The 407,218-nt window shown below is 38.8% G+C and overlaps 3 protein-coding genes and 3 long non-coding RNA genes across 11 annotated transcripts; 2 read left to right on the top strand and 4 right to left on the bottom strand.

Moving 5' to 3' along the window:
- The first annotated feature begins 38,197 nt into the window (after positions 1-38,197).
- Positions 38,198-184,263, top strand: MYH15 (myosin heavy chain 15). Its single transcript, XM_011285970.4, has 41 exons — positions 38,198-38,357; positions 42,647-42,753; positions 46,480-46,623; positions 48,303-48,459; positions 49,099-49,126; positions 50,423-50,516; positions 52,284-52,376; positions 55,326-55,389; positions 55,480-55,575; positions 64,843-64,946; positions 66,204-66,342; positions 76,469-76,587; positions 81,331-81,480; positions 82,082-82,252; positions 89,447-89,623; positions 90,695-90,827; positions 93,878-93,945; positions 94,779-94,866; positions 97,698-97,815; positions 98,720-98,843; positions 102,927-103,063; positions 106,508-106,763; positions 109,913-110,155; positions 111,194-111,370; positions 113,073-113,218; positions 116,749-116,839; positions 119,102-119,491; positions 127,913-128,039; positions 132,537-132,655; positions 135,487-135,683; positions 139,140-139,489; positions 142,532-142,656; positions 145,544-145,659; positions 155,745-155,937; positions 156,140-156,343; positions 160,158-160,283; positions 162,375-162,545; positions 165,862-165,966; positions 180,955-181,050; positions 181,957-182,091; positions 184,140-184,263. Exons 1-41 carry the CDS (start codon positions 38,270-38,272, stop codon positions 184,152-184,154), a joined length of 5,781 nt encoding a protein of 1,926 aa, XP_011284272.2. The 5' UTR covers positions 38,198-38,269; the 3' UTR covers positions 184,155-184,263.
- LOC123379945 lies at positions 168,087-180,727 on the bottom strand. The gene is made up of 2 exons (XR_006585035.1): positions 178,592-180,727; positions 168,087-168,875 (listed from the first exon to the last, which is right to left on the bottom strand). It is a non-coding gene; the product is annotated as an uncharacterized LOC123379945 (long non-coding RNA).
- A 120-nt stretch (positions 184,264-184,383) lies between the features above and the next one.
- Positions 184,384-191,937, bottom strand: LOC109503429. Its single transcript, XR_002162399.3, has 3 exons — positions 187,420-191,937; positions 187,257-187,318; positions 184,384-186,495 (listed from the first exon to the last, which is right to left on the bottom strand). It is a non-coding gene; the product is annotated as an uncharacterized LOC109503429 (long non-coding RNA).
- A 1,855-nt stretch (positions 191,938-193,792) lies between these two features.
- HHLA2 (HERV-H LTR-associating 2) lies at positions 193,793-246,376 on the bottom strand. Its single transcript, XM_045036896.1, is given in 10 exon segments — positions 193,793-195,238; positions 196,152-196,274; positions 196,277-196,322; positions 196,325-196,494; positions 197,918-198,007; positions 202,055-202,187; positions 211,544-211,650; positions 234,170-234,318; positions 239,477-239,564; positions 244,348-246,376. Coding segments are annotated over 5 exon segments (657 nt in total). The 5' UTR covers positions 197,982-198,007; positions 202,055-202,187; positions 211,544-211,650; positions 234,170-234,318; positions 239,477-239,564; positions 244,348-246,376; the 3' UTR covers positions 193,793-194,984.
- A 107-nt stretch (positions 246,377-246,483) lies between these two features.
- LOC109503428 lies at positions 246,484-320,871 on the bottom strand. Of its 5 annotated transcripts, XR_006585032.1 has the most exons (10): positions 320,674-320,871; positions 276,879-276,933; positions 271,476-271,692; positions 267,632-267,759; positions 266,072-266,287; positions 258,606-258,778; positions 249,895-249,989; positions 248,846-249,003; positions 248,543-248,738; positions 246,484-248,146 (listed from the first exon to the last, which is right to left on the bottom strand). It is a non-coding gene; the product is annotated as an uncharacterized LOC109503428 (long non-coding RNA). The 5 variants fall into 5 exon arrangements; XR_006585033.1 differs by lacking the exons at positions 248,543-248,738; positions 276,879-276,933; XR_002745254.2 differs by lacking the exons at positions 258,606-258,778; positions 276,879-276,933.
- Positions 320,872-321,042: 171 nt separating this feature from the next.
- IFT57 (intraflagellar transport 57) lies at positions 321,043-374,686 on the top strand. 2 transcript variants are annotated; one of them, XM_003991608.5, is made up of 11 exons: positions 321,043-321,390; positions 323,866-324,028; positions 324,857-324,975; positions 327,368-327,458; positions 331,760-331,828; positions 348,181-348,303; positions 368,220-368,291; positions 369,222-369,353; positions 370,713-370,775; positions 372,444-372,510; positions 373,502-374,686. In XM_003991608.5, exons 1-11 carry the CDS (start codon positions 321,179-321,181, stop codon positions 373,678-373,680), a joined length of 1,290 nt encoding a protein of 429 aa, XP_003991657.1. In that variant the 5' UTR covers positions 321,043-321,178; the 3' UTR covers positions 373,681-374,686. The 2 variants fall into 2 exon arrangements, 1 of the variants encoding a protein (XP_003991657.1); XR_006585031.1 differs by having other exon boundaries at positions 372,444-372,632; positions 373,502-373,700.
- Positions 374,687-407,218: the final 32,532 nt, after the last annotated feature.

The raw sequence follows: 407,218 nt of genomic DNA, 5'->3' as shown, positions 1-407,218 counted from the left end.
TTGTAAAGGTCATTAGATGTGAGGCAAAGTAACTTTACTCTCAAGTAAACGCACATTTTTAGTTAATTCCCCAAGGACCCAGTGTTTATATGCTCTTGGTATCTTTAAAGACGATGGATAATTCTTAGAATATACAGCAAAGGGCTTTTTACGTAAGGTCTAGCCAGTGCTGCACAGAAAGTGACATTTTCAAAGTCAATAGAGTAGGTTGGGTTACAGTTTCATTATGTTATTAAAAACTAATTTTCCACTAAGTAGCTGAGCATTTGGCAGGGATTTAGTAGTGAACATGATTCTGCCTCTCCATTACATTATCTGCACTATTCCAAGAATTATATTTCATCTCACTAATCTCAAAGAGCCAAAAGATACAATGTATTAGAGTGGCCTTATGCTTTTCTCAAACTTCAAATAAAAAGGCTTATGATTAGCCCTAGGAAAAGACAACACTGTTCACGTTCAATTAGGCAGGATTTCATTTACCCACAAATAAAAACTAGTATTAACTACAACAAACTAATTTGTATAAAACCCACAGTTAATCAGAGCATGTTAGAGCTGAAAGGATTCTTAACAGTAAACCCAGACCCCTTGTGTTTCAAAAAGATTTAAACTTTATATTACATTTTCAGAAAAGAAGCCCGGAGAGTCAAACACAAACAGATACGTGATTAAAAAATAAACATGTACTGGGGGGGCACCTGGGTGGCTCAGTCGGTTAAATGTCCAGCGTTGTCCCAGGTCATGATCTCACAGTTTGTGAGTTCAAGCCCTATGTCAGGCTCTCTGCTGTCAGCACAGAGCACACTTCGGATCCTCTCTTCCCAACCCACCTCTGCCCCTTTTCCACTCTCAAAAATAATAAATATTTTTTTAAATAAATAAACATGTATTATGGACAATTGCACTTCTAGGAATTTAAGGATATTCAACAAGATTTAGAATGTGCATTTTGACACTATTGAAAAACAAAATTGGAAGCAACCCATGTATACAGTGTAAAATGCATTCAATAAAATAACAGCCTTTTGAAAAAAATAATGTGTAGGCACATGGAAAGAGATCCTGGGAAAAGGATGGAAAAAGCATAAAACCAGACTGTAAGCAATGATTCATATATCTGCATATCTTTAAGATATATTGGTATGTATAAATATAAATGATAAACTGGTTGCCTTTCAGTAGTGAAATTATTTGAATTTGTTGTTTATTTACATTCTAAAATTTTTTAATGTTACTTTAAAATTTTCAAAACCATGTTTTAAAACCTGAGTTTTGTAACCACATCAAAATTTAATTTCTGACTTTACCTAAGGAAAATTTCATCTACAAAATGAAGATAATACATACTTTGTAGTGTTGTTTTTATTTATTTAAAAATACAAAATAAAGCTGGTGGCTTTTAGTAGTTTCTTTGTAAGTACTTACCTCCCTTTTGCGAGAGAAATAGGGTAGAAACCTTTATTTCCTTTGTCCTCGGTTTCTTATTTATCATCAGACCTATGGCCAATTGTAGAAAGTAAAATTAACAGGAAAGATTCTGCATTTTCAAGAATGTGCAGGGTGGCAAGGTTAGTACTAGGAGTTAAATAAATCTTCAAAGTATTGTCTACACCTAGGGTAACTTCTTGACCAGAGCTAGTGTAGGTTGCTCTCTTACCTAATTTATTTTTACAAAGTAGCTATTCTAAGCAGCGTTAAGTAAACCATTTTTCTCTTTGAAAGAGACATGTTCCATGCTTTAAATCTGCCTTCTTTTGGGTGTCACAGGCTTCTCCAACTAATGCATATATCTACAAAATTCATTATGAAGTTGTACATTGTTATTTTTTAATTTCCTGGAAGAGATTGAGGAAAGGGCATGGTTGAAAAAAGTTTCTCAAATGTTAATAACAACACAGTATGTCTAAGACTTGGATCCTGTTATCTTCCTAGCTCTTTTGACAGATTTATGGACACTAATAGCATACAGGCTTTAAAAAGATACTTAGCTACTTAAGCCACCATATACTTGTAATAACTTCAGTCAGTTTCCACTTAATATAAATCAGAGTTTTCCTATTTCATCTTAATATTTCTATTTAGAAATGTCATTTTTATATTAGCCTCTTAAAAAGTCCAAAAATATTAGGGCCATGTATCTCAAAGTAAAGATGTATGCATTGTGTTTACAGAAATAAAATAGAAGCCATTAGTTGTAAGATCAGGAATAATAATGGAAAGTTGTATGGAATCAAGAGGAGAATTAACAGTAATAGACATTTGAGGCTGGCTGTGTAAAAACCCTTTAATAAGCAAGGTCACCTTGAATTACTTAGACCTGTATTTCATGCAAACACCCTTGAGCTTAGACTAATTGGAGCTATGACTTGAATTGCTGCTCTCTTTGAACTACTAATCTAAATAAGAGACTTGAGTTATTAATGATGTGGATTGATCCAAGTAGTAAAACATCTCATTCAGTGATGATTATAATATTAAGCAAATGTATTTATGCCCATTTTGCATCTGTCCTGTCTGTAGGCAATAGTATCACCTTAATTTTAACAACTGTAAATGGAATTCTCTACTTGGGAATGGGGCAGCGGTAAGGAATAGATTATATAAGCACATGCTTAGAAGTTCAAAATTTAAGAAGAGATACGTGGACTTCCAGTTTCTACTCTGAGAAGCAAAGTGCTTGAAAATTTTTTCTCCCACACTCATAATGAGAAAAAAGCTGAACAAACTGAAATGACTTTATTTAGATTCATCAGCAAATTGAGGTCACAGGACTAATCACCACCTCAAAAACTGGAGTTAGGTGAATACAGAGAATATAGATCAACTTACCTGAAGCACAAGCATGGTAGGAACACCTGAGTGGTAACTTTGATGAATTGCTACAGACTTGGGTGAACTAGCTTGACAGTTTATCAATCCTTAAGAGCATCCACACTTTCAGTGTCCTGAGTTTTACCTCTGGGAGCCTCACCAGGTTCTAGTGAAGGTCAGAGAAAACTCCTCTCATGTTTGGTCAGAGGGAGAGAGAACGTAATCCTTTTGAAATTAGCAGAGAGCATTCTTAGCAACATAGTAAAGGTTTACCCAACAAAGAAAAGCTCTGGAGCCTTATTGGACTTGGAGGAAGGAGAACTACCCAACTCCAGTCCATTGGAATCTTCAAGTCTCAACTAAGGGAGAAAATTTTCTGACAAGTATTTGTAGAGGTTATAGCTGTAAGGCACAGGCCTACTAATTGTAAGTGATCATCACTACTGAGCCTACGAATATGGGAAGGATAATAAAGGAATACTACAAACATCTCTGTGACCACAAATTTGATAACTCAGATGAAATGAACCAATTTCTTGAAAGACACAAGCTACTAATTAATATAACAGGAGAAATGGATACTCTGAATAGGACTATATTAAAGAAATTAATTACTAGCCTTCCAAAATAGTATCAGGCCAAGAGGGTTTTACTGATGAATTCCACCAAACATTTAAGAAAAATGATACAAATGCCCTATAATCTCTTCTAGAAAATAGAAGCAGAGTGATCACTCCTTGTCATTCTATGAAACCATCGTTACCCTAACACCAAACTCAGACGTTACAAGAAAGGAAAGCTGCAGACTGATATCTCATGGACATAGATACAAAAATCATCAAGTTGAATCCAACAGTGTATAAAAAGAAATGAGCTATCAAGCCATGAAAAGACATAGAGGACATTTAAATGCATATTGCTAAGCAAAAGAAGCCAGTCTGAAAAGTCTGCACTGTATGATTCCAATTATATGACATTCTGGAAAAGTAAAAACTATTACAGCAGTAAAAATAGTGCTTGCTGGGGGCAAGTGGGGAGTAGGTAGCAAGGAAGATGGATAAATAGTTAGAGGATAGACATTTTTTAGGGCTGTGAAACTATTGTGTATGCTACTGTAATTGTGGGTACATGACATTAATTTGTCAAAATCCACGGAACTCTGTAACATAAAGAGTGAACCCTAATGTAAACTATGCACTATGGTTAATATATCACATTGATGCATTAATTGCCAGGGAATGGAGTGAGTATATGGAACTCTATCTGCTTAATTATTCTCTAAATCTGAAACTATACTTTAAAAACATCTTTTTTTAATGTTAAAAAGAAAAAAAAAGATACATGGTGATATTATTCTTTTACCTGTCACTTGGCCATCCTAGTTCCTTTCCACAGAATCCTTGACCTGTTGTGAGTTTCTTTATGTAGCCTTAAACAGAGGTGTAATACATACAAACATGTATATGCATGTATATTTGTTTGGTGGGTTACACAAATGAAAGCATTCCACACATAACTGTTTTATACCTTCCCTTTCTCACCACACGATACCTAGGAAAATGTTCTAGGGTTCTCATTATGGTGTTAAATTTTTCATGGCTGCCACACATGTAGAAAGGACTTTTTCTGTTTCCTTTTTTCTTAACTATTTAATTAATCCCTTTCCATTTTTTCTATTGAGTTATCCACCTTTTTTTCTTATTGATTTGCAGGTAGTCTTTAGTAAGTAAAGTTTCCAGTTACGATAAAAGTTGCAAGTTTTTTTCCCAGTTATTTGACTGACTTTTGACTTCATTGTGTACAGATCTTCCTCAACTTATGATAAGGTTATGTCCCAATAAATTCGTTGTAAACTGAAAACATCCAAGTTAAAAATGCATTTAATACACCTAACGCCCATATTTGATAGCTTAGCCTAGCCTACCTTAAATGTGCTCAAAACACTTGTTAGCCTACAATTGGGCAAAATCATCAAACACAAAGCCTGTTTTATAATTGAATGTTGAACACCTCACTATACTGAAAGTGAAAAACAGAACGGTTGTATGTGGATGGGTTGTTACCTTTGTGATGCCGTGGCTGACTAGGGGCTTTGGCTCACTGCTGCTGCCGGCATCACGACAGTGTCGTACCTCACATCGCTCTCCTGGGTGAAGGCCAAAATTCAAAATTTGAACGAGTTTTACTGAGTGTATATCTCTTTTGCACCATCATAAAGTCAAAAAATAGCTCTAAGTTGAACCTTTGTAAGTTGAGGACCAACCACCTGTACTTTTTTTGTATGAAGAATTTTTTTCCAGTTTTTTATCTTCCATAATTTTTGTTATTGTATCTTGATAATGTTTTAAATTTCACAGAACTGGTCTCTCCTTGTTTTTTATTTGAGAAACTTCCTGAATGTGCTTGTTCATTAATTTTTTTCCATATTAATTTAGGATCATCTTGTCTAGTTAAAAAAATGGTTGACATTTTCATTCGATTAATATTAGATTTATAGATTACTTTAGGGAGAATTGACATTTCTATATTGTTAAATCATCTTTTCTAAAGCATAATATACCTCTCTATGGGTTTAAGTTTGTTATGACCTTCAATAATATTTTATTTGTATATAGTTTTTGTATACTTTTAAGTTTTGACTTTTGTCATCTTTTTATCCACTATATTTTCTGATATATTTAATCTTTCACTTTTTATTCTGCTTTAGATCAACCAAAAGTTTATTAATCCATTTCAAAGAGCCAGCTCTTGGATGTGTTTATTATTTCTATAACTTTTCTTTTTGTTAATAAAAAATTTTTTTAATGCTTATTCATTTTTTGAGAGACACAGAGAGAGACAGCGTGAGTGGGGGAGGGGCAGAGAGAGAGGGAGACACAGAATCCCAAGCAAGCTCCAGGCTCTGAACTGACAGCACAGAGCCCGATGCGGGGCTCAAACTCACAAACTGTGAGGTCATAATCTGAGCTGAAGTAAGACGCTTAACCTACTGAGCCACCCAGGCACTCCTCATTTTCTTTTTATTAATATACAATTTCTCATTTTACTAAAAAATTTTAATTGTGAAAAATATATACATGTAGAAGAGTACACAAAACATTACATGCTATTCATGATACATAACAAAGCAAAACACCAGTAAATGACTACCAAAGTTGAAAGTCCCTCATGCGCCTTCTCAATCTCTGTCTTCCCTCCTCCTCAAAGGTAACTACTGTAAGGCTAACAACACAGTTGTTTTACCTGTTTTTAAACTTCATATAAAAAGAGTCATCAAATATGTATTCATTTGTACTTTCTTCTTTCATTCAACATTGTGAGATTTTAAAAAATTTTTTCATCCCTAAATCTGTCCCTATGATATTTAAATATAGTTGACTTTTGTGTGTTAACCTGTATCCAGCCAACTTGCTAAGATTACTTACAAGTTATTCATCTACTCTTTTGAATTTTTGTATATACTTCCAATCGTCTTGAAAAGAATGACAATTTTCTTTCTTTCCAATCTTCATACTTTTCATTTCTCTTTATCATTTTATTGTACTTTGTCAACCTATTAATTTGTATTTATTTATTTTTTTAAGTACACTGTAGCCTCAATGTGGGGTTTGAATTCAGGACTCCAAGATCAAGAGTCACATTTTTACCAACAGAGCCAGCCAGGTGCTCTCAACATATTTATTTTTAAGACCTCTAATAAAATGTCACTTTGAATGGACATTTTAATGTCTTTCCCAATCTTGAAGGGTATGAGGTTAACATTTCACCATTAAGTATAATTGATGTAACTGTTGTTATTAGAAATGCTTTATGAGATTAGTTTCTCTTTTTAGTTCAAAAGAATTTAAAATTTTTATTAAATGTTTTCTCTGCAAGGGATATAAGTAGGATGGGCTCTCTGTTCCCATTGAGCTGACAGAATTTGAGCTTCGTATTCCTGCAATCTCAGGCTCTGCTGGATTGAAGTGTTTGGTTCCCAGAGTAAAATTCTTTTATCAAGGGATACAGTAAATGTTCTGTTAGACTGGAAGTTGAGACTGGCACCTGGTCACTCTGAGCTTCTAAATGCCAGTGAACCAAGAGGAAAAGAGGGGGCTAACTATACTACCTCAGGTGATGATTCTGTACCATACACAATGAAAGCATGGACAAGAATGTCTGGAACACAGGAGAACTACTGAGGTGCCTCTTAGTACTCCTATATCTGTGATGAAAATTAATGGAAGACTACAGTAACTGCTCATGATTCAGGAATGACCGTTTGCATCATCTCAGCAAGCAACAAACTGACAGTTGAAGTTTTTAGTAAGGTCAAAGGGATATGGAATGGATAGTGTAAGAAGGAAGTTAGAAATACCAGTAATCACTCTATATCCAGTTTCAAAAACAGGAACTGTAGTTCTGGGTATTTCATCCCAACTGTGAAAAAGATGTATTCTTTTCTTTCAATCTCAGTTCTTTTTCTTTGCTTTTCTTGCATCTTCCATTCCTCTGTTAACATAAGATGTGTTAATAGTGGTTAACCTGATAGCCTAGTATTCAGGTTACAAGACATCCACAGGGGAGTGTGATTCAGCCCAAAGAAGAATGAACATCACCTGTGACTAAGGTAACACGTGGAACTGTGTCCTCTGGCAGAGGAAGAGTATGTTTTGGTTGTACAAGGATGGAGTAGAGGCATGGTTTTCCTATTGTCTTTATTTGGAAGTTAGGTACGGCTGGAACTATATTTCCCAGAACCTTTTTTTAAGGCTTAAGATTAGAGTCAGTCAAAAGAGAGGGTGCCTAAGATTTAGAAAGCAGAGACAAAGCAGCTGTCGTTAGTTTTTGAAGGCTTCATTGGTTAGGTGTGGTGAAAGAAAAATGCAGAGAAACTAGGGGATTCCAAATTAGCTTCACTCTCTCCTGCTCTGGAGGCTCTTCTTCCCACCTGTTAGTCCTACCCCCACAGTAGCCCAGGCTCACCTCCAAACATGGAGGCAGCAGCTTTCTTTGGACATCACTACCTTTCCTTCACAGTATCCGTCTGGCAGCTGCCTGTATTCTCTTTCAAGCTCCCAACTTGCTTCAGTGCTTCAGGAAGTTGGCTGGTAGTTTGTCTCTGATCCTTCAGTTTCCCCTTTGGGAGGATAATCTTCCACAATTGTTCCATGAATTCCTACAATAAATCCCTTATTCCATGATACTCAGTGGTTCTGCCTTCCTGAGGGAATCCTGACTCTTACACTCATATTCCTTTCTACCTCCAAAAGTTATTGTTTCTGATCCCGCCAACATTTTCATTTTATTAGAATTTATTCATATATTCCTCATTGGCTGTGGGTTGCAGAGAAAGGTCTCCTTGTAATCTTATTCTCTTTTGTTAGAGGTTCGGAGGAGTTGTCATGCATCCTCACTTCTGAGTTATATTTAATTAAAAACAAACAAAAACATCAAGCAGGAGTCAAAATTAAACAGATTTAGTTTAATAATGGAAAAGCTGAATTTCAGAAATTCACAAGCCAGCCTCCCTCCTATCCCAATTAAAAATTATCCATTGAGCCGTCAGAGAGAAAGCATTAAATCTCTCTCCACTCAGAGGGGCCTGTCCAGTGTGTTTACCACAAGGGAGAATAACTGAGGAGGAAAATATACTTCACTTATGGACACACAGTTCCAAGAGAAAGAGAGACAGACCTGCACTGTCTATGTTTTTAAACAGTAAACTGCCTCCAGAATGGTGTCATGAATGTCAGGCTCTCTCAAATTTCAACAAGCAGTTTAAAGTCACTCACGCCAAAAGACCCCACAAGTGTACATTCTAATATGGTCTCTTCTTTGGGGGTAGGGAAAGACCCCACATTGGAAACTTGGGGACATGGGGCTCAGGGTTCTGATATACTGTACTTGCCCTTGGATCACAACAGCTTAAGAGATCCTTTTTGTAAATACTTTAGTTGTGACTACCTGGACTGACATCTCCTATTTATATTCTTTTTTTAATAATTTATTATCAAATTGGTTTCCATACAACACCCAGTGCTCATCCCAACAGGTGCCCTCCTCAATGCCCATCACCCACTTTCCCCTCTCCCCCACCCCCCATCAACCCTCAGTTTGTTCTCAGTATTTAAGAGTCTCTTATTGTTTGCCTCCTTCCCTCTCTGTAACTTTATTTCCCCTTTCCCCTCCCCCATGGTCTTCTGTTAAGTTTCTCAGGATCCACATAGGAGTGAAAACATATGGTATCTGTCTTTCTCTGTATGACTTATTTCACTTAGCATAATACTCTCCAGTTCCATCCACGTTGCTACACATGGCCAGATTTCATTCTTTCTCATTGCCAAGTAGTATTCCATTGTGTATATAAAACATATCCTCTTTATCCATTTGTCAGTTGATGGACATTTAGGCTCTTTCCATAATTTGGCTATTGTGGAAAGTACTGTTATAAACATTGGGGTACAAGTGCCCCTATGCATCAGCATTCCTGTATCCCTTGGGTAAATTCCTAGCAGTGCTATTTCTGGGTCATAGGGTAGATCTATTTTTAATTTTTGAGGAACTTCCACACTGTTTTCCAGAGCGGCTGCACCAGTTTGCATTCCCACCAACAATGCAAGAGGGTTCCCATTTCTCCACATCCTCTCCAGCACCTATATAGTCTCCTTATTTGTTCATTTTAGCCATGCTGACTGGAGTGAGGTGGTATCTCAGTGTGGTTTTGATTTGTATTTCCCTGATGAGGAGCGACGTTGAGCATCTTTTCATGTGCCTATTGGCCATCCGGATGTCTTCTTTAGAAAAGTGTCTTCTGCCCAGTGTATTCATGTCTTCTGCCCATTTCTTCACTGGATTATTTATTTTTCGGGTGTGGAGTTTGGTGAGCTCTTTATAGATTTTGGATACTAGCCCTTTATCCGATATGTCATTTGCAGATATTTTTTTCCCATTCCATTGGTTGCCTTTTAGTTTTGTTGATTGTTTCCTTTGCAGTGCAGAAGCATTTTATCTTGATGAAGTCCCAATAGTTCATTTTTGCTTTTAATTCCCTTGCCTTTGTAGAGATGTCCTGTAAGAAATTGCTGCAGCTGAGGTCAGAGAGGTTTTTTTCTGCTTTCTCCTCTAGGGTTTTAATGGTTTCCTGTCTTGCATTCAGGTCCTTCAACCATTTTGAGTTTATTTTTGTGAATGGTGTAAGAAGGTGGTCTAGTTTCATTCTTCTGCATGTCACTGTTCAGTTCTCCCAGCACCATTTGTTAAAGAGACTGTCTTTTTTCCACTGGATATTCTTTCCTGCTTTGTCAAAGATTAGTTGGCCATACATTTGTAGGTCCAATTCTGGAGTCTCTATTCCATTGGTCTATGTGTCTGTTTTTGTGCCAATACCATGCTGTCTTGATTACAGCTTTGTAGTAGAGGCTAAAGTCTGGGATTGTGATGCCTCCCACTTTGGTTTTCTTCATCAATATTACTTTAGCTATTTGGGGTTTTTTGTGGTTCCATACAAATTTTAGGATTGCTTGTTCTAGCTTTGAGAAGAATGCTGGTGCAATTTTGATTTGTATTGCATTGAATGTGTATATTGCTTTGGGTAGTATTGACATTTTAACAATATTTATTCTTCCAATCCATGAGCATGGAATGTTTTTCCATTTCTTTGTATCTTCTTTAATTTCCTTCATAAGCTTTCTATAGTTTTTAGCATACAGATCTTTTACATCTTTGGTTAGGTTTATTCCTAGGTATTTTATGATTCTTGGTGCAATTGTGAATGGGATCAGTTTCTTATTTCTCTTTCTGTTGTTTCATTATTGGTGTATAAAAATGCAACTGATTTCTGTACATTAATTTTGTATCCTGCTACTTTGCTGAATTCATGTATCAGTTCTAGCAGACTTTGGTTCAATCTATTAGGTTTTTCCATATAGAGTATCATGTCATCTGCAAAAAGTGAAAGCTTGACTTTATCTTTGCCAATTTTGATGCCTTTGATTTCATTTTGTTGTCATAGTGGAGGTGGGTCCAGACCACACCAAACCACGCACCTTCGCACTGGTTAACTGCGTATCCACCAGAGCGGCACAGACCCTGCGGACAGCTATTCCCGACAAGCGCTGCAGCATTGCCTGGATTAACTCTAGGTCAACTCTGGATATATAGATATATTCTCCCTCCCCACCACCACCATTTCTCCTCCTTATCTCTTCCCTCCCCTAGGCTGGTTACTCTGGTTATTGGTTTGTCTAAACAGACATATTTAATCAATTGTCTTAATACATGTTCTACACCTCCTTCTTTATACTCCTTTCTCTCTCTCTGGAATAATCAAGCCATATAGTTTCTCTGTCCAGGTAACTTGATCTTCGTTTCATTTCCCCCTCCTCCTTCTTATTTTCCTTTCTCTCTCTCTCTGGATTAAGCCTTTTAGTCTCTCTGCCTAGTCAATGTTTATTTTTTCTCCTCCCCCTCCCCACCACTCCTGTCATTTCTCTCTTTGTATGTGCTCTTCTATTTATATTCTTGTAGATTGACCCATCATCCATGTCAAGACCTCCTTGCCTATATGAGTTCTTTCTTAAAGAACAGTACACTCTACAGTGTGAGAAAACAAAATTCTATACTTGCCTTCCCATCATTTCTTGATGGTGGGAGATTGTCCTGAGCCATTGTTGTGGCTAGTGAGCCATAGAAATCTGCTAAGTGGAGTGTTGTACTTGAAAAGCTTCTGTTTTTCTAATAAAAGTGGATAGACACAGGTGTCATCAACCCTTTCATTTCTTCTTCCTGTCTTGCACATGTGTCTTTTAGTACTATTTGTTGAAGCAACTAAAATGTCAAAGGGAATGTAATTATGGATATAAATAATCCTTACCAATTATTCTGAATTAGGAGGGGAACTTGGTTACCAGATACTTATGTTGGATTTGGATGCATTTTGCCTATCTTATTCATTAAGGCTATCTAATAATTTAAATTGTTAATATTTTTCTCAATATACTTACCTTATTTACAAAAAAACAGAAAAAAAACCTAATATCTTTTTACTAGGTTCTTACATTGTTAGTACCTTAGACGGTGGTTCTCAAATTTGAGTGTCCATCAAAATCATCAAGAGAGCCATTAAAATACAGATTGCTAGGACCCACAAGACTCATACCAAGTTTCTGATTCAGAAGGTCTGAGATGGGTCTAATAATTTGTGTTTCTGACATGTTCTCAGATGTTGCTAATGGTACTGATCTGGGAACCACACTTTGAAATTTACTGTTTTACAATATCATTGCTGTGGTCTTCCATACCTATTTTGAGATAATAGATCCCAGTTGATGTTAGATGCTATGAGGAGCCATACTATGTTGAATTTTGATAAAGTAGGAATGGTGAAGTGACTCAAATGCCAGAAGCACATCATCAAAAGTTGTCTTGTCAAAAAGAAAATAGTGACATGCCTGGATGGCTCAGTCAGTAAAGCATGGGACTCTTGATCTCGGGGTTGTGAATTTGAATCCTATGTTGGGTGTAGAGATTACTTAAAAATAAAATATTAAAAAAAATAGTAACCTTTCCCTCTCACCTTGGTTAATGATTTATTGTACCAATGTCTATAAATTTTAGAAGCAATTTGTAAGAAGATAGTAATCAGTTTTTCTTACCACATGACTTTTTAATAAAAAATAAGGGAAAATTAAACCAGTGTCCAGTTTAATCATAATTGAATACCTCACTTTTTTTAGCTGATGGAAGACCAAATGATTTTAATTTAGCTTTGGATGTCATTAGTTTGGTAGAGTTTTTATCAGGCATCTTTCTAAGGATAAACATACTGAAAGATAATGTATTATCAAATAGACTGGTGTAATTTTCTATTTGCAAGTTAAATGAATTAATATGGTTGACATTGTGTTTTATCATCATATGCAATTGGAGTTTTCTGATGTGTGCTTTGCTGATTACTATCATTCAGCCTTCTTAAAGAACCTAGGCCTCTCATTAGTATTCTGTTACTGAGCTGGGTAATCCTGTGTGCAGCAGCTGGAGAGGGATCATATATTTCACAGAATTCTTTGAATTAAAGATAAGAAATGCTCTGGTAGTGACCCATGATTAGCAAGCAGGAATATTGCTAAAATATCTTCAAATTTACAAGCCTATCTTTTTAGAGTTAGTTGGTTTTTGTTTTGTTTTATTTTGTTTCTTTTAATCCTTATAGTAAAGATCTACTTGGCTCTCTACTTAGTATCTCTCTTTACCACCAAATCTAAGAATGCATGATCTTTCTCCTCCTGTAGATTCATCCCCACACAACGATCTAAGGTCAGTCCTACCTTTGATCAGGAGTCGTTTAAAAAGGCCTACAGAGGGAGGCAAGGTGGTGACTTCACCTGGTGGATCTATCATGATCCAGCTTTAATAGGGTTTCCAGATTCCACTAGTTAGGCTTTTGTCTTTGAACTAAGTCCTACCTTAACACACAAGTCCAAATAAATGGACTTCTGACCTGCCACATGTGTGTTCTAGTTTCCTGTATAAAATCCTAATTCTTCCATAACTGGGGCCTTGTCTAGTCCCCAGGTTTTCAAAAAATACAACCTGACTCTCTCCTAATATGTGACTCCCTGTCCTGTGCTGTGAAGGTTCAAGTGCATCTGCCATCTGGATTATGGTCATAAACAATACTTGTGTAGGACTTTACCTTTGACAAACCACCCTCTTATCTTTTTATATATTCTCTTCTTTGATCACCAAAAACAATCAGGTAAGCATGGTGGTATTACCTCAGTTTAATTTTAATTTAATTACAGGAAATGTGAGGCTCAGAAGGGTTAAATAAACTGCCCAGGGTCCCTGAGCTAGTAAATAGTCACCAATTATATGAGATCAGATTGCCGAACATAAATTCAGTACTATTTTTCCTAACCCTCCCTGTGTGCCAGACCTCTTTGAAATCCTGGCACTTGCCTGAACTTCTTTCTACTGCTTGCCATTGGGAACTTCTCTAGGGCAGTATGATCTCCAGATCAAATGTAGTCTTGCCCATTTCACCTATCCTGCTCAAAACTCATGAGAAGGGTCAATAAGTCAGTCTCTCTAAAAGATTTTATTGATTTGCTCTATCTGAATGGAATTATAGTCACAAAAGATACATAACTTGTCAGTAGGAATAATATATCATCCAAAACATCAGTTTATCTCATAAGCAAAGTTCCCTTCTTGTTGGCCACTCACACTCCTGAAATTGCTTATTCTAAGTTGAGGGAAGAGCTCCCTATCAAATCAGAGTTATTTTTCAATTTCCACTCTTCACCTCCGTTACTTCCCAAATTCCTGCTCTGTGATGCAGTCCCTTTTGTTTCTTTGGCAATATCTCAAGTCCACATCCTTGGGGAAGGAGTGAGGAAGAGTGGAAAGAACTGAGGTGGGTACTGGGAAGCAGATATCTAAATACAAAAACTGTCACCAGCTTGTTCATTTAAGGAAGTTGCCTAATCTCTCTGCAGGATGGGGATGGCCAGGGGTACTGGCATCTGGAGAGCAGACTGGCTCTTATACTGAAGCAGTTCAGGCCCAGGAACAAGTCCCATCTCACCCTCTTCTGAATAAAATGGAGATAATACTTTCCTTACATTCCTTCCAGCTGAGACTCACTTAAAAGTTTTTGTAGATAAAATGCCCTACAATTGAGACTCTTAATAGGTTATTAATATATTACTTTGTTTTTACATACTTTACATTTTCCAAGTGTTTTTGCATTTTTTTTTCCCTTAGAAACTTGATATTTAGAGAGGTTTAGTACTTACCCCAAGGGTGCAAAATTAGAGACTGGAGCCAAATTGTTTGTATTCTTATTTTGGCTCTTTCCATACACACATGTTTGCTAGTACCTTGACCCTGGATTGCTCTGTTCATTGCCTCCTTTGTTTCTACAAGCAATACCTAGAGACTACTTCAAAAATACTTGTTATGGGTCTGTATTCTCCTACTCAATGTGTCTAATTATACATAGTACATGGTACATTAAGATACCAAAATCTACCTGGGTAGGGCAAGCATCTTGCGCTTCATAGACGCTCGAAAGAATTAGAGGTGGAAAAAAAAAAATAGAATTGGAGAATAAAGAAAGACTGGCTGCCTGATGCTCACTGGTTCCACTGCTTATTACAAGAGCTACCAGCGGCTACTGAACTCTTGAAATGTAGCTAGTTCAAATTCAGATGTGTTATAAGGATAAAATACATACCAGATTAATATATGTGTATCTTAGTATTAAAACAAGTAGAATTCCTAATAATTTTTCGATTGATTCCCTGTTTTGAATATATTGGTTTAAATAAGATATATTACCTGTTTATTTTATTAATAAATTAATTTTATCTGTTTCTCTTTACCTTTTTTAAAGTGACTTCTAAAAATTAAAAATTACACATGTGACTTACATTCGATTTCTATTGGACAGCACTGCTCTCGGGCATTGATTCACCACCTTCCATTTCCTAAATTGCTTGTTTCCTTCTTGGTATCTTTTCTCATATAACTTCTTCTACTTAAATCTATGTTTCTTCCTTCATAACTTGGTTTGTCACACAGTTAGACCCCAACCAGTTATCAGCTTATACTTCACACCAAGCACCATTACAATACTTTCACCCACAATTATTACGAATTATTCTATTTTTTATCTCTAAAATGAAGGCCCAGTGTCCATGAAATTTCAAATATAATACCTCTTTTTACATTGTTCTAAGACACCTAGTGTAGCTCTAATAGTTTGTTGAAATGGGCTTGACTGTTTATCTTGCAGACTTATAGTTATCCTAAGTGACAGTCGAACTAATCCTTCCCATCAAGTAGACAGACTACCAGGTACACTAGGTATTCTTAGTAACCAAATGTAAATTAAAAAAGAAAAAAAATTCTTGCCTCTATTTCCACTACCTTCTTTCAGGCCAAAATCTCACTTCCCTGTTGTATTGTTATAGTTACCTGGAATCTTTGACTCCTGGTGTCCCTATCAATTCCATCCTGAATCCCATTATCCATTCAATCTTCCAAAAATATCACAATTTTCATGTCAAATTTTGCTGAAAAATCTTCAGTGGCTTCCAATAGCCTAGAGCAATAATTCTCAAACCAAGCTTCACTGGACCACATGATTTTGCTCATCTTGGGATTAACATTTCTTGAACCAGAATAGCTATTCTATATTCTATTTTTCTGTCTCTCTTCTGGTTTCTTGAACATATGGAATATAGTTATAATAACTGTTATAATGTTCTTACCTACTAATTCTATCATCCATGTCCTTTCTAGGTCAGTTTTGATTGATTGATGTTTCTCATTTTAAGCTGTATTTTCCTGTTTCTTTGAATGCTTGGTAATTTTTAATTGGATGCCAGACATTGTGAAGTTTAGCTTGTTGGGTGCTGGACATATTTGTATTCCTATAAATATTTTTTAATGTTTATTTATTTATTGAGAGAGAGAGAGAGAGAGAGAGAGAGAGAGAGAACATGTGTGTCAGCAGGGGAGGAGCAGAGAGAGAGGGAGAGATAGAATCCCAAGCAGGCTCTGTGTAGTCAACATAGAGTCCAATGCAGGACTCGATCTCTCAAACTGTGAAATCTTGACCTGAGTTGAAATCAAGATTCAGTTGCTTCATCCACTGAGCCACCCAGGCACCCCATCCTATACATTTTTTTGGGCTTTGTTCTGGGTTGCAATTAAGTTACTTGGAAATCTTTCAACTCAGATTTTTAAGTTTCAATAGGAAGAACCAGCGCTGTGCTAAGTCTAGGGTGACTTTTCCCCACCATAGAGGTAACACTCCTATGAATACTTTTCCTGATTTCCCATGAGGGATGAAGTTTTCCAATCTGGCTTGGGGGAATAGGAACTATTTCTGGTGAGCTCTCAGAAATTTTCCTCCAATCCTTTGTGTGGTCCTTTCTTCATACGTATGCACTGATCACTACTCAGTTGGATTCGTGGAGATCCTCTGTAGATCTCCAGAGCCTCCTCTCTGAGTAGCCCTCTCCTTTCCAGTACTCTGTTCTACAAACTCTAGCCACCTTGGCCCACCTCAGACTCCCATCTTCATCTTGTAAATTCAAAGAGATTCCTAGGCATGATCTGAAAACCTCCTGTGCTCTGGCCTGGAAATTCCCTAAGCAGTAATCTGAGTCAGTCATGGGACATACCTTGTCTGTTTCAGTCTCTAAAGGATCATTGCCCTTCATTGTTTATTGACCGATGACTAGAAAACCATTGTGTCATGGATTCTGTGAATTTATTTGGTTGTTGTATGTGAGAGGGTAAGTCTACTCCCTGTTTCTCAATCTTGGTGGAAGCGGAAGTTTCAGTCAAGAGACATATATTATAGTTTGTTTTAAAAATGTATTTAAAAATTTTTAAATGTTTAAAAATTGGTGCCTGGGTGACTCAGTTAAGTGTCCAACCCTTGATTTCAGCTCAGGTCATGATCTCCCGGTTCGTGAGCTTGAGCCCTACACTGGGCTCTACGCTGACAGCATGGAGCCTGCTTGCGATTCTGTCTCCCTCTCTCTCTGTCCCTCCCCCTGTTGCTCTCTATCTCTCTCAAAAAATAAATAAGTAAATAAACTTAAAAAATGTATTTGGCCCTAAATGAATATTTTTAAAAATCTATAATAAAACCTAGCCAGCTAACCAAAGCCTTCCACAATCTTCCCTCAGTCTTAATTTCAAATTTATTGTCCTGTTGCAAGCAGCATGACTGAACTCAGCTTACATGTTGCCACCTCTTTATGAACAGGTTTCCCATGCTGTCAATGTGACATTGTCTTCCTGGCTGGTGTCTTCTTATCTGATTATCTCTTCCAGTCTTTTCTACTTTGTCTGATTAGTGTAATTATGTTTACCTCACCTTATCAACAATATCATACGCTCTCTTAAGGTAGGAACTATGTCTGATATTTTTATATTTTTCCCAAAAGCATAGCACAAAGATTGGGCAGTGAGGGAACATTCAACCTGGATTTATAATTTGTCTATGCAGAATGCAGAATAGCCTGACTGTAGTAACCTGGAATTTTATTCTTGCGAGTCTTAAGCAGCATTACACAAATTACTGTATGACAGAATAAAAATAGACTATGAGGTAATTTCTGAGTAATCATGATATGACATTATAAATGCAGACAGCCTAGTTTTAAAAACTCCAGACAGATGGTAAAACATTCCACATGATTTTATTCTGCGTGTTCTGTGTCCAATTCAATGGCTCACATCTTCTCACTTCCCTTTTCTCAGACACCAAGGGTCATGGTGCTGAAATTTTCCACTATACCAGTCTTTTCTCTGGACCTGGTAGGACAGAGTATGTAATGTCACCTTCTCTATTTTCACTGACACCAAAGCTACATGAATCCTAATTATTTCCTGAGAGTAACTGTATCGGGGACCAACCCAGAGGCAAGAAGTCAGAATGGTTAAGAGCATGACCTCTGGTGTGAGACTGCCTGACTTTGAGTAGTGGTTTTGCTGGATATAAGCACTGTGACCTTGCTCTGTCGTTTCTCCTCCCAAGCCCCAATTCCTTCCTTATAAACAGGAGATGATAACAGTACCCACCATGCAGAGTCCTGTAGGAACTTAGATCTGCCTACAACACTCTGTGGGAGTTTAGTGCTCTTGAATTGAATTGAGATATATGTTCATACTCCTAAATTGGGTCATTGCTTTTTAAGGACAAAATTCCTTACCAAATTGTTTGAAACCCACAGCAATGACCGAGAACAGAAAGACACAGCCATTATTTCCTATTTTAGTGTGTCCATGAGCTCAAGCTGTTTCACTAAGAAGACTATTGTAAGAAGTTTAGGATCCAAGGAAATTAATTATATTTTATGCCTATCTATTAGTCTTGCCAGGATATGGCCATTCTCAATTAGTGAGAAATTGAATAAATTCTACTCATATATGCCCCAATATAATTACAGTTCTTTTGTGATGATAATAATTGCTGCCATTTTTTAAACACCTTCTCTTTTCCAAGTTTGTTCTGAACTTTATAGATATTATTTTATTATTGTTCTGATGATTTTATAGGTATTATTTTATCTAAAATGAAAACTTTATGATGTAAGCATAATATGGATGAAAAGGCTAAGGCACAGAGATAATAAAGATTGTTCTCAACATTACTTGGTTAGATAAGAGCAGAGTCAGAATTTACACTCAGGCAGCCCAACTTCAAAGCCTACCACTTACCCTCTCTGTTTTTCTGATAAGCCAAGATGAGATTTTTATCTATGGTGACATTTGTCAAATCCGAAATTAGCCTAACTAGTGCAGTTCTAAGATGTGGTCAACATGAAATTGGAGTCATGGAAATGCATCCCAGGCATTACCAGGGGGTGAGAGGGGTAATGATGTTTTAAAAACATTAGAGGTTATCTAGAATAACATACATTTTCTCCTGAAACATAGACTCTAGAGCTGAAAGTCCTTTGCAGTGAGAGGTGGTAAAGCATGTTTCCAGGTAGACCTGTGTGTGGGGCAAGGTGCCCTTGAGGAGAAGGCTTGGCCTCTCTTAGAGTATGGAGAAGTACTAAGTGTGCCAGTGTATAAGGCACCAGAGAAAGGGGAATTGAGGCTGGTCTTTAGGGCTGGCTAGGAGGTAGAATAAAGTAGACCCTAATGGCTTCATAGAATCTCCCCACTCTTGGTATTGTTTAGTACACTAGTTCTTAAAGTGAGATCCCCAGACCAGCAGCATCAATGTCAATCAGGAGTTTGCTAAAACTGCAAATTCTCAAGTCTTGTCCCAAACATACTGAATGAGAAACTGGTGACACACAACAATCTGTGTCTTAACAAACCCTCTAGATCATCCTCAGTAGACACTAAATTATTTTTTTAATGTGTATTTATTTTTGAGAGGGAGAGAGTGTGGGGGAGGGGCAGAGAGCATGGGAGATGGAGTATCCAAAGCCCATTCGGAGCCAACAGCACCTAGCCTGACCCAGGGCTCAAACTCATGAACTGTGAGATCATGACCTGAGCCAAAGTCGGATGCTTAACTGATTGAGCCACTCAGGCGTCCCTAGACACTAAATTTTAAGAACCACTGCTAGCAGGATACTTTTTGAACTACACAATTAGAAATAAGAATATTAAGAGTATTAAAATGTGGGAAGATCATTGTGAGCTCTTCAAGATGAATTAGTTACAGATAAATGTAAAATAATTTTGACCCACTGCATTGATCTATTTTCAAAGTCTTTTTGACCAAGGCAAGTGCACAGATAAGTCTAGTCCTCGCTTCTTTTCCTCCTATATGACAAAGGTTCATAAAATCAAGGCTTAGGGCTGTGGCATAGATCAAATGGAATGCAGTTTATGACTTGGTATCAGCTAAATTCTTCCACTTGGGAAAGTGTATGTGAGTGCAAGTAATATGTATTAATATGTGGATATTTTAAAAACTGTTGTAACATATTTTTTAAATAAAAATCACTGGGAAAAAATAAGCATTACAACTGTTGTTATTCTGTTTCAAATAATTTTTTTTTAATTTTTAACATTTATTTTATTTTTGAGAGAGAGAGTGGATGAGGGGCAGAGAGAGAGGGAAACACAGAATCTGAAGCAGACTCCAGGCTCCATGCTGACAGCAAAGAGCCCAATGTGGGACTCGAACTCAGGAACTGCAAAATCATGCCTGAGCTGAAGTCGGAGTTTAACTGACTGAGCCACCCAGGCTCTCCTCAAATAACTTGTCATGAGTCTCAACACAGCACTTAGAAGTTCTGCTCTAGAGTGTGAGCTCCTGGAGGGCAGAGACTTGCCTTATTCACTGGTGTTCATGTCGAGACTGGCATAGAGTCTGGTTCCCAGCTACCCAACAAACAGATCATGAACTGGAATTACTGGAAATGAGTGTAAAGATCAGAGAGCATTCACCTCCTAAGTAAGAGAACAGAGGTAGGAAAAGGAAGCAGAACAGGGGGAATAAATTTGACTTGACAACTCTACCATCTCCTGTTTAGTGAGGCCTAATAGAAGCTCTATGTAGATATATATGCCTCACAGCTGCAAAATTAGGTAGCTCTGGTTTCCATGATTCATAATTTTAACATGCTTGTTGGTGGCATGAATTGATTATAAAAGTGCTGCATGGAGAGTTTATTTATCGAAGCATCAGAACTGCCTAAGAGTCTAACTTTATTGGCCCATTTCATGCACTTGAGTTCAGTTTCAATCACGAGGGAAAAAGTTATGCTGCTGAATGACATCCCCAGAAGATTTTAGAGAGCGTGAAATTGTAAATGACAGCTCAAGACTTCTTCTTTTTTAAGAAATGAATATTCAATTTGATCAAAGAATAAAATCAAAAGACACATGTGTACCTATTGCATGCCCCTAATTCTAATTCCTGACCATTTCTCTAATAATGCAAATATTTTATTCCAAAATTAGAAACCTGGTTTGCTCAAAAAGTCTGCATTATTTCCAATATACAGCAAGCATTGGTGAAATATATTTTGAAATTTATCTCTTAGATTCAAAAGGCAGCCCACTAACAGACCCACATTATAAACCACAGCATCTGCTTTGACATCATCTTTACATTTTAAGATAAAATTTATTACATTCTTTTGCAATGTGTAATCTCATTAAAAATAGGCTAGACATGACAGCATCTAAACAGGAGTTACTCCTTTGAATGTAGCCACTCATTAAAAAACACCCAGCAGCATTAACCCTTCTAGCTGAAAAACGTGTTGTTATTTTTTTCCCCAATGCATTCTTTCTTTGCTCCTTTTACTAGGTTCACAAAGGATGTTTTAAAATTGTTGAAAACATTGGGCAATTGATGAACCTGAGCAATGGATAGGGGGAAAAATTCTCTTTATGTAGTGGTGCAGGGTCACTTCTGGTTGATAGCAATTTTCCAAGTAAGTAGGCATCATTTGCTAAAAACATCTGTGACACCTGGCTAGAGAAGAAAATGATGATTTTGTGTAAATATATTACAAGTTCATCCATTAATTTATTCATTCATCATTTATTTATTTAAAGTAGTATAAAGACTTCATAAAAGGTATACTTTCCCCGAAATCATTAATTTCAAAGTATCTCAGCAGATTATTGTTTTGAAGCTCTCTTGTGGTTAGTTTTTCCCCATCTTCCAAAGTATTGGAACCACTAATTTTTTAGCTGAGCACAAAGCCACTTGGGATGAAGACTGTTTCATAGTCTTCACTAGTAGTCAAGGAAATGTAAGCATCCTTTGGAACTATGTGTAATTACATTCTTGTTAACGTGATATAAATGGAAGTGGTGGACAATTTCTGGGAAATTATTTAAAAGACATGGCCCATCTATTTTCCTTCTTTCCTTTGGACTGGAAATAGACAAAATGGCTGGATTTCTAACAGAATTTTGAATCATTAGTTGACCTGGGGAATGGATGCCTTGCACAGTAAACAGATCATCCAGAAAGAAGAAACCTGGTCCTTTATACTGGGGTATACATACAAGCCCTGGATTAACTCTTTCCAGACTCAATGACAGAAATAAATGTCTATCTTATTTAAGTCATCATTATTTTGGAGTTTTCTGTTCCTATTTGTCTATTTGCAAAGGGCAATTTTGTTATTGTTGTTGTTCCCCTTGGCAACTAATACTAGGGCTGCCAAGAAATACTGACTAAATATAACCATTCATAATCCTCCGAAGCTAGACCAAAAAAAAAAAAAAGTTAGTTATAAAAAGAAAATATATTTATATCTAACTATGTCAAAATACAAGACAAATGTTACCATATACAAATTCAGGAGACAAATGATATGGTAAATCAAATTAATAAGATAGATGACAAAGGATCAGGATACAAAAATGTGCAAGAAGCAATTGCAAATCAAAAAGAAAAGTAAATACCCCCACAGGAAAACAGGCAAAATAAACAAGGACAATAAACAATTTAGACAAGGATCAATACAAATGACTAATAAGCATTTGAAAAGATGCTCAAATTCTGTAATACAGAAATGAAATTAACATCAAATGATATATTACTTTATGCCTATTGGATTGTCAAAAATTAAAGAGAATGACTGCCAATTACTGTCAGTAGTCAAAAAAAGAGTACTTTCATACCTGGCTAGTGTAATTAAGTGTTACTGCCTTTTTGGAAAGCAGTTGGCAATATCTATTACAATTTTGAATGCATTTTCTCTGATTTGACATGCCCACCCTTGGGAACTTTCCCAAAGAAACAAAATTATAAGTAATGACACATGTACAACAATATTGATTACAACATTTTTCATAATAGTAAAAAAAAAAAACACAAAAAAACTAGAAACTTCAATAGGTGAATTGCTGAATACACTGTGGTATATCTACACCATGGAATATCATACAGCCATTAAAGTGATGAATTAGGGTTCTGGAAGCTGGTTTGACGAGTCTTGAATAAATATTACTGAATGAGAAAAGGAAGACATATAGACCTATATGTAATTCGCCTTATTTTGTTAAACAACCAATAGCAATGTGTGATGAGTTTGCATATCTACATGAGCATATAAACATAGAGGAAAATACCAAAGGATGAATTCTAAATTGTTAACCTGTGCACTGAGCAGAAGCAAAAGAAATGATGTGAGTGGAAGGGTTAAAAAATGCACGATCTGATATGGGTTATGACAAGAAGACAAAGGCAAGCCAAAAAAACCCCAAAAAAGTGTCTGGTATGCTTGACTTACTTATATGCTTAATTATATATGTGTATATGTATGTATAGGTATGTATTATATATGTATATGTGTGTGTATGTATATAGACATATATATACATATATATACTGAATTATGACTCTAATTTATACTCAGAAATACTGACCACCATCTTAAGATAATTTTTATTACAAAAAGGCATTATAGGAAAATTATAAAATACAGCAATGAAAAATAATTTTTTGCAGAATCCAGAATTCCTGTACTCAGATATAGCCACTTTAGGACTACTTTTAAAGGCATATAACTTTTAAATACTGTTTTATAAATCATTCTTCTTCAAATACCACAAATTTCTTTAATAATTAATTCTTCTCATACGTTTACGATCTTGTTTTCTAACAAACATGAAGCCATCATTTTACATCCATACATCAAGTCCTTTGACAAACGTGGTCATCCTCAAACCACACACGGACTTGGGAAGGGAAGAAGCTGGGCAGCCTGGAAGAAAGAGGATTGGAGAATTTTGTTTTTTTCCTTCTTTAAAAAATTTAAAAAAAATTTTAAAGAATGTTTATCATTAAGAGAAAGGGACAGAGTATGAGTGGGGGAGGGGCAGAGAGAGAGGGAGACAAAGAATCCAAAGCAGGCTTCAGGCTCTGAACTGTCAGCACAGAGCCCAACACAGGGCTTGAACCTACAAACTGTGATATCATGACCTGATCCAAAGTCGGACACTTAACTGACTGAGCCACCCAGGCATCCCTGTTTTTTCCTTCCTTTAAATCTGTGGCAAGCCCATATGGAAAACTTCCTCTTTCCCTTCCTCCACAAGCCAACATACTCTAACATATTTCATGATATTGAAACTTCTGTCTAGGTTAAGAATGGGACAGAATAATTCATTAGTAACATCACATGACTTATTTAGCCCTCAAATGGTTCAGTAACATCTGTGTAATCAATACTGCAAAATATTTTGTCTTTAGCAATTATTATAGTAAGACTTGAGATTTGACTTTTAGTTCTGCATATTAGAGTCCTCGGCCAACTACTTTCAGTAGACCACTTTATGATCATCATATACAACAAATTTTCAAGGGGTCTCTACGTTGGGAACTGTTACTTTAGTTTTATTGTTCAGGCAATTATCTATACGATTTGATCATTTGAATGTAAAAGTTGTTGACATAATTTAGCTCTCCTGTGCTTCATTTTTTTAAGACATGACTTACTTTACATTAAGGCCCTTGTTTTCATCCCATTCTCTATTCAACCCAGAGAATAAATAACTCTGCCTCATACTCCTGGGGTTATAAGAATGATATCACAGGCCAAGTTTGAATCTTCAGGGCTGCCATGCCTATTCACCTTGTAGATTTGAGAACTACAAAATGCCAACCAAGCCACATAAGCAACTCCCTGATCCTGTCCTTTCTTGGAATTTTTTTTTTTAATAGAGCCAAAACATGCCCTACTTCCTTATACAACTCTTGCTTTCAACCACTTGCCCTCAGAATCTACCGGAACATGCCTCAATCCTGACCGTTCAAAGTGGTAACAGGTTTATTGCTTTTAACAGCTGCCTCTATTTAATACAAATTAGACCCCTCTGAAAACCCAATCTGGTTAGTTTCCTCTACATCTGAATATTTGGAATCCTCGGAGCTCCTTGAAATGCAAGTTAAACTGTTTTGTCTGCTTTATCTAGATTGATTCTTTTTTAAAAGCCCAAACACAACAACACACCCTTTTTCTCAAGCCCTAAGCACACATGAAAAATGGCTTTCAGCCTCCCAAAGGCCAAATGGACAGCTCTAATGTCCATTTCCTACAAACTGAAAGCCAGCCAGGGTGTTATTTTTCTTGCTTCATCTCATATTGCCTAGGATTCTGCGAGGTTACTGCTGACTGTCAGTTTACCCATTCTAATTAAATTGCATTCCTGTAAGAAGAAACAAGGATCATCTCAATTACACTGCCATATTGGCTCATTTTAGCATAACTGATTAGTTATAATCATGTCGTACTTACTTCAGTATTTACTACTAGCCCACTTCTATCCATAACACTGCTGTAATAAGCTTCAGTATAGGTGTCTTTCTATTCTCTTCTCTTTTTCTCCAATGGGAAATGATGAATTAATTGGTTTGGGGAAGAGTTATGCAGAGCTGGCCCATCAGTACTGAGAACTGATTGCATGAGCTGTTTCCTATAACCCAAAAGAGTTCCACTTTTTTTATATCGCTTCCCAAGCTATTTTAAATGTAGTTCAGAAAGTCTCTTGCTCCAGGGAGACATTTGCAGGTTTTGAAAAAGACTTTCAAGTCCTGGAAAAGTGATTCAAAGCCAAAGGCATTGTCTGGCTGTTTCCCCTTTTATAGCAGTCAGTTAGCTATTTGCTTCACCTAGAGACTGCAGCAAAAGAAAATTTCCTGGCTGTTAGAAGAAACAAATAGTAACGTATTTCCTTACAGAGAAAGGAAATTTTTTTAAATTACACTTTTTGAAGGAAGATATTAAAGAACATTATCAGAATTATGGGCTAATAATTGTACATTACAATGGTTACAAGAATAGATTTTGAAGCCCAAACTTCTAGGCTCAAATCTTGTCTCCAAAAATTGCTATCTTATCATCTCTGTCTCTATTTATTTCCTCATTTGTAAAATAGGAATAATAAAAGTCCTACCTTATAGGGTTATTATGAAGCTTAAATGAATTCATATATGCAAAGTGCTTAGAACAGTGCTTGGAACATAGTAAATCATTAATATGTGCTCTTTTAAGGAGTCTTAGAATGGCCTAAATAGTAGACAACTGTTATTAACTGTTTCCTTGGCACTGTGGAAAATGTTGAGACCCTTAACTTAATTGTTCAAAATCACTAGGGGAGATAGCCCTAGAGCCCAAGACTCCAAAACTGATGCCGCCAGAGGGGGTGTTGGCTGCTTCTCTTATTAATCTTGTCTAATCCTATTATACAGCAAGCATTTAGAGAATGAGTCAAATTAGTCTGTGGATTTTGGTTGTAGAAACGGAATAGTTTTCTGGCATCTTACACCCTTGCCTCAGAGACATTTTGGGTGCCAAATCCAGGTCCATGGGTTCAACTTCTTAAAAACCAGCAGACAAATTTAGAAACAATGGCAAAATTAACTGAGGTTGTCACCATTGACCTTGACAAACGTGTATAAAGTCTTGCCCAGCACTGGTCTACTCATTTCTTTTGCTCTTTCCAAGGTAGGTTTGTCTCTTTCCCTCTTCCGCTAGTACATTGAATGACAGGTAAAAAGATGCTTTGCTATTTTTACTGATATTTTTCCTTCGGGTGTTATCCATTATATGAAGTTAAATAGTTTAAGAAAAAAAAAAGCCCAATGTGTTTGTACAACGGAATCATTCTGAGGTAAGAATTTTAACCACAATTCATTTTATTTTCATTACAGCCTCTTGGAGAATGTATGTCCATTATTACATTTATCATCCTAAAAATGATTTGTTGATGAGTCTTGTCACCTACTAGAGTTAAATCTTGAGAGCAGAAGCTATGTATTAATTATTCTGGCATCCCAAGGATTTTGCCAATTTTTGGTACTTACTAGGTATTCAAAAGCATTTGTTGAATTTAATTAAAGTAGGATATATAATACTTTAATTTTATTTTAGGTAAGTATATCTTTGAATATCACATGAAGGTGTTGATTATACCTTAAAACTCAGAATTATCCTGAGTTAAGGTCATATCAACCAGAAAAATACAAAAACAATGAGAACGATACCTTGGATTTATATTAAACATCACCTTTCAGAATCACTGAATGTATTTAATGCATATCATTTGTGCTGAATAATAGCATCAGCAATTCTAAATTAGATGTTAAACTGTGATGCAGATCATGGGTCACTGATCCTAAGGAATATTTTACTAGATCATAATGATGTTCCATTTTATCTAATATTCACTCTCTGGCTGTGGTGTTTGTCAGTATTTTATGGGAGAGTATCTTTGCCTTCGACTCTGAAGCACAAAGATACAACCCTGAATCATAATTTTCTTTAGTTTTCTTCATAGATCTGAGTATTTTTTTCTAAATTCTGTTCAAAATTGTTCATACTTTCAGCCTGGCTCTACTAGTGAACTTGGGCCCGTCACTTATTTTGCTGGTCTTTTTTACACTCACCTATAAATTATGGAGCACTGAGGTAGTTGATATTAACGAACTTTTAGTTCTAAGATTCCAAGGGTTAAAAAATCTTGGGCTAATACAATTCAAATTTCTTAACCAATACAGTGGACACTTGAATAACATGAGGATTAAACGCATCAATCTCCCCCCACAACACACACACACACAAATCCATGTATAACTTTCAACTCCTCCAAAATTTAATTACTGATAGCCTACTTTGCCTAGAACCATTACTCATAATATGAACCATAAATCATAATATGATTTATGATAACATAAATAGTAAATTGAGACATATTTTTGTATGTCATATGCATTATATGCTGTATTCTTACAAAAAAAGTAATCTAGAGAAAATAAAGTGTTATTAAGAAAACCATAAGGAAGAGAAAATACATTTACAGTACTGTATTGTATTTATCGAAAAACATACAAGGATAATTGGATCCACACAGTTCAAACACATATTGTTCAAGAGTCAACTCTACTTTTATTTCACATTCAACATAAAGAATGAGGTGATGATGCTTTCTTAACCAAAGATATGTTATCTGTAAGGACATGTTGCATTTTGATTATATTCCTTTCTAACCAAGGACATGATCCCTCCACAGCTGGAGCTCAGCCAGGAGACAGTAAAGCATCATGCTTAGAAACATGAATCCAGGAGTCAGACTGATGTGTCTGATTTGTTAGTTCACTCCCTGGGTGTTTAAGTTCCTACTCTGCAAAGGACTCGAGTTCACTCTGAATGTAGTAGACTTAATCCCTGCCCTATGACTGCTTACATTTAGTTAGGAAGATAGGCAGTTAGACAAATAATAATTATATAGAAAGATTACCATGATACAAATAGTGAAGGCATCTAAGACCACATCTAAGAAAGACACAGCCTAGAGAATACCTTCCTGTAAAATGTTGCTTAGCGGAGACCCAAAGGATGACTAGGAGCTAGCCAGAGGGAAAAGGACAGGGCTGAATGTTCCAAGCAGAGGAGGTCGCATCATGTGTGAACATCCAGAGGTCAAAGAGAGCTATTGGCACTCACTAGTAATGCACTGGCCAGGTCATGCCTGGGATGAGAGAGCAAGGGAGATGGGTAGGGACATAGGGCAGGCCACAGGGTGAAAAGCTTTGCAGGCCCTGTTAATGTGTTGGACTTTATCTTAAGTAAAAACATGAAAAGGTTTTAAATAAGACAGTAATATGATTATGCTCTTGTATATACAGCCTCACTCTGGATTGACTGCAGTCAAGAGACCAATTAAAAGAGTAAAACAATAAACCAGGAGAGAAATGGTGGTGGCCTTGATCAGGGTGCTGGTAGGGGAATGGAAAGATGTGGATAGAACTGGGTGATCTTTAGACAAGGAGTCAGCAGAACTTGGCAAATGATTGAATGTGAAGGTGAAGGATGTACTTAATGCATTGGGATTCCAAAGCAGAGATATCACTAGCTACTTCTCCAAGCCTCAACGTCTTTATATAATGTGAGTTATTATATATGTCCCTCAAAGGCTGCTGTGAGGTTAATGAGAGTTATTACATGTAAAGCATTAACCCAGTGCCTGATGTACAATAAGCCCTCAGAAATGGTTAACTATCATTTGCTCTTATAAGATAGTGTTGGTAGTGAATGTACAGGTAGCATTTCAGGGACATTTAAGATTCCTTCCTTTGAGTTACAAACTGTTATTTAAAAAAAATTTTTTTTAATGTTTATTTATTTTTGAGAGACAGAGAGACAGAGTGCAAGTGGGGGAGGGGCAGATGGAGATACAGAAGTGAAGCAGGCTCCAGGCTCTGAGCCGTCATCACAGAGCCCAACGCAGGGCTTGAACTCCCGAACCGTGAGATCCGGACCTGAGCCCAAGTCGGACGCTTAACCGACTGAGCCACCCACGTGCCCCCAAACATTATTTTAAAAAGATAATTACAGGGGCGCCTGGGTGACTCAGTGGTTTAAGCGTCTGACTTCAGCTCAGGTCATCTCACGGTTTGTGAGTTCGAGCCCTGCTTTGGGCTCTGTGCTGATGGCTCAGAGCCTGGAGCCTGCTTCAGATTCTGTGTCTCCCTCTCTCTCTGCCCCTCCCCTGCTCACACTCTGTCTGTCTGTCTCTCTTTCTCTCGTAAATAAATAAACATTTTTAAAAAATAAAAAATTAAACCATTTAAAAATAAACAAAAATATAATTACAGATGAGAGGGTCATACCTCCATGACCTGTCCTGTACATAGCTCTATCCCAACATTTCTCATCTCTAACTCTAAGAGCTAAGACATATCTATGTGGCCCAGCACTCACTAGAGTGAGAACCTCTTGAGGTCTTATTTCTCTTTTAACCCACAGCATATTTAAGAGGGCATACTTAAAAATGAATGCATGACAAAATTTAATCAGAACTTTTTCCTGTGAGTAAATAGCAATTAGGTGAGTGCAGAGAACTGGAGTTTTGATCCAACATTGGGAGAAAGGAAGGACTAAGATGAGATAGTCCTGGGCAGGATGAAAGGGAAGCTGAGAAAGGAGAACCCGTGGAAGGAGGGAGCTGAAGAGACATGTCTCTGATACTCACTATGTTGATTGGGGATGGATCTTTGATTAGTTAATGAACACGGCGAGGGGGTGGGGGGAGAACAAAAAGAGGGAAGTGTCTCAGAACAAGGGAAAGCATTAGAGACTGAAAACTACCATTTGGATTTGTCTAAGAGATCAATGGAAAGAAGAGTTTCTGTGGAGTGATGGGAGGAAAATTCAAGCGACAGTGGGCTGTGGTTAGACCGCGAGGAGGGGAGCAGAGCCTGGGAATGCAAGCTCAATTGCCCAGATACCTGTAGTCATGATCATAATCGCCCTTTGAAATGAGAGCTTCAAATAATCAATAATTTGTGCAACACTCTTGATTTGTAATTCAACTCAATGTTTTAACATTTCTCTTTCAAGGAGATAAACCTGCTTAAAGCCCCTGCTTTTGTAGAAAGCTAAATTGCATATAAATAAATAAAATTCAAGTATTATAGCTGGTTAAGGGATGGTAGATTTATGCATGAAGACTAAGCAATTAGCAATTTTCTACTGAATAAACCTGGCCAAGTTGAAGCACATAACACTATCCCAGAAGCATGAATATTAGGGAGACATCAGCATCATTTGTCTACCCAGTAGTGCCCCTAATTAAGAGCATCTTGCAGCATTTCCCCAGATTTGTGGTGTTCACTGGGCCTTGTAGCTAAATGTATTTCACTTACTGCCTTGAGACACATGTTCCGGCTTGTTGGGAATCATTTAAGGGCTTGATAATTCTTCCTTCCTCTGTTGACATCTGGATAAATCCATTCTCATTTTCAGGCACTTTGTCTCAAATTTTAATAATGGAAGAGGCTTTGTCAAGAGAGCCTTAGTGTTTGTTTACTTAGAAGCATATTAATATTTCTTCTTATTACTCGCATTATGGTTTCCCAGCAGTGGAAGCCTTTGAAAGTAAACATGCATAATAATCTAACCCGATGAAGAACTCAAGTGAATCTAATCAATTATGATGAAACCAACTCGAAAACTGTTGGGTTGCTAATCTGAGAAAAATTTAACTCTTTCAACAATGTACTTAAGAGGCATCGATTGAGTTTCTGCTTACACTTAAGGCACTAAAATGCCAAGGCGGTATGGACTTCAAAGGAGAGTCTCTGTGTTTCCTCCCCTCAGAAATGCCTAGCCCTGATTAAAAGGGAGAAGACTGCCAATGATAGAGTCACTGTGGTCAGCAGTGGAGGATGGGGGTCAGTGTGATCTTCCAGGACAGAGTAGCACCCAAGGAAACAATACTTGTCTCACCTCCAACTACCCAGCCAAAGCTTCCACTTTTCAATTTTCCCACTCTACTTCCTGTGGTACTATTTTCTAGCATGGTTTTTCACATCTCGAATCCACTAAGCGATTTAGAAAGCAAAGCTACCCTCCTGCATCTTTAGCACAGCATTCAAAGACTGCACAAATGCTTGTTGAATAGTAATAAAAGTAGTTAATGTGGGTTGAAATGTTAGCATGCACAGTGCTGTGCTGACTTTCATTTACATACAATAGTCACATGATCTTAGGAGACGAAATAAGAACCTGTATTAGGATGAAGAATCAGACGTAATGTCTTAGTTAAAGATATTCTGATGGGAAAAACAGAAATTCAGGATAATTTAAAGTTGGGGGAGGAGAGAAATGGGAATTTATTAGAAGGTTATTGAAAGATCCTATGAAAACCAAAGGCAGGAATTGAATCTAGGTCTCAAGAGGTACTGTTAACAGGAACGCTATTTGAAACACAAGCAATCTCTCTCCCTGCCCTTGTTCCCTTATTGCTGCCTCTCTTCATTCCTGTGATTCCCTCTCTATGGATAGTTCCACTGATTAGCATGCATGTGGCACCACATGACCACACCACAGTGCCAACCTCACCTCCCAAGTTCACATCACTCCATTCAAGCAAAAAGCACAGACTGAGAGTGTCACCTTGGGCCCAAATCTAATCTGTATTCCAGATAGGAAAGATACCGTGATTGTCCCTGATTGAATCAGATGCTCACACTTGGTCTAATCAGCTAGGCCAGGACACCGGTGTCACCTTACAGACATGGCAGCTTGTGGTTCATGCTTGTGGATGAAAGCAGGCACTTCACAGAGTAGGGTGTGGGCTCATTAGACACTCCAAACTGTCTGCTAAAAATGGATAAGACTTGGGGCGCCTGGGTGGCTCAGTCAGTTAAGCCTATGACTCTTGATTTCGGCTCAGGTCATGATCTCACGTTGGTGAGATCCAGCCCTATGTGGGGTTCTGCACTGGGCGTAGCGCCTGCTTAAGATTCTCTTTCTTCCTCTCCCTCTGCCCCTCCCCTGCTTGCACTCTCTCTCTCTCTCTCTCTCTCTCTCTCTCTCTCGAAAAATACATACACACACATACATACATAAAAGTTGATAAGATTTTATAATTATAGAATCAATAGAAATTGGTGGTCAATTGTGTGCATGAGAGAGGAGGAGAAATTGGAGAAATTGTATATGACTCCCAGGATTTTACATTGGGGGATGACAAGGATCAGAGATGGGAAACCCTCATCCCTCCCATTGGGAACCCCCCAAGCAGAGGATGATGAGAGAGAGCCTGTGAAAGAACAGTGTGAGAACAAGGCCTCTCATGTTGAGAATAACATAACCCATTGAAGGTTCTAGCTCAGTGGGGAGCTGAGAGTCATGGCGGCCCAAGCTCCCCTCTTCTCCTGGCTTCCACAATCCCCCTGGGCTCCCTCATTCTGACTTCTGCTGTCTGACCAGTATCATCCACACCAGGGAGTGTGAAGATTTTTCTCTACAAATTTGCCTGAAGTATTGCCATAATACAAGATAGAAGAAACCAGGTCCCAATCAATTATTCTAAGAGGACAAAGAGTGTTTATTCTGTCCATCATTGTACCCCCAAGCCTAGCATGGACAATTATAGATGGGTAATAAATGTAGATTGAATGAGAATATATAAACATTTTCAAAAAGCTATTTATAAAATACCTGGGGGAGAGAGAGGACTACAGAAATTACAACTAGCATAAAATAGCTAATTCCCAAACAAGAGTTTTATTCTTAAAATAATTAAATGCTCTAGACTTAAAAGTGGGTGGCCAACTTGTCCAAGGTTGCCTGGGACTCTTCTGGTTTGAGCACTAAAAGACCCAAGTCCTGGGAAATGCTTCAATTTCTGGCCAAAGAGGATGGTTGGTCACCCAGGCAGGTATTATTTCTCACATGGCAGGCAGGCATTAAATTATTTCCTATCAAGTAGAAGCTAAGTTTTGACCACGATTTGACCATGATTTGAGCATGATTCTTTCCAGTGTTATGCCCAGAATTCGTGATCCCCAAAGACCGCCAGGGAGCCGAGTCTGATGTAAAAGCAAAAGAGCCTTTGTTCGAGCTAGCTCAAGCTCAATCCCCTACCTGCACCAACGCAGTGGTGAGATACCGGAGAGAGAGTGAGTTTCAAAAGGACAAAGGTTTTATTGGGGCCTAGGGGCAGTTGGTGAGGTAATGGCTGTGGCCTCAGCTGATTGGCTGGGGAAGGGTCCCAGTCCTGTTAGGCAGGTGAGCGGTGGGGTTACTCAAGGGGAGGAGGTGTGGTCAAGGTGAAGGGCACAGAACAAGATGGAGTTGGCCGGTGTAGGCCCGCCCTTTCACTAGGCCAAGGTGAAAAATCATATCTCAACTCTCCCTTTCACTTAAGGCCTTCCCACTCCTTGTCTTTACCTTGTTAAGTAAGTAGCTGAGATACATTTAATTCTGGAAATTGTACAATTTAATGCAAATGTGAGTGTGGTGGTTTACATAGCGCTCAGTTCCTGAAAAAGTAAACACCAGGAGAGAATAGGAGGAATTATTTAGCTATAAGGCAAACTGAATGAAAACAAACATGAGTATTTAAAGCCTCTCTCTGGGTGAAGCTTTCTGATGGTAATATTCTCTGAGAATCCTGGGAATAATGGACACAGGCAATCAGGACTTGGTAGTTATTGAAAAGGTGTACCATTATTGCTGATCTATAAATGGTCACTCCAAATCTTTGTTTTTCTTATAAATGGGGTGTCCATATGTCCTTATTTGCTTGGGACAGTCTTAGATTATATCTGCTGCCCAAGTTCAATTATTAAATTAATAATTTTATTATTACTTTCTAATACTTATTATTACTATTTACTACTATGTCCTGGTATAAAAAATATATGTGGGTTTGGATGATCAGTAATATGGTCACCGTATGTATGAGCATAGCCAGGTGGCTCCCAGAGTCCAATCTCTCCACAAGCGAGTTGACAAACCAAACTCTGGAACGTTCAAAGGAAGCCCACGTGTGAAGAATTCACAGCAATGTGCAGACGACCCTTGTGCCTTATCCTTTCTCTTCTCTCCGGCATCCCTTTTCTCTCTCTGCCTCTTACATACTAGCAAATAAATGTTATAGTAGGTCTCAGCATCTTTTGACAAAAATGAACCAAAATGCCAGTCTCAAATTTAATTTCCTCTCAATAGATGTAGATTAAATTTTCCTTCTGAAAAAAGCACCTTTAGTTCTACACTCATCTATGTTTCTCTATCATGATTAAAATACACCTTTTGTTTATTTTGCTGGCAAGGTTAATTTGTTTACTTCTTTTGGGAGTTTGGGCTCTTTCATTTTCTATTTTAAGACGTTGGTTGACCGGGCTGTGATAAGTCTGTTATTCTGTCAAGTTCTAAAGCCATGCGTGCAACTTGATAGTAAATGGGCCCAGGGGACAGTTGGAGATTGGGTTAACGGATGTATACAGGAGGCCAAGAGGGAAGGAAGAGTCTATCCTTCCTTTGCTCAGGTGGGTCATGTCTTGATCTCAGTTTCCTGCCTCCAAAGAGTTGCCAGGGCCTCTCTGCTCTCGGCACATGCAGTTTTCTCCTATCCGGTACTGCTTTTGACACTTTCTGTTCTTTGTATACCTTTAAATATGCAAAGTGGTCCAGACTAGGAAAGAGATTTACACAGCTGTGTGCTCTGTCTTGATGTGATCTTTTATCCTTGGATGTTATAATAAGAGCTACTTTTAAAAATCTGTTATGAAAATGCATGAACATGCCACAAACTAAAATAGACCAGAAAAGTAGGAAGTGAAAGGTAACTGCCTCCTTCCCCCACCCATATCCTGTTCCCATTCCTGCCTGTTCCTTAAGTATCTTTTCCAGAAGTGTGCGCGCACACACACACACATACACACACACACACATTTATGGAGATCTTCTATAGCCACAATATACTTCCTGAGCTCTTCTATCTGTGGGGTGCAAGCCATCAGGAAGCCACACAGAGTGAGTGGGGAGGATTCAGTCCAATCCTCTCACAAATATGGAGCCGCAATTTGTCTCCCTGACTACGGCTTCTCCCTGTTCCAACCCTCCCTGAATATGCTGCCAGAGCCATTTTCCTAAAATACTGCTTCCTTCATATTCTCACCCTGTCTGCAATGTTTCCTGTAGTGTTTATTCCTAAATTCCTCTGCCTAGCTTTCTAAGCTTTCCTTTTTCTTGCTCCCTTCTACCTATTCAAATGTTTATTATTATTATCATTACATATCCTTAGTCTGAGTGCTCACCTGTGGAAAGGTCAGTTTCAGCTTTTTCTCCTGGGAGATTTCACCCTCAGTCCCATTTCTGGGCTTTTGCTCATTGTTTCCCTTGCATAGTTCTCTTCTCTCTACCTCGAGAAATGTATCCACAGATTATCACTAGTCCTTGCCTTGTGCAGGGGAGGAAACTGAACCTAGAGGGAGTTAAGTGATTTCCCACAAGTCACATGACTGTTTTCTGGCAGACATAAAATGGACTCTAGCCTGGACCACTAGTCTTAGCTTTAAATCACATTCCTTAGATCCCAGAGGTGTTATTGCTGGTCACACCCAAACCACCACACAAAAAAGAGTAGATCAAGTTCAGCAATGCATTATTTTATTGGGTTTGTTCATTGTCACCCATGTGTGAAATAGAAAGTGATTAGTTTCTTCTGGAGGGTGTAAACCATGGTGCTGATCAGTCCTCAAGAGCAGCACCAGAGCTAAGTAACTGTGGCAAGTCCTGCTCTACCTACTTGTCTGTAAAATGGGGCAAATAACAGTTGCTGTGCAACCTTGAGTGGAGAGGAAAAGCCTAAGACTCTTTTGTCCAATTAGAAGGAATGACCTCTTATTTTGGATCATGATAGCCCAGATTTCATTTCTTCTCCTTGTTATCAAATGTAAAGTGTGAAGATTAAAGATAAAATAAGTAAAGTGTTTGGTACAGAGTGAACACACACTGAAATTAACCCTGATAATTTGCCCAGCCACCAGCCCTTCCAAGACTAGCACTTGCCTCACCTGAGCTGTTGAACTGGTCCACCCACACCCACTCATTGCCTTCAGCACGCAACCTGCTTCCCACCTCCAACCTGTGCTTCCCTGCTGCTTCCCAAATGTCTGTTGGCCAGTAGTGTTGCAGGATTCTTTGCCTCAAAACCCAGGGTTTGTTGTCTGACTGCTTTGAAGAATAAACAGATAGACACAAAATGAGCAACAGGCAAAAGTTCATTAGAGTATAAGACCAGAGAAGAATAGTAGGAAAGCTTTCTTTACCGAGAGGGGGAATTTGAAAGAGAATACCCAAGACTATAGGCAAGGGTCCTTGTTTTATAAGGTTTTGGATAGCCCTCCTTTCCTCCCTGTTCCCTCTCAGGTCCCACCTTTATTGGCCTGATAGCTCTGGGTGGTCCATTCCTTATTGGCTCATTTACATTGTATGAGGGGTGGCCCATGGCCATATTTAGGCCTTTTGTCAACTCCCTGAGGGGGAGTGGGTGGTGTCTGTTACATTCTTAAGGGGAACCTTACACCTGAGGGGATTTGCCGTGGTCAGACACTCCTAACATTGTTCCCAAATATGTGTGTTTCCCTACCCAGGGACCTCAGGTCCTATTCTTTCCCTCTCTGCCTACTCAATCCTATTTTTTCCTATCATATACAGTTTTGTGTCCCCTCTGCTCCCAGACACTCATCTCTGTGGGATACTCACATTGTTACTCCTGTACTCTCTAATGCTGAACACTAGTCTGGATGACTTCTCCCCTTTGTCACCGTAATCTGGCTACAGTGCTCCCTCTTCCTGGATGCCCCTAGAAGACTGGAAACCCTTCCTCCGCTCCTGTCAAGGCATCTAGTGTTCACAACTGGATGTTTCTCAGTCTGACCCATTCTACCACCTGCCACAATCAGGACTTTGTGGTTCAGGGGTGCATTATGGACTTTCATGGGCCTCAGGCACTTTTGTCTTTGTGGGTGTCTTCCTTCACAAAAAGTATTAAAAATAGGGTTTTGCGCAACTGCATTGGCAAAAAGACTAATTAATATAACCCAGGATGGATTCATTATTGTATATCATTAATATTATATTTATGTTTTCATTCTGATTTTTAAAAATTTGTTAATGTTTATTTATTTTTGAGAGAGAGAGCATGACTAGGGGAGGGGCAGAGAAAGAGGGAGACATCTGAAGCAGGCTCCAGGCTCTGAGCTGTCAGCACAGAGCCCAACGTGGGGCCTGAACTCAGGAACCGTGAGATCATGACCTGAGCTGAAGTCGGACACTTAACTGACTGAGCCACCCAGGTGCTCCTTCATTCTGATTTTAAACAAAATTATTATTCAGCTACCTTTGTGGGTCCCTGAAAGCATCATGGACGATAGGCACTGTGCTTCCTGTGCCTGGCAGGTAAGTTGGCCTCGCTACAGTGAGATGTTCTTGAGTCCAGCTTTGTCATACACTTGAGACATGCAGAGAGAGAGGAGGTATGGACATAGTTAAAAAGATTTAACCCTTCTTAGTCTGTCTATAGTGAATAGTGTCTTGGATTAGTGCCTGGTGCCCCATGTCTACCAATTTCTTCCTGCACCTATCTTCTCTACAGAGTGAATCCTTGTAGCTCTCTTTCAGGCCCAAGCCTGTTTTGGTGGATCACTTGAAGAAGGATGGATCTGTCGGAGCTTGGAGAGGCTGCAGCCTTCCTTAGAAGAAGCCAGGCTGAGCTGCTTTTGCTACAGGCCATGGCCTTTGATGGTAAGACTTGTGGTGGCCTCTGTCTTCACTTTATTTTACTGCTTCTGGGTGGCAGCTGAGATACTTGATTGGTTGAGAAGAGTCATCCATCCTGGAACCTAACTTATTTGCTTGGGATGCATTCACCTCTATGGACCTTCGAATGAGTAAGCAAGGAGCCAAGTGGCCTGGGTAGGGATGAGTCTGCAAGGAAGAGGAGGACAGCTGGGAGACAGATCAAGCCCAAGCCCTGCTTACTCCCTTTCTCTTTGTGATAGCACAAACACTCCTGGGGGTGGGCCAGATAAAGCCTTTCTCAGAAACCCCTTAGTATGGGTGAAAACAGACAGGGGCCTGGGACTTTGACCATGGGTAGGGTTGATACATTCCAAGGAAAAAGGAAGGAAAAGCTTTGGGGAAGGCAGGGGAAATGGAAGTTTTCCCTGGCCCTCCTCAGACTTTTCTAATCTTGGAACTTTGCCCTCTGCTTGTCTTCCAGGTCAGCAAGGTCACTCAACCAACACTCAATAAGAGATAATTGGGAGACTTGCTCACCCTGATGAATAATCTCTTGGTAGTTACAGGCAAGGACAAAGGTTAATGAGGATTTGCCCTCAAGATAAAGGCTGAGTTCTACATTAAAATCTCTAAATAAATGTCACATTTCGCCCTCCTTTTTTACGTGGCTGGGCTGCATAGTCATCTTCTGAATTTCAGCTAATTAGAGATTTCAAGTCAGATTCACAGTGTGATCTAGCATCAAGCCACCTACATATCTTAATTCCAAAATTATTCAACAATGTAATATAAATACTGACTGAGTGTTGTTCTAGTACCCACAATTAGTCAACATTAGACTTTAAGATGACCAATTACAATTCAAACCAGTTATGTAGGACATTATATTTCCATCATAGACCAGTCCTGGATCAGCTCCCAGTTTCCAGTCATTGGATTTCATTACGATGATTGGATTTTAGAGTAGCTAATTATAATCCATCAAATCAAATACAGTAACAGAACTATCCCTGAGGTCAGAACTGGTCATGCAGAAGCTTATCACAGGTAGTCAGATAATGAAGGACAAGATCGCAGAGGTGCCAAGTGAGAAAATAAAAATTAGGCCAAAACATTAGAGATAATTGGATGATGCATTTAATAGAATTAGCACTGTAAATAATTACTTAAAAATAGCAGTAATTTTTCATTAATTTTTCATTGGCCAAATGGTTTTCCTCATAGAAATGCAGTAGCAGCAAAAAAGATGACAGTAAGCAAAAGATTTTCATCCTTCTGGGGGAGTAGACAATGGAGTTTGCTTTTTTGAACTCGGGCCAAATGGAAGCAGTGTGATCAGAGTATTTGGCAAGTAGTCTTGGGTTCACATTCCCTGGCCTCGACCCTCTCCAGCTATGTGATTAGAGCAAATCACTTCACTTTACTAAGCCTTTGTTTCCTCATCTGTCAAATAGGATGATGATACTTGGATACTTGCCCTGCCTACCTTCCTCCATGGGGACCTACTGTGACAATAAACATGAAAAACAAACACAATACATTGTTATCTGACCTGGGAAGGAAAACTAGAATTTCTGGGTGTCAGGGAGAAAGTGTGCTTTTAGAGATAAACACAAACACCATTCCAAAGCTAAATGTAGATGATTTTTATGTTAGAACCCATAAACAATCTATTTTTTTTTTTATTTTTTTTTTTAACGTTTATTTATTTTTGAGACAGAGAGAGACAGAGCATGAATGGGGGAGGGGCAGAGAGAGAGGGAGACACAGAATAGGAAGCAGGCTCCAGGCTCTGAGCCATCAGCCCAGAGCCCGACGCGGGGCTCGAACCCACGGACCGCGAGATCGTGACCTGGCTGAAGTCGGACGCTTAACCGACTGCGCCACCCAGGCGCCCCCATAAACAATCTATTTTGAATGGCTACCAAACTGAAATAGTATTACTACAATCTTAATCAATAGTATAGAAAAAAGACTGGAAAGAAATGCTTCAGATAGATGATAGTGACTATCTCTGAGTTGTTCCATTATAGGTGATATTTTTTCAGTTTTATTTATTTATTTATTTATTTATTTATTTTGGTAATCTCTACACCCAATGTGGGACTTGAACTCATGATCCAAGATCAAGACTCAAATGTTCTTCTAACCGAACCCATGGTGCCCCATGGGTGATTAAAAAAATTCTTTATGTTTCTCTACTTTTTCAGTTTTCTCCATTAAACGCACATTGCCTTTATATTAGAAAAGATATTTAGTCATCTAAAAATATGAAACCATATAGACAAACCTCCTGAGTTTACAGATGGGAAAACTAAGGCCCAAAGAGTTGTTACTAGCAAAGCCAAGACTAAAATCCAGGTGGCCTGACTCAAAACCATTGCTGTTTGCATTTCCATCTCTGAAATTATTCATGAATGCAAAAAACTTAAAACTTAAAAATTGAGTTCTTTTACTTTATCTTCAAAAACATCCCTGTTAGGGACTGGCCCTCAGATAGGTAAGGGTTTCCAGAAATTCTCCCTCACCATTTCCAGGAATGATAAAAGAAAGGGTTAATCATGAGGCAGGTGATGAACCTAATCCTGAGAGAAAAATTGAAGGAAAAAAGCTAAGCATATAAGAGACAGGAAGCATGCTGTAATGGAAGAGCTCTGATTTAGGAGGTGGGTGATCGATTTAATTTCTAGAGTCATTATTCTAATGACTGCCACTAATTAGCTATGTGACTATGGACAACTCTCTTGATCTCTTTTCTCAGGTTTTTTTCTAAAATTAAAAAAAAAAAAGTGGAAATCCTGCCAGGTATATCCATGTTTTTTTCAAGTGATAACATTTGTTGTAAAATGCAGTGCATTTATTTACCTTAAACACACAAAATTTATGCAAAATAGGTACTTTTTGAAAACATGCCTCTTTTCATAGACATAACACAAAGCAAAATCCGTTTTTGTAAAAAAGAGACCAAAATAATAAATATAATGCAAAACCAGCATTTAAAATGCAAACAAGTAGAAGCAAATGCAAAATCAGTTTGATAGGGATATAAAAATCTTCTCGCCCAGCAATTCTAGTGGTGAATTGGTTGTAATTAAGGAAACAGGGAAGGGAGAACAGTGAAGACTGGGACAGCAAGAAAGTGTGCAAGAAAATTCTTTGCAGAGACAAACACGGTGGAAGGAAGGGCGAATGCTCCCTCACCTCACCTCACACTGTCCCCAATTCCTACTGTCCACCTCTGGGGAGAGCCTCTGGAGAGGGCTGCCTGTCCAGCACCAATGAGGCCTCCTAACTTTTGTTTCATGTGTTGGGGTGGTGGTAGTGTTGGAGTTGGCAAGACCCACCCATGCCATGGTTGTAATGGGGCTCCCCCTATTCATGAGTTCGGATTTTCCCTCTTTCAGCCAAATGCTCTCCTCTCCCTTCCCCCCTATCTACTTGAGGATCTGTGACTTGGGACTTCCATGAGCTTCTGGTAAGACTCGCTTTCCCTTAAAAGTAGTTTTCTTATTCATCTTCCCTGGCTATCTGTCTCAGGTGGGAGAGAACCTGAGAAGCATCTAAGTGAGGCCCAAAGAAGCTGTCTCAGGTGTTATAAGAGTTTCATTTTACCCAAAGCTTCTTATTGGTTAATCGCATTGTGGAGGGCTGCTTTACTTAGGAGTGGGGCATGGAAGTGAGGAGGCCAAGGAGAGAAAAACAATATATAGTGGGAAATAATATGAAGCTGCTATGCTGTATGGCAAAAATAACCCATATTCTCTTCTCTTAATCCCACATCTCTAATTCTACCATGTAATTTTCACAGCAGGCTTTTATTCCAATATTAAAAATAAGGCCTAAAGAAAGCCAGAAAGACAGAAATGGCCACTAACCTAATTTTCACTTAGTTGTAACCAGACCTTTCTGAGTGAAGTGTTTTGGAGGGGAGCTGGGAAGGGTAAGGCACCAAGACAACCACTCAGGACCTGAGACTATGAGTGAGAGGTAAGCGTTAGCGTTGGGAAGAATGGCTTATAAGGTGTTGGCCAGTAATTGTCTTGTAGCAAAATGGTCTGTGATGTTCCCAGCCTCAGCTTGCTCAAGTGTTTCTTGTTCCTACAGAGTCAGTGTGCGGGGCTATCTTCAGGATGCGCTTTGATGATTTTATCTAACTCTGCAATTTCCTGTATTGGTGATTCCAAGTCACCAAGCAGAACTAGCAGAAATGAGATCATATCTATCAGTACAAAAGTGCCCAATGTATATTTTGTACAAATACTATGGTTATAATCTTTTTTCTTCCTCTGTAGGAAAAAAGAAATGCTGGATTCGTGATGGCAGAAATGCATATGTTGAGGCTGAGGTTAAAGGGAGTGAAAATGATGGCAAAATAATCGTTGAGACGACAGATGGAAAGGTAAAGGGATCTTTCTTTCATCTCAGGGATAACTAAGTTCTCCATTTAATCAAGTAATTAAATATGTCCTTTCTCTAATAGTTTAGTTAGAAACCTAGTGTAGGGGGGTGCCTTGGTAGCTCAGTTGGTTGAGCATCTTTTGATTTCGACTCAGGTCATGATCCCAGGGTCTTGGGATTGAGCCCCGAGTTGGGCTCTGCACTGAACGTGGAGCTTTCTTGGGATTCTCTCTCTCTTTCTGTCCCTCCCCCACTTGTGCACGTGTGCTCTCTCAAACAAAACAAAACAAAGCAAAACAAACAAAACAAAACAAAAAACCTGGGGTAGGAGATGCCCCAGATACACGTTTGGAAATTTCATACATCTTTGAGAAGCTGCTCCACTTCCTATCAAAGATTCAATGACAAACACTGAGTAAATCAGAGTAAAACAATTGCCAGGTGGTAAAGATCATGGACCCTAGAATTCACAATTCCACTTCTTTCATCAATATTTCAAGTTTTGTTGTTTTCAAAAGGTGCCCCTTGCAGTGAATAATGACCTAAAGAACTCTGAAGCAAGTTTGTTCATAGGATTGAGAAAGAGAGGGATAATTTGACTAAGAATAGCACAGTGCCAGAGAAGCCAAGAGATGAGGCATGGTCAATAATGCCAAATATTAGAGAAGGCAATTAAAGCCTTGGGAAAAGAGTTTCAGAATTAGGAGGTCACTTATGACCTTTGAAAGAGGTTAGTAGGGCAAGTGTTGGGCATAAGCTAGTCTGTAAGGTGTCATGGAGGGCATGTGAAGTAAATGTGTAATGGCCTTCAAACCCTTCTCCCTGTCACCAGGGCAGCAGACAGTCCATTCTCAGGACCTTCACCCACATTACTGAACTCAGGTTACCTGCCATTCCCATGGTGGTGAACTGGGCCCTATTATTGGTCTGACTCGAATGAACAATTCCTGGTAGATTTTATAGATGATTCCTTGCCCATATTGTCTCCAATCTCCTTCCGATTCTGGCTCAACTCCATAACAAACAGATGTTTGTTTTGCGCCCTTATCTTTGCATCTGGGCAATTTATAATCTAAAGCATTGCCATTTGAGTTGTAAAATTCTGGAGGCTACTTATAAATTACTATGTATGGTGTCTTAATAGGTCTTTTTGGCAGTATCTGGACCTTAAAAATCCCAGAATAGCTAGATTTTGTATGATTAATGTAATTAAGGGAAAAACTTGGGCATTATCAGCAGGAACATACATTGGTGGCCAGGAAAAAATTGAGAATGTCCTAAATAAGGAAACAGAGGGGTCCTTCAGCCTTGGGACTATCTCTTGTTAAAAGAGAGAAAGTAGATTTGAATGTCTCTTTTCCATCATTGTTTATGACAATTTTTTAAAAACAACTTAATTGAGATATAATTTACATATCATATAGTTCACCTCTTTAAAGTGTGCAATTCAGTTTTTAGTATATTTAAAGAATTATGCAACAATCACTGTAATCTCATTTTAGAATATTTTCATTATCCCCAAAAGAAATCTTGTACCCATTAGCAGTCACTCCCTTTTGTCCCCTCTGATCTATGTTATTTCTCTACAGATATGCCTATTCTGGAATTTCAGATAAATGGGATCATACAACATATGATCTTTTGTGTCTGGCTTCTTTCACTTAGTATAATAGTTTTGGAGTTCATTCATGTTTTAAGATATATCAATACTTTATTCCTTCTTATAGTTGAATAATATTCCATAGTATGGACACACCACATTTGTTCATTCACCAGTTGATAGACATTTAGGTTCTTTACATGTTTTGGCTATTAAGAATAATGCCACCATGAACACACACATGCAAGTTTTTATGTGGATGTATTAATTTCTCTTGTGTATGTACTTACGAGAATTGCTGGGTCATATGGTACCTCCTATATTTGACATTTTGAAGAACTTCCAAAATGTCTTCCAAAGTGGCTGCATCATTTTATATTCCTGCAGCAATACGCAAGGGTTGTAACTTCTCTACATTCTCACTGACACATATTATTATCTTTTAGATTATAGCCATTCTAATGGGTGTGAAGTGGTATTTGAGTGTGATTTTATTTGTATTTCCCTAATCACTAAATGATATTGAGCATCTTTTCACGTGCTTATTGGCCATTTGTGTATCCTTGGAGAAATGTCTAATCAAACCTTTTGCCCATTTTTAATTGGCTTGTTGCTTTTTTTGTTGCATTTTAAGAGTTCTTTATATATTCTGGATACAAGTCCCTTATCAGATATATGATTTGCAAAGATTTTCTCCCAGTTTTGTCTTTTCACTTTCTTGATGGAGACCAACCCTATTTTATTAGGCTTCCAAATGAGAGGCTTTCTTGTCTGAGCATATGTTCCAAAACTGTGGCCTTTCCACAGTATTTAAGGTGATTTGTAAATATAATATGGCTATAATTATGATTTTCAAAAGAAATCGTAGGAAGAAGAGCATGAAAGCAATAAGTTAATGATGTAGAGAGAAGAGTCTAAAGGGGTTTGCTTTGTCCTGTTTGTCCTTCCACCATGTGATGATGTTACCATTCGCCCATTCCTACTCTATCTCCCTAGCTCCAGCCTTCTTCCTCCTGATGTTAGAAGTAACCACACTTTTCATAACCATATGAACAGTCTTTGTAATATTAACAGAGGCAACAAAGCCAGTGAGTGTAGAATAATACTTATGGAAGAAAGTTGGCAATGAAAGAAGAGAGAATAATAGAATCGGAGCTAAGGGGAGATATTTAAAGATGCAAGAGAACCTGGTTATGTTCTACAGAAAAGGAGTCCTTGAAATATGGAAATTAAAAGGATTCAGAACAAAAGGGATTACTATTGGAACAATGCTGAAGCAGACTTTGGGTAGGAATTTGATCAAGATTATGAAGAATGTGAGAAGAAGCCATCACCAACTGGGATTAAATGGAGTCATCAGTTGATACCAATGTTTTTTAAGCAAAGAAAAGGGCTATAACAGATGGTGTTAGGAAACTTTGAGAGCAACTCTAGACAACTATTTGGTTGCAATACATCCATTTTCATCAGGAGATAAATATGTATTGAGTACCTACCATGTCACATCACATTATACATCACATTATAATAGATGCTTTAGTAATTATAAAAGAAAACAACATCAAAACTCCTTCTTCAAGTGTTTATAATCTAGATGAGAAATAGTCTAACATAGTTAATTATTAAAACATAAACAAGAGTTAGTGTCAGTATAGTACAGGTTGTTTATATGGTAAAAGATTTTTTTAAAAATGAGCTAAGGGAGTGGGGAAAGGTTTGAGGAAGAGGATAGGTCTTGAACAAAGTCTGGAAAGATTCATCTGCCTCCTCAATCCTTCTATCCAAATTCCTTCTTCTAAACCTAAACATTAAGAGAGGTGCCAAATCATTTGCAATATGATGTGTGTGCTCTCAGAGGCCACCAGTCAGTAAGGAGCCATAGGATTAGAGCTCTGCAAGATAGAATATTTTGATTCAACAAAAACTTTGTTAAACTTCATCTTCAGGCAAGGAGTGATCGTGGGCAGGAGAAATTCCTGTTTCTTTCATTAGGGTGGGTTAAACTTATGTCCCCATCCTCTCATGAGGCATCTTTTTCTCGACTCTTTGAAGATTCTTTGCAATGCATGGCAAAATGAAGGAACATAAAATAGGAAAATACATATTATATTTTTCTATTCTCTGCAGAATCTGAGTGTCAAGGAGGACGAAGTTCAGCAGATGAATCCCCCAAAGTTTGAAATGATTGAAGATGTGGCAATGCTGATGCATCTCAATGAAGCATCTGTGCTGCATACCCTGAAGAGGCGCTATGACCATTGGATGATCTATGTATGTATATATGCTTTACTGTCAAATATGTTGGCACTCATATTGGCAATGTCTCAGCCCTCTTTTGGATAAGCGCTTACCTTGAAATTAAGCATACTCACATGGGGATAATTTTTTAAATGTTTTTATTTTTGAGAGACAGAACATGTAGGCAGGGGAGGGGCAGAGAGAGAGGGAGACAGAGGATCTGAAACAGGCTCTGCACTGACAGCAGATAGTAGGTAGAACTGAAGAACTAAGAGATCATGACCTGAGCCGAAGTCAGACGCTTAACTGACTGGGCCACCCAGGTGACTCACATGGGAATAATTCTTGAGGAATGCCCACTGGAAAGGGATCTTATCTTAACATTTCCCCAATTTTAATTTGTCAACATTCATATCCCTTTCCCTAGGTTGTCAAGCTAGAGTAAAGGCATAAGGCTTAGAGCCAAATGCTAGTTTTGTCCAAATGCTAGTTTTGTCACTTACTAGTCTTTAAGTTTCTTAACTTCTTGAGGTCACCTTATCTGTCAAATGGGATAAGAATGCTTGACTCTCCAAGGTAACCTGGAGGATTAAATAAGAGAATGTAAAACAGACAGTGCAGTGCCTGTCACCTAGTTTGGGCTCAGTAAGTGGAATGATTTTTTCATCATCATTAAATTGGTGATGGTTGCTCAAATTCTTTGATTTACTCAGAACCCTTTCAACAGAAGCAGCACTGAGTAGATTGGGCCAAAATGGTGGCATTTGGGATCCATTGCTATAGAAGCCATGAAATATAGTCAACTTGCTCCTTGGCACTTTGATTTACTACATGACTATATTAGCTCCCCTTGGAAGCTGCAACTACATGACTATATTAGTTTCCTTGGATGCTGTAACCAAATTATTACAAACCAGTTGGCTTAAAACAACAGAAGTTTATTATGTCACAGTTCTAGAGACAAGAAGTCCAAAATCAAATCAAACCAGCAGGGTCATACTCCCTTTGGAGTCTCTAGGGGAGAATCATTCCTTACCCCTTCCAGCTTCTAGTGGCTGCTGGCATTCCTTGTGGCCATACCACTCCAGTCTCTGCCTCTGTCTTCACATCACTGTCTCTTCTGTGTGTCCGTATCTACTCTCTGTGTGTCTTATAAAGACACCAGCCATTGGATTTAAGGCCGACCCACATACCATCTTGAGATCCCTAACTTAATTATACCTGCAAAGATCCTTTTTCCAAATAAGATCGCATTCACAGGTTGTGGGGATTAGGATCTGAATGTATCTTTTTAGGGGTCACAATTCAACCATTATAGTGACTCAGTGACCCAAATGAACTACTCCCCCTCAGTGCCTTAAAAACCAGGTTCCAGATCTTATTGAAACACAAGCCACCTTCTGGCCTCAAATGCCTGATGGCTGCTCAGCCTGCTGATGGCGTGCTCTCTGTCTTCAAAAGGTGTGTGTGTCAGACATGTTAGTAGTTAGCGCATCTCCCTGGGAAGAGGTAACCCCAGGTCCTGCTGCCACTCTAACCTGATTCTATCTCCTCCTGTTATAGTCCCCTCTCTGTAAGAATCTAAAAGCTCTCCTCCTTTTAGTTCCTTTATGAGTAAATATTTCAGCAAATGTTATCTGGCAGTGAGAGAGCTGACAAACCTGGAAGTATTTCTAACCTGTTTTCTGAAATCTTCTCTGATTTTTCCTCAGACATATTCAGGTCTCTTCTGTGTGAGCATAAACCCTTACAAGTGGCTTCCAGTGTATCAGAAAGAAGTCATGGCTGCCTACAAAGGGAAGAGGCGATCAGAAGCTCCCCCTCACATCTTTGCTGTTGCCGATAATGCCTTTCAGGACATGCTTCACAGTAAGTGGCTGCCCTACAAAATGAAAGGTAAAAATATCTGATCTACTTTTTCTCCGTGTCACTAAGAGTCACGTAGGCATTGTGAACAGAGCGTGGCCTTTACAGTTACCTAATCACTTGAAGCCTCTGTTTCTTTTGGATAAAACATGGGCAAAATAGAGCCTGCCTCCTAGGGTTCTGGAGACGATTAGCTCACACGTCAAATTAAGTGAGATAATGCATTGAAAGTGCTCATCCCAGTGGCTGGCCCAGAGTAAGCCCCCTGTAGATGGCAGCTTTTATTACATAAAGCTCCTGCTAGACTTTCTGGCACAAAGAAGTTTCTCTGTAGCTATTGTAGCACCATGCTTCTTAAAAGGCTTAAAATGGCAAAAATGTCAACCATTAGTCAGTTATCATTTGTATTTGGAGCAAGAGAATAGGCCTGAGATTTGTATGTTCTTATGACTGGCATATATAGGGGCAAGGGAAAAATCTATTTTACTCTGTACTATTTAAATGGTATTTTTTTTCCAACTGAGAGCAAATCCTTTCCCTTGTGTCTGACTTCAAACTGCAACCAAGGAAATTTTGAATAAGTTTGCCAATACGTAGAAGCTCTGGCAAAAGAACGTTCTGACATTTTCTTTTCTTTTGTAGCTCGAGAGAATCAGTCTGTACTTTTGACGTAAGTGTTTGTCTTGCCTCTTCTTTTTGGCCAGCCGTGAGAGTTTCAATGGAAACAGACACCTACCTTTCACTGGGAATAAAACATAAATTCACTGTATTTGAATTGTTTGCTCTTTAGATACAGAATACATTCTAGGCGAGAATAAGATACTCAGGAAATTGTCATAACACTTTAGTCAGTGATTACTCTAAATTTGGTACTAGCTAGACTGCTTCCACCATTTTAGTAGATCTTTTAGAACTCCTAGGGCACAAGCTGATTTTAGTCATCTTCTTGTTGGAGAACTCCCTGTCCATATAATCATTTTCAAAGGTCTTTGGACTGGCTAATTGGACAGAGAGAATGAAAGTCCAATGGGTGTGACCACATAACATATAATCTGCTATTATCTGGGCAGTCAGATTGAGCAGACCAAGGTATATTAAGTAGTAGGAACTAAGAGATGGTGAAACTTGGAGGAAAAATGGAAGGAAAAACACTTCAGTGATACCACATTGTATGTTAATTTTGATGAGAAGAGCATTAATTGGCCAGGTAAACTGTCAGCATGGTGGCTAAAGGGAGAGGCTAAGACCTAAGAGGCAGTGAAATGCTAAAGTTGTTAGTCTTCCTATGCAATAATGTTGCCACCTTGTGTGTTGGGCTCTCCATTGGCTCTAGTCATCCAGAGAAGAATAACAGTCTCAGAATCTTGCAGCTAGATGGGTAGTTAGTGTTCAGCCTTTTGCAGAGAAGGTAGACTATTTCCTGGAGTTTCATACAGATAAAGGCAGACCTTGATCTTATGATGCTTTGAGTGATGAAGCTATCACCACTGTGTTTTCTTCCCACATTACAAAGTTAACTGGTTATCAAAGGTAAAAGGGAAGTCTAAAACCCAACTGCCAGGTGGAATGATTGGTAAGCCCTCTTCTTAGGGAGGGGTTGGACCTAGCCATCTGATAGCCTCAATATGTAAAAATCCCTTGAACAGTTGGTAATGAGGAGACCAGTCTTTAATTAATAGAGGTGCTCTTCAGCTCTTTGTTAACAGGACTATGAGGAACAGGCTTCTGGTTTTTATAAAATCTTTAATCTTTCTGTACTGAGTTTTGATTTTTGTTCGTGCTGTTTTTAGAGCCTGAGATAGTCCTTCCCCTTCTCCCAACCAATTAAATATCTACATCTCTTTAAAGTTTTCTCTTAAGTTCCATTTTTTCCATAGAAATTTCCCTTCTTGGGAAAAATTTATTTAACTTTCACTGCATTTGTATTCTGAACCAGTTAACTGTGTCATTGAATTTTCAATCACAGAGGAGAATCTGGTGCTGGAAAGACTGTGAACACCAAACATATTATCCAGTATTTTGCCACCATAGGAACCATGGGTGAATCTAGGGAAAAGCTGGTAAGTGTTCATATATCTTGGCAGGAAAGATGAAGTGGTCCTATCTGCTGATCATGGAAGCTCTGCCTTGATTACTTTTGGGGAGAAAAGAGGAGACAAGAACCACAGAACAATTAGAAAATTTTAGAAAAGTCTTTTTCCCCCATCTTTGCCTCTTGAGAGGATTATTAAGTGCTTCAAACCAATAACTCCCAAATATAAAATTACATAATTTGTTTTAGACTTGCTTCAAGGGTTTAGTCTTTGTTGATTGAACCCTCTGAGAATTACTTTTAAGATCTAAACCATCTTCCCTAAAGGCTAGGGTCATCAGTGCCTTGAATGGCTACTTTTGATACTTCTGAATTCCTTTAGATATCATGAAATGTCAAACTCCCACAGATATGCACCAGTAAAAGTCTGCTTCCTTCACCACTATCCCCTGGATCAGATCTCAAATGCCTGGTGGACATACCCTCAACTTTAATCATATTCCAGGTCCTATTTACCTTCCCTCTCTATTTAATTAATTTTATCTTTGGTGATTTTTAATTTAGCTTATTTTGTTAAGCTCCATTAACATGTTGATGAGTTTCATAATAATTTGAGAGTAACTAGACCATGAGAATCGGTATGCAAAATAAAATTAGATAATTCTGAGTGGGACTCAAAATCAATGAGTTATTGAGCTGTTAGAGCCTCTTATCTTTCTATGTCTGGCATTGTTATTTTGCCTTTTCAATTCAATCCTGGATCCATCCTGCTGTTTTGCAAATAAGAAGTATATCAAAATAACAAACTGGTCCAATTTTCAAACCATAAAAAGTTTCTTTACCAACCCCCACATTTCTGAATTTGATTGATTTCTTTAGGTGTCATTGAACTCTGTTATTCACTAGATATTACTTCATTTTTGTGTGCATTTTTGTGTGCATTTTGGTGTGAGTTTGTTTGGTGGAGCCATTGAGCCTTATGATAATATATAACACATTACATAATACATAACACTTCTATGAAAATATTTGCTTAAATAGCCCCTTGCTTATTTAAAGGATAGTAGACCCATAATACTTAGAAGCGACATAGTATTTATAAATTTATAAATGCCTAAATACTATAAACTACATGGTTGGTTACATAGTTAACATACATTGTTAACAGGACCATAAGAAATAGGTTTCTGGTTTTTATAAAATCTTTAATCTTTCTGTACTGAGTTTTGATTTTTGTTCGTGCTGTTATTTCTAGCCTAAGATAGTCCTTCCCCTTCTCCTAACCAATTAAATATCTATATCTCTTTATGTCACAAGTCACTGCTTGACATGGACTGCTAGATTACTTAGGAATAGTAGCAAGGTAAAAATTAATTTAATAATTCCAAGATTCTGTTCTGTTATCTTAGGATAAATTCCCAGGTGTGAGAATTAGATGGGAAGAGATGGAGATTAACAATGGGGAAAATATAAGGAATGAAACTTGCTTGGAAATAGGATATAGATCTCTATGTTCTTTTCCCACTTAGGCCAATGCCAACCAAAAGAGAAGCATTTCAAATAAATGAGCTCCCACATATATTCACAGAGGCATTGTATATTAAGACATTTTCTCATACATCTATTTTTCTGAGTTCCCATCCCAAAGTAACATTGTATTACCAAATCTGGAAATGGTTTTTAGCTACTGGTTATCAAAACAAGAATTGGGTCTGGCCTAGGAATGGAGGGTTTATCACATTACAGAATTTTGCTGAAAATTTTATCTGTTTTATTTCTCATACCTGCATCTCAGGGGACTTTAGAAGATCAAATCCGTGAAGTGAATCCTATCTTGGAAGCATTTGGAAACGCCAAAACCCTTAGAAATGACAACTCCTCTCGTTTTGTAAGTAGCATGATTAAGCATCATATCAGAGTCTTTAATTTTGAAACAAATGATAAAATTCATGTCTTAGCACATAGGTGTAAAAAAATTTCTGGAACACCAAAGAGGTCTTTGATTAAAGTTTATAATATTGTTAAAGTCTTCGAAAAAGAAAGAGATCAGTTTCATCATTAAGAAATTAAAACTACATATAAATGTGCAACCTGAGGAGCTTCTATTTGGTCAGTTTCAGGAAGAAAATATTTAATAATTTCAAATTCCTTTCCACTCCCAGTAAGGAAGCTTACCCAGCAAATTCCAATGACGCTTTATATTTTATTACATTTTACAGATTTGAAAGTACTTTCTCTTTCATAATTTCCTATACTCCTTATAACAAATCGATTTAGTAAGCACTTCCTAATTCACTTAGTATAATTATTGTTTCTACTCTTGCCTATGGCTCCCCTACCTCTGTATATTTTCCGTGGGGAATTTTTTTGTTGGGAGACAACATTTTTTAAAATAGCTTTTGAGGGTGCCTGGGTGGCGCAGTCGGTTAAGCGTCCGACTTCAGCCAGGTCACGATCTCGCGGTCCGTGAGTTCGAGCCCCACGTCAGGCTCTGGGCTGATGGCTCAGAGCCTGGAGCCTGTTTCCGATTCTGTGTCTCCCTCTCTCTCTGCCCCTCCCCTGTTCATGCTCTGTCTCTCTCTGTCCCAAAAAAATAAATAAATGTTGAAAAAAAAATTAAAAAAAAATAGCTTTTGATAGCTTGCAGCCCCAGGATAGAGAAAGAATTTGGATTTCCAACCCTAGTTTCACAAATCCATTTTATGCCAAAAATGAGTGGCAGGGAGCCACTCTATAATTTACAAGGAAATTTGCAGAAGGCTTCCTGTTTGAATCTTTGGGCACAATTACATAACACCTCATGCTGATTTGGCTAGTTTCCATCCAGGGCCTTAGCACTGCCCTGCCTGTGCTTACATCTGCTTGTAATGTCTGGCTGCATAGCAGGTGCTAATATCGGTCCATAAAACAACTGCTAGATTTGGGATTGATTAGAATGTGAAAGCGTTTTCTGCTGAAATGTGAAAAAAAGCTGGAAAAGAAGGGGAAAAGGAAGGAACAGAGGGAAACAGAGGGAAAGGAAAAGAAGATAAAAGAACATAAGACAGGAAAAAGTAAAAGAAAAGGAAGAAAGGAAAAAACAAGTAGAAATAAGGATAAATGAGAAGGAAAGAAAGCAATTGAAAAAGAACAAGAGGGGTGCCTGGGTGGTTCACTTGGTTAAGCATCTGACTCTTGATTTTGGCTCAGGTCATGATCTCACTGTTGTGAGATCAAGCCCTGAGTCAGGCTCTGCACTGATAGTGTGGAGCTGGCTTGGGATTCTCTCCCTCTCTTCTCTGTCTCTCTCTCCCTCTCTCCCCATGCTGGTGCTTGCTCTATCTCTCAAAATAAACATTTTAGGAAAAAAAAGAAAGAAAGGGAACAAGAGTGAGAAAAAAGTTGGAAGGATAGAAGAAAAAATAGAGAAGCAAAATCTACAAAGATGGATGAATGGAAGGTAGAAGGAAAGGAAGGGAGAAGGAAAAAGGAAAGAGAAAAAGGGGTCCAAAAATCAAGAAACTCAGGTTAAATGATTTCAATTAATACTGTGTATATATGTATGTATACATAAATGTATGTGTATAAATCCACATATATGTGTGTACTTTTGTGTGTGTGTGTGTGTGTGTGTGTGTGTGTGGTTCCCATTGCCCGACATTTGTTAACTTAGTGGCTCAATCCCAGTGCTTGTAGCCACTCTCCTTCCCTTGCCCAGCTGCTATCCTGCTCTGACTCCCTCTTTAAATGGATGACCTCCACCAGCTGGCCTTCTGCCTGGCACTATCATCCCCATCCTGCAAGATCTAGCTGCCACTGATGCTTCATCTTATTTTTTTTATTATTATTTTTAATGTTTATTTATTTTGGGGAGATAGAGACAGCGAATGAGGGGGAGAGGGGCAAAGAGAGAGGGAGACACAGAATCTGAAGCAGGCTCCAGGCTCTGGGCTCCACAGAGCCCGACGCAGACTCCAACCCATGAGCAGTGAGATCGTGACCTGAGCCGAAGTAGGATACTTAACTGACTGAGCCACCCAGGCATCCCCCACTGAGTGTCTCCTTAGCTGCTTGTGGCTTCTGACATCGGATCTGTCACCTCTGGGCAGACTTTCTGTCCCATTGGATCCTGTCCTATGGCTTTTCACGAGAAGAAAGGAAGGAGCCCCAACTGTTATTTATGCCAAAGTAGTATTTTTAAAACATAAATGTGATCACATCATTTTTCTGCTTAAAATCTCCCAGTGTCTTCTGAGCACACATAAAATTAAATCTTACTCCTTCCTCTGGCCCACATGGCTTACTGATATGGTGCCTGATGACTGTCTACCTCTCAGACTCCTTTTACTCACTGAACTCCTGCACAACTGACTTTTCTTCTTGATTCAAGACTCACCAAATGTCCCTGTGTTAATGCCATTGCATTAGCTGCTTACACTTAGAATCTAGAAGAGTAAGGACCACACCTATTTTTCTAACATGGTATGTCCATGGCCTAGCAGGTCTCCTGGGTCATAGTAGGTGCTCAACAAATGTTTGCTGAATAAATGAAAGAGTTCGCTGCATGGAGAATAGTTTTCTCATTTTCAGATAAGAACACTGAGGCCCAGAGATGATTCAAGAACACCAACAAAAATACACAGCTAGAAGTCGGCAGCTCTGAGACTAGAATCCAGGACCACTGCCAATCCTGGTGTCATTCTGGCTTGCTCCTAGCATTAACTGGTGTCATCTCAGAGCCATGTTGCATTTTTCTTTTAACTTGGGGAAGTAGTCAGTTTGAGAGGAATGTGTGTAATAAAGCCATTGCAACTGTTTGGAATGTTTCAGTAGGAGACCGTGTTTTGTGTCCACCTAGGGCAAATTCATCAGGATGCACTTTTGTGCCAGAGGCAAGCTGTCATCTGAAGACATCGATATTTGTGAGTAGCCACTATACTATTTGATTACTTTTCTTCTAAGTTTTGCAAGAACACCTAAGTATGAATCTTTATCCTTTTCTCATCCTGCAGATTTGTTCGAAAAATCCCGAGTGATTTTCCAGCAGCCTGGAGAGAGAAACTACCACATATTCTATCAAATTCTGTCTGGAAAAAAAGAACTTCATGGTGAGTGCATTATTCTGGAGCTTAGGGACATACTAAAACAAAAGACAGAAGTCAGATTACAGACCTGGGAAAGGATTGCTTAATAAGTCTCTTAGCCTCTTTAGAACTCAGTTTATTCATCCTATAAGGTAAATAATTATTAAGCCAATCATAAAACCAATGTTCTATACTTTTATATGGCTAGAGAGTAAATGTTAGCCCTTTCCCCCCCTATTTAGTAGTGTTTGGAAGTGGGTAGGATGCCCAGCAGGCATAAATGAATGTGTGTGTGTGTGTGTGTGTGTGTGTGTACACACATGTGCATGAGAGAGAGAGAGAGAGAGAGAGAGAGAGAGAGGTGTGTGTAAAATATTAAATAATTTAAGGCCTTCAATGATTAGAAGATTAGAACCACATGAGTGGTATAGACAGGAGGCCAGAAGTGGGAGTCACCACTATGGTGCATAGTGAACAATGGGAGTTTTATAAAGAAAGGAGGCTTTGAGTTGGGATATAAAGGATGGGAAGGGGATTTAACCAGAGTGAGTGGAGGATATTTCCTATGGGAGGAACAGTGGGTACAGTGACAGGAAAGGGTAGGGCAAGATCATGCAGCAGAGAGACCCGGTTGACTGAAGGAAAGGATCTGATATAGGAATAGTGGAGATTTTATTCTGATGGTTTCTGAACTCAAGGAGTTGGGAGGGCATGTGTATGTGCATGTATCTACATGTGTGTTATAGGGGGAGGGTAATAGGAGGTCATGATTTGTTGAAGGCAAGGACAATGAAGCTGGTGTGGTGGGCAAGAGGGATGGAAGGTGGAAATCCTAGACGGAAGTGACGATAGCAGCACTGCTGTGAGATGACAAGGTATTGTTGAAGGCAGTGTCAGTGGGAATGGGAGAAAAGGAAGTGGATTCATAGAGGAATAGACAGGTCTTAGCAATGACTATAGGAATGAGGGAAAGTGAGGAGTCAAAAATCCTCCCAAGTTTTATAATTTGACAAGGATAAAGGTAGTGCCATGACAGAAATGAAGAAGTAACTTGTGTGGTAAGAGAATGAACTTCATGTATTCATTCAACAAATACTTATTGTAGGATTGCTGTGTGTGCACCAGGCACTGTTGCTTAAGCATGGGTGTTGGAGAAGATATAAGACAGGTCTCTGCCCTTGTGAGCTTACATTCTAGTATGGAAGACAAGTAATAAGAAAGTAAACAAAGAAATATATAATTTTAGAGAATGGTAGGTCTACAAAAAACATAGGATGAAGGGACAGAGTGAATTTGGGCTTGGTGGGGGTATGTGGTTATATTTTAGATAGAATGGTCAGGCAAGATCTCTCTGAGAAGGTAATATTTTCACAGACCATAGTATGAATAAGCAAGCAAGTAGGCTAGATGTCCAGGAATAAAGTTCCAGGAAGAGGGAACAGTAAATGCAAAGACGCTGAGGCAGGAATGCATTTGGTTTACTCTTGAAATAGCAAAATGTCCTTTGCAGGTGGTGGAGAGAAGGTAACGAAGGGGGAGATGGGCAGAGCCAGATCAAGCGGCGTCTTACAGGCTCTGGCAGAGTTTATAGTGAATTTTAGGTGCTATGGGAAGTCATTGGATGGGGAGAATGAAAAATTGATTGGATTGCAAAGGTCTTGCATATGAGGTAAACCACTGAGGACAATGATGCTCCCACAGGAATGGATGTGGGATGAGATAGAAGATCCAGGCGAGCAAATTAATGGAGAACAATCCCCCTAGCCTGTTATCCTAGATTAAGTATACTAATCATACACTTGGCTGTGTTTTGACCACATGGCCTTCAACTTCAAAGAGCTCTTACTGAATGGGGAAATATCTGCAAACTGGAAATTTTGCCACAGGCGCAATTGGTGATATGAAAGCAGCAACTATTCTTCTCACTTTCCCTCCACCTAACCTTGAACAGATTTTTTTTTTTAATCTCCCTTTGATTAGCCCTGCCAAATCTAACATTCTTGGCACAAATTTCTATGCTCTACAGGGTATGTGACACAGAGGGTCCAATGTAGGTACCAGCAGTGACTGCAAGGCTTGGGGGAGCTGTTTACTAATAGAACCATCTGAGGGCTCTGGGCTGCTACGGAAAAAGCATGCTTATCTTGAATTCATTGATCTTGTGGAGTCTTTGGGGGCTGCAGAGATTGATTACTGTACAAAGGCTGACATCTGGTGGTCCAAATTGGGTATTGTCAGTCCACTTGTTCTCACCACTGGTCATTCTTTGGGACATTTTAAAATTTGAACTCTTTTTATTCATGTTTGCCAAAGGAGATCTTCAGAAAGATCTCCCGAGAATTGATACAGGAGAACACATCTTAGCAACTTAAGGATAATGTCCAAATTTCCTAAAATAGAAGTTATTTGTCAGTACTACAAAAGATCTGGGTATGGAAAATCAGTCAAGAGGCTGGCCACCCACTGAAGAAGCCTAGGAAATGGGGTGATGTGTTACCCCAAAGTCAGGCCCCAATTAGTCTCTACATGGTCTGGAACATGCCTTTACTCCCTTTCAGTTTAGGCTGACCCTTGTTCAAGCCATGGCTAAAACTCACTTTCTTAGTCCCTTTAGACACGGCTCCTTGAAATTCCTTAATTCTTAATACCAACTGTATAGATTGGTGCTGCATATACCTTCCTATTTTTTCTTCTCTCCTTTACTATTTTTTTCTATTCATTTATCGTACCCATTCTTGCTATTCAACTAGTGTAGAAACTCTAGGGTGAAAGGTCAGAAACATGACCTTGTCTCTTGGAATCCCTAACATTTTGCTTACTGCTCTAAGTGCTCACTTTAGTATGTGGCAGTAAGGCAGTGTGGAAGTTGCCAAGAGGTGTGCCTGATCCGTCTACTAGTGGCCTGAATGCATCTGGGGGAAGAAAGTGTCAGCATCTGGACCTCCTAGTCCGGAGCATATTAAGTTGTACTCCTTTTACCCATTATGTCTCTCTTGAACTAGTCTCATATCTTTACTCCCTTTTCTCCCCACTGGTTGTTAGGAGGAACAAGATGTGTGTGTGGTGGTGGTGCCTGGCCTAACTCTAGAGAATGCTATTCAAGCTGTAGACTATGTGAATGATTCTTTCTGGAGCTGGGCAATGTACAACCTCTTCAGAGGTACATGGCAGTGTGAGAAATTGGTAATGATGACTTATGTGGCATAGAGGGACTAGCTACAGAATTTTGCGATTTTAAGGTGTTTTTGTTTTTTGTTTTTGTTTTTTTGTCCAATGGCTAGTTTTGCTCCTTTTCATAGTGAACTCAGCTAAATCTTGGAGACCATTCAGCCATGCGAAAAGTAAAATTTGATGTCAAGATGACACGGAAAACAGCCTTGAATGATAAAATACTCACTCTTAAAGGGCTCTCTGAATCTGCTATTGAAAAGAGAGATCTAGAAATGACACCTGCACATTTTGTGGTTGTGAAGCAGTTGACTTTTAGCATCCTCTCGTGCCCCCTGTCTGTGCTCTCTCCAGCCCTCCTGAAAATCTCCCCCATTCTCCACATGCCCACAGCCTGGTCAACAATCTTGTGTGGGGGCCTTTAGTGGCCTAGATAGTCTTCCTGGCCCTAATAAGTGCCTCACAAAAATGTATTCACTGTTTGCTTTTTTTCCATTCTCTCTTGGCCATTTCTCTTGGTAGAAATGAAATTAATTAAATAAAGGAATCTCTGTTAACATGATATTCCAAGGTAACTTCAAGCCTCACCCCAATTAAAATTAATTGCTCCTTGAAAACAAATTTTGATAAGGCCCAGGGGGGGAGATGTTTTGAGCTAAAGGCCTTTTGGAGTTCCTCAAACACTCACGCATTTAGTTTGTACATTTTTTAGAGCCACCACTTCATTGTGACTATATCTGCTCCAGATGATTAGGCCAATGCATCAGCCATATTTCTGGTTAGTGAGATAAAGCAAAAGCCCATTAAGTATCCTTTATAACTTCCAGAAGTGTATCTGGAAGCAAGACCCTCCTTCTGTCTATGCAAAGGAGGAAAGGAATTATGATTATAGTTACAAACACAGGTTCGAGTAGGTAGGTGGCTTAGTCTAACAGAAATACTAGAGACTAGGGGCACTTGGGTGGCTCAGTTTGTTGAGCATCCGACTCTTGATTTCAGCTCAGGTCATAATCCCAGGGTCGTGGGATAGAGACCCACATCAGGCTCTGTGCTGAGCAGGGAGCATGCTTAGGATTCTCTGTCTTCCTCCCTCTCTGCCCCTCCCTCAGCTCTCTCTCTTTCTCTCAAATAAAATTTAAAAAAATACTAAAGACTGTGTTTTAAATTCAATATGCTATTAATTGTGTCCTGGGCAAGTCATGGGGCTTTCCAGGTTTCTATTTTCCTATATTCAACATAGAGAAAATAACGTCAAATATAGCACCTTTGGTCATCACAACCAAAATGAAAATGATCAAAAATGACCTAATAAGTATTAGTGTAGGGGCGCCTGGGTGGCTCAGTCGGTTGAACATCTGACTTCAGCTCAGGTCATGATCTCACAGTTCCTGAGTTTGAGCCCCACGTCGGGCTCTGTGCTGATAGCTCAGAGCCTGGAGCATGCTTCGGATTCTGTGTCTCCCTCTCTCTTCTGCCCCTAACCTACTCACATTCTGTCTTTGTCTCTCTCAAAAGTAAATAAACATTAAAAAAATTTAATCAGTATGAGTGTAAAATGAAAAGTATATGAATTGTTACAATTCAGAATGGTCTAAAAGGTAATTCTTGGCAAAACAATTTTAGAAGATAGGTTCTTTTTGTTTTTTCTTTTGTTTTTTTTTGGTGTAAATTGAAACATCAAACTGAAACATCCCCCACCCTAAAAAGTGGGTGTGTGATAGCACTGGTTAGGTGTGTGATTCCTGTAGCCTCCTACAGGGAGAGGACCATGTTATTTTTGTATCCTTACCTCCTCCCATATCATACACCTATTCTAGAGAAAGAAGATTAAGTAGATACTTTGATTGGAAAGATATGGAAATGATGTCTGTATTTGGCTGTAAAGGAGGTGAAAGGACAAGATTTTAAGGCCCCTTGGTGTCTGGCCTGGCTACGGCCTTGCATTCACCAGCATAAGGAACCACAGAAGAGGCATAGCTTCAGGGCAGACATGGTAAATACCCTGGATTCGGTTTTCATAGTGTTGGGTTTGAGCTACTTATGGCCATCTGCACTGAAATGTCTAGTAGGAAGTTGGAATTCTAGGTCTGGAACTCAGAAAACATAGGTTCGAGTCATCACTAAAACCACAAATGAGCCTTGCAAGAAGAATATATAGAGATTTTTTGACCTTTAGAGTTATGACAATATTTGACACCACTGATTACCCATTCCTCCTTGAAAATCTCTCCTCTTGGCTTCTAGTACACCACCCTCCCTTGTTCCTCTCCTAAATCTCTGGGTATTTCTTTGTGGGTCTCTCTTTTTCATCTGGCCTGTGACTTTACAGTGCCCTGGGGCTCAGTTCTTGCATCTATCTTGTGGTGACCTCCTGTAGATTGTTTTTTTTTTTTCTTTCAAGATTTTATTTAAATTCAAGTTAGTTAACATACAGTATAGTATTGAGTTCAGGGGTAGGACCCAGTGATCCATCACTTATATATGAAACCTAGTTCTAATCCCAACAAGTGCCCTTCTTAATGCCCCTCATTCATTTAATCCATTCCCCCACCCTTCTCCCCTCCAGCAACGCTCAGTTTGTTCTCTATAGTTAAGAGTCTCTTATGGTTTGCCTCCCTCTCTGTTTTTATTTTAATTTTTATTTCCCTTCCCCTATATTCATCTGTTTTGCTTCTTAAATTCCACAAATGAGTGAAATCATATGGTATTTGTCTTTCTGATTGATTTATTTCATTTAGCATAATACACTAGTTCCACCCACACCATTGCAAATGGCAAGATTTCGTTCTTTTCGATGGCTGAGTAATAGTTCATTGCGTGTGTGTGTGTGTGTGTGTGTGTGTGTGTGTTAGTGTATCAACAGTTGATGGACATTTGGGCTCTTTCTATAATTTGGCTATTGCTGATAGTGTTTCTATAAACATTGGGGTGCATGTGACCCTTCAAATCAGTATTTTTGTATCCTTTGGATGAATACCTACTAGTGTAAGGTTTGAGGAACCTCCATTCTGTTTTCCATAATGGCTGCACAATAAGCTGACAGTTATAAAGATCGTTTCTATTGGATGATTTCCACAGTTTGGAGTTCAGACTTATCTCCAGTATTTTAGACTCCTCGTTAACTGACCCTTATTTCTCTACTTGGTTTGGAGAAGGACCACATTATATGACTGACATATAATGAAATTTACTTGTGATCTTTTTTTCTATTGTACCACTAGTTTTTGAGGATTTTTCACAGTGTAAAATGACAGAATCATAGATTGCTGTGGTTTAGGCTGTGTATATAGTAAAAACTCTGGGTTTTAGATGTTTGAGGGAAATTCCTATGGAAAAAAGAAAGATATGTAGAAGAACCCATAACAAGGTTAATGGGCATGCCTCAGGGTTTTTGAGATTTCAGTGTGTACATTTCTGTTTAGCTTACACAAGTATAAAGCACTTTAAGTGAAAAAATATTTTCTGGAAATTTATAAGATGAAATTACATGGTATCTACTCTTTTATTGTCTGGCTTCTTTCACTCTGTGTAATTATTTTGAGAATCTTCCATGCTATAGCATGTATTCATAGTTCATGCATAGGCATGTCAAATTTAATGTGCCTGAGACCTGTTCCTGAACTACCCTCCCACACCTGCTGCTACCACAGTGTTTCCCAGGGCTATTGAAGGCAGCTCCACCCTTCCGCTTGACTCACCACAAACCCTTGGAATTACCTTTGATTATCTATTTCTCCCACCTTATTCTCACTTGTTCCATCTACTTTCAAAAGCCTTCTTACCATCTTTGTTGGTACTGCCCTGATCAAATACCATCACCTCTCTCCTGGATTAGTTAACCATCTCCTGCCTGGTGCTCCTGCTTCCATCCTTGCTTCCTCTGTCTTCAACCCAACAGCCATGGTAAATATAATAATAATAATAATAATAATAATAATAATAATAATAATAAATAAGATGATGTTACTCCTCTGCTCAAAAAGCTTCAAAGGTTTCCTGTCTCATACCAAGCATAAATGCCCAAATCCTCACTCTGGCCTGTAAGGAGCTATCATCTGTCCTCTTGATGCCTCTCGGACCTCAAACCTACTATTTCCCACTTCCTTCATTTGCCCGTTCCTGACCCACCTTAGCCACTCAAAATGCCAGGCAAACTTCCCCCTCAGGGCCTTTGCATTTGCTCTTCTCTATCTAGAACATTCTCCCTCATTTATCTCCACGGTTCTCTCCCTCAACTCTTGCAAGTCTTTACTGAAATGTCACCTTATAGAGGCCTTCCCTCATCACTTTCTTGGAAATTGTAACTCTGAATCACCAATACTTTTTTTGTTTTTAAGATTTTATTTTTAAGTACTCTCTACACCCAACGTGGGGCTTAAATTTACAACCCGGAGAGCAAAAGTTGCATGCTCCACCTAACTGAGTCAGCCAGGTGCCCCCATATTGCCAATACTTTTTATTCCCTTTCCCTGCTATTTTTCTCCATGGCACTTATCACCATCTCACATCCCATATGTTTTCATGCATTTTACTTATTCTTAACATTTCTGTCTCTTGTCTCCTCCTATTAGGATATAAACTTCATGAGGGCAGGATTTTTTTTTTTTTTCTTCTCACTGATGTATCTCTAAAACTTACAATGCCTGGCACATAGTTTGAACTCAGCAAATATTTGTTGATATAAAGTGAGGCATGAGAAAGAATATAAAGAGATTCTTGGGAAGTATTAACATTTAAAGGATCTTTGAATCATTCAAGTAAGAATTTAAGGATTATATTTCTATTAAATATACATTAAATACTATAAATACAGTACTTGCCTTCAGCATGATTTCCTTTGGGCTGGTTCAATTTCGTTTTACTTTTTAACTTTTATAAAATAGCTTCTTTGAAGCATTATCGACATAAATGTAAGTGTTGACATATGTATATATGCGTGCGACCATCACCGTAATCCAGATAATTCATGTATCCATTCAAAAGTTTTCTCATGATCTTTTATAATCCTCCCCAACCTGTTCTCACTCCTCTGACTTTCTCCCTTCCCACCCAGTCCCTTGGCAAGTACTAATATGCTTTCTGTCACTATAGATTAGATTACATTTTCTTGAATTTTATAATTTGGAATCACACAGTATATACTCTTTCGCTGTCTGGCTTTCACTCAGCATAATTATTTGGAGATTCTTCCATGCCATAGCATACATAGTTCATAGTTCATTCCTTTGTTTGCTGAGTAATAATCTGTTGTATGGATATCCAACAGTTTGTTAACTCTTGGTGGACAGTTGGGTTGTTTCCAAATAAAGCTGCCATGAACATTCGCAAAGTGCAATTTGTTTCTGAGATTTGGGGTTCAGGATAGCAGCTTCACTTTGCTGAGTGACAAATATGAAAATCAGATCAGCTCAAAGAAACTTCGTTGGAAACAAATGTTAGGCATTAAGCAGTGAATGTGATTTGGCCAAGTCAGTCGCTGATGTGCTGCTGACAGCCTGCCTTGGTTTCTGCCTGCATTATGTTTCCTAAGTGAATCATGTCAGGAGTCTTAGACATATCAGAGGTGCAGTGCTGAACACAGAGGCTGATTTATGGATCCCTTGAAAGACAGACTCAGTCTCCCAATAGGAAGGACATGATATGACAGGATTACATTGCTTATGTTTCCTGGGTGCTAACCCCAGGGTCTGCCTGTTTCCCAGCCTTTGAAATTCAGGCCTCTTACACTTATAATTTTACAAAACATTTCTTTGGCCTCCGCCCTCAACCATGTATCTAGGCCAAATTTCTGTTTTCAAAGTTTTGCCAACCCACATTATCTGGGTTTTTTGTTTGTTTGTTTTGTTTTTGTTTTTGTTTTCACACCAATTCAAGCTGCTGCAATTGAATCTGCTTTTGGATTTGGTCTGCCTGGTCTTCTCTTGGGAGGCATTAACACATGACTGACAAGTTAATAGAGGGCAAAATTTGATTGCAGAGGTTTGGCTGAAGAATATGGATTTTATTTTGGCTTGTTTACAAGTGTGCTATCAGCTGTAAGAATAAACTGTGAATATAGGTCAATTATTTTCTAAAGCCTTGTGTATTTCTCTGACTGTTTAACTGATGGTTTTCCCACTGCAGACATGCTCCTGGTGTCTGGAAATCCCTCTGACTTTCCCTTTTGCTCTCATGGAGTAGTTGCTATGGACAGCTGGGATGATGCTGAAGAATTGCTGGCCACAGATGTAAGGCTTGTTAGTTACCAAAGTCTGGTAATAACAATGAGAAATGAAAGCATTTCAGATCTTCCTTCTGAAGGGTCCAGGAGAAGTGACTTTCCTTCCTCTGGGGGTGGAGGGTGAAAGAAGCCCCTTTAGATCTGTGGCTGTTCAAAGTCTACTAACTGTAAAAGTGCACATTGGTCAGTATGGTAACTTTGGAACATGTGGCAACATGGGTAGATGTTTCAACTCAGTGACACCCACTGTTTTTATTTGGTATATCTTTATAGTCTTTGTTCTTTTTTTTTTTTTTTTTTTTTTTTTCTATTTGGGGTTGCTACTATGTAGCTGGTTTGGGAAGTTTGTTTTTTTTTTTTTAAATAAAAGATGATAATCACACTGTATATACTACTTGGTATACAGAGTTTGCTTTTTTGATTAATCTTATAAACATTTTCAGTGTTACTACGAACTCTTCATAAACATTTAAATGAATATTTAATATTTTATCATACATTTGTCCTGTACTGTGTTTAGCTATTCTTCTATCATGAGACTCAAAGTTTTTTTGATTTGTTTTCTACTGTGGTAAATGTTTATAGGCAAATGCTTTTTCTGTATATTAGATTCACCTTATGCTAGATTCCCAAAAGTGAACTTACTAGGTAAGGATTATGAATTCTTTATAGTCTCTTGATACATATTCTAAATTAACTACTAGAAAGATTGTACTGATTTCTACCCTGTTGGAGTGTGTGAGAACACACATCTTACCACGTGCAGTAGCTTCTTAAGATTTAGGTCTTCAGTGACATGGCTTTTTCTTTTCTGAAACACTTCCTTTTGCCAGTCTTTGAATAAAGTATGTGCGGGGGAAATGTATAGGAGCCCCCAAAATAAGCAACCCACCAGATATAGTGTTACTTTCTGCCATTACAATAGAAGACAAAACCATTTACCTTATATACCCAGTTAATGATCAATGGCTAGAAGGGAGAAGAGAGGAGCAGGGCATCCAAGGAAAGTTCTAAAACTACTGGAAATTAAACAAGCCTTCCTAATTCTCTTTTAAAGGGACAAGCAGACTGCGGGTGACCAAGTGCCAACAGGCCCGATTTGCATTGCTTTGAACAGAGCTGTCACACCTCGGGCTGTGGCGATCTGTTTCATTCCCTTTGACAGCCTATGGAGTGTAGGGATGTGTGACACACAGCAGGGGTGAGGTGCTTACTGCAGCCATTAGGCAAATGAAGATATGGCCATCTGTTTCTCTTTTTACAGCGGGCCATGGACATCTTGGGCTTCCTTCCTGACGAGAAGTATGGATCTTATAAACTCATTGGAGCCATCCTGCACTTTGGAAACATGAAATTTAAGCAGAAACCCAGAGAAGAGCAAGTGGAAGCAGATGGCACAGAAAGTAAGAATTGCTTTGAGGCCGTGGCATATATTCTGTTCAAATCCCTGAGCCCAGCCCTGCTCCCTTTTCCTTGCAGTTACCTTGCCTCTTAGATTTTGAAAACGTTGAAACTGATCAGCAATCTCCCTCAATTGTTTCTCCTCAAAATTCTTCTCTTAACCATCATTCTGATGTATAATTCCAATATTTCAGAATGAGAAGCTTTCCTTAATTATTGACAATGCTAGTAAATTTGCTAAACTTGGGTACTATAGGATTAACTAGGAGAAAGCCCTTCTGTCAGCACATAGTCTGCTGAGAAAAACAGAGAAAGGAGGAAATTACCAGAAGATGTATTAAATGACATAATGGAGCTGTGAACAAAGATCTTTAGAATTCCCGAAGTAGAGTTTCCATTGGGTTGAGAGTACAATGGCTTCATTTCCCTTTGTTTTATATTCACATTAAAATATCTATATTCTTGGGGCACCTGGGTGGCTCAGTTGGTTAAGCGTCCCGTCTGACTTCAGCTCAGGTCATGATCTTGCGGTTCATGAGTTCAAGACCCACATCAGGTTCTGTGCTGATAGCTTGGAGCCTGGAGCCAGCTTCAGATTCGGATTTTCTCTCTCTGCCCCTCTCCCCCCACTCTCAAAAATAAATATTAAAAAAAAACCTTTATAGTCTTGCCTGCTTACCAAAAAAAATTTGAGGCATCCTCCTTATGAAAAGAAGGAAGCAGGGCACCTGGGTGGCTCAGTTACACGTCCAACTCTTGATTTCAGTTCAGGTCGTGATCTCACAATCAGTGAGACTGAGCCCTGTATGGGGCTCTGACCTGACTGCATGGAGCCTGCTTGGAATTCTCTCTCTCCCTCTCTTTCTCTCTCTCTGTCTCTCTGCCCTTCCCCCACTCATTCACATTCTCTCTCTCTCAAAATAAATGAATAAGCTTTAAAAAAAAAAGGGAAGGAAGCATAGTTATTATAATTATTTCATTTAATACTAAAATTCCTGGCTGCTAAAGCAAAAAAGAGAAAACCCATTCATTCAAATCTTTCAACAAGTAATTTCTTAAAATTTTTTGTTTTCAATTGTGCTAAAATATCCATAACATAAAATTTACCATTTTAACTGTTTTTAAGTATATAGTTCAGTGACGTTAGGTGCATTCACATTGTTGTACAACCATCACCACGCTTCATCTCCAGAACTTTTTTCATCATCTGAAACTGAAATTCTGTACCTATTAATAATTCCCTATTACCCCATTTTCTGAATCCCTGTCAACCATTAATCTATTTTCTGTCTCTATGAATTTGCCTACTCTAGGTATTTAGGTAAGTGAAATCATACGGTATTTGTCTTTCTATGTCTGGCTTATTTCACTTAGTATAATGTCTTCAAGATTCGTGTTATAGTATATGTCAGAATTTCATTCCTTTTTAAGAAATGAATAATATTCCGTTGTATATATATTTCACATTTTGTTTATCCATTTATCCATTTACAGACACTTGAGTTGCTTCTACCTTTCACTACTATGATTAATGCTACTGCGAACATTGGTGTTTAAATATCCATTCAAGTCCCTGATTTCAATTCTTAAAAAAAAAAAAAATTATAATAGCTATCCTAATGGGTATAAAGTAATATCTCCTTGTGGTTTTGATTTGCATTTCCTGATGATTAGGCATGTTGAGTATTTTGTCATGTGTTTATTGGCCATTTGGATATCTTCTCTGGAAAAATATTAATTCAAGTACTTTGCCCATTTTTGAATTGGGTTGTTTGTTTTTTAATTGTTTAATGAATAATTTTTGAGGCCAGTCTGTGCCAGGGGCTGTTTTGGTGCTCAGGATATACCTGTGCACATGAGATCATCCCTGTCCTGACTACCTAGTGTGGGAGATAGACCATTATACATAAGCAGACAAACACACATGAAGTCGTAATGAAAAAAATAAAGCAGAGTAGAAGAATAAAGCATAATTGGGATTTGAAGGTTCTGGTAGATAGTCAGAAAATCCCCTCAGGAAAGAGAACACTTGAGCACAGATGAGAATGAAGTGAAGGAATGTGACCTGATGCTTGTGTTAACATCTTATGTTAACATATTAAAATGTGCTTTTGTGACATCTTATTTTGTTGCTTTTTTTGTTGTTGTGTTTTTGTTTTTTGGTTTTGTTTTGTTTTTGCTTTTTACACTCTTTGAAACAGGTTTTTTGAAGAATTGTTCTCATTATGAAAGCTAGGCATACTTATTTATCATAAAATACATACAAGAAAATGATGTACATAATATCCTCCAATCTCCCCAGTGGTTCCTTCTCAAAGTCTTTGCTGGACTGTCCTCATCTTTCCCACTTGTAAATGCTATAGAGATGCTGGGCTTGATCCTTGAATCTTTTCGGATTTCTTAGGCGGTCATCTCAAATTCAACCTGTGTAGAATTAAATTCTTCATCTCACCCCGCCCCTGCTCTTCATTTCTCTTCATTTCTCAGTTTTTAGTAAATGTCAACTGGATTCTCTCAGTTGCCCTAACACTTAGCATCATCGCGAACTCCTTTGTCTCTGCCTTGCTGTATCTACCTTTAAATATGTATAAAACTCGTAACTACTTACACACCATGACCATGTCTACTGTTAGCATCTAGCCCGAGGCATCATTTCTTACAAGATTATTGAAATAGCTTCTTTATTGGTCTCCCTGTCTTCACTCTTGTCTCATGACTGATAGGTCTGCACAGAACAACCAATGGCGACTCTTTCATAGTGTAAGTCCATTCATGCCCTCTCCTTGCTCTAGACTTACTAATAGCTCCCATGTTACTTAAAATAAGCCCCAAGTTCCCTTCATAGCCTCATCCTCTGTGATACCTCTAAATCTCTCTAATCCCACCTCCTACTGTGATACTGTGACTTTTTTTTGATATTGTGATTTTTAATAAAAAATTACATTTTTTATTAACTTTTTATTAAACTCAAGTTTCTGGCACAGAGTTCTTAAAACTTTTGGAATTTTCTAAGTGATGAGAGCAGTAAAGGTGCTTTTGTTATGTTAATGAGTCGACTTTTGGACTGTAACTAAGGATGGGAGCTGGTCACCATTGGAACTAACCCGGTGGTTAGAGAGATGGAACTTTCAGTCGCACCTCCAACAGGGGAGAGGAGAGAGGCTAAAGATTTAGTTCCATCACAATGACCAATGATTTAATTAGTCATGTCCATGTAGTGAAGCCTCCATAAAAACCCAAAAGGACAGGTTTAGAGAGCTTCTGGGTTGGTGAACATATGGAGATTTGGGAAGACAGTGTGTGTTTAGGGCATGGAAGCTTTGCACTCTTTTTCTATACCTTGCCCTATGCCATCTATTCCATCTGGCTATTCCTGAGTGATTTGTTTTTATAATGAATTATTGATATAGTAAGTAATATATTTCCTTGAATTCTGTGAACCCCTAGCAAATTAATTGAACCTGAGGAGAGGGTCATTGGAACCACGGATCTACAGCCTGAGTCGGTAGCCCAAGAGACAACCTGGATTTGTCATTGTCATCTGAAGTGGAGGAAGGGGAGAATAGTCTCATGGAACTGAACCCATGCAATCTGATGCTATCTTCAGGTAGAATTGAGTTGAATTGTAGGACACCCAGCTGGTGTCACAGAATTGCTTGGTGTGGAATCATCACCACCCCCACTACCAACCTATGTCCCCGAAATAGGGTACAGAAACTTCATCTACCATTTCCCCTTCTGTCATTCCCTTCATTCAGCCCTCCTGGTCTGTTGGCTCTTCTCAGAGCATAGGAGCTCCTTGTTTCAGGACTTTTTCATGACTTCTCCTTCCATCGGGAGCTCTTTTTTCCTAGGCATCCTCATGGCTTACTCCCTCATTTTATTAAGGTGTCTTCTTCAGTGGTGACTTCCCTGACCACTCCCGCTGCCTCCTGATCACTCTCTTTCTCCTTAACCTGAATATTTTTCTTCATGTCATTCATACAGCTATTTTTTATTGACCGACAGGGACTTAATTTGGTGTGTTCAGTGCTGTGTTTCTGGGTTTTAAAAAAGTGCCTGGCACATGATTATTTGTTTAAAAAATCCTACTTACTCAGGGACAATCACTGCTAATGCCAGAGGACACATCTTTCCTGTGTTTTTATAGTTGAATATGCACAGAGAACTTTTTTAAACAAAATATATACGTTCATGCTTTTCATGTTGTTTCATTCTAGAGTTTTTCACTAAATTATATGTGAACATCTTCCGTATTTTCTGCAATAACTTTTTAGATGGTTATAAAGTGTCCATGTATGGATAATTAGTTTAAATATTTCTTATTGAATAATTTATTTCCAGATTTTTACCATCATGAACAAAATTTTGGTGAACACCCTTACAAATTCAAAGATACATATAATTTTCTTAGAATAAACTTCTAAAAGTAAATTTTTCTCTCAAGCTGCCCTATGTTTTGCCATTTATATTCCTATTAGCAGCTTTGAGAGTAACTTTCTCACTGTGTTCACTAACATTAACAGTTCTTTCTCTTGCCAAATAGCCAAGTTTTGTTTTTTATTTAAATATTAATAAAATTAATTTTTGTGTGTTCTGACGCATTTGCATCATTTCTTTTTCAGATTTTTATTTCCATCCTTAGCCCACTTTTAAATTGAGCCCATTTTGGGGGTGTGTGGGTGGTTCCGTCAGTTGGGCATCCAACTCTTTTTTTTTTTTTTTTTTAATGTTTATTTTTCTTTTTGACAGAGACGGAGATGGAGACAGAGCATGAGTGGGGGAGGGGCAAAGAGAGAGGGAGATGCAGAATCGGAAGCAGGCTCCAGGCTCTGAGCTGTCAGCACAGAGCCCGACACGGGGCTCGAACTCACAGACTGTGAGATCATGACCTGAGCCGAAGTCGGACGTTCAACCGACTGAGCCACCCAGGCGCCCCTACAACTCTTGATTTCAGCTCAGGTTGTGATCTCCCAATTTGTCACATGGAGCCCCATGTCAGGCTTTGCCCTGACAGCATGGAACCTGCTTGGGATGCTCTCTCTCTCTGTCTTTCTCTCCGTCTCTCTTTCTCTCTTCCCCTCCCCAGCTCATGCTCGCTCTCTCAACATAAAAAATAAACATTAAAAAAAACCGAACATTTTTATTGGAAACAATCGACTTTCTCACTGATTTCTTAGGGCTCTTAATCTATTAAGCGTTGGTGATTTTTTTTTCCCCAATTAACCATAGAGGGAGGATTGAAGGAGCTGGACAGATGGACAAGAGGGTGGAAAGAGAGAAGGCACCTAAACTGAAGGGGCATTCTTGCCTTTGCGTCTTTCTTGAGTGCCAACCCCACATTCCTAACTTCCTATGGCATAATAACCTGGTATCCTAAACTGTGTGGCTAAAACTCATTGCATTCTCGTCTCCTCCCACGAGACCTCTTCCTATTGACTTCTCTATTTGTATTCATGCTCTGCTCTTCTCTCTACTTCTCAGGTCAGAACCTCTTAGTCAAGTTTCTCAGTCTTTTTTTTCCCTTTCTTATTACCAGTTTAGACCATCAGCACTTTGCATGTTGGCATCTTGCGGTGGGTTCACTTTCTTTCTACTCTTCCTGCTCTGGTCTGTCTTGCACACCTGCACAAAATTAATCATTGTGAAGCCTGACTCTATGCCATTGCTTTGCTAAAAGTCCCTTTACTGTTTCTCCATTATTTAATGAATACCTTATAGTGAGTGGCATCAGATGTCTTCTGTGACCAGAAATCACCCGCTTTTCTGTTTATTGCTCACTCCCTGACTTTGTGGTCCAGTTTGACCAGGCATGCTCTGGCCTGCTGCAGTGCCTGTAAGTCATGCTGATCTGTCTCAGGTATTCTTGTTCACCTGTATTTGCTTATTATTATTAAAAAAATTTTTTTTAATGTTTATTTATTTTTGAGAGAGAAACAGAGCACAAGTGAGTGAGGGGCAGACAGAGAGGGAAACACAAAATCCAAAGCAGGCTTCAGGCTGTCAGCACAGAGCCCAATGCAGGCCTTGAACTCATGAACGGTGAGATCATGACCTGAACCAAAGTTGGACACTTAACCAACTGAGCCACCCAGGTGCTCCTCCTGTATTTGCCTATTAAACCATTCTCATCTTTCAAGGCTCAGATCAAATACTATTTCTTTTTGAAATCTTCCTTGGTCAGATAGTCCTAAGGGATTCCTTCCTCTTTCAAACTTTCCTAATAATCGGTTTCTTTGTCTTTGATAAGAAGTTGTTTTACTGACTTGTTATTTTTTTCTGGTTTATTTACTTTCATGGATTATAAACTCCTTGATGCCCAAAATTTTTTGTCTTGTTTATCTCTCTTGCTACAGCATCTAGCACTTAGGCCTTGCACATAGTAAGTGCTTAGTAAACTTTATTCAATAATAATAGCAAAATGCGAACAGCTCAGAAATCATATTAGAATCCTACTTGAAAGGCTAACAATTAAATGTCATTCTTCTAACCCCTCTTTACATTAGCCAGGATTGACAAAACTGGATTTTGTTCCTTTCTTTATATCTGGTTGTTTACATATGGGACTGAACTGGGATGAAATTGTAAAGTTGGAAAAGATTGCCTTTGGTTTTTCTCTACCCTCTTACTTGTTTTCAGGTAAAGCCAGACTTTGTTCTACCTTCTTGACTTCAAAACGTACTTACTAAACCTGGTTACCATTCTTCAGAGAATAGTTTTCCAATTTGGCTGCACATTGGACTCACCGGCGAGCTTTGAAATTTCTGAAGCTTAGCCCTTACCCAGACCAAAGAAAACTAATCATGGGTATAAGTATAGGCATCATTGTCTTTTTTACAACTTACCAGGTGACCCCACTGTGCAGCCAAGTTTGAGGACCACTATAATATGGACTGTGTTCTCAAATCTTCATGTATGTCAGAAGCACCTGGGGAACATGATAAAAACAGGTCTAGACCCAACCACCTTCAGCAAGCTCAGTCCTTTGTACCTTTATGAGCTCTCCGGGGTATTTTGATTCATGCCAATGTGTGAGAACACCTGCTCTAGCTAAACATTGCCTCTCCCAGGTAAGACCAGACAGCCTAATTAAAAATCCCTGGGTTTATTCACAAGGTCCTGGGGCATGATGGTGGGAATTTCATAAAGCCTCTTTTCAGAACATATCAGTTTACATGATGAAAATGTGTTTACAGACCTTGCTTTGTTCATAATATCATTTCCTGACTGTCTGATGGATATTTATTCATAGATTTAAACTATTTTCATCTTGGTTGTGAAACTTTTAGTGCAAATGAAGTCACTTATTTTTTAGAGCAAGATGACAAGTACTGTTTTCTGTCTAAACAAAACAAAACACAACGAAAAACTGAAGAATGTGTAATATCCACCTGTAGGATAAATGCAAGGTATACCACTTCTCTGTCTGTAGACACTTGACTGTCTCTGGAGTGGGTGGCAAATAATTCTGTAATGTTGGATGCTATTTCTGTTAGAGCTTAAGGTGGGATACTGTACAGAGAATTTGAGTTTCCTTTGTTCATGGATAAAAATAGACTCAAAAGACTGTCCTTAACACTGGAAAAAGGAGGTATGAGTTTGAGACTATTATTACCTGTATTGTCCATCTGAATGCTTCCAAAGCTCAGAAAACTGAACTCCTATCTTTTTTTTTTTTTGAACAGATATTGTAGGAACTGTTCATTTTTCACATTGTCAGTTAGAATTCATTTCCACTCAGATTCATCAGGCACATTACATTTCTCTTTTTTAAAATATTTTTTAATTCTAGGTCATGTGCTCTTTAAAGTTTCTTCCAGTGCAAAAAGGCTAGGATTCTGATCCATCGGATTCTCAACTTGAAATAATCATGCTTTTGTCTCCAAATATGGCACTCTTAGCAGGGATATCTCAGCATAGAATGAGCACGTCTGCTCTACTTTTGATTTCCCATTTATTTCCCCAAATAGGCTTTGCATTTTGAAAGGTTTCATAGCAACTGAGTACCTGGGCCATTATCTCTGACATAGAGTAGGTGTGTAGCCTGTAGAAATGTATGTATAATATATATTGATCTTAGTTAACAAGAAAATAAATATTTCAAGCTTTTTAATCCTTTGTGAAAGTTTCAAAGACCCACAAAAGGAAATGGATATAGTTAATACAAGTGACATACAGTTCTCTAATTGTTTTTTGTTTTTACTTTACTCCCCATTTGTGGTTATTGCTCAGGAAATTTTTTTACTCCTTAGTGAAGTAATGAAAGACTGCATTTTCACCTCTTGTAAGACATTATTTCATAAAGTGACTACATCAGATATACTAGCATATCTCAGAATTCATATAAAAATGTAGGGTATAGCAGAGGGGTTAGATGAGCAAAATATTCCTTTGGCTTGACAACTAAAGAAATCTATAATTGGAGTGTGCTTATAACTTTTTGCCTGTGGCATTCTTTTGTATTGTCATTTTTTAACACATGATGTGATATATGTTTATTCTTTCTTCCCCACTTTCCTTAGAAAATGGAAGCACTGATTTAGAATAATGCCAATTGTGTGGGTTGTAAGTATATTTGTTGGGCAGCAGAGGGCACTATGGAGCAAACAGAGACGGTAGGAAAAGAAAGGTTTTGTTTTGTTTTTAATTTTTTTTAATGTTTATTTATTTTCGAGAGAGAGAGACAGAGCGCGAGTGGGGGGAAGGACAGAGAGAGATGGAGACACAGAATCTGAAGCAGCCTCCAGGCTCTGATCTGTCAGCACAGCACACGGGGCTCAAACACATAAACAATAAGATCATGACCTGAGCCAAAGTCGGATGCTTAACCCACGGAGCCACCCAGGCGGCCCAAAAAGAAATGTTTTTGATAAATTCAAGTATCCTGGCTTATGTTGATTATTGGTGGTTGTCTTGAATTATCAAATTACATGCCCAAGTCCTTGTTTCATTGAAAGAACCTACACATGCAGATGTAGATGGGGAAAATAGGCAAATAATAAAGATGAGATTTTTCCTGTGTGTCAAGTATTTTGTTTTAGAAGAGGGCCAGGATGAAGAAATAGATTTCTTTTTACAACTGAGGTGTAATTCACATACCATAAAATTCACTCATTTAAAGTATACAGCTCAGTGAGTTTTATCATACTCACAAGATTGTGTAATTATTACCACTATCTAATTCCAGAGCATTCAATTACTTCAAAGAGCCCTATTCTACACCTGAAACTAATATTAGACTGTGTGTTAACTAACTGGAATTTAAATAAAAATGTGAGGAAAAAAAACAGATAAAGAATCCTGTACCCATTGGTACTTACTCCCTATTCCCTTCTCCCCCTAGCAACCACAGGGGCTACTTTCTGTTCTTTGGATTTGCCTGTTCTGGACGGTTCATATGATTGGAATCACACAATGCGTGGCCTTTTGTTTCTGGCTTCTTTCACTTAGCATAACGTTTTCAAGTTTGCCATATTGAAGCATGCTTCAATACTTCATTCCTTTTTTATAGCAGGAAAAGTTTCCATTGTATTTATATATAGAATTTTGTTTATTCATTGGTTGATGGACATTTAGGTTTTTTCCACTTTTGACCGTTATGAATAATATTGCTAGAAAGATTTGTGTGCAATTTTTGGTGTGAACATATGTCTTCACTTCTATTAGGTATATGCCCACCAGTAGAATTTCTGGTTCCTAGATTAACTCTATTGAATTTTTCAGTAGCTCTCAAACTGTTTTCCATAGTGGCTCTACCATGTTACATTCCAACCAACAATGTATGAGGGTTCCAATCTCTCTACACCTTCACCAACTCTTGTTATTATCTGTCTTTTTGATTATAGCAAGGCTAGTGGGTGTGAGGTGGCATTTCATTGTGGTTTGATTTGCACTTCCAAGAAGTAAAGTCTTCTAAACATTTCAGATTCAAGCATTTTATTTCAAAACTATAGTCTACCTTGCTATACAGGTCTGAACATACCTTCCTTTTGTCCTCTGGGGAGTTTGTTTGGCTATAATTGAATGAATTTAAATAGTGTTTTCTCTTCCCTCTCCCCCCACCTTCCTTCCTCCCACCTTCTTCTCTCCCCCTTTCCATCCAACCCTTCCTTCCTTTCTTCTGACCAGATGCTGACAAAGCTGCTTTCCTCATGGGCATTAACTCTTCTGAGTTGGTGAAGGGCTTGATCCATCCTAGAATCAAAGTTGGTAATGAATATGTTACTAGAGGTCAAACTGTAGAACAGGTAAGGTGACATTTCCAGAGCATTATGACTCTATGATCTTGTAATAATTGTATACATATTGTACTTGTTATTTTTCAGCTTCTGATATTGTCTGCAACAAGAGCTTCTATAAAAAAGCAAGTAAGAGCTACTGTGATGAGTATTCGGGATGTTTTCACTTGTGATGCATACCACAGTAAATGGTCTTGTGTTAAGAATCTTTCCAGATTCTTAATATACTGTTTGACAGTTTTCCTGTAGGTAACAAGTCTCTTGGTAGAAGTAGGCAAGCCCTTTACTTGTGATCAACGTCTTTCTTGTCCAGCTCAAGAAGCTTTCAAAGCCATTAATTTCCAGTATGAACAAAACTGGTAAATTGGCACCCCTCACCTATTTGGAATATTGACTCTTTAGAGTAACAGACACATTAGTTGAGAAAGGGTTTTAAAATATAGGCTGAAGTTAGTACTTGAAGGAGGGGTGTTGAGAGCAGAAATGAGAGATGGAAGGTCATGTAGGTTTTGTTGTGCATCCAGGAGAATCTTTTAATGATAGAATAACAAGTACTCTCAGGACTGCTGATCCGGAGGCTTTGTCAGAATGCAGTAAGTGTTCCCAGGGCTGCCGGGTAATGAGACCATCTAAGTATGCCAGTGCATTTTAAAATAAAAATTTACATCTATAACGCCTGTTAGTCAATATGCGATACCATGCTGCAGTAACACATATGCACTGAAATCTCAGTGACAGCAAAATAAACATTTATTTCTGACACCAAGTCCAGTACAGATTGGAAGGCCTTCTTCCGCATTGTAGTTAGGCCACCTGGAACACCTGGCCTCCTGAGTTGCCACGCAGGGGGGAAAGATGGTTTGTGGAGAGAGTGCACCCACCTTAACTGCTTGGGCAGTGATCACATTTTCACTAATCGTCCCTTGGTGAAAATGAGTCAGATTATCCCCTTAGCTACAGGTATGGTAGCTTCCTGGAAAGAAAGAATGGTATGATCACAAACAGTATGGATAAAGCACTCGCAGGCATTGATTCCTTCTCTTCTTGCAACAATACTCGGAGGTAAATAGAGGAATACTTAGGTTTTCCCGGTTGGAGAATCTGAGGCTTAGGGAACATAAGTAACACTGCAAAGGACACACAGATCATATCCAGGTGACATTTAGACTGTCTTACTTTACATACATTTTGAATCTGAAAATGAGATAGACAAATGTACAAATTTGTGATAGAAGACAGTTAATCTGATGACAATAAACTCTATTTTTGGTATATTAAAGCATCTGGTGTGACTATGTTATCTAAAACCCTTCCACAATTTCCTTGCTTAGCTTACTCTATAAATCAATAATTCTACCTCTATCATAATACTATACGGAAACAATTAGTCTCCATTTTTGTTCTCCCTCATCACTGGAGCTCCTTGAGGCCATGGACTGCGATGAATTCATTTTAGTACCCTTGGCATCTAGCACAGTGCTCTCTAAGCAGTAGGTCCTCTGTACACATTAAGATAAACTAAATATTGAGCTGAACTTGAACCATGATCAGCAGGACAAGTAGTTGAACTCTTTGTCATAGTGAAGTTAAGGGCGTTTGGCAGTTTCTTGCTTTTTAACACATTTACCACAACATGCATGCATGATGTGCTATGATTATAGAACAGGGACTCGCTCTGTATAAAACTAATGAGCCCAGAGGAGCACTGAAATCAAACCTTCTGCTCTTTAATACCGTGTTCTCAGGAACTGAGTTACCACCAGCCTTCACTATAATAGAACCAGTGAAGCAAGCTAATGTATTATTATCCAACATTAAAAAAAAAAAAAAAAAAAACACTCCTCATCTTCCGTCCTCTCTCTGTTTCTCTTTCTCTTGCTCCTGGAGAGAGAGTAGGGAAAGCACCCTGTAAGGCTTTTCTTTTCTTAGGGATTTTACTGACTTTATAGAGACAATTGCCACTGCTAAGAATAGAGATGTATACGTTCTGTTGATGACAATTGCAAAAGATGGCAAAAATTCTTGCAGTGTTAACACTTACAAAATTTGCTTCCAGCTCTGATGCTGACTAACTCTGGGACCTTGGTCAAATATCTTCACCTCTCTGAGCACCCAGAAAAGAGGCTGAATCCCTCTGTGTCTCAGGGGAGGGGTGACTGGCATCTGAATGGGATGGTCCTTCAGATGTGAGCATGTCTGACACATGGTAGGGGTTTTGCATTCCGGCTTCCAGGTGCTGAATGCCAGTAGCACAGTCATGACGGCAGCTGAAAAATGCCCTCTCAAGTTTCAAATGCGTTCTTTCTTCAGGGGCAGGTACCATCCCAAATCGAGAGCCACCACACATGATTATTCAGAACTAAGGTCCTTCAGATCTAGTATTTTATGATTCCATGAGAGTTCTAACTATACCTCTTAGAAATAAGTTGTTTTAATTTTATATTTTAGTTTATTAAACAATTTTTTTAACATTTATTTTTGAGAGAGAGAGAGAGACAGAGAGACAGAGCACGAGTGGGGGAGGGGCAGAGAGGAAAAGACACAGAATTGCAAGCAGGCTCCAGGCTCTGAGCTGTCAGCACAGAGCCCCACACAGGGCTCGAACTCACAGACTGCAAGATCATGACCTGAGCTGAAGTCGGACACTTAACCAAGTGAGCCACGCAGGCACCGCAATTGTTTTAATTTTTAAGAGTTTAATAATGATTTAAAAATCACAATAATCAGTAACTACTGACTATGTGCTGAGTGCTTTGTATGGATATCCCATTCAATTGAACAGCAAGCCTGCAAAATTGATCTTATTTATATTTCCCTTTTTATAGTCAAAGATGGTGAACCTTACCAAAATTAACTCTTCGAGGTAATATAGCTAGTAAATCCTGGAGTGAAGATGAGGAAGTAGTAAGAGTGGAAAGGAAACAGGAGAGTGGGAACCAACATTTATTGGATAGCAAATGCCAAATGTTGTGTTCCATACATTTACATCCTCCGTCTCATTGAGTCTCTCCCAACAACTCTGGCAGATGCATATTTTAATATTAATAAGTTAATGTTAAATTAATAAATTAATAAAAGTCATATTTTAATACTTAAAAAGGCAGGGATCAAAGTGGCCACAAATGTGGCTATTTGACTCCATTTCTTTTTGGTAGTTTTTGTTCTATCCTGTGATACTGCTCCTCAGTGATCAAAGTCTTCTGCGAGGTTATTTGAAAAAGAGCTAAGGAATGAGTTCATGTAGTCCCTGAAAAGTGGAAGTGTAGGTCCTGCTGTGTAATTCCTCTTTATTGGATAGAAAAGGATGAAAATGATTAATTATTGAGCAGTATCTTGGCTTATTGGTTTCATTGAGCAGACGCCATGTCGTCTAATTCCTCCCTTGACTACATCTTCAGGTTTTCTTCCTGTTTCTTCACTACTCTCCACCCCTGGCCAGTTTCTCTCCCACTCCCATTTCCGAACATTTAGGGAATTAAAAAGGGGTGAGCAAGTTCGTCATGTTCTTTTTAAAGTATCAGTGCGACTGCTGTAGACAGAGAGTGATTTCCTCAGTGCTCCAGAGGATAAAACCCTTCTTGGTGCTTTATCTGTGCGGGTGTGCTCTTGACGCCAATAATAAAAAACAGTGATGCCATCCGGCTTATGGATCACTGTGGAAATGACTCAAGATAACTGATCAGAGAGTGGGTGGCTCATAACTAAATCACCACCAGACACCAAAAAGCTCCTGCTGCGTGCTCTCTCCTGGGCAGCTGAAGGATGGATGGGCTAGGCCTATTTTAAATGTTAAGTGCTCGAGCCCATTCTGCTTCCAGGCTTGGAGACCATCCGGCTGAAATTCACTCCTACCTGGGGTCTATCAGAAACCTGTTACTATCGCAGCACTTTTGCATCGTGGAAGTAGGATCTGCATTCACACACCATCAGTCGGCACTGAGGTTGGAGCTCTCCCCAGTAGGTTACGTACGTTAGAGCCTTTGCCACACACCTCCAGGGAGGGGAAATGCAGCCTGAGTTTTCCAGTAGGAGAACCTGAGTCAGACTGATGCGCTAAATCGCCATTCTCCCTACAGGGAGTTGAGAGCAACCCTGGGAACTGATAGAATAAAGAATGTGGAAGCTGAGCCTAGAAAGAACCTTCAAGAACATTATTCAGGGGAAGATACTGTAGTCCAGAGAGAGTAGGTCACTTGCCAAAGGCTACAAAATTTCTTAACAGCAGCAGCAGGTAAGGGCTAAGCATTCCAGACTCCTAACCTACTCTACCAGTGTTTTCCAAACTTTATGGTGCACAGGGGTCAGTGGAGGATTGCGTTAGAGTGCCGGTTCAGATTCATAGGTCTGAGACCAGATGCAGAGTTGCTGAGAGCTGGCATCTTTAACATGCTTCCGGGTGGTGCTGATGCTGCAGGTCTTAGGGCCACACTTCAAATAGCAAGGCTTTCAAATGCATTACCACTCTACCCCCTGGGGAGTTGGTCCTTTGCTAATAGAAACATTTCTCTCACAGGAATGCCTGGTAAGGACGCACTAGGCTGGCTTGCCTCTGTTTCCTCCCCCTTGCTTCCTTCTCCCTTTCTTCTCATTGTATTAAATTTCTCCTCCTGTATCATCTCAGCGGCACGCTAGAACCACAGAAAGTCAATAAATAGATCCCAATTTTGCTAGAAGGTGGCTGCTGATAGAAAATGCCCAGGATTAAAATGGACACTGCTGGCAGATGTGGAGTGCTTTCAATGTGCTTTCCAGGTGATCTATGCTGTTGGTGCCCTGTCCAAGTCAATATATGAAAGGATGTTTAAGTGGCTGGTGGCACGGATCAACAGGGTGCTGGATGCCAGGCTGTCAAGGCAATTCTTCATTGGCATTCTTGACATCACTGGTTTTGAAATCCTTGATGTAAGTATATCTGGTTAAAATGAAGCCAATGCGTATTTATGAGGCGGTTAGAAAATGTGAATTGAACATCAGAAAATGGAGTCAAAGCATGATGAGTTTCATTCACTGAAAACTTGAGAGCCACTCTGGTTGGAGAAGAGCTATTTTTAATATTAATAAATAACAATAGTTATAATTAGTAGTATTAAAAATTCAGCCTTAAATAAAGGTAACTAGAAATAGAAGAGCCTTTTACGATTTTAAATTTTGATATCATTGTGTGTCATCTTATTGTCATAGTGTTTAGTTTGCAGGTGTATTTTAAGGAGGTAAGGATTTAATTGAGGATTTGTTACTTACTGGGTCTATTTGCCATCATCTGATTGCGGTTATGATATTCTCTGTACGTTTTTCCAAGTGGACCTCAATTTTATTTTATTTTTTTATTGAGGTATATTAGACAATTAAAAAACATATGTTTAAGGCATACGACGTGGTGACGTGGCACACATGTGCGTTGTGAAATAAAGTCAAGTTAATTAATATAGCCATCACCTGGGATAGTTACCATTTGTTCAATTTTTCTTTTATCTCTTCTTCTCACCTAATCACATCTTCGAAGTATAACAGCCTGGAGCAACTTTGCATTAATTTTACCAATGAAAAATTACAACAGCTCTTTAATCAGCACATGTTTGTTCTGGAGCAAGAGGAATACAGGAAAGAAGGCATTGGCTGGGTGTCCTTCGACTTCGGTCTGGATTTACAAGCCTGCATAGATCTCGTTGAGAAGGTAATGCATGTTTTTCTCCTCATTCATTTTCATTTAAGGAGAATGGTCCCTGTTTGCCGTATCGATCCATATCAGGACTCGGGCTCTGTCAGAGGATGGGAAGAAGGGCAGGAGAGCTCTGCGCAGTTTCTCTTAATGGGCTTTGTGTGCAGCACCCGTGGCAACCTAACTCAACCCTCGTGTCAGTTGCCCTCCTCCATCATCTCCCGCGCAGATTGTTGGGACGCATTTGCTGCTTATGCATGGCCTCCACTGTTAATGCGTGAGCAAACTTGTCGAGATTAAAAATGGTCATGCTCTTGACTGGAAAAACACAGAGCTGAAAATATGAGCACTGTAGGGCCTGGCTGATTAATATAAGGTGAATGAGTAAACCCAAAGCAGCTTAACGAAATTTGGCAAATTAGCATGCAAACAAACAACTGTCATAAATCCTCAAGGCCACTACCTTGCAGGATGTAGTTTGTTCATTTAATTGGACAAGTACCAGTTAGTTTAAGTAATTTATGACAATACTTCATGGCTTATTAGTAAATTAGCTGCAGTGTATGGTTTCTGAATTCAGTGATGTTCCCATACTCTGAAATCTTTCCATGTGCTCTGGGAAAGATTAACTGAGTTTGCCTGGGGAATTAAGTATAAAGTTTTCGGTGGCTTTGTCCGTGGCAGCATGCGTGGCGGCATGTCTTGCTATGACCGTGGATTGCAGTGAGTTCTGGACCCAGGTCTGGGAAGGCCAAGGCCTACTGCTTTCAGTGTTCTGCACACTTTCTTTAGCTAAGCTGTTGGCATCTGATTCTCAACGACCCTGTCAGGAAGGAGATAGGGTGACTGACCTCTCACTGTCTTTGTGGGCCTCAGGTTTTATCGACCAGTGTCCCATCAACCTTATTTATTAGGCTTTAGATGAAACTACATCTTCCTTGAAAATAGCCATTATTCCTAACAGGAATGGATGTCACATTGATTTTGTTTATTTTATAACCAGTGAACTTCGTCAGGGGAGGACAGGTTGATTAAAAAAATAATAACAATGATAATGACCTGAACTCTGAGCTGATCGAAATAATAATAATAATAATAATAATAATAATAATAATGGCCCACCCATGATGTAGTAAATGTTTGCTGGCACTATTAAAGCTGTTTTCTGATTTCACTTCTGATGAGAAATGAAACTAAAGAACTGGACCTCCTCAGAGGGACAGATTCAGCTTTTGGCAATTGTCACCTGTAATATCTACTTACTCTGATTATGGCGAGATAACCACTTTCAGGCAGGAATGCGGGACATAGACCTTATTCAGGTCTGGTTAGGTCTGTGAACATTACTGATTTTTTAGTTGATATGAAGCTCATTGTCTCATTTATTCCGGTCTCAGTTATTCTAAATAACACACTAGCAACATGGATGTAATTTCCTGTTGCATTTTCTACTGATACAATAAGATGAGAAAAAAAAAAAAAAAAACCCTGACCAGATGATAGAAGGAAAAAATAAGTCTTTGGCTTCCTATGAATGATTTCAAAGGTGTTCAGGTCAGGCAAGTGAGGAATACGAAAATCTTTCTTGAAATTATTCTGTTTTGAAAAGACCCATTGAGCTGGTTCAGGCTACGTGAAGAAATTTTGTTGTAAATGTTAATGTTGTACCAAACTTCTTGAAATAGAATAAATCGTGAGAAGTTTTCAAAATTCAAGAGAACTGAGATAAATCAACATGTACAAAATATCTTATAGCATGCATCTGTGTGTGCATAAAAGGAAGGGGGATTTTCAGACTTAAAAGTTTCAAATTTTTGTGTTTACCAAAAAGTTTGTCAAACTAAAAAGAATGTATTTCAACCCCATCTTTAATTGTTAACTTGGTCACCAAGCATACAGTGACCTCCTTCTGTGTGTGTGTGTGTGTGTGCGTGTGTGTGTGTGTGTGTGTGTGTGCGCAGTGAATAAATATATGCAGTGAACAAATCTGTTATAGGATTAGCTCACATTTCTTTCATTACCTGAAATATTCTAGTGTGTTTAGAACTAAAACATCAATAATTTACATATTAAAGTATTAACATATATGACTACATATTATTTATGGTTTTGCATAGGTATTGGTAAACAGATTCTTTATATTATTCTTAAGACAAATACATCCAAAATTATACATTTAAAATCTTCTTGCCCCTAGATTGTAGTCACCTTGAGAGACTACATCCATTTTCCAGTAATTCAGCCCTTTTGCAAAAAGTTCCTCATAGGATTGGGATTTGAATAAGGTTTTAGAATATTACCAGCTGTGAGAGAAAATTAGCTGCAGTACTGATCATTGTACCTGTTTGTAAGTCCAAGCTGTATTACCTAGCTTGGTCATGTTTGTTTTTGTTTTTCTTGTTTTTTTCTTTTTTTAATCTTATTTGTTTCACTGGGCCTGAATAAATTTTTGTTGTTTCTCTACAGTGATTACAGTGATACAGTTTCTAAAATATTTTAAATCCTGGTTGCATCTTGGCAATATGTGTTGTTGCCTCCCAAGTGGGATTCTTTGGGTATGCTAAGTCTGATTTTATTATTATAGAACGAATCACATTAATATCTAGCTATCTCTTGTACACCCATGAGTATTTCCTTGAAACACGTAACTCTAAGCTCTCTGTTACAACTCTTTCTGCCTGGCTACTGCCCACAGCAAAGCAGTCCACATCCCAGAGCTCAAATCTGAATGTTTTAGTGTTCACCTGTCAGTCAATTATGTAACAGAAATTTGCTGGGGACCTACATTTAGTCACCTTGGAACCTACTATACTAAGGGTTGTGAGAAATGCAAACCAGAGGCATCATCCTGTCACTGAAGGAACTTAGGGTATCATCATTGGAAAGCATCTTCCTAAGACTAAAACTTTTACTTTTTTGTTTTAATTAAACAAGTAAATTTATTTAACAACGACTTGCTTTGATCACTTCCTTGTTACCTTGCTGGTGAGGGAGGGATTGCTGCCCTGGGTTATAGAGATGGCTGAACATAGGACACCTGACCCTGGACAGGTGAGTTTGACAATAGCTTACTGGTCACATACACTCAGCCTGAAGAGGAAGGACACTGCATGCCAGGCAGGGTTACACAGTGGTTGCACTATTGACAGAGTGAATAAGAGGGGCTGTGGGAGGCAGGCTTTATAGTAATAATAGGGTGCGGTGACTATCACTTCTCAAGGGAGGATGCGATTGGCTTGTTTGAATAATTCCAACGGCTGGCAGGGATCTGAAACCCATCACTCAAGGATAAGCAGGCACTGTGTCTAGTCCCATGATTAGGACAGTAGTTTGGCTAGCGGACCTCACTCACGGAGCAAAATGGAGAGGGGAACTTGCGATTAGGTCATCTGAAGCCCTCCCAGGCACACATATCAGGGCACACATAATGTTGGTCCTTAATTTCAGGCCCAATACCACACTACTGTAGAGAAGACTTTGAAGTAAGTGCTGTGGAAAACTTAAGCACTTGTTATAAGTAGCACTTGCCCTTAGGAAGTGTGCAGTCAAGCAGGAGATTTGAAGTCTAATCAGTGTGAAAATATGTCTCAGTATAAATGCAGGAAAGGCACAAAGGCCCACAGAACTCCGAAGCACAGGAGTCCCCTCTGCCTGTGGGAATCTTGGAAGGCCAGGTAGGAAAGGGTATAAAATCTCAGCTGAATCTTAAGAAATGATTGTGATTTGGGGCACCTGGGTGGCTCAGTCTGTTGAGCATCTGACTTCGGCTCAGGTCATGATCTCACGGTTCTTGGGTTCGAGCCCCGCATTGGGCTTCGTGCTGACAGCTCAGAGCCTGAAGCCTGCTTCAGATTCTGTGTCTCCCTTTCTCTCTGCTCCTCCCCTGCTCACACTCTGTCTCTCTCCCTCTCTCAAAAATAAATAAACATTAAAAAATTTTTTTTAATAAAAAAAAGAAATGATTATGATTTTAGCAGGTGAAGAGAGGAGGACAGTGAGCAGGTAAGGGACTAGCAAGACCAAAGGTAGAGAGGTAACTAAACAAAGGCCACATTCTGAAATTTTCAGTAGTCTAGTAGAGCACAGAACACACAGAAGGAAGTAGCTGAAAGAAAAAAAAGGAGGGTCAGCTTGTGAAGAGACTTGAAGTAATTTATACCTTATTTTTTGGCAGCGGGGAGCCAGAGAGGGCTTCTGCGCTGGGAACAGAGCGGTCAGAGCTGCTCACGTTTGTTCTGTGGGTTTGTGTTTGATGTCTGGAATCGGAGGAAAGGCTAAGGTTAAGGCAGTTGGGGACAGCAGCACAGGTGAGAAGTAAAGAGGTCCTGAATCAGGACAACAGAAATGCAAATAGCAAGTAAGTGACAGACATAAAAGGAAGGAAGACCGGATTGATAATATTTGAAGAGGGAGAGGTGAGAACACTAATGTTCAGAGTCAGGGCAACTGACTCAAACAATTTCGTGTGCAATATAGGACATGTGATGCCACAGGGCAGCACATAATTACTTTTTTCCCTGACCTATTTGGAAATTAATTTACCGGAGGGCCTCATATTTATTAGAAGTTTTACACCTCCTGAGCACTGGAAAAATGGAGAAGACCCTGACGAAACAGTGTTTTTCCCCCTCAGTGGTTAGCTGTTATGTTTTGAACTATGACATGTACTTGCTTAACATAAAGCTTCCATTCATCCAAAAATGGAAGTTGGCTTTATTAGATTCCCGGCAGAATGGCAGTCCTCATGGACAGAAGGTGACTGTTTGAGATGGGGACTGTCCCCCCTTGTGAGGCATTGCCACACCCCTGCTGTTAACAGACACCATTGCAGGAGATGCTTAAATTTTTAAATGATTCAGTCCAGTTTTCACTGAGGGTTGACCGCATGCGTGGTAGGAAAATCTGTGTGCAAGATAGAATCCATGCCTCCAAAAGCTCACACCCGTGAATCGACTATTTAGTTTATCAGATTCTCCCTCCCCCTCCTCCTCCTCCTCCTCCTCCATGTTACGTACTTTGCCAAGAACCCACAAGGCCAGTGGTACCAGGAGCAAAAGGGGTGTCAGTTTCTATTAGACTAGTTTGCTGTCACTTAGAACACTTCCCATAATTACTCACTGCATCATTCCCCACCTAGATGTTTGGGAGGAACCAAGATGTCCCAGAACTCTTCAGTACAAGAATTAGTAGTGAAATTGTTAATTACGTTTCCTGTAAAGTGCAGGTTTCAAGTCTATGAAAACATACACAAGATGTAGAAAACCACAGTCTGTATATTACAACGGTAGACTCAGGTGGATCAAAAATACGATCTTTAAATATCTGATGACCCACTACCTAGAAGCATTTGTATGGCTCAGGGAGAGCAATTTAGAACAAATTCTAAACTACAAACAAATTTCCTTTTAATATGTCACCCATCCAGAGCCTTGTCTCGGAGTTGGTGTGTTCTCTCTCCATGAAAACATTTAAGCATAAGCTAACCAGCTGTTTAGAAAGAAATTACGAAGGGAATTCAAGGAACTTTTAGGTGGGTTAGACCAGACTTTTAATGTCTTTCCCAAACCTGAGAGTCTATGCTTCTTAGGTACAAAGTATTGGTAGGAAATCATGCAATCTATGCCTGTTGGGCCCAGGGGTCATGTTCTGTTTCAGCATTCTTATGACATCTTCTGCATACCTTTGTTTTGTCTGCTTTCTTGTACTCACATGCATATATTTTGTCTTCTTGGTGAGATGCTCTGGAGCCACAACCCACGTATAACCCAAAACGTCTGGTACAGTGATTTATTCATAGAAGGCACTGCAAAAATATTTGTGGAGTAGACTAACGAATATACAAATACACTAATAGATATGCAAATATGAGAATCCTTGATTTTCCTTCCAAAACCTGCTTTTCTGTATATGTATGTACCTTATTTTGGTTCATGGCAGCATCCATTGCCCATTTTCTCAAGCCAAAAACCTGGTCATCGTTCTCTTTCTATCAAACCCCACGTTCTATCCACCAGCAGCAGACCTTGCTCTGCTTTTGAGCTATGTCATATTTCAATGACTTCTGACCACCTCTAACACTATCACTAATCTGGACAGGGGTCAGTAAACTGTGGCCTTGTGGGCCAAATCTAGCCTGTGGCCTGTTTTTGTAAATAAAGTTTTAATAAAACATCGTCACACCCATTTTATTTACATGTTGCCACTTGCCGCTTTCAGGGCTAAAATTGCTGAGTGGACGGCAGAAGTGTAATGGGGACCACGTGGCCCACAAAGTCTAACATACTTAATACCTGGCCTTTTAAAGAAAAAGTTTGCTGACAGGGGTCATCGGGTTTTCTACCACATATTCTTTTTTTTGTTGTTTTTGTTTTTGCAACCCTTTAAAAATGTAGAAACTCTTATTAGCTCATTGGGTCTCCAGTACAAGCCATGAGCAGGATTTGGGCAACAGGCTCTACTTTGCCAATGCTGTTCTAAACAAATGATCTTTTTAAAGCAAACATCAAATCACATGACTTTCTGTTAAAAATCTACAAAGACCTCCCATTACACTTAAAATCCAAATGTCTTAGTATGGCCTGGACAGCCCTTGGGATCCAATACTGCTTACCTCTCTGGCTTTATCTCATACCATATGCTCCATCTCAGAACTACCTTAGTTCTGTCCACTCTTGCCTCTGGCAGGACCTCAAACTTGCCAAGTGTGCTCCTGCCTCAGGGCCTTTGCACTCATCATTTTGTCTGCCAAGAATACTTATACACAGATCTTAGGATTTGCTTTTCTCATTTAGGTCAGAGGGTTTTACTTGACTATCCCACTAAAATAGCTCCCAGTCAGTCCCCTAGTCATTGTTGATTTCTTTACTTTGCATGATTTCTTCAGAACACTAATGGGAAACTAAATTATTTATTCTTTGTTTACTTGACTAGTATCTTTCTACTCCATTAGAATGTAATCAGTCTGAGGACAGGCACTTTGTGTATGTGGCTAATGGCTACATTGCCAGCTCCTACTGGTATCCAGCACTTGGTAGGTATTTAATAAATATTTGTTGAATGGATGATTGACTAGTTATGTATAGTGAATATTCTTTCCCTTTGTCAAGTGATTAGGTTCCTGGAATAAGAATTTGCATGAGTTCCCACCCCCTTTGAAGATACTGTTTCCTGGTGTTTTCTACATCTGCTGTTCATATGTATCTTCAACAGCCAATGGGCATCTTTTCCATCCTTGAAGAGGAATGTATGTTTCCTCAGGCTACAGATGTGACTTTCAAGACCAAACTTTTTGACAACCATTTTGGGAAGTCGGTTCATTTTCAGAAGCCCAAGCCTGATAATAAGAGATATGAAGCTCACTTTGAACTTGTCCATTATGCAGGAGTGGTAAGTTACTTCTAGACCCTCAGCCCTGAATTTTCCTGACTCAGGCTCAAATGCATTCAGTCAAAATCCCTAAATAATATATAAGTAAAATTTAGATTAAATGAAGAGATGAACAACAACAACAAAAAAATCTCCGTTCCAGAAAAAAAGTTGGTGTAGCCTTTTAGCATTTAGGAAATGAAATACCCATACTATAATAGTATTCCATGTGCACAAAGGTTAGAAATTTCAAAATAGACCCTGTCATCCCAGCTCAAAGTAAGACAGCTTCAGAAAGTCATGGAGATCATCAAAGTCATGGGTTTTTTCATATTTGTCCTTCCTTTTAACTTAACATTGTGTGAATGAATGATTTCAACTGATCTTTTTATTGAAGTTTTTTAATTTTTTTATTCTCTCATAGAGACATATTCACTGTAAAGTAATGGCCTCCAAACTATGGCCAACAAAGGTTTCCAATGACTCTCGCTGCCTCTCCTCATTTCCCTACTGGTGTGTGTTGCCCCTTTTTTTCTGCTTTTCTGCTTATGGTCAGTGATTCCGGATGGAACAGAAAGATAATTGATGAAGGATAAAATAATACTTCAGCCTGAAAGTGACCTGCCAAGTGTACATAAATGTGCTTGTAATTGTCTTCTTTCAAATCCTTGAATATTAATTATAATGATATTTACAGTAAAATATCATTATAATTGCTAATTTTTTTGAATGTTCAGTGTGTGTCAGAGACAATTGGATTTTTCTCATCTATTCTTGCCTAGGAAGGAGAGCTGATGTGAATTGTTTCTACTGGAAATACAATTTAATTCTTTCTCCCTCTCCTTCCTTAGCTGTCTCTCTCCCTTCCCTCCCCTTCTCTTCCTTTCTTTCTACAATGTAAATGGTAAAGCCTAAGAATCTCTTCGGGTTGCGCAATGGAACTCCTGGAGTATTATTCAGTACTGTTAACTCAAACTAATTTAAAGTTAAAGGACCCATACAATTTATGATTTTTTTAAAGGAATGCACAGGTTGCTATGTTAATTTATGCACTCTCTTCTTTTGTTACCTGCACTGCATGCCTTTCCAAAGGTGCCTTATAACATTAGTGGCTGGCTTGAAAAGAACAAAGACCTTCTTAATGAAACAGTGGTGGCTGTATTTCAGAAGTCATCAAATAGACTGCTGGCAAACCTTTTTGAAAATCACATGAGTACTGACAGTGGTGAGTTGAACAATCTTCCCTAATTTTTTAGCTTTAGAATGGAACCCATGGCTGCCTCAGCACTTATAAAAATCCTTGCTTCTTTCCTGTGATATCTGTGTCTGCTCCCTGTGGTCTGAGTCATCCCCTCTTATTAGCCTTTCTGTCCTCAGGCTGGTGGTTCTTCAGGGAAATGGTGCTTTGAGATGGATGTATTTCAAGGAAGCTGCTCTACTCTGCTTTTATCTTCTACTCAACCCAGCTGCAAAGAGGGAGCAGCAAACCATATTTTGATAAATGATTTTGGGGAAATAACAAGCCTCTTTAATCTATATTCCCCAAATATCTTGGATTTCTCCTTCACAGTGCTTTTATATTACAGTAATTTGGGATTATTATAAGCTTCATGAGGGCAGGGATTAGGTCTGATTTATTTAATTGTAGCCTCAAGCGTGTAGCAAATGCCTGTTTAGCAGACACTCCATAAATATTTATTGGCCAACAACTAATCTTGTTTAGTACTTTGTAATTTACAAAGCACTTTTATATATATTATCTTACTCAGTCCATGCCATGACACTTTCAGATACAGAGAGAGGAAAATGTCTTCTTACCTTACAGAAACAAGTACAGAAGAGTCAAGGAGAATCCCCAATTTCACAAATCTACTGTTAAAAGATAAACTAAAGCATGTTAAAATTTTTGAGCATTTATTTGAACACAAATTAATTCAAATGGGGTTGTGTCAAACCCTCAGTGTTTAAGACTTTTCCACCAGCAGGAGCTCAGGGAGATACTTTATCGAGAAAACATAGAAGCAAAGTAAGGAAGTTATTGACTGGTTGTAGTTTAAAGCCTAGTTGACTGTGATTGGTTGTCCTTAGCAGTTTGATTTTAGGGCATGTACAAGCTTAGATTATGGCTTGCTAATATAGGCCACTACGGAGTCTGAGCCACATCAGTCTAATGGCCCCTTGTTTAGTTGACTTAACACTAGTAAATTCAAAGCCAAGGTAGGAAGCAGAACTTCTGCTTCCTGGCCTGGTGCCTATACCACTCTCACTGTCTTCCAGAAACAAAACAGAGAGATGTACAAGCTACATGTATTTAGGACCTAATTCAGACTTTTGCACAATGATACAAAGGATTTGAAGATACTGAGCCCACATTGCTAACATCAGCCACACAACTGGATTAATGCTAGCTACAGAGGGAAGCTCTCCATGATTCATAGCAAAAGTCACAGATTGGAAGGCCCCGAGCAGAGCCTTGCCTTCACATGGTTTGTTTGGTCCACATGGGTTAAAAAAAAAATCAGAAGTTGCCATGTACACAGTTGGGTTTCCTTTTGTCTTCAAAAAGCGGAAAACATGGGAAAAGAGAAAAACTGGCCAGCCTAGATTCAGATACCCTTGTGGCAATGGGTGAGGTGTATCAGCTCTTCTTTAAGGGATGTGTGCTCTCATTCCCTAACCTTCTCACTGCCCTGCTGTCTCACACCCAGCTTCAAGTTAATTCCTGGCCCCATCAGGCTGATTTGGGACTCCTGATTGACACGGTCAAGAAATGGAGAGAGAATTTGGCACTTCCTGGCTTCATCAGCACATGATGACATAATTCAGGAGCGAGCCTGAAATCCTGTTGGCCTGCCTTGAGAAGAGGTTGAGAAATGAAAGCTATTGTATTTGGACCCTGATAATCTTCAGGCAGCACATTTGCCTGATTCTAATGGTTTCTAAAGTGCCCCTGAGCAGTCAGTTAGTGACTCCTAAGCTTACAGCTCCCAAATGGGTCATTCTCTGAACATAAGAGATCAGGCAGCGGTTCAGGCAGAGAATCAGAGAGGAAATCATCTTCTAACTCTTCAGAGCATGTGCTGTGTCCCTTGGAAGTAGAAAAGAAGAACTATCTAGAATGTCTTTTTTGGGGTGATTTTTCAAGAACCTCCTGAAAATACTTGCCTGCATGTTTCTTATTCATCCAAACATTAAATTACCCATAATAACCATACTTTCTTCTGGGGACTCCAAGTACTTTAAACCAAAGTTGTAATTTAAAAAAAAATATTAATAATGGAAGGTAATAGTATTCTCTTTTCATAGATGGAGAAACTAATGTACAAAGAAGTCAAGTGATTCATTTGGAGGGCCTGGGACATGTCAGTAGGACATTAGTGATTAGGTTTTAGGACATCTGCTCCAGCACAGGTACTACTCAGGCACAGGGAAGATTTTGTTTTTCATGTTGGCAGCTGGCCCATTTTTTCCAGATTGCCTAGGGATTTTGCGCTTGTTGTTGCTGTACATCTTTGTGAGTTAGCACTACACAAATGTTTGTAAAACAATTTGGCTTAGCATAGATTCTTTTGCTACAAGAAAATGGAAATAGATGGTTTTTTATAAATTATAAAAGTGATGCATGGTGTTGCCAAAAACACAGACTATATGGAAAAATAAAAAGAGAAATGTAAAAGTTACCTATAATTTCATCTAGAGTGGTAGCAATTGCTAACATTTTGGCCTACACTCCTCCCAATATTTTTTATGTATATAGTCACTAATAATACAACTACACTGAAAACCATGTATAGATACCGAGGATCATAACACACAAACTGTAACCTACTTTTTCTCTTAAAATAACTCGTAGAAATCCTTCCATGCCAGTAATATGGATCCACATCATCATTTTAAAAGGTCACAGTGTTTCATTGTATACACACACACACACACACACACACACTCTCTCTCTCTCTCTCTCTCTCTCTCTCTCTCTCTCTCTCATAATTTAATCAGCCAATCCATTGATAGACATTTGTTGATAATTTAATTTTCTGCTTTGTTTTTTTGCAGTAACTAAACAATGCTGCAGCAAGTTTCTTCACACAGTTGCCTATTTCCTTAAGGAAGAGCACTAGAAATAGACATTTGTGTTGAGACAAATATTTCTAAAGCTTTTGATAGATGTTGCCATATTGCTTCTAGAACTTGACGAATTTATACTTTCATCAACAGGGTATGGTAATGTGACAAGAAAAGAGCTTTTTAAATGCTTTCTTCTTCTTTTTTTAGCTCTACAGTTTGGGGAGAAGAAACGCAAGAAAGGAGTTTCATTCCAAATGGTTGCATCTCTGCATAAAGTAATTTTTAATTGCATCTATTCATATATTAACTACTTCACAATCCGCATATATTATTATTTATTTGAAATTTCACATCTTCAAATGAGGGCAAAGCATTTGAAGTTAGCCGAGTTGGAAAAGTTGAAGTCTATCTTGATATAAATGGTTTTTCCATGGACACTGTTGGTGCCCCACCTAGGTCCCCTTTATCAGCCCTGCACCCATCTTCCAGCTGATAAGAATGTCAGCTCATAACAACTCACAGGTGCCAGGATTGCCACTGTCAAATGAGAAGCTAAGCTATGTCCTTACTCACCCTTGTAGACTCTGGCCCCTTTCTTGCTTCAAGGTAGGGACTGAGTGTGGTACAATTGGTGCATTTATGCTCAGAGCTCATTCAGGGATCACTTTCGACTTTGAATCCATATCATTGCTTTTTTCTTCCCCTATCCTACCCTAGTTCTCAAATAAACCCCTCAAACCAGAATCCCCTTCTCAGATTCTACTTCCAGAGAATCTGACCTAAGAAGAATTTGCATACCGAAAACTTGAAAAACAGTTTATGTGTTCAAGTCATTTTATTGCCCAGTCATAAATTATTGCTATCAAATTCAAAACAGGTAGATCTGATTCACAACAGAACTGTATCTGTCAGATAAATATTGGCTTGTCATAGGAAAGAAATAATGTATGGTTTGGTAAGCAGGGAAAATGTTGAATTCATTATTTTATTGTTGATATGCATCTTGGCTTTACGATTAAGTTGATGGACTTGGAGACAATTGTGAGGTAGATTGGTGTTTTTAGTGATTTGCAAAGTGATTTTGTGTTTGTTATGGTCTCTATTTAAGGAAAACCTAAATAAATTGATGACTAAGCTGAAATCAACAGCACCTCATTTTGTGAGATGCATAAATCCCAATGTGAACAAAATGCCAGGTAAGAACTAGACTTCTTTGTAATCCGTACTGGGGAATACATTTGATTCAAGCTATGTTGAATGTCTTTTTTAAAAAAATTACTGGTCCCTTTTATATAAGAGTAGATTTCTGATAGAAAAATGAAAGTAAGTTAAAAGCGAGGTCTTCAGAACTTCCTTAAGATTGCTTTTGAATTGAGATTCAAGTGGACATACAGAAGGATTTCACGAATCCGACCCAACTGGGTAACATTAGAATGCTTGATATTAGCGTTGAAATTCCTCCTTGAATTTCACACTAAAACCTGGATGAGCTTCTATGCCATTGTCTATGAGGGCAAAGTATAATAAAAGGAATTAGATAATCACTGGAGGAATTAAGGTAGATATTTAGGCATAAAGGAGATTATTTGATCTGAATTATCTAAATTGACCATAAAGACAGTTCCTAAATCCATTTCTAATTGTTAAGAACTCCCTCCAGTCTTCCTCGCCAATACTAATATCTTCCTTCTCCCTATAGCACCCATCTCTTTAGCTATGTCTTCTGAGGCATGGGCAGTTTTTTTTTTTAATGTTTGTTCCCCCACCCCAGTTTTATTGAGATATAATTGACATATAGCACTACAGTATAAATTTAAGGTGTACAGCACAATGATTTGGCTTACATATATTGTGAAATGATTACCAAGTTTAGTTAACATTCGTCACCTCATATAGATATTTTTTTCCTTGTGATAAAAATTCTTAGAATTGATTCTGTTAACTTTACTCTTTTGACGCTTAACTTTTCAAATATACCATATAGCAGTGCTAATTGTATTCGTCATGTTGTATGTTACATCCCTAGTACTTATTTATCTTATGACTGGAAGTTAGTGCCTTATGACCACCTTCGTCCAATTTCCCCTTCCTCACCCACCCCCTGTTTCTGGCAAACACACATCTAATCTCTTTTCCTATGAGTTTGGGTTTGTTTGCTTTTAGATTTCACATATAAGTGAGATCACACAGTATTTATATTTCTTTGCCTGACTTATTTCACTTAGTGTAATGCCTTCAGTGTCCTTCCATGTTGTTGCATATGGCAGGACTTTCTCCTTTTTTATGGCTGAATAATACTCCATTGTGTATACATGTATATATGTATGTATGCACACGCACGCGCACACACACACACACACACACACACACACACACCCCTCACCTTCTTTATCCATTCTTCCATCTCTGAACACTTAGGTTGTTTCCGTATCTTGGTTATTGTAGTGGATGCTTTTTGATGAAAGGACAGCAGTAGGTGGGTGGTGGTAAATTATTTGTTTGTGTATTTAATTGCCCAAACAAAGTTTTTACCATTATTAACTACACGGATTGCTTTTCTTACATAATGGGTTTGAAGATTCTCAGACTTCTTTTTGGAATTACAGGCTCCTATATAACTTGGTCAGAGGCTGTCAGCTCAAAGTTATATGTGTGATACACACTTAAGTCTTCAGAGCACTAATCACCTTTGGAATATGTAGCCAGCCAGATGCTGCTGATTCTAATTTCTGAGGTTCTGTAGTATCTTGCATTTTTATTAACCTCCTGTAATTAAGACCCTAATCTTGACAGCCTGTGACCTATTTTGGGAAAGTGTGATACTAAACAATGATACTGCAGTTTGGGTTTTTGCAACACAAACACTTCATGTTCATTGACTCTGTATGTTTTTGTCTCATTGTTTCTTATCAGCTGGGTTTCTGAATGCATCTAGGGACACTGCTTCCATTTGGCAAGAAATCTAATTAGCTGCCTCTATTTTGGAGCAATTCTGTTACCTATTAGAGTTGTCTCCCATAGAGTCAGCTCTGATTTTAGCAGTTATTTTCTTTTTTTTTTTAAGTTATAAGACAAAGTCATAAGAAAAGCTTTGTGATCTAATCAAGACAGTTTTTCATATGTGCTTAAAGAGAATAGCATGATTGACCTTTCGGGGTCATAGAGGTCCACTTGTTCCCCTTCTTACAGATCATCTGTTTCTATCTATGAAAGGAATTAGAGTACAGGAAGATGAATATATGGCTTAGAGTTTATTTCTGTGACTTTGGACATAAACAGAGAATCATCTGATTTCCATTTACTTTCATAGCCCTTTGTGTTAAGAGGAACACTACTTGGCTTCTTCCTGAAGACTCCTTGGAAGGCTCCCTGGAAGGTTTATCTAAGGCTTCTCTCAGAGATTGCTGCTGCAGCTCTAGTAGGGTTTCATCTGATAAACGTGGAAGTGATAGGAAGATGCTTATGCTATAGAATAAAACTTAGGTGCTCTCAAGATAGTGAGGAGAGAATGTAGGCTGGCATGTGCTCAAGTCTTTCGTAAATAGTAAACAATTTTGTGGCTGTGCTCATCTTCTCCTCTCTTTGTATTCCCCCTTCTTGTCATCCCTTTTCCTTCCTACTTGGAGGTGGCAGTTGCCTTTTGTGTTCTTATGCTCCTTTCTGGCTGGTTCTGGCCAGAGAATGGATATAATGCCAGCTATTTACAATTCTAGCAAAAATGTATTCTTTTTTGCCTTCTAGGTGTATTTGCTTATAAAACTTGACAAACTGTGAGTTAAAAGGTTCATTCTGTGTTAAAGGAATTTTGAGTAAATCCTATTTGGAGTAAATCCTATTTGGAGACTCTTGCATGAAAGGATGGGTACTGTGAGTGTCCTCAGGCTGGGGAGTGAGTGAATGCCTACTACCTATTATGTAAAGAGCACAAAATTCAAACATTTTTAAATCTCAAGATGCAGCAATTAGGACAAAATCTTGAGTAATAATCTTTTTTGGACACAGACTAAGCGCGGCCCTTCTTCTTCAGGTGTATTGGACCCTTACTTGGTTCTGCAGCAGCTGCGTTGTAATGGTGTCTTAGAAGGGATCAGGATATGCTGTGAAGGTTTTCCGAACCAACTGTTGTATGCTGATTTTAAACAAAGGTAAACATATACATCCTAGGACCCAAGGAACCTAAGGCATTCTGCTTTCCTCTCTTTCTGAGTGTTTAGGCATGCATTGTTTGTTTGGTTGATGTCCTCCAGACTACAGATCGATGTGTTTTGGTGGTGGTGAGATATATGATGACAGAGTTCCATTATTACTTCCCCTTAAATCCAACATCCATGTAGCTGTAATATCCTTAAATCTCTATTAACGGATAATAGACCTACATATAGAAGAAATATATACAGAAGAAAGACATGGAGGCTGAATTGAATTTCTGAAATGTTGTATGTACTTAATCGTAGCTGCCTTCCAAGTAGGCTGTTGCTTTACTAGCAAGCCTGTGAAAGAAAGGAAGCCAGCAGGGTGTGTGGCAGGCCGCAGGAGAGGCATTTTTGCTTTCTATTTCCTGAATTCCGAAAGTGTAAATTATAGGTCATCAAGTAAATTTGAGCCAAGTATGGTAGAGTAGAAAGAGTACCTGTCTCAGAATTAAGAGGCATATTTCTAGTTCTCTGCCAGCTCACCATTAGGGTGAAGAAATCTTGGAAGAGACATTTAATGTCTCTGCTTTTCAGTTTTCTTACCTGTACAATAGAGATACTTAAGCCTGGCTCTTTCTCTCCCTTTGACTCTCAATCTCTCCTTCCGTCTGTAACTGAGCAGAGAATCAAATGATGTTGTCTCTAAAGTACTATAAAAATACACACTATTATGCCAAAGTAAGGTTTTATTGCTTGTATCCTCATTATTTTTTCCAGGAGTTTTGCAAAAATTGAACATATTGATAGGAGAGGTACAAGTATGTACCTTCTTTGCCTCACTTGTCCAAATTATTCTTCGTTTGAATCATATGACCTCTCTGATCCCAGGACTTATTCTTTACCTATTTTAAATTAGGTACTGCATCCTGAACCCCAGGGCCTTTCCAAAGAGTAGGTTTGTGAGCAGCAGAAAAGCCGCTGAAGAATTACTTGGCTCATTGGAGATAGACCATATCCAGTATCGCTTTGGAATCACTAAGGTAACAGAAAACTAGGAAGAATGCATTTGGAGAAGAGTGGGAGGAAAGAGTGTGTATCTTAAAATAAAATACCCATGAAAGTGCAATGATAAGGCATTCTACAGTTCTTGTGACCGCAAATAACACAAATAGAGCTTGGTTGAAAGTGGAAACTTCAACGCTATTTGGGAGAAAACTCAATGTTTCTTAAACCTCAGTCTTGAGTACATTTGCATTTTTATAATTATTCATTTAAGTAAGTTTGGGCCAAGATATAAAATATTGAATTAACCTTGCTGTGCTAGAAAATGTGCATCGACATCAGAGCTAGAAGAAGGTAAATCAGCTTATTGGAATGAACTGCTTGTATGTGTGTGAATTGGTTTATACACAAGTACTCTTTTAGGGAATTAATTCTAGGAGAGTATATGAGTAATTAAAAATGTTTAAGTCCCTGGGTGGTTCAGTCAGCTAAGCGTTTGATTCTTGATTTCGGCTCAGGTCTTGGTCTCAGGATTGTGAGATGGAGCCCCACGCTGGGCTCTGTGCTGAGTGTGGAGCCTGGTTAAGAATCTCCCTCTCCCTCTCTCTCTCTCTCTACCCCTCCACAACTCACTTTCTCTCCCTCTCTCTCTAAAAAAATAAAATAAAATAATGTTAAGATCAACCCCACTATCTAAAAAAAATTAATCCAAAATTAAGTCCCTTAAGTGTAGTTTGCTAAATTCTGTCTCATGTTAGATGATTTTGGAATAATCCACATATTATGGGAAACTTCTAATAGATTTGGTTTTAGTTGATGGTCAACATCAAGTTGTTCCTAATGACATCCATAGAAGGACCAAATTGTTAGAAGGAGAATTGGAAGGTCTAGGGTAAAGAGCTCACAGAAAAAGAACTCCATTAGGACATGATTATAAAATGTTAGTCGACTCCCATCTTTGGGTTCTTGAGAGTCTGTTTCTGGTGTTCGTTGTTTCTGCTGATTTCCACTACTGGCCTCTTGCTTCCTTGTGTGCTTAGTTATTTTTGCTGTATACTACTTATCTGGACTAGGACTAGCATGAGTAAAAAGAGCCTCCTAAAGCACAAAATTTTAGAAGAACTCACTATTAAGGTTATGTAAGTACTGACTTATACAACCTTAAAAGTGAGAGCTTCCTTAAAATTGTGCCTGACACCTCACTCACCTCATCTTGGCCATTACTAATAATTCTTGAAAAAGTGTATGTGGACTCATTAATATCAAAGACAAAGTGAATTCTCTGGAGCAGAGATCAAAAACTTTGGTGTAAGGTCCATCTACATGGACTATTTTTTATATGTTAAAATGGTTTGAGCAATCCCTATCAAAATAACACCAGCATTCTTCACAGAGCTAGAACAAACAATCCTAAAATTTGTATGGAACCAGAAAAGACCCTGAATAGCCAAAGTAATCTTGAAAAAGAAAACCAAAGCTGGAGGCATCACAATTCCAGACTTCAAGCTATATTACAAAGCTGTAATCATCAAGACAGTATGGTACTGACACAAAAACAGACACTCAGATCAATGGAACAGAACAGAGAACCCAGAAATGGACCCACAAATGTACGGCCAGCTAATCTTTGACAAAGCAGGAAAGAATATCCGATGGAATAAAGACAGTCTCTTCAGCAAATGGTGCTGGGAAAACTGGACAACAACGTGCAGAAAAATGAACCTGGATCATTTTCTTACACCATACACAAAAATAAACTCAAAAAGGATGAAAGACCTAAATGTAAAACAGGAATCCATCAAAATCCTCGAGGAGAAAGCAGGCAAAAACCTCCTTGATCTCGGCCGCAGCAACTTCTTACTCGACACATCTCTGGAGGCAAAGGAAACAAAAGAAAAAATGAACTGTTGGGATCTCATCAAAATAAAAAGCTTCTGCACAGCGAATAAAACAATCAGCAAAACTAAAAGGCAACCAACAGAATGGGAGAACATATTTGCAAATGACATATCAGATAAAGGGTGAGCAAACAAAATCTATAAAGAACTTATCAAACTCAACACCCAAAAAAACAAATAATCCAATGAAGAAATAGGCAAAAGACCTGAATAGACACTTCTCCAAAGAAGACATCCAGATGGCCAACTGACCCATGAAAAAATGCTCAACATCACTCATCATCAGGGAAATACAAACCAAAACCACAATGAGATACCACCTGACACCTGTCAGAATGGCTAACATTAACAACTCAGGCAACAACTGATGTTGGCAAGCATGTGGAGAAAGAGGATCTCTTTTGTACTGCTGATGGGAATGCAAACTGGTGCAGCCACTCTGGAAAACAGTATGGAGGTTCCTCCAAAAATTAAAAATAGAACTACCCTATGACCCAGCAATTGCACTACTAGGTATTTATCCAAGGGATACAGGTGTGCTGTTTTGAAGGGGCACATGCACCCCAATGTTTATAGCAGTGCTATTGGCAATAGCCAAAGTATGGAAAGAGCCCAAATGGGATACAATGGAATATTACCTGGCAATCAAAAAGAATGAAATCTTGCTGTTTGCGACTATGTAGATGGAACTGGAGGGTATTATGCTAAGTGAAATTAGTCAGAGAAAGACAAATATCATATGAATTCACTCATATGAAGAATTTAAGATACAAACAGATGAACAGAAAGGAAGGGAAGCAAAAACAATATAAAAACAAGGAGGGTGATAAAACATAAAAGACTCTTAAAAGAGAGCAAACAGAAGGTTGCTGAAGGGGTTGTGGGGGGAGGGGATGGGCTAAATGGGTAAGGGGCATTAAGGAATCTATCCTGAAGTCATTGTTGCACTGCATTGTATGCTAACTAACTTGGATGTAAATTAAAAAATAAAAATAATAAATTAATTAAAAATGGTTTGACATTAAAAAAAAATTTTTTTTAATGTGTATTTATTTTTGAGATAGAGAGAGACAGAGCATGAATGGGGGAGGGTCAGAGAGAGGGAGACACAGAATCCAAAACAGGCTCTAGGCTCTGAGCTGTCAGTACAGAGCCCGACGCGGGGCTCGAACTCAGGGACCGCGAGATCATGACCTGAGCCGAAGTCGGCCGCCCAACTGACTGAGCCACCCAGGTGCCCCTGGTTTGACATTTTTAAATGGTTGTTTTTTAAAAAGAAGGGGGCAGAGTAAGAGGTGAGGAAGGAAGGAAGAAGAGGAGGAGGAGGAGATGAAGAAGATTCTTTAGATCTATGAAAATTCTATGTGATCTATAAAGTCCAAAATATTTTCTATCTGGCCTTTTACTGAAAAGTTTGCAGACCCCTGCCTGGCACTTCTGAACACTGCATGGCTGAATCTAACTTAAAATTTAAACCAGGTTCCCTTGACAACCTACACATTATTAACAGATAAGGAGAATAGTCTATGTTCTTTTTACTTTAAGTTTATTTATTTTTGAGAAGCAGTGAATTGGAGAGGGGCAGAGAGAGAGAGAGAGAGAGAGAGAGAGAGAGAGAGAGAATCCCAAGCAGGCTCTGCACTGCAGAGCCTGATGGGGCTTAAACCCATGAAGTTGTGAGATCATGACCTGAGCCGAAGCTGAGAGTCAGATGTTTAACTGATTGAGCCACCCAGGCACCCCAAGAATAGTCCATATTCTTTTTTTCAACGTGTTTTTTTTTATTTTTTATTTTTTTTATTTTTGGGACAGAGAGAGACAGAGCATGAACGGGGGAGGGGCAGAGAGAGAGGGAGACACAGAATCGGAAACAGGCTCCAGGCTCCGAGCCATCAGCCCAGAGCATGACGCGGGGCTCGAACTCACGGACCGCGAGATCGTGACCTGGCTGAAGTCGGATGCTTAACCGACTGCGCCACCCAGGCGCCCCAAGAATAGCCCATATTCTTAAGGAACCAAAATAACCACAAGATTAAATAAAATATTTTTTGCAAACTTTGAATTTATAAAATCAAACTTTCTAGAATGTGCATTTTACCCACTGAGTAAAACTTGACAAGAAATACAACTAATCAATGAGTATATTAGTTTATACAGTCATTCATTAGACATTTAATAAATACCCATTGTGAGTGGAAGTAATATCTGACTTATTTCTTTTAGGTGTTTTTAAAAGCTGGTTTTCTGGAACAACTGGAAGCAATGAGAGATGAGAGACTTTCTAAAGTCTTCACAATGTTCCAAGCCAAAGTACGGGGCAAACTGATGCGTATTAAGTACCAGAGGATTCTGGAAGAGAGGTATGATATCACTACCCTTCACCCCCACTGCTAGAGTAGTGGTGTACCTAAATCAATGTGACCTTATCTCATTGTCTTATAATAGGTCAAGGTAAAGAACTGCAACCTCTGCTTATGTGGGGACATCACTTAAAAATTTTAAATCATAGAACACCAAACAGAGCACAAAGGGCTTTTATTGCCTTATCCAACCAAGTATAAACATAATTCAGGTATTTCTTGTATTGTTTCCAGCCTTCCCTTTGGAGAGATTCTTTATAGTCAAGGAAGTCTGGATCTCTGAGGATGGTGTGACTCACATTTCGTAATAGAAGCAGACCTGGAAAAGTTTGCATGCCTCCCACAGTCAACTCTCAGGAAGTTTGCTGCAGAGTGGGGAGGTGTCCTGACCCCTTTCCAACCTCCCCTGGGTCAGAAACTATGGCTGTTGGTGATATGTAATCCTAACTCTGTTACTTCATTTCAAGCAGCCTCACTAGGGACATTTATCACATTTGGACACTAAGGTATAGGTTTTGTCTAATAGAACCATGGAAAGCAAGCTTGTAAAATCTCCAAACAAAGGGATTCTGAAAAACAGATTCTGCAATTGTTGCATTTATTTTTTTCCATGGTGTAGTTTACCTTCTGAAGACAGGTCCACAGGTCTTGGTATAACTTGTTTAATTGTCAGTGTATTAATTCCTTCTGTTTTTCCTAAGAAGAAAAATATCATTACATGGTGATACCAAAGATATTAGAGAGACCTCTCCTCAGAGTCTTTTGTGACTCAGTGCTTGGTATGGTATGGGAGTTTGGGGATTAGAAGACATGGCTTCTAGGAGTAGTTTTGTGAACATGGGTAAAACTCTTAATTTCTATATAGTTTACTTCCTTCATCTATAAAATGAGGTCTTTACTATTCATTCCTTCTAAATCATTGGATGGCTTTTAAAAAATTATTATAAAATGTTTCAAATACACAAAAAATACAGAAAATATTCTAATGCATACTCATGGAGCTTATCATCAAAGTATTTCAATTCCTAACATTTCATCTATAATTGCTCACAATTAAAATATATACAAAATTAAAACCCCTTGTGTATTTCTCCCTTGATCGAGGTCCTATACCTACTTTCCCAGATCCTGAATTTGTTTTATCATTCCATGTTTCATTAATGTTTAATATATAAAATATATAAAGGTATGTTTTCATATCTTTAACCTATTTTTCTATAGTTGCTCAAAACATTAAAAAAAATAAATTAACAGATATAGTTGAAACCCCTTGTGGATTTCTGCCTTGATCCAAATCCTACGGGGATATATAGATACCCTTAAAAAATTATGATTTTACATGTTTTCAGTATTCACATAAATAATATTCCATATATTATCCACATAAATAGTTCCTTTATATTCGGAACTATTTTTGAAACCTTATTTATTTATTTATGAGAGTGTGCACAAGCATGAGCAGGGGTGGGCCAAGAAAGAGGGAGAGAGAGAGAATCAAGCAGGCTCCATGCCCACCAGAGCCTAACTCAGGGCTCAGTCTCAGGACCATGAGATCTGACCTGAGTAGAAACCAAGATTCAGACACTTAACCAACTGAGCGAGTCACCCAGGCACCCCTGAAATTTATTAATGTTTATAAATCTAGTGCTAGACTATGGAGTTTAAATGCTCTATAGTATTCCATTGTACAAATATATCATGATTTATTTATCCACTTTCTAGCCCAAGTAAATTTAACTCATTTATAATTTTTGCTATTAGGAACTGCTCTGTAGTGTCGTTTTTATAAATATCTGCTCCTGCATGTATGCAAGAGTTTCTTGAGTGCAGTATTACTCAAAATGCTGGTTCATGCAGTGAGAGTTTGTTGATAGCAGCTGGTGAAGTTCACACTTTGAATAGCTTTCTCTAGGGTATGAATTATTAGACTTTAGCTTACACACAACTCCATCTTCATGAGATATTGTCAAAATGCTTTCCAATTTACTCTTCACCAGAAGTGTATGAAAGTCTCATTGCTCTGTATTGCTACTAACTTGCAGTATTTTGGACTTCAAAACTTTTACCAATCTTTGTCATATTTCTTGCTTTGGGGAAAGCTATCATTTCCCTTTTAAGATGATGTTTACTGTAGATTTTTTCTTTTTTTAGGTATGATATATTGTGTGGAGGACATTCATTCCATACTATTTCATTAAGTGATTTCAACAGTAAAATGGTTAAATTTTTTCTGTATCTAATGAAATAATCCCATGGTTTTTTTGTCCATTAACCTATAAGTGTATTAAATTATATTAATAGATTTTTTAAATGTTAAAAGGACTTTATTTTTGAAATACCCTTATTGATGGGTTTGGTTGTAGTATAATCATAAAGATTTTTGCAACAATGTTCATGAATAAGTTTGGTCTGTAATTTTATTTTCTCCTTCTGTGTTATCTGACTTTGGATCAAGATTACCTTAACCGTGTAAAACAAGTAGAGAATGTTTCCTCTTTGTAAAACATGAAACAATTTATTTTGATTGTCTATTCCCTGAATGGTTGGTAAAATTGCCTATAAAGCCATGTAGATCTGGTGATGGGTTTTTTTTTTTGATATATTTTTATAATTTTGATTCCATTTATTTAACAACATAGGTCATTGAGATTTTCTATATTCTTGAGTCAGTTTAGATGAGTTTCTTTAAAAAAAAAGTACATTTCAGAGTGCCTGGGTGGTTTGTTGGTTAAGTGTTCAACTCTTGGTTTTGACTCATGTCATGATCTCACTGTTCCATAAGTTCGAGCCCTCCATTGGGCTCCACGCTGACAGCATGGAGACTGCTTGGTATTGTCTCCCTCTTTCTCTTCCCCTTCCCCTGCTCTCTCTCTCTCTCTTTCAAAATAAATGAAAATAAACCTAAAAAAAATTCCCAGAGTAGAATTTTTTCTTCATCCTGAGCCCGTAGCAAATCAGATGTATTTCTCTTTGACATCACTTTGTGCCAGTGGTGAATTTTTAAATTTTTCTTTTCATTAAGGGTGACATTCGTTGAAAGTCTCAGCCTGTCTCTTTATCCATATGGGTATAAAAACATAAATCCCTACAATATCAAAACTGGATCCCTCATTCCATGAAGATGGCCAAGGTATACACACATTCACTTTTTGTTAAGGTTTTTTTGATCCCTCTTTCTTTCTTTCCTCCTTTAGGCTCAGTGCTCATTGAAGGGATGTAATGGGAGTATTTGGGGGACACCTAGCCCACAATATTGCTAGCCCCAGAAGTCCTCATAAGGCTTTTGCCAGAATCAAATGAGAACCCAGATGTAGAAGTGCTTTGAAGACTAATGAGAATTTTTAATGACTCCTAAAAAGATATGCTTCTTAAGGATCTTAATTGGGAAAATAACTCTCATATAGCCTGGGTTGACTTGCTTTTATTCTTTCTCTTTTGATTTAGGGATGCACTTCTTTTGATCCAGTGGAACATAAGAGTGTTCATGGCTGTGAAGAACTGGCCCTGGATGAGGCTCTTCTTCAAGATCAAGCCTCTTGTTAAATCTGCTGGAATGGGAAAGGAGATAGCTGCTCTGAAGGAAGAGCATGTGCAACTGCAAAAAGCCTTGGAGAAATCAGAATCTGAGAGGGAAGAATTGAAAGCAGAACAAGTCTGCTTCATCAGGGAAAAGAATGACCTGCTTCTTCAGCTGCAAGCTGTGAGTGGCCCCACCATTTGTTCTTCAAATCAAGTTTTTAATTAGAGTCTCTTGTTTTGCAGGCAGTGTTCACTTGAGAAAAATGAAGCATGTGCTTTTCAGATACTATAGCATTTCACCAAACACAATGGAAATACTTAAAGAGACACCCTGTTTCATAGTGAAATGATTTCATTGGCAGGATGTCTTTGAAAAGGGGACAAACTATTAGATGGGTTTTAACTACATTAAAGCACCATAATCTATCACGGGAGCCAGGAAGCTCTGGGTCTTAATTTAAGTTTTGTATGTAGCTCCATACAAATCAAATTTGCTCCATTAGCAAATCAAAAGACAGGATTTAGTAGATCCCAAGAAAAGCTTTACTGAGATCTTCAGGATTATTGCAGTATGTTTCTAATCAGTTTTCCTGATTTTGGTCTCTCTACTTCCCCTTCCCCAGTCTAAATCAACTTTACTCATCAGTCCAATTCTTAAAAACATCAGTCTCGACATTGGCTTTGCATCAAACTTATTGGTGGAGCATTAAAAAAATAAAAAGAAAGATGTCTAGACCCCACTGTCAGATATTTTGATTAAGCAGGCCCTGCATGAGTCCAAATAATCTATATGGGTGATTCTGATATCCAGTTAGGATTGAGAACCGTAGCTCTGTCTTAAACAAACAATATGTTGCTTTTCTGATCAATAAGCTTCAGATCCTGCAGGATGTGTGTTGTAGACTCCAGACTCCTTTGAGCCTACATCTCCAGTCTGATGCCAGTGTGCCCTTACTCGCTGCCTTTCACATTCCTCTTCTCTGGCCACTGGGACTGCTGTTATCCTCAAATATACCAAAGGCAGGGATGAGATTTTATCCACCTTTATTATATTTTCCACCCCACTTAGCACAGTGCTAAGTTAAAAGATACCAGGTTCCACTACAATTATATACAATTTATAATACAATTCGTACAATACAATTACAAAACTTTTTTTCCTGCTTTTTTTAACTTAAGTGGAAAGTAGGGAAAATTTAGTAATTTTAGACAGACCCAAGTTATTCTTTTATTTTGGGGCTATGCTATTCATCAGTGTTCCAATAGGCCATATTTTACATAAGAATTTCACCCAGACCTATAGTTTTGATAAATATTTAACATAGCAGTAGTTCCAGAACCTTAGTGCATTTCAGCCTCACCTGGGATGCTTGTTTGAAATACAAATTCCTGGGCCCCACTCCAAACCTACTTTAAATTCATACTGTGAAAATTACAGTTTGTAAGATCATGTTTTGTGTGGCTCAGGGGAGAAGCAGCTTTGGATGAGATCTGGCCTTCCAGTCTTCATCATTCTGCCTATGAACAGAGAGTATGGCCAGTGTTACCTAGGCTGGTACGGAAGATAGAAATGGACCCCACTCATGCAGGGGGTGGTAGGTAAAAGCCTCAGATACATGATAAAGGATCAGCGTGGGGAGCATGGGAAACACATTCAAGCCAGTTCCTGGGAAAACCCAGGAAGGCTAAGATGAGTTCAAATTGTAACTGAGATTTTAAGAGTTGACAGAGCTATGAAATATGTTATTATTCACTTTTAAGGGACACAGCTGAACACAGTAGGGATCAAAAAAAAGAAAGATTCTTATAAAATCATTTACTTACTCAAAATACCAGCAGAAGTGAGTGAACCCATTCCAATCAACATCCTGAATATGTGAGAGAAGAACTGCCATCAGGGAGAGGATGTTCCTACTGTTAGCCTGACATACCATTGCTCAGTCGGCCCCCAAATCCTGCTGTCATGTTTAATGAAGGGATCAATGATGGTCGATTGGACTGTCTTCTTCATTCAGTGATGATGACAGATCCAGTACACATACCGAATGGAATAGAGTGAATAGCTTTCTGCTTGTCGACCTGGTATGAACTAAGATCAAATGTTCCCATTATTTCCCAAACATTGGAAGCTTCTCTGATCTGCATGGACTCTTCCTGCTTTGACATTTTTGTTTTGTTTTTAATTTGTCCCTTCTCTTCGCTCCTCAGTGATGTTGGAGATTTACTATTCTATGCCTTCCCCATCTGTGCCTCTTTGGGCACCATTTGTTGGGCAGATGGCCATTCTCTCACCAAAAATTAGCCAGAAACCAATGGTCTAGAATTTTGTCTTTTTTTCTTGATCTGAGTTAATGAAACAACTTATGCAAGGCAAATGGATGGTTAATAAGTTGTCCAAAGTGGTGTATTGTATAGGATGAATGAGGTCTAGAGATGGAAGACAGAGATGTATGTGAAGTTATGTTGCAATGACACCATGGTAATTAAGAACTTGCTCCCAAAGAAAAGGTTTTATTTTGCCTCAAACAGAGACAAATTAGAGAGGTTAAAGGTTATAAAACAAGTTTTGTAGCAAAAAGACAATTGACCCCTTCATTTTTTTTTTTTTTTTTGCTTGACCCATAACACAGGAAGAATGGGTCACTCCATGAGAATTGGAGACAACACATTTGAAAGAACAAAAGGAAAGGCTATTTTACACTTGCTGTGTATGACTTTTAGAATTTACTCTGGTAGAACATTGAGGAAAAGATTTTCACTGGAAGCAATTGTGAAATCTAGTTAGTGACTTGGAAATAAAATTTATGAATTCTAAATTCAGCCTATAAATAAAAAATACACAACTACTTGTTAGAGGATACCTATATGTATTAAACAAGTGCATCAGGGCACTTATAATAACATAAATCTTCTAGTGTCTGAGGGAACACTGCTTTCTTAAAAGACTGTATTCTGAGCAGGTATCAACCTCAAACTCTATGCCCATGTGGATGCTTCCAGAAGCTGTGATTTAAGCAGTACACCACTGATTTTTGGAGGCATGTTATCTCCTTTAGGCCACCAGGATTCTATTAAGTGCTTTAGAAGAGGTAATCTAATCTACTGAATGGCCCGAAAGATCAAAAGCACCTCCAAGCACCAGCAACTCCTCCACTTCTCAACAATAGGATCAGGGAACTGGGAATATTATTTCACCTGCTGAGGAAAGGCGGGTGAAAGTGCTGGTCACAGGGCAGGCAATTATCTCTTTGCTATGCGTTAAGCAGCATTTTCGCCTAGCTGATAAATTATTTCCAGCTGTTGGCAACAATTTTCTCCTCATCATGGCAGGAGCAAGAGACCCTGGCAAATGTTGAAGAGCAGTGCGAGTCGCTGATTAAATCCAAGATCCAGCTGGAGGCCAGAGTCAAGGTGCTGTCGGTGCGGGTGGAGGAAGAAGAGGAGATAAATTCCGAGCTGACTGCCAGGGGGCGGAAGCTCGAAGATGAATGTTCCGAGTTGAAGAAAGAAATCGATGACCTGGAAACACTATTGGCGAAGTCACAGAAGGAGAAGCGTGCTACAGAGCACAAGGTACTTTTTCTATAATGTTAGGGAGGCCTGGATGCCCCAATCCTACTCCCTGTCGGGTTCCGGCACCAGACTTGCTTGGCTCAAATTAATTAACACGATGGCCTCCAACTTTGCAGCAGTGGGAGTCAGACTGGCGTAAAATGAAGTATCTGATGAACTGTACTGTCCCCATTCAAATTTCCAATTCACACTTATGGAGCCCCACTTAATTTTCCAAATGATACATTTTCACTTGTTTCAATCTTATTACATCTGAAATCTAATAGAAAGAGCAGAAGGGTTTCATTGGGCCTCTAAGTATCCTTTTTAGGGAAGAGAGCTAACATGATACCGTTTACTGAAAGGTGACTCGGGGGTATGTCTGAACCCCTAGCTCTGCCATTAATTTAAACTTTGACCTTGAAGATGTCACTTTAATTCCAGTTAAAGACTTTGACGTGCTGTCCGCTTCAGTTGAGGGTTTTAACTTGTGCATCTGTGTATGGATTGAAACTAGCTGAGGACTCTGTACCAAACCTCTGATAAACAACTGGTCTCTAAAATGACACTGTAATTTTGGCAGATGATTAAATAGCAACTCTTGTGCCATTGGTTCCCTTTCATAAAAAGCACGTGGGCCTGATACAGCCAGCTTCCATTTTTATGTATTTCAACAGCTGGAATGCTTCTTTCATTGCCACTGTCGGGATGTGAGACACCACAAGATTCCTATGTGCCCCATGAATACTCACAAAACTACCTTTAGTGGTGTTCTTGTTATATAATAATATGACACTCTAAAAATGGCATCAAATGAGCTATCCTGATAATATCTGATTAACCTGAATACCTCATTCCCTAACTGTGTGTGTGTGTGTGTGTGTGTGTGTGTAAGAAAAAGTGAATTTAGAGTTTTTAACAGTATATTGAGAATTTGGTTCTTTATGACATTGGATACCTCCTGAGACTATACTAGAAAAGAGAGAAGATGGCCGTTAGCATTATGTCCACCTTCCCAGTGGAAACTCTAATGCTGCTATCATTGTTGTCTTCCCATAGGTCAAGAACCTGACTGAGGAAGTCGAGTCTCTAAGTGAGGATATCGGCAAACTGAACAGAGCGGCCAAGGTCATGCAGGAGACCCATCAGCAGACCCTGGATGACCTACGCACAGAGGAGGAAAAACTCAGCAGCCTGAGCAAAGCCAAGGTGAAGGTGGAACAGCAAGTAGATGAGGTAGGTAGTGTACTATCTAGCTAGTTTGCTCCCCACATGCATACAAACCTCTGAGTTTTACTCAATTTACTTGACAGTTTTGGAAAAACTTTGTGGCATGGCTTGTTTCCTCAATATTTGGAAACAGAGGTTTAGTTTTTCTTAATGTACACTGAACCACTACAGTAGAAGAGAAGCCCCAGCATGTGATCTGTCAGTTTTTAAATGCAACCTTCATACAACCCTGGGCAGTGGGAGAGCACTGAGATGAATTATAAAAGGTTATCCCTGTAAGTGACTGAGTTTTCCTCATAGCTCCCACGGAAACTGGTGTTTTGCCCGACGATATGCTGGTTCTCTGTTTGACGTGAGGTTGAAAGATTAGTTTCAAGGCCCTGTTGTGTCTCCAGTGGTGTGCTGAGGTTTATTTATAATTGAAAGATATGTAAATCACAAGCTGTGTGCTACCTACACTTTGGTAAAATACTTGTGAGATTCTAAAGATGGTGTCCGTGTTCTGCCTCCAAACACCCTGTGAGATGAAGATGTTTCAAACCACTCTTAATGGTTGCCTCACCATTCCTCCTACCCCCTGCCCCCTGCCCCACTGACATAGCATATGCATTCACTCTCTTATTTGTCCCAAAAGCTTAGCCTTTATAAAATTGCTGACAAGGGTGGTCTGGTTTTATTTGCATTATTTGCTTCTTTTTCCTCATGCTTTTCTATCAATTTCCTCTATTACCTGTTCGTTGTTTCAATTCTCTTCCCATTTCCACTGCTGGTGTGTCTCACAAAGCCTCCGTATAAGGATTTATTGTGTGTGCGTGCGCTCTCTCGCTCGTACACATGCACACAATTACTTGTTTTCTCCTGGAGTTTATCTACTTTCAGGTTTTTACATACTCCTTCCAGAAATTCTCCCACCTCCTCCCATTTGAACTTCGTATATTTTGCTGGTTACAGGAAATAGCTTCTACTGCTGAAAAGTAATCATACCAATGATCAAATAGACACAGTGTAATTGTTATCTATCCTCCTGCTAAACCAACCTTGGTATTGACAACACTAATCCAGACAAAACCGGAATGTTCTGACCACCTCGGTGGGAAACGAGAATATGACATAATGTTATGGACTAGAAGAGGGTCCCGAGGTGGTAAAGAAGGTATAGAAATCATGTCACGTGAGATGGGTTCGAAAGGGTCTGTGATCCTGAGTTGGGAGACTCAGGAGAGCTGCCTAACATTCATGGATGATCGTGTGGAGACATATTTGCTTGGTGCTGCTCCAGGGAGCAGAGTTTAGACTCACGAGAAGAATTTACTGAGAACATTTTTGGCTTCTTATGAAGAAGCACCCCTGAGTGAATGGACTTACCCACCCATGAAATGAGCTGCTGTGTGAAGAAGTGGGCCTCCCATCAGTGGGAAACAATCAAACAAGGCCTCACTGGTTATTTATCATTGGTTCCTTCCTTAAGACCCAGCCTCATATTCTTTAATCTCAAAAGTTTTCTTTCATCACTGTAATTTCTAGATTTTTTTTGTTGTCCTAGCGATGCATGCAATATATATTTTTAAATATCTACATAACTGGGCATCATTTACATAATCTGTGCTGTATTTTTCTTTTCTTCCAGAAGGTAAGCGTTAGTGAACACATCTAGTGAAGTATAAATTTTACGTTATTTATTTGGCTGAATAATTACTCCTTTTGTCAGCTTGAGGGTGCCCTTGAGCAGGAGAGGAAAGCGAGAATGAACTGTGAAAGGGAAAAGAGCAAACTGGAGGGCGATCTGAAGCTGAACCTCATGAGTGTGGAGCACCTGGAGAGCGGCCAGCTGCAGCTGACAGAAAAGCTGAGGAAGTAAGTCACCTCGCTGTGGACGCGAGATTCGGGGAGACCTTATATTGGAAGGAATAGCTTTCTCATGGCACTTAGCCTCATGACTCCAGGGCCAGATGTCTCAACACCTGACTGGGAAGATAACAAGCCTAGGAAATGAATTTTCTTTTTGTTGCTGGACTATTATATGGTTGTAAAAAGAGAGTAAATGCATAATCTAGAAGAATATGACTGAGGAAGCATCTGACTAGCAGACTGGAAAGAAAGGTGTAAAGCCTATGACTTGTGAATTATTGAAATTTGAGGCTACAAGTCCAAAAATAAAAATGGCTCCCTTCTTTTACTCATGATGAGACCAATGGCATAAAAAGTAAAACAAAACAAAACAAAAAAAACTAAACTAAACAAAAAACCCCAAACCCTTTAATATGAAGTTCAATATAGCCTTTGATCTCTTTGAAAAAAGTTTGCCAGATATAACTTCATTAAAATGTATATAGCTTTTCTATCAAGTAATTTACGATCTAAATATTAAACGTTAAAATCGAAAGCAAAACGTCACAATCAAAATTAGCAAAACTTTCAGCTCACATGAACTCAAGGCAAGGTGGCTTCTCAGTTTAGTTTTACTGCTTAGTGAAATGGACTTTCTCATCTTGTCTCTTGTCATCCCCTGCTCAGCTAGACTTTCTTCTCACCATGAGGGATTTTCAAGTAATTGCGAAAAGGTAAAATAGGAGAGAGAAACAGTGAGGCCCAAGAGTGAGGTAAGGCCAGGGTAAAGCTGGGAACAGGTCCATCACTGGAGCCACAGGAAAGAACACAGTCAAGTGAGCCTCACCGAGCTTCTGGTTTTTCTGTTTGTCTACATGAGTTGCCATGATACATGCTCATGTTCAGGTTTTGTTCATATTCTGATGAGTTACTGAACTTGATGGGTGTTTGGAAAAGAAGTAATCCTATAAATGTATGGAACATTGAAGTGATGATAGAGGTCTCTTAGCATTCCATTTTAAGATCATGTTTCAGCTCAGCAAAGTGAAAATGATGTTCCATGTCCTTGTAGGCCACAGGTCAAAGAGCTCTGGCATTTTAGAAATCCATGTTTTTGGAAAGATATAACATTAACTGTGAAACTTTTTCTCTAAATGGACCTATGTATATATAGAAACATAATATGTGATAAAGGTGGCATTTCAAATTAGTGATGACTAGAGTACTTAATAAACGGTGCTGAGAGTATTAGCTATTCATTTTCTGAGATAAAAGTTAACACACTACTCATACACACAAAATCCAGTTGCATTAAAGAATTAAAGGTAAAGACAAGGCTATAAAACGGTTAGAAGATTCAGCATTATTAACAGTAGCTAAGATATGGAAACAACCCAAACGCCCATTGATGGATAAATGGATAAAGAAAATATGGTGTTTACACACAATGAAATTTTATTCAGCCTTTTATTTTATTTTATTTTATTTATCTTATTTTATTTTTGAGAGAGAGAGAGTACATGAAGGAGGGGCAGAGAGAGAGGGGGAGAAAGAATCCCAAGCAGACTTAGCACTGTCAGCATGGAGCCCAGTGTGGGCTCAATCTCAGAACTATGATACCATGGCCTGAGACAAAATAAAGACCTGGAAGCTCACCTGATAGAGCCACCCAGGCACCCTTCTTATTCAGCCTTTAAAAACAAGGTAATCCTGCCATATGTGACACCATAGATGAATCTGGGGGATACGATACTGAGTGAAATAAAGCGGTCATAGAAGAACAAGTACTTCATGAATCCATTTATGTGAGGCATCTAAAATAGTCAAACTTACAGAAGCAGAGTAGAATGGTAGTTGTTTAGGGCTGGAGGGAGTGGAAAATAGGGAGTTGTTATTAAATGGGTATAAAGTTTCAGTTATGAAAGATGACTGAGTTCTAAAAATCTGCTATACAACATTGTCCCTATAGTTAACATTACTGTATTATGCACTTACATATTTGTTAAGAGGGTACATCTCATGTTAAATGTTCTTACCACGATAAAAACAATACAAATCTTTGCAAGAAAATTTAGGTAATAAATCTTAGAAAATTGGCAGGTTAGGGACACCTGGGTGGCTCAGTCGGTTAAGTGTCCGACTTCAGCTCAGGTCATGATCTCACGGTTTGTGAGTTCGAGCCCTGCATCAGGCTCTGTGCTGACAGCTCAGAGCCTGGAGCCTGCTTCAGATTCTGTGTCTCCCTCTCCCTCTGCGCCTCCCCTGCTCACTCTCTGACTCTCTCTGTCTTTCAATAGTAAATAAACATTAAAAAAAATTAAAAAAAAAAAAGAAAATTGGCAGGTTAAATTTTCTTGAATAAGTGACAAAAGCCAAAGACAGAAAAAGAATATCTTGATACTTAACGATATCACATTTCTAAATATTTATGTGGCAAAAGCCAACATAAGTAAAATTGGAACAAGTTATACAAGGTGTGAGAAATATTTTCAGGAGATACCAGAAAATAAGAATACTAAAAGAAAATCTATAATTCATTAATTATATGAACAATCTAGTAGACAAATGATCAAAGGATACCACCAGGTAGTTCGTTTGGTTTATTGGCCATTTTTAAATGACAAGATGCTGCCTCACTGTTAAACAGGGACATTAAAAACTAAGGTATTCTAATTTTCCAATTTCTGTCAGATTAGGAATAATTTAGAAGTATGCTAATATTAGGCGTAAATATAGAGAAATAATCTCACACTGCTATTGAAGGGCAAAGGGCAGGGTTATGTATTTTTAAGCACACACTTATACCTGACCCAGGGAATTCCCTACTCTGTATCCACTCTAAGGAAACACTCACATGTGCACAAGGGGGCATGGTTATGAACAGTGGTATTTACAGAAGGACAATATTGGGGAAAACCTAAGGGCTTATTAATGGGGAAGTGGGCAAATCAACTATAGGATGTCTAAATTATGGAATAGTATGTCACAGTTAATTTTTAAAATGAAGTAATTTATGTATGGGCCAACATGAAAAAAAACTCAAATGTGTTATTGGGTTAAAAATAAGTTATGGAGCTATAAATACAAATTATTTATATTTACATTTATATTTAATTATATATTTATTTATATTATTAATTATATATTATAATGTTATATTATATTATAATATATTAATTATATATAATAATATACTATATTATTATTTGTATTATTTTATTTAATTATTTATATATTTAATTATATTTATACTTAATATTACATATTATACCTTTCACAGTAGAGAAAATGAAACTATTTCTACCTACATGTAAACATAAATGCATGCCAATACTTAGAAAAAATGTCTGGAAGGATTCATACCAAATTGATAATGGTGGTTACCTCTTGGGAAGGAACAAAGATTAGGTGTGAGAGCCAAGGAGACTTCAGATATAGATGTAGTAGCTGAATTTTTATAAGAGAATAATTTCATGTGTTATTACTATAATTTTTTAAATATTTAAGTCAAATGTTATCACCTAAGAAATTCTATTTGATGCATTTTTCCCTTACAGGAAAGAACTAGAAATGAATCAGATGAGTTCAAAGGTGGAGAAGGAGAAAGGCCTGGTGGCTCAGCTTCAGAACATGGTTAAAGAGCTTCAGGTAATCATTTCTCATGTAGCTATATGTAGGTTCATGGGTAATAATTGGTACTTTAATGACAAATGCTTTGCCAAGGTATCCATACCCTGAGGCAACCATGGACAGAAGCAGAAAAGAGCAGTGGTTAAGAAGGAAAACTGCCACATTCCACAGATAAGTGACTTGGAAAAATGACCTCTTATGCTTAGATTTTCTTACCGTAATAAAAACAGGTAATTTGTCGAATATTTGTGGTGAAGCAAACATTGTGCTAAAATCCTAGATACGTATTTTTTTCAGTTATTAATCTTCCTGACAGCCTTTGAGCTAATATTATTAAATGCAATAGTACATTTAAGTGGTAAGCATAGTGCTTGATCTGTGGTGAGCATTCAGTGTTAGCAATTTAATTTTTTATGATGATTAGTCTTTGTGATTAGAAAACAATTCTATTTCTGTGCTGAAAATCTGTTTTGTACCTACTTGTAGTCTCAAAACATTATTTGGTAATGGGATGCTATTTATAAGTTTTAGACCATGTGGCTGTTTTACACTATTTGACCATGTTATAAAATAAGTATGAATGGATATATACACATACACACGTATATGTAACTCCTCACATATGCTGTATGCATATACATCTGTATGAGAGATGTTTTTCCTTTGGAGCTAAATATTTATCTCAGTAATGTAACCATTACTCAAAATAATTTTGAGCCTCTTTCTGATAATTATTTTCTGAGACATTTTAAATCAAATAAGAAAAACAGTCTCACTGATTTATAGGCATGATTTCAAACACAATATTAATCTCCAAGCGATTATCTATCATATTCACCAGGCTTGTCTTCAAGTGATACTTGACTTTATCCAAAATAAAAAGACTCAAAAATTTCAATTTATCCAAAAGACAAATTCTCTTACCTTCATGATTAAAAAAAAAAATGCTCTAGGGTGGCTCTAGGGTGCTCTAGGGTGCCTGGGTGGCTCAGTCGGTTAAGTGTCCAACTTTGGCTCAGGTCATGATCTCCTGGTTTGTGGGTTCAAGCCCCGCATCAGGCTCTGTGCTGTCAGTTCAGAGCCTGGAGTTTGTTTGGATTCTGTCTCCCTCTCTCCTTGCCCCTCCCCCACTCATGCTCTGTCTCTCAAAAAATGAATAAACATTAAAACAATTTTTTTTAATGCTCTAAAGATTATTTCTGAAGAAATGGTCTAGAAATGTTTGTTTTAATGATAGTATTGTTTGGGACAAAGGTATTGGATCCCAGAATAACTAGTTGGAAGGGGATCACATTTACTTGGATGTGGAAATCACAAATTTTTTAGCGCCTTCTCTGTCCCAACTCATCTACAGATCTGGTAGCCTACATATTGGCATGATCTAGAAATCGGCATCCTCGAAGCCATGGTACTCTAATTTAAAGGAAAGGAAACATGTTCTAAAATAGATACTATCCTTTTTCACTCCCGTCCTAACCTATGCGTAATTATTTAAGGTAATGTTATTGAACATCAGTGGCTTTCCTGTGCTGTACTATAATGATGCTATCAAGATTTGTAGAGCTATTTGCCCTTACACTACAAGAGTTTGGGGCTCTGAGAGTTCTTGTCACTAATTTCCTTTATCTAATAATTCTGCCTCTAATGGTATCAGATTACTACTCACCATAGCACTCCCCATTCCTCCACCCATTTTAATTCATTACTTCGGATCTCCTGGTACTTGAAATCACCTGCAGACCAAGAAACCAAGTAACCAAGTTTGGCAGAACTGTGTGTGAAATTAAATTGATGCTGTTTCTTATGAGTAAGTTGCTTGAACTCAGATATTTATTTGATTCATCAGATATTTGCCCAAGATCCCAATAATTGAGATTGGTACATGAATCCCAGATGCATGAGGTATTGTATATAAAATTCATCATGTTAGTTTTTATTAAGCTCTTGAAATTTTTTTTTCTTGTTCTATGAAAGGTGTTTCCTCTTCTTTTGGAAAGTCCTCTTTACTGTAGTTTCTCCTCCACGTATAGAATTTAATGAAGTTGCTCATCAACAAGATCTGGGAGATCTGGAGGAAGAGCACATTTGAACTCTGGTCTTTGTAGTGATTTGGGGAAAATCATTTAATTTCTATGTATTCTATCTTCTTTATAGAATGAAACCAAAGGTATTACATGACTTTTCTTAGTTTTGATACAGTTTTAAAAAATACAGTAAAGCTCTTGAATATAAAATATGCTACAAGCGCTTAGTAAAAGTCAAAATTATTTATTGCTGCAGAATCAGATACAGGATTTGAAAAGGGAACTGGAAACTGAAAGGACCACTCGAGCCAAGATGGAGAGGGAGAGAGCTGACCTCACACAAGAACTGGAAGACTTGAATGAAAGGCTGGAGGAGGCAGGAGGCACCCGTTTGGCTCAGCTAGACATAATGAAGAAACAGGAAACAAAATTCCAGAAGCTTCGCCAAGACATGGAAGAGGCCACACTGCACTTTGAGGCAACTTCTGCCTCTTTGAAGAAGAGACATGCAGACAGCTTGTCTGAGCTCCAGGGCCGGCTAGAAAATCTACAACAGGTCAAGCAGAAATTGGAAAAAGACAAGAGTGACTTACAGCTAGAAGTGGGTGACCTCCTGACCAATGTTGAGCAGATGACCAGAGCTAAGGTAAGCATCCTCAAGTCTACCTTATGGACTTCAGAACATGGAAGTAGGTAGGGGAGGCAAAGGAAAAGAAAAATAAACTGGATTGGTGACTTGAGGTGTTTGCTAACGGAGGCTGTATTTCTTTAGATTGACTAGATCAGGCTTAAGCTCAGTGCGCGTTGTTAAGGTCACATGGCTATTACCTGACTGTAGCCTGACAGTAGCTCTGGTTTAATTGGAGTTCCAGGCCATGTTTCTTGTGGGTCTTTCTGATGATGACATAAGTAAGTAGGCTAGAAAGCGAAGCCACTAGCTATGTGAGTAGTGTGTCTCTCTTGAAGAATGGCTTTGCGTTGGGAGCACACGTCGGGGGTGGCTCAGATACTCTAGGGTCTGTCTCCATGAATGGTGGACGCAAAGAACTTTGCTAAGGGGAGAGACTTTTTTCTCCTTCATGTTCTCTGGCATCTCTTTAACCAGCCAGCATGAGAAGGAAGTTTCACCATGTATTCTTTCTTCACCTAGACCACTAATCCATATAGTATAAGCTCTCATATCAAATGACTAGTATCAGATCACAGGTAATGGCCATCCTATCTTCTGGTAGTTGAGAGGGGGCGTAGTTTAGGTTAAGCAGAACAAATAGAGGCCTCCCTCATTTTACTGAGCTTTGCTTTATTGTGCTTCACAGATATTGTGGTTTTTACAATTGAAGGTTTGTGGCAACCCTGAGGAAGTCTATTGGTGCCATTGATGCAACAGCATATGTTCACGCCATGCCTCTGTGTCACGGTTTAGTAATTCTCACAACATTTAAAACTTTTTCATTATTATCATATTTATTATGGTGATCTGTGATCAGTCATCTGTGATGTGACTATTATAATTATTTGGGAGTGCCAAGAACCATGCCCATATAAGACAGCAGACTTACTTGATAAGTGTGTGTGTTCTGACTTCCACCAACTGGCTATTCTCCTATCTCTCTCCCCCTCTCCTTAGGCCTCTCTATTCCCTGAAACACAACAATATTGAAATTAGGCCAATTAATAACCCTACAATGTCTTCTAAGTGTTCAAGTGACGGGAAGAGTTGTACATCTCCCACTTTAAATCAAAAGCTAGAAATGATTAAGCTTAGTGAGGAAGGCATGTTGGAAGCCAAGACTGCCTGAGAGCTAGCTAGGCCTCTTGTGCTAAATGGCTAGCCAAGTTGTGAATGCACAGGAAAAATTCTTGAAGGAAATTAAAAGTGCTACTTCAGTGAGCACATGAATTATAAGCAAGTGAAACAGCCTTATTGCTGATAATGGAGAAAGTTTGAGTGGTCTGGATAGGAGATCAAGCCAACTACAGCATTCCCTTAAGCCAAAGCCTAATCCAGAGCAAAAGCCCAACTCTCTTTAATTCTGTGAAGGCTGAGAGAGGTGAAGAAGCTGCAGGACATGTCTGAAACTAGCAGAGATTGGTTCATGATGTTTAAGGAAAGAAGCAGTCCCTATAAAATAAAAGTGTAAGGTGAAACAGCAAGTGCTGGTGTAGAAACTGCAGCAAATTTACTAGCAGATCTAGCTAAGATACTTCATGAAGGTGGCTACACTAAATACAGATTTTCAATGTAGACAATCTTCTGTTGGAAGAAGATTCCATCTAGGACTTTCATAACTAGGGAGGAGAAGGCAATGCCTGGTTTCAAAGGACAGGTTAACTCCTGTTAGGAGCTAAAATTGAAGCCAGTGCCCACTTACCATTGTGAAAACCCTAGGGCCCTTAAGAATCATGCTAAATGTACTTTGCCTGTGCTTTAGAAATGGAACAACAAAGTCTGGATGACGACACATATTTAAAGTCCACTGTTGAGATCTGCTCAGAAAAGAAGATTCCTTTCAAAGTAGTACTACTTGTTGACAATGCACCTGGTCACTGAAAAACTCTGGTGAAGATATACAAGAAGATTCATGTTGTCTTCATGCCTGCTAACACAATATCCATCCTACAGCCCATGGATCAAAGAGTCATTTTGACTTTCAAATCTCATGATTTAAGAAATACATTTTGTAGGTCTATGGCTGCCACAGATAGTGATTCTTCTGATGGATCTGGGCAAAGTGTATTGAAAACCTCCTGGAAAGCATTCGCCATTCTAGATTAAAAACATTCATGATTCACAGGAAGAGGCCAAACATTAGCAGGAGTTTCGAAGAAGTTGGTTCCAATCCTTCCGGATAACTTTGAAAGGTTCAAGGTTCCACTGGAGGAAGTAACTGAAGATGTGGTAGAAAAAGCAAGAGGACTGGAATTAGAAGTGGAGCCTGAAGATGCACCTGAATTGCTGCAATCTCATGATACAACTTTAACAGATGAGGAGTTGCTTCCTATGGATGAGCAAAGAAAGTGGTTTCTTGAGATGGAACCTACTCCTGGTGAAGATGCTGTGAAGGTTATTGAAATGACAACAAAGGATTTAGAACATGATGTAAACTTAGTTGATCAAGCAGCAGCAGGGTTTGAGAGGATTGACTCCAATTCTGAAGGAGGTTCTTTGGGTAAAATGCTATCAAGCAGCATCACATGCTACACAGAAATCATTTATGAAAGGAAGAGTCAAATGATGTGTCAAAACTCCTTGTTGTCTTATTCTCAGAAATTGCCACAGCCACCCTAGCCTTCAGCAACTAGCAGCCTGGTCAGTCAGCAGCCATCAACGTTGAGGCCAAGACCCTCCACCAACAAAAAGATTATGACTCATTGAAAGCTCGGATGATGGTTAGCATTTTTTAACAATAAAGTATTTTAAATTATGACATACACATTGCTTTTTTAAAGATATAATGCTAATGTGCAGTTAATAGACTACAGTATAGGGTAAATATAACTTTTGTGTGCCCTGGGAAACCAAAAACTTCACTGACTCACTTTATTGTGATACTACCTTTATTGCACTTGTCTGGAACTGACCCCACAACATCTCCAAGGTATGACTATAGCCAGTGTCACATTCTCCTTGTGAGCAGAATTTGGGAAGTTATCTGGGAAAGAGACAAACCAACAATAAAGCTCAACTTTCATGGACCATGGCCAGAAAAATGCAGCATTTCTTCAGAGATACTGAGTGACTCCTAAAATATTTAGCCTTAATTCCCTTTAAAAAACCACATTGGGTAGAAAGAAACACAAAACATCCTGCTTTTCCTTCTCTTTCTCTCCACTCTTCCTGCCAATTATCTTAGAATATAAATCTAGTAAGGATTTAAGTCCTCTCTCCTCTATCTCATCTGTATTCTGCCTTTTATATGGACTCATCTTTCTCTCAGCAATGAAAGCATGCTTTCTCCATGCCCTGTAGGCTTCATTTGCTTTCCTCAGCCCAAATGAGACTCTAGAAGTCCTTACTCTTTATAATTTTCTCTGCCTCTTGTTTATCCTCAGGAATTCTTCTGTTTCTGCATATCTTAGTAGGAAGTCATAGTCATAAAACTGTTGATAGGTTCACCATAAATCCATACTAATTAGGTATGAATTTCATACTTTCCAATTTCCTCTAGAATTTCATTGCTGCTCAGAAGTTCTTTATTCTTCTAATTCACCTTCTGTTTTATTTTAAACAAAATCCTCCCTCAGATTCTAACCCTGACTTTCTAAATCCTTTTCAATAAATGGTAAGACCTAACTGATAAAATCAAGACCATTCAGTATAACTTCTCTCTTCACCCTTATATTTTTCTTACACTCATCCATTTCTTTCCTTCTTGTCCCAAAGAATAAAATATTTTTCCACATAACCATTACTCACCCATTGCAAAACAAACCAAAATAAAAAAGACTTTTCCTCAGACACTTAGGAGAAGGAAAGCAAGGTCTATCTATATCTGCCTTAATCTGTCTCCTTGACCAAAGAGTATTGTTCTATTTATCTATTGCTGTATAACAAATCATCCCTAAACCTTGTAGCTTGAAATAGCAATTTATTATCATCTCCCTTGGTTCTGGGGTTGACTGGCTTAGCTCAGATGACAGTTGAGACTGGAGTCATCTGAAGGTTTATTCATTCCTATGTCTGGCTCCTGAGCTGGGACAACCAGAACAGCTGGAGGCTAGATGGAAATCTCTCTCACCATGTGCCTAGTTTGGGTTTCCTCACAGCATGGCAGCCACAGAAGACTTGGACTTCTTACAAGGCAATTTAGGGAACAAAAGCAAGTATTACAAGAGACCAAGGCAGAAGCTGCAACAATTCTTGTGAGGCAGACTTACAATGCAGTGGAGTGATTCAGTTAGAAGTCACAGGTAGGGGTCTACACAAAGGTATGAGTACCAGAGGGTATGGCTCACTAGGGAGTCATCTTTGGAGACTAGTACCCACCACCCACTAGCACTCACTACCTCCTCACTCCTATAACTCCCTCAGTGTCTTTTCTTTCCCCTACATTACTTAAAAGTATTCTCCTAAATTGTTTTTTCAAAGATCAGTAATGTCTTCCTTTACTCAGATTAGCATGTCTAAAACCAAACTTATCACCTTCTTCTGAATCTAGTGTTTCTTCTGGACATTTCTGTCACTGACACCCTGTTTCTTCCCATCACCCAGGCTTAAAGCCTGTAATTGATTATGTGTTTCCTCCCTTGTTCTTTGCTTTCCAATCAATTCTTGCAGCAGGTCAAATTCTTCACTGTCTTACAGTTTTCCATTCCATACCCACACACAGGTAGGACTTTCATTACCTTTTAACTATTAATGTGGTTTCCTAAATTATTATTATTTTTTTGCTTCTAGCTTTTCTTTTCTCAATCTATCCCATATAGTATCCATATGAATATTTCTAGACATGGCTTTATAGAGTCATGTCCCTGCTTAACAGTGAACTCCAAATTGCTGCTTTTCAAGGTACCCTATGGCCTGTGATCTGACCCAATCTGCCCTGCCAATTTTAGATTCCATTACTGCTTCATGGACCTTCCATTTCAGCCAAGCTAACATGCTTGCCTTTCACCAAATATCTTTTCCCAGCAATGTGCCTTTTCCAAACTAAGCCCTCTCCCTGGAATGCTCAAGTTCAACTTCCCATATTAAAACTTTATCTATTTCAGAATTACTATAGCACTTTTGGGATCCTTCTTGTATTGCTGCATTATATAGTCTTTTAACTTTGCTTAAATAGAAAGCATCTCTAGGGCAGAAACTAGGTCTTATTTTACTCATGTTTACTACATGATATGCATAACCTGTATACTCAAGTACTAGCATTAACTTTTATATATGCCTTTTGGGAATTCTGTGGCACATAGATTCAGTGACTATCCAAGGTCATACAATTATGGCAGAGATGGGCCTTGACTCCAAATTCTGTTTATGTTGGTGTGTGGCCACATTGTGCTGCTACCTTAAATATTTCCTGGTGGGATAAATTGATTATGTTCATTCTCATAGGCATATATATTATACTGAAATTTTTCTTGAATTGTTTATTTCATCTTTTTCTGAATTATAATGCCAGGAATGCCAATACTCAGTGGTACAGTGGAAACTGAAGCATTTTCAAAAAGCATATTATGCTGACAGAGAAGCCCAGGGAAATTTAGAAGTTATAGTCAATCTCACAATTATCTTGATTATTTTGAATTCCCATTGGTTCCTGCATTTCTGGGAGACAGCATTTTTAGGCAGCATTTTAAGAATCAGCTGTAAGATGAATGTACATTATTCCATTAACCTTTTCTTTCCTAGTATCAAAATTAATGCCTATATTTATGCATTCTTTTGAAGGTACAACCATTTGAATGATATACCCTGTAAAGACTACCTTTAGATAAATAATTTCATTGTCTTTTGCAGATCCTGCTTGTAAAAATACATTGTAAGTAGAAAACGCTATGCCAATGGTTAACATGGCCCATCAATACCTACCACTTGAAGCTATGCCTCAGAGCGCATGCCTTTTCTGTCTGCCCAGGTGGCTGCATGTTCTGCAGATATGCACAGCCCAGCTGGGCTTTACTACACAGGAGTCTCTTAAAAACTAGGGATTCTCTGGCTCCTTTGCTAGCCATTTCCACACACCATTGACTAAGTTGTCTTATAGAGCTCTGTGTTCTTTCACCCTCAGCAAACAGATGCATAGCATAGAATATTCAGGGCCATAAACAGAAGTGCTATTTCTCACACCTGGATGTCTTCTTCCTGGCCCAGTTAATGGGTCATTTATTATTGGAGACAACATAAAATAAAGATGGTTTACATAGTTACCATATTTTTATCCTGTTTCCTCTGGCACTCAGGACTCATGACAATATGAGCCAACTGGATGTCAATGTAACATTCCCTTTGTTATTACTACTTCATATAACAGATACTTAGGAGTCTAGTTTTGGCTTTTTTTTTTTTTTTTGCCTCTGTACAGGAAGTTATCAGTTCAAATCTTAATTCTAATACTCACTAGCTCTGTGAATTTGGACAAGATGTTTAGCCTTTCTGATTCTGTCTTCTCGTTTATAGAAAAGAGTCAATCTGAACTTTTAAGGGATATTTTGTTGAAAAAAATCAATGTGCCAACTTTGTAAAATTGCTTTTAGGAGTGAGAGCAAACCTATTCAACAGATGAAATATAAGTAGACATTTCCGACCATCTAAAGACTGTTACATTTATCAATACTACAACCTTTTTAAAGTAGTAAGTGGAGAGTATGGATAACTGAATGTGCCTGACATTTAACATCAGTGCTCTATCCTACATGATGCTGATGGCATTGTATGAGAAGCTGGTCATTGAATCTCTGCCAAGTTTGGCTGCATACTCACCAGCAAGCCTGGGTGTGCTATGGAACATCTTTGAGCTTGAACTACATGACATTCCTTATAAGCCTCCAAATGGGCATGCACCTGATTTGGCTCTTCACTGGTTTCCTAATCAGTGGATAATATCTTCACCAAGCTAAAAAATAAATTTGGGGGTTGGGGATTATAAGGAAAGCTTGAATGTGACCTCTAAGTAAACTTTAGTGGGAATGTTGGCCAATCTCTCACTAAGGCAGTAATTTGATTGTCTTAGACATATGTTAAGTACCTATTTTGTGTCCAGCACCACACACTGCCTTGGGAATATAAGAAGATGTAATCTAGTAGTTTTTCACTGGGGATTTAGAATAGTCACTAGTGTAAGCTAGAAGAGAACAATCTTCAACACAGAGTTGGCTCTAGCTGGAGGTCTCCAAGGTTTTTGTAGACTCAGGAGTTTCCCAGAGGACTAAACCTGACATCTTAAAAATGTTCCTCATCTTTGGCCATTGCTACATCATACAAATTATGTTAATATTCAGAATATTAGGCTTACCACCAGATTTCACATGTGTCACCATTTTCTTGGAATGCCATTGGTGTGATCCCTTCTTTGTTGTCTTAATTCTTCCTTTTCCGTAGAACTCATTGTAAAAACAAAGATCTCACGGGACTGTTGTATTGAACGAGATTTAATACATGTAAAGAGCAAAACACAAAAACAGCTACCTATAGAACTATGGATCTCTAGAACCACCAATGTCCTTTCTGACCATATTAATAGCAAGGATGCAAATTAAAGCTAGGTAAAGGGACACAACCATTATACATCTGACAGTTCTTGGTCCTATTTTAGAATCTTGAGTCTCAAAGTCCTATCATTCCCTTTCAGAGTGTGGCAAAAATCTGATGGTTAGGTTGGTTATTTAAATAGGTGGAGGTACAACGGCCAAATGGCATATCCCTTTCTCCAAGCACAAAATACCCATTCTGAGAAGCTGGAGTTTAGAATTCAGTGTTAACCCAACAGGGTTACCTTGAGCCTTCAGCCTTAGTGATCCAGAGGGTGCGGTTGCTTTGACAGTTCAAACTTCCATTAAGCCATTGCAGCTCAGATCTACCTACTTTCTCCTCTACTGCTTAGTCAGCGCTTTGGATTTCTTTCCTGCTTCCCCTGTTCCCTCCCTCTCCTTTGCATGTTCCCAGTTGTTTATTGAACTTCTTGTATGTACTACATATTATTCTAGGCACTTGAGGGGGGGGCGGCTATCTGTGATCCAACAGAATCTCTATTCTCATGAAGCCTATTCTAGTGGGAGAGAAAGATAGTTAAATATATAACATAATGTCAGAAAGTGGCTGTGTACTTCATCAGTGTTTGGTATGTTTCCTTCTCCAAAAGAGGAAAGAATTCTAGAGAGGGTCCCAATACCCAGGGAATTTGGTTTCTCCATGACACCTACATCCTAAGAAGTTTGGGCTCCTTAAAGTACCAGACCTTAAGTTTACTGTGTGTGATGAAATTAGAAGATACAGTTTTCCAAATGTTAGCTGTGGTCTTCAGAGCAGAAGAGAGCACAAGGGTCCCAGGAACCACCCTTTCCCTTTCTTATGCAGCTAATTCAGCAGGAACTCCATGAGCCATGTTCAACTCTTCATTCTCAACCCTAGGCTAACTCTGAGAAGCTCTGTAGTCTGTATGAAGAGCGCTTGAATGAAGCAAATGTGAAACTAGATGAAGTGAGTCAGTTGGCAAATGACCTAAAAGCACAGAAGACAAAGCTACGGAGTGAGAATGGTAAGTAAATGTGCTGCTTCATTTGTGAGCCAGCCTCGGTCCCAGCAGCCTGGTGGAGGGACTCCTGAGATGATGAATCAGTTACTGAAACTGAGTGAGTATTTAAAGATTCTAGGGGAGGAATGCAGTCTCTGGGTTAACCTTGTCCACGGACATGCTCTTGTCTGGTAAAGGTCCCCTCCTCCCCCGTGCTGCTTTGGGAGGCTCCACCCAGCTCTCCTTCGGGAAGGAGAAAAGCACTACGCAGTTGGAAGAAGCAACTCTCAAGATCAAAAGATGACAGGGGCTGTCCACACAGCCTGTAAGGCATGACTTTTTATAGTGTCAACCTCATTGAAACAGACATTTTTTCTAATTTTCAATAATAAACCCATACTTTTTTTTATATTTAGTAAAAGCTATAGTCTATGCAATAGCCTACAAAGGCCACATAATTGGACCCCTCATTATCTCTCTGACCTCCTCTACTACTTTCCCTTTCTCCCATTCTGCCTTGGCTGAGTTTTTAACACACCAGGCACACTCGCGTCCTAGGGTCTTGCTCTAGCCTCTTCCTCTGCCCAGAATACTCTGTTAATTCTCCAGAGACTTGAAGATGAAGGTTAATCAAACAGATATCTGGGGACGTCAGGATAGGCCTTGTTGAGAAGGCAACATTTGAGTGCTCTCAACCACTCTCTGCTTCTTTTTTTAGAGTATTTAATACCTTCAAACAAACGACATACTTGACATGATAAATGTGCTTATTTGTCTGTCTCCATCTGTGAGAATGTAAGCTTCATGTAAGCTTTGTTTTATTCACTGATATATGTCAGTCATCTAGAATAATGCCTGCCACTTATTGGTGCTGCACAAACACTTGATAAATAAAAAGTAGAAAAATGTACCAAGGTTTACTCTGTACTTTCAGCTACTATTGATAGTTTTTTGTGTTTCATGGTTTTTTCCCCCCAATCTTTTACATTGTGGCAATTTTTTTGTGTTTTTTTTTCTTTTTTTCAATTTTCACAAGGTTTTTTTTTTTTTTGTATCTTTCATACTTAGTCATTTATAATGGCTACTTCTAACCCGTCAAGTAGAGGGACTATAGTTTACTTAACCTTGCCTCGGAACTTGACTTGTTTCTCTGCTGTGAACAGCATGTGACTAGCTGTTTCTCTGTAATTAGAATTATTTTTAGGAATATATTTCCAGAGTTCAAATTCCTAGGTCAATGAAAACAAACAATATTCTTGCCCAGAGGCACATACTTAACAAAAAGAATAAAGACCATTTGGACTGTATCACATCCTTCTGCTAGTGGACACCTGTTTCTAGATAGTAATTCTAGAATTAAAGCTAAATTATAATGGGCTGGCAAAACTGTAAACCTAGAAGCCCAGAAGATAGTGTTTTTGGTTCTAGCAGGGACACTGACTAGGATTCTTATAGTGGGAGCAGGGTATATGATACTTAGCCTTGTTAGAAAATCCCCAAGTTGCTCTCTGCTATTTAGGACATAGTCTGTGGACTCTACAGTCCAGTGACAAGACTGGAGAATACTTATATGTCTGGCCCTAAATGATGTGCTGTATAAAATTGTTGTGATAGGCACTGCCTACCTCCCCCTAGGTTATTGGCATTAATTTTCTACTCACTTTTTTGATGAGGAAATTACTAGGTAAGTGAGTGGAGTGAAAGTGGGTGTGAAGCGATAATTCGGCTCAGGATGAAGGACCTTTTTTTTCCTTCCTTTAATTCTTATTTTCACCTTTTGGCTTTGTGTGAATTAAATTTTAAGTACATACCTATCCAAACCTCCTTTCCCCTCACTGGGTCTATGCTCTAGATTTTTTGTTGCTTTTTTGCCATTACCCACTAGTCTCATGCCCTGCCCTGTCAACATATCAAACTCCGCTTTTAAAGCCAGTCAGTGGTAAATGTGATCAATTAAGCCATGTGAAGTGGGTACGTGCTCTATAAGATATGTGATATATTAGTCTCAACCCCCTAGTGGATTGGCATTTCTTCAGGCTCCTTTTCAATATGATGTTGTCACCCAGAGATTTTCGGTTTGGTCCACAGAACACCAGCAATCATCAAGACCCTTGAAGGGGGCTTATGAGGTTAAAATGATTGCTTTCTTTTTAGTCCTTTTGACATTTATATTGATGCTGCAAAAGCAGTGACAATTAAAACTACTTGAGCCTCATCAAGACACTCATCAAGACAGTGGTACCGCACTGTACTATTAATCATTATATTCAGTGATACATACAGTTGTTTTGGGGGGGAGTCAGTTTTAGGTAAGAATGTCCTTAATAAAGCAATAAAAATCAATCTTATTACATCCTGACCCCAAGTATATATCTTTTTAATATTCTGATAACAAAAGACGTATGCTTAAAGCACTTCCATTTTGTTTTTTTTTTAAAGAAGTTTTAAAAATTTTAATTCCAGTACAGTTAACATAGTGTTATGTTAGTTTCAGCTGTATAATACAGTGATTGAACAATTCTATACATTTCTCAGTGCTCCTCACAATGTGTGCTCTGAATTCCCTTTACCTTGTTCACCCATCACTGCCTTACCCCTCTGAAGTATGATGTGTGATTAAGTTCTGTGTTGAGCTAGCAGGTGTTTTCAGGGAGTATCTTATTTATTTGAAAGGACAAACTATGTTCTGACTTAAATATTTGGCAGATATTTTCTCAAAAATGAACAAAGCGAGCCTGTCGCTTCAAAGAAAACAACTGATATTATTTGTTGCCAATAATAAAATTGGAGTTTTAGGCAAAAATCAGATTCTGAAAGCCTGTATATGCCATCATGAGCTTGATGTTCTCAATTCTCAAAGACTTTTCTGATGAGATCACTAGTGATGTTAACAAACATGCTTTTTTAAATATTGTATAAGGGAATGTGTCAACATTTTGAAGATCTGCATAATTCAGTGAACACGTATTTTTCAAATCACCACTGCATGATGTTATACAATCATGTGTGGGTGAAAGATCCATTCAAAGTTTAAAATGGACTCCTAAAGTTTAATGTAACAGAGTAACACATTGCACCTAATCCTTGAGAAATTTCTATTTGTTGAGTTTTGGTGTTGTATCAAATAATAGTCACAATTATCTGAAAAGACAATGAAAATTTTTTTTAAAAATGAAAAGACTGAAGACTGTAAAATACATCTCCCTTCTCCATCTCCCTTTTCCAGGCTGGATTTTCTTCATATACTTCAATAAAACCCATGTATTACAATAGATTGACTTCAGAGGCGAATATGAAAATCTAGTTTTTATTAAGGCAGATATTTTTAAAAATGTAAAATAATGTCATTTTTATCACTGACTTTTCTGTGGTTTTGGAAAACCACAGAAAAAAAAATTTTTTTCTTTAAAAAAATTGTTGTTTATGTTAACATATTAACACATCACTAAGATTTTTATTATTATTTGAAAATGAATTAATACATATTTAAGTTTTTTCTTTTAATTTCAAAGACACCAACTATTAAAAATAAAATCCATGTAAACAAAATCTCTTTGGGGTACCTAATAAATTCTAAGCATATAGAGTGTTCCTGAGACCAAAAAGTTTGAGAACTGCTACTTTAGCCCAAATAGATGCTTCCTTAGGATGCTGAGAGGTTTAGAACTTGTTTATAGCAAGAGATATGGGGGTCATAAATATTTGGGGCTTTTAGTGTTACTATGGGAGCAACTGCCTCTGCCCATGATTGGCTCAGCATCTGGTACTGTTGTTAATCACCAAGGCATTTCTGTCTTATCAGTCTATCTATCAGAGAGGGTAGACTACAGTATAATGGAATCCCCCCCCCCCCCCACCGTGGTCATAGCCTCTACTATTTAATGACTATTTCTAATATTTATTTAGCAATTAGTCTACAAAACACATTCATACTCATTTAATTTCCATTAACAATTTTTTATTGTCCTCATTTTAGAAGTGAGGCAAAGAAGTTGTAATTATCTAGAAATTATATAGCCAGAAATTGGTAGTGCCACATGAAATGAACAAGGGAGCATAGCCTAAAAGAATGTGTTCTTCAGGGTTAAAAGCTTAATTTGAATCTACCTTCACCAACTACTGTCTGTGCATGTTTGTGTCTCCATCATATTCAAGTAAGTCTCCCTGGTTTCCCTTCTGTAATGTGGGTAATAAAGTACCGAAATAATCAAGGAGTTACGAGAATTTAACTAGATAGTAGTACCTAATGCATAGAAGATTCTCAATATATGGTAGCTAATATTACCTGTTATTGACTCAGACTCACTGCTAAAAGCCAGTTCTTTATCAGGGCTCTTTTGTGAGTCCTGGAATGGAACATTGCTATGGTGCTGCTGATAACCGAACTCTCAGACCTTTTTAAGTATTATAAATATGTTGTAGGAGTCATTGTGGTTGCCCTTCAAGTGAACGAGTTAAGTGAGGAGATAGTGGATGAGGAGGAAGGCCATGATTAACTTACTTTGTGAAATCTTTCTATAGGAGAGCTCCTAAGGAGGCTGGAAGAAAAGGAGGCTCTGATAAACCAACTTTCCAGGGAGAAGAGTAGCCTCACTCGACAGATAGAAGAACTAAAAGGGCAACTGGAAGAGGAGTCCAAAGTAATGCATCTATTATTTCTCATCAGTAGCTTGACTGTATGTGTAAAAAAATACTAGTGCTTGATGGGGCAGTTTCAGCATCTTCCCATACAAAAGAAGAGAGGAAAGTGCCTCAGAAGTTGTGGGAAAAAGAACATGGTGGACCTTGTATGTGCTGGGAAGGGCCTTGATCACTGAAGGATCTTCCTCAGTGATTCAAATTACTTGTCTAGTTTGTCAGATTTAGAGCAAGCAAACTGTATTTCCATTTTGCATTATTACTTGAACAGTAAGTCAGCAAGGCTCTTTATGGATCTTTGATTCTGAATTGCACCAAGAGGTTAAATTAAATAAAGGACTAGAATGAAATAAATGAGGCTGACTTAGTTCAATATTACTTTTAAGTTGTCAATAAGTTATACATAGTGGTCATTTCTTCCTAAGAGGAGATATACTGTTGCTAGCAGGTGACCCCAGTGAAAGTGGCTCTTTAAGGTGAAAGCCTATGAGAGAGAAATTCTTTGAGCTCTGGTTATTTCAAGTTAATTCTTCATTCATATTCAAGGCACCTTGTTGCTAACACCCCAAAGTGCCTCACTTATTAGTAATCTCACTACAAAGGCATCTACTCTGAGGTGAAGGTCATTGAGACTATAGACTTCTGTTCTTAAATATTTTATTTTATTCCCTCCACTCTCCTTGTTTTCTATATTATATATACATTTTTATTTTTTATATGTTTGTTTATTTTGAGAGAGAGAGAGAGAGGAAGCACACACACTCAGGTGAGTGAGTAGGGGAGGGGCAGAGAGGGAGAGAGAGAATCCCAAGCAGGCTCCATGTCATCAGTGCAGAGCCCAACGCAGGGTTCGAACTCACGAACCATAAGATCATAACCTGACCCCAAATCAAGAGTTGGTTGCTTAACCTACTGAGCCACCCAGATGCCCTAATATTATATGTACATTTTTAAATGACCACCATGGTTTGTACATCAGGCAGTCTGCTAGATACTTCACTCGTGTTATTTCAATCTTCATGTAAGTCCTATGAAACCAGTAGACTTATATCTTTTTATATGAAGAAACCAAAGTTCTGAGAAGAAAAATAACATGCCCAAGGTCATACAGCTAGTAGTAGACAGTAAAGGAATTGACGCAGGTAGTGAGATGATTTAATTTATATTTTGGAAGATCTCTGGCTGACTTCCCAGTGGCTTCCAGCTGGCCTATGAGGCCCCTTTGCATTGGTTCCAGCTTCCTCCTGTGACCTCGCGTCATACATCTGCTTCTCTCATTTTCTCCCCTCCAGCCGCCCAGGCTGCCTCTCTGCCTCTTAAACAAACCACCATTATTCCTGCCGTAGGACTTTCTTAGCTGCTGTTTCCACTGTGTACAGGTCCATCCTCAAGGGCTTTGGGCAATGATGAGAAGAAGCCAAACATTCTACATTGTGTCACTCTGTTTTAGTTTCTTTCTGCTGTCAGCATTTTTTTTAAAAATTAATTTGTTTATATGTTTGTTTTGTGTATCCACTCACTCATTTATGGTTCCATAGGGGAAAGACTTTGTCTGCATCTCACTCATCCGTAAACACTAATATCTTGAACAGGTGCTCAATAAATATATAAGAGGTAGGCAATTTAAAGCCAATTTTATTGGATTTCAAAACCTCTGTCCTTCTCAGGGTCGATGTGTATTGTTCCTCCTCCTTCCCTTCCCTCTGGCTGAGGCTGCCTTTAACTAAGCCTTTGCTCTCAGAGCTGCTTCCACCTGAGAAGATGCTTTTTTTCTAATGTGCAGAAAGGACCCATGTGGACTGGCAGAGACTCCGTTAGACTAGGTTCTTTCCACTCGACTAGATTATCTCTCGGGAATGATGCCTCTAGGTTAACTAGACCACTATATAAATGGCAGAAATTTTCACTAAACTGAGTTCTGCTGTCCAAAAAGTATGGTAGCCACTATGGCACTACTGGTGGCTATCTAAATTAAAATTTACATTAATTAAAATTAAAATTCAGTTTTGACCACACATTGTACTAAGCACATTTTGAGTGCTTAATAGCCACATGTGGCTATGGTTACCATATTGGATGGTACACATATAAAGTGTTTTCATCACTACCGAAAGTTCTATTGGAGGGGCACCTGGGTGACTCCGTCAGTTGAATGTCTGACCCTTGATGTTGGCTCAGGTCATGATCTCAGGGTTGTGGGATTGAGCCCCACATGGAGCTCCATGGAGCCTGCATGAGATTCTCTCCCTCTCTCCGTCTGCCCCTCTCCTCCACTCACTCTCTCTCTTTCTATTTAAGATTTAAAAAAAAAAGTTCCATTGGATAGTGCTGTTTTAAAATGAGATAGTTTTCAGAGATTTACATGTGAAAGAAAAGATTTTGTTTTTTCATTAGTGAATATAAAGCTGGACCAAATCTCAGTGATCCTTTTTAGTCCAAATAACATCTGAACCTTATATAGGGCTAAATATAAATCTTATTGCCTAAATGGTAGGGAATATTCTTACTACCTTTGCCTCCCCCACTATTTCCTGAACTCCAGGGCTGCCTATTGCTGAAGCCCACATAGTCAGGCAGGCATTTCCCTAAATAGAACTCTCTTCCCTGTTATACCGGCAGCAATTAGATACTCTATCCTTTCTTGTCCCCAATTCTTTCCCTGGTATTATCTTACTAGGTTCAGGTTCAGCTTGCATTTGTGACAGGTTGTTATTAACCTTATCTAAAAAAAAAAAAAAAATGATGTCACCTCCAAGCGTTTCGTTGTTAATGGTAGTGATGCCTTTTCTTTTCTTTCTTTTTTTTTTTTTTAACATGTGTTGTGTCCTTTAAGTCACAGAGTGCCCTGGCCCAGGCCCTGAAGTCAGCCAAGCATGACCGTGACCTTCTCCAAGAGCAATACGAGGAAGAACAAGAGGCCAAGGCTGAGCTGCTCCGGGCTCTATCCAAAGGCAATGCCGAAATGGTGCAGTGGAGGATGAAGTATGCAGATGACACCACTCAGAGAACTGAAGACTTGGAGGAAGCCAAGTGAGTAGAGCCAGGTGCACCTGAACCTGGAGGCAGTTACACAGCAGGGGATGGGGGTAGTGACTGTGTCTTAAAGACCTCATGTATACACTTAACAACTCCTTACCAAGTGTGTGAATAAGCCCGAGACCGGAGCTGAAACAGCCACTGCTGGCAAGGAACACGTGCTCCAGTGAGGGCTACAAACTAAAAATTATAATACAAAGTAGGAAAGACTATAAAGAGATCCTGGTGAAAGAAAGGAGGCTCTTTCTAGGGCCCAAGGCAAGTCTTCATAGAAGATGTGACTTTGAGCTATGGTTTGAAAATGGGCTAGCACTTGAAATCCTAGACTTCATTTGGAACATCAAAATAATCGAGTCCGTGTGTGTACACGTCTCCATACATTCAAGTCATTATGTCTCTGGTCTACAACCTGTAGACTACAAAGTGGTCTGTGAAGATGGACAGGGATGGCTGGAAACATATCAGGATCTGTCGTCATGCCTTAAGGGACAAACGTTTCTTTGAAAAGAAATCACCCTCAGACCACCTCTAAGGTTAGAATGTCGGTTTTATAGCCAACACTACATAAAGGTGTTAGAAGTCCTTCTCAGAAACTACGGGAGCTTGGGGCCTAGATGAATCAAGACTTGGTACCGGGGTGTAGAACTGAAACATTTTGCTCAGAGGTCAAAGGACCGTGTAAATTTGAGAGAAAGTGTCAAACCAACCCCAGCTTTATAGTCATTAAAGGTTTACTCAAAAGAATGTGTCTCTGGCTTGGTAGCTTAGCAAAAATTCGGAGCAGATCATTACAGTTCTCTTTAGTTTCAACCAACAATATTGTTTTTCAGTTCTTTTCCTAAATATTTGAGAGACGTGGCTGGGCACTTGCTTAACAGTCGCCGTGGCCTGTCCCTAAAGGGGTATCAAGTAATCTGTCTCTGAAGCCACAGTAACTTAAAAAGGGCTTTGGGATGACAGGTACTAAAAATATCTGCTGTACATCTTTGAAAAACTCTGCACCACAGAAAAGTGGGGCTTTGAACTGAAATGGCTCCTCATACCTGAAATATGGCATTTGCTTCTAAAGTAAGATTTTTTTTCCTTCGGTGATGGAAAATTTCTGGTGCAAGTGCCTAGCAGTCACAGTGTTTGAAGGTTTTCTTGGGAGGGGCAGAAAAGAGGGAAAGTATATAGACCACATATAACCGTGTGATTTTGTTGAGCTAACAAATTGTTGTCCTGCAGCACGTGACAACTAAAGAGAAATAACGGACAATGTGGTAATATCCGAATCCCTCTTCTGCTTTAAACTTAGTTGAATATCAAATAAATAAAACGTTGTCTATATTATGTTTTCTTTCTAAATCACCCCAGGGAGGCAGAGGTACAAAAAAAATCCTCTAGGATCCCCCCCCCCTTTTTTTTAATTGGCAAGTTCAGGGTCCACCTGCTTTGATTTCCAGTCTTGTCTTCACAGCATGACTGTGTCTAGCTGAATCAAGCTCATCTGAGACCCAGTTGACTACTTCCAAATCCCACATTCCCTAAGGACAGGGATTTGGTTTCTTAATCTTCTACCTCTGCTTGCAGATTCTAGCGCTAAGTACTAAGTAAGAACTTATGGTTGCAAGTTGAAGAACAAAGGGTAGTTGGTATGAAATGTGGACAATGTTATTAGTGAAATGAGGGTGACCAACTTGTCTATTTTGCCCCATGGGCTTGTGGGCTTGCCTGATTTTAGCACTGATAGCCCCACATCGCGGTGAAACCCCTTAGTATAGTTGGTCACCCTTAGTAAAATCCCTATTTTCTGGTACCAGTTGGGTATTTCTAAAGTAGTTATTACAAGATCCTTGTTTTAGATGGGCTAAAGCATCGGAATCTCCTTTTTTCTCCAGCTTTATTGAGATGTAATTGACATTCATGTATCCATATTGATATTGACATGCTGGTACCAACTCTAGTTTCATCTGGGCCCCAAACTCTTGTATACTATTGAATATGTTTAAGGAATACAATGTGATGATTTCATATATGTACATATTGCGAAGTCTTTATCACAATGTGGTTAGTTAACACATCCCCTGCCCTATGTAATTACCATTTGTTGTCGTTATGGTGAGACCATTAAAGCTCTACTCTCACAGCAGCTTTCAAGTATATAAGACAGAATTGTTAACTATGGTCACCATGCGATCCATCAGAATCTCCTCTTAATATTTAGGAAAAATGAAGCAAGGATGCTGAACACAGATTGGATTTTGAAGGCTCCTGCCCAAAAGGGGCTGTATGATCACATTGCTCTGATGGGCTAGTTGTGTGGCACATGTTCATTCCGGAGGGTCTTTTTCTGTTTAATAATAGTAGATCAGAAAGAGCTTTGGTATGCACCGTACCTTTCATCTAAGAAGTGTAATGAATGGGTAAGAATGGGGCTGCCAGTGTCCCTGCGGGAGATGTGAGCAAGAAAACACATTTCATCCATTAGAAAGTCTCAGAGCACTGCATTGTGGGGGTGGTGGAGGAAGCACTTTAATAAGCCACTCCATCTCAGGGGATGCTGGCGGGACAATAGTGGGGGCTAGAGTCCCTCCTGAGAGCAGTGGGACCTGTTAAGTGAGCATAACAATGGCATGGATTTGAGTATATAAATTTGAGCAGATAATCTGGGGTAGAGAAAAAATTCAGAGAAAAGACAGAACTTTGGCCTGTTTAAGAGCCATGTGATAAGAGGGAGAGAGAATGAGCAGGAGAGAACCAAAGAATGTTCCTTGGGAGCAATGTAGCAAGGAGATCTTTAAAGATTAGATGCGCCTAAGAACTTTTTTTTTTAATGTTTATTTATTTATCTGAAAAAGAGAGAGAGCAGGGGAGGGGCAGAGAGAGAGAGAGAGAGAGAGAGAGAGAGAGAGAGAGAGAGAAAATCCCAAGCAAACTCCGTATCAACAGCGCAGAGCCCGACTCCGGGCTCAAACTCACAAACTGTGAGCTCATGACCTGAGCTGAAATCAAGAGTCGGATGCTTAACCGACTGAGTCACCCAGGTGTCCCAATGTGCCTACAACTTTCAACAACTGCTTACTGTTGGTGGGGTGTTCAGTACGATCTTCTTCTTTCTCCCATTTCTTAAGTCATCAATAAAGTCTGTATTGCTTATAGGAGGTTTAGGGTAAGCAAATACTTCCAGGATTCAGAGATCCTGACTTCCAAGACCAGGGTGACAAAGGGTAGGGGAAAATAAAGCACACATGTACACAGGAGCCAGAGGATGATGGCCAGCCGACATCTGGGCTCTATAGGCACAAGGAAGTCATTTTCCAGCGTGAGCTGCTTTTGCTTGGTATCATTAAGCCAACCTCAAGGGCCACCCTATTTTGTACCGAAGCACTGTTTTAATCCAGGACAAACCGGGTGAGCTCTCTGAGGGCTGAAGCTCACCTGCCATTTGTTTGGGTCTCCCCTTTGCAGGAAGAAGTTGGCAATTAGATTGCAGGAGGCGGCTGAAGCCGTGGGGGTAGCAAATGCCAGAAATGCCTCCCTGGAGAGGGCCAGGCACAGACTGCAACTCGAGCTCGGGGACACCCTGTGGGACCTTGGGAAGGCCCGTTCCTCAGCAGCGGTACTGGACCGGAAGCAGCAGCACTTTGACAAGTGCTTTGATGACTGGAGGCAGAAGCAGGAGGAGTCACAGGCCGTGCTGGAGGCCTCTCAGGAGGAGGCCCGTGCCCTTAGCATGGAGCTCCTTAAGCTCAGGCACGCCTGCGAGGAGAGCACTGTGAGCCAGGAGACGCTTCAGAGGGTGAACAAGAATCTCCAAGGTACTCTGAGCTGGGCTTGGAGCCAGAGCAGGACAACGTCGTGTGGGGGTGCCCTGGCTACCAGGGCAGGGCTGTCCTTCATGGTCAGAAGCCTTGGCATTGTCATGGTCCCGCTCAGGTTTTCACTTTACTATTTTTTAAAAAAATTTTTTTATGTTTATTTATTTCTGAGACAGAGAGAGACACAGCATGAGTGGGAGAGGGGCAGAAAGAGAGGGAGACACAGAATCCGAAACAGGCTCCAGGCTCTGAGCTGTCAGCACAGAGTCCGACACGGGGCTCAAACTCACAAACTGTAAGATCATGACCTGAGCCAAAGTCGGTTGCTCAACCAACTGAGCTACCCAGGCACCCCTTCACTTTTCTACTTTTAATACTCTTTTTGGAAACCTTTTTAAAATTAGTTATTAGTTTTATTAAGTTCTAAAAATAAGACTGCTTTCTTTTATTTTTTAAAACTGTTTATTTATTTTTGGGAGACAGGGACAGAGTGTGAGTGGGGAGGGGCAGAGAGTGAAGAAGACACAGAATCCGAAGCAGGCTCCAGGCTCTGAGCTGTCAGCACAGGGCCCGATGTGGGGCTCGAACCCACAAACTGCGGGATCATGACCTGAGCCTAAGTCAGAGACTTAACTGACTGAGCCACTCAAGTGCCCTGAAAAAGGACTACTTTCTGACCTTAGCCCTAGGTTCCCTCTGTCAAGAAAGCCACTTTTAAGAATTTCTTTATCACCCATAGTCTTACCAAGATTTTCCATGCATATATTCATGTGTGTATTATTCAAATTATACAGTATTTGACACTGTTTCTTTTCTTTTCTTTTCTTTTCTTTTCTTTTCTTTTCTTTTCTTTTCTTTTCTTTTCTTTTCTTTTCTTCTTTTCTTTCCTTTTCTTTCCTTTCCTTTTCTTTTCTTTTCTTTTCTTTTCTTTTCTTTTTTACATTTGTCAGTATATTTTCTAATTTAACAAATATTTCCATAGGCTACGCTATGTGCCGGGCTCTGTGGTGCATGTAACCATTCGTTATTTAATTCTCAAAACAGTCCTATGTGTTAGTTTCTTTGTCTGTAAAATGCAGATTATGTTAAATCGTGTAAGATTAAAAAATTGTCCAAATTCACAGTTGATCAAAAGCAGATCTGAGATTGGAGCCCAGCCAGCTTGACTCCGGCGTATACACCCTTAACGACCAGCTGTGCCACCTTCCACATGCCTTGTTATTCTCTTTGCATGTCTGTACAAGGAGACCTGCCGCGTGATTGTTGATAGCTAGGTAGTGTTTTATAATAAGGATGGTTAACGTTTTTTTAATGAGACCTTATTCAGCTTAGATATGATGTTTCACAATTATAAGTTATACTATACTGTACATGCTGCACATATATTTGTGGACATGTAATAATAATTCAGTCGGGGTGGATTCCTAGAAACAGAACTGCTGGGTTAAAGGAATGAACTTCTCAATTTTGAGATACTGCCAAGCAGCCCTTCAAAGAGGCGGCCAACTTACACCAGCACCATCAGTGATGTGCATTAAAACCCTGAGATGCCCTGGGAGCAAGTTCATTACTATTGGAGACATAAATGAATCCTGCCTTCCTGTTGGCCCACATAGTCCATGATGAGGTCACTGACTGGACATGTGGGAGGTGCTGGAACAGTGGTTAGGAATCTTTAGCAGCATCCAAAACACCTGGAGGGCTTGTTAGAATGGTTGGCTGGGCCCTCCCCACAGAGTTTCTGATTCACTGGGTCTAGGGTGGGGTCTGAGAATTTGCATTTCTAACAAATTGCCAGTGAGGCAAGTGCTGCTGGTCTGGGGACCACACTTGGTCTGGGGTGGGGCTTGGGCAGAAGTCTTTTTCAAAAGCTCTCCAAGTGATTCTGAGGTATGATCAGAGTGGAGAGCCACTGCCCTTGAGTTTTCTTTTGGGAACCTCTCTTCTGGAGAGGGCTTATAAGAGAAGGATTTATTATGTAAGAATTGCCATCTAAAGGGTTTGGTTTTGTAACTTAAAAAAATTTTTTTGTAATGTTTATTTATTTTTTGAGAGAGAGAGAGAGAGAGAGAGAGAGAGAGAGAGCAAGAGCAGGGAAGGGGCAGAGAGAGAGAGGGAGACACAGAATCTGAAGCAGGCTCCAGGCTCGGAGCTGTCAGCACAGAGCCTGAAATGGGGCTCAAACCCACGAACTGTGAGATCATGACCTAAGCTGAGGTCCAGGTGCCCCTTGGTTTTGTGACTTTTCAAGACTCTTGTCACATCACATCACATCACATCACATCACAGCCAGGGATCTCAAAACCAGAGCAGCAGGCATGCTCTTGAGCCCCTCTCACCATCTCTGGACTGTGGGTAATTCCCAGAGCTACTTGGCCCTACTCCACACCTCTTAGTTACTAAAGGCTTCCTTTCTGAAGACGCAGAAATGACAATAACAATATTGAGTGGGAGAGGTTTTGTCACTCCTGGATGCCTCCTTATTCTGTCAAAAGACTTGTGTTCATGAGAGACTAGACACAAACCTTCAAGTGCTTGACCTCCTTTGGATTCTTGGGTCTATCCGGGCTCCTGTGTTGGCTTCTGGCAGGCAATGACCCAGCTTATGCTTTAGGTTCCCATCCTGGGATTGAGTGGCAGCGGACAAAATGGCAGCCACTGGTGTCAAGCGCTGAGCACCTACACTGGGTGTGTAAAGATTCAGGTCTGTGTCTTAGAGCACCACCAGGCAGAATCTGATGTGGCTTTGACAAGAAGGACCACCATGTGAAGTTGTACAGGTTGTTCATGGTGCAATACTCTGAGAAGCACCATCCTCTCTAGTTGTAGTGGGCAACTTTCTGGCAGGTGGCAAAAGAATGTACTGAATAAAGCGTGACTTTTTCTAATTCGAACAAGGGTCCCATCTGTGCCAGTAGTGGCCTTGCCGTCAAGCTTCCAAGGATGGCATGACTACGGTCCCAGGGAAACGGTCTGCTGTACCTGATATTATGGGTCTGAGACAGGTTCCATTCACTAACTTTGCCTTTCTTTCCTCTCCAGAAGAGATTTCTAATCTGACAAATCAGGTGAGGGAAGGAAAGAAAAACTTAAGTGAAATGGAGAAGGTCAAGAAACGGATTGAACAAGAGAAGACTGAAGTCCAGGTGGCACTGGAAGAAGCAGAGGTATTACGTCCAGGGAGCAAAGGCGGTTTGTGTCAATGTGACAAAACAGGAGACCTGCTTTCTAGTAATAATAGCAGCAGCAACAACAAAATGACACTTCTTCTTCGAGTGTTAACTACTACCTGCTAGGGACTATGCCCAGTGCTCGATAGGCCTCATTTTGTGCAATCACCCTAGCAAACTAGTGTCCCCATTCACAAATGAAGGCATAGAGGCTCAGAGGGCAGGATAAGCAGTAGTGGATGCAAATCTACCAATTGCAACGGAAAGAGCAACCATGTCTCTCTCATTCATCAATTTACCCTCAGTGCCTGGACCTTTACTGTTCAAAATGTGGCCCAAGGATCAGCTGCTTGGAGCTGTATTGCCCTGGAGCTTGTTAGAAATTCAGACTCCCAGCCTTCTCCCCATATCTGTTGAATCAGAATCTGCATTTTAACAAGATCCTGTAGTGTTCATATTTCCACTAATATTTGAGAAGCACTGGCCTGGAACATTGGCTTGGTGTGTACTAGAGGTTCAACAGATATCTGTTGAATCTATTTATTCATTCAACAATGAATAGATATCCTCACACCTCCTCCTCTCTTTAAAAAGAGTGAACTAAAACCCTTTCCCCCCCCCCCCTAAAAAACTTTAGTTTTAAAAATGGGATTCAAAGTGATGTTCTCAAACATTTGCCCAGAAAGCTCGTCTTTGTACAGATTGTGTGACAGGAGTGTTTTGAGTGTTCTGGATTATAAGTTCAAGAGCAGCCTCTGCCTTTATCCCTCGGGGTGTGCTAGTGAGTGAAAGGACCACTGAGAAGACTTTATGCCAAAGAGAGTGACCTATAAAAAGAGTCATCTGTCGTGGTCACTGAACAGTTAACACGCCCTGAAAAGCCTTTTTTCTCATAGCTGAATTTCATCTTCTTGACCCTCCCTTACACTAAGCACCCAGTACTTAAAACATAGCCCCCACCACTCACCCTCCAACTGAGAAAATGACTTTAAAAGGCAAAGCAGTCAGTTTTAAACAGAGCCTTTTGGAAGGTATGATAATGGGAAATTAGACCCCAAAGGACTGCTCCATGCCAAGCAATCTCTGTTAAATTTATCTTATCACTACATTTCTGTAAGCAACCAGGCAGACAGAAGACATGTCCATATATATACCCCACATACAGAGTTGTCAAGTGGATGGCTTTTGACGCAGCTGTTGCCATTTTGTGAAGAACTGTTTCCCTCAGGACTTCTACATTTCATACAGAATCCTTTTATTTGCTAGTGTGGTGTCATGTCACCTAACAAGGCTGGTTGGTGAAAAAGTTGGTGAAATGTTTCATTTACTTGCTCCCTTTGGTCTACTGGCCATCCTAGGCAGGGATTTCCTAAAGCCACCACCTTAACCTAAAGAAGTAATTTTTATAGCCAAACTTTCAAGCACTATGACAGGTCTGTGAGAGGTATGATTGGGCAGGGACAGTTTTAGTCTCGTATAACATACAGACTTTCCCGTGTGTTGAATTGACTAGCACGTCCTAGGTGAGAAGGCCGTGGCGCTCATACCACTGACTGCCACTAGATGGCATTATATTCTATTTGCATTTTCTCAAGTTTGCATCTTCGGCAGCATCCATAAATACTTCATCAACTTGGACGTGTATTTGTAAAATTGGGTTATTTGTTTTCCTGGGTGAGCCTTTATGAGAATCTTTATCAGATTATTTCTGAAGCCACAAAACTCAAATTATCCCAGGTCACCGTCTCCAAAGATTCACTTTCTCTGTGGATTCTAGAGGTTGAGAGGTGACAGTTTCCCCTGAAGGAAGGGCAGCATTTCCTTGCAGGAAATTGCTATCCAAGCATTGGTTTTTGATTTATTGTCTCTGATATTGAAGGTAGTGTTGAGGGAACAGCAGCAAGGCCTTAAGGCATATTAAAATTCCTAACATCTTTCTTCTTTTTATCTTGAAATTGCTACTCAGTTTTATTTTCTCCTTTTGGTTGCATGTGGTAAGCATGCCTCAGAAGAGGCCATAAAAATTACTCTGGCCCTCAGGACTACCTGCCAATTGTTAACTGACCAATGGATTGTTGTCACACCTGTGTCCCTAATAAACATCTTGCTCAGTATCCTCCAAATATTTTGTTTGTTTCTACTGCAATGTAAATTGTATCTTTGGAATAGACTTTAACGATTTGATCAAAGCTCCACTTTTAAACTTGAATCACCTTTGTAACATCCCTGGCGGTAATTGCCTTGCCTATATTTAAATACTCAAAGGGGCAGGAGATTTCCCCAGCTGTCAAAGCAATCCATTTGAAGTAGTATTAATAATCATGGTGGTGACGGCTCACACTGAGTGTTTTGTGTCAGGCACATCCTAAATTCCTTTATTGTTCTTCCTTTGACACTATTTGGACACTATCCTGTTTCCTGTTCTCTGGCTGCTTTCACCTTTTTCTCTGTTCCTCCGTGATGTCCAGAATTGAATAAAAGATTGCAGGTAGGAGTTATCACTTTCCTTGTTCTAGCTTTGATCCTTTTATTGATTCATCCTGAGGATCAACTATATTAAGAAAAGTCCAGAGTAATGAATTAAAAAGTTTAAATATAGTCACAGACAAGATTGAATCTTTCTATTTAAAAAAAAAAATGCTTTAGAATTCTAGTTCTTGAACTACAGCCAAGAGCCCTAAGAATGTCAAAGCTGTAAGTGATGTGACAAACAAAAGCAGTCACTTGTCTCTCATCCTGTTCCAATCTTCAGGGAACTGATTTGAACTTAGAGGCCTCCCAGCAACTCCAAAGAGAGCTGCAATAGTGACACACATTTTGAGGAAAAAAAAATTTGTATCCATAAAGTAGACTTAACTTAGTACTTTTAATTTATGTGTTTCAGGGAGCTCTGGAACGTAACGAAAGCAAGATTCTTCGCTTCCAGCTTGAACTCTTGGAAGCTAAAGCAGAACTTGAAAGAAAGCTTTCAGAGAAAGATGAAGAAATAGAAAATTTTAGGTATCTGAGATTATTTTGATGAGCCACATTTGCATATTCCAGAATTCTTGACTGAACAGAATGTGCTGTGTTTGGCTGCCTTTATGGCCTCTGCTGGAACATTACCAAAGAAACTTAGCCAGTCTAACCCTATGCCAGATCTTTCTAGTAAGCTCACCACTATTAATCTAAAGGAACACCTCTACGCAATTACTGTCTGTTTTTAGGATTTTCTTATGATTGAGCAGCTTCTGTTCTCATAGAGACTCAAGAGAACACACCAAAAAAGCATAATTATATGTACAAGGGCTGTGGGCACTACCCGGTCTCCCCATAACAAGTCTCTTGGGCATCCAAGAAGCTGACTGATAATGCTGAAGAGCGGAAGAAAGGAACTAAATGTGATGCCGTACATTGAAATTAATGCCAGATCAGAGTGAAATTTTCACACACCCCCTGCCTGCACCTGTAGCCATTTGTTTGGAGAGGGGCGGGAGCCAGGAGCTAAGCTGCTTATTGAATCCCTGTTGAAGAGGCTGAGTCTTAATGGTCAGGAAACTGAATTAGACAGGACTCATGGGTTGCAGGATCTTTTCTTAGCCTCATCATAACAAGCTGATGACTTTAGACATTCCACTTCTTAGCGTCTCAGTGAAGTGAGGGGATAAAAGCAGCCCCATACATGTCGCAGAAGGTGGTGAGGAAGATCAGTGAGCTGATGTTGGCAAAGCACTTCACACTGTATAGATCAAAGGCACAATTATAAACACATGGAATTCACTGTGATTATATCATTTATCTGATCTGTTCCATTAAGTCAGTGCCATATGTCAGCAAGGAAACTCACTGGAGTCTGAGTTTCCATGGGCAACTTGCTTTCAACATGTTTGTTAAAACAATTTTTAAAAAATGTTAATATAGTCAGTTGAACTGGCTTCTTTCCCATAGCCCCAATTCAGACAAAACTCCCATGGGGGTCATTTTTTTTTTAATGAGGACATCAAGCCAAATTTGGCCCTCTGTGTGCTTTGAGTTATCCTTGCTCGCTCTCACTCATGGACACTTGCCTCTCTAGGACTGACTGTGAGGATGAATTTCGGTCTACTTAAGAGGCCCTGACTCAGTGTCTAAAAGAATTTTTTTTGATGAAGGGCAAAACATCAGGCCTTGATATTTGCCCTACTTCCTTCCATGAGGAACAAAAATGAACGTTTCTTTGTGCAGTTAAAAGAAAAAAGCTCATTTTAGGTAATGTCAACCCTGCATCTATTAATAGACCTGGCTTAGGGAAAAATGAATCCTCAGAGAGTCTGCCTCTCGTCAGGTACATCTGAATGTCTTAGAGCAGTTCACCAATTATAATAATCTTAGTGCAAAGGAAGCTGGAGATCCAAACAGCCAGGGCTGGGAGAAGAAAGAGCTGAACTCTAGGCTGGGGCTGTGGAGGGGCTGAAAAAAGAAGAGGCGGGCTAGAGGGTGGGGCGAGCTAGTCAGGAGTTTTAGTTAATGATCCATAATAGCTATAATAGGTACATCCGGAAAGGAGAGATGAGCATATCTTACAAAATATCACAAGTGCCCTTGCAGAACGTTTCTGTGCCAGTGCAGAATGTATCAGAAGCCTCTGTTTAATCTGATTATTTGGTCTGGCCTCAGGGGCTGGGAGAGGAAGGGGCCCTGAGGAGTCTGCACAGAATGGCAGGGAGAAGCACTAGGAGAGCAGAGGATTCTGAGCAATCAAGATAAGCCAGGTAAATTCTAGAACTCGAGGAAAATATGGCCTGAAGGCAAGATGAGGTTCTAGGTCCTGCGTCCACATAAACCTTGGGAAAGGCCACAGAGACTGAAGGAAGCGTGTGAGGAAGGGACCAGAGAAGCCAAAGAGACTCAGAGGCAAAGATAAGAGCCCTGAGGGTTCTGCAGAGGGGTGATTCATTCAACTCCTCCTCCGCCGAGCTCCAGCCATCATCCTGGGAGGACATATCTATCCTCAGTGAGCCCCAGGCCTGTTGGTGGTGAAAGTATGAGCAGCTGGGATATGTGTCATGTGTTTTGCTTGTTAAATACATATTTGAGCACTTCATGTTGGCCAGACACTGGGCCTGCTATTCTTGTCGGGGCTTCCTAAACTTTTATGGATTGATGGGGCTTTCTTTCTTTCAAAAACATTTTTTTTTCCTACAGTGTTCTAATTGACATAGGTAGAGGTAGGGAGGTGATAATGCAGTCACTAATGGAAGGAGAGGAGGAGGTGTGGTGGCTGGCTTTGGCCCTCTCCATCCTGGATACAGAAAAGGAGGCATAATGGCAGTCAGCATGAAGGCCAACTGGTGGCCCTACCTGTCACCTGCATCCAGTTTGACCACAAGACTCAGAACTGGGTTGAAAACAAGTCGGTCAGGTGGGTCCTGAATTTTCAGAGGCCACAGATGTCCACAGGTGTTCACAGAGGCCACCTCCTCCAACTCAGGGTGTTCAGGGAAATGCTGAAGTATGGGAGTGTCTTGTCACTGGCCGAGGGCCAGGATGGACCCAGCCTGTGTTCTCTCAGGCACAGCCAGAGAGGTGCTGCTGACGGTCTTGGGAAGGAGGGACTGAAAGTCCAGCAGTCCAAAGCTTGCTTTGGTTTGATCGCCTCTGGAAGGGTTAAACAAATTTTCTGTAGAGGATGAGATAGTGTAGGGAAGAAAAAAATTCTCCTTACCCTCTTTGGGTCTGTGAATGATCCTAAGAATTAAACTGACTTAAGACAGTTTAAAAGGAGAAAAGTCTACATGTTTTATTGAATTTTTAATCTCCATGGGAGCTTTCACAAAAGAATGAAGACTGGGGGGACACAACCAGAGCAGGAAGTTTTATACCTTTTAGACAAACAATAAATTTGTGAAGAATTGATAAGGCACAGGGATTTGGGCTTGTGGTAGTTTAAATGCTGAAGAATCAACAAGGTTTGTTTAGACAGCCTTCTTGGCCCTAAATTCACTCTTTGGTAAACAAGGATGTCTCCCTTCCTTCTGTACGGGGGAGGGTATCTTTCACGAGGGAGGCTTATCTCCTGCATTCAGGGAAGAAGGGCAGAATTTAGATTGATCTTCCTGCTCGCATTGTTTTCTCAAACTCCTTGAGCTTAAGATATTTAATATGCCGAGGTGGGATATCCAATGGGATAGCATTGGATAGCATTGGAGCAGCATCAGTGGCAAATATTTTTGGCTTTGCAGGCAGGCCCTAGGGTCTCTATCTCTACTCAACTTTGCAGTGTAGCTTGACAGCAGTTGTACACAACAGGAAATCAAGTGGTCACGGCTGGATTTGGCCTATAACCTCTAGTTTTCCCAACCCTGGCCTCTATAGCCTTAGGGGTCTACACATTATTTTTAACGTTCCATCATGTTTTCCTTCCATTTGGCCTGTTCCTCAAAACTCAGTGATGTCAAATTTCACACATGGTCTTAATTTATAAGCACCATCAAACTTAATTTCAGTTATTGTCTGAGTCTCTGCCAGAAGAATGTGTTTAAGTCTCTTCTCATTTCTAAGTAAAATATTTTAGCCTGTCTTCAAGAAATAGGATTTCACACTCAGGCATGGTATTTGGTTAGGAAAATACCTTGCTAATCATTTTAAATCGAAATTATATGTATTCGAATTAAGGAAAATCTCACATTTCTCTGATACGGATAAACAATATTGCAGGAAAAAAAAAAGTGACCTAATGAATTGACTGTCCATTTAAAGTCATTATAACTTTTGCAAGTTTTAATGTTATTTTTTTTTTAATTCTAAATTTGAAAAAAAGTCTAACATACAGTGTTATCTTCATCTCAGGTGTACAATATAGTGATTCAATAATTCTATACACAACTCAGGGCTCACTATGATAAGTGTACTCTTAATTCCCTTCACCTAGTTCACCCGTTCCCCTACCCACCTCCTGTCTGGTAACTATCAGTTTGTCTTCTATGGTTAAGTGTCTGGTTTTTGGTTTGTCTCTTTTTTTCTTTGCTGGTGTGTTTTGTTTCTTAAATTCCACATCTGAATGAAATCATGTGGTATTTCTCTCTCTCTGACTTATTTCATTTAGCAGTATATCTGCTAGATCCATCCAAAATTCCACTCTTTTTTATGGCTGAGTAATATTCACATATAAATACATAAAATGCGTCACACATATACATATATATATACTACATCTTCTTTATCCATTTCTCTATTGATGAACACTTGGGCTGCTTCCATAATTGGGCTATTGTAAATAATGCCTCAATAAACATAGGGATGTTATCTTTCAGTCTTTCAGTCTGAAATGAGTCTCCAGCAGGCAGCAAATAGGTGGGTCTTGCTTTTTCATCCATTTGGTCACCCTATGTCTTTTGTTTGGAGCATTTAGACCATTTATATTCAAAGTAATTATTGATAGGTATATACTTATTGCCATTTTGTTACTTGTTTTCTGGTGTTTTTGTAGTTCTTCTGTTCATTTCTTCTCTTGCTCTTTTCTCTCACGTTTTGCGGGCTTTCTTTAGTGATATACCTGGATTCCTCTCTCTCTCTCTCTCTCTCTCTCTCTCTCTCTCTCTCTCTCTGCATATCTATTACTTGTTTTTGATTTGTGATTACCATCAGGTTTATATATAGCATGCATTTAGCAGTCCCATAAGTTTGAACCCATTCTTTACTCTTCTCCCCTCCATATTTTAGGCATATGGTGTCATAATTTACATCCTTTTATTTTGTGAGTCCTTTAACTGATTTTTATAAATATACTTAATTTTACTGCTTTTCTGCTTCCTACTTTTCTTACTCTTCCTACTTAAAGTCTTTCTAGTCGTAAAGTCTCTGATATTTCTGGGGCAACTGGATGGCTCAGTTGGTTGAGGTTCTGACTCTTGATCTTGGCTCAGATCATGATCTCACTGTTCGTGAGTTTGAACCCTGTGTCAGGCTCCCCCTGCTTGGGATTCTGTTTCTCTCTCTCTCTCTCTCTCTCTCTCTCTCTCTCTGCCCCTTCCCTGCTTGGGCTCTCTTTCTCAAATAAATAAACTTTTAAAAAAAGTCTCTAACATTTCTTGTAGGGCTGGTTTAGTTGTCCTGAATTCCTGTAACTTTTGTTTGGGAACTTTTTAAGTTTCCTTCTCTTATGAATGATATCCTTGCTGGATCGAATATTCTTGGTTACAGGTTTTTTCTTTCAGCACACTGAATGTATTATGCCACTCCCTTCTGGCCTACAAAGTTTCTGCTAAAAAAGTAGCTTATAGCCTTATGGGGTTTCCCTTGTATATAACTGTTTTCTTTTCTCTTTCTGATTTTAAAATGGTTTATAATTTCTTCTTACCATTTAAAAAAAATTTTTTTTTCAACGTTTATTTATTTTTGGGACAGAGAGAGACAGAGCATGAACGGGGGAGGGGCAGAGAGAGAGGGAGACACAGAATCGGAAACAGGCTCCAGGCTCTGAGCCATCAGCCCAGAGCCCGACGCGGGGCTCGAACTCCCGGACCGCGAGATCGTGACCTGGCTGAAGTCAGACGCTTAACCGACTGCGCCACCCAGGCGCCCCTCTTCTTACCATTTTAATTACAATGAGTTTTGGTGTGGACCTCCTTGGGTTGATTCTTCTGGGGACTCCCATTGCCTCCTGGATCTGGATTTCTGTTTCCTTCCCCAGATTTAGGAAATTTTCTGCTATTATTTCTTCAAATAATCTTTATGCCCCATTTTATCTCTCTTCTCCTTCTGGAGTCCCTACAATGCAAATCTTATTATGTTTGATGGTATCATTGGGTTCCCTAAGTCTAATTTCAGTTTTTATTATTTTTTCTCTCCTATTCAGCTTGATTGCTTTGCATTACTCTGTCTTCCAGGTTGATGATATGTTCTTCTGCTTCCTCTATGCTTTCATCTAGTGTATTTTAAATTTCAGTTTTGAGTTCTTCATCTCTGGTTCTTTTGTATATTTTCTATATTTTTGTTGAGGGCCTCACTGAGCTCCTACATTCTTTTCTCAAGTCCAGTGAGTATCTTTATGACCATTGCTTTAAATTCTCTTTCAGGCATTTGTTATCTTGGTTTCATTTAGCTCTTTTGCTGTGATTTTTATCCTGCTCTTCCATTTGGGACACACTTTTCTTTTTCCTCATTTTGTCTAACTCTCTGTATTTGTTTCTATGTGTTAGGAAAGTCAGTTACATCTCCTACTCTTGAAAGTAGTGGCCTTATGAAGATTAGTAAATAAATCTTCCCATATATCCTAGGAATTTTTCAAAATGCTACCTCTATGCTGTATCTCTGAGGGACTGTTTGTCATGCTATCTCTTTAAGGATGGGGTTCAGTTTCCTATTGCTCTCTCAGAGGCCATCCCGTTGACTTTTAAAGTTCCAGGTATTAAGCCTGATTGTAGGAACTTGTGAGGCCAGGCCCTTCTTATTTTCATAGCCAGAGGTTATAGGGTTTGCCTTCCCTGTATGGGTTCCTAGTGCCTGGGGTGCTTGGTGTGAAGAGCTGTTTCCCTCAACTCTATGTGTCTCACTCCTATGGACGATCCCATTGGTCCATTTAGCTCTTGACCATGTCTCCGTCTCCACCCTTCTTACTACCTTCATTGTTGTCTCTTCTCTAATTTTAGCTGTGGAGAGTTGGCTCTGCCAGTCTTTGTGATATTTTCTGGTTTATTTACACTGATATAGGTATTATCTAATTGTATCCAGGGGATGAGATGGGCTTAGGGTCCTCCTATTCTGCCATCTCCTCTGGAAGTCTATATCACATCTTCTTTATTCATCTATCGATGGACACTGAGGTTGCTTCCATGTAGTGGCTATTGTAAATAATGCTACAGTAAATATAGGGGTGCACGTATCTTTTTGAATTCGTGTTTTTGTTTTTGCTGAGTAAATATCCAGTAGTATAATTACTAGATCATATGGTAATTATATTTTAGATTTTTTAAGGAACATCCATACTGTTTCTCATAGGGACTGCACAAATTTGCATTCCCACCAACAGTGCCTGAGGGTTCCTTTTTCTCCACATTCTCACCAATGCTCATTATTTTTTTGTTTTTGATTTTAGCCATTCGGACAGGTGTGAGGTGACATCTCATTGTGGTTTTGATTTGCATCTCCCTGATGATGAGTGATATTGAGCATCTTTTCATGTGTTTGTTGTCCATCTGGGCCCCAAATGGGCAGAGGACCTGAATAGACTTCTGTCTTTTTTGGCAAGAAGTCTATTCAGGTCCTCTGCCCATTTTTAATCATATTATTAGCATTACTATTGTTTTTTGTGTTGAGTTGTATATGTTCTTTATATATTTTGGATATTAATCACTTACTGGATATATTATTTGCAAATATCTTTTCCCATTCAGTAGGTTGCCTTTTTGTTTTGTCAATGGTTTCCCTTAAGTTGTAAGTTTTTTTACTGACTTCTCTCTTTCTTTTTTTTTTTTTTTTTTGTATCTGGTTTTCTTTTTCAAACTGCATTTCATGTCAGGATGGGGGCGGGAGGAATGAAAGAACTTCTTACTATATGGTTCTGGTCCTGAGTGCTTCATTTTTTTTTTTAATGTACTTGGAAGAGTTTTCATTGTAAAGATTTATTGACTATGCATGAAATGTGTTGATTGTCTAGAGGCCATTCTTTAGGCCTGTATCATATCCAAGCCTCTCAAACCATAGCGCTTTCTACTGTCTGCAGGCACTCATGAAGATTCATAAACAACTGTGTAAAAGTACAGTTTGAAACATTGTCTGCTTAAGTAGAATGTATGTCTGTATAAAGGATTTTGATACCAAGCTAGGGATGCTTTAGTGTTCCTGTATAAGGAGAGTCAGCTGTGGCAAAAGTGAGTTTCCCCAATATAAAACAAAAAAGCGTCTTAAAGCTTTTAGTGATGTTGATAGTATGAGTCACTGTATAAGTCTGCTTGGGCTGCCATGATGAAATGCAGACTGGGTGGCTTAAACAACATAAATTTATTTTTTCACTATTATGGAAGTTGGAAGTCCAAAATAAGGTGTTGGCAAGTTTGGTGTCTCCTGAGGCTTCTCCTTGGCTTGCAGATGGCCGCTCTCCTGTCATGTCCTCACATGATCTTTCTTTTGTGCATGTGAATCTCTGATGTGTTTGTGTGTGTCCAAATTTTCTCTTAATCAGATTAAATTAGGCCTCACCCAATAGCCTCATTTTACCTTAATCACCTCTTGTAGAGGCCGTGTCTCTAAAGATAGTCACATTCTGAGGTACTTGGGTTTAGGGCTTCAATATATAAATGGGGAAGTACATATTCAGCTATAACAGTCTGGGTTAACTTTATGTACTGGTATTCCTGTAGGATTATGACCTGGAAGCTGAACAAAAGCCCACAACCAAGGTTAGTCATGAGAGGCTGATCTCAATTTGTGGGGGCCAGGGACATAAGGTTAGCACAGAAGAGGTGCTAACTCTGGGCTTTACATTCTCCCATACATTTCCATAAGTACTTGTGAGATTTTCACCTACCAATGGGGAGACAACTGGTCATGAAAAGCAGTCCCTCCACCTGTTACCCAGTTAGAAACCTGAGCCACACAACTATCCCATGTGGGCTATATGCCTTCATGATTGGCCTCAGAGTTCAGGACACATATTCAATGCTATTTCAATGCAGAACATAATTATGATCCAAGATGAGTACATTTTTGCTATTTCTGATAATGGGCTCTATGATGAAGAATAGGAAGGCTCTTCCCATGTCTGTTTTGCCTGTTTAGCACTAAGTCCTATTTCACAGGGTGAGCTTAATCCGGGGGTGGGGGGTGTTAGTTATAGCAGTTAAACCATCCTGGCTCACAAACACCAAATCTTGACTCAAAACTATCAAAGTTCGGGGCACCTGGGTGGCTCAGTCGGTTGAGCATCTGACTTCGGCTCAGGTCATCATCTCATGGTTTGTGAGTTCAAGCCCCGCATCAGGCTCTGTGCTGACAGCATAGAGCCTGGAGTCTGCTTCGAATTCTGTCTCCCTCTCTCTCTGCTCTTCCCCCTGCTCATGCTCTGTCTCTCTCTCTCTCCGTCAAAAATAAACTAAAAAACATTAAAAAAAAATTTTTTTAAAACTATCAAAGTTCATCTTTGTTTTGTGTCTGAGTCCAGTGTAGGTTAGGCTATAGAGTGAGCCACTATTCTTCAAAGTCATTCAAGAGCCCAGTTTCCTTCCATCTTGTGGTGCCATAATCTTCCAAAAGTGGCCACCAAGTTTGCCATAGTTGAGGAAGAGGGGAGTACTGGATTATACAAGTAAAAATGTTGTATGGGCAAGGCCTACAAACGTTTCTGCCCATGATCCAGTGGTCAGCATTCAGTCACATAATTCCAAACTGACTGCAGGAAGGCTGGGAAATGATTGCCATGGGTTCCCTAGATTTTTTCATTGTTTCCCTCAACACACATCTATTATCTAAGCTTCTATCACTTGGCAAATATAGTTTCAGTGTAGGGTTTTTGTTGTCATGAGGAATATTGAAGCAACTCAATCCTCACACAGCAGTTGGTCTTCTCAGCCTACCCTTGACTGTACTCCAACTCCTACAGAAAGATAACCATACTATTCTAGAAGGGCTAAGCAACAATAGGCCATTAGAGCAATATTGCTTGTCCTTGGGATTTAAGCCTGGGTGGCTCTTTCTTGCCTTGTTCAGATATGTTTTACCATTGAAAGTAGTTTAAATATTATAGCTGTCTGGAAGAGCATCCTTCCTTCATCCTTAGCCACTGCAGGAAATCTAGATGTTTGTTCTATGCCTTCCCTTAAGGGGTCTTAGGTAAGGCTAAGGCTGTCCCACTGGACATAAGGACCTCACAAAGATTCTCTGATACTTTTCTTGATTCTTGAGAAAAGCTGGCCTGGGAATCTTAATCTATTATGATGCTCACTAACCTAACCCTTCAACCTCTATGTTTTTTAAAATGACAACCCCTTAGACTCATTTTGTTAATTACCCAGAATTTTTCTTGAATTTTAATTTTTTATGTTTCCTAAACTATTATGTGCACAGCAGGTAACCTTTCTTAATTTGGGTACATGATTTTTTTTTTCTCTTAAATGTTATTCTAAAATTAGGAGGAATCAGCAATGCGCTATTGACTCCCTGCAGTCTAGTCTGGATTCTGAAACTAGGAGCAGAATTGAAGCGACACGGCTGAAGAAGAATGTGGAAGGGAACCTCAGTGAGATGGAACTCCAGCTTAGCTGTGCCAACCGACAGGTGTCAGAGACAACCAAATCCCTGGGCCAGCTTCAGATTCAAATCCAGGTACAAATTGCAATATAAGGGCAGGGAATAAGCAAACCAAGAGACAGATTGTGCTGAGAAATAAAAGTAAGGACAACAAATCTAATCCTTCAGGAAAGCAGGAACACACTTAAATTGGTGAGCTTTGCTTAGAGCATGCATGCAGGTGCATATCCCATTGAACTCAGCAATCTGTGCCCCAGGCCTGTGTTTTCTCTCACAGGACCTTCGGGTGCAGCTAGATGACAGCATACGCCTGAACAGTGAGCTGAAGGAGCAGGTGGCTGTGGCTGAGAGGCACAACTCTCTTGTCCAGTCTGAGCTAGAGGAGCTGAGGTCCTTGTATGAACAGACGGAATGTGGGCGCAAGTTGGCGGAGGAAGAGCTCCTGCAGGCCACAGAGAAAATCAATCTTTTCCACATCCAGGTGAGGCCCATAAACTCTCCCTATGAGCTGTATTAGCTGGATGAAGGCAATGGTTTCCACACATTGTTCAGCCTTGGACCATAATAGTTGCCATGTCAGGCAATGGATGTGGCATATGAGGCATAAAGAGAGCCTTCGGCAGCAGTGGGCACACTCTTCACTCATTCCCAAATGTATTAAGTTCCTAGGGTTGCTATCACTCGGGACCACAAACTGGGTGGCTTAAAACATCAGAAATTTATTCTCTTACAGTATTCAACACTAGATGGAAACCAAGTTGTTGGCTGGGCCATGCTCCCCCTGAATCTCATAGGTCAATCCTTCCTTGAGTTTTTCTAGCTTTTGGTGATTTTTGGCAATCTTTGGTGTTCGTTTGCTTATAGATGATCACTTCAATCCTCTGCCTTCACGTGGAAATCTCTCTGTCTTAGCATCATCTTTTCTCTGTTAGTATTTGTGTCTAAATTTCCCTTTTTTATAAGGACATCAGTCATATTGGATTTGGACACTTCCGAATGACCTTGTTTCAACTTGATTACCTCTGTAAAGACCCTATTTCCAAATAAGATCACATTTAGAGACTTCAGCCTATCTCCTTTGGAGGGGACACAATATTATCCATAACACTAAGTCCAAAAGAATGGACTCTCAGGACATTGACAGCCAGTAAGCTGGGGAGAGCTGAACATTCCCTAGTGTACCAGAACCATTTGCCTGTTTCTTCTGTTCCCTCCAAGTCACATGTTCTCCAAGGATTAAAAAAAAAAATTCTCCTGCCTCAGAGCCAGGAGATTTCTAACAATTCTAAGTGACTGCTGACAGATATGAGCTGTCAGGACTCTGGCTCCCCATGGAAGGTTATATAAGTGACATGAAGCAAGGATTCTTAGATCGTTTGCCATTCTCATAGAATCAGGGGAAACCACAGCGTCTAGGATAAACGTGTATACTAAATGGATCGTTCAACATTTATAGGGCACCCACCATAACCTGAGCAGTTGTATGAGGTGTACGTGCAGAATGTCTCCATTGTCCTAAAAAAGTGAAGAGCCAAGTAAGGAACTCAATGCGCTGCTGGAGTATAGTGTCAGAGCAAGCACATCCCTACAGAAAGCCTTCCCTGACAGTCCTAGGCGTAGCTAGATACACAATGTGCTCAATCAGAGTCATAAAGGACACATAAGCAACCTGTCAGGTAGAGAGAAAAGCCGAGGACAGAAGCGTGGGGGAGGAGGAGATGTGGGCTGCTGAGGGAAATTGCTGTACTCACAGAGCATAGTGGGGTAGGGGTAGGAGAGATCAGAGAAATGATGCTAAGAGGCAGGGAGAGCCAGGTCCCCAGGAACCTTGAGTCTGAAGCTAATGCAGTTTGAATTCCTTCTTGCAGCGAATGGGGATCCACTGAAGAATTTTGAGTAGCTGAGAGTGAAATGATCAGATTTTCATTTTAGGAAGTTTACTCTGGTGATTGCTGTGAATGGTGGATTAAAACAACTATAGACAGAACTGCCATACCGTGGAGTATTTAGAAACGTCATTTTGGTTGCCACAGTGACTGCAAAGTGCCTCTGACATTTAGTGGGCAGGGTTCAGAGATACTAATATCTGTGTTAGGTACGGGATAATCCCACTTCACAAAGAATTGCCCTTCCCAGAATGCCAATTGTGCCCCCACCGAGAAATGCTAGAAAAAGGAAGGATCAGCCAGTGATGTACCAGCTGGGAAGCATTGCAATTAGTTTTTGCTTACAGTTTGACTTTTGTGTCCGTCAAAACATTGTGCATGACACAACCCTATTTAGATATCATGTGATATGGAACAAATAGGCTGTATGTTTTGCATAATTCCCGGCAAGCTAACTCGCTTCAACATTTTCTTTCTCTCTCAAGAAAGCTTATGTAAATACAATGAGCAGGATTCTTATAAAGTAGGATATTGAATTTTTAAAAAGTAATCATCTATCTGTAGTACTTAATAGCTATTGGTAATAAATCATTTGCCATGCATATTATAACTGATAATGCACCAGTGGGTCCCAATTTGATGAAAAACCACTAGCCTAGAGAGAGAGATGAGGACATCAACCAGAGCAAAAAGAGACATAGAGAGGAGGAGATGAATTTGAAAAAAAATAAAAATAAAAATAAAATTAGGCTATGGAGACCTGATCTCTAGAGTGTAATTTCTGAAAAATTTAGGTGTATAACAGAAATTAACACAAAAGTGCAAATTCTCAGCTCTCATTTCAGACCTACTGAATCAGAATCTCTGCAGTGGGACCCAAGAATCAAACAAATACTCAGATGATGCTGGTGGTCCAGAAGCTACCCTGTGACCAGCATATCTAGGTGATACTACATTGCTCACAAGGACCTCTCCCCAACCTTAATCATGTGGGGACACCTTGCAATTAATAGACTGCTGTCAATCTTTTGATAGAATAATGAATCTTTTATGGAACCTTCTTAGTTCCTTCTGCATTCCCAGACCTCTAAGCCTAGAATAAACATACAAGGCCAAACTTATCCTTGGCTGATTACATGTGTTCTTTTTCAAACCTGAACTGTGACAATCTGGATTGCTCTTTTGCACAATACCACCTAACCCCCTTCCTCCCAAAAAGAACCAAATAAAGAGCCATTCAGCTTAAAAAGATTTTGGCCATTATCTCCTTAGCAGATTTTAAATGACTCTATGTACAAACAAGTCGGCATTTATATTTGTACTTTCCTTTACAAAGAAAGAGTTTCTATGGAGTTACGTGCAGTGAGGATCCAGAAAACATTCCAGTAAGGTACACTTATCCCCACCACCCCGACCACTACCAGGGAGAATCCTAGGGCAGGGGCGGGAGCACAGAACCTAGCTGTCTGTTGAGGACAGAGCATGGAAGCCTTGATGAAGATGCTTCATGCCATTGAAGAAGCAGGACAGAACCTGTGAGGCTGGAATATCTTTCTTTCTATTTCTAAGGTACAATCCTGCCACTGCGAAAGGCACTAGCAAGAGAAAAGTGAAAGGACAATGAAGAGAAATCAAAAATAGGAAGCCTGTGCTTTTTATATACATTCTCTGTGCTAAGGTTTCACACCCTCAGAAAAGCTGTGCTTCAAACGTGGACCAAATAGCAGCAAAAGGAGCCTCAGCCTCTAGTGTCACAACCCAGGAAAGAAAGAATTAGGACAGTACCAGCCACAGAACAGCAATAATCCTCCCATGGGGTGGGGGGGCTTCCTAAGGCCTGGGGGTTGAGGCTTATTTGAGCTACACTTCCCTCCTCCTCATTGCAAAGTCAGATAGAAAGGGAGGTAGATAAAGAGGAAATTGGATTTTTGTTTTTGTTTTTATTTTTCCTGGAGCAACATGCTGGAAACCGATTTTTATTCCCCAACTTCCTGCTCCCCGCATATCTGCAACTGACCCCGACTTGTGCTCTGGAACACTTGCTTCTACAACATCAAAGAACAAACGGCAGAAAATCATATTCCTCAGCAAGCTGAAAACCAAACACATGTTTGGGGCTTGTAGATTACCTGGATCCATTTCTATTTTCTTATTCAGACAAACTGCTAGGTCTTTAATATTGAACGTCTAACGGATGAAATCCCTTCCATTCAAATATGCCTTTGATGGCAAAGGAGAGTTTTCTAGTGTGGCTTCCTGGGGTTGGAAATATTGCTTCACTGACTATGGCTGCTTAGAACAGAATTCACCCCCGGCCAGAGCCCATTCCTGTTGCATGTCCTCGACCTGCCAGCTTGCTTTTGCATCGCTGGTCTCAACTTGCCTAATGAGAGTGCTGCTTTGCTTTAGAACACGAGCCTCCTCAACCAGAAGAAGAAGCTGGAAGTTGATGTTACCAGGATGCAGAAAGAAGCTGAAGAGGCAGTGCAGAGGTGTCAAAATGCAGAAGAGAAGGCCAAGAAGGCAGCCACTGAGGTGGGTTCATTGACTGACTGCTGTTCCTATCTTGCAGAATTGACCGGGGCAGCAGCCAAGGGGCAGAGGCAGATCTGCAGCCAAAAAGAATTCTATTGATTCTCCATATAGCCAGGAGGAGAGTAACTGACCCCTCTGCCTCTCTCTGTTTCCATTTTGAAAAATTAGGCCAATTAGCTCCTCCTTTCCAAACGGCTCAGACAATAAAAAGGAGCAGTTGAACTGCTATGAGCAAAACCTCATGAAAGAAAGAGATTTTTTTTTTAAGTTAAGTCACTTTCCACTTGTGAATCAATATATCTAGAGTCTAAAACAATTCTTCTGTGAGTCCTTACAAATCGCTATTTTCTTAGAGCCTGTGATGGCTTTATCATGATGATCTGGAAAGAAAGCTTATGTCACTTATTTTCCCCAACCCATACTATTGCTTGAGTAGCGCCATCAGGTTGGTAAAGAAGGGTTTCAGGGCTGGTTTCAGGATTTCCTTATTTGCAAGTTTAACATTGTTGATGAGAGTGCTTTTCCTAAACGGCACTAAGCCCGGCATTGGCAGCCAGCCTTGACTGCAAGTTTATGGGAACGGGAGAAGACCCACTGCCAGGCACCCCCTGCGGACAGCTGTAGCACTTCTCTCAAAGGGCACAGTGACCAGAAGGCAACACTCAACACAAATATTAGCAGAGGGAGATGGAAGGCCTGGCAGGTCCCAGTCTTGCTGAGCAGAGCAGGGACTTAATTGCAGCCTCCACTCACCCCATCCCCGTCTTGTGACTCTGTGCGTGTGGTCCAGCAAATGCCCAACTGTGTGCAGCAGCCTGCCTTTGCTATGTGAATGGAAGCTGATCCTCATGATGAAGGGGATATCAGAACTGGGACGACAAGATACTCGATTAGATTTTATATTAGTCATTTTAAAATTCAGAGGAGGGGAAGAGCTTGTGTCTCTATTTGCCTGAGTTATTTGGCAGTTGAGGAACGAAACAAAACCTTTGCACTAAGTCCTGGGTACCAGGTCACTGTAGAATCCAGCCCTCTCTAAGAATAGAGAAGCATGCCTGTCACTCAGCTGTTTCGTATCGAGGCAGACACTTCTGCTCTCTGATGGAAAAGAGGTGTGTGAAAGCTTGAACATGTTTGATGGCCAAGAGAAAAATAATGTTTCACATTTATGAAAATCCACATAGAGAAAAAGGAATCAAAAGAGTGTCTACTCCAGCTTGGGAAATGTATGCAGTCACACATTATGGAGACTATCTGCTTTACTGTGCCTTTATAAGATTTTTGACAACGTTGAAAAATGAACTCACTACTTCTTCCCCCACCTTCTAATTCTCACATAGTTCATCTCTGAGTCCCAGCCCCACATAACAGAACCCAGAGTTGCCTCCATAATTCATTCTTTGCCCTCACCATCTGCACAGACGTCTCACACTTAAATTATACAGATGGTTGGTAACCTGATAGACAGAGAATCTTTGGCTGGGAGGACAGTGTTCCTACATTAAATGCGCTGAGAGATTCATGAACCGGTTCTTAATAATTTCATCGAGACATCAAGCCCTTGTACACATAGCCAAAGCCAAGAGCAGCCTTCACAAACAAGAATTAACCTTCCTTGTGCCAGATTATTGGCACCGAGAGCATCTGTAGCTGCCAAATTCCTGGAGCCTAAACTTGTTTGCTGTTGTGAGTCACAGAATTATAAAAGAGAGATGTGAAAGATCTTCATGGGCCTCCTTCCATACTTTTCCCGGTGTGTGATGTTATCGGATGTGTCCTGGGCTTTATTCACTTCAAAGCTGTTGCTTTAGTTGGTCACCTTTCTTTCAATACAGTTGTTGTGCAGCGTTCATCTCTGGTCTGTTTCTGTTACCCCTCACTCCAGTCTCCCTGGTAGCTGATGTCATCTGGATTGCCATATCATTAACAAACTTGAGGGTGGCCCAGGTTAGGGACAGAGCAGTGGGAGGAGATTGAGACACAGAGGAAGGCATGATAACTAGTCAGATAAGGACCCGAAGATTGTGGGCAGAAATGTGAAGGTCAACTGGCTGCCAGCTTATCACAGTCCCTTTCTTCTTTCTGTTTTAGGCAGCAAACGTAACAGAAGAACTGAAGAAAGAGCAAGACACCAATGCCCACTTGCAGAAGATGAGAAAGAATATGGAGCAGACAATTAAAGACTTACAAAAAAGACTGAATGAAGCTGACCAGACTGCCCTGATGGGGAGTAGAAAGCAAATCCAGAAGCTAGAATCTAGGGTAGGCATTTGTCTGGATAATCATGGGGTCATGACAACTTCTGATTCAAGGCCTTACAGTCCTGGGATATCATTCCAAATGTTTTGTAGCTCTCTCATCACTTCTCTTGTTAGTACTTCTAGATCACTGATAGTGTCAGATCTCAATATATTCATTCATTCTCGCTTGACCTTGGGCCATCAACTAAGACTTTCCTTCGGCTGGATAAACTCTGCCTCCCTCTTCCTGTTAAGTGAGAATGCATCTCTTCCCATTCAGCCACACCAGCTCTAGGCTCCCCACAGCCAGGGTTTCCCGCTATTTCCAGATACACCCTCGCAGTCTTGCTTCTGTGCCTCTGTTCCTGTTATTTCCTCTGCAGAGAATGCCCATTTTTTAACATCCAGAGAAAGGGGGAAGGGGGACAACTAAATCAAGGATCAAGAAATGCTTAGTGAAGATATAGGAGGGGCTGACAGAAATGATGTAGCACCTGCCTTCAGGGAGCTTGACAATAAATAGGAAGATCTATCTTGAAAATAGGATTTTTTAAATTATTGGATCAATTTCAATGACTATGTACAGGTTGGATGACAAATGCTAGAAGGATAGGAAGACTATTTGACTGGGACTTGATGGTTCAGAAGGGCCTCTTAAAATTGCTTTTGTACATGTATGGTATACCCATACAATAGAATTCTAATGCACATCTATGGTGCCTCCTTATAATCATGCTGATTAAAAAGAAATGAGGGAGTGCTCTGTAATATGTTCTGGAGATCTCTTCTAGCAGTATGATGATGATAAAAGGCACAGAGAAAAGGTAGAGTCTACACCCTTTTGTGCAAGAGGGGGTTAATATAGAAGACAGGGGCACATACACATTTGCTTGCATTTTCAAAAAGAAGTGGTGACAGAATAAAACAAAAACTAATAAAAATAGCTGCCATAGGAGGAGAACACAGAGATGAAACTTAGACCTTCCCAATGAACCTTGCTTAGTTGTTTTGATTGCAAAATCATATAAAGCATTTACATGCTTCATAACTTAAAAGAAAACACGTTTAAATCAAAGAGCAGAATAAAACAAATCGATCTGGAAAATGTTAAGACAAATGGAAACAACTGAAGCTAACTGTATATCAAGTTGAGGGGCATGAAACATACACAGAAGAATTATTCCTAGTGACTTTTAAACATAGTGCTTTGTACATCCCTCATGGAATATATCTAAGGACAAAAGAAAAAAAAATCAAAGCAAACTGCACTTGTAGTTCCAAATAACTGTATCTTTAACGAAATGTTTTTAATGTTTATTTATTTTGGGGAAAGAGGGAGGAGCCGAAAGAGAGGGAGACAGAGAATCCAAAGCAGGCTCCACACTGTCAGCACAAAGCCCATTGTGGGGCTTGAACACATTGAGATCATGACCTGAGCCATAGCGGGATGCTGACCCACTGAGCCACCCCGGCACCCCTCAAATAATAGTATCTTATCATTAACACTATCAGTAAGGTTAATATAATTCTTTAACCAATAATTATTTAATCTTGATTGTATAAGAACCAAGATTTTTAGTAGGAGAAAAAAAACATATAGGCATAAAATTAAAGAACTTAGAATATGTCTTTTTCCCCTAATTTAAAAAAATATAGATGAATGATAATGGTGTTTCCAATTTGAATTTAAGATTTTAATTTTGCTTCCAATTGCTGTTTGTCCACCAAAAAGCCTAGAACCCATGCTAACTCAGTAGCAATAAGCTTCCAAATATCAGCTGATACTAAGGAATTATGATTAATTTTCTTAAAACCATAATCATAATACTAATCTGTTAGGATTACATAATGGAATATTTACTGGTGAAATTATATGATGTCTAGGATTTGATATATTAAAGCGATTTTCCCTGAGGTTTTTTAATCGACTTAAACACATACATGAACACATGAGAAAACCTTAAAGGGTCGACTCATAGTCTCATGTCCCACCTGATAGAACTATGTATTAAGTTCCTAGACAATAGGGGTTTAGAAGATTTTTTAACGGGCTTTGTCCACAAGGAACTTGCACACCTGCTGACTTGCCCTCTCTGAGGAAAAACAAGGGCAGTGTGTCTGGAGTGGGGAGGGGATGGGGTCAGACATTCCAAGCACATTCATGCCCTGGGGCATTGGACTTTGCTATTTTAAAAGAGTAGTCAAAAAGGCCACATTGAGAAGGTGGCATCTGTGTCAAGAAGAAGGCGGGGGCTCCTGGTGGCTCAGTAGGTTAAGCCTCCGACTTCAGCTCAGGTCATGATCTCACCATTTGTGAGTTTGAGCCCTGCATTGGGCTCTGTGCTGACAGCTCAGAACCTGGAGCTTGCTCAGATTCTGTGTCCCCCCCCCCCCCCCCCCCACCCCTCCCCTGCTCATGCTCTATCTCTCTCTCCTTCAAAAAAATAACTTAAAAAACATTAACAAATATATTTTAAAAAGGCAGCCACAGAGCCATGGACATCTAAAGGAAGAGAAGGAACAGCCGACACCCTTCCTCCATCAACTCTCTACACCCCTTTCTGCTTTATTTCTCCAGCTCTGCACAATGGCAGTATTGTCACCAATGAGGTTTATCCAAGGCATGATTATTGTTTTATTTCTCCAAATCACATCCCACCATCAAACATATTCTCTATCTTTGTGTGTTTCCACTCGTTAAAACATATGCTTACATACGGGAGAAATTTTTGTTTGTTCTTTTCACTGCTGTCTCCCTAGCCTTGGGGTCCGGTGTGTGGTTGGCATAAAATGTTTGTCGAATGAACGTTATGCTAACTTTGCCTCTATGACTCTGTGAGGCTACAGGCAGATTGTCCATCCGTACTACTGCCCTCCCACAAAACAGGGCTGTCGGGCAGGGTGGGACATATCTGCCACATAGACTCAAGGTCAGATTTCAGGGAGCCAGGGCTGAACATGGAGGAAGAAACTTAAGATCAGGTAGTACATTGTCCTAATCCCTAAAGTGTGCCCCGTATAGTTTATTCTCTGTATACTTACCTATGATCATACACAGGGGTGTGTGCAATTTTGTAATCTCACAGGAAACTTACCACTTCTGCATGGATGAGGGTTTAAACGGTCCTTTTATAAACTCACATAATCCCACCAACTCACTTTTGGCGAGGCAGTGTTCCCCCCGAGAGGCTACCCTGTTTAACCACTGCCAGAAAGAGAGTGCCCCCCCCCCTTGATGACTTTGCTCTCTTTCAAACGATCGCGCCAGTTGGCAAATTCGCTGGCATCCCGTCTTGCTGGCTGCCAGCCTGCGGTCTGAGGTCAGGGTTTTGTTGCAGGTGAGACAACTGGAAGGTGAACTGGAGGACGAAATCCGTCGCAGCGCGGAGGCCCAGAGGGGAGCCCGCAGGCTGGAGCGCTGCCTCAAAGAGCTGACCTATCAGGTACTCCGGGAAACCACTGCCTGTTTGTGTGCTGGAGCAACGTGCTCCTTCAAGCCTGGGGTGGCCTCCTAGGTCTCCTGCTGTTCTTTCCCCCACCTTTGTGCTCACATTCAGTGGTAGACATGGACTGACAGGCCCAGGGCTCCTGTGCTCTTAGTGCTTTGGGTCGGTCCCTTTTCAGAGCTCTCAGGAAGCAAAATGTGAGCGCAAGTTGCAATTAGAAGGGAAAAGCTATTTATACCGTGCTTATTTTTTCACACATAACGTCTGGGGTGCTCTCAGAAAGATGCCTTCCTGTGAGAGGCTGAGTGAGAACAATGTGTAAATGAAGTGGCTGACAGAGAGTCGGGGTGGCTCCTCAGCCAGCGTGTTACACGGGACACTGGCTACATCGAAGCAGGGGACATGCTCGCTCCTATTGTCTGGTGGCACAGACACTCCAGGCCACTGAGGACTCTGTTCGGTGCCTGTGCCAGGTGGTAGCTGCTAAATACGGCCGTGTGGAGCTCACAGATTCTTTTCCCGTGAGCGAACGGTGGTCTCAAGCAAAGAAGTGAAAAGAGATGGAAAGACTTCTTACCAGTAGTTAACGCATTTCTAAAGCAACAACACAATCCTTCACCTTCATTTTCATTTTCTAACCTTTCTTCCCTTTTCTTCAAACGGAGGGGACCGTTGAATCCGCGAGTGCAGAGGCACTGTGCTGTGCGCTGTTCTGCGGCCCAGCGTCTTCCTGGCACAGACTAGGTGCCCACGTTCCAGTTGTTGAACACGGATGCCAGAGGTCACTCCCTGGCCCTCTCCTGCTGCACCGTACAGCTTATGCCAGCGAAAAGGCAAATTCCTCCCGGGCACCCGCTTTCACAGCAACGTTGGCAGTACGAATGCAAGATCTGCCAGTCCTGGTTCTGGTTCCTGAGGCTGAGTTGTTGTTAGAGATGCCAATGTCTTCCCTCCTTGCAGCGAGAAGGATAGTGTTGATAAGAACGCGGTGCACTTCAGAAGCATCATCTTGGGCTAATTAAGATGAAATGAGCTCCTTGCACAGCTCTTCTTTACTGAGGAAGTGATTCTTTTCTGAGACTTTTCTAAGAGTTAGTCTGACACTTCTTTAGAGTATGCTAGTTATAACAATACCATTCGGGAGTGAGCCCCTGGGATGTGTGGCTAAGGAAGTAAACACCTTGGGAGCATGAAAGGTGTGGTATTCTACCCTTCTTTTGAGGGGGGTGAGGAAGCCACCTACGCTGAGGGAGTCACATGCTGCTTGTTAATGATGTCTGGGTTTTTCTTCTTTTTAGTTTCCTGTGGATTATACTGACATTTTTTCCCCTCTGAAGACAAGTCCATTATAGAACAAAACACCAAAGGCTATACTTTTTTGGTTTTCATTGCCCCAAAGACTGTGTTCTTGTTCTATTGTGTTTTATCTTTGTTTCTTCATAGAGCTAGCCTTATTGTTTCCCCTTGTACTAGTACGGAAGTACAGTTCTTAATTTCTTCCAGGCGTCTGCACAATGCTCACAGTATATCTGTCCAATTATGCAATGCTTTTCTGCTGTTAAATCAGATAACACCTACTGAGCACCTATTTAACACAAGATATGAAGCTAGGCCCTGTGACTTTAAAGAGACATTAGAGAGCGCTCCACATTTCTTGATATCAGTACCTGTTTTTGAAATATTCAAGATAGATGCTGGCTCAATCCAGTCTGTTCTCCTTTAACATCAAAATAACCACCAGGACTATGAGGCAGGGTGTTTTGTGATAGTACGTCATTGGTGCCAATTGAAAATGTCATTTTGAAAGGGGCATAAATATGGTTTTCATTTCCTAGGAAACATCCTCTGGGAAGATCCTACTACATTGGAAAGGGAATCAAGTGTGACCCCAGCCACAATAGTTCTATAGCCAGTCCCCAATGAGCATTTATCTTCCCCTGTATGTCCCTCTAGCATTTGGAAACTCATCCTATTTTCTCTCTCCAGTACCTAGAATAATGTGCTATAAAGCAGGACGTAGGACTAGGGACTGACAACCGTTATAACAGGTACAGTCTTTCTGCCCCCTCCCATCCACCTGCCCCATTTTATCTTCCACTGCTTTCTATATTCAAGGATCTATGTATAGATGTTATTTAATCCTTACAAATATAATTACAGATATAGTATCTTCATTTTTAGAGATAAGGAAACAAAATGTAGTTTGGGGTAGCTTCTCCAGGAACCAGATGCCAGGATGGAGTCTGAGAAGCCTAAGAGATTTATCTGACATAACACCTGGGAAAGACAAAGGGGAGAGCAAGCAGGATCAGGGCAGAGAAAGCCTTTAGACCACGATGTGAATCTGATATCCATGAAAGGAAAAGGCGAAGGAAGGAGGATGGGATATGAGCTTCACATTGCAGCCCATCTCCTCTGAGCAGTCTCCAGCACAAAGGTTGCCTGGAAAGGAGCCCCATGTTGGGCAGAAATGGCTGGACCCTGGTAATCACTGGGCCGTTATTGACCGGGGGCTGCCTGGGGAGCGGTGATCTCAGTGTAAATGCTACAGCAGATCCCGAAGGCACAGCAGTTGGAGGTTTTCAGGTAAGTGCCCTCCTCACTGCTGAATGGCAAGTTCTTTTCTTGAAGGGAAATCTGAGCCACTCGCAACCATGGCTACCACAGTGATGCAATGCCTCAGGGCTGAGATGTGAGCCTCAGCCTAACAAAGGCTCTGCCTTCTCAAGTGGGAGGAGTCATTAACATCAGCAACCACTTCCAGGCTTCCGTTTTCTTCCTTGTGGCTTCCTTTACCACACAGAAAATTGACTCGCCTCAGTAAATTGGTTTTAAGCAATTAAACTTCTGTTAGTTTTAGAACTTCTACACATGCATAATTCTATGAATCTTCAAATTTCTTAAACCTGGGAGGGAAAGGGACAGGCAGATGAAAACAGTAGATTTTATTGAAGAGGTAGACCTATCTCATTCTCTTATATCTTGGTCCCTGCCTTAGTAAGCTTAAAATGAGTAATTATCTACTGGCAGATTGTACTTTCAGGTGGGGTGGGGGAGTATTCTAGGCCATAGAAATGGCTTGGTTAAAGCTTTATTTATTTACTTATGTATTTATATATTTACTTATATTGAGATAAACTTGACACATAACATTGCATTAGTGTTGTGTGTACAATGTAATAATTTGATGTTTGTTTACATTGTGAAATGATTATCACAAATTTGGTTAACATCCATCACCACACATAACTACAATTTTTTTCCTTGTGCTAAGAACTCTTGAAGACTTACTCTCTTACCAACTTACAAATATACAGCATCATATTGTTAACTACAGTCACCATGTTCAACATTGCATTCCGAGGACTGGAATGTAGTTCTTGTACTTCTTGACCACCTTGACCCATTTTCTCCACCTCCACCACCCTTGCCTTTGGCAACCACCAATTCTTTTTGTTTGTTTGTTTGTGTGAGTTTGGTTTTTTAGATTTTACATATGGGTGAGATCATACATTATGTGTTCTTTTCTGACTTCTTTCACTGGTATAATGCCCTTAAGGATTGCAAATGGCAGGACCTCCTTCTTTTTATGGCTGAATAATAATATTCCATTGTACATATAGCACATTTTCTTTAGTCATTCATTTGTTGATGAACACTAGGGTTATTTCCATGTCTTGGCTATTGTAAATAATGCTGGCATGAACATGGGGTATTTCAAGATAGTGATTTTGTTTCCTTCAGATCAGTAACCAGAAGTGGAATTAGTGAATCATATGGTAGTTCTGTTTTCAATTTTTTGAGGAAGCTTCATACTGTTTTCCACCATGGCTGCACCGATTTGTATCCCCAACAGTAGTGCACAAGGGTTCCCTTTTCTCCACATTCTCATCAACACTTGTTATTTCTTGTCTTTTTGATATATCATTATGATTTTGATTTGCATTTCCCTGATGGTAAGTGATGTTGAGCACCTTTCCATGTACCTATTGGCCATTTGTATATCTTCTTGGAAAAAAGATCTCTTCAGATCCTCTGTTCATTTGAAACAAAACACATGAACATAGGGGAAGGAAAAGAAAAGCTAAAAAACTGAGAGGGACACAAACCATAAGAGACTCTTAAATACAGAGAACAAACTGAGGGTTGCTGGAGGATGCTGGGGGGGAACTAAATGGATGATGGGCATTAAGGAGGGCACTTGTTGGGATGAGCACTGAGTGTTATATGTAAGTGATGAATCACTAAATTCTACTCCTGAAACCATTACTACACTATATGTTAACTAGCTTGGATTTAAATAAAATATAAAAAAAATTAAAAATAAAATTCCAGTGTAATTAATGTATAGTGTTATATTAGTCTCAGGTGTGCAGTATAGTGATTCAGCAATTCTATACATTACTCACTGCTCATTGAGATAAGCCTACTCTTAATAATCCCCTTCATCTATTTCACCCATTTTCCCTACCCATCTCCCATCTGGTCACTACCAGTTTGTTCTCTGTAGTTAAGAGTCTGTTTTTTTATTTGTCTCTTTATTGTTTGTTCTGTTTCTGAAATTCTACATATGAATGAAATAATATGGTATTTGTCTCTCTCTGACTTATTTCACTTAGCATTATACCCTTTAGATCCATCCACATTGTTGCAAATGGCAAGATTTCATTCTTTTTATGGCTGAGTAATATTCTGTCATGTATATATACATCTTTATCCACACTTCATTTGGACACTTGGATTGCTTCCATATTTTTTCTATTAAAAATAATGCTGCAATAAACATAGAGCTGCATTTATCTTTGCAAATTAGTGTTTTCATATTCTTTGGATAAATACCCAGTAGTGGCATTATTGGATTCAGTCCTCTATTCTTTAATTTGTTCAAGAACCTCTCTACTGTTTTCCACAGTGTCTGTACTAGTTTGCATTCCCACCAACAGTGCACGAGGGTTCCTTTTTCTCCACATCTTTGTCAACCCTTGTTTCTTGAGTTTTTGATTATAGTGATTCTGACAGTGTGAAGTAATATCCCATAGTTGCTTTGATTTGCATTTCCCTGATAATTAATGATGTTGAGCATCTTTGCATGTTTCTGTTCCTCTGCCCATTTTTAAAGCATATTTTTTGTTTCCTGTTCTGTTTTGTTATTCAGTTGTATGAGTTCTTTATGTATTTGAGATATTAATCCCTTCTCAGATATGTGATTTAAAAATATTTCCTCCTATTGCATAGGTTGCCTTTTCATTTTTTTTAAGGTTTCCTTTGCTGTATAGAGGTTTTTTAGTGTGCTGCAGTCCCACTTATTTATTTTTGTATCTGTTGCCATTGTTTTTTTATGTCAAATCCAAACTTCATGGCCAAGACCAATTTCAAGGAGCTTACCCTCTGTTTTCTTCTAGGAGTTTTATGGTTTCATGGTTTCACATCTTACATTTAAGGCTTTAAGCCATTTTGAGCTAATTTTGTGTATAGTATAAGAAAGTGGTCTAGTTTCATTCTTTTGCATGTGGGTGTCCAATTTTCCCAGCACCATTTATTGAGGAGGCTACCCTTGTATATTCTTAGCTCCTTTGTCATAAATTAATTGACCATATATGTATGAGTTTATTTCTGCACATTATATTTTGTTTCATTGATCTATGTGTCTGTTTTTATGTCAGTACTTTGATTACTATAGTTTTATAGTTTGAAATCAGGAAGCATGATGACTTCAGTGTTCTTCTTCCTTCTCAAGATTCTTTTGGCTACTAGAGGTCTTTTGTGATTCCATACAAATTTTCAAATTGTTCTGTGAAAAATACAATTGAAATTATGATAAGGACTGTGCTGAATCTATAAACTGCTATGGGTAATATGGATATTTTAACAATATTAATTCTTCCAACCCCTGAGCATAAAATAACTTTCCATTTTATTTGTGTCTCCTAAAATTTATTTCATCAATGTCTTACAGTTTTCAGAGCACAGATCTTTCACTTCTTTGGTTAAATTTATTACTAACTATTTTATTCTTTTTGATGCATTTGTAAATGGGATTGCTTTCTCAAATTCTCTTTAGAATAGTTTGTTATTAGTGTACAGAGACACAACTGATTTTTGTATGTTGCTTTTACATCTGCAATTTTACTGAATCGGTTTATTTATAACAGTTTTTGATTGAGTCTTTAGGGTTTTTTTGTTTTGTTTTGTTACATATACTATTATCTCCAAATCAAGACCATTTACTTCCTTTCTGATTTGGATGCCTTTTATTTCTTTTTCTTGCCTAATTGTGCTGCTGGGACTTCCAGTAATATGTTGAATAAAAGTGGTGACAGTAGGCATCTTTGTTTCATTCCTAATCTCAGAGGAAAATCTCTCCACTTTTCTCCATTGAGTATGATGTTAGCTGTGTGTTTTTCATATATGGTCTTTATTATGTTGAGATACAACCCTCTATATTCACATTATTGAGAGGTTTTATCATGAATGGATGTTGAGTTTTGTCAAATGATTTTTCTTCATGTATTCAGAAGTTCATATGATTTCTATCTTTCATTTTGTTAATGCGGTATATCACATTGATTTGCAGGTATCAAACTATCCTTGCATCCTTGGAATAAATCCAATTTGATTATTGGATTTATTGATGTATTGCTGAAATCAGTTTGCTAATATTTTGTTGAAGATTTTTGTATTTATGTGCAGCAGGGATATTGACCTGTAGTTTTCAGTTTCCTTGCTTGCGTGCTTCCTTTCTTCCTACTCTCTCTGTCTCTGTCTCTGTCTCTGTCTCTCTCTCTCTCAATTTTGATATCAAGGTAATGCTTGCCTCATAAAGGAAGTTTGGAAGTGTTCCCTCTTCTTTAATTTTTAAAAAAGAGTTTGGGAAGGATTGGTATTAATTATTCATTAAACATTTGATAGAATTTACCAGTGAAGCCACCTGGTCTTGGACTTTTATTTGTTGGGAGATTTTTGATTACTTATCCTATCTCCTCACTAGTAATTTGTCTGTTACGATTTTTTTTATGTTGTACTTGATTTATTTTTATCATTTTTATTTTTTATCATAATAATTATACTCTTTAATCCCTATCCCCTAGTTCCATCCCTCTACCCACCTCCCTCCGGCAACCACTGTTCTCTATAGTTAAGAGTCTGTTTCTTGTTTTTTTCTCTCTCCCTTTCTTTTTCTTTACACACCACATTTTCTTTATCCACTCATCTATCAAAGGACACTTGAGCTGCTCCCATAGTTTGGCTATTGTAAATAATGCTGCAGTAAACATAGGGGTGCATGTATCCCTCTGAATTAGTGTTCTTGTATTTTGGGGTAAATACCAAGTAGTGCAATTCTTGGAATGTAGGATATTTCTATTTTCAATTTTTTTAGCAACTTCCATACTATTTTCCACAATGGCTGCACCAATTTGCATTCCCACCAACAGTGCAAGAGGTTTCCTTTTTCCCACATCCTTGACAACATCTGTTGTTTCTTGTATTTTTGATATCCTCAAATTTCCTTTTACTCGTGATTCAGTCTTGGTAGGTTGTATGTTCTAAGAATTTATCTATTTCTTTTAGGTTATCCAAATTTGGGGCATATAATTGTTTATAATAGTCTCATGATTCTTTGTATTTCTGTGATATCACTTGTAATGTCTCCTCTTTCATTTCTAATTTTATTTGTTTGAGTCTTCTCTCTCTTTTCTTGGTGAGTCTAGCCAAAAGTTTATCAATTTTGTTTATTTAAAATATTTTTGTTGCAATATAAGTGACATACGATGTTATATTCATTTCACGTGTACAACATAGTGATTTGACAACTATAGATGTAATGCTATGTTCTCCACAAGTGTAGCTACCATCTGCTACCATATCATGCCATTGCAATACCACTGACTATATTACCTATAATCTGTATATGTCTTCATCCCATGACTTATTCATTGCAAAACTGGAAGCCTGTATCTCCCATTCCCCTTACCCCTTTTTGTTCATTTCACACACACACACACACACACACACACACACACACACTCAGAACCACAGTTCTCTGTACTTAAGATTCTGTTTTTGCTATTTTTGTTAGTTTGTTCATTTTGTTTTTGAGATTCCACCTATAAGTGAAACCATATGGTGTTTGTCTTTCTCTTATTTCACTTAGCATTATACCCTCTAGGTCCATTCATGTTGCTGCAAATGGTAAGACTGCATCTTTTTTATGGCTGAGTAATATTCCATTATATACATATACTATATCTTCTTTATTCCTTCATCTATGGATGAAGGATCTATGGATATAGATCTATGGATATAGCATCTATGGATGCTATTTCTATATCTTGCTCTATAAATAATGCTGCGGTAAACATAGAGGTGCCTATATCTTTGCAAATTAGTATTTGTATTATTTGTATTATTATTATATTCAGGTGCTCTGGCCATTGTACATCAGATTATTTGGATTTTTTGGGCATTGAGTTATGTAAGTTCTTTATATATTTTGGATATTAACTCTTTAATCAGGTATATCACCTGCAAATATATTCTCCTACTCAGTAGGTTGCCTTTTTGTTTTGTTGATGGTTTCCTTTGCTGTGCAAATGCCTTTTAGTTTGGCATAATCCTAATAGTTTCTTTTTGCTTTTGTTTCCCTTGCTTAAGGAGACCTGTCCATAAATATGTTGCTAAGGCAACATTCAAGAGACTATTTCCTGTGTTTTCTTCTAGGAATTTTATTGTTTTAGGTCTCACATTTAAGTCTTTAATACATTTGGAGTATATTTATTTGTATGCTTTAAGAAGAAAGTGGTCCAGTTTCATTCTTTTGCATGTAGTAGCCCAGATTTCCCAGCACTATTTACTGAAGAGACTGTCTTTCTTCCTTGTATGTTCTTGTTGCTTTTGTCATAGACTAACTGACCATATAAATGTAAGCTTATTATTGGGCTCCCTAGTCTATTCTTTTGATCTATGTGTTTATTTTCATGCCAGTACCATGCTATTTTGATTATTATAGCTTTGTAGTACATCTTGAAATCTGAGACTATTATACCTCCAGCTTTATTCTTTCTCGATTGATTTGACTAATTGGTGTCTTTTGTGGTTCTACAAATTTTAGAATTATTTGTTCTAGATCTGTGAAAAATACTATTGGTGTTTTAATAAGGAGTATTATTGAATAAATCTGTAGATTACTTTGGGCAGTATGGATATTTAAAAATTTTTTTGATGTTTATTTATGAGAGACAGAGACAGAGAGAGGGAGAGGGGGAGAGGAAAAGAGAAACAGAGTACAAGCCAGGGAGGGGCAGAGAGAGAGGGAGACAGAATCTGAAGCAGGCTCCAGTCTCTGAGCTGTCAGGACAGAGCCCAATGCAGGGCTCGAACCCACAAACCATGAGATCATGACGTGAGCCGAAGTTGGACTCTTAACCAACTGAGCCACCCAGGCACCCCTATGGTATGGATATTTTAACAATATTCATTTTTCCAATCCATGAGCATGGAATATCCTTCCATTTGTTTGTGTTATTTTCATTTACTTTCATCAACATTTTATAGCTCAGAGTACAGGTCTTTTACCTCCTTGGTTGAGTTTATTCTTAGTTATTTTATTCTTTTGGTGCACTTGTAACTAGAATTGTTTTCTTAATTTCTTTTTCTGATACTTCATTATTAGTGTCTAGAAAAACAACAGATTTATGTATATTAACTTTGAATCTGGCAACTTTACTGAATTTATTTACTCATTTCTTCTAGGTTATCAATTTTGTGGCATATAGTTGTTTTTAGTGGTTTCTATGATCCTTTGTATTTCTGTGGTATCAGTTGTAATGTCCCCTCTTTCATTTCTATTTTTGTATGCATCCTTTCTCTTTTTTTTTCTTGGTGAGTCCAGCTAAACGTTTATCAATTTTGTTTATCTTTAAAAAAAATAGCTCTTAGTTTCATTGTTTTTTTTCTATTGTCTTTTTAGTCTATTTTCATTTATCTTCTTCTGATCTTTGTTATTTCCTTCCTTCTGCTAACTTTGGTATTTGTTCTTTCTTCTAGTTTCTTAAGGCCTAAAGTCCGATTGTTTATTTGAGATCTTTATTCATTTCTTAATGTAGAAATTTATTACTATTAATTTCCTTCTCAGAACTGCCTTTGCTGCATCTCAAAAGTTTTGGTATGTTGTATTTCCAATTTCATTTGTCTCAAGGTATTTTTTTATTTCTCTTTTGATTTCTTCTTTGACTCATTGGTTGTTTAGTGATATTGTTTAATCTTCCTACATTTGAGGATTTTCCAGGTTTTTTTTTTCTTATAATTTCTAGTTTCATACAGTTGTGGTCAGAAAAGATACTTGATGTGACTTCAATCCTTTTAAATTTATTAAAACTTGTTTTGTGGCCTAACATATGATCTATCCTGAGGAATATTATATGCATGCTTGAGAATAATGTGTATTCTGTTCCTTTTGGTTGGAATGTATACAGTTTGTTAAGTCCATCTGGTCTAATGTTTTATTTAAGGATTATGTTTCCTGAATGATTTTCTGTCAGTCTGATCTATCTATTAATAAAAATTGGGTATTAAAGTTACCTACTTTTATTGTATTGCTGTTTATTTCTCCCTTTAGGTCTGTTAACATTTGCTTTATATATGTAGATATTCCTATATTGGTGTATAGATATTCACAACTGCTATATCCTCTTGTTATATTGACCCCTTTATCATTATATAATGACCTTTGCCTCTTATTGAGATCTTTGTCTTAACATCTGTTTTGTCTGATATAAGTATAGGTACCCCATCTTCATTTGGTTAATGTTTGCATGTAATATCTTGTTGCATTCTTTAAAACTTTTAGTCTGTGTGTCTTTAGGTCTGAAGTGTCTTGTAGGCAGCAGCTAGATGAGTTTCTTTTCTGTATCCATTCAACCACTCTGTCTTTTGATTGGAAAATTTGGTCCACTTATATTTAAAGTAATTATTGATAGGTATGCACATAATTGCCATTTTGTTAGTTTTCTCGCTGTTTTGTAATTCCTTTGTTACTTTCTTCTTCTCTTGCTCCTTGTTGATTTGGTGATTTTCTGTAGTATGGTTAGATTCTTTTCTGTTTATCTTTTGTGTATCTATAGGTTTCTGCTTTGTGGTTACCATGAAGCTTACATGAAGCAAACTGTATTTATGATAGTCTATTTTAAACTTCAATTGGGATGCACTCTAAAGCTCTATATTTTTACTGTCCTCCCTGGCAACATTTTATGTTTGTTGATGTCACAATTTACATATTTTTATCCTGTGTATTCATTAACAGATATTGGAAGTTATTTTTTACTATTTTTGTCTTTTAACCTTCATACTAGATACATAAGTGATTTACCCACCACCAAACATATTATTCTAAAAATATACATATATATACATATAAACATATACATGTATATGTATATGTATGCATATATACATAAATATATATATATGTGTGTATGCATATAAATATATATGTATATATATGTATGTATATAAATATATATACAACATATATATATATATGTATATTCATTTTCCTGTTACTAATTAGTGCCCTTTCATTTCAGTTTATAGAAGTTTCTTTAATGTTTCTTATAAGGCCAGTCTAATGGTCTGAACACCTTTAGCTTTTGCTTGCCTGGAACACTGTTTATCTCTTTTTCAGTTTTGAAGGATATCTTTGCCAGGTAGAGTATTCTTAATTGGCAGGTTTTTATTTTTTTTCTTCTTTCAATACTTTGAATGTATTGTACCTTTCCCTTCTAGCCTGGAAAGGTTTTGCTGAAAAATCTGCTTATAGAGTCCTATGGGGTTAACAAGTTGTTTTTCTCCTGCTACTTTTAAGATTCTCTCCTTGTCTTTGACAATTTAGTATTATGTGTTTTGGTGTGGGTCTCTTTGGGTTTATTTCATTTGAAGTCTCTGAACTTCCTGGATCTGGATGTCTCTTTCTTTCCTCAGGTTAGGGAAGTTTTCAGCCATTATTTTTCAAATTTTTGCCCCTTTCTCTCTTTATTCTCCTTCTAGGACCCTTAGAGTGCAAATGTTGGTCTGCTTGATGTTCTTCTATAAGTCTCTTAAGTCATCACTCTTTCATTCTTTATCTTTTTGCTACTCTGATGAGATGAATTCCACTGCCCTGTCTTCAAGTTCACTATCCTTTCTTCTGCTTCATCTAGTTTGTTGTTGAACTCTCTGTTGTACTTTTCAGTCCACTTCTTTTTCTTTCTTTTTTCTAATTTTTTTTAATGTTTATTTTATTTTTGAGAGAGAGAGAGAGACAGAGTGTGAGCCGGGGAGGGGCAGAGAGAGAGGGAGACACAGAATCTGAAGCAGGCTCCAGGCTTTGAGCTGTCAGCACAGAGTCCGATGCAGGGCTCAAACCCACGAACCATGAGATCATGACCTGAGCCAAAGTTGGACACCTAACCGACTGAGCCACCCAGGCACCCCCGTCCACTTATTTTCCATTACTGTGATTCTGTTTGGTACTTTCTTATATTTTCTCTTTGTTGAAATTTTCACTTCATTCATGCATTGTTCTCCTGAGCTTGGTGAGCATCTTTATGACCATTGTTTTGTACTCTTTATCAGGTAAATCACTTACCTCTTTTTCTGAGATTTTATTTTGCTCTTCTGTTTGAAGCCCATTCCTCTGTTTCTTCATTTTCTTTGATTTTCTGCATTGATTTCTATGCATTAGGTAAAACAGCTACCTCTCCCAGTCTTGAATGAGTGGTCTCATGTAGGACATGATCCTTATTGTTCAACAATGCTCTAGCTCTTGGTTGTTTCTAAAACCTTTGTCATTGTCCAAGCCCTCTTCTTTGTTCGTAGTGGCTCCCAATAGTTTAGGGTGTCGTAGCCTATTGGTATCCAAAAGGGGCAGATCTCAGTACCTAGATGCAGGCTGATTGGAATCTGGATCCTCAGGTAGGAGCTTTTAAAATATGCATATATGCCTCTTCTAGGCGAAGACTAGGAGATGGCCATTTCTGTTTTATTTCTGCTGAGCCTTGGGGTGATAGCCATTTAACAACTGTTTCTTTGTGCCATACCATTGGGCCTGCGAACACAAGCCCTGCTGGTCACCAGAGCCCGGCTATCAAGGGATGTGTCCTCTGGGCAGCAGCTACAAAATCCAGGACACCAGACCTGTGTACAAACTCCTTTCTTGGAAGTACTGGCAAACTGGAGTGGGGAAGATAGCCTGCCCAGTCTCTGAGTATTGCAGTCAGCCCCTTGATGTATGTTAAATTAGAAGCCAGCTTCTTAGTGACAGCTACTAAGATATATGAATTAGTCTCTTTGACAGAAAGATGACATCTCAGTATTCTGCTTCTGTATTGTGACATGGCAGGGGAGGGGGCAGCTGGCTAAGCACTATTTGTTGCAGCCCTATGGGACCCATGAACATATGGGGTATTTTCTGGGGAGCATCCACAAACCAGGGCACTAAACATGCACAAGCCTCCTTTCTGAGAGATAGCAACCTGGAGTGAGGCAGAGGGCAAGTGTGAATATGATGCCTACCAGCCTTTCATATCTCTGGAGAGCATTGCAGTCAGCCCCTTGTGTGTTAAATTAGAAGCCTTCCTTAGGCTGCAGGTACTAAGATAAGCAAATAGTCCTCTTTTGTGGAAAGACTTGACATTTCTATCTCTTTCCTCGGTACTGTGTCCAAGGGGAGATATTGACTAAACTTACAGAGGAGGGAATAAGAGAACTATGAGGTAATAGGAGATGAGTTTAATTGGAGTGGAGGAAGTTTGTGGAAGGCGTGGAAGGGCAGTAGAAAGACTATGAAAGTCACCAAAGGAGTTGACATTTGATGAAACAAGTAATATGAAAACAGGAAAATCATTTGAGTAGCAGGAGGCAGACCTTGATTAAATCAGTATCTTGGGGCACCTGGGTGGCTCAGTTGGTTAAGTTTCTGACTCTTGATTTTGGCTCAGGTTATGATCCCCTAGTTTCATGAGTTCAAGCCCCACATTGGGCTCTGTGCTGGCAGCTAGGGATTCTCTCCCTCCCTCTTTCTCTGCCCTCCCCCATTTACACTGTCTTTGTCTCTCTCACAATAAAAAAAAAACTTAAAAAAAAATCAGTATCTCAACCACAAGCCAACTGAGATGGTCTTCTTTTGGAAAGTTCAACAGCTCCAAAGTGGAGATACTCTACTTAAAAGGGCATGAGAAAGTGGGGGATATGCAGAGACTTTCCTACCTGTGTGCCTCTCCTCTCCCATTTCCTCAGAACACCCAGGGCTCTGTAGAGCACAGCTAAGAAAGACTATCCTACTAGATTTCTTTTGTCCATCCCAAGCCTGGATTGCAATGGAAGCAGTGAGAATGTACACAGCAAGGTCCCCACAGTTCATAGAATTTTCCTCTCTGCTGATGCCCACACCACAATTCCAGAAGACTTACCTTTCTATAATTCCATTATCCAAAACCAAGAGTCAATTAGAAAGTTCAAGGGGGAAGAGTTGGTTTGATTAGTGGCAGGAGAGGATTGGTTTCTAGTTTTGTACACACAGCTTCTGTTATAATGGTACTTCATTCCTACTGAGAAACCACAGGCTGGTGTAGCTTGGTTAGGATGGGAGGACTGTTAGGAGAAGTGACTGTCATTGCTAATTTCTCAGAACTTACAATAAGTAAAGTAAGACCCATTTCTCAAATCACAAAAGTTATTTAGTAAAGTTCCTAACCAAGACACATGGGTAGCTCAGTCAGTTGAGTGCCTGACTTGGGCTCAGGTCATGATCTCATAGTCTATGGGTTTGAGCCCCATGTCAGGCTCTATGCTGACAGTGCAGTCTGCTTCAGATTCTCTGTCTCCCTCTCTCCCTCTCCCTCTCCAAAATTAAAATAATAAATTTCCTTTTATTTTCTCACATGAGGCTACTCCCAATGCAGACTGCTGGATCATTCAAATCACTTTCGTATACCTATCTATGCATTTCAGGCAGAGGATGACAAGAAAAATCTGAGTAGGATGCAGACTCTGATGGATAAACTTCAGCTAAAAGTACAAAGTTACAAGCAGCAAATGGAGGCAGCAGTAAGTACCTGGCGGCCATTACAGCCTCATGGATTTCCCAGCCATTGTTTTTGATTTATGGAGATAGGTAAGCACTTTGTCAGAGAGAACCAGCTCAGCTTAAAGTCCGTTCATTTTCTAGTTTTTCTCAGACTAGAATTATCACCCATGCTCAAAAAATTGTTACTTTTTCCTTCAGGGAGCCAGAGCTTTCACCATCAACCTTGTGGTTATGCTCAGATATGTGCATTGCAAAAAAATGAGTCAAGTAAAAACATGATGTTGTATAGGGATGGCAAATTTTTGGCCAGTCACCTGGGGCCTTCCTCACCCTAAAAATCCTTGGGTGAGTGGTTTCACAGCCTCGACATAACTCTGGCCAAAACTGTCATCATTTGAAATGTACTTGCCAATGCTGGTTGCCAACTCATAGCTACATAGAATGTAATTCATAAGTAATGTATATATTGGCTTATATCTAATAATATATATCTAATAATACCTCTTCAGGGGTTTTGAATTATTTCAATAATTTTGCCTAAAACTGCTATATGTAATAATTACTTGTTGACATATAATTTTAAAGATAAGCCCCCTTCACTCAGAGGTAAACTAGGATGTTTAGCTGTTTGCAAAACAATTGTGGTTTTTCTAACACATAAGATGCCCGTGAAAACCATACTACATCCAATTAGTGGAACGTGCTGAGCAGGTTCTAAATTTCTAGAAAACAATGCTTATAAAAATGGATATCATGCCTGCTAGAAAGTCTGAATCCTTATATATCATATCATACCAAAATATATTCCATTCAACACTCAGAAGTTTATATTCCTTTCACACATTTTTCAACTTTCTCATGTCAAAGCAGAGAAAAATGACTATGTAAGCACAGGGATATTTTTTTCATTTTTTTTATTTTTATAGGAAGCACAAGCCAATCAATATTTTACCAAGTATAAGAAGCAGCAACACGAGTTGAACGAAGCTAAGGAAAGGGCAGAGATAGCAGAATCTCAAGTCAATAAGCTCAAGTTGAAAGCAAAAGAGTTTACAAAAAAGGTATGTCAGATATTCAACTCTAATTCTTAAAGTGTGCGTGTTTAGGGTTCATGTCATACAACGAGTAGAACAAGAAATCTCTTTGTTTCCCATCCCCTTCCCTTTAAAGTCTTCCCTATTTACTAAATTCTCCTTGTCCAGGTAATATGAAGTGCTAAGCATTTGGGGGGAATGCACATTGTATTTATACTTCTCAAATTCTTAATTCCAGGTGAACTTGTAGACTCTGAATTCCAGGTCCTAGATTCACTTTTATAGAACAGTCAGAAGTCCAGAGAACAAAGATAATTTAAAAAGTTTGAAAGATGGATATGCTTGAAACTCCAAGAGAAGTCTTTCTAGGTAGACAAGTACATGACTTTATACTGCATCAGTATGGAGACCTGGGGGGTGAGGTTTAAAGTTGAGGCAGTGGAGAATAAATGCACTTGTCTTTTCTAGCTTTACTCCTGGTTCTGTCCTAAAGCAAGGAGAAAGGATATTTCCATATCTGTGGGTTATGACACTACTATTCTGATCCCATGGTACGGGCACTACCCTAACTTTACCAGCAAAGTGGCAGCATGACAAAGACTATTGAACAGTGGGCTTGTCAGGGTGTGTTCAGGTTACTATAATAGAATGCCAGAACATGGGTGGCTTATAAACAACAAACATTTCTCACAGTTCTTTAGGCTGGGAGGTCCAGGATCATGGTGCTGGCAGATTCAATATCTGGTGAGGGCCACTTCCTCATAGCCCTTTTCTCAATGTGTCCTCACATAGTGAAAGAGTGGGGGTGGGGGGGGAGCTCTCTGGGGATTTTTTTTTTATAAGGCACTGATTCCATTCATGAGAACTCCACCCTCATACTTAAAGCCCCACCTCCTAACACCGTCACTATGGGGATTGAGATTTCAACATATGAATTTTGGGGTTATACTAACATTGAGACCATAGGAAGCTCAGCTTTCTTATTAGATTTTCCAGGAACACAGGGTGTTTAAATAAGGTCTAGCTTTAGGAGAAATGAACTAAAGAACATTAGATAAGACATTAGCTGTCCTTTATGGAATGCCTATAAAACACTTAGCAGTCTCTAGCACAGAGAGCCACCATTTCATTTTTAAAAATTTGGTACCTGCCTGGTCTTCTTATAAATGAATTACTAATAACTCTGCAGGATAAGTAAATAGGGTTGTCCATAATAAATACTACCTGGAAGGAGGTCAAAATAATCTCTTTTGAAGGAGAATCTCAAAGTTGGTTGTACTGAATAGGTTTAGATCTAAATATGAGAAGCATGGGTCATTGGCACACTCCAGAAATTTCTTATCGATGCTTGAATAGTTGTCTTAGGGATAAGGCCTATGTGCAAAGGTCCACTTGAGTGGTTTGAACTCTGGCCACAATTTGAGAGGGTGATGGCATTGGTTTTGGGTGCATATAAACCAATATGCCTGCCCCTCAACTGCACATAATAGTTTTGTTTGGGGAAATGCCTCACACAGGCTACATTTGCACTCAGCTGTAGGAGGTCAAAAGGGCTGCAAAACAGATGTAATGTATTCGACTTTGTCACAGTTGTTTCCAACAAAGAATAAAATGAGTGAAGCAGAAATTGCTTCTGAGAGGCCCAAGATGAATAGGAAAACCATCCTTGGCAGTGCAATGACTAATTGTTTCCCATTTATAGAAGGAAAGCCTGAAAATCTCTCAACTGTCATAAACCAAGTGAAAACGTTTTCTGATAGAATTGTGTGTCCCAGCTATGGAGCCAGTGGTAATATGGCCACAGCCTTTCCTTTTCTTTTGTAGAGGGCGCTGCCTTCACTGGCAAGGCTTGGCAGGCAGAAAATTGAGAGTACCCAAGCACGTCCTTCAGATGAATTACCTGTGTCTGCTTTGTGTAATGCACATAATTGCCTCAATTCCCCGTATCCCTTTGAAGCTAATGAGGAGTTGGCTGAGGTCGGCTTACTCTGGAAGGGACTGGGCTTGGTTCTGGGTGTGTGTGCCACTGATGAAAGTCACAGGAATTCACAGAACACACTCATATTGTTTTTCAGGCTCATGAAGAATAAGCAGTCCTTGCTTATGAAAAACAGAAGTTGGACAAGTCCAAGGATGGTACCATTTGATTGCTGAAAACTTAAGTTGCATTTGAAACAAGCATTAAAAAAAGCATGTTTATGTGGTGTGAAAAGCAGTTTAAACAAGGTGATTAGAAAATGTAATAGAGTATCCTTGCTTCCCAGGTTAATGGGGATTTTTTTGGTCCTCAAATACAAGTAAACATTTTACATAAAAGATAAAAGAGTCTTTTAAATTCTCAAGTTAAAAAAATACCTATTGCCTTTTAATGCAAAACATTTATGGAAGACATGGACGATGAGACCTAGGGTATGTTAGTAAATTGTTATTACTGAAGTTAATGAGTTTTGCTGGACTCCTCCAACAATAAGTATATTTTTAGCCACTAATGGTGGGAGTTGATCAACTTTTCTCTTAACACTGTAATTTACATATAGTCACAGGTACTTAGAACTTGTAGATAAGAATCCTCCTAATCTATACCTGGGTGGACTACATGCCTGTGCATTTTTCAACACTGAAACAGCTTCTCATATAAGATGATCAGTTTAGTGTTAGGGGGAATGCTGGCCTTGTATTGTGCCAATGTAGCTAAGCGAGAGGTACATTTCCTGGATTTCCTTTCTCTGTTTGTTCTGGACTGGAGTTGGTCACAAGAGAAATTTTCACCACATTTGAGAGGGAGCGGTAGAGATGCAGCTGTTCATTGTATGCTGTTAAGCTCATGGTATGGCCCCAGGCACTGTGATAGCTGGCAAATACTACCCCAGGCCAAAAGAGTGAGCTGGCACTGAAACTCCCTCCTTCAGCTTCAGAGTCCTAGCTAGGTGTGTGTGTGGCTCCATGGTACTGGGCACCAGCTTCTCTTGCAGGTCACCCCTGTCATTGCCTTTGGAGGCCCTGAGAGGCATGAATTCCAGTTTCTTCTTATGGATTTCAGTTCATCATCACTCCACAACCAGCTCTCCTTGCTGACCACTTAGCACAGCTGACCTACAGCTACCTAAGGTACATCCCCAGATGCGGAGGGGTCAGCCTGACATGGACTTCTTTACAAATGCCCAGACTTGTGTAAGGTTGATTCTATATAATAAATCTTTATTCTAGCATTCTCAGCAGTGTGCCTCTCTGACCCAACCCTGACTCATACAGGTGGCTCCAAGATTAATTTAGAGGCTCACCAGCATTGAAGGACCCAAGTTCATTGTTGTCTGCCACCCTGAATTTGTTGACTTTAGTCTTTCAATCTGTCCCTCCTCATCACTGTAAGGAGACGATAGTAGTTTTGAGCATTTTCTACTGACAAAGTTTTTGTTTATAATGATGTCAATACTTTATAGTTTATGATGAATACCTATCATAACATTGGACCAAACACTTAGAGAAAATTGGACCAGGTAGCATTAACATACAATTCAAGGTTGATTTTCTCCTATAAACTATAGGGTCAAAACTTGATTAAGTAACAAAAATCCTGATTAGATTTTTTTCTTTCTTATAAACTGATTAAAATTAAAAGGAAGCGATCAAGTCAACTGCGCTATCCATTCTGTCTTTGTGTAAAAATTTATGTGGAAATATAAATTTATTATAAGGCTGATTAACAATATGACAACTGAGCCAGAAAAGTGAATCAAATTATCTTCATAGCTAATGTCACTCAGCTATGCAAACCTGGTGTTGGAAGGTATAACCCAGCCTCAGAGATGTCAATTCTTGAGTTGATAGGGCCCTTTGCTCTAGGCAATCTTGAAGATACTGACATTTTTAGACTTTGGAGTCCCTAAGACTCATCATACTAAATTTAGTTGGTTAAACTGATATTAACTATTCACAGAAAACTGGAGTACAATACCTTAGCATATCAATTGCCCTGGTTTTTCACCTTTTCACTAAGGTAATTTCTGCTTCTATGTTGATCAGATCATTAGTTGATCAGATTTTGAATCAACAGTGATAATTTCTTCCAAGATCTTGATGGGAGTCTCACTGTGGCTGATTGCAGCAGGGATGTCAATGAATGAGAAAGTTCTAAGTTTGAATTGGAATCCTTGGCATCCAGGCATTCATAATCTTGATGCAGGTAGGGAGTTAGTGAGTGATGGTTAGGACTTGAAAAGTAAATGTAATCTTGTCAAAGACAAGTCTTGCCACTCTTTCCAATGGTAGTTGGAAAGTCTTTCCAATGGTAGAATTACTGGGCCATGATGAGCCATAGCTGGAATTGCAGTAAAGAAAGAGTAAGTGAAGTCACTGGATATTAAGGATGCTCGTCATGTGTTACCACAGTTCTGCTTCATTTCCTATACTGTCTGGGTGTTTTGAAAGGGCCTAGAACCAAGAAAAATGGGACTTTATGTGGCCATTGTTCATGTCAGAATAACCATTTTTATCTTGAGCATTTAATGATGGTACTGTTTTGTCTTGATTGTTGGGAGAGGGGAGCTCTAGAGCTATTGTTTGCATCTGTAATGAGGGATCCATGAGACAGTTGTAAGTAGTTATGAAGTCTCAATTTCAATCTCCCTCCTAGATTAGTTCCTGAGTTTTTAACCGATAGAAAAGCGAGTTTACCTCACTCTTTGCTCTCATTTATATTATGAGTAATGGACTCCTAAAAGGTGTGCAGCAGCAAAAAATTTAAACTCCACTTTAAACAACTGAATTTGCAATCAAACTATAATTTGTAAGTAAATTCAGTCCCCAAGGAGCCTAGAAGTGGCTGGAAAAGTATGGATTCCCAGCCACCTGAATCTGGGCAGAAACTGTCATCTGCTTTTCTCTACTTTGTATTTCTTTCAGCTTCTATTCAGTCCCATACTTCCATTGGAAGAATAAATACATTGGTGCATCATCATATGCATAGTGCCATTGGAGATCTCTATAAATAACAGTAGGAAGTGAGAAGAGCAGCCACTTATTTAAGTAGCGCCTGTTTAATTATAGACATTGGAAAAAGTCCTAATTTTATTTTTTTCCTGTTGAGTTATCCTATGATCCCTCTCACCCTTTTTTCCCCTCTGATGATACGTCAATCACTTTTTCACAGTAGCATTCTTATACTATAAGGTTTGATAAAGGAAAGATTTTACCTTGTTTTCTTCTGTGTCATTAGCAGTGTTGGCTCTCTCATCAGTAGAGACAGAATACCTTTCTACAGGAAAAAAGAGAAATTAAAAAAAAAAATCTCTTTGCAAATGCTCAGCTTCTTTCTTATTCCTACCTCAGTATAATTACGTTATTAGATTCACTCACCTTAGTCACTCCCCCTTTCATATCTTTCTTCCAACAAACAGCATTAAAAATGCATTCAGTGTAGAAATACTTCTTCATCTACAAATAGCAATAAATTCTTATGGCCGATTCAGGTGCTCCAAAGCAGGGATAAAGGCTGTTCAACCAGGCCAGGAATTCCTGGCTCTTTAGGATTGTTGGCCTGATTCCTACTAACTGTTAACAATGGAAAATAACAGCCAAAGAGATGATGGTTAAACCCAGAGCGATGGCAAAGGAAAAGGGATACAACAACATTGTAAGGCCTTCCTTTTGTGCCTCGCTAAAATCTGGGATAATTTATACTTATCCTAGACTAAGGACATTTTAAAACAGTACTAGAAAAGGGAATTTAAAGAAGAAAAACATGAACCATGGTCCTATGAAACTACAACCAAGGTTTAGGGGCCATTAGTGCAACAGCTTGAAATATATCTTCAGCCTACCTAACTACAGAACTGTAGAACATTATTTTTTTTAAGTAGCCAATACCCTGACATTGTTTTTGCTCTTATCTCCTGACTGCTCCTCCAGAATCAGAACCCAGCCTCCTGTCTCTGCCCTGGGATGCTTACCTGAGTAGGTTCCTTCTAAAGTCTTCCCTCTGGCCTCCAGTTGAGGTGGAGACCAGAGAGAGGAAAGGGCAAATGCACGTATTTATTCTTCCAGCTCTTTCCTTGTAAGGTCTTCTTGGTCTGTGTCCTTCAACTAAAAGTCATTCTCCCTATAAGGCATCAGATTTTACATGACTCTCTGCTTCTGGGTTTTGGGAACTGCACCCTCTCCTTGTCCCTTCAAGCTTATATTTGCTATCAAATCAGCTGCTCCCAGTTCTGGGGAAATGCACTATCTTTTGTGTTCCCCTTTGTACAATTTTGGGTATGCCAGGTGTTTTCTGTTGGGACTTGACTTTTGCACACTTCCAAAATAGAAACTAAAATGTCATTCTTGAGCAGTATGTAGTGTCCCTCTGTTCTATAATTTGAACCCTAATTTAGTCACAACCATCATTGTATCAGGTCAGAGGTTGCTTCTGGGGGACAAACTAGACTTGCCCAGAATTTCTGATTTTGTTTACTTCCGGCCAGCTGAGGGACAGGAGGAACAAATAAGCAGTACTAGTCTGCGGATTAGTACAAACAATCAAAGGTGTAGATTTGGTGAAACTCTTGCTCAGTATCACCCTTAAAAACCTTATCTTCAATAATGGTGTCTGCTATGACCAAATCCCCTAACTTCATCAGGGGCAAAAGGCAATTATCAACCAGAGGAAGGGACATGAGCTATATCTCAGCCTCCCAGGACACTTGGTCTTCTCAGAAAGGTTATGGAGTAAGAGAGCTACTTGGAGCCTAGACCTACCTCTGCCACTAGTTAGCTGTGTCATCGTAAGTGGTGTACATGAAACTGTTTCATGTCCCTAACTACTTGGATTCCAGTTTCCTGGTCTATAAAATGTGGAAATAACTACATCTAAATTTTTCCTGGATCTAATTCTGTCAATAAGAGCAAAGTCTTCTAAGAAGTCCTGTGACCATGGCATCTTAATGTATAATTTTAAATTACCATAAGTAATAAAAGTACTGTAAGTAACACAGGTTTGTCCCAGAAAATCTAGAAAAAGTTTTTTTTACAAATTTAACAAGGATTAAAATAAAATGGCCTATAAAGAACAAAGAAGTAGCACCATAGACAAAGCTCAAGGAAAAAGAAAACAGTACAAGGACTAAAGCAAGTCCAGACAGAGGGGGCAAACTCTCTCCAAAGGCATCCATTTTAAAGTCTGGGTTTATTTCATTCCAGCTATTTTTCAATGCAAGATAAATTTGATCATTTTGTGTATTAGTGCCAGATTTAAATTTTTTCAGTGTGCTACAATGCATGTGCATGTATATAGCTTGTTATATTGTTGACCATTTAACTCAGGATAAACTTGTTAAAAGTAGGATAATTAGATGGAAATGTGGGAGCATTTAGAAAGGTTGCTGATAAATTTTGCAAATGAATATCCAGAAGATTCAAGTCTGTTTACAAGCCCAGCAGCTGTGTGGGGTTAGCTGCTTGATACACCTCTACTCAACACCCAGGGAACAAAGCCCAAATTCCCCATGAGACACCTATCTCCACTGAAATGGATGCAACTTATTGACTTAATAAGGAACATGCAAAATCAAAGGCACCAGAGACAGGATAATTATCCAGGTAATTCCTTTTTGACTCTGTTCTAAATAAAACAAAAAGTCTATAAACTGGAAGAAAAATTACCAAAGGAAACATTTACTATTTTAAAAACTAGTTATTTCTGCATTCATGAGCATAAATACCTCACAGTCTCAATGGCTTTACTGTGGGAAACCTGCATAAGCAGGAATATTAACCAATTTGGGGCTTAGTAGGGAGTGGGTGTCAGAGGAGAAAAAGTCTGCAAACTTAAAAGGCAGTGAGTCTATTATGCACTGTGAGTTTCTATTTTTTATATTGTGAAGAGAATTAACAAAGGGATAATTATGACTACAGACTAACCTCAGCCCAGCATTCTCCTTGGAGGATGAAGGGAGGGCAGAGTTCACCCTTGGCTTGGAGAAGACAGGGGCATAGAGGAACAGGGGTAAGTACAGAGGTGATGAGCAGAGTGGTGTGGGAGCCATGGTCTTGAGTGAGAGGTGACCAAGAGAGTGCTTGATGCCCCTCAGAATCATTGGAGTAGCCAGAGTTTTTTCAGCATCGTTGTTGGAACTATAATTGTAATTAGTATTAAAAGAAGTAGGACCCAGAAGGCAGAAACTTGGAGACCTTAAGTTACCTGCTAATCTTGTGATCTATGTTCTGCCACAGAGTGGGGGCAAGCATTAGAGCACATAGGCCAATTCAAGGTGGAAAAAAATGTTTATAGCTATTCTTTAAAATGAATAGCTCTATATAACAGATGCCTATTTTTACGAACATACTCTTTATTAATAAAGTAATGTCCTGCAATCACTAAAACATTAATCTCTATATATATTTGTGTCATTCTGAAATTCTATACCCAGAGGGTGAGCAATTAAGTAGAAACGTTGACTTTCAAAAGTGTTTCCGTATGCACACTTTTCCTCCTGAAGAAAATCTTGCAAGGTATAGAATTTCCTTACTTTACTCATGACCCTCGCTTCTCCCATCTGTAAAGAAATTTGCCTAACATCACATAGTGATTCCACAAAATTTAGCAAGAATTATTAAATTCCATTCAATTCCATGCAACTTTTATGGAGTATATCCATAACCCCTCTGCCCCCAAATCTGGGCTTCCTTTTCAAATGTTGCAGCATCTCCTGAGGAAGATAACAAGTAGAAAATTGCAATTGAGAACAGAAAACCAAGTTGCCTTGAAAGAGTGCTGTTGAGGATATGAGTGGTGTTTGCCCTGTGGGGGTAGCTCCCATTACACACCTCTTCCTGGGTGGGAATGAGACGTTCTGAAAAGCTTCTTTTGTCAGAGATGGAATGGTCCTGATGCTTTGCTTTGTGTAAACTAAAAATTAGACCTCTGATTAGAAAGATGGGTCATACGTGGTCTTCAGACCATATCTTCCTGTTTCTTCCCCCACACTCCAAAATGAGGCAACATTTTAAAAACAGAATGAAAGCTTAACTGTATTTTACATAAAACTAACATTCTTATTTTGGAGAAAAATCGGAGCTTCAAATGCACTCCACTTTTCAGCATTCTCAAAATGACAGCTCTGCACAAAGGGAGTATTGTCCCTCAGTGTCTAGAAGCTTCTGTTTGAAGACTACTTGACCTAAGGACAACTCTGTGTTCTTATCTCCAAATCTGTTATTCCTCCTAATTTTCACAACTAGAATGATATAAATGTTTTTAAAACAAATATTCAACTGACTCAAGTATCTTTAATACATAATACAGAGCTGCCATGGTTTCCTACGACATCACGTTGATAGCTTAAGGGTAAGGGGATCAACCAATCCACCTAGAAAGTCAACTTCATGGGTGCATATGCCATGACTCTAAAATATCTCTAGTCCACTCTCCATAAATATTTTTGGCAGTTAACTATCAGTAGAGGTAAAAAAAAAAAAATGAGCTGAATCGGGCATCACTTATTGCTTCCAACGTCCCTTGGTGACTGTTTCCACCAGGTTCACAGATCATGCTTCCCCTGCATCTACCAGAGCCCCAGTTCTAACTTCTTACTGTGCCTGAAGCCTCAACTCCCCAAATTCCAGGCCCTAAAGCACAGGTTAAGCACAGTAGTAAGCAGAAATTGAGGATGTTAAGATCACAGACTCACCAAATCATGTAAATTCCCTCTACATTTCTGAAGCCCTGAAACCATGAAGAGGAATCTTCTGGGAGAAAAAAATTTTTTTTTCAATGCAGGACTTTGTGAGTTTTAACGAAGTATCTTGGCCAGAAGTATCCTTATAGATAACATTTTCAAGAATACTTATCAAAATTATTCTTTAAATGCCAACCTAATTTCCCTGTTTGATATTCACAATCTCTATTGCTATAGCCAAAATCTGTTACCCAACCCTACTTGTAACTTACCTACAACATGCAGCATTTGGATGGTGAGTAAGCTATATTTGCTTGAAGAAATATTGCCTAAGTATTCCTCACTGTCTGAAAGACTAAGATCCTTCAGAGTCAAAGAGAAGTCACTTTGTTTTTTTAGGTCTTTGTTCCATGAAAGTCAGGGTTCACTGATAGGTCTTTGTTCCATGAAAATCAGGGTTCACTGATAGTTGTTATCTTGTGAGGAGCTCAGAAAGTGAGCCAGGATGGAGGAGATCTCCTTTTCCACTTTGGACCAAGTGACTATGAAATCTTGGTTCAGGGGCGCCTGGGTGGCTCAGTCGGTTAAGCGTCCGACTTCGGCTCAGGTCATGATCTCGCGGTTCGTGAGTTCAAGCCCTGCATTGGGCTCTGTGCTGACAGCTCAGAACCTGGAGCCTGTTTCAGATTCTGTGTCTCCCTCTCTCTCTCTGACCCTCCCCCGTTCATGCTCTGTCTATGTCTCAAAAATAAATAAACGTTAAAAAAAATTTTTTTTTAAATAAAAAAAAAAAAGAAATCTTGGTTCAGTAAAACAAAAAAATACTGTTCACAAGTTTACATGAGAATGCAACATTTTCACCCTGCATTTTATGAAGGTCATCTAATAACAGGGTAGAAAAGGAAACATCAATGAAAATACAATTTTCAAATGAATTTTCTAAGTTACACTTAGAAATGCTTTGAGAAATATCTTTGGAAATGCATTTCTTGGAAGAAAAGCTGTGCTACCATCATTTTAACACTTGCCAAAGTTAAGTTTAGACTTTTGAGGAGACCTAAACCTGGGCCAGCTAGCGAGGTTTCACTCCTTGTTTCCAACTCCTATAGCCCTATAGTGAGCACTCAAGAATGTTGCCACCAGCCTTTCAAACTCAATGTTCTTCTGTTGACACCTAAAATGCTGGTATTCCCCAGAACTCCCCTCTTGTCACTATCTACTCCCTAGTAGTCTCTGTTACTTGTGTGGTCTCAGCCACTTCTTAATTGCTCTTTCTGCACAAAGTCCCTTTTCCTGCACATTAATAGTATATTTCCAGCTATGTGGAGGTAAGCCCCCACTGGACTGAGCTCTGTTAGAGCAGAGACTATGCTAGGTGTGCTCGGCTTGCCCCTCCAATCTAGCTGCATCTTGTCCTTCCTATTCTGCAGTTTGGTAGCTGACCTCTGTGGATTACCATGAATTCTCTCCCTAGGCTCTAGACTTACTTCACACTCCACCTGCAAGAGACTGATGCCAAAGTGAGCCATCTAAAATGCAAATCTGGGTCTCTTTGATGCCTCAAATCCTTCTTTGGCTCCACACTTCCTTCCTCCGGGACCCTGGTCAAGCTACTTAGCCAGACCAAGGCCTTTCATCTGATTTTTGCCTCCCTCTCCAGGCTTATCTCTTGCTACTTTAGCTTTACCCTCAACCACTTATACTTCTACAAATTCAGGCAATATTTACTCCTTTGTGCTTTTGTGGTTTTTAACCTGGAATGCCTATGTCCTCTGGAAATTCCTAATTTTCTTTTAAACTTCTGCCCTATGCAAACTCCTTAAGCATATATTCTCTAACAACGCCATTTATATCCAATCATAGTAAACAGAATTAATTGCTCCCTTTGCTATGCTGTCTTCCTAGTTTAATTTTTACATGTTTTTACTAGATGCTGTGGATCCAGAAATGAGTAAGAGTCCACATTCTTTTTTTTTTTTAATTTTTTTAAATTACATTTATTTATTTTTGAGAGAGTAAGACAGAGTGCTAGCAGGGAGGGGCAGAGAGAGGGGACACAGAATCTGAAGCAGGCTCCAGGCTCTGAGCAAGCATTCAGTACAGAGCCTGATGCGGGGCTCAAACCCACAAACTGTGAGATCATGACCTGAGCCGAAGTCAGATGCTTAACCGACTGAGCCACCCAGAAGCCCCCATTCTTAAGTTCACAGTCTGAGAGCAACAAACTTGGCAGATAAAAAAATCCTCAACAAGAGGAAATAGCACTGAGCTTAAGAAACTGTAGATGCTTCTGCATACTCAATTCTGAATAAATGTGAGAAAATACAATTTTCCATAGAAAGTATTTACAATTTAACATCAACGTTTTCAACACTTTTCCATATTCCCATTACTGCCTGGAAAAGTGAATACTGGGTGTCTCTGCCTTCAATGCTGAAATTATGTAAAGTTGGTGAATCACTCATAATTCAGGGTCTTCTTGGCAAGCACGTGGAGAATACGAGACTCAGGAAAGAAGCCCAAAAAGGAGAGCAGCTAACCTCTACCTTCTCCATATAATGGAGATTTACTAAAGAAATTTTGCTTTGCTTCTAAGATGTAAAACATTTTTCCTTAGAATTGGATAAGAAATATCAAATTAATTTCTCTTTCTCTTAAATAGTAGGTTATTAGAGTAGATTATAGTAGATTTAGAGATTGGTCAAAATTTAGATTTTTTTCAAATAAATAAGAGGAAAGAGTATCAAGAACTGTTCACGCTATGATAGTGCTGTTGATAAAGCTTAATAGGATAATACTATGTAAAGAGAATAAACAGAGGCAATACTAATTAATTTCCGTTTAGTGGAAAGAATGGCAAACATCACAGATTGTAACTTAATAGGCAAGTATCCTCTCATCTTTTGAAGTGCAATGCAGGTAGGAAATCCTATTTAGAGGACAAATCATAGAGAAATATGATATTCATGAGTACATTTGCTACTTTCCATTTTAAAAATGTTTTCCTTCACCACAAACACCTAACAGGTAGAATTACTTCTGTCTTACCAATGTGGAGCTAGTGCTTAGAGCTAAAAATGGTTGCTTAAGATAACAAAGCCGGTATATATATCAGACCTGGGACTGTTGTTTTGGTCCTCTAACTGGTGCAGACACATTTTCTTTCTTTTGTGCTCTCTTCTTTCCCTGTAAATCAATCCTAATTCCCTCCCAACCTCGGACATAGCACATGCACACACAAAGCCCCATGGAGCCTACCTTTCATTGTCAATCCCCAGTCCATGTTTGTTTCGGCAATGAGTTTTCAGTAGCACATTCATAAGATAAATTTGATCCCGTAATATTTATCATACTATTTATATAAAAACCCAAAGACTCAGTTTCTTCCATATTGCTTTCAGAGGTGGGTGCATTGTCCATTTTCCATGTGATAAGTGGATGAAGATAAACACTTCACACACTGCATATTAAGAAGCTATCTCTGTTCCTCTTTTCATACTTTATCACAGGTGTGATGAAAGCTAGGAGGGAGAAAGAAGGCATGTGAGGGACTGGCATTAGTTTCTTTTTAAGTCATCTGTGCAGAACACTTATTATTTTAATACCCATAAAATGAAGAGCTAAGCTTTATGAGAAAAACTTGGCAGTTACGAAAGGAAAAACAAAACAAAAACTCTGTAGAAACTTCAGATACAGTCTGGTTATCTACAAGTGAAAGAAAAAAGCATGTGCAGATACTTAGCAACTAGCCATCTTCGTTCTCTAGCAAGAATTCTAGATAGAAATCTAATGACCTCAGTGAGCAACCAATATAAACTAGAGCTCATGCAGCACTATGCCCTCTCAGGTAATAACCCAGAGCCTGTTTGATTCTTTGTTTACACATGATTCTTAGATTTCTGAGTCAAGATCTCAAGCAGCTAAATGAGACAGAGGGAAAAGAAACAAGCGCTGGATAAAACAACCTGCTAGAAAATGCCCCTCCCCCCAATAAATAAATATAGTTAATATAGACAGGAGGAAAGCATACAATATTAAACTTAAAAAACAAAAATTAAGCCAGTAATTCAACATTTTAAAAGGTAGCATATGGGCAGAAATTAAGATTGATACTATTAAATGCTAATAAGACTAACGGGTCAAAGTAATATATTAAAATTTTCTGATACTTTTTCTTTCAAATCATTTCCCACTATTAAATACAAGAATGCTCATCACAACACCTGTCATGTAAAACACTGGAATATCTACCAGTAGAGGAATGGATGTATCAGTTATAATATGTCTATACTATGAGATACCATGCATTTAAAACATGAGGTAGATTTGTATTGACTTGCAAGGTAGTCCATATTCAATTAAGAAAGAGATATTTTAGAAAAACATGGAATGATATTATTTCTATGTTTTATCAAACCTTCCATGCATACTTACCTCCCACCTTTAGTACTGCTTTGTTTATGATGTTTCTAGATGCTGTTCCCACATAGCATATGTAAATTCCTTCATCCGGAAGGCTTAATCTTCTAAATGATAAGGAGGCATTTCCATTTCGCTATGTAAGAGGGATGTCCTGTTTGTGTATCTGTGATCTTGCCTTTCCAGTCATGGTCTTTGTAGTATGAGTGCACATAGCTCTCTTGATTCTTCCAATGAACTACTACTTCAGGCGCACTCTTAAATAAACAAGGGAGAATTACATCTTCACCAAGTCCTCCAATGGCAATCTGCTTCTCCTCAATATTATCAAGATTTGAGGAAGACAAAAGCAATATAACTAAAAATCAAGAGCAGTTATGAGGAGAATTAGCGATGGGTGCTTATCAAGGGCTATATCAGAACCACCTAGAAGAATTATCCTAGGTCAGCAGCCTGCCAATTAAGACAATACCATCAAAAACCTTGCTAGTCTGATTACTAGAAACGAGTCACAAAGCTAGTGTTAGAGTTTCTGCAATTGTATATTATATATGCAAGAGTCCTGTTGACTTTTATTTCATGGACCCATTTACTTCTAATACCTACTACAATAACAACAAAACCATTTATTCAGCTAGCTAGAGTCAGCAGGCCCTAAACAAATAGAACAAACTTAATTTGGTTTCATTAGGAAATATTTGTAGTGTGTAGAAAACAATGCTGGATTTGGAAATCTGTTAGGAATATGCAGACCTTAATCTCAAGCAAGGGAGCACATGGGCAGGAGGGGTCCAAAAGGGGAAATGAAGGGACTCATTTATTTTGGCTTTAGGGCACCTCTCAGGATGTCATATGTGTCAAATGAAATGTACCTATGGAATAGCATCCTAGAAGTGGAAGTCCAATCATCCTGAGCTATATATTTATACATATAGTTTTTTACTATTAATTTCAGAAGTTGACTTTGAAAAGCAGATGGATTCAGAAAAACAAGCAAGGTTTTCGTAAAGAAAATATATTTAGCCATTTCATAATCCTTGAAGGTAGCATCCAGCTTCTTTGACTAATTCACAAAACATTGTAGGCAGATCGTGTACCCTATCTATGGATTTTAGGAAATTAGGGCTGTAAAGACAATGGAGTAAACTCCTTTGGACCTTGGCCAAGACTACCCAAGACAGGAGAATTGAGCGCTCATGTGGCCTTGTCACAATCTTTTTCCTCTGCCTTCTCTGGGGCTCCTTCTACTCCGCTATGTCCCACTTCTCTCCCTCAGATTTAGTTTATTTCTGTACAAAGAGCTAGAGGGATGTGGTGGTATTATGCTGAGAGAAAGACATGGAAAGATGGGAAAGAAAAGGAGTGGTTTATGTCAACCTCCCAAATTGTTCTACTAAACACCTCTAATATTTCATTGGATAATTTAAAAATGCCCATGACAGGACCAAGAAAAGTGGATAATGCCTGCTGTTAAGTGCTAAGTACCAAGCTTACCCTTGGAAAAAAAAAAAAATCAATCATCAGTCAATCAAACTTGCCTTTCTAGTGATTTTATATCTGGTAGCAGATAACAGAAAAAGCCTTAGAGTAGACAGGAGAAAATATCATTTTTAATCTTCATCCAGGATCTCCAGTCTGTTTCCTATTTCTCTTTAAGTGATCTTTTAGAAAGGTTCACAACGCTATGGCAACAGAGGAAACCATCACCTTGCATTGTGTGCTCACGTTCCTATCTAGTTGTACAAATAACTAACACTTGGTTACATTATAAAGGAACTCACCGTGAAACCCACTTAGAGGTGGTGCAAGGGTGAGGATGACAGATAGCACTGCCTGTGCCTTCATGTCGTGTGGAGGTCATACTAATTACACTATCGAAGACAAGCAAAATATGCATGTTAGGGATTTCAAATGCCAGCAGGAATAGAAAAAGAATGCGTCTGACTATCGGAGATCAGTTAAATAAACTACGGTACATCCATACAGATCATTCTTCTGCAGCCATTAAAGATAATATTGTAATAGTTGGTTCAATGGTGTGGAAAGAAGTTCCTAATTTTACAGGAGAAAAGTCAGATTACAATGTAACTTGTAAGTAGCATAATCCCTTTTTAAAAGCACACCTATTTCTGCACATAGGAGACAGACTTGTCACTAAATACACACTAGGATGTTAACTCTGCAGAGCAGATATCACATCTAAAGCAGTGCTGAGAAATGGCCGTTGAGTGAATAAAGATTTGGTATATGGTCAACAGTGGTTCTCTGGATAACAGTTTTTCGTTATGTTTAAAGCTTTCTACAATGGATATGCATTGCTTTTACAGTAAAAATACTAAAAACAAATTCAGTTAAGCATTAATGCCGATGATGTTAACTATGGTATTGTTTATAATCACACACAAAAACAGGGGTGCCTGTGTGGCTCAGTTGGTTGAGGGTCTGACTTTGGCTCAGGTCATGATCTCACCACGCAATCAGGCTCTGTGCTAACAGCTCAGAACCTGGAGCCTGCTTCAGATTCTGTGCCTCCCTCTCTCTCTTTCAAAAATAAACATTAAAAAAATAAAAAAATAATAAAATAAAATATAATAACACACGAAACAAAACAAAATCTAGAAACATTCTTATAATAGTATAGATCATAAGGCAGTCATTAAAATCATGGTTTACAATGAATGTTTCAAAAAGCACAAAACACAAGAAAATATAGATGGCAAAGTATATACATACAATATAATTCAAGTAAGTAAAATATAACTGATTTTCTCTGGTGATAGGATTATAGATCATTTTTACTCTCTAAAAAAATAGCTTGTTTAAAGAATAGCATATAATTAGTTTTAAAAAACCTCTAAAGGAAAATTTTAAAGAAATCATTTGGGAGTCATACTATTAAAAAAGCTGTGTCATAAATTTGTTGTAGGATATGAGCTTTAAGAATAATTAAAACTATTCTAGGGGAACCTGGGTGGCTCACTCAGTTAGGTGTCCGACTTCAGCCCAGGTCATGATGACCACTGGTGAGTTGGACTCACCCCGCTTTGGACTCTGTGCTGAAAGCTCAAAGCGTGGAGCCTGCTTCAGATTCTGTGTCTCCCTCTCTCTGCCCCTCCCCTGCTTTCTCTCTCCCTCTCTCTGTCTCTCTCAAAAATAAGTAAACTTTGGTTTAAAAAAATAATTAAAACTATTCTAAAAAATACAATTCAGGGGTACCTGGGTGGTAGAGTTGGTTGGGTGTCCAATTCTTGATCTCAGCTCAGGTCATGATCTTACAGATTTGTGGGTTTGAGCCCTGCATGGGGCTGTGTGCTGATGGCACAGAGCCTGCTTGGGATTCTGTCTCTCCTCTCTGCGCCTCCCCTGCTTGTGTGTGTTCTGTCAGTCTCTCTCTCAAAATAAATTAAAAAAATATAATTTGACTCCTTCATCACATCAAAATAAAACCTGATAGAATAATTTATAGTTTCATCTTTGCATTTTAAATTCTAGAATAAAATAATCGTGTATACAGACTAAGATGTGGGCCTTTTTTTAACAGGACTATACAATTTTTATATAGATAGATCTAAATAAAAATTGGAAAAGCAACAAGAACATATTAAGATACAAATAAACAATATGTTTACTATATGACAAAGTTATCACTCCAATAGCTTAGAGCAATAGATAAGATGTTTGGCAAAGCAAAAACTTGTAAAATAGTATTAGTTATGAAAATAAGACCTTTAGGGCACCTGGGTGGGTCAGTCGGTTAAGCGTCTGATTCTTGATTTCCCCAGCTCATGATCTCACAGTTCATGAGTTCAAGCCCTGCATGAAGCCCCAGGTGAGGCTCTGTGCTGACAGTGCAGACCCTGCTTGGTATTATCTCTCTCTCTCTGCCCCTCTCCTGCTGTCTATCTGTCTCTCTCAAAATAAATAAACATTAAAAAAAAAAAAGAAAATAAGGCCTTTGTATATTTTTCCTGTAGATGTATTTGCATGTATAATGTATGAAAAGATGTAGCACAATGATTATTTCTGAATACTAAGATTACAAGTAATCACTAAACTCATTTTCTGCATGAGCATATGTAAATATGTAATATTTTTTACCTTTATAGGCTACTTAAAAAAAAAGAATTAAGAATTATTGCTTTCCAAGTAATAATTAACTCAAATCCACCTTGCTTAATGTAACTTTGGGACATCCTATGTCCACTCTCTTTGGATTCACTTTCTCATTCTTTCTAATGACTCCAATATTTGCTACCTTTTCTGGAAATTTCCAACATCCCTTTTTCCCATGTCTCTTTCAGCTGATGCTCTGGCTTCGTGAATTATAATTTATTATGGATACACCCTCACCCTCTACATCAATTGAACCAACCCATTAAGAGCTGTGTCTTCTCTTTCTGTCCCCCCTTCTCCTCTTACACAAAGCCAAAGCCTTCACTTTTGCTCTGTATCTCATATTTTTTTACATTCAAGAAATTTGTCACTACAATTATATCCCCTCCTTTACTGTATCATTAGGTTCTCTCTCTTCATTAGATCAATACCATGAGTATAAATACTCCAATAAGCTCTATCGTAAGAACATTAAAAAAGACCATTGTATTCTCCTCTGGCTCTTGATTAGCTACCTACCTATTTCTTAGCTCTTATTAACTTCTTGAAATAATTGTTTAAAGAGCCACCCTCATTTCCCCTTTACTGTCTCTCCTTAATCGACTCTGGCCTCTGTCTGTGTGACATGCCATAAACTGCCCCTACCAGTGTCTCCAAAGGCTTCCATGTTGCCAAAAACAGTAGATATAATTTGTCCTCATCTTATCCAATCTTAGAGCAGCATTCAACATAATTGGCAGTTACCTCCCTCCTGGATGATTCTTTGCTTGTTTCCAGCCCAACTCTTTTTCCTGGTTCTTCCTTCCTCACTGCTCCTCCTCCTCTGCTTTCCCAACTTATGCGAAAATATGGAAAGTTCTCAAGTCTTATACTTTCTCTACACTCCCTCCCTAGGTGAGTTCTATTCCATGGCTCTGAATGTCATCTGTATGTGAAGGATTTTCAAACGCATCTACTGAATCAAGGTCATATATTCAGCTGCCCATTTGACAGATGCCTTATAGGCAGCACAGAATCAACATGAGCCCTTGACTTTTGCCTCATTCCCTTTACCATTGCTCCCTGCCTCAGCCCAAACAAGACAACAAAATTACCCAAAAGTGCTGCCAGTCTTGTTTTTTTGTTTTTTGTTTTTTGTTGTTGTTGTTGTTGTTGTTTTTGCTATTGGATTCGATAAATCTCCATTATCTGTGCACTTACCCAACTCCGCTATTACTATCTCTTCCAAAGTCACTATCCTCTCTTACCTGGATATCTAAAATATCTGCCTGGTTACTCCTTACAATCCACTGTCAATTCAGCAGCCAAGAGTCATATTTTTAAAATATAAATCATTCTATGATATCCTCCTAATTAAATCTCTCCAGTGGCTTCCCGCCATACTTGGATCCAAATTTTTAACCCTAGCCCACCAAGCCTTGTGTACTCTGGCTCCTAGCCCTGCCTGCCCCTCCAGCCTCTTCCATAAGAGCCCACAACATACATTCTCAAAACCCTGTGAACACTAATCCTCCACTTCAAGGGTCAGCATGAGCTGAGAATTAGGCTCTTGAAAATTATTAAATTCATGCTTTTTGCATAAAATGACAATGACAGTAACCCATTTATCATTAAGATAAAGTACTATGAATAAAAAAAGAAAACATACTCAACCCCTTCTACACAAATGCTTGATTTAGCTCTGTTGAAATAATTTCAGCATTCAGCTAAGTGAGGGAGTTAATGAGTATCTGGCCCTATTTTTATGCCCAAGTTTTATTTTTAGACATTTATTTCCTTCCCCAAAAGCAGCAGAAATCTTCCACCTTGGATTAAACTGAAGTCACCCAAGTTGCAATCAGCATCCTTACAAAAGGGCTCAAATGTTAGAAGCATCTTGTTCTGGTACGTTTTGGCTGGATTCCAGATGTGGGGGAGAATGGCAAAAAGAGGCAGCCTCTGTAATGGAACATGGCAAAAAGAAATCCAGATGCTAAGACTAATCAGACAGAAGAGAAAATTGAAGCCATTCTACAAGTATAAAACAAAGAGAACGGAACGACTACCCCTGTACCCATCTTGACAGCTACAGACCACACTGACTGCAGCCATCAGCACTAACTGTGACAACAATGACAAACTTCACTTGTGTTCAGGCCAGACTCTCTAGCCTGCACATCAGTGACACTCAAGACCAGTCCTGGCCTCGTAACTGCTGGCCTAAATAGGACCTGAGCCACATCGCAAGCCAATGCTCTTTTTTTTTTTTTTTTTTTTTTTGAAAAACAGGAATGTTTTATATCCCTTGCATTGTGTCAGTTCCCTTCACGAATTCCTTCAGGAAAAGCCGCTTCCAGGGTGCCACAGACTCCTCAGCATTGGTTTTAAATTCAATGCCTCTTCAAAGTGCTCTTGGCTCTGAGCCAATTCATGAAAGTCATAACAAAAGGAAACTCTGTAGCATCCTAGGGATTTCTCCTTAGCATCCACTTAGATTTCAATAGGATTGACTTTGTTAAGATGGAACCAAGAACAAAAGAACAATTTTAGTATTACCCACTCTTTACTCAAAAAAACCTCCCCTGATGTTGTACAATGAAAATCCACCCCTTGAGGATACATTGGGTTGAAACTTTGAATCTCTAGGGGTGCTTGGTTTCAGGCTCTGTTTAGGTTTCTGTTTTGTTGTTTTTGTGGATGGAGGAGTAGGTCTCTGTAACTGGGTTAAGGTGCACACTAGTACATTTGGGGGGGGGGGAGGTGTGGAGGGGCAGTGGCAGGCCAGGAAGACTGAAGGAAAAGGGAGGTGAAACTAGGAAGAAGGGAAGGTAGATAGGGGGTGACAGTTGTCTTGCTTGTCTTGTCTTGCTGACCACAGCTTGAGAACAGAAAACAGAGCCACTTGCTCAGTCACAAGGGACAATCTCCAGGCATCCTCTACAGAATCACAGCACCTCAGGACAATCCATCAGAGAAGAAGAAGAAAAGGAACTCACTTATGGGTTTTCCCATGAGGTTTTCACTCCCATGTTCCTTCTGGTTGTGCACCTGGTCCCTCAGGACAGCCACTAAGGAAGCCAGACGTCATACCTCACTGAGTCTGGGAACACAGGGCAGGGGAAACCGCAGCTTCTGTGAGTTTCCCCTGGAGACTCACGTCTGAACTGTGGTTGTTGAAACTCACACTGTGGTGGGTACAGTGGTGGGCATACAGAAGTTAGCCTTCCCCCGGGAAGGCAGATACAGCTGCTGACATTTAGAAATGGGGCAGTGATGTTAGAGCGGGGGCTCTCTTTGTGCAAGGAGTAGACAGCCCAGAAAATAGGTAAAGCCAACAAAACCTAGGAAGGCTCATAATTCGGGTCCAATAAAAGTTGCTATTTGGGGGCACCTGGGTGGCTCAGTCTGTCGGGCATCTGACTTCGGCTCAGGTCATGATTTCACTGTTCGTGAGTTAGAGCCCTGCGTCCAGCTCTGTGCTGACAGCTCGGAGCCTGGAGTCCGCTTCAGATTCTGTGTCTCCCTCTGCTCCTCCCTCACTCACGCTCTCTGTGTCTCCCTCTCTCAAAAATAAATAAACATTAAAAAAAAATTTTTTTAAGTCACTATTTTAGAAATGCCACACATTTAATATCGGATATTTTGTATATTAGCAGACCATTAATCTCCTGCCCAGATCCCCTATGATCACTTCTACTAGTTCAGGTTTCATGCACACATTGCTCAGCTACTGCCACCTTCTTCAGAGGATTGCCCTCAGGTGATGGCATCTGTGGTTCTGGGAGTTACATTCTTTCCCTTACTCCCTGCCCCAGTGGTGGCTTCAAGGCAAGAAACATTCTGTGGTCCAGAGCCTCCCAGCAAATGAGGCTGAGCCTCCACATGAAGCCACATCCCTGCTCAGCTCCTTTTCCTGCCCCATCCTGCTCCCACACTTCTTCACACTTTCCTCCCGGAAACACTCCACAAATCCCCATCTTTGGCGGGGTTGGTCCCCTGGAAGCAGAGCCCGAGACAAAGAACGTGAATGGGAGGGGCAGTACTATGCCTCCAAGGGCCATTCTCCACTTCAGACTCCTATCACAAAGTGCTTCCTCCTGTCAAAAGGGTTGATTATATAATCCTCCTCAATAGCGCTCTATATAAGAAAGAATATAGCTGGACAGAGTGTTGCTTTTTGTTGTTGTTGTTTTGTTTTCTTTTTCTTTTAAAGCAAGAATGCTGCAAAGCCACGCAATAGACAAAAGAGAATGCCAGGGTTGAAAAGACAGACAGGCGGACATTTTGTTGAGCACATAAAGGTAGTAAACAGTTGAATGAGACTGCATTAAGTGAAGTGAGTTTTGAACATGTGCAGATGTAAGGCCAAGGACTGCCTGAAAACAGTCAGCTCTCCCTCTATAAAACACACAGATAGATGGCCGTGGCATGCCAAATGCCCCCGAGAAGCCAGTCTGCTGTTTCTGTACACTTCTCCTCCTGCCAGTTCAGTGCATTATCATCACTAAATAATTTAAATGTTAATTGATTAAATGCAAGGACAAGACAAACCCAGGGTTTCTCCACGAGCTAAACTGAAGAAGATGAACGCTCTGCGAAAAGGCTAAATAAAAGCAAGTCACAAAATAGGAGAGAAGAAAATTCTGCTATCAGATTAGGTGCTGGAGACACAATAGTCAAACTGTAAAGATCCAGAAGGAGCTGAACTCTTCTGTAACAATCTGAGTACAAAGTTCTTTGGCCATTTTCAAGAAATGATAATTGGAAATACTAGATGGTGCCCTACTAAGTTTGTGGAAGAAAGGTAACACAGAAAATCACACAGTGCTCCACACACAGAACAACGTCTTGACCCCCTCCACTCAAAACAAAACAAAACTAGAAAGTAGATGGACACCTGTTATTTCAATTTTTAAAACATTTAAAATATATCATTTGGATACCGAACTTTTTTTTTGTTTGTTTTGTTTATTTGTTTGTTTTTTTAACTAGACCAACTATGGGGCCTGATTGTGTCAGATGTAAGGATTTTAAGGAAAGTAATGACATGACTGTGGTGTCCAATCCCCACAGACAATGTGAGACAAAGTATCTGTAACACAGAGGCAGCAGTAGTACCTAGGAGGGTTGGGGTGGGGGTGGGGGGTCAAAGGATCCCTCCTTCCTAAGGTTGGTTTAGGTTTATCACCCAAGTCTGGTATCATAATTCCATCCTACAGTGGTCACGGTTGCTATATTTAAATGTCTATTGTATGCTAAGTGACATATTCAATATTCATCATTCTCAGTATGAGATTAGCCATTTTGACTCAATCCCCATGTCTTCCTTTCAAATCCAGAAGTAAAGAAACTTTCTTGTCCCTACATATCAAGGTACTGGGGTTGAGTGACCTGTAACGGAATATTAGAATCAAGGATTTGGTGTAAAAACAATTAGGCAAAACAATCCTTACAAGATTTATTCCTAGCTGTGTAGATTGCTTAGGGCTTTTATCAAGTGATGCTTTATAAAGGACTGCCTATGTGCACCTGAACTACCGGCTATCAGTCCTTAGAATTTAAAGATGTAGCCAACGCAACTAGCTGGTGCACAAGACAGGGAGGACCAGGGCCTAGGTCTACATACACAGTGTAGTGGGTCATTCGCAAAGTACAGTGGTTGTGAAATTGGCTTTTTATCGGTGAGTTTTCTATACAGTTCAGAGTTCATTCTGCCAAATAAACCCTTGTTCGTAAAACTCCGTTGCTCCAGCCCTATGTTCTACTCCCAATCCATTCCTAGTGTCTGACAATGTTAAAGCTCTGAGAAACAAGAGAAAATGAAATACCTCAAATTTATCCCGACCTCCTAGGAAACAGGATTAGATCATTCTTTGTACTGTTCCCCCCACTCTGTTGTCCACCAAGCTTAACTGTCTTTTCTGCCATTGAAAACCTACAATTTGAGCATCTCCTATGTGTCACAGGCTACTCAGGGATGAGTCAGACAGTCCCTAATGTCACAAAGCTCAATCTGGTGCCAAAGATAGATGGATTATATAAACAAGTAAATCATAATACAGAGATACAGGCAGCAATAAGAACTCTCTGAGGTGCTACAGAAGGACAGAAGAAAGTTCTTGAGCTTAGTGAGGGCAGGGTGTTAAGGAAAGCTTCCCAAAGCATTAAGTTTTGAAGGGCAAGAAGAAGCTGTCCTGTGAGAAGGAGTCGAGGGAAGTGAGGAGGGAAGATATCTTCTAGGCAGACAGTAGAACAAAGATACAGCCACAAGAGAACACAATAACAAAGCAGGCCGTGTGGAAGGAAAAATGCTGGAAAGGTGTGTGCAAAGGCCAGATCGTAACCACTCTTGTAAGCCACAGTAAGGAAATAGAAACCTAATGATGAAGTCAGATTTGTCTTTCAGAAAGATCCCACCAGTGGAATTGTAGCAGATAAATAAAAGGAGCCAGGCTGTAAGCATCAATGAAGTAAATGCGGCAGGAAACCATTTAAAAGCAAACTAAATAGTGTGAAATAGAGAAATTGTGAAAGGGACACCGTGACAGACACTGGCACCATTTCCCTTTTTCTTTGCTAGCAGAACTCTTTCTCTGGCCAGCCCTGGGCAAGACGTGACCACCTCTAGCTAACAGAACACAGAAGGTCCAGAAAGGGTAAATGAGATGGCCACACTGGCTCAGTGCAGGAGGGGGAGTCCTCCACATTTGGGGAAGGAGAAGCTGGGGTAGTGACCACTGCAAAGAGCTGGAACCCAATCAGAACTTCCCAACTTTCCTGGAAATGGAGAGCCCAGCAACTAACCATGTTTCCACACCTCTTGAGTCTGGAAACCCAATTATAATGCCTGTACATCTGCCTTTCCCTCCTTCTAACTCTGAGCCTAATGGAAATAGGAAAGTGTGGCCAAGCCCCTTGTACTTCTCTGTCTCTAAAAGGAACTATTGAAATCCAACTGCAGAAAAAAAAATTTTTTTCCACACTGTTTTGGACAATGGACCATAAACAGGAGTCTATTGGGAGGACTTCTGTGGCAACTTTTGTGTCTGTGTAAGAGGCATAGTTACAAGAACAGAATTTCAGGGCAACCCCTTCCTTCTGCTTTCTGAGAACTGATTTCATGCTGCATTTGCAGAAGCCACCTCCCAGACATGAAGAAACAAATGAGAAGATTAAAAAGTCAACATAACAAGGATCACAGAGATGACAGAAAGACAGAAAAAAAAAATAGAGTTTGTAATGACACGGTTGAGTCCAGCCTGTTCTGGATCCTGTACCTTTAGACTTCCTGCTAATTAAGTAATATATTTAAACTGCTGTGACTTGGGCCTTCACGTGTTTCCAAATGTCCCAAGGTGACACAAAATAAAAATATCTTCTTTCCCCTGATGAAGAGCTACTAACACAGGAAGTAGGTGCCATTTTTGTCTACATAAATAAATCAATGAAAAAAAAATAGCCTCTCTTCCTACTACAACAAAATATTGACAGAAGTGGTGTCCTATTTTAACAGGGTCGAGTTAGAGAGATTCATTTGCTTGCTAATGGTGGCAAAACCACTTTTAATCTTGAAGCTAAAGCAAGCACCAGTGATGAGCTATTAGACGTTTGTAGGAAGTTTAGTGTGCTTTAAGTTTTCTGTAGGAAGAAGTTTCTAACAGCAGAACCACATTAACCTTAAAAGTCCTTTCTTTTTAGTCTCAACATTAAATGGAAAATACTGATGCTCAGCTGAAGTAGTAGCTTGCACATATGGGGGTTTTCTATTATACACCTAGAAAAGGGTTTGGCTAGCTTTTACTCTCCAGGGTCCCTGTTTGTCCTTATTTCTTTCAAAGAAAAAAAAAAAAGAGTAAACACTTGTTTTCAAAAGGCCTTTGAAAATACGGCTATCAAGTAGTAAAGTAATGTCATAGTATATAACTAGGATTTGCATATTGGTAGAATGAATGAATTTGACAAGTCATAATGCAATGATGTATACTTCAACATCATAAACTTAATGTTGAATTTATAAAGTTAAGACTAGAGAAGAGACAATATAAAAGTTCTAAGTTGGTCTGTAGGCCTTTAAAGAACAGAGTAAATGAGTGGCTCATTCATACACAGGGGTATAATGGGCCACTCACAGATCAAGCTGCCCAGATGCACCTGGCAAGGCAGCCTCTGCTCAGTTCTACTTGTTTCTATAGCTAGAGGTTCTCCTGGGGGTTTTCTAGGCTCAATAAAAACACTGAAACGTTCCAGGAGGGAGAAAGGGAAAGTGTGAGAGGGAGGGGAGGGGACAGGAGACAGACAGACACTAACCAGTGCTGATAGGAGGCATCTTTGTTCATGATCTCATCTAAGGCAGTGAGATCCAGGCCCAGCACAATTTACTGTGCAACGTAGACTGCTTCTCCTTGCATTAGCTGATCTTCGGAGAGTAAGGATGAGAAGCCGCTACCTTCTTTGAGAAATATGCATTCTCTCATCTGCTCTCCCCTCTATCAACCTATCTTCTGGTAATTCCTTCCTGTCTCAATTCTGTCCCCTCTTATCTCTCTCTAGACCTTAACCCTTCTCCTGACCCAGCCCAGCTCTGCTTCTTTCTTTCCCCAGGCCTACAAACTGAACAGCATTCCTTGACCCTGTTGTTACCGCTACTTGTGACCCTAATTCCCAACACATTTACCTCCTGATCTGTATCTGGGAGGATATCTACTGCTATTCCTTCTCACTGCATACTGACTTTAAAAGTCCTGTGAGGTACATGGGTAGCTAGCTCAGTTGGTTAAGTGTACAACATCAGTTCAGGTCATGAGCTCACTGCTCATGAGTTTGAGCCTGGCATCAGGCTCTGTGCTGACAGCGAGCCTGGAACCTGCTTCATATTCTGTCTCCATCTCTCTGCCCCTCCCCTGCTTGTGCTCTCTCTCTGTCTCTCTCTCACACACAAATATAAAATAAAATATTTTTAAAAACTTAAAAAAATAAAAATAAAAATCCTGCGAACCAGATTCCCCTTACCAATACTGAAATCATTTTTGAAAAACCCCCACGACACAAGTGACAAACCCAAAGACATTCTTAAACCACATGGGGACATTCAGCTACTCCTCTCTTGCCATAAAATAGGATGTTGTCTACATTTGTGGGGATCTTGGGTGAGGAGAATTGGCAAGTCAGAAGAGAAGATTATGTAAATAAATAAAGATGGATAAAAGAACCCTTATGACCAAAGTTTACTAGGAGGTCCTATCTGCTAAGACAAAATAAACTATAGTTTTCTCTCTTCTGCATTTGTTACTTCTTTTGGTAATATTAGCAGCTAACATCACAGTGCTAGTAAGCATATAGTAATGTTATACACATTGTAAATCTAAACACAATCATATGAGGTATTGTAATTTCCATCTTAAGATGAAGACACTGAGGTTTAGAGAGGTTAAATAACTTGTTCAACATCAGTTAGTGAATGGCAAAACCAGGACTTTAAACTACATCAGGCTCATGACTTTGAGGCCTTCCATTAACCACTACTCGACTATGAAACTTCACAAGTGACATCAGTGATTCACGACCCCTAGGTTATTCCCCAGAGAATGAGCTATCAAGGAGAAAATGGTTCCCTCCAGTGTAGCTTTAGCCTTTTTGAATCTTGACCATTTCAGTTTTGGCCCTGATTGCAGGAAGTTATTTTCTCTTAGCAAGTGGTCAACAGTGATTGTAAAACCATGTGTAGTTTAGGAAAGAAGTTAGTGTAGTAATTCCAAGTGCCCTCTCTGCTTCCACTTGCTCAGCTCTCCAAATAGGATTAACTGTGCATTCTGTTAATGATTAGTGGTAGCTTCTTTCATAGTACCCCACGTTGGATGATAAATTATATACCATTGCTGTCTTAGTCTTTATTAAACATTACATATCAACATGTAATCAATCTCCTCAAAATCAAGAACTTCTGCTAAATGTGTAGGGAATATTTCTGTCTGCCCAGCTATACCCTGCCTTCAGAGGAACGCTTCTTCACCACTTCATTTTGTTCTGGAGGGGAGCGGCGCTGCTAACCTGTGTTGGCCACAATGTCCTACTCTACCATTCCAACCAAGGATAGGCTAATAATCCAGGCATGGCAAATCCTGGCGACCCATCCAAAGAGGGGACAAGGGATCCAAGAAAGGTCAAAGCACTTCTGAAATTTAAATGAGAAGATCTTTTTCCACTAATGCTTCCATACTGGGAGAATGTGGAACTACTGACAGCAATAAACTCCTGCCACATGAAAAGAACCGTTTGACAGAAAGAAATCAATCAATGTGGGGGGATGGGGTGTGGACTGGGAGGGTGGGGGTGGCGGGTGCATAGAGAGGCTGAGGGTGAGAGTATAATAACAAGCAGGTGAGTACACCAGAGCAGAGAGAAGTGCTAGCCAATAAGCATGTCCTCATGGCCTTGGTTCTCACACTTTTTAATTCAAGTCTATAGACTACCCCAGTATCTTTCCATTTCATGTGTGCTAACCAAATCTCTTTTTTTGCCTGAGTTAATCTGAATCTGGTTTCTATAACTTGCATATAAAAGTGTCCTGACACCTAATCTCCCCAAAATTTACCTTCAATAATATTCAAAGATATGAAAAAAATGTTAAATAAGGTTTCATTTCTAACCTAGAAGAATGACAAAGATTAGATGGAGAGACAAATATCTACACAACACACACACACACACACACACACACACACATACATTTAATATTCAGTCCTGGAAAAGATGCTTAGAGACATATCATTGGTGATGGTACACACTGATATACAACTTAACTTTCTGGAAAGCAATTTGGCAATATTTATCAAATGCCTTTAAAACTGCAAGACCTTCTGTAGTGACAAGCAATAGATTTAAGACTTAAGCAAGAAGGAAGTGTAATAGAAGGACATTGGGGAACTCCAGAACTGAAGGACGAATCTCCAAGCTTCAAAAGACCAAAGGCCCAGACAGTGCTGGGAAAGTTGACAGCAGGAAGCCTGGGTTCAGTTCTTGGGTTCTTGGGTTCTGTTACACAGTGACTCAGTTCCAATCAACTTCCACCTAACTATATGATAGTTCTACTTTCCAAACTGCAGAGACCAAGAATTGGTTACATACTTCTACTCTTGGAAAAGCCAGCTATGGTAGGGAGAGAGAGCAACAGAATATAAGATGTACAGTCAGTTCAGTGGTATATTTCTATACATGTACCTTTGGCTGCCCAACACACATACACATCTCCATACAGCCAAAGCTGCCTTCACGTACCAACACCCAAATACTCTCTGAATAATGGCAAGCTTACTTACCTCCTTCTCTGTGGGAAGCAGTCCAAGTTACACAAGCTGCTGCATCCAGGAGTAATAATAGATTCCACAAGGACACTGCTCAACAAGATCAGCATTTCTCAAACCATCTATAGTAAAGGAACAGTAAATTTTTGTTTCTAATCTGTCATGGACAAATTCACTGGGAAAATGCAATAAAGATGAATTGCTAGATAAATGAAATTAAACATAAAATGAAGCACTTGATTTTTTTTATTATTATATACAGTAGGCACAGAAACCTTGAGAGCAATGTAACAGAGTAATTTTAAAAACTCTATTTCTATACTTCTTGCATCATGAACCAATAATAAACAGTTCAAACACTGGCACCAGCCTGCAGTTCCCCACTTTGAGGAGTTCTACTTTGGATAATATTTATTCCCCCTCAAATTCTGCTTCAGTCTATAGTCCAAAAGGAATACTTAACCATCAACAACACACTTTACAAACAATATGGATAGAAGATGCTTTTTTCTAAGTCATGTCACAACAATCAAGGAAACAGGCCATATTCTTCCTATCTGCCACTTCTCCTGAAGCCAGAGCTGGTATTTATGCCCATTCTGTGATCTCCTTGCCTTCTGCTAGTCCCTTAGCTATGTCCCTGATGGGTAGCCTGAACCTTGATTCTTGAATGGCTTCCATTCTTAGTGGTCTTACCTACATAGGGACAACGGTCTCCCACTAACCTTTTCCACCAAGAACATAAAAGAAAGGAGGAATATGATAGGAACTTAGTGGATCCCTAACTGCACAGCAGTAATCATAGTATTCTTACTAGGCATGGTTAGTCACCCTAGCTATATAGTATCCCACTTTTCTGCCATTTTCCCCTGGCATGAAGAACCCAATGACCAGTCTTAGTTTCTAATTCAGAAGTACCACTGCATCGAGCCCTCAAGTACAAAGATGAAGGACACTAAAAGCCACAGTGAGTAAAAACTGAGAGTAGCTTTGTTATAATTATTAGACACCTCACTCTCTCCTCAGTCCATGGTTCCTAGATCACATCTTCTAACTATGGGGAGATAATTCCTTATTTATTTTTTTTAATTTAATTAATTTATTTATTTCGAGAGAGGCAGAGAGAGCACAAGTGGGGTAAGAGCAGAGAGACAGGGGAACAGAGGATCCAAAGCAGGCTCTGTGCTGACAGCGGAGAGCCCGATGCAGGGCTCAAACTCACAAACTATGAGATCATGACCTGAGCTGAAACCAAGAGTCAGAAGCTTAACCAACAGAACCACCCAGTCACCCCAATAGTTCCTTATTTAGAACATTGGTTTGGAGCCTAAACAATCTTCTGTGAAGTAGCTATATCATCAGGTAGAAGATGCCCTGGAAGATTTCAGTGTTAAGTTTTTAGAGACCATTCTACCATATTAGAAGGACTGCAGCTTCATTGATAGAAAAAAATAAAGTAATGAATTACATTTGAATTAGTCCATGGCTTTCTTTGTTTTGTTTTGTTTTTTATAATTTTTTAAAAATGTTTTTATTTATTTTTGAGAGATAGAGAGACAGAGCCTGAGCTGGGGAAGGACAGAGAGATTAGGAGACACAGAATCTGAAGCAGGTTCCAGGATCTGAGCTGTCAGCACAGAGCCAGTCACAGGGCTCGAACTCATTCGAACTCGTGAACCGCAAGATCATGACCTTGGCTGAAGTCGGATGCTCAACCGACTGAGCTACCCAGGAACCCCTTTCTTTCTTTGCTTTTGATCAAGGAACTCCCTTCACAGCCAATTTGGGTGGGATAATGATTGCGTATGAAGCATTCAGTAAGACTGCAGTTGGTAGTTCTGGCAAAGGCATGCCCAGGAGGGAGTGGAAGAGGGAAATAGAATTCCCTTCTATAGCAGAAGCAATTACATATAATCCAGCAAGGAGCCAACTTCTCTTTGTTAAGTGTGATGCCACATCAGAGATGTGGGCCGATCTCTAAGGCTAACAAAGTGAGCGCTCAGCTGTGGCATAGCCTGGTTTGCTTTGATGAGGGAAAGACTGTGTGGTGGAGTCTATACAGAGCCTCCATCTCTACTCTTATGGCTGCCTTTTTCATGTTCCATGTGAATGCTCACCAGAAAGCCTTCACTGCACAAGAGGCTCTCAATCACGTGACTAGGCATTGATGGAGTCAGTTCAGCTTAGCCTCCTTCTCACTGCTTGCTTGATGGGCTTCTGATGGTATACAAGCAGTTTTCTCATGTAATTTATTTGCTTAATAGAACACTAGAAGGCACAACTTGGTGTAGATACTGGATCTCTGATCATAGACTCTAAAACTCAAGTATGTTCTTCATAAACTCTATGCTATCCGATCTACCTAGACACAATTTCTGAAACGAATATCCTTTGCTAAAGAAAGCAAAGCCTTTCTCAAAGTCTAGGAGCTTTTATTGCAATTCTGTTAGGGTTTGCTATATACACATTCAGTATCCAGATCTGCCTCAGTCACTGCATAAATTTCTTCCAGTGAGGAGACAATATATGGATAGAAGTTACAAGGAGATCAGCACCTGATTAAATAATATGTTAGGCAACTTTTCTGGCACCAGTTCCATCTTTTCTGTGGCTCAAGCTCCTGACAGGCAAAGTTGCCAGGATTCCAGCTTCCATGAGGCACCCTCATCCCTGGGACCCCATAGTATCGACTCCTCCCCTCACAGAAGCAACTTCCTACTGTACCATGAGTTTTTCACTATCTTCTTTAAGTTTATTTATTTATTTTGAGAGAGAGAAAACATGTGAGTGGGGGAAGGGCAGAGAGAGAGGGGGAGAGAGAGAATCTTAAGCAGGCTCTGCACTCTCAGCACAAGGCCAAAATAGGGCTCAATCCTATGAACCATGAGATCATGACCAGAGCCAAAATCAAGAGTTGGATGCTTAACCAACTGAGCCACGCAGGCGCCCCAGTTTCTCACTATCATCTTCTTGATTTCCCAATTCCTCTTTTAACTGGCTGCCTGCAGTAAATTCCCTCTGTTGTGAATAATTGAAGTTGATACTATTTTCCTGGAAAGACTCTACGTGTAGGTCAGCTAAGTTTACTCACACTAGTCTCTGTGGGACTATAATTGATACATTTTTTTTTCTCTGAGTACATAACAGGAATGTCTATCCTTGGCAACTTTTGGAATCCCCAAATTAACTAGCTCCCTGACCTCTTCTGTAAAGTCTACTTAAGAGTAGGAAAACCAAATGGCAGTATTTTGTCTCCCCCATGCCTTCCAAATAGTTGATCAAAAGTAATACCATATCCTGGGATATTTTCAAGGGCTTGAAAGATGTATATGTGAATATCCACACCTTGTTCTCATCTAGTTCCTTGGTTTAGCCTTTAGCCATTGCAACATTGATGGCAATTAAAGAATGGAATTTGTTTTTTATGTCAAAAAAAGTAAAAGCAAACAAAAAAGGCTGGCTCATCAAGTTAATTCCTGAAGACTCCATGTTTAATTTGAGCCAAAGATGTCTGCTTGTCTGACTTTCTCCTGAGCCTTGAATACTGCACCGCCTTTGGATTTCTGACCACACCCGCTTGGAGTCTGCAATCAGTTGCTTTCAGCGTGACTCCTCCTAACTATGCTGAGTTTAGGGATCCCATTTTCACTGTATCTCTCTCTTCTGCAGTCTCCTCTGGCCTACAAAAACAGATAGCAATGTGCGTTTTTAAAGAACTCTGCAACCTGGCTCAGTAATCTTTCTCATGGGAAAGAAGATGCTTCTGAGCCCCAGTAACAGAATAGAATGGGAGGTAGGTGGGCCAGACACATACATATATCCAAACTAATGTTCCTAGTTCTTGCAGACTTTGAAAGCAAGAAAGCCTCCAGAATGATAGAAGGGCTGAAATTCAATGTCACTTAGTGTAGGACAGCATTCAGCAATGGTTCACACTTAACCAAGCCATCAAACTTGAAATGAAAGCTGGCTGCCTAGGCTAGCTCATTGAATAGAGACTGCCTGGGGAGTATTGATGTAGTAATGATTTCAGCAGATCTGAACTTCTGATAGTTCCTCTGAAATGTTTTCTGCACTGTACCCTTTGTGGCATGTATGTGCTGAATTTAAATTCATTTTTGTTACTGAGAGAGCAATAACGATAAAAGATATATCGGACTGTGTACAGGTTGCCAGAAAAAATACAAGATGTCTAGCTAAATCTGAATTCAGATAAGCTAATACTTTTTTTTTATTATAAATATGTCCTATGCATTATTTGGGACATACTTATACTAAAGCAAATCATTCGTTGGTTATCTGGAATTCAGATTTAACTGGAAATCTTGTGTTTTTATTTGCTAACTCTGGATCTCTATAGTTGGGGGACATTTGGCATTAGTTTCTTTCATATAAAGGAGACTTAGCTGAATTTGGCAAGGGAGTGTAAAGAAGTGGTTAAGAACCAAGGCTATGGAGTGAGATTGCCTAGGTTTGAGTCATATCACCTCCACTTAATGACTGTGACCTTGGACCAGAACCAGCTACATAATTTGTGGCACCAGGGTGCCTCATCAGCCTGTGTTCTTTTTATTTCAGAAACAGTTATCCAAACATCTGGAGATTCACTCTAAGGAGAGGTCCAGTTGCATGAGGGTAAGAGGTTGATGAGATATTTGGCAACCACTTATCGTGAGCTTTTACATTTCTGTCCCAGAACACAGCAGGGTGTCTCACTGCCTCTCAAGCTGGTAAGGTTGAATGACTGATTCCAAATACTATGGTTCTCTAGGTATCATTGCATATTACATGTAACTCTATGCAATCCACCATCAGTATCAGTCGGGATGTTTTGTTTTGTTTTGTTTTGTTTTTTGTTTTTTTGGTAGCAACAGAAAGGAACTCAGAATAACAAGCAAAACATAGATTTGGGGAAAGAAGTCTAAGATTGCTTATGACTCAAGCAAGGGTTGCACAAACCAGCTTCTGGAAGGAATAGGAATAGTGCAATGTCAAAGCCCAGCTGCAGACACCTGAGGGCATTGCACCAAGTCCCTACCTGAGATGGTCCTATCTTTTCTGCCTCTGTTTGTCAGGATTCCAAATCTTCACTTTTTTAGGGAGGTGGTGGTGGTCAGCTTCAATCTAGGCCCTCTATTCCTGGATCAGATGATTTAGGGACAGAGACAGAATGATAGCACAGCCAGAGCCTCGGAGGGAATTGATGTGAGCTGGGCACACACCCCAGATTGAGTCTATTTTAAGTTCTGCCCCAGCAACCCTGTTAGGACTACTACAAGAAAATAATCAGAAATATAATAGATGTATGAACAAGGCTTTTTGTTACAGTGAAGAACTGGAAGCAGCTTAAATGTCCAATAATAGGGGGAAGATTAAAATAATATGGGGAAATAAAATAGGATATGGAAATGTACATTATTTGAGGTGACTTTGAGGGCTGGATTGATATTTAATGTTATGGGAAGTTATTGTATGAAATTTATAATGCTAGTCAGGCTTTTACAATGATCCCTTTTTATAAAGACTGGTAGGAAGTGCACTTAAAAACTAAAACTCACTAGTTACACCAAACAGAGATAATTTTCATTTCCACAGTTAAGTAGCCTACTCACATTTTTCTGTGAGTCTGGAAATTATTTTTTTACTGAAGATTTCTGATTGTTTATGAATCAAGCTACAACTTACCTTTCAAAGGATGTTCTTTGTTTCCTGACTTAGTGACTTGATAGACTTACTTAGTTTCCCAAATGCACCATGCTTATCCCCACAAGTGATTTTCCTTGCAGTCAGCATCTGTGATTTCAAGATCCACAGAAGTACCACATCTTTCATGAAACTTCAGTCAAATCCTAGTGATATCACTTGCCACCTTGCTTTTCTACATCTTATTTGTGGCAGTCATTAAACCTTTACACAGTTTATCCATGGCTACTTTCAAAATCATAGAAGAGGTTCTAAATTCAGGGTAGATGGAGGGAAGGGAGGGAAGGTGGAAGGTAGCAGAAAAAGAGAATTGAAAATAGAAAAAACATGGACTATTCTAGTTTAAAGACTGGGGAGAGTAAAGACAACATTGGTAACCAAAAGGCAATGTGATCCTTGATTAGGCATTCCATCAAAAAATTGCTACGGGGCTTCTCAAACTGATGTGCATATGAATCACTGCATTCTTGTCAAAATACAGTGATGCCTAAGCTACAGGTTTATGGATCAAACCTTAAGAAGTAATCATCTAAAGGGCATTTTGAGAATTACTGGAAGATATTGGCTGTATTAGATAATACATCAATGTTTCATTTCGTCAATGTGATAAGAGTAAATGATTATATAACTTCATTTGTAGGAGATCTGTACTAAAGTGCTTAGGGGTAAAATGTTATGATGTTTGTATCTTTCAAATGGTTCACCAACAAAATTATACATAAATATGTATATGAGAAATAAAATTGGATAAAATAACAATTGAGGATTCTTGGTGAAAGGCATATAAGCATTCACTGTACTTCACATTTTTTTCTAATTTTCAAAATAAAACTCTATGTAATTATTAGTAAAAATAATACATATCTCTAAGCTATACCCCATAGAAATTGAGTCATTTCATCTAGAGCGAAGCCCAGGAGTTTATATTTTAACAAACACTCCAGAAAGTTCCCTTATGAGTGTAATACCGACCACATTAAGAACAATGTCTAAGACATTAGTGGGGAGCATTGTTGCTCAATGATTCACATCCTTGAAATGGTGAAGATCTCCAAGTTTGGAAGATTATAATAAACTCCAAGAGCTAAGTTCAGTTTGCCTACAGTCCTTGCCATCCCCCTCCTTTCTTGGCACCTTTCTTGCCTTGGGGAGTCTTCTTCCAAGTTCACAATATGGAGAGAGACTGACAGAACACCTGCATATCCTTTACCTTTCAAAAGTGGGCATTTGTATTCATTTTCTATGCTGCATAGCAAATTACTAACAAATTTAACAGCTTAAAACAACACCCATCCAGGCACAGCTTAAATGTATCTTGTGCTCATGGTTTCACCAGGCTGTGATCAAGGTATCAGGCAGAGCCACTGTCTCATCTAAGGCCTGGAGTCCTCTTCCAAGCTCACTAACCATTGGCAGAATCTCATTTCTTATAGCTATAGCACTGAGGCCTACAGCAAGTAGAGGCCACCCTCCATTCCCTGGCACATAGCCCTCTCCATGACATGGCAGTTTGCTTCTTCAAGCCAATAGGAGACTATCTCCACTACTTCAAGTCTCTGACCCTCTGTCAAAGTACTCACTGCTTAGGTCAGACTAACCTAGAATAATCCCCTTTATAGTTAACTCAGAATCAACTGGTATGGGACCTCAAGGACATCTGCACAATACCTTCATCTTTGTTATATAATGAATTGAATCAAGGCCTTGACTACCCAATCATATTCAGAGGCATGGCCCACACTCTAGGGGAGGAAATTACACAACAGGTGTATAGAAAGAAGCAAGAATCTGGGGCCATCTTACAGTCCTGTCTATTGGAGCATCTGTGGGAGCGAGTCTCTCTGATGGCCCTCAGCCATCACTCCATTCCTGGTATTCAAACTCTTGTCTGGTCCTCTCACACACTCTATTAGGGTTGATCTGTGTAACCAATAGAATAAGCAGAAACAACGCATTACTTCTGAGATTGGGTTTTAAAAGGTATAGTGGCTTCCATGTGGTTTCTCTCACTTGGATCACTCACTCTGGGGGAAGCCAGCTGCCATGCCGTGTGAGCAGCCTTGTGGAGAGGTCCACATGACAAGCAACTGAAGCTTCCTACCTACAACCACGTCAATGAGCTTGGAGGCAGTTTCTCTAGTCCCTTCAGATGACTGCAGCCTTGGTCAACACCTTAACCACAATGCCATGAGAGACCTTGAACCAGAGCCCCCCAGCTAAGCTTCTCCCAGATTTCTGACCCTCAAAAACTCTGTGAGATGATAAAGGACTGCTGATGTGGGGGATGATTTGTCATGGAACAGTAGCTAACTCATATAACACCTGTCCTAGGCCTGACAAATCTAGAGTGAAAGATGCCGGTGTCTCCCTTCTCTAACAACGTGGATAAGCATGCTCTGTAGGAGTTAAGGAGCCCACAAAGAGAGGAACAGAGATCAAAGGCAGGTTGGCTGATGCAAGGACAAAAGGGGTGTTTTTCAGCCTCTGATCCAGCCTAGTGTGATTTAGTGCCATGCCTGATGTTTCCAGTATCATGAGCCAACACATTCCCTTTTCTTTTTTTTTTTTTTTTTTTTGGCCTTTAAATTCAGAGCCTTCCAAAGTACATTTAGGTCTGCTGAAAACATTTTGACCCTCCCTCCATCTCCAACAAGTATAAATTTATAATGATATGCAATCAGTATATGCAAATCAGCCAAATTCAGTAATTTGTCTCTCTTTCCCCTCTCTTGATGGCTGTGATTAAGTTGATTTGAATCTGGTTTCTGTCACTTGCAACCAGGAGTTCTGACTCATAAAAGCCTCTGTAGTATTGGTTTCATGCCTCACTCTTATTATTACTTTTTTTATGATATCTTTCCCTCCAAGGTCATGTTGGCTGGTCCTGAATCACATGCTAGGTCATGCTTTTTAGATTTGCTGGAAAATAAGTTCTATTTACTTGTGTTTACAAGAAAGTTCCTATGACATTTTTTTTTTCTTCCCCAGGGAAGCCTTAGCATGCTGAGAATATAGCAATTTGACTAAATGATCTACATTTATGTCAGGGTAAATTTCCTCTGTAGTGTATAGCATTTTGCTTCCTAACTTAGCTAGTCAAACTCTCTGGGTACCGAGCTGACTATTCATGCTGAAACAGCCCTAGCAGTCATTGTGAAAAGAAACACAATAAACAAATCCCACACACAAATCAAGCAAAAATTCTGAGTTCTAAGAGATGCCATTTTTCCATACTTGCTGCTCTCAGCACGAGAGAGTCTGTAGAGACCCCACGCTTAACCCACAATTCTGCTTCCTCCCAATTTTGAATGACAGCAATGAGTTTATACAAACTGGGATCTTTCTCAGGGAGTCTCCTAACCCATGTGATAATCGTATTGTGATTCTCTCCTAAACACCCAACACCACTGCCAAAATGACAGATAATGCATTTTAAACTTTATAATCATTAGACAAAGTCATAAGTGCCTCTCCTAATTGCCTTTGCCCACATAATTCCAAATTTTGCCATTTCCCAGAATAATACAGTACTTAAAGTCTAAATTCACCTCAACATCATTCTTTCTCACCAAGACAATTTAAGTTAAGCTGGTGACCACTCACAGAAATTGCCCCTGGAAAAAATTTCAGTTACATAATCCTATTAATAGTGTTTGTCCTTTGGTTTAATGCACTAAGCATTCAGGGACTGAGCTAAGGGAGCTAAGAGGAACTGGCATAAACAATAATCTGCATTTTGCCCCCTTAGAGAATATTCTCAACTCTGTCACATAAGTTAAGATCAGAGACTCTGAAGTGTTCCTGGGTGGCTCAGTTGGTTGAGTGACCGACTTCAGTTCAGGTCCAATCTCACAGTTTGTGGGTTTGAGCCCCACATCGGGCTCTGTGCTGACAGCTCAAAGCCTGGAGCCTGCTTCAGATTCTGTGTCTCCCTCTCTCTCTCTGCTCCTCCCCTGCTCACACTCTGTTTCTCTCAAAAATAAATAACCATTAAAAAAAAAAAAAAAAAAAACAATGATCAGAGACTCTGAAACCAAATTGAAAATCTGGCTTTTGCATTTAAAACCCTTACCATTGGCCAAATTGTCCAACTCTTCTGTATTAATTTAACATCTGTAACATAGGGATAATAGTAATATCCATCTCAGAATCATTGTTGTAAGAATTACCTTACTGATATTTGGAAAGCATTTAACATACTACCTGGTACAAAGTATTAAATAGCCAGCACAGATCTCGTTGAAATCTGATTGTATATCTCCCCACTTAGCATAGAAGTTACTTTAGTATCATTCAAAAGAAGCATCACTATCACATCTTGTGTAGCATTAGTAGTCTTATACTGTGTGGGTGAAATTAAAGTGATTCCAGAGTATTAGTACCCCATATGACTAAAAGAATAAAACAATCAATCCTCTTTGCAAGAAGATATCCTAAGCTGAAAATTATTTCTGTAACATTTTTGCAAATACAGTCTGGCACACAATAAAAAATAACCAGGCACTCAGAGACAAAGTAACAATCAAACAGAAATAACTGAAAATAAAACTCACGAGCACTTCAGATGTTGGAGTTTTTAGATATAGACTTTAAAATAACCACACTTATTTTGTTCAAGGAGACAAGATAGGAGAATTTTGGCAGAAAACTGAAAACCATGATAAAGGAACAAACTACAAGAACTGGGAAATAACAACTAAAGTTAGCAACAACTCAATAGATTGATTTAACAGCTGTTTAGGTAGTCAAAGCATTAGGATCCTGGAATATTGATTGGTCAGAAAGATCTACCTAGAATGAAGTCAAGAGAAACAAAAGAGTGGAAACATTACAAAGAAAGGTAAGAAACAGAGGAAACAGTGAGAAGAAGCAATATAAGAGGAACTTTAGGGGGAAAAAAGAGAATGGGTAAGAAGAATTATTTGAATAATGGATGCAAGTTTTCCAAAACTGAAAGACATTAATTTACAGATTCAAGAAACCCAACAAACCCTAAACAGAAAACAACCATGTACCTCAAAGTGAAAGGTTAAAAACCAAAGAAAATCTTAAAGTAGTCAGAAGTAAAAGCAGCAACAACAAAAGCATATTGTCTTCAAAATAGCAATTAAGCAGACAGCTAACTTTTTTTTTTAATTTTTTTTTTAACGTTTATTTATTTTTGAGACAGAGAGAGACAGAGCACGAACGGGGGAGGGGCAGAGAGAGAGGGAGACACAGAATCCGAAGCAGGCTCCAGGCTCTGAGCCATCAGCCCAGAGCCCGATGCGGGGCTCGAACTCACGGACCGCGAGATCATGACCTGAGTTGAAGTCAGACGCTTAACCGACTGAGCCACCCCGGCACCCCATAGACAGCTAACTTTTAAACAGAGTTACTAGAAGTCCAAAGAGATTAATATCTTCAAAGTGCTAAAAGAAAATAACTTCCAACCTAGAATCACTAGTCTAGCAAAAATATATTTCAAGAATGAAGAATAAAAAATAAAGTGAATTAATTTTAAGATACACAAACAGAATTTGCAACCAGTAGATCGGCACTAAAAGAAATACTAAAGGCAGTTTTCGCAGGCAGAAGGAAAATGATACCAGGTAGAAGCTAAGATTCAGGAAGGAATGACGAGCAATGAAAAGGGGAATATGGGGCAAACTTAAGTAGGTGAATTTAAGATGATAACGTTTAAAATACAGACAGAATTAGGGGTACCTGGGTGGCTCAGTCGGTTGGGCGGCCAACTACAGCTCAGGTCATGATCTCACAGTCTGTGAGTTCGAGCCCTGTGTCAGTCTCTGGCCTGAGGGCTCAGATCCTGGAGGCTGTTTCTGATTCTGTGTCTCCCTCTCTCTCTGCCCCTTCCCTGCTTGCTCTCTGTCTCTCTGTCTCTCTCTCAAAAATAATAAACAATAAAACAATTAAAAAAGTACAGACAGAATTAAATAATATAATAATAATGACTTGAACGTATGGAGGTGGCTAAAGGAATTGAAGTAACTAAAAGGAGTCTAAGGTCCTTGAATTGTCCATGAAGATTCAAGTAAAGTAAAATACAATTAATATGAGGTTTTAAGAACCAACAATGTGTATCATAATCCGTGGTTAACCAGGAGAACTGCAAAAGAATGTGTAACCTCCAGGATAGTAAACAAACAAAAAAATAGATCAATAAATTTGAAGTAAAGGCCAGAAAGAAGGACATTTGGAGGAAAATACATAAAATAGAACATAAAATAGATGGGACAAATAGAAAGTACTGGGTAAGTCAGACAAGAACAATTCATACTGCACAACTCCACTTGTCTGAAACTCTAACAGAGGCAAAGAATTCTAAATGGGCAAAACTAAACTATAAGGTTTAAGGATACACACTTAAGTAGTACAACTAAAGAAAAGCAGGGAAAGGATGATCATAAAAGTTCAGAAGAGATTTCCTTTGAGGGAAAGAGAGATGGGGGTGATTTGGAGGGGACATGAAGGGTTAGGAATGTTCTATTGCTTGGCTAACCAGATGGGCTTTTGTTTTGTGCTGATTCATTTAACTATATGTATTTTGTGCCTTTCCCTGTATTTATTTGATTTCCACAAAAAATAATAAAAGTATAAGGGAGATCTAAATGTGCTGATATAGTATAATCATCAGAAATATATGGTTAAATAAAGTTCAGAACAGCAGAAATAGTATGCTCTTGTTAGTAATAAAAAAAAGCTTACATACTTATATACATGCTTGCATTCACACAGATCATTTTTCAAAACCTACATAATAAATTTAATCTGACCCCCTGCCTCTTAGAGGGGAGACTAAGACTCTGCTCTTTATGGAAAGAAGGGACTAATTTTCATCCAAATGCTTTTTACTGTGAAATTAACTCTTGAATTATTTTTTTAAAATTAAAAGAAATCTTACCAACCTATAATTCAATTTTGAAAAAATAGGGTTACTATTTGATCAAATCATTATTTTAAAATTAACAACAGCATTTTGAAATTTTAATTTAAACCTGGCATGTAAAACCAAGAATTTTAAGTCATTGCTAAATTTGTTCAAAAGATGGCTCAAATTTTCATAACTTAGAAGGGAAGAAAAGTGGCTTTTATTTTAAACAGACACCCATGAATTGATTGTCTTTCCATTGCCCTCACACAAATGCAACGGAGACAGGTATAGTTAATTCATTTTCATTTCAACTTGTTTCTAGAATATTGGTAGAAGCCTCTATTTGCATTACAATGGAGTGCTACTAAAAATAGGAAGAAGCAAACTTAGAGTAAACTGAATGGCTGAATTTAAGAATCTGCCATAAATCATGAAATTGTACTGTAAACTGTCATATGAAGAGTGAACCAGATCAGATTTCAATAATGTGGATAATCTGAGTTGCCAGAATGATTAGAACTAAATGCAGAATATATTTAGGGAATTCAGTAATAAATAAAAAGGTAACAACCATTGTTGACAAGGTGTGAATAAATGAGCCACCCAGGACTTCCGGGTTAAGATAGCCACTTCAACACATGTTTTTTAATTTTGTTTCTTACCTCAAGTCAATAAAAATTTAGAAAAGGATTTTCTTAAAAAGAGAAAGATACAAATCAGAAAACCAGGAGGGGGGTGAATATAGTAAAATTTTGGAAGCTAGAGAAATGTGGGTAAATATGAACTTATTTGGTAGACCCAAGAAAACTAATCTCTAGCTAGTACTGGGGAAATGTGAGAGCCAATCAATTTATACTACAGAGTGCTCAGAAAACATAGAATTGTCTTTGGAACTGGTAATGAAAGGAAGAATAAGAAAAGAAAAGCTTCTGAAAGCTATTTCTTATAGCTATGCAATATGGATGGTCTGGGCCCTCTCTGTTGTAGATTGCATGTTTCTATCCACCTGCATGCCCACCATTTCATATGCTGAAACCCTAATACCCAATGCAAGGTATTGGGAGATGGGACCCTCAGGATAGGATTAGTGCCTTCATAAGGAAAAAGCATACTTCTCCCTTTCTACTTTCCACCGTATGAGGATACAATAAGAAAATGGCCTTTTGCAAACCAGAAAGAGTGCCTTCACCAGACACTGAATCTGCCAGGACCTTATCTTAGATTTCCCAGCCTCCAGAACTATGAGAAATAACTGCTTTTGTTGGTTTGTTTGTGTGTTTGTTTAGATCACCCAGTCTATGGCAATTTGTTACAGCAGCCCAAGCAGTCTAAGACACCCAGTGAACAGATGATGTCCAGATGATGACACCATGCACACATTAAGAGGTAGAAAAAATTGTATTAGATCATGAAACTTTCTGGGCAGAACAGTACAGTACCCAAAATGGTCTAGAACTGGCTTGAGTGTCTTGAGAGTGAGGGCAAGTGGCCCCGGTTTTTAATCATGGTTAGGGGGTGGAGCTATAGAAGAATTCATTCCCAGAATTGTTTGAACTCCTCTCCAGTGCCAAAGGAAGCAGTGCCATGGATTTCTTATCAGCTTGCCTAAATAGAAGGCAGTGGGGAAGGAATAAACTGGGGCTTGACAGCTCTCAGCTGTCAAAGATTCTTAAAAATGGACTCAGACTCTATTATACTATTTAAGAAGTTAAACCTTGCAGATTTCTTCTCTTACTCCATTTTGCTGAGCAACTGCCCCTCCCAATTCTGAGGAAAATCTAGAAGCTTGTTCTCTGGAGAAACTAAAAGCAAGATGTTTGGACTGATGATCCTGGCATTCATTAGAGTTAGGGTAAAAGTCAGGAGTAAGTGATTAAATGTACACCTAACGTTGGGGCACCTGGGTGGCTCAGTCTTCTAAGCATCTGGCTTCAGTTCAGGTCATAATCTCGTGGTTCATGAGTTTGAGCCTCACATTGGGCTCTGTGCTGACAGCTCGGAGCCTGCTTGAGATTCTCTGTCTCCTTCTCTCTCTGCCCCTCCCATGCTCACACTCTGTCTCTGTCTCTATCTCTCAAAAATAAACAAGCAGTAAAAATTTTTTAAAAAATGTACACCTAAAGCTGAGTAAAAGATCTTCCCCCACCACCAATCTTGATCACACTCTAGTGAATTCAGTTGATTAGCATGGCCCATACTTTAAGCTCTCAGAGCTTCTAAAGAGCTTTCTAGATCTCCCATACTAAATATTAAGCAGATACTCAGATATTATCAAATATCTGAGGAGAGCTCCTATGATGGAAGACAGAAATTAAAAATTAAAAAAAAAACTAATTTCCTTCACAAAAAGGCATCTTGGAGTAGCTAAAGAACGTAGGAGTTGGAGAAGAAGGAAATCAACATAATCAAATGAAATGAAATCATCATCATCCTGAGAGAAATAAGAAAATGCTGCATCCATATAAGAAGAGCAGGATGCCATAAAAATTTAAGAAAACAGAAAAGATCTTGGAATTGAGAACATAACAGAAGTGTAGTCATTAGAGGGTTAGAAGATAAAGTTGTGGAAGTCTCCTAGAAAGTAGAGCAAAAGTACAAAGAGGCAGAAAATAGGAGAAAAAGAAATAAAAAAAAATGGATGTCAGCCCCAGAAAATCTAGGAAAAAAAGAGGAAACAGAGCATAAAACAAAATTGTTCAAGAAAATTTCCCAGAAAAATAGGACTCGAACTGCTATTACTGGGAAAAAAAGTTTTCTGAATAGAAGTAGTAGATGGAAATAGCTACATAAAGTCATTTGAAATTTCAGATCACTGGCAGAAAAGAAGATTCTATCAACTTCCAGGAAGAAAAAGCAGATCAGAAAGGATCAGGAATCACAATGGCTTCAGATTTTGCAGCAACATTACTGTAAGCAAAAAGATAATGAACTAATGCACAGAAATGTAAAGGAAAATGACTTGTAACCTATAATTATTGTTAAACTACCAAACTTTGTGGGGGTAGAATGACATTTTCAGACATTCACAGACATACACACACACACACACGCACACACACACAATGTAATACCCATCCGCTTTCTCAAGAAGCTGCTAGAAATGTGTTCCACCAAAATAAAAGTATAAACCAAGAAAAAGGAAGGCAGGATACAGGCAGCGTGAGTTCCAAATAGGATGAAGGGATTCCTAGGAGGATAGCAAACAGGCATCCTGAGATGCTAGCTGGAAACTTGACCAGACTGGAGTAATGCAAGTCTAGACAGACATGCTGCAGGACATAGGACCATGAACCCCACTGCTTTGGTTTAGTCTTTTTTTTTTTTTTTTTAAATACCTAGATGAATGCCCTGGAGAGCCTGGCCCATATCAGAATGTGGTGATCTTGACAATTTGCTCATAAATGTTCTGTTCTTTCCTCCAGGTTTTGCTGCCTAAAATGGATGTGGACATTTATTTCACCCCACCAAAGTATTCTGCTTCAATTTAGTTCTGAAAGCTGGAACAAGGCCATGGTGAGCTTCGAAGCAAGAAACCCAGGGCAGTCCACTTCACTCCCACTGCTCGTGTTTGGTATCTGTTTTACACTACAATCCTTCCAAATTCAGAGTATAGTGAGCTCAGATTTCCTAGAACACATGCATGGCCTCCCCCACTGAATACACCAGAAGGTCCTCTTGTAAACTCCCAGGAAGCAGAAGCCTAAGACCCAGCAACTATTGGGTTTATCTTGTCCTGGAACTGCTCACACAACTAGCTTTGTATTTGCCACCCTATGGGAGGAAAGGCATGGAGAGGAATGTTGAGAAGCAACAAACACAGGAGAGTTTTAGTTCTATTTTATAACTAGAGTGAAGGATTTTAAGGTTTTTTTAAATTGTTGGTTTTTTAATTAAAAATTTACACTTTTCACATAACTTCACATGCAGAAAATAAGGGAAAAAGAAGCCTACTCATATAGTAATGGTTGGACTGTAAATTAAAACAGACTTCCTGGGTGACTTTTTGGCAATGAATATCAAAAAATCTTAAAATTGGGCATGCTTTTTTCCACCTCTAAAAATTAGTCTGTGGAAAGTTGAACAATGCCCAAAGTACACTGAAAGGCTTTGCTAAATCAGACACTAACAGTTAAAAATTAGGAGCCCAAAATGCCCACTCTTGTAGAATTGATTAAAATAACTGGGATATTCATGCCATTGACAATTATGCAGTCATTTGATATGGTGCATTTGCTGACATGGGTAAAGTTCACATTACTCTGTAATTTACTTTAAAATACTTAGGCATAGACCATAGGATGTGTGTGTATGCACTGATTTAATCTACCTCCAGGGGTGGCTAGTTAATATTTGAAGAACCCTGTGCAGTGTGTGTCCTTAGGGGCCCTGCTGTAGAAGCAACACTGGCAAGGGCTTCAATGATAACAACTAGCTCCAGCAGCATTGGAGGATTTGCTAACTAGTGTAAGAGGTGCTCAAAATAGATTTTCAGTGGTGAAAACTACAGACACGTCTGCTCTTGCACGAACAGGGGTATAATGGAAGCTTATACCTACAAGAGCAGTTAACACAAGAATACTTCAGTGTCTCCCTCTAAGTAAACCTGCCATGCAAGGAACTTTGAGTACCTATGAGACAAGTACTCTGGTACTTCCCCAAACTTGCATGAACAGGTTTTAGGACTCTTTTTGGGGTACTTTGGAGAAGCAGATGCCAAGACAGGATTATTGCGGATTTATTGGGGGACACACCCATGAAGGAAAGGAGAAGAGGGCTGATGAAGGCAGGAAGGACCTCGAGGCCATGAGGAAGTTCTGACATTTATGAAGGAGCCAAGGAAGGAGAGAGAAAGATTAGGTGGGAAGGGTTTGGTTTACAATGGGGTTCCAAGAAACTTTTAGCCAATTTGATAGGGAGTTCCTATACTAAAGTCACTCATCCAGGAGTCACTCATGTTGCAACCAAGGACTTGCATTAATACTCCTAGCCGTGCTCAGTGACTGGCTGGAAGTAGCCATAGGAAGCAGGATGTCAGGGTGAATGAGGCTGTGTGTCCAGAGGTGCAGCAGCTGGCACTAGCAGTCGGTTATGCTCCCCACAGCAGGAGACCTGAGTATTTTCATGGCTGCTATAGTATGCATGGCAGAATTCAGACTGCAAATCACCTACAAGAGAGTTTGAGTACCCTCACTGATAATCTAATTATCATAAACAGATAACAGAAAAAGAATCTGATGGTTGTTAAGTGTCCAAATTTGCTGAAATCTATTCTTAACAATATAGTTAAGCGGGGGAGGGGTTGTTCAGTAGCATGGCCCCATTCTTTGTTTTAAAGTCAAATACAGTCTATGGTGGATTTTTTTTTTTTTTTTTTTTTAGTATTTTACTATGCACCACTACAATTCCTTTAGGGATTTTGCCACTTTGCTACCCAGGCCCTGAGGCTCTAAATCCCCTATGCAACCACCTTATCGAGGCCTTTTCCTAAGCCACTGTGAATAAGAAATAATAAACAGCAATTTGGGGTGTGCGAAGACATAAAGAACAAACTAGGTAAGGAACAGAGAAAGAGTGAAGTAACAAGGTGTTCAGATGCCAAAGGGACTTGATGCTGCCCTGTAATATTCTGTGTGTTTTGGAAAGAATGAGGAAAAACAGCTGCAGGCCAAGTAAACCTAGGGAAGCATCTACAAAATAAAGAAATGATAATCAAGGTTGACAAAGTCCCTGAGCAATTTCAGAAATCTTAGTCATGCACTAAACTTCCCACTTAACTTGGGGAGTGGTAGGAGGGGTACCAGCTGATCTGAGGTAGGCTGTAAAAGGCAGGGTCACCACAACTGACACCTTAGGTAAAAATATACATACACAAACTATATGTGGGTAGAAAATATTTGAGAGCATGATTAAGATGTTACCACTGTTTCTTTACAGGATAAAGTTATGATTTTTTTAATCTGTATTTTCTAATTTTTCTACAATGAAAATGAATTGATATAATATAAAGAAAAAGATGTTGGAAAAAAATAATTTTGGCAATTGCTTATTTCCAAGAATTACTAAACATTAACTAAGTCCATGTTTTCTGCACAGTCTCCAACATAATTGGTCAATTATTAAATATTAAAAAAAAAAACACTCCATAGAGCAGGTCAATTTCCCCTGTAACCCCTGGATGCATTTTGCAGCTAATTCATCCTAGAAGGCATATTTAGTAGTCCATGTTAGCCAAAGTAGACCTTTTGGTTAAGATTTTTTTTCTTTTCAGGGCTGTTGATAATAACTGGCTATACCCTCTCTGAAAAGTTTTTGACTAGAACCATCTCTACTTTTATTGTGAGGTCTTGAGAAAAAGATTGCTCCAGTGAAGTCTAAATTAAAAGTTGAGAATAGTTAAAGCTACCACTTTTCTCAAGAAGCAGTCTCCTTGGATCATATGCTACCTCTCAAGGACAGGACTCGTCAGGATTCTATGGGCAAACTTATGTACAATCATGTAAAATTACTAAAGTATCTAACTCAATGACTAGGACACAATATTTTCTTCTTCCCTCACTGCCACTCATGCTTCCACTTGCCAACTTAATTTTTAAACACATAGATCCATCTTTAATCATCAACAGCTAGCACTTTAGACCCCTACTAGAGGGTAATGAAGAACAGTTGTACACATTAAAAAATATACCTGGCAGAAAAAGTGTAACAGGTATTCTAGCTTCATGCCATGTATCTACTCCTACAGGTTTAAATTCTATCTTTGGATCAAGCTAGATCACTGGAAGACAATATGTGTTACCACTGGCCAGTGTCTTCCTAAAAAAAAAGCCTCCCTTCTTCCAAGAAGACACTGCCCTGTACCAAGATACATTATTCAGTAAGAGGAATGAGGATCAGATTTCATTTTCCACTTATTTCATGAGCTAGGTGCTCAGTACACTGTTCAGTCCAAGTAACTGTCCAGGGTAGCCATGGTTTATGTGTTCCTCAGTCCCATGAGGAAATCCTGCCACTACACTATGCTTCAACTCCAAATTTTTACTCTTCTCATGTCTCTCCAGCCGTAATTGTTGAGGGTCCTATGTAGACCAATGTTTCCCAGGTTTTGGGGTTTCATGGACCAGTTAAAAAAATTTTTTTTAAAGTTTTCTTGGGAACTGACAAAGGATTGTCAAGTTTTACTTGAAAAAAGTAAGACAAAGTATGTAGTTTCTTGAGCATAGTAATTTTAAAATAAAGGCCACTATTTCTCAAGAAATAAATATGTCTCCCCCACTTGTGAGCTCCAGAGTGGCTCAGTTGGTTGAGCATCCAACTCTAGGCTTCAGCTCAGGTCATGATCTTGTGGGTGCTGGGTTTGTGTCCCAGGTCAGGCTGTGCGCTAACAGTGTGGAGCCTGCTTGGGATTCTGGCTCTCCCTCTCTCTCTCTCTGCCCTTTCCCTACGTTTGCATGCACATGCTCTCTCTCAAAATAAATAAAAATTAAAAATAAACGCTGTCTACTTAGACCCACATTTTTTACTTTGATAAAGTAAAGCTTACCTTGTCATCACCTGCCTCTCCTGGCCTCTCCTGTCCATACCGCCTCCTCCAGACACACAACTTTCTGCCATTTCTCCAACCTATCCAGCCACTTCTTCTGTCCCCTCAACTGGGTTTGCGCCTACTCAGCTTTCAGGTCTCAGTTGGGGAGTCAGAGAAGAAATTAAGCTAATTTAAGAGCTTAGGAATTGCTACTTTCATTAAACTACATAAAAGAAGTGTAATTGGTTATAAATAGGTTTGATCTGTATCGTACCCATAGACACAGCTTCATGAGAAGAGCACTCATACCTACATAGCTTTGCCTCCAACACCTGACCCAGATCTGACTACATAGTAAGTACTTAGGTATTTGTTGAATGGATTAAACCAATGTCCTTTATATAATGTACTCTATTAGAGATCTGAGTTTTGAACCAGAAGAACTTGATCCCTGCTTTTGAATATTAAGAAGTATGTAATTTGTTTCTTGCCTTTTCCTGCTTCCAAGAATCTGACACACAGGCTTATATTCCATCATGGCAGCTATGTTGACTCTTCTGGTTGGAATATTTACTCTGTTTCATCTTTCATATTTTTTTCTTACTATTTTACCCTTATTATAAGCTGTTCTAAGCTATTTCAAATTCCTTTTCAGAAAGACACATGGTGTAAATAAATAAATAAAAGCCTCATAGTGCAATAGCTCACCTGTTCCTGAAATAAAATGCTGACATTTCAAATGTTCCTTATTGTAAAGGTTAGATGATTAAATATATTCCTCTTCTGCTACCTCAGATTACCCAAATAAACATCAACCGCATACAAACCACACAAATAAATCAAGCTTCTGAGTGGAGGTAAGTTTTAAAGGACAGATACATATTTGAAAATCAAAAGAAAAGAAAATGCAAGGCATAGCATTCTAGTTTAAAAACAAACAAGAAACCTTAAGAAAATTACCACATATACTTTACTCATGCTTACTATATGTCCTTTTAAAATATTAAGAAAAGCCAGGGCACCTGGGTGGCTCAGTTGGTTAAACATCCAATTTCATCTCAAGTCATGATCTCATGGCTCATGAGTTCAAGCCCAATATTGGACTCCACGCCAACAGTGGGGAACCTGCTTGGGGTTCTCTCTCTCCCCCCCCCCGACTTGTGTGCACGCTTTGTCTCAAAATACATAAAACTAAAAAAAATTAAGAAAACCATCAAGCATCAAGACTCTTTTCTCCCATGAAAATAAGCTTATGTAGGTCTGCTCTTAACATTTAGAATGATCAGACTTACTATCTTTAGATTCATAAACAGTGCTTAACACTAGGTCACATATCAATTAAACTTCTAATTCTGCATTATATTCTAATAAAAAGGATTTAACACAAAATATGCATAGGCTAATAATCCCTAATTGGCTTAATTACTCATATTAAAAATATATCACCTGTGGTCTCTGGCAGCACTTTGTTATTTCAGAGGAAAGCCCCCTCCCCACCCCTGGGGTTTCCAGAAGAGAAAGTTCCTGACATAAGATACACCATCTTAATTTATCTAATAGCTCACCTACCAAAGCAGATTAGAATCTTGGAAGTAGAAGGCCTCTTGGAATGCTAGCCTGCCTCCTCCTGGCACATGAGATAGATACACTGTAGTAGGAGTTAACAGACTTGGCTAAAACCACATAGAGGATGAGCACAGTTGGGACCAAGTGCTTCCTCTGCACCCGCAGCCTCTGCAGGGAGAACTAACCACCTGGGAGGATCCACTGAAGAAGAGTCGAGTGTCAAAGGAGAGGTTAACAGCTCTAAGGAAGCACATGTGTTTACCCTGGGCACATGCTTAGGCTCCAAGAGACTATTACTCTCATACTATGTAATAGGAAGCCATGCTCTCTCTGTCATATCTGAGGATTCTCCATTTGCTGTTTTGGTCTCTGGAGCCACAGAATACACTTGGTGTGCACCCAGGGCTCAGTCTGAACACCAGGTTCTTCTAAGAGCAGGGAGGCAAGAGAATGCACTCAGTGAGCCACCTTGAACTTAATCTCACAGGGTAAGAGCCTCTGATGAAAGGCTTAATGTGAGTACAAAGGTACCATTTTCAACCCATGTGGGAAAATAGGGGCATTTGTCCTTCTGAAGAGCCGAAAAGAAGTTTGGGCACAGAGCCTGCATCCTTCTTGGCAGGCACAGCAACCTTTGTATTCAGATGAGAAGGGGGAAGGCCCCACGTAAGAGTGGCAGGCTTTTATAGTGGGGCACCTGAGTCTTGTACCAGTAGGTGTTCTGGCAGGAGGCAGGGGAGAGCCTGGGCTCTGTAGTCAGGCCTAGGTTTTTACTTCCAGCTCCGAAATGTACTAGTTACAGGACTTTGATGATATGCCAGTTTAGGAGCAGTTTCCTCACCCGTAAAATGGCGGTTGGGGGCAGTGGTGGATACAAATAATTTCTTAATCTTTACGACACCTTTATGAAATAAAATGCCTGGCTCTATGCTGGTAGGTACATGTACTTTTTCACATTCTACCATCCTCTCCTTACCTTCTATTGTCTTTCTAGCCTTTCTCCTAACAGGAGACCTGGAGAAAGGAGCTGTGGGTGTTCCAGATCTGGATCCATCACATCTGGGGCCAGGGAAAATTCTTCCCCTTCTCCTGCCAACTTCTCTCACTGTCAACACTATTCTTTTCCTATTTACAAATTGAGAAGGACTTGTAAGAATAGATTCAAAAGAGGAAGGAATCTGGGGGTGCCTGGGTGGTTTAGTCGGTTAAGCGTTTATCTCTCTCCATTTTGGCTCAGGTCATGACCTCATGGTTCATGAAGTTGAGCCCCACCTCCTTGAGTCCCCCACAAGGGCCTGCTTGGGATTCTCTCTCCCTCTCTCTTTCCCTCCCCAGCTTGTGCTCTCTCTCAAATAAATAAACCTTAAAAAAAAAAAAAAAGGAAGGAAGGAAAGGAAAGGAAAGGCAAGGCAAGGCAAAAGGGGAAGGAATCTGCAAAATGGCTAATGCAAGCTGAAGAATGTGGAAATGGAGAAAATTTCTTCTTTCAAAGAAAACAGGGCTATTGACTTACTTTGCTTATGGTAACAAAAGAACAGGTGCTCACAAGAATATAGAATGTGGTTCCATGGCTGCCCCCACCCCCAACTTCTTTCTCCTTTCATCTCCTTCTTTATATCAAGTATTTTCAGATACTTACCCAGGGAATGTGCTTAGTACTCATTAGTACAGCACTTTGCTAACTTGCTAGTGTTATGAGCACAAGGCAAAAATCCATCTGTGTCCCACACAGTGCAGTCCAGCAGAAATAAAGGCATATGCAGTTACACTAAACGTGATACATGCTAGACTTCTGCCAGAAAGAGTGGGCATTCAGGGGAGAACATGAGACCCCCCCTTTGTAAAGCCATTCATGGTCCTGAAAAGATAATATTTGAATTGTGCCTTGCAAATTAAGGAAGATTTAGTGGCAGGCAGCGAAGAAAAGGAGGGGGCTTTCATGAAGTCATTTTAACCCTGAAAAGAGGTATGATGAAAACCAAACCCCCTCAACTTCAATTTTTACACAAGTGCCTTAGGACTGACTTGCCTAAGGTCACAGAGATCAGTTTCTATGTGGCAAAGAGCCAGACCTTAGTCCCAATCCAGTCTTCACTAGCATGTGGTTGTCCCTTACCCTACACATAGTAGCCTGTATGGACACCTGTTGGGCATGACTTCAATCCACTTAGTAAACCTCTTACTCCAACCATGTTGCGGCAACCAGCTCTACCAAAGCTTCAACCAGCTGACTGCAGATGTAGCTTGAAGCACCTGAAACTATACCACTGCCTAGAAAGTTCTGAAGCAGAAGTGAGAGAGACACAGGAATTCTCTCAAGGTGCTTCCCATGCATGCATGCATGCATCCATGCACAATCCAGAAATCTGAAGGAGGTAATGCCCATGAGAGGACTGGAGGGGATGGTTAAATGTAAACAGTTCTGAAACACATTTCCTAATGTTTCTGAGAAGTCCCCAAAGGTGGAACACAGTCACTGGAGGTGGTGACCTAATCAACGATGCATCGCTGTGTTGGCCTTTCTTCTTTCATTCCTGGTTTGACTACCCCTGAACTGCAGTCCTGCCACCTTCCCAAGTCTTTGTTGTAGCCTGGCTTTCCCTGAAAGCAGAGCCTAAGACCATCACTCCCAAGGGCTCATCCTCCCCCTCCTCCCCTCCTCAGATGATTCAAGGATGTATTCTCCATGATCTAAAAGTTACTGGGAACTTTATTTTCATTTTTGTGATAAAGTGACCCATATTCTGAGTCTCATGGATGACCACTTCAAAAAGTTGCTACACAGAGCACCTGGGCAGCTCAGTCAGTTAAGCATCTGACTTTGGCTCAGGCCATGATCTCACAGTTTAAGAGTTTGAGACCCGGGGCGCCTGGGTGGCGCAGTCGGTTAAGCGTCCGACTTCAGCCAGGTCACGATCTCGCCGTCTGTGAGTTCGAGCCCCGCGTCGGGCTCTGGGCTGATGGCTCAGAGCCTGGAGCCTGTTTCCGATTCTGTGTCTCCCTCTCTCTCTGCCCCTCCCCCGTTCATGCTCTGTCTCTCTCTGTCCCAAAAATAAATAAACGTTGAAAAAAAAATTAAAAAAAAAAAAAAAAAAAAAAAGAGTTTGAGACCCATGTGGGGCTTTGTGCTGACAGCTCAGAGCCTGGAGCCTGCTTCAGATTCTGTATCTGCCCCTCCCCCGTTAGTGCTCGCTTGCATGCTCTCTCTCTCAAAAATAAACATTTTTCTTTTTTAAATAAGGACAGGGCAGACATATTTTTATGAACTGAAGATCAAGTGACATACCACATGGAAGGTGTCACCAGTAGCTTAAAAAACAAGTAATTCTGTACTAAAAAACACTTAAGCCAAAACTAGGAATACAAGAGAATTATCACCCCAAAGGAGAGTTATGTATTATTCAAGTCTGAGAAAAATTGCCTTCATATAATTGTCTCAGTTTCTATTTCTAGTCTTAAATCTGACTTGCATTTCTAATCACCCCCAGGTGTTTTCACTCAAACTCTTGGGGCTCCACACTCACCTAGTAAAAAGTATAATATCATCTTTTTTGCTATAATACATAGTGTTCTAACCCTTAATTTTGTAAGGCACTCTTCCTCTATATAGTAAAGCTTTGAGTTCAACAACAGTAGATCCTCTAAGATGTTCAGCTGTTGCTTTTCTCTCTCTCTCTCTTTTTTTTTTTTTTTTTTTTTTTTTTTTTTTAGTATTCTCACCATTACCACTCTGTTAGGAACTGTAATTGAAGCTCTGTTCACAACTTCCATTTAACCACCTCATAAGGCAGAAGAAATGGATAAAATGAGCCGTGAAATATACTTAGGTCAGGTGCCCTAGAAGCAGAGCCAGAGATGGGGGTTCTCCTACAATTGATTATTCTGAGGGTGCACTTCCAAGAGAAGTTAAGGAAGTGAGGGAATAGAACCAAGAAGGGCAAGGAAGCCAAGCAAAGGTGGGCTGGCTGAAGTCTGGTCCCTGATGAATGGCACAGGGAGCACTGGGGCATGAATGGCACCATTGACTTGTTTATCCTTAAGGCAAAGAATGGATGTTTGTAATCTCAAATCAGTCAGTTGTTGGTCAGGTGGGACGGCACTGTTCCCCAGACATCTCTGGAAAAGAGTGCATCCTGAGCCATTAATAGCCAACATTCACAGCAGCTGGGGGTTGGGTGCATCTCACCAGCAAATGGGATCTGCACAGGACACCAACATGGGCTACTTCTCATCCTGACTCCTGTTCATTGACATAACTAGGAGTCTACAAGGTCCAGCCAGGAAGCAGCAACAACCATAGATCTTTAATAAAGAAGTAATTACAGGAAATTGGCCACATAGGTGATGGGACAAATGGAAAGCAACAGAGGTAAGAAAATCCACTAAGTAGCAGTAACGAGAAGCTGCTATCACCCCCTAGGGTTTGAGGGACAATGAAAGGTGGTGCAGCCAGGGCTGTCTAGGGAATATAGAGCCCCTGAGGGGATGCAGAAGGGACACCTCAGGAAATAAGGATAGGGGTTTAAGCTGCTCCTCTCACCTCCAGCCTTCCAGCTTTCTTTCTGTGCTCCCCTCTTGGCCAAACCTATAAAGATGCCAGAAGGAAAGAGGCCATGGAAATGTAGCTTCCTGTGATGCAGAATAGGGGAAGGGCAGAAAGAGAACAGGAGCCAATGGGCAGGTGACTGACCCTGGTACAGTACACGTAAGCACTTCTGTTTATACCAAGTGAGATACACGTTGACCAAAGCAGCTGTGTGTCATCCATTTTCTTTGCTATTATACATAATAAACTAGTTTAGGGGACACAGACATTCCCTTAGAATAAAGTAGAAGTAATGAAACTTAGGCCAGGTCTCAGTAAACCACAGTTTGCTGTCTTAGCTTGGTTCCTAGTTTTCAAACTATGGAAGAGACCAAAATCAAAAGCTACGCTCCCCCTGATACCCATTCCCAGACCCAAATAAAATCTAAGCAAAGTGATAAAGAAAAAAGTTGGAGGATTTTGAAAGTAACATTAAGAATTGAGCTCCATTCCGGGCGCCTGGGTGGCTCAGTCGGTTAAGCATCCGACCTCGGCTCAGGTCATGATCTCACAGTTCATGGGTTCGAGCCCCGCATCAGGCTCTGTGCTGACAGCTCAGAGCCTGGAGCCTGCTTCAGATTCTGTGTCTCCCTCTTTCTCTGCCCCTCCCTGGCTCGCATTCTGTCTCTCTCTCTCAAAAATAAATAAACATTAAAAAAAAAAAAAAAGAATTGAGCTCCATTCTCTGATTGCTCTTGAGTGGTGCAATCAGTTAAGTGTCTGTATTTGGCTCAGGTCATAATCTCAGGCTTCATGAGTTGAGCCCCTCATAGGTCTCTGTGCTGACAGCTCAAAGCCTGGAGCTTGCTTCAGATTCTGTGTCTCCTTCTCTGTCTCTGCCCCTCCCCCACTTGTGCTCTGTTTCTCTCTCAAAAATAAACAAACATTAAAAACAAAGAACTGAGCTCCATTCTATTAATAATTTTGGCATAGGTTGACTTGGCAGGACTTTCCTTTGCTTGAATTTCCATTTTTCTTTCACATGTCTGAGTAAATACTTAGTATTTACTATTACTTGATATTTTCAAAATGTTAATCATCACCTGAAATGTTTCACCATACACTAAAATAACATAATTAAGCATTAACCATAAGTCCAAATTTAGTGTGAACATTTACATATGTTTTTAATTATTTGTCAATTTGCATCAGTACTCAAGTACTCAAGAGACAGTTTATACAATGGCTGCCCGTAGGGAATTAGCCAAGTGATTACAGGCTTATTAGGAAACAGAGACTAGCCTCTCAGGTATTGTTCTCTACCACTTGCAAATCAAATAGTTGGGGCGTGGGAATCAAACAAACATACAGGTTGGCTAAGAGTGTAACAATTTTCCAAGTATATATACCACATGTAGACACACACATCCATTTCTATTTAGTAAACTGAAGACAATAAATAGCATTCTGTAAGTGTTCTCAACTCTATGTTTCTTTAAAACAACCTAGAAGATGTAAAAGCTATAACCCACTGCCACATCCATGGTACATTTTGGTGAATGGTAAAATCTTATGGAAGAAATAGTATTTATGTGTGGACATATTAGCACAAAGTTGCCCAAACTTTATTGGTTAAAAAAAATGACTAAATATATCTGCTAAATGTTGTATTAAAATAAAAATTTCTGCCTTCAAGGAACTTATATACCACAGGCAAATGACGTTGAGTCAAATATTTAGAATATACCAAATACTCACGTCTTCCTCATATTCAAATTTTAAATAGTCTTGTAAGCTTTCAGAGCAGTTTTGAGATGCACCAGGGAGGCATCCAGTTTTTTATCTGCTGAGATGAGAAATCAAATCCATAATCACAACACATAAGTAAGTTCATTCTCACTGCCAGTATGGATCTGGAATGCAGTTAAGTTTCAACGATTAACAACTTTTGAGAATTCAGCCCATTATACTATAAACTTTCTCTTGATAATCCAAATGAATTACTCTGACTTGCCAAAAAATTTCAAAAAAAAATTAATGATTAAGCTAGCTGATTTTTTCCAACAAGAGGGGAACAATAATCCATTAACTCCGATAGAATATGATTGATGAAAATAACAAAAGTGTATTAACTGACACTTTTGACAAGTTTTGCATTCTTTAGATATTTTTCCCCTAAAAGCAATTTTAAAAATATGTAATTGCTTTTGGGGTTGGTTGAGTGTCTGACTCTTGGTTTTGGGTCAGGTCATGATCCCAGGGTCATGGGATGGAGCCCCATGTCAGGCTCCACACTGTGCATAGAACCTGCTTAAGATTCTCTCTCTCATGGGGCGCCTGGGTGGTGCAGTCGGTTAAGCGTCCGACTTCAGCCAGGTCACGATCTCACGGTCAGTGAGTTCGAGCCCCACGACGGGCTCTGGGCTGATGGCTCAGAGCCTAGAGCCTGTTTCCGATTCTGCGTCTCCCTCTCTCTCTGCCCCTCCCCCGTTCATGCTCTGTCTCTCTCTGTCCCAAAAATAAATAAACGTTGAAAAAAAAAAAAAAGATTCTCTCTCCCCCCCCCCCACCATCTGCCCCTCTCCCCTTCTTGTGCACGCTCTCTAAAAATAAAAAAAAAATTTAATTAAAAACATTATACACACACACACACACACACACACACACACACACACATATACACACACACAGGCATCAACTTCAAAGAGTCCCTAATGGCCAACACTGGCAACTTTAAGCAGCAAAATAAATATTAGATTAAAACCCAAAATATTGTTTTTATCACTTTCTTTTATCATGGAAAGTATGCTCTTTAATCCTTATCCCCTTATGTCCCCTGTTTCCCACCACCTCCCCTCTGGTAGCCATCTGTTTGTTCTCAGTAGGTAAGACTTGGTTTCCTGGTTTGCCTCCCCCCCCCCATTTTTTTTCCTTTGCTCATTTGTTTTGTTTCTTAAATTCCACATATGAGTGAAATCATATGGTATTTGTCTTTCTCTAACTTATTTCACTCAACATTATACTCCCTAGTTCCATGTAGTTCATTGCAAATGGCAAGATTTCATTCTTTTTATGGCTGAATAATATCCCATTGTATACATTTACCACATATTCTTTATCCATTCATCTATCAATGAACACTTGGGCTGCTTCCATGGTCTGGCTATTATAAATAATGCTACAATAAGCATAGGGGTGAATGTATATGTTTGAATTAGGGTTTTTGCAGTCTTTGGGTAAATAGTAGTGCGATTCCTGGATTGTAGAGTAACTCTATTTTGAAACCTATTTTTTTAAAAATCTATACATCTATTAATGGTTGAATAAAGAGCTTTTTCCTTACCAAAACATTCCTAAGAATACATAGGACATATCACCCTCTCACCTTCCTTTGTGTATGAGCTGGACTTAGTCACTCACTTCCAACAATACACTATGAAAAGGGGGAAAATAGTAACTTTACAGTGGAAAGACATCAGCTTAACTAAGTGATCAAAGTTAGTATTATATCATGTGCCCCTGATATGATAACAAGAGCACTTCGCTTGTCCAGTGTTCTGCCACAAAAAACACAACCCTAGTCTAATCAGTGATGCCGTTTTGGAGCTGATGGCCAAGGAAGAATTCTTGAGGTGTCTTTGGTGCAAAAAGGTGATTTTATTAAAGCACAGGGACAGGACCCGGGTGGGCAGAAAGAGCTGCACTGGGGTTGTGAGAAGTGACTAATTATATACTATGGAGTTAGGGTAGGGTAAGGAAAAAGAAGGGTTTCCAAAAGGACTTTCATATGCTAAGGAGGACTCCTACAATACTGGAGGCCTTGCTATTGCTGAGTTAAAGTTATTTTGCCCTCTAGTAAGGCATTAACATTAAGACAAGACATGTGGGAGTTTATTGGAGGTATGTTTCACTCTACCTATCTCAGTATTTGTCAGTGGGCCGCAGGTTATAAAGAAATTTACTTTTATCTACATTTTCTTCTAGCTTTTGTTCCCCACATCTCTGTGGAGGGGAGGGTGATGTTAGGGCTCCAGGAAATTGAGTCTATAGGTTTCTGGAGATGCCTTTTTTCTTGTAAATCATTAAGACAGTTGCAAACTGATGGAGACTCTTGTCTTGCAGGACTGTGAGTTCTATCAGTTAACCATTTGTTTTTCCTTTTCCTTTGTTCTTGGGCAGCCAGGAGTGCCTGAGGAGTGTCACACATATCCCACGTGGAGGGGTGGGGAAGGGGAGCAGGTCACGGATGTTAGCTTCTGCTTTGCCTTCAGCTTGCCTTTGGCTCCCTCATCAATCAGGAGAGAAACAATAGACAAAGCTGAATTGAGAGATAGTCAACAACACATCTGATGATTACATCTCAAAACTGTCAAGGTCACAAAGAAACAAGAAAAGAAAGAAGCTCTCATAGATTAGAAAAGACTAAGGGGATGTAAGTACTAAAAGCAATGTGGTATTTGGGTTCAATGGAACAGAAAACAAATTAGTGGAAAAACTGGCGGCATTCACATAAAATTTGTAGTTTAGTTCATAGTACTTTTCCATTATTAATTTCTTAGTTTGGATAAACGAACTACAGTTATATAAAATGTTAACAGAGAGAAAACTAGATGAAAGTAATCAGGAACTCTCTAGTATTCTTGCAACTTTTCTATAACTAAAATTATTCCAAAACAAAAAAAAAAAATTTAATTACACCCAAATGAAAAAAATAGCGTACATGAAAACACATGCAATGCAGTGAAATTAGTCCTTTAAGGGAAATTTATAGCCATACTTACATTAAATATGAATAAACGTTAAAATTTATGAAGTGTTAATCTAAGAAGTTAGAAAAATAAAATAGCATGAAAATATAACAGTGGAGATAAGATAGAAAACATACAATAGAAGAAGTTAAAGTCAAAAATTGATCAACAAGACTAATGAAATTGACAATAGATAAATTTCTGGCAAAATTCAATACGAAAGTATGATGAAAAAGTTGGCATAACTATAAATACAGCAGAGATTTGAAAAATGAGTATCAGCAACTTTCTGCAAATGGGTTTGAAAACCCTTTTCCAGGCATCTTTCCCTTACAAAACTGCCACACACAAATAGAAAGCATAAAGAATCTTACACTCATTAAAGTAATTGGATAATAGTTTAAAAACCTTCCTACACACACACACACACACACGCACACACACACACTCAGCAGGCCCAGATAGTTTATTTTTTATCTTATTTTTTCAAGTTTCTTTATTTTGAGAGAGAGAGCACACTAGCATGCGGGCAGGAGAGGGGCAGAAAGAGAGGGAGAGAGAAAGAATCCCAAGCAGGCTCCACGTTGTCAACAGAGTCCAACATGAGGCTTGAACTCAGGAAACTGAAATCATGACCTGAACTAAAGTCAAGAGTCGGACGCTCAACTGAGCCATCCAGGCACTCCCCAGATGGTGTTTTAGATGAACGCCACCAAACTTCTAGGACAGTATCACCACAGTATTAAAACCAGGCAAAGACAGCATAAGGACAAAAGATAATCAACCAATTTTACTCTGGAAAATAAACATAGAAATCTAGACAAATATTAGTAAACCAAATCTAGCAATGTTTATACAGATAATATACTGTACCTATGCTAATCATGTCCTCCAAGAAGCAGACACCAAGTTGGTACAATATGTGCAAGGAATTTATTGAGGGAAATTCCTGAGAAGGATAAAGGTGAGGAAGCAGAAAACTTTCAGACTCATGTGAAAGGAGGAAGTGAATTAAAAAGACCCTCAAATGCAGTGCAGTTCTAAGAAAGTTGTAGCAAGGCCACTGGTGAGTCCTTAAGCCTGTCACCCATGAGAGGATTTTATGGCCCTCAGAAATGAGCCTGCATTAGTTTCACCACCATGCTGAGTCATCAGCTAAGTAAATAACTGAGCATTGGGGGAGATTAATCAAGGCCTGTGGTGAACATGGCTATAACACAAAGGTGGTGATTAATACTGAGGGTGGCAACTGCGGCTGTTAATCAACCATACTCTGCCCAGGAGATCCTGAGCTTTACATTTTCATGGCTGCCACAGTGACCAAGTTGGGTTTTCTTCAGGAATCCAAAGGTTTAGTATTAGTAAGATCTGTAAATGTGACTTACCACATGTGTTAGACCCAGATCTATGTGCCTCTTCAGATTCCTTTGGCTCAAATGCTTCACAGAAGCATTATTAATTGGCCCTAATTAGCAGTAGGCCCTCCTGTTTACTCACCACTGCAGAACTGAGCCAGTCAGCCACATACCTGGATGTCTGACACCTCCTACTTCTGGGGTGGAATGAAACACTATACTGCAGGGCATGGGACCAGGTATCTTAAGCTTCTATCAAAGGGGCTAGATGATGAAACCTGGATATACAGGGCAATTTACTTCCTGTGAGGTAAACTTCTATCAGTAGGAACCAGTGGACCTGGGCAGACACACTCCTCCCAAGTACTACTGCTTGGAGACACAGTTCCCTTTGCAGCACGTTCAGGAAAGTCTCTGGTGTTGAATGAATACAACTACCAAGAGCACTGCTCTCTTTTTGGCTACCCATGAAGCAGAAGCCAGCATGGTAAGCCATCCCTTCACAAAGTTTCCCATATTTCCTTACCTCACTTCCATTTTTCTTCTCTCTCACTACCCTGGGTTTGCACCTCCCAAGTTAAGAAAGCATCAGCATTCTAATCCTTGCTTCAGGTTCTGCTTCCTAGAGAACGCAGGTTACCCACACATTAAACAGATTAAAGTGGAAAATCCAATCACCTGAATACATGAAGAAAAAATTGGTATGCAAAATAATTTTAAAAACTCATTACATGAGTAAAGGACTTTTAAAAATATGATAAAGCGTATGTCTGAAAAACCTGGAACAAATACAGTCTTAAATGGGAAAACAGAAATACTCCCTGCAAAATCAGTTATAAAGCAAGGATGCAGAATCAGGCAGGGACTGAGCAGCAAATGTGATAATATATTGGGTAGCTGAGAATAGTTTACTAATGTGGTTATTTACAAAGTGATGGGCAGAGTTAAGGGAAACTAACAGGAACTATGCTATACCTCCAAGGCTAGCAACAGGGCAGAGAATCTTCATTGCCTTGGGCTAAAGGAGCAATTTACCAGATCTGGGGACATCAGGCATCTGTAGGATATGAACTGCAGTCTTTAGGAGAGAAAATACAGCTAACCTTCAGTGATCCTGTAGATTTGTGTTTGTGGCTGACAAAAATTTGAAAGTAAAGTTTTTCCTAATATACCTGTAGTTATACAGGTTATACCTTTATAACCTGTAGTTATACCTTTAGCATCCACCAAAAATTCACGTCTACCTAGAACCTCAGCATGTGACGTTACTTGGAAATAGGGTCTTTGTAGATGTAATTAAGTATCAAAACAAAAATCACACTGGAGGAGGGTGTGCCCTAAGTCCAGTGAGAGAGAGGAGGGGACACACAGACACACAAAAAAGGCAGCCATATGAAAATGGAGGCATAGATTGGAGTGATGTACCCACAAACCAAGGAATGCCAGCAGTCACCAGAAGTTGGAAGAAGCAAGGAAGGATTCTCCCCTGGAACCTTAAAAGGGAATGTTGACACATTGACTTCAGACTTATAGCCTGCAGAACTGTGAGACAATAAGTTCTTGTTGTTGTAGGCCACCATATTTGTGGTACATTTTATGGAAGCCCTAGGAAACTAATACCAAGATTTGAAGAGGAGTCATTTTTCTCCTTTTTTTCTTAATTGGAGGAGTAGTAGGAAAGAAATGGGAACGTAAACAATAAAGTGGACTCTACAGTGAAAGTAGAGCTTATACAACAGTACCTCGAATGGGAGAAACCATTCAAAGCCTCCTGACATATTCTCCTTTAGAAAACCACACACACACACACACACACACACACACACACACACACAACTAACTGGTGTAATGACTAGAATATTCAGCAGGTTCCAAAAAAAGACTTCAGCCCAGTTACCTATCAGAAACTGCAAAGGTCGATGTCCACCCCTGGCCAAAAACTCAGATTAAGAAACAGGATAGAATACAAAATAACAGTCCTTAAAGAGTTCCTTGACATGAGATGGTGACCTCAGAGGTTGTGTTAGTGGTCATAGATCTCAGATATAATGTGGGGGCGGGGGGTGGTGGTGTCCAATAATCAACACATACATGCTCTGTCAGAATAATTTGACTGTTTTGTCACTAATTGAGCAAAACCAAAAAATGACACACTAAATATAGAATAGATACCACAGTCCAGAAAGGGGTGAGGGTGCAGCAATAGCATGCAAATGACTAAAAAGTAAAAATAAAGCCCAACCTAGAATAAAACAGTTCAAAAAAAAAAAAAAACCAGAAAGCCTTTTCTTACATTAAATCCATATCCCTAGAAAGTAATCCCCAGAACACATGTACAGTAAAACAAGTACACAAAAACAAGATAAATGAAAGATGAAAATGTGACTAAGGAAACAAAACATGTATTAAAATTTCTAGAGAGAACCAATAACAATATAGAGTCAGTTAAGTACAGAAGAGATACTACTGAAAGCCAATTACCATATATTTTTTTAAAAACCTACATTTCTGGGGACCCGAGTGGCTCAATCAGTTGAGTGTCTGACTTCAGCTCAGGTCATGATCTCACGGCTCAGGAATTCAACCCCCACGTCAGGCTCTGTGCTGACAGCTGAGAACCTGGAGCCTGCTTCAGATTCTGTGTCCCCCTCTCTCTCTCTGCCCCCTCACATTCGCTCTGTCTCTCCTTCAAAAATAAATAAAAACATTAAAGTAAAACAAAAAAAAAACCCTACATTTCTTCTGTGTGTCTCCTTTACTACTCATATAGAACACTTTAGATACTTCTAGTTATCAAATGTGTGGTGTTTTTTTCCTCACACCAAGCAATTCTTCAACACCAGTTGAGTGTCCTACAATTTAACTCAATTCTGACACTATCTACTTGGAAATAGAGTCAGAACCCCCAGTTTAAAAGTTCGGTCCCACAAGACTGCCTCCCCTCACTTTAGACACCAATCACAAGTTGTAGGTCCCCAGGTTAACCACAACTTCTATCTGAATTGGCTATAAATTGGAGGTTCCTATTACTTCCTGTGTCTTAGGTTCAATTATTTGCTAGAACAGCTCACAAAACTCAGGAAAACACATTTACCAGTCTATTAAAGGATATGATAAAGGATACAGATGAACAGACAGATGAAGAGACATATAGGGCAATGTCTGAGAGGGTCCCAAGGGTTGGAGTGCGTCACTCTTCCAATATATAGAAGTGCTCACCCACCTGGAAGCTCTTTGAACCCCATACTTTTGGAATTTTGTGGAGGCTTCATTATGCAGGCATGATCAATTAATTACATTTCTAGTCTCTCTTCCTTCTCTAAAGAAGGGGCAATAGAGCTGAAAATTCCAAGCTTCTAATCATGGCTTGGTCTTTCTGGTGACCAGCCTCCATCCAGGAGCCTACTCAGAGTCCCTCATTAGAACAAAAGATGCTCCTACTGCTCCCGTCACTTAGGAATTTACAAGAGTTTTAGGAGCTCTATGCCAGGATCCAAAGGCAGAGACCAATGTATATATTTTCTATTATCTCACACCATGGTACAGAAAGATTTGATACATCCTGATAATTCTGATGAAAGAAGAGATGAATACAATTAGATAAAGTTAAGCCATAAAACAGCGATGATGCAATATAAAGATAATTGTTATTGGAATTGAAGTAAAAAGCCTATCAAATTAAGCTGTTGATACATAGATAAAATAGAAGAAAATTTCCCTGAAATGAAGACAAAATTGAATTGTTAAATGGACATCCATGTTCCAGGAGCAAGACATATCCTACTTAAGCTGAATATCAAATAAAAGGGAAGAGGAGAGAAAATTTTACTTTTTTGTTGAAACAATTTTGTAACAAAACAGTAGAAAAAGGATGGAGAAGACAAGGAAGGACCTCTAACTTCTCTACAAAAGACAACAGAGAAGATGATTTCATGACGTTCCATTTCTTATCAGTCTGTGCTGTTTTCATGGAGAGCACCAGTCTATGACAGAAATGGAGAACCAAGGAAATATTTCTATTAAATGCCCTCAAGGGATTCCTTTTCTCCTCTTCCTTCCTACCTCCTCTCCTTTCAACTTCAGGACCTTTTGCACAATGTCTTCTGAGGTAGAACTCCCAAGAACAAAAATAGGAAAAAGGTACATCCCTAAAGTAGCAGCCATTTTCTACCTGAGACAAGTCCTGTGGCTAGGTTAAATACGTGGCTAAAACTGAATTGGGGAAAAGAAAAAAAATGATAAACTTATTCAAAAAGCAGTATTACTTGCCTTGAATAGATCTGAATGTCTTGGGTTGTCAGAATCCAGAAATCCCCAACTGTAACCTGAACAAATGAAAGTACAATTAGCAGAGCAGAAAGTTGGGGGAGATGTTAAATTGTCAATAAAATCATGTTTGTGTCAACATACTGTCAGCAAAAGGAGACAGGTGGAGGCTCGGAGAGTAAAATATTTACAGGTTTCCAGTTAATCTACTGCTTACTCTTTCAGACCTATTTTCTAGTGACTAACTCTTGCAGTAAAATAGAAAATGAAATGAGGTACTCTCTAACCCAATTTATATACCATAAAAATGTCAGATTGTTGTTGAATCTTCATATTAAAAATTTTACTTCCCAACTAGAAAAACCACATCTATGTAACTAGTAAGTATACATTCTTGTATGAATTAGATGAATATAAATAGCAATATAGAAATCAAATCTCAGATCCTTACTAACCTTATTTCCTAAACCTGTAACAGATCCAACTTTCTTCTAAAATTAAAATGTCAACTCAGTACTTCAGGTCAGTTATGTGGATTGAATTAGTTTTATCTTTTATTAAAAAAAAACAAAAAACAAAAACAAACAAACAGACAAAAACCACCCAGGCTACTCAGGTCCTCGGCGAATGAATTACTCTGATTAAACCAACCTGGAAACACAAGAGAAATGCAGGGTTAAGGTAGGAGGTAGAGAAAAGTGGGAAATAAAATATGCTACTTGGTTACCAGAAGAGAGAAGTAAACAAGACGAGCTTACCTGCTTGAGTGGAGGGAGATGGGGATTGAATCCTTATAAAGCAGAGATTACAAGAATTTGTCAAAGAGATAAAAACGACCATGGGTCATCCTCAAAATGTCAAAAAGGAAAAGAGGAACAATCAAGTCTCTCAAATTACCCGAAGGAAGAAAAGAAGCCTGCAAGAGATAAGGACATTTGAAATAATTGGGGGCAGAGGAAGGAAATACAGCAGACTTCAGGTGTGGTGGGTGAAGAACATGGGGAAAGAACTTTGATGGAACAGGAGGTAACTTAAGAAAAAAGACCCCAAGAAGGTGACTGTAGGAGAAAGCAAATGCCTCAGAAAGCAACAGAAGAATTTGGAATCTTCGGAAAGGAAATGAATAAACGTGGGAACTAGAGCAACAATACACTTGGAATTCAACCATCTGTTTCTGCTGCTGCATCTCTGGAATTCACAGACTAGAGGCAGGCAGAAGCCCTGCAAAGACAACTTGGAGAACCACCTCAGAGCACACAACACAAAGGCCACAAGAATGCAGAAGATTTAGAAAAGTAACCTAGGAAGTGCACGGAGGATGTAAAGTTGTTTTGCTATAAAATAAAAAGCTTAATTCAATGGGGAAAATTGGTTTGGAGGGCCAGTCTCTTCATTCTCAAATTTTAAAAAAACTAACTGCAAGACCAGAAGACATAAATTAGAAGAGATATTTGTGGAAGTATAATCTCCTCTTTCCTTTTCAATGAGAAAGGAAGTTTTCTTTCATTTACTTGTAATGCTATGAAATATTTCCTCTGTGTTCTAAGCTAAACCCGAATATGTGATGTCATTACTCATTTTTGATTACTCCCAATTCCAAGATTAAAGCACATTTGGATAAACACGAGAGGAGTCTAAAGAGTTTGAGAATTTACAGTTTTGTTACAAGCAATAACAATCACAATAATGACAACAAAATTTCAGAACAATTTGGTTTACACAACAAAGGACTTTTTCTGAGATTCTGGGAGTCCCAGGCCAGTGTGACCCAGGAACCATCTTACCAGGTCCCATATCTTTGCTTTACCTTCTCTGGCTTTGCTTCATGTACAGTCTGGCTTTGCTCATGGTAATAACGTGGCCGAGGATGTCTCAGACCTGACATCTGCACACCACCAAACCCTGATGGAAAGAACAGGTATTTCAGCCAGCACCTTTTAAGGAGAAATGTGCTACCCAGAAACCCAATCAAACAATTCCTTGCACATGATTGGCTCACCTGGGTCATGTTATCCCACCTATCTGTGGAGCTGGTTTCTCCTACTCCCTAACTAGTTTCTCCTGGGAGCACTATTTTAATAAATCATTTGCACCTAAATCTTTGGCTAAGCAGTTGCTTCTAGTAGAAACGTCCTCAAGACACAAACAATGCACTGAAATCCTCTGACAGGTTATCCTTGAAAGCCCTGAACGGTTCCTTCCCACCTTCACGTCTCTGCAAATGCTGGCATTTCATACTGTGAATAAGACACTCTCATCTTCTCATACATACCCTTCCCCAGGTTCTGTGCTGCTCCTCCCCTGACCCAGCCTCCTACTTCTCCTGCAATTCTGAGACCTCTTTTCTGTGCCCTCTGAAAACATCATTTCATGATAAGCTTCCCTCTGCCCATACCTATGTAGGTTCCCACTGCCTTCCAGCTTCAGTTGAAATGTGATTCATTCCCAAAGGCACCATTTCCCTTTTTCCTTTTTCTTAATAAAGAGATGACTCATTTCCCATCTTCTTTCACACTGGAATCTGGATATAAAGCTGTCAGTCTCTGTGTACAATGTTATTTCCAAACTGTCACGTCTGTTTCATTAGGGTTTCAAGATCTCACTGTGATCTCACTGTGAGAATCTCTTTCTTCTGAAGTAATCCTTACTCCCATATAGGAAGGTACCTAGGGAGTGTCAACTGTATTTAAGGTGGATGGGGCATATATAATTATGTTACAGTATTCTTTACATCCTTTATAGGTATGAAATTTAAAAATAAATTTTATTGAAGTATAATTAACATACAATATTATATTAGTTTCGGGTGTACAATGTAGCGATTCAATAATCCTATACATTACTCACTGCTCCCCACGATAAGTGGTGATATAACATTAATTAATAATACAACATTATTAAAACACTATTGACTATATTCCCTATGCTGTACTTTTTATCAGGTATGAGATGTTTTTTTTAGTGAATGTCTGTGGCTTGGATCATCTGTCTTGGCATTCTTATGCTTTCATTTGTTACCTACTAAATTCCAGTCAGGCCCCAGAGATTTTGAGAATTAGCACCAAAACTCAGTCTCCCTCTCCATCCCCATTGTTATCAACATTCTGGCTGATTTTGATGCCCATGTGATGAGAAATACAAAACTCTCTTGATGAAGATCGAGAACTCTAAAACTAAGTCACTTCTTCACTCACTCTACACTTTCATAGATGGATTCCTGCCCAGAATTGTTTCATCCCTGAAGTATCCAACTCAGAATATCCTACACCTTAAAAGTTATCATCACAAGAAAAATAAATTGTAACCATGTGTTACAATTTACATTTTACAATAGGATTTTAGCCAAATCTATTGTGGTGACCATTTCACAGTATATACAAATATATCATTATGTTGTACCCCAGAAACTAATGGGATGTTGTATGTCAATTTATACATCAAACCAAAAAAGTTTTAATTAAAAACAAACAAGATCATAAAACAAGGATATCCTACCCTGACACAACTTTCTGTCATCCCAAAACATCCTTTCCCCCTCCCACTAACCTAACAATCTTACGATTTCTAAGACCTGACTTCATCAATTGCTCCCATTCTCACTTAGGCTATTATGTATTTCTTGGGTCTTTTGACAAAAACTATTTAACATTTTGAGCTGATTAAAAAAAAAAACTAACTAGATTTCTTTTCTTTTTTGCCAAGTTAATTTTGATAACTACAGAGCTGCTAGCTTAGCTTACATATTAATAATACATATTAATAATATGTATTATTAATATAATTAATATAATTAATATTAATTATTAATAATACATATTAATAATACAATTTGTAAATTTGTAAATCTCTGAGAGCAATATCTAGCAATTGATGTGGTTATTTTAGAGGAGATTCAGTTTCTCACAGACTAGTCATGTAGACAAAAAAGAATAGGTACAGCACTCCTAGACTGCAATAAGGCTTTGGTTTTCTTTTTCCCCAAAAAGACAAAAATGTGGTAGAAAGGTCCACCACTTCCAATTAGCACCTAATGCAACCAATGATGAAATGAATGAATAAACCAACATCTCTAAAGCATCTATCCTACAATTCACATGAGTGTTTATTATTTTGAATTCTATGAGGAGATTAAAAACTCCTTTCAATCAAAAACACTAAGTGCATGCCCTCTTAAAAAGAATGGAAGAAGGGAAGTGCCCCACATACCCCTCACATCCACTTATTCTCCACCATGTACATTTCGAATTGGAGATCAAACCAGTTGTCATTGGCATTTAAGCAACACCTGAGGCACTGAAGCATGTGGGCTCTTGTTGATGTCATCTGGACAGTTCTTTCTCCAAGAAATGCTAGGATGTTTTTGTTTTAATAGGCTACACAATCCTGATGTCAAAGAGAGAAGCCAGGTTTCATTTTCCTAATTAGCATCCCCAAACCACACAACATGCCCATGGCTTACAACCAGTTCTGGAAACAACTATCCATTACTTGCTAAAGGGAAAGTACCCTTCCCAAGGTTGGAAAACTAGTAAAAGATCACAATGACTTTCCAGGACCCTGAAGATTTGCACACTAAGGGTGGACCCATGATTTTTAAGGAAACTGAGGAAGGCTGAAAGGAAGTGTTTAGTGAGACAGCTTAATCTTTTTTCATTATTTTGTTTAATGTTTATTTTTGAGAAAGAGAGTGCGAGGGGGAGAGGGGCAGAGAGAGAGGGAGAAAGAGGATCCAAGCAGGCTCCACTCTGTCAGCATAGAGCCCAATATATAGCTTGAACTCATGAACTGAGAGACTGTGACCTGAGCCAAAGTCGGACACTTGACTGACTGAGCCACCCAGGTGCCCTGAGACAGGTTAATCTTAAAGCAGTCCACATGAAGGCATTCCTGTGTTCAAAAGGAAAGAAACAGGGACTCTCAGAACTACTTGGGTAGAGCAAGATTCTCCCAACAACTCCTTCGATGGGATTGTGTACAAGTCATCGATCTGTTCCCTCCCTTCAACAGTCCCACAAGCCCTAGTCAAAAGGTACATGGGGAAGAGATTACTCCCCTGTTCACTATACAATCTGTCCACATAACTCTTCAGGGGCACAGATTTCAGAAGCATAATTTTTATTTATTCCATCAGCAAAGATTTCACATTTTTTCCACCAGCTCCCCACTTTAGTAAACTGGATGATGTTTTACATGCATTCATATACCACATGCCAGATTCATAGCTGTCCTCTGCAGATACTGATTTTAAGTGGGCGAGGGTGTAGAAGCTGTTTCTGATAGACATCCTTCTAATCTAAAGAGGTTAGGTATAAAAAATTATAGAAGAACAAGTTCAGAGGAACATATATTTTTGGATTTTAAAAAATATTGTCAACTCCATTTGGGGAGGAAAGTGGAGGTTCAAGTATTTTATTATATTGACCAAAGGGTAAAACAGTATAAGGAGAAATAAGACTCAAAGTTGGCAGAATTCATAAATATGATTATAAAAACTCAGAATTACAGATTATTTTCTCTCATTAGAAAAATCTATGGAAGAGTAAGAGATTTTATCTTCCCAGAAATCTTCTTCCTCTTTAGTTGGCAGTGCTAATGGAGTCTAAACTACAGAAAAGAAAAAAAATTTTCAATTAGATCACCTATAGAGACAGCCTTAAAAGATGAAAAGTTAAGAGAGTCTTCTCTATGGAGATATATCTTTGAAAAGATGTTAAAAGCCTGGATAATTAGTTATGATCTATAATAGTCTCCATTTAAGTCCCCATTTGATCTCTATTAAAATGAGAAAATGGAGGTGCAGAAAGTAAGTAAATCGCTCAAAGTCACAAAGATTCTTAAGCAGTGGGCCTGAGTCTCATTCCAAAGCTCATCCTTCTACTCCACACTGTCTGCATCATCAAGAGGAAGAGAAGCCAATTATCTTTTGGGCATGTTCAGGGGTGACCATTTCAGCCACACAGGTAAGATAGTTTCTCAACGCTCTTGCCTTCTAAGTGTGCACTCAAACCCAGATATAGAAAGTAAATCAAGTAAACAACAAAAGAATTGATCTTAGAAAGCTCTCTCAGGGGTACCTGGGTGGCTCAATCAGTTGAGTGTCCAACTCTTGACTTTGGCTCAGGTCATGATCCCAGAGTCATGAGATCTAGCCCTGTATCAGGCTCTGCCCACAGTGTCAAGCCTGCTTAAGATTCTATCTCTCCTTCTGGCCCTCTTCCTCGCTTGCATGTTCTCTCTCTCTCTCTCTCTCTCTCTCTCAAATTAAAAAAAAAAAAACTCTGATTTTTATTCTGTCTATAAAGATGGCTTAAGCAATATGAAAGACCCCCTTGTTCATCCCTGTACACAAGAAGTCATCTCCTGTGGTTCACTTTATAACCAACAGAAGTCACTCAGTGAATGTTGGTGATGTGTCAGGAAATTTGCTAAGTAGGTTATAAACATGCCTTATTTGATCATAGTGATAACTCTGTAAAATACATACTAATATGTCCATTTTATAGGTGAGTAGATTAAGGTATCAAATAATTTATTTTGAATTTATTTCAAGTGGTAAGGCCTTAGCATAAAGCACTTGCTATTAATCTTATACTACATATCACAGAGGACAGAGAATATGAACAACATGCATGCTTTGAACAGTTTATTCTCCTCTTCAAATATTCAATAGATTCATTTTGCTCAAAAATACAAACTCATCAACCTGACTTCAATCTTCTTTAATTTACTGAGGCTTGTTTTGTGGTCTAATATATGATCTATTCTGGAGAATGTTCATGTGCACTTGAAAATAGTGTGCATTCTGCTGTTTTAGGATGGAATGTTCTGAATATATCTGTTAAATCCATCTGACCCAGTGTGTCAAAGACATTGTTTTCTTGTTGACTTTCTGTGTAGATGATATGTCCATTGATGTAAGTGGGTGTTAAAGTCTCCTGCTATTTTTTTTTTTTTTTTGTAATTTATTTAAGAGAGAGAGAGAGAGCAAGTAGGGGAGGGGCAGAGAGAGAGGGAGAGAGACAATCCGAAGCAGGCTCTGTACTGACAGCACAGAGCCCGACATGGGGCTATATCTCTTGAACCATGAGATCATGACCTGAGCTGAAATAAAGAGTCAAATGCTTAGGGCATCTGGGTGGTAGTTGAGCAACAGACTTCAGCTCAGGTCATGATCTCACAGTTCTTGAGTTCAAGCTCTGCATTGGGTTCTCTGCTGTCAGCACAGAGCCTGCTTCACATCCTCTGTTCCCCTCCCTGCCTGCCCCTCCCCTGATCACTCTCTCTTTCTCTTACTCAAAAATAAATAAACATAAAAAAAAAAGAGTTGGATGTTTAGCCAACTGAGCCACCCAGGTGCCCCTAAAATCTCCTACTATTACTGTATTATTGTTGATTAGTTCCTTTATGTTTGTTATTAGCTGCTTTATGTATTTGGGTGTTTCTATGTTGGATGCATAAATATTTATAATTGTTATATCTTATTGTTGAATTGTCCTCTTTATTATTATATAGTGTCCTTCTTTATCTCGTTACAGTCTTTGTTTTAAAGTCTATTTTGTCTGCTATAAATATTGCTACTCCAGCTTTCTTTTGACATCCACTTCCATGAGAAATGTTTCTCCATCCCCTCACTTTATCTGCAAGTGCCATAGGTCTAAAATGAATCTCCTCTAGGCAGCATATAGATGGGTCCTTTTTTTTCCCCCATTCATTCTGTCACCGTATGTCTTTTGATTGGAGCATTTAGTCTATTTACATTCAAAGTAATTACCAATAGATATGTATTTATTGTCATTTTATTACTTGTTTTGTGGTTGTTTCTGGAGACTTTTTTCTGATCCTTTCTTGTCTTTCTTTCTTTCATGATTTGTTCATTTTCTTCAGTGACATATTTGGATTTCTTTCTCTTTATTGTTTGCATATTTGGTAGTGGTTATGATTTGTGGTTACCGTTAGGTTTCTATATAACATCTTCTGCATCTATCAGTCTATATTAAGTTTGAACCATTCTTTACTCCTGTCCTCCCCATGTTTTAGGTATATGGTGTTGTATTTTACATCCTTCTATTTTGTGAGTTCCTTGACTGCTTTTTTAAAAAGAAATATTCAGGGGCGCCTGGGTGGCGCAGTCGGTTGGGCGTCCGACTTCGGCCGGGTCACGGTCTCGCGGTCCGTGAGTTCGGGCCCCGTGTTGGGCTCTGGGCTGATGGCTCGGAGCCTGGAGCCTGTTTACGATTCTGTGTCTCCCTCTCTCTCTGCCCCTCCCCCGTTCATGCTCTGTCTCTCTCTGTCCCAAAAATAAATAAAAAAATGTTGAAAAAAAATTTTAATAAAAAGAAATATTCATTTTTAGCGCTTTCATATTCCTACCTTTATACTGTCATTTTTTGGTCTTTCCTTTCTTCTCAAAGAGTGGCCTTTAATATTTCTTGTGGGGAGAGGGGCACCTGGGTGGCTCAGTGGGTTAAGCGTCCGACTTCGGCTCAGGTCATGATCTCATGGTTGGTGGGTTCAAGACCTGCATCGGGCTCTGTGCTGACAGCTCAGAGCTTGCTTCAGGTTCTGTGTCTCCCTCTTGCTCTGCTCCTACCCCATTCATGCTCTGTTTCTCTCTGTCTCAAAAATAAATAAACATAAAAAATTTTTTTTTAATATTTCTTACAGGGCTGGTTTAGTGGTCATGAACTCCTTTAGTTTGTGTTTTTCTGGTAAACTTTTTATCTCTACTTCTATTCTGAGTGATAACCCTGCTGGATAGAGTATTTTTGCCTGCAGGTTTTTACCATCCACTGCTTTGAATATATCATGCCACTCCTTTCTGGCTTGAAAAGTTTCTGCTGAAAAATCCACTGAGAGCCTTATGGGATTTCCTTTATATTTGATACTCTTCTTTTGTCTTGCTGCTTTTTATATATTTTCTTTATCACTATATTTAGCCACTTTAATTATAATATTGCTTGGTGTGGATATGCTTTTGTTGATTTTGTTGGGGGTCCTCTATGCCTCCTTGATCTGGGTATCTGTTTCATTCCCCACATTAGGGAAGTCTTCAACTATTATTTCTTCAAATAAATTCTGTCCCCCCTTTTCTCTCTCTTCTTCTTCTGGAACTTCTATAATTGTTATTACATTTGATGTAGTCACTGAGTTTCCTAAGTCTATTCTCATTTTACATAATTATTTTTTCTCTCTTTTGTTCAGTTTGATTACTTTTCATTACTGTGTCTTTTAGGTCATGAATTCATTCCTCTGCTTCTTCCAGCCTGCTATTCTTTCCATCAAGTGTGTTTCTCATTTCCTTTATTGAGCCCTTTATCTCTGCTATGTTATTCTTTATCTCTGTATTAACAGTCTCACTCACTCATGTCTTCCACTCTTTTCTCAAGCCTAGAAAGCATCCTCATGATCATTGCTTTACATTCTCTATCAAGTATGGTACTTATATCTGTTTCTCTTAGGTCTCCAGCAGTGGCCTTGTCCTGTTCTTTTGCTTGTGAAAGATTCCTCTGTCTTCTTATTTTGTCTAAGTCTCTGTGCCTGTTTCTGTATGTTAGGAAAATCAGCTATGTCTCTTGTTCTTAAGGGTAATGGCCTTATGAAGAAGAGGTCCTGTAGTGCTCTGCCATGTAGTGTCCTCTGTGCCCCAGGGCCTGGTGCTTCTGGGAGTGTCTCCAATGTGTGCTGCATGTGCTCTGCTATTGTGTACTGGCTGCTTTATCCTTCAGGACAGTTGTCTGCAGAAGCTCTCTTTGCCTGTTGCAGGTAGTGTTTTTGTCCCTTGCCTGAATGTGGTACATTTTAACTAGGTGTGCTCTAGTCTGCTTGTGAAATAAGACCTGTTGCCACTGCTGGAACTGAGGCCTCACAAAACTCCTGGGTTGGAAAATGTAATGTTCGCAGGGGCTTGGGCCAGTCTTCTGAAGGAGGGGGCCCACCATGCTGGGACTGAGGCAAGTGTGACTGGGAAGAGTGGTTTCAGGGGAGCGTGGGGGTGCCAGACTTGGTGAAAGCAAGTTAGGTAGCCAGTGTCAGTGCTGCACTGGTTCCCACAGGTGGCCCTATGCTTATGCTGAGAAACAGGGGAGGGAAATGGTGCCTGCCAGTTCCTTTGTTCCTGGAAGAGTCTCTGTGAACACTGCCTCTCTGGGACCCACTCCAAGATGAGCAACTAACCTCCCCATTGTGTGCCCCAGGCACTTTTCAGGTTGTTGTTTCCAAACTGTATGTCTGTGGGCTGTTTGCCAGCCTTCTCTCTAAGAGCAGCCCCAATGTCCTTTGAGTTCTCCCAGAGTCAAGCACACTGGCCTTTAAAACTGCAGGCTTTAAGCCCCACTGGTTGCAAGAACTCATGAAATTCAAGCCCTCTTGCTCTCCAAGCCAATTACTATGGGGATTTATTTTTTTCATGTACTCTTCTGAGTGTGAACCTGTCTCTTGCCCTTCTCTGTGACTGTGGCTCCCTTTCCACCATAACGCCATAATCCATTTTCTCCCAAGCCACATTTCTGCACTTCCTACCTTGTTCATTGTAGCCTCTTCTCTACCTTTAGCTGTGAAGTTTGTTCTGCCAATCTTCAGGTCTATTTCTGGGGTATTTAGGATGATTTGATAGTTATCTGGTTGTATCAGTGGGGCCAGGCAAGCCTACGGTCCTCCTGCTCCACCACAATATTCTGATTTCCATAGGCTATCTTTAAATATAATGCACATTGTTAATGATAAACGTACCTGCTAATTTTCTTGAGTCACATCGACATCCCTGAATGAGTTAGTCATGGAGGAGATTTATACCCAATCACTTTGCATCCATATGATTTCACTGGTTGCTTATGGGGCATCTGATTAGGTGGTGTCTTCACTGACTGGCTAGTGCTGCTGCCTTAAGGGTTGATAAATATTTTGACTACACTCTCAGTCATGGATAAATATCAAATCTATACCTTTTAAGTGAAAGCTATTCCTGAAATTTAACTCTTCAGAAATAGTTATGGCAACTGAGAATATAGCATAGACCATAGCTATCTACATCTGATAACATCTGGGTGGAAGGTATATAAGCATACCACAAATGACCTTGTTGAGAAAGACCAATAAGGAATAAGAATGTTGGGATATAAACCTGGCTCTTACACTTAGGTCTGTGGCATTGGACAGAGGTGGTTAATATACAAATTAATGTGTATAAAAGTTTTTGAAACAATGCCTGGAATATAGTATGTACACAGTAAGTTTTAGCCAGTATAAATACCTTGGAACTCAGAAATGAGTCCCCCTTACCAATAATTACCAGATGGAATTTTAGAAGTTACCAAAGGCTTTTTACCTTATAGTTAAAAGTGATAAAATCTTGGGAATAAAAAATATCTATATGTTTATTGTCTACAGGTCCCACAGGCAAATAATGTATCTCAGATGAAAAAAGTTAACAACAGTTACCATCTTAGCCCTTAGAACTCTATTCCAATATATATCCCCCGAACCCCACACCCAGGGGATGATCTTTCCAGTAACACACCAGGTCTAGAAATAAGGTGCTTTGTATATTGTGCCTTAGCATTTTTTAATGTTTATTTATTTTTGAGAGAGACAGAGAGCCCGGGGCAGGGGTAGGGACAGAGAGAGGGGAGACACAGAATCCAAAGCAGGCTCCAGGCTCCGAGCTGCCAGCACAGAGCCCGATGCGGGGCTTGAACTCGCAAATGGTGAGATCATGACCTAAGCCAAAGTCAGATACTCAACTGACTGCGCCACTCAGACACCCCAGTTCCTTATCATTTTATGAAATTTTATATTAACTCTAGGTTTATACATGCTTTATATTTACTGAGATCCTGCTTTCAAGAAGGGGTTTGCAATATAATCTGCCACTTGCCATGTTCAGAAATGCTTATCATAACTCAATATCATCAGCATTAGGTACTTTAAACATTTTGCTAATAAAAAGAGGCACCTTTGTCTTGTATTAATTCACATTATAATGTTCTAAACAAATGAGACAGCTTTGCTAAATATTTTCACCTGTTGCCTGTGTTACTTAGAAACATATTGTGAGGGGATTTTTTCAGTTATCTCAAAAGTTATGGAAAGTGTTCTCACATAATTAGAGGTAAGTGATCATTAAGTGTTTTAGGTTTTTAAGAATATATAGGGGGGCCTGGGTGGCGCAGTCGGTTAAGCGTCCGACTTCAGCCAGGTCAAGATCTCGCGGTCTGTGAGTTCGAGCCCCGCGTCAGGCTCTGGGCTGATGGCTCGGAGCCTGGAGCCTGTTTCCGATTCTGTGTCTCCCTCTCTCTCTGCCCCACCCCCGTTCATGCTCTGTCTCTCTCTGTCCCAAAAAAATAAATAAACGTTGAAAAAAAAAATTAAAAAAAAAAAAAAAAGAATATATAGCACAGCTTTGGGCTGTCTGGATGATTCAGTCAGTTAAGCATCCGACTTCAGCTCAGGTCATGATCTCACAGTTCCTGGGTTCAAGCCCTGTGTCAGGCTCTGTGCTGAGAGCTTGGAGCCTAGAGCCTGCTATATTCTGTGTCTCCTTCCCTCTCTGTCTTCCCTTGCTCACACCCCTGTCTGTCTCTCTCAAAAATAAATAAACACTAAAAAAATTTTTTTAAAGAATATATAGCACAGCTTTGAAAAAGGTATAACAAAATTTTTAGAGATCAGATGATTAGATGAAATAGTTCAAAGAATATATAAATTAAGGAAGTCTATTTAAACATGGGAAAATGCTTTTTTAAATATTTCAAATGCAGACTTAAATGGGGATTGTGTGGCTGGGATAGCACAGACAGGAGGGCTCAATTTAATCATAATAGGTTTAGAAGAAAAAAATACGCGTAAGGTAGTCCCAAAACAATAAGTAAAATTTTAAATATATAACCGGGAATAGAATGTTCAATGAAGTACTGAACTTTGTATAAGACAGTGATATTTTCCAAGAGAAGAAATGATGTTAAACCATAATTTGAAATGATATTAAGCCTTAACATCCTGTAGAGAGAATATTACCAAAGTCAGTCTTGGTAACATTGATTTGCTGTAATTGTCAGTACCTTCTAATGATTATAGCTAAGGAAAATAGAGGATGGGATAGAAAGGTAAGGCAAGAAGGTTATTCTCTTCAGAAGGTGTTCTCTGCAATGCTTCTCATCTAGGTTAAATTAGATTACGTCAAAGATGGTGTGTAGGACAGAACCAGGCTGGCTATGGAGAAGACATGCCGGGTGAAACAAAGTATTAAAGCAATAGAGCTGTAAGCGTACATTTGCTTATGTATCTCCAGTTTGAATCTTAATATCCTATTGGTTGGGATTAGCAGTTTGAACTCTACATGGCTGATAAGGAGTAATGCAATTAAAGACTACAAGATTCCAAGAGCAAAGAAAGAGCAACCCCCATTACTCAGAATTTTAAGAGTAAGCCTCTGCAGAGTCACGTAACAGGTTTTACAGAGAAAAAAAATCTGCAGCTGAAGAGATGAGAAGTTTCCCAGCTAGCCACATCTGATTTCGCAACAGAGAGGGATGGCACAGGGTGCACTGTCACAGAGAGCTGTAGATACGAACACCCAGAGAAAAGAAAGCCTCCAAGGGTAAAGTCTATCTCAAAAGAAAGAATATATATATATATATATATATATATATATATATATATATATATTAAGATCATGGAGTAAAAGAGACCTTAAAATATGGATTGGGAACTTTAATTTGGGCCAAATTGGAGGGGTTTTTAATACATAAATACCACAACTGAATACCAGTGAAAGGTGTACATATTTTAGAAAGATAGTATCTGCTTGGAAAGACAAATCCAAAGTTAAAGAAAACCAGAATAGCAGGATTTTTAGGGCTACATATGTTTTTAGCTCCAATTACATGGAACAAACTTGGATCCTAGTTTTCTTTTGTAAGGAAGTCAGGTCAGAGCCCTAGAGAGTGTGTACCCAAAGGCCAGTCTCGCCTGGGAGAAGTTGAGAGACAGTTTTTACCTGAGTAGGCAGTTTGGTCTTCCCCAAACTTAAAATAAGTCAAACTAACAGGGCTCTTTGGTGGCCCCTAGGTAGCTGTTAGGGAGCCTCCTAGAGAAAAGATATTCATTCTCACTAGGTGGCAGGGGTGGGGGGGGGGGGGCGGGCATTTGCATGTTTCAAGTCGGTTACAGAGATTCATTCAAAGTCTCAAAGATGAGGGTGCTGTCGTGTAACAGTTTAGAAAACGTTTCCACTCCTAGGCAAGGCTCTGGGAATCTCCAGTTGGTTGGCAGTCACAGGAAGAAAAACACCTTTAATGCCTTAGTGTACAATGTACATCAGTTGCTGACTACAGCAAGGAGAAGCCACCCAGGATCCCTGGTTATTGATCAAAATATTCATACAACTGTGGTCCCTTCAAATCATCTGGAGGGAAACTAAATCCAGGAATCAATTGACAACACAGGCCAACTGATAGAGCACGCTGTTGGGCTGGGCTCTGAAACCAGACAGAGTCTTCAACTATGGACTTTAATTTACTTTAAGACCCATCAAACTTTCAGGACATTAAGTGTTACACGACATCATAATATCATGTTATAATAAAACTAGAAAATTACTTGTCTTTTATATCTGTATTCTGAAGTAATAACAATCAATATTTATTGAACACTTTCTACATACCATGAACCTTGCCAAGACTTTACAACATTGCATTTGATCTTCACAACAAAACTAGGAGGTTCTATCTATCCCATTTTACAGAGTAGCAAACTAAGGCTCAGAGAAAAGTGCACAACTGCTAACAGTGAAGCTGGTATTCACATCAAGGATTATTTGACCCTGGAGACCATGATTTTCAGCACTACACCTTATTACATCATTTAATTAAAATATGCTTATAAATGTGTGAGATGACACCAATTTACTGCTCTTGACAGAAATGATTTCCTCCAAATTTCCAAGAAGTGAGGAAAGTTATCTTTGTCAGGAACTGGTAACACAGAAAATCCAAAGTATCTTTCAGTACTTTTTTTTTTTTTGTCCAAAGTCCCAAATAATAGGAACCTAATGAGAATTAAATCTTAACTTACGATATCCTTTCTTAGGCATTAAAAACGAGATTAACTTGGGGCGCCCGGGTGGCTCAGTCAGTAGCGTCCGACTTCAGCTCAGGTCATGATCTCACAGTACTGAGTTCGAGCCCCGCGTCGGGCTCTGTGCTGACAGCTCAGAGCCTGAAGCCTGCTTCCGATTCTGTGTCTCCCTCTCTCTCTGCCCCTCCCCTGCTCATGCTCTGTCTCTCTCTGTCTCAGAAATAAATTAAAACATTAAAAAAAAAAAAACAAACGAGATTAACTTAATGACTCTCCCTTGAGACACTGTAAATATCTAGCAGACTTCAGTTTCTTGTTTTAGAATTCAATGATCACTCGATGCTGCTAGAAAACCACATCCACAATCCTTTTTTCCACACAGAGTGGGGCAAAGTGTATCCTTGGAGGAGCTAACAAGTCTTCTTAGTGTACTAGATGAACAATTACAGTGTAAATAAGAATATACCCTCAGACATAAATTTCCCCCAAATACTTTTTTTTAATTTAATTTTTTTCACATTTATTCATTTTTGAGAGACAGAGAACGAGCAGGGGAGGGGCAGAGAGAGAGGAAGACACAATACAAAGCAGACTCCAGGCTCCAAGCTATCAGCACAGAGCCTGATGCGGGGCTGGAATTCGGACCGCGAGATCATGGCCTGAGCCAAAATCAGATGCTTACCAGACTGAGCCACCCAGGCACCTCTCCCCCAAATACTTTTCAGAACAGATACTTCTCATCCTCCTTTCACTATCTTATCAGAACATTCTGACCTTAATCTTTTGCATTTTATCACTTTTAGTAAATTCTTTTTTGAATGTTTACTTATTTTGAAAGAGAGAGAGAGATAGAAGGAAAGAAAGCAAGTGAGTGAGTAGGGGAGGGGCTGAGAGAGAGTATTCTAACCAGGCTCTACACTGCCAGTTCAGAGCCCGACATGGGACTGGAACTCATGAACCATAAGATCATGACCTGGGTCAAAATCATGGGTTGGACACTTAACCACGGAAGCTACTCAGGTGCCCCTTTGGTGAATTCTTTTATTTCAAATATCTCAGCTTGATTCTTCAAGACAACCTTTTTTAAGCATTTGTTTTACACATATGTACTATAGATATTGGCACAAAATCAATTTAAATAACCAGTAACAATTTTTTCCTAACAGAAAAATAAAGCATCAAGTAAAACCATGTATTTTTGATTCATTCATGCCCAATTTTAAGATCTAAGTATAAACAACTTAGAAGAAATTCTTACCTTACTGAGAAATCTGTGCCTTTCAGTTGAATGCTAAGTAGTCTATAAGAGTAAAGTTTGAATTCAGTTGAAAGAAGCAGGGATGAGGTATGCAGTGTGAAACAGAGACTAAAGTCTATGATATGTTTGGTTAATTATCCATAACAGATCAAAGAAACCAATGATGTAACCCAGGACTTCTTTCAAATTAAAGCCCACCCAGATCAGGGGGTCTTTATAGATTTTAAAGTCGAAATAATATAATGGAGCAGCAAAACACTGATCTATGGCACTCTCTGATTTCCATGCTATGGGTGCCAGCGGTCACATCATCAAAAGTCATGATTCACACAACCTTACGGGGTGAGACTGCTCTATACTGCACGTCCAGAGCAAACCTGTCTTGTTTGCTGCAGAGTGACAAAGAGAAGTGTGCTTCTGGTTGCAGTAAATGCTGACAGTTCTATGAAAAAGAACCATAGTCCTACACAGTCATAGTTTATCTGCATCTACAATTCTCATTGCAGTTCTGGTTGCTAGAACACCCAAGCTTAACAAAGTTGGAGTCAGAGAAAGGCCTTCTTTGTAAAGACTTCCCTGAAGTCTGTGGGGGTGAGCTTAACAGTGTTTCTCTTTTATGTTTTCATATCACATATTGTTATTAAAATTGTTGGTGTTTCCTTCTCTCTCTTCTCTGTCACACGCGCGCGCACGCGCGCGCACACACACACACACACACACACACAGTAGATACTAGGATCCATGCTTTACTTACCCCTGTATCCCCAATAACTAGCATTGTACCTATTACATACTAGTGCATAGTAGGTGGTCAGTATTGTGTTTGTTGGATGCATGGACACAAATTTACAAAGTGAACAAAAAGATACTTTATGAAGACAATGGGCTCTCAATGGGATTTCAACAGGGCTCTTCTGTCTGGATCAAAGGATACCATCCAAGCCTTAGGCAGGTACTCAAGGCCCTTGATCATCTGGCTCTGCCTAGCCTTCTACATTTTGTGCATTACTTCCCACATCCATTTTTTTCCTCCTGCCACATGGAGACATTTGAAGCAAAGGACAGGGTACATTTGGAGAACTCCTCTCCTCTACTTTCCCATCTGTTTCTTGCACTTCTACCCGGGAGCTGTCTTTGGTGAGACTTTTACTACCCACTGGAAGCTGAGTTGGAGGTCCCTGCCCTGCTCCCAGAATCCCCAAAGTCACTCATGCCAATTTCTATCATTATTTAATAAGATCAACAGTGACATAAGATCAAAATGGGACTTCTTTTAAAGATTCAGGCAATCCCAGCTTTTACCCCTCAGTCCCCTGGGCCATGTAGTTCCTGGTACATTATAGCCACTCTAATGTTAGGTTAAGGAATACTAAGATCCCAAAGCATTCACATGGGGAGAACAGACTTTCACAGAATCTCATAACAGAAGAACTAGATATTCTTTGAACATTTTTGAAGTTTTAGGATGAAATGCCATATACACACAAAGATATTATGCAGAGACTGTTCATGTTGAAGCAAAAATAGAATTAAGGTTTTTAAGAATGTCAACAGCTGAGAGATAAGAGTTTCTCTGAGGTTTATGTCACAGGGAAAGTTACTACAACATTTATGCCACAATTGAAGACTAAATAGACAGTTTTAGGTCACATACCTCTCTCCTTTGTGATGTACTTGTCACTATCTCTCCCGGTAGAGGTACCTTGAAGGAAGTAGGATGAGCCATTAGGATCCTATATTAGGGAAGCCCAGGGGCCACTGCTTGAAGAAATTCAGCTGTTAGGCTTTGATATCTGTTTATTCCAAGTACCAGTCCGGGCTCTCCACTGTGAAGTTCTTCCATAATATCTTCAAGTCTCTGGAAGAAGATCTAACATATGGAATGTTGTTAGCCTTGATGATATCTATCGTGAAAATGCACCTACACTAAAGCTCAGAGAAAATTTAAAGTAATGTTGGCATTTAGCACTCATCAAATTTGCAAAAGTTCTGAAGAAATAAAAGTATAACTGTCATATAATTTGAGGATGGGAGAGTAGCTGCTGGCTGAATCCTCAGAGATCAAATAGGACTGAAATTAATAACCCAACTGGAGACTTTCAATTGTCAAAACACTGCAAAAGAAAGTGAATTTGATCTCTAAAGCTGAAGGGTAGACAGACATGACTGCAATGTAAAAGATCTTAAATTGGTCTGAGAGACAGACTAGACATTACAGTCTTCATATATTAGGCATTTGCTAAATCAGTTCAATCAATACTTATTCCTAACAAGGAACATTCTCCTAATATCCCAGCTGGTAAATAATTTGACCTATTAAATTCACACATTTACTTTACAAGATGCTAACTGTGATATTTGTCATCATTTGTGCACATCTTCCTTTCCTGGTCCATGGTTGCTACAGAGCTGCCACATCGGATGCAGAGGCTTCTCGTAGCCTTCTAGATTCTTTCTGTGACCTCCTCTTTGTTCTCTATTTTCTCTGTATTTCTACATGTCTCAGATCTAGCTCAGCCTCAACTACCTTCAGTTTTGTAGTGACTTATTCTGTAAATTGCTACTAAGTCCTTTAATAAATCCTAAATGATCACTCAGGGAAACAGGCAGGGTAGGTTACCCTCTGCCTCCTCTGGGATGAGGAAACATGTACTATGAATGGACAAACAAGGGCCTTCTGGGTGGCTCAGTTGGTTAAGTATCTGAATTTTTATTTCAGCTCAGGTCATGATCTCACAGTTCGTGAGATGGAGCCCTGCATCAGGCTCTGCACTGACAGCACAAAGCTTGCTTGGGATTCTCTCTCTCTTGCTCTCTCTCTCTGCTCCTCCCAAATTCATGCGCTCGCTCTCTCTCTCTCTCTCTCTCTCTCTTTCTCAAAATAAATTAATAAACTTAAAAAAAGAGTGTACAGGGGCACCTGGGTGGCTCAGTCAGTTGGGCGTCCAACTTCGGCTCAGGTCATGATCTCATTGTCTGTGAGTTCGAGCCCTGCATCGGGCTCTGTGCGGACAGCTCGGATCCTGAAGCCTGTTTCAGATTCTGTGTTTCCCTCTCTCTCTGCCCCTCCCCTGCTCATGCTCTGTCTCTCTCTCTGTCTCAGAAATAAACGTTAAAAAAAAAAAAAGAGTGTACAAATGATGCACCTAACGAGTAAGTGTCAAAGATGGGCACTGCATATTTGCCATTTCCCTCCCATATCCCATCAGCCCACCTTTTGGCTCTGACCATTGCTGAGTCAACCATTGGCTGTGTACAGGTGCTCTTGACAGCACTGCATGTCAGCTGTAGTGTGTGTCTGTCTTGTTTGTTTCAGGGATTCTCTGCTTCATGGTATAAATCCTGAAGAAGAGAAAATTAACACCCCCCAATGTTAATCCTAGTTTGTAGAGGTTGGGTTGTTCCTCTCTCCTGTGTCTACGATTGACAATTCTGATGGGTCTTCTATGTATTTCCTTAAAGCATCCTTACCAGGACTAAACTCCTGTTGCCCACAGGGACAGCCAACTCAAGTGCACACCTTTGGGTTAGCTCTCCCTCCTCCCTTGTTTTAATATTCCCATGGGTCCCTCCCCTATTCCCTGGGTTCACTCCCCCAAGTCAACTACTTGCATAAAAAATTTATCTTAGGTTCTTCTTCCTAAGAACATTATCATGGCTTAAGTTCCTAGAGGAACCTAAGTTAAAACAGGCTGCAAACACATTGTTTTGATTTCTTCTAGTTCATTCTTCTTATTACCCTATTAATCACCAGACTCAATATCAATACTCATCTTTTTTTCCACTTACAAACAACAGGTATAGATTTAACATTTGAATATCAAGTATAACCTCTTTAAGTTCTGTGGAGACTTTCACACATTAGGTGCTTAGTAATAGGAAACTGTGGTCACCTTGAAGGTAATGATTGTTAAAGAAGAATTATGTATGCATAAATATGAAGAGAAATACGTAAATTGATCTTCAACAGATGACTTAAAAGAGCTGGAAGTAGCTATTTTTATTCAGTGTCATTTCTAGGATCAGTTTACAAGGGTTCCATGTCTATAAAGCTTCAGGGCTGGTTTCTTTTCATCCTATATTTTCTAATAAAAAGTAAAAATTTAATTTTTATGGCTTCTTGTTTTAGGTATATTGATGGCTGACTTTAAAAAGTCTTCCTAAATGAAGAAAATAGGATGATGTCTTATAGCTTTGAGCTCTAAAGCAATAATATCGACTTTTACCAGTTTTATTTATAGACAAACATATGTGTTAATAGGGATTTTCCTCTCACGAATTTTATAAAGATGGAACATGATTATTCATGTTTGTTTGTTTCTGGTACAAAAAAAGCATCACCCACCAGCACAGGATCAAGAAAAACCAACTGCTGAATGTCAGACTATTCTTGATTTGGAAAGACAAATTTAAGGATAAATAATAGTACAAAAGGAACAATTCTTTCAGCTTGTGCAGACCAGCAGATCAACTGGCCACAATGCTTTTTATTTAAGAGCCAACAAACGTCATTTTAGAATATTTGGCAGATGCCAGACATCAAGCAGTCTGAATGTAAACATTGCTGTGATTGCTGGTCACTAAAGTCTTAGATGTAGTGTGTTAAGTTACAAATATGAAAAAAAAAAAAAAAGAAACTAAGACACAACTTCTGGAACTTAGATCTGTTGATTGAAATATCTGTCACTGTGGAACAAACAATGGAGATTTTGTCATGCTCTTCCTAAAACACATATATACAGTCTACATAGAGTGGCCAAGGAATCCATTTCTGTCAAGGCCTAAAATAGGCCTTCTTCATAGAAGAAATAGTTACTCTTCTATGGGCTGAACACCAGAATTATCCATGTGTTTAACAACTACACATAAATATTAAAGAACTTCTAAATTGTAGTTTGTTTGAACATAAAAAATAGTAAGTCCTATCAGTTGAAAAATAATGACATGAAATCTGTTTTCATAATTGCTCTTAACACTTTGGGAAAAAATATATATACTCGATTTAAAAAAAATTCTTCTTGAATCTCTGTGCAATTTACTTTTTTAGTCAGAAAGTAAAATATCCTTATTTCAACAAGCCCATCCTTTGACTTCATATTTCACTAAAATATAAGTTCTCATAGGTATATTATAATGGCTTTCCCTATTCTCTAATGTTATTATAAAAATAGATTCATATTTACATGACTATCTTGGTAAAAATCAAGCTAGGAAAGTACTTTACTTAATTTTTCTTAAAATTCTATGTTGACTTGGCAAGAGCCACTAACGGTATATATTCAGAAAAGAGCCAGGAAGTCATTAAAGGAACAATGACTGAAGAAGAGTAGACATTATAAATGGTCACTACTAATGGTCACATTTTAATGCTGCAGATGACCAACAAGATTCAGTAGGATCCACAACAGGAAAATCTCTTTCAAGCTCGTGGTAAGACTAAGGCATCAACTACCAGCAGACAGGATGGACTTTATTGGATATGCATCACAAAGTCTTCACTCTGCAGGAAATTATATACTTGCTCTGGAAATGGGGCAATTATGTGAAATGTTAATGAATGCTTTCAGACAAAAGAAGTGTCAAAATAGCAAAGTGGGATTGGATTTTATGAGGAGGTTAATTTCTAAAGTCAGCATATAAAGCAAAACACTCACAAAGTCAAAATTACCTCTGAAAATTCCTTATGAAAGTCTTTTACCACATAAGAAACAGAGACATCCAGAGTTCAAAGTTTTTGCCTTTTGTATTTTTATTGTTTAAGAATGGAAATGGACTATTATTTCTTTAGTTCAGGTTACTATGTTTCAGCTGAGGAGCCAACATAGCTACTTGCATGTAGGGTCTATGTAGTACCAAAAATATCTATTTAAAAGCAATTTTTTCCTAGTCACTGTGAAATACTTGCACTCAAAATTATACAGTATGACAATTTTGGAAAGTCACAGGATACTGGGTGGAATCAATTACCTTTAAGGTTTGGTGAGGTATTTTTACTTACCTATGAAAGCAATAGTATCTGAGGTTACTCCTTACTCTAAGCTCTGGATTTATAAGATAGGGTCATTACTATAAGAAAGAAAGTAGTCAGGAGTATTGTTCCACAATAAAGAAAATCAGAAAAATTTATGGCAAAATGCTCATACTGACTTATCACTACTAAGACTCTATGTCAGCACCCATGCCAATCACCTAAATTTGAATAGTCTGATTTTTTAACTCAGCCTCAGAAGTGATGAGCCTCTGACATAGGACTGAGTCAAAAGTTTGGGTAAGTTTTCAAGGGATACAGGAGTGCTGATGCATAGGGGCACATGTATCCCAATATTTATAGCAGCACTTTCAAAAATAGCCAAATTATGGAAAGAGCCTAAATGTCCATCAACTGATGAATGGATAAAGAAGATGTGGTTTATATATACAATGGAATACTACTTGGCAATGAGAAAGAATGAAATCTGGCAATTTGCAGCAATGTGGACGGGACTGGAGGGTATTATGCTAAGTGAAATAAGTCAGTCAGAGAAAGACAGATACCATATGTCTTCACTTATATGTGGATCTTGAGAAACTTAACAAGACCGTAGGGCAGGGGAAGGGGGAAAAAAGGCTACAAACAGAGAGGGAGGGAGGCAAACCATAAGAGACTCTTAAATACAGAGAACAAACTGAGGGTTGATGGGGAGTAGGGGAGAAGGGAAAGTGGATGATGGGCATTGAGGAGGGCACTTGTGATGAGTGCTGGGTGTTGTATGGAAACCAATTTGACAATAAATTATATTAAAAATGTTTGGGTAACTTTTGCGTAAAAGCTTTAGCAACAGAGAGATCTACATTTGGAACTCGGACCACTTTTAAAAAAACTTTTTATTTTGAGATAATTATAAATTAACATGCACTTGTGAGAAATAATACAAAAGGATGCCATGTACTCTTTACCCAGTTTCCCTGGAACATCTTGCAAAACCAAAGTACAAGATCATAACTAGTGTATACGTTTGCTACGGCTGCCATAACAAAGTCCTGTAGGTATCAGATGGGTTTAAAAAACAGAAATTTACCTCCTCATAGTTCCGGAAACTAGAAGTCTGAGATCAAGTTGTCCACAGGGTCGGTTTCTTCCAAGTCTCTTGGCCTCAGAGGCTGAAGTTAAGGTGAGCGGAGCACCTCAAGGTGTTGACAGGGATGGTTTCTCTTTGCTTATAGATGGCTATCTTCTCCCTCTGTCTTCACAGGGTCTTCCTTCTATAAGTGTCTATGTTCAAATTTCCTTTTTTCCTGTGAGGAAACCAGCCATTTGGAACAGGATCCACCCTAATGACCTCATTTCAACTTTAGTACCTCGTCAAAGACTCAATTTTCAAATATGGTTACATTCTGAGGTACTGGGGTTAAAGCTTCAACATGTGAATTTTGTTGGGGGGGCAGTTCAGTCTATTAACAACTAGGATATTGGCATTCATAGATAGAACATATCTATCACCACAGGATCTCTCATATTGACTTTCATAGATACATGCACCTCCCTTCTCTCAACCTATCTAACCCTTGGAATTTACTAATCTGTTCTCCACTTCTATAATTTATAAGACTCTGGATCTTATCTTTACACTGTATTTGAGTTGGCTTTTTTGGACACAAATCCAGTAAGGGAAGGGAAGGACGCCATTTCATTACCACTCAGTGGAGGTGGAAACCCAGACTCCAACATAGTCTCCACTGCCCTGGGTGAGGCCAAGTTTCTCCTTACTGCCTAGAAGGGATGCAAGTTCATTTTTTGTTCAGCTTTCCCTGATACAACCCCAGTGGGGGATCTTACAGCCTCCAGAAGGCAGAAATCTAGGCTCTCCACCACAGTTTTTCTGTGATGCTTGGCATGAATAGAGGGGTTATTGTCTAAAAGCTTCCTGTCTTGACAGGTTTCTTCTTTCCTGGTCTTTTTAGTACAGAGAAAAGGCCTTTGTTTGGGCCTTTACAGTCTATGCCTGTTGGCATTTCTGGGTTGTCAACCTCTGGCTAAAAGAAAACCCAGGGATTTCTCCACACTGTCACTCCTTGGGTCCTGGGGTTCCTAGTCTATTGTCCTTCTTCTTTCTATTTTTCAGAGCCTTATATTTGTTTTATATGAAGTGTTCAGGTGTTTTCTTGTGCTTAGTGAGAGGAAAAGAGATAAGTACTTCCACTTGATCTTCCTGGAAGCAGAAGTCATTCTCTGTCGCATTAGCGGTTTGATCTTTTTACCACAATTTCCTTATCTCTGAGACATGGAAAACACCTACCTCATAGGGCGGTGCAGGAAATTAAACAAGAACATTTGTAAGGTGCTTGACTCCTTGTAGACAATGCTCCTCTTTGAAATGAAACTATGCTACCAGTCATCTGATCTTTCAAGTGCACATTACAAGACTTCCTCTGAATCTTCTCGTTTCAAGGAGACTCCATATCTACCAGACCCTTATATTCTCTCAGTACCATTCCCAACTTTCCCCCTGGCATCGGCAATTTTGCTCCATAAAGAAATTTGATTTCGTTAACAAACTCCTAGCACATAGTAGATCCTCAAATGTCTACTAAAATGCTAGCTCCTCGTATATTACTGTGATTTTACAGTGTGTCTTTGGGCCAATCCCTAGCAATAGGGCCATTTCCTCAGTGACAGAATGAGGATAACACTTGATATCTACCTAATAGGAATAGAATGGTTACACATACAAACACTCTCTTCTAAATGATACTCTCTTGTGGTACCAAAAAAATGGGGGCGTGGGGGCACACTGCTGCAATAATATAATAATATGCTGTCATTATTACTGGTGTCTTTATTCCCATTTCCCCTATTGTTCCACAGCAGGGTGAACTAGAATTACAGTGAGGCCAGCAGAACAGAAGTAGAGAGCACTGCCAGCAGAGCCAAGGTGTAGAGCATAAGGGAGTTACAGCCACCACAAGGAAAACTCAGGGCTCCATTCTCATAATCACAAATCGGGTTTTCCTTTACTATAAAATAGCAGTATAGTACACAGCTGGTGTAATGTACACACAGTCTTATTTCTCGTATATTAAATTCTCAGATTAGAGCTATGCATAAGCAAATCTATAACATTTCAAAAGTATATAATTTATTGGGTGAAGAACTCTAACTTTTAATTAATTTTAGACCTTTATAACAATGGAGTACACAATGATCATTTCTTAAGTTATTAAATAGTTTGAAGTTTTAGAGCTGGAGACAATTGCAAGGTATACAGTCAAAACCCTTGAGGTTGATTGGTTCAGCCTTGAGGTTCTAACAAGTCAAAATAATCTGAAGGTAAATATTTTCTCTTACATTTTGGGGAACTTCAGATATGGTGACTTGATTGCCACCCCAGTGGTCTGTTTAAAATATTTACATTCCCTTAAACACAGTAAATGAACCCATCCAACTTTCACATACCTATTTTTCTGGAAGATATAAATTTGCCAGAATCTCCCTCCCCATTTTGGAAGGGAGTTGAAGGATCAGATTCCTGAAAAGCATCTTATTTTATGTGAAGATCAGATGTCTTCCTCTGTGGAAATGTGTTTTGTCTGCGTATTGTAGAAGAAACTTCCATGGCCAGAAACATAAGCTTACCATCTCCAGATGAATCAGATGCACCCTCATTATTCTTTTCTCCTATCATTTGTAGAGTTTAAGTTTACCCAAACTTGGATTACTTTGGTTATCAGGAAATGTGAAGAATGTCTCAAATCACACAGGAACTCTTTGCTTCTCTACTAAAAAAAAAAAAAAACCCCAAAACCAAAAACCAAAAAAAAAACCTTGAGGGCAAAGGTCATATTTATTCACTTTGTCATCCTAGTGCCAAGAATACTCATTGTCTGGTCACTAATAAGCATTTAATGAACAAGAGAGGTGTGAAAGGAGGAAAACAAAAGGAGTAACTCAAGCAATTACTTTAAAAGTTGCTCTGTGACAAGTGTTCAAACTGAATGTTCTAGAGGAGAAAGACATTTAAGATCTCATAGACTTTATTAAAGAAGATCAGATTTCATTTTTCAAACCTTGAAAAATATGGGAAACAGGCTGTGTTAATCATGGGACAAGATGCAAGCACAAGAGTGGGGCTGTGGAGCAGCCATTGGTGGTACAATCAGGAGGAGGGGAGAGTTGGGGCTAAGGTCCTGCAGGGGTCAGTAGAAAATTTCTTGTCCTTCAGTATCTTTCACAGGAAAGATAATGTAAATGGGAACCTTAGAAATGCATATTTCTATTATCCAATGGACTGAATGCCGTCCCAACACAAGAGCTTGGAATTTTGGCTCCGTTGGGATGGAAACCAACAGAGAGAAGATCAACAGTAAGAAACAGAGCCCTAAGAGAACAAAATATGGATAAGCCAGAAAGAAATAAACATTCTGTTAACATCAAGATTGTATTGGATAACAAAGCAAACAGCAAGTTGACTTAAAAACAAAACACACACATACAAAAACGCTTTTGTGACAAACAGCTTCTTCTTGGCACACGTTACTTTTTTTCCTTCTCCTCAACGGGAAGCTTTTTTCACAAGAATATTTTGGGCTAAGTTAGAGTTTTATTAAAGTTGGTTTTATTTAAAGTATCCAGTTGCCAAAATATGCAATCTTACTTTCTGGTGAAAAACAGTTGGAAAACATTTGGGATTCCATGAAAAACTAACGGATAAAGAGCTATTAGTATTTCTTATTTGCAGAAATATGGTGGATTCAGTATTCTAAACAGTCTCTCCCTAAGGAGGGAGTATTTAATAGAATAAATAGAAATATAAAAATATCTTTTATAAAGTGTCAACAGATTGGTACAGAATTAAGGAATATGAAAAACTCCCCAAATTATTTAAAACCAGGAATGCCAAATAAGTAGGTACCAAATCAACCTTCAGTTTCTGTGGAACACTGGATATTCTCAAGTTACTTCTTTGAGAGCTAATATGAGGAAGAAATAAATGTACAGCCCATCCACCTAGGGAATCTAACAGTATATCACTGCCCAAATTTTTGACTTCTTCAGGATATTAAAAACAAAAACAGAAAATGAAACATTGCCAGAAAAGATGATGTCAAGGAAACATGCCTTCTCAAACTTGGCACTAAGTTATGGGGAAATGAAGATAAATTCTTTTCTGAGAGTACATAAACATAAACTAGTCTGGTCCTCATATTTACTGTCTGCATTCAAGTTACTTGTGTGGTCCAAGGAAACCCCAAGCACAGAATTTAATTTCTCAGTAGGATTAGTCATACTTCCAGGATACTGAGAAAAGAACACATCAATCCTTACTGAGAAACTGAACAACCCAGAATTCTAGGAATTTCCAGAGAGAACTCCAAGAAAATTGAGGATCTCCATACAGGCACAAAAATACAAACCACAAATAATAATGAAAACATATTATGAGTAAGAACTAGCAGAAGTAGACTCACAAACATCTCAGATATCAGAATTAACAATCAGAGTGAAAAGCAAGTATGTTAAAGAAATGAGATCCTTGAAAATGAGCTGGGAACAGGAGATTTTAAAGACTGACCAAGAGATTTAAAACACAACCAAATGGAATAAGTAGAAAAAAATACAGTACATAAAATGCAAAATTCAGAATATGAGTTAAAAATCTGATTAACAGGAACCCATGGGGGAGGGGAAGGAAAAAAAAAAAAGAGGTTAGAGTGGGAGAGAGCCAAAGCATAAGAGACTGTTAAAAACTGAGAACAAACTGAGGGTTGATGGGGGGTGGGAGGGAGGAGAGGGTGGGTGATGGGTATTGAAGAGGGCACCTTTTGGGATGAGCACTGGGTGTTGTATGGAAACCAATTTGACAATAAATTTCATATATAAAATAAAAAAAAATCTGATTAATTTACGCTGTCTACACTAGAAATATAATTTGAAGAAAATTTCCAAAATGTATTCCAGGAGGACTGATTTATAAATACAATAAAGAAGAGACATGGAGAATAAAATGAAAAGTCTAACATTTGTCTGATTGCACTTCTAGAAGGACTTGGAAGCATGACGAAAAGATAGATAGTAGCGAAATTTTTTTTGTAGTTATTAAAAAGCCAAGACTCCCAATCTAAAGCGATAAAAATAAAAATAAAACCACATCCTCACACGTTATAAATGTTGAAGAAAGACTGTAAAAAGTAGTCAGAAATGAAAGATAGTTTACAAAATAAAGGCAATTAGAATGATGGTTGAACTCTTAAGGGTATCATAGAAGGTAGAAGGCAGTGAAATGATATACTTAAAGTGGGGGAGAAAAGAGAACTTATCATTCTATACCTAGATACATATTCAAGAAAAAGAGCATTCAAAACTGTTTTACAACCAGAATAAAGCCACTAAGTAAATTCTAATAAATGTTATTCAAACAGAAGGGAAATGATCCCAGATATAGAATCTGCAATATAAAAAGTAAGGCCTAGCCTCTAGCACATACCTCATTTAGCAGCATGACAGTGCAAAATGCATTGCTCAGATCTCTCTTTGAGGGCCTGTAATGAGAAGTACAAGCCGTTGACAACCAGTAGTTGTAGCATCTTCAGGATTTGTTGCTGTATTTGAATCAGACAACCCTACCCCAACAGCTCCCAATGACACAGAGAAACAGGAATACAAGAGTGTGGATATTTTGTCCAGTGCAAGCCTCCTGTGATAGACAATCTTTGCTCTGGAGCTTTCTGTCAGGCTCATTGAGACTCTCAAAGCTGCACCTCTGTTGCATGCTATTCCTATCCAATCCCCATTTCTTCCCTGCCTTGTTTCATAAGTGTCAGACCTGAATTGTAGTCTAAAGGCTTTCCCTATTCCTGCTTCTTTACCCCTTTATGTCTCACAGCCATTACCAGCAATAAAATTAATGCATTTCTGGATGTCTTGGTGATGTTACTGGACACAGAACTATTTCCAAACTTAGATTTGACTGCTTGCCACTCAAAGATCAATACTGAGAGAAAAGTGAGGTGGGAAAGGAAAGGTTGCTTTATTTGGAAAGGCAGCAATCTGGGAAGATAGTAGACTAATATCTCAAAGACCAAAGACTGGCAAATCTAGAGTGTTTTAAAGGGAAGGCATGGGAAAAGGGAAGGGAGCTGCATGTAAGAGAAGCAGGTGCCCAGGTGGTTAGTCATAAGTTGACATGACCCTGAAAAGAGTTGTGGACATCCATGGCAGCTGTTTTCAAATGTAGTCAGCCCTTATCTTCTGGTAAAGTGGCCCTTCATTCCTCAAGACTAGTAGTCTGCAAGTGTCAAAGAATGTAAGGCAGTTCTGCTACAGATGAAGGGACTTAGGTCAGTAAGCAAGGAGTTCATAAGCTTGAGGCAAGTTAACCCTTAGACTAGTTGAAGTGCTGTTAGTGCTGCTTCTTAAAAGGCATAACCTAACACAATTGGTACTTGGAGTGGCCCAAGAAAGCAGGTGGTAAAATGGGGTTTGGGAACTGGTTCAGTCACCAGCTGGGTAGTGATGAGGTTTGGGGGTAATTGGGGGTTCAGAGCTGACAGCCAAGAAAGAATTCTCGAAGACATCTTTGGTGTAAGAAGGTGATTTTATTAAAGCATGGGGACAGGACCCGTGGGCAGAAAGAGCTGCACTATGGTCGTGAAGGGTGACTGGTTATATACAGTGGAGTTATATATATATAAGAGGAAGTTTCTTAAAGGGATTTTCATATGCTAACAACTCGTAGATTTCTAGAGGCCTGGCTATTATCTAGCTAAGGTTGTTTTTCCCTTAGCAAAGCATTAACATTAAGACAGTAGGGAGTTTCCCCTCTCTCTCTGCCCCTCCCCCGTTCATGCTCTGTCTCTCTCTGTCCCAAAAAATAAAATAAAAAACGTTGGAAAAAAAAAAAGGGGGGGGCGCCTGGGTGGCGCAGTCAGTTAAGCGTCCGACTTCAGCCAGGTCACAATCTCGCGGTCTGTGGGTTCGAACCCCGCGTCAGGCTCTGGGCTGATGGCTCAGAACCTGGAGCCTGTTTCCGATTCTGTGTCTCTCTCTCTCTCTGCCCCTCCCCCGTTCATGCTCTGTCTCTCTCTGTCCCAAAAATAAAATAAAAAACGTTGAAAAAAAAAAAGACAGTAGGGAGTTTCTGGACATTAGGCTATTGATCAGATTGTCTTTTTCTTGTAATTGTAGTAAGATATTTGTAAACTGATAGAGGTTCTCTTGGTTTAAACATTTGTTTTCTGCCCTGTCCTTAGTTCTTGGGCAGCCAGGAGTGCCTGAGGAATATCACACATATCCCTCCTGGGGAGTAGGGGGTGAGTATGCTAGTTTGTGCTTTGCCCTCAGCTTGCTTTATGGTCCCTCATCAGGTAATAAGGACTTCATACTAAATGGCATGTGCGGCAAGGCTACTCCCTGACACAAGGCAAAAGGAAGCCCAAGTGCTAACAACAGTGGGACTATTCAGCATATATAAGATAATAAGGGTAACAAAACATACAAGGAAAGTAGAATTGGCTGGCTATTGCTGCTTCATTGATGAACTACACAGGGGAAATGATACACTGTAGGGCAGTTAAAAAGTTCAAAAGTAAGTGTGAGAACCATGGGGGCTGTTTAATAGTTTAGAAAGAGGCCCTTTTATTCTTCAGAAAGAGATCAGGCACAACTGAGAAACACCTAATCGGACAGTCAAGGTTAGGAGGGTTCAAAGACTATTGAAAACTCATCCAACAGAGGGTCTACTATGTTAAGGATAAAGCCATGTTGGGGGGGAAGTATGGCAAGAGGGTATCTAGATGGTTGGGTGTCCCTGAGGACAGTGTCTCTGTGGACACCCTGAATCAGAGCCAAGAAAGTTGGCCATCCCCTCCCTATTGAAGGCTAATGTTGACTTCATACAGCAAGATACTTTGAAGGTTTCTTCCTCACAAGGCATCTGGTGCCCACCTCAAGAAATGTCCCCATTTTGTCCTGTTGAGAGGAAGAATTTTCTATACTCTTCAAGGTCCTTCTAGGTGGACTAAGAATCAAATTGACATGAGACAGGTTAAAAAGAGAAAACCAAATTTGATGGCATACATTTGGAGAATCCACACAGATATGGGAATTCCAAGGATAGTGAAGCAACATGACACAGGAGCTAAGAAAAGGGGTAGAGTCTGATGATACAAAGGGAAGGAAGACCATTAGCAGGAAGGTGAAAGGTGATTTTTAGAAAAGAAACATTACCTTGTTATGCAGATAAGTTTCTCAGTAAAGAGGAATCTCTGTTAATAGCTTTCTTCCTGGTACAGGCAGGCAGTTGAGGGGGGTTGAGTAAAGAACTTTTCCTGACTCTGCTGGGTTTTGATTGTTTTTAACTCCAAACAGTGTTCATGCCAAACTAGCCCATCTTGGGGCTGCCTGCCCTGGGCCCCTACAGCTCTGGTTTTAAGGCTGATAATGAGGGTTAAATGCCAGCATGAGCCATCTGGGGTTATGCCAGGTTTGCTAAGAAAGGATAGAGATTAGATCACAAAGGAACCGTAAGAATTATATAGCTTTTATTAACAAGACCAAGGGGTGTATCCACTGTAATGGATTTTGAGAGTTTAACCAAGGGTGTCAGACTGAATAAATGAGAGTTTATTTACTTGAGGGCTCCTAATGGGATATGGCAAGGACCCTAAGTTTGCAGTGAGCATGCTGCTAGATGGTTCTTAGGAACCTGGGGAAGTGCTGGTCCATCCATACTGTGTGAAGGAAAAAGGTCTGAGTTGCTGAGACAGGCATTGGAAAAAGGGATTAAAAGGCTCAGGGGTGGAGACTTGCTGGAATGAACATATTATATGAGGCCAGAATACTCACTACAGGATTATGCTCCACAGCAGGGTTCAGAATACACCACCATTCAACAAGCCATTAGGAATGTGCTGGAGAAAGGGACACTAGCATCTCTAAAAAGTGTTTCCTTTCCTCTTCAAGTCAGGGCTAAGAGGAGGAAACGTGGTCTCAGGATTTGGCTTATTAATAACACAGGCTAATGGGGGATAATAGGAGAGAGGTGGGGAGCTTAAATACCACAAACCAGGGGGTCAAATTTAGCTTCATGACCAGCAAGTTTGGAGGGGCAGCTAAGGAGGCTTAGCCTTCAAGGAATTGCAGTGTCTCTATGGACAAAATAGACTAGCAGTTAGTGAGGGTGCTGCTTACTACACACAAACAAAAGAAGTCAAGAATAAAAGAGCAGGAGGCTGAAGGTGGCCATCTCATTGTAAAGTCTTATTATTTTTCTCAGTTCCTGGATCCGAATAGTTTTTAAGATCTGGAACTCACTGGCTACGGGAATGACTGGGTCCTCAGGAGGAAGGACTTTGCAAAACCATGGTAGGTACCTACTAAGGGTTCTACTAGTCCTTTCCCAACAAGATTAATGGCCATTTACTTGAATATATGGGGAAGGGGAACACCCAGACATTTCAAGGACTTTTGGACAAAGGTTCGTCGTTGACACTGATACCCACGGAACAGAATAAAGTTTCCACTGCTAGAGTGGGGCATGCAAACCCCAGCTACTAAATAGATTGCACTGACTTACAGTATATCCACTCAGTCTGTTCTATATCTGTTCTACATGCAGTCATCATTTCCCTAACCCTCAAATGTATAATCCGCACTGACATACTTGCCAGTTGGCATAACCTTCATATTGGGTCCTTGTTCTATTGATAGGAGCTATCGTAGAGGGGAAGGCCAAGTGGAAGTCCCTGAAATACCCCCACCCCAGGTACGACAAGGAAATATAAAACAATAGCACATTCCAAAAAGGATACAAGGGCAGTGGTCTCTATTATATCTTCATTTAACTTGCCACTCTGGCCCTAGAGAAATTGACTGGATCCTGGTAAATGACCCCCCTCCCTGCCCCTGCCCCATGGTCTACTACACCACAGACTATACAACCAACTAGGAGCCCCTGCCACAGTCACTGTGCTGGATGTGGTAGCACTGCTAGCAGATTAATAAGGCTTCAAAGTACATGGTATGAAACCATGGATTTAACAATGTTTTCTTTTTTGTCCCAATCAGAAAACTTGCATTCATATTTGCATTTTGTAAAGACAAAATTCCTTTACAGTTTTCCTCAGGGACAGTTAACAATCTGATCATCTGTCAAGTAGTCCGCAACATATCAGTTGTGTTATTGCCCCAAGGCCACTGGCTATGGCAAAGCTATGGTTATTCCAACCAACCTCCTACCTGAATCCCTACTCAGGAAGAGAGGTATATAGGAACCCTAAAGAAGCTGCTTCCATTGTGTTCAGTGAATCTGCAGAGTATAAGAGTGGACTGTGACAGCAATGTAATGTTTCACAGTACTTCCTCTAAAGAGAAAACCCACCATGATTTCTACCCGTGCACTTAGCTGACAGCCTCCAAGGACTGTGCTTTTGAGATCCGCCACAGTGTTCAACTCAAGAACCAGAGTTCATTCTCAATTCTCATTTCTTCTCTTCTTTGACACGTATTGTCCCTGCTTCACAGACTAAAGACTTTACCTGACTGCTCCTCCCTCGCTCTTGCTTTTATATTTCACAGGATCATTACTTCCAATAAAGCTCTTGCGCTTCTAATTTCTTCTTGACATTTGTTTTCCCAGAGGTCTTGGACTAATATGATCATCTACAAATCTGAAGTACCACATGCAGTACAGCCCCTGTTGCTCATTGAAGACATCCAGCACTCTCTGTTAAGGATGAACTAATTATCAAATACTGTTATTTTCTCCTCTTTATATTCCTATCTATTGATTTAACATTCTTTTTTTTTTTAATTTTTTCAACATTTATTTATTTTTGAGACAGAGAGACAGAGCATGAACAGGGGAGCGGCAGAGAGAGAGGAAGATACAGAATCTGAAACAGGCTCCAGGCTCTGAGCGGTCAGCACAGAGCCCGATGCGGGGCTCAAACTCACGGACCGTGAGATCATGACCTGAGCCGAAGTCGGATGCTTAACCGACCAAGCCACCCAGGTGCCCCTGATTTAACATTCTTAATCCAGTAACATGATTAACTTGAACTAATGAAAGAGAAAGAATCTCATGGTTATTTTTCTGTACTTTGAGAGGTATCCATCCCAGAAAAAAATCTTTTGGACATGCCCACACCAGATTATGATTGTTTTGTTATTGATGGGTTTTATATTAAAAGGGAAAAGTAATACCAGATGGACATGCAGTAACTATTCTAGATTCTCTTGTAGAACCCTATCCCTTAACAGAAGCCAAATCAGTTCAAGTGGTTGAACTTGTGGTCATACAAAAGGCATGTTAAATTGCCAATAAATAAAACACACATACACACTGATCACTGATATGCTTTTGAAATAGTTCATTAGTAGTTCAGTCGTTCATGATTTTGAAATGCCATAGAAACACAAATGTTTTCTGCCCAAGAAGGTTGTTATCAAGATAGAGGTCTATAGTAAAGGAGATTGCAATAGCAGATCACCCTGCTAAACAAACTGTTCTAACACAAATACTCCCTTACAAAACAGATAAGTAAAGTCCGTTAAGAAGTTCAAAGAGTCCATAAACAGGAGCATAAAATTAGACCCTGAATTTTGGAAAAAAGTGGAAATCATCAAGTTTTAAAATTCATGAGGATAAGATCTGTCAAATCCAGGAAGGATGCCTCGTGTTTCCAGACAACTTCAAATCGACCTTGCTAAAATCCTCCATGATACACTTCATTACAATTTGGACAAATTGCCTCTGATATTAAATAGTAACAGGAAAACTTTTCTAAAATAAGAGAGGATATGCCCAGTTCATGCTTCACTATAATTAACATAATACTAAAAAAAAAAAAAAGAAAAACCTATAAAGGTGATATACACCAAAACACGAATGACAGGATTAGTTGAGCATCTCCAAATAAATTTTATAAACTTGTCTGCCTAGACAATAAATATGTAGTAGTAATACAATATTTATTTTTTGGAAGGGTTGAAACTGTAGCAATAACAATGGCATAACTTAAAAAGAGAGACTCTACAACTTCATGATTTCTACCTAGGCCATACTAATATATCTATTCTAACCACTCATAAAGAAAGATATTTTGCAGGGGCAATTATTCAAGGTTTATGAAAGACTTTATCCTTGACTCAGAAACTTCACTGTCCTTCTTAATTCCCAAGCCTCTGGAAAAGTGAGAAAATTCTTAACAGAATTTTTAACAACTGCTAGAAACCTTAAACCTTAAAATGGCATTCAATTGCAGGTCGATGCTGATGCAAAATCCTCGGAGAAAGCAGACAGTGGAATGAAGTAGACATTTCGGCCCCAAATCATCTGAACAAGCTATACAGAGTCATTAATTGCCATCCTCTCCATTGCCTAAGGATTGGGCAAACAAAGGAAAACTGGATAGACTGGAGGCTACTATGACAGAATTGTTCCCAGATGCACCTCCCATGGAGGGAGATCTTGCTAAGACAGTAACCCATCTCTGAGAAATAGTTGATTCAAATCTTTCTGAAGACTCCCAGGTAAATCCAGGAATTCAGTCTTGCTGGACATGAAACCAAGAGATAAAATGCAAGTCCAATTTTAAATCTCCTTATGTTCAGTTTTTAAGATACTGCAGAGGCAGGATAGAACTGGGCAAGGGAACCTGAGCTGACTCAGAATTAAAGACAGTAAAAGCATCAAGCCATCAAGAAGTTGGTGTAAACACACCCTCTCGACAGCTATCCCCCAGCCTTGGAGTTCCTGCCTGTCTTGGCCCTGGGGATCCCATGAGGCCCAACCTGATTTATACCATCACATGCCAACCTGACTCAAGCCCTGTACAACTCTGTTCTGAGCCTTTCAGGAGAATGAAAGAACTTCAAAAGAAAAGATCTAAAGACCAAAGGCATGTGGACTAGAACTTCTCAAAAGGATAAGAGGATTCTTCCCAGGATTATACTGCAATATCTGCAATTAAGAGTTTATCTGCCCTAAAGGTGAGCCTGAATATACAAGAATATACTTGTCACAAAGAACAAGTATAGGGGTCATTTTGAAATTTATTTTTATAATTGAACTTTTGATACATTTTAAAACCTAAATGTCTCCAATAATTAGAATATTCTCAATTTTTTCTTACAGCCTAGATAGTGTTAATTTTTTTCTAATCAAGTAAACTTTGACAGTATCTTTTGGTGGGTTTTGTATTGTCAGAGTTGGTTTGAAAAGTACCCAATTTTAAAAGTCTAGAAAATTTCTCAAAAAATGAACTATTTAAGAATAGGGGCGCCTGGGTGGCGCAGTCGGTTAAGCGTCCGACTTCAGCCAGGTCACGATCTCGAGGTCCGTGAGTTCGAGCCCCACGTCAGGCTCTGGGCTGATGGCTCAGAACCTGGAGCCTGTTTCCAATTCTGTGTCTCCCTCTCTCTATGCCCCTCCCCCGTTCATGCTCTGTCTCTCTCTGTCCCAAAAATAAAATAAACGTTGAAAAAAAAATTTAAGAATTATATTTTACCTCTTTTTTATAAAGTGGCTAAAACAATTGGAGATCCTTCAGGTGCCTGGGTGGCTCAGTCAGTTAAGTGTCCAACTCTAGATTTTGGCTTAGGTCATAATCTCATGGTTCATGGGTTCAAGTCCCACATTGGGTTCTGTGCTGATAATGCAGAGCCTGCTTGAGATTCTCTCTCTCTCTCTTTCTCTCTCTCTCTCTTTCTCTGCCTATCCCCCACTTGTGTGTGTGCTCTCTCTCTTGAAATAAATAAATAATAAATAAACTTTAAAAATGTTAAAAAAAATAATTGAGGATTCCAAGATAAATAATTTTATCTTTTATTAGAGGTTTGGATATACATAGAGAGAAAGGAATACAAAACCTGTATGGTACAGGTTCAGTGTACAAATTTGATATCTCAACATGAGAATGGCAGACAGAAATGTGTTGTCTCTAATTCAAACATTTTTGTAAACCAGGTATAGATTGAAAGTCAATATGGAAAGAACATAATTGAAACTATCTCTGTAACCAATTTCATCTTAGCTCTGGAGCCCTACTTCTGCTCAGCAGTAGAAAACGTGGTCCAATTCAATGATTATTTCCAGCCAAGTTCAAAATCATTTAATTACATTTCTATTTATTTAAAGATCCTTTTTCAGGCTTCCTCTTTATCTTTGCTCAGAAATTATGTCCATTCAGCTGTGGGAGGGAAAAAGAGCATAACCACATCTTTCTATGCATAAGTGTTGGTGCCTTGGGATTTGGTATTTTAGCACAGACATTGACCAATAAGGACTTCATCACATGGCATCAATTTTTTCCTGCAGATGGCCCCTTACCTCCTGTGTAGCTTCCTAGTATCCATGGTCTTACAGAGATTTGGCCCACTTCCTCTACATCAGAGATTCTCCCTTGGGCCAAATATAGTCTTCATCCTGATTTTGTATGATTCAGGAACTAAGAATGATTCTTACATTTTTAAAGAGTTGTGAAAGAAAAAGGGGAAGAACAGAAGTAGGAAAAGAAAAAGGAGAGAGAGAAGAAAAAGGAAGTGTAGGGAGAGGAAGAAGGGAAAAATAAAAACGTGTGACTGAGATCACATACAGCCTGCAAAGCCTGAAGTGTTTACTATATGGCCCTTTAGAGTCAAAATTTGTGAACCCCTGCTCTACATAGAGATCTCATGAGTTTCTCTTTGATGCTGTCACTTTGCTCCATCAGACAATCTTATGGAGTTAGTACTTTGGTACCCAATGATCAGGTGTTGACCACCTGGTTCATGGGGAGTTTGAGTCTTCTTGGATGCCAAGCCCAGGGCTGTGGTTAACTCAGGGTCATCTTGGCTGTCTCTAGCCTATGCAGTCTTCTTTGCCATCTCCATCCTTCTCATGCCCTGACAGTACTGGATGACTCTGAGACCTGTTCGTCAACAAACTCTAAACATCAAGTTGGCATCAGCTCCCTCAGCCTTATGGAAGAAACTATTATCCCAAACCCCATGGTATAGAAGTATCATTCATTTCTCTATCTCCCAAAAAATCTGTACTCCAATATTTTAGTGTCTGAAATTACTGAAGGGACTTTGAAAGGACAGACCCATGAAGCTGGAGCCTGAGTAGCCTCAATACTTTTCAATTCCTTGAAAATTTCTGATTATGCAAGTATATGTTGACAAAAGACAGGTATTGCCAAGTTACTCATTTATTCTTCATATCTGTGTGGAGGGGTCAGGCAATGAGGCAAACCATGTGAGGAATATCTTTAAGACTGCTATGATTATAGCAAGGGGGAAAAGAGATATTCAATATATTGTTTTTAGATATTCATTTCGTGTTACTTTAACATGTTATCTTTGGTAACTTACTTAGAAATATTGGACCTTAAAAGAAAATGAATCAGTTGTCTTCTCCTTCTAATTCAGTAACACAGGAAGACATTCCAGTAAGCAGCAGGACCTCACAGCAACCTGCTACATTAATCACCCATCTTGGAAAGAAGAACACCTGGATCATTATACAAACAAGCACTTAGAAAAGGGGGTGTCAGCATAACAAAAATCTCAAATTATTGGACACTGGCTGAGGGACTAATAGCACTTAAATAAAGTTTGGAGGCTAGAAAAATAACAACCCATGTTATACAGTGGTGAAACATTTGGTAAAATTGTCACCTGTGACACTTTGGAAGGTATATAATATATATGCTTGATAAACTTGCATCGCTGAGGAAACAGATTGGAACTTTAATTGCCACTGGCTATATTTTTCAAGAAACAAAAACTAGATTAATTCAGGAAAGAGTTGGCTGGTTTGTAATCAAGAATGAAAGGAGAGAGTGAGGATCCAGAAAGTCCTGGCTTTGTAGGATTGGGAGAGGCACTGCTTCTCATATCCAACTGGTAATAGATAAAAATGAGAAGTCTTTTGAGCAAAAAAGGCTTATTAGGATTCAGCCTTATAGAAAGAACCAAGTGAAAGGCATGCCTGAAGTTTAAAACTTGTGAATGGTTTCAGCTATCTTGGAGCACAGATCTGGTTAAGGTTATAATAGCCACAACATTGTTTTAAGAGGACAAAATGTCTTGATGAGAAGAGACAAAGTCTATGATTCTCCCAACAAATCCTTGTAGGTTCAAGCTGTGCACTTGATTGAACTTATCCCAGTCTTGAAAATAATTATGGATGAGTCTATTGGCACATGCTTCTGATTGGAATCAAACAGATGAGAATCCAATTACATTTGTAGTTGTAGTTCAAGGAACCACAAGACTAAACCAAAATTTGAAACTTAAATTGATTATTTGAATTTTAAAATGACCCTTAGTCCCTAAAGCACAGGCTAAGAAAGCTCTTCACTGTCTATGGAGGATATATTCTCCTTCCCTCCTCAAAGGTAGCCAAGAAAGATAATGGAGAAGGGAGAAACTCCCCAAGGCTGAAACCAAGGACCTTGGAAAACAATGGACTTGGAAGTTCCTCCCAGGAAGCACAAATGAACCCTAGTTAGAAACATCCCCCACCTACAGCATAAAAGACCCTCACAACACATTCCCAGGGTGATTTTAAAATTGCCATTGACTCCCAAGTGTCCCATTCTTTCCCAGTCTGAAAAATATTGTTTATCTTTTTGGTATTCCAACAATGTATATTGGTGTGTGAAAAACTAGTAACTTGTCATCTTGTTGCATAGGTTTCTAGATAATGGAGAACACACACCTGTACCTGATGTAAAGAATTGTGTTTATCACTCAAAGATCCTTGGCTTTGAGTTTGATGCACTGACTGGAAGTGAGTCTGGCGTTCTGTCCCTCAAGAAAGGTCAAACGTGTTTTGGCTACAGGACAGAAAGTGGTGACCAGCATATTTGGTGGCGACCAAATCAATGAACACTGACCTTTGTGCTCCAGAGCTGAAATATAACACCAAGACAGAGTTTGGGGATAAAGAGGAATGATGGTTTTATTACTTTGCCAGGCAAAGTAAGCTGTAGCAGGATAATGCCTTCAAAACTGCAGACCTACCTGGGGTAAAAGGTTGAGGGGCTTTACAGGAAAATACAGGATCTGGGTGGTTTTGATAGGAATCTGGTACGTGCTGCCAACCATGTTCGTCATGTCTTCAAGGTGGTCTCAAGATGGTCAAGCACTGGTGCCAACCATCTGAGTCTCGTTACTAAGTATATACTGAGGTCAGCGAGATGTCAATATCAATACTGAGTTCCTGGAACAAAGGATTCTACAGAAAAACAAGTGAAGGGGAGGGGGAGGCTTCAAGAATGAGGAAGAGAAAAACCTGTTCACTTTAAAGTCAAATGTTGCTGAAATACTAGTGTGTCCATCTTAATTTCCACCCATCTTTGCATTTCTATAGCTGTTTCAGCCAGAAGGGCAGATATTAATGTTTTTTGTTGACAATTTGTATCTCTCTTCTTTCTAGTAAAATGACAGGATTGTACTTCCAGGCCCTCTTGAAAATGGATAAGGCCACAGGACCACTTCCAGCCAATGAGTTGGGAACAACAGGTGTCACTTCCAGACCAAGCATGGAATTGTTGATGCGAGACCCCCCTACCTTCCCCCCAGAATTCTCTTACCCATTGTCGTAGCAACCAGCAATGCTTGAGGTGGTAGCTGATCCATCAGTCCCTGAGTGACTGTGACAAGCAGAACCACTCTGCTGATCCACAGTTGACATGTTCATTTCTCACTCAGGCATACTGCTTATTTTAAGCTACAAAAGTGTGGGGAATGTTTCGTACTACGACATAATATAATCTGTCTTAGCTGATAAAAGAACCAAGGGGGAGGGTGGAGGGCAAGGTAACAGGAGCAGCTTCCTTCTTGGTACACTATCACCAAGCAATATAAAATTATGGGCTTCTAGTTTTAGGGCCAAGCCATTAAAGGTAATCAAATTTGTTCCTCCAAAGATACTTGCAGGAACTGAAGCTGATAAGAAATTAATGTCTAGAATGTACAAGAAAGAGACAGGAACTCCATGGGAAAAAAAGTTGTGCAAAGTAGAGATCCATAGGCTATTTACATAAGAGAAAACCCAAAAGGCTAGCAAGTATATAACAAGATGCTTAACTCATTAGTAATCAAACAAATGTAGATGAAGAAAAGGTATCACTTTATTTATACCTATTAGCCTGGAAATAGAAAGCTAGATGGTTGTAAAGTGTTGGAAAGAATGTGGGAATTCCCACTTGATGGGAAAGTACCAGAGGACAATTGGTCAAAACATGGTCAAATTTAGAATCTTTAATACTAGTTCTGTATGTAACAGGTATGAAATAGAATAAAATAGAATGAGATAAGCTTTATGTAAGTTAATATATATATGCAGGAAAGTGCATATTTTATAAGAATATACACAAAAGTATAAACATTATATTGATTAGAATGTTGGCCAGTGACAGCAGAGGGCAATGGGAGTAAAGAATAAGGATAAGTAGAAATAATAAGAGCCTTAATGATAATGAGCTGCAAACTGATTAACAGGACCATCTGCACTAGAGAGCTCCCCCAAAATTAGTAACTGAGTTACTTTTCTTATCCCAACTGAAAGTGGGTTAATACAAAGGAGCAAATAATTTTTTCAGTATCTGTCCTATGGCCAATGATTTTAAGCCATAGAAAGATACCCCAAGAAACCCAAGATCCCTTGAGCACAAGTGAATGCCAATGACCACAGTGGAAGCATTCCATAACCTTTAAGCAGTAGTATGCAGATAAATGTTTAACAGTTAGTTCTGGAAAGGAAGGGGAGGGGCTAGATTTGTAGGGTTTGCTGATTTCTGTGATGTAAATATTCCCATCAGAGCTAATTTCAAACTATCAATGATTTAACAAACAGATGGCAAAACTCCTGAAAATGTAACAATTGGCCCCCATGAGCTGGTAAGAGCATGTTCCGGCACACTGCCTGTAAGATTCCAGAACTGAAGCACAAGCCCCACTGATTTAAATGTAGATCTTGCCAAAGATAGCACAGGAAATAAACACGTAAAGGTTTTCTGTCCATAACCTCTCAGAAAGCAACTCATTTTACCTACAATGAATCTTTAATTTGAGCTCAGTAGAACTTCCCTCTTTGAATTTGTTATGTGTAATTGCAGAAAAACCTAAATTGCAGAAACACCTAAAGACTTGGGAGATGTATTTTGTACACATCCTACCTATAAGGTATATTCTTACCACTTGGACGGAAGACCTTAGATCAGGTTAGGAGATTCAGTGTTACCTACTATTATACAAACACACTAATCTCTCGCCTAAAGAGTCTGCTTGCCTACTCAACAGCATTAATATTCCAATCTGCTCCAATTCCAACATCCAATTTTCTTCTTGTTTCTCTTTTTGGCAGATTCTGTTTTTCAACAGAGATAGGAAAAGTTACATTATTGCTCAGAACCCAAGTTTCCTCTGCTGTTAAGCAAGGATTAAGTGAGAACAGTGTAGCCGCCTTAAAGAGCTGTTATGAAGATTAGATATGGGAGTATCAATAGAGTTTCTGGCACATGGTACCTGCTTGCACATTAGTTTCCTTTTCTTCTTGGTTACCTCATCCTAACCCAGTTTTGCAGACTGAAAGACAACAACAAAACAAGAGCAAAATTCACTTCTGACCTAAGTTTCTTCTTGCTAATAGCCAGTTTATTCCTCAAGGGCATTTTGACATCCATCTTAGCAAAATCGGACATTTATCACTTAACTTCAGCTCCCAAACTCTCATTTCATCAAACACATGGTGGCCTTTCCAGCCACCAGGAAATCATTCCAGAATCTATTTCCACAGGCTTCACTCTACAGGCTCAAATGATTGAAACCTATAATATTCTTCATGAAAGAGTAGGAACCTTTGATTTAGTTAGGTTCTCAACCAGGCAAGTACTGTAGCAGAGGGTGCATCTTGGAAACATGGGAACATGTATGGTTGTGTGATGACTGGGGACAGAGACATAGGGGCTCAGGCATTTAGTGGTTGGAGCCAAGGATATAAGATATTATAAAACACACAAGACAATCCCACACAAGATGTTATCTTCCTAAACAATTTTCTAATATCCCAGGTGCTAAACCCACTACAAGTATAAACTAATGGTACTTTATTAATGAGATACTGAAAAGATTTTATGTACATTTGTAACACAAGTCAACATAATTTAAAAGAAGGATGTTATAAAGAGAAAAGCTTGAATCAGGTAAAGACTATGTTAAAACAATTGAATAAGTTACTTTTTATTTTCTATCTACTAACACTGTATAACATTTTCAAATGCATATTAGTTAAAAAGGGTTTCATATTATAGAAGTAGTTCCTGCAAAAATGACAAGGCAGATTGCAAATATATAATAGCTTTAGGACTCCTTCTAAGACACTTAATGCCAAATATTATTAAAATAGAGGAACTCATGGGGATCTCACATTTCATTATAAAAATGTTTTTAAAATTTCACATTCTTACCATCTTATGTTATTTTTTGTAGTACAAAGATAAAGCATTGAAATTATTTTGGGGTTTTTCTGCTTTCAGCTCTCACCACAGTTCTGTCCCTAATGGTTCATCATACAATTTCTCGATAGCCTCTTATTTTAAGGCTTCTTTCCAATCCATTCTGCAATCCTTATTGCTTATTGAAGAATATAGCCTTCCAGGCCTTTTTAGCTGAGATTAAACATATGCCCACACGTAATGGGATTTCAGAATAGGAGATGTGACACTTTGTCACTATCATACCCTATGTCATAATATAGGAAATTAACACCATACTTGTAATACTGAATTCATTTGCAAGAATCATAAATCCTCATTGTTTCTATTTCAACAGTCTGTAGTTTATCTTGGCATGTTATTCCTACTTCAACTGGGGTTGCTCCTTTCCATTATATACAAATAAGCTCTCTTTCTTTTATACACAAGAATAATCCTAGACTTTATTTTAGTGTCCACCCATGAGACTGTTTCAATATCCCCATATGTCTTGTATGGAATGACTTCTGATCTTCTCACATGATTCTTCAAGAAGATGCTAACACCTGACTACTTGATTGTCTTTTAATATACTTACAACTATACATTTATATTCTGAAATATATAACTTACTTTAAAAATTTCTTCTTTATGAACATTATATTTATTTTAAAAAACATGTAAGTAGGTAATATTACTGATTAATTTCACTTTGGCATAGAAAAGAAGACATTACAAACATTTGGTGTAAGGGAGCACTGGGTGTGATAGGACTGAGAATCACTGATTCAAGGGAACATTTATAAACATGAGTTCTTCTGGGTCTTGAAATAGACCTCTTAGGAGTGAGGCCAATCCTTATTCTGTGAGGAAGAGGCAAAGTCAGTGGTTATCAGTGTCTTTGAACAGTATCACTGCCTTTCGTTAATTATCCTACATTGAAAAATTACCTGTTTTCTGACCACCACACATCTAGCATAATGACTAAAATTAAAAACAAACAAACAAACAAACAAAATTCACAAAACTAATTGCTGGTGAAAGTACAGAGCATCAGGAACTCTCATTCATTGCAGATGGGAATGCAAAAAGGTACAGTCACTTTGGATGACAGTTTGGAAGTTTCTTACACAACTAAACATAATTACCATACAACTGTGTTACCATATATACAATTGTATTACCACACAATCCAGCAAGCATACTCTTTAGCATACTTCTAGATATTTGCTCAACTGATTTGAAAATTTATGTCCACACAAGAATCTGTACCTGAATGTTTGTTGCAACTTTCTTCATGATTATAAAAAACTGAAAGCAACCAAGATTTCCCTCAATTAGTGAATAGGTAAATAAACTGTGATGTAACTATACAATGAAATATTAGGAATAAAAAAAAGAAACAAGTTTAGCAAACAAGGAAAATACATGGATTAATGTTAAATGTATATTACATACAGAATGATTCCAATTATGTGACATTTTGGAAAAGATATAACTATAGAGGCCATAAATACAGAAGAAAAATTATGGAAAATAATGAAGCTGAAAATAAAAGGGAAAAGAAAAGAAAAATGGAAAAGAAAAGGTCAGGGATTATGAAGACAGACTTAGGGAACTCAGTGCTTTATTAAAATATTATAAAATTCATAGCATAGGAGTCCCAGAAGATGAAGAGAGAAAAGGGGGCAGAAGGTTCATATGAGCAAATTATAGCTGAAAATTCCCCTAATCTGGGGCAGGACACAGACATTAAAATCCAAGAAGTACCAAGAATTCCCACCGAAGTCAACAAAAGCTGGCCATCGCCAAGACATACCATAGTCAAATTCACAAAATACACAGACAAGGAAAGAATCCTGAAAGTGGCAAGGGAAAAAAGTTCTTAACCTACAACAGAAGACAGATCAGGTTCACAGCAGATCTGTCCACAGAGACTTGGCAGGCCAGAAAGGAGTGGCAAGATATATTCAGTGTGCTGAATGGAAACGATATGCAGCCAAGAATACTCTATCCTGAAGGCTGTCATTCAAAACAGAAGGAGAGATCAAGAGTTTCCCAGACAAACAAAAGCTAAAGAAGTTTGTGATCACTAAGCCAGCCCTAAAGAAATTTCAAGGGGGACTCTTTGGGTGGAGAAAAAAAAAAAAAAAAAGACCAAAAGCAAGAAAAACTAGACAGGACCAGAGAGCACTACCAGAAACACCAAGTCTACAGGTAACACAATGGCAATAAATTCGTATCTTTCAATAATCACTCTGAATGTAAATGGACTAAATGCTCCAATTGAAAGACACAGGGTATCAGAACAGATAAAAAAAACATGATCCATTTATATGCTGCCTATAAGAGACTCATTTTAGAACTAAACACACCTGCAGATTGAAAGTGAGGCAATGGAGAACCATCTATCATGCTAATGGATGTCAAAAGAAAGCCAAGTAGCCATATATATATCAGACAAACTAGATTTTAAAACAAAGACTGTACCAAGAGATAAAGAAGGGCATTATATCATAATTATGGAGTCTATCCATAAAGATCCAACAGCTGTAAATATTTATGCCCCCAACTTGAAAGAACCCAACTTGAAAGATATATATAGATATATATAGATATATATCTATATATATCAAACATAAAGAAACTCATTGATAATAATATAATAATAGTAGGGGACTTTAACACCCCACTTACAACAATGGACAGATCATCTAGGCAGAAAATCTAAAAGGAAACAATGGCTTTGAACAACATATGGGACTGGATGGACTTAACATATGTTCAGAACATTTCATCCTAAAGCAGCAGAATACACATTCTTTTTGAGTTCACATGGAACATTCTCCAGAATAGACCACATACTGGGTCACAAATCAGCCCTCAACAAAATACATAAAGATCAAGATCATACCATGCAAATTTTCAGATCACAACACTATGAAACTTGAAGTCAACCATGAAAAAAATTTGGAAAGCCCTCAAATACATGGAGATTAAAGGACATCCTACTAAAGAATAAATGGGTTAACCAGGAAGTTAAATAAGAAATAAAAAAAAAATACATAGAAGCAAATAAAAATGAAAACAAGACAATCTAAAACTTTTAGGATACAGCAAAGGCAGTCCTAAGATAGAAGTATATTGCAATGTATATTGCAATTCAGGCTTATCTCAAGAAGCAAGGAAGTTCCCAAACACACAGCCTAACCTTACACCTAAAGGAGCTAGAAAAGGAGCAGCAAATAAAGTCTAAAGCTAGCAGAAGAAGGGGAAATAATGAAGATTAGAGGAGAAAGAAATGATATAGAAACAAACAAACAAAAACAGTAGAACAGATCGGCCAAATTAAGACCTGGTTCTTTGAAAGAATTAACGAAATTGATAAGCCCCTAGTGAGACTTATCAAAAAGAAAAGAGAAAGGACCCAAATAGATAAAATTGTGAATCAAAAAGGAGAGATCACAACCAACATCACAGCAATACAAATAATTTTAAGAGATTATTATGAAAAATTATGTGACAATAAACTGGGCAATCTGCAAGAAATGGACAAATTCCTAGAAGCTCACAAACTACCAAAGCTGAAACAGGAGGAAATATAACATTTGGATAGAACCATAATCAGCAAAGAAATTTAATTTGTAATAAAAAAATCTCCCAACAAACAAGAGTCCTGGGGCTAGATAGCTTCCCAGGGGGAATTCTACAAGATATTTAAAGAAGAGTTATTACTTATTCTTCTCAAACTGTTCCAAAAAATAGAAATAGAATGAAAACTTCCAAACCGATTCTACAAAGCCAACATTATCTTGATTCCAAAACCACACAAAGGCCCAACTAAAAAGGAGAATTACAGGCCAATATCCCTGATGAACATGGATGCAAAAATTCTCAATAGGATATTAGCAAATCAAATTCAACAGTACATTAAAAGAATTGTTTACCTTGATCAAGTGGGATTTATTCCTGGGCTGTAGGGAGGGCTGGTTCAGTATCTGCAAATCAATGTGATATACCACATTAATAAAAGAAATGATGGGGCGCCTGGGCGCCTGGGTGGCGCAGTTGGTTAAGCGTCTGACTTCAGCCAGGTCACGATCTCGCGGTCCGTGAGTTCGAGCCCCGCGTCAGGCTCTGGGCTGATGGCTCGGAGCCTGGAGCCTGTTTCCGATTCTGTGCTTCCCTCTCTCTCTGCCCCTCCCCCATTCATGCTCTGTCTCTCTCTGTCCCAAAAATAAATAAACGTTGAAAAAAAAAATTAAAAGAAATGATAAGAACCATATGATCCTGACAATAGATGCAGAAAAAGCATTTGATAAAACACAGCATCTGTTCTTGATTAAAAAAACCCTCAACAAAGTAAGGATAGATAGAACATACCTCAACATCATAAAGGCCATATATGAAAGACCCATAAATAATATCCTCAGTGGGGAAAAGCTGAGAGCCTTTACCCTACAGTTGGGAACAAGACAAGGATATCCACTCTCACCATTACTATTTAACATAGTACTGGAAGTCTTAGCCTCAGCAATCAGAAAACAAAAAGAAATAAAAGGGATCCTAATTGTCAAGGAAAAAGTCAAACTTTCACTCTTTGAAGACAATATGATACTCTGCAGAAAACAGGAAAAATTCCACCAAAAAATTGCTAGAACTAAGACATGAATTCAACAAAGTTGTAGGATATAAAATCAATGGGCAGAAATCTGTTGCATTTCTATATAGCACTAACAAAACAGCAGAAAAAGAAATCAAAGAATCAATCCCATTTGCAATTGTGCCAAAAACAATAAGATAAGATACCCAGGAATAAACCTAACTAAAGAAGTAAAAGATCTTTACTCTGAAAACTATAGAATGCTCATGAAAGAAATTGAAGGTGATAGAAAGAAATGGAAAAGCATTCCATGCCGATGGACTGGAACAACAAACATTGTTAAAATGTCTATACTTCCCAAAGCAGTCTACACATTCAATACAATCCCTATCAAAATTCCACCAGCATTTTTTGCAGTTATAACAAACAATTCTAAACTTTGTATGGTACTACAAAAGACCCTGAATGTCAAAAACAATCCTAAGGAAGAAAAACAAAACTAGAGGCATCATGATTCCAGATTCAAACTATATTACAAAGCTGTAATCATCAAGACAGTATGGTACTAGCAAAAAAAACAGACACATAGACAATGGAACAGAATATAAAACCCAGAAATGGACCCAGAACTATATGGTCAACTAATCTTCAACAAAGCAGGAAAGAATATCCAGCAGAAAAAAGACAGTCTCTTCAACGAATGGTGCTGGGAGAACTGGACAGCCACATGCAGAATGAAACTGGACCACTTTCTTACACCATACATAAAAATAAATTCAAAATGGATGAAAGACCTAAATGTGATACAGAAAACCATCAAAATCATGGAGAACATAGGCAACAACCTCTTTGACCTTGGCCACAGCAACTTCTGACTAGATACATCACTGAAGGCAAGGGAAACAAAAGCAAACATGAACTACTGGGATTTCATCAAGATAAACAGTTTCTGCACAGTGAAGGCAACAATTAACAAGACAAGAGGCAGCCTACAGAATGGAAGATATTTGCAAATGACACATCTGATAAAGGGCTAGTACCCAAACTCTATGAAAAAAAGTTATCAAACTCAAAACACAAAAAAAATCAAACAACACAGTTAAGAAATGGGCAGAAGGCATGAATAGACATTTTTTCAAAGACATCCAGATGGCTAATAGACACATGAAAAGATGCTCAACGTCACTCATCATTAGGGAATTACAAATCAAAACCATGATAAGATATCACCTCACACCTGTCAGAATGGCTAAAATTAACAACACAAGAAACAACAGGTTTGGGGGAGGATGCAGAGAAAGGGAAACTCTCTTGCCTTGTTGGTGGGAATGCAAAGTGGTACAGTCACTCTGGAGAACAATATCAAAGTTCCTTGAGAAACAAAAAATAGAAGTACCCTAGATCCAGCAATTGCACTATTAGGTATTTACCCAAAGGATACAAAAATACAGATTTGAAGAGGTACATGCTACTCCAATGTTTATAGCAGCATTATCAAAAATAACCAAACTGTGGAGACAGCCCAAATGTCCACCAACTGTTCAATCAATAAAGAAGAAGTGGTATATATATACAATGGAATACTCAGCCATCAAAAAGAATGAAATCTTGCCATTTGTAATGATGTGGATGGAGCTAGAATGTACTATGCTAAGTGAAATAAGTCAATGAGAGAAAGACAAATACCATATGATTTCACTCATATATGGAATTTAAGAAACAAAACAGAAGAACATATGGAAAGGGTGGGGGGAAAGATAAGACAGGAAAACAAACCACAAGAAACTCTTAATGATAGAGAACAACTGATGGGTTGATGGTGGGAGGTGGGTGGGAGATGTGGGTGATGGGTCCTAAGGAGGGCAATTGTTATGATGAGCACTGAGTGTTATACCTAAGTGATGAATCACTGAATTCTACTCCTGAAACCAATATTGTACTGTCTGTTAATTAAAATATAAATTAAAAAAAGAAAAAAATGTAATATAGATATAGATGGCTACATGTAAAAAATATTTATAGGTATGTATATGCAAATTTTAGTGCATAGGTTAGTGTAATGCACATCTCCTTGCTCTATAGGCTGAGAGGACCTAAAATCAAGGACACTCCAGTAGCAAAAAGTATACTTAGTGCCTAGATCTTCGTTTCTGATACCATCCTCCAATGGAACAAGGGCTCCTTGGAGAAGTGGTTGATTCTAGGACTGGGCAGAAAGTAACTGACATGAGCCTGGACTAAAAGATAAAATGTAAAACTATGAAACTTTTAGAACAAAAGTAAGAAAAAAATCTTTTGAAACTAGGGATAGGCAATAAGTTCTGAGGTTCAACACTAAAAGTATAATCCATAAAAGGAAAAACTTTATAAAATGGCCCTCATCAAAACTTAAAACTCTGCTTTATAAAAAAGACTGTTAAGAGAATAAAAAGATAAGCCACAGACAGAGAAAATATTTATAAGCCACATATCTGGCAAAGGGCTAGTATTTAGAATCTGTGAAGCACACCCAAAGCTCAACAGTAAAAAAGCAAAGAATTCAATAAGAAGATAGGCAAAAGAATGAAGAAACATTGCATCCAAGAGGATATGTAGATGGCAAATAAGCCCACGAAAAGATGTCCAACCAACATCATTAGACGTTAGGGAAATGCAGATTAAAACTGCAAAGGCACATCTATTGTAACAAAAAAAAATTTAAATAGAATTAATAATATAAAATAAAATGAATAATGACAACTATAAAAATAATAATGACAACATCAACACTGATGAGAATGTGGAGAAACTGAATTACACATACATTGCTGATTGGAATGTCAAATGGGATAGCCAATTCGGAAAAATGGTTTGGTGGTTGCTTTTAAAAATATACTTGTGGGGCACCTGGGTGGCTCAGTTGGTTTAGAGTCCAACTCTTGATTCTGGCTCAGGTTATGATCTCCCCATTTGTGAGATTGAGCCCTGTGTCAGGCTCTGCACTTACAGCATGGAGCCTGCTTGGGTTTCCCTCTCCCTCTTTCTCTGCCCCTCCCTTGTTTTCCCTCTCTCTCTCAAAATAAATAAATAAACATTAGAAAAAAATTTTTTTAATAAAAACATATGTGTAACTACCATACAACTCAGCAGTTATACCCCTGAGCATTTATCCCAGGGAAATGAAAACTTAACGTTCACACAAAAACCTGTACAATAATGTTCACAGTAACTTTATTTGTAACAGTCAAAAGTTGAAAACAGCCCAGATATCCTTCAATGGGTGAATGATTAAACTGTGGTACATCAATGCTACAGAATACTACTCAGCCAAAAAACAAAACAAAAAAAAAAAGTAAAGAAACTTAACTATTGATACATACAACAACCAGGGTGAATCTCCAGAAAATTATGCTGAGTTTAAAAAGTCAATTCCAAAATGTTACATGCTGTTTGATTCTATTTATATAACATTCTTGAGATGACAAATTATATAAACATAGACCAGTTTAAGTAGTTGCGAGAGGTTAAATGGGGTGGGGAGAGACACGGATGTGGCTACAAACAGTCAACATGAGGGATTTTTGTGGTGATGTGCCTTGACTGTATCAATGTCAATAACCTGCTGATGATACTGTACCATAGTTATATAAGATGTTACCAGTGGAGTGTTCTAGGTATAAGGTACAAAGCACCTTTCTGTATTATTTCTTACAACTGCATAGGAATCCACAATTACCTCAAAATAAAGTTTAATTTAATAACAAGAAATCTAATTGAAAAGCAGGGCAAAGAGAACTTTCATTGTATAGTCACACAATTCTGTTAGGGGCTGCTATATCACACAAGTACCACGGAAGAAGCATGATAATGTTCCCTTTCAGTGGAAAGACTATGAGTTTTGTCATTAGAGACCTTGGATCAATTATAACTTACCACATATGAGCTGTGTGACCTTGGACAAGCTGAGATTATGTGTCCTCACTTGTTAAACGCCAGATTTTTTTAAAGGCTCCCATGAGGTATGATCTAAATTAGATACATAAAACACCATCTATATCACACCCTTGGCACTGTGCCTTCCACAGAGTAAGTACTCAAATGCTAGGCATCATGAAGTAGAAAGAACGAAACCAATTATCTAGCAAGAAACTGTTTTCTATGACCCCTGTATTAACTTTGATAAGTAATTACTAAACATATCTAAAACAAAGTATAAAGGGGATATAGAATCCCAAGTAAGCAAATATCCATTAACAAAAACGTGTGTAAATTTTAAAAAATGGTCCAATAACTTTTCGTTTAAAAAAATGTTTACTTATTTATTTTTGAGAGAGAGCATGCACACATGTGTGCATGTGGGGGGGGGGGGGGGAGTGACAGAGAAAGCGAGAGAGAGAATCCCAAGCAGGCTCCATGCTGTTAGCACAGAGCTCCACACAGGGCTCAATTTCAGAAACCGTGAGATCATGACCTGAGCTGAAATCAAGAGTCAGACATTTCACTGACTAAGCCCCACTTTTACCCATTTTTAAAGTAGTATATGATTATAGAGACAGGAAAATTTTAAAAGAAACACAGATAATGCAATCATCATTACAGAATAACTTTGTTAACATGATGATTAATCTTATTTTTATACGCATTTATTTTTAGAACACTGATGTTATGCTGTTTATATATAATTTTCAAACCTACTTTGTGATTGCATGACTATTTTTCCATGTTATTAAATATCTTAAAGCATCTTTTCAATGTTGCTTAAATTAGAGCCCATGAATACAGTAGAATATTAACTATACCATTGACATGTTAGTTAATTCCAATTTCTTTCTATTATAGAAACTAATAGAAAAATTCTATTTAATAAAACTTTGTCTAAGTTGACTACTGATATAGGAATGCTTCCTATAGAGGGGGTATTGAGAAAAAGAATATACTCTTTAAAATGATTTGCCTGCCAAATCATTCAGAAAAGAATGAAGCAGGAATTTTAAGAAGTTGCTTTGCTGGAATAAAGCATTTGCTCTTCTTGAATTAATTTCACTCTGACCATCATAAATTAATGCTTTTTGCAGTAGAAGTAATAGAAACTTTGGGAGAAAGTAAAAACACCCCAGAATCTATTACAACCAAAGAAAAGCATGTCAAGCACATTGTGAAAAGTATGCCAGATATTAGAAGGTTTATTTCAAAGTAGAGCAGTCAAATGCCAGACAGTCTATTATTGTGAAAGACGGTTTTGGGCCTGATAGGAGCCTCGAACTAACTCCGGCACCCAAATCATTTGGGAGGTAACAGAGGAAAGAAAAAGGAGAGACTTATATATAAATTCTACAACTCAGATTATAGATTCAGGGAACAGGCGTATAACCAAAACTAATAAAGGACTGCATCAGGAAGTCACTCAAAATTAGGTTTGCAAAAGAAGACAGCAGTAAAGACTGGATAGACCCTGCTTCTTAAAGAATATGATTTTTAAAAAAATCATCCAGTGAAAGGAGGAAAAACTGCTTACTTTTGGTTTTATTTCTTCTTCATAAAGGAGAAACATCTCTGCTATAAGGTAGAACGCTATTAACAAGAAGTCCAAGATGGATGGAGTGAAGCGATAACTAAGGAAGGAAAATTCACATTGCAAAATGTCACAAAATAGGGTAGTTAATCTGACAAGCAGTATTTTGTGAAAAAGAAAGAAGGTAGTTCTGAATTTTTATACAGAGGCACATGACACAAGTTAGAAGCAGTAACTTTGCCGGGAAGATGATATAACTACTAGCTGCATTTCAGATTTATCTGTGTAGATTGTAAACACATAGACGTACAGGCTCCATCCAAGCACAGTAAATTAGAATGTCTTGTTGGTTGGGGGATGGGCATCTGCAGATCAGCAGCCTAACTGCTGTTCACTGAACTAGTTTTTAATAGAGCAGGATCATGAAGTTTACACATTTAAGAAGACTCCCATAAAATGTTAGCTTTGGTATGGAAAACGATTAATCTTCAGTTAATTACCTTGACTTTATAGCCAGAAACTGTCAATGACAAATAGGTATCACAAAAGACATGCATTACTGATGTGTATTGCATGACTATGTTCTCTTCAGACTTGAATAAGTTAATTTCTCAAACTAGAAGAACTTTCTCTTTAGCTCTGTAGCCTTAACTGACAGATATAAGAGCTCCCCATGACTCTTAGAACTGATCTCTAACTAGGATATAGTTACCTAAGCAGGTCTTTCTGGATTCATGGTACTTTTAACTTTTATTTTATGCTTTCAACCCAATATGTTATGCTAAAGCAGAGTTAAACAGCTACCTCTCATCTCCACATACATATTCTCTCTGAGCAGGCCTACCCAAATTAAGACAGAGAAATCATGGAGGAAGGAGCCTACTTTGTTCCATTCTAGTCTGCAAAAACCAAGGGGGAATACAAACAAGGTAACAGTGAAATCCTACTGATCTTCAAGAAAGAGAGTCCCAAGACCAATGATTAGAGTCTGTTCAACGATGAAACGCATGGATTGGTAGGAAAGGTGTTTTTCTAATTTCAATGTATCTTTGTTTTTTCTTCAAAATTATATAAATTTCTTAAGTTACCAAGCTAGCAAAGCTATTGTCACAGGCAAAATCAAAATTATAAATAAACTATGTCTACTGCTGCACAAGACTGAAATAAGAATTTTGTATTTACTGATAGGTCAAAGCTAAGTTTCCAATAAGGATTTCATTTGTGATATAGCTTTGTACTGAGTTTCGCTAGTCCCTAAACCAATTTATTTTAAATGGTGGATTGTCTTATCTTCCCAACTCATTTTAGTTTGGAAAAACTGCCTTCACTCTGATACCTCTGAGTTCTCCAAACAATATCACAAATTAGCTAGCTCTTCATGTATAAATCACACAGAGATTAAAAAAAACTCAGGGGTAATTTGACACACAGCCATCAAATGTATTTCAGTTTGGTCTCATTCATTTCCCTCTTGCTTCTTCTGATACTTTGTATTTTAACTACCATGTAGATACAGATTAACTGTTTTAATCAATTTTATTATCTAATATTCTTCATTTACTTTTTGGTAATATTTTTAAAGGGAGATATGAGTAGGGAAAAGTTAGAGAATTGTTCTGAATATCCTTCAGGACCAAGTGCTGCCATTGTTCCCAATTCTCTTACAGTTCTCTTACAGGGGCAAACACACTGCATTTGAATACACCGAGGATGTCCTTAAAAAGTCATTAATTACTTATTAAGGCCACATAATTGCTTCTGGATAGGAAATCAGTTCCCTAATTCCCAGTTTAGAAAAGCCATTTTCAGGAGGCAAGTTCGGATTTTATTATTTTGGAATGATATGTCAGACCATAGTCAAAATGTTTATCAACCACCTCAGAAATAAAAGAATCCTGAAATAGCTCCCTATAGTTTGTTTGGATAATTCCTGGTTTTTATCAACCTGGATTTAATTCAGATGAGGGAGCAAGGAAAACTTAACTCTTATAGAACAACTTGAACCATATGAACTTGTGATTTTATTGTCCTACATTGTACACTGTTATATGTTGGTTTTGCTCCCAAAGTAGGTTTAAGGAAGGAACAGTTCATCGAATGCCTATTAAGCACCTGTGTGCCAGATGCAGGGGAACAAGACTGAAACAGAAGTAAACAGGCAATTGCATTACAAGGTGAAGAATATTATGATGAGCACAAATCCAGGAAGCTAGAAATGGCAACAAATTAAGCTGCAGGTTTTCTAGTCTTCCTTACGGGAACCTGTTGACTGCTTCTGATGCTTAAAAAAAATGTCCACGAGATTATGTCACTCCTGCCATCGATAGGTGTGTGGCTTTGTCCTCTTCCCGTGGGCAGACTTGTGACTACTTTGACCGGTACAGTACTGCCGGGGCTGGATCATAAAGAGTGTTTTTTGTTCACTAGAACGCTTACACTTGGAGCGCTAAGCCACCCTGTAAGAAGTCTGACTACCCTGAGGTCATCAGTTGTGAGGAAGCCAAGTCACATAGAGGCCATATGTAGGCCCTCTAGTGGGCAGTCCTAATCTTCGCACCCTCCCAGCCCAGCTGCCCCGTTATGAGCAAACAAGCCTCTGGAGGAATCCAACTCCCAACCATGGAATCACCCCAACCTTGGAGCCTTCCTAGCTGAGTCCCGAAACATTACAAAGACAATCCATGCTTGATACGCTGTATTTAAGTTCCTGGCTAATAGAGTCTACTGTCAAAAGAAAATTCAGAGTTTTACTTGATACGAATATTTTATTGAACAGGAAATGAACTGTTAGCAGAGACTTTAAAACCAAAAGTGGTGTTGTTAGGTAGAAGCTAGATATGAGCAGTGGAAGGAACACCCTGAGGAACTTCTTCCTTGACCTGAAAGATTAGGCTCCCAAGTCCTTGAGGGGAGAATGATAGAGTAGGCAGTGGGTTAGACAAGAGCTGGAGGGAAGGACAGCGATAGATTACACATTAGAAGCCTAAGGGCACAATTCTGACCTTGTAGCTTCCAAGACCCTGGGATTAACAGATCAAGAGCCACAGGTGCAGAGCTACGTGCCCTCCTCTTCCACCTCTGCCCCAGGATAACCCCTAGACTAATTATAATGCATTTGCATTGCAGTTATGCCCCTCTCCCCCACCCCATAGAGAAAGGCTGCCTGGACAGTTCTGGTATGCCCTTTATAGGGTCAAAAACTCCCCCTCCCAACCCGTGGGAGGAGTCCCCTAAATGATTGGAAGCAACCTCCATTAGAAACCACCCTGTCCATGTTTTAAGACCCACTCAGGTAAAAGGGGAGGATCCCAGTAACCTCAAGGCAGTTGTCAGCTCTGAGCCTGCCTGCTCTCCCACCTTGAGTGTATGGTCCTTAATAAACTGCTTTGTGCTTGCTACCTTCCTTCTAGCTCATCTTTATTCCAAAGGGGATCCTCAGGCAAACCTTTGCCTGTGCAGACTCTCCCAAACTTAACAGTATGAAGCTCGGGTCTCAGAGTTACAGCTCAGTTTACAAAACATGAGTGACAAAGTACATTGTTTTCTGTTATGATTGGTTACTAGAAACTTACATTCTTTTTAGGGTAGGAACACTGTATAACCTTACTTATTTGTAGCTCATTGGCAGGAAGCTGAAGAGAGCTTAAGTTTTGTTTAAGGTCAGAGTTAGCACTTCAAGGAAAATTAGGACAGTTTAAGTTTTGGTTACATGACTATGAGTGTTTGGTCAAGGGGTATATCCAAATTGTGACCTCCATTTGGGTTTTTCTTTAACACTGACTGCAAACATAATAGAATGGTGTCTTGAGCTGCTGTTTCATGTGTGTTGTATGCATAAATAGTGATCAAAACCCTAATTAAGCTGTGGTGGCCATGAGAACAAGCAGAGTTGAGCAGAGGCTCCAAATGCTAGAATCTGAAAACCACTGTCTTGTTTGTGCAAAGGCAGTGCTTCTCAAGGGCTGCTGCTGGGCAATGACCGCACCGGAGGACACAAGGGTTGATGGTTGATCTTGGTTTGAGGGCTTCCTCAGTGGCCTTGCTGAACCTTCCTTAGACAGTAACCGCATGCTTCCACTCACCCTTCCATTTCCTCCTCGCTCAAGGTCAGACTTGATCATGGTCTGAAAGCTCTTCCAGCTTTTTCCATCTCTCTCATCATTTTCTCATACAGGCATTTTCCCTAATAAAATCCTTTGATGTTTAATCCAGTCTTGGTGTCTAATTCTCAGAGGACCGAGACAAAAAGGCAGTAAGCCATGGGTTTGGTAATGGCTCACCTATCACCATGAAGATAGAGGATGCTGTATTCTTTGGAGGTGAAGCACACAGTTTCTGCCAAAAGGTAGTAACTAAGTTGCTAGATTTCAATTAGTTTTCACCAGTGCATTCCTTTCCCCCCCCCCCCCCCTTAGAAAGAGGGAGGGGAGAAGGGCAGGAGAGACAGAGAGAGGGAGAGAAAGAGAGAGAGAATATCTCCAGCAGTCTCCACGCTTAGCACAGTGCCTGACATGGGGCTCAATCCCAAAACCCTGAGATCATGATCTGAGCTGAAATCAAGAGTCAGACTCAACCAATTTGGCCACCCAGGCACTCCTCATCAGTGCATTCCTGATGGTCTTGGTGAATGTTGGGCTCTTCAGAAACATTCAAGTGGAGATAAATGCTGTGATAGGTGGATATGGTATTGGCATTTGAAAACTATGGAGGGAACAATGCTTACAGAGATAGGGGAGTTGGCTGATCACTGCTAAATTGTACTGACACCCTTCAGAGGGATAATGGGTGATAAGGGTTATGAACAAGCAGTTAGCACCTAAATATGACAGCCAGAGACCCTGGAAGGTAGCTTCCAAAGATGCCCATCTCCTGCTGGGGGGCTGACCCAGTTGAGCAGCAGGCTGAAGACTTGATTGCTAAAGTATCAGAGCTCCTGAGACATTTTAATTCTCTGACAGAAAAGGTCTGCCATGGGAAGGTCAGGGCCCTAGTGGGGAAAACCTGAGACTCTGAAACAGAATAGGGACATCTGAATGTCTACAGGATGTTGCTTCTGCATCCTTCCAGACACTCTGGGATTGCAGAGGTAACACACCCCTTCCTGGCATGAACTAGCATTTCTGCAGCATCTCCCAGAAGCAATTCACCCTAACAAGGCAACAGATGATGGCCACTCGGGCTACCCCTGCTACCTTTCATGGTTGCCAAGACAACAATTAGAGTTAAATCTCAGCTTAACACAGCTGGAGATGTGCTGAGCCTTACAAAGGAGGAAAGAGACTATCCTCCTAACGAATTATATGAATGAGCTGGCATATCCTAGTAAGAATCAGGAAATTACTCCTGGAAGTAGATTTTGAAAGTTCTTGATCAATGGGGACAAAGTGTACAACCGAATAAGCCAGAATCCATTGACTTGGGGATACTTTATTAAGACTCAGGATTTAGGGGCGCCTGGGTGGCGCAGTCAGTTAAGCGTCCGACTTCAGCCAGGTCACGATCTCGCGGTCCGTGAGTTTGAGCCCCGCGTCGGGCTCTGGGCTGATGGCTCAGAGCCTGGAGCCTGTTTCCGATTCTGTGTCTCCCTCTCTCTCTGCCCCTCCCCCGTTCGTGCTCTGTCTCTCTCTGTCTGAAAAATAAATAAACGTTGAAAAAAAAAATTAAAAAAAAAAAAAAAAAAGACTCAGGATTTAAAAGCCCACCAAGGATGCAGAGGATAGGTAAACTCACAGCTGGGGTGGCTCCTAGAAGCTTGGGTGACTCTCAGTAGAAATGTCCAAATTTCCCTAGCAGAAGGCAAATGAAGGAATTAAGTAGCTGAAAGAAGTGAGCATGTGGTGTGGATATATAAGGCCAGAAGACCCATCAGAAGATTATGTTTCACAGGAGGGTCCAGATAGCACACCATTCACCAAGGCCATCAGTAATGCACTGGTAAGAGTAGAACCAGTACCATTAAGAAATTCTCTGATGGCTTTCCTCTACAGGCCAGAAATGTTGGTACTAGAAACAGTTGCATAACTGGGCTGGCTAGCATCCCTGGAGATGATGGGGTCTTGAAGTAATAGAGGCCAGATGGCAGCACTTGTCTATCAGGAGCTGGGAGGCTGTAATTACCATAATGACTGGCAAGACCGCGGGGCAGCCAAGGCTGCTTGACCCACAGGGAGTTGTAGAGATGGTTAATAGAGCATAGTGTCTCTAGGGGCAAAACAGATGGACAGCTAACGAGGGTGTTACTTAACATTACAACCAAATAAAGATAAGAACAGAGGAGCGAGATGCCGAGTGGTTGCCCAACAAAGTCATAATTGCTTGCTCAGTTCCCAGATCAGAATGAATTTTCATATTTATAACCAATTTGCTAAAGAAGGGGCTAAGTCCCTAGGAGGAAGGACTCTACCACACCATGGTAAGCAGGTACCATGACAATACAATGCCTATATGCGTTATTTGAATTGATACATTTGGTAGTTGGAGTAATCCCCACATTATGTCCCTGGCTTCTGAAATAAGAGCTATCATCATAGCAGGATAGTCAGATGAAAACTTTTTTTTTTTTGGAAACTTCTGAAATCATCCTCCCTATAGTAAATTTAAAACATTGTAATATCCCATGAAGGGCTGTGGCAAAGATGAGCACCAGCATTATATATTTGAAGGATGCAGGAAGAGTGGCTCTTATCAGATATCCATTTAATTTGATACTCAGGCCCCTTGAAAAGTCAGATGAATCTTGGAGAATAACTGTAGACTATCACAATGCCAACCAAGATCCTAGTTTGTAGCTACTATGCCAGCCAGGGTATAGAAGATAGAGAAAGTCAATATGGCATCAGGTACACAATATGCAGTCATTAATCTAGTGAATGTATGTATTCTATTCAATCCCATCAGGAAAGAGGATCAGAAACAGTTTGTATTCACATGGGTGGACATAATATTCCTTCAAAATTTTCCTTCAGGGCTATGTTCACTCTCCTGCCCTCGATCATAGTCCAGAGAGATCTAGACCTTCAGGAAACCCCACAGAACATCACGCCTATCTATTACATCCATGATTTGATGCCCATTAAACAGGAGTAAGAGATGATTAGGATGTTGGAGACCTTGGTAAGATGCATTCACTCTAGAGGATGAAGGAGCAAAGATTCAGGTGCCAGTCTTTTCAGTGAAGTTTTGAGAACCTAGTGATCAGGGGCATGCTGGGACATGCTCCAAAGTAAAAGACAAATTACTGTATCTTGCATTCGTTACACAAAGAAGCAAGGAAAGCATTTCGAAGGTGTCTTTGGCTTCTGGAGGCAACATATTCCAAACTTGGGAATATTCATTCCATCCATATTTACAGGGTGATACTGAAAGAGCAGACCTAGGCCGGCCGACTAGTGACTATGTCCCTGACATGGCCACAGAAAGAAGTTCCCGCTCAAACCTCAGACCATGCCTCCTCTCGTTGAGTAATTTATATTTTCTAAGAAAGCAGGCTACCGATTGATGCATTCTTCCGAAGTCTAAGGTGGGAGGAAGGGGAATGTGAGAGGCATGGAAAGTGTGAGTAGAAGAGGGAGGGCTTCTCTCAGGTAGGGGCCAGAGGCAGGAGCCCTCAACCCTGCCCAGGCTTAGAATGACCTAAGAGCATTTTACCCCTCCCCAAACCAATTAAATCAGAGTCTCTGGGGATGGTGTTTGGTGCTAGGTATTTATATAGCACAGCAAGGCTGACAGCCAATGGTTAATAGGTGACCAGTGAGAAACGTTCTGTATACACCGAGGTCAAACATGTTAGAGATCCTCAGGCACAGTGGTTCTTAAACTTCAGGTGCATCAGAATCTCCTGGAAGACTTGTTCAAACACAGATTGCTGAGTCCCACCCGCAGAGTTTCTGATTCAGTGGGTCTTTGACCACCAGGCCCAATATTTGCATTTTTAACAAGTTCCAGGTGACGCTGATAATTGCTGATCTGGGACCACAGCTTGGCAGCCATTGTTCTATCCTTCCCCAGCCAATCGACTGAGGCCACGACTCTTCCCCAGCCAATCGGCTAGGGCCATGATCCCTATAAAACCTTTGTGCTTTTGAAACCCACTCTCTCTCTCTCAGTATCTCACTGCTGCGTTGGTGCAGGTAGGGGATTGAACTTGAGCTAGCTCGAATAAAGGCTCTTTGCTTTTGCATCGGACTCCGCTCCCTGGTGGTCTTTGGGGATCACGAATTCTGGGCATAACAATACAACAAAAGGATGCCAGCTTTAAGTGGGGCCTTAGATTGCATTGTAGTATAAAATGAGTACTTCCACACAACGTTCCTCCCCATTATTCTTCACTTGGGATTAATCTTGTACCAAGAGCTGACTGTTGACCCAGTCTTTACCCAGCTCCCTTCCCATTTTCAATCCCAGGCATATAGCCTAATAAAATTCTGTCATGTCTAATCCCATTTATCCTGTGACTCTTGGAAGATTTGGACGAACACAAGTGTTATAGAGAAAAGTCACCTAAAGCATAAGGAATCAGGGTGCCTGGGTGGCTCAGTCAGTTAAGCATCAGACTCTTGGTTTCAGCTCAGGTCATGATCTCATGGTTGTAGGATCAAGCCCTGTGTCAGGTTCCATGTTCACAGTGTGGAGCCTGCTTGGGATTCTCTCTTTCTCCCTCTCTCTCTGCCCCTCCCCAACACGTGTAGCACACACTCTCTCTCTCAAAATAAACTTTAAGAAAAAGAGTAAGGAATCATTACCATTGTTAAGAATCTCTAGAGGAAGCAGGCTGCCTGGGTGGCTCAGTCGGTTGAGCGACCAACTTTGGCTCAGGTCATGATCTCGAGGTCTGAGTTCAAGCCCCGCATCAGGCTCTATGCTGACAGCTCAGAGCCTGGAGCCTGCTTTGGATTCTGTGTCTCCCTCTCTCTCTGCCCCTCCCCCGCTCATGTTCTGTCTCTTTCTCTCTTTGTCAAAAATAAATAAAACATTAAAAAAATTTAAAAGAGTCTCTAGAGGAAATAAAAGGGGGAAACCAAATTTACAGTGTGAGGGTAGGATGGGTTTTTGGGTATGAAAAACAAGACTGTGTAGCACTTCTCATCATTCTACCTTCTCCACCCTCAACTAAAGAGAGACCATTGTCTGGTGTGTGGAAGAGTTAATAATGGTATTATTATTAATAATGACTTTGGTGGTATTGACTACAAAGCCAGACAAAGATATCAGAGACAGAGAATCCAATCAGCCATTAGTAAAACGTCATTAAGAATTGTGGCTCAACCAGACAAGATGACTGATAAATCAATATTTAAACCAGGCAGTTAAGGATTAGTGAAGGAAGTTAGTTACTACGAGGTAGAGAGTTACAATCTCAAAGCACAGGTAAGTAATTGAATCCACTTTATTTAATTTAATGACTTAAGACACAAACCTGAACCTAACTGTAAACAACCTCATCTGAAATCTACGGGCTTAATATTCTCCTTCTTGTGATGACTATAAAAAGGGCTCAGCATGTCTATCTCATGTTAGGAAGAACCATCCTGGCCACACACAGGCACCTTGTTTTGTCAGAGATGTGTAGGCTGTAGGTGATCATATTATGATACACAAAAATATGCAACTTTGGCATAAGGGTTATTTCTGGCTGAAAACAACTGAGAAATAGCAGGTACCAAAAAAATCTCTCTGCCCTCCCCATATTTGCCTAAAATCAAACTTGGACTCCCAGTCACCAAAGACTCTTAGGAGCCCAGAGACAGCACTGAGGGAAATCTGCTTAACACTCTTCACCAAAATAATCCTTATCTTCAATAATTTCCCCCATATACTTACCTTGGAAGCCTGAGACTCCTTTCCTTTGTTATGTCACTGCTCTACAAACTAATTCTTTGTTGGGATGCTATGTAAGCCCAAGTTTTAACCACCTCTTTGAGTTATTCTTATTAAGTTTCTCCTGCAGGTATACTCACTGCACATTAATAAACTGTTATTCTCTTTTGTCAGTCTAGTATGTAGGGCCACAGTCAGAGAATCTAGGATAGAAGAAAAAAGTTTTTTCAACTTCAACTTGTTAGATGCATTATTTTGATCATTATTTATTTGAGCCGGTAACCTTAACTTGTTTGAGATGATAAGATAATTCTCTTACTAGAGGCAGATATTCCAGGAAATGAGTGAAATTTATGCATTGCCTCCTTTAAGGTCCTGTTGCTGATTTTGAATTCAAAATTTCATATTTTTTAATTAAAAGGGATCCCCACTTCCCATAAATTGCATAAGCTTCAGGACCCATAAAGCCTGGATCTGTCCCAGGAAACTTGTATAGCAGGCTGAGAAATTTTGGATATTGTTGCAAATGGTGATCTATATATGAATGTCGGGTAAGACAGTGACACGTCCATATTTGCATTTTAGAAAGATTACTCTGAGAACAATGTAGACAAAACTGTGAAAAAGGACCAGGTCTGCAGAGACAACTATAAGGAAGCCATCATTGTATTCCAAGCAAGAATAAAGACCTTTTTCTTTTTATTTCATAAAAGGACTTGGTGTTTCCTTTGAAAGAACAAGATCCTCTAGGGCATTTCTAATTTTACATATAAAAGCTTCTGCCTCCCATTTCAGAAGCATTATTCTTCCTCCAAGAAGCTGAGGAGATTCAAATCTTTTGCAATGTAACAATCTGTCCTTGTCTTCAGAAAGTAAAATATGGAATTTTCATACTCAACAGTGCTAAATTACAAGCATAAGGAAAATAGCAAGAATTTGTGTTTTAAAATTGACTATCAGTTTAAAAATTGAAAATAGAACAGTTTTTCAGAAACCTTTTTATTCCAATAAGAGATTCAAATAAAGTATGTGCCAAATCCTTGGATGGTAAACTCAATATCATTAAAAAAAATACCCTCAGAGCACACATTTTAATATTAAACAAGTTTAGAGTTCATCTGGAAGAATAAAAATATGATAATCAAGATTGAGAAAGGTGGGTTGTTCTACCAGAGAGTAAACCTTATTTTAAAGCCATGAAAACAAAAACAGTTCTAGAGGCATAAGAAAAAGCAAAGAGAAGTCTGTTCAAAGTGTGGAGTCTGGAAATGGACTAAAGACGTATAAACATGTCACATTAATAGGTAAAAAAATGGGCTGGTAGATGGTTAGTCATTTTTTCACAGCAGTATGGGGTGAAGAGGAAACCATCAACTCCATTCTGTGGGGGAACTATGGGGGAAAATCTCCCCTTTTAGGGGGAGACAACCACACAGTCTATGTACCATTAATTGTCTACTCTTCCTCAGTAACTTCCTCAGAAAGTTACTATGAAAAATTCATACTCTGACTTCGGGTACTGGGGAAAAGGAAAAAAAGTTTTACACTAAGTTTATGAGTATTCCTGCAAATTCTGCAGTTACAATTTAAATACACACACACACACACACGTATACATACACTGGCCATGTAGATCAAGCACAAAGACTTATTGAAAATGATAAGTTGTTAGAAAGTCATAGGAAGAGTTTTTAATTATACACTCTTGATTCAGGACTATTTTGGGGATGAGTTCTTTGGGATTTACTTAAGCACATTCCAATTTCAATTCTTAGCAAGTGGGCTATAGGTGCATATTCTTCTCCAGATTCTGAAAATATCTGATTATATATAGCAGACCCCTTGCTAAAATCCCTAGGCAAAGAGTTAGCTCATGCCCCTGCACACTTAAACAAAAGTCTAAAGGGCATCAGCCCCCATGTTAGACACAAAGGAGAAGAGCCATCAACTTTGCTCTGAAGTTTGACTCCTCAGACCAGAGATCTACTGCAGTCATATTGGTTCTCCTACTGGTGTCCCCTCGCTAATTCTTCCCAACCTTTCAGAGCCTAGGAAAAAATGATACTAGAGACATACAATGTATAATAGACTATGAGGAATATAGAGGAGGCCCACCTATCTCTGTCCTGTTAAGGAGCAGGAAGAAAGAAGGCTGGAAAGCCTTTTTCCGAAGCACACCCTACTTCCCATAGGTTGCACTTGCCAATTGACAGGTATATCCTGCATTAGTGCATGTGATATTTCAGCACAGACACCAGGCTTATAAGCCTGTGTATCGCTATGCCCACACATAGTGCCTAACACATTATATGTATGCAAATATTTGCTGTGCAAAAAAAAAAAAAAAAAAAAAAAAAATCTAGAAAATACTCTCCGTGGCTGTCAAAAGCAAAACAGTGATCTCTGGATCTATTAGTTTGCGCTTTCACATTCACACCTTCAGAAAGAAAGGAAAAAATGTTATCTCATTATCAAAGTCTCACTAAATGTAAAGACAGAATGAATTCTTATATTCATGAAGCAAAATATGTAGATATGGAGTAGAAATAATCTCTACTAAATAGCTAGGAACAAAAATAAGGCAATTGGATTCAATGTTTTATTATCATGTAATGGTTTGGGCACCAGGTTCCACCCACAACAAGGTGCCAATAACCATTTGAGAAACTGGTCATCAGAAAGGCTGGCGTACTATGCATTGAGATGCAGAGTTGTACCATGAAGGTGTAGCATCTAGCAGATTTTGCTTTTCTTAGGCTCTAGAAAGCCCGATTAAGAAAGGGTGTTGTTTACTCTGCTTGAATTTAATTTTTCCTTGGGGGAAAGAATCCCATCCCTGCCTGTAAAATAAATTGAATTTTCTTAATCTGGCCCTAAAGAATAAATCTATTTCTATTTAATCTTCAAAACTCTGAAAAATCAGATCAATCATTCTTGTTAGTAGCCAGTATTTATCAAATCAAAGTGTTGCTATCACATATGATGGAATAGAACTCTTATCAAAAAAAACTAGACTGTTGTATTGTTTTCAGTTACTTATCTGCTATTTTCCTGACAGTTTACGCTATAGCTGATCAATAGGTTATAGCTTTCGCAGGCTTACTTTTTTGAAAATGTTAGCTCAAGACCATCTTCACTATTTCAGTTCATATCCCACATAAAGAAATTCAGAAGTGTTGCATTTTAATGTAAACTATTGTAGTAAAAGCTGCTGATGCCTACCCACCAGACTGATTTTCCCATTCCCCAGTTGTTATAAATATTGGCCACTTGGTATTCACAGCTGCATCCTTCTCCAGAAAATTACCCTTGGCCGATAGAAGCCACCTCACCCAGAGATGTCTGGGACAGCCCATAGCCAATGAACCAGTGAGACATGGATATAAAGGCCAGTTTTCTTGCCTTAAAGTGGGGCATCTTTGTAGTGCCATTCATGCCCAAGAGAACACCTCATGATGCCTATTACAAAGTTCTGTTGAATCTCTCTCCTAATATCTCAGTATCACTTTTTCCCTACTCCAATTGCCACTCAGTTCAGGACCATCTCTCACCTGACTACACAAACAGCCTTCAGAATCAACATTCACCTTCCTATAGTCGCTTCTCTACAATATTGCTGGAACACTCCAACATGCAAATATAATCGTCTTTCACTCCCCCTCCTCTAACACACACACCCCTACTTATACCTTTCATTAACTATCTCCATCACTTACACAGAGGCAGTAAACTGAACTCAGTTCACAAATGTATTGTTTCTCTCCAAAGAAAACGAGACCATGAGGCAAAGCAAAACCTTGAGATATGTACAATATAATTGGATTATATTTATCTACCTTGAGAACCAAAGTTAGCTAACGCAGTTAACTATAATCTTAACTTGAGTTAGAAGACTTCGATTAGTAGAGAAGAACTAGAAAATGAAGTAAACCTAGGGGAATGGGTGACAAAAACAATTCCCCTTGTAAATTAGGGAGTTTGTTATGGCAAGTTAGGACTTAGTATGTCCCACTGATGTTCTTGGTGGGCAAGAATCTCTTCTACCTTCTGGGCCAGGAATCTTTTGATACATTGCATGGGAAACTTCTCAGTTTCAGGTTGGGATGATGATTGGTTCTCAGGCGGGTGAGTAGAGTTTAAACCTGGAAAACTGCAACACTAAATACACTAACGATGAAAGTCAAACCCCGAATAGTAATAATAATGCTAAAGAATAATTTGTGCATCTTTGATACTTAAGTATCTAATATTTGAAAATTTGGCCCATTACAGAAATAGACTGACTTGTGACTCCGGTTTATAATATGTAATCGTGTAACTGATTTAGACTTGGTTTTACATTGCAGTTTGTTTACAAATAATATTGGAATACTTACAGAATATATCCCCCTTCCCTCCCACCACTTTTTAAAATTTAAATTCAGGAAATTTAACAGCACCTGGAATGGTTTGTCAGACAATATTAAAACAAATGTGATAAGTTTATGAACAGTTTTAAAAGTTCTATAGAAATTTAAGTTGTAAATCCCCTCCTTAAACTTGACTATAACAAATTTCCTACATTTACAAATGGAGTAAGATTTGACTATCAAAATAAAAGGTAAGAACAAGGCTTCTCAATTTTGAACTTCAGTGCATTAGTAAGTATCTTTAACAACTAAAGTAGCCCCTGAAATAATATTTTGTATGAAGAGAGTATTAATTAGGACCTCATATTGACATACAAATCCAGATTTAGACTGTTGCAAAATCATAAACCATGACAAAATTAGGTCAAATTCCTACATGACAAAAATGCCCCCTCCTTGAGATGGTGCATGAGTTTTCTAGTTCACCAGTCTTTCTCTCACTCCCTCCTCCTCCCCTTCCCCCCAGCCACATTGCTTAGTTACTCATTTCCCTTTACATGCCTGGTCCTTATAAAGGAATTTCCTATTTCAACTCATGCATCTAGAGGAGTGTTTCTCAACAAGGGGTGATATTGTTCCCCAAGGCCCAGGTGGCAAAGTCTGGAGACATTTTTGTTACAACTATGAATGGATACTACTGGCATCTAGTGCATAGAGGCCAGGGATGCTGTTAAACATCCTACAATGTGCATAACAGCACCCAACAACAAAGAGTTATCCAGCCTAAAATGTCAACAGTGTTAAAGGCTAAGAAATCCTGACCTCTAAGAAAACATCTAAAATCCTCCAACATGGCACAGAGGCCTTGCGATAACCTTTGTGTATTTTGGAGACTAATCCATTGACATAATATGGGTCACAAATATCTCTTTTCTTCATTGTTTATATAGTCTTCTTTTGCATCTAAGTTCTTAAATTTTAATGAGTTTCTCTTCCCTTTAAAATTTGTTCTTTATTTCCTTCGAGAAATCCTTCCCTACATTGTTCCCTTCTAAACATCCTATGAGTATTTCACATTTATGTCTTCAATCCATCTGGAATTTATGTGTTAGAATTCAGAGATGTAATTTTGTTTCTACATGGATAACCCATAGCTTCAATAGCATTTACTGAATAGTCCATCTTTCTCCACTAATTGGTAACACCAACTTTGTTGTATATTGACTTTCCAAATAAACTCCCACCTATTTCCAGATTTTCTATTTTCTCTTTATTCCTGTGATGTCATTAATTTAAATTACACTTTGATTAGGAAACCTACTATCTGATATCATGATTCCTTCCCCAGTCTTCTTTAAATTTACTCTTATGTATGATTTTCAGTGTCAGCCCTCTTGTAATTTTATCCAAAAACGCATTGAGTTTAAAGATGGGGTTAAAGATAACTAATTTTTCTTATTCATGAACATTGTATCCCTACTTGGATTTTTCCATGACTTTCAACGAAGTTTAACAATTTCCCCATAATGATAATGATAGACTTATCGCTGGGTGCTATATATGGTTTTTGGTTTTCTAGTAACTATTTTCTTAGTTTAGATCTTGTATAAGGCAAACTTGCTGAGCTGCCTTAATAGCTTGTCTGTAGAGTCTCTTGGAGTTTTTACTTATATCACCTGCAATAGTTTCTTCTTCTGCAATACTTACTAATCTTTTTCCAATGTACTGGCTCTGATTTCTAGTACAGTTTAGAAGAGTGGGTGTCTTCATCTTGTTCTTGACTTTAAAGGCATTGCCTTTAATGCTTCACATTTAAACATGACTCTTTTCTTTTTAGATTTTTGGCAGATACTTTCTGTCAGACTATGAAAGTTTTATTCAATTAGTGCCTTTCTAAGTTTTTAACATCTTGAATGGGTGGTACTAAGCCAATTGTAACAGAAAGAGGGTTGTTCTTTAAGCGTGCCCAGTCTTCTTGAAGGACCCGTTCTTATATTTGGAGATGTAGCTAGAAAGCTTTCCTCCATCTTTGAACCTGACTCCTATTCACCCCCAGCCTTGCTCAGCATCTTTCAGGGAAATCCATTTAGTTTAAATCACCTTTGATAGAGATACTGTTCAGTTTCCAGAGATCAGCTAATTCACTCACAAAAAGGCCTTAAGGGCCTTAAAAATTACCTCCAATCATTTCACAGTTTGCAAGAGATAAAAATCAAAGTCAGAAGCCTGGCCAAAATTGTAGTCAACACATAGAGCCAGGGATAAATCTCTTAAGATTCTTAAAAGGAAGTAGGAATATGCATCAACATTCCTTTCTCTTCAAGCTCTTCTCTAATTCCCTGGTCAACATATGAGCTACTCTTGCAAAACTGCTAACAAAAATGTAATCCAAAGTTTCTAAGTGGCTGAAACAGCCAGATGAGGATTTAAGTGTGCATCTCACATGTGTGAAGGAAACTACTTCCGCCAGGGAAAGAGAAGTGTTATCAACTATTGTGGGCAAATAAAGAGTCAGCAAAAATAATCCCTGAGCCTTATAAAAATGTAATGACATTTCGGTGTTGTTTCCCATCTTTTTTTTCTGGGGGAAAACACACAATGTTGAGCAGTTGGCTTTTTTGTTTCTTTCATTCTTTCTGGGCCACACTTACTGGGGGACACTTTATAATTTAGTCTTTTTTTCTTCTTCATAACAATGAAGGGGAAAAATAATTCTTCATACTGCTTTTGAGCCAGGATGCGTCAGTATTGTACCTGAGAAGAAAATGGCTAAGTTCTGGGACAGGTGGGATTTTTTCCCCTTCAGTCAAAATACATATGTTATTGGAGCGTTTCTTAGCCAAAAAACAATGTTTGGCTATTTCATCTTGAGTGCTATATATAACTTTCTGAAAATGTCAAAACATCTTATGCAGGCAGCATGCCTTGAGTAAACATCTATCTCCATCTATCACCTGAACTTCCATTTTTTTCTCCAATCATAACATCTATCTTGCAGTCTGAAAGTTACTAAAAGTTACCATAGCATCGCTCGCCCATATATGTGGTGGCTGGGGTGGGGATGTATGAGTGAGAAACACTCTTCCAAGTTAGCAAAGAAAAAGATCAAATCTGCAGTGGAGTACAATCAAATCCAACTTTCCAATCTATCTTTTTTATTTTTATTTTTTTAAGTTTATTTTTATTTATTTTGAAAGGGAGATAGAGAGCAAGCGTGGGAGGGGCAGAGAGAGAGGGAGACAGAATCCTAAGTAGGTTCCAGGCTACCAGCACAGGGCCCAATGTGGGGCTTGAACTCACGAACTGTGAGATCATGACCTGAGCCAATGTCAAGAGTAGGACCCTTACCTGACAGCCACCCAGGAGCCCCTCCAACCTATCTTTATTAAAATCAACTGGTTAATGACTTGCAGTATGCCAGTAAAATGTTATCATTTAAAAAGCAAGACTTGAGGCACCAGTGGCTCAGTCCAGTGAGCATCTGACTCTTGATTTCAGCTCTGATTATGATCTCACAGATATGAGAGTGAGTCCCAAGGGCTCTGGGTTGGGCCTGGAGCCTGCTTAAGATTCTCTCTCTCCCTCTCTCTCTGCCCCTCCTCTTCACCCCCACATGTGCACACACATGCATTCTCTCCCTCTCAAAAAAAAAATTAAAAATTAAAAATAAAAGTTATCTATGGCTCTTTGAGTTACTTCTAAATTATTGTATGTATTTCCTTTCTCTGGTAAGTGGAAAAAAGTATTTGCCTGATTTTTCACGTTATTAGTATCAGAGAGAAGTTAGGTCTAGACTGATATTAAAGTGAAAAGTATTCTTCCACCCATTTTCTAACAAGAACAAAAATATATTACAGATAAATTTCAAACTTCAGTTATGTCAAAAAATGTGAGTCTTCCATATTCTCCAGTAGCAGGTATAATACATCAGAGATCTTTCCCAAATCACATTATAAACACAAACACATTTTCAGCCTCCTCCTACACATTTTCTTCTCCCACGAAATCTCCACACATCCACCATCTACCTCATTTTCTATGCAGCTTTTTGGAAAACTGCTTGATACACAAGCCTTTTTTGAAAACTGTAAAGCTGTGGTCAGCTATGTCTTTCTAATAGCTGCAGAGTACAGTAGTAACTTTAGCAACACAGAGCTGTGGCACAGAGAAATTCAAGACAATCCCCTTTATCTTGATGATTTTTAACAAGGAACCTCAAAACTTTATGCTACATGTAATGGGCTTGAAACAGATTAATCAACGGGATGTGAATTTAGAATTCATGTTTCCGAGGTAGAACAAATCCTTCCCAACGCCTCCTTTTTGCTCATCTCCTGCCCTTCTTTTCCCCCACCCCTTCCTTTTTCTAGCGCCAGAGTAACAACCGGGAATTATAATATTTCAAGGTTTATAATATACTGTACTGTTAAATGCAGCAAATACAGAAACCTCTTGTTGTAAAGTTCCTGAGATGAAGGGAAACCTACGACACTATTGTTGCAACTTCGAAAACTTCCAATTTTGAGAAGAAAAAGGAAATCATAGTCGTGGGCTACCTTAGCCTTCAACAGTGCACGTCTTCCTTTCTGTTTGATTTTTTTCAAGGCTACCCGCGGCTAACTCAGACGCCCGCGGGGCAGCGGTCCGTAACCAGCAGGCCCAACCAGCTCCCAGCCAGTTAAGAGCTACAGGGAGATCTCAGCAGAAATGCGCTCCGCCCCTCCTTTGCCAGGAGGCGTGCACCCGACGGGGGGGGGTTGGGGTGGGGGGGGGGGAACGCCACGCCCCCACGAGGGGCGGGACTGCCTCGCAGCCATCTCCTCCCCAGAGGCTCGGGGCGCTGTCCCGGCGTGACGTCATCCAGAAAGCCCGCCCTGGTTGGAGGGAATTTAGAAGAAAACAGGGCGGGAAGGAGGCGGAGTCTAGTTTCCCTGGAGACGGGTTGCTCGGCGGTCGCTTGGTAACCGGTAGCGGCGGTCCCGTCTGCGGCAACGCAGGCGGCTCAGGCGGCCGAGGTCTGTGGGCCGAAGCCCACGCGGGGCTCTTTCTGCCTGCTCTGTGATGGCGGCTGCGACGGCAGTGGTCACGCCCTCAGGTTTGGAGGATGGGGTGTCTCGGTCCCGCGGCGAAGGGGCCGGGGAGGTGGTCGTGGAGCGGGGGCCTGGTGCGGCCTACCACATGTTCGTGGTGATGGAGGACCTGGTGGAGAAGCTGAAGCTACTCCACTACGAGGAGGAACTCCTCCGGAAGAACAACCTGAAGCCCCCGTCCAGGTGGGTGCCCTCGGTCTCCAGCGCCTGGGAGCCGGCCAGGCCCGGGGAGATGCCTCCTCCGCCTTCTGGGGAACCTTGAACGCGAGTTGCACTTGCCTCCATCTTCCTAGGCAGGAAGGGGCACTTCCCCCGAACTTGGCGACAGAGGCCACGGAGTTCACAGAGTTTAGACTTGGTGTTTTTTAGAGAGAGTAAAGTTTCAGAAACGCAGAAAAGACTGGAAGACGGCTTTCCTAGACTTTAAAGCACCCACGCACCTCCACAAAACGCAAACTGTTTTTTCTGATTATAAAAGTTGTAAAAGAACCTATTGTAGAGGACTCAAAAAAACACAAGAAAGGGTGTAGAAAAAAATACTGAAATCACCCATAATCTCATTCCCATAGATGAATATCATTTTAGCTGCTTCTAGTTTTTGTTTTCCTCTGAGATAATTTGGCTCTACAAGTGGTTAACTGCGGGTACCTAGGACCTTGCTCGACTTTATATGCAGTAAGTAAACTTGTTGATTAATTGTTATGGTTTAAAAGACTCCTGCCTTTGCAGTAACAGTACTCTCAGAAACTAAGAAGTGGAAAAGACAAATGAAACGACAGCTACTGGAACTGTGTCTATCGTACAACCTAAAATTCTGCCCTTGTTCTGGTGGGGAACAGTCCATCATATCGTGAAGTCAGTGCCATTAGTTGTTGAGGGTAATGCACAGCTAGCACTTTCTCTTCCAGTTAGTGTAGCTTAGTGATAGATAAATAAGCTAATACTTGGATTTGTTTATTGTGTAAAGTGCAATTTAGATTAAAAATCTGTAGTGATTTCTTTGAATGGGTATAGCTTGGCTAAAATAATTTCCCATGACAGTTTTGATCTCATTAGTCGATCTCTTCCAATAACTTGAATTTTAAGATATGTAGGCTCGTATGTAAACTGCCCATATTGCTAAGTCGGTCTATAATAAAAGTTAGAGGAAAAAGTAGTGTTGCTTGATCCATGATAGAAATTGTGAGATTGAGAGTTATTACATAAATGAATTAAACAGGATAATATAAATAACCAACATTTTCTATGATAAAAATGCATTTTTGCCCCCAAGTATATTTCTCAAACTAAAAGAAAATGACTTTAAGGCTCTGGTGATATAACCTCAGTACTATTTCCTCAGGAGTTCAGCAGGATATTTTGAGTCATGGATTTGAGTGGCAATATCCTAATTTAGTGGTTCTCAAGAGTGTGGTCATCAGACCAAAAGCAGTATCACTTGGGAACTTATTAGAAATGCAGTTCCACGGGCCCTTTCCCTGGTCTACTGTATCAGAAATTTTAGGGGTGGAGCCTAGAAGTCTGTGTTTAACAAGCTTTTCAGGTGATTCTGATGCATGCTAAAGTTTGCAAACCGCTCTACTAGGTCTGGAGGATCTTTCAGTATCCAGTCCTGTGTCATGGAGTTGTCATCAGCCAGTAAGGAAAAGATGAATTTTTAGCAGTGGGTACTTTGAAGGGGTTGTGAACATATACCTGGAAGAACTTCATTACCTTTTTCTTCCCAGCCATCTCTTACCTTTCAAAACATTTACACGTACCCTGCAGGACAAACTTTGGAAAACATGAAAGAGTAGACTGCTGATTCTTATTTAAAATAGTTATAATAGCTAAAAATACAGTTATGAACATAATGGCAATAACTGCACATAAAGGGCAAAATTAGATCTTTGATCAGCTGACTGAAATGTTGTTAGCAAGTTTTATTCTTAACCTATTTAAGTATAAATCATATTGATCTTCATAGGACTGTTTTTAGTAGGCTAAGGGATTTAGCAAAAGTCAATAAATGTTTGTTAGACTGTGGATATGCTACTTAGGGGTTATTGAGGCTGGCTGCATCTCAAAACCATATACGAAGCTTTTGGAACATACTTGTACTGGGGCTCTACTCCCAGAAGTTCTGATTTAATTCATGAGGAAATAAGCAATGCTTGGTCCAGTAGCTATAGTTTGAGGAGCTCCTCAGGGGATTCAGCTATGCAGCCAAGATGAGCACAACTGTTTAACATACCCGATAGGTTAGGAACAGTATGTAAAGATACCAGGGACATTGTAAAAAATGTAAAAATGCATAGTGAATAATCATTAAGGTCTTTTGTTAAACTCTGAAATTGTCTTTAATTCCAAATTACCATTTTCAAGAGGTACTCTCTTATTAATTATTCCTGACATAAATGATTTTGGCAAAAGTTGTACATGATCAGTTTTTTAACATGCCCTGCATTTACTTGAGTGTAAGTTCTTTGATGTAATATTTTGTGTACAGTAGTAATTACCCTAGTCCTGTTGATTAAAAACTTTAATATGAGTGTTGTGGATTACTGGGAACTTCAAAGGGTGAATTGCAGATTTTTTTTTAATTTAAAAATGTTAAATTGAAATTAAAGCCATTCAAAAATATTTCATATTCCATCCTCCCCCCTTGTTTTGAAACAGACACTATTTTGCACTGCCTACCAACCCTGGTGAACAGTTCTACATGTTTTGCACTCTTGCTGCTTGGTTGATTAACAAAGCAGGACGCCCCTTTGAGCAACCTCAAGAATACGATGACCCTAATGCAACTATATCTAACATATTATCTGAGCTTCGATCATTTGTAAGTGTAAATAACTGTCTTCTTTCAGAATGTTGTCAAGTTACGAATTTTAATATTGGTAATTCAACAACACAGATGCTACCCTTTTAGATGAATTGTCTATGAATAACAATATCTATATACACCCAATACATACGTATGTAAAATTATATTCGGATTTTTTCAGATAAAACCTCAGAATGGTTGGTATTATAATATTAATGCCACTTCTAAAAATGTTCAATGTACTCTTTGTAGCCCAAAGTAATAATATTTTTCTTAATCTTGTTGTGTCTCAGAGGTAAATTTATGGATACTTAGTTCTCCTAAAAAATGCTAGTAGGAAGCTGAAACATTGTATTTTGAAAGGGAACTTTGATTTAATAGACCATGATAGCGGTTGGTTGTACTTTTCATTTCTGACTTTTCCTGGGGGGCATTCAGTAAGAACTTTTGGTATACATGTTATTAACTTTTGACAAGTGATTCGTTCTGTCCTTCCTATGGTTGTTTAATGATAGGATACCAAGCTAGTAGCTTTACTGTTTTTGTTTTTGTGTTTTTTTCACCCTAATAGGATCAGTTACTTGTTCTGTCATGGGGTTATTGCCTTTCAGTTTGATACCTTTGACAATAAAACATCCTCATTTTCCTTTAGTTTCCTTTAGTTTCCTTTATGTATCAATGAATAGAAAAGATGGACTTCTAAGAAGCAATATAGTTCATTATTTTAAACCATATTTGAGAAATAGAGAAGTAATATACTTTTTCAGGAGTACTCTGCTGAAAATATTTTGACATATGGAATATAAATAACAAATAAGACACTGCATATCTTTTGTATTTCAGGGTAGAACTGCAGATTTTCCTCCTTCAAAATTAAAGTCAGGATTTGGAGAACATATATGCTATGTTCTTGACTGTCTAGCTGAAGAAGCATTAAAATATATTGGTTTCACCTGGAAAAGGTAAAAATTACCCAACCTGACAATGGTAATTTTATGTGGATAGCTTTTTCCTCTGTGGGTTCAGAGCTGTTTAATTGAACTGACAGGGAGTACTTCCTCTTGACTATTCTAAACTGAAAATGCCACAAGTGATTAAAAATGTCTGTGTATAGACAAAACTGGAATATCTGATTTTATCATGCTCTTGCCCAATTCAAATTTAAATAATTATTAAAGGTTCAACTGTAAATGAATATCTTCATCAATGTAGGACATTTTTTCAAGGTCTCTTTATTTATATACACAAAGATGGAATATACATGGTGGTAACTGATAGCTGTAGATTTAAGGAAAAAATGGAAATTAATATAGTACTTTAAAATGGGATTTTCCCTTTTTTTATAGATACTGGCCAAGAATAATAGCCATCTGAAGAAGCCACCTGACACTCTCTTAGATCTTGTTTATTGCTTCTTTCTCTGACTTGACAGTGATGTGTTGTTTATATTTCTATGATCATATTTATCCCTTGGTTTTAAACTCATTTGTTTTCAGGTCAGGCTTTCTTGCCAGAAACTATGAACTCTTCATATATACTGTATAGCAGTTAGCATAGCACTTTGTATATCACAGATGCTCACATCATTTTAAACCATATGAAATTACTAATATTCATCTAATGAACTAAAAAATGGCAATTTTATGCTTCAACCTAAATATTATGAGTTAGTGTGGTATAAGGAATAACTATATGATTGAGATTACTTCTTTATTGGACTCCAAGAAAAGTTATGAGATGTGATACTCCATTTGGCATTTTTAAATATTATTAATTTTATTGTCCAATGTGTTCTAAATTCACCTGAAGTGATCCGTTTCTCAACCATTATTCAGTTTTGTACTTACTTTATTTGTAGGCATATCTAATTCTTGGCCACGTATTGTGATTTTGATAATTTATAAGGACTCTAAATATATGGGGAGGGAAAAGAGGGGAAAATATTGAAAATAGGCATCAGAGAATATGTCAGCTATGTAATGTATAATTTACATAGATGTTACATATTTATAGATGACTATTTTACTTATTAAATATGTCGAAACAAATCCTAGAAGAACATTGCCTTTTAGACATTGTCTAATTCTAATTAATAAAAAAATAGGAAATTTATTTTTTAAATGTTGATTTTTATATTTTGTTAACCCGTCTGAGGTATAGATTTTTAAAATAAGTTTCCAGAAATAAACCTAAATACTTTTGGGTATTTTTATAATGGGAAATACATGTCACTAATCTTGATGGAGAAATGATTGTTCAATACTTAGTATTAGGACCACTGATTAGATTTTGGAAATAAGCTGGAGCCTTTCTTATTCCATCAAAATAAATTTCAGATTGATCAAAGGTGTAAATGTGAAAAATGAAACTGTAGGAGTACTAAAAAGTCAAAGGTGGTTGAGATGTGTCATGTGAGGGAAAAGCTAGGATCCATGCAAGAAGAGGTTGCCAAGTCTATGTAACAAGAATTGTAAAAATCCTGAATGGCCAAGATTACATAAGTAATAGACTGGAAAAAATAGTTTTAACACAAGTTAAGCAAAGCACCCATTTTCTTAATATACAAAAGGGCAAAGGGCATAAATGGACATTTCATTGGAAAAGAAACACCAATAACTGATTAAACCATGAAAAAGTGTTCAATCATTCTCCTGTGAAAGAAATGTAATAAAACAAGAGAGATTTTTCAGGTATATGATTGGCAAAGATTAACATTTATTTACAATATTGGTGAACATGTGGAAATGGAGTCACTGTTTTTGGGAATGTGAAGTAGGGTAACATTTTGGAAGTTGGTTTTTGGTGATACACATCAAAACAATACAATGTACAAAGTTGTTGACCCAGCTATTCGTTCTACTGGTATAAATTTATTGTAATTGATAGATGTAAAGATAAATGTACAAGGATGATCTTTGTAAAATTGTTTAGTAAAAAAACCCAGAAACCACCTCAATGTTCATCCATAGTTGCTAATTAAATTAGTTATGGTACTATTTAACAGTTCAATGGAATACAGTGCCAGGGGGCGGGGGGGGGGGGGTGGAGAGAAAAATGTATATGTACTTAAATGTGGTATATTAGTAAGTGAAAAAAGTATATTGGGTAACTATATGCATGTCACCATCCTAATTGTGTAAATTTATTCTTTAAATTTGGAGAGAAACATTTTGCTTCTTTACGTAGAAAGTTTCAGAAAGAGTACATCAAACATGTAATGGTGATTATGGAAGGCAGGTAGAAAAGGATAATATCTGGTGTAGAAGGGATTCTTAATATTCACATTATACCTTCTTGTCATGCTAAAATGTTTTGTTTTTAACTCTCCTCTCATACTAAGCTTTATTATTTTAGACCAACATACCCAGTGGAAGAATTAGAAGAAGAAGCTGTCCCAGAAGATGATGCAGAATTAATATTAAATAAAGTGGATGAAGAATTTGTGGTATGTGTGTTGCTGAACTTTTTGTTTTTGTTTTTGTTTTGGATTTCTTTCCCTTCCCTTAATTCCCCCAGATTTCCATTTTCAGGAATATATTTTGTTTCATTGTTTCTAGAGAAGAAAAGCTTTTAAATAGTGTAACCCAGTATCAGTTGTTTAGACTTTTGGTTAAGTTAATGCTCATGGTTTCTAATGACTGAGGTCTGAATTAGAGTCAAGGTTCTGAAACTATAGACAGGAAATAGTGAACTGCTAGTTATATGAGTAACCATTTTATTAGCAACGATTCTTGATTTTAAATAGGCTACAAATAATAAAGAACTTAAAAAGAACAGTAGTATTTAGGATTAATATATTCTGCTTCATAAGAACAGTATTCATTTCTCAGGGACTTCTGTATGCTTCTAAAATTAGAATAAGTACCACCCTTTAGGAATTTTTAAAAATACTTATAAATACCAACATTATTTAAATTGTTGGGCAGTATCTTGGCCTTTACCATTCTTAACATTCTATTTATATCCTGAAACTAAATAATCAAGTCTATAACAGATTAGACAACTAACATGGTAGAGACAAAGAACACTTTCTCATAACCAGAGATGGATTGGCCATGGTGTTTTAGGAGGTAAAATGTGATCTGAAATTGAAATAGCAGGAAAAAACCCTTTTTTAAAGTGTACTTTACTGTCATAAACCAATTACATTTTCAAGGTGAATTTTTAAATAAGTAGATAATAAGTATATTCTATATTTCAGCTTAATTTATTATGTGATTATATACTACAAAGATATTAATCACTGCATCATTTTATAGCAAATGCTGAAAATAACCATTAAATAAATTAGACTATATCCAAATAGTAGAATATTGTATAGCCATAAAGATTGTTTACAAAGAAATGTTATTGACATAGGGATGATAGCTTAATGCTGTATGCATAAATTCAAGTATGTAAAATATACAAAAAAAGAAAAAATAACAATATGTCAACATTAGTTACATATGGATAGAAAGATTATGGATGATTATTTTCTGTGCTTCTTTGTATTATCAAAGTTTTTAATGTGTCTTATCAAAGCATAAATATTTTAAACTGTAAATATAAAAAAGATCATTCTGTTATTTACAGAAGGAAAAAGACCATTGTAAAACTAATGAATTTAATAGATATCTTTTTAAATATGACACATTTAAAAAATTAAGGTAAATGTATATTCATTCTGCATGTGTTTTATTGAGCACCTATTGGTCAAGACGCTGGTGGAACTGTATGTACAAAGGCTCTGAGGCAGGAAGAAGCTTAGCTTGATCAAGGATCTGAGAAAAGACCACTGGGGCCAGATCTCCTAAATGAGGCAGGGTTGTGTGTGTGTGTGTGTGTGTGTGTGTGTGTGTGTGTGTGTGTGTGTGATAACATTAACAAGGAAGATAGACCAAGTCCAGATCATTTTCGCCATTTTTAAGGAGTTTAGACTTTTTTCTTGTGTAATAGATCTTTTCATTCAGGCCCAGAGAGTTAAGTTCTCACATATTGCCAATTGTTCACCTCATTAATTTTACTCAGGTATTTTCCTCATCTTGTCTTTTTAGTAACTGTTTATTAGTTAATGGTTTATGAACAGAAACCTGGTCCTAGCGCATCAACTTTTAGCTTCAGAGACATAACTGAAACGTGCCAGTCAGAGGAAAAAAAAAAAAAAGGTACAAAAACCTACTAGCCAGAAAGAAAGCTCTGAAGGTGGAAACCAATTTTACACTTTTTTTGTACCTCTACGTTATTGTACAGTGCTTGGTGCAAAGTGGATGTTCATTAAATATTTGACTAGCAAATCAGCTGTCAGTAAATTGCTGTGTAACTTGTAGAAATTATAGCTGATTTTTTTCTGAGAACCCTTTGAAGTCCAAAGCAGCATCATTGGGTATGTAAATTAGAGATACAAACTAGAAAGCAGCCTCTTTGCACATTTCTTCCCAACTATAAGGTAAAGTCCTTCTACTGTCATAAGACCAAACTGAAGGCCTTCTTCAAAGGCCTGAGGCTGTTAGTTCCCTTATGTCAAGTCTCTTGAATTTTTTCCTCTTTTGTTTCTTTCTTTCTTTTTCTTTCTTTCTTTCTTTCTTTCTTTCTTTCTTTCTTTCTTTCTTTCTTTCTTTCTCTCTCTCTCTCTCTCTCTCTCTCTCTCTTTCTTTCTTTCTTTCTTTCTTTCTTTCTTTTTCTTATTGTTATCATATTCTAAGGAGTCCTCAGTTACCTCTCCCATTCCTTTTGTTAAGAAGATCAGTGCCAAAAAGCATTTGGACAGTGGGATGTTACATTATTTTGTTGCCAGAGTTTGAGGTGGCTCAAGGATGGAAAAGATTAATTTTTGACAGAGTAAAATTCTGCTATAATCATCTAGAAACTAGCATCCTTCAGTTTTAGACTTGTCATATCAAGGTAGGACACACTGATAACTGTTAAAAAGGTAGAACAAGTATTGGTCACAAAACAATATTTTCACCTGCTGTATATAATCATATACTTAGTAATTGGCAGTTAGAGAATTAAAAGGGTATATACTAGGCGAAGAAACAGTAGGAAATTGTTCAGTGTCTTCTAAATAACCAAAATCAGAATACTCCATTTATTTTAAAGCTTTTTTGGTAAGTTTGTTTATATTCAAATTGCTTTTGAATACTGTCTTAATAATATTTAGTAACAAATCTTTTTTTTTTGACTGCCTACTATTAAAGCCTTTTGCCTATTAGTGTTTAATCCAGTACTAATTCAACAAGTATTTATTGATCCCCTATGTAAACTGTACTGATTAGGTTATTGTAAAAGCATAATAAACTTGTCTCTTCTCCCATGGGCATCAAGTCATTGGCGTTTCAGTCATTTACTCTGGTTGTTAAGTAGGTCATCATTAGTGCAAACACAGAATAAACTGAGCCGCATCTCAAAGGTGTGCATCTGCATTTATGGTTAAGATTTAAGATGTAAACAGTTATATCAATTTTGTGTACACCTCTATGCTCCACTGCTCCTCCTCCCTAAAAAAGTAAATGTAAAAAAATGTAAACATGAAAAAGTAAATGTCACTTGAGTGTATTTATACTCTGCATTTACATTGGTTCATATTTTACAAAAATCTTTCCAGTTCCCCAAAGATTAGCATAGTTCTCATAACTTACCTTAGTGGCCCCACCCCCCAGAGTTTCAGAGTGATCTGGGATGGGACCTTAGAATTTGCATCCTAACAAGTTCCCAGGTGATGCTGATGCTGTGGTCTCAGAACCACATTTTGAGAACCACTGTCTTACATCCTTCTAAATTCTTAAAGATCAGGATTATCTTTGAAATCTACCACTGCAGCTTTGTAGAACTGTATGTGTGGAAGTGTCCACCAAATAATTTTTTTCCTTTGAGGACCAAGCTCCATTCGCTGTATTACCACGTCCTTAAGCCTGGGTTATTGTTAAATTTGTTTCACCCGCTATGTCACATATCACCACAGAGACATTTGAAGAGAAAGGGGAGCTAATTTTTTGACCTTCATGCTTTAGAACCTGCGCAAAACTTCGTATTTACTGTATATTGGGGAGGGGATTGCCTCTCAAAGGGTCACTTCTGACCCTACTGCCCACACCAATTGGCCCAGGGGTCAGAACCAACTTTGAATCTACATCAGCTATCCTTTAAGATAGTTAATATCTAAGATACAAGTTAGTATCTCAAATATATATTTATATCTTTAAATAGATTTAATATTTTAATATCTTTAAATAGACCAAGGGCCCATGGGCCAAAGAGTACTAATGACTAAACTTAGTAATTTATTAAACTTGAACATAGAAGAGATGAGATGTCAAAAATATGAATTAATGGGATTGGTCCACAGTGCAGGTGAGAATATTCTGTGTCTGTCAACTTCATTTTTGTCCATTTTAGTCACGTTACTCAAAATTGACATTAACTCCTTCCATTGTCTTTCTATTTCATATATACCACTCTGCACTGTTTCTTATGCTTATTTATCCCTAGTTTTATAGTAATGGCTCTTCCTTCTTCCTTGTTTTTCTTTTTTCAGTAACTATAAAAAGGCCCTGTTTTAAAAGGCACCATTAAAACCTCTAAAAACGGGTGACCTGTTAATAACATTATGCCCTAGTTTACACACACTACCAGGCTTTTAAATACTCTTTCCTGCATTGGTCTTTATATTGAGCTTAGTATATTGTGTATGTAAAAACTGGAAATACATTTTTTAAATTGTAACTTTTTATAATTATTAACTTTTAAAACTCTTATTTTTCTAAGGAAGAGGAGACAGACAATGAAGAAAACTTTATTGATCTCAACGTTTTGAAGGCCCAGACATATCGCTTGGTAAGTTACATGGAATACACACAGGACCAACAAGCAATCAGTATACTTGTTCTGCTGAAAGTTGAAACAAGTAGAAACCATTGTTTGCCATTGTTTTGTGCATGATGTGAAAAGTAGCTCTCAAAAGTTGTTTCCTATATATAAAATGTTATAATTATAGCAAATAAAAAATCTGGAGGGTCCAGTGAGACAGCCTCTAATCTGTACCATGGAAAATCCACATACTGCTTCTCATATAAACTGAAAATAACTCATTTGTCATTTTTATTATAGAAAGACATTATTTGATTTCAAGTTATTTTCCATTCTAATTGACTAGTATTGAATGGTCTTGATTATAGGAAAATACTTAAATGGTAATTCTTTGAAATTAAAATGGATTATTTTAAGACTGGTATATGGATAAAGTAGTCAGACATTGCTTTAAGTCAGTGTTGGCTTATGTTAATTAGGAAATAAATGTAGTCTATAAATGAGAACCCACTCAATGAAATGTTTCCTTTTTTAAAAAAAATTATTTTTAATGTTTATTTTTGAGAGAAGTGAGAGACAGAGCACAATCAGGGGAGGGGCAGAGAGAGAGGGAGACACAGAGTCCGAAGCAGGCTCCAGGCTCTGAGCTGTCAGCACAGAGCCTGATGCAGGGCTTGAACTCACGAACCAAGAGATCATGACTTGAGCCAAAGTTGGAGGCTTAACCACCTAAGTCACCCAGGAGCCCCTCAATGAGATATTTCAAAAGTGCATGTAGGATTTTTGTATTTTATTATATATATATTCAAATAAATGATACCTAATTGTTCAAAAAGGTATGCATGGAATATTTTTTTTAATGTTTTAACTGTTTTATTTTAAGTGTATTTATTTTTGAGAGAAAGAGAGAAACAGACCACGAGCAGGGTAGGGGCAGAGAGAGAGAGAGAGAGAGAGAGAGAGAGAGAGAGAATCCCAAGCAGTCTCTGTGCTGTCAGGATGGAGCCTGATGAAGGTCTCAATCCCATGAACTGTGACATCACAACCTGAGCTGAAATCAAGAGTCGTACGCTCACCTGACTGAGCCACCCAGGTGCTCCTGGAATGTAATATTCTTATTTGCCCTTTATTTAACTTTTCTTGTCTAAATTCTACAAACAAGTTTGAAACTTCCTTGGCCATCCCACCCCAGGACGATCTCTTCATTTATCACTTACTGCCTTAGTATCATTAGTCAGCATTATTTATAATTGTTAATGATATGTGTGTTTTCTGCCCACCTTGATATGCAATAAAACATAACGTACAATATTGTGGCTAACTTGCCTGAATGTGTGAGTTGACTTTTAATACATTTATATTCTCCATAGCATAACACAGAAGATGCCAAATACATGAATTCATTCATTCATTCTTAAATGAATTAGTGTATTTTTATTGCTCAATTGAAAACTGAGAATATAATATAATCTGATATAGTATATCAGAATAATATGTTAACATTGGAATTCAAACAGATAAACTCCAGTTGTAACAGTACTTTGGTAGTACTTTATAGTTTTCAAAGTACAGTTGACCCTGAACAACACGGGTTTGCACTGCACAGGTGCACTTACACATGGATTTTTTTCACAATGGATACAGTACAATACTATAAATGTATTTTCTTTATGTTTTTCTCAATAGTATTTTCTTTTGTCTTTATTGTAAGCATACAGTATATAATGCATATAACATACAAAATGTGTATTAATTGACTATGTTATCACTAAGGCTTCCAGTCAGTAGTAGGCTATTAGAAGTTAGGGTTTGGGGAGTCAAAAGTTAGTCCCAGATCTTTGATTATGTAGGGGTCAGCACCCCCCTAACTCCAGCGTTGTTCAAGGGTCAACTGCACTTTAGAATACATCCTTTATTGACCTTGTGAAGGGTTTGGGTAGATGTTGTTATCTTCATTGTACAGATACAAAAACTGAAATTTATAATCTTTGGACAGTTTACTCTTTTAAAAAACTAATTAAGATTGCAGTAGCTGAATTTGAATTGTTTGTTCTAAACTCCCAAGTCTATTACTTTTTTCCCTTTACACCATACAAGAGTTCAGCAGGTAGGTATGGTTTGTTTGATTCCTACCTTAAACAAGGACACTGTGGTGCTTGATGTTCCTAAGTGTTGAAGATGATGATGAAGTTCTCCTAAAGTATGAGGGAAAAAAACACAAGTGATGGATATACAATTATTCTCAGAACGAAACTGTCATTTGTGTTACTCATTCTTCCATTGATAGTATAAATAGAACCTCTAAAGGCCGCCTGGGATTCCCTCTGGATAAAGTAGTTTGAGAATTAGAAGGGGTTTAATTTAATTTGCCTCTATCACTACTCTAAGTTCCTGTTTGTCCTGATTTCAGTTTTAACTTTAAGCTATTTAAGTTTTCCCCTACCTATGCCTTTGTAAGTTATCTAGGTATTAGATTCTTTGGACAAATATTATATAAATAAACCCCTTCAAGCTGAGGCTATGTTGTATTTTCACAAGAGGAAGAAGTCTGAACACCAGGTGTTTGTGGATGGTCAGCCACAAAGTTCTAATGAGGCAGAAAACCCTTTCATATTTTAAAAAATCTGGCATGCTTATGATGTTGCCCACTAAAGCCATCTGCCTGAGACAGCTGTATCTGACTCTACCTTATGATGGCTTAGGCTGCTCTTTCCCCAAGACAGAACTGCTATATAGGTTAGTAACATAGATTTAAGATTTTATGTTTCATGCAGCAGGTGGACTCACAATGCAGAGGAAATATTATTTTAGCAAAGTTGCATGCAGTGAGTTTTTTGCTAGAATAAAAATGACATGTACTCTCTAGGAAATTGATATACTAAATGTAGATGTGACTGTGCCACTCTAGCCATTTATGGATTATAACAGTCCTCTCTACCTGTGATTTTGAAAACATAGATGCTTCTCCAGTCATTCTCTGTTCTCTCACCTTGCTTTATTTTTCTTTACAGACCCTGGCAACATACTAATTTCTATCTATTGTCTATCTCAGTCACTAGAGTGCTCTCTCCTCTGAGCGGGAGCTTTCTTTACTACTTTTTCACCTGTGCCGGGTGTGTAGAGACTGCTCAGTACTGACTAATCTTGAAGGAATACGTGTAGAAATGAATGCTGTTTTACATTTACAATTTTATAGGCAAGGTATAGCTTAATCTTCATAGAGAAAAGAACTGCTCAACTATAATTACTTCCTCTTCTATGTACCAGGTATGATAATGCAGGGAGAAATCCACTTATATTCCCTTCTTTCACTAAATAAAGTGATACCTAGATACTAAAAAGTGTGCTTGCTCTTAAGGATCATGATAATGCAAGAAGAATTAAAGCACTTCTTGAGATTTGTGGTAAATGGAGCGAGAGAGAATGTAAATGGAAAAGACGTGTTGCAGATGATGTTCTCTGAAAGTGGACACTGAGACAGGGTTTGTGGTGCAAGATGTTGATTATGAAAGGAAGGGAGAAGAATTGGGCTGGGAGAGAAGCCTAGCTGTGATTCAGGCCTGACAAAACCTGGGGCAACTTGCTGAAGAGCTCTGGACCAAGTGCTGCCTGCTTGGCCCCGTCACTGGAGGCAGGCTGCCCTGGGGAAGGACATGCGGCCAGGTCGAGGTGGCTCTCTGCAGGTAAGACAGCCTGAGGGGGCTGACAGCAGCAAGCTGTCTGCTGGCCACGTCTTTCCTTGAGAGGGGACCTGGTGGTCCATCTTCCTGACTACCACGACATATTTAAATCCTGCAGCTGCTAATTAGAAGAATTTGTAAAGAGATACTATGTACCCACTGACTAAATTTTGAAGTGTCTACTTGGATCATGACATAGCAGTAGTGTCTCACGAACCCTGAAAATGTTGTTCTAAGAAAATGGTTCCTCTGATCATTGGTGTATGCTTACAGTGATGAAGCTGGTTTGTTTTGGAAGCACTTGTTTTTCAGAACATTTCTTTACTCTCAGGTTTAAAAAGTATGTTTTAAAGTTACTTTATTCTGTGCTCTCCCCCCTAATTCTCTTACACCCCTTATGGCTTTGTCAAATATAATACTTTGCAAGAAAATAACTTTTACAATTTGCAAGGGATTGCTATATCTTCCAAGGTTTTATTTATAGGTTATTTGAATTTTGATATAGCTTTTCTTAGAAGAAAAAAAGATATAAATATTAGTCTTCAAGGCTAGCCCACAAAGTTCTACATTCTCTCTGCCCCTCTGATTTCCTGAATTGTCTTGAAATCCAAAATTTAGCCAAAAATTCCTTGGGGGTGGTCATGGGGAAGACACTGGTGTCGTATTAAAGATCTCACAGTTGGGCAGAGCCCCTGATGGGTAGGGGGACAGTAGAATTTCAGAGATGTGAGGGGCAGGAGCAGGAAAGGAAGGCCCTGGCGGCAAGGTGTCAGGCAGGTGTTTAGGCCATTTCTAGCTCTGTCTCGAGTATGTTAACTGGAAACTGCCTGCACGGTTGTGGCAGCTACACTGTAATTACAGTGGTCTTTGTTGCTCCCCTCCATTCTGAAGCTCAGTGGAGTCATAGCAGCAGTGTTGTGGCAGCATAACACAGATGTGTCATTCTCCTCCCCCAGTGGAAAAAAGATGGGAGGGAAGCTGTGCGCTCGAGTTCTATTTTTAAATGTCCATCACTTCATTTCAAAACATTTTTTCAAACATGCCATTCTTCCTTGAGATGCTAAATTTGAGGTTTTAGAAACCAAATTCTGAGTTAGACAGCATAAAACCAACTATCTCAAAAGGTTTAAACACAATTGGTTTTTAATTACTTAGCAAAAAATTCATTGTACCAAGAATGAGAGAATTTTTAGCTTAAAAAGCAAAAGCTGTAAGGAAGCAAAAATCTGGGCTTAGAATAAAAATGTCATCTCAGTTTTTGAGTGTCATTGTGGCAAGCCCACAATATTGTAATCAAAAAAGGGAAGAAGATGGATCTACTTTGGTTAATATCTTAAATACTTTAAATTTTCTTCATTTTACATTGGATTTACATTTCACTCCTTGACACAATGTCCTTTCTGAGTAACATAGGAGAAAAGCACTGTTCTGAAATATAACTTGCCCCCTGGGTTTCCACTGGTTCTGATTCCTGCTTGAAGAAAATGGTTTTTCTTCTCCTTTCCTAAAACATTTGAGTGTTTGTCCTCCTGTGTTGTGACTGTGAGAAGTCTGTGGTTGGTGTTTCACAGGAGAAACAATTAAAGCACCACATGTCTGAGCGTGATGGAACGCCTTATGACTGAGTAAATGCTTTTATTTCTCTGGTAACTAACCTGTACCACCCCATCAGTTTTATATCTGGAGGTGAATAGAAAATGTAGGTTAGAGAAAAGAAGCTGTACTCCACACTGCTCAGAAGGAGCTCAAATGGCAGTTCTTGCTGGGTGTAAAAGAGAGTTTTGCTTGATCTTTTAGTGTAGCTTTTGAATCCACCCTTGGAATAGGAAAGATTCTTCCTTCCATCCTGATTTTATTGTGAGTCTAAAAAGGAGTAGGAAGCAAGGACTTTTCAAGGTCCTTTCCAGATCTGAGTCCATACCTTCAACACTGGCTCCATGGTGAAGAGTAAGCCTTGGCTAAATTTCTGACTGCATGTCAGTTGAGCACCTGACTCTTGATTTCAGCTCCGGTCATGATCTTAGGGTCCTGAGATCAAGCCCCACCTTGGGCCCTGCCCTGGGCATGGAGCCTACCTAAGATTCTCATTCTCTCTCTCTCTCTCTCTCTCTCCCTCTCTCCCTCTCTCCCTCTCTCCCTCTCTCCCTCTCTCCCTCTCTCCCTCTCCCTCTCCCACCCTTCCTCCCTCTCTCCCTCCACCCCTCCCCTGCTTGTTCACTCGCTCCCCCCACAAAAAAATATTCTGACTGCATGTCACTAGACACTTAGTAAATTAACCTGTGACTCCGCTTTCTTATCTGTGCAGTGGTGACACAATTCTTCCCAGGGTTGTTTTGAAATTAATATAACCTAACTAGCTTGATGCATTTCTTCTTTTATAGAATTTTTCACCTTTCCTAGAGGTTGGAACTAAGAGATTGGAATGTTACCAACATCCTCATGTGCTGTAGGAGAGTAAAAAAAGCCCCCATCTCTCGATACAAATAAGTTTCTAGATTACTATGAGTATTTTTGAGTAAGAAGCTTACATAGGATATAAGTTATCAAGAAGTTTGCATTTTTATGTAATTTGGGAAGCCTTGGTGATGTCATGTCTTTATTTTCATAATCTGTCACATGGATGCTTATTGAAGGCCCACGAGATGAAATCTGCTATCACGTAAGGTCTCCCCTACAGAAATGACTTGGGAATTTGATGAAAAGTTAACAGGATATTTTCCAGGGTTCATTTGAGAGCTGTCATTTTATAAATGGATAGATTATATTTCCTGAATCAATGCCAATAGCAGATATTTATTATGTAATTCAGTATATTAGATGGGTACCAAGAATGTGTGCTTTTTTCCGTCCTCTATAAACTATATTCTTTAAATCCACCGAACCCCACCCATCCGTCTCTAGCAGTGTTGGTGCTTTGATGTTTGTCTAATGGTTCATTTTAATCCAGGACATCTAGTTGGACACTAAGACCTGCAGATGCTGACTTTGAAATCTCCCTCATGCATCCCTTCAGCTGTCTTTCAAGGCCAAGTCCTCTTCATCTCCTGTCTGGATTATGTAACAATAATGGCCTGAATTGTCTTTGATCCTTACCCTTCGATCCTACCCTCACCCTTTTGTAAAATATTTTTCACCCTATTCTTCTATCTTGCTTACCAAAATGACTTTTATCAGGTCATTTTGAGTTCAGTAACTTTTGATGGCTTTTCAGTGCCTATAGGTCAATTTATATAGATTATAAAACAATAATTTTTTGGTCTGGATTTCCAGACTCTTAGCAGTTTGACAACTGTCCATATAGCCAACCTTATTTTCTTCTGCAGGAGTAACTTTTTTCCAGATAAATGGATCCTCTCATAAGTTTTCAAACACCTCCTAAGCATATCTGCTCTCATCTTTGACCCCTATCTAAAATACCTTCTCATCCTTTCTCTACTTGACTCTTAAACCTTCAGAGTTCAGCTCAAATTCTGTCTTTTTAGTGACACTTTCCCAATTGCCCCAGTCCCATTCAATTCTGTGGCCCACAAATCTACAATGCATAACTATTCATAAAACATATTTCGAACATTCTAGAAGGTTCTTTCATGAGGATTTTTATCATTTTATTACTGTCCCTGAAATAGAATAGTACCTGGCATATAGTAGGTGCCAAATAAAGATTTGTTGGATACAGGGCTCCTGGATGGCTCAGTCAGTTAAGCATCTGACTCTTGACTTCTCTTCAGGTCATGATCTCAAAGTTTGTGAGGTTGAGCCCCATGTTGGACTGTGCACTGACAGCAGAGCCTGCTTGGGATTCTCTCTCTCTCTCTCTCTCTCTCTCTCTCTCTCTCTGCCTCTCCCCCACTAGCACTTGTGCACACATGCATTCTCTCTCAAAATAAACATTTATTAAAAATCATAAAAAAAAGATTTGTTGGCTAAATAAAGTTGTTTTACCTTGCTTGTAACTCTTCTTGGCCTCCCTTCTGGCTTAGAAGACAAAATTCATATTCCTCACCCTAGCTTCTAAGGTCTTTCACAAAGTATTTAACTCTTTTTTTGGCTCCCCAGTATTCGCCTTTCTAAGCCCCCAGTCGCTCTTGATGTGGTGTTCACAAGCCATGTGCATTTCTATTTCAGTATCTTGGCTTATGATGCTTTTCCTGACTATAAACACTTGGCTTGTCTCTTTTCTGCCTATTTGCATTCCATACATCCTTATAAGGTTAAACTTAGATCTCATCGTCTCCATTAAAACACACTTCTCCCTTTCATTCGAATTCCTAAAGCATTTACACCTATACCAGCTAGTTTCTGGAAGTTAATCATACTTCTTATTTTTACCTGCTTTTATTGAAAACACTTCTTTTTAAAAGTGTAATATATACCTGTTATTGTTTTTTTTTGAATGAAGCCACAAAAAAGTGCAAAGAAAAATTTGAAAACATCCCCAAATCTCATCACCCAGATATAAATACTGTATCACTTTATGCATAATTGCCCTGAGGTTATGTAAGATGCTAGTATTTGGTGAATCTGGATGAAGGGTCTATGGGAATTCTTTGTACTATTTGTGTAATTTATTTGTGGGTCTAAAAAAAATTATACAGACCCAGAAATAGATTGATGAAGTAGTATAGTGTTCATAAAATAATCCAAATAATATGGTGATATTAATAATATAGGAAACAATGCAAATATGTGGGGGGAAAACTGGACTGTTTAATTAACTGGTGATAGAATAATAAGCTGTGCATCTGGTAAAAAAAGTTGGGCTGTTTCCTCATATCATACACCCAAATAAACCCCACATGGATCAACACATTAGAAAATGATAAGGTATGAAAACAAGAACATGACTGACAAGTGTTATACTCACGGGTTGAAATTGACATAATAAAGCCTGGCAAGAATACTAAAAACCATAAAAGAAAAGCACTAATAAATCTGAATGCATAAAAATTAAAGGCTATATATGAAAGAGTGGGGTGGGGAGCACCATAAAGTTAAAAGACAAGTGATAAACTGGGGAAACATAGTTGTAACCTGTATGACACAAGGATTGATAGGCATTTGGTAAGGTATCTACGAGGTTGTGTTCTATAGTAACATTCCCTGGGCCCTGCCACTCTACTAATGATGTGACGTTGGGAAAATTAGCTAACTGCTCTATACCTTACCTTTCTTATTTGCAAAAGTGGGAATAAGAGTCCCTTGATTCATGGTGCTATTATTGGGCATTTAACATAGGTGAAAGCATTGAGAACCATGCTTGGCATTAATAATAGTAATAGTGACTGCTAAAATATATTGAGGCTTACTATGTGCCAGGCACTGTGCAAACCTTTTAAAATGTATAATTTAATCATCACAACAACCCTTCCAATGAGAAGGGTACTATTATCCTCATCTTACCGATGAGAACCCTGAGATTTATAGAGGTTTTATAACTTGACCAATACCTAAGAAGCAGTGGAGGTAGGATTTGAGCAGAGATGGGATTCCAGACCCATCCTCTTGACATTTACACCATACTGTGGCAATTCTTAAGACATTTTAGTTTTCTTTTCCTTGAGTCTTGAGACTCTTTAATCTTGACAGTTAATTAGACTTTCATGTCCCTCTTAGTAGATGTATGAATTGAGCTCTTCAAATGTATTAGGTTGCCATCTCAGAGAAAAGAAGCCTTATAGAAATTCATTACATAAAGAATTAAACTTACTTTGGCATACTCTATAACACCAACTATAATGTCTATGGTAGTTTTTCCATACATGCTTGTTGGGGTACTTTCTTTCAGTTTTATCTTGAGAAAATAAAAAATCAGGACTGATTTTACCTTAGCACTTAATGGACATTAAATTAGCTAAAGTAGTAGCAAAGACAGGTGTTTGAGATATTAAACAGAAATAATACTGGAAGTTGCATTCTCATTCAAAAATAATTTCAGATTTCTTATTAGTAAGTTAAATTGATTTTTTTTTAATTTAGGGAGCTTTTTAAACTTTTTTTGATTTGTGAGCATAATTTATTCAAATTTTAGTTCACGTGATAACAGAATAAAATTTCTTCTGATAGTCTCAAAATTGAATTGAAAACTTTTATGAACTTTGTATATGTAAAGACAGAGGCTACCATCTCTCTTTCTTTTGATGGATTACAGCCAAGGTTTAATTTAGTTATTCAGAACAAATCTGAAAATACTTTTTGTATGGTATTAAACATTTTTCTTCATAGTAATATAGTGCTAAATCATTTAAAACCTAATTTGAAAAGAAAATAGTGAATCAGACTCATGATTTATGCTTCTTTAATCATGAAGAAGAATTGACTTGTAGGGACATGAAAGGTTTTAGCTCTGTGCTTTAAATATGATTTGTTAAAATCACTGGATTTCAAGGGAACACTTCTTGATTGAGATACCTTATTTATCCCTCTAGCTTTTTATTGATCAGTGATAAAGAAAGAGGGACACTAGGGGCACCTGGGTGGCTCAGTCGGTTAAGCATCTCACTTTGGCTCAGGTCATGATCTCACAGCTCCTGAGTTCGAGCCCTGTGTCGGGCTCTGTGCTGACAGCTCAGAGCCTGGAGCCTGCTTCGGATTCTGTGTCTCCCTGTCTCTCTGCTCCTTGCCTGCTCATGCTCTGTCTCTCTCACTCTCAAAGAGTAAATAAACATTTTAAACAACTTAAAAAGGAAGAAAGAGGGACACTAAATACCCTTAGGAGAAACCTTGCTTAATACATAGTAATGTATAATAAATACTATATTTAGCACTTAGCTTGTTGGCCACCTATCCTATTTCCTATCTGAACCAAAGCATCAAATTAGGAAGGTTGGAAAAAAGCCCTCTGAGGAACCAAAATAAGTATAACCATCTCCATTAAAAAAAAAAAAAAAATGTATGAAGAGTCCCAACCTCACCACCACTACCACCGCCCTCACCAGTTCTCACGTATTTCCCTTGTATTCTTATTTTGCCTAGACTCCAACATGTTTGGATGCTAGGTTTCTAAGCCTCCAGAAGTTGAGGAGGAGGAGGAGTTGCTACAGGCAATCAGGCAGACAGCCAGAGGTGATCACTGGCATCTTGATAACAAGAGAGGCTGCAGGAGAACTTTAAAAGCAGACATAAGAATGCAAAAATTATAGCCATCTGGGGTCATTTGATGTAGGATCAGTCATATCCAGTTTCCTCAGACCCCTAGAGAATGATTGTATTACAGAATTAATACAATAAAGGACATGAAAATATTAAATTACAGTCAGTAAATGTCAGCATTTATCAGTCTCCAGTATCCAGTCTGATGGTGGTGCCTCATTCTTATAAGAGGTAGGGGTTCGGGCTTGGTAATTGAAGATTCAAGTGCCTCCATTTGCTGTCTTGCTTCATTAGATCAGTGTTAGGATCTTCTGACCCTCCTTTTATCTCCCATTTTCACCTGGAAGTCTGTGGATCCAGTTTCTGCCCAGGCCTTCACGATCTAGGTTCTCTTGGCCAAGCTGTCATCTGAACTTATGATCTCTCTATAACTTCTGATGCAGGGTCTCCATTCCCAAGGAAACAAATTCTCATGGATGCCTGAGTCTTGAGCTTCACTCTTGGGTCTTCCAATGAGCCATATATGTTCCCTTTAGCAGACAAGGTGTTCTTTAGTCAATGATTAGAGGAAGTATTGTAGGGTATCCATGGTTAGTCAAGTTTTAGAAACTCTACCCTACTCATAGCTTTCTTCCTTCTTCATTCCCAGTGGAATGTCTTAACTAGAGCTAACTGCCCAACCTAATTTGAACCCTTGCGATCAAAAAGATCCTATAGTACCAGATTTTTGTTACTATAGCAGAGATCAAAAGAATATATATTGCTGGTGTCAGGAAGCCCTCGTCAACATTGCTTTTTCCAGTAATGTTTAGCCCCCTTTCTTTTATAGGGCTTTCCAATAATGAGCATACACTACATATTAGAAATAGTTTTACCCCAAAGAGATTTTTTTTTTAAGTTCCTTGCTCAAGATGGTAATTCATCAGATTATACCAAAAATGCAATCAGTGCTTCTACTGCATCACCTGTAACATTTTCTCTATTAAGACTTGTTAATGGGCCAGTCCCCCTCTGTTAGTATCAGGTTCATTACTTCCGATGTTGGTAGTCATGGTCTACCTGGAGTCCCCAGGGTTAATTAAGAGGTGAAGATATTTTGAAGGTATATCAAGTTTTGTATTCCACTGAACCTAGTGTGACAGAACAGCTTTGCAGCACTACATAGGTTATCCAGCAGCTCAGGCTGCAAAGGGCTTTATTTATTTAGCCTCCTTCACTGATATGTGAGGCTTTCCCTTATTCTACCTACCCCTGTAACCATTAAGACTAACCACAGCCAATTATATATACATATGTATATATAATTATGTATATATATACATTCATACATATAAAATTATGTGTGTATACACACACACACACACACACATCCAATTTTATGTGTTTACATATATAAACAGATATACAGAATATAGTGTTTTTCAGATGCTTAACCATCCCATTATATTACCTGAAGGAGAGATTACTTCTTGGAACAGAATTCTGAGCAGGCTTTTAACATTGCATGTTTGATCCTTGAACTGACTTTGGTGATATGCCCACTGTTGGAGCCCAAGTTTATGTTATAGGATGGTTTAGACTGTTATCTTCAATTCTTCCATTGACAGTCTTAGGATCAGTTTTCATAAGTTTTTCTTTCCCTCAGGACCATTTATTACCTCCATAAACTAGCCTGAGATTCTCGCTAGCAGGCTATAAACTCTTTGCAGGCAGGGATTAAATCCTTTTATCTTTCTACGCCAAACACAGTACCTGGATTCTTACCTTGCATGTTGTAGGAGCTTTACAAATGGCTTATTGGTAAATTAATTAATTATAAATGAGACTTCTGGGTAGCCTGTGTCTCATTGAGCTTTTAATTGTTTCTTCAGCATTAACTAGAAAATGCAATTTCCCAAGAGGTATGTTTTATCTTAGTGTTGTTTCAGACAGGGACTGGGACTTTGTCATGATGATATAAATTTTTGATTAAATGAAAACAGCAGTTTATTTCTCTTTTTACTAATATCTCCACATAAAATACCATTTGTTAAATGGAGGTACAATTGGAAAGGAAAGGTTTTCTCAAGTTATTAACCAAGGCATGGAATAGTTTTAAAATGATTTCTACTTCATATGTAGGCCTTGCTCAGTTAATGTATCCACTTATTAGGCATTAGGAAAATGTGACTGAGGAACGAGGTTATGAAATAGATGTGCAAATATGGAAATAGAAGGAGACTGTATAGTTTGATTAAGTTAATGCCGCTCTACCAAGCCTAATGTTCTCTTTTTGCCCTTTCTTCATTTAGTAACTAGGCCATTTCCCCCAATATATTAACTGTGGCCTAGGAGGCAGTGAAGACATTTGAGCTGCTATATTAAACCATTTTAGGATTTTGGAAGTAGGAGTTTGCAAATCATTGCTTAAGGGAACCAAATAATAACTTAGGAAGAATAAATGCAGCTTACTAAAGGACCCAATATAAAGCAAGTAGTAGTTTATGCACTGGGATGCCTTAATGCAATGTTTGTAAGTGTACCCCTGTATCTTACTAACTCTTAGATTCTAGTCTGAGTCAGACAGGGCTATTGCTGACCCATTTGCCTTGGGGAAATTGAGAAACATGTGCCCTTCCTTGAGGAAAATTTTTGAGTATGTTATGGACAACTTGAACAATCCTCTGAGTTCAGGCTTGAAGAAAGTGGGGCTGTGGATGGGTACCTTCTCCAGCCTTGTTTGGTGATTCTGGACTCCACCGACTTCACCCTCCTATAGGGAAGGGAAGACCGAGGGGAAATGAGGGATGGGGTTGAGGAGCACTGGCTCTGGGGTTCAATCAGGACTACCCAGCTTCAGATCACCCAAATGGTGGTTCCATAAAGCAATCTTATTTTTAAATCAGTGATCAGAACATCTACCTTCTATTACGAATCCTACAACACTGCTGCTGAGAGGTCATGCCCCTTTGGCCCACCCAGGTTCAGTGGGAATGGGATGCGGGGCCCCATAGCCCTGGCAAGAGTGAGCCTGTGTATATACCACACATACACCCCAAACTTCAGGGCTCACGCACACTGGCAGTGCACACATCCGCCCACCGCATCCCACCCCCATTCTCATCCGTCTACCCAGAAAAGGAGCCAGTCAGAATTGGGCCACCTAGAGCCAGGTACAGGTACTGGGGTAGGCCAGTGAGTGAGCAAGCCCCCGGCTCCTCCAAGTCTATATGCATGCTGTGGTCGCCAGGGTGGAGTTACATGATGGAGAGCTTTCCCCATGGCTTTAGGTTTCAACTGGGAGACTCTGTGTCTCTTCTGCTGTCACACATGTCTCAGAAAAGTTCACATGTCTGCTTTGTGAATACTGTGGTAGCATTCTGCTAGTATTCAAAGTAATACAATGTTTCTATATTAAAGTGAGTACTTTAATATTTAAAACAGAATCTTGAACATTTTTCACTTAGTTTTCACATTTTACTTAAACTAATGCTAATATTTTTTTATACTTCTATTTTTTTTAAAGTAGAATGTACTTGAATAAATTCAGACTATATATTGTAAAATGTAAAAGCATATACTAGTTATCCATCCTCTAATTGTGTGGTTAGAACTATATAGCCCCCCTGAATTTCTGAACAAAAAGCAATATATGCTCCTTTTAAGACTCTGAATCTGTTCAGGACTTGCTAACATGAACTAGGAGGTAGGAGAGAGACTTTCTTATACCAACAGTGCTCTAGAGACTCAGTTGGGACTTTAAAGCCCCTAAAGACCTCAATCTCCCACCAAAATACAAATCCTGATATAAGGTTATTCTTATACTTAGTGTTAGACTGGATTGGAAAGACTTGTCTAATGAGCTTTCATTTTAAGAAATGTCTTTAAGTGACATAAATTCACATTGAGAATGTAATTTCACCATGAGGTTATTTATATAATCTTTTACTTTTAAGTTTTGCATTATGAGAAATTTCAAACATACACAGAAGTGCAAAATAGTGAACTCTTATGTAACATTACCCAGCTTCAGCAGTTAATAGTTTGTCAGCCATGATTCCTCCAGAGGCCCCACTTTTTTCCTTTGCCCTTAGTAAGTATCAAAATATCTGAAGTAAGTTTCAGACATCATGTCCACTTACCTATACATGGTTCAGCATTTATCTCTATTTATAGGGCCTTGTTTTTAAACATAACCATCATGCTATTATAATACCTACAAAATTTGTAATAATTCCTTATATCCTCTAATACTCTTCCACATTCAGATTTCCCTGATTGTCTCAAAAACATCTTTTTGTAGATTGTTCAAACTAGAATCCATATAAGGTTTATACATTGTATTTGGCTGTTTATGTCTTCAGATCTCTTTTTTTCGTATGGTAATAAATTTTTTTATGTTTTCATTACATTTTCTTACAATTTATCAAGGAAGCTTAAAGGAAAAGTTGCTACCAAAACTAATGTGTTAGGCTTTATCTTTGCATGTGACAGCAGGGAAGGGGCAGAGGGAGAGGAGAGAGAGAATCCCAAGCAGGCTCCTCGCTGTCAGTTCAGGAGCCAGAAGCGAGGCTCAATCATCCCATGAACCGTGAGATCATGACCTGAGTCAAAATCAAGAGTTGGTCACCTAATAGACTGAGCCACCCAGGCACCCCAGGCTTTATCTTTAAATCATTAATTTGTACATTCTTTATGTTTTCAGATCTATACATACTTAATGCTGACATGTGAAAGCCTAGGAAAATGAAAAAAAAAAGTTTTCCTTTTGTAATTCAAAAACAGACATGAATTGATTTTATCACTCAACAGCAGAAACCAAATGCAAAAATGTGGCCCCACCCTATTTGAGTTCAAGTAGATCTATATTAAGTTACATTTTTAAACTACATTATAGTTTGACCTAACCCAAATATCACTTAAATTATGAATAAAAAATGTCTAAGTAATGGCCTCTTGGCTTCTGGGATCTTATCTTTTTTGTCTTTCAGATTTGGCGTTTATATTTCAGTATGGAAAATTCAGTGTGCCAGGGTGGCTCAGTTAGTTAAGCGCTCTGACTGTTGATTTCAGCTCAGGTCATGATCTTATGGTTCGTGGGGTCTAGCCCGGCATCTGGCTCTGTGTTCATAGTGCACGGAGCCTGCTTGGGATTTTTTCTCTCTACTTCTTTCTGCCCCTCCCCTGCTTCTGCTGCTTGCTCTCTCTCTCTCTCTCTTTCTCTCAGAATAAATAAACTTAAAAAAAAAATTCAAACTGAGACAATGTTTTCTTATCAAATGTGTGAATGTTTGTATCTCCTTTACTGTTACCAATTAACATACCTAAATGGCTTGTTGATTTGACAATATTCCCGTTGAGTTCACTCTGATATTTCAAAAGCATTGTTTTTTGTCAAAATGGTTGAATCCTATATTTGCTTCTTTTAGAAAATACTTATTTTGTTATTCTACCAGGTTTGAGCATTGTTTTCTTTCAACATGGATAGGAGGACAGATAAGAACTTCTTCTGTCATTGTAATTTTAACACTACCATACTTGATATAAATTGTGCAGTCCTGCTAAAATGCCTCAAAATTTTACCATTTCTTTTTATAAACTCTCAATCTTGTGATATCTTTCCTTTCTTAGGATATGAACGAGTCTGCCAAACAAGAAGATATTTTGGAATCCACAACAGATGCTGCGGAATGGAGTCTCGAAGTGGAACGTGTACTACCACAACTGAAAGTCACGATTAGGACTGACAATAAGGTAGAGAAGATAGAACGCAGTTTTTCAAATGGATCTTCATAAGGCAATTTCAGGGTCAAAGGCACTACTAATTATATGAACGATTTAAGCGGGTAGGATTCGGTTTCCAGTGTTTTGTCTTAACAGAGATTTAGTAAATTGTTGTTGAATGAATAAATAATATTAAAGAAGGAAAGAGAGGAATAGATCTTTAAAGTGATTTGGAACACGTCATGTTTCCCTGGGATTGAGGGGTATTTTCTTAATATACTTTGATGTATTTTCTTAGAAATCTTATTTTGTTTAGGTAAATAGTAAATGAAATTGGAATTTCATGACTGTATAGCAACTGATTATAGTTAGAAAATGGTTTTGGAGCTCTGCTGGATGGCAGAACAGAAGACATCCTGGAAGTTGCCTTACATAATCTATTCAGTACATATGATTAAAAGTCAGATAATAAGAAAATAATCAAAGCATTTGCATTAAGTTTTGGAGATTGGGCCAGATGAATGAACTGGCCCATAGTCAAGTTTCTGCTTCCTTTTACAAGAACGTCAGAAAAAACTATCAGGTGACTAGACAATCCTATTCTCATTAATACTATAATGTCTACAAAAGAGACTGGAGAGAGAGACATCTAGGTAAAGAAACTAACAAGTTTCCATCCCTGGAGGCAGGAGAAGAGCACCAGCATTACAGAACAAGGTTCTAGGGAAGCTTGTTACTCCGAAAATATGGTCCTGAATCTACCCCCGAAGATTGCTGTTTTCAGAGTGCCTTAGAAATGAATTTATTCTTAGAATGTCTGGATTTGGGCTTGTAAAACTGTGTCCTGGAGAAGGTAAGAAGTAGCCTAGACTCCTAGGGCAGTCCTACAATAGGATAAAGGCAGCAAAGGTCTTGCTAGACTGAACAGCTGTGGAACAAACTTAAAGGTAAGTGGGCAAATCCTGCAGCCTGTTTACCATGTATTTTCCCAGACACTATTATGTAGCCATTATTTGACTACATTAGGGGTAAATTCTTGTTTGCATATCTCATATGTAAATATGTGTTAATACATATTGTGTTACTACAATTGTGTTATATTGTGTTGATACATATGTGTTAATACATATTTACATATGAGATATGCAAAGAAAGAATCAGATTTCTTCACTGATTCAACCTCTGCTAAAAGTTGTAATTTGCAAAAATGTAATTTTTTTTGGTAAAAATGTAACTTCTAATTCTTTAGTTTTTGGTAAAAATGTAATTTCTAATTCTTTATTTTTATAAGAGCAGAACTCATAAAATTAAAAATTATTGTTATTCTGGTTAGAATGACATGTTAAAATAACTGTGTAGTTAGGAACTCTCAGGTACATCTTAATTCCTTACGGAAGCCTTTAATTTATTTAACTTTCAAGCTAACTCTTGACATCCAGCATCTCATTTAGAACCTAATAGGATCGATCACACAAGAGTGTTTTTTAAAGCATAGTCATTGATTTCTACATAACAGGAGTAACTGAATAAAGGAAGAATATAAATGTAACAGCTAACACATACAGTTTTGCAAAACTAAGTACAGGTTAAGTTCTACTACAAACTAATATTGTAGTAATCAGAATCCTGGGTTCTTAGAGAATCAGTGATCTGATTGGAGAAGAATTAACTAGGTGAAAGTTGGACTCTTAGTCTTGTGCCATACATTACCAGCCTTGATCTTATGAGGATATACTGTGCCAAATTAATAAAAAGTCAGATTTTACAGGCAACATTCCAAAATGTCACATAAAGTTTTGAGGGCTTTTTTCTTTATATGAATATCATTTTGAATTTAGATTTTTAAAAAATTATTTATTTCCATTTTTTTCTGTTTGATAGCATTGGTAATTTTTTTTATTTTTACGTTTATTTATTTATTTTAAGAGAGAGAGAGAGAGAGAAAGAGAGAGAGAGAGAGGAGAACATGTGCACATGTGTGAGCTGGAAAAGGGTGATAGCAGGGGGAGAGAATCCCAAGCAGGCTCTGTGCTGTCTGATGCAGGGCTCGATGGGCTCAATCTCAGTATTGTGGTAAAATATGCTGATCTAAAGTTACATCTGATTTTTTTTTTTCAGAATTCTTTTCTAGATCATTTGGTCTTTGTGCCTAGTATTTCACAAACTCTTCTAAGTATTTCAGAGCTATCAAATAGGAAATGCAGGTTTGGGGTCAATTTATTCAGCTTACTTAAGAAAAATGAAATTGTATGTTGATTTGAGAAAATAAAGGGTTAGTAAATAAAGAGATATTTTTCATGTCACAGAAATAAAAATAATCTGGTCACATACGAGGTTTCTCATGGGCTCACCATCCTCCTTCGTCAGAAGAGTTTGACTCCAGCTTCATGGTACATCCCATTCTTCCTCCACTCCTGACTCGACCAAAACCAAACCCTCTCCTTTACTTTTGGCGAAAATAATTACCTCTCACTCGACACAGGCTATTTAGGACATTTGGAGACTTCAACTTTGTGTTTGAGGGAAAATGAGCTGTTTTCAGATCAGTGTGTTTTACCGATCATTATTAGATTAATTTTTAAGTGGCATAGAGATGTGGGAGATAACTATACAGGGCCTCCATTATTTAAATCCATTAAAAAGTTCTTTAAAATGACCTTGTGTTAGCAGTAAATAAGTCCCATATTTCTTTAGCACTGGATCAAATGTTTGTTTTGCTTTTTTCCCCTCACAAGTTCAGTGCTTGTGTGCTTCTTGGCAGGTAACTAACAAAAAAAAATTAATAAATAAATAATAAGTAAATCTCCTTTTCTTTTTGTTGTTTTGATGAGATGCTCTCGTATACTGATATTTTATTTTATATTCTCTGTAATGTTGTAATTAGGTTTTATTGTAAGATGAGGTTATTCTTTTTTCTGGCAGCACTCGTTACTGTTGCCAGTTTTCGAAGAATGCAAACGAATTTTAATATTAGCTTAAATTACAATTGGGAAAATTAAAATGTTGCCAAAAATGCAAATGATATGTTCCACACTGAAGGTGAAGGACTTTTGTCATATGTTAGCTTCAATGGACTATATTAGTAGTTCCCTTTTTAGAGTTGGTTTAGAGAATGCTCCTGGTGATTCCTTCTAGAGTGTTATATACCCAGAGACCAACTCATATTGCCCCAACTTGGAATAATGTGTCTAAAGACACAGAAGTTCTGCCAAGAAAGTCAATAAAGCCAGCCAAGTCCTGGGTCATTCCATTTTAGTTAATGCCTCAGTTATGACCAAGTGAGTAAGGCTCTGGAGTCCATTCCTTAGAAGGGCAGTCTGAGGACAGCTAAACTAGAGTAGACATGAGTGCCACCTAATCAAATTGTCTACGAGTATTATTAGTATACTAAGACTGTATATCTTGTACTTTTTGTTCCTTCCCTCCTTAGTTCATTTTTCTCTTTATATCTCTTTCCCTTTCTTCTTCTGTGTTTTTATCTCTTTTTTATTGTTTTTATTATTTTATTTTTATTATTTTTTTATTAGACCCAGGAGTGGTGACAAGTGTTACGTAAGGACTCTGGTGGAATTTAAAACTAAGAGCAAACATCTGTGACTATAATCAGACTAAATTTAAATCTGTAACTGGTCAAGAATTATCTTAAACTCTGAGTCTTTTTCAAATACACTCTTTTTTTTAATTATAAAAATAATATGGAAACAATTCAAGGGGAAAAGGGCTAGGCAGTGTGCTATAAAATAGAAACTGTCAATTCCATGTTTAGTTTCACTATCAATTCCTGATTTACTGAGCCAAAGCTTCAGAAGCTTAGTGGAACTGTGGCAGCCACAAAGACCAGGAGAAGATGGAGCCTATCTCACACATCTTCCCTTGGCACCTTCAATTCATATTTCTACCACTTATTACATGTTCAATCCAGGGCAAGCTACTCAACCTTTCTGTCCCTCCTTTTCCTAATCTGTAAAATGGGACTAATTATATTAGTTACCTCACAAAGCTGTTGTAAAGCACCAAGAACAGTGTCTATGACATAATTAATGCCTAATAATAAATGTTAATTATTGTTAAATTATAGTATTGTTACTATAATGTTGTGTTCTGTCACGGCTTGTATTCAGTTCCTGTATCAGTATTCAGGAAGAATTTAACAAAATTTCTGCACTAATGCTTCCATCATTTAAGGGAATATTTTAAAAACATAAGCCTTATATCCTTACATGGGGATGTAATCAGTTTCACGTAAGTATCACTTTGGTAAATCTTTCCAGTTTTTTTCCCTAGTAAAGTTATATATAAAATGATAATAATAACTGACATTTACTAAGTGTTTACCATGTGCCAAGTGCAGTTCTTAACATTTCACATATATTAGCTCACTTAATCCGTTCCACTGCCTTATTAGATGCAGGTACCTTTTACCACAGGGGAGGAAACTGAAATACAGTGAAGTGAGGTTAACTTGGCTTTGCCTAGTAAGTCACAGATGTGATATTTGAACCTACCACCCAGGCTCTTACCTATTCACTTAGTGATAGTACAGCATACTGGTTAAAAGCACAAATTCTGAATCCAGGTTGCTTGAGTATGAATCCTGGCTCTAACACTTACTAGCCATTGGACCCCATGGGCAAGTTTCAACCACTCTGTGCCTCAGTTTCCTCATCTGTAAAATGGAGTTCATTATAAAACATAGCTCAAAGACTTATTGAAAGGATTAAATGAATTAACCTATCTTAAGCACTTAGAATGTTGCCAGAAGACTCACTTAATATATATTGACCACTATTTCCATGTGCTCTTATGTATATAGTTGAGATTATACCTTTTATAAAACATAATAGTATATCATGGACATAACTTTAGCTGAGTGGCATGTAGCAGAGATGGGTTGGCCAAGCCCAGCAGGTTGGGGTCAGACCAGGTCTAAGATCTGGGTGGAGGAATGGCCAGATAGAGCATGCAAGAGCTAATGGTTACAATTTGGGCAAGCATAAGTAAGGACTGTGAGATCTGAGAATACAGACCAATAGCAAGAAACAGAATCTGCCAGTTAGCCATTTTATTTTTTCAACGTTTATTTATTTTTGGGACAGAGAGAGACAGAGCATGAACGGGGGAGGGGCAGAGAGAGAGGGAGACACAGAATCGGAAACAGGCTCCAGGCTCTGAGCCATCAGCCCAGAGCCTGACGCGGGGCTCGAACTCCCGGACCGTGAGATCGTGACCTGGACCGTGAGATCGTGACCTGGCTGAAGTCGGACGCTTAACCGACTGCGCCACCCAGGCGCCCCAGCCAGTTAGCCATTTTAAAGAAACAAGTGGTTACTGCAGGTAGAAGCACTTTGTCACATTTATTGAAGGATAATATTTTCCTTCATGACTGAAATATTTTTAAATTCATAATAGTAATTTTTAAAAAAACTTTTAAGTGAGGGGCGCCCAGGTGGCTTAGTTAAATGTCCAACTTCAACTCAGGTCATGATCTCACAGTTCGTGAGTTTGAGGCCCACATCCGGCTCTGTGTTAACAGCTCAGAGCCTGGAGCCAGCTTCAGATTCTGTCTCCCTCTCTCTCTCTGCCCCTCCCCCGCTCATGCTCTGTCTCTCTTGCTCTCAAAAATAAATTAAACGTAAAAATAATTAAAAACCTTTTAAGTGAGTCAGTTGACAGTTGCCGAGTGGAGTAATAACAGTAGTTGAAGATGAGAATTCTTCATATCCCATAATTTCTGGGGATTTAGAAGATGTGGTTGCAGATTCATATAAATTTCACTTTCTGTATTTTTTTATTAATTTTGAATCATTCAGTATTTAATGCTGTTTCTTGAAGACAATCCACCTATCATTTTTAGTTTTCTTGTTACTATGGAAAAACAAGCCCATGTTTGACTGCGTGGAAATAAACAGAGACCACGTAAATTAGGACAAAGACTGTTTATGCAGAGCTTGCTATGGCCGGGGAGTTAGCCACCATTGCCTGCATTTGGCAGAGACTTAAAGGCGGGCAGGAGAAGGTAAAAGATACATAGTGGGAGAAAGCAAAGGCTTCAGAAATGTTCAGATATGACTGGAGATTTGGAGGCAGAACTAACTAGAAGCAGGGCCTCCTGGGTGACCGGGTGGGGGAAGATATGTGACTTTGTCTGGTTGGTCCTGCATTGGAAGCCAGGGGCTTGGGGAGAAACATTCAGGAAGCTGGCAGCTGCTAAGTCTGCCGTGGGCTTACTTCACAAGGAGGTTATGGTTTGACTTCCTGGACTAGTTGCTGCAGATTGTGGGTCAGAATTCTCTTTTGTGTGATGATCTGGCCTTTGTCTGTTGTTTATTTGTACTTTCAGTCTCTCAATGTCATCCATTGAACTGAGGGAAAGTGGCTTCTTTAATGATCAGTCTTATCAGTCTTTATCAGAAGGACTTTTTTCAAGGGTTTTTACCATAATAGAAACAAAGTAAACATTAATAATATTTATTCCTGTTCCCCAGAAATCAGGAAGAGCAGAAAGTGTGAAATCAGTTTTCAACTAAACCTTACATAGGCCCTTTTCTTCAATTATACAGTATTTATTCCTAAACAATTATGTATTATAATGATTTAATATGAGGTATTTAATGCAATGAACAAATGTTCTATCATGCTTTAATGCCCTGTGGATATTGTAATTAAAATTTTGATTAATGACAAATTGATTTTTTTCCAAATTATAATTAAATGTTTCCTGCTTTGTTGTTTTAAAAGATAGTTGGCTAAGTACCTCCTTCATTCCTCCAAAATGTCTCCTACTCATTATGTAAATCTTCAGGTTCATTACAAGAATTTAGATAAAGAGATTATATATTTTTTGAAAGGCTTTGGAAGTACTACAGCATGTGTTTCTAATTATTTCAAGCGTTTGATTCATTCACTGAACTGCTTTTTTACATCCTTACCTGCTTTTCAGTGTCTGACTTTCTCAGGGTGCAGTTGTAAAAAAACAAAACAAAACAAAACCTTAAACTTTAAATTTCAGCTCCAAACAATTGGATTTTCTTTTAACGTAAATAAACCATAAGGTGTTGCCTTGGGTAATTCACAGCAAGAAACCTTTCGGGAAGAGTCATTGTGCTAAGGTTGGAATCCTTGCAATAGTCTTGAGCCCTTGGGCTGTCCAGTCACTGTGAGAGCTAAAACCTAAGAGGGAGGAGAGAGGCCTTTATTAATCAGCGGCTGGAATTCCATTTAAATGAACCTGGAGGGACTACAGAATTACTGTATTAGATCCGAGTCTCTTCAAATTGGGAGCCAAGTCCTGCAGAAAATGTACAATAGTAGGCTTTCTCTTTTTTTACTGTTATAGAGGAATCTGTGTCTGGAAGCAAGAGAAGAGGGGTATTTTTCTCATTCCAGAGTAGTGGAGAAGAGTAACTTGCTTTGACCTTCTGCCATTGCTGTGTTTGGATAGAGTATAAGAAGAATGTTAATAAAATTGAGCTTTCTAATATTTCTGACCTGCAGGGATTTATGAATTGTAATAGTTTGGAAATAAAGAGCATTTCTTAAGACTTGTACTCTAGTTGCTGGATAAGGCTATATTATATTGATAGGGTTCTTGGATCCATGAGCAAACAGGTAGAATATATTCTGTGGGCTGGGATACAAGAATACATTTTATGTATATATTAGTCATTAAAATGAGATTCTGCCTGTTATTTGAATAACAGAGAAATTTACAATATTTAAAGATTTTCTGGTAGACAGACCTTTTGTTGAAAAATATTCACATAATTTAAAAAAAATAAGGCACCAAATAAAAAAAAAAATCAGCTCTTACATTTACCAGTAACAAATGTAAATACAGGTGGCAATAAGTTGGTCTCCATGAGGCTCCATGCAAGAGTAATAGCTCCAATTACTGTCACAAATGTTTGTAATTGTATCTATTGCTGCCAGACAATAAATGCTTTTTAATATAGTAAGGCCATAAATGTACATGCTGCTGTTGTTTAAACAAAATACAATTTTCAGCAAATTTATCCTTGAAACACCTGCTATAATCAAAAAGAGGTGAATGCTATCAAAATAAACTGCCTAAATTAACTAGACACATACATTTTTAGAGCAGCCTGCATGATTACTCAACTGCCACGTTTGTCTGAGAGAATGAGGGGAAATATTCACTGATGGACTTTACAGGCAAGCTTTCTTTAAAGGAGACTACAAAAAAACAGAATATTGCTTTGGATTTTTGTGTTATTTTTAAAACATGGTGTTATTTTGTTATAGTTGTTTTCTCCATTTCTTTTTTTTTTCTTTTCCTTAAGCTGATAAAACTGGGGGGTTTTTTGTTTTTTTTTTTTCCTTTTTAGCATATGGGTCACAGACAGATATCAGGGTTGTGGAAAAGAATACTATGCTTAAAATTATATACGTAAAACTACTGCAAAGGGGTGGAGAAAAACCCAGCCATCCTCAAGCAACTGGAAAAGATTTTTAGCTGCTTCTGTCATGGTCTTGTTGAACATTCAGGATACTCTGTTTAAAGATAGTTGATGATGCTTTCCTTCCTATTTATCCTGAGTGTGATAAATGCTTCAACTGGATCGGGGGAAAGGCTTCATTTATCACAAGTTGAAATAGGAGAACAAGTGTTTTTGCTTTAGAGATTACCATCAGCTCTAACTAAGGAGCATCGACAGTGGTAGCAGATTTTAAGGAAATAAGCAATAAAGACTGCATGTTATGTAAACAATGCAGAGGAAAGTTACTAATGCCTCACAGCAGATATACCTCAAATAGACATTTGTGATTGAGAGCAGTGAATTAATACATATTGATTATAATTAAAATTTCTAGACTGCCTAAATATTTCATTATTGCAAAGTATGATTTAATGTTTCCTTTAAATTACTTAACGTAGAATATAAATTGAAACAGAAACCATTTGTCAAATGGACCTCCCTATGAAATGCAATTTTTAATTGGTTTGAGTCATTTTTCCAATCAATGATATTGGAGGAGTTCTCACTATCACTGTTTTATTATTAAATTTCTTAATATTTGGACACATTTTGCTCCCATAGTCTTTATCCCATTACATTTGATTCTGTTTTCCTTATGCCAAGGCAATCTTTTATGTTTCTTGGTTCTTCAGCTATGCAGATGGCTCTATTTATTTTTCAGGTTTTTTGTTTTGTTTTTTGAGCATAATAAGGGATCAAAGTTTTGATTAGTAGATTCCTGAAGTTGAGAGCAACTGTCAAGGTTATCTCTTCTGCCTATCCATTGTGGTTACTCGCAATGAAATAATTACATTCTGATTTGGCCTAAGAGTGTTCCTGTATTCTCAGAAGGGCCCCATTCACTCCCACTCTGCCTTGCCAGATCTCTTCTCTGGCTTCTAACTCCTTCTAAAGTCTGGAAACCCTCACTGAGGAGATTTTTATGGCCATATACAAGGGATGCGGATGGAATAAGCATGAAAAGTAAGTCAGAGTCAACATATGAAAACACTTTAGTAACAGATGGTAGTCAGTAAAGATAATAATCTCTGAGCACACATTAGAAAGGCAGTTATTTAACTAACAAGGTATTTTATTTAGAGATTATAGATCTCCAGTTTCAGTTCAATTACAGGCAGGTGTGAGAATACTAGTGACTGTTATGATAGCCTTTACTTACCCTCTATTTTTCTCTACAACAGGAGGAATATCTGGAAAGCAGGAACTTTCCTGAGGAAACACGTATTTCCAGCAATAGTGGAAAAATAGTCTACTCCCTGCAACAAATATACACATACGACATACCATACATACATACTCCCCTCCTCTTAAGTCGTATGTTTAGTTCTTTGAACACTTATAAAGAAAATTCATGTTTTCATATTAAAAGGGTATACCACAGAAAACTAAGCTGCTGGCAATTAAAAAAAACATGTCACATTTAAAAATTCAGGAAAGCTACATTTTGTAATTATCTCACAACTTGATGGGCATTTTTCATTAAGAAAGTAATTCAATCTCAGGGCACCTGGGTGGCTCAGGCGGTTAAGCATCCAGCGTTGGCTCAGGTCATGATCTCACAGTTGGAGAGTTCAAGCCCTGCATCGGGCTGTCAGTGCAGAGCCGGCTTTGATCCTCTGTCCCCTTCTCTCTCTGCCCCTCCCCAGCTCGTGTTCGCTTGCTCTCTCTCTGTCTCTCTCAAAAATAAACATTTTTTTAAAATTTAAACAAGGTAATTCAATCTCATGAAAAAAATATTTAATGGACAATCTCACGCTTTCCCTCTCTCTCACACACACACAAATATGTGTACAAATGTGAGCTGTGGTGAAGCTGAAAAATTAATAATTAGTACAAGAAATAGAGACTGCAAACTTGCTTGTGCAAAGTGACAAAAAAGAATTTAGTTAATGCTCTGTTGTTAGGGAAGGGAGTGTTCTGGGTGGAGGATGGAGATCCACTGGTCACATTCCTGCTTTGAAAGCATGATGAGTTACCAGCCCACCCCAGCAACATTTACTACAGTGAACTTAGGCATATGCAGCCACCACTGTCAAGCCTTTTTCACATCACGTGACTCCCTGCCATCACATTCCCAAAGAATTTGGTCATTGGCCACGGATGGGCTATTAAACATGCCACAGGAACATCATCACTCCACATTGAAATCTTGAGACCAATCACTTTTGGACTGCCACTCAGACTTGGCCCTACCTCTCTCTACCTCTGCAGCTACAGTTATAACATCAGTAACCGAGTCTCTCTCCCTGTGGTGGAGACAGAGGTAAAATGTCCAGATCCCCTTATAAGCAGGGACTGCTGCCCAACCACAGAGAGTGTGGTCAGCAGTCATCCTCTAGCTGTCCACTCCTTTGATGGCAGAGAGCTGCCTAGCCCAGGTCACGCCTTTCCAGAGTATCCCACACCTGGGCTTCTGTGAATTGTTTATAATATTACACATAATACTGCTTTGAAAATCTTGTACGATGTCATTTGGTAAACATATGTACACATTTCCAGTAGAAATTTCACTACGAGTGGAATTGCTAGGTCACAGTGTGTATACATGCCAAATAGGGTTTGAAAGTGGTTATTACAAATTTGTATTCCTCCCAGCAGTGTGTGAGAGTTCCAGTTGCTCCACATCTTTATCAGAATTCACTACAGAGTTTATTTTATTTTATTTTTGTCATAGTAGATACGTTGTGGGCTCGTTGTCATTTTAATTTGCATTTCCCTGATGACTACCAAAGTTGAGCCCTTTCCATATGTTTTTTTGGCATTTGGATATCCTCTTTTGTCTTTTGCTGTTGGGTTATCTGCTTTTTGATTTATGGAAATTATTTTTATACTCTGGATATGAATCCTTTGTCAGACATAATGTATTGCAAATATGTGCTCTTTAGCTTTCCTTTTCACTCTTATTGGTGTATGATGATAAACAGTGGCCTAATTTGAATATACTCAAAATGATCTTTTTTTGGAAGAAGGGAGTGTGGCTAATACTTATGTTCTATTTAAGAATCTTTGCTTACCCCAGTGCTATGAAGGTATTCTGTGTTTTCTTTTTGAAGCTTTATTGTCTTACATTTTGCATTGAGATCTGCAATTCACCTAGCATTGATTCTTATGTATGGTGTGAGGCAGAACTCAAGATGTATTTGTTTTTCATATATATATATATGTATATATATATATATATATATATATATATATATATATATATATTCAGCTGACCCAGTTTACTGAAAAGGTTATCTTTTCCCCAGTGCACTGCTTTGTCATAAAAAGTGAGCATGTATGTGTAGGTCTGTATTTGGACACTGTTTTATGTGTTCTTTCATACTACTGAAAATAGTGTCTTTTAGATTTTATTTTCTGTCTGTTGCTGGTATATAAACATAGAATTCTGTGTGTGTGTGTGTGTGTGTGTGTGTATACATCTCCAGCAAACATGCTAAAATCACTTATTCATTCTAACAATAGTCCTATAGGCTGTTTTGCATTTTCAGTGTATATAATTATATCATCTACAATTAACATCAATCTTATTTCTTTTTTTTTTTTTTAACGTTTGTTTTTGAGACATAGAGAGACAGAGCATGAACGGGGAAGGGTCAGAGAGAGAGAGGGAGCCACAGAATCTGAAACAGGCTCCACGTTCTGAGCTGTCAGCACAGAGCCCGACGCGGGGCTTGAACTCACAAACCACAAGTTCATGACCTGAGCCGAAGTCGGACGCTTAACCGACTGAGCCACCCAGGCGCCCCTCTTATTTCTTTCTTTACAGGCCTTATCCCTTTTATTTCTTTTATCTTGTCTGATATAATATTAGATATAAGTGCTATTAGCAGAGAGAAAGCTTTCAAACTTTACATTTGACCATTAAGTATGATGTTAACTTTGACTTTTATAACTATCCTTTACTGGGTTGAGGAGCTTCCCTTTTGTTCCTAGTTTGCTGAGAGTTATTATTATGGATGGATGGTCAATTTTTTCAAATGATTTTTTTCAAATGATTTTTTTCTTCATTTATGAAGATGATCATAGGATTTATTTCTTTTTTTCCTCTTTTGTTATGGTGGATTATACTGATTGAGTTTTGAGTATTAAACTAACCTTGCATTTTGGATTAAATGCAAATTAATCATGATGTAATATCCTTTTTATATATTACTGGATTTGATTTGCTGGCATTTTGTTGAGAATTTTTATATCTATGTTTACAAAAGATACTGATCTGTAATTTTTCGTCTGTTTTAGGTGTCTTTGTCAGGTTTTAGTGTCATGCTATGCAGGCCTCATAAAACAAGTTGGCAGTTGCTTTCCTTTTTTTTTTTTTTTTTTTTTTTTTCCCTGTTCTCTGGTATTTGTATAAAGTTGTTGCTATTCCTTAAATGTCTGAGAAAAATCACTGATGAAGCTGTCTGGGTCTGGGTATTTCTTTGTGAGAAAGTTTTCAGTTGCATATGTTTACCCTAAAACCATTTTATTTATTTATTTTTTTAAAAATTTTTTTTTTCAATGTTTATTTTTTTGGGACAGAGAGAGACAGAGCATGAACGGGGGAGGGGCAGAGAGAGAGGGAGACACAGAATCGGAAACAGGCTCCAGGCTCTGAGCCATCAGCCCAGAGCCTGACGCGGGGCTCGAACTCACGGACCGCGAGATCGTGACCTGGCTGAAGTCGGACGCTTAACCGACTGCGCCACCCAGGCGCCCCTACCCTAAAACCATTTTAAACTCATTTTTTCACTATACAGTTGATATATAAATACATTCTTGGGAATATTCAAATATTACAGATAAAACTAAAGTCTCCTTTAACCATTACCCCCTTAAAATTTTTAGTTCTACTTTACTGCATTTCCTCAGGGAAATGATAAGGACTGATATAGTGTCTTTGCAAGATTTGCCTGTGAGCTACTTTAAAGTAGCTCCGTCTCAATTTCCTCATCTTACTAGAGTTTTTAAGAGAGTTACATGTGATGATGTAGTGCCTGACACATACTAGACATTATTTGAATGTTAACCTTGAAGCTATTATTAGACGTAAAAAAGATCTCAGACTGGATATGACTATTGGGGAACTACTACTCTATCCCCAAGGAAGGAAATAGAAAAAGGCTTCTAAGTAGCCAAAATAGAAATCACATAAAACTATGTATTTTATTTATAGGAGAGTCTGATAAATCTTTCTTTGGAACTTACATATAGTTTGTTTCAGAGATTATTCTAACAAGGTTGGTTAAACAGATTGTTCATCCACAGCAGATTAGAAGCAGGAAATCTCCTGTAGCATCCATGCTGTAGCAAAACAACCAAGCTAAGAAACATTAATTTTTATGTGCAGACTTGAATTGAAAGTTGTCAGTTGCTTGTGCTCCTTATTGAAATTGGGTGACAAAGCAAGGAAATGAAAGAAGTAGCTCAGTGTAATGGAAAATCTGTAAGTGAGAGAAAGGACATTTGGTTTCCTATTCATTTTGTAATTGACATGGTAAAAATCATACAACATCAATTTGTTACCCAATCTGTGAAATGGAGGTACAGGATTTCTTCCCCAGAGTGATCTCGAAAATCCACAGAGAAAATGAATTCAGAGTTGAAACAGAGGCCTAATGAGAAAAATGCGGTGAGGCATCTTAAATGGAGGGAGCCCAAAGTGTCTGTGCGTATATGCAAAAGCCCATAGAAACCCTCGTAACTATTTTTATATTTACTAGAACAAAAGTGAAAAACAGAACATTCCATTAGTAATTATTCATAACAGAATTGGGGAAGAACCAGTGAGAATAGAGGGAAAAGGTAGGGTAGATTGCAGAAGTAACGTTTTTGTGATGGAGAGCGATTCAGAATACATGAGAATCCTGACACCCCGCTCCTGCTCTTGGGGGCCGCAGCCATGGTGCCACTAGAGCCGGGACCTTGAGCCTCAGCTGTGCTGGAGCAAGGACTTCTGAGCCCAGGAAAAGACATCAGAGGTGCCTTCCTCAGCTTTTTTGTGTCAAGAGTCCTTTGGCACTCTGCCTCTCCACACATAAAGAAGTTCAAACTTGGGGAAGAAACTGAGTTTGACATTTCACAAGTTGTAAATTAGTGAAATGTATACACAGATAAAAGTTGCATTTGCCATCCCTAGCTGGTGGTTCAGTCTCTATCTCAGCAGCCATTTCAGAGAGGAGCTTTACGCATTGAGTTGGAGACCCAGACAAAGAAACAAAGAGTCTGGGTATATGCAAAGGAAATCATTCAGGTCCTGTTGAAGTAAAACCCAGAGATCTATATAGTCTTGCCAGTCACCTTCGTGGCTGCAACCAAATCTCCTACATTTTGATTTTATGGTATCCTGTGACTCGCCATCTGCAAGGATGTCATCGTAATTCTCCAGGCTTTGAAAAAGGGCGATGCATAATTTGTCACTAAAGAATTTGTAGTGGGGAGGAGGTTATGGTTACCACAGTACCTTTGTGTCTCCCTCACAAGTGACAGAAGTATACAAGATTTTATGTGAAGGGATTTTAAAAAATAGAAAGTCTAAAGAAATTATATGTTGCAGCATTATTAGTTTTCTCATTTCCTCAGAGAGGGTGAATGTGCTGGATTAGTGAAAAGCTCAACTTCAATAGAAAAGAGAAACGAGCTTAATAACACACTTAGAGCGCTTCGGAACCGGTGACCAGTAAACTCCAGCAGCCCAGGTGGTCCCACTTGATATATAACAAAAAGAACTACTGGTTTGCCTTAGGTACTCTTCTGTAGTTCATTTTCTCACAAAGAAAAGCAGTATATCGTGATGAAATTTGAAGTGGGGTTCGTGAGCACATGGCTAAGAATTCTTGAGACGTTTTTGTTGCAAAAAGGTGATTTTATAGCACGGGAACTGGACCCATGGGCAGAAAACTGCACCGGGATTGTGAGGAGTGACTGAATACATACTTTTAAGTTTGGGGGTGGGGGGGGATAGAGATAACAACATACTTTTCTGAGGAATCTCTATATGCTGAAAGCAGGGCTTTACAGGACCCTGGAGATGCAGCTATGGTAAGATAAGGTTGCTTTTAGTTTTTAATGAAATGTAAACACTAAGGCATTAAGGCAGCCATAAACTCCTTGAGGAATGTTACACGCCGCATGTCTCTGGTATCTATCTGGGATGCAAGCTGTAGGAGATTTAATTTAAACTACATTTTTCTTGCCTTTGTTTCCCTCATCACATGGTATGTGGAAATTCACTGGTTTGGGAGTGCTTTCCATTTTCCAGACATGAAACTTTGGAAAGGTTATTTAACTTACCTGATTCTTGGTTTTCCTCCTATACAAATGTATATATAGTCAGTTTTTCTGTATCAAATGACAGTGTATCAAACCAAATGACAGTGGTTTACGGTAATAATAATACATTTACGCTCACTCAAGATGCACGTCTGCTCACGTGTGGCTCAGCTGTGGGTCTACTCCTGCTGTGTTCCGTGTTTCTTATTCCCAGACCCAGGCTGGAAAGCATAACCCCTCTGTGGGGTGTGTCTATTATCATGGCTGAAAGAAAGGGTAAGAGAGCTGATGGATGCCTCTTACAGCATCTGCACAGTCCTGGCATAGGCCATGTCCACCACTGTTGCACTGGCCAATGAGAATCACACGGCTAAGGTCAGCATCAGTGGAGCAGGGTGGTATACAACCAGCCAGCAAATCACAGAACGCTCTTACAGGGAAGCAGAGAAGTGAAAAAGAAGGGATGAGAAATCTACTCAGCACTCCAAACCTGTGTGAGTCTCAAATAAGGAAAGGCATATACCAGTGCACTGTGACCTAATGGATGCACTACCAGTGTAAGAATTGCTATCATTTTGAACGGTTTCTTTTACTGTTTTATTTTGAGGATCAAGTCCTTACATACCATTTAAAACCCATCAGGTCTTCATTCTTACCACAAGCCTTTGTAAACTTTCTAACCATCACAGTTGTAGTTTTTTTAAAGCTACATATTTGTCTTTTTATATTTGTGATTTTAAAATGTTACAAGTATAATCACTTATATTTTCTGCTATCTTAAACCCCTTTCAAGACCTTCTTGGATATCCAGGAGGTTTTTGACTTTATTTTTCCCTGATGATTAAAAATTGTCTTGTAGGAAATTTGGAAAACTTTGGAAGGATAAAGAAAAAATCATAAACATCAATGTTCATATTCCTGGCCTAACACACGCATACAAATATGCACAAATATTAATTTTTACTAAATTGGACACCTAACAGTGTATTCTGTGGGGAATGTTTTTCCACTTTACTATATGTAGCTAGCATGCATTTTTGCTGAGTAAATTTTTTTGAAAACATGAACTTAACATTTCGGTATACAATACATATATAATTACGAAGCCCAATAATATATCAAACATTCATGAACCCACTACTCAGTTTGAGCACTAGACCGTTACAACGCCCTTGAAGCACGTGTGCTCCTCTGCTGCTGCCCTTTCCCTCCCATGGGTAACCACTGTCCTCAAGCTTGTGTCTTGTGTATTGTCATTAGCTGCTGCTTCCTCTTCCTCTTCCTCTTCTTCTTCCTCTTCCTTTTTTCAGTGTTTTCACATAAGTGTACATCTGCACACAGTGTATCACTGAACTTTGCTTCATGTTGAGCTTTATAAAAATGATATCATATGGCATGATTTTTCCTTTACAAAAATTACAAAATTAGTTTAAATTGTCTTCTGCTGGCAAATATGTAGAAAGTTAAATATTTAGGGAGCTGTTTTACAAAGAACTTACATATCCATCTTTGTGTGCATCCCCAGTTATTTCTTTGAGAATAATTTCTAGAGGTGAAGTTGCTGGGTTAAAAGGTTAGAACATTTATAAGGCTTTTTTTATGACTGAACATCAGGAAATGTGTCCATCTAGATTTTAATAAAACAAACATTCACATTGTGTGGCAGATAATGATAAATCATTACTAGCTTCCCACTTTAAGAGGCAGTAAGAATACACAAATGCCCCAGTGACTTATCATATTAAAAAGTCCATTTTGACTCCCCGAAATCTACTCTGTTCTTATCACACTGTGATATTACCATTCTCTTAGTTCCTAAGGCTGGAAACCTTTAAGACACCTTCTGGCTACTACCCCACCCCCACTTTAGCCACCGTACACTTGCCATGAGTCCTCAATTCCTGCTAGTTCTGTCTCTACCACGTCCCTTGAATTCATCCCTCCCCTTTCATTCTTACAGGCACTGCTTTACCGCAAACCTTGCTAACCTGTCACGTGGACCATTACATGGCCTCTTAACTGGTTGCCTTCTTGCCTTCAGTCTCTTGCCTGTCTAATCAGTCCTTCCCTCTGTTATTTTTTTTCTCAAAACACAAACCTGTCTTTAAAACTGAGACCAAAAATCTTTAATATAACTCTTCATTATCCACATGATAAAACCCACACTCCTCAGTTAAAGCCCTCGATCTAACTTAACCTACTCTCCAGCTTTGCTTCCTCATGATTCATCCTCCCCACCCCACACCACCCCACCCCAAGAACTTTGTGTTTTATACTCTAGCCAGTCTGGGCTACTTATTCCCTATTTATTTTCCTGTTTTTTCTTGTTACTCCCTCAACTTAAAATACCCTTTCTCTCCCACCCCTTTCCAGCCTTTTGAAATGCTACCCATGCTTCAAGGTTCCACTGAAATGCCAGCTCTTCCATGGAGTTAACATCAGTGTAAATCATCGTAGTTCTCCATACATGACCAGGCATGTTTGTTTCTCTTGAAATACTTTGTCAGAACAGGACATTTGCTGGGTAAAAAAAGAATGCTGAGTAGAAAAAGCAGAACACAAACTATATGAAACACATCAATTATAAATAATATTATATATGTAAGTATATGTAGGTAGATAATGTGTTTATACATATACATACGTGTCTACCAGGACTGTAGGAATACTTAAGCTTGGCGTTTATTAAGCTTACGAATTTTTTTTTGGAATCAGGCAGGATGAGTACTTTTTAAGAAAAATTACTAATATAATTTTAACTTCTTAGGTTCATTTTCTTTCATAAGGATGCTTGCTTGGGCTTAAACAGGTTTCCATTTTGAGGCTGAACCATCTTTGGTCCAGTGCAGCAGGCCAGGCAGTGTCGTCTCCTCCCTGTTCCACTGTTGACTGGCTGAGTTGGAGAGGCCTGTTTCCTTGCCAAATCTGTCTAGTCATAGTCACGGGTGATGAACAGTCCCCTCAACTGTAAAATGAAAACGTTGCACCAGATGACTGTTAAATGGATGAGTAGATGATCTTTAAGGTCCTTTCCGGCTCTCATAGTCTGAGATATTTTTTGCTCATGAGATAGAAAAATGCTTAAGGACAAAAGAAAGTGCTGATTTGTTCTCCACTGTAGCACCCTCACTGGTGTCAAGTAGCCAGTTGCTCCTTTGATTAACTCTGAGCTGCCGAAATGTGTTGTGTGGGAATTAATGCATTTGGCTTCTGATCCAGGTGCACCACTACCTGTGGGGCCTTGGGTGTGCCCCTTCTGTCACTGGGCCTGTTAGTGCTTATCTGTGAAATGATGAAGGTGACACTAGATGCTCTTTGAGGTTTTCTAATATTTTGTAATTTTATAATAGGTATGTGTGAAGTATCCAAAGGTTGTTTTACCCTATAGTCACTAGCCCATGTTTCAAAGTTAAGGAATCAGTAGAACAGGACAATTCACAATATAATTTTCTCTTCACAAAATAGTGTAGATAGCAAAGTGGAGTATCAGGGTATGCAAACAGATATGTGTAATTGAGGAATCTCCTGGTTCCATCACTTCAGCTTATACCATAGTATTTTTTCTCATCATGGGTGTTTCTCCAGTCTTAAAATTATTACCTTTCGTAATGTAAACAAAAAAATTTTGAAGATATCTTGTAATTAAAATACTGGCATAGATTTTAACACACTAATTTGGGTCAGCCTAGTAGTACTCTGATCTATCTCAAAATATATGAACTCTAATAGTCATTATAGATTTCCTTTTTTAAGAAAGAAAAGTCTTAAGAGGGCCCCCGCTTAATTTTCAGGGGACAAACTAATCCTTGATATATGATACTTGATTCCAGAGTTGCCTCTGGCAGTTGTTACTATTTAAACAAGTATTTCTTTTCTAGTAATTGGATTTTTTTTTTTCATTTTGATGGGTAGTCATAAATATTAACCACCAGCAGTGCAGGAATAATTTATATTCAAATTGTCAGACATCACTCTGTGAACACACAAAATAATTTACATTTATTTAGAGCCTTTTATCCTAAAGTGCTCTACACATATTCCTTTATAATCAGATTGCAAGCTATATATAGGATACTGCTACCTGAAATAGGGCAACAACCAAAGTAATTAAAATAAAGGATATGATGACAAAAAAAGTAGAGGAAAGAAGGAAATATATATTTTACTTGTTTTTATATGCTTTTGTGCCCATAGGATTGGAGAATTCATGTTGACCAAATGCACCAACATAAAAGTGGAATTGAATCTGCTCTAAAGGAGACCAAGGTATGTGAATTACTTCAGGTGAATCAATGTACTTTACTCATCTGTTGAACACTTACTAAAGGAAAACGTGAAAGGAAAAAAAGACAATCCTTGCCTTAGAGGATCTTACATATTGTACCATATTACATTTCAACAGCCCTAACACTTAAACTAACTAAAGAAAGAAAGGTAACTTTATTCAAAAGAAATATAATATATACTATATTACACATTAGAGATATATCTACTATATATATATATATATATATATATATACACACTATATACATATATATATACACACATATATATATGTATATACACACCATATGTATATACACATACACACACACACACACACACACACACACACACACACACATATATTTCATCATTTCAACATTTCATCATTCTTTCCTCTCTGGATCCCAAAGGATAACAGAATGCCAGCCCAGCAATGCTTAGAACTTCCAACTTCCATAGGCTTGCGGCTGCTCTGGCCAGAAATAAAGACTTTTTGGAGGATGTCACAAAGAAGCAAAGTTGGAATGAGAAGTTATGGGTCCCAAGCTAGAACTATAAATTTAAGGACCTTCCTCCAACTGGAACATTCTAGTCGTCTTTGAACTGTGCTACAAGAAAGTCATGCTATTCCATTACCTACTTTGTGAACTATAAAGCAGATTCCACTCACGTACAATATAGATACGCATAAGGACTAATGAATTGACTAACACTACCAGGTGCCTTTTTATTTTAACATTCTGCCATGTGTGACTAAAATATTTCTCATTACAGACTTCTTTTGCTATTGAAAATTACAAGCTATCTTTTTCACAAGTGGTTGAGAATTTGTGGGATGGATTGAAGGAGATTTAGCCCGTCTCATACTGTTCTTGAAAAATATATTTGTGAATTTTTTTATCTACTAAAATCCTATGGAATTTTTAGGGATTTTTGGATAAACTTCATAATGAAATTAGCAGGACTCTGGAAAAGATCGGCAGCCGAGAAAAGTACATCAACAATCAGCTTGAGCACTTGGTTCAAGAATATCGTGCAGCTCAAGCCCAACTGAGTGAGGTAACTTAGGAATGATAGATCCCCAGGGATTTATTTCAGTTGGTAACCCCAATTCCCAAACTTGATACAGCACTTTTCATTTGAGAATCGTGAAATGCTTTTCACAAATAGCAACACATGGATTCTCTGCCTACTTTAGGAAGCCACGTGAGGCAATAGAACTTGTCATCTTCATGTTACATGAAATAGAAATTATCTCCTAGAAGTCTTTAAATGCGTTTCTTCATTTGATTTAAATAAATGAAGGCATGTATTGTTGGGGAACATTACTTAGAACAGGAACAGAGTGTCAGGACACCTGGTTTTGTTTCTAAGTCTGCCGTTAATTTACCGTATGAGTAGGAGGAAAAAGAATAGTATGCATTTACATGTGTCAGAGGGAAAAGACATCCTTGCCTTAATGGCTTACAGCCACATAATAAGGAATATGAAAGCAAGACACGTTCAAAGACAAGCAGTTTAATTAATTTAATGAGCAAATTTTTTAATCCTTTCAAGGTTTTAGAATTTCCACCAAAAAAAATAAAATAAAACCTTCAGCCTTTGAAAGCAGCAGTCCTTTGTACCCCAGTTGGGATCTCAAGGCTTTCCTTGGGAGTGATGCCCCTTTTCTGTTGTTGAAGGGAGACTAGTAAGAACACCTGCAAATGTCAGTTGAAGACATTTTTTTTTCTTTCAGCAAAAAGGGGTAGAAGAAGGAAAAAAATGGAAATAAACTTGAGATAACTTCTGTACTTTCAGAAGTTCTCAAAGACCAAACAGAAAATAATCTTCACTTTTTTATTACGTTATTTATTTAACAAATGATTCCCTGATATACATAACTACCCATGGATGTTTTTACTTCCAAAATGCTGTAAAAGTCTCTGATTAAAACCACTGTGTATCTGTCAAGCATTGATATTAAATGATTGTTAGATTAGTTCCCAAGAACATATTCCATACTGTCATACCATTTGTTAATCCTTATTAATAGCTCATCCTGATGCTCTATTATGATTGATTTTTTAGAACTGGTTTTCTCTGCATAGCATGCAAATTAGATCGACCAAGAGCTACTCTCCTAAACTGTTTGGGAATAGCCGAGGACAGTTTTTATTGTGCACCATGCCCATGTGAGTTACACCATCAGTATGTGAAGGTTAAGGTCATTCATCATTTTATAGTACTTTAGTTTAAGTACATGGTGCCTATTAGGGCTATAAAATAGCTACAGTTAAATGTCACTTTCACAAATGTATTCACAAATGGGGGGGTGTCATAAAATGATATGCAGAAATTGCAAACACAAAGAGGTCATATTTAAGTAATCTGCTTCTGTCTTGAATTTGTCATTAAACAAAATGTTTTCTCCCTTAGGCAAGGGAGCGATACCAGCAGGGTAATGGCGGAGTAACAGAGAGGACCAGGCTCCTGTCTGAGGTACACACTGTGCCCTTGCCCTTTTCCCACCGTCAGCCGAGCCCTGGCTATTCAGAGCCATTGGTAGTTTAATACTGCTACAACGGTGCGTTATTTCAGTAACTGCTTCCTGTGGCTTTAAGTCCTTTTCTTTAGGAGAAAATCCCTAGTTTTCTTATCAGTGAATCCAGTGATGTATTTATGTACTACTTATTTCCATAAAATGCCTGAAGTTGTTTTATTCACTTTAACATAGAACGTGCTGATAATATTAGCACATTTATAACCCTCCTTAATCTTTTTAAAAACATAACATTTATAATTAATATATAGAAGCGTAGGTAAAGCACTGGCTTAAATGGCTTATAACAAGTTTTAATGTTAGTCTGTAAGATATAAGATTTGTTTTTAGTGACTGCTCCTGATGTGTGTGACCCTGAATATTTCTCTATCCACAAACTAGAAGTGGCTTGTAACCTTTTCCTTCTGGGAACTTCTGAAACATTTGCATATATTATTGTATTTATTTTCATTATCTTGCAAGAGAGTAAGATCTAATATATATTCCAATTTTTTTTAATGAAGAGCTGAGAGGAAAAAAAATCTTACAAGATCAGTAACCAGTGTACAAGATTATCTTTGGTTACAGTTCAGTGTAATTGTCATGGGCTTTTTCTATATAATAGAATTAAGCTCCTTTTATAGGGATTATTTGAGGCATAAATAGTTATTTTAAAATACTAAAAATATAACTTTAGAAATATTTAGACTCTAATCCTGTGGTGCCTCTAGGCAAATAAAACGTTATGTAGAAGTAAAGTGCTCACTTAATGTTAGGTAAATTAACACTTGAAGGGAGTCCAGGGAACCATTTAGTTCTTTTGCAGGAGGTAGTTATCCCCAGTTGTAACATTGCAGGTGCCTAAAAAAAATTAATTTGCTTTACTTGAATGAGCACTTGATTCCCAAGGAAGTTTTTACTCACCAGTATGATAAAAATAAAGCCTACTAAGTTACAATAAGTATGGCTTAGTTCTAGTCATTTAAAAATTTTTTGATTTTTTAAACATAACGTACTAGATTAGAATTTTGCTAATAGAAGTTATAGTAGTATAATTTTGAGTATGACGTAGAGTACAGATAAGAGCCAATATGACAGCACGATGTGCCTCTTGGAGTTCTTGGTTTGGATAGAGCAGTTAGCATATTTTTATATGCAGCCATATGTTATAAACATTATTTTTAGTGTCCTGTACAGGAAAAAGTGGCATCTTTTCTTATAAGACTATAATATTAAGATACTAGTAAGCCTCGGAAATCCAAAATCTTCTCTGGATGTGTATACTATTTTAATTAGTAACTGATTATTAAAGACTGGCATGGTAGATGCAAGGGGATAACGGCAAGCTTTACATGCCATTAATGACAACCGAACCATTTGCATTGTCACATGACAATCTGAGACAGTCATTTGGTGAAGTTAATGTTAGGAGCACTCTCAGAAGATAAAAAGCCTAGTGTGTCTGCATACTTTATCTTATTATTCTAATTATGTCCAGAAGAGTCCTAAGATCTTTATATCCCTTTACAGATGTATTATATCCAAATGTTCTTAATACATCATTCAGTAATTTTGGAGATTTTACTAAAATTCAGAGCTCATGAGGACTTTTTTTTTTTCAATTAAAGGTTACAGAAGAACTAGAAAAGGTAAAGCAGGAAATGGAAGAAAAAGGCAGCAGCATGACTGACGGCGGTGAGTGCACACTCATCCTAAGGGGAAAATGAGCAAGACGAGAATATGTCTTCAAGAAATCTGTTTAACAAAATGGTATTAGAAAATAGGGCATCTGCTTTTTAAAGTGAATTTGAGGAGAGGTAAGTACATGGTACAGAGATGGCATCTGATAATCAGTTTTTCCTTATAAATCAGCTGAAAAGAGTCATTTTTTTTTTTACTCTCATTTAAGATTTTTTGATTCAAACTGCTCTGATTCAGAGACAGAGTGGGAAATATTTAGTATATACTTTGTTATTCCAGTTTTTAGAAAATAATATTTTCTGTTTTCATCAAATGAGCTTCATTATTCCATTTTATGTACAAAAGAGCACTAAGTGCGTGCCCACACGGCATGGAGGCAGGGATGGGACGACCTTTGTTTTTCTTCCTCTCCCCCTAGTAGACCTGACTGGGCAGGGGTCAAATAGAGAAGAATTAATAATCCTCTACTAATCATGCTCCATCATGAGCTAGTGACTTTGACATGGCCCTGGGTGATTGCCTAAGGCCCTTCTGTGCTCTAGAAAGATTTTCTAGAGCTCTAATTGTATATACTGAGGGATCCTTTAAAAGGGGATGTATGAAGATTTTGCTGTGTTTGAATGAGCCCATTATCTGTGTCTCACAGGTAATTCTTTTTTCTCCAGTTGTATCTGTTTTCCTTCAGACAAATATTCTAGCCCATAAAAAGTATTAAAAGACATCCTCAAATACCCTTTTAACAACTCCTCCCCTAGAAAAGAAAGGAAATTCAGCCGTAGCACATCAAATGCTGCATCATTTCCCATCCTAAAAATCTCAGGTGTTTAAAATACCACCGCAAAACTGTGTGAATGCCAGTACGTTGTTGGCTGTGTTTTTAACCCCATTTTTGTCTTCAGACAAAGTGAGGAAAATGTCATACAATTCTGTAATACACTGATACTCCAAATATACATTTTTATTGCATGTTATTTTCATTCTGCAGCTCCCTTGGTGAAGATTAAACAGAGTTTAACAAAGCTGAAGCAAGAAACTGTTCAGATGGACATCAGAATCGGTGTTGTAGAACACACATTACTCCAATCAAAACTGAAAGAGAAATCTAACATGACTAGGGACATGCATGCGACAGTCATTCCAGAATCTGCAGTAGGCTCTTATTAAAATATACAGTTTTTCATGCTTCTGATTAGTTGTTTTTTTATATCAAAGTATATTTCACGTTGCATAGATTTTCAAAACACAATTAAAGCACGTTCAGTGGGTGTTTTTTTACATATATACACATACCTATTGTATCGTGATAATGGATGGTTAAAGCCTTTAAACTGAATATAATAAGGTGATTAAAAATTCTCACTTTGAAAGAAACTTTCACTAATCAATACATATGTTAAAGCCCCCACCTGGTGGCATGTTTTTCTTACTGTTCCTTATGTAAGCCAATGTCCATGACCCATGCCTTCCCTAGTGCGGCTGCTGCTGACACCACATGGACCTTTGACACGAGCCTGGCACCTTCAGTTTGGTCCACCTCTGCAGTGACCACAGTTGCCTCTGTGCCCAGTGGCAGCTAATGATGGCTGGGGATTCTTTTTTAAGAACCCAGACTACCCTTGCCTCAGCTTTATGGTTACCTAAAATCACATTTCTTTTAAAAAGCATATGAAAAAACTTCAGTGTACTTATTAACATTTGAAGCTTATTATCTATCATGAGTATGTCATGACTAAAATGACTTTGTGCCTTCTCTGATCTAAGGTCACCTAATAAACATTTCAGGCATGTTTGACTCTGTAGCGACAAAAAAAGTATATACGTGTCTCAGTTCTAGTTTTTTCTGTGGTATCGGCTGTACTAAAGAATCATTTATAGCAGAATGGGAGACAGCAAGACACGTGAAGATCAGCCTCCCAGTGTCAGTGATTTTTCCTTACACATCTTACTGAGCAAAATTCTACTCTGGGACTGCTAAATTGCTAAAATAAGCAATACTAGCATGACCAGACTTAACATCTGGGGGAAACTGGTGAGGAGAGCACAAACCAGAAGATAGCCTGCATTTATGTTTTAAAAAGAAGAAAAGAAAAGCTGGTGAATTTTGATAAGAGTACTATATTTGTATAGGACAACAAAAATAATAAAATCCCCTTTTCAATTTTTATCGTAATATTTTGTCTCCCCAGTTTTTTGTCTTAGTCTTTATAGGTAACACACACACACACGCAAATATTTTTCTTCATACTCTTCTTGAGTTTAAGTTTAGTTAAAAGAAAAGGAGTATGTATAAACTTTTCTATGACCCAAGAGGGTGATAATCAATACAATGACAAAGAAGTCAGTTCATTTAGTTTGGGATAATAGGCAGTTTGAAAAACTCCAAAATTTTCCTTCCCTTATTTTATGGTTATTGAGTGGGGCCTAGAAGAAAGAGGGAAACCCAAACTTTGGTCCCACAAGCTAACACTGAGTCCCTTGGAACTTACTCACATAGGTACTGTCATGGCTGCACAGTTTTTTGATTAATTCAATCAATTGCAGAGAATCCTTCTGAATAGATCAGAGCTCTCCATAAAATATACTTTTGCTCAGAAGCAAAGTACACTCTTCACTTTGTGTAAACATGCAGTAATCTAAGAACTCTTCCAATAAGTAGTGTGAGCAACCTATTTTTATTTCTTCTCTGAAATAATCCAGTTTACTCCATTTGAGCTGGTTACTCCTCCTCTGTGTTCTCATAGAACACTGAATACCTCTGATACAGAATTGATTGTATTGCATTGGGATTATCTATTGTCTTCTACCCTAATAGTCCGAGCTGCTTGAGGAGAGGGAGGATGTCTTTTTCATTTCCATAATTCTACTCAAGTACCTAGCACACGGAGCACAGGTTAGTAAAGGAATGGGTGGATGACAGGCATTACCCAGTGCCAGAATGTCTCATAGTTCCTATTCCACAACATGGCAAATTTAATGACTTTAAGCCTATGAGTTTTGACACAGTTTTGAGATAGTAACTGTAAATGATGGGGTTTTTTTACCCTGTGGTATTAGATTGGAGTTGGAAGCATCAGTATGGACTCATGGTTTTTTGATACATACAGACTAACAAATATATAAATATATAGAAACACATGTGTACATATATGCATGCATTTACGATTTCTGTGTCTAAGAGGGCCTAGAATCAGTGACAGCTCAGTAACAGAATGTTTCCCTCAGATCTTGGTTTTTAATTTTTCTACTGAAAAAAAAACCAAAAACAGCCTTCTTAGAAAAACTAAGACTTCTGGGCTGGGGCAGAGAAAGCACAATATGAATCGGGAATATTTCGTTCTGCCAGAAAGTAAAGAAGGGCTCAAAGAATGATGGGAAAATGGCTAAAGGACACAGATTGGGGGTGTCCTACCAGCCAATCTGGGACAACTGGACATTAAATAATGATAGTAATGAACTCTAGCCCACAGAATAAAACAAGAAATCATGAGTCCATTCAGATAGAAATTACGAAAATTAATCAAGGAAACCTCACTTAAAATGGAATCAGAAAGCCCTGAAGGGGGGAGCTCTCATGCACATCCCACTTGTTGCAGCCTGCATGACCAGCAGAGAGAAGGAAGATAAGAATTATCTTGACAAGGAAAGACATTTTTTTCACACAGGAATTTCATTTTCTGCTTTTAAGAAAAAAAAAGGAAAATCTCTCCCGGCCCAGCAACAAAGCACTAACCATTGCTTGCAGCCAGTGAGAAACTGCCACAACCTTAAACTGTTGCTCTTTGCAATGAACTTTTGTTCAAAACAACCCTCCCCAATTTCCTCCTAACCTAGTAAAAGCTGACTTTCCCTTTGTCTCTTCAGATTTGCCTGTGGTTCACCATAGCTTGCATGTCCCATATTGCAGTTCCCCTGCTATTTCCAAATACACTCATTTTTCTAGTAATATAAGTGGGTATTTTATTTTTAATGTTGAAAAAATGAATGAATCAATAGAAGAAGAGAGGTCTTCCTTACAACAGAATGATAGCTAGTGTAAAAAGAATATTACATTTAGAAATTGCCATCTAGCGATTACCATAGTAATTGTTCAGGCAAGAATCATCAAAGGATATGTGAAAGTATTTCAATCTAAAATGGAACCAGAAGGATGTACCTGGGTGGCTTAGTCAGTTAAGCTTCTGACTCTTGGTATTGGCTCAGGTTATGATCTCAGGTTGGTGAAATCAAACCCTCAGGTTGGGCTCTGCACTGACAGCATGGAGCCTGCTTGGGATTCTCTCCCTCCCTGTCTGCCCCTCCCCCCCCCCCACTTATGCACAGGCACTCTAAATAAATAAATAAATAAATAAAGCCAGAGGATATGAAACGGACTCTCACTTATGCTATGTACCCTCAGAACATAATTTAAGAACTGAGAGAATGATTTCTCCTAAATGCCTGATTTATAGAAGACCCAGATTTAGGGCAGCTGGGCAGCTCAGTTGGTTAAGTGTCTGACTTTGGCTCAGGTCATGATCTCACAGTTTGTGGATTCGAGCCCCACATCAGGCTCTGTGCTGACAGCTCAGAGCCTGGAGCCTGCTTCAGATTCTGTGTCTCCTTCTTTCTCTGCCCCTCCCACACTCATGCTCTGTCTCTGTCTCTCTCTCTCAAAAATGAATAAACATTAAAAAATTTAGAAGACCCAGTCTTATCTCCTGAACAGTGACCATATGCCAAGAGTCTCTCCCCATCCTTAAGCCAGTGAACTGATTGCTCAGATTCTGGCCTTCCCGTCTGTGCACTCCTTGTTCAAAAATACAGCCCTCCCTGAACTCTCAACAGATTCACCTGTAGCTTGCATGTGTGTCCTGAATTGTAGTTCCTCTGCTATTCCTGAATAAACTCAATTTCTGGTCATTTGAGTTTGCTTCAGTTTACCTCTTTATTTAATGTTGACAAAAGCTAAAACCACTAGGTAAAAGTTTAATGAAAATCTGGATATTTGCATAGTCTCAAACTATTCCACAAAGAAAAAAATGGTAACATTACAAAAGAAAAACCCTAGCAGATGCCACTTTAAGTGATCAAAAGTTAACATCAGTAGTAGTGGAACAAATAGACACCAGGTGTCTCCTGAAAAGGGCACACACTTATGTGATTCCTTCTGAAAATGCATGACTTGAATCTAATCATGAGGAAACATCAGAGGAATCCAGTGGAGGGACATTGTACAAAATGGCCTATATTCTTCAAAAATGATAAGGTCATGAAAAACAAGAAAGACTGAGAAACTGCTCCAAATTAGAGACAAAAGAGACATACTTGTATGCAACAAACCATTCCAGTTTGGATTCCTGGACCAGAAAAAACATTTTGTAAAATGACAGGTAAAATTTGAATAAACTCTGTAGATTGGATAATAGTATCAAATTAATGTGAACGTTTTCATATTTGTACTATGGTTATGTAAGGGAATATCCTTGTTTTTACCAATATATAGAAGTATTTGGAGGTAAAGGTGCATCCTGTCAGCAACTTGCTCTCAAATGATTCAGAGAAAAAAAGTGTAAATGTATGTGTGCGTTTGTATATTCACATATATATGAATAGAAGGAGGGTGATAAAGAAAATGGGTGAATTGTTAACATTTTGGAAGTCTGAGGGAAGGGCATATAGAAATTCTTTGTATTTTTTTAGGAGGTGCAGCTTTTTATTGAAGTATAATTAACATACAGTGTTATGTTAGTTTCAGGTGTACAATATAATGATTCAACAATTCTATACATTACTCAGTGCTCATGGAGACAAGTGTACTCTTAATCCCATTTATCTATCTATCTTACCTGTCCCCTCTCTCTGTGCCCCCGTTGGCAACTACCAGTTTGTTCTTTGTATTTAAGACCCTGTTTTTCAGCCAGTCTCTTCTTTGTTTTGTTATTGTTGTTTCTTAAATTGCACATATGAGTGAAATCCTAGGTATCTGTCTTTCTCTATCTGACTTATTTCATTTAGCATAATACCCTCTAGGTCCATCCATGTTGTTGCAAATGGCAAGATCTCATTCTTTTTTATGACTAATATTCCATTGTGTGTATATATACACACACACGTGTGTGTGTGTGTGTGTGTGTGTGTGTGTGTGTAGATATAGATTCTACATCTTCTCTATCCATTCATTTATCTATGGATACTTGGGTTGCTTCCATACCTTGCCTATTGTAAATAATGTTGCAGTAAACATAGGGGTGCATATATCTTTTTTTTTTTAATTAGTGTTTTCCTATTCTTTGGGTGAATATCCAGTAGTGGAATTACTGAGTCATATGGTAATTCTGTTTTTTATTTTTTGAGGACCTTCCATACTGTTTTCCACAGTAGCTGCACCAGCTTGCATTCCCACCAACAGTACACGAGTATTACTTTTTCTCCACATCTTCACTGACACTTGTTATTTCATGTGTTTTTGATTTTAGCCATTCTGACAGGTGTAAGGTGGTATCTACCTCATTTGCATTTCTATGGTAATTAGTGATGTCAAGCATCTTTTCTTATGTCTTTTGGCCATCTGAATGTCTCCTTTGAAAAGATGTCTACTTAGGTCCTCTGCCCATTTTTAATCAGATTATTGGGGGGGGGGGGTTGATGTTGAATTGTTTAAGTTCTTTATATACTTTGGATATTAAACCCTTTCCATTGTATTTTTTTTTTACCAATTTTTCTATAAAGCTGAAGTTATTTTAAAATATAAAGCTTAAGAAATGATGGTTCTTGGAGATTATATGCTCTATATAGAAGTTAGCCTGTCCCTGAATCAAATAGAAAATCAACTTGCTAAAATAATATGAACTCCCCAATAAAATTATATGGCCCACTGAACACATCTTATATCTTCATAATCATTGATTCATAGGGAATAGTTTTTGACAATTCTAAGGAAGTTTTTTCTCCTGCCCTCTAGCTTATCTAGGTCAGCATTTCCCATGAGTTTTACACAAAAACAAATTTCTGTAACCAGTAAATTTGAAAATGTTAAAAACGAGTTTCATTTTCTTTAGAACTTCTCATCTGCATTGTGAATCTGCAAATAGCAAATATAGTTCCATTATTATTTTTTTAAATATGTAATCACCTTTTCATCCAAGAACATTCTTTGAGTGCAGATTTAGGTAAATGAGCACGTGAAAATCAGTATATAAACAAGATTATTTTCAACCTTTTGTTAGGAAGACGAGGAGACCCATGTCACCCTGGTTCACAACTCTCCTGCGTGGATGATAACATGCATGCAATGCTCTTCGAATGTCAGTAGACTTTGAAGATTTGGGAGACTTTATAGAGAACCTAGGATTACATGGCCAAATGTTTTTCTTCTTAAAACTCTTCTATGCTGGCCAAAACAGCTTTTTGTTTTTCCTTTAAAGCAGTCTTTAATAACAACATAATTATAGTAGTTAGAATGTACTGCTCTATTTTGTGGTCAAATAGTAACCATTATCATAGCTTTACCTTTTTCAAAACAATGTGCCTAACAACCAAGTCTAAATCCTAAAACTTTATATTTTGAAAGGAGAAATGGCATTTTAAAGAGTGAAAACAATTTGGATTCACTGGTTTGTTTGTTTGTTTGTTTGTTTTGACAAGATTTTTTTTTTTAAATACAGGAGAGAGGAGAATAAGAACCGGGCTCATCTAAATGTGTCCTAAATAATGTGTCCCAAGTGTTAGATTTACGTATTTGTGCACATTTGATACAGACATGCAAAGTTCAAATTTGTGATTCACTGACTCACCATCAGCACCTTATTTCAGGGCTGTGTTGGGCCCCTCCATACTTTGTCCTTGTACTGCTTCATACTGCAAGGACCCTTTTCAGTTGACCATCAGTACCCCAGAATCCATCACCTGCTCCTTCCCATCCCCTACTTGAGACGCTACTGGAGAGGCCCCAAGCTCCTGTGCATAGCCCCATCTCTATGGGTCAGAGTTAACAACTAGTTACAACTTTCTTACCCTGCAAAACATCTCTAGGCTAGCAACCTCTGAAGTTTCTGACTCTGCTTGGACATCAAAATCAAATAGGCAACTTAAAAAAAAAATTCCCAGCCCTCTTATCCCTCAATCTTACTTGATAGTTCTTTGATAGTTCTTGGGTGGGACTGAGAAGTCAGATATATTAAAAAGCTCCTCAGATGACTGTGAGGGGCACCTGGGTGGCTCAGTTGGTTAAGCACCTGATTTCAGCTCAGGTTCTGATCTCATCGTTCATGAGTTTGAGCCCTGCATCAGACTCTGCTGTCAGCTTCAGATCCTGACTTCCTCTCTCTCTGTCCCTCTGCCCTCTCTCTCTCTCAAAAATAGACATTTTAGGGGCACCTGGGTGGCTCAGTCGGTTGAACGTCTGACTTCAGCTCAGGTCATGATCTCACAGCTCGTGAGTTCAAGCCCCGTGTCGGGCTCTGTGCTGACAGCTCGGAGCCTGGAGCCTGCTTCAGATTCTGTGTCTCCCCCTCTCTCTCCCCCTAACCCACTTGCATTCTGTCTCTGTCTCTCTCAAAAATAAATAAACATTAAAAATTTTTTAAAAATACAAAAAAAATAAACATTTTAAAGAAAAAGAAAAAGCTCCTCAGATGACTCTGATGCAGCTAATCGAAGAACTACTTTGGGGAGCTATCACTGCAAAAATTGTCCCTGCCTACAAGTAAACAGATAAAGCATCTTAGGTCTGAAGAGCTCTTTAAAAGAGATCTAAGCTAGTGTTTTCTTTTCTTTTCTTTTCTTTTCTTTTCTTTTCTTTTCTTTTCTTTTCTTTTTTTTAATGTTTAGTTTTGAGAGAAAGATTGCATGTGCAAGTTGGGGAGGGGCAGAGAGAGAAGGAGGCAGAGGATCTAAAGCAGGCTCTGTGCTGAGAATGGAGAGCCTGATGTGGGGCTCAAATTCATGAGCTGTGAGATCGTGACTTAAGCCAAAGCCTGATGCTTAACCAACGGAGCCACCCATGTGCCCCTAAAGTAGTGTTTCGTAACGTTTGGCCCGTGGACTATCTTAACATTAGCCCTACCTGGGGTGACTTTTAATAGGTACCCGAGATTATTTAAAAGATACTAGAGTTTGAGACATACGAATATTAAAAACTGCCAATTAAAAAAAATCATAAAACCAATGTCCAAAAAGGTTAAGTGGCTTGCCCATTTTCAAACCAAGATTATAAACCTCAGTTTCCTAACTGGTTCTCCATGCACTTGGAGCAGCTCTATGGGAACTTCATGTTCACAGCTCCTGTCACGTATGCTTCCTATCCGAATCCCAAAGCAACAGTATACAGTCACATTTCCATTCATGCCCAATGAGTACTTATTTTTCTCTAGTCCCTATACAAAGGCTTTTGCATAGAATAGTGGATGGGGAATCCAGACATCTTGATTCCAACCACAAGTCTGCTAGTAACTTTCTGCATGACTTTTAGGACATCACTTACCCTCAGTGTCAGTTTTTGTTGTTGTTGTTGTTGTTTTGTGGAAAGTTAGGAGTAGGACTAGAATATTCTGAATGATTTTAGTCCTAAAATTGTGCAAATTTAAACCTTTAGCAGGCTCTCCTATAGTAAATAATTTGCAAAGGTGTACCAATTCCTAAGAGCTGATTGTCAGATATTTAGAAACTTTGAGAGCAGTTGTTAAACTGTTGGTAGCTTAAAGCCAGCACATAATGGGAGTATTTACACCATGGAAATAGGAAAACACTAAAAATTAGGGCTTTAAAAAGAAGACAAAAACAAAACAAAAAGCGGGTTTACCAGCACACCACTTATAGGCAGTATTATAATGTTCTCTAGACCAGAACCAAATGCAGTAAATACATAACAGAATGTTCCGCCATATTTTAAGGTAGATTATTATAGTACTAATTGAATTAGATCAGATTTGCAAATTGTTCTAAAAAATCATTAAGTCTCCATAAAGCCACTCAGTGTGTCAAATGTGCATCCCCTGTACCATTTTATTGATGTAACTTTACTGCCTTTCTAACTAAACCCAGTTCCTTTTACTGCCTCTCAAATCAATAGGCTAAAGCAGCCCAAGCATCCTCCCTCACGATAGATTCAAAGATCATGCTTGTACAACTGAAAAAAAATGTAGAATGCACAACTAGTCCAATTACTTGCTATAAAAAAAACAACTAATTCAGTTCACTGCATCATTGATCCATTTAATTGTATAGCAGCTTCCTATTGATAACAGGAAATGTCCCTGACTCAACCATGCTGAAACTGAAACTGGCCAGTTTTCCACAACCATAAATTTCAATAATGATTCTACATAATACACAGAGACTAAAAATCGTAGCCAGAGTTTATTACATTTTTCTTGGTTTCACTGACGTATTTCCCTTGCATATGACCTGATTTCTCTTATGCTTCCTGGGCTTCATTAGTCATTAAATGCTAGCCTATACTTACGTTCATGACTGGATATTTTATTTCAGATAGAGATTGTGACAGAGTTTAAACTACTTATTCATTTGACTCTTGGAAACCATTCAGCAATCCATGAGCTTTACGGAAGGTGCTGATGATCTGGAAGTGCTACCTTCGTTCATATTTCTGACCACTTGGTTTAGGCAGATGCTATTTAGTATACTCATGGAATACAAATACAACAAAAATGGGATGGATAACTACTACATTTTGGGCATAATAGTAGGTGCTGAAGGAAACAAATAATCAGACATAATCTCTCCCGTCAAGAGCTCCCAGTCTAACGGGAAAGATCTATGCATTAACTAAAATGTTATACTGGTAAGTCTCATAATAGAGAAATAAACTGAATGGTACTGAAGTTGGGTGAAGAAGTAATTCTAACTTGGAGAAAACAAAGAAGAATTTATAGAGTTGGTCCTTGATGGATGAGTAAAAACCCAGGAGCAAATTAAAACAGGAATGGCCATGCCACACACACAGAAGGAAAGACACAAAGTCAGGGGGTGCAGAAGGGCATTAAGGGATCAGGTGGCAGAGAGGAAGGATTAAAGGTACACCAGGAGGAAAAGAGGGAAGATGAAATGGAAGATTTGGAATGTCAAGATAAGGAATCAAGCAGGAGAAGTGGTAAATCAAGTAGGCATGATACAATAAAACATAATAACAGACCTGGATACAGTGCAACACAACTGAGGAGACAGGAATCCACTGAGAGGAAAGGATGTTTCATCCAGGTCTTTCAGAATTTTGCAAAATGGAAAAGAGGAGAAGCAGCACTCGAGGAAGAGGGGCCAACGTGAGCCGAGGCACAAAGATAGTAATGATGACTAGCATTATCACTATGGACGCCAAGCACTGTGCTAAGCATTTTATCTATATTATCACATTTTATTTTGCTCCTGAGTGAGTTAATATTTCCATTTCATAGATATGAAACTGAGATCCAGGGAAGCCATGTAACAGGCCCAAAGCCACATAGTAGTGGACTCAGGCACTATACCGTAAACCTTCAATCTGAGAAATATAATGATATATGATATGACATTGAAGGGTAACAGTAAATCAAGGTGGTCAGAGTGCAATAATTTTTTAAATCACAATTATCATTTATTGACCAGCTACTATGTCACAAGGAAGTTAATACATGATTCATCACAGTGCCTTGAAGGAAAAGGACCCAAATGACTCAGTTGGTAGCAACCTTAGTAATTCTTGCCACACAAAAAGTACAGAGGGAGCTGAGAAGAGCAGGGAGACAGGATGTCAGGCATGACTGTGCAGAGAAGCATCAGTGAAGAAATGCAAGGAAGTTTGGCAGTGGTGTTGACAACTACACTATTCTATGCCTGCTCCCTTTGACCCTTCTTACATAATACATGTGAAGGAGGAGTCAGATTCAAGGTCAGGACAGAGACCCTAGCTGCTCTGAACCCTGTTGTATTTGAAGCATGTTGAAACCGTCATGTGGATACACTTAAATAGACGGCTGCTGGGGCGCCTGGGTGGCTCAGACGGTTAAGTGTCCAACTCTTGATTTCCGCTCAGGTCATGATCTCACGGTTTGTGACATCAAGTCCTGCTCTGATAGTGCAGAGCCCATTTGGGATTCTCTCTCTCCCCTCTCTCTCTGCCCCTCCCTCATGTATTCTTTCTCTCTCTCTCTCTCAAAATAAATAAGTAACCCCCCCCCCCCCAAAAAAAAATAGCTGCAAAAACTGTCAGTCAAATTTGGCATGGGATATTTTGTAATGGGAGATGGTAGAGGAAACTGCCTAGAAACTAAAACGGAATATGAGAAAAGGACCAAGCTTTTATTTCCTTGGAGGGGACTAGGATGGCAAAGACCAAGTCTGCCCAGGGATGTCAAGATTTAGTCCAGTCTGGAATCAGGAAGTGGCAGTTTTTGAGTGTCATCCAGGGGCTGCAGGCCAGGGATCAGAGAGAGTTAGTATGATACCAAACGCTAACTTAGGTAATGTCAGGTCACAGAGAGTGAGAGCAGGATCTAGTGTTCCTCAGGCCTGGGCTGGTAGGGAAAGCGGAAGTAGGTAGGGATATTGGGTGGGACTTTCTGCAGTGACCACACCTTGGAGGGAAATCCCCAAAGCCCAAGATACCAGAAAACCTCATGGCCCTTCAGAAATCTGTCAGCAGCCTCCAAGTATTATTTCCAGAAGGTGCTGCTGATCCAAAATGGCTCCCTTCAGTCAGATTTCTTATTTCTTGGTTTGGGGAGATGATATTTAGTCCTAATATCACTGGGATTATGGACAAGGCTGGAGTGACTTTAGCCCAATACACACCAGTTGGCCATTAGCAGGTCAGCCCCACTCATTTACACGTACAGGTGGCTAGCTGGGAGCGGGCAAGGCTGATGTGGCTCTAGAATGTAGGGCAGAATCAGGACCAGAGATGGGAATCATCTACCAGGAGGCTGTACCTCAAGCAGAAACTGAGACTGGGGAAGGGACCAAGGATTGGAAATGCTTACCTTGATGACATGATACTATACATGGAAAATCCGATAGACTCCACCAAAAGACTGCTAGAACTGATACATGAATTCAGCAAAGTTGCAGGATACAAAATCAATGTACGGAAATGCTTACTTTTAAGAACTGGCCAGAGGAAGGAAACTAAGAAGGATTAATCAAATAAATTAAAAGTAAGTGAGAATAAACTTCCAATGTTTCCCTTTTTCTCCTCCTTCTTCATTTCTTGTGTATGAGTTTTATTTTACACACTGATTTGTAATTGGAACAAACCTTCAAAAAGGAAACTCGCTTCATTGTAAAACGATGGTAAATGATTCCTCCCTCTGGGGAGGCTGTATACAATGGGATAATGTATGTGATTGTTCGTATTAGGTGTTCAATATGTGCTCAAACGCACCACCTCTGGCCCACCTTCTTCCTTCCCTGGGCTTCTATTCCTTACCTTATAATCTGATCTTATCATCAAAATAGAAGCAGGTGTGATTAAATTAGATGTGGTTAATTTCTACATACAGGCTTAACAGTGAGAGAAAAGAAAAGAGTTAAGCCTTTGGTTTCCAAATCGGCTTTTGCAGAGCATTGAAAAAGTGTTCTTTGGCCATCCCCTTTTATGGATGAGAAAATTGAAATAATCAGCTGAACAGAAGTGCTCTCTCCAAATTCATAGTTGCATCCTGTGCCCTGGCAGACACTTTCTCACCCGTTGCTTAGCATTTGGGAAATTCCAGGGAGTCAAAAGAAGCAAGACAATGAATCATTTGGTATTATTATTATTTTTTAAAAAACTCTTTTCCTAGCTGTTAGAAAGGCTTTTTTTTTTTTTTTTTTTTTTTGAGAAAGAGAGACAGAGACAGAGCGAGACAGAGAGTGTGTGAGCAGGGGAGCGGCAGGGAGAGAGGGAGAATCTCTACCAGGCTCCAGGCCATCACCGCAGAGCCCACCATAGGGCTCCAACTCACGAAACTGTGAGACCATAACCTGAGCCAAAACCAAGAGTCGGACTCTCAACTGAGCCACCTAGGTGCCCCTCATTTGGTATTATTTATCCTTATCCTCCCAATTCTGGAGCAAACCAGTTCCTAGGAATCACCTTATAGGAAATCTGTTGCTTAGCAATTAGATTTCAGCACTGCCATTTTACAAGTGCAAGGATGATAATCATCAGCCTGTTACCTTTTCCCCTTATTAGAAGTAGCTAGGTTTATGATTATAGGGGTCACCATTAGTTCCACTTCATGGATCCACCTTTCCTGTAATGTGGCTCCTGTAGTTTACCTTAGACACTTACATGGCTTTTAGAACATAGTTCCATGATTCACATGTTAACTCCCTAATGGCCGGGAGACCCATGAACTTTCCCAACCAAATGGGAAATCTAAAACAGTGCTAAAGTGGCCTTCCTTAACAGCCAGTCCCTAGGAAAGTGATAGATGTTTACACAGTGGCCTATCCATCCCCACCTTGGTGGTCAGGCTGAGCTCCAGAAGGAGAGAACACGATAATGTTGCCACAGTGCTCGGTTCTAAACATGTCTGTTCCTCTTGGCTGGTACCACCCTCTCCTCTAGAGAGGACACCCTCTCCTTCTCCAAGGACCCCTAGAGAGACCACTCCAGTTTCTCTCACATAATGATCTGTGGATGTATGTGTATGTCTGTACACATGCCAACATTCAAAAATGAGAATTTTACATAAAGACCCAGACTCCAGGGGTGCATGGATGACTCAGTTGCCTGAGTGTCCAACTTTGGCTCAGGTCATGATCTCACAGTTTATGAGTTCAAGCCCCACATAGGGCTCCATACTGACAGCTTGGAGCCTGGAGCCTATTTTGGATTCCGTGTCTCCCTCTCTCTCTGCCCCTCCCCATTCATGTGCTCGCTCAAAAATAAAATAAACATTAAAAAAAAAAAAGATCCAGACTATAAACCTTAACCAAAAATTGGAAGATACCCCAACTCGAAGTACCTATGGTACCAGCTTCTGTTTACCCATCCACTTTCAGGAAAAAAAAAAAAATCAACAGATATTTTTCCTCTCACTGAGCCTCTGGAGCTGTTGGAATAGAATCTGTACCAGGCTCCTAAAGCCATCCCAAGGCCACGGGACTATTGCCAGGGTGGGAATGCATGCTGACAGGGCTCTGACTTTGGCACGGGGCCCCTTTGGCATTTCCTGGTTCTTCCAGGGGACAGAAGACCAATTCCCTCATAGGACAGTTCAATGTGAGCCACCTGAAAGGAAGATTCTTTTTGCTGTTGTCATAACTGAAGAATTGATAGCTTTATATTTTATAATCCATATATGCATATTTTACAAATATCCTACATACATATTTTACACATATGCAGACCTATATCATTTTGATATATCACAGTAGAAAATGTGGATATGTTCTTGGTTTATAGTTCAGTTGCAGACGGGAAGCCCTGGCTTACAGGATGCAGTCTTTGTTTCCTGACATCTGTTTTCTTTCCATCTTGAGGAGGCACCCCATATAGACATTAATAATCATACTCATCTTTAACGGGCCTTATGCTACTGAACAAGCTTGTATTTCTATTCTTGCTGAATGTTCCTATTCATACACAGAGACACACAGGGCAGAGATCATCACTCGGCTCTAATGAAAAGACAACAGAGGCTCAGGTAGGGTAGGCTGCTTAGGACATTCCATGTGGGTGGGATGGAGTCTGAGCAAAGCAGGCCTCCTGGCCAGCAACCCAGGGCTCTTCCCAAGACAGGCACCTCCGTCAGAATCCAGTGAACATTTGAAACATATCTGCTGACTGAATAAACAACCCACAGTCCCTGGCAGTTAGAACATAGGAAGATAAAGCAAAGTATTAAAAATCCATATGCACTATACTGACAGTTCCCAGGTATCGTACTGGAGTTAGAGGCATAGAGCAGCTGTCAAGGTACTCTATAATGAAAAATGGTCATGGTTGGACTGTGCCCCTTTATCTCCCTAGTTCTATAACCCAATTTTTATCAAGGACCTCAGGCCTGAAGAGCTCAAACTGTATTTTGAAGCTTATGTCATTAATATTCACCACCACATTCTCAAAGGGTGCAAGGCATGTATCATTATCTTCACGTTTCAGATGGAAATATGGCAGTGAAAAGAAGCACAGCCATGTGTGCCTGGGTTAAGGATTCAGAGAATGTTTTCTTATAGCACCATCATCCATGTCCGATTCGGTAGTTACTTCCCCTGTAAGAAACAACACTGAGATAAAGCACGTGGGAAGCTGTCATTTCAGCCTGATGTCCCCAGTGTCACAGTCTGACCAAAGTAATAAAATCAAAGCCCCAAGGCTATGATGAAAACGAAAGGCTATGGCAAAGAAGATTGGCAAAAAAGCCATTATGTATTGGCCTGGGTCCTCAAACGTCCTCAGAAAAATATTGAAACTACAGATGTGTATTATTGTACAATAGCAATTAAAGCCTATGCCTCACAGTGAAAACAGTCAGCTTACAACACTGGCCACACAAGATTTGTGTGGGATTTCTGGGATTTTATATTTGATCCCACTATGATCTTTCAGCACCATCTTGAGCACCCATGTGTCAATTTCACTGCATCCAACACTGTTCGCTATTTCTCTTTCTACAAATCTCTGTGCTTTTCAGAAAGCAGACCAAAGACACCTGGCATTAGTAAACCCCAGTGACCCTGAAAAGAACATAAGAAATGCCTGCTTTCAGGCGGATCAGTGTTCCAGTTGATTGAGAATTTTGTCACTAATATCTGAGATATTTGGGGGAGGACATGACTTCATAAAAACTGGTGTTGTACTTCTAGGAACTTATCCTACAGGTGCAAAAATCACACAAGATTATTCATCACCATATGTTTGTAATAACAAAAATGTGGGACTAAGTGGCCATTAATAAGAGACTGGTCAAATAAATTATGGTACATCCATGCAGTGGAACATAACTGGGCTCTAAAAGAAAAGATGAAAGAGGTCTTTATGTACCAATAAGGAAAGATCTTGAGGACATAATAAAGCAAGATGCGATACAAATGAGTGAGTATAGGATCCTACTATTTAAAAATTCGGAGGGTGAATATATTTGATCATTTAACATATACTTTTTGAACACCTTTGATATCCCAGGAACTTTTCTAGGAGTGGGGTAATAGTCACTGAAGGAAACAGACTAAACTCCCTGCCATCAAAGGACTTATTCTTATTTGCTTTTATATGCACTTTACAAAATATTTTTAACGACATATAAGAAACCCGTGATCACCTATTGGGACTGTGGCAGGGACTGGACACACGTGGGACAAGTGCAAGAGAGCAAGTTTTCACTGTATGATCTTTTATATTTTCTAAATATTTAGAATAAAAGGAAAATTAAAAAAATAAACAGGAAAATCTTAAATACCTTTCCCTATTAATCTGAGATGGATTCGCACTCACTAAACTGTCCAAACCTGTCTTGAACCTCTTTACCAATTGAGGCTAGTATTACACTCTCTTGTAAGCCTCTTCCATATATTTACTTGTGGAATTTAAATAAAATATCATTCCCTTTATTTATCCTACAGGCATTTCCTTCTTGCTTTCAAAATACCCCTTTTATCTAATATTCTGCAATTAAATGAGTATATTTATGTTTATTGTTCTCAAACCATTCATTAATCTGTAACACTTAAAGAATCACCCCATTGTTGTTGCCTTCCCTCATTGAAGACTTCCCATTCTTGCTAAGAAATTCCTTATTTCCATGCTGTTAGTTACATACACTAGCTTCTCTGCTTGCAATTGAAGTGACTGGGGCTCTGTGGAGGACCATTTCTATTGTAAGTCCTGAAGGGTGAATGGGGTAATAGTTGAAACATCAGCAATGTTCTGGTCTCAAGGCTGTCGAATGAGATAGCACTATGAGGACAGAGCCCCATGATCCCCCAAAGGACAGTTAAGATACAACACCTGCTGTAACTCCCTGACATTCCTTGAAACCACACACACCCCCTTCGTGCCTTCACGTAGCCTCCAGACGTATGTCTGGCTAATGTCTAAAGATCCTTTGTGTTCTCTTTCCTTGCTTTGATACTCTTTGATGCTTCTATCTAATGAAATATGAAATAAAGGCTATTGCAGTCTGCTGCCTCTGCTGTTCTCTCACAGAGGCAGCCTGAACGTCCACTCTGTCTAGTGTTTGAGAACTCCTTCAGTTCATGGCCACAGGGCTCCACTTCTTGCCCCGCTAGAGACACCAGCCTCACCCCTCCCAAGACAGACTTTCACCTTTATTTGTATCCATAAACTCCTTTCCTTCAGAAAGCCTCCAAAAAATAATCATTCTGGTCAAAACATTTTTTTCTTTTTTCTTTTTTTTTTTTCAAAAAAAAATCCTGACGAGAGTAAATTGATCTCTTCCCAGCCCTGTCCTTCCTCTGACTCCAGGTTTTCAGCCTCTCATTCCCCTTAGATCTGTAGATGACGTTGTGCAGTGTGCTCTGTGTTGAGTTTCACATTCCAGCCCAGCTCCTAGTCGTACCCATGTGCTTCCTGCCCCTCTTGTCTTACTCGTGCCTCTCACTGCCCAGCTAGATGTTTCCCCACACTGATCCCCCTCAGCCCCTCCGCAGTGTGTAAAAAAGTTTGAAACAATTTATACCTGTTATAGGTCACAGGTTCTTAACATTAAAAGGGTCCTTGGCAGCTAGTTGACCTCCAGCATTCCTGGCGAAGATGCCTCCAATGAATCCTGCAGGCCCCACTTACCCAGCTGGGGATATTCATGCATTTACCGGGGGAAAAGCATCAGGCTCTGCTCATGCATCCCATAATCTCTTTCTAGGGTGACCAACTGTGTGGTTTGCCTAGGACTGAGGGGGCTTCTCAGATGTGGGACTTACCATTTTATATTTTTGAATGTTTATTCATTTTTGAGAGACAGAAAGAGAGAGAACGTGAGTGGAGGAAGGGCAGAGAGAAGGGGACAGAGGATCTGAAGCAGGCTTTGGACTGACAGAAGAGAGCCCTTCGCGGGGCACAAACCCACAAACCATGAAACCATGACCTGAGCTGAAGTCGGACACTCAACCAACTGAGCCACCCAGGTGCCCAGGACTTTCCATTTTAAATAAAGACAGTCCCTGGCAAACGGGGATACACTGGTCACCCTGCTTTTAACCATTCCACACACTATTTCTGTGCGCACCTTTGTTCCCGAAGGCCAGCACTAGTGTATCCTTGCTGGAGAGCCTCCCTCAGGCTGCTAACATCCATCCCCTGACCTGCTCCGCCTGAGAACCAGAAGTGACTGACAGTTTACATATCCCCAGGAAAGCTCTTAACCAGTGACTGAAGGGTAAGGGAGTTTTGGTACTCCAGTATCTAGGACCCTGATGGGGACAATACTGAGTTATGAATTACACCATATCCAGAGCTCCTGGCAGGATTAGATCACACTTAACCTCCATGGGACTTCGCTTGATGTCACATCCTTGCTTGGTTGTCTTCCTCTACTGCCTCACTTGCCCATGCCACCACCATTTGTTTCCTGGGAACACATCCTAATAAATCACTTCATTATCTCAGAGTCTGTTTCTAGGGAGCTCAAATATTTGGTCATCTAGTGCTATGTAGAAAACCACCCCACAATGTCACAGCTAAAACAACCATTTTATTATCTCACAATTTGGTGGGTTGACCGGGCCCAGCGGGGTGGTTCTTCTATTCCACATGGCAGCAGCTGGGGCTGTAGTTATCTGGATGCTCTATGGGGCTGGAATGTCCAAGATGTCCCATGCCATCGACATGAATGTGTCTGAGACCCTTTGGCAGAACTTCTTGTCTTACTTGGAGTCTCTCATGTGGTTGTGGTCAATGGCAGCTAGGGCTAGACTGAATGGAAGGATTCAGCAGAATGCTGGATAGTGAGACTCATTCTCTCCCCATGTAGTTTCAAGACCTCTCTTCTTGTATTAGTGTCCTAGGGCTGCCATAACAAAGTACCACAAATGGGTAGCTTACAACAACAGATATTTATTCTCTTACAGTTCCAGAGGCTAGAAACTCAAAAGCAAGGTATCGGTGCAGCCATGGTCCTACTGAAGGCTCTAGGGAAGAATTCTTCCTCACTTCTTCTGGATTCTGGAAATTGCTGCCAATCCTTGACATTCCTTGGATTGCAGCTGAATCACCACAATCTCTGCCCCTGTCATCACACAGCTTTCTTTCTTCCTGTGTGTGTTTTTCCCATGGTCCTCTTATAAGGATGCCAGCCATTGGATTTATGTTGCATCCAATCTAGTGTGACCTCATTTTAACTTGATGACATCTGCAAAAACCCTATTTCCAAATAAGTCTTTTTCATAGGTTTCAAGAGTGCACATGATCTCTCCATATGGTCTCTCCATCAGAATAGCCGAATTTCTTCCAGGCACCTTAGGTTTCCCAGAAACAAAAAGTAGAAGCTACTAGGCCTTACCAAGTACTCACAAGTGCCTTGCAGAACTTTAAATGCTGAGGTTACAGCAGAGGAAAAGATAGGCAAAGTGCCTGCTGTCATACAACTTCCACTGTGGCAGAGGGAATATCATTAGTCACTTCCCTTGCCTAGAACTCTGAGCTAACATGTTGTGGTAGTATGGGAAGAATAATGAACTACATCTGACACCTGGACTCTAGCTGTGCTTTGGGTTCCAGACAGATAAAAGATAATATAGCCTGTCACCTGGCTCAATCACATAATATTCCTGGGCCTCCATTTCCTCGTCTGCATAATGAAGGATTTGAACCAGACAATCTGAGGGCCTCCCAAATGAGGTCTCCACCATTTACAGAACTGTTTTCTTTTGTTCAAACAACTTCCTAATTTTCATCTCTGTCATAAAGTCTTAAAAGTAGTTAATGCTTTGGGGGGATGAGTAAGGAGGGGATGAGAGCACAAGAAAGAAAATTAAGTTCCTGAGCAGTTGAAAATTTTCTCTCTCATTCCCCAAGTTATTCCATATTCTTATACTCTTTCTTTTAAATGGTGACACTTCCCCTAAATTATTAACACACAGCTGTGGTTTCCATCTCAACTGACCCATTTGGCAGGAATGACAGGCTGCAAATTGTGATCTGGGCCAAATCATATGATTTTTTATCACTGCTATCTTGAGCATACACCTGTTACAGACACCGCCAGGTGTTAGGCAACAGATGTTCCTGGAATTCACAAAGAAAAACAGGTAACTGTCCCTTTATGCTTCTTAGCATAAAAACAGAATGATATCCATTAATATACTTTAATTGAAGGGACCAGAGGGTCAGCCTACATGATAGCATGTGTGTATTTTGTTCCAAGCAACTCAGTACAGCAGAGAATATAGGGGGCTTTTTGAAAGTGTTAACATTGCTCTTAATAAATTATGTCTCATGCCAGTGCTTTTTTCAAAGTGCTATACAGGGACCACATGCATCAGAATTATTTGGGCTGCATATTAAAATGCAGATTTCTGGGCCAGTTTCAGAAATTCAGAGTAAGTAGGCCTGGCATTTAATCACTTCCCCAAAACACACTGGAAATAATACTAGCATCTCATCCTTCCACACAGCTCCTCCACTCCCTGTTCTTTCTTCTAGGTAGTTTGGATTCCAGATCAGAGCTACATAAACTCTGCTCTTGCCAGGGACTAGGAATCAGCTCCGCCATCAGCATCACCACCCCACTCCCCACTCACCAGTCCTGCTGAAGCTGTAGGGATACAAAATCCAAGGGTGAAGCAAAAAAAGTCTGAAGAATTGCCTCAAGCAAGCGTCAGTGATAGGCTCTGACTTGAAGGCAAGGTAGCTGGGAAGACCAGAAGGTCATAGATGCAAGGGAGTGTGGTAAGTATGGTGGGAAGGGGAGCAGCCAGGCCAATATCCCAGGGCAGCAGGCTCTGGCTGCCACGCACTGCAGTGGGGCCTAGTTTCAAGACCCAGGGATGGGTTTCAAGACCGGATCATACCCTTTTGTTATTGGCTACTGAGAAAATTAAAAGGATTATACATTGAGATATTCAGAGTGTGTTAAGAAGTTTACAATAGAAGAGGGAAGTCTTGAGTCAAAAAAAATTTACCTTAAAATTTAATATATGACCTATCACTCAAAAAAGATTTAATTCTTACTATTTAATCTGTTACATTTAAAATTAATTCCTTTGTGTTTTCAGAATCATTCATCTTATTCATTCAATGAATAGTTATCAATGACTGCAGGAGGTACAATGCTAAGCAAAAACTGACTTGGTTCCTGCCCTTATGGGGTGTCTATTCCACTAGAGAAGAGAATCATTGAGCAAATAATTACATAAACAAAAGCATAACTACAAACTGCATTAAATGTCCTGATAATGAGCCTTGTGGTGTTATAAGGACATATTACAGGAGAAGCTCACCTAGTCTGGGAAGAAGGGCCAAGAAGGTGTCTCTGGAGAATTGACATGTGACCTAAGAAGAGAAGAATGCATAAAAGTTAACCAGACTTGGTGGGGGAGGGTGGGAGCATTTCAGACAGAGGGAATAACATGTGCAAAGACCCTGAAGTGGACCAAAAATGTCTAAATGAAAGAAGGCAAGTATGCCTGATACAAAGAGTGAAGAGAAGAAGATTCACATGAGTCTGGAACTTCAGACACAGACCAGACTTTGCAGCACCTTGCTGGTCTTGCTAAGTAGATAGTTCTTTAGCTATGAAAAATGAGAACCACAGAAGCATTTAGGCAGGTGATGGTGTTGTCAACTTAGACTGCAATGTCAAGAGCAGATGAAGAGGGCTAAAGCTGGATGTGAGACCAGTCAGGGTTCTATGGCACTAGGTTAGTTAAGACATAACAATGGCTTGGGCAAATGAGGTGGCTGTGGAGACTGAGAGAAGAGGACGGTTTTGAAACTCATCTCAGAGATATCAGTGACAAGACTTAATAATGGATGGGACACTGTTGAAGGAAAGAAAGGGATGAGTCAAGGATGATGCCCAGGTGCCTGATTTGTACCACTAAATGCAGGATTGTGTCCTTCACTGATGGAGGGAGGGTGCATTTAAGAGGACTGGGTTTGGAGGGGCAAATGCAGTTGGCTCTTACACAACATGAATTTGAACTGCACAGGCCCACTTACGTGTGGATTTTGTTTAAAAAAATATGGTACTATAAATGTATTTTCTGTTTCTTATGATTTTTCTTAATAACATTTTTTTCCTTTAGCTTACTTTATTGTAAGAATGCAGTACATAATACATATAACATATAAAATATGCTAACTGTTCATATTTACCAGTAAGGCTTCTGGTCAACAGTAGGCTGTTAGCAGTTAAATTTGGGGGGAGTCAAAAGTCATATGCACACTTTCAACTGCACAGGGGTCTGCACCCTTAACTCCTATGTTATTCAAGGGTCAACCACAATTGAGGTACCTTTAGGATGTATTTAGTTTGAAGTGCTTTTGGGACATCCAAATGGAGACCTTGAGTAGGCAACTGAGGTTTAGCAGTCCATCCATACTTTGGTGACAAGTGAACTTACAAGCGTGGATGAGATCTCTCAGCGATTCCATATAAACTAATGGCAATATAGCATAGTGGTTGAGAACAGGGGTGTTGGAGTAAAACTGTCTTGATTTGCAACCCAGCTTTGTCACTTTCTAGCTGTGCAATCATGAAGAAATTACTCAAATACTCTAACCCAAATTCTCATATTCTATAAAACAGAGACAGTAATATTCCCTATTTTATAACACCATTGGGAGTATTAAGTGGCAGGATGGATTTAAAACTCTTAATATGGTTCTCAGAATCTAGTAACTATTCTATTAACCAGTCATTAAATGTGGACTTTAGTTCTTCCAGAGAGCACACAGAGTTAGTAAGTAGGACCTAGAACTAAGCCTTGATGAAATCCAATGCTTAATGGCTGGGATAAAGAAGGATGAAGAACAACCAATTCATGGTCAGAAACTGTGCTGTCCAAATCTACCCACCAGAGAAACTAAGTCAGCAGCCCCATGTGGAAGTTGCTAGGATGGGTTAACCTTTTCAAAGTGACTAGAAAAGGAGCCCAGAATCCTTGAAAGGAGCCCAAAGTCAAAGGCCTAAAAAGGTCTAAAAATAGAGGAAGATAATAATGCAGAGTCAGGAACAAGCTGGAAATAGGCCTGCGGCAGGTCAGAAACCAGGGAGTTAGGGGCTGGGAAATGGCTGCTAGCCATGGGATGCCCAGAGCATCCTATTAAGGGTAGATGAGCAGGATGGGAGAAGCCCCAGTATTTCATAAGATTCTTAAAGTAGATAGATGTCTGCTGCTCAAAATCACCTACCATAAAAATATTTTAAATTGTCCTAAATATAAACAATAAAATAACAGAATTTAATAGCCCTTCTTGTTCAAGTGTTTAAGAGTATCCGACGTTATATAAGTTGAGTCATGACACAGTATGAAATTTTGATGCTTACACATTATGTTACTACATTACTCTTAAAAATACATATTCTTTGGTATTCTTGATTAGTGTTATTGTTTGAGGATATATCAGACATCAGACAGCTATATTCAAAATGTTCTCAAAATGTTCTTCGATATGATGATAATGACAGTGGTAATAGTGGTGTCATCAGTGTCATTATCAACGATGTCCAGTGACAATAGGCTCCGGTCAAATGTGACACCTGTGTTATGAGAAAAGGTATATATGTATATGTGGGGTGTATGTGGAGGGGGCCTGGGGTTGAGGAGAGAGAAAGTAAGAGAGAGAGGAGCATACAATGGCGAGAAAACTTAATTAAAAGCAAATTTGGATTGACACCAAATATATAGCAATAGAATTTGCATTATTAAAGTATTGATATTGGCTCATGCTCCTGTAAGTCTATTCTCATTATTATGATAGCTTCCATTTCTCCCATTAGAGTGATGAATTGCTGAAGAAAGCAAAAAAGTGAATTTGTCTCAGTAAGTGAAAATCATTTGATTGAGTATAAATTTCTTTTGGTCCAGCCTCAATACTACAATAGTCACAGGTTGAATATCAAATGGTCTCTAGCCCAGGCTAATCTCAAAGACAACCATACAAGCTTATTCAAAGGAAGAAACATTATTACTAAAATTTAACAAATATCTTGGGAAATCTTTAAATAGGCTAAATCTACCTTAATTTTTTTCCTGAGTAGGAATGTTGTTCTGAAAGGTCTCAGGCTGACACTGTTTACTTATTGATTGCATATCTCCCATGGTGTTTTCAGCATTATAGTCCCAGGGATCATTTTTGAATGCGGCTTTTAAACTATTTTAATGAGGGCATTATAATGTATTAAAGTCAGGCAGAAAGTGAAAAGTAACTATCTCTCCACACACATCCATAGGCATACATACACTTCAACAATAATCTCTCTTCCTCATTCTCCCCCCACCCCCTCAGCTCCTCTTGCTGCCCTGACTCTCTTCAGGAATCTTTGGTTTTTACTGGAGTTTCAGAGCAGGGTAAAAATCACTCATTCAATCCTCACCTTCTATTTCCACTCAGCTAAGAACCTGGCAAAAGGAGCAAGTGGAGGATCATAGCACAGTTATCAGCTTTACCAGCAGTAAAGCCAGATTGAATAACACTGCACAATCCAAGCACAGTATCAGCTTTATGTTATGGGCCAAAGAACACAGGGCACTTTGTTACACTTTGCAGAAAGTGCAGCTCCAACCTACTAGTTCTCTGCTCCAGGTCTACACCTGGACACCCACTGGACAATAACTTCTTATCCAGCCACAAGTGGAGAGGCAAGAACAAGAGTCTTGGCTGGACCCACCAGTGATGAGCTAACCATGTGGACACTTGAGATAGGCACATGCAGCTCCTAGGAACATTGAGTCCGAGAGACCAAGAGAAAAAGAACAAATGACACAACATTTAAATTTGCCCAGTAAAGAAATGTGGCCAAGTAGATGGCATGCTGTCCCTACATTCATCAATCAGGAAAACCATCTTCTTCTCAAGAGAAGAACTAAGGAAGCAGGAAGGGGCAGACTATATAGCACCTTTCCCAAGAGGGCCACTGATATTCTAGATCCATGTGGAGAAACTATTATATTTCATTACTTCTCCAATGCAAATAATACACAATTGTTTTCCTTTCATAACAAGCACTGGTTATAGATGACCCAGAAATCCAAGGATAGAAAGGACTTTAATGAGGTAAAGTTTAATTATTCATGTTTACCATTTTGGTGATTATTAACCCTTTTTTCAACTGGCAGTGAAGGATTTCTGGAGATCAGCTAATTCAGTCACTCTGAATAAGCTGATACAGTTTGTTGTAAATGTGTTTTGCTTCACAGACAATAGTGCTGTGATGGAATGGTTAGTCCATGAATCTGTGAATAAATGAATAAATCACACACCTGTTAAATTGTGTGCTGCACATAATGAAGGGGTTGGGATGTGTTGTGTTTTTTTTTTTTTAAGCAAAGTGTTGCTTCTTTCCATTTGCTGCTCCTAAACAATTTCTAAATGTAATGTCTTGTACATCTCCCCTTTTAGTGAAGCTCAAAGTACTTCACGGAATATGAATTCTAACTTTATTTATTCTCTCCATTAATTCTCAGAGTTGCAAATACAAACACTGTGATTTGGCATATGAGCATATTAAAATATATCAACATTCTGACCCTGTACCAAGTCATATTGTAAGTAAAATATGGAGAAATAGAGCAATAGTCTGGCTGGCATCATCGGCATGCTGTTCACCTGGGCAGGTACCCTGTGGAAGTATGTAAGGTAGGCAGCATCCTAGAAAAACCCACCTAAGCCTTGGAGCCTCAGGCACCAATTCAGGAATACCCAGCATGGATGAAATCTTCATGCCAGGAATGTGGTCATTGTATCCACTTGGCAACCAAAGAAAAAAGAAAACCATGAAGCAACTGGGTTTTCAAATCTGTGCATGGATCCCTTCTGAGTCCTCCCCAGTATCTTGTAGCCTTAAAACAATCTCCTCTTCCAGAGTAGGGATGTGTACTCCATTATGAATGAGGACATGACATCTTTAAGCTAAACAATAATTACAACATTGATTTCATCCTACTTTGTACCTATTATTTCCCAAGATATGCAGGGAAAAGACTATAGGCTTTGGAGCCAGACAGTTTAGCTTTAAATTCAGGCTCCACATTTTAGTTTTCATTGCCAAGCTACCTAACTTACCTGAATTTCTTTACTCATCCAAAAAATAGCAGTACAATTATTATAGAGTAGGGATGTTGGGGGAATTAAATTGTGTGTGTGTGTGTGTGTGTGTGTGTGTGTGTGTGTGTGTGTGTGTGTAAATAAAACATGTAACACATTTGGATTGAAAAAACTCCTAGAAGTTAGACACTTTTACTGGGCTTTAGCCACTTCATGTATTAACTTATGTATTGGTCCACTTGGTCTCTATATATTTACCTATAACAGCATCAAAAGAGGTTTTTTAACTTGAAATATCATAAAGCCAAAAGAAACAGGAGGAGGGAGAAGGAGAGGGAGGGGAAGAGAAAAAGGGAAAGGAAAAAGAAAAAAATGAACCAAAGATTACTGAATGCCACATTACTAAGATCTACAGTTGCATTGATAAACTACATATACATATACATAATTATATACAGTGTATTTCTGATACAATTTATGTAGGGGAACAAAATTTGCCACCCCAAAATATGTCTCCTTAGCATGAAAATTATTTTAGGCTGATTATTTTTAAGACATGGGCTCAAGAAGTTTTTCTTTTTTGCTACTCCCTTAACTGCCTGAAAAATATAGAGGACCTGCTCCAGGAAGGGAGTTATCACCATAGATAACTACAGTATAATATAAACTAGGGGTGGAAGACAGGGAGGAAACTAGCAAAGTCGGTTTGCTAAAATTCCTTCTTGTGTTCCATTGCTTCTGTATAGCCCAGCAAACATTTGTTTACCAAACATTTACTCTTCCTGTGAATTGCCTTTATTCTTTTCTGTGAATTGTCCCGGCTCCCTTCCCCCTCTTCCCCCACTTCCCCCTCCTTAGCTCTAGATGGCATATAAGCCTCAATTGCCTGACTGCCTGTGGCCTTCATATTCTTATGGAGCCACCAGCCATATGTAATTAAGTTTGATTTTCTCTTGTTCATCTCATGTCAATTTAATTGTCTCATGTCGATTTAATTTTTAGACCAGCCAAAAGAATCTTGAAGGTAGATAAAAATTCTTCCTCCCCAACAGTTGGTGTAGTCAACAGGATAAACTTTAACTGACTGAATGCTGCTCACTCCAGGACTGCTGCAGCTGAGAGATTCTGGAACTTCTAAGAAAAAGGCCAGCAGAAGGTAAGATTCTTACCACACCAGTCTCCCGACCTGTGCCTGCAGGGTCTAATGGAAGCAAGAGTAGTGAGAGTCCTTTTCTTTATCTAATTTAGATTAGTAGGAGAAAATATTTATGGAACTATTTCCTTGGGTATAGTGACTTTGGCAAAAATTTTTTATGAGTATTGTTATTTTCTATTGATCCTTTTCCTCCCAGAGATGGTCACTGTTTGTTGTTGTTGTTGTTGTTGTTGTTGTTGTTGTTGTTGTCTCTGTTTTTTGTGTCATTTGTCACAAGAAATGGTGAACCACAGTTCTGATTAAGTTTTCCTCTCATCTTTTTCTATGTATTGACAGCTTAGTTTTATGACCAGTGAGAATATTCTCTCTGGTATCTGCCATCTAGAGGATGCTTATACTGGCATGCATCTGGCAGGCAGCCCAATAGATTGTGGATCCAATAGCCAGCATTCTTTTTGTCCAAATGTGCCAGTCTCAGGGGAATTTGTCATAAGGGGATCCAGTGCATAAAGGTCCTTTTTCATTTCACCCTTCATTGTCACTAATTTGGCCAGACAGAAATGTGGGTTGCACTTTATTTGCAGCTAGATAAGGCTGGACAGAAATGTGAGTGTCACTCCATTTGTGGCTAGATCTTTCTTAGGCTAAATTTAGGAGCAAACTTTCTGGATCTTCTGAGGACTGTTTGTTTTTGTTTTTCACTCTCCTTTAGGGACACGTCTTACATCCATGGTCAAGCCATAAACAGGCTTAGTGGTTTAAGTCACTATTGAGATGAATATAAGATTCTTCTCATCAATGGCCAGACAATGGATCTCTTAAGTTGACTGTATTTGAAAGAAAAGGTTTTGGAGAGCTCCCATCCTAAACAATTGTCTTATTGGTATAATGGCTAGCCTTACAGACCCACTTAATAAGATGAAAGAACAGAAATTTGACATAGAACAAAAATCAAAGTCCACTCAGATCCCCTCCTATTTGCCTTCAGACATTTGCAAGTATTGTAAAAAAAAAAAAAAAAAAAAAAAAAAAAAAAAGGAGAAGAAAAATAATGAAAGCAACTGTCCTTATCTTACAAATGTTTGCAAAACTAAAAAAAAAAAAAAAAAAAATCAACTCTATACGCAATCCAAAGTCCATCCATGCCTTTTTACCAATTCTAAAACCTCACCAATTCATCTCAAAAGGTTTGTCAATTATTGGCCTTAGGAAACCAAAGTCCTTCTTGGAGGAACTTGTATTCTTTTTCAGTCTCTTGAAAACATAAATCTTACCATGTCTTTGAAATGTAACATCCCAGGAGGTATCTAAAACAACGTCCATATTTACCTAAGACTAAAGGAAAAGAAAAGAAAAGGAGTCTTTTTAAAAATACAAACTACAAAAAGGGCTCTCTTTCCCAAACTCTAGACCATAGCCTCCTTAAGATTACTTCCAGGGACAAATACAAATCTTAAAAGTCTTCTCTACAAATAGTAAAAGATTTTAACCATTTTAGTGAGTAACGTAAATTATCCCAACTATTATTTATAAACTAGTAATTCTATATTGTTTCAACACAGAAACAATAACAGGGAGCCTAGGTGGCTCATTCAGTTAAGCATCCAACTCTTGATTTTGGCTCAGGTCATGCTCTACACTGAGCATGGAGCCTGCTTGAGATTCTCTCTAGCTCTCTCTCATTCTCTCTCTCTTTTCCCTTCTCCCCAGCTCATGTGCACTCTCTCTCTCTCTAAATGTAATAATAATAATAATAGAACTATAAAATCTCTGTGCTTGTCTATATGTATGTCTATGTCTATATATTAAAAATACAGTGTTTTTCTACTTCTAGATGGCATTACCAAAATTAATTTGTAAAAGAGCTCTCTAACTGGCTTAAAGAAAATTAAACACTTATAAATTTAGTATTCATAAAAATTATCAAAAATAAAATAGAAATTTAATCCAAATGAATTTCAGGTTTATATGGTTTAGAAAAATATTCAGTATGAAAGCCAACTTAAGGTTGTTAGTTTTATTAAAATAGGCATGTCTTAGAGTTATCAACATTCACTATAATAGAGACATACAACTTTTTATTCTACTTGAGTCTATTAGTCAAATAAGTTTGTTATCTCTGTTGTAAAATTTGTCAGCAAAAAATAACTTAGAATGATGGCTGATTTTGTCCAATGTCTCATAAAGGTTTCATGGGTAATCTAAACATAATTTTTGGGAGCAAATGATTTAGAGAGATGTGAGATAAGAGTTTGCAGGTGAACTTTTTAGCAAAAATTATGTTTTACAGTATGTGTACTTAAAAATAATTTCCAGGGAGCCTGGGTGACTCAGTAGGTTAAGCAGCTGACTTTGGTTCAAGTCATGATCTTGCAGGCCATGGGTTTGAGCCCTGTGTCAGGCTCTGTGCACATAGCTTAGAGCCTGGAGCCTGCTTGGGAACCTGGAGGCCGCTGGTGTCTCCCTTTCTCTCTACCCCTCCCCCACTTGTGCTCTCTCTGTCAAAAACAAACATTAAAAAAAATAATAATAATTTCCAAAATCTTTTTGACAACCTGAAACTTAAGAATTTTGCTTAGTTAAGTTAAATGAGGGAAATTTATTGAATACCTAGATCATCTCCAAAGAAGATAAAATAATGAAACATTAACTACTAAACATAGGTTTATCTACTTTTGGCTTCCTTATTACAGAAAAATTAAGATCAATTTGGGTCTGTTAACAAATATGTTTTATGAAGATGCATGTTTCTAGAAATTATGAAATGTATTCATAAATTTGCCAACCTAAAGAATGCTGATAAACCTAAAGAATGGGAAAAGATATTTGCAAATGACATATTGGATTCAGGGCTAGCATCCAAAATCTATAGAGAACTTCTCAAATTTAACACCCCAAAAACAAATAATCCAGTTAAGAAATAGGCAGAAGACATGAACTGACACTTCCCCAAAGAAGACATCCAGATGGCTAACAGACACGTGAAAACATGCTCAACATCACTCATCGTCAGAGAAATACAAATGAAAACCACAATGAGATACCACCTCACACCTGTCGGAATGGTGAAAATTAATAACAGGAAATAGAGGATGTCAAGGATGCAAAAAAAGGAGAATCCTCTTACTCTGTTGGTGGGAATCCAAACTGGTGCAGCCACTCTGAAGAACACTATGGAGGTTCTTTAGAAAGTTAAAGATAGAACTACTCTATGATCCAGCAATTGCACTACTAGATATTTATCCAAAGAATACAAAAATACAGATTCAAAGGGGCACATGCACCCCAATGTTTACAGCAGCACTATCAACAATAGCCAAATTATGGAAAGAGCCCAAATGTCCATTGATTGATGAATGGATAAAGAAGATGTGGTATATAAATACAGTAGAATATTACTCAGCCATCAAAAAGAATGAAACTTTGCTATTTGCAACAATATGGATGGAACTAGAGTGTATTATCTTAAGCAAAATAAGTCAGTCAGAGAAAGACAAATACCATATGATTTCACTCATACTGGAACTTAAGAAACAAAGCAGATGAACATAGGAAGAGGGAAGGAAAAATAAAATAAAAAAAGTAAGCCAAACTGTAAGAGACTCTTTTTTTTTATTTTATTATTATTATTTTTTTTAATGTTTGTTTATTTTTGAGAGAGAGAGAGACAGAGTGTGAGCTGAGAAGGGGCAGAGAGAGACACAGAATCTGAAGCAGGCTCCAGGCTGTCAGCACAGAGCCTGACATGGGGCTCGAACCCACGAACTGTGAGATCATGACCTGAGCTGAAGTCTGGCACTTAACCAACTGAGCCACCCAGGCACCCCAAGAGACTCTTAATGATAGAGAACAAAACGAGGGTTGCTAGAGGGGAGGTGGGTGTGAGGATGGGCTAAATGGGTGGTAGGGCATTAAGGAGGGCACTTGTGACGAGCACTGGGTGTATATGTAAGTGATGAATCACTAAATTCTACTCTTGAAACCAATACTAAACTCTATGTTAACTAACTTGAATTTAAGTAAAATCTTGGAAGAAAAAAAAATAAAGAATGCTGATATAACAATTCCCAATTGATTACTAGTTTTCACTAGATATTAAAGTTTCTAAGAATTAATAATTCTAATTAATATATGTGGTTAAAGCTACTAGAAATAATATGGGAGGTAGAATGTATTTACAAGGAAAGTAGATATACTTTGGAAGAAAAGTATGAGGTATGAAGATGTTTTTGTCAAGGAAAATAAAGTAAATTTGTCCTAAAGTAAAACTGGTTATGGAAAAGAGGAAAGCACAAAATTTAATGTAAAAAAGAAAGTTGTACAAGGTTTGTGGAAATGGGATCTTTGAAAAGGAATTTTAATGTATAGTCCAGCTGGCTAAAATAAAAATAAACTTATTTAAGAGTGAGTTTTAATATCAAAAGTACGTTAGTGCACAATTAGAATTTGGTTTTCCTATCTGTTAAAAAAACCAAGTTTTCTTGGACTATTGGTCTGCTCTTTATAATAAGAGATTATAAAGGGTTTCTCTTTTTTCTTAAAGTAATCTGCCTAGAAAACAAAAATGCTGGGTTTTATCAAAATAATGTCCTGTGCTTCATGTTGTCTTAATCAGGTCCTTGATTATTTAAGAAAATGACTCTTCTTAATTTTAAAAGAGCTAAATTTTTCCTTTTTATGGTCATTTAACTTTCTGCATTTGCCTAAAAAATCTTTGTCATCATGGTTAAGTGGATAACTAAGTATTGTTTCACAGAGATTTATGACCCAATTTGATAAAGCGTTTTACATTTTTGATATTTTTGACAAACTTCTCAAAAATCAAAATCTAGATGAAGTCTTTTTGACTTCAAAATAACTTTGGGATTTCTTAGATGGTTCCTGAGAAATCATAAAAGATTTGTTCTTTCTTCTTACTAAAGATTTAGATATTAAACTAATATCTTATTTGATATTGAGTAGGTGTATTTGATATGTTAAATTACATAGGAAGCAGTGTCAAGTGGCTATATTGTAATAGGTAAATATTATTAATGTAAGTGTTCTAGAAATTGCATAAAATTCTTAAAATTCTTAAATATCCTGGTATAATGTTATCAATCATAATTCTAGTTATTATCCTAAAATGTTGTGTCATAGAAATAACCAAATTTCTTCATCAGTTGCATTGTAATGAACTCTAATCATACCCTTAACCATACTACCTTTAAGCTTTTTTTATTTATTCATTTACTCAGATGCTTTTACAAAAAGAATTCCTACAAAAATGCTCATCGTAATAAAAATTCATGGAAAAGCCTGTAGAATACAGGTTTCTGATAACTTTAAGACCATAAAACTGAAGTGGATAAGAATTTCCAGAACTAATGGAAAAAACTGGATTCCAGCAGAACAAAATAATATGGGGCTGAATGCAACTGATAAGAATAATTACAATTTTGGTGATGTTTATTGCTGATTTTTAAAAATGTTTTGCTTTCAGGGCACCTGGGTGGGTCAGTCAGTTAAGTGTCTGACTTTGGCTCAGGTCATGATCTCACAGCTCATGAGTTCGAGCCCCATGTCAGGCTCTGTGCTGACAGCTCAGAGCCCGGAGCCTCCTTCAGATTCTGTGTTTCTGTCTCTCTCTGCCTCTCCCCAGCGCACACACACACACACACACACACACACTCTCTCTCTCTCTCCTCTCTCTCTCTCTCTCTCTCTCTCTCTCAACAATAAATAAACATTAAAAAAATTAAAATGTTTTGCTTTCTAGATTTAAGCATATTTTTTCTCTTGAGCTAACTATGACTTACAGCAATTTGATAAAGTGTATCTTTGAGAACAAATTGACACAATTGGAAACACTGGTTATATTACCAAGCCTTTGACTGGAATGTCATAGTTGAGACAGATGGGCATAGACTCAGACGTGACCAGACAGCTTTAAGGAACTAAGGTTGACTTTATGGAGCCAATAGAGCCCCTTGGAAATATGAACCTGATACCTTGCCTACAGAGTTTCCAGTAGCATTCCCAGGTGAATAAAAAGATTACTTCCTAGCAGCTGCAGGAACCTCAAAAGGAATAAACCCAAATCTATAGATATTGCAGGCAAAGTCTGATGGTAAGTATTTGGCTTGGCTTCTTAGGCTCAAGAGGCTGATAAAAGTTCAGTCTCAAGATTCTTTATAAAAAGTTCCAGCAAAGCAGATTTAAAAGAGTCTATACGGAAAAAAAATGAATAAATAAATATAAAAGCCTAAATGATCAATTACTATCCTTGCTGTACTTACACAGATAATCAGGCCAGGCTTAGTAAAATTAGACTTATTTTGCAAACAGATTAGTATTATTTTGGCTACCTTTGGTAGGAATGAGGTGGGAGGTATTGGAAACGCTGTTCCAATAGCACACCTTTGTGGATATTAAATTCT

This window comes from Felis catus, chromosome C2 (genome assembly GCF_018350175.1).
Source record: "Felis catus isolate Fca126 chromosome C2, F.catus_Fca126_mat1.0, whole genome shotgun sequence".
Taxonomy (NCBI): Eukaryota; Metazoa; Chordata; class Mammalia; order Carnivora; family Felidae; genus Felis; species Felis catus.
Note: the sequence above shows the minus strand (reverse complement) of the source record. Positions and strands in the feature narration are given on the sequence as shown.

Coding starts and splice junctions, on each gene's coding strand:
- MYH15 (XM_011285970.4), top strand. CDS start 38,270: ATGGATCTGTCGGAGCTTGGAGAGGCTGCAGCCTTCCTTAGAAGAAGC. Junction 42,754..46,479: donor TTGAGACGACAGATGGAAAG/GTAAAGGGATCT, acceptor TATTCTCTGCAG/AATCTGAGTGTCAAGGAGGA. Junction 76,588..81,330: donor GAGGTCAAACTGTAGAACAG/GTAAGGTGACAT, acceptor TGTGCTTTCCAG/GTGATCTATGCTGTTGGTGC.
- IFT57 (XM_003991608.5), top strand. CDS start 321,179: ATGGCGGCTGCGACGGCAGTGGTCACGCCCTCAGGTTTGGAGGATGGG. Junction 370,776..372,443: donor GGACCAGGCTCCTGTCTGAG/GTACACACTGTG, acceptor TTTCAATTAAAG/GTTACAGAAGAACTAGAAAA. Junction 372,511..373,501: donor CAGCAGCATGACTGACGGCG/GTGAGTGCACAC, acceptor TTCATTCTGCAG/CTCCCTTGGTGAAGATTAAA.